Source organism: Lemur catta, chromosome 7 (assembly GCF_020740605.2).
Source record: "Lemur catta isolate mLemCat1 chromosome 7, mLemCat1.pri, whole genome shotgun sequence".
In the NCBI taxonomy this organism is placed as follows: Eukaryota; Metazoa; Chordata; class Mammalia; order Primates; family Lemuridae; genus Lemur; species Lemur catta.
Window position 1 is genome coordinate 27303403 of NC_059134.1, and position 544452 is coordinate 27847854.

Here is a 544452-nt window from a genome sequence, read left to right on the forward strand (position 1 = left end):
GTACATTAGTGTTCATAGCAGCATTATTCATAATAGCCAAAAAGTGGAAAGAACCCAGATGTCCATCAACTGATCAAGAGATAAACAAAATGTGGGACATCCATAAGAGAATATCAATACTTGTTAGTATTGGCAAAGAGTCAAATACTGGTATATGGTACAACATGAATGAACCACATTCATGTATGGTAAGTGAAAGAAGCCAAACAGAAAAGATTGTATGTTACATGATTCTATATATATGAAATGTCCAGAAAAGGCAAATCTATAGAAATGGAAAAATGGATTTATGTTTCCCTAGGGATGCGGATGGAATGGGAATTAACCATAAATGGATATGAAGGATCTTATTAGGGGTGATGGAAAAAATACATTTTAAAACTAGATATGGTGATGGTTGTACAACTTGATAAATTTACTAAAAATCATTGAATTGCCTACTTAAAATGGGTATGGTATATAATTTAGGGTATATAAATTACATATGATATATAAACTATACTTCAATAAAGTTATTTTTAAAAAGAGACAAAAAAGCCAGTTTAATCAAATTTTATATTAACTTTTGTTGGTTTTGTTCCTTTCTATAAAAATAAGACATAGCCAGGTGTAGTGGCTCACACCTGTAATCTCAGCACTTTGAGGGGCCAAGGCTGGAGCATTGCTTGAGGCCAGGAGTTTAAGACCAGCCTGGGCAACATAGTGAGACCCTGTCTCACCAAAAATATTTTTAACACATTAACTGCCATATGAGTTGTATTTAACTCACACTAGTTTTGAGCCTGGGCCTTCATGAAGCTTATGTAACTGCAGTTCGTTCATGAAAATCTTACTTATTGATGTTTTTATTATTATGTTAATAATTAATATTGTATTGTAAGAGCTGAATGGTTCTGCATATGAAAGGAAAGGCTGTGAGAAGGAGGATACAAAGACAGCCCTAGCTGGAAGTTTTTTTTTGAGACAGTCTCATTCTGTTGCCCTGAATAGAGTGCTGTGGCATCAGCCTAGATCACAGCAACCTCAAACTCCTGGGCTCAAGCAATCCTCCTGCCTCAGCCTCCTGAGTAGCTGGGAATACAGGCGTGTGCCACGACGCCCGGCTAATTTTTCTATTTTTAACAGAGACAGGAGTCTCGCTCATTGCTGGTCTCAAATTCCTGACCTAAAGCGATCCTTCTGCCTCGGCCTCCCAGAGTGCCGGTGTGAGCCACTGCACCCAGCCCTAGCTGGAGTTTGAAAAAGAGAGCCTGAAAAAAGAGAGCAAAAACAGAGCCTGAAACAAGGACTTGTGTGGAGGTGATTATATTTTAGAGGTGATCCCAGGGAGTGGGACTGAGAAAGCTAAGACTGGAGAGGGTTGGTGCAAACATCAGTAGGTGATGTGGTATCAAGGTGGTCATTGTGGGCCTGATTTGTTCAGACCCCCTGAGAAGAACGCTGCCCAAAATGATCCACCTGAATTCAGAAAGCAAGGCAGGGGCATTTACCCACTGTTAGTTGAAGGCTGTCCCTGGGGCTGTTAACCCCCACACTGCCAAGCTGTGCTTGCCCAGGCAGATTTATTTTCGGCAGAAAGTGAAAAGACTCGCAACGCACTGGAGGCAATATTGTGAGTGTGAGCTGGCATGGAATTGTCCGCTGCAGTTATTTCTGAGTGCCCTTTTCCATCAGATCTGAGATGCCATTAACTGTAAGACACACCATTATTTTACATTCTCGTCAACATAAAAGGAAGAGGTTGAGACATAAAATATAATTTAAAGAGTTTACTGGAGCCAAAGTAAGCACAGCTGCCCAGAAGACTTGGCCCCAAGTAACCTTGGATATGAGCTGCATTCAGCCTTTGTTACAAGCAGGTTTTTAAAGGCAAAAAAAAAAAAAAAGTGGGACAGAGTGGGTTGACACAAAGTTTTCCAGGAATTCTCCTTGGCTTACAGAAATAACATTGATTAGTAATTGGCTATATATTGTTAAGCTAGAGGGTGCGGGTTACAGTGTCCCATGCGGCATTCTTAGGTCAACTTACAGCTACTTGTGGCAATAGCAAGTGGTTTCAAGAGATGATTTCAATTGTAAGGTGCATTCTTATTTCAGAGATACTAAAATATGAAAAGTTGCTGTCTTAGAATTGATGCAATTTGGTATACAATTTAAAACTATTTGCACTAATCTAATGTGAATGCCTACAACTCTGTAAACCTTTAATAAAGTCTGCTAAATACATAACACTTGGTGCGACCCATTCTTTGTGGAAATTAGGGGGAATGGCTGAGTTTCACATGTGAATCAGTGTGAACATGATTAGCATGTTTGAATATCAAAATAATTGCTATTGGAGGAAGCAAGTGCTTAGACAAAGGTGGCCCTGAGTCTCAGGAATCTGCAGAAACTTTGAGAACAACATTGGACTTTGTTCCAGTGGAAGTCTGAGCCAATCTTGACAAGATCTTAATAGACAGGAAGAGTACTTTAAGAAAAAAAAATACAAAATAAGAATCATATTAAACAGATTGTTTTAGATCATTTTCCTCTTAATTACATAGTTTGATCACTTTTTTTAACTGGCTAGAATATAAAACCAGTCTTTGCCTGTTTGGGTCTTAGCAAATTAAATCTGATAATGTGCTGCTATCTTATCTGTAAGCTTTGTTTCAATAAAATTAGCATTCTTAAACTTTTTGTGATAAAATAAAAAATAATGATTAAGAAAGCACATAATGTATGAGAGCAGCTTTGTTTTACTATCCCTGACCAGTTGTCTCTGCCTAGGTTTAAGAAACTGAAGGACTGGCCGGGTGCGGTGGCTCACGCCTGTAATCCTAGCACTCTGGGAGGCCGAGGCAGGAGGATCGTTTGAGCTCAGGAGTTCGAGACCAGCCTGAGCAAGAGTCAGACCCTGTCTCTACTAAAAAAATAGAAAGAAAATGTCTGGACAGCTAAAAATATATATAGAAAAAATTAGCTGTGCATGGTGGCGCATGCCTGTAGTCCCAGCTACTTGGGAGTCTGAGGCAGGAGGATCACTTGAGCCCAGGAGTTTGAGGTTGCTGTGAGCTAGGCAGATGCCACGGCACTCCAGCCAGGGCAAAAGAGCGAGACTCTGTCTCCAAAAAAAAAAGAAAGAAAGAAACTGAAGGACTGCGTCATGCCTGTTTGCTTCCTTATATTTTCCCTTATGTTAATATAATGTGGATATGTAAAGGCACAGTGTGAGGAGAATAGGTTTTGGAGTCATACAACCTGGTTTTGAATCTTGTCTCATAACCCAAGACTTGTCCCAGAATTGAAGTACAAAAGAGCTGTGTACCTTGGACACAATCTCTCTGAAGCTCGATTTCAGCACATGTAAAATGGGAATGACAAGAATAGCTACCTCATAGAGTAGCTGTACAGATTAAATGAGATGAATCTCTCAGTAGTATCTGGCACTGCAACACAGTAGCTTAGAAGTATTATTTCCCTTTGTACACTTCTCCATGCACTCACCACCCACTTCCACCTGAGTTCACGCACACACACGTCACCTGTCATAGAGAAACAGGGCCTTTCCTCCCCACCAGAATTAACCCTGCCCTGCTTTATGTCATTTCTTGTTCCGCAATGTGTAAACTCATTTCTCACCCTGAAGAAATAAAAACATCGTTGCTTTGCTACCATTCTTTCTGACTCACAGACGTGTTGCTTTTGCCCTATCTTCTCTCAGCACATGGGCTTTATAATGGAATGAGGAAATGTCAGGACATAAAAGCCTGTTTTGTTTTGCTTGTTTGTTTTCCAAATTTTAAACCCTTGATTTTTTTGCATGAAAAAAAAAATCCAATTTAACCTAGTCCTCAGAAAATAGCAATTCGCAGTTTGGAATTTTGCTAAATCTACTTACAATTGTCTCTGGACTCACATAACCCACATAATCAAACAAAATTTTCTACTCACATCTGCAGTCGTGCTCAAAATTTCACCTTCGATTTTTTTTCTCCATTGGTGATAGGTTTGCTCCTAGATGGGCCCTCACCCTCATGAGTGGAGCCTGTCTTTTGTCTAGCACCTAAATTCAGTGTATCTCACAGAGCTTAGCTTAGAGAACTAGAAAGTAAAAATAGTCAAAGGCATAGGTATTGGAAATCATAAAACTTGAGGCAAGATGCTATGAGATTACACCCAGAGAGCTCCTTAACTGACCAGCAGAGAAAGCACTTTCTCTTTCTGGCTCTCAGACTGCAAGGTGGACTTCAAGATCTGTTCTGAATCACTAACTCACTTTTTTGAAGCCCTTTGATTAAAAATAACAACCACAGCTAGAGATATTTCCAGAAAGTTCTCAGATACCGTATTCTGAACACCATGTCTTTTAAGACCAGAGGCACATAGGGCAGAGCCTTGGGGCTTCCAAAGATACCTTGTAGCAAGAGAGATAAAAGCAAACACAGGAGAGGAGGACTTCTGGTTGGCTGGTCGCGGGGAGCCTTCATAGAGTAAGTGTCATTGAAACCAAACCTTGAAGGACAAAAAGAATTTCAAGGGACAAATGTGAGGTAGACCTCTTTCCTTCTAGCCCATGAACACATATTTGTTAGAAGTTATCTCTGTAGGTCAGAGTTCTAATTGATGTAGCAAGTATGAGTCTTAGTCCACAAATGCTGATGGGTAAGAAATGCAACTTTATTTTCTCTATTTTAATTTCTTCTCCCACTTCTCACTACGCAGAGGGTAGTGGAAACTGAGTTTTAGTCATTGCTGGGTGCCCTCTCTTTCTCCATAGTTTATATCTAAGTTCTATAGCGTAAATAGTACCAAAGTGTCAGGGATGGGATGAGTAGGGAATCTGGTCATCGGTCATTATGGACAGACTCTGAATCTGCTGAGATATCCATCATCCACTTGTGGTCCCTCACTCCTGTCTACAAAGCCCATTTAGGAGTATGGTCCTCTCCATCTACACAGTTGCTGGTCCAGGATCCATTTCCCCCCTCTCCATCATACAGCAGACAGGTGATTGGGGTAGGATTGCCATCAACCACCACCCCTGCCTACCAGTTCCACTGGTGGATCCTGGTTTGCTCAGGCACAATCCCATCATTTTTGCCCTGATGGCATTTCCTTAGTCACAGTGGTTCTTTTGGGGGTGTGTCGCTGAGGTTGGTCCAAACTGAAGCCCAGGAGTATTTTACACAGGGGTGGGAGAAGAGACGTTCTCTTTCTGAGTAGGCAAATGTGAGGCCTGGAACTGATACAGCCATTTTGCTGTTAGAAGGGAAGCCGGCCTGAGGACAAAGCAAACAGCAGTGGCGCCAGGGCCTGGCCAAATCACTCCCATCTCTGAGCTTTCATTACTGAGCCAATACGGTCTGTTTATCGTTTAAATCCATTTGAATTGGATTTTCTATTACTTCCATCCAAAAGCATTCTAACTAATCGAGTCTACTTCAGTGACACTCCTGGGAGCATTGAGTACATTCTGGTTTTTCCGGACTTCTCTGGGGCTCAGGGAACTATGAGGTTGTCCACGCCTTATCGGCTGGACACACCACACACCATTTCTTGCTGCCTCCTAGGCCTCTACCCAGAACAGGGGGCATAGATGCCCTCTCTTTTTATATCTCAGAAACCTGTCTGGGGGGATTGTCAACCTACACCGCATCCCTAGAATCCAGCCTCATGGAAAATCAGGTCTCTGTGACCCACTCAGCAAGAAAGCTCTCACTGGTCCCCTCCCATCTCTGCCTCCCCCTGCCCTGAGGCTTCCTCTCCTACTTGGGGAGGGAGAGTGGGTACCAATTGTAGGAGGGTAGCCTGCTCATCCTCTACCTCCAAATACATTGTCTCTCTTCTGGGTCCTTTCCCTGTCTTTGGCTGAAGCGTCAGTGGGGTGGGGAGTGAAGGCCAAATAATAGAAGAAAAAAAAAATAGGAAGGACGGGGAGATATCACAGGGAAGGGCTCCCTGGTCAGAGCAAGGTCTGCACCAGAAATAAAGACCATATTAATGTTGACTCCCATGTTGATGTTTGAAGCCCAGACCTCTCTCCTGAATTACAGACTCATATATTCAACTCCCTCCCCAATAATTTCACTTGGATGACTAACAGATATCTCACACTTAACTTGTCTAAAATGGAACTCAGCAGTTTCTTCCATCTATATTTGCCACCAAAGCTCTGAATGTCCCCCAGGCTATGCTTTCTGGTTGAAGCCTTTCGGAGGCAACTTCTGGGGCATGGCCAGGGAAGGGTCCTCCTAGAAACTGACGCTGTAGGTGCCCTTGAGGCTTCTCTTCTGCTCTGTCACCGCTAAACCTGCCTTTCTGCCTAGGCTCTCATTGCACTTGTCCTCACAGGGCTCTGCCCATTGGGCCTCAGTGTCATGACAAAAAGAAATCAGGACACTAGCAGAGCTGCTAAGGAGGTCACTGGAGGTGATCTGTTCCTTGGGGCCTTGATACCCAAGCTAGATTTAGATCCCCTTTAAAACTAAAGATGGGGGCTCTGACACTTGGGATGACACAACTAAATGGAGACAGGATTCTCATAGGCTAATTCTCCTACCCAAAGCTTTGGTTTGGCCTTGTATGAGGCACCTACATGAATACACACATTGGGAGCATGATGCCTTGATGGATTTAGTGAGGCCTCATTTAAAAGGACCCCATTTACAGTTAACTGTTTATGTGCTTGGGGTGGTCCAGGGACAGGCAGGAGACTCATTGCACATGGAGCCCAATATTTGGGGGTTCACCCTTCTGACAATTGACAGTTTCACTCGGATGCCTGGACTTGTATCAGTAGATACCTTTCCAGGCTGGGTGGAGGTTTGTCTTACCCAAATGGAAAGAATGTGTGGGGTTCCAAAGGGGCTCCTACCAGGGGCTGCTGGCCTGAGACAGGGCCTTCCCCAAGTTCCTGCACAAGTACACCAGCACAGAGCAGGAGCAGGCCTCGGAGGATGACAGGATAACAGACATCAATGGTCCAGGGAGAGAAGCTGAGCAGATAGAGAATGGCATGCTAGCAATGGACGCTATGGACAGACAGCTACAGAGACGGCTTGGCAACTCCTCCTCCTGCAGTGAGGATGGCAGCAGCCACCCAATTGTCAACAGGACCTAGAAGCACACTCTACAGACCTCTGGACATTTCATAAGAGTTATGATGGACCCTCGTTTGTACCAAAGGTTATCCAACAAGTAGGCAACGCCCTATGCCTAGACTAGACATTGTTTACATCCTGGTATTGACACAAAAAACCATCTAAGGTGAGATAGGGTGTTGCCACTTGCCCTCCTCTGGATAAGGGTAGTCCTTTAGAAGCAGGCTTAAGTTAAGCCCCTTAAAAAATAGTTTATGAGAGACCCTTCCTAACACACCGAGGTAGGTATGGTAATGTAACCACAAGTAAAAGAAAATAGAATAAAACAGCATGTCAAATGAGTGGGTGAGGTGCTAACCACTACACATGAGTTTGCCTCTTTCAGGTCTCTGCCCCAGTTACAAACAGACAAGTGAAAGGGACCCTATGAAGTGCCTCTAACAGCTCACACCTCATTGAAATTGTCAGAAGTGAAACTTGGGTTCGTCATACCAAAGTAAAGAGGTGTAGCCCCCAGTGGAGCGACCAGGCTTAGATGATCTAAAGTATCCATCTGAGAAAAATAAAAAAAATGAAATTGATGATATTTTCACTAATCTTTCTTTGGTTATTTGTTCTTTCTGTAGGATAGAGGGACAACTCCTTGGTGAGGATCTCCCTGGGCTATCACCTCTTCTGTTGATCTGTCTCGCTGCTGGGTGTGTTATCCTAAACCTCGTTTGGTGCAAATATTTATGTACGTGACTTCTGAATTTGCAGAGACTGGTCTCTTGGATCACCTACAGGGTACAACTAATAGCTCTGTGCTCAGAGGTCCCATGCTTCTTTTCTAACCCAGCCCTGTACTGGACATCACGTGAAAGGCGACAGTCCATGTCAGCTTGTCAGTCCTCATGGTTGCAGTTATTGTTTATGCCCCTTTTCACCTGATAATCTGTGCCTTCCATCTAAAACATCGCCCGATTCAGCAGGAAGTAGATTGATGACTGCATCACCCCTCCTCCCATAGATATGGAAGGGGTAAAATTGACAGTGGAGAATATGTAACAGAGAAAATGACCTGAAAAAGGGTAAAAATGTTTTCTGTCCCTTCAAAACTCCCTCACCCTTTTTGAGAACTAAAACTTACATCTCTGCCTCAGGCCAGTTGGGGTCAAGGGGAGTGCCCTTTGTTCTTTGTGCCACAGGAGATGGCTCAAGGGAATTATCCAGGCGGAGGTCACGAGATTGTCTTAGCTGAAGACAGGATGAATCAGAACCTTTAAAAGCTCTGTACTTCTGCTCAGAAGCAGGACATTGGTACTTTGAGAGGAAGTCTGCCGACCTCCTCATTTGCTAGCAAATTAATAACCTCCTCTTTCCTTCTCCTCCTCAGAAAAAAAAAAGAATATATAGAATGAGAAAAGAAATTAAATTATTTTTAAAAGCTGACAAATGCCAAAATATTGTATTATCATATATACATATTATTTTCCTAAAACATCAACATAATATTTTTAAATATTTTAATATTTATCAATTCTTAAATTGATATACTATAACATTGATTTGGTGTATACTATATGAATTTTAACAGATGCAGATTCCTGTAACTACTAACACAATTGAGACACGAACAGTTCCTCACACCCAAATTCCCTCATACTGTCCCTTTGTAGTCAAAGCCACCCTTTAACCCTAACCCCTGGCAAACATGATCTATATAGTTTTAACCTTTTCCAGAATGTCATACAAGTGGAATCAAACACTATGTAAGCTTTTTGGACTGGCTTTTTCCATTCAATAAAATGCCTTTGTGATCCATGCAAGTCGTTGTATGTATCTACGGTTCAGTCCTATTTATTTTTAGGTTCCCCCCAAAACCTGTTCTACTCACAGCTATTTCCACCTCAGTTGATGGCAACTCTGTCCTTGTAGTTGTTCAAGCCCAAAACTTGCAAGTATCCCTTGACTCTTTTTCTCTTAACCTCCACATCTAGTCCTTCAGGAAATCAGGTGAGCTCTACCTTTAAAATGGATTGAGAATCAGCTGCACCTGCACTACCACCCTCATCTGAGCCACGTCATCTCTCACCAGGGTTACTGCAACAACCTCCCACCTGGGCCCTGGGCTCTGCCCTCGGCTTCCCTACAATATATTCTCTCTCCGTCTCCCTCTCTCTCTCTCTCTTTCTCTTTTTGAGACAGGGTCTCACTATGTTGCCCAGGCTGGTCTGGAACTCCTGGCCTCAAGTGACCCTTTTGTCTTGGCTTCCCAAAGCCCTGGGATTATAGGTGTGAGCCACTGCACCCAGCCCCTATAATCTGTTCTCAACATAGCAGCTGCAGTAGTCCTTCTAAAAACAGGAGTCAAATCACGAGACATCGCTGCTCAAAATTCCACACAGTTTCCCCATTTCATCGGAGTGAATACCGAAGTCCTTAGAATGGCTCACCAGCCGCTGCGCCAGCTGGCTCCCAGCCACTGCTCCCACTTTGTCTCCCACTTCTTTCTTCCTCATTCACTGTGCTCCTGCCACACTGGTATTTCTGTTCCTCTAACACCCTAAGTGCACTTCCACCTTCGGCCTACTTGTTTTCTCTGCCTGCACTTCTCTCCCTTCAGATGCCCATTTAACTAATTCCCTACCTCCTTCAAGACACTGATGAAAGCTCACTAAGTCAGGCTTAACCTGACTTCTCTGTTTCACACCGCAACCTGCCCATCCCAACTCCACACACTCCTGTCCCCCTACACCTCATTGCTTTTCATCTATAGGCCCATCACCTTCTCTTATATGTGTGTGTATATATTTATATGTGTGTATATATAATATATAACATAAATTATATACATACATAATATGTAACACATTATATAGACATATCTAATATATAATGCATGTTATATATGTATATATGATGCATGTTTTAATACTATATAATATATAACACATATTACAAGTATGATTAACATATACACTATGCTTATTGTTTATTGTCTCTATTTCCTGATAGAATGTTGGCTCCACGAGACAGGGGTCTCTGTTTGTTTTATTCACTGATATATCCCAAGCACTTAGTGCAGAACCTGGACCATAGCAGGTGCTCAGTGTATGAATATATATGAGTGAATGAAGAAGGGAAAGTATAAATTCTGAGGCTGAATACTTTGTTACAGACGAAGCAAATTAGTCGGTGAAATACACAAACTTCCAAGCTCTCTGAAGTCTCAAGGATCCCAGTTAATAGTCCCAGCTCTCCCTGAGCTGAGGGGCAGAGGACAATATCTGTGGCTTAGGATTTTGCCTGTCACTTGGCAGTGATTGGTAGCCTCAGCATCTTATGTGGTTAAATATTTACAATAGGAGAGAGAATGCCAACGCCTGCTGGACCCAGGGCCCCTGAGGAGCACTGTGCAGGTGGTGCACGACGTTCATAAACAACACTGTGGCTCTGCCTAATCAACATTCCTTTTCCACCTCAATGACACTTCACGCCCTCACCTTCCAGTAGCCAGAAAGGCTCCACCCTTCCCTACTGGCACCCTGACAAGGGGTGGTTATACTCAGGCAAGGGGTCATGAAACTCCTCCTTATTGAATAGCTGTAATGTGCTAAACACTAGTTCATTTAATTACACAGATATCCATAAATCAAGTTCCTAGTGCAGAGGCTCCAAAGGCTAGGATAGTCTATGGGAGGTGCTCACAAATTGCTTATGGAAGCAATAGCAACCTGAAGTGTTAGGGTTGGGACAGAGTCTCACCACTCCTCTAAGTAGTGATTAAATCTGGGCTTCCTGCCAAAGTCACAAGCTTTGTCAGTCAGTGGTTCCATGAAGGTACGAGTCTGGTATCCTGGTATCTTCCCATCTTTGCCGTCTGACAATCAATCTTTGCTCTGCCCCCTTACCTCCTCACTCCACTGCTCTCCAGCCAACCCATCAAAGTTGGAAGCTGTTTCATCCCTGAAGCTCACAGGTTATTTTCACCCATGGGTAGAGGAAGACAAATCAGTTTAACAAGAAGTATTTAAGTGCCTTTCATGCATCTCACAAATATTCATTGTGTGCCCCCTATAAGCCAAGCTCTTTTATATTAATAGGCACTAAGGATTCAGCAAATATGAGAGACAGATGCCTGTTCCCATGAGACTACTTTCTATGATAGTAGAGGGGAAATGAGACCCAGACAAAGATTTTTTAAAGATCAAAATATCAGATGGCAGAAAATGCTGCGTGGAAAATTAAGAACCTCTATGAAGAGGTGACGGTTAAACTAAGATGTGAAGGCCAAGACAAAAGTGCACATGCCAAGATGATGAGGAAGAGCATTCAAGGCAAAGAGAACAGCTAGTGCAAAGGTCCTGAGGCTGGAATGAGCTTGGGGTGCATGAGGCAGAGAAAGAGACTACTGTGGCCAGAGGAGAGTTGGCAGAAGGGAGAGTGGGCATAGATGAGGTGGGAGAGGTAGCTGAGGTTTGGTCAGAGCTTTTGTGGACTCAGGAAAAGTGTATGGATTTTACCACCAAGATAATCCCAACCCTGGTGATGTCCCTGCCACCAGTCACCACTCCAGTACCAGAAACCTGTGAAAGCCCAAACAGCTGTGTTTCCTGTCCTAAGGCTAGCACTGTTAATACTGCCTGCTTTTGGATAGAATGTAAAGATGAGAGCGACTGATCATATAATTCAATAGTTTTTGATTGTCATATGGTGAACAGGACAGACTTCTGTTCTGTGCCCACTACCACTCCAGTGACAACCAGTTCTATAGCTGAAACCACAACTCTGCCTTCCTCCTCTACAATTTCCACCGCAGTTCCTAAATCTGGTACAACAAATACCACTTCAATTCCAACCTCACAACCTAAGAGGAAGCCTACCTCTTCATTGGAGGAACTGTCCTTATCTTGGGCATGCAGGCTGTAATTTTCTTTCTCTGTAAATTCAGCAAATCTAAAGAACCAAATTACCACACTCTGTAAACAGACCCTGTAAGTTAACAAGGACTGGCGATTCATTCAAGTCACTCTCTGAAACCAAAATGCTATCTTTCAAGATGTCTCACATGGAAGATGCTGTTTCAGGATCTTTAAATTTCCAGAGAATGCATATAGGGTATTTGGGAGCATCGTCCTTGAAGAAAAATCGGTTAAGTCATTTTGTACAACAGAAGCATTTAAAATACGCTGCATGAATCATCGTGGCTGTCTGCTTTTATTTTAAATGGCTGCTGCTGTGAGATTGTTTTTTTCTTGACATGCCAAATGTAACTTGCTGTAAATGATGGAAAATGTTGTCTTGTGCAGACAACATCATGACTCTTGGCAGTTTAAATTTAGTCATTTTAAGGCCTGGAAGCTGCATTATTTCCGTCGTAACTCAAGAAGTAATTTAGTAAACAGAATTGAGGAGAGTGTGCCAAATGAGTACCAATCAGGTGGATTTGGGGCTATCATTTCAAAATTGGAATAAATTTATAAATTTTATACTGCTAAAATAAATAAATAAAGCAATGAATGCAAAAGAAGTATATCTTCAATTCCTAAAGCAATTGAGAGATAAATCTGCTGTGTGCATATTCGTAATAACATACCCAACCAACACACATGCTTGTGACTTTAAAATGAGTTGAGATGAACATTAAATCGCAGCTCAGAGTTTCCCAGGTCCTTTCATCGCTGCCACAGAATTCAACATACAGAGTAGGCCTTGTTCATAATCAAAATACTATGATAAAAACCAAAGATAGAGGCTGTTATCTTCATTATACAGAAGGGGAAACTGAGATGCAGGTGGAAAAATAAGCAGGGTCTCAGGAGTGAAATGCTTGGCCCCAAAGTCACACAGCCAGTCCCCAGTAGTGCCAGACTCCCAGCTCCTCAGTCAATCTGTGTTCTTTCTACCAAGACGCATGGTTTTCCCATAAACTACTACACTATTGGGTATCCGTGGGCCCTAAGGAGAGAAGGAAAATGAAGCTCAAAAGAAAGGGACTGAGACCTGAGTCAAAGCTCGAAGCCAGCCTCTATTGAGCATGCCACAGAGAGAGGAGGCAAGATCCTTCCGCTTAAGAAATTTAGAGTGAGAGGGTAGTAAGCACCTACTATGTACCAGGCGTTGTACTAGGTGCTGGACATGCAAAGATGAACCAGACAGAGTACCTACTTTTAAGGAACTTGACTGTCTATAAGAGATAGAAAATATACACATATTTGAAAAATGTTAAAAAGAAATTGTAGACAGTCTATACTACACCGAAATCATCTATCAAGTTAGCAAATTCACCTTTTATTAACATATCATGCAGATTTACTGAATTCATTTATTCTAACAGTTTTTTGGTGGAATCTTTAGGGTCTTCTACATAAGTTCTGGGGATCCAATGTACACATGGTGACTATAGTTAATAATACTGTCTTGTTTGCTTGAAATTTGGTAAGAGAGCAGATTTTAAGTGTCCTCATTCTTCCACCACACACACCCACACACACACACACACACAAAAATGGTAACTATGGGTGGTGATGGATGTGTTAATTTGATCGTGGTAATCGTTACACATGTATACATATATCAAATCATCACACCTTGAATAAATACAATTTTTATTTGTCAATTAAATTGTTTTTTTAATTGCCTGTTTTATGTTTTTAATTAGTCACACTGGTTTTCTGGCATCTTGCAATTGAAGTAAAGCAATTGCTTAATTATTTTTATCTAGGCTGGTATCTTAATAACTGTTGCAGTTATTCATGGATTTACAGAGTTATAATGATTTAAGCTGACAACACGTGCCAGACTCAGTAACTGCACATTAAACACAAAAAGCATTTATTAATGATGATGGTGATAATAGAGGAGCCAAGCCAGGCTGGGTTAACCAGTGAATTCTTCCTAGAACAGTTGATTTTATTTTATTTATTGTTTTTATTTTTTTTGAGACAGAGTCTCGCTCTGTTGCCCGGGCTAGAGTGACTGCCATGGCATCAGCCTAGCTCACAGCAACCTCAAACTCCTGGGCTTAAGCGATCCTACTGCCTCAGCCTCTCGAATAGCTGGGACTACAGGCATGCACCACCATGCCCCGCTAATTTTTTTTCTATATATTTTAGTTGGCCAGATAATTTCTTTCTTTTTTTTTTTTTAGTAGAGATGGGGGTCTCACTCTTGCTCAGGCTGGTCTCGAACTCCTGACCTTGAGAGATCCACCCGACTCGGCCTCCCAGAGTGCTAGGATTACAGGCGTGAGCCACCGCACCCACCCTAGAACAGTTGATTTTAAATCCGACTTACCTTAAGAGGTTTGTTTGGGTAGAGAAAAAGGAAATAATTACTAACTATTGTCAACTTCTCAAAAGTGTTATTTTTTTTTTACAGTAAGAAGAATAAGACTGCAGGAAAAAATTTGCAGAAAACTATGCATTGCCTTGAGGAGCCCCCTCTAGTTATCTAATTCCATTCCTACAGAAGCTATTTTACCATCTGTAAGTTGCAGATAACTGATAGCAACGCAAAATAGTTCTTGTCTATAGACATGCAAGTTCTGTCCCATCTTGTAGAAGAGCCACTGAGTTCCCTCCTCCCTTACAGAAGGCCAGTTTTGCTTCCATTTTCACATTTCTTTCAATATTTCTCACCTATAAATGTATCTGTTCTTCAGATTCTCTTTTGAACCAGTTGCAACATCTTCCTAGTTCCCTCAGAGATTAATGAGGAGAATAAAATCTGTAACGTGTGTTCATTTTGATGTCAGTATGAGGGTCATGACTTCACCTCATTTTAAAACTTGTATTTTAACAGGATAAAAGAGAGATGGGCAACATAAAAAAGCCAGAGAAACTGAGGGGAAGAGGAAGAGACAAAGGGAGAAAAGATAAGGCCGTTTTCCTGTAATGTCTTGAGGAAATAAATTAGCTAGAAGTCAGGTCTTCTGAGGGAGTCAACGAGATTGAAATTTTTCTTTTTTCACATGTTGTTCTTTTGAACTGTGGCCTCAGTGGGTGGTGGGGAACATAGCGTGAGTCGTGGCCTTGGTGTGTGTTGGGGAAAGTCTTCTCCCAACCCACAAAACCTCTCCACAAAGGAAGAGAAAGAAAACACTGTTATTATTGGATAAGCGTCAGACCAGAAAGTGATGTACATGCCAAGCGATCCACTAAGAGATTACAGAGACAGAAAGCTCAGCCTTTCACGTGGCCAGGCAGACACAATCCATCACACGCGTGTTCCCGCGATAAACAGTAATTGGTCCTCAAGCAAGAGGACCTGACAGCACCAGTTATTATACATAGTTCATTCCGAATTCACCTGGTGAGTGGAGTGACCACCTGTGTTACTTAATTGGTTTTATATAAAGGAAAATAAACGTCTTCTATCTTGTTTGACAAGGAGTAGTTTTGCCACTGGGTTCTGGCACATGCTACAGTTAGGCTCCAACCCTCCCACATAAGTTGGGACACAGGGACACTATCTTCCCTGGATGTTCACATGCTAAAGATACGGCTCCCGGGTCCTTGAGCAAGACATTCTTGGGTCCTAAAGCTGGCAAAAGACTTTTTAAATTTTTTAAAGGATTTCATATATTTCTAAGAGAATTTACAAGTTTTCTAAAGTAAATACTCTAAGAAAAGGGACCAGGTCACGTCTCTTCCCTTATTTTTAACAGGGAAAATTAAGCCTCTTATTTGAAACTTTGATTTGCCTTCCATGTGTACAACATTACTCAGGTAACTGCAACGTCAACTGCACAGTCGGAGGTGGGAACAATGCCCTGCCCCCAAACTGCAATGCTCAGCCCCACGTTTAAGTCCAGTTCCGTCTCCTAAAGCCTCCCAGCCCCCTTAGCGTGCAGAAAGCCCTGTGTGAGCAAAAGCGTCAGAAGAGGGGGAAAGGGAGGCTCAGGCTTGTTTGGCATTTGAGGCTGAAGGATGCCCCCATCACCACCAGATGGGGGCACTTCCTGGAAGGGTCATTCTAGTGTCAACAGATGTCCTGAGGGACTTTCCACTTGCTGCAACAGTTCCCACCAAAGAGCTCCTTGAAAGAGGACCAGCACGTGCCCCACAGTTTAGTTCAGTCAGGAGTTCTCAAGAGGGCGGCTCCTTTGAAAGCTCTTCTGCAAGGAGATGCGTCAGCACCAAGAAAGCTGGGTAAGGCCAAATTCCAGCAATGGCCACCTCACAGGCCAACAGCTGTTCCCTTCTCCTCCTTACTTCACCAGTGCAGAGGCCAGCTCATTGGTTTCATCTCTAGCCATTGTGGTAATTTTATGGCAGGGAACTGAAATCCTGGCCTTACCTGCCACTAAGTCTAGAACTGGACCATGCAGTTTTCCTCCAACCAAGGCTGCCTAACCTTGATGTTGAGGTAAGAGATTGGACTCTTGCAGCCTGTCCTTTCAAGAGGTTCTTGAGTCCCTTATATGAATTTTCCACCTCCTCCTTAAAGCTATGATGCACACTGAAGAAACTGGAAGCGGGGTGGGGTATACAGTTATATTCTTTCCCTAGAGCAATGGAGTAAAAAAGTCATAATTCCATAGCCAGGAAAGGCCAATCAAGTGATTTCTTTGGGTAATTTCTACTCTAAGTGATTTGCTGCCTCCACTTGAAAGTCAAGAAGCAGCATAATCTTCAAGTTCTACCTTGCCAGGCATCCAGCTACACATACAATTAATTAACTAATAACTTGAGAAATAGTATTTGTCTGCTCAGTGCCAAAATTCAGCTTCAAAATTAAAGTTTACAACTCCTTTGCAACGAGGGGAAAAATGAGGTAAGTTTTAGAAGCAGACTTTGAAATCTTGGGATAGGTAATCAGATTACTAACTAGTCCAGATTACTAACTGACATTCAAGAGCACTCACATCATGCTACCTTTTCACTACCTTTTTTTTTTGGAAATCACAGGATTGCTTAGAATTAAATTTATTTCAAAACACCCCCAAAATAGGCCGGGCGCGGTGGCTCAAGCCTGTAATCCTAGCACTCTGGGAGGCCGAGGCGGGTAGATCGCTCGAGGTCAGGAGTTCGAGACCAGCCTGAGCAAGAGCGAGACCCCATTTCTACTAAAAAGAGAAACAAATTAGCTGGCCAACTAAAATATATATAGAAAAAATTAGCCGGGCATGGTGGTGCATGCATGTAGTCCCAGCTACTTGGGAGGCTGAGGCAGAAGGATCGCTTAAGCCCAGGAGTGTGAGGTTGCTGTGAGCTAGGCTGACGCCATGGCACTCACTCTAGCCCGGGCAACAAAGTGAGACTCTGTCTCAAAAAAAAAAAAAAAAAAAACACCCCCAAAATAAAATAGTTTTTGCTATGGTTTTGAGTCCTTTTTTTCTTAACATATGTCCTCTTAATTGGATATTATATTAATAATATTCCTAATAATTCATAGTTTTTAAAGCATATAGAAGAAAAGTCCAGAACAAAATGGACTAACTACCGTACCCATTCAAATAGCTAAAGCTACGACTACAGTATTGCCAGAGCACTATTGCCTTAGCTCATCCTTGCAACTACCAAGTTGAGCAATAGGAGTGGGGGTTTCCACCCAATTTCAAGGGAAATGACCCAAAGAGAAAGTTATATTCATATTGAACAGCTCCACTACCCATGTGAGTAATCTTGGTTCATAAGTTTTGTGGGCTCTGCTGATTCACTTCTCTATTTAAGATATTTATTGCCTAGGAAATAACACTCATGCCATTAGAGTCCATTTCCACTTTGAATGATGCCAAAATTACAAAGCAACATAGGAAAAAGCTCAACTCCTACATATCGGTTACAAAATAAATCCGAGCAAAGGAGAAAAAAGTTTGAGCTTTTGCAGGAATTTTCCTTTATTCAGCATTATCAATCAATGAGATGTTCTAAATACTGAGAAGGAGGAGAGGACAGTTGACTGACCAGAGTAGACTGCCCTGAGTGTCTGAGCCCTGGTGGGATCAGCAGAGGGCAGGGATGTGGGATTCAGGTTTGAGAGCAGGATCCATATGTGTGTCCAGTTACCCATTGGGGAGTAAGTTCTGGCCATGCTCTTAAGAGATAGTTTATAGGCCAAAATGTCAATTTATTCATTTTTTCTGCGTGCACACACAAACACACACATACACACATACTAAAGCCGTTAAATGAACAAAATTGGCCAGGCACAGTGGCTCACATCTGGCACAGGAGGCCAAGACAATAGGATCACTTAAGGCCTAGAGTTCAAGACCAGCCCATTTTCACAAAAAATTTAAAAATTAGCCGGGCATGGTGGCATGCACCTGTAGTCCCAGCTACTCTGGAGGCTAGACAGAAGGGTCACTTGAGGCCAGGAGTTTGAGGTTACAGTGAGCTATGACTGTGCCACTGCAGCCCAGCCTGGGTGACAGAGCAATACCCTATCGATAAATAAATAAAACAAAATTCCAGCATCCATTAGTCAACATAGTAACTTCCTGGTTTTTTAAAATATATTTAGAAACCAAGGTATTATCAGAAGTTTACTTTTGAACATAGTACCCGTCTATTCTTACCTGCCTCCCCATGGAGACTGCAAGCTCCTGTTGTCTTTTTCACCTTTGCATCCCAGGGCCTGGTGCAGTGCCTGATACATAGTAGACACTTAAATATTTTTAATGTGATTGAATAATAAGATGCTGTATGTGATAATGTGAATGAATAATAAGATGAAATTGTAAGGTACTATATAAACAAAAAAATATGATTATGAATAAGGAATGATGTCATTAAGCTGAGACAGATGAATGTACCCATCTTTACAGTAGGAGCCATGCAAGTATGAAAGCAAACATGAGGAAGCAGATGAAGATGCACATATATACAAGCAAGTTTAATGTCATAATGTCAATTAATGTTTTGCATAACATTGTGAGAGATATAAGTACAGAAAATAAGGTTTTAAAAGCATTTTACATGACCAAAGTATAAGAATGAATTGATGTAAAGAGAGAAGAAATGAAACCCCAAAATTAATTTCCTTTTATTTTAAGTGTATGGTATTTATAAAAACTTGTATTGGTAAAAATATTGAGATAGAGCAAGGAAGATTTGGATAAACTAGTCCTAAAGTCCTTTCACAACAATACCGCCTTCTCTCCACTAGAGGGAGCAGTCTCTCCTCCACCACAGATTGCACTCCCTTCCCCCACCGACACAACCAAAAAATGGAAAAGGGCAGGGAGAGGTGGCTCACACCTGTAATCCTAGCACTCTGGGAGGCCGAGGAGGGAGGATCACTCGAGGTCAGGAGTTCGAGACCAGCCTGAGCAAGAGCAAGACCCTGTCTCTACTAAAAAATAGAAAGAAATTAATTGGACAACTAAAAATATATAGAAAAAGTTAGCCGGGCATGGTGGCACATGCCTGTAGTCCCAACTACTAGGGAGGCTGAGGCAGTAGGATCGCTTAAGCCCAGGAGTTTGAGGTTGCTGTGAGCTAGGCTGACGCCACAGCACTCTGCTCAGGGCAACAGAGTGAGACTGTCTCAAAAAAAAAAAAAGAAAAGAAAGAAAAAGAAAAGAAAAGAAAATGACACCTACTGTAGCTGTTTTTAATTGTCTTTTTTTCTTTCTTTCAGTCACATGAATCTCAAAAAACAACTGGGCTGAAAGTTTGGGGAAACTAACCAGAATTTAAGTACACCCTGGTGTGATTTAGTGTTGGGGGAGGGGACAGGGAAAACCATACTAGCACTACATTTTTTAAAAATCACAATTCTCGTGTACTAGATTAGCTGAGAGTAATAGAAAACCAGGCAATAGGAGTAAAAAGGAGATGCAACTTCAACAGAACAGAAAACTTGCTAGAAACTGGAAATGAAGCTGTGACCCATGCACATTATCCTGCCCTCCAGGTATATATTCTAAAGGACGATGTGACCATCCAGCTATGTGACAGAAAGCAGAGCCAAAGGGTATTCTCACTCACTCTCCTGGTAACAAACTCGGAATCTGAATGGATATCACCTTGTTTAAAATTGAGTATGGAGACAAAAATCAGCATGAGATCTATTAAAAACCAAAACTATTAAACAAGACAAAGGAAAAAGTATTCCAGAGGTTCAGAAGCTCTCCATATTAATACATCTGGATGATTTTTTCCGGGAACCAGAGAAAAATTCTAGGAAATTTTTGAGCGTGCTAAGTGAAAGTAAGGAAGACATGAACTCTGCAACAGAAAAAGATGAATGTAGGCTAAGATGAAAGATAAAGTAGGTGTGATGAAAAGGGAGAAAGAAAAGGAAGAATTGAAAAGAAATGAAAGGCACAGGGTAAGAAGTAAAAAAAAATTCATTCTTTCACAATAAAATTAACAACAGAAGACAAATTTGAATAAATTTCTCAGATGCAGAAGATAAGGACAAACCCAAAAAAAATGTGCTCACCAAAAGACAGTGATGTATATTCAAAGATGTTCATCACGATATTATCTATGATAGAAAAGAAAAATAGAATCAAGCTAAATAAGTAGCTAGAGGACCAGTTAAATAAATTATGGAATATTCATACATATTAGATAGGTTTCCTTCTGGCTGCAAGCAACGGAATAGCCACCTACTGTCTCACATAAAGAGAGCACTACCGCAGAATATCGCATAGAAAACGCTGTCCAGAGGCAGGCAGATCCAGGTTTGGGGCAGCAGTTTAAGGATGTCATCCCAGTCCCGGGTTCTCCCTGCCTTTCTGTTCTTTCTCATCCTCAGCACGTTGGCTTGTCGCTTTTAGGCTTGCTGGCTTGTGGTCACAATATGGCTGGAACAGTATCAAGTATCACATTCTCATTTGACCGAATTGAGAGGCAGGAGGCAGAGCTGCAGGTAGGGCAGGAAAAGGCTCAGCTTGGGGTACATCTTTATCAGAGTTCTCTGCAGACTTCTCTTTACAGTTCCTTAATCAGAACTGGCACATACGGCCACTTCTTGCTGCAAGGGAGGCTTGGAGAAAAGAATGTCTACTGTTTTCAGCCTCTACAATGAGCATTAACAAGGGAGAAAGGGGCTGTATTTTGGCTTTTGGGTGACCAAAAATACAATATGGAGTACTCTATTGCATTTAAAAATTATGTACATCTATCTATTTTTAAGTTAAATGGATTTAGGGGGTACAAGTGGTTTTTGTTACATAGATGAATTCCACAGTGGAGAAGTCTAGGCTTTTAATACACCTGTCACCTCAATAGTGTACGTTGTACCTGATAGGTAAATTTGCATCCTGTACCCACCTCCCACCTTCCCCCTTCTGAGTCTCCAATGTCATTAAGTTACTCTCAATGACCGTGCATACCCATTGCTTAGCTCCCACTTACAAGTGAGAACATAACGGTATTTGGTTTTTTGTTCCAGGGCTACGTCACTTAGAATAATGGCCTCCAGTTCCAAGTTGCTGCAAAAGACATTATTTCATTCTGAGTAGTATGGCTGAATAGTATTCCATGGTGCGCGTGTGTGTGTGTGTATAAAACACATTTTCTTTATTCACTCATCACAGGAACCTTAGGTTGGTTTCATATCTTTGAGATTGTGAATTGTACTGCAATAAACAAATGAGTACAGGTGTCTTTTTTATAAAATGATTTCTTTTCCTTTGGGTAGATCCCCAGTAGTGGGATTGCTGGATCAAATAGTAGATCTACTTTTAGGTCTTTGAGAAATTTCCATACTATTTTCAACAGAGGTTGTACTAACTTACATTCCCATCAACAGTGTATAAGAATTCCCTTTTCACTGCATCTGCACCAGCATCTATTTTTTTTTAACTATTTAGTAATGGCCAATCTGATAGGGGTAAGGTGGTGTCTCACTGTGGTTTTAATTTGCATTTCTGTAATGATTAGTGATATTGAGTATTTTTCATACGTTTGTTGACCATTTTTGTTTCTTTTCTTTTGAAAAATGTCTGTTCATGTCTTTTGCTGATGAGAAGAATATATAGTCTGCAGTTTGGGGGCAGAATGTTCTATAAATGTCTGTTAGGTCCATTTGTTCTAGTGTCTCATTTAAGTTCAGTATTTCTTTGTTGATTTTCTGCTTCAATGATCTATCTAGTTCTGTCAGTGGAGTATTGAAGTCTTCCGCTACTGTTATATTATGCTGTAATTTATTTCTTTCCTTAGGTCTAGTAGTATTTGTTTTATGAATCTGGGAGCTCTCATGTTAGGTGCATATATATTTAGGATTGTTATATCTTCTTGTTGAATTGATCCCTTGTCTTTTTTTGGTTTTTTTTTTGCTATTGTTCATTTAAAGTCTGTTTTATCTGATATGACAATAGTTGTTCCTGCTCACTTTTGGTTTCCACTTACTGGGAATATTTTTTCCATGCCTTTACCTTAAGTCTCTGAGAATCTTTATGAGTTAAATGTGTTTCTTGGAGACAGCAGATATTTGAGTTGTCCTTGTTTATTGTTTTGTTTTGTTTTTGTTTTGAGACAGAGTCTCACTCTGTTGCCCAGGCTAGAGTGCCGTGATGTCAGCCTAGCTCACAGCAACCTCAAACTCCTGGGTTCAAGCAATCCTTCTGCCTCAGCCTCCCGAGTAGCTGGGACTATAGGCATGTGCCACCACGCCCGGCTAAGTTTTTCTATATATTTTTAGTTGTCTGGTTACTTTCTTTCTATTTTTAGTAGAGATGGGGTCTCACTCTTGCTCAGGCTGGTCTCAAACTCCTGACCTCGAGCGATCCTCCCGCCTCGGCCTCCCAGAGTGCTGGGATTACAGGCATGAGCCACCACGCCCGGCTGTTGTCCTTTTTTTAAATCCATTCTGCCAATCTATATCTTTTACATGGGGCATTTAGGCCATTTACATTTAATGTTAATATTCATAAAGGAGAGACTCTTCTAGTCATCATGTTGGTTACCAGTTGCTTTGTATTCTCCCTTGTGTTACCGGGTGTTTTATTTTGGTTTTTTTTTTTTTTGTTTGTTTGTTTGTTTGTTTGTTTGAGACAGAGTCTCACTCTGTTCCCCGGGCTAGAGTGAGTGCTGTGGCATCAGCCTAGCTCACAGCAACCTCAAACTCCTGGGTTCAAGCGATCCTCCTGCCTCAGCCTCCCGAGTAGCTGGGACTACAGGCATGCGCCACCATGCCTGGCTAATTTTTCTATATATATTTTTAGCTGTCCATACAATTTCTTTCTATTTTTAGTAGACATGGGGTCTTGCACTTGCTCAGGCTAGTCTCGAACTCCTGAGCTCAAAGGATCCACCCGCCTTGGCCTCCCAGAGTGCTAGGATTACAGGTGTGAGCCACCGCGCCCGGCCATCTTATGTTACTGTTTTACAAAAACTGTGAGTTTTTCCTTTTGGGTGTTTTTATGCTGGTGACTATCAACTGTTCTTTTAGATTTTTTAAGACCTTTGAACATCTCTTGCAGGGTGGATCTAGCAGTGATAACTTAGTGTTTGATTGTCTGGAAAAAACATTATTTCTCTTTCATTTATGAAACTTAGTTTTGCAAGATACAAAGTTCTTGGCTGACAGTTATTCTGTTATTCTGGCTAAAGATAGGACCCCAATCCCTTCTGGCTTGTAAGGATTCTGTTGAGAATTCTGCTTGTTAGTTTGATGGGTTTTCCTTTGTAAGTTTCTTGATGTTTTTGCCTCCCAGCTGGTAGGAATTCCTCCGTCATGTTGACTTTGGCCAGGCTGATGACTATGCACCATGACGATGTCCTTTTTGCAATGAATCTTCCAGGTGTTCATTGAGCTTCTTGTATCTGAATGTTTAAATTCAATTATTCCCTCAAATAGGTTTTCCAGACCTTTTGCTTTTTCTTCCTCTCCCTCAAGGATATCTATGATTCTTTATTTGGGTACTTTACATAATCTCATATTTCCTGGAAAGTTTGTTTCTCTTGATTCTTTGTTCTTTATTTTTGACTGACTAGGTTAATTTGAAAGAATTGTCGTCAAACTCTGCAATTCTTTTTTCTGCTTGGTCTATTCTATTCTTAAAACTTTCCACTGTGTTTTGAATTTCCCTAAATGAATCTTTCATTTCCTGAAGCTCTGTTTTTTTAATAATATATCTATCTCTTTAGTAAATTTTATAAACATTTCCTAAATTACTTTTCTGGTTTCTTTGAGTTGGTTTTCCATTTTCTCTTGGGTCTCATTAAGCTTCTTTGCAATCCATATATGGAATTCTTTATCTGTCATTTCAGTATTTTCATTTTGGTTGAGATCCATTGCCAGAGAGGTAGTGTGAGCCTTTTAGCACTAGGGGGAGTCCTTTCACTGTGATTTAAATTCCTTTTCAGCTGGAGCAGCTGTTACTTCTTGTTTTTGAATTATCTTTTGTTTAAATGGGGATTTTTTTCCCCTGCTTCTTAAGGGTTTGACTGCAGCCTATGATGGATAAGGACCTTTGGCTTTGCTTGGGGGTACTTTCAGGGAGGCCTAGGTTCTGAATGAATACCTTGGTAACAGCCTTAGTGTGTGGGTTTTCCTAATTGCTGGTTATTGGTAGGCTGTAGTGGTGGTGTACTATGTGTGTGGGCAGATTCCCTGCCTCTTGTCAAGAAGGGGAGATGGAAGTATTTGAAACTCTTCTCTTTCCCCAGCCCTGTGGATTTCCTAACAGTATGAATTATATTGGGGTATCCAGTTTAATCTCCAGGTCAGTAGGTGGTACTTGTGGATAAGAGTCAGCTAAGCCCTGTATGATTGAATCAGTAAATGCTATAATGGGCTGTGCAAGTTGATCTCCTGCCAGTAGGTGGTGCTTGCAGGACTGAGCCAGATGTGGTGGAGTTTTGGGGACCTGTGTCTGGCCCTAGTCAATCAGGAAAAGCACTCAGATGCCTCAGGCAATGAGGGGGGCCCTGGAGCTCCCACAGACTCCTTCTTGTGCTCCACCCCAGCTGAGGCAGATGAGGGGTTAGATGGGTGGGACAGGGTCAGATGAGCCTATGTTCAGGCTCCACAAAGGGGAGGACAAGTGTCTCATCAGGAGTCAGGGGTGCCACTGGGGAAAGCCACCAGGGAAGGGCTGAGGTGGCCCTACCATGCCAAAAATTGTGTTCATACAGGAGGGGCAGTCTGGAATTCACAGTCCAGCAGGCAGGAGGGGATTTCACTCCCTGCTACTTCCCTTGCCCTGGGGATCTCTCTTTGGCATCTGGCTGTAGGCAACAGCCCAAAACAACTGAGCTCACCAGCAATGCTGCCCCAGGCTGTGAGCTTCCCTGCCCAGGACCCCACCCTGAACCAAAAGTGTGTCTCCATGGGGTGCGCTGAGAATGCACTTCAGCACTGACCCACACTGCACTTTCCTTTTAGTTCTGCCCATGTGGGCTCACTCCCTTCTCAAGATCAGATCACAAATCTCTCCCTCTGTGCCTCTGAACAACACAATCAAGTCCTAGGGGAACAGGATCAGGCTGATGAACCTGTCCTCTGATCCCCCAAGTTCAAGCCCTGACTGTGACAGGGAGAGGCATGCTGGTCCCAAGTTGCCTTCAGAGTGCTCAAGCAGGGTTAATGTCCCTCTAATTCAGTGTATTCCCCACTCTGCTGGAGCAGCCAGGTGGGCAGTGCCAGGGAGGATCACTGGGTGGGGAGTTCATGGTCCCAGCACCCATCAGTCTGCTGAAGGTTTTGTAGGGGAAAGGCATGAGCCCCATTCTCCATGGGAGCCTGGGTGTGGTGGGCATGCTGACAGAGGGGAAGCAGCCATTCCTGAGAGCCCTGGCTTAATCATCCCTTGGGGCATCTGTGCTAACCCCATGCAAAAACTGCCACAGCTGCATTAGCAGCTGTGGGCTGGGGACAGGAGGAGGAGAAAAGTCCAAATGGAGGAGAGTTGGCACTCTGGTCCCCTTTGTCCTGAAGGAGCATATTGCACCCTTCTCTCAGCTGAAGGCAGCCTGCCCTAAATGTCCAAGTTCTGGGATCACATAGTTCTGGAACCCACTGGCCTCTTGTGGCTACTACAGCCTGAGCAGGTGTTGGAGAATGTTTGTGTGGGGTCCAGCGACAAGAAAACTGAAGGGCTGAAGTTCCTTGAGCAGGACAAAAGCACACAATGGAAGGAAAAAAGGTATGGTGCCTATAGCTTCTTCTCAGGTCTATGGTGAGGAGGAGTGACCCCGAGGGGGATGGCAGACCAGAGGTCTGTTCTCAAAAAAGTCCCAGTTCACTGAAGCAGCAGCACTTGGGCTCCTGAGAGCAGTGGGGCTCTCCAACTGTTCAGGAGCCTTCAGTCTGCCAGAGGTATGAGGAGAGGAAAACCAAACACCCCTACCTGTGCTTTCCATGGGGCTCCAAATTCCTTGGGGGTTAATCTCTGCCAAAATCTTGCTCCTTCTTGTTCTGCTCCACAACTTCTTCCCATGGGATCTCCATTAGCTTCCGGTAGTCTTCCCTCAGAATTACAGCTGGCTTATGCTTTTTTCATCTGAAACTCTTTTTCTTTCTGAGACAATCTGGTGACCGATGTCTGTAGTCAGCCATCTTGCCTCCAACCAGTCCTTTGACCACATCTCTAATTATGTCCTTAAGATAGAGTCTTGAATTGGAATTCCTAGGTAAATCATCATGAGCCTTTTAAAAGCCCCGTTTATGTCATGCAGTTGATTTCCAAAGGGTATCCTTTCCCCAGTATATATTTTTGGTGTCTTTGTCAAAAATCAGTTGGCTATAAATACATTGGATTATTTCTGGGTTCTCTATTCTTTTCCAATGTTCTATGTTTCTGTTTTTATACCAAAACCATACTATTTGGGTTATGATAGAATTGTAATATAATTTGAACTCAGGTGGTGTGATGCCTCCAGCTGCATTTTTGCTCAAGATTGCTTTAGCTATCTGAGCTGTGTTTTATTTCCACACAAATTTTGGAATTGTTTTATCTATTTATGTGAAAAATGACATTGGTGTTTTGATAGGTATTGCACTGAATCTATGAATTGCTTTGGGTAGTGTGCCCATTTTAATGATATCAATTCTTCTGATCCATGAGGATGGGATGTCTTTTAATTTGTTTGTGTCCTCTTCAATTTCTTTCATTGATGTTTTGTAGTTTTCCTTGTAGAGGTCTTTCACCTCCTTGATTAAATTTATTCCTAGATGTTTTTAAGCTATTGTAAATGAGATTGCCATCTTGATTTCCTTCTTAATTAGGTCAGTATTGGTGTATAGAAATGCTATTGATTTTTCTATGATGATTTTGTATCATGCAACTCTACAAAAGTTATTTAATAGATATAAGAGTTTTTTTGAGGCTGGGCGTGGTGGCTCATTCCTATAATCCCAGTGCTATGGGAGGCCAGGACACAAGGGTTGCTAGAGGCTAGGAGTTTGAGATCAGATTGGACAACACAGGAAGACCCTATCTCTACAAAAAAATTTTTAAAAATTAGCCAGGTATGGTGGCACACACCTGTAGTCCTAGCTACTCAGAAGGCTGAGGTGGGAAGATTGCTTGAGCTCAGAAGCTTGAGGTTACAGTGAGCTATGGTCACACCACTGCACTCACACCTGGGTGACAGAGCAAGACCCCATCTCTAAAAAAAGTTTATTGGTGTAGTGTTTACATTTTCCTAGATATAAGATCATATCATCCGCAAACAGGGACAAAAAGGGACAAATCCTCTTTTCCAATTTGGATGCCTTTTAATTCTTTCTTTTGCCTGAATGCTCTGGCTAGGATTTCCAGTGCTATTTTGAATAGGAGTGGTGAGAGAGAGTGGGCATCCTTGTTTTGTTCCAGTTTCTAGAGGAAAGGCTTTCAGCTTTTCCCCGTTGAGTATAAGGTTAAATGTGGGTTTGTCATATATAGCCTTTATTATATTGAGGTATATTCTTTGTATGGCTAGTTTGCTGAGAGTTTTTACCATGAAGGGATGTGGAATTTTATCAAATGCTTTTCTGAATCTATTGACTATGGCCATAAGACTATGATGATATGATTTTTTTCATTCTGTGGATGTTGATGTATCACGTTTATTGATTTGCATATAATGAACTATCCTTGCATCCTTTGGATAAATCCCACTTGATCTGGTGTGTTATTTTTTTGATGTGCTGTTGGATTCGGTTTGCTAGTATTTTGTTGACAATTTTTGCATGTATGTTCATCAGGGGTATTGGCCTGTAGTTTTCTTTTTTTGTTGCTTCTTTGTCTGGTGTTGGTATACACGTAATGTTGGCCTCCTAGAATGAGTTAGGGAAAATTCCTTCCCTTTCAATTTTTTGGAATAATTTAAGGAGAATGGGTGTTAATTCCTCTTTGAAAGTTTGGTAGAATTCAACAATGAGGCCATTCAGTCCTGGACTTTTTGTTGTTGTGGTTGTTAGGAGAGTTTTATTACTGATTCAATCTCATTGCTTGTTATTGGTCTATTCAGGTTTTTTATTTCTTCCTGATTCAACCCTGGTAGGTTGTATGTGTCCAGGAACTTATTCATTTCCTCTCTGTTTTCCAGTTTGTTAGTGTAGAGTAGTTCATAATAGTTTCTGATGATCTTTTGTACTTCTGTGGTATCAGTTGTAATGTCACCTTTTTCACTTCTGATTTTGTTTATTTGGGTCTTCTCTCCTTTTTTCCAGGTTAGTCTAGTAAGTGGTTTATTGATTTCTCTTTTCAAAAACCAACTTTTCATTTCATTGATCCTTTCATTGTATTTTTAGTCTCTATTTCATTTAGTTCTGCTCTCATCTTTATTATTTCTTTCCTTCTACTAATTTAGAGTTTGGTTTGTTCTTGCTTTTCTAGTTCCTTGAGGTACATCATTAGATTGTTTATTTAAAAATCTTTCTACTTATTAATGTAGGTGTTTATTGCTATAAACTTCCCTCTTAGCACTGCTTTTTCTATATCCCATAGGGTTTTGTATGGTGTTTTTTGATTTTCATTTGTTTCAAGAAATTTTTTTATTTCTTCCTTGAGCCAGTGATCATCCAGAAAGGAGCATGTTGTTTGATTTCCATGTATCTGTGTAGTTTCCAGTGTTCCTCTTGTTATTGATTTCTAGTTTTGTTCCATCGTAGACTGAAAGGATACTTGATGTGATTTTGATTTTTAAAAATTTTGTTGAGATTTGTTTTGTGTCCTAACATATGGTCTATCCTGGAGAATATTCCAAGTGCTGATGAGAAAAATGTGTATTCTGTAGCTGTTAAATGAAATGTCCTGTAAATGTTCGTTAGGTCCAGTTGATCTAATGTATAGTTTAAATCCAATGTCTCTTTGTTAATATTCTGTCTATGTGATCTGTCTAATGCTTGAGGGTGGGACATTGAAGACCCCAAATATTATTTTTGAGTCTATCTCTTCCTTTAGATCTAATGTTTGTTTTGCATATATGGGTGCTCTAGCATTGGGTGCATATGTGTTTAGAATTGTTATATCTTCTTCCTGAATTAATCCCTTTGCCATTATATGATGACTTTCATTATCTCTTTTTACTGTTTTTGACCTAAAGTGTGTTTTATCTGACATAATATAGCTACTCCTGCTCATTTTTGGTTTCTATTTGCATGGAATATCTTTTTCCATCCCTTTATTTTCAGTGTATATGTGTCTTTACAGGTGATGAGTTTCTTGTAAGCAGCAGTTGGGTCATGTTTTTTACCCATTCAGCCAGTTTAAATCTTTTGAGTGGAAATTTTAATCCATTTACATGCAGGTTATTGATATATGAGGGCTTATTTTTGTCATTTTATTAATTGATATCTAGTTGTTTTGTATGTCCTTTGTTCCTTTCTTTCTCTCCTACTATTTATCATTTGATGGTTTTCTATAGTGGTAACATTTGAGTCTTTTCCTTATTTGTGTGTTTGCTCTACCAGTGGTTTTTATATTTTCGGGTGTTTTCATGATGGTAGATATCATTCTTTTGGTTTCAGGTATACATCTCCCTTAAGCATTTCTTGTAGTGCCAGTCTAGGGGTAATGAAGTCCCTCAGCTTATGTTTGCTTGGGAAAGACTATTTCCCCTTCATTTATGAAGGATAATTTTTCCAGGTACAGTATCCTTGGCTGTAAGTTTTTGGTTTTCTTCTTTCCACACTTTGAATATATCATCCCATTCTCTCCTGGCCTGTAAGGTTTCTGCTGAGAAATCCACTGTTAGTCTGATGGGAGAGTTTCTTTATAAGTGACTTTATAAGCTTTTCATTTGCTGTTTTTAGAAATCTCTTTGTCTTTGATTTTTGACAGTTTGACTATGATGTGCTGTGGAGAAGACTGTATTGAATTCTATCTATTTGGGGATCACTGAGCCTCCTGTATCTGGATGTCTAAATCTCTTGCTAGACTTGGGAAGTTTTTGTCTATTATATCGCTAAACAGGTTTTCAAACTCTTTCATTTTTTCTTTACCTTCTCTGACACCGAAAATTTGGTCACTTTGTCATGACCTACGTCATGTAGGCTTTGCTTATTCTTTTTATTTTTGTCTGAGTTATTTTAAAAGACCTGTCCTTAAGTCCTGAGATTCTTCTACTTGATATTGTCTATTGTTGAAGTGTTTGGTTATACTTTGTCTTTCATTCAGTGACTTTTTCAGCTCCAGAATTTCTATTTGGTTCTTTTTTATATCTGTCCCTTTGGTAAATTTCTCATGCATATCCTGAATTGTTTTTCTGATTTATTTGTATTGTTTTTCAGTGTTCTATCTTACTGAGTTTCTTTAACATCAATATTTTGAATTCTTTTTCTGGGATTTTTTTTCCAGTTTCTTTTTAATTGGGATCTGTTGCTGAAGAATTATTGTGTTCCTTTGGAGGTGTCACATTTCCTTGCTTTTTCATGTTCCGTATGTCCTTATGTTGATACCTGTGTATTTGGGATAACAGTCATTTCTTTCAATTTTTTAAAATTTGCTTTTGTAGGGGAGGACATTTTCCTGAAGATGAATCTATGGTGTTGGTTGGGTAGGGCACTTTGGCTGTGATTCTAGGTGTGTGCAGCAGTGGTCTCTGTATGATTTCTTCGGCTGTAAACAAACTCAAGTGATGTCTGTGATTTCCTCAGTGGCTTAGGGTATGGTTGTTAGTGAAGACTGAAGTGTAATCCTAGCACTTTGGAAGGTCAATGCAGGAGGATTACTTGAAGCCAGGAGTTCAAGATCAGCCTGAGCAACATAGTAAGACCCCATCTCTACAAAAAAATTGAAAAATTAGCCAGGTGTCATGGCATGAACCTATAGTCCCAGCTACTTGGGAGGCTGAAGCAGGAGGATTGCTTGAGCCAAGGAGTTTGAGGTGGCAGTGAGCTATGATCATGCCTCTATACTCCAGCCTAAGCAACAGAGTGAGATGCTGTCTCAAAAAAAAATTTTTTAATAAAAATAACCCAAATTACAGGGATAAATTGATCCAAACTTTATAAAATATTAGTCAAAAAAATTTTACCTAAGAGACTCAACAGGTGATATTACTCATTTTAATAATCATAACCCAGACAGAAAAATACATGAAGAAATGCCCAAAGACCATCTGAACATTTACAAATGGATTTAATTCAGTTAACCAAATCATAACCCTTTAAATACTTTTTAATAATAGCTTATAACTTTTCTGGTAGACTAGAGCTTTTCCTTAGTTTTATAAGTTTTATGCCTAGGCCTAAAGATGTTGCAATTTACTTCTTAAAATCTTCATAAGCACTGATATTAAACTATTTTAGGAAGACTCCATGAGGTTGGGCTTGACTCACCCTACAATAGATTCCATTCTTGGTATGTAGCAATCTTCTTGTATTTTTTTCAAAAATGAATCTCAGATACATGGTCTTATGCCCAACATACAAACTATATTTCTTAAAGGGATATCATCAGATATATTGCGTCTCCCATCATCACCAGCATAATACACAACTGGGAGACTAGATTTATTAGGAGAGACACCAATAAAAGTTAGCCTTAGAACCACACTGGAAATGAACATTTTGGGTATTTTAACCTTATATACAGTTCTTAAGCTCCAGGCTGACAGCCATGGATACTTGCTTCCCAGTGTAGTGTAAACATGCTTAGGATCCTAGAACCTGGATATCCAGTCCCACTGACAACTGACCCTGACGCTCCCAAGTCTCCCGAGAAACTGACAACTTTCTTAAGTAGACATCTACTTCCCAAGCTTCTATAGACTGAGGAGACAATGCCAGGTATAGACCATTCTCTCCAAAGACCTTCTGACAACTGACTTATATTTAAACTTAGATCTCACTTTTTGTTTATGATCTGTGTCTCAAAATTCCAGGGTCTGAATTCTTTGTGGGTATGGTTCTGTTTATTTGTGCTGACTCTCATTCAGTGTGTTCCTGCATTGCGATTTTTTACTGCAAATTCATGTTCATTGGAACTTTGTGGGGATTTTTGAGGCTTGTGTTGGGGAAACCTTAAAGTGAGGATTTGTGTTTGCTTCTACCAGGCCCTACCAACCTAGATAAATGTTAAATTCACAGCATGCAATCTTTTTAGGCATACAGATAGTATGAACTCAGGCTCCAAACTGGCACAAGGACTGGCTTTCAGAGACTTTCTTTCCTCCCACCAGAACCAAGGTAAGACAGGTAAGTTTCTCAGCTCTCTGATTTTTTGGGTAAAAATTACTTTTTCTAATTCACCCTTTCTCTGAGGGTAAAACTCTTTGTGGTTCCTGGTTTTAGGGGGTAGTCACTCTAACTCCCTGATTTGAGCCCATAGCTTTCCTCCTGGGCTGCGCGTCGCCTTTTCAAGACCAGAACTCTAGGCCACCTAGGAATAGTCGACGCTGCCGGGGCAAACACCCTCAGCATTTGCTTACCTCCCTAAATGCGTGCTCATTTTGTTCTGGCTTCAGAGGATTTTCTTTTGCAAACTCAATAATTTGTTTTCAAAGGTGTTCTTGTTTAACACTCTTATAGGCTTCATATCAAAAAATTTTCTGAAATTCAGTCTTCCATATTGCCAGAAATAGAAGTCTACTAATTCTATCTCTTCCTGGATATCTCACAAATTCAAAACTTTAGTAGTTATCTATCCCTCCACTACTATATCTAATTTTCCTTCAAAAATTTTCTCTAATGATACCACTTCTCATCCATTTAATTATGCAAAAAAATTGAGCATAGACTCCTTCCTCACTAAATCTTTCACACCCTGGTATAACTCATTAATTCTAAGTTCTAAATATCTCCAAAATTTATAATCTTCTTCATTCTGGCTACTAGTGCCTTCAGAATTCATCATTTCTTCTCTGGACCACTGAAATAATCTCTGTTTCCATGCTTACCTCCCTCAAATCCATAGTTTACACAGCTGTCAGCATAACCAGCTTAAAATAAAAATCTGACCATGACATTGTATAATTAACAGTCTTCAGTAACTCCTCCTTGCCATCAAGATAAAGTCTCAATTACTTACCATAGTATACAAGGTCCTCTACAATCAGTCCCTCTCTCTATGGTCATACCAAATTACAATCTTCTCAAACTCCTGACCTCAAGCAATCCTCTTGTCTCGGCCTGCTAAGTGCTAGGATTACAAGCGTGACCCACCACGCTTGGTTGAATTACATGCAATCTTCTGCTTGGTCTACCATCTTCCAGTCAACCCCACACCTCACCCCAGCTTCCTTGGCCATTGTCAGCTCCTTATCTTTCAAGAATCTTCTCTTCTAGGAAACTTGCAAACCCTCACTGTACCTTTTGTTACATCACTGCATGATGTGCTTCACTATTATTGCGCTTATCACACTGTATTGCAATGATTTATATGTTGCCACAATTAGACTATGAATTCCTTTAAAGGGCAGATAAAATTTTCTCTCTTTATCCACAGTACCAGGCACAGTGCCAACAACGTGAGGTACTTAGTATCTTTCAAATGAAGGATGGAATGTTTTTGACTGCTACACCTTTTGAAATTAACTCCTACTTCCACTACTACTGTCAAAGTTCAGGCTCTATCCTTTTGCATGTCCTTTTGCCTCTAAGCTTGTCAACCTGCCTGATGTCACCTAAATTCTTCCTAAAGCACAGTTCTGGTCTGCTTACCCTCAGAGACCTCCTATTCCTGTTAGCCCTTGCCTCATTTTCTCTGCTGCTCCAGCAGTTCACAGCAACCCACTGATTTCCCAGAGACAGCTCAGCTCCATACTAATTACCAAACCAACTGTGACCTAGGGCAGGCAAGTACCTAACCAGCCTCTACTTGAACTTCTCTACTCACTAAAGCCTTCCAGATCCAAACTAGGATCTCATAGTACTGGTGGCTACAGGATTCCCATATTATCCAGAGTCACTGCCCTCCCCATTTTGACTTTAAACTCCATTTCATCACTCCATTACACAGTAGTGGTATACTGGGGGCTGGAGGAGGGGAAGAATGGCACTAAGGAATGGGGAAGGGATGTGGGGGAGTCCATCATCTATAGAGAATTTAAAAATAACAGAAATTACTAAAAGCCCACCTGCTTTTTATCATCATCAAGCACCAGCAATTCTAAACGATGTCAGTAATAAAGGATTCTTTCCTGCCAGGGAGGACTGGTTTCACTACCACCATCCATTGGTGAGCCACTGCCATTCGGGCATCGCTCCCTTTTGAAACTTTTTACCTACTCCAAAAGAGAATTAATCACCTCTCCCTAAACCCTTAATGCACATCTGAATCTCCTGCAAGTCCACAGGCATATTAAGGGGAGCTTGCCTTTAACCCCTACTACACAGACATTTATGAACAGACTCACCCTTCTAGCCAGCTACCCTTTGTTAGCCTCAGCTGCTCAGTAAGGTCCTGGGTGAGTGAAATGTGCTAAGTCCCAATTACTCTATATTGCTAGAGGAAACCATCATGCCTTACACTCAACTCTTAGATCAGACTAAATGTACACAGAATATAATTTGAATTCCAAAGGCTGGTATTTGCAGAACATGATAATCTGGGCATAGTTCTAATTCCTATTACTAAATCTTAATATTCTACTTATACCAAACTACTTATACTTAATATATTTGTGCCTATTACATGTAAGTCCTTTTTGTATTACAGTACTTTGTGTCTGATTTACCTAACTGCTAGGACCTAGAAAGAAACTTAAATACTCAGTTCTGCTTTAGTGCTATGGATGCAACAGACACGTAATTCTAATTAATAAAACTACGGACATCTAATACATAAAAGAGTAGAATATATTTTTATTATACAACATTTTTTAAAATTTCTTTTCATAGAATACACTTTCACATTAAATCTCCGCAGTGGGAAAATAACAATTTATTACTTGTAGTTTTATATTTGTGGACAGATTATTTTAGAATAAGTAAAACACATTAGAAAATTAAATCTAAGTTTTAGAATTTGTAATATTTTGAAACATCTACGAGGGGGACCTAGTCCTTAAATGGAATTTCTCTATATTCAGAAGCTCTCCAAGCTTTTCTTCCTAGGATTTAGAAATTCACAATGTGAGATATCAGTATTCCCTAATTTTAAAGTTTCCCTAGGATATGTAACCATCAGGAGCTGGTATCAACTGGACAGGGAAGTTTTCAAAAATTAAGCACTATCTATTTTTCTGCAAAGTTTTTATTCATGAATTAACAGTCTTTCCCTTTGTCTGTGATTCCCAGAACAAATATAGAAGTTTGTTCATGTACTGATAGTAACAAAGCTGAATTCTCTTTAAGAGATTGAAAATTAAAAGGCAAAAGCTCATATTGCTGGTTAGTTATACTGTGAGTCTTGTGAGAAGTTGAGAGACAACTCCATTAACTCACCAGAATACACAACTCAGTCTCACAATTTCTTGGACACAATCAATACCTCTGAAACCTTTTCCTCAAAGATTAAATTCTGAAAATAACCATGTGATTACCCGTCCACCAATGGACTTAGCTGCTATTTCCTCCTTATTATGAGTTGAATGAAATGACAAAGCAGAGGCAAAGAGGCATACAATCAATTCTCAAGGTATTAAGTCAAAAAGGTCAGAGCTTCCACAGCATGGCAACAGCTTTGCAGATGCCCACATCATGATAGTTGAAATAACAAAGCCCAGCAAAAGTTAAAGCTGACAGTGCCAAAAGGCCTGCCTTGGCAGCTTTCTGTGATGCATCCCCATGAACATAGTCAGTAACAACTTGTCCAAGGCCCCTAAGGAAAAAAAATAATAGCACAAATGAAAAATCACAAGTGAAGTCACAAACTATACAGATAATTTGGCTGAAAAAAAAAAAAATCAGTCAAGTTCAAAATGCAGTGTCCCTATTTGTCATTCCAATAATTGTTTGCTTCTTGGGGGATTCTGTATAGCCATTTTCATAGGTGGAATCATACTTTGAGATGCTAAATCAAAGCCAACTCACAATAAGAATCATAAATCAAAATGAAGGAATCAAGAGTTTCCTAATAATGTAATAAAGTCATCTTTCTACTCTTCTGATTCAATTTTCCAGAGTCATTTATATCAGAGACAGTAACTAATCACTACTCTATTTATAAAATCTTGTTAACTAAAGCAAAAGCTCTACATAGTTTATTAATTCAAAAAGAATTCACTAAGCACATATTATGCGCCAGAACCTGTCATAAATGTTGGGAGTATAGTAAATAAGACAGCATCCCTGCCCTTATAAAACAAATATTCTAGTGAATGAGAAAGAAAAAGTAAATATTTATGTACTATGAAGAAATATTTTAGAAAAAATGACCTGAATAAGAACACTCCAAATAAAAGCAGCATCTCTGATGAACAGTAAGGTTGGTGTGGCTGGAGCACAGGAGTAAAGCAGAGATCAGAGGAAGGCACGGGCAGATTGCATTGGGCCTTGAAGGTCATGATGAGAAGTCTGAATTTTATTTGAAATGTAGTAGGAAACCACTGATAATGTTTTAAGCAGGGAATGCCCTAAGCAAAGAGCGACCAATTTTACTATTTTTTATAATAGTTTTATTGAGATATAATTCACATACCATAAAATTCACTACAGGTGCACACCACCATGCCCAGCCACTTTTTCCGTTTTTTTTTTTTTTTTGGAGTAGGAATGGAGTCTCACTCTTGCTCAGGCTGGTCTTGAACTCCTGAGCTCAAGCGATATGCCCACTTCAGCCTCGCAGAGTATTAGGTTTATAGTAGTTAGTCACCGAGCCCGGCCTAAAATTCACTTTTAAGTGCACAATCCAATGGGTTTTACTATATCACAGAGTTGTGCAACCATCATCACTGTTTAATTCCAGAATATTTTTAACACCCCAAAAAGAAACCCTCTACCCATTAGCCCATTCTAATGGGTAGAAAATCACTAATTTTATTCCTGTCTCCATGGATTTGCCTATTCTGGACATTTCACATTAACCAGACAATATGTGACCTTTAATTGAGGAGGAGGTTTTAAGGGGAAATCCAGAGAGATTTGGGGGAAAAAAAAGAATGATTTGGGTAATGTTAAATTTGGGATGACTATCAAACACCCAAGTGGATATATAAATTAGACAACTGGATATACAAGTCCTGCAGCTCAGGAAAAGGTCAGATCTGAGCTCACCTAGGGAAAGTGTATAGAGAAATTAAGAAGGCCAAGACGGAGCCCTGGAAACTATCATTTGGAGGTCAGACAAGAGGAGAAGGATCTAGCAGAGGAGATATCCATGGCATCTGGAAAGCCAAAGAAAAGTGACTTAAGGAGAGGATGATCAATTGAGTTGAAGGCTGCTGGGAGTTTAAGTAAGCAGAGGACAGAGAACAGACAACTAAATTTGGAAAGATGAAGGTCTTTAATGACCTTAGTAAGAATGATTTATGTTAAATAGTTGGGATAAAAGCCCAAGAATTAACACAGGTTAAAAGAGCCGGCCGGGCGTGGTGGCTCACGCCTGTAATCCTAACCCTCTGGGAGGCCGAGGCGGGTGGATCGAGACCAGCCTGACAGAGACCCCGTCTCTACTAAAAATAGAAATAAATTATCTGGACAACTAAAAATATATATAGAAAAAATTAGCCGAGCATGGTGGCACACACCTGTAGTCCCAGCTACTCGGGAGGCTGAGGCAGTAGGATCGCTTAAGCCCAGGAGTTTGAGGTTGCTGTGAGATAGGCTGACACCACAGCACTGACTCTAGCCCAGGCAACAAAGTGAGACTCTGTCTCAAAAAAAAAAAAAAAAAAAAAAGAGCCTGGGTGCTTAGGAACTGAAGCTCAACTAGAGACTACTCCTTGAAGATGGATCACACATTAGAGAAATATTACTTACTAAATTCATGATCTAATATTTAACATGCAACTAGAATCCTTTACTTTGAAAAGTCTATCAAGGCTAATTCTCTTAACCAGCCCTAGAAAACTAGGTAATTAAAACCCCCATTCATACTAGCTAGAAAATGATCTGAAAAGTCACTTAACCTCTCTGAGGTTTAGTTTCCCCATCTGTAAAATCAAAGGGCTGGTTAAGATACTCTTCAAAGTTCTTCCAGTTGCAGCAATCCAAAAACACCTCCCCCCAGCCCGGTAATGACAACATATTTTCCTTGCAAAACAACATAAAAGGAACAACTCAAGGAACCCCAACCTGCCATTTACACTCCTTTTAGAAGGTTCATTAACTTAGAAAGTCTTATAAATATACCAGACAAAATAAATAGAAGCTGGATATTCATTCATTCAGCAAGTATTTACTGAGTGCTATGTGTCAGGTACTATTCTAGGCACAAGAGATGTAACAGCAAACAAAAACTTGAAAAAAAAAAAAAAACCAAAACCCCAATTTTTTTTTTAAGGGGGCAAGAATGAACTATATCTAGGGATGTAGTTCAATGATAAAACTATGACAAAATACAAGGAAATGATTCCTATAAAAGTCTCTATAATGGTTCCTGGTGGGGGTAGTGGTCATATTACCTTCATAATAATTCACTGAGCCATAGATTCAATTCTATATTTGTGCTTTCATTCTTGGGGGAGGGGGGAATGACAAATAATATGCAAAATAATATATATTAGAAAGTAGTAAGTGCTACTAAGAAAAATAAAACAGGAGAGAGAGAGATAAAGAATGTTGAGACAGACATTACAATTTTGAGTAAGTGGTCAGGGAAGGCTTTGTTGAGAGGGTAACATTTAAGATCTGAAGAAGATGAAGGAATAAGCCAAGTATGTAAATAGAAAAGACAGTTTCAAGCATAAGGAATAGTACGAGTAAAGCTCTGAGGCCTGGGGTGTCCCTGGCATGTTCAAGGAATCTCAAGGAAGCCAGTATGAATGAGGGAGAGAGCAGCTGAAGATGAGGGAAGAAACGGGGTTAGGTCATTTAGAGTCCATAGACCATGCTAAGAATTCTGACCTTTAGTTTAACATGAGGAGACAAAGAAGGGTTTTGAGAAGGGCAATGTCTTGTTCTGACTTAACCTTTTAGCAGGATCACTGGGTCTGCTGCGTTGGGAATACACAAAGGGGACCAGTGAGGAGACTGTTACTGGAGTCAAGGATAATGACCAGCTTTGGGGCTTGAACAAACAGAAGACTGGAAATGCCATTAATTCAGATGGGCAAAAGTACAGGAGGAACAGATCTGGGGGATATCACAAACTCAGTTTTATAACATGCTACATTCAAATGCTATTAGATATAGAAATGAAGACATCAAATATGCAGATAGCTATATCAACCTAGGCATATAAATATTTTATATATATTTTAAAGTTTTCTACACATCTTCAACATGTCAATCAACTTCTCCCTCATATGCAATACAGAGACAAGCTCACAGCATACAAACTGAGCAAACATAATACAGAAGGAACTGCTGTACTTACCAGTGACTGTGGAGAGTAACGACTGCAGCCAGGGAGTAGTCCATCGCAGAACAAGGATTCAAATAAGCAGCTGGAAGCAGGCCCAGGAGCAAAACACTGACAACCCTCTCACTAGTCCAGTGGAGAGATGCAGCCTTGGAATCAGCTATAAAAAGGACCAGATTCGTAAGAGTTGAGTGGGGAAACACATCTCTCATGTTCAACATTTGCCAAAAAGTAACCCAAATTGACAAACAGTATATACAAGATTTAACTCTGAGCATAAAGAGAATAAGGTATAAAAACAGGTCAATGAACCAGCCTGGACAACTTAGCAACCCTGTCTCAAAAAAAGAAAAAAAGAGGTAATTGAGAGAGATGCTATCTCCCTTCTTTGAAGTCTTTTAGCAGAAGGATATATCACTGCATACATATTGAGTAGAAGACATATCCACTTTGCTTATTGGCAAGATGGACAAAACATTTTTGCAGAATTAAGCCAGTCTTGGACTTCAGTGAGGTGGACAGATATGTTATGAATATAAGTTAGTGATGCCTACTGAATTCCTTTAAAACATTACATATTTACTTATATCTTCTAATCTTTGGAAGTAATGGAATATTGCCCCCCAAAACAAAGTTGAACCAGATAATTCAAAGAGAAGAAAAGTTCTGATATTAACTTTTAGGATCATGGTCCTTCTCCTGCCCCATTATTTATAAATAACCCTATCCAAATATGGACGTGAAAACTTCTTTTAAGCAAGTGAAAAACAATATAAGCTTTAAAGATTTGAGAGGCTCTATCTTCTCTTTTTTTTTTTTTTTTTTATGAGACAGAGTCTCACTGTGTTGCCCAGGCTAGAGTGCCATGGCATCAGCCTCGCTCACAGCAATCTCAAACTCCTGGCCTCAAGCAATCCTCCTGCCTCAGCCTCCCAAGTAGCTGGGAATACAGGCATGCACCACCATGCCCGGCTAATTTTTCTATGTACATTTTTAGTTGTCCATACAATTTCTTTCTATTTTTAGTGGAGACGGGGTCTTGCTCTTGCTCAGGCTGGTCTCGAACTCCTGACCTCGAGCGATCCACCCACCTCGGCCTCCCAGAGTGCTAGGATTACAGGGGTGAGCCACCGCGCTCAGCCTCTATCTTCTTTTGATTACAGACCTCTTTGGAAATCTGATAAAAGGATGTAGCTTATTCCCAGAAAAATGTACCTGGGTACATACATAAAAATCTATATATACAACTTCCTTCAGCTCTGTGAACTACAAGCTAAAACTGCCCTGCTAAATTTAATTAAACTAAGCAAAGGATAGAAACAAAAACTTTTCAAAGGTAAAAAAGTTCTAAAAAATTATACTTGCCTAATCTCTCATAACTCAAATGCAACTCTTTCTAAGTGGTTGACTCAAAAATAAAGAGAAATCTTTATCTCTATAACATGCAATCTCTCTAGACTTTAAAAATGGAAATACAGTTAACTCATTATTCACCAACAGATTTCCTAAGACTAATTTTCATAATATTTAAACAGCATTTATCTAAGAAATGCCATATGGTTTAAAATCAACCTAAAAAAAAAAGCAAGTCAATTATAGCCATAAACACACATGATGCAGTCCATAAGGCATGACTTTTTAAATTGTCCATTATTCTCAATTATCCATATCTGGCTCTTCTTCATTAGCTAAGTAAATAGGAGTGACAGAATTATACTGAGAGGACTCTTCCTACAGAGCTATTTTCTTTTTAAGAAACATAAACATTTTTTCAAAAACTTGGGCCAGAATGTCTTCTACAAATATAAATGGCATCATTCAACCATGCTGGCATTGTCTGCCCAAAAAGTGTAAACTAGGTCTTCATTTGACAGAGATGGACACAAGAGTCCCCCCAACAAATAGCAAGTCCTGTTAAAGGCATGACAATTGTCCAGGCGAAGATGGCCAGAGCCCAGGAAGCAGCAGTGCTGGAGAGAACATACAATGGCGGATCGGTGACAGGTGTATATGCTGCGCTCCACACCACCCCGGGGCAGGTCGGTCCTGGAGAAATGCTGAGACATGTGCAGGTCTGACCATTGGGGTTGGGAGGAACAGAGCTGAGGAAAGAGACATTAGGGGGATCATAAGAACCTCTTCTTTAACAGGATTAACAGACTTGCTAAAAGACCATAGGCAAACCACTTAACCCTAAATAGGAGTAACATCTCATTTGTAAAATGAAAATACTATCTATTTCACTGGGTTACTGTGAAGTCAGACTAAGTAGCCATCAAAAGACTGAAGAATCAATGAATCACTTATGTAAAAGAGTCTCACTTTTATTATTTTTTAAAAATAAATGGTAGCATTTTTCCTCCTTCCATTTATTCATCCAACAAATATTTACTACATACATTATTGTGCTCTGCACTGGAACAGAGAGATAAGAGACAAAGTCTTTGCCCTCAAGGAATTTAATCTAGTTTGGAAAAGTTCATCTATTACCTTCTTCCATCTCCACTTGCACTCTTGAATCCATCTCTTTCTGTCTTCTTTTGGATCCTGCCTCTTAGTTAAAAAATAGACAGACCTAAGTTCACCCAGCTACACATCTTACCAGCTGTGGGACAATGAGCAACTAAGTTAAGTACGCTCTCTAGGCCTCAATTTCCTCATTTGTAAAATGGAAAAATGGTAAAATGGAAATACTTCACACCACTCTGTTGAAAATTACATAAAATAATGTATGCAAGAGGCTTAGCATAGTTCCCAGAATGTTATAAGTAAAGAAAAGGTAATTTCTTTTTATTATTATCATTATTTTTGACTAATCAAGTATAGTAGTGAGAAGGGGGTAAAGAGTAGAACGAGGAGTTCGGTATGTAACCGACTGTGAGCAATCAGTTTAGATAACTCACAATCTCACTATCTTCAGACGTGGAGAGGGGGAGATTCAGGGAGGAAGGTAACTTATTATTATTTTTTCTCCTGTGCCTTTAATTTTTCCTTCCTTCTCTTTGGCCATTTACCCTCAACTGATATAATATACTTAAAACTTCTCTTAATCCCATGTCCTCTAATGCCCATGCACTCTTTCCCCTGCTTTCTTCCTTCCTTTCCAACCTTGCTTCTTTAAAGCACTGTCCAAATCATCTCTACTTCTTTACTTCCCAATCATTCATCAACTCTGAGACTTGTTTGTATCCTCACTGTAGTTCTGGCAGGTCACCCATGAACTCCATGTGGACCACATCCAACAGGTACTGTTCAGTTTTAATTTTATTAGGTCTTTCTGCATTATCTAGCATTAGTAGCCTCTCCTCCCTTCTTTTTCTACAGAACTCTCTTCTAGTTCTCCTTATGATTATCTGACCATCTTATATCAGTCTTCTCCTGCATTCATTCTTAAATGTTGATTTTCCCAGGAGGGAGGAGAGCCCATTGCTCTCCTCACTTCCTATGTCCACCCCAGGCCATTTCTTCCACTCTTGTGGTTTCACTGACTGCCTATGAGCTGATGACACACAAATCTCCAGCCTTAGTATCTCTTCAGAGCTTCAGTTTAACTGCCTGCAAGGCCTCTCCACACTATGCCAAAAACTGAAATCATCCTTCAACTCACCTTCTCGTCCAAACTTGTTTCCCATTTGTATGTTCCCCAGTTTATTTAATGACAGCCCTGGCGTTTTTAATCTAACTTGGTAATCTGGAAGTCCTGAGGGACTGTCCCCCTAAATTCAATTTTCAAATCCTACTGACATATCTAATATATCCTGAGAAAATCTTTTTTTCTTTGTAGTACTACTTTCCAAGTTCAAGACCCCACCCTGCCTAAACTACTTCAACATCTTGTCTCCCTGCCTTCTGTCCTAGCTTGCCCCATCTGCCACCATAGCCATCTACCACATTGTAACCAAAGTGGTCAGTCTAAACTGCAAATCTATGTCAAACCCTTTGATGGTTACCCTTCACAGATAAAGTACACACTCCTTACAAGGCAAGTTCTTCTGTGATTTGGTACCAGTTCACCTGTCCAGACTCATCTCACTTCTCACTTTCATCTCCATGCTCTAATCATATCCAGTTTGTTTTGTTTTCTCACATATCATGCAGTTTCTATGTCTTATTGCTCTTAATCGTTCAGTAGTTCTAACTGTAAGGGCCTTCTTTCCTTGGCCTTTTTTATCCCCAAGAATTAAATCAGACACACCTCCTTCAAGAACCAAGACAGGGTAATACTTTCAAAACACAGAGTTAAAAATACACTTTCTCTGTACTCGCATAGCAATTTATGCACAGCACAACAGTTTTTGCTTTATGTTAAATTATGCTTGCATGTGGTTTTACTTATAAGAACGAAAGCTCTTCGAGGGCAGGAGCTACGTTTTATTCACATTTGTATCCCAGCCTTACTACCGTGCCTGCTGTAACACAAATGCCCAGTTAAATGATTTTCGAACTGATCTCTTCACCTTCCCACTCAAACACCAATTCCAGGGGAAATGGGCAAGACCGGGTATTGGAACTCGGACTCTTAACCCTTTTTCCCCGATTCAGGGTGGGAGCATGCTAAGGACAGTGAATGGGGAGAAAAGAGAACTCCTATGTGGAATAGTCTCAACAAAACTGCAACTTCCAGAGGGAGACCTCTTTCAGATTACTCCATCACCACGTCAGTCCACAGCAGGGAGATACGCACTCGGGTAAACATTTGAGCCCGTTAGTGGTGGTCACTGCTGTGATTTCGGCAGATACCTGAGAGGGATCCCTCCTCAAGAGGTCTCACCGCCTGGCAGCCAAGTCTTCACCCCCACCCCCGCCCCGCCTGGAGGCTGCGCTAAGCGCCTCACGCTGCCAAGACCCCTCACCTCTGCCTCCTTGGACACCGCGGAGGACACTCAGCCTCCACAGAACCGCCATATTGCTCCAGACGGCTCAAGGTCAACCCATCAACCCGGAAGCACATACGCGACAACTCAACTGACGACAAAATAAAACCAGGGGGAGGAAAACGCTAAGAGAACCGGAAGCAGGTAGGCGGTGTGCGGCCACCGCGCATGCGCAGACACACTCGTGGGGAGGTCCGAATCCTTTGGCTTATGATGGCGGAGCTGGGTGAGGCGGACGAAGCGGAGTTGCAGCGCTTGGTGGCGGCCGAACAGCAGAAGGCGCAGTTCACTGCACAGGTGCGGGGACCGGGACCAGCCTTGGAGGGTGAGGGGAAAGGAGGGTTAAGTACACCCGCGGAGCTCTGTACACTGGGGGCTCAGTGAGGCCGCCCGCCGCTCGATCTCGGCTGCTTCCCATTCACCTCACAAAAAGACGCGCGATGGCCCCCCTGCAGCTGATGACTAGTAGTGTTTAGGTGCTGGCTAGGCAAGAGCGGCGTGGAGAAAAGGTGTAAAGCAGGGAGAAAGGTTTGGCCGACTCAAGAGCACTGGAGCCTCGTTGGCCGGCGACCTGTCTGGGCTGGCATTCGGTAAGATCTGGGTTCCAATCCTCCGCTGCCCCTTGCAGGCCACGTGCCCCTAGACAAGACACCCATCCACTGTGGGTTTTGGTTTCGCTGTCGCCGACTGTCTCATTGGATTGTTAAGACTATATGCGATAATGTACTTGAAAACGGTGGAGCACTAGAACATTGGATAAAGGGGGGTGCTCTGAAGTATTCAGTGTAGACTGTTGATTTAGAACAAGAATTTGGAGCCCCTTAGAAATTGTCCGAATCTGGCATGGCCTCTTGCTGAATGTTTGACCTTGCAGTGATGACTTAATCAGGCCTCTTAAATGGAGGTGGTCATAGCCATCCTTATAGAGAACTGTTTAGTACCCAGCCTCCCAAATAGTAAACTCTTGGTAAAATGGTTGTTTCCTCCCTTTTTGGTGGGGGGAGAGGTGAGTGCAGGGAGGATGAGTAGCAAGAACCTTGATTAGAAATCCTTCAGTCCTGAACATTCTTTTGCAAGTTCACGCATATTCTGTAACTTTGTTAGATTTGATAAGCTTCATCAGATTCTCAAATGTGTTCATGACCCCAAAAGAATAAGGACTTAAGAATTACCTTCTCTAGGAGGTAAGTTGGGAATGTGATGAGTGCAGTTGTTTGGGGGAATGAATTGGCACCCTACCTTCCCAGTTTACACTGGTGCTGGCTACTTTGGGGAATATAAAAGAAGGTTTTAGTCCTACCTGGGAATTTACAATCTGTAGGGATGAGGATCTGGGCCAATATTGGTGACAAATTAGGAAATGAAGAGAGCCCACAGTGACTCCATGGTTTGTTGATTGAAAGAATGGTTTGTCAGGTGATGAAAATGAAAAGGAAATTAAAAAATGGACAGAGTTTTTTAGGTCTATCTGCAGACCCCAGTGATTACTATTTTTCTTTCCTCTTAGGTGCATCATTTCATGGAGCTATGTTGGGATAAATGTGTGGAGAAGCCAGGGAATCGCCTAGACTCTCGCACTGAAAATTGCCTCTCTAGCTGTGTGGACCGCTTCATTGACACCACTCTTGCCATCACCAGTCGCTTTGCCCAAATTGTGCAGAAAGGAGGACAGTAGGCCATCCCCTGGGAGAATGACAGAAGCAGCAAAGGACTTGTTATTAAAGCAGATTGAAGAGCCAGGAGGGGAAAGTTGTTAACCCATTGTCAGGTCTGTTGGTGCTAAAAAGTAACAGATCAAATGTTCAAAAAGTGAAATTTATTTATTTGGAATTCAGAAATTCCAGGTTGTATCACATCAATTATTCAATAAATGTGAATTCTCCAACTCTTTTTTAATCCCATTTTAGGATTTAATATAGCCTCTGATTGGCAGCAACACTAGAAATAAATGTTCACAGCCAGTAGTGCAAATGGGAGGTGGTAGGTTTTGAAGAGCCATCCCAAGCCATAATTAAGGGAGTTGGAAGAACCGCAAAGCCTAAGGTACAGAAAAGAAATTGGGGTTGAGAAAAGTGAAGAACAGAAAACAGCTTTATTGCTTATACATGACCAAGAAAAGGTTAAACCTGGCAAAAAACAAAAACAGGCAAGATGTGTGTTCCTTGGGAAAGCAGTAAACCTGCTAGTATGGGAGGAGGGGAAGGACAAGACCCAAACAGAGACAAGTTTCTGGAAATGCCTCGTTCCTCCGGCCCGTTTTCCTGAGTCTCTGCTTGGAGTCAGTACTTTTAGAGTACAGAAACAATGCTAAAAAAATATATGCTAACGACTCCTTCCAGCAAAGATTTTACTTGCTCCAGGAACAAAACAGTTGTTTTAGGTTAAGAGGTAGTAATTATAGACTGTTCTGCCTCCTTCAAGCCCCTACCAGTCCCAAAGATAAAAATATACACCATGAAACATTGACAATTGAGTACCAAAGTATTGATATTTCAAATAAATATCCCAAAAGGGAGCACCAGCTCGTAGTCAAGGGATAGGGCACCTCTGGCCAACCACATAAGACCAAGTACTTTATTAGATATCTGTTCCATAAAGAGAACAAATTTAATAGTTAGAACTATAAAATACCACTTCATGGAATGTCATCATAGTTGTATTCTATTGCTGGTGTCTTATACTGTCATGCTACCATGAAGTAATTCGGTATTAACACATGGGGAAAGTAAGGCCAGGGAGGTTAACTTACCTGCTCTGGACCTCCTCATAACCCATTGGTGGCAGAACCAAGACCAAAAGTGTGAGTTTTCAAGATTTTTACTTAGCCCACAAAGTGACAACCAGAAAAAAATGACAATGTGTCACTTGATCTTTTCTCCCATAGTGAAGAAATTCACTTGTGTTCTGCCAACCTTCTTTCATTTATATTTTGGTTTCTTAAGAATTAACATAGTAGGGATCACAGTATAGCAAAGGGAAATAATGTGGTCTCTGCTTGGTGCTTTAATCCAAAGATAGAAGTGGATATGTCCCTGAGAAGCCTGTTTCGTTTTGGAAATGATTCAACTTAGTTTCAGGGAAAACTTTAAAGTTCATTAACAGATTAAGAAATGAACAAGGAAGGTAACATTTAAATGGCAGTTGTTGCCCTGAATCCTGTTCAGAGCACCATTTTAACAACATGACTAATTGCTAATTCTTCCCCATTTGGTAGAGGGTCATCTGAAGAAATAATTTTGAACACAAGTCTGTTTAGGCAATATATAGCAATAGAACTAAAAAACCATTTACTAGCCAATTACTATGTTTTGGGGCATACTAAGTGTAGCTCGAGACCCTGTCCAGCAGGGAAATTTGAGAAAACCCTAGTCCCTTCTAATAACAGTTGTCTATGGATGTTATCATGAAGGGGAAAGGTCTGTTCTTAAGCGCATTTCCTCATTAAGCAAATTGGACCATACCTGTGGGGTCAAAATAAAGAAGGTTCAAAGCACCAAGGCTAAAGACCAGCCAGTTATGACATCTGCTATATAAACAAAGAGAGCAACATAGTGTTTCCTTGTCATACCTTTCTACACAGTACTGGTTCCAATCCACCTCTTGATCCCAGCCCTTATTTCCCCAAATTCAATATTCCAATTGGTATACCCAGGTCATTATTGGATTCAGCTTTCTGGGTCCTTTAATTTGCTGTATATGTGCTCTACACTAAATGTGATTCATTGCAAAAAATAATCTCTTCAAGAAACCTTCATAACAAAATACCAGATTCCCTATTAACAAGAAAAGGGGATCAAGTTTAACAGGCCAAAATAGAAGACAAGAAGTCTGTCAGAACATATATAGATGGCACCAGACAGCTCTGACCTCAGGCCCCCTGTGTTGAACGGGAGTCCCTGGCAAAACCCCAAGGAGTAAGAGCTGTAAATAACCAGTCACATGGGAAATAAGAATGTTCCTTTCCCATTTAGTCATCCTCTGAGCTCTCAGCAGACCTTTCATCTGTAGCCACTTTCCAATTTGTGCGTTTATTTGTCCTCTCCTGTATTTCATTGTTAGCTACAGGGACATGGACTTTTTTCTCTCTCTTTTTCCTTTTGGTTTTCTTAGTGTCTCTTTCCTCACTTTCCTCAGAACTGCTGGATGCTGAATCATCTGACTGGGAAGTGTCATTTTCTGCCTCTAAGAATAAAGCAGATTTTTTGAGAGACTTTTTCCTGGATTTTTTCTTGCGCTTATGTGGTTGTTTCCTTTTCGTGCTACTAGAAGCCCCAGTTTCTTCTGAGAACTCGCTTGAAGAATCTGCTGTTATATCCGTAGCTTCTTTTTTGCTTTTCTTCTGTTTTTTATGTGACCTTTTTTTCTGCTTTTTTTTATGGGATTTCTTTGACTTCTTGTGTTTGCGGGATTCATGGGTAGATGATTTTACCTGGGGAGATGTTTTTTTTCCATTGGTAATATCTTGCTGATCACTACTAATAAAAAAGTATAAAAGAGAAACTTTTATGTAAAAAAAGAAATAGTGTATTTATATTTCTATTATTCTAGATAAGAATCTGGGGTTAACATCTGAATTTTAAGTCAGAACTGTGACATACACTGTAAGACTTTATTATTCTCATTCAGTTTTTGTTTCCTCATCCTTAAAATGAAGATAAATACTCTAAGCTACCAGCCTGGGCAACAGCGAGACCTCATCTCTACAAAAAAGAAAAATTAGCCAGGCATGGTAATGTGTGCCTGTAGTCCCAGCTACTGGGGAGACTGAGGCAGGAGGATCACTCGAGCCCAGGAGTTGGAGGCTGCAGTGAGCTATGATGACACCATTACACTCTAGCCCGAGCAACAAACAGAGTGAGACCCTGTCTCAAAAAAAAAACCAAAAAATAATTCTAAGCTGCCATAGTGAGTTACTGTATGGAATACTACATATAAAAACCAAAATGCTTACAGACATGGCCAAACATCAACCAGAGAATGGCAAAATAGTGATTTCCTACCAACTAAATCACCTTTTTTCTTCTCTAGCTACATTTTCACTGGCAAATATTACATCCTTTGTAAAAGTTAGGAAATCAACTTATAGTACAGACTTTGTAATAATCTTAATTTCTTTCTTTTAGTAAGCCCATTTGTCTTACCTGTCTGTTTCAAATTCTTCAGGGTATAACTCTTTGTAACCACTATGGCCCCACCTATAAGAGGACACATTACATGTACTGTTAAAGCAATGCATACATTTTTGGAAATTAAAAGAAAATTAGATTTTGGAGTACATGCATATATAGGCATACACATAAAATGAAGAAAATAGAGATATGGTAGACCCGAGCCCATATAGCTCGGTAACAGCTAGATTTTATGTACTATATGTTACCATCTCAGACACAAAAGATTCTTTTGTCCATTTGTAAGGGAACTTGCCATTGTCTTCCTTAAGAAACACTAAAGAACTCTCACACTGTCTGTTAGCTGTGAAGCACTTTTCCAAAAACACTTCATAATATGAGGCTGTCAATATTGGGGCAATTGTTTTTAAGTAACAACTTTATTGAAGGATAATTCATATAACATAAAATTCACCCTTTAAAGTGTAGTGCCTCTAGCCCCTGACAACCATTCATTTACTTTCTGTCTCTTCGGATTTGCCTATCACATAAATAGAACCATAAAATGTGTATGGATATATCACATAAATGGAATCATACAATATGGGGTCTTTTGTGACTTGACTTCTTTCACTTGGCATGTTTTCAAGGTTCATCCATACTGAACCACATATCAGTACTTCATTCCTTTTACTGCAAAATAATATTCCATTGTACAGATATACCACATTATGTTGATCCATTCATCAGTTGATAGACATTTGGATTTCCACTGTTTGCCCATTATGAATAATGCTGCTATGAATACTTGTACAAATTTTTGCGGGGACAATTTTGACAACTACACATTCTCAGGCTAATTATTAATGGTCACAGGAATTAGTCACAAACCTGTCTGGCATATTAGCCTCATAATCATACATCTTCTTGTTCCAGGATTTAGCCTTAAGAAAATCATCTTCCAGTGTCCCAGAAATGTCATTCTTTGGCCTCCAATAGCCTCTTTGACTTTCTTCATCAAAACCATCACTACGCATCCGGCTACAAGAGAAACCAGAACTTTTAGATTTAAAAGCAATCTGTGAGTTTATGGAACATCATGCACAAAACTCATGGAACAAGCTGAGGGGAGAAAAAAAAAACCTGATACTGTTAAAAAAATGTAAAAGATATTTTCTGTTCCTCTCTATACATTCCTATGGTCCAGTCAGGAAAAAAAAAAAAAAAAACCATTACTACCTTTGCTATTGCAGAGTATAGATAAATTCACTTCTGGACTATAGCTCACTCACTTTGTATACCCTCAACTAGGAGGGTATACAAAGAGGGAAGCAGAGCATAATCACAGCTGGGGACACTTCAAACTACCCTAGATTCTAAAATACACCTCCCTTCCCACAAACCAGCAACTTGCTATTAGTGAGGTCATAGTAACAGTAGCTAAAAGCTATCAGGCAAGGTCAAAATCCACAGAACGCTACACATTTATACTTGTTCAGGTAGAATTTTAAAATTCTCCACTGCAAATAAGTACCAAGAATGGGGCCATATGTACCATAGCCATTATCTTTACACTTGGGTCTAGATTTATGACAGAGCAAAGGCTTAAGATCTCACAGAACTGAATTCATCTATCCTTAAAATACCAAAGTGTTTTTAAACAAAAGTTGATAATTCTGAAAAAGATGGGAATTATTTTGATTCTCAGAGCTGCAATTTCACCTTGAACTGCTGGGTAACATTTTCCTTTTAGTTCCATGGTAATCATCTTCCATCTGTTTCTCCAGTTCTCTTATTTTCCACATATCTGATTCCTCCTGAATCTAGAGTTTTTAAAATGAAATAAAAATAAGTTGCTAAAAATAACACTTTACATTACAGAAAAGTAACTAACTGGAAATACAGTCTGGCTATTCAGCTACAGACTGGGCTATGATTAGGGACCTGGAAAACAAATTTTGGTTTTTCTAGAAAGTGATAAACAATCCAATCCAGTAAATCTCAAATACATAGAATTCTGCCCCATTAGAACTTTTTAACACTTACCACCTTATCAATTTTGCAATTATGCTGCAATTAGCAAATGATAATCCGTATCTAAAATCCAATATGATTTTAATTGTATCATCTCAACTGAACATTAAGCAATCTTGTGAGGAAAACAAATCGGGAGCCGCTATTATATTTTACTGCAAAGAAACAAAAGCTCAGAGATTTTACCAAAGTCAAAAAACTAGTAAGGATAGATCTTTAAACTCTCTTAAGCTTTCTTTTCACAACATCACAATTCTTGTCAAAAACAAAATAAACAGTGTGGCTGCTATAGAATTTCCTGAAAAACAGACTACAAATACCCAAAGAACAAGAACACATTTTATTGCTAAGTTCTCCTGCATAATTTCATTAAAGCTCTGCTAGATTTATCTTTTTTAGTTACCATTTCAAATCTAAGCTTACCATACAATTAGGGGTAGGTTAATGCAACTGCATACACAGCTTAGGTAACAGTTATACCCTCACCTATAATTAAAATATCAGGGGATATGATAGTAATAATATTATGATCAAACCAGGAGTACAGTTCACTAAAGAAAACTAAAAAACAGGCCTTGGCCCTCTTTTCATTGTATGTGCTCTCCTAGGTGACCTCATCTACGCTCATGACCTCTATCATCTACCTATATATTAATAATTCCCAAACCTTTATGTCCAGACCCAACTTTTCTCCCTTCCTCCAATTTTGAATTTTCAATCGTTGGACATCCTATATGCACCTCACCATCAACATGTCCAAAACCAAACTAATTACCTTTCCTATCAAACTTGTCCCCTTTTTTTGTTCTGTCTCAATTAATGGGATCATCATCCATCCAGTCACACAGTTGGTTATACAGTTGATCCTTGAATGATACAGATTTGAAATTCATGGGTCCACTTCATGCAGATTTTCTTCTGCCTTTGCCACCCCTGAGACAGCAAGACCAACCATCTTCTTCCTCTTCAGCCTACTCAATGTGATTTTCTTCATCACTTTTTTTTGTTCTAGCTATTTTATTGTAAGAATACATTATATAATACATATAACATACAAAGTATGTGTTAATCTACTGGTTATATTATTGGTAAGGCTTCCACTCAAAAGTAGGCTATTAGTAGTTTTTAGATGTGGATTTTAGACTGCACAGGTGTCAGTGCCCCTAACCCCCAAGTTATTCACGGGTCAGCTTTATTTAATCCCATTCTCAGTCTCATCCCTTTCTTCTCCCTACCATCCAATCAGTCACCAAGTTCTTTGGTTTCTGTCTCTTAAGTTCCTCTTCTTCATCCCTACTGTCTTCGTCTCTCACCTGGAACACTACGATTGCCTCCTAATTGGTCTCCCTACTGATTCTCCCCATCTGATTTATTCCCTGCCCAGTTGAGAAATCATCTTTCTAAAAACACAAATATGATCATGTCACACCCTGCTTAACAACATCTGATGGCTTCTTTATTGCCTAAAGGAAGAAGTCTCTTCTCCAAGAATCACAAGTCAACTCTAATTTACCACTCAGGCCTTATCTTCTGCCATCATCCCCAACATTCTCTACTTTCTGGATACCTAAATTTCTTGCCACGCACCAAGTGATTCATGCTCTTTCTTGTTGCCATATTAGTGCAAGATGCTCTCTCTATCCAGAATGATCTTTTATACCTGATAAACTTATATCCATTCAAGAACCAGTTAAATATCAGCAGTTCAAATACCACTCATTCTTTAAAATCTTTTCTAATTCTTCAGGGCAGATTTCATTATTCCCTCTCCTAAGTGCTCTAAAGCACTTTATAAATGTCTTTATTATAGTATTTGTCAACCTGTATTGTAATTATCTATTTTATTCATCTTTGTATCTGTGCCAAAATAATGCTTTGCACACAGTATGCCTTCAATGAGCATTGAGGAATGATTGGGTTGTACATCCCACCTTATTGTGAGCATCTGTGTGCCGGATGACATTCCTCAGGAGGACTTTCCCCAGTGGAACCCGGGACATTCTTCAATCTGAAATGAATCAGTAAATAACATTTAATAATAATTTCTTTATTATCTTATCTTTTCTTAAATTTTATAAAGAAGTATAAGATAAAGAAAAGATCAATGAACTAAAAGTCAGAGGTCCTGAGGAATAGCTTTTTCCTTCTCCTTTAAAAGGGGGAAATGCCGACCACACTAATTTGAGGATGAAGGAGATAATATATATTAAAGTTCTTTAAAAATGCACAAGACTGCACAAAGTTAAGTGCTTTCATAAGCCCCATTTTAGTTAATCCTCATACTTACTCTATGTTTTATATGAGGTAAGTATCTCCATCCCTATTGTGTAGATGAAGTTCCCTTAAAGCTGTAACTTGTCCCAGGCTACATAATCCCAGGCAAACGATGTATGTCAATGTCTAAATTAGAGATCAAATCTCAAATCCCAAAATTAGTTTGCAATGAAGCACATACCTAGATTTGAGAGTGTCAGAAATCACAAATGTCAACAGTAGCAAAAACTGAAACCTAAGAACAAATACAAAAATGTCCTAAATTTCTTCATTCCAGGGCATTTTATTTCCTACTTTGTACAGAAGCCTTCAAAAACTAGATAAGAATATTTACATGTGTGTAGTTAGCATGGGGCTTTATGCAACCACTCCAACGCTCACTCACCCCTCGATCCTGAGGAAATCAGGCATCTTGTTAGTGTGAGACGAAGAACCATTCCATTACAAGATCTCCTCCGACCCAGGAAGCCAAGGAGTCAGGGCTCAAAGGCAGCTCTGCAGCTTCACCCGAGTCCTTCGTGAAAACGCAGCCTTCCCACCGGTTATTCTGCCCTCACCCGTGGCCCAGGCCACGGCTGCCTTTCCCCCAGCCCAGATCGACAGGCAGATCTCTCTCCCGGACTGAGGCCCGGAGGCTGCGCCGGCGCGGAATTCGGACGGCCCGGTTGACCGGGGCATTCCTCGCTCACGCTCCGCTGGGATGGACCCCGGGGGTTGGGTTTCACTCCCCAGAAAGGATGGGGCCGCTTTGGATGGGTACGACCTTCGGTTGGGCCCCAGGAAGTGCCTAGGGTGCCTGAAAGGGGGATTGAGGTTTCCAAGTAGAAGACAGAGAAAATATCCTCATCTTTGTCACCGGGATCCCTGCCCCCCAGCGGCCTCGGAGCTCTCGGTAGCCTTCCCTATAAACGCCCTCCCCACACAAATACACACAAACACACCCATACCGTGCGCCGCAGCCTCGCGTGGCGGCGGTGGGGGGAGGAGGCGGTCTGGGAGCAAAACGAGGCGGCTTCCCTTTCAGGCCGGAAGTCGTGCTTCTGAGAAATTCTTCCCACCGGCGGGAGACCCAGAGACCCATAGAGAGCGTTTCCAGGACAGGTTAACGGGAGGCAGACCCTCTCCTGGGTGAGCCCAGTTGAAAAGCAAGCCCGACGCCAGAAGGGAGAGATTCGGGAACTGGATGTGAAGAGACATTTTTGCCTGGGGCTTCTCGGACCCAATTAGATGTTGTACCCAGTCTGGTTACCCTGGTAACAGGCGTCGCGGTTTGTCAGGGAAGCGGTGGGTTAGCCGAGTGATTATCTGTTAATTATATTTTCTATTTAGTAACCCCAGCATAGTATTCGAAGACTCTAAACCTGTGTTCCTCATTCAAAAGATGCTGTGGGGCCCACACGGTGGCTCACGCCTGTACTCCTAGCACTCTGGGAGGCGGAGGCAAGAGGGTCGCTTGAAGTCAGGAGTTCGACACCAGCCTGAGCAAGACCGAGACTCCATCTTTACTAAAAATAGAAAAAATTGGCTGAGCCCAGTGGCACGCGCCTGTAGTCCTAGGTAGTCTGGAGACTGGGGAGGGAGGAAAGCTTCAGGCCAGGAGTTTGAGGTTGCAGTGAGCTATGATGACGCCACTGCACTCTAGTCCAGGTGACAGAGTGAGACTCTGCCTCAAAAAAAAAAAAAAAAGATGCTGTGGCGGGACAACTCTCCAGTGGGAGAGAGAGTGAGGAGGTTTATCCGAAGACATAGAGAGGATATAATTACTCTCATATAGTGTTTACCAAGTGTTCCAGCCCGTATGTATTAGCTAATTTAATCCTCACAATAACTCTGTGAGACAGGTATTATCGTCTTCATTTTGAGCAGAACAAACTGAAGCACATATATACATTAATTGCTTAAGGTTACACTGCCAGTGAGAGAGAGAACTAAGATTGGAATCTAGGCATTCTGGCCCCAGGGTCCATGCTTTTAACTACTAAGCTATACTGAGGTTTTAAGGAAGTGTCATGGGGCCCTCACCCCACACACAACTCTAGGATAGTTTCTGGACTGGGGAGACACCAGCCAGCAAGGTGTTGGAACAAGAAGATCAGGAAACTCAGACTTAAAATAACTACTCTGGCTTGTGGAAGGTCCAAGGAGAAGTAAGGCCTTATCTGAGAGGACAACTTGGAATTTAGGAAAGGGTACTAGATAATTAAAGAAGGAAATGATAAAGTAATGCTGATCTACAGTCTTTTAGACACAAGTATTAAGGATAGTTGCTAACTTCACCAAAACAATTTCTGGCCCATTCCTTCTCTCCCAAAAGAGGAAATGAATCAATAGTTGTACAGACTTTTTTCCCCTTAAGTCATGTCTTTTCACAGGCTTAATTAAGAAGCCTATTCAGCATCAATCATGGAGATATCCTCAAAGGGTCTGCTCACCCAAGTGACTCAGTTCTGGAACCTCCTAGATGATCTGGCTGAAAGTGACCCTGAGGGCTATGAGAAATTCATTCAACAGCAGCTGAAAGAAGGAAAACAACTCTGTGCTGCCCCAGAACCACATCTCTGTCTACAGACCAAGATCCTGGTATGTAGAGTTGGTGCCAGGGATGGGAAGGTCTTGAATGAAATGATGCTGGAATAACCAGAGAATACCTTACTTACCCTCACCTATTGCTAAATTAATACAAGAAAACTTGAGGGAAATTGCCTCTCTAAATAGATGAAACATAATGTGGTTGTGTTGAAATAAAAATGGGAAATTTAAACTTGATAGATTTTGGAGATCTTATAATGAGCCATTTTTTCTGCTAGAATGAGAAGAAAAAGTAATGTATTGATTTAATAGAGAATCACGGAGTTGGAGCTTTTTCAAATAAAGAATTTAGGGAGATAAGGAAGTGATTCTATTCACCTGGAACAATTGCTTAGATCGGTTTTCCCTACTTTCTTCCACTTCCTCTGGGACCAGCAACTGGATTGTTGATGAAAAGCCAGCAGCCTTGCGTAAATTGAGTAACACGAGTATAATCTATCAAACACAGTTTTAATATGTGGAATGACTTACTTAGAACCTAAAATTCTCCCTCTTCCAACTCTGTGATGAGTTGTTTTTAGGATATTATTTGAAATTTTTTAGGTTTTGAGATATGGAAAATTATTTGCTTTCTAGAAACCAGAAGAAAAAATACTTTTTATCAACCTATGTCAGTGGAAAAGAATCCCAGCTCCCCAATCAGCCACTCACCCAGTACCTCTAAGTGTTGGCAAACCAGAAGATATGCCTCAGACATCAGGTACAAAGAATTAAGGGATAGAAATCACATTTTAAAAGTGTTATTGGGAATAAGCAGGGGCCAGAGTTTACTTGGTAAAAGCATTTCAAGTAAAATAATTTATTTGGTAACAATGTATCTTAATAGTTAATGACAAATAAGTATACTTTTATGCAAGTTTAATAGTGTTTAATTTTTCTAACAAAATGAGCTGTGTTAACCTATATAAAATTGCCAACTCTGGAGCAAGAATTCTTTATTTAAAAAAATGCTAACAAAGGTCTTAATTGCTGTAGCACCATTGTAATTATCTCTGAAAAATACAGGAATAGAATTTATATTTTCTAGCTTTATCAGGAATATAGTTTAATGTATAACCTGACAGTATCATTAGTGCAACTGGTCTTCATTACATACCCTCTGAATCATACACACAGATGCTTACACAATCATCAGTGTTGCCTACAATCCTGACGTTCTTCAGGTAGCAGAAAAGGACCAAATGAAAAAAGATCAGTTAATACAGATGACCATGAAATGCATTGAGGAGCAACTCCAGTTCACTCTCTCACACTCTTACCATATTACCAATTTTAAAATAAAAGGAAGCATTCAAAGAATGAAACAAAGTCTGGTGGGAATCCAAGCTGATTCCACAGATTTAAGAGAGAAAATGAAAAAGGGTAAGTAGATGAATGTAAATGAAAAATTAAACCAATCTAAGATTTTTTGCATCCTATGTACATTTTGCAAACGAAGTCTTGATTTTAAAAGATGATAAACTTGAGATTGAAAAATGTAAATATTAGATATTAAAAACATTAGAGTATCCTTAAAGATTTTAAAATCGTGCAGACTTTTCAACCAAATTCTTTGGCTTAAGATTCTTTAAGATTCCCAGCCTAACTGCAGCTTTACCTGCCACTGCTAACCAGTGTTTTTTATATATACACATATATATATGTATGCATATAATATATATGGTGTTACCACTGACACCATATATATTACAGCTCATAGCCTTATAATTTTAATGTGGATTAATTTTGTGATTTTATCTCCCCCCATTTTTTTTTCATAAAGAACTAACTCTTGAACAGATAAAAAGCAGTACTGTGAACAATGCAGATCATTTTCCTCAACTGTTACTGCCAAAAGACCAAGTTTCAGGCAAAGCAAAGTGTCTGATAGAAGAGATTTCCAGCACTGAAATCCAAGTGGAGATGAAGATACCAGCCTATGAATTAAAAATTGTGCAGGATCAGAATGAAAAACCTCTGAAAATTGAGTTGAAAGTTGAATTACCTGGTATTAATTCAGTCTCTCTCTGTGACCTTAACGTTTCTGAGGTAAGTTGAATATATATTACTGTAAATTTGTATCAGTCAGCATTCACTGTATTATGCTGTAGTAACAAACTGCAAAATTTCAGGAGTTTTCAATGATTTGCTCAGGTTACACATCACCTAGGCCTACTCTGCTCCATGAGTCTTGCACATCTCAAGATCCAGGTAAAGGATCAATTCCCATCTGAGATATGCTATTCTCATGGCATAGGGAAAATAGAAATGGTCAAACCATGCAATGAATCCCAAAACTTCCTCTCAAACATGGCATATATCCCTTCTACTCATATTCCATTGGCTAAAGTAAGTCACAAGGTCAAGTCCTACATGAATAGGATTGAGGAGTATATTCTTACAAGTATTGACAGGAAATCACAATGTATAATCTTACAGAAGACCAAATAATTGGGATCAATCAGTCTACCACAGTCCACCTTCTTGGTCACAAATATTTGCTTCTTTCCCCAATGAAAACACCTCCAACCCCAGTATCAGACTCCAAAGTATAGGATTTTGCATTCTCCTCACACAGAGACAAGCTATCTACTCCCCCAATCCCATCCACTATACAATGTGAAATTGGGAGAGGATAACCATAATTAATCATCTCAATTCAGAAAAGGGAAAAATAAGAGGCACGTTGCATTTACTAGTACACAGCAATTCTGAAATCCTAATAGGCAGACCTTGTGAGGGACCCTTTTCTGGAGGTAGAGAATGTTCTTGCTTAGGTTCCTTAATTACCTAGCTCTCAGTTGCATTGTTTTCCATGACCTTCGGCTCCATTCTTTGGAAATTTTTTTTTCTTTTCCAGTGTCCACCTTGGCCACATATGAAGAGTACTGGAGAATGTGTCATTCTCAGATGCTGAGCAGCTTTCTTAGCATGTTTCCCACTCATGGAATGTTGGGGTCCAGAGAGTTTTAAATTTTGAGTTTCTATTAGACAGGCTGGCACCATCTTTTTTTTTTTTCTTTTTTTGTAAGAGACAGGGTCCTACTGTCACCCAGGCTGGAGTCCAGTAGCATGACCATATCGCACTGCAGCCTCAAACTCCTGGGCTCAAGCAATCCTCCCACCTCAGCCTCCAGAGTAGCTGGGACTATGGAAGTGTGCCACCACAGCCACCTAATTTTTAAAAGATTTTTTTTGTAGAGACAGGGTCTTGCTGTGTTGCTTGAACTCCTGGCTTGAAGTGACCCTCCTGCCTTGGCCTCCCAAAACCCTGGGATTGCAGATGTGAGCCACCATGCTTGGCCTCTATTTTCAGCTTTTAAAAATCTTTTTTATTATTTTTAGGATGATTTACTGATTGAAGTCCCTGAGAAGTACAGATTACATCTGAATCTTCCAGAACCTGTTGATACTGAAATGACTACAGCAAAATTTATCAAAGAGAAATCCACACTAATCATCACAATGCCATTGGTGTAAAACAAGAGCATCATGTGTTTTGGGTTTTTAGTGCTAAAGTCATGTGAATTATAGGACCTTCATCATGGGTAGAGGTAGTAATTTATCTTAAACACTGATTCCATATTTCCTAAGAGTTCATTTTGATGGAATGAGATTTTCTCCTCAGCTGTTGTTTTATCTATTTTTTAAACTCATTTTCTCCTTTTCAAAAAAACTTGACATCAACCAGAAACTACTAAAAATATTATTGCCATGATGTACTTGTTTTAGAGATATTTGTAGTGATCTTAAATAATTTATCATTTGGGAAAATTCTAGTTGTTCCCAAGTAACATGCGAGAATTCTTGGTTTACTGCTTGGGGCAAAAAAAAAAAAAATGTCTCTAGTAAATCTTTGCATCAGGAAAAAATCCCAGACTGTAAGTTTTTTATTAACAAGATGGACTGTAGCAGTGAAAGTCTCCTCTAACAATAGATACAGGATGAAATATAAAATTCAAACTTATGCTTCTGTGAACCTCTATACTTCAATAAAACAGTTTTGCCAGGAGTCCAGGCTACCTAGACCTTTTAATATCAGATATGGGCTTGTCTGTAGATTGGATGCAACACAGTTAAGTGGATGTTATTGCACATCATAATCAAAATATATACATCTCTTATTTGAAAAAAAGAGCTGACTTTGGGACAAGGGCTTTTCTCCTAAGGAAGGGAGCAGAAGTACAGAAGTGATGTAGGTTTCAATTACCATTAATCTCTTCTGAGCTGTCACATATAAAGGTACCAACTCTCCAATTTATATCCCAAGTAGACTATATGCACAAACTTTAAACATACCTTAATCGTCTTTTCTAGACACAAAACAGCTTCCTTGCAATTATTAGCTTCTGGTTCAACATAAAGTCCACAAAGTCCTCACTAATTTTAGAACTTTTTAACTTTAGAAACTAATGCGGTAAATTAATAGAAATAACTGATATGTGGCATTTAGAAGCAAATATAATTTTCTTAAGTCTGATCTGGATTTGAATTCTACTAGCAATAGGATAATTTAACTTCTGAAAAATTTCTGGAACTGTATCATGTCCTAAAATTAGCAAACTTATTATATTCTCACCTCTAAAAAATTTGGAATGCCTTCACCCTGTCTTTTCTTCTATAAAATCATAGCCAAAATGTATTTCCTAGAAATTGCCCCTACCTTACCACATAGAACTGACTGAAATCTTGCACTCAGCATCAGTATATTTGTGTACTCATTAAAAAAATGCACATCAAGCGGCCAGGTGCGGTGGCTCACGCCTGTAATCCTAGCACTCTGGGAGGCCGAGGCGGGTGGATCGCTCGAGGTCAGGAGTTAGAGACCAGTCTGAGCAAGAGTGAGACCCCATCTCTACTAAAAATAGAAAGAAATTATCTGGCCAACTAAAATATATATATATATATAAAAAAAATTAGCCGGGCATGGTGGCGCATGCCTGTAGTCCCAGCTACTGGGGAGGCTGAGGCAGTAGGATCACTTAAGCCCAGGAGTGTGAGGTTGCTGTGAGCTAGGCTGACGCCATGGCACTCACTCTAGCCCAGGCAACAAAGCGACACTCTGTCTCAAAAAAAAAAAAAAAAAGAAAGAAAAAAAAATGCACATCAAGATCTAATATAAAGTATTAAATTTACATCCTAGTTATTTTCCAAAATATTCTGACTCATTATTTCAATGGATTCTATATTAATAAAAACATCTCTACCTCCCCCTCCCTACAAAAAGCAAAATGTTGCCCAGGAAGGGCATTAACTAATAATTGTGAACTGGTTTAAATTTGAATCTAACAATTTTTTTCTCTCAAAATTAGAAATTGAGATGGACAATAATTATCCTTTATTTAGAGAACAGATTTTTCTACAAACTTGGTTTTAGATCACTTACCAGTAGTGATTATGATTTCCTCATGTATTCCAGGACTTGTGCATTACTAGGTGAAGATTATTATTTCCAACATGTTCCTATCATCTCTCATATATAGGTCTATTCCTTTTGCAGACGATGCCTTGGGATATCCTAACTTCATACTCAACAAGCCTCAGAATTGGGAGTAAGGTGTCTAACAGAGCCAGACCACACTTTCCATTTTGGTAATAAGTGCCAAACCCAAACATAGGCTAGTTCAGTAACTCCTTGAGCTTAAAGTGTTAGATTATATCCTCCTCAACCCAGTCCATATTTTACCAATTATATAAATATGAAATTTATCTGTATTGAGAGCTTACAAATGGCTTTCCCTGGACCTAAATTTAATGTGAAAATAATTCCAACAGGTCAAAAATTAAACCAGACACACTGAAGACACATAGTTTAATTGTTAAATACTCTTATTTGAACCAAAAGTATTATTTCTAACTTTTTTCTTTCAGTTCTGGTAAGAGCAATAGACTGAACCCAGATTTAGATTATAGCTCAGATTTTTAACTCAAACAATTTTTATTAGAAGGCAACTGTTTATTTTTCTTTCAAGGGAACTATTGTTCCCTTAAGCCATAAGCATTAGCAAAGAATGAACTATCTTTGAAGTTTCATGTTTGAACCAGATTTGGCTCATACTGATGATGGTCCCTTGTGAAAAGCTTGCTCCTTTTGCATAATCTTCATTCAACCTGAAATTACTAATTACTGAAAAGTCAGATTAATGTATTGAATTGTTTTCATAATAAAACAGCAAGGTAAATGTGGACTATATGGAGTGTCACTCGTGCACCATGTAATAATGAACATTTTAGAAATAGATTCAACACTGAAACACTTAAAGCAAATTTTAAGGGATAGCTCCATATATCACATATACAAGAAAGCACTAGTCAGATTTATTTTAAATAGTCACAAATAATTCCAAACATGTATTAAAACACATCAGTAGAAAGTCTGGAATTGTGATCATGTTCCCAATTCATTTTTATTATCCTGAATATCACCTCCTCCTTCCCTCCAAAAGAAAGACAAAAACAAAAAAATGAAAATAAGTATTTAGGCTGATAAGGTAATGACTTAATTTTTTCTTTCCAACAGGATTTCAGGGCCTTCTTATTTTACATGAGACAATGCTGAGTTTCCACAGAATACTTTTTTAATGTACATTTAACTTTTTTGGCTTTATCCAAGTAGAAATGACCATTTTTGTATTGGACATTTTTTAGTACTCTAAACTGTTTATCACTGTATCTCTCCCTGTCTTCTTTTCTGATAGGACTTGGTGATAAATGGACTTTGGCACATATACAACTCTAGTAACCATATTTTACATATGTACACTTATTCCATATATATTCCATAGTTATTTGACAAGAGTTTTCCAGAGTTATTTGAGTAATAAATTCTGGTAATTTGGTTCATTTGCAATCAACTACCAGTTAATCTTAGAGGGGAAATTCTACTTTCACAACTTCTATTAAATTCTATGAGCATGTTCTTTTATTTGGAGGCAACTATAGAATTCTGTACTCAGAATTACACATTTAAGTTTAAATAAATACCCACACAAATTCTCATGTATACCAAGTAGCTAGTTTATATTTATATCATCTCAAGAGGGGAAAACAACCATTTAGGGATTCATAGAAAAATAAACAATAATTGAAGAAATCTAAGAAAATGTTGAATTTTAAAATGTCACTTACTTTCCTTTAAATTCTTTACCCTTCCCAGCCATGATAAACCAAGATTATGTAACAGAAAAATTTAAACCAGGGGTAAATTTGAAACTCAAGCTTCAATTGAAACCTGTCCTCCAAAAGAACTAATTTTCCTGACTTCTCTTTCTCTCACATCTAAGCAATTAATTTAGGCAATTAAACTTCAGGACTCCAAGGTTTCATCCAGGTTTCTTTTAGGTACCTGTCTCTAGGGAACCACAATACTACTCATACTACATTTCCTAGTGGAAGTACCTATCACCAAAGGGGTAGGCCACATGTCCCCTGACTAGGGGTACACAGCTTAAAATCAGGTATGTAATTATCAAATGTGCGTATTATTTGGGTGTGACTGACATTTTAAAAATTCAGTGATGCTCATTACAAATAACTTATCTGGACAGACTCAATAATAAAAATAACTGGTTAACTTTAAAACGAAAAGAACAAACTGTTTCATAACAGATAAATATCTTGATAAGAATGAATCAATGTCACCAGGGAGAGTCTAGAAATTCTTGAGTTAGTTATAACAACATGGTGATAGGTTTTTCAAGGTACTTTCTAAACTCAGCAAGCCACTGGGCTCCAACTGCTCCATCTACAACCCGATGATCACAGCTGAGTGTAACAGACATCATGCTAGCCACATCAAATCTAGAAAAAGATAAAAACATTATTAGGTATTCTGAAAGCAATCAGTAACCACCCAGATGCTGACTCCTATAATCCCAACCAGGTAATATTAATATTTTCCATCTATTCTTCATGTCCCCTATACCTTTAGCTCAAATTAATAGGCTAAAGACCAAACATATACCTAGAGCATGGGTTGGCAAAGGGCCAAATCCTGCCCACAGCCTGTTTTTATAAATAAAGGTTTATTAGAATTCATTTATGTATTGTTTATTCACACTACAAAGGCAGAGTATTTGAAAACAGAGACCATATGGTCCAGAAAGCCTAAAATATTTACTACATGACTCTTCAGGAAAAAGCGTGCTGACTTCTCACCTAAAGTAAATAAATAAGGCTTCCCACCTCAAATAGGATTAATTGCATTTAATATAATTTAAAAGTTGCTGCCCATAATAGAATGTATGCCTGATTCTACCTTAAGATCCAACATACAATGCCAATAAGTCTTTAAAACTGAGACTCAAACACAGGTACAGGCCCAGAGCGGTGGCTCATGCCTGTAATCCTAGCACATTGGGAGGGAGAGGCAGGAGGATCGCTTGAGCCCACGAGTTTCAGATCAGCCTGGGCAATAGTGAGACCCCATCTCTACAAAAAATAGAAAAATTAGCCAGGTGTGGCAGCGTGTGCCTCTAGACCCAGCTACTTGGGAGGCTGATGCAGGATAGCTTGAGCTCAGAAGTTTGAGGCTGCAGTGAGCTATGATGGCATCACTGTACTCTACCCTAGGCAACAGAGCAAGACCCTGTCTCAAACAATAAAAATAAAAAATCAGGTACAGTTGGCCCTCCTGTGTATGGGTTCTGAATCCTGAATCCCTGGATTCAACCAACTGACGACTGAAGTATTCGGAGGAAAAAAAATGACACAAAGTTCCAAAAACCAGAACCTGAATTTGCCACACACTGTGTACTACACTGGATCCACGTAAATGAAATGATGTACAGACACTGTAATTAGATATTATAACTTATCTAGAGACAATTTAAAGTATATGGGAGGATGTGTGTAGGTTATACAACTACTATACCATTTTATATTAGGAACTTGAGCATCATGGATTTTAGTATCCTTGGGGGTCCTAGAGCCAAGTCCCCCAAGGATACAAAGGGATGTAATAAAAATGACCTTACATCTCCCTCTCCATTCTGGAACACTTTTTGCTTACCCTTTTTCATTATCTGCTGGAACCAGTTTATCCTCTGAAGCACCAATTGCCAAAATACATGCTTGAGGTGGGTTAATAATAGCAGAAAAATTCTTAATTCCAAACATTCCTAAATTAGATATTGTAAAAGTGCCACCCTAGAGGAAAAAAGATTAAAAATAGAACATTGCTTGTCAACATAAAGCAGAAAACATGACAAATATTCTGTGAAAAGACTGTAAGTTTATCTTATTTTAAGACAAACCTGAATGCAATACACATTACTGAAAAGATACAACCATTACAATATGAACAAAGGTCAGTTATGTTGGCTTCAGCACACTAGTTTTCAGGTTTTGACCCATGATTCAATTTTTCTTTATTTTCAGGACCTTGTGTCCATAAAAATATGTGGCAAATCAAAAGGTGAAAAATGTAATAAATGTATGATGCTGACATTAAAAATAACATAATCCTTAAAATTCAGACAGTAAGTAACTAATACTTTACCTGGAACTCATGTGGCTGTAGTTTACCCTCTCTTGCTTTGGTTGCTAAAGAAACAACATCATTAGCAATGGTTTCCAGTCCTTTTATATGTGCATTAAACACAATAGGTGTGATAAGACCTGCAGGAGTGCTGACTGCAACACTGACATCCACAACGTGATTTCTGTTTAAAAAGAAAAAGAAATCTAAATAATCAACAACAATGTTTATTAAGAGCCTATGTGCCAGGTTAAACAAGAATATTGATATTTACTTCAAAAAAATTCTGGAACCGAATTACTGTTCGGCCAGAGAAACATCTGTCCTGGATTTTACATTTTGCTGTGCCCTCTCCTTGACTTGCACTTTTTAAAAATGAATGAGAAATGTGCCAGAAGGTTGGTTTCACACACCGCCTCTAACTTCCCCTGCCATCTGCCTTTACTAACACATGGGTGTAGGTGAGAAAAAAATAGTTCAGCATTCAGTAAGAATTAAACAGTCAGAACTTGGGTTTTGCGTGGAAGTACGATGGCTGGAGTTGAGTCTCTACAGGCAGAGTCTGAGCAAATGAAAGGAAGAGTGGAGGGAAAGAACTACATTTTGGGGAGAAACAGGAGTGTTCAGGATGTACAGGTGTCAGTGTCTTAGAAGAACATAAAAATAGGATTGCCAATCTTTTCTACACCAGGGGTCTCTATACAGTTGGGTCTCATCTCAGAATATTTAACACTGAAAATACTTGAATTACAAAATAAAAAAAAACTACACTGAAATTCAGTTATCAAACTACTCAAAAACTGTAATGTATGTGCTGCTGTATTCATTCACTCGACAACAAGATACTGCTACAGGTCTAATAATGGCTATCATTTTGTAATGATGAGCAAAACAATATTTTAAGATATATGCAACTACAATGTGAATGAAAATAACTTATTTTTTTCCAGACACAAGTACTGTTAACATTTGATTTGTTCTCTACATATATAGTAGGAAGAAATGCTAAGTTTTAGTAGAGATTAGTGGGAAAAAGTGACTTTTTCCCGCCAAGTAAACAAATTCCTGAATTTTATCCACAGTCTTCTTGGGGCTTGTGTAAGGGTCCCTGCTAAAGTGTTCTGCAATGGAGAAAAAGTTAACACTTAATGCAAAGGTACAGCTCTGCCTCCAAAGAACTCCAGCTCTTTCTGGGAACAAGCTCCAGAAGACCGTGGGTACCAAATCCCCTAATTTGCCCAAGCTGGCTGTAGGCAAGCTTTTGTCACTTGCAAACATGGGGAGACCTGCTCTAATAATACAGTGTGTGACCCTTATCAGTTACCGTAGCTGGACTCTAGCCAGGGTCTCACAAAGCAAATACTGCTTTCTTGGTAAAATTATCCATCTCTACAAAAATATTTAAAAATTGCATGGTTAGTGATCTTTACCTTGAGAGACTAGGGATGGTGTTTCCTATCTTGTTCACCACTGAACTAGCAAATAGTACATGTCCAATAAATGTTTGCTAAATAGCTGCATGAAAAAATAAATGAAAGGCATTTGGTGGGAATTAATAAACAATTCATAAAATTTGCCCTGCAACCTTGATTCTTTCATCTAGGTAAAAGCATACGTCGAAGATAATGCAGGTTCAGTTCTAGACTATTGAAATAAATATAGAAATAAAGCAACTCGTAAGAACTTTTTGGTTTCCTGGTACATATAAAAGTTGTGTTTACACTATACTGTAGTCTAGTAAGACTGCAATAACATTATGTCTTTAAAAAAAAACCAATGTACATACCTTAATTTAAAAATACTTTATTGCTAAAATATGCTAACAATCATCTGAGACTTCAGCGAGTTGTAATCTTTTTGCTGGTGGAAAGTTTTATTGATGTTGATGGCTATTGACCAATGAGGGAGGTGGCTGCCAAAGGCTGGAGTGGCTGTGGCAATTTCTTAAAATAAGACGACATGCCTCAACTGACTCTTCCTTTCAGAAAGACTTCCCTGTAGCATGTGATGCTATTTGATAGCATTTTAACCACAGCAGAACTTCTTTCAAAACTGGAGTCAGTGCTCTCAAACCCTGCCACTGCTTTATCAACCAAGTTTATGGAATATTTTAAATCCCTTGTTGTCATTTCAAAAATGTTCATAACATCTTTACCAAGAATAGATTCCATCTCAAGAAACATGGCCAGGTAGTAGTGGCTCATGCCTCTAATCCCAGCAATTTAGGAGGTCGAGGTGGGAGGACTGCTTGAAGCCAGGAGTTTGAAACCAGGCTGGGCAACATAGCAAGACCACCCTGTATCTACAAGAAAATTTAAAAATTAGCTAGGTGTGGCACACGCCTGTAGTCCCTCCTGCTCAGGAAGCTGAAGTGGGAGTATTGCTTGAGCCCAGGAGTTGGAGGTTATAGTGAGCTATGATTGTGCCACTGCACTCTAGCCCGGATGACAGAGTAAGGCCCTGTCTCTAAAAACAATAAAAACAAAAAGCAACACTTTCTTTGCTCATCCATAAGAAGCAACTCCTATCTGTTCAAGTTTTATCATGAGATTGCAGCAATTCAGTCACTTCAGGCTCCATTTCTAATACTAGCTCTCTTGCTGTTTCTATAATACCACATCTGCCGTTACTTCCTCCACTGAAGTCTTTGAAAACCTCAAAGTCATCCTTGAGGGCTAGAATCAACTTCTTTCAGACTTATGGTAATGTTGGTATTTTGACATCATCATGCATTACCAATCTTTTTTTTTTTTTTTTTTTTTTGAGACAGAGTTTCGCTCTGTTGCCCGGGCTAGAGGGTTAGAGTGCCATGGCGTCAAGCTCACAGCAACCTCAAACTCCTGAGCTTAAGTAATCCTTCTGCCTCAGCCTCCCGAGTAGCTGGGACTACAGGCATGTGCCACCATGCCCGGCTAATTTTTTTCTATTTAGCTGTCTAGATCATTTCTTTCTATTTTTAGTAGAGACGAGGTCTCACTCTTGCTCAGGCTGGTCTAAAACTTCTGACCTGGAGCAATCCTCCCGCCTGGGCCTCCCAGAGTGCTAGGATTACAGACGTGAGCCACTGCGCCCGGCCTTTTTTTCTTTTTTTTGAGACAAAGTCTTGCTCTGTCGCCTGGCTAGACTGCAGTACTGTCATCAAAGCTCACTGCAACCTCAACCTCCTGGGTTTAAGCCATCCTTCCTGCCTCAGGCTTCCAAGTAGCTGGGACTATAGGCATGCCACCACACCCAGGTTATTTTTTCTATTTTTGGTAGAGAGAGGGTCTCACTCTTGCTCAGGCTAATCTGGAACTCCTGACCTCAAGTGATCCTTCCACCTCAGCCTTCCAGAGTGCTAGGATTACAAGTGTGAGCCATCACACTCAGCCCACAAATGTTCTCAATGGCATCTAGAACGATGAATCCTTTCCAGAAGGTTTTCAATATATTTTGCTTGGATCCATCAGAGGAATCATTATTTATGGCAGCTACAGACTTATGAAATGTATTTCTTAAGTAATAAGACTTGAAAGTTGAAATTACTCCTTGATCCACAGGCTGCAGAATGGATGTTGTATAAGCAGGCATGAAACCAATATTCTTCTCCTTGTGCAATACAGCTCTGTCAGAGCTCTTGTTTAACCAGGTTCATTGTCAAGGAACAGTAATGTTTTGAAAGGCATCTTTTCTTCTAAGCAGTAGGTCTCAACAGCAGGCTTAAAATATTCAGTAAACCATGCTACAAACAGATGTACCGTCATCCAGGCTTTGTTGTTCCATTTGTAGGGCATAGACACAGTAGATTTAACATAATTATTGATGGCCTAAGGATTTTTGGAATGGTAAATGAACACTGGCATCAACTTAAAGTTACCAGCGGCATTAGCCCATAAGAAAATAGTCAGCCTATCCTTTGAAGCTTTGGAGTCAAGCATCGACTTCTCATCTCTAGCTATTAAAGTCCTAAATGGCATCTTCTTTCAATATAAAGCTGTTTTATCTGCACTGAAAATATTTTGTTTAGTGTAGCCACCTTTACCAATTATTTCAGCTAGATCATATGAATAACTTGCTGTAGCTTCTACACCAGTAGCTGCTGCTTCACCAAGTTCTCCTAGCTTCAAACTTTTCTTCTGCACCTTCCTCGCCTCTATTAGCCTTCATAGAATTGAAAAGAATTAGAACCTTGCTCTGGATTAGGCTTTATCTTAAGAGAATATTGTCGCTGGTTTGCTCTTCCATCCAGTCCACTCAAACTTTCTCCATATCAGCAATAAGGCTGTTTCACTTTCTTATCATCCATGAGTTCACTGGAATAGACTTTTAATTTTCTTCAAGAACTTTTCCTTTGCGTTCACAACTTGGCTAACTCTTTGACACCAGAGGCCTAGATTTTAGCCTATCTTGGCTTTTGACACGTATTCCTTACTAAACTCAATTATTTCTAGCTTTTGATTTAAAGTGAAAGATGTGAGTCTTCCTTTCACTTAAACCCTTAGAGGCCATTTATAGGGTTATTAATTGGGGTAATTGCAATATTGTCTCAGGGAATAAGGAGGCCCAAGGAGAGGGAGAGAGTCAGAGGACCAGCTGGTTAGTAGAGCAGGCAGAATACACACATTTATCAGTTAAATCTGTCATCTTTTATGGGTATGGTTCATGGGGAATCAAAACAATTCAATAGTAACATCAAAAATCACTGATCACAGATCACCCTAACAGTTATAGCAATAATTAAAAAGTCTGAAAAATTGTGAGATTTACCACTATGTAACACAGAGACAAGAAGTAAACACATGCTGTTGGAAAAATGGCACCATTGACTTGCTCCATGCAGGATTGCCACAAATCTTCCATTTGTAAAAAATGCAATTATCTGCAAAGCACAATAAAGCGAAGCACAGTAAAACAAGGTATCCCTTTAGCGTCTTCTTTAGATTTTCTCAAAAGTAGATGGCTCTCACTTCCCATCCAACTAAATGGCTATTTAAAACACACACACATTGGGAGTGGGGAGGATGGAATGGGTAAACTCACACCTAATGAGTGTGGTGCGTGCTATCTCATGGATGGGCATGTTTGTAGCTCTGACTCAGGCGGTGCAAAGGCAATTTATGTAATCAAACCATTTGTACCCCAGTAATATTCTGAAATAAAAAAAAAGAAAACACACACATACACACACAGTAACAGGTGTTGATGAGAATGTGGAGAAATTGGAACCCTTATCCACTATTGGTGGGAAAGTAAAATGGTACAACCGCTTTGAAAAATATTGTGTAAGATTTTTTAAAAATTAAAAATTTACCTTATGACCCAACAATTCCATGTCTAGGAATCTACCCAAGAGAAATGAAAACTTATGTCCACACAATGACTTGTACATAAATTTTCATAGTAACATTATTCATAATAGCAAAAAACCTGGGAACAATCAAATGACCAACTGGTGACTGCATAAACAAAAAGTAGTATACTGATATAACTGAATACTATTCAGCAAGAAAAAAGAATAAACTGCTGATACATAAAACGACATGGATGAATCTCCACACTCTGTTAAGTGAAAGAAACCAGAAGCAAAAGATGATATATTTTATGATACCATTCCTATATAAGGTCTAGAAAATATAAATCTATAGATTCAGACAGAACAAACTGCCTACGAGCTATGGGAGGAAGCAGGAAATCACTACAAATGGGCCTGAGTGATCTTTATGAAGGTGACAGAAATTTCTGAAATTAGACTGTTGGAAAGACTGCACAATTCTGTAAATTTAACAAAAATCAAGGAATTACACACTTAGGGCAGGTGGATTTTAGGCTATCGAAATTTTAGCAAATTAAAGCTATTTAAAAAAAGAGGTACCTATAGGCTGGCACAGAGAGGACTGAAAGGAATGTAAGAAACCATCCCTGCCTTCAGGATACTTACAATCTAGATAGGGAGATGAACATCCTGCATTAAGAAAAAAATAAAGCAGCAAAACCAGTATATAATATTTGCTGCATTAATGGAAGTCCCAAATGAGCAATACATACAATATTTAGGAAGGAGAGCTTACTTTTGCCTTAGATTTATAAAGAGGTGGAACTTGAGCTATGCTTTAATCATAGGTATGATTTCAACAGGATGTAGCAGTATAATGCTGTCATTCAAGACTAGGTTTTAGTCTTGGTTCAGAACAGTTGGGATTCAAATCTTGGCTCGCCATTTACTAGCTATGTGACCTTGGGCAGGTTACTTATCTTCTCTGTGCCTCGGTTTCCTCATCTGTGAGATGGAGACAATAATGGTACCAACTTCACAGGACTCTCTTGAGAATTAAATAAAATAATGCATATACACTGCTTCAACACTCATTAAATGTTAGCTGCTGTGATGATAATCACATGGGAAAGGAATGCATCTAAAATCAAGGAAAGGGAAAGCCCAAATAGCATTCTAGAAAGATAGAACTGAAAGGTATGTTCAGTAATAGTGGCTAACTCAAATTGGCACAAGAGGGTTTTATAGAGAAATAATAGTAGAAGCAGACCTTAAGTGAATTATGAAAGGCTTCAAATGCCTTAAGAAGTGAGCCACTTCTGCTCAAGCATCAGAAACTATCCATGAGTCAGTGATAGGAACAGTGCTGCAATCAGGAAGACTGATTTAAAGTCTGTTTAGTGGGTTGATTGGTGGCCCTCCAAAAGATATGTCTATGTTCTAATCCCTCAAACCTATCAATGTGACTTTATTTGGAAAAAGGTCTTTGGAGGTATAATTAGGATCCTGAGATGAGATCATCCTGTATTATCTGGATGATAAGTCCAATGCCAAGTGTCCTTAATAAGAGAAGACAGACAGACAGGAGAAGGCCATGTAAAGATGGAGGTAGAGATTGGAGATAATGCAACCACAAACCAAGAAATGCCTACAGCCACCAGAACTGGAAAAGGCAAGCAAGGACTCTCCCCTTAGAGTCATTGGAGGGAGCACAACAACCCTGCTGACACTGGTTTTGGACTTCCGGCCTACAGAACTGTGAGAGAACAAATTTCTGTTTTAAGCCATCAATTTTGTGGTAATTTATAACAGCAGCCCTAGGAAACTAAGGAATATTAGTCTTTCAGATCTTCTCTAGGAGGGGAGTGACCAAGGAAAAAGTTAGAACCAAAAGATTACTCAATATATTTGGCCAGATTGAGAAATGGTTTAAACTCCCCAAGAGGAGGAGTTTCAGAAAGAATTCTTGATGTGTATACATAGAAAACTAGCCCCTCATTTAGGCAATCATTAAAATCAGTTAGGTCAGTATTCATGGTATGCTATGTATCTTAGTCATATACAATTATTTTCATAGGCATAAAACTATTAACACTGGACACACATACACCTTCTAAAAAAATTAACACTGAAAAAAAAAATATATATATATATATTTTGGAGACAGGACCTCTCTCTATTGCTTGGGAGTAGAGTGCAATGGCATCATCATAGTTCACTACAACCTCAAACTCCTGGGCTCACGCAATCCTCTTGCTTCAGCCTCCCAAGTAGCTGGGACTACAGGCACATGACACCATGCCCAGCTAATTTTTCTATTTTTTGTTGAGAGCAATCCTCTTGCTTCAGCCTCCCAAGTAGCTGGGACTACAGGCACATGACACCATGCCCAGCTAATTTTTCTATTTTTTGTTGAGACAAGGTCTTGCTATATTGCTTAAGCTGGTCTTGAACTCCTAACCTCAAGTGATTCTTCTGCCTCATCCTCCCAAACTGCTAGGATAACAGGCTTAAGCCACAGCACCCAGCCCTGAATATAGATTTAATCCAAATTTGTGCTATAATAAATTTGGGAGGACAGTGATGTGTGTGAGTGTAGGGAGGGTATAACAAAGCTAAATCTTAATGTTCTTTAAGAGGAAGTCAGTCAATAAAGAAATGAAAAATTCACAAAAGGCAAAAGAAAAATGTTATTTAGAAAAATGTTATTTAGAAATCTGAAGGTAAATACCAGAAGAAACAATAGTTTAAAAGTTATGGCCGGGTGTGGTGGCTCACGCCTGTAATCCTAGCACTCTGGGAGGCCGAGGCGGGAGGATCGCTCGAGGTCAGGAGTTCGAGACCAGCCTGAGCGAGACTCCGTCTCTACTAAAAATAGAAAGAAATTATCTGGCCAACTAAAAATATATATAGAAAAAAATTGGCCGGGCATGGTGGCGCATGCCTGTAGTCCCAGCTACTCGGGAGGCTGAGGCAGTAGGATCGCTTAAGCCCAGGAGTTTGAGGTTGCTGTGAGCTAGGCTGATGCCATGGCACTCACTCTAGCCCGGGCAACAAAGCAAGACTCTGTCTTAAAAAAAAAAAAAAAAGTTATATTTTGCCTCTTGGGAGTAGACCTGATTGGGGGTCAGGTCACCCTAAGCCATGGAGCAATATTCTAACCATAGTACAAAAATGTAGTATAATATAAAATATATTTGGTCTTTGTCCCTAGTTCCTGTCATAGAACCCCTAGAATCCCTGGAATGCCCTGAGCAATAGAAGTATCTTCTGCTATTAAAAATGAGCCCCTTTGATAACTCCCAAGTTTATGCTAATAAAGTTACTTAGGGTGGGGTCACTAAGTAACCTCAGGATGAGGCCAGTAACCAGAAAGGCCAAAGTGATTAGAGGAGTACAGGATTGGAACTGTCAGCCCCACCTACCGACAGGAAAAGGGAGAGAGGGGCGCAGGTTGGAGATCCTAGAGATCAAACTCTGTAAACACTCTTGAACATGATTTGGTGAGTTTCCAATTGCTGAACCATGGAAGTGCTGAGAGGGTGGTGCACCCACCGAGAGAGGGCATGGAAACTCCGTACCACCCCGCCCCACCCCTCACCCTATCCATCTCTTGATCTGATGTTCATCTATTGCCTTTGTAATATCCTTTGTAGTAAACCAGTAAATATGTTTCCCTGAGTTCTGTGAGCTGTACTAGCAAATTAACTCCGGAAGTCATAGGAACCACAGTTTGTAGACAGAAGGTTAGAAGTACAGGTGGCCTAGACTTTTGATTGGCATCTGAAGTGGGGAGTCTTATGTGACTGACCCTTCAACCTGTGGGATCTAACACTATCTCCAGGTAGACAGCATCAGAATTGAACTGAATTACAGGAATTTACTGCAGAATTGATTGGGCAGTTGGTGTATGGGGACCTCCCCTCTGCCCAATCCACACACACACACACACACACACATCTGCTCATAGAATTGGTGCTGTCAGTGTTTAAGGGTAGAGTAGAAAGGAAAAAGGTTTGCTTTTTCCTTTCAGAATAATAATAACATAAAAACATTACATAGTAGAAAAAGCCTAGGCTTAGTGGTCAGAATCCTGGTTCCAATCACAGTTCTGACATTTCCTAACTTACTTACTCAGGGCAAGTTCCTTAACTCGTAAGACAGTCATGAGGATTAAATAAGAAAACATGAAACACACTGAGTGCCATACCAGTCACATACCACCATAATATTAATAAATACTGTTTTCAATTTTGTCCCATAAGTTCAGCAGAACTCATTGGTGAACACAAACAATTTATTTAACCCTACTTTGTGAGAGTCATTATCAGCTTAATGATACATATTGTATGCTGATCTCCCTTTTCTGAACTCATACAAAGAATCTGTGGCCTTTACTAATTAAAGTTAGTGGTATCTCATAAGTAGTTTTGTGTTGTTTTACCTATGGAAGTCATCTCCCCTCTCTCTCTCTGTATTCCATTTCTCCTTATTCTCTAAACTCCTAGTTACACATTAGATAACACAAGAAAATTACTGATGGATATATACCTTCCCTAGTTATACTTACTGTCTTATAACTGTGTCCATCCAAGAAGAATTTGCTTCAGGAACTTTTAAACACGCCAAAGCTGAAGCTTTTATGATAAAGTCATTGACAGAAATTTTGCTTCTTCCTTCTAACATCTGTAAAGACAAGAAACCATTGTAGTTTCTTAAATTCTCTCCTCAAAGAGTGAAATTGCATAATCTTGAGAAAAGGAGGAGGGGGAAGAGAATATACAAATGCTCTGAGATGGAAAGAATGAAATAAAACAAAAATGTTGGTTCTTTCATTTTTAATTTAGGCTTTTACGGCTATAAGTTTTCTGCTAAGCACTGCTTTACCTGTATCCCGTAAGTTATAGTAAGTACACTATTGTCATAATCTTCATTCATCTCAACAAAACCAAACGTTGGTTCTTTGAAACAATAAACCAAATGACAACTACAATGTCAAATGTTTAGACTGACCAAGAAGACAGAAGGCCCAAATTCCTAAAATCAGGAATGAAATAGGGGATATTACTATCTACCTTACAGAAATAAAATTATAGAGAATACTATATGCTAACAAATTAGATAGCCCAGATGAAATGGACAATTTCATAGAAGATACAGACTACCAAAACTGAACCAGGAGAAACAAAAACTCTCAACTGACCTGTAACTAGTAAAGAGATTGCATTGGTAATTTAAAAACTACCTACATGGAAAAGCTTAGACCCAAATGGCTTCACTGGTGAATTGTAAAAAACATTTAAAGAATATCAATTCTTCACAAATTCTTTCAAAAAACAGAAAAGCAAGAAACAATTTCCCAGGTATTCTGTGAGGCCAGTATTAGCTTGATACCAAAACCACTTAAAAAAAAAAAAAAAAAAACTATACAGGGTGGGGGCAGTGGCTCACACCTATAATCCCAGTACTTTGGAAGGCTAAGGCAGGAGGATCATTTGAGGCCATGAGTTCAAAACCAGGCTGCGCAACATATCGGGAACCTCTTTCTACAAGTAATAAAATTAGCTGGGTAAGGTGGTGTGCTCCTCTAGTCACAGCTACTCAGAAGGCTGAGGCAGGAGGATCACTTGGGCCCAGGAGTTTGAGGTTGCTGTGAGCTGTGATAGCACCACTGCACTCTAGCCTGGGAAACACAGTGAGAACTTGTCTCCAAATAAAAAAAAAAGAAAAGAAAAAAACAATGAAAACTACACACTAATATCTCTTATGAATATAGACATAAATATTCCTCAACAAAATACGAGCAAAAACAAAAAAATCCAGCACCATATAAAAAGGATTATTCACCATGACCAAATGGGATCCCATGAATGCAAGGTTCATTTAACATGTAAAGATCAATTAATGTAATAATGTCCTAATAGAATACAGTTCAAAAGACAAATGATCATATCAACAGACACAGAAAAAGCATTTGACAAACTTCAATACCCCTATTCATGATAAAAAAAAAAACACTCTACAAACTAGGAGTAGGAGGGAACTTCCTCAACCTGATGATAAAATAGGTCTAGGGAAATCCCACAACTATCATCATATTTAATGGTCAAAGACTTACTTCCCCTAAATACCAAGAACAAGACAGGGATGTCCATTCTTGCCACTTCTACTCAACACTGTACTAGAGGTGCTAGCCAGAGCAATTAGGCAAGGCATACAGATCAAAATAGAAAAAGTAAAATTATCTCTATTTACAGATGATATGATCTTTTTTATAGAAAATCCTAAGGAATACACTAGCAAACTGTGAGAACTAATAAATAAGTTCAACAAGGTTGCAGGATACAAGATCAATATAGAAAAATCAATTGTTTATCTCAATTAACTGTTCAGTCACAGATCATACTCCTTGTTCTACTCTCTCCCCATTTCTCGCTCCAGCCATTTCACTAGTCAAAAAAAAAAGAAAAAAAAAAAGAAAGACTAGTCAAGTGCTGTAGTGAGAAGGGGGAAAAGAATAGAACAAGGAGTTCGATCTGTAACTGACTGTGAACGATCAATTGAGATAACTACCTTCAGACCAGCCTTGACTAGTCTTAAAAAAAACTGTACTTCTATACAGTAGCAATGAACAATTGGAAAATAAAACTTAGAAAACAACAATATAATAGCATTAAAGAGAACAAAATATCTAGGAACAAATTTAACAAAAGCAGTTTAAAACTTACACTCTAAAAACTATAAAAATTATTGAAAGAAACTGAAGAGGACCTAACTAAATGTAGGGACAACCCATATTCAGAATGAGAAGACTTAATATTGTTAGGGAGGCAATATTCTCCAAACTGATCTACATATTCAATGCAAAATCTCAACTGGCTTTGTTGCAGAAATTTACAAGTTAATCCTAAAATTCATTTAAAATTGCAAGGGACTCAGACAAAATGATCTCAAGAAAGAAAAGCAAAAAGATTCACATTTTCTGATTTCAAAACTTCCTACAGACTGGGCATGGTGGCTCACGCCTGTAATCCTCACACTCTGGGAGGCTGAGGCAGGAGGATCACTTGAGCTCAGGAGTCCGACATCAGCCTGAGCAAGAGTGAGACCCCATCTCTACTAAAAATAGAAAAATTAGCTGGGCATGGTGGCATGTGCCTGTAGTCCCAGCTACTCGGGAGGCTGAGGCAGAAGAATCACTTGAGCCCAGGAGTTTGAAGTTGTTGTGAGTTAGGCTGATGCCACAGCACTCTAGGCTAGGTGAGAGATGGAGATTCTTTCCCCCCTAAAAAATAAAACTTCCTACATAGCAACGTATAATCAAGACTATGGTCTGGCAAAATAGCAAACATATATATCGATGGAATACAATTAAGGACCTAGAAATAAACTCTCACATATAATGATCAATTGATTTTGAAAAGGATAGCAAGACAATTAAATGGGGAAAGAAATAGATATTCTTTTAAAAATATAGTGCTGAGACAAGTAAATTAATTTCCACATGCAAAAGAATGAAATTGGATTCCTATCTCACACCACATACAAAAATTAACTCAAAATAGAGCAAAAACCTAAATGTAAGAGCTAAAACTATAAAACTCTTACACAGAAACACAGGCATAATCTTCATGACCTTAGATTAGGCAATAGTTTCTTAGATATAAGGTCATAAGCACAAAGGAAGAAACTGAACATAATCAATATTAAAAATTTTGTGCTTTGGCCAGATACAGTGGCTCATGTCTATAATCTTAGCACTTTGGGAGGCCAAGACAGGAGGATGGATTGAGATCAGTAGTTTAAGACCAGCCTGAGCAACACAGCAAGACCCCATTCTCTACAAAAATAGAAAAATTAGCTGGGCATGGTGGCATATGCCTGTATTCCCAGCTACTTGGGAGGCTGAGGCAGGAGGATCACTTGAGCCTAGGAGTTCAAGGCTACAGTGAGCTATGATGGTGCCACTGCAACTGCACTCCAGCCTGTGTGACAGAGAGACCCTGTCTAAAAAAAAAAAAGAAAGAAATTTTATGTACAAAAGATAAATAACCCAATGAAAAAGTAAACATTTCTACATTTACTTTCCATCACCAGCTGGTATACTGTATCAAAATATATGGGCAAAAATGTAAATGTTTAGTGGGGCAAGACAGAATTTTTTGATTTAGAGACTTGGAATTTCCAGACCTTTTACCTTATTAAGTTCTTTCCGTACCAACAAAACTTCTCCCATATTTACATCAACAGAAAGGTAATAATGAGGTATGGTTTGCTTTGATTGCATTAATCGCTGTGCAATAACCTGAAACGAAAGAGATTCAAAAACCAATTATCTTAAGACCTTACCTAATTCAGGGCTATGTCTCTTCACCTCCCTCTCTGGTAACACTTAACTCAAGCATTACTAGAATTAAAAGATGCAGGACTACACCACAACTTAGCACTTTCTGATAGGTTTAACCAGAACAAAGTGATTTGTTTATCCCAAGTATTTAGTCAGCCAAACCAAACTTTCCTTAAACTAATCATCTAATATTCCCAACTGAAAAAGGCTTTGTTAGTGTTTTAAATTATAGATGCAACTAAACAACCAAAGTAAAGATGCCCCCAATAGCCTTGGCTCCAGATTACGGTAATGCTCTTACTCGACGAATGTTGCTAATTGGGATATCTGTGAAGACACCTGTAGGAACTGGCGCCACTCCTGGACCCAGGGGAGGCACAGCAGCTGCTGGGGCCTATGAGAGGAAAGAAAAAGCTTTTATTAACTATGGCTAAATCTTAGCATAAGCACCTGGGAAACACTGCCAGTAACTCTTTTATAGACAGTAAAGTAAAAAATTTTTGTAGATAAAAAGCTATTTCTATCCTCAGGGAGCAAAAAATACTTGGATTTAGACTGCTTGTTTAAGAGGTTTTTTAAACATTTTTTACTTAGAATTCTGAAATCATGTTTTAAGTGTTATCTTTCTTTATGCCAAAGTACGTTCAATGACTAGTGTATGTCAAAATAATTTTATTTTTGCAAAATTATCTTCACGAAAAGCAATCAAAGCACTTGTAAATTGAAAGGATTAAGAAATAAACACAAACAAGCTAATCCATTATCCTAAACAATGTTAAGGGGAAAAAAAGGACAAATCTTTTATTTCAAAGCAAACATCTGAATAACTAAATCATTTTCCTTACCCTTAGCTGATTATCTTAGCAGCTTAAACAATCAAATAAAAGTTAGATACATAAACTGAATATCTGTGTGGACTAATTAGCCATGTAAACCCGAGTCAACCAACTTATAAATATGCTTTTAAAAACAGGGGCTCAATAAAAAGGAGGATGTGTTAGAGAAAATTCAATATAACTACTCAAAACATAACGTGGAATGCATGTCAACATAGTATATCATCTTTGATTTTGTATATAATAATACACAAATATATAAATACAGTTGGCTCTCCATATCCATGAGTTCTGTATCCATGGATTCAACCAATTGCAGATCGAAAATATTTGGGGGTAGGGGAAGGAATGGTTGCATTTGTACTGAGCAAGTAGACTTTCCTTATCATTATTCTCTTTACAATATAATACAACAACTACTTACATAACATTTACATTGTTTTAGGTATTAAAAATAATATAGAGATAATTGAAAGTATTCATGAGGATGTGAGTAGGTTACATACAAATGCTATACCATTTTATATAAAGGACTTGAGCATCCATGGATTTTGATATCTGAAGGGAGTCCTGGAACCAATCCCCTACAGATACCAAGGGATGACTGTATTGTTAAACCACTAAAATTAGAAAAATACATATGCCTGGTTAAGCTATTTCATTCACAAATAATGTTATGAAGTTGTCTAACAGGCTGGACAAACCACTGTGCAGGTACAAACTGCAAAAAAAAATAATAAGAGCCAAACGTAACTTACAGGAGCAGCTTTAGTAGGCACAAAAGAGTCAATGTCCTTCTTGGTAATTCTACCATCTGGTCCTGTCCCTGGAAAAGATACATAAATATCACCGACATGACATCATACCAATGGTTCCCCAAGGAGATCAACAATGTGATGCTAAAGTGTAAGTTCCTACGCGTTCACTACCAAAAGCACTCTGAAGGGATCACAGTCATAACCCTGCCCCTAATGGTGCTCCCTGAGAATACTAGCTTTTGTCAATTATTAATTTTAATCCACACAGAGTACCCTTGCATGATTTGTAGTGGGTTGTCTTTTTAACTATCACAAATATTTTTTATCTATTTCTCTTTGGAGTTTTATCTAATTAAGTTGCACTTCTTTTCATCTTCTTTACTTTTAAATTAGGAAATACTGGTATCAGGATAATGCTGAGCAGTTTATACCTCCAAAAGGAAAACTAGCTTCCTCCTCCTAGTTAGCTCCAAAAACCCCTTTCTGAACCGTGAAATAGACCTCATTTGGGTTCTGGATTCATTTGACCATAAAGAATTCCCTTTGTACAGGGGGTTGATAGATTAGACAACAATTGTTTTGGACAAATCAGGCAAGTCAGTTTTTTCACCCCTAAAGAGCATGAATAAGTCAACTGCAATTATCCCATCTTTAGAATCATTCACAGCCTTCTCACAGTAGCCAAGATTCTAAACTGGCCCGTTAGAGACAAAGGAGGAAATAGGCGCAATGTCACACCTGAGAAAGGATCTTTAAAGTTCTCTCAATAGATTTAATTTTATTTTTACTCAATTTCCTCCCTCTTCTCATCTACAACCTCTTAGGTTTAATTTTAGATCCAAATAGATAATCCTGACTTTTAATTCAAAGGAGATTCAGAATTTAATTCTTAGAATACCTTTTACACTGGCACACTTCTAGAAAAAAATTGGTCAAATTGATTCATCTTCCCCCAAAGCAGACTTTAAGAGGACTTTGTGTGTAGTTCTTCCCAACTCTTTTCCTCCATTATGAAAACCGAATTGGCTAGGATTGTGTTTATCCTCACCAGCAGCTCCAGAGGTGGCAGTACCCTATTAGATTCCCCTCCTTTACATTATATAAGACAGAAACCATAACCTCCCCTTACAACTAAGGCTGATCTAGACACCGCAGCCCCTCAAAAGGAGGAAACCTACAGTACCACCTGCCTTATGCTAAGCTTCAGCCATCCACAAGAATTTCCTCTCAGGAGTTAGTTGAAACCTTTTAAACCCTTTTGCCTATCTCCCTAAGAAGGCACAATAGAGCAGCATAAAGCACTATAGTATAAAGGGAGAATATTCCTAGTCAGGAGTAAAAAATGTAGGGTTGTCAAACATAAACCAGATAGATGACTCTAATCACTTAATCTCATCTAGTCTTCAGCCTCATCTGTAGGATGGAGATTATAGTACTATCCCTGCTCACAGGAATGGTGTGACGATAAAATGGGATAGTGATGTGAAAGTGCTCTGCACCAAAGAATATCCTTCCATAAAATGTTATATGGGTAGCCTTGAGATAAATCAAACTCCAAACATCAGAGTTAGGCCTTAACACAGGTTCTCCCTAAATGATTACATTTTGATCAAATTTACTAAGGAATCTGTCCCTCTATTCAACTTTCCCCTTAGTCCTTCCCTAATTAGGGTTATTGTTTTCTCTCTCATCCCAAATTGCTCAAGGTCAGTATGTTGGATAAGTGTCTTCTCTAGTCATAACCACATCCAAATCTTCCTCTTCCTCTCAAAAACCTCAACTCCCTTCGAAGTCATGCCATCTGGCTATATAACCTATTCCTCTTTATTGTCTCTCATCTACCAATTCATAATTACTTCCATTTATTCAGATTAATTTGCATCCTGACCCACTGTCTTCATGGGAACCAAAATCCACCCAATATCCAGACTTCTAAGTTCTGCCATCTGCTCAGCTCCAACTTTTCCCTCCCACCACAAGGGCACCCCAACTTATAGGGTCAAATCCTAGATTCTATTATCACTAGTACTTACATATCTCTGAAAACATGAATTCGAGCAACCCTCTCTGACTACCATTACCATGGTGAAATATAGAGTACGTTTGGTCTTTGTTCCATGTTCTTGGCACAGAGCTCCTAAAACCCTTAGAATTTCCTGAGTGATAAGAGTATCTATTGTTATTCATAACAAGCCCCTTTCCAGCACGCCAGAATTTTTTTATTTTTATTTTTATTATTTCTTCTTGAGACAGGGTCTTGCTCTATTGCACAGGCTGGAGAACAGTGGCGTCATCATAGCTCACTGTAACCTTGATCTCTTTGGCTTGAGCAATCCTGCTGCCTCAGCCTCTTGAATAGCTAGGACTGCAGGTGTGCACCACCACACCTGGCTTTTCTTTTTAAAGAGATGGAGTCTCACTATATTGCCCAAGCTGGTCTCAAACTCCTGGGCTCAAGCAATCCTCCTGCCTCGGCCTCCCAAATCACTGGGATTACAGGCGTAAGCCACTATGCCTGGCCAGCCCAGAAGTTATACTAATGAGGTGTATCAAGGTGAGTCCCCTAGAAAGCTTTAGGATAGGGGTCAGCAGAAAAACCAGTCAATTAAAGGGTGAGAACTTTCAGTCTGCTATTCCACCTCTCTCCTATTCCACCCCTCAGCTCCTGGGAGGAGAAGGAGACTGGAAATTAAATTCAATGGCCAATGAGTCAATCAATCATGTCTTTGTAATGAAACCTCTTTGAAAATAAAAATTCTTGAATAGCGAGATTTGAAGAGCTTCCAAATTGGCAAACGTATCAATGTGCTGGGAGGATGGCATGCTCAGAGAGGCACAGAAGCTCTGTTCCCCGCTCCTCCCCTGCAACACCTTGCCCTATGCATCTCTTACATTTGACTGTTCTGACTGTATTCTTTACAATAAACTGGTAATAGTAAGTAAAGTACTTCCCTGAATTCTGTGAGTTGTTATAGGCAATCATCAAACCTGAAGACAGCATCTTGGCAACTCCTGATTTAAAGCTAGTGAGTCAGAAGCACAGGTGGTCCCTGGGACTTGCGACTGGCATCTGAAGTGAGGGCACTCTTGTGGGACTGAGCCCTTACACCTGTGGAGTCTGATGCTAACTCTGGGTAGCTAATGTCACAATTGAACTGAATTGCTAGACACCTCATTGGTGCCTGAGAATTGATTGCTGATGTGGAAAAAACTCTAAACACTTGCTGTCACAAAATACCAGATGATCACTGATACTCTCAGCTCACTTAGTCTAGACCACTCCCTCCCCACACTGCAAAATCTCAACCTCAAGTCCTCTACTCCACAGACTACTCTACTTCGATTATCCATATCTCCCTCTAGTCTTCACTTCCCTCCTTACCTAGCTTATATTCTATGGATTATTGTTATAATCATTCCCTTGCAAAACTCTAAAAAATGTTTACCTTCTCAACGTGTGCACCAGAGTAGCTTAATGTTGCTAGGGGGAAAAAGTACAGTCAGCTGGCTGGCTGACTGTACTACAAATTCAGAACCACAAACTAAAATGGACACAAAAAATTGCCCAGAAATTTAATTGTTTTCCTCAATTCACCTTCCAAATCCCTGAGAATACTTCTTCACCATCTGCCTGACACATACTCTCTAGCTAATAACATCATTCCAACTTTATTGATCAAACAATAGTTACCAGAGATGACAGGACATCTCCTTGTCTTCCACCACCAAACCTATAAACCCATCCTATATTCTCTTCTTTCCTACAAAAACAGATAATATGTCCTTAGTTCATATCAAAGGCCAATCCCATCCCTTTTTAGTTCTCCAGAGCTTCGTTCCTTGCCAAATTATCCTCCCTTTAATCCTCTTCTGCATCATCAATTTATCCCTATCAGACCACTGACTCAACCAGGGCAATTTTGCCCTGTGGGACATCTGGCAATGTCTGAAGACATTCTTGGTTGTCATGAGTGGGGACTGCTACTACCACCTGGTGGATAGAGGCAAAAAAACTTTGCTAAACATCCTCTAATGCACAGGACATACATACACCTCTCAAAAAAGAATTACCTGACCAAAAGTGGTCCAAAGTGCTACAGTTGAGAAACTCTGTACTAGATTCATTCTACTACAACTCATCTTCAAAAGCCTTCCCTTGAGTCCACCTTTAAGTCCTTCCCTTAAGCTACACCTTTTTCTATGCCTCTCTTCATAGCGAAGCTTCTTGAATGAGTTGTCCACAATGCTATCTCCACTTCTTCACCCACTTTTCAACCTATCCAGAATGGGTTCCACCCCACCTTTCTTCCGAAATTACTATCGTCAAGTCCCCACATCTAATCCTTGACTAAATTCTGTTGATTCTATGTAAAAATATATCTTGAAGCAGTCCATTTCTTTCCATTTCCACTTTCACCACCCTTGTCTAAGCCACCACCATCAGCTTCAGCACCAGCATCTTAACAGATGCTTTGGCTTTCATTTAATCCATTTCCACAGAGCATCCAAAATGGTCTTTTAAAAATATAAATCATTTTATTCACTTCCTTGCTTAAATTTTTCAATGGCTTCCTACTGTACTTTAAATAAAATTCAAACTCTTTATCATGACCTATAAAGTCCTTTATGTTCACATCCCTGTGTTTCTTTCCAACCTCATCTCCTACCCCAGACCCTCTGCTCCATTAACAGTGGCCTCCTTTATGTTTCCCAAACGCTAAGGTTTTTTCACTTCAGATGGTGTACTGCTGGTCTCTGTGCCCAAAATGCTCTTTCCCCTGCTCTTCACATGGTTGGCTCAAGCTGACTCCTTCTCATCTTTCAGATCAAATGTCACCTCACCAGAAAGATCATCCCCCAACCTCCCTGTCTAAAAGTAGTCATGAATGCACATATATCCATTCACCCTGTCACTCACTAGCATGTCACTGAGTTTATTTCTTTCTTAGCACCTAAATCATCTTAGTTAATAAAAAAGTTATTATCTTTATAGTTAATGCCTAGATATACTTACTATATGCAGGTATTGTTTATTAACTTATTTAATCCTCACAACTTCTAAGATATTATTTTTATATACAAATGAAGAAACTGAGACACGAAAGGTCACACAGCTAGTATACGGAAGAGCTGAGGTTCTAACTCAAGCATTCCAGTGCCAGAGCCCACACTCTTAACTACTATGCTATATTCTCTTTCATTTAATTCTTTATTGTTGGTCACATAAGCAAATGAAACTGAAATCTTATTCATCTGATGAAAAAGTGTCTGTGATCATCTGTGTTTAAGCAATAATAAATGAATTACCTAACTGCCTGCATGGTAAGAATAGTGGGATTTTTCCTCTTTTATCTTTAGTAAGGTAGCCAATGTTTTGCTAAATATGCAATAAATAGTCCTTCTTTACTTGTCTAAACTCTTCAGATGTAATTATTAACCCAGTCCCTCCTCCTTTTAAAAGTTATTCCAACTTACATTGCTGTCCTTGATTCTAGTCACATAAAGAATGGCAATATACTAGTAAAATAACATTAAGATGGAAAAAAAAGGGTCTTCCAATATTACGAGAATCCTCTGAATTCCAAAATATTTACAACATTCTATCTTGTGTGTTACTCTTGGCTTGCCTTCTAACCACAAAACAGTAGGCTCCAGAAAGATGTTAACCAGCACTGAGCACCCATGGGCAATTGGGGAAATAACCATATTTTTCTTTATGGCTGGCAGAGCATCAAAACAGAAGGCAGCAAAGGTAGTGGGAATGAAACAGCTTTAAACAAATCTAGATTCAAATTGCAGCTTCACTACTTAACAGGAAGGAAAACCTGAAAAGTCTGCTTTCTTATCCAAAAAATAGAGAATGAAATTCTTACTTCAAGAAGCATTGGGCTGGGCTGGGCGCGGTGGCTCACGCCTGTAATCCTAGCACTCTGAGAGGCCGAGGTGGGAGGATCGCTTGAGGTCAGTAGTTCAAGACCAGCTCTGAGCAAGAGCGAGACCCCATCGCTACTAAAAATAGAAAGAAATGATCTCGAAAGCTATATATATAGAAAAAAATTAGCCAGGCATGGTGGCATATGCCTGTAGTCCCAGCTACTCGGGAGGCTGAGGCAGAAGGATTGCTTAAGCCCAGGAGTTTGAGGTTGCTGTGAGCTTGAAGCCACGGCACTCTAGCCCGGGCAACAGAGTGAGACTCTGTGTCAAAAAACAAAACAAAAAAAAAAAAAAAAAAAGAAGAAGCACTGGGCTTACTAAATGTGGTTAGTAAAAATGACTAGCTTATAGTACTAGCCATCAAATCAGGTTCAAAAAATAGTAATTTCTCTCTTCTTCCAAATAAGTATCTTAATTACATTAAATTTTAGCTGAAGTTTAGTTCAAAAACACTAAGTGCCATGCAATAACAATATGAATGACAACATGTATCGAGTACTTATTATATGTATTCAACAGATACTAGATACTGTTCTAAGTACTTTGCCTATTAACAGCTCATTTAATTCTCACAATTCTATATGATGTACACTATTATCTCAGTTTTATAGATGGAAAAAACAGGTTAAGTAATTGATCTACAGACATACAATTTAAGTAATTCACCTAAAGACATATTATTAACATACAGTAAATGGTAAAGCCAGGATTAAACCCTAGGTGGTCCGATTTCAGACCCATGCGCCTACCACTAAGCTATACTTTTTCTTTGGGGAGAAAAAGACAAGGCATTTCCCCTTTCCTTCAGGGAACTCTAGTTCAGTTTTATATAAATTTTATTATTTTAAGTCATTTCAAATCACCCCAACTTCATGTTTCATTTCGCTTTGCTTATTGCTAGTCAGCCCAGCACTAATAGAGATTTCTTATTATGCAATCAAGTCCTACAACTCAACTTTGCTGAACAAGCATGTATATTTTCACCAACAATTAAGCAGTTCCTGTGAACAAAGGAGAATGAAAAAAGGTGTCTAAATTGTATAGGTAGAACCTAGGCAGACTAAATAAAGCACAGTAAGTTTCCCTACTCCGTGGTGGCAACAAGGGAGGTATTTCCCTTCTTTCAGATAAAACTATTAACCCTTTCCCCTATTATCCTAGTTAAGACAACCATATACAGTTGCACTAGCTGGTCTTAAGGAAGAAATTCAACTAAATTTTGATTTTACAACCCCATTCCATAGAAACAGATTTACCTTTTACTTGTGTAAGGTCAATCCCTTTCTCTGCCGCCAACTTCTTTGCAAGAGGGCTAACAAACACCCTTCCCTTTGGTCCGGCAGGAGTAGCTGGGCAGGGGGCTGAAGGAGTAGGGGTTAAAGGTTGGGGAGATGGAGGAACAGTGGCCACCTTTTGAAAAAAATTACAAATTGTTAATTCACCAATTCAAAGATTGGTCTGAAAGATTGCATTTACATTTTATTAAGAAATTAAAGCTGTTTTAAGTAAATATCTTTCATTTTTTTCCAAAGATCATAATGCACTTTTTTCCTGCTTAACCAATATAGCAATATGAATAACAAGAATAATACTTTACATCAAAGAACAAAGTCAAGTTATCTTATTTCATGATAACATGGAGAGGCATGGAATTTAATACTTCTGACCAGTGTATAACTTCACAGAATTTCTTCACTTTAATCTTTGCTACTTCTTTACTCTCATTCTCTTACATCACCAACATGGTTTTGGTTTTTACTTAATTTCAAAATTTAAAATTATGCTGGAAGGTCCCATGTTGCAAAGTATCTCAGGAAATAAACCAATACTGCCACCTGCCAGCTCCCCATGAACGTAGAACAGTCAGAATCAAGTTTTCTCTTATAGAAACATGTACCTACTTTAAACTCAAATGATTCTAGTATCTGCAGAAGCTTCACGTAACTGTTACCTATGCTTGGCATTAACACAAGTTCATGTTATAGGTAGATAGTGTATGGTACAAAGTATATGACAATATACTAAATTCTATACAAAACAAGTTATGTCAACGTTCCAATTTTGCAAATATATGCTTGACCTACTATAATATTGTAAATACCAAGAGAATTAAAAGATGTTATACAGTAAATTCAATAAAAAACGGGGAATGAAGCCTTACCTTCCTAAAGCAGAAAGAGAACATGTCACCTCAGCTTTGTTCTCAGCAGGACTCAAGACAGCAGTGGGGAAAAAAGCTACAAGTATCAAACTATCCATGATTAGGTTAATGGTGTGGTGCAACATGCCCTATAGGTCTCCCCAATGTTAATGAACTATCTCCTTCCTGATTCATGGAATCTTGGAGATGGGAGGAACTTCGGATACCAACTAATCAAAACCCATTGGCAATGAACAAGATAAGTGTTTCCTCAACTCTAGAAGCATACTTACTGGGGGTGGGGTAGGTGGTGGTGCTTGTGGTTTTAAATCTGTTACTTCAGTTGGCCTATAGTCAGCAAATGCTGCTATATCTGCCTCTTTTTCTACAATGATACAAAGTGGAGTTCCTAGAGGGACATCTCTTGTACCTTCAGGGACCAAGATTTTTGCCAGATAACCTTCTTCCTGTACTTCAAAACCTTAAATAGAAAGGAAAAACATTATGGGACTTAAAAGATTTCACTATCCCTTCAAACCCCCAGCACAGTTTTAAGTATTAATAAAAGGGCTATATAATTTTTTTGCAAGCTATTTAACTTCTCTGTGTCTCAGTTTCTTTACCTATAAAATGGAGATAATAATAGTACTGACCTCATAAGAATGTTATAAATTTAAGTGAATATTTTTCAAGTACTCAGAAACAGTATCTGGTACAAATTAAATACTAAATAAATATGTTAGATAAAACTATGAACGATCACAGTGGTTAGGTCTGAAAGTTGTCATTACAAACATCTCCATGGGCAGCTCCCATGCACACTCAGTGCCCCAAGATGGGGCCCCAGGATGGTGTAAGTCATACTGCTAAAGATCAGAACCACATGGATGTCAAATTCAGGAAGCTACCAAGCTGGAAAGTGATACGAGATTTCAGCCCTAAAAGCACATTTGGAGGTTTTCAAAGAGATTATACTTGATATTATACCAAATAATTCAGTGTGAAGAAATACAGCATTACTGGGTTTTCTATGGTGTTCACAAATTTTATTCAGTTACTGCCTTCCTTGAAAGGAACTCAGGGTTGCAAAAGTAAAACTAAAACAAAGAAAAGGTCGTTAAAGGGGACAAATTTTGCCTTCCAGACCATGGCTTTCTGTGGTATCGTGCCTCTCTCTGATGAACACATCTTTGATGAATCCTTCCATTTCCCAATTGAGAATTAATACTCAATAAGATACATGTTTAAAAGGAAAAGACTCCTGGGCCACAATACAGTCTCAAGAGTTTAACCAAGGTAATACTTCTCTAGTGACTGGAGTCTCTAGAATACCAGTATCTACAGTGACACTGGTGTTCAAGTTAAACAGGGAAACAGATCTATTTCCAAAGTTTTTGTTTTTTTCTTTTTAAGAAACAGAATCCTTCCTTCTAATAAAATCTTATGGGGAAGTACAATATGCAAAAGATAAAAAGGAACTGCTCTGGTGGAAATGGGGAAGAGGGGCAGGGCACTGCCGGGTCCTGCTCTTTAAATCCCTCATTACCCCGAGGTGCCTGCAAGGAATGATAGGGTTTGAAGAGCACAATCTGAAAACAAGTAATGCGGAGGATGTCCAGAATCTCTCACTACAGCTCTGGGGAATAGATAGACCTCCCTTTAGTGGTGATTATGAAGCAGAGGGAAGAAATTCATAATACTTACAAACATCTGTAAGTATCATAAATATACATATGATTGTCAACATAGGTTTTATTACTGAGAGTAAAAATGAATTAAAAATGGGGTACGTAGCAATGTGGTATGATATCTGAATATATATACATACACACTCTATCAGTCATTCTCAAACCACGAAAACGATCTAAATTCTGGTTTCAGTGTTCCCTCAAAGTCATCTTAAATTCTTTGCTATTTTCCTGCCTTGGAAGTGATTTTCTCCTATTTCCTCTTTCCTTCCTTTGTCTAGTTTAGACAATGGCACTTCTGATATAACTTTTCAGTAACATAATAAGCCTAGGAAGCAAACTCTGGCCCAAAATAATCTCTGAGATGATGTATCCTTGATTCAGTGAGTGCAGTATGGAACTGAAAAATCTAACTATGCATATTTTTGTTATACAATATTCTGTTTCAGGAAATGAATCCTAAGAATTATAAAGTTTTCATATTATCACTCACTCTTTACAGGAAAGAATGGCAATCCTCTTCCTCATTGGAAAACTCAGTGCCTCAACCATTAAGAACTGAAGAAATCTCACCTATAGTGGCTTTGTCAGTCTCTATCTCTGCCAATAAGTCTCCTTCACTCAGCTTCTCACCCACTTTTTTCTCCCATCTCTGAACTGTCCCCATGGTCATGGTGGGAGAGAGGGCAGGAAGAAGTACCTGTAGAAGCAAATACATATTGCTGCTTAATACTTAGAAGACTTGGACACAACAGCACTCAGGCAGGCTATATAGTTTCACAGAATAACAGTTACTATGACAATCCAAATACCCACCACAGCAAAAGTTCAGTGCCTCAATAGCTTCTCATCAGTTAAATCATCCTTCAAATCTCAAGTATGTATAGTATCAGCCACACTCTAACTCTCCAAGTTAAAAGCAGTGGGCAAGTGGGAAATATTTCTCTCAATAACTACCCAAGCACCTGGCTGGGCATGGTGGCTCACACCTGTAATTCTAGCACTTTGGCAAGCCAAGGTGGGAAGATTGCTTGAGCCCAGGAGTTCAAGACCCTGTGGCTACAAAAAATTTTAAAAATTAGCCAGGCGTGGTGGTGCATGCCTATAGTCCCCGCCACTTGGGAGGCTGAGGCAGGAGGATCGCTTAAGCCCAGGAGTTTGAGGTTACAGTGAGTTATGATGATGCCACTGCACACTAGCCCAGGCAACAGAACAAGACCCTGTCTCAAAAAAACAAATCACAGAGCATCTTTTCATCTTTTTTTAACCCAGAAATTTTTCATTTTCACAGAATAATCTTGGTCCAAATCATTCTGTTAAAATTTTGCTGTGCTCTGTACTTACCATCTCTTTTTACTTAGAGGAAACTGCATTTGTTCCAAACTTCCCAGATAAAAAACTAATACTAAGAATTACTCTCTGGTGATTGTAGTTAATAATAATGTAATGTACTGTATTCTTAAAAAGTGCTAGGAGAGATTTTAAATGTTATCACTACAAAAAAAATGGTAAGTGTATGAGGTAATGCATATGGTAATTAGCTTGATTTTGGCCATTCCACAATGTAGACACATTTCAAAACATGTTGTACACAATATAGAGAATTTTTAATATGGGCTTTTTGGCAAGTTAAAAAAAATAATTTTTAAAAATAACATTTAATAAAAAACTCTGTTCTTATAATAGTCACTTCCATCCCAACAAAATCTAAACATCAGATTAGCTGATCTAAATTAAAAATTGCTTTCCTATTTATGGCTTGTGTGTCTACTGAATTTGGTTATTCAGTTATTATGGAATGAGTTTGCTGTCTTCTTACTCTTTTGTGTCTAATTAGCAACAGTATTATGCTAAGAGAAAAATAATTTCAATTAAAGATGTTTTGATGCTACTCTTTGCTGTAGAGAATTAAAAAGTAGCACAAAACAAATTAATAAAAAAATGTTTTGGAAGCACGAGCAAAAAGTAAAACAAGCCTTAGAAATTTTTTAAAAATTCTTTTTTTGTTCAGAATTTGTTGTCTTCATCTGTATGTTAAGAATTAATATAATGAATTCTTTATACAGTATCTTAAAGGATAACTAAGGCACAACCTTAACACATGCACACAAAAAACAGACATAAAGTGGCAAGAAATGAAGTAAGTTTTATGTAATGAAACAGAATTTGCTGAACAGGATGAAATAAAAGTGTGAACTGAACACCAGGCAAAACTTCATCATAAGTGATTGTTACCAATAGACTATACAGTAGAACATTATTTCCAAAGTAGAAAAAGATTCCTATTCAAAAATTTCTACAAATAAACCAAATTAAGGAAAAGTTCTAGTCTGAATTCTTTAAAGGACAGCTGGTTTTTTATCCACTTTCCACATCTAAAACATACAAATATACACAGGATAACTCTAATATCTAATAAACTGATTTAGTTGCTTAGGAACTGATTTAGTAGAATCAACAGTGATTACATTCACTGTCTTCAGCCTTGTTGCAATGCTATTATGTACGTCTATTCCACACTTAATCTTTATTGTCAGTTTTCTCATTTATTAATACTACTGGACTACTTCACTCACCTTTAAAAAACAGATCACATGTCAAAGGAAAATGCCAACTGGGGACTTCCATTCAACAGACAACACTTGAGGCCTACCATAAACTCTACTTGCACAGTGAGTAGATACACATAAAAATCATCCTCAAAATCTGTAACATAGTGTTCCTGAATGAGAAGTCCCAAGCATTATCCTGTATAATACACTGAGGCTGAGAAAGGTTAAAGAAACTGTTCAAATTCACACACTTAGAAATAACAACTAGGACTAAAAGTTGTCAATTTTCATGTTTAAATCTCTATATACTCCCAAATGACAAGAGCTAACCACATTTAAGGCAGTTTCCAGGGTGTGATAGCCACCTGTGAAAAAAATGAATAAATGATAAATCATCTAGACCAAACACTCAGAGGCTGAGCCTCACCTGCATGTGAGTGGGATATGAGCTACCAGGAGGCTGAGCAGAAGGTGTAGGTGGTGAAGGAGCAGCAGGGGTTGGTGCTGGGGCTGCTTGCGGGGGAGGTGCTGCTGAAGAATCCAACGTATAATTTTTAAAGGCCTCAATATCCTCAGGTCTAAGGAAGAGAAAGAATGCATAAACATAAGGGGGTTATAAAGCAGATTCAGCTGCCACAAAAGTAGTCTTTGAAGTCTTTAACTGCTAATTCTCAATTCTAGGTTAAAATACTTCACAAATTATGAGGGCACTACTCACTTTCCAACTGTGATACAAATGATTGCTCCAACTGGAACATCTCTGGTACCTTCAGCAACAAGTATCTTTGCCATGTAACACTCCTCCAGGCTCTCAAATCCAACCGTGGCTTTATCAGTTTCAATCTGTTAACACAAAAAGCAGCAGCTTGGGTTTGTACGGCCAGTATGTAGTTGATTAGCCTGTATCTAGAATTATACAGTTCAACAGTCACGGGAAGCCTCTATTACAGATTTGAGTGAAGGAATTATTTTAAAATATCAGTTTGGCCCTCTGATGACAATTTACCTGACCAATATTCTCTAATATGAAGTTGTGAAAAATATCTCAAATTTTTTAAGTGAAGGGATAACTACCCCCATACAGAAAGCTAAGGTTCAGTCAGTTCAGCAAAGCCAGTCCCTTTGAATTCATCTCCATATTTTAATAAAACAACTTACCTCTGCAATTAGGTCACCCTCATTGATTTTTTCCCCCTCTTTTTTTTCCCAACGGGCTATAGTGCCTGCCTGCATTGTGGGGGAAAGAGAAGGCAATGGAACCTGGAAAAGAAAAAGGAAAAAACGCTGAATTTTAAAAGAGCTGCCTAACTCTCAGTCTGGCTTAAGATTTCATTCAATTCAATTTCATGCAAAGAGTTTATTGAGTCCCGTTACATACTGGGCACTGGGGATAAAAAGGGAGTTCCTGCCTACGAAAAGTTCACAATTTCCAGTGACAGACTTCTTCCTCCACAGTCCTGTGGGTCTAACAAAGCACGAACCTCAGATGTTTTGCACACAGCCTTTCCAACAAGGACTGGAGCTCTTCTTTCAATGGAATAGATCATGAGCGGGAAGCTCGGGAGCTACAACAAAGCTGAGTATTGGACAAGGGGCAATGACAGACAGACACTAGGAGGGGCTGGAGGATTACGAAGGCCTCTGAAAGAGAATCCTGCGGCTAAGTCTGCCCTGAAGGACAACAGGGTCCCGAGGACGGGTCGGGGGCTCACCTTCTGATGCGGGGGGAGACTGTAACAGCGGCGGCTGGTCGATCCAAAAAGCTGCAGCAGTAAGTGGTTCCGCGACGTGATTCCAGAGCTGGGGGTCCAGCCGCACAGTGCCCGGACCCCACCATACCCTGTGCTCACGCTCTGACAACGAACCCGAGCCGGGACAGATCGCGGGGTCACACATGGAGCTTCTGGTCCCTCCCGCAAGGCCGTCCACCGAGCCCCAAGTCCTGTCCTCGGGGCTACATTCTGGGCCCCTCGAGCACAGACGCGCCACATAGTGCCACCAACCCCCCACACCCCAAAACCAACGCCGTCTCCGGAGTGACCTCTCCAAGAGCAGCGCGCGCGGCGTTGCCGTCAGCCGCGCCGCGCAGCCGCACGCTGTCGTAAAACGGGCGCCGAAGATTCACTCTACTCCCTCCCCGGGCTAGGACGGTGGTGCGAGTCCGCTCTTCTGCGGAGGAGGGACAGGGGTCACCCAAAGTGGCAGGGACGTCCCCGCAGAGCCAACGCAGGCACAAGTCTGGGAGAAATAAAACGCGGAAAGGGGTAGAAAGGGGGAGGGGGGTCCTACGAAAGGCATTCCAAAGGGTAAGAATGGGGCCTAGGAGACGTGAAGGGCTCGACCGAAAGAGGAGGGGCCTGAGAAGGCGCAGAGGCGCGGGCTAGTTGCGGCAGGGTGAGCTGAGCGTGGCCCGAGGGGCGTGGCCGAGCGCTAAGGAGCAGCTGGGCGGTGCGCCGGGGGGCCGGCGGGCAGGGGGAGCCTTGGGCCACGGCGTGGGGGCTTGGAGCGCTCCGGTGGAGAACGGAGCTGGGAGCCACCCGCGGTGAAATCAAAGGGTTCAGGTGATGTACCCTCTACTTGTGGGGATCCCAGAGTGACCGGGTTTCGGTCCCTCCCAGGCTGTAATGGGTTACAAAGATTAATTTCAGGTTTGTAGCCCAACCGGACTATGAAGTGAACAGACGTTCCAGCCAAATGGTGCGAAGGGCAGCCGCGAGAAAGATACATTCCCACATCCTGGCATACTGTGGCAGGGTTAAGCATATTCCCTGTATGAAAATACAGGTTTACAAAAGAGATTTGTTATCCCCTAGTTTACAATAGAATTCTTTTAAATTACCAAAAGCTTTGTTATGTGTGAAATGTTTCCTACCAAAACTAAACTATAAGCTGTTGAAGGCAGGAAGCGTGTCTGGCTTGTTCTATGTGTCTCCAGAGTTTAGTACAGTATCTGATAAATAGAGGGGGCTGATTCTATGTCTTTTGAATTAATGAACGAAAAGTTACCTACACAATTTGTTAGGAACGCTTCTATTGTAGGGTCATCATCTTATAATTAGAAAACATCATTTCTGAGCTGAAGGTGACATTACATTAGGAGGAAGTATGTGCTGTATTTATAATACATCACCCAGTCCTGGTTGGAGATGGCCAGAGAATACCACCAACACAAGAAATTGGAGGAAAAAAATTAAAACAGTTTGAAAACATTTAACTTTGCTATTAATTTGGAAAATTAAACAGCCTGAAGATACTATGTGATACCTACTTAAATTGGAAAAGTTTAAGCAGGCACAGCTGCCTAACAATAATGTAGGCAATGTAATTGAGAAATATAAAATTTCCAGATTAAATGAAAAGGCACGCTTTAAATAATATGAAGAGAGGGGCAATTATATTGTTACAATTATGTAAAATTCATGGATTAACTATTGGAGGAAGCAATGGAAGAACTGTGATTAAAGGGCTTATATTACAACTTTATAAATTATTAACAGTTTTAACTGTTGAATTTAATAACCGGATCTAAATTAGCCTTTGATATAAAATATGAGGGGATCTGCAGGATCTGCTGTTCACTTAGGTAGGCTTGCTTAAACCTTGTTTAGCATTTTTCAAAAAGTAGTGACTTTGTATCTTGAATATAAGTTTGACTTAGGTGTAACTAAATTACAGGAAAGCATAGCTGAAAATAGTCCGGGTATGGTAAGTTTAGGCTAGGAATTCTTAGGTTTGTCAAATCAATCCTGAGAGAATAAGCCTGAATACTCCTGAACAGATTGGATAAAGGAAATTAAGGAAAATTCAAGACTCAAAGGTTTGAAGCAGAGAGACTCTACTTGTAGAGTGGAGATATAAAGTGGATTGATGGAAAAAGAAATTAGTTGGTAGTGAAAGATTTTGAGTTAAATTTTGTCCATACTTAATTTTAACATAATGGTGGGGTAGCCAATTAATAATAGTTGAAAATGTGTAATTGGAAGTCAGGTGAAAGCATTCAGGGCTAAACAATTAGATATAGTAAACATTAAATTGAAGTGATAAATGAAGCCTGCTTAAGTTCGGGTGAGGCAGCTTTTAAATTAATTGGGGAATTCTGGTTCTTTTAAATACGCATTTCTGAAAGGAATGTGCATTTCTTTTTTTGCATTAGAGACTGTTGTCACAGAGTTTACACGGGTTCTTATTTGCACATTTGCATATAATTTCACAAGAAGTGCTAAAATTAATTGTCCGTGGTAATAATAGCCTATTTTGTGCTTACATTGGAAATACCAATAGTAAAATATATCTGTAGCAATAAAATAATCTTTTATCTCCACTCTCCACATAATGAGTAAATATGCTACCAGGGAGATCACTTGAGGAAATTTACTTTCACTAAATGTAAATGGCTTTATTGATTAAGCTCGGTCAATAAACACAAGTGGGCCGGGCACCATGGCTCACGCCTGTAATCCTAGCACTCTGGGAGGGTGAGGTGGGAGGATACTAGAGGTCAGGAGTTCAAGACCAGCCTGAACAATGAGCAAGACCCCGTCTCTACTAAAAATAGAAAGAAATTATCTGGACAACTAAAAATTTATAGAAAAAATTAGTCGTGCATGGTGGTGCATGCCTGTAGTCCCAGCTACTTGGGAGGTTGAGGCAGAAGGAATGCTTGAGCCCAGGAGTTTGAGGTTGCTGTGAGCTAGGCTGACGCCACAGCACTCTAGCCGGGGCAACAGAGTGAGAGTCTGCTCAAAAAAATAAATAAATAAAATAAACACGAGTGAAAATCATTAATGGTATTTAGTTTGCAAACTCCATTTTATTCATAGTTTGTGTGTGTGTTTTTTTAATTATTTCACAAATCTGGTACATACAAGCAGTTAAAACTGGTTATCACTTTGATAATCAGAAGCCTCTGCTATAGTACAGTCTTCATGAAAACATTGTAAAACAGAATACACAGTAATAATCTCTTTGAAAGCAATGGCTGCAAACATCCATGTTTCTAAGAAAATATAACTTTACATATATATGTATTTTAAGCAAGCTATACCTCTTACATAAATTCAGACAACAGAGGGAGTGTGCAATCATAATGCTCATTTTATGGAAAAAAATGAAAATAATTTTAATTATGACCTAAATGCTTTTAAGAGAGTCCTCTTGGATTGGATGCAGAACGTAAAGATATTTTCCGTAATTTACAACCATGCTGGTCAAAAACAGCTGAAAAGTTGGTAAGTAGGATTGCTGTTACCAAGTGAATTTAACCCAAATTCTTTAGGTACAGATCATAAAGTGTTCCAATCTCAGCTAATTTAGGGAATTGAGCAAGAAGAGAAGAGTCTTCAGTTTTTAAATGAAGGCTTTTTAAGGAATTGAACTCTTGGCTTGTTTTTATGAGTGTCATTTTCTTTAACCTAACATAGTTTAGAGCTTATTTTATCCACTCTAAGCATTCTAGTTCCTTAGTTTTCTAAAGGAAAGTGAACTTCAGCAGTCTCAGGATGGACTATCCCACACCAGTGCTACTAGGGGACAATACTATGAACATGTCAGGAGGCCTTCTAGAGTGCAGCCAAATAGGAAACTATTCGAAACAGAATGAATCACTACATACTCTTGCTCAGAAGGCTCCTCTCACTTTAGAAACTGGAATGAGGATCACCAAAACATGAGTTACTGGAGTGACATGCTCTAGTAGGGATGCTTAGTCATTTCCCATGGTACGTGAGATTCATGAGCTAAAGGGGGAAAAAAATAATCATGTTTCCCCCTGAATTCAACTTCGGCTTTTTACAGAGGCACTGAGGCCATGCAGCTCCTTTTCCAAAAGATACAGGGACAAAAGACAAAGTAGAGGACTTGGGAAATTTTTTCTGATTTAATTTTCTCTGAAAAGTTGAATTCCACACAATGGTAAGACTTTGCTAAAAGAAAACTGATTTAAGAGACAGACATTCAAGATAAATGGTACTGGAAATACAATAACGAATTTTGGCCTGATAGCCCTCATGCTGTCTTATAGCAAAACACTAAAATTCATGCAACAGAGAAATTGGTGACATGAGGACTTTTTCTCCAGACTTCCTAGGAAAAAACTGAGAATATACTATTTTCTTCTGTTTGCTTTCATAATGACTTATTCTTGCTTTTGGTTGACTTTCCCAGACTTTCCTAGTCATTCCTGATGAAAAATCATTCTTCAATAGGAGAAGACCAGGTAAACTTACACAAAAGAAATCAAGTGTCTTTTGAGTTCCTTCTCTCTGCTACAGGAGCAATCAACTGGATTACATAAAACTACCACCACAACTAAACAGCAGGTAGAACTGGAACAGGAATTAGTTGTCATTAGTATACTTGTAATAAAATAAAGCTTGTTCTGAAACCACAAGGGGTGGTAAGAAGAGACTGTATAAAAGCTACTGGGTTCCCTAGAAAATGGATAGATACAGTATACAGAATGTGAGAATATATAGAACTCACACTCGAGTTATAAAAATAGACATGGTTCTCAGACAAAAAGCAAATGAGTACAAAAGAAGTCTCCAAACATAACTATTTTTAAAAGACACATCTATATAAAACAAGATGTCATCCTCTCAGAGCTCCAAAGAGTAGTCTGTTGAAATGACTGAAAAGGAGAGATGAATTGAAGACAGACAGGTCAAGAACCCAGAACTGATCTGTCCTACTCTTGTGTTTGGCAGTGTACACTGGAGATTACAGGCAGACTGCTTTTGGGATTACATATATAAATAATAATGGCTGATTGGTTGATGGTGGTTGGTAGGTGAATGAGAAAACCCAGGTTATTAAGTAATCTCTAGAGTTGAACTCTTTTAGCTTCTACACTTGACAATGTTACACATGAAAAAAAGATTCTAAGTTTTTTCACCCAGAATCAACCCTGCCATCATAACTCATGCTCCATGCCCCATGGTTTCTATTGTGCCCTAAAGGATCAGCCTAGACTATATAAATAGAAAATAACTCCAGCCTTGAAATGAGGAGGGGCAGACCAGTTATTCATGCTCAGTACTCGTAAATCACAAAGAAATACTGAAATTAATAGTCTGTCTCCTTTTACCTACAAAGGAGATGCCATGAGTTAAAGTCATGAGACAAAGTCAAGAGGATGTGGGTAGCAGCACCTTTCCATACTCGCCTAAATTTTTAAGGAGCCATTCACTCCTTATTCCTTTCAAACACAAAGTTCATCAATTTGAAGAAAAAGAAATGGCTCTAAAGTTAAAGAGTCCCCAGAGAAAACTAGCAGTACATGAAATAGGCCCTTTGTGGGCTAAAGGACAAGCTGTAGAACCAGTTAAGACAGAAGAGGCAGCCCAAGGTCTTAATTACAGTTTTAGCAAAGTATAGCACAATATGGGCCGCACTTTTTCCATCCAATCAACAATTCAGCACCATCCATGTCCAGTTCAAAAGATTACCGAAGAGTGGGCTTTCCTCTTTGGTCCCACCTCATGAGTTATTCTTGGTTTGCAATAACTGCAAAGAAACAGGAAAGGTGGTACCTTTGCCTTGTCTGTAAGTACAAATGCTGGGACTCTGATTGATGCAACCATTGAGGCCAATTAAAATAATACTGTAATACAGGAGTGATGCATCCAATTCCTAGTTTCCAGATAATAGCAGCCATGCCCCTACAGGAGCGGGAACATCCATCCCCATTGGTTAAGGCCTTCGGTTTGTTGTCCTCAGAGTAGAATAAAACACTGTGTTCCCACGGACAAGGAACTCCAGATGAAACCACGGTCTACATTTGGACAGAGATTTTAAGTACCAGATATGCCAAGCTCAGAAACAGAACTGGCCTGTGGCCATCACACTTGGAGAAGCTTCTGTTTGGCAGCACAAACTAGAAACTTCTTAGTGTATTCTGGTTTTAGTCCCCTTTCCTGAGTGAAGCAGCCAGGGAGTGACCAGGTTCCAAAAGCCCCCAATCTAATACTCGGCATTAATTCTCTCCATGGTCTTCTTCCACCCAGGCTACAATCTTCCCTTCCCATCCAGGGATGGCATCATCATCATGGAAAACCTAGAGAAACAAAAAAAAACCCAATGAAAAAATAAGTAGGGAGTCTCACCAAACAACTGCTGCAGATAAGACCTCAAACATAAAGGATAAAAACATGTATAAGAAAGCCTTAAGTTAGAGCCTATCCCTTTGGTTTTGTCCCTAAAGTTGCAGTTGGTATCTTATATATTTTTTTCTTAGTTCCACCTCTATGAAATAAAAAAAAAACCCATAATACTGCTTTGCTCAAAGAGATTTGTAAGTATTAATAAGTTACTGACCACACAAAGTAATCTGGCTTTCTTAGGAGAAAGTATCGTTAAAAGATGAGAAAGTGGAAGATTTTTGTACCAGTCAAGAAATGGTGGGAAAGAAGACCAATCTTTATTTCCCAGATGCAATTCTCTTAATTCATTCCATTCATTTTGTAAGCCACTAATAAAACAGGGTTATTAAAACATTTCACTGAGGAAATGTTTACAAAATAAAATTTTAGCTTTTGCAACTTTTTTCATTCTGTAACCACAGTGAAGGCTCCTGCAATATGTCATAACCAGAATTCTCTTCCCCTAAAAAAAGTATATATTTAACAAATGAATTATAAAGGGAAGTGCAAGCTAAGAAGATACTCAAGGAGTTGGGAATAAGCATAGGTGACTATCCAGAAGTTCCTTGTTTCCATAATGAGACACTATCACCACATGATATATAGTTCCATATATTCACACCTGGTTGTCTGTTTTGCTCTACATAGGAAGCAAGTTTTCTAAGATTTGGCTTCAGGTAGAAAATTATTATATTGTCTTAGGTTCTTTATGTTCCCTAACAAAATAAAACTTTTTCCTTTTTAAAATAAAAATTCTATCCAAGGTCTTTGTCAAAGTGATTAAGTCCTAAAACTAAAGAATCTATCAACATTTTGGGCCATTCTGTGACCTTCTAGGTCTGAGACTCTGGCAAATTTCTCTGACCTGGTTACCCATGTCCTTATGGGTACTAGTCCTTGAATAGAAGGCTTTGGGAATGACCTATAATACCACCCAGACTCCCCACGGATTCTGCACCTCTTCTTTGACAGTGCCAAACTCAGGATCCAGGGCTTTGAAGTGATACCGGTGATTCCCTTCCCGATCAATAGCTGCTTTAAAATCCTTCAAGGTCACCTCCCCCAACCTGCAACAAAAGGAGAGAGCACTAAAATAGACTGTTAATCAATAGGCTGGAAAGATAAGATGTTAGCCTTAAACCCAGGTCCCTGCCAAAGTCAACAGGCAGAAATAGCCCCTGGTTAGGTCACTGTCCCCGATAACTGGGACTAAAACAGCAGAGGTTGGGGAACAGGTCACCACTAGGGAATGAAAACAGTATTACATATTGGGTGATCCGAATATTTAAAATAGATTTATTGCTTCAGCAGCAGAAAAATTACTTTTCTCTGTTTCTCTCTGGAAATAAGACATAAGGTTCCTGAAATCAAATTCGTTGAACAACCATAAATACATCTAAGTTCTCTTGATTTCCTTCTTTGCTACATACAATATTCCAGTTCTCCAGGCTGGTAGAATTAAATTAAGTATCACCATCTTTATCCTTCGGACTTTTGGAAACTGGCTTCTAACCCAAACTACATAAGCAAACTCTCTAGGAAAAGAATTTGATATAACTTCTCTCAGTAATTGGTTCCAGAGCTTAAATATCTTTATTTCAAAACCATTTCCCTTAAGAGGAAGTATATTAACTGGGTTTTTGAAAAGTTTTAAACATAATTCTCAATAGGGATTAGTTGCAGTCATCAAATAGCAACAAAGATCAGTAAGTCACAGCCCTGGAGTGAGAGCCAGGCTGCAATCCGTGCCTATTGGCAAAAGCTGTTTGAACACTTAAAATACTATTTTTCCAATTGTGGAGCATATTCACACAGTTATCAAGATTGGGTCTGGGCGCGGTGGCTCATGCCTGTAATCCTAGCACTCTGAGAGGCCGAGGTGGGAGGATCACTTGAGGTCAGGAGTTCAAGACCAGCCTGAGCAAGAATGAGACCCCGTCTCTACTAAAAACAGAAAGAAATTAGCCAGACAACTAAAATATATAGAAAAAATTAGCTGGGCATGGTGGCACATGTCTATAGTCCCAGTGACTCAGGAGGCTGAGGCAGGATTGCTTGAGCCCAGGAGTTTGAGGTTGCTGTGAGCTAGGCTGACGCCACGGCACTCTAGCCCAGGCAACAGAGTGAGACTCTGTCTCAAAAAAAAAAAAAAAAAAAAAAAAGATTGCAGTACTAATATGGTACCTGTGCCTAGTAGTAGATCATGACTTCTCCCTTACCCCACTGGTTGGTGGCAGAGCTGAAGTACACATTCTATCTCTTGGGCTCTTCTCACTATACCATATTGCTTCTCAAACACCTTTATGCTGCTCATATGGGCAGTACAGTAACTTATGGTTCTGCCTGCCTTTCCTTTTTTACAGAGAAAGAATGATCCCAGAATCTTACCTCTTTGGTATATTGACCATGAAGGGTGTAAGTGACCGGTCAGTGAAATAGAGCACTTTAGTGCAGGTGCTGCTGACAGTTGGAGAGCTCTGTGAGTGAGGCAACTCTGCAATCAGAGAGGCTTTGTAGTTAGAACATTCAGTTTGCTCCAAACCACTCCTCATTCCCAGTTATTCAAAATGTCCCAGGAGACTGAAGCTGCCTGAGGTCACAGTACACAGCTCTCACACCCTTGCCAAACATCAGGTCCATTGGCTATGATCCACAGGAAGTCACCACTAGGACCACGAGGACAAAAAGTGCTTCAGACATGGACACTATCATGAGGACCATCGTTGCTCATACATAGCAGGAGAAGAGCAACACATCTGACGGTTACTGTTGCTAAAGATGAAAAAGAAGTCAGACAAGCCTCAGCAAGATTTCAGCTAAGGCGAAGTTCAGGAAGTGCAGACGCTACCAACATTTAGATTTTGGAAGTCAGTAGTAGCTAATACTTATCTGGTTCATGAGAAGAAAAATCAATAGGAACAAGAACCACAGGTGTAAAGTAACCTTATAAACTCAGACCCCAAGAGACCTATGCTTCCAATTTAAAAGGTACAAGACCTACCTTACTCCTAGCTTATAGGATCTACATATGTTCATCCCATGGTCTTTAACACAGGTTTCTTGATCCACATCTTTTCTCTATCCTTTAAAGAGGTACTTTTGGAAAAGTGTAATTAACGAATACTTGTGATTATGACTTTGAGAGAATAGGAGAAAAGATCAATCAGAAACTTTTATCATAAGGACCAAAAACCAATAATTAAAGTTTTATTAAAATCTCTCCTGGGCTGGGCATGGTGGCTCACGCTTGTAATCCTAGCACTCTGGGAGGCCAAGGCGGGTGGATTGCTTGAGGTCAGGAGTTCGAGACCTGCCTGAGCAAGAGCGAGACCCTGTCTCTACTAAAAAATAGAAAGAAATTAACCGGACAACTAAAAATATATAGAAAAAGTTAGCCAGGCATGGTGGCACATGCCTGTAGTCCCAGCTACTTGGGAGGCTGAGGCAGAAGGATTGCTTGAGCCCAGGAGTTTGAGGTTGCTGTGAGCTAGGCTGACGCCACGGCACTGTAGCCGGGGCAACAGAGCGAGACTCTGTCTCAAAAAAAAAAAAAAAAAAATTCTCTCCTGCAGTGGCACATTTTTCTCAGGACCTCTGGAGGCCATGCTCTAGGCCAGTCACACACATTTGGCTCAGAATAAACCTCTTCAAATTAAAAAAAAAAAACAAAACTCTCCTGCAATTCCACCTATACAGATTTTCTTCTTCACTTATTCTAGGTATTGATCCCAATCAGACTGGCAGCCACAGAAGAGTAGTTTTGGGACGGGGGTTAAAATAAGAAAGAGTAACCCATAAAATTAATACCCAAGTAACAAAGCTGAGAGGTCTCATAATAATTAAAAATAAAAATTTTTTAAACATTACAACCCATAATAATTAAAAATTACAAATTTTCAAAATAAAAAATATGGTACAGCTTAAAAAAATATAAGAAAGAGTATGAGGGATGAATTAATACAAATGACAAAAACAAGGGAACTGCCTCTCTTTGCACAGAAATATTCTGTCAGTTTTCAGAATTTTTCTTCCAAGAATGCCAATTATTATAACCTACATGCTATGATTCTCCTTTGCCCCAGCATCTAGCACAGTGCCCAGCACACGCTGGTGGTTGAATAAATAAAATACTCACTTTTAGCATTAAGTTACATCATTCATTCATTCATTCGGCCAACATTTACTAAGTACCTACTATGTGTCAGATTTTGAAAATATAAAAATCAACTACATGTGGTCTCTGACCTTCAAGAGTTTATAGTTTAGTATGGATGATACGTACAATCACATATTATTATTACAATACACTAAAATCAGACTTGTAAAAACGGTATGGGAAAACTGAAGATAGGTTAATTCCACCTGGAAGAGGTCAGAAAGGCCCCACAGTTGGAGAATCCTTTTTATGAGCACCTTTAAAATGTCATGAGATAGTGAAGTTGAAAGGGCATTCCAATAAGAGGGAAGGACACATGCAAAGACATGAAATGGGATGATGTATTTATAAAACTGTAAGTAAACTAGTAAGGTTGGAATATAGGAATACATTGGAAGTTATGCGGTAATAAAATAGGCAGAGGCCAGATCACAAAGGACTCTGATTGAGAGACTAAGATTTTTAAATCTTAAGCTATGGGGAGCTACTAACAGGGACTTATATGACCAGACTGACATTTTAGAAAGGTCAATCTAGCAGCATAGTAAGTATGGACTGGATGAGTGAAACTCTGGAAACTCTGGAAACTCTGGAAACTCGGATGTTTGTCACCCCAAACCTCATACTGAAATTCGATCCCCAGTGTTGGAGGTGGGGCCTAGTGGGAGGTGTTTGGCTCACAAGGTTGGATCCCTGATGAATAGGTTAATGCCCTGGGGGTGGTGACTGGGTTCTCACTATTAGTTCCTGTGAGAGCTGGTTGTTAAAAAGGGCCTGGCACCTCCCTCCCCTTTCTCTCTTGCTGCCTCTCTCTCCATGTGATCTCTGCACACACCAGCTCCCCTTCACCTTCCACCATGAGTAGAAGCAGCCTGATGCTTTCACCAATGCCCAGTCTTCCAGCCAGCAGAACAGTGAGCCATATAAACCTCTTTTCTTTATCAATTGCCCAGCCTTTAAAACAATACTAAACAGACTAAGACATCCTGTTAAGAGGCAATTAAAACCATCTGAAAGATAAGGAAGGACAAGATGTATCCCAGGAGCCAGAGAAGCGATGGATTTGAAAGACCTTTAGAAGGTAAAAGTCTTAGTACTAGGGATATAGTTGAACATAGAGTAGAAAAGCTAAAAGTCAAAAATGACTGAGATTTATAAGCTGGGAAGATAAATGCATGGTAATAAGTTAGGGGAACAGAAGTTATATCATCTAATTATTCACTTACAATGTTTATTAGGTGCCTATTATGTATCAAGTATTCCAGACACACAAATAGATACAATCTCCTACCTTAAGGAGCTCAAAGTCTAGTGGAGATAGAAAAACAGTTACAATATAATAAAATAAATATGAAAATAATGTTGGTATGGACTGAATTGTGTCCTTCCCAAATTCATATGTTGAAGCCCTAACCACCCCCTGTATTGGAAATAAGGCCTTTAAGGAAGTAATTAAGATTAAATGATAGCCAGGCATGGTGGCTCCTGTAATCTCAGCACTTTGGGAGGTCAAGGTGGGGGGATCAATTGAGGCCAGGAGTCAAAACCAGCCTGGCCAATGTAGTGAGTGGTGGCACATGCCTATAGTCCTAGCTAGTTGGGAGGCTGAGGTGGGGGGATCGCTTGAGCCCAGGAGTTTGATGCTGCAGTGAGCTATTATTGCACCACTGCACTCTAGCCTGGGCAAAAAAGCAAAACCCTGACTCAAAAAAAAAAAGATTAAATGAGGTCATAGGGTGGAGTCCTGACCCAATAGAACTGGTGCCCTTACAAATGGAGGAAGGGCATGTCAGGACACAGAAAAAGTGGCCTTCTGCAAGCCGGGAAGAGAGCCCTCACTAGAACCTAACCCTGCTGGTACCCTGGTCTTATATATCCAGCCTCCAGAACTGTGAGCAAATAAATTTCTGCTGTTTAAGCAATCCAGTTTTGGTACTTCGTTATAGCAGCCCAAGCTGACTAATACAAATGTTATGTACACATTTGGGGAGAATTTCAAAGAAAGAATAATCATGATGTCAAATGCCTCACAGAGGACTAGTAGGTAAAGACTGGTTTGGTAAAGGGGTCATTGATGATACTAGTGAAAGAGATTCAGATGATTAATGAAGAAGAATGAGTTTGAATGCACAGAGTTTTCAAGTAAAAAAGAGAAAGAATAATAATGAGGGAGAACTCATCTCACCCAACATTAAGCTGTATGATAAAATGATTATTATACCAATGTGGCATTACTACAAAAATGTGTACAAAAAACTCCTAGAGAATAAATGACTCAGAAACATATCCTTGTGTATGTGTATGTATGTTGTGCGTACAAATTTAAGACATTATTTTAAAAGGTACCACAAAACAGTTGATTAACAGTTTTAGCTTATAAGTTTAGGTTTATGATCCATTTAAAGTTAATTTTTATATACGGCATGAAGTATAGGTCAAGACTCACTTTTCTTTAAAAAAAAAATGGGTATTTAGGCCAGGCGCGGTGGCTCACACCTGTAATCCTAGCACTCTGGGAGGCCGAGGCAGGCGGATCCTTTGAGCTCGGGAGTTCGAGACCACCCTGAGCAAGAGCGAGATCCCGTCTCTACTAAAAATAGAAAGAAATTATATGGACAGCTAAAAATATTATAGAAAAAATTAGCCAGGCATGGTGGTGCATGCCTGTAGTCCCAGCTATTTGGGAGGCTGAGGCAGAAGGATTGCTTGAGTCCAGGAGTTTGAGGTTGCTATGAGCTAAGCTGACACCACAGCACTCACTCTAGCCTGGGCAACACAGTGAGACTCTGTCTCAAAAAAAAAAAAAAATGGGTTTTTACTTGTTCTAGGACCAGAATTGAAAACCCCATTCTTTTGCCATTGAATTGCCTTTGCACTGTAGTTGAAAATCAACTGGTCAAATATGTGTGCCTCTATTCTGTTCCACTCATCTATGTACCTATCTGTTTGTCAATACTATACTGTCTTGATTACCTTTATAGTTAAGTTTTGAAATCAGACAGTGTTCCAACTACTTTTTCATCTTTTTAACATTTGGTGGGTGGTAATTCTAACCTCTTTACTGTTCCACATAAATTTTGGAATCAGCTTGTTTATATTTACAAAATCTGATAAGATTTTCATTGGAATTGCCTTGAAGCTATAGATCATTTGGGAACACATAGGCCATCTTAATAACAGTGAGTATTCCAATAAAAAAACATGGTATATCTCTCCTTTTATCTTCTTAATTTCTTCACTGTTTTGTAGTTCTCAGTATAGTTACTGCACATATTTTATAAGGTTTATATCTAAGATTCTCATGGGGTTTTTTTGGTTCTATAAATGGTTCCTTTAAATTTTTTCCATTTCCAAATATTCCTTGCTAGTATATGGAAGTGCAGTTGATTCTTTTGCATATTGACCTTGTATCCTGTGACCTTGCTAAACTCACTTCTTAGTTTTATTAGCTTTATTGTAGATTCCTTGGGATTCTCTACATAGACAGTCATGTCATTTACAAACAGGCAGTTCTGTGCTTTCCTTTCCAATTTCTATGCCTTTTCTTTCTTTTTCTTGCATCTCCGTTCATTAGAGATACTGGTTTTGGTATCAGGGCAAAATAAAACATGGTGGGAAGTGTTCCATCCTCTTCTATTTTCTGGACAAATTTGTGTAGAATTGGTATTATTTCTCCCTGAAGTGCTCCCATCTGGTCCTGGAGTTTTCTTTGATGGAGGATTTTAAACTACAAATTCAATTTCTTTAATAGCTGTAAAACTCTTTGGCTTATCTGTTTCCTCTTGAGCAAGTGTTCATAGTTTGTATCTTTCAAAGCATTTATCCATTTTGCAAAAGTTGTTAAATTTATAGGCATAAAGTTGTTTGTAATATTCCTTTATCATGCTTTTAATGTCTATAGTATCTATAGTAATGTCACCTCTTTCATTTCTAATATTGGTGTATCTTGTCTTCTCTTTTTTTCCTTGGTCAGTCTGCCTATAGGTTTATTAATCTTATTGAACTTTTCAAAGAACTAATTTTTAGTTTGATTTTCTCCTATTTTTTATTTTCAATGTTATTTCTATTTTATATATATATATTTTTTTTTTTCATTTTCTTTTTTGACACAGTCTGACTCTGTCGTCCCAGGTAGAGTGCAGTAGCATCATTATAGCTCACTGCAACCTCAAACTCCCGGGCTCAAGTGATCCTCCCACCTTGGCCTTCCAGTGTTCTAGGATTACATGCATGAGCCACCACTCCCAGCCCCCATTATTATTTTTATTCCTTCTGTTTACTTGCTTTGGATTTAGTTTGCTCTTCTTTTTCATGTGTCTCAAGGTGGAAGCTTCAATTATTGAGATCACTGATTGAGGACCTTTCTTCTTTTCTCGTATAGGTATTTAATGCTATGAATTTCCTTCTAGGTACTGCTTTTATTATAGCTCACAAATTTTGATATATTATTTTCATTTTTTTATTCAATTCAAAATATTCAAAATATTTTACTATTTCTTTATGAATCCCTCTTTGATCTACAGGATATTAGATATGTGTTGTTCAATTTCCAAATATTTGGGGATTTTCCAGATATTTCTGTTATTGACTTCTAGTTTAAATCCATAATTTAAAAAGGAATTTTAAAAGTCTCCAAGCTGGGTGTGGTGGTGTGTGCCTGTAGTCCCAGCTACCTGGGAGGCTTAGGCAAGAAGATCGCTTGAGCCCAGAAATTTGAGGCTACAAAGAGCTATATTGGCCCACTGCACTCCAGCCTGGGCAACAGAGCAAGACCTCATCTCTTTTAAAAACAAAAACAAAAACAAAAAACTCTAAATATAACTGTGGATTTATCTATTTCTCCTTTCTATCATTTCTGCTTCATGTATGTTAAAGCTATTAATAGGTACACACACATTTAGGATTGTTATGTCTTCTTAGTGAATTGACCTCTTTATTATTATGTAACATCTTTCTTTGTATTTGGAAGTATTCCTTGTTCTGAATTATACCTTATCTGATACTAATATAATCATATCAGCTTTTTTTGATGAGTATTTCTATGGTATATCTTTTTCCATCCTTTTATTTTTAAACCTATTTATATTTTTATATGTAAAGTAAGTTTTTTATAAATAGCATATAGTTGTCTTGTTTTTTCATCCAAATTGACAATCTCTAATCTTTTAATTGAAATGCTTAGACTATTCATATTTAATGTAATCGTTATATGTTTGGATCTACCAAACATCTACCATCTTCCACTGAACACAATAGTAATATTCTCTAGGTAAGTGGTTTCCAAACTGTGGTCCTCATAACAGCCACTCTACTAAGAACTTGAATATCATATCTCTTGCACTCTTCACACCAACCCCATTAGCTGGGTATCATCACCCACATTTACCAATGAGGAACAGAAGTTGGAGGAGTGAAGTGTTCGGCTCCTGGGGTCCCAGAATTCCTGAGTGGCAGCATCAGAGTTAAAATATAGCTGTTTTACTCCAAAACTATGTTTTTCCCTCCAAACAAGGCTGCCTCCTAATATGATGCTGGTAAAAATTATTTTCTAAGTGGTAAAATGGTAAAATACTATATAATAAAAGACGGATTATTGTTAAAAATCTACCATCTTCCTACTTCTTTTCTGTTTTTTCCACATGTTTTTGTTCCTTTTTTATTGGGGGGCAAGGGGTATTGTCTTTAAAGCCCAGTGTGTTTCAGATTTTCATTTTAGATACATCATTTCAACATGGAAGCAATATTTTTAACAATGACGTATTTTATATTCTCTTTCTGACTTCTTTTTGGTATTGGATTTGTTTATGATTCCTTTTTATCTCCACAACTGACTTATTTAATTTGAAAAAATTATAGTGGTTACAATGTATATATATAGTCACTATCTACTTTCAACTACCAATATAGCACTTTACCTGTAGTGTAAGGAACTTGTAACAGGATAGTCTCAATCTTTGTGCTGTGGTTGTCATACATGTTACTTTTACATATGGCATAAACAATACATCAATACTATTTTTCCTTTAAATGGTTTGTTATCTTCTAGACAAAAATAAGAAAAAAAGATCTTTTATATTTACCTTCATTTTAACCATTTCTTTCTGTAGATCCCAGTTTCCTTCTTGTATGCTATTCCTTCTGCCTGAAGAAATTCTTTTAATTATTTCTCAAAGGTACTCTTCATTTTATCTTGATTTCTAGCATTTCCATTTGACTCCTTCTTATAACTTCCATCTCTTTGCTAAAATTCTTCATCTGTACATGCATCCTGGCAATACTTTCACTACAGCCTTTAACATACGAATCAGTTATTTTAAGTTCCTTGTCTGATGGTTAAACATCTGTGTCACATCTTGAGTTTGGTTTTGTGGATTGCTTTGTCCCTTGGTAGTAGCTTGTTTTTTCCTTGCTTTTGTGGGTGCCTCATAATTTTTTTATTGAATGCCAGACATGATGTGTTAAGACAGTAGAGACAGAGGTAAAAATATTTGTCTGGAAATGGACACACTGCTTGTTCTTCTAGGCCATTAGTGGGTATAGCTGAGTCAACCTAGTCAGGCACCGAGCCGAGACTACTACTAAGTTTATTGTTAAGTTTACCTTCAGTGTAGCACCATCTTCAAATTCTTCTAGAGTTATGTTTAGGGGGACACCTGGTTTGCTGGGGGGCTTTTCCCCAATCCTGGGTGCCTGTGCCTCCAAGTCAGCCTGTTCTGGTGCCCTCCCTCAGAAGCAAGCCGGTGCTGCAAATTAAACAGTGCTTACTCGGCTGGTGGGAAGGGACAGGAGATGAGGAGGGTTTCTCTGTTGCCCTGATCCAGACCTCGCCTTGAAGTGGGGTGTTCTCAGTCAGTGATCCTGCTCCCCCCACCCCAGTGGTAGGCAATCTCTAATAACCGGAGCCCAAAATAGTTTCCTGCCCCTCTGCCAGGGTGGAAGGTTCTTTTTTCCTTTTCTTTCCCCCCTAAGTGTAATGAGTCTTCACTCTTGCCTGGAGCAGGGACAGATGGCGCAACAGGCCTTGCTTCCCTCTCCTTGTCCCTTAAGACTTTGGCTCTACAACAAGAATGGTCCAGATGGGGCTTCATGCTTTTCCTGCAGTGGCAGCTGCTCCCCTCCTCTGGGCCTGCACCAGTAGGGAAGGTTTTCTTTAGACTCCATCCCTACAACCAATCCTTTTTTTTCCCAAAAGCATATTTCATTTATTTTTCAAATAATTTAAATATAACTATTTTATATAATACTTGTACATATTTTGGGGGTACATGTGATATTTTAATATATGCATACAATGTGTAATGATCAAATCAGGGTAATTGAGGTATCCATTACCTCAAACATTTATCTTTTCTTTTTATTGGGAACATTCCAGTTCTTCCCTTCTAACTATTTTGAACAATACAGTAAATTACTGTTATAGTTACCCTACTATATTATTGAACACTAGATCTTATTCCTTCTATCTTAACTGTATTTTTATATCCATTAACCAACCTCTCTTCATCCTCCAACCCCTTCTTACCCATCCCAGCTTCTGGTAACCACTAATCAACTCTCTACTTCCATAAGATCCATTTTCTCAGCTCGCACACATGAATGAGAACATATGGTATTTATCTTTCTGTGTCTGGCTTATTTCACTTAACATAATGACCTCTAGTTCCACCCATGTTGCTGCAAATGATAGGATGTCATTCTTTTTATGGCTGAATAATATTCCATTGTGTATATGCACTGTATTTTCTTTATCCATTCATCCATTGATAGGCACCTAGGTAGATTCCATATCTTGGCCATTGTGAATAGCGTTGCAATAAACATGGGGATGCAGATATGCCTTCAATATACTGATTTCCTTTCTTTTGGATATACACCCAAGCAGTGGGATTGCTGGATCATATAGTTTTTTGAGGAACCTCCATATGGTTTTCCATAGTGACTGTACTACCGTACACTCCCACCAACAGCATACAAGAATTTCTCTTTCTCTACATCCTCACCAGCATCCATTACTTTTTGTCTTTTTGATAAAAGCAATTTTAACTGGGGTGAAATGATATCTCATCATCACAACCAATCTTTTTTATGAGCACCAAGTAGAGGTCCACGGAAAAGTGTCTGGAAGTGGGTGCAAATTCCTCTTGTTTTATGGCCCTCAAGGTTCGTATACTCTCTTCTCAGCCTTTAGCAAATCATTAAAAATCTTAGCTCAATTATTCTTATCTGCTTGTATAGTGGCCCCAACTTCTTCCCAGGCTCTGTCACAAGTGAGCCAGTACTTGCATTTTATCTTCGTTGAAGGTACCTGTTTATATTTCAAGCTAATTGATTGCCCTATGATACCATTTCTCTGTTATGAATGTGGGTATAAAGGTTTGAGTTTTTTCTTAACACCTGTTTTCAATTCTTTTGAGTATCTACCTGTAAGTGGAATTGCTGGGTCATTCAATGTTTAACTTTTAGAGCAACTACCATAGTAGTTTTCCATAGCAGCTATACTGTTTTACATTCCCACAGCAATGTATGAGGGTTACCACTTCTCCACATCCTTGTCAACACTTGTTATTTTCCATTTTTTCGAAACTATCTAATAGGTATGAAGTGGTATCTCACTGTGGTTTTGATTTGCATTTCCCTAATGAATGACTAATGGTTTTGAGCATCTTTTCACAGGTTTTTGGAAATTTGTTTGTCTTCTTTGGAGAAATGTCTTTTCAAGTCCTTTGCCCATTTTTTACTGGATTGTTTGTCTTTTTGCTGCTGAGTTGTAAGAGTTCTATATATTCTGGATCCTAGACCCTTATGAGATAATATGATTTGCAAATATTTTTCCTATTCCGTGGATTATCTTTTTACTCTCTTAATAGTATCCTTTCATGCAGAAAAGTTTTTAATTTTGAAGTCCATTTTTCTATTTTTTCTTTTGTTGCTCATGCTTTTGATGTCATATCTTAAATATTTTCCTCTGTGTTTTCTTCTAAGTTTTATAGTTTTAAGCCCTTATATTTAGGTCTTTGATCCATTCTGAGTTAATTTTTGTACATGATGCAAGTTAGGGATCCCATTTCATGTGGCTATCCAGTTGTCCAAGCACCATTTGTTGGAGAGAAGATTCTTTGGTTATATGGGTTTTTATCTGAACTCTCAATTCAATTCCATTAATCTATTGTTTTACTTTTTAAATCTAAAATAATAATTGTAGTTTTCCCTTAAGAGGAAATGGCAAGAAAGAAAGTAGGTTCAGAGAATAGAGTACTCTTTCAGGAAATTTGGATATAATGAAAAAGAAAACGAAAGGGCATAGCCACAGGAAAATGAAAGGAAGGTATTTTGAGACTATTATTTACCCTACATCTCTCACATGCCCCACACTATACTAGATGATTTCCATATACTATTTCACTTAATGATCAAATCCTTCACAGATCGATAAATAAGGAAACTAAGATTCAGTGACATTAATTAATATTCTTGCTCATGGTCACACACTCTACTGAGCACAGAGCCAAAACTATACCCTAGATCTGTTCGATTTTATATTCTATATTTTTACCACCTATTGTTTTATGTCCAGTTTTAGACATGAGTTTGAAGTGCCTTCAGACCCAGAAAGAGAGATCCAATTGGCATTTAAAAATATAGGCCTGGCCGGGCATGGTGGCTCATGCCTCTAATCCTAACACTCTGGGAGGCCAAGGCGGGAGGATTGCTTGAGCTCAGTAGTTCAAGACCAGTCTGAGCAATAGTGAGACCCCATCTCTACTAAAAATAGAAAAAATTAGCTGGGCATGGTGGCGCAAATCTGTAGTCCCAGCTACTTGGGAGACTGAGGCAGGAGGCTCACTTGAGCCCAGGAGTTTGAGGTTGCTGTGAGCTAGGCTGATGCCATGGCACCCTAGCTCAGGCAACAGAGTGAGACTCTGTCTCAGAATGAATGAATGAATGAATAAATGAATAAATGAATGAATGAATAAATAAAATAAAAATATAGCCCTAAAGCTCAGAAAAGTCTGGGATTAGAGATAAAGTATAAAAATTATCAGCACACAAGAGTAGTTGAAGCCACAGGAGTGGAATACATCACCTAAAGAAAATATGATAAGGCTTAGGTTTAGGCCTCAAATGGAATCCCAGGGCACATCAACCTCATGGGTTAGACAGAGAAGGAAAAGAAAAGAAAATTCAGGAAGAGTTAGCAGTCAGAGAGATAGAAGGAAAACTGAGGTATCTACTGCAAGTCCAGTGAGAGCAAGTATCAGTCCATCTTGTTCATGTCTCTATCTCCAGTGTCTAACATTGATGGTGCATTATGGATGCCCAATAAACATCTGTGAAATGAGTAACTGGGTGGCACTGAAGCTGACAGAGAAGAATGCTTCCAGGGGACTATTCAAGAAAAGCAAATGCTTTTGAAAAAACAACGAAAGATAAGGTTTGAAAAGCAACCACTCGATTATGCAACAAAAAAGTCAACAGAGACCCAACAAAAGGAACACTAAATGGAGTAAGTGAGTAAAAGTTAGACTGCAGTGGGTTGAGTAGTGAAGGGAGGTGAGGAAGAAAAGGGAGCAAGTGTAGACTATGCTTTTAAGAAGCCTGATGTAGAGGAATAAAAGAAATCAAGTCGGTAGCTAGAGGGCTAACAGACTTACAAAAGTTTTTTTGTATTTTCAGATCAGAGACATTTCAGCTTGTTTGTGAATATGGATATCACTGAAAGTGTTAGATTAACAACTTAATTTTCAAGCAGCAGTTTGTACTATTTTAAATAAATACAATACAGGCACAGAGAGGGAGGATTTTATTAGACTTTTGAAAAAGAATTTCTAAATATTTAGACCTATTTACATTGGTAGCTTACATTAACCTGGAGAAAGTAATGAAGAGGATAATAATAAAATAAAAAACCTCTCAAGACAATAGAAATGACTATTTCAAAGCATTGCTAGGAAAAGAAACTGAAACCAATTTTGGTATTAAAATAATGTGTTTCATCCCCAGCAGAGATACCTAACCCAAGAGGAAAAAACATGAGGGATCAGAGGTTGGAGATGCTATTTTATTTACTCTACAAAAAAAATTTTACATTTCCTATTTGTATAAATATTTTAAGTGTTTTACTTTAGGTTTTGTTTATTAGTGTGGTTTTAAAAATTGCATATGTAACACACAAAACTGATTCTGGCCAGCTTTTTACCATTTGGTTTTCATAAATTATTGTTTAGGTAACTTTAGGTTAGACCTGATTAGAATACAAAAGATAAGAAAATGTGGACATTTTTAAACCGAAGAGTAATATATAAACTAAAATAGAATTACCAGGAAAGACAGATTTCTAATAAGCTGGAATAATAAACAGGGGACAAAACATAGGAGAGGGCATCTCAAACAAGTTAAGACACACTTCCTAGCCATGGCCACTAGATGGTACATATATTTTACAGGACTTAAAATGAATGACCTAAGCATTCAAAGTTTTCAGGAAAATAAATCCTCAAAGAAATTAAACTTCTTACCTCTAGGAAGACGTGGAAATTTTTTGTGCTACTTGGAACTGTAGGAAGATTTGTGTACGTAGATGTGTATGTTTTTGTTGTTTTATATTTTGCTTTGTTCAGCATAAATGTTTTGAGCTTGTGTATTTTCCAAAGATATTTTAGCCTCTCTGAGTCAGCAGCATCCTGCCTGCACGTGGCTAAATGGCACTTGGGGTGACGGTGGTGGTGAGGATGGTACGTGTCTTCATAGTCCTAGAACTAACTTAATTCCAGGATTGCCACAGAAACAAAATATTACAAAAGTGAAATGCTAAAAGAAAAATTTTATCCCCAAATATTGGTAGTGTGAAAAATACTAAATTTCTGGTCCAATATGCTAGGAGTTCCTACTGAGCAAAAATGAGTACTTACTTGAATTAGGGGGCCAGGAATCCCGGTATTCACTATCTGCTTGAGTTCTGGGTGACTTGCCCCGAACCTGGGGAGCCACACAAAAATCACAAGAGTTACAATCAATGGGAGAACTTTACCAAGAAATTTAAATCATAAAAATATACTGAAAATATATACTTTTCTATGACTTCTTCCATAGTACATAAAATCGAATACATTATCCCAACAATAACATACATATTTAAAAAAGCTTTCTGATTTCCAATTCATTTTCCATATATTTTCTTATCCAGTACCAAGCTCATTCAGAAGGTAAGGAAGAGGGGAATAAGCAGTAAAGAGAGACCCTGTGGGGTCAAGAACCACAATTCTGGGCTGGGTGTGGTGGCTCACACCTATAATACCAGCACTCTGGGAAGCTGAGGCAGGAGGATCATGTGAGGTCAGAAGTTCAAGACCAGTGTGAGCAAAAGTGAGACCCCCATCTCTACTTAAAATAGAAAAATTAGCCAGGTGTCGTAGCTCGTGCCTGTTTAATCCCAGCTACTCAGGAGGCTGAGGCAGGAGGATCACTTGAGCCCAGGAATCTGATGTTGCAGTGAGCTACGATGATGCCACTGCACTCCAGCCAGGGTAACAGAGCAAACCTCTAGCTCAAAAAAAAAAAAAAAAGAATCAGAGAATTCCTTACATAGCTACATAGCTGCTGGAACCAACAGTGACCATGAACTCCTTCCCTGTATTGTCATACCATGATGAATAGTTAGCTCCACTCAGAGGAAAACCAAAGAGAAAAGCAACCATAACCTTCAGCAGGGTCTTATATCTTCTAATACTGCCTTCATCTAAATGCCAATTCATAAACTCATAAAACCCAGCTTCCTCAGGAACTTGCCTAAGAGAGACACCACAGCAAGAAGATTACCTTTCTTTCTTGTTTCTTTTGCATCTCCATAACATGCAGGCGCTCCATGAGGCTGGAGATGCCCTGCTCCAAGCTGTCAATGGTGTGGTGCTGAGGATCATGGCCACTGAAGCTGTTTCGCAGGCTGCGCAGAGCATCTCGAACAAGCTGCAGGTCGCTGGTCTGTGGGCAAAAATAAGGGCTGTTGGCATGGTGCAGGGCTGTATTATTAAACACATCCCAACTGCTTGGCTTAAGAGGATATAGGACAAAGGTTTCCATAATAAATCTTTTTTTGCAAAGGTGTGAACTATAGGAAATTTTCCTCCACAGATGTAGACCTGCTGTTTACCTACTGATTCTTTTTTTTTTTTTTTTTTTTTTTTGAGACAGAGTCTCGCTTTGTTGCCCAGGCTACAGTGAGTGCCGTGGCGTCAGCCTAGCTGACAGCAACCTCAAACTCCTGGACTCAAGTGATCCTCCTGCCTCAGCCTCCCAAATAGCTGGGACTACAGGCATGCGCCACCATGCCTAGCTAATATTTTCTATGTATTTTCAGTTGTCCAGCTATTTCTTTCTATTTTTTTTTTTTTTTAGTAGAGACAGGGTCTCACTCTTGCTCAGGCTGGTCTTGAACTCCTGACCTCAAGCGATACTCCTGCCTCGACCTCCCAGAGTGCTAGGATTACAGGCGTGAGCCACCGCACCTGGCCACTAATTCTTAATTTTGGATAGCAAGTGTTTCATAATCTTTACACACTCAACACATGCAAGAATTAAGGAAGTGAACTATAAAAGGTGTAGTCCACTGGTGATGGCTTTGGCACTCTTCTGGTTTCAGCAAGAAGAGGCAAGTCTATACTCAAATCCAGCCACCTACCCCTCTGTGGGTGACTGAAGCAGCTCCTTTTCCTGCCGTTGGAGGGAGAAAACCATTGCTTTGAGAGTTGTGACTGTTGTAGTTGGTCACCTATAGCAGCAGCATGAAGAAACATTGCATGTTAAAGGGAGAATTCTAAACCAAGATGTCCTGTCTTTTTTTCTTCTTCTTCTTTTTTAAAACAGAGTCTTGTTCTGTTACCCCGACTGCAGTGGCATCATCATAGCTCACTGCAACCTCAGACTCCTGGGCTTCAAGTGATTCTCTTGCCTCAGCCTCCCAAATAGCTGAGACTACAGGCTCACCACCATGCCCTGCTAATTTTTTTTTCTATTTTTTTGTAGAGACGGGGTCTCACTCTTGCTCAGGCTGGTCTTGAACTCCTAACCTCAAGGGATCCTCCCACCTCAGCCTCCCAGAGTGTTAGGATTACAGGTGTGAGCCACTGTGCTGGCTTTATTTTTCTTCTTTACGTTTATCACTTCCTGCCATAGTATATGATTATTTATTTGTTTAATGGCGCTCTCTCTTAAAATGTATCCTTCATGAGTGTAGTTTTCCCCTCCTCTTGTTCACTGCTATAACCCCAGCACTTGACACGTAGTAGGCATTACTAAATGTGGGATAAATGAAAAGATAACCTCAGCCTGGAGGCCCCAACCTAGCCTCTGCCACGGCCACGGGAGGGCCTCAGAATGCTGCTCTGGCACCACCTGCCTTTGCTTCAGTAATAAAAAAAATAATAGCCCGACTCTGTATCAAATGGATCTAACAGAGCAGTGTTTAGTTATTTATGTGGATTATCTTATATATTCTTCATAATAACAGACTGGGTCACTATTATTTCCATTTTCCAGATGCGCCTTATCTCTAAGACTCAGTGGCTAAAGAAACTTAAGGTCATACAATGTAGAAGTGGTAAAGCTGGAATTTGAAACCAGATTTTCTTATCCTGGAACCTGCACTCTTAACTCCCTGACAATACAGCCTCCTAACAAACAAGCCTGTGGCCTCAGTTTAGCTAAGTCAGAAACACAATTTCCCCATTTTGCCCATAAATGTGGGAGAATCTGAGTTCTAGGTTTTACCTCATCTGCCTCTCTTTTCATACAATGAGCCAAAAGGACATCTTTGTGTTCTAGCTCCCGCTCTAGGTCCACCTGCAAAAGAGAGACTAAGTCAGAAAAGGATTTCTCCAGGCCAAAGGGGCAGGAAAGTTAGTGGCTGAGTATGTTCCGACCTGGTGGTAACTGGCATCAGAGAGTTTCCGGAGTGCTTCTTCTAGCTTGACCTGGTGCTGCTGAAGGAGGCGATCCTTCTGCCCCAGCTCTTTCTGCAATAGAGATAGAGTTTCCAGATGTGTGGCAAAACCAAGGACACTGAAAAGTTCACTCTCTGCAACACAATTCCACCCTAGTAAAGTAGAGCCTCAGAGGGAACAGTCCTTTCCTCAAGATATATCAGAAAAACTTAGCACACCATAATAGTCTTAGTGCAAACGATTTTCAGAAGGGTAAGGAGGAAGGGAACTACCATTTGTAGGAGGACCACTATGAGCCATCCATACTAGTTACAGATAAAGGTAAGGACTAGAACTGAAGCTTCTAGACTCCTAGTTCTGTGTTCCTTCTCCTAGCTGTGCTATCTACTCTTTAGGGCTAGTGAATCAGGGACACAAAAAAATGACCTCCTTCCAGAAACCAAAGGTAACAATAGAATACTTAAGTACTCTTTGAGCAACAGCATCAACGGGCTGTTCATAAAAGGTCAGGTGGAAATCATTTCCAAACCGATACTCATCCTTACTTTATATTCTCCCAAGAGCCGGTTCCTCTCATCTAGCTTCCGCTGCAAATCCACCTGCAAAAATAAGAACATTCACCGGCATGGAAGTATTGTCTACCAATTCTCAAGGAAACCAGCTACTTGGTAACCATGTTCATGTTGGCAGTTACAGTATACAGCACAGAGAGAGATGGTTATGGTAAGAATACAAAGCTTCTCTCCATGTCTTTAGTGAAATAATGATTGTAGAACTATGATTTTGCCTCAGTGTCTTAATGTCTTCAAAGCTGAAAAAGAGTTCAAGGACCTTCCTGCCCAGCATGGTATGGGCTTTCACCTAGGAACAAAGATGAGTCTAATGGAGAATAAAAATAACCGCAGACACTTAGGGTAGGCATCCCTTGGAACAAGGTAAAAGAGATTAGGACGGCAGATCTCACAGCACTTCATGCAGTATCCTATTCTGCTAATGGGGCTCCATGAGGTCAGGGTTCATTCATTTAACTCACATTCTGGTTGTGGAGCTCATCTCTGTCCATGTTTGCCCTTAGTAGTTCTTGTTTGAGCTGAAGAACAGATGTGTCCTGCTGAGTCAATCTCTGCTGCAAGGCATCCTGGCGGAAAATGTATACTAATTATTGTGGTCTAAATTTTTTTTCTTTTGAGAAAAAACATTTTGCTCTGTTGTCCAGGCTAGAGTGCACTGGTGTCATCACAGTTCCCTGCAACCTCAAACTCCTGGGCTCAGGCAATCCTCCTGCCTCAGCCTCCCAAGTAGCTAGGGTTATAGGTGTGCACCACCATGCCTGGCTAATTTTTCTATTTTTTTGTAGAGACGGGGTCTCACCATGTTGCTCAGGTTGGTCTTAAACTCCTGGTCTCAAGTGATCCTCCAAGCTCAGCCTCCCAAAGTGCTGGATTTCAGGTGTGAGCCACCATGCTGAGCTCATGATCTCGATTAATCAATCAGCCAGTTATTATTAAACCTTTTACTGTGTATCCAACATTAGGTCTGGCAAACTGGGAGACAAAAGGAGGATAAGGGTCTTGCCACAAGTTGCTAAGCAGGGGTTTTTCTGTCCCCTTCTAGGACACTAGCATTTCAAGGAAAATTCTAACCACTGTTCTACCAAGCTGAATGAAACCTGATTTTTCCTCCACCTACTACTTATCCCTACCCTGTACTTCACCACCAAAAGCATGATGTCCTAGGGAGAGAATGAGCAGCCTTTGGGATCAGATAGACCTAGATTCAAATTACAAGTCTACCACCTATTACTTTTATGACATTGACCTTGGAAAATGCGCTCTCCTTCCTCCCCCCCTGGCTTTCTTGTCTGCATCTTGGGCATATAAATACTCAATCTAGACTATCTCTTTTTCCTTCTATCTCTGCTCAGTCCCCATTTCCTAGATGGATGGGCCCTATTCCTGCCCACCATTCTGTTCATAATGAATCCCTGGAAGCTCTCTCACTCTGGCTTCCAGAGCCTTGCTGCTGTCCTGCTTCCACGGACTTCCAATGCCTAATCTGGACCAGACTTGGGATTATATTTCTACTACTTTATATTTCTACTACTCTGAACTGTTCTTGGACTGATCATTCCTCGTCCTAATTTTCTAGGATCTTTCCAGCTTTAGACTATCTTTCCCTCAGTCTGGACCCTCTTGGTTCCTACTAGGCCTAAGAAAAGAAGGGTTAGGGCCAGGCGCCATGGCTCACACCTGTAATCCTATCAGGCAGGAGGGATCACTTGAGGTCAGGAGTTTGAGACCAGCCTGAGCAAGAGCAAGACCCCGTCTCTAGAAAAAATAGAAAAATTAGCCGGGGGTGGTGGCATGCACCTATAGTCCCAGCAACTCGGGAGACTGAGGAAGGAGGATAACGTGAGCCCAGGAGTTTGAGGTTGCTGTGAGCTATGATGACGCCACTGCATACTCTAGCCTGGGTGACAGAGCGAGACTCTGCTCAAAAAAAGAAAAGAAAAAAGAAAAGGAGGGCTGGATATACTTACTTATGAGGGTCAGCTATAACATACTACCACCAACCATGGCAACTTAAATTAAATGGAACTAACAGACTGGTGGTGCATTCTAGAATATTTGTTCTGATTTTTCTCTCTTTACAGATTGCAAAGAAATAGTGCAGGCTCTGGAGAATGTGAGAGTGTATTCTTAATTATGCTGTCTGCCATAACAGCACATGGCAAAGGCAGTCTAAGATGTCCTTGGCATCAGTAGTTTAGAGGAACATTTCCCAAGGTGTGCTCTATGAGATGGATGTTAATGACTTCCATGGGCCAAAAAGCACTTCTATAGTAAATAATTCCAAACTTTTCTCAGGCCAACCTCTTTATGACAGACTTTCTCTGATCCTTTAATGTTATTATTCACTATGACTCTTTAAGCCTGTAGTGCATTTCTTAAACTTATCTGACCATGGGATATCTTTGTTTTTTGAAGTATTTCAAAAGCACTAAGCCTACAGAATATATTTTGGAAAGTACTGCTGAGTTATACACTAGTCTAGCCCATGAACAGGTGTAGAGGGATGAGGAGAAAAATGCAGTTTAAGAACATTCCACTTCTAGGTGTTTATTCTACAGATACACGCCTACTTAGGTAAAATAACATGTGTTCAAGTTTATTATTATAGTTAGGGCACTGTTTATATTAGCAAAAGATTGTAAATAACCTAAAATACCATTAAATATATATATTTCATATATAATAATTTATTTAACCTGTATGTGTGGGAGTACATACATACACACACACACTATGCAGTCATTAAAAAAGGACCTGGGAAGTTCTTTATGTACTGAAATAGAGTGATCTGCAAGATGCATTGCTAAGTGAAAAAAGCAAGATGTCAAGCTGTATTTATAGCATACTACTATTTGGGTAAAAATGTGGGAGAAAATGACATACACACATATTGGCTGATAGCCAATAAGTTGTCCCAGGAAAGAGAATGGGGTGACTGGGGAGACAGGGTTAGCAGGCAGACTTTTCACAGTTTATTCTTTCATGCCTTTAAACCATTTGAATGTTGCTAACTATTCAAAAACTAAGTACATTACAATTTTTTAAAAAGGACATTCAGAGTGAAGAGGAATATTTTACAAATACAGACAATCAAGTTGGCACAGAGGGAAGTGGCAGCACCATGAGTCATGAATACTAGAAATAAGCCTCAGCAAAGCAAAGGTGTATTCTCCAACATGTCTCACTTCCCTCCCACAAAGTTTTCTTTACTAATAGCACAAAGCCTGTTAAAGGCCCCCAGAAAATCCCAGCTATACTAGTACTCAATCCTCACTCGCCAATAGACTTTATCTTGTAGAGACTTTATTTAGAGAATTAAATGTCTTCCTTTTTACCTTTATCCCCTGTAAGTTTCTGGCTTCTTGTTTACATTTCAGCAGCTCCTTCTGCAACCAAATATAGTTAGATCAGATGGTGGCATCTGGGTTGCTTCAGAAAGCATTACCTCATTCTGTCAGCAAGAAGACAAAACCCAGTTGATCATTCCATGAAAAATTAACCCTCTAAGGCAGAAAGCAGGTCTGGTCCAGTAAACTGTAAAGGCTGGTCTGTACAAACAACAACAGAACCCATTCCATTCCGCTCTGTGGCACCCAGGCTCAACTGCCCAGTTAGAGAAGAGTCTTGCCAAGAAAGAAGATACCCCATACATTCCCATATGCTCTCACTGCTGTATTTAGCAATCTTCTCCATCAGGAAAACCTAATCATAATAATCTAAATCCCTATCACTGAAATATATGATCATATGTAAATATGCCTATCCCCAATGTCATTAAATAATTATCTCAGTTTTTTTTTTTTTTTCTTTTAGAGACAGGGTCTTGCTCTGTCACCTAGGCTAGAGTACAGTGGCATGACCATAGCTCACTGCAGCCTGGAACTCTTGAGCTCAAGTGATCCTCCTGCCTCAGCCTCCCAAGTAGCTGGGATTACAGGTGCAAGCCACTGCACCCAGCTTAATTATCTCAGTTCTTAATGTTCATTAAAGGGTTGGAGTGCTTCTGATTCTCCAAGAGCTACATTCTTTGTGGACCAAACAAAAACACCTTTAGCCTAATAATGAAATACTAAGTAATTAACCTTCCCTTACAATAGATAAAATATACATATATGATTGTCACTAGGAAATAGATTTTAGAGTCTTTTAGATTTTAAAATACCCATAATCCAGACCCCTATCTCTTCTTTTCCTATTGCATCCCATCAAGGGTTTGTAATTAACATATCTAAAATGAGGAATCTTAACTTGGACTTCACAGATGGGCTCAAGAGTTGCTCTCTTAAAAATTCAGGCCCGTGAGTGTGAATGCATTCACATTCGCATATTTCTAGAAAGAGGGTTAATGCCTTCAGTCGTATACTTCTGAACACTGACCTAAAAAAATTCTGGGAAGTATCCATAAGAAAAGACCACATTGATATCAGATCCATTTTTTCTTGTAGTTAAAAAAGAAAAACTATGAAATATTTCAAACACATAGAAAAGTACAATCAATAATGACACAGATATCTATTACCTACCACCAACATTAAGAAGGTGTTATCTTTTTGACATATTTGAGATGTCTCTCTTTCAATTAAAGATATAATATAGATACAGATAACATTCCAATTCTGAAATCCCTTTCCCTCCTGAAGTTAGGTGTAACATTCCCATAATTTTTTTCAGAGAGTGAAATGTATATACCTTTAGGTCCTGATTCTCCTCCATACTCTGATCCAGACGACTTTGGATTATAATCTGAATATGAAACAAAAGGAGATGGTTATGTACCCATGCTATATGTTCAGAGGTTGCTCATTCAACAGATATTTATTGAGCATCTACTAGATGCCAGCTCTGTACTGTGGATACAAAGAACAGGAAATACGTCCTGCCCACTGATAGAAGCATATGCCCAGGGTGCAGCAAGAAGATCTATATGATAAAGTTTATAACAAGTATGTGTGGGTTTGGTACAAGGGGTGGGATAAAGGGAAGAAGAAATGGCAAGAGATGAAGTTGGAGACAAGAAAGAAGATACCCCATACATTCCTATAAAGCTCTCATTTCTATATTTAGCCATCTTCTCCATCAGGAAAACCTAATCGTAATATTCTCAATCCCTATCACTGAAATATATGATCATATGTAAATATGCCTATCCCCAATGTCATTAAATAATTAATAAATAGGAAAATAGAGGGCTGATTATGAAGGGCCAGTGAGGGCAATGGGGAATCAATGAAAAATTTTCTTTGAAGGGATGACAAATGAAGTTTGTCTTTAAGGTAAATTATTCTTGCTGTTTTATAGAAAATGAATTAGAGGAGGAGAAGACAGGAATCAGGAAAACCAGTTAGATGGCTGCTAGAATACAGAATGAAGGCCTGAATTAAGTGGCTGTGAAAATGGAGAAAACTGGATAAAGATATTAGAAATGTAAACTGATAAAACTTGGTGACTAATTGGATGTAGAGCGAAGGGTCAGAAAGGATTCAAGGATGATACCCAGATTTCTGCTTGGGGCATTTGGGTATCCAAAACAGATATCCAAGAGAACAAGTAGTTTTAGTGGTTTGGCAGAGGACAGAAAAACTTTAATTTAGGACTCAGTGAAATTGAGATGCTTATGGGACTCATAAATGGAGATAATCAGCAGGCAGTTGCATGTTGCATTTACAAATCCAGAACTCCATACAAAGAGCTGAGCTGGAAATAAATATGTGAGAAGCAGGTGGCAAGCAAGTGAAGACATGGAGGCAGATAATACTGCCCAGGTGAATGGGTAAGAAAGATGAGGGCCCAGAGTGGGCCACTGAGGAGCACCAATACTAAAGGCATAGGCTGAGAAAGAGAAGCTTCAAATGAGGACCTGAATATAAACTCCATGAGGTTAGGGTCTTAGGTCTGTTTTGTTAGTACCCTATCTCCAGCACTTCGAAACAGTGCCTTGCATATAGTTAGCACTCAATATTTGTTGACTGAATGAAGGAAGAAAGAAAGAAACAGTAGTCAAAAACGTAGGAGGAAAACCAGGAGAAATGGAGTCAGGGAAGAGAGCCTTTCAAGAAGGAATCAGGGACAGCAGTGTCAAATGCTAAAAATAAGTCAAATACATACACAAGATTTAGTGTCTAGTCACAAAAGCTCACCAGTTGTTCCTCCGGATTGACTCCTGGTTCACAGAGGGCCAAAGGCCTCTCCTGCTCATCTTCGGGCAAGGATCCATTGAGTAGTAAGGCCTGAATAACCACAAAGGCAGAAAGAAACTTAATTCTCCATAAGATGACTTAGTCTAGAGTTGGACTTGGTAAGCTCACCCTAAATTGAAATCACAACCCTGCTTCCTCAAGAAATCTTGATTATTTTTGTTGCTTAGATACTTCCAATTGTTGATCTTGGGACTAGTTCCTTTTGTCCTTTTGTCTGGCCCATGCTCTAGGCCTCTTTCAACTCTCTGGACACCTGACTCCTTTGCTTCAAGGCTCCTTGGCACCAGAAGAAAATTTAAAAACAAACCTTCCTTTCAGAAGTAATAGAACACAGTTCAAACTGGAGCTGTTCAAACTGAATTTACCAGCTGGAAAGTAATCTAAAAGCAGTGTAGGATTGTCTTGGTTTAGGAAAGTACATTATAATGAATTATTTGAAATACAATTAGAGCACTGTATTGGGTTTGTTTGTTTTAATAATTCTGCATTTTTGGTCCCTAAAGCAACTTGTATAGAATAAAAAGGAAAACATATTTGAAGATATCCTCATTCATTTCAGCTCCTGACACCAGGCTGTTTTCATTAGAACATTAGTAGGTGGAGGGGGAAAGCAGATTTACCTTGAAGCTAAGGGAGCTCCTTCCAGCTTCAGGCCCACTGTGTGCACTGCCCCTCCCAAGGCCCTAAACCTAATATTGTATTCATAATTTTGTAATTTTATTCTTAAACAAGCCCCCCCCCCCGCCAAATTATATACTTTAGAACTCACAAAACTTGGATAAGCCCCTGCAGGTAGGAATTATGAGACCTATTAGGTCAGTGAAAGACTGAAAAATATGTCATTTTATATCACAATTCTATCTCAATTAAAAAGAGAAGAGTTACAGAGGTTAATTCCTGTTTCAATAAATGCAACACAAATTTATCACATAAATGTTGGTAGGGAACATTTTTAAATCTAGCCAATGGTTGATCTACCAAATGCTAATAATAAATTTTAGTAAGTCAAATGAATTTGGCTATTTCATGGAGTCACAGCAAGAGGTCTGGACATGTACATGAAGCCACAAGGCTGCAGGGAGCTAAGGGCAATCAACATTACAGAATCATTGACTGTAATGGCAAACTGTTCAACAGACTCTAACTAAAACATACTAATAGGCCAGGCGCGGTGGCTCACGCCTGTAATCCTAGCACTCTGGGAGGCCGAGGCGGGTGGATCGCTCGAGGTCAGGAGTTTGAGACCAGCCTGAGCAAGAGCGAAACCCCGTCTCTACTAAAAATAGAAAGAAATTATCTGGCCAACTAAAAATATATAGAAAAAATTAGCTGGGCATGGTGGCGCATGCCTGTAGTCTCAGTTACTCGGGAGGCTGAGGCAGTAGAATTGCTTAAGCCCAGGAGTTTGAGGTTGCTGTGAGCTAGGCTGATGCCACGGCACTCACTCTAGCCCAGGCAACAGAGCAAGACTGTGTCTCAAAAAAAAAAAAAAAAAACAACGTACTAATAAGTCAGGAATCCTGGATGTGGCTTAGCATGCAACTTCTTCATCACTGAAAGAGTTAAGAAGCCTAGTGGATGCTGTGAGCCCCTTTGTATTCTACAATGGAACTGAATTCTCATTGTGATCATGTGGCTGTGAATTAAAACTCCTCTGTTTGTAGGGAATATTAAGATGCTGACTTTCTGCCTGTCAATTCTCTTCTTTTTCTGTCTAATCTGCCATCAAATTTCTCCCAGACTAAGAAATGCAAACCAAACTGAGAGCCAAACTGGTTAGTTACCTATGTTCATAGAATGCAAATTTCCTGGGAACAACCTGGTTGGGTATAATCCCAAAGTTCTTCATGGCATAGTTCCTATTAAAGCACAACACACACACACACACACACACACACACAAACATTCCATTAAGCAAATGGGGGGAAAACCAACAACTTTCTTTGGGAATGTTTAGGCAGGAAACATTCAATGCCCCTTCTCAATTCCTGGGGCATACATTATGCAAATTGTTTTACAGCACCGATCTCCTTTTTACTGTAGGAACCCTTTGTGTCCCCACCCAGTTGCTGGCTGGCTGGGAGCATGCCCTCCACCGCCTGCCGGCTGCCAGAGCCACACACATAATGTGGGCTTTGTTTACGTGTCCATAAATATTTGACAATTCAGAAGCAGTGCAGTTCCCAGCACAAACAGAAAAGAATATTCCTAGGCAATTTCAGGGTCATCAGCACACTACAAGAGCTCCCCCAAACAGAGATTGATGCACAAAGACAGAGGAATGAGGGGGTCACTGGGGTGGGAACTATGTCAAGTGGGTCAGTCAGTCTCTGGGGAGATATGCCGAGCTGGTACTGCAGGTATAGGAAAAACTGAAGGGCTTTGTTGTTCAAGGAAAACCTCTTCTACCTGATCATTATGCCTTGGCATCCACTTGCAAATGCATTAGGAGTGAGCTAAATCCTTTAGGTAGACTCAAATGGGAGCCTGGTGGCATTACTGCCCCTCACACTTTTCCTGCTGGACAATTCCTGGGAGAAAATCCCTGACTATTCATGGTGCCATTCTTTGGTGAAAGCTGCAATTGTGTGCAGGGTAGAAACCCACCTGTAAAGCAGGTTCAGAATAAGGGTTTGATAGTGGTCAGTAACGGCTCCTGGGCTTGCTGAAATCCCAACAGCTGTGCCACAAACAGGAGTTCATAAAGTCCATTCAAAGTATTCACATATAAGGAATTTCCTGCTCTTTGTGTACTACTCCGTCTATCTAAACTCCCCATTCAACTCTGACCTCATACAAAACTAAAATCTGTTTATTTTCAATTGATATTAGTGACTTAAAAATAATAGTCAATTGGTATACCAAGGACAAATTACAAGAGAAAGAGCTACCTGTAGTCCTGATATCATTTTCTTTGCTTCCTCCATTTCTTTTTCTAAATGTTCTTGTTGTTCCAACAGCTGTTCTTCCCATGAGCTCTCCAGATAGGCTCCGGGGCTCCCTGGCCGCCAGTCTCGAGATAATGGAGAATCTGTCTCTTCTACAAAGTGAAAGGAGGGAATACAGTTCATGTTGAATAAAACTGATTTCTGGCAGAAAGCGTCCAAGGTTCGTGTTCATAGGTTCAGGTCACCTGCCTTCTGAACCTGTCCTCACAGCACAAACTGGACTCTCCACCAGGTGGGGTTGTGAGGTTGTTTGACTCCCTGCTCAAGGAAGCATCACTTACTACTAGAAAAATCTATCCTCTTTAAAACCCTTAGGAAGCAATAAGACTCCCTCCATGGGAGTTTTGGTACAGGTCACAAGGATCTTCACTTAATTCTCCAGAACTGGCATTCCAAGAGCCTGATTTTGTCAGTTACAAAGAGAGGAGCTATCAGATGCAAAGAAAACAAAATTCCTATCAGTTACTGTGGAGCTTTAGAGGGGAGACCTTGATTCAATATTCCTTTGACCATTCAGTCATAATTGAACCACTTTCATATAGAACATTGTATGAGTCACACAGGAGACAAACCAGGAAAAGCATACTTGTACAAACTGTTTAATATCTATCCCAGGTTTTGTTTTATTATCCTACCTTTAAGGTCTCTTTGCTCTGGTTTTCTTGTCTATTTTATGCTAATTACTAATACGTGCACAGCCATTTAAAATGCATTATATAATATACAAAGGTACAAATTCTTTGTTTCTTCATTCATAAGACAAGTATAATAATCCCTCTGGGTTACTGTGAAGATTAAATTAAGTAACTTAGATGCAGGACCCAGTGGTTCCTGGCCCAGAGAAGCACTAAATAAATGTTCCCCCTCTCTCTCCCTAAGGCCCCAGACGTTTCTGACTCAGTAACATGACTGACTCATTGATACTAATGCCAGGGATAGAGGGGGAGCAAAGGAAGGAAGAATGTAATTCCAATTTTTCTTCTGAGTTCTTTAATTTCATCACAACCCTTATGGGTGAATAAAATTCTAGCTAAATCTTATGCTTTGCTTTTTCCATATTTCCCTCTAAGTTATGTAAGAAAAAACAACAATTGAAAGAGAAATCTAAACAAAGGGAACTCTTTGTGGTCCTACCTGTAGCCTCATACCAAGCCTGATGTAGACCTGTTCTCCCAGACACTTCATACAATCTATTCCTGGCCCCAATTTAAGTTAGGAAAGTATACTAAAATTATTTGTATAAGACATGACTAATAAAATTGTTTACTCGAGTAAGGCTTCTGCTGACTGTCCCAAAGTCACTTCCAATTCACAGGCCGCCAGCTGAGAAAGGCCTTGTCTATGCTACTGTAAGATTTTTGACAGCTAGGACATCTAGGACATCAGAAATGACATTCTGCAAGAGGATAACCAACTAATTGGCTCAAAGTCATTAGAGCCCGCTGGTGCTGACCCTGCATGCACAGACCATGGAAAGGGAGGTCAGGAAACTTCTAGGTAGTCAGGACCTCTGAACTCTTCGAGCAGAGGGCTGTTCCTTAAGTCAACCCAGGCAGGTGGAGAGACAGTACCTGTTCTGTTCTCTATTCCTTCAGAGGGAATAATCACAAAATCCGCCTTCTCTTCTGACTGGGTTATAATGGATTCACTCTTTGCACTGTGGATTGGACTGGGTGAAGTCAGGCTGTGATTGAAGAAAAAGGAAGGAAAAAAATTATTATGAAGACTTGTTTGGAAGCCAACTTTCATAATTTAACCCAGTGAATAAGGACATGTTCTTACTCATCTTACTCCTCATGGCTAACACAGTACCTGGCTCACAGGAAAAAAAACATTTGTTTAATAAACTTATCTAATAAATGAAATAAATGTTGAATGAATAAATGACTCAGTCCTAGGAAGTCTTTTCCACAACAAGGATGCCTTTAAGCCTAATTCACTGAGAAGAAATTTACTGAAGGATGGGTAATATAGCATTCAAAAAATTCCATGTTTTGTTTTGTTTTTTACCTCCCATCCCCTCTACCACCACCATCCCCGGGCTCATATTCAAAGACTGATGCCAGTATGTGTCTTAGTAGCTTTTGGAGCTAGAAGGAAATTCTATTTCTAATACGTTGATCTCTCACAGACACAAGCAATACCAGCAGAATGATCATGGCAGATCACCTCTTAGCTGATCCCAAAGGAGAGGACAAGAGGGGGTGGTTCAGGGGGACAGAGTTGCTGGGACTCTGTGCAGTGCCAGGCTAGGCAGAGGGGCAGTTATATATGAACAACTGAGCTAGAACATGATAAAGAGAAGGGCAGTATGTCAAAACGGGAAAGACCCACCACAACATGGTGGAGTAAAGGTTTACTTGATTTATTCCCATCAAAAGGCTATTTATATTTCTGCCACAGTATTTTCAAATTGCCCGCAAAAACCTCTCAACAATTCTTAAGTTCTGATATAACTACTAGCCTTGGAAGGCACTATTCATATTTTCAGGGAAGTGGAATTTTAAATTTCCACAGCAATAGCAATTCTACAAGACAAGATGGGAATGTGAGGCTGATGCTTCCATCTGACAGAGAGAAAGGACTCTGAAGAACCATTTCTCTTTGTGCTGCACCTTGAGAACATCAGCACTGAAACAATCTCAGGGGCTGTGGGGTCCCCAGGCCCAGCCCCCTCTCAGGAATTCTTTCCAAATCCATCACCCAGACAACAGTGAAAGTGTCGAGGATTCACTGACCCACTTAATGTGCCCCTGAAGCTTCCAAGGCTAATCCTCACAACCTCGATCAGGAGTTAACATTTTATCTTCCTAGAAACCAGTAAAAACCAAGAACCAAGCACAGTGGAGATAGCTAGAAATTTCAAAACCTGTCAAGCAACCTGAGGATCAGTGTCTCACCCTCTCTCTTGTCCAGAATTTAAGGGCTTTGGTGGGAGTGACCTCAATCAGAATCACAGAAAAATATTCAAGGTTTTTTTGCTACTTCAGATTAAAGAAAGTCACTTAACCATATGTATAGATCAGGCAAGAGAGGCAGGGAGTGGCAAGAAGTGATATTCACAAATGGTGACTGCTTTCTAGAACTCTCTTATTCATCTTTCACCACTTAGGCAATCTGAGTTCCAGGCCAACATGACTTAGTTGCTGGAAAAGCTCCCATCTAAGGGTACTATGTCATTCATAAGGAAAACAGACTTGTGAGTGCTCAGGCCTCAGCATTTACCTTGTTACAAGAAATGGGAATCTAAGTGCAGAAAGAAGCCTGCGACAGCTGCTCCTCTGAGAAATGACAAAACACCACTTTCTCATCTGACAAGGTGTTATGGACGACGTGTTCCACTGCCTGCATTTGCAGGACCACAGTGGGTATGTGTGAGACAAAGGTGGGGGGAGAGTGTCATGTGAACCTAGGATGCTGGAAAACTGCTTTCCTAAAAGCACAGACGCATGCTCGGCTCCGCCTTCTCCCCCCTAAGTGAGCTGTGTCCCATATATGGGCAGAAGGAGGCGGATGTCTGGATATCCAACCCCACTGGGGGAGTGGCAGAGCAGCCAAAGGAAAACAACATTTCTCTTCTTGAATTGAGGCTGCCAATGTGAGGCCACAGAGACGTAAGACCATGAAACTAGATGGCCAAGTCAAAAGATAAAAGGATCCCAGGAAGGAAACTCCTGAGGCACATGTCAGAGCAGGTATCGTGCTGCCTCCCTAAGAAGTACCTCATGGATGAAGAAGGTGCATTCAATCCTCTGCCCCAGGTCACAGAAAAATAATTTAATTCTAAGTAATTATGTATATGACAGGCTCCTCCCTGATTACCTTAAAAGTCCTATTTCATAAACAAATAATCATCTATTTACCATCATAATCCTCTCTGGGGTCAGAGAATGACTGATTACAAATCGGGTCTCACCAATACATGTCTTAATTCCCACAGGTTTACTATCTCTCCAATGTTAACTTATCAGACAAGCAACACCCCAGCAAAGATGGTTCAAATTAGACGCAAAAATTATTTTTTTTAAATGGCTAATGGGCAATAAAGAAGAGCCTTATCCTCCTCCTAAAGTGCCCTCCCCTAGCAGAGATACCGACAGGGCAAGGGGCCAATCCTCCCTCCCCCGTGCTGGCTCCAGCTTCCTACCAGCATATTTTATAGTGATAATCCCAGGCCAGCAGACTGACCTCCCCAGGATAGCACCCCCCACACACCCCCGTCCATCTCTGGCCAACAGCATCCTCCGGTCCTGGCCCTGCTCCAACCCATGCCCCCACTCCTAAGCCAAAGTGGCTTCGGCTCACCATTTGACTTGCGTCCCTCCCATGGTCCCCCTCCTGGCTCCGGCTTCAGCGAGCCTGCGTTCCTGGGTGAAGCGGGAAGCTGGGAGTCACATCGCTCCCAAATTCGGGCATGACTCCCCGCGCTGGGGCCCGAAGAACGACTCCACCGACAGGCTAACTAGCAGAGCTGCCCGCCCGGATCGCGGGAGAGAGTAGGAAGGGCAGAGGCGGGCGTCTCGGCCCCCGAGAAGAGGATGCTCCCGGGTGTGAAGCGCGCTGTCCCGGCAGCTCAGACTCTGCCGCAGCCCTGCCTCGGCGGAAGCCGCCTCCCCTCGCAGGCTGCCGGTCCCTGGCAGCTGCATCTTGGTCCCCGCGGCCGCGCGGCTCCGGGCATCCCCCCTAACGGAGGCATCTCAACCCATCTTCCGACCCAGAGGGAGGCTCCAGGCGGCTGTGGCCGCACGTCGAGTCCCCCGCGGCGAGCGGCGAGCGTGCGGATGATCCTGCTCCGCACCGCCTTCCCGACCCCTCCCTTCCCCCACTCCCTTCCCTCCCTCCCCCGGCTGTCACACGCGGCAGGGCAGCGCTGGGCTCCGACCCTCCGCCGGCCGACGGCGCTGGGCAGAGGAAGGGGCGCGGGCCAGGGCCAGGGGGCGACTGGGAGCCCCAGGACAGGCAGGGGAGGGGCAGCAGAATCGCGAGGAGGGCTCTGGTGGTCCTGGTGCTGGAAGCCCGACACCGACCCCTCCCCTCGTGGCCGCGGAGGTCCGGGCAGGTCTAGCCCGGATGGGGCTCAGCTAGGCTTCTCGAGAGAGGGGTTGGCTGGCGGGGTGACAACCCGCTGAACGCCCATCTCCTCCCACCTTCCCCTCCGGCGGTTCGTGTGTTCCTTTTTCCCAACTAAGGAACATTTTGCTTGGCTACAGTGAGAGGCTGGCCCAAGGTTTAAGGCTTATGGAGCAACAGGCTGGCAGGGCTTCCCCGGGGCGTTTCCTGAGGTGCAGGGGGGAGGGGATGAGACGCCAGGGGCCATCTTTCCTGCCTTCTGAGCCTCTCCCCATCCTGAACGAGCCACATCTTGGGGTCCCCTGGCCTCTTCCTGGGTCATAGAGCCATCAGGTGGGCTCCCTGGGAGGCAGGGGCATGGAATGTGCCAGAACCTGCTGGGAACCAGATAGGCATGGGAAGCCCTCTCCTTCCCTGGGGGCTCAATGACGAAAAGGCAGAGGAACGACCGAGCATGCCAAAGAGGTGGGAGAGTGGTCACCATTAGAAGAAAATGGCAAAATCAGGAAGGAGTGAAAAACGGATTGGGAAAAGCAAACTATCTTCTGACCCCTCTCCTAGAAAACTGTCCCCATTAGCTCACTGCAGGCTGATTTCCGTTGGGTCCCTCCTTCACACATTCACACAGTCTCACACTCCCCACACCCAGCCCCAGTCTGAGCCTTTCTGCCAGGGAGGGGAGAAGCAGGTGCTCTCAGGAAGAGACCCAGACTCTCCTCCCCACCCCAGCTCTGGCAGGCTGAGAAGAGTGAAAGGCCTGTAGTGTAGACCCGCAGGAAGCAATAGATCTCATTACACAACAAAACAGCCTTTCAATCTGTACCAAGTGATAATTTGAGCAGCAAGCAAGGAAGAAATGATTTGGATTCTGATTAAAAGCACACCTACTGCTTAATGGGTATGGGTTTCCTTTTGGGTGACGAAGATACCTTCCAACTGGATAGAGGTGATGGTTGCACAAGATTATGAAGGTGCTGAATGCCACTGAATTGTACACTTTATAATGTTTAATGGTTAATTTTATGTTATGTGAATTTTATAAATAAAGCATACCTATTAAATGTAAAATTTAAAAGTTAAGCAAGGTTATCAGTATATTAAAATGCTGGAAAGAGTTTCATGTGTCCTCAATAAATTAGGAAATGGTTGACCAAAGTAGGATGGAATTTTATGAGGAAAAGAAGTAAGAGGAAGAAAACAAAGACACATAAAATACAAGTAAGTCAAGGAACAATTAGGCTTAAATAGAGCAAACTACACTGTGTTGGGGTAGGAGAGAAAAGGTCATTAAAGCATACATTAAATATGGTTCAGCAACGAAATGAAGTTACTAAATAAGCTAACATAATCTGGGGAGTGTTTATAGGAGCATGATTTACATGAGCCAGGAAAGTAACCTTTTTCTGCCACTATACTTGGCATTGATAACGTTTTTATTAGAGCACTGTGTCCTGTTTTGTTCTCTACACTTGGCTGTAAGAGATATAGACAGCCTTTCAGCTACAGTCACAAGCGTCATTAGCTCACTCAAATGCATACTAATCTGCCACAATTCCCAGGCCCATAAATGAAAAGTTGGAAACATACTAATGCTCTCAGACAACTCTGCTCAATGTCCTCCCTTACTATGGGCTTTATATAACCTTCTCAGGCCGTAACTTAGAGCTACACTTAGGCTCAAAGACAGTACAATGGAACTGGCTGTCATAAACACTGGCAGCTAACATGCAAATATCAGAACCACTGGGCTGGGCCCTGACAGGTTCCAGTCATGCCCCCATGTGGTCACAGCTAAGCATTGGCCCTGGGACTCTGCACAGTTTCCATTTGTGGGAAATTCACCAGCACCCCACCCTAGGCTCCTGCCAGCACAAAACCACAAAGCATTGCTAAAGGCTCTCCCTGTAAAGCCAAACAAACTGAGGTAAGAGAAGGGCTTAGGTGCCTTATTGCTTTTCTGTTGCTACTTAAAACTGAGAGTCACCAAGAATTCAGCTTGCAGAGGCTACAATTACCTGGAGCAGCTGGATTCGGACGGTGACCTTTGTTGCCCTTCATACTGCTGCACCAGGGCCCGAACACTCCAGTATGGATTCTCAATCTCTTCATCCATGCTGCTGTTCCTAAAGTCGGAAGGCACGTTAGTCCTTCATTTCAGATCAACTCAACGAGTACTGATAGACTGCCACTCTGAGCACTATAGGTAGGTAACAAGATGAATATGGCAAAGCCCCTACCTCAAAAACACCTGAAACCTAGTAAGGAAGGTAGACACAAAAACAAGTAATTTCACCAATCTTTGCAACACCTCCAGGTCGTGCTTTCCCTCAGTGGATATACAACCAGCAAAGCATTTCCTGCCATGACTCTCCCTGACAGCTTGGCCTTTTGGATACATTCCAGGGTAGAGCCTCCCCCAGATGAACTGGAACACTGTTGCCACATATCTCCCAGTGAGGAAAACACACTGTGCCAAAGGCATATATTTAATATTTCAAATTTGGGTGCCAGAGCAAAAACTTACACATAAGATTCCTCATTTTCTTCTAACTGCAAAATAAAAATTTCTCAAAAAAAGTGCCCTTTTGAGTGCCCTCCCCAACCTCCACTCCGTGTTCTTTTCTGCAATGTGGGGCTGCTTGGGTGATATTTCCATCTATTGTATTTTATCATCTAAGAGAAGAAATATCAGAGCGGGATCAGCTCCCATCCCCATACTCTTACCTCTGTCGGTATCGAAAGACATCCCGTCCTGACCGTGACATGTCATGACACACATCGGCCAGAGCAGCAGCTGCTCCTTGGGCAACGGCAGTGGCACAGTGTGGTTGGTGACTCTGTAACGGGGCTCTGGAGTCCCGTCCTTGGTTCACTGTCCTGCTAGAGCCAGGTTTGAAATGAGCTGCCAAGGCAAGGACCAGCCTCATGATAGACTTCAGGTTTCCTTCCACAATATCTGAAGGACAGAACAGACCAAGAAGTTCTGAGAGGGAGGCAAAGGCTGAGGACCATTTAATACATATTGCTAGTGATACAGGTAAGCAAGGTAGTCAAGGTCTCGGTCCTCTCAAAACTATGCTGAACAAGGAAGACAGAAGATTTAAAAGCTATTACAATAAAGTATGATAAAGCGTTTTGATAAGAGAAGTACAGGATTCTTTGGGAGCTCAGAGTAGAGGCATCTTATCTAGCATAGAGGGCTCAGGAAAGGATTCCTAGAGAAAGTGAGTTCTAAACTGAGACTTGATTGATGAAGAATGGTTCATTGAATAAGAGAAGGCAGAGGAGTATTCCAGGAAGAGGCAACAGCAGGTGTGAAGGTCTAGAGGTGAAAGAGAACATGACACATCAGGGCTACGCTATCTGATATGGGAGCCACTAGCAACTTGTGGCTACTGAGCACTTAAAATGTCACTAGTCTGAACTGAGATGTGTTCTAAGTGTAGTACTTGCTTAGCATACACACATGCAAAGGAATGCAAAATATCTCAATAACTTTTTATATTGATTTCATAGTGAAATGATAATATTTTAGATATATTGGGTTAAATAAAATATATTATTAAAATTGATTTCACCTGTTTCTTTTTTTCATAACATGGCTATTGGGAAACTTTAAGTTACCCATGTGACTCACATTCTATTTCTGTGGCACAGCACTGCAGTGGAGGACCTGAAAGAAGTTCAGCAATGCCAGAGCCCAAGGTGCAAGGGGAGAGAGAGAAAGGTGAGGCCACAGGGGGATGAATCAGAGGGTGGGTCATACAGAGAGCATGGTAAGCCATAGGAGGGACTTTGGATTTGATCCTAAGGGCCCTCAGATGCAGAGAAATGACACGAACATATGTACTCTTAGATCATCCTGGGTGCAGTGTGCAGAGCAGATGAAAGGGGGACAAAAATCAATGCAGCAAGACTAATTAGGAGGCTGGTGCACTTCTCCAGGTAAAAGACAGTGATGTCCTGAATGGCAGCATTCCCTCAAAATAGCTGACTTTAATGGGCCAGATCCCCAAGCCCACTCCACATGGGGACCAGATGAGAGATATTACGGTATTCTAAATATTGCCCTAGAAAAAAAGAGGAATGTAGGCAAACTATAATACAATAAGTCTGGTAAAAAAAAAAAGTCAATGTAAGAAAATGGGTAAAATTTTATTTCTTTTAGCTTTGTAGCCTTTAAACATGCAAGGCTTGAAAAAGGATTATTTGATACCTTCTACAAGGTGCTCTCAATGGCCAGTATCTGCCCCACCTAAAGGACCCCAACACAGAGAACACCAATAATCCAACATGAGCCCTCTTGCCCCCATTCTCATCAGACCACAGGCAATCATTGCCAAGAACTAAAGCAGAGCCAGATCGACAGTCAGTTCCAGAGAAACAGTGAGAAGACTATGGAGCCTGTGCTCTCCAAGGACACCTGTATCGTTCTTTCCTTGTAGCCTGGGCTCAGAATGAATTGGCAAACCCACCTGGACCACGCTGCAGATGCACATGCCATCTGCATTCCAGACGGCAGATGCAGAGGTCACAGAGCCCCTTTTATCCTGCCTAGAATGTTCTATGATATACAAAAAAAAAAAGTACTATAAAGTATTTTCCTTCTAGAAAAGTGGATGAATGAAAATGTAAGATATGAATATTTGAAATAATACTTGGTCAGGAAACCCCGGGGAACTTAAAAAACGTAATCTATCTTCATTTTTGATAACTTAAATGAGATCTTCTAAAATTAATATCGCCATTTTCTCATTTCTTCTCTAACCATTAATTTTCTTACACACTCAAGCAAATCTGTATTCAATTAAAATGAATGCAGAACTATCTCCACCCAAGTTACAACCAAGGGCTTTCCTGAGGCTGCCACTCCCTGGTTAAGGCTGAGTGTATTCATCCACCAGGATGTGATGAGACACTGACCTTTGGCAGAAGTCTGGTGCATACGAATCTTTTTGGAGGCCACAAACTGTAGCACTTTCTCCACATTATTCTTCATCTCCTGTTGGTTACTGGGACTCAGCTGTACCCCACTCAGCTTTTCTCCTGCTGTTAGGTGAGAGAAAATATATGAATTTATAGGAAGGATTATCAAAGGTTCATAGCAGCCAGACACAGAGGAAGGGAAGATTTGATGTGAACACTATAATTACACATAAATATATAAGTGAGTTAAGTCCTGGTGTTTGTAATTTAGATGGGTAATAGGAAAATGAAGGGCTCCTGAAAGGCCTTCAGATTTTCAGATCTATACTTAGGGGCCTGTGAAGTTACTGTGTATACATTTATTCATTCAACAAATATTCACTGAGCATCCACTGTGTGTCAGGCACTGTTCTGGGCACCAGAGAGACAAAAGAGAGCAAGAACAACAAAGTCCCTTCCATCATAGAATTTATATCTGCAGAGGTTGCAGATAACAAGCAAGTTAATAAGCAAATGTTTAACAAAACTTCATAATAGTGATAAGTGCTATGAGGAAAAATAAAGAATGATCATGGCCTCCCTGATATTTAAGTTATTAGGTATGAAATGTCCAATTTCCTTAGGTACTAAGTTTGACAGTTGATATCTCTGACTTTCACTTTGACACTTCTAGTTTTATTTTTATTGTGAAGGTACCTCTTCAGTCTTTCAAATGCATGTGTTAGCTTGTGATTATATTTCAAATGTTTTAGAGCAATTTTTGTGAAACCATAGATAAGTCAAACATTTGTGTTATTTTTGAATATGAGTTCCATCGTGGAACCAATGCTGTGTAGACAGCTTGAAATATCAACTAAGTGTTTGGGAAGGATGTGGCTAATGAACACATAGTATGTCGATGGTTTGAGAAGTTCCGTTCTGATGATTTTAATCTTGAAAATGAGCCACATGGGCAACCTGAGACCAGGGTGGATAATGATGAACTGAAAGCTACAGCAGAAGCGAATCCATCTCAACTGACGTGTGAATTAGAAGCAAGGTGTGACGTTACTATTTCAACAATATTGGACCATTTGAAACAAATCAGCAAGGTAAAGAAGGTGGAGATATGGGTCCCACATGAATTAAATGAGCATCAGAAGAGAAATCATCTCGAAGCTTGCCTTTCTTTGCTGTCACGACATAAAGGCTAACCATTTCTAGACCATATTGTTACATGTGATGAAAAATGGATTATTTTTGACAGCTGCAAGCATTTGGCACAATGGTTGAATAAAGATGAAGTACTGGAACACAGTCCAAAAATGAATGTTCATAAAAAAAACCTAATGGTGTGTGTCTGGTGGCCCAGTGCTGGTATTATCCACTACAGCTTCATGAAACCTGGCCAGCTGATTACAGTGGATGTCTACTGCAACCAATTGAATGAAATGATGAGGATGCTTGTGATTGATTAAGCAACTGAGATTGGTTACTAGAGATGGGCCAATCCTCTTGCAAGACAACGCTTGACCACATGTCACACAAACTACAGAAGCTGGACTTGGAAACTCTCTGTCATCCAACATATTCACCAGACCTTGCACCAACTGACTACCATTTCTTCCAGGCTTTGGACCACTTCTTTCAAGGAAAAGTATTCAATTCTCAACAAGCTGTGGAAAATTTCTTTTGTGATTTTATCACCACTCACTCTCCAGGCTTCTTTGCTGCTGGCATAAACAAGTGACCATTAAGATGGCAAAACTGTGTGGACAGTTTAGGCACATACTTTGATTAATTGCACTGCTTCTTGTTTGAGATATAATAAACTATACTTTTGATTTGAAATCAGACATTTCATATTTAAAGACCTAATACATTTGGGTAGAGGCTTGAATAAAGTAAAGTATGTTAAGATTTAAGGCGGAAGCATTCCTGATTGAGGAACCACAGGGATAAACCTCAAGGTGGGAATGAGCTCAGCTTACCTGAGGAACAGCAACAAGACCAGTGTGGCTGGAGTGGAGTGAGCAAAGAGTTGAGTCCTAGGGAAGGCTTGAGAGGTAGGCAAGGCCAGGTCATATAGAGCTTTGTGGACCAGAGCAAAGTGCCTGAATTTTATCCTACATGTAATGGGCAGACAACAGAGAGTCTGAGACCAGGGAGTGACATAATCTGGTTTATGTTTTTAAAAGCAGACTGTGCAGATAGACTATGCAGAGAGGAAACAGGGAGAGATCAGGCAGAAGGATAATGAAAATAGTCAAGGCAAGAGATAATGATGGTTTGGGCTAGAGTAGAAGAGGCTGACTGGTGAGAAGTCAGATTTTGTTATATTATGAATACAAAGCAGACGGTACATGTGAAGGATTAGATATATGAGAAAAAGATAATAATTAAGGATGACCCCTAAGTGTTTTGCTTTAACACCTGGGAAAATGATAATGTGGTTAGTTATTGAGACAAAGAAACCTAGAGGATAAAGGGATTGGAGGGGAAGGAAATCCAAAGTTCCAATTAGGACACGTGACATTAGAGTTGCATATTAGACATCCAAGTAGTGTTGTTAGATATTCATGTCTAGAACTCAAGGAAAAGTTCAGGGCTAAAGATACAAATTTGGAAGAGATCACTTAGGGGTAGAGAGTATACAAGGGCTAAGGACTGATCCTGGACCACTCCAACATGCAGAGATCAGGACGGAAAAAAAAAACCAGCAAAGCAAACAGAAGAAGCCAGTGAGGATGGAAGAAAACCAGAAGTCTATGATTAGTTTTACTTGGCATCCTGGAAGCCAAGTAAAGAAAGTTTTTGAAGGAGGAGGGAGTGACTGATTAACTATGTCAAATACTGCTAAGTTGAATAAACTGAGGACGGGGGCCTGGCCACTCATTTAACAAGGTGGAGGTTTCTACCTGGAGGAAAGCAGTTTCAGTGGAGTAGTGGGATCAAAAGCCTGATAGGGTAGGTTTAAAAAACAATAGGAAATAAGGAGGTAGATGCAGTGAGTAGAGACACAATATTATGAGGAGTTTTTCTATATAGCAAAGTCACAATAGAAAGTAGTATTTAAGAACCAAGGTTTTGGAAAAATAAGACTACATATTCATATTGCTTATATATGCATTGAATATCTTCTCGGAAAAGAAATGCAAGAAACTGCTGACACTGGTTGCCTCTAGAAAAAAATAATGGGCAGCTGGCGGAGGGACATAAGTGGAAAAAAGGCTTTTGATTTTATATTCTTCCGTAACATCTGGGCTTCCTACCAGTCCATGTATAACCTATTCAAATAAATGAAAAATTTAATGTTTAAAGTGGGCTTTGGAATTAAAGTGATCTAGGTTTGTATCTCTGCTTCGGCACTCAAAGTTACGTGACTTTGTAAAGTTGTTCAGCCTCTCTAAACCTCATAAAATGAGTAAAATAGTAGTACTTGTGTTATACACATATCATAAATAAAGTAGCATGCTTAGCTACTTTGCTTGACTCATACTAAGTACTCAATAAATTTATTTATTTTTATAAATCCTCTCTTTAAGCTCATTTCCTGAAAGTGGGGATAATATTATCTGTTTCCCAAGGTGTGATGTTAAATTAAATTAAATTAAACAAGATAGTGTTCAATCCTGGCAGTTGCTATTACTATTATCATTGTTATTGTCATTACAAATGAATAGTCTCATGAACTAATGAGCTGTCCCAGTGAGGTATTCATGGACAGACTGCTGGCTGCAAACCTGGCTTCTTCCATACCACTTGCAAGCCCCACATCCCTCAAGGAGATTAAGCAAGATCAGCTGACTAATTTGACAATAAATGTCTGAGTACCTATTATATGTGCTTGGTTTGGGATTGTGAAAACAGAAAAAAGTTATACCGCTCTTAAAGAGCTCAGTTTATACAGGGGAGATAAGGAAACAAATGATTACCACAAATAATTACCACTGGATGGGAGAAATAACAGAGCTATGGACAAATGCTATAGAAATAAGTTTATGGCGCCATCTAGTAAGAATGACTGCCAACAACTCCAGGGCTTCAAGAGGGAAAAGCCTTCTATAAAGCATTACTGTAGTATCACAAAGGGGTCCTTTTGCTGGTAACACATCTTGTTGCCTGGCTACTACTTCCTTTTCTGGCCTTGGCTTAAGTATCAATTCTTCTGGCAGACCTCAGTTTAGACATCAGTTCTTTTGGTAAGCCATCCCTGAACCCCTAAGACTGGGCTGAGCGTCCCTCCTATGTGCTGCCATCTGAGCCCCTAAGACTGGGCTGGGTGCTCCTCCTATGAGCTCCGATCTGCATTTACCCATCAGAGTACTAAATACATAAATGGAAGTGACTTCACTTTCCACCCTTTCCAACTGGATTGGTAGACTCTTGAGGGCATAGATTGTGGTCATCGTCATATTCCCAAAGCATAATATAGTGCCTGGCACACAGTGTTTATTGACTAATAAATGAATGAATTAACCTTGGGCAAGTATTTAAGTCTTCTGTACTTCAATTGCCACATGTTCTAAAGAAGAAACAACCTGCTCTGAAGGGCAGCACATGGAGGATAAAGAAGACCATGTTCTGGTCTATGCTAGCATCAGAGTCCAGGGCCAACTGACCAACAATCTCGATGAGATACGCCAGGATCACCCCATCCCTCAGATCCTGTCGCAGGTCCTGCACAGGCTTCACTGCTGGCCTCTTCTTCAGTTGTGCATTCACCCAGGCCACATAGGCCTGCAGCTGTTGCTGGAAAATAAAAGTGAAAGTAAGGGAAAGTTTGCAGAGCAATCTTATCTCCTACCCTGAACCCCCTAAGGCAGCATCTGAGATTGGGGTATAATGAGCAACCTATATCCAGAGGGAGAAGGAGGAGGTTTTAAGGAAAGAAAGAAGAAAGATGGTATCATGGTCAGCCACAGAGCATACTCTAAAATTCTCAAGTTTTATGCTAATCTTCAGGGATAAACTAACCTCTGACTTGGTGGCATCATAGACACAGATAAGCAGATCTGACTCCTGCTTTCCTTGCGTTTTGCTCTGTTGACTAGGGATGAGGGCTGGGCCCAGAACCACAGCCAGTTTTAGGATATAATCACTGCTGCCAGTGATCCACCACACTTTTCAGAACAATCACTCATGTGCCATATGCACAACGGACTGTGATACTCATACCAATTGCTCTTGGGGAACGAGGAATGAGCAATAAACTACGCTCAGAGCTGTCTCTCCCATAGCTGCTTTCTTCAAAATGAGACTTAAGTGAAATCATCTCACAGTTAACCCAAGATTTATTCTCCTGAGCCTATAATCCTAGGATTGCTACAGAGTTAGTTTTAATCCGTGCTTTATATTGGCAAAGAGGATCTGGTTACCTAAAACCCACACAAAGAAGGAAAAAAAAAAGGCTATGGTGAGCAGTGTTACTGAAGACTGACAGGCACTTTCATTTACTTTTAAACAAAGCTAGGGCCCAGTATTATCAGAAATCTGTCAGGCATCTAGGAAGGGACATATAACTTATCCTAACCCTCAGACAACCTTAAATATTCCATTTTATACATTAAACAGAACTTATACTCGATGTTTATTCTGATTATTTGATCAGAAGATGGGCACTCCTATCCAAATAGCACACAAACAATGTCATAGTCCAGGCAGCAGCTCTGTCTGGTTTCTGTAGCATTCGAAGTCTCTGAACCTAAAAATTAAGTTCAAGGGCTAATTATATTAAATTATAATTTGGTTAAAGTACAGTTGATTTCTAAGCCCCAAGTACTTCCTTAATGAAATGATGTTGGAAATTACTCGCTGGCTGCTTCCTAAGAGAAAATTAAATCTTCACTATTTCCTCTCTGTTGATTTGTGGGAATGAATAAATCCTTTGGAAGACAGTGCTAGGGCAACAATCTATTAACTGCTGACAAACTGTAGGAAGCATAATGATCAGGAGAAGGTGGGAGGAGGAATCTATCATTTATTGAGTACTACCATGAACTAACTAAACACTTTTTGGTGTTCTACATGTTTTAATTAGTTAATGAATGTGCCTGGCACAGGGCCTGACCCACGACTGATGCGTACTAAATGGTCATTATTATTTTCATCATCATCATCTAATTCAATTCTCAAAAAAAGCACTGAAGAGTCAGCTTTATCTCCATTTTATGGATGAGGTTCAGAAAGGCTACCTAACTTCAACGATGTCCCCATAGCTAGGACATAGCAGATCTGGTACTGAAACTCAGTAAATGTCCAAGCATTTACCAAGGATCCAGCTCACTCCACACAACAGAAATGGCTGCACTTTCTGACCAGCTGAGATTGTAATGCTCCAAGGTCTGCTCCCACTGCACAGTCAAAGCACTGCCTACGGCAGACCAAGCAAAGGAAGTCCTCTGGAGTGAACCACTCTGGTCTGAGGAAAAGTAGGTAAGACCAGAAAAGGCATTAAGAATAATAGTTGGGATCTGATTACCTGGATTATGTATAAAACTCCTAACAATCTCCCTTTATCTAATATTACCCTCAACCCACTCTCCACACATTCCTGCTAAAAACCTATCACTGGTCTCCCATTATCCTCAAGATAAAATCCAATCTCTTTGGCTGCCATTTCAATCCATCACATGCTAGCCCTTACTTGTTCTCCAGCTTCACCCACTACTCCCCCAAATACCCTGTGCTTTGGCTCATCCAAACCATGTACAGTTTCCCAAAGGCACCATGCTTTCCAGTCACTCCAACTCCTCCTACCTGCTATTTCTTCTTAAGTCTCAACTCAAGCATCACCTTTCCTAGAAAGCCTTCCCTGACCTCTTACACACTTCAGACTCTGATCTCCTTAAAAGCATCCTGTGTGACAATCAGTTCAACAATAATTTGGGTCCAGGGACTGTACCAAGTTATGGGACTACAAAGAGCCCCATACCTTCAAGAAGCTTGAAGGAAAAAACGAGAAGAGGAGGAGAAGCTTGCAGGCTAGTAGAGACAAGGCTATGGAAGGGATACATAGGGTGCTAAGAGAGTATTAGCCCAACCTGAAGCCCAAGCTCCTGGGGAAGGGGTCTCCTGAAAGAGAAAAGGAGGCAAAGAGGACAGTGACCTCAAAGGAGCTAAGGTCTGAGATATGTTTTATGCAGAGAGTCACAATAGTTCAGAATTACGCTAATTGGTGCTGAACAAATACTTATTTGAATCAGTGAATCATTTGTCACATTTTATTAGGCCAAGACCTAAGATAATTGCAAAAGTTAATTATGCAGGGGCAAACAAGAACAAGTATTTTTCATTAGGTCAAGATAATTTATACCTAAGTAACCACAGCTTTTTCTTGGCTATAGAATAGAAGTTGTCTCTGAAGCAAAACTACTTAGAGGTTCCTAACAGTACTTTTTAAGCACACAGTACTTTTTAAGCACATTAATAACAGTTCTGGTCTTCCAACAAAAGAGGATTCCACAGCATAAACAATAATAGTCTTCACTACTTTTCTGAACACCTGCTCTGTGTCAAGAGCTATGCTAGGTCCTTTAAACACCTTTTCTCTAATGCTGATCTGCCGGGGAGATGTTACTGTATCTATTTTGCTCATTGGAAATTGAGACACAAAATGGTGAAATAACTTGTTCAAGGTCACCGGGACAGTAAACCAGGAATGTGGGATTCAGATATAACTCCCAAACCAATGCTGTTTCCACTCTACCACATTATTTCCTAAATAAATGCATCTCTGAGGTTAAAATGAGGTCACTAAAACTCTCAGGATGCACTTGAGTCTAAACCACATCTGATACTTGAGTCCCTTATGGAATAATCTGCACTAAGTGGCTGTCTACTACTCAGAGTGTGGTTCCCATATCAGTAGCAGCATCACCTACAAGCCTGTTAGAAATGCAGACACCCAGGCTCCTCCCCAGCCTACGGAATCAGAGTCTGTATTTGAACAAGATCCTCTGGTGACTCATAAGCATATTAAGGTTTGAGAAACAATGATCCACCCCACTGTTCCCATACCTGGCTGTACATTAAGGTCACAACGGAAGCTTTTCAAAAGACCTCACCCTAAATCCACCAAATTCTCTCCAGAGGGTAAAAACTCGGAAAGCTTTATTTTTCCCAAGCTTCTTCATATGATTCCTGTAAAGCTGACTTGAGTCTTTTCCTAGCTAAACAGTCCAGTTCCCTTAACCAAGGGGTTCACAGCTCTGATTGCCCATCAGAATCACCTAGAAAGCTTTTTAAAAAAGTCCTATCCTAATATCTGGGCCCCATCATAGATAATCAGAATTTCTAAGGGTGGGACCCAAGTATAACAATATTCCTCAAGTGCTCCCAGGTATGTGCAGAGGTGAAAGTCAAGGTTAACCACTCCTTACTTAAAATGGTCACAAGTATTATTGCTTTTCTGGTCTAACTCTCTATGAAACCATGACACCTAAAACTTAATACAATAAGTACTCTGGGCCAGCCGTGGTGGCTCATGCCTGTAATTCTAGCACTCTGGGAGGCCGAGGAGGGAGTATCACTTGAGCTCAGGAGTTCAAGACCAGCCTGAGCGAGAGTGAGATCCACCCCCCACCATCTCTACTAAAAATAGAAAAAAATTAGCCAGGTGTGGTGGTGTGCACCTGTAGTCCCAGCTACTCAGGAGGCTGAGGCAAGAGGATTGCTTGGGCCCAGGAGTTTGAGGTTGCTGTGAGCTAGGCTGACACCACAGCCTGGGCAACAGAGCAAGACTCTGTCTCAAAAAAAAAAAAAGTACTCTGGATGTAAAGGAAATACACAGTTTCCTCATTCAAAATACTGTATTTCTCTTTCTTTTCTTTCCTTTTCTTTCCTTCCTTGTTTTTTTGGCCACCAGATCACACTGTTAATTCACATGGAGGGGTCATTCAAAACCTCTAAGTATTATGCTTTAATTTACTTTTCATTTTAAAATGATTTCAGACTTACAAAAAGGCAGCAAAAATGGTACAAAGAGTTCCCCTACACCCATTACTCAGCTAACCCACATGTTTACACCTTACATAACCACAGTACAATGGTCAAAACAGGAAGTTAACACTGACACAATACCATTAACTAACCTAGAGACCTTACTCAAATTTCACCAACTGTTTCACTAATGTCCATTATCTGGTCCAGGATCCAATCTAAGATCTCACACTGCCTTTAGCTGCCATGTTTCTTCAGTCTCCTCCAATCTGGGACGGTTGCTCAGTCTTTCTTTGTCTCTCATGACCTAGACAATTTTGAAGAGTACTGGCCAGTTATTTTGTACAGTGTCCCTCAATTTGGGCTTACCTGAAGTTTCCTTATAATTAAATTCAGGTTATGGATTTTTGTCAAGAATACCACAGAAGTCGTATCACGCTTTTCTCAGAGAATCATATCAAAAGGCACATGATGCCAATATGTCTCATTATTGACGTTAACTTTGATCACTTGGTTAACGTAGTGTCTGCCAGGTTCTCTACTGTAAAGTTGCTATTTTTCCCTTTGTAATTAATAAGTATCTTGTGGAAAAATGCTCTGAGACTATGAAAATATCCTTTTCCTCATCATCACTTTTCCCATCCATTTTAAATTTAACATCTATTGATTTTTCTTTCCTGCAACAATTATTATTATGGTGGTCCCCAAATGATTTTCTATTACTCCTTCTACACTTACTAATTGGAATTTTTACTGTGAGGAAGACTTCTTTCTCCTCACTTATTTATTTATATCAGTATGGGCCCATGAATATTTTATTTATTACTTCTATTAAGCCATTACTATCATCATTTATTCTGCTGTTCAAATTGTTCCCAATTTGGCCACTGGGACACCTTCATGTTGGTTCCTGTATTATTATCACATGCCTAGGTCACCTGGGCTAGAGTGCCGTGGCGTCAGCCTAGCTCACAGCAACCTCAAAATCCTGAGCTAAAGCAATCCTCCTGCCTCAGCCTCCCGAGTAGCTGGGACTACAGGCACCCCTACACCTGGCTAATTTTTTCTATTTTTAGTAGAAACAGGGGCCTCATTCTTGCTCAGGCTAGTCTCGAACTCGTGACCTCAAGTGTTCCTCCCGCCTCTGCCTCCTAGAGTGCTAGGATTACAGGTATGAGCCACTGCGCCCAGCCTCTTTCTTTTTTTAAACAGAAGTTTATTCTTAAATGTACAAGAGGCTCCAAGACAACACTTCATTTAGTTATACGTGGCACAAGATGGAATGGAATCAAGGGTCACCTTTGTCTCAGGTACAAAAACAGTTTACTGTTTGCCAGATTTCTTAATTCTGCCTGTGGCCAGGGCTCGTTCCCTGCAGCCTTCACTTTTGGCTCCTCCAGTTTCTGCTTGAAAGCTTTATCTTCCTTTGCAGCTGGACATGGCACCTGCTGCCCTTTACCCATTCCCCTCCGGAATCAGCTAATTCTTTCTCTTTTTTTGGCCACAACCATTTCAGTTTCAAACAAAAATAATTTATTTTAATTAAACAATTTCTTATCAGTGTTCAAAACATTAATCAAGACATTATCTCATAAGACTTGTTTTCTTTACAAAGGAAGATTTCCAATCTTGGTTTTAAAAAGGGCCAACCAAGTCGGGCGTGGTGGCGCTCACCTGCAGTCCCAGCTACTCGGGACCCGAGGCAGGAGGATTGCTTGAGCTCAGGAGTTGGAGGCTGCAGTGAGCTATGATGATGCCACTGCACTCTAGCCTGGGTGACAGAGTGAGACTCTCTGTCTCAAACAAATAAATAAATAAATATAAACAAATACGGTAAACCAGTAAGCTACATTAGAGATTAGGTGTAATATACAGCCTATGCAGCCACATGAGAAATAATTTTTGCTGCTTTGTTTTTACACAGGTAGTCGCTTCCTTCAGCTAAAGCCTGAAGTCTTGTATTTTGTTTTATGCATACTGGGTTTTGTTCTGTTACTTGGCATATTTCTGTTGAACTTATGCATAAAGATATGAAAGATATTGTAATGGAATAAAAGTGTCTTCGGTTATACCATTTCTATATGCTACTGTGTTTCAAAGTTTAAGATTTAAAATGATATTTTAGTCACCATGTTGTTTTTTGATAAAATTTAGAATTGCAATTTGAATTCTAAGATTCGAAATAACCTGATCATTGAGGCCAACTTTGTCCCAGTACATTCTTCAAGTCCTAATTGAAAATAAAATGCTGAAATAGTTGAAAAACCATGTGGCGTGTAAATAAGTGATTATAACCCTATACACCATTCAATCAGAAGTAGAACATCACACAGGTTTCTGTCTAAACTGTCCCTTTAGTGGTCCACAATGAAAACCTAAATGTATGTCTATAACTATATAAAGTCATTCTCTATAGCTGCTTATTATGTAGAACAGCTTATAAATTGTTAGATTTTGTTTTCAACTATAATATTTTACTTATTGAGAAAGTGATTTTTAATTAGGAATTTTAATTCTAGAAATCCAATTTTGTGCTGTATTGATATAGTATAATCATGAAATGTTCCCCAAATCTTTTTTTTTTTTTTTTTTTGAGACAGAGTCTCACTCTGTTCCCTGGGCTAGAGTGCCGTGGTGTCAGCCTAGCTCACGGCAACTTCAAATTCCTGGGCTCAGGTGATCCTATACCCCTATGGTATAATCTGGGCCTGGTACTTTTTTTGAGGAATAGTTCCTTAATGAGGTTCTCTATTTCTTCTACAGAAATTGTTCTGTTTAAACTTTCTATCTCTATCAATTTTAGTAATCAGTATTCCGATAGGAAGTTATCCATTTCATCAAAATTTTTAAATGTATTTGCATAGAGTCCTACAAAGTCTCTTGTAATTATTTTTTTCTGTTTCAATGGGTACTTTTCCATTGTTATTTCTTATTTTGTATATCTGTGCTTTCTCCTTTTTCTTCTTATTTATGTTAGTTAGTGGTTTGTCTATTTTAGTAATTTTTTAAAAAATCCTTCAAAACAAAATGGTTTCAAGAATTATTGCTATTCCACTCTAAGTCCCTCTGAAACCATGATACCTAGAACCAAACACATCACTCTGGGTATAAAACCAGATAGCTTCCTCATTCAAGATATTTCACATTGTTTTCTTCTTCTTTAATTTTTTGTTGTCACCACCTCATATTGTTGACTCACACTAAGCTGTCAACAAAAACCCCTAAGTAATTTTTAATACATTCTGCTATTAAACCATATCCCTCCCATCTTTATGCTTATAAAACTGGTTTTCCTGATCCATGTTTGCCTTTAATAAACTCCATCTTGTTAGAGTCCATATTACAAGATCCTGCATTCCAAGCATTCATTTATTCAACTCAACGTTTCTTGAGTCCCTACTATCTGCCAGGCATAGTGCCAAGGCCAGCACTTACAGGCACATAAACAACTGATACAAAGTGAGAACTGCTACAATGGAGAAACATCAAAATGTGCTATCTATACAGAGAAGAGCAATAGGAGGAAAGGTTGGGGGAAGCAGGGGAGGGGCAAGAGGGGAGGAGACATTTGGCTGGTTCTTTAGGGATGTCTGCCTAAAGAGGGGACAAAGACAGAAGTGCTAGAAGGAGGAAGGGCCATGAAGCATACGGCATCTTGGAAGAACAGCCAGTTAAGGAGCGTGTGGGCAGAGCTATCAGTGGCATGTGATGATGATGGAGAAACAGGTCAGCCCAAGACCACCAGCACTTAGACTAAGGCTTGAAGACCTTCATCAGGAAGGCGTGGATCTTGAAACAGGAGAGTGAAACAGTTATTCCTGCCTCTTACAAGGGTCACTCTGGACACAGTAGAGTGTGGGATAGAAAGAGCAGCATGCAGATCTGGAGAAGCCGATGGGGAGACCAGGCAGTAAGTCAGGCAAGGGAAGAGGAGAGCCTAAACTGAAGCAGGAGTTAGAAAAGGACAAATTCAGGGGAGGGGGTGGAGAGACAAAAAAAAAAAAGAAAAGGAAAAATTCCAGAAACAAGTCAGAGGTAACTTATAGGATATAGGCAGTGACCAAACAGAGGGTCCAAAAAGTCATGCCTGAATGACTGGCCGGCCGGTGATGCCTTCACTGAGATGGACAATATGTGAAGAGCAGGTACTGGGAGCAAGTCAACAGCTCAGTTTTGAACAGAGTCTGAGCTATTTGTCAAATGTCAGGGTAGATGTGTGTTCCACAGCCAGTTAGCAAAACACAGGTCTAGAGCACAGGAGATGGGGTGGGGTGGGAGATACATGCTAAAAGTACTTAAGTTTGCTGCTTTTTTTTTTTTTTTTTTTGAGACAGAGTCTCGCTCTGTTGCCCGGGCTAGAGTGAGTGCCGTGGCATCAGCCTGGCTCACAGCAACCTCAGACTCCTGGGCTTAAGCGATCCTACTGCCTCAGCCTCCCGAGTAGCTGGGACTACAGGCATGAGCCACCATGCCCGGCTAATTTTTTGTATATATATTTTTAGTTGGCCAGATAATTTCTTTCTGTTTTTAGTAGAGACGGGGTCTCACTCTTGCTCAGGCTGGTCTCGAACTCCTGACCTCGAGCGATCCACCCGCCTCGGCCTCCCAGAGCTAGGATTACAGGCGTGAGCCACCGCGCCCGGCCTTAAGTTTGCTGCTTAACAAAATAGGCATAGACGGGGCCTACCTAAAAATGATATAAGCCATATACAACAAACCCACAGCCAACATCATACTGAATGGGGAAAAACTGAAAGCATTCCCACTCAGAACTGGAAACCAGACAAGGTCGCCCACTATCTCCACTTCTATTCGACATAGTGCTGGAAGTCCTTGCGAGAGCCATCAGGCAGGAGAGCAGAATCAAGGGAGTCCAAATAGGGAAAGAAGAGATCAAACTCTCACTCTTTGCTGATGATACGATATTATATCTAGAAAACCCCAAGGATTCAACCAAGAGACTCCTGGAACTGATAAATGAATTCAGTAAAGTCTCAGGATACAAAATCAATACACATAAATCAGAGGCATTTATATACGCCAATAACAGTCAAACTGAGAACCAAATCAAAGACTCAATACCCTTCACAATAGCAACAAAGAAAATAAAGTACCTAGGAATATATTTAACTAAGGAGGTAAAAGAACTCTACAGGGAGAACTATGGAACACTGAGGAAGGAAATGGCAGAGGATGTAAACAGGTGGAAAGCCATACCATGTTTGTGGGTCGGCAGAATCAACATTGTTAAAATGTCTATACTATCCAAAGTGATCTACAGATTCAATGCAATCCCTATTAAATTGTCAACATCATTTTTCACAGATATAGAAAAAATAATTTTACACTTCATATGGAACCAGAAAAGACCCCATTTAGCAAAAGCAATTTTAGGCAATAAGAACAAAATGGGAGGTATTAATTTACCAGACGTCAAACTATACCACCAAGGCTACAGTTATTAAATCAGCTTGGCAATGGCACAAGAACAGTAACATCGACCAGTGAAATAGAACTGAGAACCCAGATATATAACCATCCTCATATAGCCATCTAATCTTTGACAAAGCCGACAAAAACATACACAGGGGAAAAGAATCCTTATTCAATAAATGGTCCTGGGAAAACTGGATAGCCACATGTAGAAGACTGAAACAGGACCCACACCTTTCACCTCTCACAAAAATCAAATCACGGTGGGTAACAGACTTAAACCTAAGGTGTGAAACTATTAGAATTCTAGAAGAAAATGTAGGAAACACTCTTATAGACATTGGCCTAGCCAAAGAATTTATGATGAAGACCCCAAAGGCAATCACAGCAACAACAAAAATAAGTAAATGGGACCTGATCAAATTAAAAAGCTTCTGCACAGCCAAAGAAACTGTCACAAAAGCAAACAGACAACCTACAGAATGGGAAAAAATTTTCGCATGCTACACATCCGATAAAGGGCTCATAACTACAATCTATTTAGAACTCAGGAAAATCAGCAAGAAAAAATCAGACAACCCTATTAAAAAGTGGGCAAAGGACATGAACAGAAACTTTTCAAAACAAGACAGAACAATGGTCAACAAACATATGAAAAAATGCTCAACATCTCTAATCATCAGGGAGATGCAAATCAAAACCACAATGAGATATCACTTATCTCCAGTAAGAATAGCCTTTATCAAAAAGTCCCAAAACAGTAAATGTTGGCGTGGATGCAGAGAGACAGGAACACTCATACACTGCTGGTGGGACTGCAAACTAGTACAACCTCTGTGGAAAGCAATATGGAGATACCTTAAACAGATACAAGTAGACCTACCATTTGATCCAGCAATCCCATTACTGAGCATCTACCCAAAAGAACAAAAGACATTTTATAAAAAGACATCTGCACTCAAATGTTTATAGCAGCACAATTCACAATTGCAAAGATGTGGAAATAACCCAAGTGCCCATCAATCCATGAGTGGATTAATAAAATGTGGTATATGTATACCATGGAGTACTAATCAGCTATAAGAAACAATGGTGATATAGCACCTCTTGTATTTTCCTGGATAGAGCTGGAACCCATTCTACTAAGTGAAGTATCCCAAGAATGGAAAAACAAGCACCACATGTACTCACCATCACATTGGTTTCACTGACCAACATCTAAGAGCACATACAGGAATAACATTAATCGGGTGTCAGGCAGATGGGGGCAGAGAGGATGGGTGTATACATACATAATGAGTGCGATGCACACTGTCTGGGGGATGGACACGCTTGAAGCTCTGACTAGGGGTGGGGAGGGAGGGGCAAGGGCAATACACATAACCTAAACTTTTGTAGCCCCATAATATGCTGAAATTTAAAAAAAGAGTACTTAAGTTTGCAACAAGATAATAGCTACCATCTACTGAGCCCTTAATACATGCCAGGTACTGTATGAAGCACTTTACCACATATTTGCCTATAAATATATTTTTCCCTCAACACTGACCCTGTGAAGAACTATTATTTCCATTTACAGATGTGGAAACCAAGGTTGAGAGTAACAACATGCCCACAGTCACAGATCTGTCAATGGCAAAACATCTGATCCCAGTGCAAAGTCCAAATCCTGGGCTCCACACATCCCAAAAAGTAAGGTGATCTGTAAGAAATCATTTGGGAGTGGGAAGTGAGGGCACTGAAGGGAAAGAAGACAATCCAAGTGCACTGGGTGCCAATTCTTAACTGCCATTGAAGGAGGCATTCATACACATTATCTCCTTTAATCCTCACACCCAATCATTAAAATCAATATTATTAGCCCCATTTTTCATCTGGGAAAACTTGCTCAAGATTATCATGCTGATAAGTGGTCAAACTGGAATTTGAACCCATGAATATATTATTTCTACTATACCAAAGAAAGCATAAAATGAAAGAAAAGACACAGAACAAGAGTTGGGATTTACCAACAACAAAATGACAAGTGAAGTGAGATAAGCAATAAAAAAATTATTTTAGAACTTGCTCTTGGGGGACAGAAGAAGACTCAGGAGACAGTATTGCGTGAGAATCCAGGGAAAACAATTTTAAGATGGGTGGTTAATAAAGTCAGATGGCTATAGAAAACGCAGGCTGAGGAATGGAAAGACCATATGATTAAATAATTAACAGGCTTTGGTGACTTTCTCAGAACAGATACTGTAGAGTGGTGTGGTTAAAGTCAGATGGCAGTGAACTGAGAAGACTGCAAGAAGTCGGAAAATAGAAGCCATAAGGGGAGAAGAAAGGGGATCAGCTGGAGAGGAAGGAGGAGTAGGGAGTGAGGGTTTTTTAGGATGACAGAACTTGTAGGCTGAGATGAAGGGGTCAGTGAGGGAAAAACAGAGATACAAGAAAGGTGGGTAAATAATGCAGGAAGGTGTCAGAGAAGAAGAGGGCCACTTCTCTGATCAGGAGCAGGCACCTATGTGGAGGAATGTGGAGGTGGGAAAAGGAAAGGTGAAGGAGTTCAAAATCAGCTGCCCTTCAAGCCACCCATTCACATCAAGTAGGCCAGTTTATCTATTGAGGGTGAAAGGGACAAGGAGAATGAAGGAGGCTTCAGGAAAGGGACTGAGGTTTGCAGCAGACCCTGTGGGAAGCTGGAAAGAACAGTGACTGCTAAAGATGTCCTGGCAGCACCAAGCACTTAGCTAGGGCCAGAAACTCTCATTTTGTAATTGAATCAATCAGCAAAGTTATGTGATTTGAACTCGAAGTGTTCCACAGGCCTGGACCATGAGCAGAAGAAACCAAAAATGGGCTAATATGGGCCCAAAAATGATCAGAGGAAAGGCGGTGATCACCAGGGCAAAGGGAGTGAGGGTAGGGGTCAAAGTGTGTTTGAAGTGACTGATGGTGGACTATGGGCCAGGGATAAATTAAGAGAGTGGAATGGCCAGGGGTGGTGGCTTGAGTTTGCAATCCCAGCACTTTGGGAGGCCAAGGCAGGAGGGTCGCTTGAGCCCAGGAGTTGGAGGCAGCAGTGAGCAATGATCACACCACTGTACTCCCACCTGGGAGACAGAGCAAGACCCCATCTCTTAAAAAATGAAGGGGGGAGCAAGGATAAGCTGAGAGGATAGAAAATAGGAAGGAGAGAACTTCATGGAAGGAAAAAATTAGTTTAATGAGAATGTAGGAGTGTAAAGACTGAGATTTTGAGCACCCACATGAAATTTTAAGATCAAGATTTCAAGAGTGGGGCAATTCTGTGGAGTAAGTTCTAGGTGTGGCCTCAGTATGTGGCTTTATTGAAGTGGCACAGAGGGGGATATCATTGCAGTAGGGACCATCCAGGAACTGGGAGGCAAGACTGTCATCACTGTGGATCCTAAAGTCCTGCCAGGAGAGTGGTAGAGATTAAGGTGTTGAGGCTATTTACTTTTCTGCCCAGGTTCATGTAAATGTAAAAACTAGTAAGTATGTCTTCAAGTCAATCATTGATTAAAAAAATTTAACTTAAGAAAGGCCTTTGATATGTCACTACTATGACTGCATGATGACATGGATCTGTTAAATGGAATCTAACAGAGCAATCAGAACTTCACAAGTGAGTGGGGCTATTCTTACTCACAGGTGAAGGGCTATACTGCCTTTCCTAGGTTCCTGCCCCTCCCTTTAAGTCTAATGTTGGGAGCCAACAGCTAAACTGAGTCTTAGTTTGTCTCCTTTTGACCTGAAGATATCTGTACTTCTCACCCAAGAGGCAAGCAAGACCCTGTTCCTGCTATAAATGTTCACTACTGGCTCTCAAGAAAGTGACTTGAGGACAAAGTAGACACTTACAAAGACCAGCCACATCACCCACTTCTCCCACAAAGATGCTTGTCTTCAAAGAGCCTGTGGGGAAAGCCCGGGCCCTCGGTAGCTCTGCTGCTTGGTTTGAACAATATATTAGGACTTCTCCTTCTGTAGTAGGTGAAATGCCATATGCCTTTTGCAAAAGGCTATATTAATCCCTGGGGTTGGACTAGTAGTTTTCTTCTTCTGATTTTTTTTTCTTTTTGCCTCCTAGTATTTTTTAAAATTATAACTTGTGTGAAAGGCAAATATGTAAAACAGGGAAAAGCAGGACTTCTCTGGTTCAGGTCAAGGATGGGGGCATCCAGAACCCAGCTCACTCACCCCATTTTTCTCTACCTTCAAGCCTCTGCCCCAACTCTCCAGTCATCTGAAGTTACTTGAGGGCTGAAAACAAAACCCCCTACATTTTGTAGAGGCATTATTATTTTATTAGTCTATTAATCAGTGAAGACAAGATGTAACAGGTTCAGCAAAATAAAAGTATCTGGAATATTAAGAAATATGTCTTGCATCTTCTGGTGAAGGGGCCCACAGGCGCTCAGCAGGGTCCAGCATTTGATACACCATCGTAGTCTTTTCTACAGTACAGCCTCTAATAAAACTAAACTGGCCCAAATTCCTGGTAATGGAATTGTTTGCTTTTATTCCAAGAAGATTGGGAAAGCACCAGAATCTGCATGGCATGTGCCTAGGCAGACTTCAAGGGGTTCATGCCGTGAGACCTAAAGTTCTTACAGAATTGTCTAAAACAAAAAAAACATGTCAGCAGGGCCTACAGTGGTTCCATGTGTGCTAAATCTGTCCATGACAGGATCAAGCGTACTATTCTTACTGAGAAACAGAAAATCACTGAGAAAATGTTGAAAGCACAGAGTCAGAAAGCTAAACAAAAAAAATTGAAGCTTTTTGAATAGTAAAAAGAAAACAAAGATCAAAAGGCTAAAAAAAAAAAAATGCATCTCGAACACCCCCCTAGTTCTTGGTCTGTTTCCAGCAGCTGGAGAGGCACAGCAGGACCACCATCAACCAGGCCCCCGGAGGTGATGTACTGAACAGCTCCTGGGGTAGCTGCCCAGCGCACAATGATTCCCCCTTCTCTAGGAACATGCCCCCTCTGCACACACAGTGGGAGGTCCTATGACTGGGGTGGTATTTTATCACCCCCACCACTGGTCACAGTTGACTCATCCGGATGATTTGATTGGTCAAGCCCAGCCAATCCCTGAAATTTTTTGAACTGGCATTTGGGAATAAAATCGGTCCCTCCCCCCTCCCCCCCACCATCTCTCTCAGACAAAGTAAGATATAAAACTTAGATGTTGCCATAGGCCATGTTGCTCACCTGAGAGAGAGAAGCTATCCGTAGTGAAAGGGAATAAAGCCACCACAGAAAGAAGCAGAGAGAAGAAGCAGAGAACAGAGGGAGAGATCCTGCCAGGGTTTGAGTTCCTGATTTTCATGGTTTCTGAGACTTTGTTGCATCCCTGCCCTTCCCATGGTTTAGCTTTTCAGTCTTTCCTTGCACTCCATGAGTCAGTAAATTCCACTTCCTATCTCTGCTAGTTCAAGTTGGGTTCTCAGCACTTGTGATCAAACTAATCTAAAAAAAAAAAAGCAAGACAGTTGGCTCATACTATGTCAGTGACAGTGCAGAACTAATCTCAGTCTAAAGTTTCATCACTAACTTGTTCTGGAGAAGCTAGAAGGATGCCAGTGTAATTGAGAAGTCTAGAACAACGGATGGTTTTTATAATTAAAAATGAGTTAGGCCTCAGAAGGAAAAGTAAACATAGCAACAGTCAAAACTGTCTGAGTAGGATTTTAGCTTGATGAGACTGGACCCCACTAAAGTGGTGAGAACAATGGTAGTACCCAGTGGTGGCTGGTGTGAAGAGGCTGTAGCAAGCCCATAATCTCCATCAGCTTCTTCCAAGACCCTCCATATAACTCTCCAATTTGAGTTAAAACTCAAATTGTATAGACAATTTTGTCCGTATTTTTCCTTTGTACAGGAAATCTTGATCTTGAAAGCTTTCTTGCCACCAAATGGAACTTTCTTTCTGTTTTTCTTTGGGACCCGCCCTTCCTTCCATATAAGTTTGTAAACCCAGCCTCTGTTCTCTATTTCCTCTAAGACTCAAGGTCAAAGAGAATTCCTGCAGGGGACTTGTTTAGAGTTGCAAAAGCACTGACTGGGCTTCACCAGGGAAGTCTGTGGTCCCTACTGTTCCTAGTACAGAAACAGCAAAGAAGTCTGTTCTGTGTCTCCCTGCTGGCAAGCAAGAAAAGCAAACAAGAAAAGCAGAAGTTTTTGTGGTGTGCTGGAGAGACAGTTCAGGAGGAGACATGAATGGCTGGGGAAGGAAATTAATTTTACAGTGAAACCAGATACCTGTTTAGAACTCTAAGACCCTCAAGCAACAGCAGGTAAGGAGATGGGATGAGGAAGTTACTGAGAAACTGAGAGGAAGGCCAGAGATTTGGAAACCTTAAGTTATTATTGGCCTAAATTCTGCCAGTAAAAGAACACGATGTTGTGTTTTTTTCTTATTAACTCTATTAGGCCTTTACTGAACCTGGAAAAGCTATTTGTTCATTGAATTTGGTGGCTAATAGGTAAAAATAAAATTGACAAGTAAAAATGTTATTAAATTTCTTCTTCCTTGTATGAACAGGGCTCTTCATACAGTAGTCCCCCTTATCTGTGGTTCTGCTTTCCAGGGTTTCAGTTACACCCGGTCAGCCATGGTCTGAAAGTATTCAACAGAAAATTCCAGAAATAAACAATTCCTAAGTTTTAAATTAGTGCACCGTTCTGAGTAGCATGATGAAATCTCATGTCATCTCACTCTGTCCCACCTAGAACGTGAATCATCCCTTTGTCCAGTGTACCCACACTGCCTAGGCTACCAGCCTGTAACTCACTTAATAGCCATCTCATCATCAGAATGACTGTCACAATATTGCAGTGCTTGTGTTTAAGTCACCCTTATTTTACTTAATCATGGCCCCAAAATGCTAGAGTAGTGATTCTGGCAATCCAGATATACCAAAGAGAAGCCACAAAGTGCTTCCTTTAAGTGAAAAAGTGAAAGTTCTCAACTTAGTAAGGATAGAAAAAAAAAATCATATGATGAGGTTGCTAAGATCTACGGTAAGAACGAATGTTCTATCTGTGACACTGTGGAGAAGGAAAAAGAAATGTGTGCTAGTTTTGCCATTCCACCTCAAACTGTAAAAGTTTCAGCCACAGGGCATGATAATTGCTTAGTTAAGGTGGAAAAGACATTAAATTTGTGAGTGGAAGACATGAACAGAAATAGGTTCTGACTGACAGCAATTAGGTTTGGTACGTTTTGAGGTTTCAGGCATTCATTGGGGATCTTTGAACATATCCCCCTAAGATCAGGGAGGACGACTATGTTAGCATTCGGCCCAGTGGTCATAGGATAACATATCAGAAAGTAGAGCTAAAGATTTTCTGAACAATACAGTCTCCTAAACGTATTTTAAAATTTCCACTAGTTATGAGTTCCCTAAACACTCTGTTCCTTCACAAGTACATGTTACAAGGTAAGTGATTAATAAATACATGTGAATGAATGAATGAGGTATCACTCTGGGGTGAGTCTAAGGGTGTCCCTTATCCTAGAAACAGGACATAGAGCCAACCCCCAAGCCCTCTGGAATATCCCCTTTACCTCACCTGGCTACTGAAGGTTATGTCCATGACCGCTTAAATGGGGCCTGGTTTGGGGGATAACAGAAACAAGCAAATGCATTCAGGCAAGTGTCAGATTGAGCCTTTGGTCCTTACAGCCTAGACAGCAAGGCCAGTCACGGCAGATGAAACATTTCTAGTGCTCCACAGACACTCCGAGCTGCCTGGGGGAGTGGCACCTGGCAAACAGTGCCCTATCACTCCTCCACACGCCTGGCCAGCCCATCACTCACCACGAGGAACATAAAGCTGCTGGATAGCTTGCTGCCAGGGAGCATCTGTTTAGCTGGCAGTGACTCCTGTGGGAACAAAGCCAATGAGCCTGGGTAGGAAGGAGAAATCAGTCAGGACAGAAAAAAGAAGGTTGGGAAATCTGGTGCTTTGTTACACTAAGGACTTAACAGGCCTTTAATTTCTACAGCAAAGCACAGAGGAATTCATTGTGGAAATGTCTGAAAGCCTCTAGCTGGCCCAATGACGCCAATGCTACTCCATGGAAGGCATGAGACACTTAGGAGGGATGTTCTACCTCCCGATCCTCTTCCTCACTCTCTCAATGTCCCCCTTATGGGGATAAGAGCAGACAAAGGCTCTTCCTGTATTTCTCAGGACTGCCAGGCAGATGGACCTTAATGTGGGATTTCAATTTCTACTTGGAGAGAAACTAGTAGGGAAAGTCTGCCAGACCTTATGTTCAAAAGGTTAAGGCTCAGACAACTGATTTCCTGTCAATCAACATTTTCAAAAATCATTCCCAAAGCTTTCAGCCTCTCAGGCCATTCATACCACAGCCAGACATAAGCTCATTCTTCCCCACAAGCAAGATTTCTTTATCAAAATTTTCCTAAGTTTGATATGTTGAACATTTACTTTATCTTTTTTTTTTTTTTTTTTAAGAAAGAGGGACTCACTCTACTGCCCAGGTTGGAGTGCAGTGATCACTCAGGCATGGTCATAGCATACTGCAAACTTGACTTCCTGGGCTTTAAGCAACCCTCCTGCCTCAGTCTCCCAAGTAGCTGGGACTTTGGGCCTGTGCCACTGCACCTGGCTACTTTATCTTCATTGGTCTGTGAGCTCCAATAGGGCACAGACTCTATGTTATTTGACTTCTACATATTTCCAGAGCCTGGCACAGTGCCTGGTAAACACAGTAATTCAGAGGATGTCTGGTGAGTGACTGCTTGCATATACCAGAAAAAAAAAAACAGCAGAAAAAAAATCTGGTCTCAATGAACAGGTGGTAAATTGGTAAATATTTGTTGCTTTTTATGATATCATTAACTAGAAGGTATCGCTATGCTCTCCCGTAAACACCACCTTTTTATGACATTTATCACATTAAGCATCCTATTATGGTTTTTTCAGTATGCTCTGTCTCTCCTTATAAATTCCTTGGAAGCAGGAACTGGGTGTTTTTCAATTATTTTATCCATCCCCTCTCCTAATCAATAAATGACTGATTTATGAATAAATAACAATAACTATTTTTATTTATTTATTTATTTATTTTGAGACAGAGTCTCATTCCTTTGCCCTGTGTACAGTGCCATGGAGTTGGCCTAGGTCACAGCAACCTCAAACTCCTGGGTTCAAGCAATCCTCCTGCCTCAGCCTCCCAAGTAGCTGGGACTACATGCACACACCATGATTCCTGGCTCATTTTTCTATTTTTAGTAGAGACGGTGTCTCGCTGTTGCTCAGGCTGGTCTGAAACTCCTGAGCTCAAGCAGTCTTCTAGCCTCGGCCTCCCAGAGTACTAGGATTACAGGCCATGAGCCATCTCGCCCAGCCTGAATAACTAAATATGTGAATGCTTACTGGCCAAACCATATTATAATCTCACATTTATCAAAACCTTCCACACAGGCATCAAAGTCTTTTCTAAAGAAAGTTCAGTCCCCAGAAAAACACGTGCAGAAATTCATGTTGGCACATTAACCAAAGACAACATTAACATGACAACACCAATACCAAGTGGCAGAGTAAACAAATAAATAGCTTTAAGGCATATGCAGAATGGGGAAATTGTGAACTACAGAAAGCCTGGCCAAGGCCAGAACATAGGAAACAGGGGATGTAGCCAGGGTAGCCTACAGAATGTGGCAGATGCCAAAACCTGTGAATAATTCACAAGGCAAATTAGCCATGCCAATAAAAGGGACTGCATTGACAGCACTGACAAGGATCAATTCTGTCAGTTATTTGCCAGGCATGTGGAGGCCAGGGCTCTATGCAGGAAACGTGGTAGAAGAAAATTCTGTCATGCATAGTTACGCACAGTGGCATGCGGATTGAGATCCCAGGCCTATAGTGGGTAGAGGGAAGCCTTGATTCAGAGGGCAGGGTTTCTCTCTGCTGCAGGGTTCCCTTACAATTAACCAGTTAGGGCCATGGCTCCATTTCCTGTGGCAGTTTTCTCTGCCAGAGAGAATGAGGTCACAGTCCTAACCACATAGATCTATAAAGCATCTGGGTGATGAAGAATAGCTTTAGATATCTTGGATCATTCCCAGGAGGTGACTGGATACGTTGCAGTATTCGTAGTCTCAAGAGTTTCTCAGAGGAATCAAAGTGTACTCTGATACCAGCTTTTAAGTTTCTATTTACATCCTTATTGTATGACTCTAAAAAAAGAGATTAAATATTATTGGATCTATTAAGCAACCCTAAAGGTTGGAATAAGTCAAACAGGGCCCCATCAACTCTGAAATAACCAATTATACCATTATTCAATAGCACTAAATATGATACTGTATATAAAAAGAATTATTTTAATATAATTTATTATGTATATGAAAGAATTATTTAAACTGTAAGGGACCATTTAAATTTAACATATTACTATTATTTAGATGATGTCAGTTTTTCAGAGAAACCAAAATTCTCATTGGCTCTCAGAGTTCAAATCTACTAACAGAGGGGAACAGATGTACATACATTAGCCTGTGGAGTGGGTAGAGGGAAGTTTACAGGATGGGTAGAAAAATCAAATATCAGAAAGTGAAAAAAGGCACTACTCTAGAGATCAATTAATTAAAAAGTTGTGTGTCTGTTGTTTTTATGAAGATTCCATTACCAACACAAAAAGATGACTCTCCCACTCCCCTTTTCCCTTACATTTTTACAAGAATTGGAGGTCTGGGGATATTTGTGGAAGCACCAAAGTATGAAAAAAAAAAGCAGATAGCCAAGCCTCTTGGTTTACGTGATTTTTCAGTTGAAAGGTTTGGAAATGAAAATGGGCAGAAAGTGAAGACTAGAACTGACTCTGTGCTGGTTTCCTCCTCCTAAACAGACAGTGGGACCTGATACCTGGGAGCTGGGTTAAAAAAAAAAGCGGGGTGGGGGGCAGGGGAGGCCATAAGATGACCAAAGGATCTTTTGTCACAATTGGTGGATGAGTCAGACTTCTGCAGCTAAGGACCAGGGGAGGCCCAAAGGCAAAGAGCAAGAAAAGAGGAACCTGGAATACAGGAAGCACTCAAAGAGGTAGGCTTCCTGGCTCTTCTGTGTTTCAACTCTCAGGCTGTAGCTCTCTGTTAACAATGCCTTTACATGTGTTCAGACAGGAATGATGCAAAGATGAGGAGCCCTGCAGTGCAGACAGGATGCAAGCTCTGCCCTTCAATGAAGGTTGTGACACCCCTCAGCCAAGGGAAAATTCCGACTCGGTTGGTTAGGTTGGGACAGCATTTCTACAGTTCTCTCTGTGTCATGAACAAGGCTGGGGCACAGGGGCCAGGACTGGGGAACGTTCTCAGGCAGGTCAGGCTGCAGAGCTTCTTAATTGGAAACAGGAATTAAGGAAAGAGCCTGTAGTGCAGCTGTAGAAAGAAAATCTTACACACAAATTCATGAGAATGGTTGCCTCTGGGGAAAAAGCTGGGATGGGGTGAGGGGGAAAGGCAAAGTCATGTCAATCTTGCCTGTAATGTTCATATTTAGGAAAACAACGTATTCATATGTTCATTGTTTGACTAAAAACTGATTTTTTAAAAAACTTTAAGAAATAGAGTCATAGAGGGAAGAAAAAGAGACATGAAGAAAGGCAAAACTAACAGCCGAGGTCTCCCAGGATGCTGGGCTAAGGCAACCCACAGGGGTGAGGCTCAGCAGCACTGGAAGACAGATGGAGCAAATCCCCAGGAGGTGGGGTCCCAAACCAGCATTTCCTGGGTCACAAGAGAAGCAAATGGAATAAATACCAGAATTGTGAGACAGAACAAGTTAGGAGAAAACGACCCCTAGTCAGCCCTAGCCCATCCAGCCTGTCAGACTGAAGCCCCAGTTCTGGGCTCTCACACAGACGGGAGCAAACGCTATCTCCCCTGAATTGGGCCCAGAACCCAGGGCCCCTCTCCCTGGGTAGCTCCTCTCAGACAACCATGTCCTTGGTTGCAGAGAAATCTACTGCCCCGGATTCAGAAGGAGATTCAAACATGGATAGGGCACTTCATATGGACCACCTACCGTCTCCTGCCCTCTAAAACTTTCTACCAATGCAATGCCACCCCGCCCCTCCCTTGGCTCAGCCGGTCAGCTCCTGAAATAGAATGAACACATTGGCCAAGTATCCTTGGCCATTCCTTGAGGATTTCCTTGGGGAGAATCCCCCGGGAGAGTGGAGACCACCTCTTCTGGTAGGAGATAACTTCTGAATTTGTGGTCCTGTCCTCTGGGCTCAGGTAAAGCTACCAGGGAAGGTCACCGCCCAGCTTAGCTGGAGGTAGGCGGCCCTTTTGATTTCTCCGGGTTCACTCGTCTGCACCGCACCCACCACCTTAGCCCCCTTGGGGCTCTGCGGGTGATTTGCTCTGGGGCCCGGGATAGGATGCGGGCGGAGGAGGACCCCTTCCGGAGACTAGGCGGGAGGCGCTGGGGGAGGGGAGGGGGCAGTGGGAGGAGCAGGGCAGTTACCTCATTGAAGCCCTCCTGCAGGACGTCCAGTAAGTTCCCCCGGGTCAGGCAGGCTAGCATTGTTCCTGCGGGGGGCTCCCCGGGCAGGGTCTCCAGCCTGGCGGCCGCGGCCTCCTCCTCCTCCCTCTGCACACAAAGGCTCTCGGTTCAGCTCATTAGGATCTCTCCTGAGTCCCGCATGCCACTTACTGGAAACCTTGACCAGAGCCAAACTAGCGGCTCGCACTGGGCATGCTCGCACGGGGGCCTCTGCAGGAGGGGCCCGGCGCGGTCGCGGTTCCTATAGAAACAGCTGGGCGCGCACAGGGTGGAGCGCGCAGGCTGGTGGCCCCGGGCCCGGCTGGCGTGCGGGAGAGCCCGCGGGCGGGCTGGCGTGCGCGCGCGTGCGTACATACACACCAACACACCCCACAAACACTCGCACTCTTTCACACTCACACACAGACACACTAGGATTACTGCGGGCGGGCGGGCCGCTCTGTGTGCGCACTGCGTACTTACACACACGCGCACACACACGTTGACACACGGGCGGGCGGCATGTGCATGCGCTTGGAGTCACACACAGGCGCGCACACACCCCCCCTCAGGCCTGCAGGCGGGTGTGCCCGCGGGAGCGCGCGCGCGTACACACACACACACACACACGCGCGCACTGTTAATTTAAGACCAAATGTACCCCACCACGAGGTGGGTGGGAAAGGGTGTGAATCATTGGAATCCCCCCCCCCAGACTAACCGAAAACAGCAACCTTTTTCCACATGAGTCCTGGACACTGAGGTTAGGCTAAAGAAGAGGAAGCAGAAGGAAAAGAAACAAAAAGAAAGAGAAGAATGATCAGAAGGAGGAGGGAAAAAAGAGGGTAGAAAGAGAGAAGTTTGGTATTGGAGCACATTTAATAGAAAGTGCTAAACAGATCACACAGGATCACAACAGAAACATCAAGGATGACTAAGGCTTTACCAAAATGTGTTTCTTCTTTTATTCTTTTTAAAATAACTGATAAAATGTAAAACCTGTATTTTAACAGGTTTTTTAAATAAATGAGTTTCATTAAAATAAAGACTGAAAATGACCTGGTGCGTTTGAAAGAGTTAGGTAAAAGCATCCTCAAATGAAACAGCTATTCCCCTCTGTTTCTAGCTATTCAAATCATAGCCTCAATTATTTATTTTAAAGAAAACTAGTCATTTGCACACTCAGTGCAAACTCTTGTTTGTATAGGAAAACTAGAATCTGAAAGAACACCCATCTTACATTCCTCCTCCTGATCCCAGATGGAGAGGAAGGGTTTACAGAGCATTAAGGCTCAGAGAAGGTCAAGGCCTTGTCCAAGGACACAGCTGGTCAGTGACAAGCAGCTCAAGGAGCTAGGACTCTACATTCATGATTTTCCAGAAGGTCCAGATTCCCTCCTCAAACTACATTAGTACCTTAGCAAGAAATGTCAGTAATGACTCTTATTCAACTTAATGACCTTCTCAGATCACTAGAAAAAAGAAAATCCTTACCCAGAGCATCCAGGCTAGCAATATCTTGTCTGAATGTCTAAAGGTGCTAAACCCAAAGATGCTTCTGGAAAAAGACACATCTCCCTCTAACCACAACAGGCAGGAAGCAAAGGGCCATTATAGGTGTTGAGCAGCTACTGCCAGTTGAATGCTGTGGGTTCAATTCTGGCTAAGACTGGGGAAAAGCTATGACACCAAATCAAACTGGACCCCAAGCAGCCCACAAGTCAGAAGACCACTGTCCTTCATAATCTAGCTGAGGAGTTTAACTGCCAAGAATTCCCCTTGGCACTACCATAGTTCATGGTGTAACACCCTCCCTCAGGAGAGTCACTAACCCATGTTAATGCAACAAGGCCCTTTATAAAGAGAAATATGAAATTTCCAACAGCACAGAATTGCATGCAACACATCTACATGCATAATGATGCAAAACAAAAAAACACCTGGTTGGTGGACGCTTAGGTAGAGGATCCTGATTGGTTGAGAGCCCATAATGCTTTGGACACAGAGCAGAAAATACTGAGACATTGGAGGGAGGTCCTGCTGACAGTTATCTATTCCAAGAGGTCACTCTTTCTCAAACAAGTTTTTGATCAAAGTGCGACCTGTGAGCTTAATGTTTCTGGGAAAAGACAATAAATCGGTGAATTTTAAAGCTCCAAAAACAGATCTCATTTGATCCAAACTCCCTTATTTCATAGAAGAAGGAACCAAGGCTAGGAGGGGGTCACTCAATAAGTCAGTATAGAAGCTAAGATATGAACCAAAGGCCTCTGAGGCCTGGCCCCGTGCTTTTTGCACTGCCTTTCACAGCATACTGGAGGAATTAAGAGAGAATTGTGGTGAATTGATAAAAGATTTATTACAGGGCATGTGGTCCAAGACTGCAGTATTCCCTGAAAGTCTGTAACTACACCAACCACACATCCTAGCGCTGTGATGTCCACCAGAACTGTCTGTAAAGATGGAAATGTTCTATACCTATGCCATCCAATACAGTGACCACTAGCCACATATGCCTAAGGAGCACTTGAAATATGGCTAATGCAACAGTGAAACTAAAATTTTAATGGCATTTAATTTTTTTTTTGAGAGAGTGTCTTGCTCTGTTACCCAGGCTGGAGTACAGTGGTGCAATCATAGCTAACTGCGCCTTGAACTCCTGAATTATAGGCTCAAGCCACTGCACCTGGTGGCACTTAATTTTAGTTTAAATAGTACAATTTCAAAATATTCTGCTCTATTGTCCACATACAACTATTGAGATGTTCCAAAAATTATACTCTTTTACATATAGTCTGCTTCTCATATTTGGAAAAAGCACAAAATCCTTGTTGGACTATATCATGTCATTTCTTTCTTTTTTTTTTTTGTGCAGATGTGTTTACCATACTTATCATGGTCTGCCTTAGAAAGTAGCCCACATGAAGAACTGAGCTTTAGTTCTAAACAACACTAGCATGTACTATTCCTTCCATCCTCCCTATCCCACTCTATTATAATATCAACATAAGAGCTGGGAGAGAAGTGGGTTAGTTAAAAGAACTAGGAATAACTGGGACAATGATCAGCATCCTGTAGTGTCTGTATGTGGGAAAACTGCAAGCCATCTGGGTAACTGGAACCACTCCCACCACTGCAAGCCTGTGTCATTCACTCTGCCAGGGAGGAGAAGCAAAGAATCCCAGCAAATTGCTTTCTGCATTTCTCTGCCTTGCTGCCTGATTTTGGAACCTATACCTGGCCTCCTAAGTCCTGCATTATTTTGGCAATAGTGGCAGACACTTCTGCAAAGCAAAAGCTACCCAAATATCTATATATAACAATAATAATAGCAAAATTTAGCTTTTACTATTAACCAAATCCTGTACTTAGCACTTAGAACATTAGCTCATTTGACTGTCACAATTACCATAAACAGGTTTTTCACATATAAAGAAAAAGGTTTGGAGAAGTAATCTGCCCCAGACCAAATAGCTACTAAATGGTGAAGCCAAAGTCCAGGTTCTTACCCATTATGCAATACTTTTATATGATGTTTGCAACATAGAAGGTACGCAGTAAATATTTTTACTTGAATGAATGAATGAACCAGTGGAGGAAACATTCATCACTTCTGTTTATAAATACAATAGCATGTCACCCTAAGTAAGAATTTGAACCTTAAACAAAATTGTTATTTGGTGAAAATATTGCCTGTGTGACTTTCCTCTGTGTAAAACTAAGATGTGTGAAATCCACAGCCATGTAAAATTTGACACATCTATTATAGGCAATGGTTTATGACTATAAAGAAACAGAAGGGCAGTTTGAATAAACAAATAATTAAATTGTCAAATCATTAAAATTTTCAATGAAAATATTTTAAATGACCCTCTGACATAATTTCTTAATCTTTTTTCTGTTTTCACACATTAGCCAAGCTCCCTGAGGGTAATATATATTTACAATTTCTATTACACTACCTTCAGAGATGTCAGCATAGACATAAACAAAAGGGCTCACCACTACCAACAAAGGTCCAAAATGTCCTGGTTTCTAAACTGCTCTCTTTGTCTCCAGACTTTTCCACCTGCCAATCTGTACTCATCTTAATCTTCCTTAGGCAATACATTCAGCTTGCTGCTCTAGTGCTCAAACACCTTCAAACACTCCCTTATCCTAGCATGTCAGACATAAAGACCTTGAGTCCAACTCTTACAACCTCCTCCCGAATCACTTCTGTTCAGGTTAGAGAGCTCATCACTTCTCACAGATTTACAAGGCTCATTTTCACCTCCATGCCATTATGTCTGTCCCTCTGCTTAAAATGCCCCACACTCCAACCATCTGCTACCCAAATCATTACTATGCCTAGCTCAAGTTCCACCCCTCTGTGAAACTCCCCTGACCACTGATGATTTTGATCTATCTGAAACACTCACCTCCCAAATAACCTATGGCTCATTCCTACTTCTCCTTCAGATCCCTGCTCAAATGTCACCTTATATGTATGGCCTTCTCTCAGCAGTCAGATGCTCATCCCCTAACACCAGCACTCCCAGACCTCTTTGCCTAATTTATTTTTAGTTTCCTTCATAGCATTCATCATCATCTTGCATATTCTATATTTACTTGTTTATTTATTTATCATCAGCTTTACCCTGCCCAGAATGTAAACTCCATGAGGGTAGGGAATTTTGTGTTTTGTTAGCGGTTTATCCCCAGAACCAAGAATATTGCCTGGCACAAAGTAGATGCTCAATAAATACTGGCTGAAAGAATGAATGAATCTTTCTATCTTTAAAATTCAAAGGTCTAGCATATTCTATACTGTTTCATTTAGCACTTAATTATAGGTAATTTAGGAATGTGAATCTTTGTCTCTTTTACTGTATTCTCAAGCAAAATATGAATAATTTTTAGTATTCTTCCGTATTTTCCTCTCCTTCATTCATGCATTCTTTCATTAAACATTCATTAAATATATATTGATATTACATGTCCTTATATGCCAAGTCCTATTTGTTTTGCTAAAACTTGAAAAACTGACAGTTATACATAAATATACACACAACACACAGAGACAAGAAATAATACTGGAGGAAAAAAGAGTAAAACGAAGACTAGTAAAACAAAATAGAATATTACTACGTGAGGAAAGAGTGTACAGGGTGAGTGTGACAGACTGAGTGGGTAGAAGAAAGGAAAAAAAGACAGAATGGTGAGAGACTAGAGTAGGATGTTGCCAAAGTAATCACCAGATGCAAGTGCTTAATATAAACCATACCAAAGCAGATATGCAAATATATTCTACGTGAATTTTTTAAATTCACATTTCAAAAGTTATCTGCCAGCTACTCTGTGGGTGAAAATTTGATTAAGACTAGCGACATCTGGTGGATATTTTTGAAGTGATCCTTGAGTTTACTATGAAAACACTATGAAAACGCCTCTCTGCTTCTGGACTGCCAATCATAATGTGTTAGGGCTCCACATTACTAAGGATACTATCAGAAATCATCTTTCTGCAAGACCCACGTTGTCATTGCAAAAGGTAGTCAGATTTCTACTAAGGACCTTTCTGTCTCCCAGCTGATGTTCAGCTCCCTTCTGAAGGATGTATACAAAATCTGACACCATGATCCTTCTTTTACAAGGTAACTTATTACTTAAAATGTTCACATTCTTTGATGTAGTCTTAAATGAGGAAATAAATTAATTATATACAATGTAGGGGCCAGAGGTGGGGGAAATTAAAAGTCTAACAACAGAGGTCAGGAAAATTACTGCCATTATAATGTTTACCAAACATGTGTACCAACATTAAAACAAACATTTTACCAATTTCACATTAACAAATGTTAAGTGAAAAAAACAAAATAAAAAAATGCACACATAATATGATCTCACATAAAAAATGTACATAGAAAAAAAGACCAGAAGAATATATTCCAAAATATTAATATTAACAGCGGTGGCTTCTGGGAAGGAGAATTATGGGTTTTTTAAAATAAGAGTTTGCAATATTTCTCAAATGCTCTGTAATTAACATACATTTTGCTATAACAAACTTTAAGTCTTATAAACGGTGCATATGTTCTAATTAATTGCTAGAATTTTTCAACCTCTGCCTGATTTTATTAATTCCAGAAAAAGATGATGAATCAATGCCCAAATGAGCTAGAATTTCTACAAAAAGGAGAAGTAAAAGAAGAAGGCAAATATATTACAATTCTGTTCCAGGATCTGAGTCCTCATGGAGAAATCCCTCAGATGTAGAACTGTACTGAAATTCCAATAATGTCATCATATTTCTCTCAACAATACCCCAGAAACTTACAGAGGGCTCTGTTGGCAGCAAGGAGTTACAGAATCTCATAACCACTTGGGTCCCCATCTTCAGAGTCCCTAGAAGAGCCAAACCAGGGCACCTTAAAACAGGAAGAATAAGAAATGTACAAAATGTACAGCACAGAAAAAAAAAATTCTAAAAACCAAACCAACCTAGCTGGGTTCAGGCCCCTCTCCCCAAACCTACCAACTTAAGTAATCTTGTATCAGAAATAGGACCCTGGTCAGCAGGAAATTCATCCCAAGATATTATAAGCACAACAGGGTTATCCTAGTGGCATATAAAACCCAGTCACTTAGGTTTTAATAGTAATAAAGTAAAGAGCAATGCTTCCCTATCCTTAGTCAAGCAAGGATGCATTTTCCCTCTCCCCTATACTCTTCAGTCAAGGACCACAAGAAGTATTGTGAAGATAATCAGGAGAAATACCAGGAGCTCTGCTTCTGGCACTTACTTGCCTTTAACCGCGGGAATTCAGTTTAACCCAGAAAGACAGCATTTATAATTCTAAGGCAGAAATTTGTATATAGCACATGAATTTTACAAAGTGCTGTCATTTACATCATCTTATTTGACCTGCACAGTAAATAACACTTGAAATAGAGCTAATTTTCTTACTCTCAGTAATATAGAGAGAATAGGTTAGGGAGTTGCTCCGCCAATTAGAGGTGGAGGCAGTCCTCCCTAATCCACTTCTGAATCCATTTGCAGTAGGCCTGTGCCAGAGAACAGGCCTGGAAAATTGTAAAAATGTTGACGATGATGGTGGCAGCCAACATTTGACTACAAACTATGTACTGTTCCAAGTGCTGTAAATTTTCACAAACACTCCATGAGGTTGATACTATTATTGACAATTTTTTTGTTGTTCTAGGTTTCCATTTTCAGGACTCTACCCATCTTCGGGAAATCATCCCTTTTAGGGACCAACCGAGAGGCAGCGCATTTGGGGAGGATAGGGTACAAGTTGAGAAAGGGAAGCGCGTCACCCCTCCTCTCTAAGCTCTGAAAGTCTGAAGTGGCAACTGCACACTAATCTACAAGGCTCAGAGAGGGTTTGGACCCTGAAACTTTAGCCTCCTTCTTCCCACCCTATTTTGGCCTCCTCCGCATGTCCCCAGTTCGGCTCTGGATGCTCAACCGGTGGTAATAATATTTTCCAGTTATCCATCACTTTTCGGCACCTACCTCTTATATTATCGGTCAGTCTGGTTCGGCATCTCTGTCCCCAGCCCATCTGGGCTCGGCCTGCCCCTGCGTCCGCGTTGCCGCTGCATTCCCGCTGCCATGGTGATGAGGAGGCCGGCCCTGGGCCCGGACCGCCTCCAGCCGGCCCTCGCCGGCCTTGACCTCGCCCCCTGCCTTACACGGTCCGCCTCCTTCCAACCCAGACCCCGCCCCTGCCGTTCCAGACCCGCCTCCTAACCGCCCAGGCCACACCCCCTACCGGCATTGACTCCGCCCCTGCATCCCAGGCCTCCCCCCGCTGGTCCAGACCCCGCCCAGGTAGCTCCGCCTTCTGCCAGCGGGAGCCCGGCCCCTGTTCGCCCGAACCGCTTCTGTGCGGTGGGGTCGGAAGGCCTCTCTGCTGGCTGGGCTTTCGAACTGCCCTGAGGCTGGACAGGACCCGCTGCAGTTAAGTACAGCTCAGGCCCCCGCCCCAGAAAACACACCAGGCATGTTCCTCAAGGAATTTATTAATCCTAGCGGCCCCGCACCCTCAAGAACCAACAGTCTCCCTGAGGGAAGTTTCCAGGCCTCGCCGTGCTGTATCAGTGACCAGTGACTGGAAGTCCTCGTAAGCAATGGTTGGAGAACGGCTTCCTCCATGCCTCAGTCCCTGAGGCATTTGTCTGTTTAGATCTGGAACCCTTGACCCAGCCAGCTGCTGAGGAAATTGCCCAAGCCATCCCTGGGGGCTGTGTGCAAAAGCTCACAATGCTTTTCCAGAGCACCTCCCCTCCAGCATTGGAGATTAAGGTGTGTAAAAGGGATACCATTCAATAAAGTCCAACAAGATCAGCCCACGTGCTTAATAGAGTAACCAGTTCTTTCTGCATTTTCTTAAAGAACAGGAGCAATGGTGGGGTTAAAGACCTTCCTCCCTGCATACTTGACCTAACCTCATTTTGTGGAATTCCATCCTCCCATAGCTAACCCAACTACAACTCCAAGCTAACGGTGGCAAATAAGAATCCTAAGGGAGACACTGGGAACACCCACAATTCCAGGAGCTCCGGAGCTCTTTAAACTTATATAAAATATGGCCAGTACCCCTGGGTGCCACCCAATTCCCCAAAGCAGTAGATTCTCCCCACAGGAGTAGTGGTAAATGATGGGCTGGTCGCTCCTCCCCAAAGGTCACACCAGGGTCCCGTTCTTGCTGTCATAGCGAGGTGTGGCCTGGGGGAATCGAAGGGTCGCATACTCTGTAGCATTTTCTAAATGCAGGTGTTTCACTTCATGGGCAGACCGTGGCTGGGTACGGCTGCACAGTTGAATGTCTGCATAATGTAAGCTGCTGTCTTCCCACAGGAGGCCTTGACTCCTCTCTCGTGACTCGTGCTGCTGTAACACTCGCTCATACGTATGTCCTGTTCTTTCATGGCCCTGTGAGGAATGGACGGCATTAAGGGAGATTTATAGCTGGGTTTTGCCCCTCTCCTCCAATGCAGGGCTAGTTAGACTGATGTTCCCTCACTTTGCTCCTTTAGGGGGAAGAGGAGGATGGACAGAACCAGCAAATTCTACAGATGAGTGACAGATGTCTATTCTAGGGCAAAAAGCTGAGTATGGGGATTCCGTGTCTAAGCAGCCCCAGAGAAGAGACAGAGGCCTGTCATTACCTTTGTGCCATTCTGCTGCAGCTGTTGCTGCTGTGGCTTCAACGTCCATTTTCCTTGGCTCCCTGAGGGGAAGAAATCCAACTTAAATCCATTCTCTCTTCCCCGTCTCTACTGAGATTACCCTCTTTAAATCACTGTTAAACTATTATGGCAGGCTTCCAACTAATCTCCCTGCCTCCATTCTCACTTCTATTCCTACATCCAAACTCCTTAACAGGGTATACAACCTGGCCCTTTCACAGTCTGGCCATGATATCTTCTATCTGCATTTTTCACTTGCCTATGACATAGTTCAACCAACATATGTTGATAGCCATTATATGCCAGCCTCTGTGCCATGTTCTGGGGGTAGAAGGATAAGCAGGCTGTTTCCTCTGCTTTGGGGAGCTTAACAGCCTGCTAGGGTAGACAAATAAGTAAACAGACTATTACAATGCAATATGGAAGTGCTCAGCTAAACCAACAGGCCACTTTGAGTCAAATCAGTATCTTTTCTCTCTCTCTCTTTTTTTTTTTTTTTTGCCTGAGCTTATTTCTCTGCCTGAAAACACCATTCCCTCCCTCCAATGCTGACTTGTGAACTTGCTGTTATTCCTTTGATATCAGTGTCTTCTTTCATTCTCCCACAGCATGAGTGTACATCTATTATAGAACCAGTAGATGATATTACAAGGGAGACAGTACACCAAACAGAATCCTGAGGCTACTGGGTTCACCATTTCTGAACTTATCCCTTCCAAGTCCACTCCTCTTCTCTACTCTTATGCCCTTTCCAAAAGATGCCAGTTCTATTGTCTTCTCTTCTCTAATGTGCCTACCCCAGAGTCCCTCCCTGCAAAAGTTACCTGCTTTCTTTTTCTTCTGGAAAGTTGATGGGCAGCTCCTGTGATAGGAAAAACAGATCATCCATGTGCAAGAGCCCTGGCCTCTATCTTTCCTCCTTCATCACCTGCTCTGTGGTCTTCTTCACATCCTGGGTTGACCCTCCCCTACCTCCCTCTAACAAAGATTCACCCTGAGCCAGGTTCGGCCCCAAAGCATTTGTCAACGATACCACACCTCTCCCAAATGGATGGTTCTGGAAGGTGGAGTGGTACAACTGACATAACCAAACCCAAAATACAGCCTCAGACAACCAGGACTACATGCCAGGGATATAGCTGGCTTGAGGGCTATTCTGAGATTGTCTAACATGCTAATCCCAGCAGAGGCTAAGGAAAGTTGCCAAATAATGGGATATTCCTGGATCCAGAGACCCTCTTGCTGCTTCTTCGGTGCTTTTTTTTTTCTGGGGTCTTTGCCAACCTGGGACTTTCATTCTGAGAGTCACAGAAGCTGCCACAGTCAAGGCTAACTAGTTAGGGCCCCTCAAAGCCCTTTCCTAACAAGTGACCTCTCTCCCTGTTTCCTTGTCCTTGTTTTTAATTAACAGGGAAAGTGAGAGATGTTTAACCTTTAACATCCTTTGGAGAACTTTGTCTACAGAGCAGGGAGCGCTGAATTTGGTGAGTGACTCAGCTATCCTGCCCACACTGCAGGACATACCTTATATATTCATTTCTGAGCCCCTGGGGTCCCGATGGAGCCTGTGTGTCTACGTGATTGTCAACTGTTTGATGCCCAGAGAAACAACACTTGTCTGAGGAAATAAACTGAATAGTTTTGGGCTTACTCCGGTTGCTTTTTCTTGCAAGTATATTTCCAACTTTTACCAGAGCCAACCCTATTCATCTGTTTGACTTCTCATTTCCCTGGGGAAGTTTCCTTCTTTTGCTTATTGAAGAGAGAAAGAGAAAGTGAGTTCTAAATTATGTTGACTATATTACTGTGGTAAAAAAATCAAAAATTTCCACACACATTTGACAGAGGTTTGTGTTTTGGTGTGATTTTTGGTTTTGGTGCAGCTTGCTGAATTGAGAGCAGTTAGGTCTCCACCCAAACTCAACACGTAGTTTGGAAGAAAAACTACTGTTTTTCTACTTCCTCTCCTGCCACTTCAGCTCTTGCTTTTCTGCCGCTTCAGCTCTTGCTTTATATTATTACTGCTCAGCCTTATCCTATTATAGGAACTAGAGAATCTTCTAATTCCTTTTCCCTTATCACTACTGTTTTCCTACTTATTCCTATTTAAAGGGATAGAGAAAATATTAATTCTAAAATACGTAGACTAGGGCCATCCAATATTAATGAACAGAGCCTGTTCCCCAGTTGGATATTGCACAATGCCTGGACATAATCCAAATGGAATATTTAGTTAGATTTATAAATGACAGGATTTTATTTTTAGATCAGAATTAAGGAAACTAAATGGGCACTCTCCTACAGTGGTATCAGAAATAAAAATTCACGTAATCCTTCTAGAATGCAGTTGGCAGTAAGTATAAAAAGTTCTAAACATAAATGCATATATCCTCTGATGTAGGAATTCCTAAGAAATAATTATACATGTAAAAATATGAATATTCATTGTAGCATTATTTATTATTGCAAAAAATAGGAAATATCCTGAATGTCCAACATTTGGTAACCAACTAAATAAATGACATATCCAATTAATGGAAAACTATGTAGCCACTTAATAAAGGATATTGGAAGAAAACCTAACAGCATGGAAAAATTTACTCTTTATTATGTTAGTAAAAAGATAATAAGATATGTTTTGGGATAAAAACTGTTCACATTTGAAAAAGATATGGAAATACACTAAAATCTTGTTGTCACTTCTGGGTGCTTATATTTATGGTTCTTATTTTTTGCCCTTTGGTATTTTCCAAATTTTCTACAGTGAATGTTTATTAATTTTGTAATCAGAAAAAATAACAACAAAAACTATTTTAAAATAAAAATCTCTTCAATGGTCATAGTATCTTTAAGTCTCTGCAGAGTTATTGAAATAACAAAAAATAGAGGAGAACAATTTTATCCAGTCTTATTAATATTTTTTAAGAGGACAAAATAGATTTTGGTTAGAATGTCTGACCTAGTGTCTCTAGAATGGGCTCCAGAGTCAGACTGATGATGTCAGACAAGCTGTGAAGACTTCACCAAGTTTTTAACTTCCCTGAGCCTCTGTTTTCTTATTAATAAGATGAGGATGATAATAGAATCCAAATCTCATGGTTTTATTCAGTAATCATGGGATTATTGTAAGGATTTTAAAAAATAGTAAATGTAAGATATTTAACATGGCTCCTAGCATATAATGAGCATAAGTAAAAGTTGACCGCTAATGACTATCACTGTCAGAGAACTGACCAGTAATGAAGAAAGAATACAAACACTTGGGACAAAAGGGAGCGAAAGAAGCTGTAACATCCCCTTCTTTATAAACTTTTCTAGATGTCCTATGTCTGTAGGACATCTCAAAGTTTAAAGGGTGCTTTATTTGTTTTTTAAATCCTGACAACATTCTGGGAAACACATATTTTTGTTCTCATTTTACATATGAATTCAACTAAAGCCATAGAACTTTAGTATCTTACTCAAGGAGGCGGGCCACACATTTCCTTTTATTGCTATGTCTTCTGTGTCTATCACTGTGCCTAGTACGTAGTATTGTTCAATACATATCTGTTTAAGAAATGAATGGATAAATGAATTAGTAGTAGGGATAGGGCTTGAATCCAATGTACTGTACTGACTCCAAAACCTATGTGCTTTCCAATGTACCCGACTTGTCTCTCTAAATATAACGATGCTTTATTTATACATAAGTAAGACATCCTCAAGATTTGACCCAGGCATGGAATGATGCAGCTAAGAAGGCAGTAGACAAGATTAAATCCAGGTCCAGGAGTTTATGGTAGTGATGAAAACTCTGGGAAAGAACAGTAACAATACCACAGATAATTTATTATGAGTTTTCCACATATAATATATACTTTGCTCTTCAAAACAAACCTATGGGCCAGGCACGGTGGCTCATGCCTGTAATCCTAGCACTCTGGGAGGCCAACTCGGGTGGATCATTTGATTTCAGGAGTTTGAGACCAGCCTGAGCAACAGCAAGACCCCCGTCTCTACTAAAAATAGAAATAAATTACCTGGACAACTAAAAATATATATAGAAAAAATTAGCCGGGCATAGTGGCACATGCCTGTAGTCACAGCTACTCGGGAGGCTGAGGCAGTAGGATTGCTTGAGCCCAGGAGTTTGAGGTTGCTGTGAGCTAGGCTGACGCCATGGCACTCTAGCCCGGGCAACAGAGTGAGAATGTATCTCAAAAAACAAACAAACAAACAAACAAACAAAAAAAGCCCTATGATCTAAACAGTGGGGCTATATTATCTTTATTTTTACATGTGAGGATACAGAGATATTAAGGGACTTGCCTAAGGTCACGTAGCAAATAAGTGTGAAAGTTATATTAAGATATTTCACAGATATTCTCATTTTTCCTGTTTCTGCCCTTTTAAATAAACATTTCTCCCAAGTTGATTTGCTCAGTCTGGGAGGCAGTATTGCATAGTGGTTAAAAGTGTTGGCTATGAAGACAGGCAGGCGTGGGTTGGAATCTTGGTTTTCTTGCTTATAGCCATGTGTCCTTGGGCAAGTTAGTTAACTTCTCTGATCCTCAGCTTCTCAGCTGGCTGTAAAGTGGGAGGAGGGGTAAGACCACTTATCTCACAGAAGCGTTGGGAAAATAAATGAGATTGTGAAGTGTCTGGCACATAGAAAACTCTCAAATGCTATAATTATTATTATCATCTGGGAAAGGGAAAGAAGAGAAGGACAAAGAGCAACAATGCCAATTCACCATTCCAGCCCTGCCCTGGCCATTCTACAGACAACTGACTTGGCTCTGTTTTCTTATGTCTCCTGAAAGGAGTAAGCAGGGAAGGTGGTGCTGCTCTGGTGCTGGAACCAGGGGGAACCAGGCCAAGGCAGGTGGCAATGGAAGGCTGACAGACAACTATCTCCAGGCTCCCGATTCTCAGGTCCTCCGCATTCACCAACAGAGATGTTACCCTCTGCCCTTCAGCCCTACTCACCAGCTTCCTCCACAGCAGAACCCGTTTCCCATGGCGTGCTGTCTCCGAGGGAACCCAGCTGTTTTTCTACACCAACAGGCTTGTGCATTTCCTGGTTCCCGGTTTAGCTTTCTGTGGCAGCTCCCAAGAGCCTCTGTGAGTGTCAGATTTCAACCTAGCAGGTTGGACTTTGGAAGCCACCTGCTGGAATGATTCCCAGGTAACTACTGCCAGCCAAAGGGTAGAACAATACATAGGGATTCCAGGTGAGAGCTATCTCACCTACAGGATTTGAAGCTTCTTTTGATGAAGCCATGAACTTGAGTTTCAAGCTTCAATGAAAAGAAACCTGAGATAGAAAAGAGCTCTGGGTTTCTTTAGGAAATGTTTCTCCACTACATCACGCTATCTTTGAAACATATCCTCTATAATGGATTAACATCTTACCTTATGTTTGCTTAGCACCACTCAGGTTTAATTGAGTTTCACTTTCCAGGTAATTGGTACCAATTTCTTATTATCCCTGTCCAGAATCTGGGTTTGGTTACTGGAGTCTCTTAGAACCTTAAATTTAGGAAAATGGATTCCTTGCATATTCTCCCTTGCCTTTTGAAATTAATGTAGGCAAATCACTTAAACTTTTACTGGCTAAGTTTCCAGGACTGTGAAATGGAAGAACTGAACATAATATCTAATTGCCATTCTGGTATAAAAATCAGATGATTCTATGATTGGAATGGCCTCAGTGCTTAGCCATTCACTTCCCCATCCCCAGTTCAGAACTACAGAATCTCCACTTACCCCTCAACTCAGCTTTTCCTTCCAATGACCCGAAGTTAGACTCACTCCACACTCACCAGTAAATAGGATACAGCTGAGCAAATTCATCTGGAGGAAATACGGGCCCTACGAGAATTTGTGAAATGCATAATTCCTGTCTTCAGTTCTCTCATCCCATCTTTAGTGTCTTCCTCTGATGCTTGGTTATTTGTGTGTCCCTGATGGATATGCGGGGGCCACCACTCTGCTCTGTGCTCCAGAGTACCCTGGACTTTGAACTCCTCCCCATCTTCTTGTGGAAAATAGGGATAAGAGTGACAACCTTGCAGGATTATGGTGAAGATTAAATGAGATATATGCGTGTAAAGCTCTGGTCCAGGTCCTGGCACATGGAAAGCTCTCAGTACGTCTTAGCTATTGTTATTATTGTTATTATTTCTGTTCTGAGGTAATTATCAGATGGTGCAAAGCATCTTGTTTTATCTTGTGCCCCAATCATTGCACTATTTCAGGGCCATGCTTCTCCCCTGCAAACCATTCTGTACTCTACCATTAACTGTTTCCTTTTCGTCCTGTTACCCACCCTCCCAACCCAGCTCAAAAGCTATTTATTAATGATTTCTTCTTGTGATCTGTAGGATAGAGTTCAGACTTCTCAGCCTGGCACCCAAAGCCCTCCACAATCAGGTCCCTTTTTAGCCACATGATTTGTAATTTTTTCAAAAACCACCTAAAAGATTTTTAGATGACCAGAAACTCCAAAGAGACCAATAGTGCATTGTTGTAACCCTTTAAGTAGTATTAATAGATGTCTAGAATGATAAACAAGGGTATTGATTATTCCACTGAATTCTGTACTAGTCAGTCCATGACTGGAATAATATAATTTTAGGTCTAGATATTGAATTTCAAGTTACATTGTCAAAAGGCAGTATGTTCAAAAGAAAGTTGGCTGGATAATAAGTGAAGTGGAAAGTATAAGATATGGTTAAAAGAACTAGGCATGTTTAGCTGGGAAAGGGAGGCTTTAGGAGGACGGGATGGTTATCTTTAAATATCTGAAGGATTTTAAGTGAAAGAAGGATTGCATTTGTTTTCTGGACATAACCAGAACCAATGGGCTGAACTAATTACTGAAATGCAGATTTTGGTTCAACAAAAGGAATAATTTATAATAGTTATGTCCAAAAGGAAAATGGAGTGGGCTACTTTACAAAATTTTAAGTTCTCCGTCATTCGAAATGCCCCAGAAGAAGGTTCGTAATAACTTTAAAAGAATTTTAATGGGGTGGGGATTTGGACTAAATCAGAGGTTCTCAAATGTTTTCTAGCTAAGAAATCCTTCTTTTACATAAAGCTCAGTTACAAAACAGATCAATGTCAAGCTGTTCTGGTTGAAGTGTAGAGAATCATTTTATTTTTTTCTTCTCAGTCAGATGTTAAGAGTCCTGAAGTGTAAAGAATCATTTTATTTTGAGTAGAATTGTTTTATTTTTTTCTTCTCAACTAGATGTTGAGATTCCTGAAAGTAGACAATACAAACCCATAGTTTTTATAATTTATGTTTACAGTGTATATCCCCCATGATGTATTCCTTGGGGTTTGGTAAATATTTATTGAATGAATGAACACTTGAATATATTAATAGTTATTTCTCTGAGGTGTGCTTTCATTTTTAATAGATGGCAATCCTTTAACCAAAGATTGAATTCCTCAAGTGAGGGTTATTATCCTGGGTGTCCACAGATCCCTAACAGTGGTACATGAATGCATCTTAAGAGTTGTGGGAACCTATTCAAATTGTATTGCCAAATTTGAGAGCATGTGTATTTTTCTGGTGAGCATCTTTAGCTTTTGTTGGATTTTCTGTAACCCTAACAAAGTTAAGAAACAACCACTTTAATGGAAGAATTTTAGGTGTCCACCACAGCCTGGTAAAAAAATATTTTGTGGGGCAGGGAAGTCTTCTGAACACTCCCCAAATCATACTCACGCATGCTGTCTTGATTGCAGAGAGTAACTGAGGGGACAGATTCTCAGGGTTTCCTGAGTACATCATACCCCCAGAGGATGAGAGGTAATGGGGTTCAGCGATAAAGGTAGTGGCTTCTGTGTCTGTGGCCCTGTGTATGCATACTCAGTCCCTCAAAATCAGTGACCATTTCAGTGGACAGGCCTTAGTATGAGAAAACAAAGTATTCACTCCAGGGCTTTAGGCAACTCTCTCCAGCCAAAAACCATTTTCCCAACCCCTACCCAAAAAGGGCCAGACAGTCTGGAGACCCTTGTTTTTGTGTCTCTAATCACCAGCTCAGACAGTGCCCTCTGGGCTGTTTGGATGGCATATCCCTTTTCCCTCCCAGGATCACTCTCTCTTTTGTTGCATTGTGAGAAAATTATGGCTAGGAATTTGATCTGGAGCCAGTGTCAGCTTCCGGGTGTGATCTCAGCATGCAAGTGCGAGCTCAGGGTGCTGTGACGTTGTGCACATCTAACTGAGGAGCTCTCTGTCTAGCTGCCTATGACCTCCTTCCTCCCTGCCCATCCCATCCTCCCGGCCACACAATAAGGAGCAGCACAAACAAGGCCCTGAGATTTGGGTTTATTCACCTCCACCCAAAACTAAACCAAAGGCTATGACACGTCCCTTGGGACCAAACCATACATTGTGGACCATGCGCCCTTCCCTTCCCCCAAAGATGCTGCTACCTCTGGAGTGGTGGGCAGCTGCTGATATCAACATGGGAGGTAGAAAGGGATTTGCTGGGTGCTGGGTCTGTGGCCATCAAGGCTCAACTCTGGCTGCCTCCTCCTCTTCCTCTGGATCAGGAGGTGGAGGGAGCAAGGAGATGTAGACCTCATTGACCTCTGTGTCCAAATGTCGGCCACCCCGAGGTGCCTCCAGGTTAAGGATGCCATCGTGGGAGAGGGCAGCTCGGACTCGCCAGGGGTCGACATCAGCAGGCAGGACATAGGTGCGGCAGAACTCTCGGGATATGAAGCCATGGCGGTCCAGGCGCTGGGGGTGTCGGGCGGACACCTCCAGCAGGTTGTCCACAGTCCTCACGGTCACCTCATCAGGGGTAAAGTGGCTCACATCCAGAAATGCCTGGAACTTGCCCTCACTGAGCCTAAGCTCAGAGGCCCCTGCCCTGCTGCCCTCCCCAGCTCGAGCGGCCCGAGGCCGGACATAGTAGCCATGGTAGAGCGTGGGGGTCAGGATCTCTTCTGGCAGGAGGCCTGAGGGGCAGAGAGAAGGCAAGAGGCAGGATGAGGGAGGATGAGGTGGGCCCGGGGGGTGAAAGGAGGGGAGATCGGGGTGAAAGGAGAGGAGATCGAGACATTGGGAAGAAATAGGGAAGCGGGGAGGGGGACACAGCTAGGAGGAGGAGAAGACAGCTGGGGAGGGGACCGAGAAAGGAAATGAGATGGTCGAGGAAAAAGGCAAACCCAGTTGGGACTGGACTGATAGAAGAGGAACAAGAAGGCACACCGCGGCAGGCAGGCGGCAGGCGGCAGGGCGCTGCAGGCACCGAGTCTGCCCCGAGGTCAGCAGGCAGGGGCAAGAGCCCTGCTTGGAGGGGTTGAGGGGGACTCTTGGGTGGGGGATGGCTCGCCCCAGGATATCAGTTAAGCCGAAGTGGGGTGGACGCCAGAAATGTTGGGAGGTCAGCCCAGAATTTCAGGAGGTGGGGGGAGAGGCAAGGGGGTGGCGTCTGTGCCGTACCTTCTCCGAAGCGCTGCTCGCCCAGGCGGCTTGGGTTGGCAAATTCGTACTCGGTGGTGGCCGGGTGGGCATGTGGCACCGAGCGGCCCGACATGGCTGCAGACGCGGCAGCGGTCCTGGCCGGACGTGCAGCCCCAAGAGGCGCAGCGGGACCCCTCCAGCTGCCCAGAGAGCCAGGGCTCGGTCGGAGGTGGGGGCGGGGTCTACACCACCCAAAATAGTGCCGAGCCTCTGGGGGGAGGGGCGGGGAGTGGGGGCGCTGAGTGTGAGCGAGGAGGGTGTGACCAGCGCCGCCTGGACCCCCAGACCCCACCCCGCACACCCTTCAGCTGTCGCAGGGGGCCTTAGGGGACAGCTGAGGGTCCTGGCTGGGGGGCGAGCTGGGGAGGGGAGCTGCTGCCTGAGGTCGGAAGGAAGCCTAGCTGAGACCCTCGCTAACAGTTTGCACGTTTCCACACCACCGTTTCTCCTCCTAAGTCGCAGGCACGACGCACCCTACTTCATAAAGCACTCCTGGATTTAACGTTCTGAGAGCCACATAGGATGAAAGATGCAAAACAGTCAAACAAAAACCCCTTTCTGTCCTTTTGGGGGGAGGCTAGGGTTTTTCTGCCCGGATTAATGTCAGGGTCCTCTCCTGAACCCAGGTCAACCCAGAGCACCACGAAGGTGGCTGCTGCTGACATGTTGACCGTCACTGCTCTCCTCCAGGGGACCCACAAACAGTTAATGTCCCTGGGGCCCAGCCTAGGAAGATTCCAGTCACTGCCCAGGCCCAAGATAGCTGCTGGCTGATTTCCCTGGCATGCAAGACTGAAGAGGAGGAGGAAGGGCACACTATCTGCCTGTTTGGGATTCCTGCCTCTGTCCCAGCTTCAGAGAACGGGGGTGGGGGTGGGTGCATTGGGTGTGGACAGAAAGCAAGTGAAACAAGACCATGACAAGTCACTGGCCAGCTCAGACGTGTTTGTGTTTCTCTTTTCTTAGCTCAGTGAGTACTGGGTATGTGTCACACTGCCAAATCCCCGATCACAAGTCTCCATGAACCGGCGGTGAGCTGGGATAATAAAACCCCTGACATCACCATTCCAGAAGCTTCACAAGACTGCATATATAAGGGGCTGGCCGTAGCTGCGGCTGAAGGAGCTGACCAGCCAGCTGACCCCCGACATTCACCTAGCCACCATGGACATCGCCATCCACCACCCCTGGATCCGCCGCCCCTTCTTTCCTTTCCACTCCCCCAGCCGCCTCTTTGACCAGTTCTTTGGAGAGCACCTGTTGGAGTCTGATCTCTTCCCGACTTCGACTTCCCTGAGCCCCTTCTACCTTCGGCTGCCCTCATTCCTGCGGGGACCCAGCTGGATTGACACTGGACTGTCAGAGGTGAGTCTCCCCTCTGCCAGAACAGGAGAGTCCTTGCTAGAACCTCCTGGGAACTTCTCCATCTGTTTTCCTTTCCTTCTCTGCCTAAGCCATTTTAGGCACATGTGTGTCCAAAAGTGAAGAAAAGAGAGGTTACTAGTGCCTCCCTCCCCCAGTCACCTGTTTCTATTTGATAGTCCTCTGCATCCTATTTATTATATTTTTCCATGTGCTGTGATGATGACATTCTCTGTCCCCTAACTTCTGAGCGGGATACCGTTTTCTGGTTTGGTTCATAATAATCTGCAGAGAAGGAGCTGCCTTCAGACTCCTTTGCTCACATCTTCTAATACCTCAAACCCCTGACAAATTTTATCATCTCAAGTTTCAGAGCCAGGACAGAATCCTACCTCATACTGAGCTTGGCATCCCCACTGGGTGGAGCTGGAGACAACAACCACTATTTTCTTCCTTTCTATTCCCTCTTCTGTAATTTCCCGGGTTCCTCAGGGCTGTGACTGGGAACTGGACTGGGTCCAAGCCTTATGAGGAAAGAATATACATCGGTCTTGGGACCCCTCTTATCCTAAGAGGGTGGGAGAATGGGGTGAACAGATAAAGTTGACAGAAGCTGTCACAGATAACATTCTGATTTAAAAATATTCAAGTATGAGTAAACAGGAGCTGACCAGGCAAGGGCTTTTGGAAGGACAAGCAAAACCAGCATAACATTCCAGATTGGGTGGGTGGAAAATATGGCAGAGATCTGAGCAAGAAGAAGGGGCCTTTGTCTCACAGACAAATGACAAAGCCAGGCATTGGGGTTAGAGAGGCAACAGAAGCCATACCCAGACTCATCCTTACAATTGGTCCCCTGGGTGATCTATATTCTCTTCCCTGTAAATAAACTTTGGACCTTGGGTACCACTGTGGTAGCTCCCCTGAACCAAAGAGCCATGATTATTCAAAAAGGGATTTTTAGCAGAAAAGAGGAGAATAAATTACTTGGACAGAAAGCAAGTCTGCAGAGTGCTGAGACTGCACCAGTGTAATAAATATTCCTGTCATTTTTCCTCACACCCCATTCCTTCACCTTGTTAATTCTAGATGCGCCTGGACAAGGACAGGTTCTCTGTCAACCTGGATGTGAAGCACTTCTCCCCAGAGGAACTCAAAGTCAAGGTGCTGGGAGATGTGATTGAGGTGCATGGCAAACATGAAGAGCGCCAGGTACGTAGCTTGCTTTTTTCTCTGATCGTTCATTCAGTGCATACTATAATATGCCAGGTACTGTTATCAGCCTCTAAGACTGGCAACATTCCAGTCCCAAGCCATAAGGGTCTGTGTATCAGGGCTTACAAATCAATGGCTAGGAGATTATATTAGGGGTAGACAACAGACCTGTTGTTGTTATTGTTGTTATGGCCAGAGAAGTGGCCTTTGTTGTTTGTCTTGATTTGATTGCCTTAGATGGGATGGATGGGATGTTCATTCTCCATTTAAGCCAGTGTTTTTCAACTTGGCCACATTGGAATCATCAGGAGAATTTTCAAAAATCCCAAGGCTCAGGCATACCCCAGACCAATTAAATAAGAATATTTAAGAGTTGGTTCCAGACATCAGAATTTTTTTAAAGCTCCCTAGGTAATTCTAATCTACAGTTAAGGTTGGAGACCACTGATTTAGGCATACTGTTGTCAGACACCTGGTTGCTGCACATAATTACATTAACTACATGGACCCTGAAGGCACTTGAGTTTGTGACTTTTTTTTTAGATGTCCAGGAATCCACTTCTCCCCTTTATCCCATCTTAACGCTGAGCTACATGGTTTGCCTAAGTTTCAGACCTGCATTCAGCTCCTAATACCCTATAGCCCATGTGGAAATAAGTTAATGGAGAGCCTGTTTGGATAAATGCTTGAGATTCAGCAGGCATAAGGGTCAACTACTATTTGGAGAATTCTGATGAGTGGAACAGCTTCTCATGACTGGGATAACTGTAAAATTGCTTCTCATCAGTTAGGATAACTTATAACTGTGTACTAGGACAACTAGTACAGTGTGTCCTCAGTAATGTCCTTAGGCTGTTTGAGTTTTGCTCATATGATTTAAATTTGGGTCATAGTCTCCCTGGATAGAGTCACTTTTTTTTTTTAAGCAGTAGTCCTATTAGTCTGGAACATTCTGGGACATTCCTGAAGAGTCAGGACAGTTTCTGGGCTTCCTCAGGGACTCAGATCCTCAAGGACAGGATGAGATTCCAAATCCTATAGGCCCAGCCAATATTGATCTAAACTTTTGGAAAATACCCCGAAACATATCTGTGCCTCAGAGTTTGAAAACCTATGAAGATTTGGGCTGTTTCACACTTCTCAGACTCTCACTTAGTTGGATGACCACCTAGGCAACTTCATCTTAACCCCAAACCTGAAACGAACAGCTGTTTATCTTTCCCTCATGTTGTCATGGCATTTGGTCTCCCCTAAGGGGAATGAGGACACCTGAGTTCTGGGCAAGTGGTATTATTTCCTGTTCTTACCTCTCTGCCTCTTTCTTCATTCTCTTGGATTAGGATGAACATGGTTTCATCTCCAGGGAGTTCCACAGGAAATACCGAGTCCCAGCTGATGTGGACCCTCTGGCCATTACTTCGTCCCTGTCATCTGATGGGGTCCTCACTGTGAATGGACCAAGGAAACAGACCCCTGGCTCTGAGCGCACCATTCCCATCACCCGCGAAGAGAAGCCTGCTGTCACTGCAGCCCCCAAGAAGTAGATGCCCTTTCTCTAATTGCATTTTTTAAAACAAGAACATTTCCCCACCAGTGAATGAAAATCTTGTGACTAGTGCTGAAGCTTATTAATGCTAAGGGCAGGCCCAAATTTTCAAGCTAATAAAATATCATTCAGCAACAGATAACTGTCTTGTGTTCGAATATTCAGTATACTTTTAAATAAATGTACAAATACAGCAGATCCATTTAATCATCACATTATGATTTAGGTGCCTCCAGGGATTTTAGGGTCAGAATAACTGACTCCACCACTTACTAATGGTATAAATTTAGGCAAGTTACTTAATGTTTCTGGTCTTCAGGTCTTCCACTTACAACATGGAGTACAGAGTTGTACAGAGTTGTTGTAAGAAGTAAATTAAGGAGAAAAAGTATGCAAAGCCCCTGGCAGAGTTCAAGGAATATCAGTTCCTCTCTCTCTGCCCTCTTTGATTTCAGCCCTCATTTCAACAACTGGAACAAATCTGAATGAACTCTGGATAACACCACATAAAAGGCCTTACTACAGCTCTGAAATTCATTATGTCACCAGGGAAGGCATGGTGACTCTAATGTTATTTAACTTTTTGTTTGTTTGAGACAGGGTCTCGCTCTGTCACCCAGGCTAGAGTGCAGTGGTGTCACGATAGCTCACTGCAGCCTCGAATTCTTGGGCTTAAGGGATCTTCCTGCCTTAGCCTCCCGAGTAGCTGGGACTGCAGGCACGTGCCACCATGCCTGGCTAATTTTTCTATTTTTTTTAGAGAGAGGGTCTTGCTATGTCGCTTAGGCTGGTCTTAAACTCAAGTAGTCCTCCTGCCTCAGCCTCCCAAAGTGCTGGGATTGCAGGTATGAGCCACCATGCCTGGCGTGTTTGACATTTTTCTACTGATAAGCGGTGCCTTCAGCTGATTCACTAGGGCAATAAATAGGACTCAGGTGATTAGCACCAAACAAGCCTCTGAGGTATAGAATGTAAGTTATCCAGCAAATGCTTATTAAACTAAGATTGGGAAATATCCAATTCAAAAAAGTTAGGTTTTAGAATTACAGTTAATAACTGATCAATAAGTGACTCTATTATTTAGCTTAAACAAAGCTTAACTTAGTAGTCTACCAAAAAAAAAAACAAAAAACAATGCCCCCCTTTTCATTTCTATGGATCTGGACAAAGCTTCTAATTCACTTAATGAAAAATAGCCCTGTTGTAGGTTATCTGGTATAAATGTTTAGAGACAACTCTTAATTTTTCTTTAAAGCCTTCTGGCTGATTTCTGATTTCTTGCAAAATCTGACTATAAGGTAAAGTGGGATTCTTGCCTTCACAAAGCCTATAGTTTGGGGACTGACCAAACTTTTGAAATATACTATATGAAACAGTTGCCCAAATTTTTCATGATGCAGGGGTGTGGAGCTAGGACAATATAAATTGCAAATCTATACAGGTTCAAAATGCTTTTCCTTTGAAAATAGTTCCCTAATAGTCTGGAATGCTGTGATCTAGCCAGAAGTTCCTTTTTTCCAAACTTAAAACCAATTTTTGTGACTATGTAGCGCTGTTGGCTACCTAACCAACCACTATTTACCACCTTCAGTCTTGCCAGTAGTACCCCAGATTGGTTTAGGTATCCACCATTTTCTTTCTAGCCATGTGCTTCATGGAAGTGAACCCAAGCTCCAGCCACAGGTGGTTTACCGTGATTAGTCCAAATCAAGCAGGGAAATTCCCTTCCTCTGTAGTGATTGATCTTGAAAGGGCTATGACTCAATTATGGCAAGTGAGACAGGAGGGAAGTCTGCTGAAGATGCTCTAGAAAAAGTTGTTAAACTAAGGTTTTGAAAAGATTCACCAAGAGAAAGAGAGAGAGAGAGACAATGGGAGAGAAATCTTCTTTTTCTTCCTCTGAATGTTGGAGCATGAGAATGCGATGCCTGGATTACCATAGCCATCTTGAAAACATGATCCAGCATCCATGATATGCTGAAGATGGTTGAACACAAAAATGATAAGATCCTGAGGTCTTGATGGGTCAATGGATTGCTGAATTGGCCAATTCTAGAGCTTCCCAACATCAGACTGTCTTATTGTAACTTGTTTTTGTTTAATTATGACATTTTATTTATTTTGAGATAGAGTCTCACTCTGTTGCCCAGACTACAGTGCAGTGACATGATTATAGCTCACTGCAACCTTGAAATCCTGGGCTTAGGCAATCCTCTCACCTTAGCCTCCTGAGTAGCTGGGACTACATGCCTATGCCACCACACCTGGCTAATGTTTCTTTAATTTTTTGTAGAGACAGAGGTCTTGCTATGTTGCCCAGGCTGGTCTCGAACACCTGGCCTCAAGTGATCCTCCTGCCTCAGCCTCCCAAAGCGCTGGGATTTGCAGGTGTGACCTACCCTGCCTACCCTATTTTATTAATACTTTAATTTTTAAAAAGTTTTTAGAGATAGGGTCTCATGTTGTTCAGGCTGGACTTGAACTCCTGGGCTCAAATGAACCTCCCATGTTGCTGGGACTTCAGGCACATGCCAACATGTCTGGCTGCTTAATCTATTTTGACATAGGTTTTCTGTTACTGGTAGGCAAAAACATCTGAACTGATATAGAGGCTGAAGTTAATAGTGCAAAAAACTGAAGAATGCCCTAGAAGCCATGTATCAACATTAATTGTTTTACTGAATTACCAGAAAATTTGTCAAGCAACGATTTGGTTTTAAATAAACCACAACTTTGACTATTAGATAATGAGACTTATGTTTTCAAAAAATTTGTTCATAATGCACAGGGTCATGTTTTTATTTAAAGTTACCATAAATGCCTAAGTTAGACTAGTTCCTTAGTGTTATTCTTTTCTAGATCATACCCTTTGCTATGTCTGTTCATAGCTACGATTTTAGTGTAGGACTTTTCTAGTCCAGTGTACTTGAGCGCTTTTTTTGAGCTTTACAGGTAGCTTATCCATGATTCTACTTCATTTCCTATATCTGAATTACACCAGACTTTCATGGAGGCAATTCTAAGTAGCATTTGTTTTTTAATATTAGCTAACATTTCTTGAGCACTTACTATGTGGTAGACACTGTGCTAAGTGCTTCACTTATTTATTTATTTATTTTTAAATTTATATTTTGATAGATTTAGTGGTACAGTGATTTTTGGTTACATGGATTAATTGTATAGTAGTGATATCTGGGTTTTGAGGGTACCCTTCACCCAAATAGTGTACATTGCACCCGATAAGTAGTTTTTCTTTTCTCATTCCCTCCCATCTCCCCTACTGAATCTCCAATGTTCCATTTTACCCTCTGTATGCCCCTGTGTATCTGTAGCTTAGTTTCCCCTTATAAGTGAGAACATGCAGTATTTGGTTTTCCATTCTTGCATTATTTCACTTAGGATAATGGCCTCCAGTTCCATCCAAGTTGCTGCAAAACACATTATTTCATCCTTTTTATGGCTGAGTAGTATTCTATGGTATATATGTACCATATTTTGTTTTTAAAAACAAATATTTATTTATTTATTTATTTATTTCAGAGGTGAGGTCTCACTATGTTGCCCCGGCTGGTCTTGAACTCCTGGTCTCAAGCTATTCTCCAGCCTCAGCCTCCCAAAGTACTGGGATTACAAGCATGAGCCACTGCACCCAGCCCTATATCACATTTTCTTTATCTACTCCTCAGTTCATGGGCACTTAGGTTGATTCCATACCTTTACAACTGTGAATTGTGCTGTGAAAAACATGAGTGCCAGTGTCTTTTTGATTAAATGATTTATTTTCTTCTGGGTAGATTTCCAGTAGTGGGATTGCTGGATCATATGGTAGATCTATTTTTAGTTCTTTGCGAAATCTCCATGCTGTTTTTCCATAGAGGCCATACTAATTTACATTCCCACCAACAGTGTATAAGTGTTCCCTTTCACTATATCCATGCCAACATGTATTGTTTTTTGACTTTTTAAAAATGGCCATTCTGATGGGGGTAAGGTGGTATCTCATTGTGGTTTTCATTTGCATTTCTCTGATAATTAGTGATGTTGAGTATTTTTTCACATTTGTTGGCCATTTGTGTATCTTCTTGTGAAAAATGTCTGTTCATGTCATTTGCCCACTTTTTAATGAGATTATTTGTTTTTTTCTTGCTGACTTGAGTTTCTTATATATTCTGGATGTAACACACTAATATGATATAATAATGTCCTTTGTCAGATGTAGAGTTTATGAATATTTTTCCCACTCTTCAGGTTGTCCATCTACTCTGTTGATTTATTTCTTTTGCTGTACAGAAGCTTTTTAGTTTACCTAGCACTCTGGGAAGCCAAGGCAGGTGGATGGTTTGAGCTCAGGAGTTCGAGACCAGCCTGAGCAAAAGCCAAACCCCGTCTCTACTAAAAACATAAAAAGAAATTATCTGGACAACTAAAAAAATATATATAGAAAAAATTAGCCGGGCATGGTGGAGCATGCCTGTAGTCCCAGCTACTCGGGAGGCTGAGGCAGAAGGATTGCTTGAGCCCAGGAGTTTGAGGTTGCTGTGAGCTAGGCTGATGCCACAGAACTCTAGCCTGGGCAAGAGTGAGACTCTGTCTAAAAAAAAAAAACCACAGTGAGATACCACTTTATGTCCAGTACAATGGCTATTTAAGACAAAAACAAAAAGAAAAAAACAGAAAATAAGAAGTGTTGGCAAGGATGTGGGGAAATTAGAACCTTAGTGTATTGCTGGTAGGAATGTAAAATGACACAGCCATAATGAAAAAGTTTGGCATTTCCAAACTGTTTAATATAGAATTATCATATGATCCAGCAATACACTTCTGAGTCTATACACCCCAAATAATTGAAAGCAGGGACTCAAACAGATACATGTATACTAATGTTCATAACAGCATTATTGATAACAGCAAAAGATGAAAACAATCTAAGTGACCATCAACAGATGAATGGAAAAGCAAAATGTAGCATATACATGCAAGGGAATATTATTCAATCTTAAAAAGGATACATGGCATAACACAAATGAACCTTGAAAACATTATGCTAAGTCAAACAAGCCAGCCATAAAAGGGCAAATGTTATATGATTCCACTTAAACAAGGTACCTAGAATAGATAAAAGACAGAAAATAGAATAGAGGTTACTAAGGGACAGGGGTGGGGGAATGAGTTATTGTTTAATATATACAGAGTTTCAGTTTAGGATGATGAGAAAGTTCTCAGAATAAAATAGTGGGGAGGGATGGTTGCACAGTATTGTGAATATACTTAACACTACTATACACTTAAAAATAGTTAAAACAGGCCGGGCATAGTGGCCCACTCCTGTTATCCCAGCACATTGGGAGGCTGAGACAGGAGGATTACTTGAGGCCAGAAGTTGGAGACCAGCCTGGGCAACATAGTGAGACTGTGTATTTACAAAAAAACTTTAAAAATTAGCTTGGCATGGTTGTGTGCACCTGTAGTCCTAGCTACTCAGGAGGCTGAGGCAGGAAGGATTGCTTTAGCCTAGGCGTTTGAGGTTGCAGTGAGCTATAATCACACCACTGCACTCCAGCCTGGGTGACAGAACAAGACACCGTCTTCTCACAAAAAAAAAAGAAAAAAAAAAGTGCTAGATACATAGGGAACAGAATAAGACATATAATACTATAATACATAAATTTAAAATACGTGCCTATAAAACAATATTTGTGTTACAAGAATGCACATATAGATTATTAGAATTAATGAGACAATACCTCAAATTCTAAAATTGACCTAACAGTGCAATGAAGTTTCAGTCACTATCCTAACTGTATCTTTTTGTGGAACGAGCTGATCCTAAATTTTGTATGGAAATGTAAAAGGTCAAAAATAGCTTAAACAATCTTAAAGAAAACAAGGGGAAAGTATTTTACTTACTAGGTATTAAGACTTATAAAAATAACTGGGCATGGTGGCATATGCCTATAGTCCCAGCCACTGGGGAGGCTGAAGCTGGAGGATCACTTGAGCCCAGGAGTTCAAATCCAGCCTAGGCAACATAGCAAGACCCTGTCTATAAAAACAAAAACAAAACAAAACAAAAACCAGACTCATAATACATAAAATCATTATAATTAAGACAGGAGGGTAATTAAGGTATTGTAACTAAGATAATACAAGGAATGATCGTTAGGCTAATAGAATATAATAGAGTCCAGAAACAGACCTACATGTACATAATTTATAATAAAAATGGCATTGAAGAGCAACAGAAAAATTACGGTCTTTTGAATAACTAATGGTGGGACAACTGGATAGCCATTTAGGAAAAAAAAAAAAGAAACTAAGTCACTACCTAACATCATATACAACATAAACTCCAGATCTATATCTGGAACATAAAATAATGAAGGTTTGGGAGGTAATATATGGAAGATATTTTTGGCCTCCTTGTTTAAGAAGACAATATAATATATGGTCAATAGATAGATATTGACTATATATTTTCCTCTTAAACAGGAGAAAAAAATAGGAAATACTGATAAACTTAACCACATTAAAATTCAGACTGTTGCCTTCCTATGTTCACCAACCCTAAACTATTCACAACCTTTTCTCAGTCCCTACCAGTTCCCTTCTTTGAAAGATCCATCTTAAACCAGTTGAATCATTATCCCAAATCCCTATAATCCCCTACTCTAACATCACCTTTTTGAATCATCACCAAGACTTTGTGTCAAGTTGATGTTCTTCCTTGCTACAGGAGGTTTAATAAGCTTTGTCTGATCAACAGGTTTCCTTAGTGATCTTTTAGGGGTGTACCTACTGATAGTCCTTACCTTTTTGAAATATATACTGAAATCTTTATAGATGAAATTACATTTCTGAGATCTGCCCCAAAATTGGTTCAATAAAATAGAGAAAGTAGATAGAAATACATAAGATTAGTCACAAATTGTTGATGCTGGATAATGATACATGGGAATTCATTAGACTATCCTGTCTATTTTTACTTATGTTTTAAATTCTCTATAATAATAAACGAGTTGTATTTCTTTTCATAGACCTCAAGAGGGGATGCTTGTTAAAGTCATAGTCAAGTTACACTATATGGCTGTGACTACCTGGCTTATATTCAGGAAACATCTACTCAAAGATAGCCGAAGTTATGCTGGATTTTGCAGTCCAGCCACTGACAGAAGGCAGGGAAGAGCAGACTGGTTGTAGATTTGAGAGAAATAATTCTTTTTAAATTAGAACACCCCTAATGTATCACTAAAAATAGATATAATTAACTTAAATTTGATATTTAAATCTTGGTTAAAACAATGAAGGGATAGAGAATATTTTCTGTATTTTTTGCTTTATTTATTCAAAGAGTGAAATAGTGTTACAGTGAGCTAAATTTTTAGTTATGCTTAGAATAACTTCCTAATACAGTCTACTCTGGAAATATTAAGCTTCTTTTTCTGTCTTAGAATCCCTGAAACTGGTCAATATTAGGATCCCATACACATGCAGGGTGATGCCCAATTTGAGGTTTTGAATAGCTACTCATATAAGTTGACTTTTCTGTGCATTTGTATCGAGGAGGATCCAGTTCAGGTTGATGTCCTGGGAACCAGTGAGGCTCTCGCTTAAATCCTGAGGGAAGAAAAAAGAGAAGAAAACACAAATGGAAACAGTCAACAGCAAGGAGTTTTAGTAACTGATTTCAATCTTATTTCTGAGGGCGTAGACAGTGAGTATTGTCAAATTGAGAAAAGAGAAAAACTTTTCACTCATTCATTCACTTATTCACCCATTCCGTTTACTTTTATTTGCATTCCTTCTATGTGCCAGGCACTGAGTTAGGTTCTGAAAATGCAAGAATTAAAAATAATAGTCTACATACTATGGGTCGAAAGTGGCATTTTGTTGTTGTAGCTTGCATCATATGTTGTTTCAAAGTAGTGCCCAAACTGGAAAGAAAAATTAATAGATTAAGAATTTAGAAGTCTGTATCTAATATCAGGAAATAAAGGACAATATGACATGAATTCTAACAGGTTCTGTCATATTTTAGATGGATTAGAGGTCTATATGTTGTTACTGTATATCCTTCTAACTTTCATATCTTTTGTCTGTTTGTTTGTTTAGGAGAGATTTAGGAGCAAGACTCAGATACATGACAAGTCTAGTTAGGCAAGGAGCAGGGGAGAAGCTAGCCTGAGTCAGAAGACATTATTCATTCCTGTGGATTAACACATAAAGTCCAAACAGGAGCAAGAGAAGAAGAGTACCCCCCTCCCCATCCTTTTGATACTTACAGATAATATAATATTCAAGTTGATAGTAAAGTGGGATAGGTCGGTCCAGCTGAGGACTTTTTCTCTGCCCCAACCACTTCACTAAACAGAGGCCTAAGAGAGCACTGCACTGGCAGTTATTAGATTCCTGTCTCTCAAATGGCCACAGGCATTTCTTTTGGTAACAGAAGGCAACAAGAAAAATTCAGATTACCTGGGAAGGCAAGGGTTTGGGCTGCACAATATTCCTTAGGTCATATCTTTCTTGGTTCCAGTTGCCCATCAGGGTACGGTTAGAATAGGAATTCTCATTACTGGTGCATCTCCATCCATACTGAAAAAACTTGGACATGTCATTCCAATCGGTCCACACTTCACCATGGCCATCTGCATTAATCAGGCTGCCATAGTGTGGGTTTGTGAGGAAACAGGCAAGGTTCTGTCGCTGGAAAAAGACAATAGAAAAAAAGCTTGTTGCACAAACCAGAGAAAAGAAAAGGCGTCCTTTTATACCTTCTGCTTTATATGGCCAGGTATAACAAAAGCACACCTTACTAATGATCTAGGCTTTTCTCCAAATTTAATTGTTGTGGTTGTTTCTTCCTCTCCAGGCCCATGAACTCTTTGATCTATCCTCTCAAACGCCAGCAGTGGATGACTACATAGATTAAATGCCCTCTCTCCAAAAAACAGGAAAACCTTAGTATCCCCAATACTACATGAAGAACTAGCTATATGTTTACGTAATTTAACAGTTTAAGGACTAAAGGTATTGCCATAGTCAAAGAGAATAGGTAGAAGTAAGAGTTGAATAACTAGATAACACAATGATCAAAAAATGATAATTTCCTTCCTTCTAGGCCCAGTTCAAATGCCTTCCCTGAAGTTAACTTCTCTCTCCTTTTATCTCACACAGAACTTATCTTCATATCTTTGATTGTATTTGTAACTTTCTACCATACGTTTGAGCTCTTTGAGTCCATGCCCTATCTCCTAGGCTGAACTGTATACCCCTTGAGGACTGGATCTCTGTTTTATTCATTATTGTACCCTATCTCTCTGCCTGTCCTCCCAATCCACAGTCGTTTGCATATACCAGATGATCAACTTTTTTTTTTTCCTGCCTAAAGATGAGTCTGGTTCCCTGGCTTAGGGAGCAAGGTGATACCTTCACTGAAGAAGAGTAACTTGATGCTGAATAGCTTGGGTTGTTTGAAGAGTTCACAGGAGAGTGACAGAAATCCTTATTTAGCTGTTCCATGTTCTTCAAAAGAGGAGATGTCACCAAACCTGGCCTTCCCAGTTCTTCAAACATAGATCACTCAGATTACCATGCCGAAGTGGCCATGATTTGAGAGTCACTGCCCACCTGCTTTCCCACAGGCAGAGATAAAACTAATAATGTAGCATTAAAGGATGGCATCTCAAGTAACTGCCCTCACACCATCCACCTTTATGAAGACAGGTGCATGTACTGATGTCACTAAACAGAATGATGACTAGAGTAGCTGGACCCACAAGAGTCCAACAGGCCTAGTACTCAGACTGGTGAACTAGGTGTCATTGTCTCTAGGGCTGGAATGACAGATATGACCATCCATTCAGTTGTCCAAGCCAGAAGCCTAGGGCTTATCTTTGACTCTACCTTCTCTTTCAACATTCAACCCACTCACCAGGTCTTGTTGATTTTTCAGTCAGTCCACTATCCTCCATCCCCATGGCCAAGTTCCAATTTAGATCACCATTAGCCTTGTCTCCATTACTGCAGTAGCTTCCTATCTTACCTCTTTACCATCAGCCTTGTTCCTCCACAATCCTTTCTCCACAGGAAAGCAGCATTCTTGAGAATGAAAGTCTGATTGTGTTATCTTCCTATTTAAAACTTTTCAGTGGTTTTGCACTATTTTCAGAATAAGGTTCAGCCTGTTAAAATCGCTTATAAAGCACCATCTGGCCCTGCTTAACTCTTCAGTCTCACCTGTCACCCACTCTCTCTCCATCTGTTTTTCTGTCATGCTTTTGTATATATTGTTCCTTTTGTCTCTTCACTCCTCTTGACCCAGGTTAGGTATGCTTTTCCCCCCTTAGCTTTCAACTCAGGTTCACTTCATCCAGGGACTCTTCCCTCTTCACCCCCAAACTTGGTAAAAGTCCCTTTCCATACCACCCTGAATCTTTCCACTCACAGCACACATCCCACTATATCAGAGTTGCCTCTTTTACCGTTCGCATTTTCCACATGACTGTAGACTCAGTGAAATCATAGGCCACATGTTGTTCATTCATATATCTACCCACCCTCACGGTGGCCTGTCACATAATAGGCTCTCAATAACACTTCTTGAATGAATAGAAGGTAGGGGATGGAAGTACCTGGAAAAATTCTGAGCAGCAGAGACAACGGGATGCAGCCATTTCGGACATGAAGGTAGGTACAAAATCTTCCGTGTTAGGAACATGCAGGACACAGTCCAACCTCTTCTTGGCCTCAGCCCCGCCGGGTTTCTTTCACTCAGAACTCGCCTCACCTCTCTGAGCTAGTGACTGCTTGTGACCTCATGAAAGTGTGACGAAGTCACTTAAGGGCCATACTCGGGCTAAAAGGCACTTTGATCTTCCTAAGGGGAGAGCAGGGTGAAGGGACTGGGAAGCGGGTGTCTCGCTTTTGCACCCATGGTTACAGTCCTTCCTTGGAGTGCCTGCACGAGTTCGTGAAGACAACCGGGTGCCGTAGTGCGTCATCAACCAGTGACGGGTGAAGAGGGGGCGGGCAGAGACCCGCGAAGGAAGTGACGTAATAAACGAGCGCCACAGAGAACGCGAGAGGCGAGCCCGGGAAGGCCATGGGCCCTGGGCGCCTCCTCTTGGTTGGGGAGGGGAATTTCTCCTTCGCCGCTGCTCTGAGCAATACCCTGGATGCGAGCACTAGCCTAACCGCCACCTGCCTCCCGAGCCTGGTCGACTTGACCCGGGATCCAGTGGCTCGGGAGAATCTACAGCGCCTGCGCGAGCGAGGTAGCGAGGCCGGCCCCTTTGCGAAGCCCCGCCCAGCAGCCAGCCCTTCCCGAAGTGAAAAGGGTAGGGGCGTGGGAATGTAACCCTAGTGGGGCTTGCTCTTGCTCATCCCTTGGTTATGCACAGAAACCCTGCTGCCTATAGCTGGGCTGGTTTGCGCGGTTTAGGTTAGGAAGAGTATTTCTGTGGTTCCATATCTTAAGACATCCTTCTGTCTATATTTCGCGCCGCCAAACTCTTTGCTAGGTGCTGAGGTACGTTTCGGTGTGGACTGCACCCGACTGGCAGATGCCTTTGAACTGCACGACAGGGGATTTGATCGAATTTATTTCAACTTTCCACACTGTGGACGCAAAGCTGGAGTAGCTAAGAACAGGGAACTGCTTGCCAAGTTTTTCCAGAGGTGAGGAAGGGAGAGCCCTCATAAGTAAAATGTTTAAGATGTCCATAACATCGTTACTGCACTCAAACATTTTAGTTGGGGAAATAACATAGACGTGTGTAAATTACTATGATATGTTCAGAAGAGAACATAAAGTTCAAAAGGAACCCACAATCTAGTTAGAAAGGCAGACATATAACCCTAAATGCTAAGTAAAAGTGCAAATAATGTGCTCTTGGGTGTGTAAAGGGAGGATCGTTTATTTCTGGTAATGCAAAATAACGACAGCCAGTGTAGTTTAATGGCTAAGAGTGTGGACCACACTGCTTGGATCCAAATCGTGGCCCACCACCTGACTATAATAACAGATATGTGATTTTAGGCTTGCTTGCTTAATCTTTATGTGCTTCTGTTTCCTCATCTGTAAACTTGGGATATTAACTAACTGCCTCATAAAATTATTGTGAACTTAAAACAGTGCTTTACATTATCATACCAAAATAGAAGATTCTATTTAAGGTGTCCTGTGGGTCACAGTTGTCAAGAAACTTCTCACAGAGGCAGTATTTTAAGGTAGTATTTGAAGTATAGAACTTGAATTGGCAGGAGGGCAATGAATAGAATTTCCTAAATGGGGAGAAACAGCCTAAGCAGTGAATCATGTATAGGAACTTTGCAGACTTTGGTCTTTCTGTGACATATAGATGAACACTACAAATGCGAAGCAGATGACACTCTGGTCAGCTGCTAGTATCAGTGGGTTGAACATTTAATTTATATTCTTGTTTACTTCCGGCTACTTTCTTCTGCATTTTTGGGGTCTAACAGACCTTTGCAAGTAACTGTGGTTGGATTTTAATTATTTCACAGCTAAGCCATGTGTATATTGCTAACTCCTGTGGTAATTTCTACTTGTTTCTGATAAATAGCTGGATTTTTTTTTCTCTATTAGTTGTGCAGATGTTCTTGCAGAGGAAGGAGAAGTCCATGTGGCATTGTGTAGAGGACAAGGTGGGACTCCTGCTGATAAGCCCCAGAGAGAATGGCACAACAGTTGGCAGGTTGTTGCCATGGCAGCTCTGGGGGGATTTATTTTAAGTGATGTGCATCCTTTCAGCTGTGAGGCTGTGCCAGGGTATAAATGCACCGGGTATAGGTAAGTATAACATAGGTTTGTTTAAGCCTTCTTGTTTTTAATCTCTCTCACTAGTGATAAAAATTTCTCATAGACTCAGCCCCTAACAATTCAGTTCCTAGAAATACTTTCTTTAATAATGACAGACTTCATACTGGTGTCTACTTTGCCAGGAGTCAAGATAAATCTTTTCATGTAGAAGGTGCTTTGAATCATATCTTCACCCGGAGCTTACCCTTTGAATGTTCTCAACCCAGAATCTTCAGAATCAAAGTAGGTGACCAGTGGTTTTCCTTTCCAGAACCAGAAGCACTTGTAGGAAAGTTGAACAGGTAACCTGTTATTTTGCTGGAAATCTCTTCCATCTCTAGTTGTATCCTGATTGTCTTGATGGCAACCATATATTGAGTGTATTGTACATAAATTGTTAGTGATGTTGGTGCTATGATTAATTGTCAGTATGGCCTCCTTAACCCTCTTTATAACTGAAAATTGTCATATTTCCCAATATATTCTAGGGATGGTGCCTGTCAGACTTTTGAAACACATGATATCTCTCCTTACAGTAGAAGATTTCCTTGTTTCCTTTCGAGATCAACTTTAGGATAATTGTTTTCTCTATAGTTATTTGTGTTTTTAATTCTAGCTACATTATAATTTGTTATTTTAAGTTAGAAAAGTTATTTTTTTATGTGTTTAAGCAGGAGTTTCCTGGAAGCACCTTCATGTCATCCTATCAAAACCATAAATGAGAAACTCATTGCTGAATTGGGCAAAACTTTCCCTCTAAAAAGGTTGAAGTGTTCCTTCCCATTGCTGCTCCAGGAAGATGCCAGTGTTCTCCCTTCCTGGAACTGTGACATTCTGTCAACTGCCTTTTGGATTAATCTCTGTGAAGATAACTCCAATTCTGAGTCACTGACTAGTGGGACAACACAAGATATGGAGGACTTTTTAGTGTCATTTTCACAACTTAGCCTTCCCAAGGGTCCTGGAAGAGATGGTAAAGAAGCAGCTCATGAAGGAATCTGTGGCCAGGCCAAGGTCTGCCTTAGACCATCTCTCCTAGTTTACATTCAGGCTGTCATCCAAGCACCAGACTTCCTCCCAGGTTCTCTGCATATCATCAGTGGACCTGTCTTTCAGAAGTGCCGCATTTTGCCTTTTACAATGCCAGTATTTCATGAGATTTTACTTATCCTTGGGTTTAATCAAAATTTGAAGGATAGCTGTCTTCAGTCACTGCTGGATCACCTGAAGGGTATTCTGGATAGCCTTCTGACCCAGACAATGCTGGAAGGCTCTAAGCTGAGTAGTTCAGTGGAATTTGTTCTTCAACCAAATGGAAAAGATTATATGATTTGTGTGGAGGTTCATAATTTTGGTCCAGATTGTGCCAAGGACCTAATTATTGGGTCTGTCACCACATCTGCTACAGGCATTACACATAAAGAACAGTGTTTTGTGTTTGTGTCTATGAACTTGGACTTATTAGCCATGCTTGTGTGGAGTATCTCTGACTGGAGAATATTGTGGACCTTTGATAACCGTTTCCTGAAAAATTTTGTCCCTGAGAAAATGGAGCCCTTTAAAAGCTATTCCCTGTATCCTCCATGTTACATACATGATATTAGTTTTTGGTTAGATAAGAAGAAAGGATTTGATGAACTTGAGTTTCACACTGTGGCCCGAGCAGTGTCCCAGGACACTGTTATATCCGTACAATTCCTTAGTCATTTTCAGCATCCAAAGACTGAACAGGTCAGTCTCTGCTATAGATTGACTTACCAGACCTGTGACAAGGCCCTCACCCAGCAGCAGGTAGCATCAATGCAGTCCCAGTTTAGGAAGGAGATTGAAAAACGACTGCATGTTACACCCCGGTAGTTTAGTAAATTATTTTCTACAGTGTGATCCTTCATTGGTGTGGATGTGAATAAGAACGACCAACTTGCAACCAGTAGTCCTTTCTGGATTGTGCTTCTTTTTTTTTTTGTAGAATCTTTTACTTTGTGACTATAGCCACTATTGGTTGACCTTAAAGATGCCTTGACTCTATCACTTAAAATTATAGACTATAATATGATTGGTGATGTTTGGAGTTGTGCAGTATTTTGGTCCTGAGTAATGACTATGACAATAAACAAAATAGCATCTTCTATTTTAGATGCTCTATTCCTGAAGAGGTAGTAGAACTTATTTTCCAAACTGTCAGTTCTTCTTCCCTTAACTCTATTGTATCATTTCATTAAATCAATTTATGAGAGGAGTTTCTGCAGTCAGACAGACCAACATTTATTAGCTTGCTAAGTTGAAAATATTCTATAATTAGTATTGGTTATTATTATTATCATCATCATCATAATTTTTTTTTCTTGTGGTTGACTATTGTTAAAGTCATGGAAGTAATAAGTGTCGGATTTAGAGTTAACATTGGGTCTAACTCCAAAGCCTGTGTTCTTTCTGCCACTTTCTGTTACTCCTCCTTCCCCAGTCCTCTTCAACAGTAATCACTTAACTGTGACTAACTCTAAACTTTGCTCCCTAGATTTTGGGGCCTTCTGCTGTTGTTAAGTATCTCTTCAGGGACACTGGGAAATTGGTTCAGCCCAGGACTCTGCAGAATGGGGTACTCTAACGTGAATTAACATATGTTCCTGTTAATAGGCTCCACAGATTGGAATTATATTGTAAACTCTGTGAAGGAAATGACTTTCTTATTTATTTTTGGAGAAAAGTATGTGGGAAGGCAAGAATGGAAGAGACAAATTCGGGGGTTATTGTGACAATGCAAATAGGAGATAATGATGACCTGCACCAGGATTGGATAATACTTAGAAGGACTTGCTGATGAATTAAATGTATGTGTGTGGGCGAGAGGGGAGTGGGGATAGAGAAATAGGGGAATCAAGCAGGACTCCTGGGTTTTTGACCTGAGTACCTAGAACAGAAGTGTCAGTAAGACAGATGGGAAAACTGCCATTGGAGTAAGTTTGGGGAGTAGAATAAAGAATCAAGGGATTTCTTGTGTATTGCTGAGCTCTTCATACAGACTATTTGCTAACTGAGGGCAGGTGATATGATTTATACCTTTCTTCTATCCCCAGTAGTGCCTGGTATGTGGATAAAGTAGCATATGAGGTGGTTCTTAAAACAAGACTAGGGATGTGACAAGGGAGAATTGTTAGGCAGGGAGGGTGTGCATTTCAGGCAGAGGGCATACATGAACAGTGGTATAGAGAAGGGAACATTTGGGGCACTTTCCAGGCTAGTTGGAATGTAAAGTGTGTATAGGAAAGTAGTGACAGAAAAGATTAGAAAGGTAGATTGGGGCTGGAGTTAGTTCATGAAAGACTACATGCTGGAATAAAGTTTGTACTTTATTTGGCAGGCAATAGGGAAAACTCTTGTGATTTTTTTTTTTTTTAGAAGCCTCTTCCCAGAAGAATCTCTGGTGATTTTTGATTAAGGAAGTGACACAGAGTAGTGCTTTGGAAAATTAATTGGGTATTGTTGCCAAGGATGAATTTGAGATGGGAGATCCCTATAAAGATGCTACTGTAGTAGTCCTAGATAGAGATAGAGACGGACCTGCATTAGAGCTAAATGAACAAGAGGAGACAGATACACGAGATATAGCTAAGCTGGATGTTTGAACTTGGTTACTAACGACTGCATGTGGGAGTTTAGCAATATAATCAATCGCCATTTTCAATACTTGGGCATTTTTCATATGAAGTCATAACCTTCTGGGACCTTGTCAAGTTTAATGCTCCCTCTGTGAACTTGTTCCCATTACTGGTATGGAGCTCTGCAGGGTGGGATAGAGCTCTGTGATTAGGGGGATGGATACAGTGTCAGGATTAGAGGAATGACCCTCAAGAGTCACAGGTTGCTACCATCAACGTATCAGTATAAAAATACCTGTATAAAATCAAGAGCTTTTTCCTGATCTGGTGGGAAGAGCATGGGCCTTATGGTAAGACAGTCCTGGGTTAGAATATTGCTCTACCATTTACTAGTTTTGCAACCTTGGTCTTCAGTTTCCTTATCAATAAAACAAGCCTGTTGTATTAAATTGAAAATGGATAAAATATATAAAATGCCTGCCACAGTGCTGTAGTAGCAATGACAGTGACAGATGTCTGGTTCAATTTGTTGCATAGAATTTCATCAGTCTACTCTGCCATTACCAGTTTCTCTGATGCACTCATTAGCGAACAGGCTGTCTCTGTCACTCTCACTGAAATACATAGAAGGCAAAGTGTTGAACTGACATTTTAAGGCTTTCCCCTTTGGTAAGCAGCTGTGCTATGATCTTTAACTGAATACCTCTTCATGTCTCACTTTGTAGATTTGTTTAATCACTTTCTATTTGTGCTTTCATTTAAATAAGGGATCTAAGGAACGATTTTTGTAAGGGAGTGGAGAATGCTGAAAAGTGAGGAAGAGTGAAGAGGAATGCCAAGAGTTGGAAGTGAAAGGGATAGTCATGATGGGAAAAGTCTCAAATCTCAGGTCCTATATCTTTGCTACTACAGGATTTGCCCCAATTGGCCCAATAACATCATAATTTAGTTCTTTCTGCGCATGTCAAGGTCTTTTGTCCCTCAGCGGACACCGTTTGCCACCCAAAGCTATGTCTCCGCGCTTGCCGACTTCCTAGGGTGCCAAATCCTACCCTTTTTTCTCAAGCTTGCCATGGCGAGCCGAGGGGCTCGGCAGCGCCTGAAGAGCAGCGGGGGCAGCGCGGGCAGCGGTGGGGACACGGCCCCGGCCGCGGACAAGCTGCGGGAGCTGTTGGGCAGCCGAGAGGCGGGCGGCGCGGAGCACCGGAGCGAGTACGTGTGCGGGCGCGGCGGGGGCGTGGCCGGCCCGCGCGGCTCGGGCTGGCCGGGGAGGGTCTCTGCAGCGCGGCGCGGGGCTTCCTGTGGGCAGGCCTCCGGGTCTGAGGCCCCGGCTCCCTCTTCAGCTAAGTCCTTCTTTTCCTGGGCAGGCTAATGTTCGGTCTTCGCCCCGCTTTTGATCCCTACACCTCGGGTCCCTTCTCTCTTGTAAAGATACCTTTGGAGTGCAGATCTGTGATGCTTCTGGCCCAGTCCCAGAGTGGGCTGGCGTGGTGGTGGTAGGCTGGGCAGAGCCTCTCTGGGAGACACTGGCAGGAGCAAAGAGTAAATCTTTTGCAACTGTTTCTCACAGCTTCTGGTATTCCCCCACAAGTGCCGACCCTTTACTTTATGTGGTCCACCCCAACCTCCAGCACCTGCAACCGCAACCACCTCTTCCCAAGCCTGGGCGACTGCATGTTAGAACTGCATTAAAGGAGCAGCCAGCATATGGAATGGGAGGAGGTTATGTACCGTGCACATGTTAGGCCTCTACTCATTTGAACATAGGGGAAATGAATCAAGCCATGGAGAGTGATGACCTTGTTAAGGGAAGAAAGAAAAGGGGAGTGAGAGCTTTGTGGCCTTCAAGTGAGTGATTAGTTGGCTTGGGATAAATTGAGTGTCGCAGAAGCAACGAGCTAAAGTGTATGAGTTAGTTAACTTACTCCTTAAAAGCAGGAAGTGGACAGAGTGATTTGATTAAAGTCGTAATTCTGTGGGAAGATCGCTTGAGCCTTGGAGTTGGTGTCTAAACTGGGCAACATAGGGAGACCGCACGCCCCCCCCCTTTGGAGAATTGCTTTTAAGTCTTAATTCTTTCTTTATTCATTTTACTGAAAAAGAATAACTAATAGTTCACCTATTTAGTTGAATACCTTAAGTGCTTTGATGTCGCTTGCCGTTTCTGTCTAGTTTTAGTCCTTCTGGTTAGAGGGTCCTTCCTGACATATACTTTTTTGCCTCTGAACAGGTTATCTGGGAACAAAGCAGGACAAGTCTGGGCACCTGAAGGATCTACTGCTTTCAAGTGCCTGCTTTCAGCAAGGTTATGTGCTGCTCTCCTGAGCAACATCTCTGACTGTGATGAAACATTCAACTACTGGGAACCAGTGGGTGATTTCTTTAGTTTTCTTTTTTTGTTCTTGATTTTGCTGCTTGGTACTTATTACCCATCAAGAGACAACTAATATATGAGTGTGACGATTAGTAAAATAACTGTATTTTCACCTTTGCATTCTAAGCTGATGATTTATCTACTATTGAAGGCTGCAGAGAATTTAGCTGGTTTACTCAAAGGTGTAATTTGTAATTTTCTTCTAAATTTTTAAAAAAAATACTTGGAGATAGTTTTCAAAGGTAACAACTACTGCAAAACTTAAAGGAAAAACAATAGCTCTCTTTCCACTTCTCATTTCCAAATCCCACTCCCCAGAGATAACCACTGTTTTTGAACCATTTTTCAGTTTTTTAAGTTATTCTGATGCCAAAATAAAGTGTTACTAAGTAATATGCTTATACTGCTGTTTATTGATTTGTACATTATCTGTTGATTTCTTTTTTGTTGTTGTTTAGTTTTTGTTTTTTGAGACAGGGTCTGTCTGTCACTTGGGCTAGAGTGCAGTGGCATCATCACAGTTCACTGCAACCTCCAACTCCTGGCTCACGTGATCCTCCTGCCTCAGCCTCCCCAGTAGCTGGGACTGTAGGCACATGCCACCACACCTGGCTCATTTTTCTATTTTTTATAGAGACAGGGTCTCACCTGTGCTTAGGCTGGTCTCGAACTCCTGGCCTCAAGCACCCCTCCCATTTCAGCCTCCTAAAGTGCTAGGATTACAGGTATGAACCACTGCATCCAGCCTGTTGACTTCTATTATTATTATAGAAAGTTCAGAGAGAAAATTTTCTGATCACATTTTGCATCAATAAAATAAAGAATGCTTAGTGTAGGTAGTTTAAGGAGAATATAAGATTTAAAGTTTTTCTGTTTTGACTAAAAACTATTTTAAAAAACTAAGCAGGGCATAGAATTCAAGCCTTCAGTGTGGACTAAACAACATTTGCAGAATTTATAATGTATAAATATTTTTAATATTGATATTGGGTCATTTTGATTTTTTAAATCTATTTATTACAATTCTTGCAGAGAATGTCAGCATTTTTGTGTACCTTTGTCTCTTTAATATTTCAACTCAGAAACTTCACTTGTATCCTCTTAACAGGGATTTTTGGCCAATGTAACCCTGAATTCATGTGTTTTTGTACTTTTAGACACACTACCTCATCTATGGGGAGGGGTTTCAGACTTGGGAATATTCCCCAGCATATGCCATTCGCTCCTATGCTTACCTGTTGCTTCATGCCTGGCCAGCTGCATTTCATGCAAGAATTCTACAAACTAATAAGGTAAGGGCAGGCCAATCTGGAAACAGTCACAACTGATCAAGAGGTGAGTCTCTGGAATAGTTTTGAGAAAAGGACAAAATATATTGGTAGTTAAGAAGGGATTTTTTAAAAAGAAGAATCATTTATTCATTCACCACTCAACAAATATTAATGGAGCAACTTTTATTTGGTAGACACTGTGTTAAGTGCTGTGGTTGTAACAATGACCAAATACCTGACTTTATGGAACTTACTGTTTAGTGGTGAAGATGAACATTGAACAGTAATTCTAAATGCACTGGGTCTTATGGAGGAAAAATACAATTTGCAATGGAATAGCATATTAGGAGGGGCTAATTTAATTAAGCAGAGTGCTGAGGAATAAGTAGGTATTAACTGGGACCTAACCTGATTAGTTTTCAAGAACTTGACTATGATGTGTCTTGCTTGGCATGGATTTCTTTGGGTTTATCCTGTTTGGAGTTTACTCAGTTTCTTGAATCTTTAGGCTTATGTCTTTTGCCAAATTTGAGAAGTTTTTAGCTGTTATTATTATTATTATTTTTTTTGAGTACTTTTTTAACCCTGTCCTATTTTTCCTCTTTTTTTGGAACTTCGATGACATGAATGTCAGGTCTTTTATTATTAGTCCCAGAGGTCCCTGAGGCTCTGTTCTTCCCCCCAACCACCAAGTCTGTTTTCTCTCTGTTGTTTACATGGAGTAATTTCTATTATTCTGTCTTCCAGGTCACTGATTTTTTTTTCCTCTGTCTCCTTCATTTCCTCTGTCCATCTTTCCATTTGATTTTGTTTAGTATCTTCTATTTCTTTACTGAGACTTTTTGCTTTTTCATTTGTTTCAGGCATGTTCTTAATTGCTCATTGAAGTATTTTTTACAATGGCTGCTTTAAAATTCAGATAATTCTAACATCTCTGTCATCTTGGTGTTGGAATCTGTTGATTGACTTTTTTCATTAAGTTTGAGATCTTCCTGGTTCTTGGTATGACAAATAATTTTCTGTTGAAAGCTGGAAATTTTAGGTATTGTCTTATGAGACTCTGGATTATTCATGGGCTCAGCATGCTTTCTTTGCACTAGTAGGCTCCTCACTCAGATCTTATTTAAGCCTTTTGTTTTAGCCGCTGCCTTTTTTTTTTTTTTTTTTTTTTCTGTTTTAACTTTGCTCTCTTACATTCCTGCTGAATAGTCAGCTTCTTTTGATACTACTCCAGCAGGGGAAAGAAGGTTGAGGGGAAGGTCTCTACTTTGTTACTGCCAAGTAGGGATAGAACTCCCCTCCGTTGACACCTGAGGAAGGGGGTCCTCTTTGTTATTCCTGAGCAGGGGGAGGAGGTCTGGCTCCCTACTAGACCTCCACTGATACCACCCCAGCAGGTAGGGTAGGGGTACCTTGCTACTGACAGGTTGGAGGTGGGAGTGGAAGTTCAGGCTCCCTAAGTGGTTGCCACTGACACCATGGTAGGGGAACGACTCATTACTGCCACCAGGGATGAAAGTCCTGGCTTTCTGCTATATCTTTGATACATGGGTGGGAGGGGGGCCACAGTTTTTTTCTGGGGTGTTTGGCTGGAGTAGACTGGCTGCTATCTAAAAGGTTTGTTTGTTTGTTTTACTTTTTTTTTTTTTTTCATGGTGGAAGGCTACATTAATTTATTAATAGCTATAATCAAACAATGCCACATTCAAGAAACTTCAATTAGATATACTTAAAAGTGTACCTTATTTTGTAAAAATCTATTATGTACTTAATAATTTCAAAAAAATGAAAACTATTTGTTAATTTTAAAGTTAACTAAATTTTGTTTTACTTTTTAAATCATGCTAGGCTACCCCTTTCTTGGTCCTTTGGCCAGACAGAACAGGCCTTGGTTGGGGCGTTTTTGTCTATACCCATTGGCATTTCTGGTTGCCGGCTTGTTTAGCTTCCTGTCTGGAATATACAAGGCAAAAAGAAAACCCATGGAATTTACCACTGTGTTGTTCCTCATGTCTCAAAGTCTGTAGCCAGTCTGCCTTTTTCTCTCCACCTTCAGAGTCGTCTTAGGTCTGTTTTAATTATAGTGTCCAGATTTTTTGGTTTACTTAGCAGGAAAAATAGGGGAAAAGTCCATTTTCATTGAAATCGAAGTCCCTGATTAAGAGAAATGAAGGATAAGTAGGAGTAGTCTACGTAAGGGAAGAATGAAGATCAGGAAGGAAGTTGGGAACAACAATCTTCTAGACTGATGACCTTGAGGCTGGGAAGAAGGCCAGTAGGGCCTTCTTGTATAAATAGGTTTGACACTTGAAAGAGTGAAGGAGTGGTGGAGTGAATTAGATGAGGCTGAGAGGTAGGAAGAGGCCAGAATTATGTAAGACCTGGTAGGATCTGTTAGGGAATTAGACTGTCTTGTTTTTTTCCCCAGCTACATTAAGTGAAGCCACAAGAAGGTTTTAGACAGAAAAGAGATGTGATTGCATTTGCACTTTATAATGATCAGAAAGGTAATACTTTTCTAAACATTGTTCCTCCCTTCCCTACCTAGTATGTCCTTTCTAGTTTTTTGAACTTGTCAGAGGAAAGACAATGTAGGATAAAGAACTCAGTAGAGAACTAACAACATGCAATGTGTAGGGTTTTTATTTGACTTGGATATCTACTATCACTTCAAATTTGACATGTTCAACACAGAATTCTTCCTCTTATATTACTAATCCTCTTACATCACTGATGTGAACAGTGAGTTAAAACAGAAGGGAAGATTTCCCTTCTCCTCTTGTTCTTACTTCCAATCTCCTTTTCTGCCTTAGTTCTGCCAGTGCGAGCCAACAAGGAGCCACTTGGCAAAGGGGAATTGTAGCGTATACAGTCCCAGCCCCAGCATCGTAATCCTGAAAAGGGTGGTTGTTGCTGAGAGACAGTGGTAATAATTCACACCATTAGTGATGGCTGGTTTCCAACTTATTGCTACCCCAAATGAGAGCACCTTTGTATTGTCTCCTTATAGATCTGTGTGTGAATTTCTCTGAAGTGTACACTTAGGAATGGGATAATTTCACTGGGTTCTGCCAGATGGCTCTCCAATGGTTATACAACTTGATGTTCCCTACAATGATACTCCAAGTTCTATCTTCCTCAAATCTCCCAAGTACTTGATAGTTTTGACTTTCTCATATATGTGATATGTTTCTCATTTTAATTGAATTTCTGTGATTATTGGTGATGTGGAGCATTTCTTGCTATATTTATTAGTCATTCAGATTTCCCTTTCTGTGAATTATGTATTCACATCCTTTGCCCATTTTCATATTGGGTTTTCTATTTTTTTCTCCTGATTTGTAAAAGTTCTCAATAGTAATCCCTCGTAGGTTTTAGATATAGCAAATCTTTTCTCTTAGGCTGTCATCTCTCTGTTAACATTGTCTGTGGTCCTTTGTTGAACAGAAATCTTTAATTTTGATATAGTCAAACCAACCAATTTTTCTCTTATGATTGGTAGGTTTGAGGTCTTTGTAAAAGAATCCTCCTTCATAGGTCATAGAGATATTAGGTTTTTTTTTTTTTTGAAGACAAGGTCTTGTTCTGTTGACTGGGCTGGCTAGAGGTGTCATCATTGCTCACTGCAACTTCAAACTCCTGGGCTCAAGTAATCCTCCTGGCTCACTTAGCCTCCCAAGTAGCTGGGACTACAGGCATGTGCCACCATACCCAGCTAATTTTTTTTTTTTTAATAGAGACAGAGTCTTACTGTGTTGTTCAGACTGATCTCAAACACCCAGCCTCAAGGGATCCTCCTGTCTCAGCCTCCCAAAGTGCTAGGATTATAGGTGTGAGCCACTGGGCCCAGCCCAATTAACTTTTAATTTTACCTTTCACATGTAAGGCTTTAATCATTTGAAGTTTATTTTTATAAATTGTGGGAAGATCCAGCTTTATTTTTTGCGATGTGGTAAACTGGATTTTCTAGTACCATCTGCCAGATAATCCATCTTTTTCCTTCTGATTTGTCATGCCATCTCTATCATACACCTCATTCCCATATGTATGTGGGTCTGTTTCTGTCATCTTTATTCTTTATGAGTTTGTCAGTTAGTACTATATAGCTTTTATTATTATGGCTTTGTAATGTATGCCAGTATCTAGTGAGTGAATGTCTCACTTTGCCCTTTTTAAAATTTATGTTTTAAAAATCATTTTAGAATCAGTTTGCCCCTCACTTAAATTCTGCTGGGTTATAGTGGTTCTTCAGTATACTGTTTACTGTATTTACATATTAAATATGATAATACTTTTATAGTGTTAAATCATTCTGTCCCTAAAGTGATAGATTTATCCATCTAGACAGGTTTTCTGTGTCTTTTAATAAAATATAAAAAAGTATCCATTTCAGTCTTCTGCAGTCTTTGATAGATAAGTGCCTAGATTCTTTGTACTTTTTGTTGTTATCATAAATGGTATCTTTTTTCTGTTATATTTTAGGTGGGTATTTCTGGTATAGAGGAACACAACTGATTTTTGTATTTTGATCTTAATACTGAATATCTCACTGAATTTCCTTACTAGTTTGTCAGGTGAATCTCATAGGTTCTCTATCATCTTTGTACATTTAGTTTAGTTTATTCTATTCCATTCCTTATATCTCATTTCTTTTTCATGTCTTTTTGCATTCACTGGGGCTTCCAGTTACTATGTTCAATATTAGTAGGGATGGTCGCATTGTTGTTCTGCTCCTAAATACAATTCTTATATTAATTTATGTTAATTTTTTTTTTTTTTTGAGACAGAGTCTCACTCTGTTGCTCAGGCAAGAGTGCCGTGGCGTCAGCCTACCTCACAGCAACCTCAAACTCCTGGGCTTAAGCAATCCTGCCTCAGTTTCCCAAGTAGCTGGGACTACAGGCATGTGCCACCATGCCTGGCTAATTTTTTTTTTATGTATATATTTTTAGTTGTCCAGCTAATTTCTTTCAATTTTTTTAGTAGAGACGGGGTCTGGCTCTTGCTCAGGCTGGTCTCAAACTCCTGAGCTCAAATGATCCACCCGCCTCGGCCTCCCAGAGTGCTAGGATTACAGGCATGAGCCACCACGCCCGGCCTAGTTTGTGTTAATTTTTAACTTTCTAAATGTGTATTTGTACTCTGATCAATTAGATGAGGAGTCCTTAAATGTAGACACCTTGTATGAAAATTATCTTCTAATAGCATCTAGAATAGTGCTCAGTGTATATACATTTTTAGTGTTTTTATTGAATTAATGAATGAATCTGCACATTTACTGGATCACTTTATTCAACTCTTTTTGGATTTTTTTTGGTTATCGTGGTGAAGATGGAGAGTATTTCCAAGTTATATGCCCTTATATTAATCATACTATGTATTTAAGTAGTGCTTATGCACTGAGGAATTCACTGCTCTTAAACATGGTATTCTCTAGTATAAAAGCTATTCAGTATAACCCCCTGTAATTTTGTTATTTTTATTTTTTAAATTGATGTTCTTATTTATAAAATTAATAAAATCACATTGTTGAAATTTGGGTGCTATGAATAGGAAAAATACTCACCTAAATCCCACCAGGCTGCTATAGCTACCCTTACCATTGTATTTTATTTCTTTTTAGTCTTTTCATATGCATATAGTTTCCATAGCTGTAATTCTGATGTATAAATAATATTGTAGTGTACATTTTCACATAATATTTTATAATAATCAGTACCTAATATAGTTGTTTAAGAAGTGGTTGTTGAATGAATGAGCATTATATTGCAAGAATTTTTCCACTGTCTTTGTTCCTATAAATTTTAATATCTGTATAATAGTCCATGAAATAGATGTAGTATAATTTATTTAATCATTTCCTTATATTTGGACATTTTATAGTTTTTTAAAGTTTTTGCTAAATTAATAGTGCTGCAATTAACATTTTCATGAATGGAGCTTGCCCTTTATCCTCTGCATCCTGGAGTGATAGAAGTATACTGATACTGAGTATAGGGATATGAAAATCTGTATGGTTTTTGATACATACTGTTTTTCAAAAGGATTATACCAATTTGTAGTGTTATTGATGACAAATGAGAGTGGTTTCATCTTTATAAGTTTTTCTAGCTCATATCTGTGACTTCTATTTTCTTGTTCTGGGTTTCTTTCAGATTCTTGTCTTTTACTTTTTGCGATGTCTCCTGGCTTTTGTGAGCTGTATTTGTGAACTTTACTTTTATAAGTAAGTATAAAAGCTTTGCTTCTAAAAGTGCTATGAGGAAGCCCAGTTTAGCTTAGATTATCTTTCTTGATGGTCTAGGGGGCAGTGATTAGGAATAGAAAACATTTTCCTTCTAGCTCTTGATATTATATCTGAAGTGTGACTTCTTGTTTGAAACCAACAGTTGGAGAAGAATACTGTACCTATCATTATCTTTTTGTTTCCTAAGGTTCATAAATACCATACCCTCATATCATTAATTTTAATTCTGTTAATACATATTTAACTGATCTTTACTTGGTAGGATTTAGTAGAATCTTATTTTTGGTCCAAGGATATAGGATTATGGTTTACCTCTACCCTAGAGCTTAGCTGATGGGACTTAGCTGATAGAGCAGTGGACTCACTGCTCTTATTTGCACCTAGTACATCATTCTCTTTCACAAAGTAGCTACTGGTTAATTGAATATTAGTGGAACTATTAAGTATGTAAGTGTTCCAGTAATAACAGTAGCCACCTTTTTTACATGATACCTAGCAAACATCTTATTTTAATAATGCTTTAATATGCATTAAAAGGTATTTGGACTTAAAATGACCATTATTAAGAATCTTCCCATAGCTAAAAATGTCAAATTGAAAAAAACCTTAGGGCTTGACTCTGAGTAGAGCAGAGGGAAAAAAAACGAAGCCAGTGCTACCTTTGAGGATTGTAACATAAGTTGGTCTTTATATGGGTTTGGGTCTGAATTCAAATCACCGGCATGGTTGCCCAAGCCCCAAGTTGATTATTTATTTATATGAAGGATCTGGAAACGCAGATAATTTATTTTAAATTGTTCTGAATTGGTAACGCCCCTGGCTGGTGGCAAAAATTTCGCTATAGAAATAGACCCCAACTCAGGTGTCAAAGAATTACCAGTGATAAAGTTCTAGTGAACAAGATACTGTAATAAAAATAAATCTCAAATCATAGAAGGGAGCAAGACATTATGAGTGACAGCAGAAATAATCAACAGAAAGCTGACCTATAAAACTTCATTTATTAGGAATTATTAAAATAATAATCTAAAATAAGTATATTTAATATTTTTAAAGAATTAAAAGAGGGAATTAAAAACATAAACAAAAAACAAGAGACTACAGAAATGACCAGGTAAATCTGAAAAAGAATCAGAATTTATAAGAATCATATATAATATGTATACATATATTAGTATATATATATACATATATACATATTACATAGTGTATAAATTGTGCACTATTGATATTTAAAATTCAGTGGACAGTTTAGACAGCAGATTAGACACTGCTAATAAGTGAACTAGTAAACTGAATGGAAAGATTGATTTGAAGAAATTACTCAGAATGCAGTGCAGAGAGACCCCCCCCCCAAAAAAGGTACTATAGAAGAGGTTAAGAAATGTGTAATATAGAGTTGAAAGATCTAATATACAGCTCATCAGATTTTAGAAGGAGATGATAGAATGGGGAGAGGCAATGTTCAGGAGAGTAATAGCTGAGAATTTTCCAGAATTGAGGGGGAAAGAGGATGCTAATCCATATATTTAGTAAGCCTACTATATTACAAGCTAGATACATAAAAGAAATCAATAAAACTATGTATAACACCAGGGACAAAGAAAAAAATCTTAAAAGTTGACAGAACTAACAGAATACCTACAAAGGAATAGTAGGCAATTAGAAGACTTCTCAAGAGCCAGAAGACAAAAAAAGAATATCATCAAAGTGCTGAGAGATAATTACTGTCATCCTAAAATTGTATACTCAGTTAAACCATCTTTCAAGACCAAGAGCTAAATACAGACTTTTCAGTTAAAAAAAAAAAAAAGAAAGAGAGAGAGAAAAAGAAACCAAGGAAGTAACCAATGAAAGAGAATTTTACCGTTAACAGATTCTTACTAAAGGAACTTCTAAAAGATATACTTAGGAAGAAGCAAAATTATTTCCGAAAGAAATTCTGAAATGCAACAAGGAATTGGAGCAAGGAAAATGTTGACACATGGATATATCTGAGCAAATATTGACTAAATGAAGCAATAATATCTAAAAATGTTTAATTTGTGGAGTTTCAAAAATCTATGAGAAAGAAGTAGAAGGAGAGATATAATTGCTTACATTTGAGAAACACTGACTTAGATAACAGCTTATTAACATTTTCACGAATCCCCTAGTCTGTTTTTCTGACAACTACCGTTTATTGAGCAACTATGTGCTAGGCACTTTCCTAAGCACTTTGCATTGTCCTCACAGAAACCATGCAAAGTATGTATCAGTTATTATGCTCATTTTACAGATGAGGAATCTGACAGATTATGTGACTAGACTAGTATCTCACTGTTAGTATCTCACTGCTAGTAAATAGCAGAGTCAGAATTTGAACCTGTGCCCTTCTGAATTTTGAGGACTATTATTTTTCACTGCATCATGCTGTTTTCCTATCGATAGTAGACATAATCTTAGCATGTAGATATTTCCTCTTAGATAGGAAGCATCTCTTCTGTGTCAAGAATAAGAATGTTTGGGTTTCTTATGCACACAAAATTGTTAAAAAAACCTGTCAAGATAGGTCTGTATTTGACTTTAGATCTTCAGTGCTATCTGTGATGCAGGCATGTTCTTCTCCTTTGAAATGTCTGTCCCTAATATTTGCTGTGCTGATAGTCGTTGCCTTCCTCCTAGGGCTGTGTGCAAGAAGTTTGGGCTGCACGTGAGTCGAATGATGCTGGCCTTCTTGGTTCTCAGCACTGGCATGTTTTGCTCATCATCAGGTAAGTAAAAGGGCAGGTGAGGGGGTAGGTTTACCGATAGTTCACAGCTGCATTGAATGGAAGCACTTGTCCAGATATAGGTTATATTTGTATAACATGTCAATAATTTGCAGAGCACTGTTGTCTACATTATCTTGATTGACCATTACAACAATCCTATAATGTAAGACAAATATTTTCCCATTTTTACCGGTGAGGACATTGAAACTTAGGTGAAATGACTTACTAAAAGTCAAAATTCATGAGAGGTAGAGCTGATAGTCTCACCAGGGCATTTTCTGTTACATTCTTTTATCAACCACCCACTTCCTTTCTTGGCCATTAGGCGAAGGAAATAATTCTGTTGTTTTGTTTAAGGATGCTCTTTGTGCCTAAAACCTGTTCTTGATGGTTCTGTTTTCTGCCCATTATTTGAAATGTGTTCTATAGAGGTGTGCATCTTCTATTAGGTGTTCTTCTCCATAAGCCCAGAAATTTAGAATAAAAACCTTAATCTAGAGTGGTGGTTTTTAAGCTGTGCTGCCATTGATCATTTCAACTAAGGTGGCCAACTGCCAAAAGGTCTGTTCCCAATTCTCCAGAAAAATTAAGTTACTGGATATAATTGTCTCATTTACAGTTTCTGCTTGTGTGTCCCAGAATCTAGTATATCTAAAAATATACAAAATAGTATCTAGCACAAAATTATATATTGACTTTTCCCTCATTGGCTATATCAAAATTGATACTGTTCTGCAGAGACCTCAGGGCTCCACCCTGGAATACCTTTGAGAGCCACTGTCCTAAATGCATCTGAGCTCTACCCTTTGAATCAGCAGAGACCTCAGATTCCTTTGCTACTTTTGTCCTCTACATTGACAGCTGGAATTTACAGCTTTGGATGGCATCAATATTATTTAGCATTTATTGGTGAAGGTGGTACCTCACATGATTTTTTAGTTCCTTCACTACTTTTAAAATTGATCATTATGTGTGGGAGATTCCTGGAAGTATCTTTAGTTCTATAATCTCTGTTGAGGCCCAGGTAAGTTAAAGGCATCCTTTGATACAGAGCCTGTGAACCCTTTGCTGAGGTCTTTAAATCTCACTGCCTATTCATTGCAGTTCTTTTTGGAATTGATAATAATTTTTCTTCTCTAGTGATGCGAGCTTTCTGCAGCAGGAGAGGGAGATCTGCATTTTTGTGCAGTTAGTAGAAACACTTTGATCAGTTGTTACTGTTGCAGAACTTAGGCTCAGTCCTCTGTTGTATATAACAACAAAGTTATGGTAGATGGAAATAATTAAGGGGCTGTATAAAGACCACACTATCTGTATCAGCAGATGTGGGACACAAAGCAGTGCTGCTATCCAATATCTGGCTCTTAAGGGCATGGTGTCTCATACCTATAATCCTAACACTCTGGGAGGCCGAGGCAGGAGGATTGCTTGAGCTGAGGAGTTTGAGACCAGCCTGAACGAGAGTGAGACCCTGTCTCTACTAAAAATAGAAAAAATTAGTTGGGCATGGTGATACATGCCTGTAGTCCCAGCTACTCAGGAGGCTTAGGCAAGAGGATCACTTGAGCCCAGGAGTTTGAGGTTGCTGTGAGCTAGGCTGATGCCACAGCACTCTAGCCCAGGCAACAGAGTGAGACTCTGTCTCAAAAAAAAAAAAAAAGAATTTATGTAGCAGACAAGTTAGGACCAGGACGATCTCCGAAGATAAACTTCTTCAGAAATAAATTGTCGGCAATGGCTCTAAGTCTTTTGCAGTATATTCCCTTCCTGAAAATATACTCCTCCTCCTGCCTCGGCCTCCCAGAGTGCTAGGATTACAGGCGTGAGCCACCGTGCCCGGCCCATACCGACCATTTCTAATATAGCAAATCCAAAATATGTTCCTGGTTATTGACATTTTGCAATGTAGGTAAATTTTTAATAGTTGTTCTCTAATCTCAAACTCTTGTCCTCCTCCCTTTTATGATTTCTTTACTCTTATAGCATTCCTTCCTAGTAGCTTCTGTATGTACACTACGTTGATAGCCATGACTGGATGGTATATGGACAAGACTTCTGTTGCTGTGCTGGGAGTAGCAGCTGGGGCCATCTTAGGCTGGCCATTCAGTGCGGCTCTTGGGTAAGAAACTAACACAGCTCCTCTCCCATTTATCACTGGGCATATATTAAATCTTAATGTTGGATTATCTCCATATTATCTGGATAGCACCTAACGTTATAGGAATCAGTTTGGCCTACAAAGATTCGGAGAAATGGCAGACTGTTTCTCTTAGTGCTTATTATCATGATTAATTCTAATAAGAATGGTGACTATTAAGCATCTGCTATATATTAGGCACTGCTAAACCATTTGTAAACTTTATCCCGAAACCTTACAACAGCTCTGTAAGAGAAATATAATTACTAGTGCTTTATAAATGAGAAAGTGGACTCCAAGAGTTTGAGTATTAATAATTTGCCTTGAAGATTATGCTTGCTTTTGATTCCAGGCCTTTCTGACTCTAGAGCTGATGTTTTTTCCACCCTACAGCACCCTGTCCTGTGCATTTTTCCAGTCACTCAGGCTTGAAATCTGAGTTTCCCTCAGTCCTCCTTCTTTCTTGACCCTAGCATCTTTTTTTCCCCAAGTTCCTTTTGTACTCTTTGTTCCCACCACTTCTATTCTAGTTTGTGCTGCCATAACTTCTTGCCTGTACCACTAGTAATTTAGAAAAATATTTTAGTTTATCATTAAGGTTACTATAGAAGTATTACATCTTTATTATTTTAAAAAGTATCAGATTGTATGAGGTAAAAAGAATTTCTAATTTTCTTCTTCTCTAGCCTAATCCTCAAAGATAGTCACTGCTAATAGTTTTGTATATATCTTTCCAGAAATTATCCTTATGTGAATAAATGCACACATATATACATGTGCATATATACCTACATTCTTAAAACAAATAGAATTATCCTGTATATATGTATATCTTCTCTTGTACATAGATTTATATCATTCTTTATATTAGTTGCATAGCATTCCATTATATGGATATCCATAATTTATTTAACCATTGTTTATTGGTAGACATTTGGTTTTCATTTTTTTGTTATTATATACAATGTTTCAGTGAACATTGTTGTACAGATATCTTTGTACACTTGTGGAAATTTATGGGGTAAATTTTTAGAAGGGGTGTTACTAAGAGAATAGGCCATTTTTAATTTTTTTAAATGCCTTTTAAAGGTTGGCTTCCTCACCTTCATTCCTTTCTTCATTCTATTTTGCAAATCATCCTCAAATTATTATATTCCTCAAATTTTTGTCTTAGGCCCTCTACTATATTTTCTGACCTCAACCATCTTTATGTCTAGTCTCGTCATCTCTCTTGAGCTTCACTCATATATTCCCACCTGCCTGATACCTCCTGAACTCATTATATTCCCTCCATATCTGTTCCTTTATCTATGTTTCTATCCCAGTAAATGGTACCAGTTTCTCCTTAATACTGCGCCGGAAACCTGAAAATTGTCTGTGATTCTTTTCTCTTTCCCACATCCTATAAATATCTTTTGATTCCGACTATTTCTCTTCACCCCTCTCTGCTCCTAGATTACTACATAGCCTCTAAATGAGCTCATCTCTAATCTTAAACCACTGCAGATCTGCTCTCCACACTCAAATTAGAGTTATCGTCCTAAAATGCAAATGTAGTCACGTCACTCCCTTGTTTTAAACTCTACAGTACTTTCTCCATTTCTCTGTGTCACAAGAATTGGCAGACTGTGGCCATGGACCAGATCTACCTGGCTGTTTTTGTACAGCCCAAGAACTAAGGATAGTTTTTATAGTTTTAAAAGGTTGTTTAAAAACAATGCACACACACACAAACACAGAGAAGAATATGCAACAGAGACCACATATGGCCTACAAAGCCTAAAATATGTATAGTTAGGTCCTTTAAATAAAAAATTTGGAACCTTGCCCTCAGGCTGAGTGTAGCTTCATGTGGCTGCAGCCACTGCCAGGCTGAGGAGGGACAGGGAAACCAGGTTCTCCTAGAACAATACGCACTGCCCTGCAACAGGCTGCTGTGAGACTGAGACATGGGTGGACTGTGTTCCCCACATCTTCTTGCCCACACTACTCGCCTGACTGGGGCCTCACCCTCTTTGGTCACAGGCTCACAGCTGGTGCCATTTTAAGAGTTTAATACCGTCCTGTGCCCCACCTTTGGGCCAAGTTTAAGGTGACGCAGCTGCAGCTACCACCTGGCTGGGGAAGGACAAAGAAGACCGAACTCTACTAAGCACGCTTAGGACCATATCCACTGCCCCGTTTTGGGTGGCTGTGAGACTGCAGACTAGCCCGCCCAACCTATCGCTTTTACTCACAGCACCAACACGGACCATTTGGGTCCCAGTGGATGGCTCTACCATTACTAATGCCATCACCCACATCACAACATCTGCCCAAGGACCTGAGAATCTGCCCACATACCCAGCCCACTGCTCCCACTACTAGCTTCTGAGTAAACCACATGGAGGCTCAAGAATTGGTGTTTGTTCATGGAACAAAAGTGGAAGCACTCACTGAGATAATGATTGTAGTTTCTCTGGGGAGATATGACTATGGTGAAGGAGTAAGAAAAAAAACAGTATAGAAAGGAGCACTAGGGAAGAGACCACAAAAGAACAGGAGCCCAGGGAGTCTAATGAAGGAGGAACAGAGCAGCACAAAGACAAAGGGAGGTGAAACTTATGAAGAGATACTGGGTCTTGCCAAGAGGAAGTTCCTGGGGACCTTATATCAGTTTTATTAGCTTGGTACAGGGCCTTAAGGAAGAAATAGTGAAATGAGGGCAACACATACTTGCTACTTGTGTAAGGAATTTAAGTAAAAGAAAGAAGAGCAAATAAGTATTGGAAGGAGATATATCAGAATTGAAGTCAAAGTTCATAATATCAGTTGAGCATGAGGTATGTGTGAATCTGACCTGTCTCTGTCAGTATGTTATTTTACCCCCCACTCTCTGTTTCTCTGTTGAATAGTTTACCCATTGCCTTTGATTTGCTGATCATGAAACACAGGTGGAAGAGTTTCTTTCATTGGTCACTGGTGGCCCTGATACTCTTTCTGGTGAGTTTTCTTTTTTTCTTGTTTTGTTCTAAAGTTGTAATGAAAGCAACTTTGATGTGAAAAAGGAAACATTAGGAGTTCATGCTGTTTTTCATTCTCAGGTTTATCCTATTAGTGTTTTGAGAATGTTCCCAAAGTAAAACTTTACAATTGCTGTGTGTTTTCTGCTGTTTTAGGTGCCTGTGGTGGTCATTGACAGCTACTATTATGGGAAGTTGGTGATTGCACCACTCAACATTGTTTTGTATAATGTCTTTACTCCTCATGGACCTGATCTTTATGGTAAGACTTTATAAAATTCAAGAAAGTGTTAGGAGATAGCTTAATTTACCTGAGCTTCAAAATTCTAATTCATTTGCCTCATTTCATCAAATACAGCATTTCTTTCCTGGTGATCATCTTTTCCTATTTTAAAAATAGAATGACATTTGAATATAGCACAGTGATGACATGTAGCCCCTCAAATATTTCCCGTTGATTAATGTGGTAGTCAGACACTAGCTCTCTGTTTGTCCTGCTATCTGTTATTCCCACTTTCAGAGTTTTAAGGACTCTATTCGGTCCATGGCTTTTGATGCTACTTTTTTTTTTTTTAATTAAAAGTCACTTTTTTCTCCTCTTACTAGAAAAATCAATGATAACAAAAAGAAGAAAATAACAACATAATCCCATCTCCACATAGCTATTGTTAACATGTGGGAGTATATTCCTCCAGGCATTTTCTGCACATATACACATTTGATGTTACTTTTTTAAAAACTTGCATTACTTTAATATTAGGCATTAGGAGAAAAAGTTTGGAAAATCTATAAACAAAATATAGCATATGGGGCTGATTTGGGGTCAGCATGTGAGGGTGGGTAGTTGGCCAGCTTGGGGTTAAGAGAAAAAAAATTGAATGCCTTTAGTCTGGGAATGCTTTCTTCCCTTTACCCACATCTCCATCCCTTCCCTGATGCCTCTCAGCCAGCTGCTGAGCCAGTTTTATTTGGCCCCTGAGGGTATTTAAATTGGGCATAGTTAGAAGAGGAGGAGCTAGAGATCTTTTGGATCAGATCAGCCAAGACAGTAAACACTGAGACAATTTTTTAATTAAAATAAGTGTAGTTTCTTCTGCCTTAATCTAAGTCCCTTTTGAGGGTCTTAGAGCATTCTATATATGTGATTGCCTTGGGGCTCTGCTATGAAGCAGGTTACTATTGTTTCTATCTGTACCTCTAATCAGTTTCAGTCTTGTTGCTAGCCATGCCCATCATTTGCCCGTGCCACTTGGCCATTAGAACTGACAGGTTGAACGTGGAGACTTAAAGTAAGAAATAAATGAGATTTACTTGAACCTCCTGGGATTTGGGGAATATTGCCATTTTAGGTGGCAAGTAATATGTTAAAATAAGCAGTGTTTTGTTCGATGAATTGAATTCAAAAACCACATGTTTAGGTTAGAGAATAATCACTAAGTGAAAGAACTTTAAAAAGGCTCCTTTTTGGCTCCAAGATGCCTGAGGACACGAGAAATGGCCCCATGTTTAAGCTTTTGCCTCTAGATGTCTCCCTTTAGCCTGGAAGAGTTTGCATGTTTATAATTGCCCCTTGTTTTAGTTTACTTGTAAAATTTTGTTTGATTCCACAAGACAATAAAAGGTCTTAGATCCAGATTGCACAGTAGAAATCATTTTACACAGAACCTATTGGCAACATAATATCCATTCTGTAGTGGTGAATAAATTGAGTTAATTTGTGTTAATTTTGAAAAACTGGCTTTTCTACTTTCATATAAATGGGTTATTACATTCATATATTGATATTCTGACTTTATTTATAAAACTGTGAGAGAATATGAAAGTGACAGATATTTTTGTAGCCCTCTAGACTGATGAGGCTTCTAAATCTAGAAATAATCAGCTTGATGGGGAAAGTAGGACAGAAAGAATAAATTCTGATTTAAATTTACTTTTCTAGTTTAATAGTGGGTTGGTCAGGGACCCCTGTGGTAGGTAGGTTTTGGGATCCAGTAGAGCAGTGGCCAGTCTTTTTCCTTGGACATTGGCATTTGCTGTTCATTTCAATCTTTTACTGGGAAGAGTCCTGGGGGCTTCTTTCTGCCTACTTTGATGAACCTGCGATAGCTTCATTTCAGATTTTGCTATTTTGGATTTGCAGGAGCTGATTGCTTTCCTAGTGGTAGCAAAAGCCTTGTTAGGAAGAGGCGATTGTCACACAGGCTGTTAACAGGCCTGATGCAGTACTACGGTCAGGCAGACTTTGGGGAGTTGTTCCTTGATGGTAGAATTTTTCACTTGTACCTCATCTTTGAATTTGACAAATTATTTTTAGTCTGATTTCCATTCTTTTAAAGAGTGTTACCTCTTTTTTGCTTTAGCAGGCCTGCAGAGAGACTACTTCCATATTAGGAATAGGAATTCCTTGTATATTCCAGGTTTATAGTAAAGATTTGTCAAGAATGAATGACTGAATTAATTCTGGTGTGTCTATCAGGTTATATTAGTGCCCTGTTTATTATTGTTTCCTAGAACCACTTTGATTAGACCTGCTATGGTGCTGACTTGGGGTTTTCTTGGTACCAAATAAAGTGAGAATAATAAATATAAAATACCTTTTTTTTTTTTTTACAGAGACAGGGTCTTGCTCTGTCTCCCAGGGTGGAGTGCAGTACAGTAGTGTGATCATAGCTCACTACAGCCTTGAACTCCTGGGCTCAAGCAATCCTCCTGCCTCATCCTCCTGAGTAGCTAGGACTGCAGGTGCATGTTACTGTGCCTAGCTAATGTGTTTTATTTTTTGTAGAGACAGGCTGTCGCTGTGTTACCCAGGCTGGTCTTGAACTCCTGGCCTCAAGCAGTCCTCCTCCATCAGCTTCCCAAAGTGCTGGGATTATAGGCGTGAGCTGCTGCACCCAGCCCATAAAATGCTTTTTAAACCGAAAAGTACTTTCTTGTCAAACAGTGAAATAGTGTGTCTTTTGTCTTAGAAACTCTAGCTCTTTCACTTTACTTACATGTTTGGCACTATTTGGCATTATTTTGGCTATTTTACAGGAGTTTCCTACTCCAAGTGCCTCATTAGCTATGGTAGGCACTTGGTTTCTTATCTGAAAATTAAAAATGCACTGTGTTGATAGTTTTTGCACACATCTCTTAGTGCTGTTTCTCATCTGTAAGAGCATACTACGCCTACAAATACTTCTTGAATGAATGGACAGATAGACTTTAGTTAAACATTGAGCAAATTGCTTTTGATCACTTACCATGTGTCCTCATGAAACTTGCTATCTAATGAGGCTGCAGACACACAGATAGATAATTGCAGGACAGTGTATCTTTGTGCCACAGTGGGGAGATAGTCAGGGAATCATAGGAGCCAGTCCCTCTGGTTGTATCAGGAAAGGTGTGGTTCTTGAACTGAGCCTGGAAGGGAGAGTAAGAGTGTAGATGCTAGGGCGTGCATTTCAGACAAATGGAACGTAAAGCATAGGGACTGCTGAGGCAAAAAGATTGAATACTGAGTTCTTTTGAAAAATATAATATTCTTCATCGGCTGAATTTTAGGTAGCAATTATTAAGGCATGAGCAAGCTGGTTTCAGTCTCTCCGTTGTGATTGTAATCATATAAATATTTACCCTCTCTGTTGTTCCTGGTTTTCCAAGGGACCTTTCTACACTTTCTTGACTAGATAGCACATGATAATGACGTATTCCAGATCTGAGTTGACTCTTTTCTTTTGAAGCCAGGGGATATAAAAGGAGTTCTTTTTCACAGATATTAATTACAATAGCTTCTGTTTATTGAATGCTTATTATGTGCCAGAAATTTAACACATACTATCTTCTTCCCTTCACAAAAACTCTGTGAGATAGGCATTATTAATCTGTATTCCCAGATGAGGAAACTGAGGTTGAGATGGTGAGGAACTTGCCACCCAGTTGGCTAAGTAGCAGAAATGGGATAAGAGTCCAGGGTTAGGCCAGGTGCGGTGGCTCACACCTGTAGTCCCAGCACTCTGGGAGGCTGAGGCAGAGGATCGCTTGAGCTCAGGAGTTAGAGACGAGCCTGAGCAAGAGCAAGACCCTGTCTCTACCAAAAGAAAATAGAAAAATTAGCTGGATGTCGTGGCACACACCTGTAGTCCCAGCTATTCGGGAGGCTGAGGCAGGAGGATGGCTTGAGCCCAGGAGTTTGAGGTTGCTGTGAGCTATGACCATGCCACTGCTCTCTGTGTCAAAAATAAATAAATAAATAAGAGTCCAGGGTTGTCTGACTCCAAAGCCTGTGTTCTTTCCACTGAAAACAACCTTAGCAAAACCCTGGAGTTTGGCTATTGAGCCTCTATAAGAGACTAAGCTTAGTGAAAACAGCATGAATTGGGGTAGTAAAAGTTAAGATCCAATCTATAGAATGGTTGGGAAGTTGCACCTATGAAGGTTTGTGCATTTTGGCTTTGAGGGTGAGTCCCTGGAGAGCTTGGGTGGCAGAGTGACACACACATTGGGAGGTTCTCTTTCACAAGGGAGCACTGCACTGGACCGTTATTTTGAAGAAAGGAGTGTTTGGATGAGGTAAAGAATACTTGGCAATTAGGAAATTTAGAGTAGTGAAGGCTAAAATTGCAAAATCATAGGCAAAACATCTCGGTGGGATCAAAGATCAGGAGGTGAAATTTAGTGTTGCTGAAAAAAAGGTGATTGGTCTTGGCACTGATTTTGCCTTTCATAACATTTCAAGTTCTCATGTGTTGATGTCGAGAAGTATTTTTGTCTGGTGAGTGAACAGTGAGACTGTGATGAGGAGTAGACAGTCCTGGAGAAGGCAGGAAGCTCTCTTTCCTCAAAAAGAACAGGGGGTCTACTCAGGATGCCACTTTGCAGCTTAGGACAAGATCCCATTGCCTATTTATGAATTTTATCAAGGGCTGTCAGAGAACTAGATAGGGAGTTTCAGAAGGTACAGGCAAATGCCCTCTGTTAGAAGGCCCACAGTTTTCCATTCTTGCAGCAGCAGAGGAAAAAGCCTCAGTGGGGTCTTCAGAGTCCTGTTTAAAGTTGACTGCCAGCCAGAATTGTTCTAGAGCCTTTTGTTCTTTTGTTAATTATTTCTGTTGAAATTTGGTGGCTTTTCCCTCTTGGTGGTACAAATTTGACATTTATAAGGATGACTTACTGTAATTTAATTCCTACAGTTCTGTAAAATTACAGTTATGTAAAATGGTTCCCCTTCATTCAATCTGTGGAACAGTAAACATTATCCCTTCTTTTGGCCTCTCTGAAAGCTCCCTTCAGCTCATTTGAATGAAAGGTACTTTCCATAAAAAGGCAGATTGGTGAGTCACTCCCTGCAGAGACCCTGCTGCCAGCTTTCTTTCTCTTAACATCTTGCACCAGTTCATTGCTCAGCTTGTCATTCTGAAGTGTTTTTTCTGCATAGTTCAACTTTAATGCTTTCTGAGCAGCAGCATTGAGTATCTCCCAGGAAAGAGATAAAAGTTTATACCCTTTTCTTTCCTCAGGCAGGTGTGTCATCCAGTAGGGGAGAACACTGGCTAAAGAACTCTCTCTTTTTGTTCCCTTTTGCCCTTGTTTTTAAAAATGTTATTACTTGAACCTTCTTCACTCTTGGCTTATCCCCCAATTTTTGCCCCATCCTTCTGGGAATTAACCGTCGATTATGAAATGTTCACAGCCTAGCTGAGAATTTTATTTATGAGCTCTGAACACATACGAATAATTGAGTTTACCAAATTAATACTTTTGTTTCTGCATCTCAGAGTATAGTATATATAGGTTAAAAAAATAGTTCTAATAGGAGGGTATAGTAAGCTGTGTTGGACAAATATTTGCTGGAAACTTAAGAGCTTCCCTGAAAAAACAATCTATATTTGCAAATATCAAAGAGACAAGGGGCTTTTTTCTATTGATGGTTAGCCTCTGTTATAGATGATATAAAGGATGACTCCTTTCTGGTCACTCTGTGGTTTTTCTTCACAAGCTCAGATTTCCAGAATTCTATTAAGAAAAAGGCAGGTCAAAGGTTGATAGCACTGCCTCCACACTGGTAGTCAGGAGAGGATTGTGCAAAAGCTTACCTCTCTGGAAACTGGATCCTAAAGTACTCAGTTTAGGAAATGTGTTGTTAAATATTAATTAAAATCCAAAGAAGACACATGTCTGTTTTAAAAATAAAACCATCCATTAGTTTCCTAACCCAAATGTTATTTGTAAAGAATACGAGATTAAAATGCCCCTTATGAACTTGGCCTGGAATAGGACCTCTGTTCATGAACAATCTCAGTCATTGCATTTAGAAAGGAAGGAGCTTCCCCCAAAGGTGACACAGAGTTGAACTTGAACCCTTCCTTAGTGTAACCTCCCTCCCTTTTACTTCTCCCCTGAATGTTTCTAGCATTATGGGTTTGGTTTCTAATCTTATTTTGCTGTGCAAGCTACAAGAATGTCAGGTTTTTCTGACTATTCCTCTGCCTTCTAATTACCCTTTTAAGCAATGCTGATTGCAGGAAATTGCTATGGTGCAAGGCGGGTGTCACAACACACAGTGATTAAAACCCGCGTGTGTCATTCACTGCCTGATTGAAGTAATCATACAGAGGGGAAAAGCTGATGAAAAACCTGCTAAATGTGCAGAGGGGGGCTGTTTCTCATCATTTGGGTTTAAGGAGTTTGAGTTAAAGAATCAAAACTAGTGTGAGTGAGGCTTGGGTTTTTTAGTCATTTTGCTTCATTCTCAATCCTCAAAGCTTCTGAGCAGGGCCTGGGTCTCTGAACATGATTCTGAGAAAAACAAGTTGTTGCTTTTTACCAAACACATGGTGCCCTTTGTACATGACTATAAAGTAGTGATTGAGCATATCAAGGGGAAAGATGCTAGAATGTAAATGGGACAAGCAGGTGAAAACAAAATGGGAGAGACCTGAATAGCTCAAACCATGTTCTCTTGTCACTCTTTCCTTTGGTCTGCAGAATGTTGAGAGAGTAGTTAAGTTGAAATGGCATTCTTATCATTTTAGTTCGATGTAGCTTGAAAGATATTTAAATTAATTGGTGGTTCTGAAAAAGTATTTGTTTCATTTGGACATAGCAATTTAGGCTAGATGATGTGGTCCATATAGTAAATACACTAGCTATTTGAATCTTGATTTCTGTCTAAATCCTCATGACCAATCCCATTGTCTTCCTATCTTCTGGTTTTGTGCTCCTGTGTGTGGCTGAGCATGAAAGAGTGGGCTGTGGACTCTCATTGACTTGAAGCATTGGATCATCCGTATTACTTAAACAAAGGACAAGATGCATCAAGTGCTGTAATAGGCGTTGAAGGCATGCAATAATTATTTCTTACCTCTTGTGTCTCCCCCAGGTACAGAATCGTGGTATTTCTATTTGATTAATGGATTTCTGAATTTCAACATAGCGTTTGCTTTGGCTCTTCTGGTCTTGCCACTGACTTCTCTTATGGAATACCTCCTGCAGAGATTTCATGGTGAGTGGCATAACAGATGGTAGGTTTTCTGGGAGGAAAAGAGCAAGTAACAATGTATACCAAGAACCGAAGAAGAATCCTACTTATTTTATTCTCCATTTTCTTCCTATGGAAATCCTTGGCTTATTCAATTTTCAGTCTGTATTTGTTGATTATTTGGACCTATGTGAAGATTTGGTTAATTGTTGCAAATTAAACTGCCAGAAGGAGCTTTGTTATCCCTTCAAGTGAGAAAGTCGGTGTAATTTACACAATCACCCAGGGAGGGAAAAACATTTATAGCTTTTCAGAAGGTTAACAATCCTGAGTCTTCCCTCTTTTAAAGAAATGTGTGTTTACCTGGTAGATTCCTTAGAGGCAAACGCACTTTGGGAAAGTATTTGAACCAAAAATTTAAAAACTGGACCAAAAATGGATTCCCTCAAATTTGTTTCTGAGGTAAGAGAAGCTTGGTCTTCCTCAGAAGCTTGATGCTTCTCTTTGTTCCATTTTGCTTCTGTGTTTGCCTTCTTGGGGAAGGTTTGGTCTGCCATTTATTTTACTTGCTCTGATTCTGTATTGCACAGCTGGTGTTTTCTCAAGTTGTCGTGGCTCTGGATATCTAGTGCCTGTCATTTCTTTTATGGAATACAGATTTGAACAGAAATTCATATGAGGTTTGGAAAGAGATTTAATTTCAGACTTTTCAGTCTGATTTGAATGCCATGTGATTGATCCCCCCATTCTACCTCCATTCTGCTTTTCTACTATTAATGATTTATAACATCTTCATTGTGGTTTAAGGATATTAGAGCAGCCTTCAGCATCATTTGTTTTGTGTTAGGACTTTTACCATAATCATAATGCCCTTATCCTAACAAAATTAACAATAATTCCTTAATATCATCTAATACCTAATTGATATTCAGATTTCCTAGGTTATCTGGAAAATAGCCTTATGTTAGTTTACAGCAGAATCTAACCGCGGTTCACATGCTGAATTTGGTGTTATTTTACTTAAGCTTTTTAAGAGGACCCCATCTCACTTTTTTCTCCCAAAGATTTCTTTAAAGAAATGAGGCCATACATCTTGCATAACATCCCACATTTTGGATTCAGCTGTTTGCTCCCTTGAGGTGTTAACTTATGCCTCTACGTCTTCTATTTCTTAAGAATCACGTTTTCTTTTTTTGCAAAGTAACTATTTTTCTGACTATAAAAATACTTTATGGTAGTTGGGCGAGGTGGCACACACCTGTAGTCCCAGCTGCTTGGGAGGCTGAGGAGGGAGGATTGCTTGAGCCTAAGAGTTGAAGATCAACTTAGGCAATATAGTGAGACCCCATCTCTATTAAAATAATAATAATAATAACTTACGCTTATGGAAAATTTGGAAATGCTTGTGATATAAGTAAAAAAACAAGACATTAAGTTGTTTACTACAGTAGGAAATAATTGTGCAGCATAAACTAATACTGATTTAAAATGTGTAATGCACGCACATATCTGCCTAGTAAGAAAATGAGTACTTTCTGTTTTTTAAAATGTTCTACCATGTATTTTACAATAGAAACAATACTGTTTTAAAAGAAAAAGAAACATACAAAAATACAAAGCAACAGGAAATAAATTAGCCATGATCCCATCATGTCCAGCTGTGGTTTTGAGTTTGTATATTTTATGGAGGACATTTCAAAATATTTGGCCACATTTTAAAATCATTGGTTAGCCTTTAAGGTACAAAAGAGAAAAAGACTGTTTACTTATAGACAATAAATAGATTTATTTTCTTCTAATTAAAAAAAATTCTAACTTAAAATATGCTACCTGGAAAAGTATAAATCTTAAGTTATAGGATTTATCTCATGACAAAATCTTAGAGCAAAAAGTTTTAAAGATAATCTTATTATTGCAGTTTAAGAATTTTTATCCCTAAGGAATTTCTGCAGTGATCCAGATAATCCAGGAACGCTAGATAAGGCGTTGCTGGAGGGGATGAAGTCCTGATCTTGTCTTCTAAATTTGCTCACTACCGCACAGTGGACACCAGGTGGCGCTGTCTATCTACACTTTGCCAGCGTCCGCACTGCTCATTATCACTAATACAAGCGCGGTAGGAGATGCCTTCACTGTGGGTTGCAGGCTTGTCACTCAGTGCTCATGAACCTAACCACAGGAACTTTCCAGCAGGTTCTTAGATATTAGAGTTCATTACATTCCTTTAATTCTTTCACATGCTTTAAGTGCATTTTGGTTACAATTTTGGTATTAAAAGTGGATGAATATTGCAGAAGAGGAGAAAAAACTTAATCAGTAAACTTCCTTTAAGAACATTTTTATGTTTACTTTGAAACAATCTCTGTCATTTCTGGCATGATGAAAACCAGTAATGAGTTTGAGAATCCAACAATTTTTTTTCCTTTGATCTATGGCTATTTGAACAGACTGGCGTATAGATAAGAGGATGAATGTATTAAACAGAACATAGGAATTAAAACCTAAGAAATAGTTTGTGTTATACTTTTGGTTAATCTCAGGAACCTTTAGTCTTAGTGGCAGGATTCATTAGCAGGAGATGGCTTTTTTTTCTTCACCCAGTGTAGAATTTATTAAGTTCTATTATCCATTAACTTGACTTTCATTTGTGTTCTGGCCAAATCCAGTATCGTGCTTCCCTTTAGATTTTGGATCTCTTGGGAGAGCTAAGGAGTATATTCCTCTCTCTAATTGAGCCTTTATTGCGTTTATCACATTGCAGAAAGTGTGAATACAAGAGTTGAAGCATTTTATGGAACGTCCTAGGCCCTACTGCCAAATTTGAGATCAAGATAAGATGAAACTAAATACGTTATTATGTTCTAATATGTTGAAAGGTGAATATTTTTCTGTGTCTTGCAGTTCAGAATTTAGGCCACCCATATTGGCTTACCTTGGCTCCAATGTATATTTGGTTTATAATTTTCTTCATCCAGCCTCACAAAGAGGAGAGATTTCTTTTCCCTGTATATCCACTTATATGTCTCTGTGGCGCTGTGGCTCTTTCTGCACTTCAGGTGAGTTTCAGGGAAAAGTATATCTGCCTCATTCTGTTTCACTTATTAAATAATTGCTCACAAAACTTAAGTGCAAATTATAGGATGCTTTCACATAAGATATTTTATCCACACCATTAAACCTGATACAGATCATATTATTAAAGCTTTATGTATGGATTGCTTAGCTGTTTATCATACTCTTATTTGCTGATTATATATTTGCGGTGTTAATTTGTCTCTTGTCAACAAGAATCAAATCACAGAGTTTCCATTCTGTGTCAGAGCTAATGGAATGGCTGCTCTTCAACTAATAGATTGGAATAAAACTTGCTCAAGAGTTTGGGATTACATCAGGCAATTAGCAGTATGAGACACTTTGTAATCCTGGTTTAAAACTTGTCCAGGTCAATTCCCTGGTGGAGCTAATCTTATAATAACTTTGAATATATCTGTACTTATGGTCTTAGGAACCTTGGACCCTTTCTTACCCTCTGCTACCATTTGCAGTTGGCAGGAAAAAAATAATTAGGATGATATTTTTTTTCTTAAAAGATTTATTGAGATAGAATTCACAAACCATACAGTTCACCTTTTTAAAGTGTATAATTCAGTGGTTTTTAGTATATTCACAGATATGTGCAACTATTACCATAGTCAATTTTAGAACATTTTCATCATCTTAGAAACCCTGTATCCTTTAGCTGCTGTTCTCCCCGATCCCTTTCCCATATCTTCCCAGTCTTAAACAACCACTATTCTACTTTCTGTCTCTATAGATTTGCCTATTCTGGATATTTCATATAAATGGAATCACAAAATATGTGGTCTTCTGTGACTGACTTCTTTCACTTTTAGCATAATGTTTTTAAGGTTCATCAATGTTAGGGTGATAGTTTTAAAAAATAATTTTAATTATAGAAGTAATTGAACTTCATTGCAGATAATTTAGAAGTGATAAAAGAGAAATTAGTTCCACTACCCTAACAAAAACACCTTTTGGCATTTTTATATGTCACATATCAGGGTTTATTATGTTTGTGATAATAAGTGCATATAACTTTATATCCATTTTAATTTTCTATTATACCATTACATTCTCTATGTTGCCATAACATTATTATGTAATATATAATATATTGACTTGGTTATATATAATATAATGATTGTATATAATTCATGTTAGAATTTAGGTTGCTCATTTATTCAATATTAGAAATACTGCTAGGATAAATATCTTCATTTAGATATTTGAATTGTTTCCTTAGGACAGATTCCCAAAAATATGAAAAGGGTTCAAACAGATTTATGGCATTTGTTATATATTGCAAAATTGCTTACCAAAAGTAGTTCCCATCTTGGAGGGAAGGCAGGAAGGAAAGAAATCTGAGAAGATACTCAAAGACAGTGGAATTCATGCATGTGTGTATATATTATAATAATGATCTAGTTTACAAATTATTTCAGCAGATAATTAACAGCACATTTCTAGTGTTCTATGAAGGCAATTCTTGTTTGGCCATGAGACATTTTGTTGATACTGAAACCTGTGATGAAAACTTGTCAGTAAGGAAAGTAAAGATTAATGCTTACTATATCAAAACAGATTGAAAATACTTTATATATCAAAGAAAACTATCAAAAAATCATTTTTAAGTATTTTAAAAAATAAGTTGTTAGGATTTAAGTACTAACAAAATATCTGGATAATTTTCCTGTTAAACTAGTGAGATTTCTCTCAGCAAGCCCTCTGGCTGGCCAAGACTATATAGTCAGTCTTAGAGGAGTTGGCTTTTATCTTAGGATTTGGAGTGAGTACCTTACTAAGTGTTTGCAAATGCTCAGGCCCTTAATAGAACCTCTTTTTTAGCTTCCTCACTCTCGTTACTATGTCTTGTGTTTATGTCTATTCTGGAAGGTATATCTTTTTTAATCAACACAGTTTTCTTTCCTTCTAGAAATGTTACCACTTTGTGTTTCAACGATACCGCCTAGAGCACTATACTGTGACATCAAATTGGCTGGCATTAGGAACCGTCTTCCTGTTTGGGCTTTTATCGTTTTCTCGCTCCGTGGCGCTGTTTAGAGGTAGATATGCTGAGGATATCTGAACCCACACTGATGAGGCACTTCACATCAGGTTTTACTTGATGCAGGATTGTTTAATACATATTTGGCTTACAATAGGAAGAGGCCTTTTCTAAAGGGAAAACCTGTAGACTTAATGAGTGGAATGTAACTTCTGTACTTTGAGATTGAAGAGAAGATTAATTCCTTTCAGTGTGATTAACTATAATTTTTCTCTGTTTTTACTGATTTTTTAAAATTTTTAATGGATGATGATGAATGAAGGAAGCCTTAAACCTAAAATCCATATTTGGGATGAAATTCTCATGATTTATATTCTTTCTTATAATCATTATGTGGATCTAGGATATTACAATATACTCAAGGAACATAAAGTTAAAAAGGCAAAGGGATGTAGAAAAGGGCAAGAAAGCAAATTATTTTTGGCAAAATAGGGCCTCTGTTGTAACCATCTTCCCAACTACAGAGACGTTTCATACCTGTAGAGCAGGCTCCCTGCTGGAATTTCTCGGGCCCTTCACACTCTTTAAATTTCATGTGGATTACAGTGGGATGTTAACATGCATTATAATTAAATGTCAGAATCTCATCTTACTCATCTTTGGCTTTCACTCACTGTTCTCCATCCCAGGATATCATGGGCCCCTGGATTTGTATCCAGAATTTTACCGAATTGCTACAGATCCAACCATCCACACTGTCCCAGAAGGCAGACCTGTGAATGTCTGTGTAGGAAAAGAGTGGTATCGGTTTCCCAGCAGCTTCCTTTTGCCTGATAAGTAAGTTGTCCTTTTAATTCCCAGAGTTTTAAATCAAAGAGTAAATATAACAAATCTGTGGTAGTGTCGTCTTAATTTTTGTTTCATTTTGGAGTTTTCACGGAAATTTATTGAATCGTTTACCATTTCAGAGAGCTGTGGGATCTGTGTTGTGCACCCACCGCCTGTATTCATTAGGTTGAGCGCCAGGTCTGGGTGTGCTCCTTGCACTGCCCATAACCACAGGTATCTATGGACTTCGAAAAACGCTTCGGGTCCTAGCCTAGTGGCTCTCCCTGAGGATTCATATTGACGTTTCTGTAACTATCTGATATGAATCCACTTCTAAAAGTGGTCTAGAAACTCTAGCTAGAAGACTGTTTTTAGAGAAGAAATTTTTTTCTACCCAACAGTGAAAGTTCTTCACTAATATACAGACAGTGGGGAAATCTATGCTTAAGACACCTGTACCAGTTCCCTTTATGCTGTCTGGTGTTAGATGTAATAGCAGAGGCCCTCGAGTACCTTGTATTTTGCTTAATTTTACCAGAAAAGAGTCCTGTTTAGGTAAAAAGGAAATCTGGTTAAGATGAATTATGTTGTTCCATTTGAGGACTGGCTTTAGCAACTTAGCTTTACCTGGTGGTAGTATCTCAATGCTTAATAGAAACCCTGTATCAGTCATTAATGATTAAATTAAAACTTGTTTTTTAAGTGTTGACTTTGGCCTTTGCCTCTTACATTTGAATAGTTTTAGAGCTAAAGATATTTTTGAGGCTTACTTAGGAACAAAATTTTTCTCTACTAGTATGTTCTTAGTGCCATATATTACATTTCACTCTTTTTCTATACACCTGATGATTTTGCTTTAATTTTGATAAGTCCCTCTGATCACATGGTAATTGGCAATACACTTTGACACTTTCCTGGTTGTTTGATGTTATGACAACTTGGTTGCAAATTTCGATGCTGAGAGTTGGTGAAATGGGTCGAGAGATCTCTAGTCATAAATTTCTCAATGATTTTGGACTGATCTGTGACCTCTGCCTCTATGTCCCCTGGTTGAGGTTTTAGCAGAAATATTTTTTCTTCAAGTGAAATGTTTTTCATGTTCACATGATTTTTTTTTTTGGTTTGTTTGTTTCAAGTACATTTAGCAATACAGTCCCTCCTGTGTTTTTATTATTCTTCTTATTTGTGTTTCTGACAGTTGGCAGCTTCAGTTCATTCCATCAGAGTTCAGAGGCCAGTTACCAAAACCTTTTGCAGAGGGACCCCTGGCCACCCGGATTGTTCCTACCCACATGAATGACCAGAATCTAGAAGAGCCATCCAGATATGTAAGGGTCACACTCTCTTCTTGCTTCTTTGAAAAGAATTCTACGCCTAAAATCTATTGGCATATACATTAGAGCATTGATAAAATGAGAATTTCTTAGAAAGTGATTTTTTTTTAGGGTAAGGGATATAACAAAGAGTGAACAGTATTGCTTTTATTTTCAAATTAACCTCATTCTTTATTTTCTATGTAACATATAATTTAATATAATTTCTAAGCTTTTGGATGGGCTGGAAATTTTCTTATGGTAGAATTTGAGCCATCATTCTGAAACTCGTATCATTCCTTGGCCTGTTAAAATACTTGGTGGGGAACTTTCAAGTTACCAGGTGGACCTTTGACCTAGCTATTAGTATATTCTGGGTTTAGCAAATGAACAGTCAGAAAGGCTGTTTCCATAGTGAGTTCCATGAAGCAATCTCTGCCAGTGCCATGATCTTCTACCTACTTGTCTTTACGCACTCTGAGATCCCATGTGAATTTTATTTCGGTTCCTCTGAAAGATGCCACTTTTGACATTTAATACCTATTAAATCTTTGATCGTGAAAAACATGAGAGCAATAATGATAGTGCTCCTCTGGGGACCCTCAGGGTTCATGAGTGAGATTCTTATTGTATGGGCTTTAGCTATAAGCTATGAAAATGGACGTCTTAAAGACACATCCTTGGTCTCCTGAGAGACCTGGTCTCCTGAGAAGGTAAGATCTGCATTTCTACCACATGGCTGTGTTAGAACTTCATTGTTTTAACTTAAGTCTCTCATTCCTGTTACAAGAAAATACCCCTGGCCAGAGTTAACTGTTATTGGCTGTTTTTATTTTAGCTGCAGATACTCTCCAGAGAGCAGGCTTTAATATACAGGATCACCATGGGTACACTGGACAGTCAAAAGGGTGAGAGAGGACACCACAGTAAGGGGTGTTATAAACTCAGAGTGATGTTGTCGGGGCTGTGCTGCAGGGAGGGGAAGCAAGGGGTAGTTAAAAAGAACCTGGGCTTTGGGGTCAAGGAGACCTGCATTCAGAACACAGCCCTTTGCTTACCTTGCTGACTTTGGGCAAATTAGTTAACTTCCCTGCTTAGCTAATTTTAATTTCTTTCTGTAAAATGGTACCTACTCTGGAATTATGAGATTTGATAATACATCTCTCTGTCATATTTAGCATAGTGTCTGGTCTACAGATTTTCCCCACAAATGTTCTTAATCTGATAATGGTATGTCATGGATTAGAGGTAAAGGAACCCTTAAGGTGATTTTAAATCTGCCTGAATCTATCTCTCCACGTTGCTTGTATTGTTGCCTGAGCAGGTTATCATTTCAGTCTGTTTAGATTCATCATTGCCTTTTCCACCCTTTGACTTTGCTTATGTTGATGACTGCGCCTGGACTACCCTTATCTCCCTTCTTACACTATCAAAATTCTCTTCCTCTTTGAGTCCAACTATTTAAGTCAATACTGAGCAGTCCATTTATTTTTGTTTTATGTTATTTAAATTTTTTGTTATATATGTCATATCTTTGCCCATTAGAGGTGTGAATGCTATGAAGAGAATGTGTACTTTGTTTGTTTTGTATTCACCATAGCATCTAGGATAGTGTCATATACCTACTACTTAGCCTTTACCTGCTTTCTCAATGAATAATGAGTATTCATTATTATTGGGATAATGATGTTTAGAGAAAGCTGGCTGGAAAATCTATAGTGGACTTTTGCACATTTCTTAAGCTTTGGTCACTGGTTGTCTCTGGTTTTCCATATTCTCTGCTACCACACATTGTTAAATTTGATTAAGTAACTCTCTATGAGCTTTACCCAAAAGGTCAAGATTTTTCAGAATGCCAATAGGAGTCACTAAAATGCTGGCTAATGAGAGCAGGAATAAACAACTGAGATGTGTCTGCTGGGTGTGTAGTGTGTGTAACTGTGGCTGTCTGCGTTCCTGAGGTGGAGAGTTTTCCTGCAGAGCTGTCTTTGTATTCTACTTTCAGTGGATTTTCCTGCATGAGGGAAAGTGCCTTCCAAATCTAGTGCACTCACCTTTGGCCCTTGTAAAGTAGCAGAGACCTTTGATGGCTCACTATTAATTCTGCATGAACTATGATCAAGAATTTATTTCTTTCACTTAACTGTTTAAAAAGATATTTGTTTTCTTCTCATGATAAAAGTAATATACATTCATTGTATAAAATAATGAAAGCTATAGACAAAAAAAAATTAATCTATCGTCTCATTATCCAAGCACTATTACCATTTTCATGTCTTTTTCCTTTTAGTTTTTCCCCTTGCATATATATATGTATTTGTATATAAACAAAAATCTCAATTATTGTTTTAAAAATTAATACGTTTAATTCTTTAAGAAAGGTATTAAAGCCATATGTGGTGCCTCATGCCTGTAATCTCAGCATTTTGGGAGGCCAAAGCAGGAGGAACTCTTGGGGGCAGGAGTTCAAGACCAGCCTGGGCAACATAGTGAGACCCTGTTTCTACAAAGATAAAAACAAAAAAATTAGCCATGTGTGGGTTACACATACCTGAAGTCCCAGCTACTTGGGAGGCTGAGACAGGAGTATTGCTTGACCCCAGGAGTTGGAAACTGCAGTGAGCTACAGTCACACCACTATACTTCAGCCTGGGCAACAGAGTGAGATCCTGTCTCAAAAAAAAAAAAAAAAAGAAAAGAAAAAAGAAATGATGCCAGAATCATGACTGTGGTAGCCAATAACTTTGTCAAATAACAGGAGGACATGTCCTACACTAATGTTTGTTACTTTTGGTGTAAGTCCTGGTTTTTAGTCCAGGTTCATTTAAGAAGGCAAAATAATTATGTTCTCTATCTTTCTTGAGCATGCTAAATAGCAGCATTATTTTTATCTGCCCTTTGGCTCTGAGCAACTGGTTTTAACCTGCCTTTAGCTTCAATGCTAAGTGGTTCAATCTGTCCTCTGTTTTATTCTGCTTAGAAACTAGGAAAAATGTATGACCTCCTTTATTTCACTATCCTCCTCTACCTCTGAGTTTTATCAAGAATTAGGAGTGAGTATTAGTAAAGGCTCTGTGGTTTGTACTATACTGTTATAACTATATTGCAGAAATCATTTTTTTTTTTTTTTTGAGACAGAGTCTCTCTCTGTCACCCCAGCTAGAGTGCAGTGGTTGATCATAGCTTACTACAACCTCAAACTCCTGGGTTCAAGTGGTCCTCCTGCCTCAGCCTCCCCAGTGGCTGGGACTACAGGCATGTGGCACTGCGCCTGGCTAATTTTTCCATTTTTTAGTAGAGACAGGGTCCTGCTCTTGCTCAGTCTGGTCTGCAGCTCCTGAGCTCAAGCAGTCCTCCTGCCTCGGCATCCCAGAGGGCTAGGATTACAAGTGTGAGCCACTGCATCTGGCCAGAAATAATACTTTTTGTGCTACATATTCTTTGATAGTAGGTATTGAGTAGCTATTGAACATCCCGTTATTGAACAGGAAACATTTATAGTGGTTCATGCCAAAATTTTCTGCCAGAATCAAGATCTGAATTTAGAAGATACATTCAGTGTCACCTCTTTAGTTCTTGACAAATTCAAATTTTTGTTCACTATTTCATGGTTAATGATATCCTTTCTACTCCAAACCTAGTGTCTGATTTGGGAGCTACTTAGTCAACGGATAGACTATGGAGGGAAAAAACAACTCTTCAGGAGGGTGCTTAAAGAGAAAGTCTTTTCTCTGTCTTTGATTTAATGCTTAAGTAAACTTAAGTAAGCTTGCCCATCTGTTATCTTTGAAAAAAATAAATTGGTCATTAATTATTTTTTCCCAAATAATAACACATTCAGTTCTACTATAACATGGTGTAAAATCACTGTGCAGTAAAGCCACAAGGTTTATGGGGAAAATGGGGTTGGGAACATAATACTTAAAAGCTTTGTCAGTGACACATTATGAGAAAAGAGATATGAACCTATTAAGATGGTAGTACAATTTTGCCTATATTAAATGGTTAAAAGTACATAACTACCACAATAAATGTGGCAGTTTACCTTAAAGAAAACCTAAAGTTTGCTTGTGGGGTGGTGTCGGAAAAGCTGCCGCTTGTGGAATAGTGAAAGGATAATCTGAAATCTGACAAAGGTGGATGGATGGTTGTGGCATATGACACCGTGCATTGAGGAAGCTGGTAGATATTTGAATGTGTGCTTGTATGCACTTTGTGTACTCCTCCCTGACTGGTTCCGCTGAGGGCAGTTTTCTGCATTCAGCTAGTGTTTCTTCTGGATTAAATAACACATAATCAAATGCAAAAATTAAATTATCCTCAGAATGTTCCCCAATATATTCATTGTGTTGGAACAAATTTGTGCTTTCAAAACAAGTATTAAAACAGAACTGTCTATTCAGTCAAAATTTTCTTTATTTCGTTTTTCTTTATCCCATTTAACCAGCTTTTCCCATTTAACCAGTAGAAAGAATTATGGATTTGGAAGGGACTTAAGATATAAGAGTCTATGACCTCTTCATTTTATAGGTGAAGGAACTGAGGCTGAGAGAGATCATAACTTGACAAAGGTTGGCCCTAGGATAAGAAGCTTAGTTTCAGGATTTCCCAATATTCTTTTCACACCTCCTCTTACTTGCATAGGTTATTATCTGATAGGTAATTATTCTTTGTTGTTACAAGGCTGAATAGACATTATATAGCTGAGCATTACTTTTTTTTAAAGTTACTTTCCATTTCTAGAGCTCTGTTTAAAGTAAAGTAGCAGGTACTTTAATAGTAAATATTGTGTTTATCAATAAGTAGAAATGATTAGTGTTTCCCATTTTTTGCTTTCTCCTCTTTTTCTTCTTTTTTTCTCTCATTTCATCCTTTCTTCTTCCCTTTTTAAAAGTCCTTATTGGAGGAGAAAATGAATTGCATTACCAGTCTTGAGTATCAAAACAAGCAGATTCAAATTGCTATAATATATGGTACAATTATATTGCAATCTACTAAAAATTTAATTAAAGACTGTTCAAAATACTTCTTTAAAATTAATTCCCTAGTATCCATTATGTTGACATTTAGAAATTAATTGATGTTTCCATAATCCATAGTGATTGACCAAAAGTTCTTACCTGTGAGATTACATTTTTATAGTGCACTAAATTTTTACTTGTAAGTTTAAAGATTTAATCAACAAATATGTATTCAGTGATGCTATATGGGGGACAGAAAAACTATAAGTCTGTGCCTCTGAGTGGCAACTACTTTTTTGAATGTAGCTGGAACATATCCAAAAGAGGAAATGAAAAGCCAGAAAATACTTGAGATCTTTCCCTTTCAGATGTTTCCTCCCAGGCCCCAATGTTCTTATTTCAATAAAGTAAATATCATAGGGAAATATTGATGATTGGCAACATGATGTAGTGGCAAGGGCACTGACTAGGAGTTAGGTGAGTCTGAGATTCTTTTCTGGAATCAAGTGAAGTGTATTTTCTTTTTAAATGACTGGGAATTTCAAGACCCTGGAAATTTCTTTGCATCTCATTCCAATTTGGTGTAAGTACACCTGAAATCTATATGGAGTGCTTATATTTCAGTTTATCCCATTACCTGTTTTCCAGTCAAATATTTTATGGTGGTAAAGTTTAGCCTGAGGCATGCTTCTTGGGTGATGGTATCTCATGACCAGAAATGGAAGTCTACATGCTGCTTTTGTCTCAAAGGAGATAAATAGCTGTTAAAGGCTGAGCATGATGCTGAGGTTTGAGAGTTGAGATGATGTCACTGCAGACTCCAACCCTGGCAAAGTTTCTGTTACACCTAATGAGGAAAAGCTGTGACAATATTTATTACTGCCCAGCCTTCCATGGCTCACTCCTCCCCTGACAAAATGCACACCTTTTATTATTGACATTTTGAGCTCTGTTTCAGGCCTTTTTAAAAATTTGAGACCATATATTTTTGTTTACATCTGGAGTGGTATTAAATTGTCATCCTTAACATATGTTTATTGATAAGATGTGAACAATGTGGTATTGATGATCAATAAATTAGCTTGAATTCCCCCACCATTACCTTTTTTACTTTTGGTGTAGATGTGCTCATTTGTTCTTCTCCAAAGCTTGTAGTGGGTTGAAACTGAAAGAAGTCACATTTCTTTCAAAATGAGTCTTAAATGCTTGTGTTTTACAAAATTTTAAATTAAGGCTTATTTTTAGCTTCGACAGCTGGTTGATATGTAGCCTGTGACTAATGAAATGAAACACATTTTTGTTTCACGATCATGTGTTAATGTCACCCTACAATTTTGTTATTTTTGATGCAAGAAAGAATGATTAAATCTCAAGAAACAAAAAAAATGAGCTCTTTGGTTACACTTTAAGGCAGATTTAAATCCAGTCTTTTGATTTTTGAGTTGTAGATGATGTGGTTGTGGATAGTGGTTTTAGACTTTGCAGTGAGATATTGATAAAATTAAGAGAAGAAATTGTTTTTTCTGATTCTAGTTCAACTCATGTTACTTTAGCCTTTAGACCTAAGGTGCAGTAGACACTTGGCATTGTTGGGCATTTACACTGAGAAATCTCAAACTAAAAATAGTCACAGTTAAACAGTATATATAGCATGATCCAGATTTTGTTAGGAAAAATCAATATCTATAGAGAAAAAGATCTGAGATATACATTAACAGGTTGATGGCAATTTTCTTTGTGTAGGAGAATTATAAGTGATTTTTTTAGAGTACTTTTTTCATATGTTTTTTATAAAAAATCATGTTTTACTTTCATCATTAAAACATAAATAGGCCGGGCGCGGTGGCTCACGCCTGTAATCCTAGCTCTGGGAGGCCGAGGCGGGTGGATCGCTCGAGGTCAGGAGTTCGAGACCAGCCTGAGCAAGAGTGAGACCCCGTCTCTACTAAAAATAGAAAGAAATTATCTGGCCAACTAAAAATATATATACAAAAAAAAAAAAAAATTAGCCGGGCATGGTGGCTCATGCCTGTAGTCCCAGCTACTCGGGAGGCTGAGGCAGTAGGATCGCTTAAGCCCAGGAGTTTGAGGTTGCTGTGAGCTAGGCTGATGCCACGGCACTCACTCTAGCCCGGGCAAGAAAGTGAGACTCTGTCTCAAAAAAAAAAAAAAAAAAAAAACATAAATAATAATACTAGGGGCTACAGATATGAAACTTTTTAACTACTACCAAGATCTCTGGTGTACTTTACAAACCTTAGGTGTCAGTTGACCTCGAGTTTCCCTTCTTTGAGCATAAGAACTTTCAATTTGAAATTGGGAAATAAGTTTTCAATTAAGTAATTTTTGCCTCTTAGCCTTCTGGCCTCTTCTTAATTAAGTCATTTCAATCGTTATATTTAGGACTGCCTTTGCTACTCTGTGAACTGGATCCTAATTGTTTCAAAGAAATAGGTGTGGTTTACCTATTTACAAGCTCTGAGGAAAACTTTTTTTAAAAACCTAGAACTAAAGAGGATGCTGCTGTGGCTAAGGTAAGACTATGTTAAACTCTTCCAGGCAGGAGGGGAGTCACACAATTAAAGAAAAATTTAAATTAATTCACCAATCGTTAAAGTTTGCTTAAAAAGCCTGTCTGTCCATCAGTAATCTTGCTGGATACTACCCATTGGCAGGGGTAATCACAATATTCCTGAATTACTGGCTCCAGAAGACAGTGATCTATAATCTTACCGGTACAATGATGTTCATCTCTCATCTTTAGGCACCTTTTTCATTCTTAATCATTTTTAAGTGCTTCTTATTCTGTTCATTGGTTCATTCACCTACTCATTCATTCAGCTTTTTATTGTCCCTAATTATGTGCTGAAAATACAAAGGTGACGGAAAGCATAGTCTCCTGTCATTTAAGAAAAGTCCCTAAGGCCGGGCTCGGTGACTCACACCTGTAATCCTAGCACTCTGGGAAGCCGAGGTGGCGGGAGGATCACTCGAGGTCAGGAGTTGGAGACCAACCTGAGCAAGAGTGAGACCCCGTCTCTACTAAAAATAGAAAAAATTAGCCAGGCATGGTGGCGCATGCCTGTAGTCTCAGCTACTCAGGAGGCTGAGGCAGGAGGATTGCTTGAGCCCAGGAGTTTGAGGTTGCTGTGAGCTAGGCTGATGCCAAGGCACTCAAGCCTGGGTGACAGAATGAGACTGTCTCAAAAAAATAAATAAATAAAAAAGAAAAATCCCTAACGAGAAAAAAAAAAAGGAAAAAATGGAGGGAAAAAGGGATCGAAAGAAATAGAAACAATGTAGGAAGCAGAAAAAAATTTCATGCTTCTGTAATTGACATTCTCTGATAGAGTAAAAGTTTTGAGTTCATAAAACAAAAACATATACTTTTAAAAGGGAAGAATCAGGAAATAAGAACTTCTAGAAATTAAAAATAAGATAATGGAGATTTTTCATGTAAGTAGAATTATTAGAGTGTGATCATTCCATTATAATACAAAACAAATCAGACCATAATACAAAAACAAAATAAAACAAAGAGAAATAAAACATAAGGAAAAGAACAGTAAGATCAGAGGATCCAGGATCCAGCTAATAGGAAGTCTGGAAAGAGAACAGATAAAATAGAAGCGAGGAGATTTCCAAAGAAATCATGTGAGAACATTACCTAGAACTGAAGGACATCAGTTTTCAGATTGAAAGAGCTTATAAAGTGTCCCTGAAGTGATCCATGCTATATGTATCAAGTACCAAAAGTAGTGAGCGCACATTATTTTTTGATAATTGAAAAATCAAAACCCACCAGGAGAGAAAGCTGAAAGACTTATGAATAGTTCCTCTGGGAAGCTGGACCAGGGAATAAGAAGGGTACTGCTGTTTTTCATAATAAGCTTCTTGTGATACTTAAATTTTTAACTCTGTGCATATATTATTTTGATAAGCCTAAAGATGAATTTTAAAAAGGACATAAATCTTGCCCTCAGAATCTCGTGGTGAGAGAGAGACCTAAAATGTTATTCAGTAGTGTAATGAGTACCATGATATACTGTAAGAGCACAGAGAATGTAGGAGAACTCCTACTTCTGTATTTGGGAACAGCTTCACATAAGAGGTGGCATAGGGTGTGGTCCTTAAAGGATGATTAAGAGTTCTCTGACAGAGGAAGGGGAAATTGACATTCTCATCAAAAGAAACAGCATGTGCAAAGGCTTGAAGTATGAAAGCACATTGAGTGTTTAGGGGCAATTAAATGGTTTGAGGTTTCTGGATCTTAGTTAATTGGGCAGAAGCATTTTTCATTTCTTACTTCCCTGTTAACATTTGTTCTCACGTATTTATGTATGTGACTGTGTTTTCTGCAAAATTATACATTTGTTTAAGGACAAGCATTCATGTCTTTGTCATTAATCTTTGAAACTTCCATAGTACCTAATAGGGCTTATATGTAGCAGATGATTTTTTTAAAAATTTAACTAAAATACTCAAATAGCCTTCCATTAAGTCTCCTTGAACTAAAGAGAAGCCTTCCCAGCCCATCGATAATAAAATTTAGACCAGTCAGGACTCAAGCACTATCATTTTTCATGATCTATTTATATTCCAGTAAGAGTACTAGGTTACAAGCTCCTGGAGGACAGGGATCATGCCTCACTTTCTTCTGTCATTTGTTTCTAATGTGAATTGGCAGAGGTTAGTGTTTGGCAGATTTGTGTCTTAACTGGTTCCCCATCAAGTTTGATATATTGCGGGAAGGTGGAATACTCTTTTAGCTACGTTAGATCTGTTTCACACAGATGCCTCTGAATTCTCCAGTCAGGGTCATTTATGGAAATTAATTCAAAGCCTAGGAGCCGCAACTCCCTCACATGACTTACCCTCTTCTACCTAACACGTCTGTCTGGTTCACTTACACCTGAGAGTCTTTACAAAGGTAGTTTGCTATTCCCATAATGCCACTCTTTTCGTTTCTACCTTCTTTCCTCCAGCTATTCTGCCAAACTACTTTTCAAGCTGCAGATCTACGTTCTTTATTTTTTTTTTAATTTAATTTTTTTTAGTTTTTAGAGACAGAGTCTTGCTCTGTCATCCAGGCCAGAGTGCAGTAGCACAATGGTAGCTCATTGCAGCCTTGAACTGGTGGGCTCAAGTGATCCTTCTGCCTCAGCCTCTTGAGTAGCTAGAACTACAGGTGCGTGCCACCATGCCTGGCTAATTTTTTTATTTTTTGTAGAGATGGAGTCTTGCTATGTTTCCCAGCTGGTCTTGAACTCTTGGCCTCAGGTGATTCCTCCCGTCTCAGCTTTCTACAGTGCTTGGATCAGATCTTCTTTCTATAGGAAAAACCTACTTTGCAGATTGAATAAAGGAGGGCTATTGATATCTTTTTCTTTTCTTTCTGTGATACAATTTTCCTATGGTCATTTATCCTACTAACCCACCAATAATTCTGTATTTTTCATTTCCCCTAAAAGAAAATATACCTAATCTTTTAAAAAATCCATTTACTCTTGGCAAATATATAATAGTGTAACCAATCATCAATTATCTGTGTTAATAGAAGAAATAGTACATATATAACCTCTACTCCTGAATTTATTTATGTGCTACTAAGACTTCAGCATGAGGAGATATTGTATGAATTCACAGAATTCAAATAAATTAACAAAGTTACCTATTTTTACCCAACATAGGAATCACCATAAAATTAGTCACCTTGTCCAGTCCTTTTCCTCTACCTAGCTCTTCCCAACATTTCAAGGCAGAAGCAAGACATATAATTTCATAGATTAATGGAAATACTAACCTGGGCAGAGCTTTATCTATTGAATTTACATTCTTTTAAATGGGTGATGAAAATAACTGTGAGAAGGTATGGGTTTAAAAAGACATTCCCTCTTCTTAGATTGCAAAATGTATACACAAAACTGGTAATAATGTCAACTAACAGATCAATCAAGCAGAGAAATTACAATAGCAAAAGATTTTTTAAGCATATTTTGCCAACTCTGGATAATTGAAAATTAAATTCCTATTAGTTTTTATTTGTGCTTTGGTATAATGGCTTTATTCTATTGGCTGAATGCCATTTAAGGTTTATGCACCTAGGCCAGGCACAGTGGCTCTCGCCTAGCACTTTGAGAGGTCGACTTAGGATGATCACTTGAGGCCAGGAATTCCAGACCTAGCCGGGCAATGTATCGAGACCCCATGTATACAAAAAATAAGAAAAATTGGCCAGGTGTGGTGGCGTGTGCCAGCTACTTGGGAGGTTGAGTGGGGAGGATCACGAGGCAAGGAGTTGGAGGCTACAGTGAGCTGTGAGGATGCCGCTGCACTCTAGCCTGGGCAACAGAGCAAGACCCTGTCTCTAAAAAAAAAAAAAATTAAAAATAAATCAAAAATAAAGTTTATGCATCTAATATTGTCCATCTTAGGTAGTAAACTCCTAAAGGGCAGGTATCTGTCCATGTTTGTCTTCCTCTAGTCCGCTTTTAAATTGTAATGACAATATAAAACCCTTAAAGAAAAAATTGAAATTTTTTACAAAAATGACTTTTTGTTTACATAACTCAACTCTAAAGCAGAAATTCTCTAAAAGTTGTATAATTTATTTTTCTTTTGTTTCCTAATTTAGTACTTAGGCCTTTTTTAATGATGGTAGTGATAGTGACTTTTAGTCATAAATACTAATGAATTTTATTCCATATTATAGATGCATTCTTAAAGTATTTTATATAAACTGGAATCTTTAAAGTCAGATTTACAGAAAAAACCCTGAGTTTTGTGTGAAACAAATGAAGCAATCTCCCATGATTTCTCAGTTTTCCAAATCTGCATTTTTATATATAAAGTAGGAGGTTTGTTTATATTGAGATATATTGTTATGAACTAAGAGATATCATCCAGATAGGGCTTCATTGAGTTGTAGTACCACCAGCCTGGATGTTCACCCCCATGTATTGATTTCACAAAGAGGGCAAACAGTTTCATTTCATGTGATACTTGTAATCCATTGGTAGTAGCTTAGTGGAGCCTCCAGGGTTGAAAAGCTTGATGAGATTGAATCCAGGCTAGTGGAAGAGTGCAACAATTGACTAGTGATGTCTAACATGAGCAGTGGGAAGGCAGACAACTGTCAGAGCTTTCTGTATTTATCATCATCCAACTTCAGGATAGATCAATGTAGTAATTCTAGGCTCTGTAGCTAAGTCATGTGACCTACTCCCAAATCATACCTTTTATATTGATAAAGCACTTGAAGTTGAAGAAGCTCTGTAAATATTTAGATTGTAATTTTTCAGTCATGCAAACCCACAAAACTTTTCTAACCCTTTCTGTATTTAACAATGATAATATCTTGGCTTTAAATAGCTCCTTGACATCAACAAATTGAGAACTGAATGATCTTATTTTGCCTTTGCCATTTGTGACATGTATGTATCTTCAATTATGTTCAGTGCTAGAAGTAAGAGAGACAGACTTTTTTTTTGGCATGATCATAGCTCACTGTAAGCTCAAACTCCTGGGCTCAAGTGATCCTCCTTCCTCAGCCTCTTGAGTAGCTGGGACTATAGGTGTGCACCACCACGCCCAGCTAATTTTTCTATTTTTTTGTAGTGATAGGGTCTCGCTATGTTGCTTAGGCTGATCTTGAATTCCTGACTTCAAGTGAGCCTCTTGCCTTGGCCTCCCCAAATGCTAGGATTACAGGTGTGAATGACTGTGCCTGGCCCTGATGTAGACTTTCTATTAATAATTGCCCAAGTCTTGGCAATGTAAAAAGCAAATCCTGTCTATTTGTTATCTCCAGTGAGGAGCTATCTTTTAATATGGAAATATATCTAAGGGTGAACAGCAGTAGTTTAGAGGAGAGTAGAATCAACAATGTGGAGTATATTTATAATTGTGATGAAATTATTTCCTCTACAGTGATCCTTTCTTAGAGTTGAGAATTGTAGTGGTTTGTAGTCTAAACCTTTTTGGAGAGAAGGTACAATCTCTGAGGCTAGGTTAAGTGACTTCTCTAAATCACAGAGCTAGAAGCAGAATATTTAGAGGTCTCATTTCCTGATGCAAATGGAAATATTAGCTAGATTTAAATAAGATGAGTACTTAGTTGGAGGCAGGGGATGCAGAGCATTATTATATTCTGCTTTTCTATCGATGTCATTTTGGAGTTAGCTCCTTTAAATACTTGTTTGTTTTATGGTTACTTTCTGATGTAATCCATATCCATCTCAAAAGCCCGCATCAGGTGTTGAGGCAATGTGATTTCTACCCAGTGCTCTGAATGTCAAAACTGAAGAAACTCAATGAAGCGAGGGAAACAGTGGAAGTAACTGTGACTCTCTTAAAGTAGCCAAATGCTTTGTCATCTAAATAGTGATGCGCATGAATGGATGAATGAGATTCCCACTGTCCCTACCTACGATCTGGCAAAACCACAGCCAAGGGAACAGGCTTTGCAGAATCAGAGAGGAAAGAAGACCCTGTTGAACTTGACTCTAGTCTGGCACGGTGAAGAGATGTGGAGTGTAGAAAGGCGGGCGGCCCTGAGGGGTGGGGGTGAGTCCCAAGGGGCTTTGGCTTCTGGCCCCACTCTGGAGACCTTGCCAGGTGGAGAGTTTGACTGGGGCATTACACCTGTCAAATAGTAACGCAGGTGTCCTTAGTCTGGCTCTAGGGGGACAGAAACCTCCTGTGGAGCAGAAAGGCAAAAAGCTCACTTGATCTTGATTTTCAGTGTGAATATAGACGGTGAAAATGGGGCCTCATAGAAAAATAATAATACTTCATTTTCAGATATGGTAGGACAGTGGTCCCCAACCTTTTTGGCATTAGGGACCAGTTACATGGAAGACAATTTTTTAATTGGGGGCAGGGTGTCAGGGAAGGGAGGCAGAGCTCAGGCAGTGATACCAGCGAATGGAGAGCAGCTGTAAATACAGATGAAGCTTCCTTTGCCCCCGCCCCCCCCCCCGCTCACCTCCTGCTGTGCACCCCCCACTCCCCGAGTTCCCCTTCCTAAGTTTCATGGAAGACAATTTTTCCAGTGGAGGTTGGGGGGGAGCTCTGTGGCCCGGTCCCTAACAGGCCATGGACCAGTACCGGTCGGTGGCCCAGTGGTTGGGGACCACAGTGGTAGGGCATATGCAGTAGGGTTTCCTTTTACATTTGTATTTTTTATAATAAAAAATTGTGACTAAAATGGAGTCTAAAGATATCTTCTCAGAGAACTTCTTTATGTGCAGGAAGTTCTGGAGGGTTACAGAACTAGACTAGAATGTCCATTTGGAATTTGTGTTAATGCTGTGGTTTCATGTGTCTCCCAAAGTTCATGTTGGGAGCTTAATGCCCACTGTGGCAGTGTTGGGAGGTGGGGCCTAATGGGGGCTCTCCCCTCATCAGTGGATTAATGTCATTATCACAGGAGTGGGTTCCTTATAAAAGGATGAGTTCAGCTCTCTCTTGCTCTTTCTTGCCTTCTCTTTGCCTTCGCTATGGCATGACACAGTATGAAAGCCCTTACCAGATGCCAGCACCTTGATTTTGGACTTCTCAGCTTCCAGAACTGTGAGGAAATAAATTTGTGTTTTTTATAAATTACTTAGTCTTAGGTATTCTGTTATACATTAATTCATTCACAGCAGAGAATAGATTAAGATAGTTGCTCTTAAGTGTGATTCTTCTGTTTATTCTCTATTCCCTTTGGGTTCTCTAACCCTGTTCCCAGTAGCAGAAGCACACTCATACATATGAATGGAGTTGTATATTCTGATCACCGTAGTGGAATCCAGAAATAATTGTTTAAATTGATATCTGTAGGTAACTCATACTTTAATTTCCCATTCTATAAACTACACAAGTTAAGTCAAATCTTGTTTGGTGAATTTTCTAGGCTTACTCACGATTAGTAATCAATTCACTGGCTCTTGAAGGCATTTTGCAAATTAGAGATATTTAGTGGATTTATTATAATATGATTTGATCTTTATTGTAGGATATTATGGAGGAAATAGATTGTCCTCCAGGGGCTAGAAACCGAGGAAAGAAATTCTTGGCACTTACAGATAGCTGATCATAGTTTTAAACAGCTTGCTATTTGAAGTTGGCCAGCATACTGGTACAGCTGGTAACCATTCTTTCCTTCCACAAATACTTTTTGACTGCCTGAGATATGCCAGGTACTATACCAGGCATGAGGGATACGGTGCTGATTAAGACAGACTCAATCCCTGCCTTCACAGAGATTATGTGCTCAGCTATAAGAAGGCCTGGGCCTTGCCTACAGTTGCTCACAGGAATATGAGGGAACGTGATGAGTCAGAATTTATTGTGTGTTTGGAAACAAGACATTCCGAATACTGTTTAAAAGTTAAGTATTAAATTAATAGCATATGTCAGCTATTGTTGCTGTTGGATAGCCTCAGTTATGACCAAATTTTTACTTAGCTGTGGGCAAAGTGTCTAAACATTTTTTTTCAGCTTTAAAACTCCCACTTGCTTTGGAGGCTGCAGGACAATTATTTTGATTGATCTCTCAAATTACCCCCTTAGATTCTTAGAGGATTCTCTACTACAGTTGTTTACCAGAGAATTTTCAGTGACATTTGAGAAGTAAGATCTGTCTTATATGTGGAGATGATTTCTCTGTGATGTTCCCTGAACTTCATGTTGGCCCTTTCCAGAGATCTCTATTTTTACAACTACGTGCGTCATTGTCATTTCCAGCTGATAGACGCCTGAATGCAGCTTCACATCCTTCCTGTCTTAGGACTTGTGGGGCTTGACTCAGGCAGCTGAACAGACAGCCGGGAAGGTCACTGAGAATAGGAGGTTGGACTATTAGTTCTTTCCTTGTCCCCACACAGCATTCCAAACTGTGATAGGTTAATTTGTACACTGTTAAACCCATTCCCATTGTTACCTTTTCTCTGTCTTCAGCCTCCTTACAGTCTTTCTGTGGCATTTGAAATCCACACTGATTTTCAAAACTGTGTGCTTCTTTGATTCTTCTCCTACATCCATCCTCTAATGGTTCCTTCTGTCCCTTGCTTCTTCAAGCGTTTGTCCCTTCTGCCCAGCACTACAGGCGTCTTCCTGCGCTTTATCTGTGGCCTTCTGCTCCTCTCTGTTCCTTTCTTCTCTCTCTTCTACCCTATCACCTTTTCTTCCTTCCTTCATTTCCTTTCACTTTTTTTCATGCATTCTTGTACATTTGTTAAATATACATTTACTTACCAGCTACTGTATGTTTTAGACTAATAGATTTTTGAAATATGGGAGTAAATGAGATAGACATAGTTGCAGCTTTTATAGACATTATAATGAATTTCCCAATTAATTCTTAGATTATATTAATAATTGTGAAATATTTTGAGAAGTACTGGTTGCTTTGAGAACATGTAATTTGGGGACCTTAGTTTAAGTGGTCAGTGAAGTTATTTCTTAAGGAAATAATTTTTAACTGAAATCTGAAGGATGAGTAGGAATTTATGAGGTGGCAGCAGGGAGTGTTCCAAGCAGTAGGAAGAGAAAACAATTCTCTGACTCTCAGTATTCTAGTTACAGTGGCCGCCTTTCAGTTATAGTCATGTGTAATATAACGATGTTTTGGTCAACAACAAGCAGTATATATGACGGTGGTTCCATAAGATTATAATGGCCATACCATGTAGCCTAGGTGTGTAGTAGGCTGCACCACCTAGGTTTGTGTAAGTACAAAATCTGTGATGTTTGCATAAGGACAAAATCACCCAAGGTCACATTTCTCAGAATGTACCACCCCAACCCTCGTAGTTAAGTAACACGTGGCTGCACTTGAATACACGTGCTTCTTCCCACCTCATTAAGTGAAAGACAAAATCTTTCCTCAATCTCACCCAAACCGATTCTTCACTGTGACTTCCTCTCTCTTCCCTCCCCATTCCCCCCCCTTCCTTCCCCAGATTAGAAATTTTGGTAGTGTTGATTTCCTTTGAAGTAGACCTGAGATTTGCTCTTTTTTTCCCCTTTGCCCTTTGTTCCCACTGACAACCTTATCACTTCACAACTGGATACTACATTGATAACTGGAGTCCTTGCTTTAGCTTTTTCTCCACCACTTCCTTGCCCCACCTTCCACAGTGTAGACCTCTCTTTTTAAGACCCAGTTTTTATCATCTGACTCCTTGGCTGAAAAACCTAGAGTAGATTCCTGATGCACAAAATCCAGATTCGCCTCCTTTGGGTCCTCCATTATCAGTTCTCAGACTCTCTCCAGTTTTGTTTCTCAACATACACCTGTTGGGACAGGCAAATATTCCTCCCATTCCCCATGTAAACCATGCTTATTTCTGCCTTCCCCCCTCTGTTTTCTCTTTAATTTTTTTACTATCTCCAAGAAATCTTTCCGACTACTGTAGCCCCCAGTGATCTCTTCCTCTCTGAACTCTGATTATTCTTATAATGACACTTTCATATATATTAATGCCATTTCCTGAACTTTAGGTTAAGAACAGGGACATGTCTTACAGCAATTTTATATATTCTTATTTAGGATTCACCAAATAGGTACTTAATAAATGCTTTGAGGACACCCAGAAGATTCATTTTGGTATCATTTAGTGGATGCTGCTAATTCATTGCTACTCAGGAACTGAGTGGTTAATGTTGTATCCTGATATCCTGTATGTTGGATTTAACTTGAATTGACAATAGATACCAGCCTAGGTGTCCAGCAAGACTAATTCATTTTAATTGGCTCTGATGTTCCAGGGATCTTTGCTAGCAGTTGAATTCTCACATTTTACAGAGCTAGTCAAGGATTCCTTCTAGTATTCCAGCTATTTGTGTAGTCCTTTATAATCTGCAAGTTTTATTTAATCCTCATTACAGCTTTTTGACGTAAGTGGTATTATCTTTATTTTATAGAAGAAGAAACTTAAATGAGTATGGGTCACCCAGTTAGTTTGTGGTTGAGCCCAAACCTGAATCTAGGCCTGCTGACTTAAAATTCCTTTTCTCATAACTTTATTTTTTCTTTAATGAAGAACCTGCCCTTGATCATACCTCACCATTTTCTGCTGGAGGCCTTTGTCCTTGTGTGTTTTAGTTATTTATCAGCTACTTTCTGGAAAGGATGTAAAAGAGATTAATTTTTTTTAATGGATTAGTATCTCAATTGATATGATTTTGGTATCTTTCTAAGACCTTTACTTTAAATGGAATTTGCTTACTGATGGTGTGATGGGTGAAGCCTAAGCTGACTGTTATAGTCAGGTATTAATTAGTTACACATTTCTGTGTGTGCCTCACCAGAAAAAGCCAGGCTGAGGTCAAATATTGAAATGTCAAACTGAGGGCTTCCTAACCGAAGGAGGTCTAAGCATGAGACCATGAGAGTCTCTGTCTCTTGCTGGTTCTGTTTGATTACAGAGGCATGTCACTTGTTTCATGTTCTTACAATCCTTGGGAGCTACAGAGTGGGTGTTCGGACCAAAAAGGCTACTTCCTGAAGTGTTTATGCAAAGGATCATTTTTAGAGAGTTATGTGGAATGGAATTGGGTCTGACGTCAATTCTCAGTGCGCTTTCTCTCCCCTGGAGGAATAGGCCATATGTAGAGACAGATGTGAGACTGAAATCTTTTTTACATATAAATAATGCTGGGAGAGAATGAGAACATTGCTGTGAGCTGGAGGTTGGGGAAGAACAGAGTTTACTGTAAGCCAGAGATGACCAGTTTGTTCTTATACACACTTTTAAAAAATTGTCAATCATGTATAACCTATAAGCCTAAATGTGTACGAAATATAAGTGTACAGTGAGTTAATAATAATTTCATAATAGTAGAGCAAGTGCCTGTGTAGCCATTACCCAGGTCAAAAAATAGAACATTGCCAGCACCCAAAAGCTCCCCCAGTAATTTCTTTTGATCATTACCCACACCCCCTTTTTGAGGGAGTCTCCTGACTTTTGTGGCAGTAATTTTCTTGTTTTTCTCTTTAGATTTATCATTTTTATGTGGACCCCTAAGTGATTTAGGTTAGTTTTGCCTGAATCATACTGCATTTATTCTTTTGTGTCTTGATCTTTTCACTCAACATTTTGTTTGTAATAATCACACATTATTGCACGTAGCTGTACTTTGTTCTTGTTATTAGTGTGTAGCATTTCATTGTGTGACTTTACCACAATTTATTTATTATTTTACTGTTGATGGATGTTTGGTTGTTTCTAGTCTGGGCCAACTACAAATAATACCACTTTGTACATTCTTGAACTTGTCTTTGGGAACAGGCATTTCTGTTGAATGTACATTAGGTTGAACCATATGAAATTACCATTTGTGTGGATCAAACATCAAATATTAGTGATTTCATATGGTTCAATCTAATCCCTAGGAGTAGAATTGTTGCATCATAGGAAATACATATGTTCAATTATAGCAGATCCTGCCAAATAGTTTTCTGAAGATCTTGTACCAACTTAATCTCCTGCAAACAATGTATAATTGTTGTTCTACATTCTGGCCAATGCTTAATATTGTAATTTCTCATTGTGGTTTTATTTGCATTTCCAGGTTACTAATGAGGTTTTGAGCACTTTTTCATTTGTGTGAGCCATTGATTTCTTCTTGTGAAGTACCCATTCTAAGTCATTTGCCCATTTGTCTATTGGGTGGTTTATCTTTGTCTTGATTAGCAGGAATTCTAGACACATTCTAGATCTGAATCCTTGATGGGTAAATGTGTCTTCTCCCATTCTACAGCTCAGCTTTTTACTCTCCTAATGGTGTTTTTTTGGCTGAGTGCGGTGGCTCACGCCTGTAATCCTAGAACTTTGGGAGGCTGAGGCAAGAGGATCATTTGAGCCCAAGAGTTCAGCCTGAGCAACATAGTGAGACCCCATCTTTACAAAAAAAAATTAAAAATTAGCCAGGAGTGGTGGCACATGCCTGTAGCCCCAGCTACTTGGGAGACTGAGGCAGAATGATCACTTGAGCTCAGGAGTTCACCACTGCCCTTAAGCCTGGGCAACAGAGTGAGACCCTCTCTCAAAAAAAGGTGTCTTTTTTTTTTTTTTTTTTTTTGAGACAGAGTTTCGCTCTGTTGCCCGGGTTGGAGTGAGTGATGTGGCATCAGCCTAGCTCACAGCAACCTCAAACTCCTGGGCTTAAGCGATCCTACTGCCTCAGCCTCCCAAGTAGCTGGGACTACAGGCATGCGCCACCATGCCCGGCTAATTTTTTCTATATAGATTTTTAGTTGTCCGGATAATTTCTTTCTATTTTTAGTAGAGACAGGGTCTCACTCTTGCTCAGGCTGGTCTCGAACTCCTGACCTCGAGTGATCCACCCGCCTCGGCCTCCCAGAGTGCTAGGATTACAGGCGTGAGCCACCGCGCCCAGCCAAAAAAAGGTGTCTTTTGATGAACAGGCATTCTCAGTTTTAATGTAGTCAAATGTATCCATCATTTCTTTTTATAGTTAATGTTTTTTGTGTGTTGTCTAAAAATCTTTTACCCTAAGATCTTGAAGATAATCTTCTATATTATCTTCTAAGAGCATTATTGTTTTGTTTTTCACTTTTAGGTCTATAATCCATCTGAAGTTGAGTTTTGCATGTGGAGTGAAGTTGAGGTTCAATTTCATTTTTCCCCCTAATGGATATCCAGTTATCCCAGGACCAGTTAGTGAAAAGACCATCTGTTGCTTTGTAGTGTTCTGTCATAACTCAGGGTCTATATGTGCCTGCATCCGTTCTAGGCTCTCTGTTCTATTTCATTGGTCTGTTCATCTATTCCCATACTAATACTTCACTGTCTTAATTACTATAGCTTTATGGTAAGTGAGCCTCCCACCTTGTTCTCTTTTTAAGAGTGCCTCGGCTATTCTTGTCCTGTATTTCCATATACATTTTAGAATCAGCTTGTCAAGTTTCATAAATTTGTTGGGATTTTGATTGGGATTATGTTTAATCTATCAATCAATTTGTTTAGAATTGACATCTTTACAATTGTAAGTTTTTCATCTAGGAATAAGGTATATCACTCCATTAATAAAGTCTACTTTATTGTCTATCAAAAAATTTTTTGAGATAAAATTCACCATTTCAGTGATTTTTTTTATTGAGGTAAAATATACATAAGAAAAATTACCATTTAAACCATTTTAAAGTGTATAGTTCAGTGGCTTTTAGTACATTCAAAATATTTTGCAATTATCACCAATATCTAATTTTAGAACATTTTTATTCTTCCCCCGCCCCAAAAAAAGTCCCATACCCATTAAGCAGTCACTCCCCAAGTCCCTAGCAACCTCTGCTTTCTGTCTTGAAGGATTTGCCTATTCTGAATGTTTCATATAAAAGGAATCCTATAATATATGGCCTCTGGTGTCTGGCTTCTTTCAGTTACACCAATGTTTTTAAGGTTCATCCATGGTGTAACATGCATCAGAACTTTATTCCTTTTATGGCTGAATGATCTTCTATTGTATGGCTATACCACATTTTAATTATATGGATATACCATATTATAAATTTATCAGTTAACGGACATTTGTTAATAAAATTCTATAATTTTTTATAGGCTACTCTCTTATCTTTTATTATATTTATTCCAAGGTAAATGTTTTCAAAGCTTGTAAACTATATTTTTATAAAATTTCATTTTGTTTACTGCTGTCAAATAAGAATATATGACAATGATTTTAATACATCCTATAAGTCTAAAGTTTCACAAAATCTCTTAATAGTTCTAAAAATTTATCTACAGATTCTTTTGGACTTGATATATACTAGTCATATCATTACAATGAATAAATTTTGTTTCTTCCTTTCCATTTCTTCTTCCCTCTTTTTTGAGACAGAGTCTCACACTGTTGCCCAGGGTAGAGTGCCATGGCATCAGCCTAGCTCACAGCAACTTCAAACTCCTGGGCTCAAACAATCCTTCTGCCTCAGCCTCCCAAGTAGCTGGTACTTCAGGCATGCACCACCATGCCCAACTAATTTTTTCTATATATTTTTAGTTGTCCAGCTAATTTATTTCTATTTTTAGTAGAGATGGGGTCTCGCTTCTTGCTCAGGCTGGTCTCGAACTCCTGAGCTCAAACAATCCTCCTGCCTTGGCCTCCCAGAGTGCTAGGATTACAGGCATGAGCTACCATGCCCAGACTGTTTCTTTATCTTACCCTGCTGACTGGAACCTCTAGTACTGTTGAACTTCTAGTAATGTTGAACAGAGTAGTGATAGCAAGTAACTTTGACTTATTCCTGATCCGAAAGGAAAAGCTTTTAATCCTTCACGATTAAATGTGAGATTTGCTATAGATCTACATATGTTTCAAATGATCTTTGTCTAGCTGAAGCCTGATAATCTAAGAGGACTCTTTTGTTTTAATTTTTAAGAAACAATTAGATGAGCTCTGAGAGTACTTTGCCTCTGATTCAGTCATTTTTGGTAATCTTGAGGTATGACTTTTGAAGTCACATTGTCCTGTTTCCAAATATAGCTCTGCTATGTACTCATGTGATTTTGGTCAGGACTGTAAATCCTTTTAGGGTAGAAACTGTGTCTTATTTATTTCATTCTGTATCCCTAACTCTAACTTAATGCATAGTTCATCATAGGGGCTTAATATGTGTATATTGAAAAATGAAGTTATTTAATTTGTTTGAGTCTTGACTTCCTCATTTATAAAATAGGGGTAATAATTCCTTTGAGGCTTTGTTATGATGATTTTTAAAATAATATGTGTAACATAGTTGGCATGTAAAAAGCATTGAAAAATTTCTTTCCCTTGAGATTTATTTTTCTTTAGCTGAAAAATAAATATTAGTGATCTGTTTTTCATCTCTGAGTTTTATGTAACTTCATAGAAACTTGTGTAGTGTCTTTTTTTCCATATATTTTAAAGAAGTTAAAACTTTTTTTTTTTTTCTTGAGGTAGCATAATGCTCTGTTGCCTAGGCTGATGTGCAGTGGCATGATCATAACTCACTGTAACCTCAAACTTCTGGGCATGAATGATCCTCCTGCCTCAGCCTCCTGAGTAGCTGGGACTACAGGTACCTGCCACCACACCCAGCTAAATTTTTTTATTTTTTGTAGAGATGGCGTCTTAATATTGCCCAGGGTGGTCTCGAATTCCTAGCCTTAAGCGATCCTCCTGCCTCAGCCTCCCAAAGTGCTAGGGTTACAGATGTGAGCCACAGCTCTCGGCCTAAAACTTTTAAAAATTAAAAAGGCTGGCTGGGTGCGATGGCTTAAGTGTGTAATCCTAGCACTCTAGGATGCCAGGATGGGAGGATTGCTTGAATTCAGGAGTTCAAGACCAGCCTGAGCAAGAGCGAGACCCTGTCTCTGCTAAAAACATGCCACCCAGGCATGGTGGTGCATGCCTGTAGTCCCAACTACTAGGGAGGCTGAGGCAGGAGGATCGCTTGAGCCCAGGAGTTAGAGGTTGCTGTGACCTAGGCTGGCGCCACAGCATCTAGCCTGGGCAACAGAGCAAGACTGTGTCTCAAAAAAAAAAAAAAAAAATTAAAAAGGCTTACAGATTTTCCCTAGGGTTGCAAAATATTCTGATGGCTTGAGATGACAGGGGAAATGTGACTGTAGTTTGAAATGAGCTTTTTAACCGCAGGAGGATCCTACAGATTGTGTAGCATGTTCCATTGAATTTATCAGTTTTGTGAGAAACACGGTACTGACATGGTTTTATTTATTTATTTGTTTATTTTTTAAGCTACTCTCCAGAAAACCAACATGATTTTAAATGGAATGTATTAATAGTCTCATGAGCACCTGTAATGTTCTGGTGTATGCATGTTATCAGCAACTGGATGACTCTAGTTTTATTAATACTATATATTTTTCATAATCTTCTTCATTCCTGCAGTTCTAGTGTCTCATTTTTACTGAACTTTGGCTGCAGGGAGTCTCTGTCAATTCTGTTGAATTTTTGAAAGAGATGATAGGCATGATATTTCTGTACCACCTGTGTGGTGTAGTGTAGCCTCCTGTGGCTCTGTCAGCAGAGTCAGGGGCATCCTCACACATTAGCACCTGTGTTTGTCATGCCCTTTCAGACTCTGGAAAAAGAGGCGATAGGCTGGAAGGGAGTAATAGTGAGTAGAACATAGGTTTGCCAGACGTAGACTGTGGACTCATAGTGGCTTCGGAAGTGTCTGTGGGGCTAGAAATACTTAAGAACTCAAACTAGAGTCAGACCACCCAAAGCTTATGGATATGTTTGGCTGAGTGAGTGCAAACCCCACCCCCCAGTAGCATAAATAACACCCTGACATTCTTGTCTGAGTGGAAACAGCACAGGCAACATTGTGTGAGGACTTAGATATTTGTTTCTCTAAAACCCTGTGGGAATTCTTAAGATTGCAATTGATGTTCCCTACCCTGAAGGACCTTCAGAATTACTAATGAAGAGTTGGACTTTCTCCATTTCAGATCAACATCAGTAAATGCCATTATTTAGTGGATTTGGATACAGTGAGAGAAACACCCTTGGAGCCAAACTATTCATCCAATAGAGAAGAATGGATCAGCTTGGCCTACAGACCATTCCTTGACGCTTCTAGGTATGTAGTTTAATCCTATGAGATGTACTAGGGCTAGTAAAGGTGAACATTGATTCTTGGATTCAGTAACTTCCAGTCCTGGGCTGATGCTAGTAACCATCATTTTCTTTTTATGTGGGCCCAACACATCTTCTGTTTTTGTCCAATTTCCTAAGAAAACTAAAAGATTTCTTTTTCAAGGCACCAGAATGCAAAGTGTATTCTGATATCATCCAAATGAAAGGATCTAAGTAAAATAGATAGGTCTACTGAAGAAAACCCCAATAAGTGTTTTACATTGATTATTTTTGGCAGCTAACTTTATCTGTCTTAACTACTGTTAGGAATATTCTGACACTGTTAGGAAGATTGACTATGTCCTTTGAAGAGCTAGAAGTTCATGTCCATTATTTTCAGGCTCAAGCCTGGGCCAAGGTTGGGATAGGCCTTATTAGATCTAAAATAGGAAGACTAAATATACGAGGGCTTGGCTGGCTCTTCAGAAAGGTCTCAGAATTAATGATAAGAAGTGATCAGGACATTCAGATGAAGAAGTAAAGGGGAGGATAAGTTGGAGGGGTTAAGGTGTCTGTGGGCACAGGTCTAGGTAAACAGACAGTTGGAGTTAAGGTTTAGGGAGGCCTGGTGGGCAGAGCTCAGGAACCAAGAAGTCTGGAAGAAAGCAAAAGGTAGAGCACTAGGTCCTGAGAGGTAGATCTGAGGCTGAGAAGCTGGGGCTTGGGCCCAGGACAGGACTCTAGGTAGAAAGACTAAATGAGCACAGGTGCTGGGTTTAAGTCTTAGGAACCAGAATATAGGTCAGGATACCAAGACAGGAAATAAAATACAGAGAGAAAAGCAAGGGTCCCTAATTACTGGAACTGAGGTATAAGACTGGTTCTTCGTGAGTAGGCAAGAGTGCAGTTATTCTAAGTTGGTTCAGTTAAAGCTGGACTAGCGGGAAGGCTGAGATGCTGACCTGGATACCAGACCACTAGGTTGGTCTTAGACGTGAGGCTAGACCTGAGTTTGGAGAGCTGCAGGGGCTGGGCAGGTCACTGTGCGTTTAGACTGAGTCTCTTCAGTGACTTGATAGGCAGTTACAGTTGGGAAGGATGAGGGGATGGTTGAAGAGAGGAGGGCAACCAGGAGGCATCTGAGTTCTAGAACAATTCTCCAATATAGGATCTTGAACCACACCATTATCTCATAAGTCTCTCTGTAGCCTGAAGCCATCCCTTCAAGTATCTGATACATCTAGGTGTTCCATTTTCACGTACTGGGAAATAGTGCTGCTTTTCAACAAATATTTTTTGAGAGCCTGCAATGTTCTAGGTGCTGTGGACATGTCAGTAAATAAAACAAAGATCCCTGTCCTCGTGGAGCTTATTGTTTGGAGGTGGGTGGGGGGAGACATATAATACAAAAAGGATAATAAATGAGGGAATAGATTATATGGTATATTAGAAGTTGATAAATGCTAAGGAAAAAAATAGCAGGTTAAAAGGAGGATTGAAAGTTCCACTAGAGCTGAGAGTTATACTTTTAGCTAGGGTGGTCAAGGAAAAATGATATTTGAACAAAGACTTGAAAGAGGTAAGGGGGTTAGATGTCCAGGGGAACGGCTAGTGAAAAGGCTCTGGCATTAGGAAGAAACAGGAGGCGAGTGAGGCTGGAGCTGAGCAAGAGTGGAGAATAGTAGGCAGTGTGGTCAGAGTGGTAGGGGTGAGAGTGCAGGCTATGAAGAGCTTTGTAGGCTGTTGAAAGGCTTTTACTCTCAATTAAATGGGGAGCCACAGTAGGGTTTTGAGCAAGACTTGATATAACTTCTGTCTTAAAAGAGTCATTTTCAGTTCTGTGCTAAGAATAAATGGTAGGAAGTAAGAATAGAAGCAGGGAGACCAGTTAGGTGACTGTTGCAGTAGTCCAGGAAAGAGATGAGTGTTGTTCAGTTCAGGGAGAGGGCAGTGGAGATAGCAAGAAGTGGTTAGATTCAGGATATATGGAAAGGCACTGATTTCGAAGTGTGAGAGAAAGAAAGGAATCAAAGGTGATCCCAGGGATTTTGATCTGAGCAGCTGGAACCATGAAATTGCTATTAGCTGAGGTGGGGAAGACTGCAAGTGGAGCAGGTTTTAGAGGGACAGTGAGAGATCAGTTTTGGTTAGGTCTGACACATCAGTTGCCAACCAAATAGAATTATTAAGTAGGTAGCTAGATATACAAGTCTAGAGGTCAATGAGGAGATCTGAGCTAGAGATAGACATTTATAATAGAATTTTGGCATTTAGATGATATCCAAAAACATGAAATGGGGTGAGATAACCAAAGGAGTGAATGAAATTAGGGACAAGATGAGGCCGGGGCAACTCCAGTGTTAAGACGTTAGGAAGAAGAGGAGGAACCAGCACAGGTGACTGAGAAGGAGTGACCAGTAAGGCAGTAGGAAAACCAGGAGAGGATTGTACCCTGGAAGCTAAGGGAAGAAAGTGTTTTCAGAAGGAAGGAGTGGTCAGCTGTGTCAGAAGCTGCTGATAAATAAAGCAGGATGAAGAGTAACAGCTATCCATTAGATTTAGCAGCTGGCAAAGGCAATTTGGGCAGAGTGACAGGGGCATAGGGCCTTGAGATATTAGGGGGGTTAAAACAAGAATAGTAGAATTGGGGTAGCAAATATACACAAGTCTTTTAAAGAGTTTTGCTATATAGGAAAGCAGAGATAGGGCTGTAGCTGGTGACAGGTGTCAGGGAAGTGATTAGCTAAAGAAGATTTTTGACCTTCTAAAAAAATTTTTTTATTGTGATAACATATATGTAACAAAATGTGCCGTTTTAACCATTTTAAGTATACATTTCAATGGCATGAATTACATTTACAGTGTTGTGCAACCATTACCACTATTTCCAAAACCTAAAAAAATTTTAAAAACTTTTTCATAGACTTTATTTTCTAGAGTAGTTTTAGGTTCCCAGCAAAATTTGAGCAGAAGGCACATACACCACCTGTCACCACACATGCACATCCTCCTCCATTGTCAGTATCAGCCACCAGAGTGATACATTTCTTAAAATTGATGAACCTACATTGACACGTCATTATCACCCAAAGCCCGTAGTTTACATTAGGGTTCCCTCTTCGTATCCAGTTCTGTGGCATAAGGTCACATATCCACCATTACAGTATCATACACAATAGTTTCACTGCTCTAAAAATCCCTTGTGCTCTGCCTATTGTTCCCTCTCTACAGCCCCTGACAACCACTAATCTTTTTGCTGTCTTCATAGTTTTACCTTTTCCAGAATGTCATATAGTTGGAATCATACAATATGTAGGCTTTTCAGATTGGCTTCTGTCACTTAGCAGTATGCATTTACGTTTCTTTGAGTCTTTTCATGACTTGATAGCTCATTTCTTTTTGGCTCTGAATAATATTCCATTGTCTGGAGGTACCACAGTTTGTATATCTCTTCACCTACTGAGGGTTATCTTGGTTGCTTCCAAGACTTGGCAATTGTCTTAGTCAGACTGCTATAACAAATTACCATAGACTGGGTGGCTTAAACAACAAACATTTATTTCTCACAGTTCTGGAGGCTGGAAGTTCAAGATCAGGGTGGCAGCAGAGTTGGGCTGTGGTGAGAGCCTTCATCCAGGTTGCAGACAGCCAACTTCTTGTATACTCACATGGCAGAAAGAGGACAAGCTAGCTCTGTGTCCTCTCCTTGTTAAACTAATGCCATTTTGAAGTGCCCCACCCTCATGACCTAATTACTTCCCAAAGGCCTACCTACAAATACCATCACATTGGGAATTAGATTTCAACATATGAATTTTGAGGGACACAATCAGTCCATAATCACAATTATGAATAAAGCTGCTATAAATATCTGTGTGCAGATTTTTGTGTGAACATAAATTTTCAACTCCTTTGTGGAAATACCAAGGAGTATGATTGCTGGATTGTATGGTAAGAGTACTTAGTTTTGCGGGAAGCTGCCAAGTTGTCTTCCAAAGTGGCTGTACCATTTTGCATTCCCACCAGCAATGAATCAGACTTCCTGTTGCTCTACATCCTTGAGAACGTTTGGAGTTGCCAGTGTTCTGGATTTTGGGCATTCTAATAAGTGTGTAGTGGTATCTTGTTGTTTTAATTTATATTTTTCTAATATGATGTGGAACACCTTTTCAAATGTTTATTTGCCATCTGTGTATCTTCTTTGGTGAAGTGTTTGTTAAGGTATTTGACTGATTTTTTAATTGGGTTGTTCATTTTCTTATTGTTGAGTTATAAGAGTTCTTTGTATATTTTGGATAACATTCCTTTGTTAGATATCTCTTTTGCTAGTATTTCCTCCCAGTCTGTGGCTTGTCTTCTCACGCTCTTGATAATGTCTTTCACAGAGCAGAAATTTTTAATTATAATGAAGTTCATCTTATCAATTTTTTTTTTGAGACAGAATCTCGCTTTATTGCCCAGGCTAGAGTGCTATGACATCAGCCTAGCTCATAGCAACCTCAAACTCCTGGGCTCAAGTGATCCTCCTGCCTCAGCTTCCTGAGTAGCTGGGACTACAGGAACATACTCCACACCTGGCTAATTTTTTCTATTTTTAGTAGAGATGGGATCTCACTCTTGCTCAGGCTGGTCTCGAACTCCTGACCTCAAGCAATCCTCCCGCCTCGGCCTCCCAGAGTGCCATGATTACAGGCGTGAGCCACTGTGCCCAGCCTTATCAATTCTTTTTTTCATGGATCATGCTTTTGGTATTATTAAAAAGTCATCTAGATTTCCTATGTTATCATCTAGGAGTTTTATACATTGTTTTTACATTTAAGCCTGTGATCCATTTCAAGTTAATTTTTGTGAAAGGTGTAAATCTGTCTAGATTTATTTTTTTGTATGAGCATGTGCAGTTGTTCTAGCACTATTTGTTAAAAAGACTATTTCTCCATTGTATTGCCTTTGTTCCTTTGTCAGAGGTTTATAGTTGACTGTATTTATGTGGATCTACTCCTGGGCTCTCTGTTCTGTTCCACTGACCTATTTGTCTATTCCTTCACCAGTCCTACACTATCTCGATTACCATAGCTTTATATAATAATGTCTTGAAATTGGTTAGTGTCAATCCTGTAACTTTCTTCTTCTGTTTCAATATTGTATTGGCTATTCTAGGTCTTTCCCTCTCCAAATAACTTTAGAATCAGTTTGTCAATATCCACGACTTAGCTTGCTGGGATTTTGATTGGAATTATATTGAATCTATAGGTCAAATTGGGAAAAACTGACATCTTGACTATAGCGAGGCATCTTACCCATGAACATGGAATATCTCTCCATCTGTTAGTTCTTTGATTTCTTTCATTAGAGCTTTATAGTTTTCCTTGTATAGATCTTATATATATATATATATATTATTACATTTATACCTAAGTATTCCATTTGGTGGGGGGTGCTAATTTAAATGGTATTGTGTTTTTAATTTCAAATTTCAATTGTTCATTGCTGGTATGTAAGGAAGTGATTGACTTTTGTATATTAACCTTGTATCTTGATGCCTTGCTATTAATTGCTAATTTTGTTTCAGGAATTTCTTAAACTTTTTTGTTACCCCAAACTATCCTTTTTTTTTAAAGATGAGGGAAATAATAGGCATATTTGTATACTGGTGAAAATGATCTTTAGTAGAGCTAAAAACTGATGATATAGGAGAAAGGAAAGAATTACTGGAGCAATGCCCTTGAGATAGATAAGAGGAGATGCACAAGTAAGTAAAGGATTGGCTTTAGATAGATATATAGATCATCTATGTACAATCATATCCAGTAGAACTTTCTGCAGTGATGGAAATGTTTTATATCTGTACTATATAATATAGTAGCCACAAGCCACATGTGGCTATTAAGCATTCAAAATGTGGTTAGTATGACTGAGGAACTGGATTTTTAGTTTTATTTCATCTTAATTTAAACTTAAACAGCCATGCATAGCTAGTGGCCACTGTACGGGACAGCACAGAGAAGAGTAACAGGCAGCAGGTAGGTGTGATGATAGGAATCTGGGCATTCTCTTCTGATGGCCTCAATTTTCTCAACTGAAATAGGAAGTGGGATTATCAGCTGAGAAAGGAGTGTAAAGGATGGGGTGTTAGAGATCTGAGGAGAAAGAAGAAGGTGTGAAATAATTGAGAAGAATGAAAGACAAAAGGAGCTATAGAAATATAGTGTGATTGAAGGATAGGATCTAGAACCTGTTTGAGTTTTAAATGGGGCCACTGTGGTTGCTTTTTTTTTTTTTTTTTTTTAAATCTCCAGCTATGTCTAGCTTTAGCTTTACTGGTGAGGCACAAAAGAGGTAAATCTAACCAGGGTTGATTTTTTTTTTAATAACTTTATTCAAGTATAATTTACATACCATGCAATTCATCCATTTTAAGTGTGCAATTAAATGATTATTAGTGAATTTACCAAGTTGTACAGCCATTTCCAGAAAGCAATTTTAGAACATTTCCTTCACCCTATTAAGATCCCTTATTCCCATCCCCAACTTCAGGGACCCACTAATCTGCTCCTTGTTTCTGTAGATTTGCCTTTTCTGGACATTTCATATGAGTGGAATTATATAATATATGGAGTTTTGTCTCTAACTTCTTTACTCAGCATGTTTTTAAGGTTCATTCATGTTATAGCATATTTCAGTAGTATCCCTTTTTATTGCTGAATACTATTCCATTGTTTATTCCTTCACTAATTGATGGGGATTTTGGTGGTTTCCACCTTTTGACTGTTATGTGTAATGCCACTGTGAACATTCATGTGCATATCTTTTGTGTGTGAGGTTGGGTTTTAGTTAAGAAAGTTCAGCAAAGCATGAGAGGGGTAAGGGAGTTGAAGGTTTTTGCAGGAACATACTAAAATGAGTGACCATGACCTTACATTTGTAAGGAGCGACATGGGGGCAGGGCATTGAGGTAGTGAGAGACAATGAAAGGTGGTAGGATCATGGATGGATTTTCAAATATTGTCAGAATTCGGGTAGTAATAGGAGTGAGCTGGAAAGATAGAAGCAGCAGTGATGGCATGAAGTTCACCTCACACGTATTCTTTGCTGCCTGTCTTGTTATTTGGTGTAGTACTTGGGGTAGGGTTCTATTGTGTCTTCATTTTTGACTTGAAAAAACTGTGAAAACATGAGACATGGGCCTGAAAAGACCCCCAGCTCTGAGGGGACAGCAGATCCCAAACAGCCTTCCTGTTAATTGGGGAATGCCTTCAGAGGATTTCATTTCCCACAAATTGTGCTCAGGGCATTATTTTCATGACCACAACATGCTGAGAAAGAAAGAAACCAGTTGGGTTAAGAACTGAACAGGTACAGTTCACGTGAAGTTGTGCAAAGTATAGTGAAGAGCAAGTGGGGTTTGAAGATCTGTGCATTTAAATCCTAGCCACTTGCTCATAGTACCTTTCTGATTCCCAGATTTCCACATCAGTAAAACAGAGTTAACTATTTTATCTATTGTATGGGGTTGTTATAAGGATTACATGAGAGCTGGTATATATGGAAGTACTTTTAAATTCTAAAGCATTATAGAAATGTCAGGGCTTTCAGTTAATTTACAGGTAGCCTAAGGTTCCAATATTATGCTGATTTTCTTTATATTTATGTTTCTCAGCATCTACCAGTATGTACTGATTTAACTGCAAAAACAGCAGGATCCTACAGCCCACTTTGCCACAGCAATTTATGTCTGTCAGCACTATGACATCTGATGTTGCTGACTTTGGGCCAATTAAGTTAGACTGTACTGTCAGAGCCTGTGTGCCTCAGAGCTGTCACTCCAAGATGATGCGTGAGATGCTTTTATGAGCATGATCCTGAAATGCCTTCATGTGTATTTACTGAGACTGCTAAATTTCCTGTCTTCTTGAAACAATGGTTTTTGTGCTTTAGCAATTTATATAACAAGGAGAAATAATGGTACCATCTGGATCATCTGGATGGAGTGGTCTCTCTCATGTCTTAGACCCTAGATCAGATGGGGCTGCAGGTCTAACTATTCTCTAGGTCTTTCTGAGGAAGGGAGAAGGTTTTAATAAGTCTGTGACACATAGCTACATGATCTGTTTAGAAATGTAAGCAGGCTAATTTCTCAAGTATAAATCTGCTTTCCTTATAGTTCATTTCTATGAAATCATTTCTTCTTTCTTCCATTGTCTGTCTGTCCATCCGCCATCTGTGCAATCAGCAAATATTTACTAAGCATTGCCAGGCACTGTGATGGATTTTAAGTAGATAGTGATGAACAATAGTATACATCAGGTCCCTGTCTTCTTGGACTTTACAGTATATTGGGAAAGCTGCTATTGAACAAATAGCCACACAAATTAATATGTAATTATGAAATGTGTTAAGTGCTTTAAAAGAAAAGTACAGGGGGCTGCAAGAGGAGTGCACAGCAGAGAGGTACCTGGAGTCTTGTTATGTTCTTAAGTAAGCTGGTTAAGTAGGTTTGGAAATCAGGAAGTCTTTGAATTTTCATCTATTATGTTCTTCTCGCATAAAAGTATAAAAGAAGTAATTAGACACAGGCTTTGCTCTCGAATAACATACAACTTTTGTAGGAAGACCTGCACATACGAAAACAAGTTAAAAATAGTGTTAAGACCATAGAGGTGCGAAGTTGTGTTCTAGAACTTTAAGGAAAGGAGAGAACCATGGGTGGTAGAGTACACTGGAAAGGCCTCCTGCAGGAGGTGGTGCTTGAGTTGAGGCTTAAAGGAAAAGTAGGATTAAATAGATATTGGTGATAAAGAGGGAAGAATCGCTTATTTAATTCAAGAAGCAATCATGAGTACAAGTGGAGGGATGAGAGGAAGGCTGTTAGATGAGGGGCCCAAGAATCAGTATCAAAAATTTAATTTACCTCTTTGGCTGGTTTGAATTTGCTTTTATGTAAGGTAATCTACAATATGTCATCCACGTCAGAGCTCTTTTGAAAGTAAAAGGGACCTTGCCCTGGGCAAATCAAGATATATGGTCATCCTGCTTTAATGTGACCAGAATAAGAGGCTTGTTCCAAAAAGCAGGATGGGAGAGTGAAGCATGTAGATACAGTTCCTTTGCCCCATAGTCCATGTTTACTATGTGGATTTGTCCATAGTTTATTTGATTTAATTTGCTGACATCCCTTTTTATTATAGCCTACATTGGGCCTCAGATGAAAGGGAAGCAATCAGGATGTTTGAATACAGTACTAGCACATTTTTTTAAAAAATTGTACTCTGAGTTATGTGACATTGGGGATTCCACTTCAAGGAGAAGCAACCTAAAGATTATTAGGACAATTTTGTGATTGGGTAAAATTTAGGGATTCTGAATATCTGTAAATATGTGAATAAGCCTGTTTTCTGTTGAAATTGTTGCAAGATAAGCAAGGCCTTTACTGTTGGACTAATAGAGAAGTACTTACTAAATAGGGCTGAATGATGTTAGCCCGTTTGGGAAAATGGTAGCCCAGATGCTCATTTACTTCTTTACCAGAGGTCCAGACACCTTTGGGCCTGTTAGTTTGAGAGAGGATGCAGGCATAAGATCTTGATAACCATGTTATAGTCTCTACTCACACAAAGCTGGCATCAGAGCTGCAGCTTCCTCTCCCGGAGTTTGCCACGTCTGTGGTCGGCTAATTTTATAAAGGTTTATCAGACTCTCAAGATGTGGAGGTCTAAACTGTTTGACAGTATCACTTTTTAGACTAGACACTATTGTTGCTCTATGGCCATCTCATCTTACATACGTTCTAAAATAAGAGAGGATTTTTTTCTTTCTTTGAAGCATGATATAATTGCTACTTGAATAAAATAGCCGGGCGCGGTGGCTCATGCCTGTAATCCTAGCTCTGGGAGGCCGAGGCGGGTGGATCGCTCGAGGTCAGGAGTTCGAGACCAGCCTGAGCAAGAGTGAGACCCCGTCTCACTAAGAAATTATCTGGCCAACTAAAAATATATATACAAAAAAATTAGCCGGGCATGGTGGCTCATGCCTGTAGTCCCAGCTACTCGGGAGGCTGAGGCAGTAGGATCGCTTAAGCCCAGGAGTCTGAGGTTGCTGTGAGCTAGGCTGATGCCATGGCACTCACTCTAGCCCGGGCAACAAAGTGAGACTCTGTCTCAAAAAAATAAAAATAAAAATAAATAAAATAAAATAGCTCAACAAGTGGGCGGATATAATGCCTACTCTGAGAGTCCCCAGAGAGGAGTGAAGGGACAGTGTTGCAGTAAATTACCAGCTCAATGGTGGGTTCCTTTCTAAGTGTGGTGAGAACACTTGGTTGTGGGAGTCTGGGTGGGAAATGCCTCTCCAGGATGTTGGAGTTGGCCTCCTGAGCAATAGGGCCTGTTTGTAGCTTTGGAAACAAGTAGGGCAGTCCTGCCACTGCTTTGCATAGCCACTTTCTTCCCATTGCTTCCTCCTGCATTATAGGTCCCTTTTGTCTTTCTTGCTTTGCTTTCTCCTTTGGTTTTTGGATTGTGAGATTTTCTTCTCTATTTTGGAGCATGTTAGCCTCCTCTAACTGGATTTTAGGCTTGCCTAATTAAGGGCTCAAGACAACCTGGGAGTACTTAGATAGGGCAGGATTTCAAAGCCCTGCGAATTTATAATTATGGGTGAAGAGTAGATGCAAGTAAGGAGTTAGAAGTTAAAACCTTCAGCTGGTATGGTAGGAGAGGGGACTTTTCCAGTCAAAGGACCTCTGCAGCAGCAGGTTAGGGACTGTGCTGGTAATATGTGCTGCCTGTGTCCTTTCAGAAGCTCGCATGGGATTCTCAGTGGCCACTGAACTTTAGCTGCTCTGGAGAGTTTTTCTAAGACCATGGCTTTCCTTTTTGCCTCCAAGAAGAAGTGAACTCAGCACCTATGAGGCTTAAAGAGTTCATGGCACCTGTATTCATTTTTGCCCTATGTGATAGAGTAGTCTGATTGGTGGGAGCCAGTGTCTCCCCCAGCCCCTAGCTCCAGCATAAGCAGAACTATTTATTTCTGGAAGATAATAAGATCATTGGAGTAATCACTGTAAAGAGCAAATTAGTTGGAAGCTTTTTTTCCAGTTATTGCTGTGTAACAATCACTCGTACTTAGTAGTGTAAAATGACAACAATTTATTATTGTTTTCTCTCGTGGATCTGGGGGTTAACTGGGCTCAGCTAGCCAGTTCTTGCTCAGGGTTTCTTATGTACTGGCCATTAGATGGTGGTCGGGGCTGGAGGCACCTGAAAGCCTTTCTCACTCATATTTCTGGTAGTTGATGCTGGCTGTGGACTGGATATCAGCTGAGGCTATTGGCCAGAACGCCTACATGTGGCTTCTCTGTGTGGCCTGGCCTTTCTTACAGCATGGTGGTTGACTTCCAAGGGTAAGCATCTCAAGAGCTGTATAGTTTTCTTCTTACCTAGTCTTGGAAGTCATACAGTAGCACTTCCACGTCATTCTCTTGGTTGGAAGCAAGCCACTTGAATAGCCCATGCTCACGGGGAAAGGAATTAGACTTCCCCTGTTGATAGGAAAGAGTGTCAAAGAATTTATGGACAGGTTTTAAAACCACCACAGCTCTTTTAATGCCATTCTCCATCCAAATTGGATAATTTTTGTAATTTTTCTTTTCAAAGGAGATTTCTTACAGAAGAGACATATGGTGCACACAATAGTCCAGCAGACTGTTTCCATCTGCAGCTTCTTATTACCCAGGTGGAAAGGGAGACTCCGCCCCATGGCAGAATTTGGTTGCACGCCAACAGTTTGACATGTTTCAGATGGTGCTCCAATCCTTTGGGTAGAATTAGTTCCCTCATAAACAGTAATTGAAATGCTTTTGTCTTTTCCCTATGTGTCAATCATGGTGGTGCCCATAGCTCCCTTAATGATGCCAATAATATTGAGAAACAGTAAGGAAGAAGAGATCAGAGTTTCTACAGTTGTGTATTTCTTTGTCAGTTTATTACTCTCTTATACTTGTTTCATTCTTCATCATTTTGGGGCTTTTCCTACTTTTCTTCTCCCCAGATACTTTCCTGAGACCCTTCATCTGTCAGAGCTACCGCAGGCCCAATTTGGCTTCAAAACACATTGGTATTTTGCTCATTATATTATTCAGCAGCTTAATCATTTAGATCCACTGACATTTTAAGAAGAATAAAAGTTTTTTAATTTTTTGAAGCTCAGAAAGTCTGCTTTCTTTTATTGTGAAATTAGTACTCATAAGAGACCATTTACAAACCATCTGTGCTCTAAGTCCATGCCATAGAGACCCTAAAGTTTGAAGAGCATATACAGTGTTCTGGCACCATCACTACTTTTATTTAATAGCTAGTTTAGACTAAGCAGCTGGCATCATCAAAGGTCTTTGTTCTAAGTTCCTTGAGAGTTACAACCCCATCACATGTTGATTTTCTATAACTCCTAGCACATTATAGAGTCTTTGAAAATATTTATTGATTATTTGATATATTTCACATTCTTAAAACTGGTTTTATGCTAGAGTAAAAAGAAAAAAAGATGATATGATTTCTTCAGAAGCTTCTGATGCCCTTTTTTGGTAAAATAAAGATCACTGAATTATTTTAAAGTATATTCATTGTTTATTTCATCTCTGTAAAGTTAGCCAGCATCATCTACCTTATGTGGCCTCCAATCCTCATTCTGTTTGTCACATAGAAGTAGCCTGAATGAGGGTCCAAAGAGCAGGGACAAAAACCTGCATGAATGCTGTTTGACATCTTCTCCACAGGAATAGTGACCAGTACAGATAGTACCTAGATACCTAAATAGCTATCAGATGGGAAAGAGACTAGTAAGGAGCATTTTGCCAGCAACCTTGACAGGACTGAGGCTAGAAAATGTCCAGTTGCTTAACAGCAATTCTTTGTCAGTTTCTTCATTCTGAATGTCAGCTAAAGGTGACTAGTCAAGAGGTTATGATGTTATGCCAGATGTTGATCAGGCCACAGCTCAGTGGAATGATTCACTCTGTACACTGGTCTCACAGTGCCACGATTCCAGTCTGTGCCTCAGTACACTTCATAGTCATTACACATTATGGATTTTTGGAGGTTGCTCCAAATAGTCAAAACCATGAATACAAGACCCCATCTCTGAAATAAATTAGCCGGGCGTGGTGGTGCACACCTGTAGCCCCAGCTCCTTGAGAGCCTGCAGCAGGAGGCTTGAGCCCAGGAGTTAAAGGCTGCAGTAAGCTATGATCGTGCCACTGCACTCCAGCCTGGGCAACAGGGTAAGACTCTGTCTTTTATTTTTTTTTTTCTGAGGCAGAGTTTCACTCTGTTGCCCGGGCTAGAGTGCTATGGCGTCAGCCTCGCTCGCAGCAACCTCAAACTCCTGGGCTCAAGCAATCCTCCTGCCTCAGCCTCCCGAGTAGCTGGGACTATAGGCATGCGCCACCATGCCCGGCTAATTTTTCTATATATATTTTTAGCTGTCCATATAATTTCTTTCTGTTTTTAGTAGAGACGGGGTCTCACTCTTGCTAAGGCTGGTCTCGAACTCCTGAACTCAAACAATCCGCTCGCCTTGGCCTCCCAGAGTGCTAGGATTACAGGCGTGAGCCACCGCGCCTGGCCGACCCTGTCTCTTAAAAAGAAGAAGAAGAAGAACATAAATTATTCATTGAATGTTCAATGGCAAAGATCTGTTATACATGCCTGCTTAAAATAAAGTATCATACTGGACACATGGGTAATGCTGATTCAGCAAATTTTATGTAAACCAGCACCCAGAGAGGCTAGGTGTCCTTTTGTGGTATATTTTCTTTGCTAACATGGGTGCCTTCTGTGTCTCACTTGCACTCTAACATCTCATGGGCCTCTGTAGCTCCCCTTGTTCTCCCCCACCCACCACCCCACTGCAGGCTCCTACTTGCTCTGCTCTACCTAATGGCTTTAGGACTGAGTTGCTTGGTAAGAGAACAGAAAGAAGAACTTCATATAATTTTTGATATTTCCTTTTCCTCATGGAAGGTGAATATTGCAAGAAGGGATGGAGGTCAACTAGATGATCTGATTTAAGAGTCAGGGAATAGTCATTCATTCATTCACAGAATATTTGTTGAGCACTTTCTGTGGCACTGTCCTAAAATCCAGAGGTCATACAGTTAGATAAAATTCTGTCCTCAAGGGACTGACGTTCTAGTGGAATATGACATACAGCATGTAACTCCTGTGTCCATTCTCTTTTGTGTAATAGGGTTATAAGTCCCCTCTGCAGTAGTTACTGACCATTAGAGTAATGTCTCTCCCCCCATTTCCTGTTAAAAGACTGTCAGAGCAGTGGTCCATAACCTTTTTGGCACCAGGGACTAGTTTCATGAAAGACAAATTTTCCATATATGTTGGGTGGGGGTGGCCGCGAAGCTCAGGTAGTGATGCCAGCCATGCGGGGGGGGCAGCCGTGAATACAGATGAACCTTGGCTTGCTCACCAACCACTCACCTCCTGCTGTATGGGGCTCCCCCCCAATTCCTAAGTTTCTTGGAAGACAATTTTTCCATGGACAGGGGGCGGGGCGTATGGCAGGGCGGCAGAGCTCTGCGACCTGGTCCGGGCTGTGGACCAGGGATTGGGGACCACAGTGTTGAACAGTCACATTTTTTGCTCCATACCAGCTTTTTGAGCAGTTCTTAAATTGCTTGATATGAAACTATAGGTTGGTTATTACGAAGGCTAAATCTTGAAGGAATTCTGAGATTCTTTTCAGAATTGAAGATAGCCGCTAAAGGCCAGTTCTGCACTGAGGGTTATAGAAAGTCTGTCACTGAAATGTGAACTAAGTGCAAGAGGAAGAGTGGGGTCAGGGTGGGTGGTGGGGGGACCAGCTTTAAAAACCCCCAACTAGGCCGGGCGTGGTGGCTCACGCCTGTAGTCCTAGCACTCTGGGAGGCCGAGGCGGGCGGATTGTTTGAGCTCAGGAGTTCGAGACCAGCCTGAGCAAGAGTGAGACCCCGTCTCTACTAAAAATAGAAAGAAATTATCTGGCCAACTAAAAATACATATAGAAAAAATTAGCTGGGCATGGTGGTGCATGCCTGTAGTCCCAGCTACTCGGGAGGCTGAGGCAGAAGGATCGCTTAAGCCCAGGAGTTTGAGGTTGCTGTGAGCAAGGCTGATGCCACGGCACTCTAGCCCGGGGAACAGAGTAAGACTCTGTCTCAAAAAAAAAAAAAAAAAGCCCCAACTGGAAGGACAACTGGTAGTGGGTTTAGATTACAGGTTTATATAGGGGATGTTTGGGTAGATGGTTATATGCATGGATGGATGGATTAGATAGATAGATAAAAATAAAAGAGAAAACCTGAATACTAGAATATTTTCCTTTTAAAATGAAAAATTGACCCAGCATTTCGATTTGTGCCTGCTGAACTGGTGACATCAGGGACTGGCAGCCAGTTGTCCATTGACGTCAGCAAGAGCAGATTTAAATCTCCACAGCACAATTCTCCGCAGCCCTGATAAATAGGGCTGGTAATTGAATTAGAAAACATTCTGAGCCATCAGCTAATTATGCTGTTCAGGCAATTGCTTTGTCCAGGTCTGTTTCATCCTTGAATCACTTGACTTTCTCACTGGGAGGGGAAGTATTTCAGTTTCCATGGTGGGGCACACATTTTATGTCTCCCTAAATTATGCTGCCTGTGCTGCCCTAGAGCAATACTTGGACATTTCACTATATTAGAGACATTGTTGTATGAGTTTTGATAGGCATTAGTTTTGTTCTGTGATTCAGTCTGATCTTTGTTTCCATGTATAGAGATGAGTGCATACACATTATTCCAATGTTCAACTGCTCTTTTTTCAGCAACAATACAATAAATTCAAAGTGTCCTAGTCATGCTTAACATACTGAAGCTATTGATGGTAAAGAAATTAATCTAGAACAGCAACTGTAGTGTTAGAAATGAAGAATTCAAGCCAACTTTTTCGTTTGGTTAAAAAAAATCACAGAATCTTTCCATCCCAGTTCAGACATAAGAATGGGCCAAAGCATTCCTCACTTCATCTTCTAGAAGGAATTAGTTAGTGGCTCTGTATGTCATAGATAGGTAATGCTATTAAAGATTACAACCAGAATCTGTAGGAGAAAAGAAGGTTCTTTTGTGTTCATGCTTAACAGAAATGCCTCCTTGTTTCCTGAACACATTATTTGAATTTTATGCTGAATTTCATGTGATTATACACTCAGGGAGCCTGGAAAATCAAGGTATTTCTGATATCTCTTACTGTAGCTAAGTCAGACCCATATTTGTCCTTTAAAAGATGGTTATTCTAAACCATAAATTCAGCTGGACTTTGAATTCCTTATTCAGAGTAGGAGGAACCCTTTCTTGTTCATCATTGTGTTCCTGGCATCTAACCCATTGCTTGACATGGTGCTCAGTCACTTGTGATTGAACTAAATTGAATTAAACTCTTATTTCATTTGTATTCTATAATATCCCTCCCTCCCTCTCTTCATCAGTCAATCCATCCATCCAACAGTTGTTTTTCAGCATTTACTATATATGCCAGGCACGTACTGGTAAATAAAACAGACTTGGTCCCTGAACTCTGGGGATGGGGATGGGGCGACAGACAATAAACAAGGTAAACAACAAATAAATAGTTAGAAATTGTACAGAGCGTAATGAAGAAAGACACAAGGTATGTCAAGAGAGAATAAGTCAAAGAAGTGGAAACCTAAGGTTTCAAACCTAGGATTGTTGGAAGACCTCTCAAAGGAGATAACTTTTAAACTGAGACATGAAAAATGATATGGACTCAGTCATGAGAAAAACAGGGTTAACAGTGTTCCAGGTTGAAGAAACAGCATAGGCAAAGACCCTAGGGTAGGAGGAGTTTGTATTTTTGAGGAGCTGAAAGGAGGCTGGTGTGGCAGAAATGTGGAGGGCAAGGAGGAAAATGGCACAAGGTGAGGGACAGGTAAGCAAGGGCTAGATCTCCTAAGGCTCTGTAAGCCATGAAAAAGAGCTCGGAATTTATTCACTTCATCTCTAGTTGCTGCTGAGTAGACAGAGAATTTTATCTTAAATGCCTATAGATTTTGTTATGGGTAGACAAGTTGCTTTTCATGCTTAGAATACCTTAGAATATTGAATGGATAAAACAAAATGATGTGCTATATATTAAATGTTGCTTCTACACCTACTCAGCCCTTAGCCTTTGACCTTTCTTCTGAATGTGTGTATTACCACTTTGAACTTCTGTATCAGCTATTTAATATTTAATATATGGTAAGTTATGATTATATATCATTCATATTCTGTTTTTCCCAACTAGACTATTGGCCCTATGAGAACAGAGACCTTTGTGACTTCAGGGCCAACACACAAATCCTTACATATTGTAGGCACATAGGTTTTTTTTTTTTTGTTTGACTGGTTTTGTTTTTGAAGAATTTGAGGTTTCCTTTATTTAAAAATTTGTCTACTGGTGTTAAAAAATTACTATAAGTAATACATTTCACCTACGTTTGTATATATTTGAAATTTTCTATTATAATAAATGGAAAACAAACTAGGTTGTTTGTAAAACAAGAAAATAAACAAGTGAGGTGGTATAAAGGACAAAATAAAAATCCTCTGCTATATCATAGGGACTGCATAATTTTTGTTTTAATTGATAGTGCTAAAATTGCCTTTCCAAGTGGCTATGCATGTTTATGCTTTCACTGGCAATATCTGTTTCCTAATTTTTCATCAGCATTTCATACTGTCAAACTTTTAGCTTTTGCAAACCTGATTGTTGAAAATTGTATCCAGTTTTGTATTTCCCTGATTATGGGTAAGATTGAACATTATTTCATGTTTATTGGCCATTTGCATTTCTCTTCTCTGTTCATATTTTTTGTCATTTTTTCTTATTGAGTTATCTTCATATTGATTGCAGGAACAGTTTATATAGTCTGGGTAATAATCCTCTGTTACATATATTGCAAATATTTTGTCCTAATCTCCTTCATCTTTACCTTTGTTATTGCTTGCTTTTGTACTCAACAATAATGCATAATGGTCCTTTTTCTATTTCAGTCCAGTCAGTATTTTTTTTTTTTGAGGCAGCGTCTCTTTCCATCACCCAGGCTGGAGTGCAGTGGCCTCATCATAGCTCATTGTCACCTCAAACTCCTGGGCTCAAGCAATTCTCCTACCTTAGACTCCTAAGTAGCTGGGACTACAGGCATGTACCACCATGCCTGGCTAATGTTTCGATTTTTTGTAGAGAAAGGGTCTCACTCTTGTTCAGCCTGTTCTTGAACTCCTGGCCCGAAGCAATCCTCCTGCCTTGGCCTCCCAAAGTGCTAGGATTACAGGTGTGAGCCACTGCACCCAGCTAGTCAGTATTTTTAATGATGATATATACCATGTGCAGCCCAAGAAAGTTTTCTGAAATGATTTTTTTAATTAATTGATTTATTTTTATTTATTTATTTATTTTATTATTATTTTTTTATTTTTTTGAGACAAAGTCTCGCTTTGTTGCCCAGGCTAGAGAAGTGTTGTGGCGTCAGCCTAGCTCACAGCAACCTCAGACTCCTGGGTTTAAGCGATCCTACTGCCTCAGCCTCCCGAGTAGCTGGGACTACAGGCATGAGCCACCATGCCCGGCTAATTTTTTCTATATAGATTTTTAGCTGTCCAAATCATTTCTTTCTATTTTTAGTAGAGACGGGGTCTCACTCTTGCTCAGGCTGGTCTTGAGCTCCTGACCTCAAGCGATCCACCCGCCTCGGCCTCCCAGAGTGCTAGGATTACAGGCGTGAGCCACCGTGCCTCGCCTGAAATGATTTTTCTTTTTTAAGAGACAGAATCTTGCTCTGTTTCCCAGGCTGGAGTGCTCAAGCCTGGGCTTGAACTCCTTGGGCTCAAGCAATCCTCCTGCCTCTTCAAATGATCTTTTGAACATCGTCCATAACATACCAAGAAAATAGTCATCACCATTTACTGTCTCAGTCCAATGGATCCTTTTTGTTTTTTATATTTTTGAGTTATTTTATAAATTACTTACAAAAATAAGAAAAGAATAGTGAAAAACAATTTCCTCAAACTTAATTTTTTTTTTTTTTTTGAGACAGAGTCTCACTCTGTTGCCCAGGCTAGAGTGCTGTGGCATCAGCCTAGCTCACAGCAACTTCAAACTACTGGGCTAAAGCAATCCTTCTGCCTCAGCCTCCTGAGTAGCTGGGACTACAGGCATGTGCCACCATGCCCGGCTAATTTTTTCTATATATTTTTAGCTGTCCAGATCATTTCTTTCTATTTTTAGTAGAGATGGGATCTTGCTCTTGCTCAGGCTGGTCTTGAACTCCTCACCTCGAGCAATCCTCCCACCTCGGCCTCCCAGAGTGCTAGGATTACAGGCATGAGCCATCACGTCCGGCCTCCTTAAACTTAAGAATTGATGAGTGAACTATGTATTTCTAAGGATAAAAAGGAAATAAAGTATTCTCGTCCAGATAGTCATTCAATAGGAAAGACTTTATCATCATAATAATAGTTTAAATGTAGCAATCTCAAATTTTTATTCTGTATCTTCTGATTTTGAATGTGCATGTATACCTGAAGTGCAACTAACTACTCACTAGCTGTCATGCATGAATCTGAAAAATATCATCTTGAAAATACTGATTCCAGATTTCAGATATATCTCCAATAAATTCTAGGTTGTCATTACTTCTGGTTCTTCTTGCACTTGTATTATCGAAATGTAATACTTGAATAATTTTTTGAAATCTTTGATGACTCATAGTTTTGTGGAAGAGAGGACAGCCATCTCCTTTGTTCCGTAATTCAAATATTTCCATTTTTAGACCAATTAGAATGATTATCCAATGAATTTTTTATTTGTCACTGTTATTTTTCCAGTCATCTTTGCATACTTGCCTTCAGCATTGTCAACTTATGAACTGTATCAAATACAGTTTGACACACAAATATCATAAGAGATGAAAGAATACGGTTACGTGTCTTTTTAGTATAACAGAACGGTCCAGATTTTTGTTGTAAAATATTGTATGATGAAGTCTTTCCTGTTGAATAACTAACTGGACAAGAATACTTTATTTCCTTTTTGTCCTTAGAAATATATAGTTCACTCATCAATTCTTAAGTTTGAGGAAATTCATTTAGTATATTGCCATCTGAAGATTCATAGTCTGAATTTTGCTTGTACAATCAATTTCACCATTATCATTAGAGTCTATAGTGCTGCTATTTGTCTCTTTGTGCTTATCTTCTGATTTGTCTAAGAATTGTGAAATGTCTTCCTCTGTCAGTTTACTTTTTATTGCCATTATGGAGGGGAAATTTTAAATTTTTGGATTCTCAACTGTATTCAGTGAAAGCTAAAAGCACATTACAAATATAGTGTCTCTAATCATTTATACCTTATTGAAAGATGAAGCAATATTTTGGGTGATGCAATATTTTGGGCAGTGCAATAAGAAAATTGAGGGCTAATGCAAAGCGATGATTTATTTCTTTATTGCATTATCCTTTTCAGTGATTTCATCATTCTTTTTTTAGTATTTTAAGTTTTTTATAAAGCATAGTTGTAAATAATTCAAGGCATAGAAAAAAAGAAGACTGCCAAGATCCTATAATGTACCTTAGATTTATGAAAAGGTACTGTGGGCCCATGTGGACTAGCAATCCTCCAAGATAGTAAGGAATTGTTTCAAAAAGAAAGTCATAAACTAAAATTGGGTCCAACAAACCCTGCTGTTACACCAAGGGCTGAGTTGAGCAGAAATATATAATGTCTATATTAATCAATGAAGCTTTCATTGTGAGTCAAGTAAATGACACTTAATTAGTTTTAGCCTTTCTTTACTAACTTAAGCTTGCAGGAATTTGCTCCAGCCTGCGTCTTTCTGTTCCGACCTTCACCTTATCTGTGCAGCATAGAAGAATAGTAAATTAACTTCTTTTTGACTGGAGTGAGTGCTTCCTCTCATTTTGTTTGCAGGAGCCCTACTTTGTCTGGTGTGTCTCTTCTCTAATCCTCTTTTCTCTGTCAAAGCCCTTGAGCTGTTAGCTGTTGAAGTGGAGTGCATCTCTGTTGAGCAAAGGGTCACAGTTGGGGAGAATCTCTAAGAGGTGTGTATGCCAAGCACGATATCATTGTGTGCAGGCATTGCAGGAGTCTGCCAAACCCAGGGCTAGGCTGCCAGTACAAATGCCACGTTGACATGACGTTTACAAGTTTAGAATTTGGAAAAGGACTGGCAGTGGAACACCCCTCAGCTACCCCATTTAGGGTGGTAGTAATTAGGCCAACTTTTGATTTTCAGACTCAGGAATCACAGGAAGTAATACTTCATATAGAATTTAAAACTATCATAGCAACTTTTTCTAGGAAATGATAAATCCTGTTCCTGGGGTGTAGGATAAACCATAATGGTTGAGAGTGAGACTCTGGAATGAACCTGGATTTGAGTGAGGGTTCTGTCACTCACTGTTTGACCCTGTATAAGTTTAAGTCTTAGTTTCCCATCTATAAAATTGGGATAATAATGTCACCTACATCATATGATTATCAGATGGATTAAATAACATATTTAAAAGTGTAAGCACTTTTCACATTCTTCAGGAACTTGTAAGAAATTCAGGTTTTCAGTTCTCAAATTTCAGTAATAAGTAAATATATTATAATTTGCCAGGGACATGTTGTCACAGCATGAACTTGTGTGTAGACCCTTTCCTTGACTTAGACATTACTGAAACACCATGCATAGGTATCCAAGACATAGTTTTCTTCCTCTCTCTAGGAAAATTTAAAGCTGGAGTCAGGGTCATTTGAGTATTTGGCATCTCTGCAGTTTCTTGGATGCAGAAACCATTTGGATGTTAAGAATTCATTTCAGTAATAGTAGTCTTTTGATTGACTTGGAACTTTTCTTTGGCACATTCTAATGCAAAATGTAAACCTCGAGCTATTCTGAAGGATAGAATGTGGCTTACTGGGGACAGTAATAAACTTTGGCATAGGTAACAAAGTACTTGTTCTTGATTAAACCTTTTGTCATGATGTAATACCTAAGTAATAGGCTTTTCTGTGCTACTTACATAAAATATTATCCTTACCACAGCACTTAGTTTGTTTCCTTTCATCACTTTCACTACCATTAGTAAATTCTGCCAAGTGATAAAATTCTTTCTTTTCTGTTTCCCCCATGTTTTTCAGATCTTCAAAGCTGCTGCGAGCATTCTATGTTCCCTTCCTGTCAGATCAGTATACAGTATATGCAAACTACACCATCCTCAAGCCCCGGAAAGCAAAGCAAATGAGGAAGAAAAGTGGAGGTTAGCAACACATCTGTGGCCCCAAAGAACAACCGTCTGGTTAACTAGTGATTCAGCTGACCTGACTCCCTCCAAGTCATCGCCTGTAACATTTATAATAAAAGTCTCCTGACATGAATACTGGAATCTGGGTGCTTTGGGCTAGTCAAAGTCTATTTCAAAGTCAAAGTCACATTCACCTCTTGTCTGTGTCTCTGTTCTGCATGTAAACTTCTTGCAGCTAGACAGACAAAGGTCCTAAAGCACAGGTAGATATATTGCTTCACATCTCATTGTTTTTCTTCTGTTCAATTATTTACTAGACCGGAGAAGAGCAGAACCAACTTACAAGAAGAATTGAAAATCCTTGGACTGGATGGTTGTATTAAGCTGTGCTCCATACTCTGGCCTGGCATCCGAGAATTAGCAAAGCTCTCTTAGGCCATATGGGCTTCTCCACCAAAGCTGTTTGGCAGCTCCTAGCAGACCTTCTTGTTCAGACCCTCGTGCTGAAAAAGAACACAGCCTAGTTGCCAACCCACATGTCCTTTTCACCTCCAGCAAGACTAAGCTTCTATAAAGTACTTCACAGGACTAGGACCCTGTCCTGGAGCTATCTCAGGAAAAAGGCGACCATTTGAGGAACTGTGACTTATTTTTATTATATATAAAATGCCTCTAATTTTCATTTTATTTCCTTTACAACCAGCTGTAACCGTATGGTGGTTGTGTGTTTGTGTGTTTTTAAGTTTTAGCATGCTATTTCTTGAATTATAGACTCTGTATAAAGGTATCAACAGACCAAACTATAATTGTATAGGGCATATTTGGAGAACATTAATTCTATCAATTGGTAGATTGGGATGACATCACATTTTTAAGTATAATAATATATTCTGAGGCCATTGCTGAGGAAATTACGAATTTCCCTTTTTTAAACAACCCTAGTAAAAAGGACTAGTGTATATTGATAGCACCTATTTTTTAGTTCTGTCTACTATAAGGCACATCCTGCATGGGACACTTCTAGTCAAATAGGCAATGATAATGACCTAATTAAAATGTACTAAGTATATACTATTACTTTACCTGTATATGCAGTATTTCAGTTTACAAGGCACTTTCATAGCATCTCATTTGATCCTCGCAGTTACAATGTGTGGTAGACAAGGCAGGTGATTTTATCCCCATTTTATGGATAAGGAAACAGATTTACTGGGATAGGTAAAGTGACTTGCCCAAGGTCACACAGCCAGTAAGTAGCAGAGCTAAGACTAGAACCTAGGTTGTCTAACTTCTCATCTAGTGCTCTTCTATGAAAACATTACTTGAAAGAAGGATGAGGTTGACCAGACACCTGCTTGGTATTGTAACCCTCTATTTTAAGGAAGAATTGTATCTGTATTTCTTTGAGTTCTTTGGAGCCTCCAGTCTGCCTGTGTGTTAGACCAGCACAGCAGTGCTGCCTAATGCAGCCTGGCCTGTGGCAGGAAAATAGTGCTTATATTTGGAAGTCATGTTCCTTTGCAGCCACACAGGATCCAAATATCAGTACTGTTAAGTGAGTCTGGGGGGTGATATTATAGGTGCCTTATTTCCCTGAGAGTAATTGTTTCTAGTATCTGCAAATAGAATGATTCTGTTTTTGAGAGTTTTTCCATCTTTTATTTTTCAAACAGAAGGACTTTAGTAGGAAAACTGATCCCAAGAGAGGAGAAGAAAAGAGGTGATAACAGAAGAAATGGCCAGTTACCATATAAAAGGCTCCTCTTTGAGATCCCTTCTAAAGGAATATCTGAGATGAAGTTACCACTGGAGAGGTAAAGGTCTAGACAGCATAGAATGATAACTGGAGAGTGGGTGAAGATAGACTGAGGTGCCACTGGCTTTAAAGATGTCTGGCAGCTGGGTGCAGTGGCTCATGCCTGTAATCCCAGTGGCTTGGGAGGCTGAGGCAGGAGGATTGCTTGAGGCCAGGAGTTTAAGACCAGCCTGGGCAACACAGCAAGGCCCCATCTCTAAAAAAAAAAGAAGAAGAAGAAAAGAAAAATTAATCATTAGTCAGGCATGACGTCATGTACCTATATAGTCCCAGCTACTTGGGAGGCAGAGGCAGGAGGATTGCTTGAGCCCAGGAGTTTGAGGCTGCAGTGAACTATGATTGCACTACTGCACTCCAGCCTGGGTGACAGAGCAAGATTGGCACATATGATCTGACTACAGGATGGAGAATTATAAGTGAAACGTCTTGCCTTACTCGCAATAGTAGCTATCCTTCACGGTTCTAAGGCCCTCTACTTTTTTGTACTTGAAAGGAGGGTGAGGTTGACCAGAGACCTGATTGGTATTATACCCCTCTATTTTAAGGAAGAATTTTATCTGTATTTCTTTGAGTTCTTTGGAGCCTTCATTCTGCCTCTCTGTAGGGGTAAGAGTCCAGTATTGGAGAGGCACAGTAAGTGGCTTTTTTCTAGTCAAAGCAGTACAAAGCTGATGTTTTATCATCTTGCTTGTTTAAAAAAAATAGATCTTCTGACCAAGAACTTAATTATAATATAGCACAACAAAAGGCCAGGATTGATACTGGAGTTCCTTGGAAATATGGATTCCTATTCCTTTTAAAAGCTGATTTTGGTTCTCTTTGTTCTATGTATCTCTTTAATGAGAGCATAAAAAACAAAACAAAACAAAACAAAAATTGCAGAACAGTGTGCCACATATTGTAGGTAAGGAATTGAGAAATGAATGATTTTTTTGTGAAGGTGTTTTTCATGTGATATTTTATAAACACATTAAAAAAGCTCCATCTCTTAGCAAGGGATGGAGCTTTGCCTGGGAAAAAAGGTTCAAAACACCTGTTCAGAGTAGCATTTCTCCTCCAAGGAATCAATGTTTGGCATGAGCTAACTGCTGTGCTTGCTGTAAGGATCAAGTATCTAGGGTACTTATTTCTCCATAGATTGTTGGGTGTTGAGGAATGAGGAACTACAGATTACTCCTAATAGCTTTTGATTGTGGGCTGAGTGAGGGAGTGCATATACTTAGCAAATCTGGGGTTCTCTGCTCTCTAACTCTAAAGCAGCTTTATCTGAACCCCAAATCTTGTGACACTGAGTACCATTACTGAACCAGTCTGTGTGGCAGGCATCCATTATCAAAATTTACCTCTTCCCTAGTGGTGTCATCTGGTAAGAAAGAAGACAGGTCATTTTAATCTCTTGGGATAATCACAGAAAATTGCAGCCCATACTTTTTATTATAGAATTCCAGTTTAGAAACAGACTCTTTGTTTAAAACCATGATGGTTCTTGACCCCCACCATTTATTTGGGTCATTTTCCCTAGTTTGGAGTTCTGGGAAAGAACCTGGAAAACCCTGTGTAATTTGGTGACATGAGATCTGGGGTGACCATTTGGGCAAAGCACCAATGGCAATCATTTATTGTGTTTTGCATTTCCTGGGATTTATTGAAATAAGAATTCACTGTGATTATGTAGTCTTCTGGCCAGTATCAGGCAGCTCTGCTTTTAATTTGGTTAATTTTATTTTCTCTAAAGAGGGAAAAGAGGCACAATTTAATCTTTGCCTCCAACAGGCATATTAAAGCTCATGTGTTAATCCATTTTTATGCTACTACATTAAATGCCTTGTGTAAATGGATAAATGGGCATGTGCCCAGCTTTAATTTTTTTGCAACAGAAAGATCAGACTTCTGTATGACATTGTTGGATTTCAGAGGCTCTCTGGTGTATCTGTAAATCTGAATGTTGCCTTTAATTTTTCCAATCTACATAACCACGTGATTCATGCTGCAAATGGAATCAGGAAGCAGTGCAGTGTTGAAGCAGGAGTATTCTCCAATTCACTTGCCTTCCTGATCCTTGTACTTTATTTCATGTGTCAGTGTTTACATAACATATTGTATTTTCTGTGAAAAAAAAATAAATCATGGCAGTTTGATTTTCCTTTTCTTAACGTGACATTTTCTCTTTTGCTTTTAAATCTTTGTTGGAAATGGAAACTGAAGGAGCTCAACTCCATCTGTCTTCTGTCCAACCCTACCCCTCAGAGTGCAGACCTGCCTTCTATAGGCCAAATAGCCCAGAATGTTTATCCCGAAAACTTGAGGGAGAAGACTTTGGGAAAGCCAGGGAGGGTTATTTTTATTTTACCTATGGAAAAAACAAGCATAATAGGAATTACTCAACGTTAACATTGTGCCTGAAAGAAATGAAGTTCCTGGATCCTTCTTAAGTTTTTGGATTGAGAATCTCTGGACTGTGAGAGTCTAACTTTCATAGAAATCCTGCTCTAGTTATATCTAACATTTAGGCAATTTACCCCCTTGTTGGAGTTGTCAAAAGGAACAAAACTTTTTAATTTTTAATTTAATTTTATTTTTTAGGAATAGGTGCTCATTATATTGCCCAGGTTGGCCTGGAACTCCTGGGCTCAAGCGATCTTCATGCCTCAGCCTCCCAAATAACTGGGACTATAGGCGCATGTGCCACTCTGCCCAGCTGGAGTAAAACTTTTTCTGTAAATGAATTCCTAACATCATTGCTATACCTTGCACTTTATACCCAATAATTTCTAGTAACCATCTGGTTTTGTACCATTGGTTATCATTTTTCTTCCTGTAGGACCCAAAATTCCCTTGAAACTTGGTTTGAGTTATTTCTCTCAAGTTGTTTTAGGGAACAATGCTTTTATTATAATAACATAATTTCAGGAGGGTGAAGTCCACAGCCTTAATTTCTTTTCCCTTGTCTAGAATGTCATCCTTTTCTCTGTTTATTTGCTTCTCTTACTTTTAGGGCTGTCTCCCTCTTCTAAGAAGGAGACTCCTGTGATTACTTCCTTTTCTGAACCTTCTTCAGTACCTAGTTTCTTAACTATTGGCATAGAACCTTAGCATATAAACCTTGTAAACCTGTCTCCCAAGAATATTGTTGGCATGCTAGAGGCAAAGACCATGTCACACTCCTTTGTATTCCAGTGCTCAACGCGGTTCCCTGGACATTTTGATACTGTACATGTTTATTGACAACGAAGAACGAAAAGTAAAAAGAAACCTGGAACTAACATATATACAGCTGTTGCTCTCAATTTGGCATGGATTTTTAGACCACAGAAAATACAGCAAGTTATAAGTCCTGCAGTGCTCAAAGGACAATTTGAAAGATGTGAATGTATATTTTAGTTCTCCTGAAGTACACAGGCTTCTGCACAAAAGCAGATTCCTCCTGTAGCTTCTAAAAAGAGAGATAGGGTAGCTTTATTGACTATTTCTATCATTACTTGATTTTAGAGGGTCAGACATAGCCCAGGAGACCTTCTGACCCAGGAGTTTGGGTCAGAAAGCCTCTCCTTCCAGGAGGTGCTTGTGTCCTGTCAGCTGCATGCCCTGCTAGAAAAAGGCAGTGTGACAACAAGATGACTTTGTGGTGATACACTCAGATTGAGTAATATTAAGTAGCAAGTGATATTTTAAAACTGAGAGCTGTTTTGGCTCTCTTCTGCTGTGGTGTTCAGCGTAGACCTGATGTCTAAGCAAATTATAACTAACAATTTGGTAAATGAAATTAGAGAAATGGAATTGTAGTGCCAAGGACAGACTGGGAATTTCCTGTTGTAGCTTTATAGAATAAAGAGTCTGTGTTTAAATTAACAATTGAGTTTAAAGAGCATTTTACTTGAGTATGAGCTTTTTTTTTTTTTCCCCCTTAAAGTGACTCTTCAGCCATCTTCATAAAATACTTCAAGGTGGTAGTAGGGCTTTTCATTTGTTTCTGGTTTTGCCTCTAGTTTGTGGGCTGTTCTGTCATTATATGCCTGGAGATAAAAGTATAAACCAGGTCACTTTTTGGTGGTCCTAACAGCCAAAAGATTGTGTGATTTAAGACAAACTTATGACAAAGTTTCTTTTGCAGACCTACAACCATGGATTCCAGACATTACCTGCCTTACCAGGGCTCTCTTTGGCCTTCATTTGCGTGTGAAAATAGTGTTTCGCAATTGGCACCCTGTGCCTTTGATTCGTCATTTTAAATCACAAATCCCAAGTTGCCAAATGAGAAGGGTGTGCTTTTTGGTTTGTTTGCTAGCTTCTTCAGCAGCATTGTAGTAAATGCTGAAGAAGTTGTAACCTATAAAGCAGCAATTCTCAAACAGAGCTACACAAGGCAGTCACTTGGGGACCCTTTAAAAAATTGCCATTGTCTGTTTAACGCTTCAGGAATTCTGAGTTAGTAGCCCAGGATAGGCCCAGGTATCATTATTTTTTTTAAAATCCTCTCTATTTATCTGATAGGTAGCTAGAGTTAAAACACCACTGCTCTTGATAAAGACTGAGAGGCAACCACACCAAAGATCAAAGACAATTAAGCAGGCAAAATGTTTGCTTTCTTTTTCTAATTATGACCCAGGTTGCCCAGGCCTTCAGCCAGGCCTCTTCCCCTCCATAGACCCTTTTCTCTGCTTCCTTGGGCCTATCAAACTGACCTGACCTATCTCCCATTCCCTTTGGGCCCTGCTTTCCGGGAAACGATTAACTAATATGGTACTGAAGTACACTAATGAATGTTAATAATTTACTATAGTTCTCTTCACATTGATTCTCTCATCTCAGTAAATTGAGTGATAGCACATATGGGGAAAAAAGAATAAGTGACTATAATTTTGGCAGTTTGAGACCTACTCAGTGCCATTTTATTGATATATTTATTAGGTGAAAGGAGAGAGTTTGAGCAGGCAGACCCAACCTTCAGGAAGAACCTGGTCATCAAATTGAATGCTATTGCTTGGTACTGCTTGGCCTACTCAGGTAAGGACCTGTGTCTGTGTTGAGTAGGACAAAGGAAAAAAAGTGTGTGTGGGTATTAAGCCCTCCTGCTGCAGGATACAATGGGGCGCCTGCTTTGTGAGTTTTAAAAAACGTATTTAACTGTTTATTTGAGACAAGCAAGGTGAAGACCCTACTTTACCTTTGTTATTCTACCTCTGCCTTCTGCAGACAAGAGCCCCTCTGGAGCTGCTGCCGCCACCCTCAGACATGAGAGCAAAGGTTAATCTCATTTTGAGAGAAATGACCTGAAATGTACTCAGTCAACCAACAAGAAGACACCACGTAGCATTCAGGAGTTGGTCTCACCTCTTTCTTGTCTCCCTGTTAACAATATGTCTCTAAGCCTCCCTGGTATTTCCTATAATGTGTTCCCATTTTTTTCTTGTCAGTGAAGTATTTGCGAAGATATGCAGAAAAGGAGGCTGGTCTTTTGGTGCTACATTTATAAAAGAATCTTAGGAATTTTTTTTAACTCAGCTCTTCCCTTGGGTCTTTTTCTATATTTGTGTTCTCACAGTCTGTGATTACTAGAGATAGTCTAGAAAATAGCACCAAAGTTTAAATTTGTTGCCATGGTTTTTTTTGTTTGTTTGTTTTGGTTTTGTTTTACTCTGGAGTATCACTATCTCTGACAATTTAAGGCAACTTTATTTGCCATACCATTCTAGAGTCTTCCCTCATGCCCAGCAGAGGGCATCCTGCTCTCACTAAAAATTTCAGAGCTCTTGTCCCTCCAGCAGCTTAGTTCGTTTCTGTATTTGTTGTGTTCTTGGTGTAATTCCAGTGTAAGCTGAAATATCTTAGTTGCATTTCTTTAGAATCTGTATCCCATATTGCACTCTTCTATTACTATAAATGCAAAAATTTCCTGGAAAAAACTATGTCCATAACTACCAGGGCATGACTTGTCCATCACAACAATGATTCCCTGATTGGTAGATGACTCACAAGTCAATTCTCAGTTGATTTCAGTTCTATTTGGCATCACCTTGATTGTATTCTTAAGTAGTAAAAGATATGTGTTTGAGTGAGAGGAGGAAGCGGCTACTCTTAGGGGCAATTGTCCATTTTCAAGATTCTAAATATGTGCAAACCACATCACATGCACAGTTCTAACTTTACCTCTGCTAACTTATTGATATTGTCTAAGACAACCTCCCCAAAATATGAATGTCCAGGGTTTTCTCCTGCAAATGCTAACACATTATCCACAGCACTGTAGCCCAAGGGACAGTAATAGCATTTAGCAGGGCCTGAGCCTTGTAAAGTAAAAGGCTTTAGAATGCCTTTAACTGCCCTTGGGGTGAAAAGCAAACATTTGCAGAAGGAAGTAGAATTTGCATTTTAAAAGTATAGGATAACCACCTAGGCAGATTTGGACCTTAAGTAACAGACAAGGTCAGCTCTATCAGATATAGAAGAGGATTCCCTTCTCCATGTGTGTAACACCTGATACCCTCCTTTGAGCTCAGTCTTAGAAACACATGGGACTGTATGGATTTTGCATTGGTGTCTTTTTCTGTTGGTTTGGTTTTGGTTTTTTTTGTATACCATCTACATTGTCAGATTTGCTTTGTGGAGAGATAATATGAATAACAGCTAATGCTTATTAAGTATTATAGGTCAGGAATGTTTTTTTTTTTTTTTTTTTGAGACAGAGTGTCACTTTGTTGCCCGGGCTAGAGTGAGTGCCGTGGCATCAGCCTAGCTCACAGCAACCTCAAACTCCTGGGCTTAAGCGATCCTACTGCCTCAGCCTCCCTAGTAGCTGGGACTACAGGCATGAGCCACCATGCCCGGCTAATTTTTTTGTATATATATTTTTTAGTTGGCCAGATAATTTCTTTCTATTTTTAGTAGAGACGGGGTCTCACTCTTGCTCAGGCTGGTCTCGAACTCCTGACCTCGAGCGATCCACCCGCCTCGGCCTCCCAGAGCTAGGATTACAGGCGTGAGCCACCGCGCCCGGCCAGGAATGTTTTAAATTGCTTTTTCCTCATAGTCCTCACAACAACCTTATGAGGTTGATAACCATTATTAACCTCTTTTTATAAATGAGGAAACTGAGGCTTGGAGATATTATTAAGTGTCTTGCCCAAGGTCATCTGAATATAAATTTGTTGACCTGGGATTCAAACCTAAGCAGTGACTTCAGAGCCTCTCTTTAACCATGACCTTACATTCCCTATTTCATGACCTCTTTGAAGTCCACAGTCATTAACCTCCTTTTTTGGATGTTACATTGGAGAATCTAGAAGGATTTTATCAGCAGAGGTTGAGGACAGGATCTAGTCAAAGTTGTTTCACCTTTTTTTTTTTTTTAATCACCTTCTTAATCTGCTTCCAGTAACCACCAGCCTGGAGGTTGTCCTAGTAGGACAGAGTGTGCAGATAGTATATTCAGTCTTTGTAGGAGATTTTCATGAACACTGTGGGCTCCCAGCTAATTTTAATCACATAGCTAGATCAGAGAGGGATCTGATTTCCTGAAGTCCTAGAAGTTAGTGGAAATTCCGGTTTCTGATTACAGTCCCAGCTGGATTTCTGCCAGATGTGAATGGTCTGTCCAGGGGATCTTGGCACTGGTCCTTTCTTACTCCTGTGACTTTTCTCCTGACAGTTCTGCTGGGCAGATCAGAAAAGAAAGTGGGAAAGAATACCATCTTCAAGGGAGACCACAGGCAAAAGCTTTAAGGGGAGCAGGAATATTTTAAGTAAGCCTTGCTTTTGCTAAATCAAGCCTCTGTCTAGCTGGATCCTGGGGGCAGTGTGCCCAGCTGCTGAAAGCTACTACTTATGTTGGCTGGGTCTAGTATAAGACATGGTGATAAGAGGCTTACAAAAATAAGAGAGAGGAAGGAAATCTAGACTGTATAGACCCTGTGGACATAGCAGGGCTAGACAGAGAATAGCTGGGCAAGAGGAGCCTATTATACACATTTATGGATGCCACAGGAAAGGCTAGCCAGGGGGAGGCAGAGTACAGTTTGTTTCAATAGATAATAATCTTCATGGTTCAAAATTCAAAAAGCCTAAATGCAATGTGTTATCCTGGAGTGGATCCTGCAACAGCAAAAGGACATTAATGGAAAAATTTGAGTAAAATCTGGAGTTGAATAAATAGTAAAAAACAAACAAACAAAAACAAAGCACAAATGGATATATGGTACGTTAAAAAATCTCCCATCTCTGTTCTCCAGGTACCCAGTTACCTTGCCAGTGAACCAATGTTATTAGTTGTGAGCATCCTTCTAGAGATCTTTTAATACATATCCAAGCACACGTGTGTGCATTATATTTTACACAAATGGTACAGTACCATTACATACTCCCTTGAAGATGGTATTCTTATCCCACTTCCTTTTCTGTTCTGGCCCTTGCTTTTTAAAAAAATTTTAAGATAATTTTAATATTAGCCATTTGGAAACAATCTATTATTTCTGAGCATTTTCAGCTTTAAGTGCACCTGCAACTTTAATAACAGTGAGTACCTTGCTCTTTCACTTAACACTGTAACAAAGGGTTTTTGTTGAGTGGTGTGTAGCATCTGGCAAGATAACCAGGGGTTCTGTCCTGAGAACATTAGAGCCTATTATAGGACTCAAAGGCATGAGACTTTTGAGAGAAGTCACCATGCCTGTTTGATCTTCAGGTTTGCCATAACTTAAATCTACCCCTGTGGCTAGAGGAAGTACCAATTCTGACTGCTGTTCTTCGGGAACTGGGGGCCTGCACACTTTCAGCAGAGATCTTCAGATACTCTCTTTTTGTGTTTGGCATGGACACCAGATTCAGTGAGCCCTTGACAATAAATAATACAACTTCTAACATTTGCATAGTGCTTTCCATTAACAAAGCACTTTGCAAGATGGATCTTAACTCCTCATAACTCTGAGAGGTAAAACCCCTATTTTACCAGTGCAAAAAATTCTCCTCGAGTCAGATCTTCTGGCTCTAACTCGTGTACTCCTTTCATTCTTTTATGCTGGTCCTCTCTGTTGCCAAAGCTCAATTGATTGGAATGTTTTCTTATCTGCTCCTACTTCCTCAGTAGATAATAACTCATCCTGGCTAACATTTGAGGGCTGTCTTTTGCCAGGCACTAACTAAGCACATTATATGAATTAATCTTCTTGACAACCACATGAGGTAAGCTTGACAGCCCCACTCTGTAGATGCAGAAACCAAGACTGAGAGAGGATAAGTTATTTGCCCAAAGTTACACAGCTAGGAATTGGTAGAGGTGGGATTTCAATCTACATCTTCCTGATTCCAGAGCATACTCTCCTCTCTTTACCCTTATATGTACTGTTCTGAACCAGAACTGACTGTCCTATTTCTTTGATTTGCTCTTCCCAAGAATTCAAGCAAAGTTTTGCCTTGGAAATCCAATGCTTTCTTTTTTATATATATAGTGAGAAGCTGTGGAATGGAGGTAGGGGATGAAGCAGGGGTTAGCAATAATCCCTGATCATGAGTTCCACGGCTGCTTCTGATTTACTGTGTGACTTCAGGTAGAGCCTCTCTCTTTTTGTCAGAGTATTCTTTTTTTTTTTTTTTCTTTTTTGAGACAGAGTCTTACTCTGTTGCCTGGGCTAGAGTGCCATGGCGTCAGCCTAGCTCACAGCAACCTCAAACTCCTGGGCTCAAGCAATCTTCCTGCCTCAGCCTCCCGAGTAGCTGGGACTACAGGCACGAGCCACCATGCCCAGCTAATTTTTTCTATTTTTAGTTGCCCAGCTATTTTTTTCTATTTTTAGTAGAGACGAGGTCTCATCTTGCTGAGGCTGGTGTGGAACCCCTGACCTCAAGCGATCCTCCCACCTCGGTCACCCAGAGTGCTAGGATTACAGGCGTGAGCCATGGTGCCTGGCTCGTCAGAGTATTCTCATCCATAAAAATGGGATTAAAATTTTGCCACAAAGAAAACAGAGAAGGGGAAGAAGGCAAAAATATTGAGGTGAAATTGAGGGGAAAATATTTGAGTTCCACAGAATGATGACATTCTTTGTATAAATGTAACTTTAAGGTATCATTAACACTATAGTGATAATTACTACTTTGTAATGAAATAAATACAGACCTGGGAAGGGGTTTACTGGGGTCATCTTGCTAAATTAAGATATTTGGAAAATGGCTCTGTGCACTTCGGGTTTTCTGTGCATGAACTGGGCCAACCACCACTCTCCCGATGGCCCTTTCAGTGGGACCACAGTCTGGGTCTGCCCTGAGAGAACCACCTACAGGTCTCCTGCGCAGGCCTTCTCCCTGGCAGGGGGGTGACTCTGGGGCAGATAGCATTTGAATAAGTGCCTATTTGTAAAGCTCTGTGGTCTGAGTTTAGTAAAGGGGAGGCAAAGGGCCAGAATGATGATCATGATGTCATTCTGACTTCCTCAGGACTGCGCTTTTCTGATGTGACATTGAGAGCTGTTACAAGCTGATCCCATCTGCCTGTACTTCCCCATATTCTTGATGCTTTGTCTTACAGGAACTGGGCAAGTCTAACCCAGTCTTCCCTTGATTCACACTGGATGAGTGAACTGTACGTGGGAGTCAGAACTCAGTGCTTTTATGCTGAGAATGTCACGTTGTTTCTAAGGGCTGCCTTAAATTCTCAATCTAATCTCAGCTGTTGCCTCTGGCGTTCCCTGGTTATTAATTTCTTGTGGTGTGTGTGGGAAGTGGAGAGGAGGCCTGAGGGAGCAATAGAGGGGAGAGGAGGATATGGAAATAGCTCAACGCCACGGTACTGTATTATTGCGAGTGCTTGGCTAACATCCAGGAATCCAGCAAAAGAGGGATCACCCTTTTAATCTGGCAAAACCCACAGCCTGTAGAGACAGAATTGCTTATTGATAAGCAGTTATAGCTGTCATTTGCTTTCTCTGGACAGAGACGGCCTCCAAAGACTTTTCAGACTCTACCTGAACAGATAGATGCTTGTTTATTGACACAAAAATTATTTTTCCATATGAACTTTTAAAATCAGTGACTTTCAGATGTCAATGTACATTAGAAACACCCAGTGGGCACCATAAAATGTCTGGCCCCCTTCTTAGGGACTCTGATTCAGTAGGTGTGGTTTGGACACCAGGACTCTGCATTTTTAACGGCAATTTAGGTGATTCAGATGGTCAGCCTTAGAATTTGGCCCAGTTTTTGAAATAGCCTCTTTCTGTTGCTGTTTTAGTCACTTTCTTTATTGAAGGATTTATTAGCATTTCTATGTTTATTATCTGTTTCATTCTCACAGCATCATAGTAACTAGATCAGGCACCAGAGATGATGGTTAGCTCCATTTTATTGGGGATGAGAGGGTGAAAGGTGGGACTGAGGCATTAGGAGAGGTAGGTTATAATGAATCAGAAACAATGATGGGAATTGAAGTCCAGAATTGATGACTCTCAAACCAGGCAATTTTCTGGGGCCTATTTTCTCAGCTTGTGATTTCATATTTAATCATAGTTATTCCTTAGATCTCCAATTTATTGTGCTTGGGTAAGCAAAACAAATTTGAGTTTTAAACAAAATAGTTTAGCATCAGTATCCAAATTTTTGTTAGCATATTGAGGCTCTGCTGAGCTTAAGCCAATATCTAGATGGTAATATGTGTGGAACTGACTTAATCTACTTCTCTCTGCCCTTACTTCCTTTATAATTTCTGAAAACTTTTTACATAAAGTCTTCTCCATGCCAATAGGAACTCCATCTGATCTAACTGGTAAAGTACTAAATTAAGAACCTCTTAGCCCTTTCTCTCAAACTTGTGTAGTGTATGGATCCATTTTTAAAGAAATAAAAAATAATGAAAACTCTCAGTCAACTTATTTTTATTATAATATTACTTAAATTTACAAACATAAACTATGAATATATGTTCTTTTATTTATAACTCTTAGCTAAAAAGACAAATACAAATGAAATCACAAAACTAACACTATTCAAGTTAATAAGACTGTAGTAATTTAACACAACAAATGATGTATTTTGTTAAAACTAAGTCATCCCTTATGTTGTGATTATGTATTGTCTGCTAAAGCTCAGCTGCTTTGGAGTTCAATATACCTATGTACCAAGTGATCTATGATATCTTAATTTTCTCATTACTTTTCTCTGTTAAAACTACTCAGTGCAGTCCCATGATGTCATTTGGGTTTCATTTTGTGCATGAAAGCATCATTTTCATTTTAAAACCACTTCTGTTCTTTTTTCATTATCCGCAAACAATAAAAACACCACTGAAAGACACCTGCAAATGTAGATGCTGAAATTGTGTAGGAATACTAAGTTAAAGTGGTCATTCAAATAATCCAGACTATGCTATGTAAGCCTAAAAAAATAAGCAAATGAAAACAAAATTAAAACCCTAAAGAATACATCCACAGACGTAGTTTGAGAAAAACTCTTCAGGTCTATTGGGTCCCAAACATTCATTACTACCAAAGGCTCTATTACTGTGCTTACTTCCAAGAACTCCATGTTTTTAAAAAAGTTTGTCTCCTAAATTGCATTTATTAATAATTTTACATTTTTTATTAATCACACACATAGAATTACCGTTTCAGAGCTTGGGATCATATGTAGTTATCACTCTAAGTTGCTTAATTTCCAGTCCTACACAAACAAAAAGAGAGGACCCATGCTGTCCTAACCAGGATAAAACTTTCCATTCAGTTTTGTAAGAAAGAACTCCCAGACCTCCACCTCCTCCCACTGCTGCCTTTGAGGACTCTTGGAGGTCTAGGGAGGCCAGTTTAGGCTTTCTTCTACAAACCAAATAGCCACTCCACCCTATTTGGAAGGATTAAAGCTTGTCCTAGTTTTGCTTCATTGTTGTACTTGTAGCATGCTAAAGAGCTCAAAAATGGGAGGAAGAAAATACAACAGAAGGCACCATTCCAGTACCAAACTGAAAAGAAACACAAAAACAAGAGAGCAGCATGTTTTTAACAGCTTGCGTGGAAAAAATATTGACTGGGGAGTTTGGACAGAACTGTTCATTTTCTCTCACCGCCCGCGTTATTTGTCTTACGGAGCAAGAGCCAGATACAACTCTGGAGAACAGGCCGAAAGAAGCAGTGGAGGGGGCTCTGTGCAAGCTTGAAGCTGAGCGGAGAAATTAGGGCTGCAGACCCAGTGGCTCGCGGTCAGCATGCAGCCAGGGGAGGTGCTAAAAAAGCCTTTTTCCTCCTGGCTTTGGGCATCCTCTCCAGCCGGCCGGAGTCCTAAAAGGGCGCAGCACGGCTCGCCCTCCTAGGTCCCTCGCTCGTTCAGACCGCCACGAGCAGGATGAATCCCTGCCCCTGTTTGCTTCGGCTGGGGAAAGGACGCGGGGGTCCCATGCGCTTTCTCAGCCCACCCTTCTAGCGGAGTTTAGACCTACAACTCTTGCAATGGGGGTCGGAAGGGGTCCTTCTTAAGCGAGGCAGAGACCTACCTCCCCCCCCCCCCCCCGGCGGAGCCCGCGCACCGGCCTTAGCCCCGCCCCCCCGGGCGCGGGGCGGGGCCTGGGCGCGGAGCCAGCGGCGGCGACCAGCGGGAGGAGAAAGAACATGGCGGGCGCGGCGGGGCCCGGGGCCGGCCCGGCGGCAGCGGGCGGCGATGGAGACGATTCGCTGTACCCAATCGCGGTTTTAATCGACGAGCTCCGCAATGAGGACGTGCAGGTACTGGACTGAGGCCGGAGACTCGAGGCGGGCCCGGCCGGGCGCGTGGTAGGGAAGCGAGAAGGCCAGAGCCGCTGTCGGGGAGGCCCGGGGATTGAACGAGCCGAACTCGTAGCAGAAACTTGAAGGGGAGGAGAGAGAGAGACTCCGGAGGGGCGGTGGTGGCACGGCCGATCCTCCCGGCTCCTCTCCGGCGCCCTCCTCCCGGTCCCCTGAGGCGTCGGCCCGGCGCCCCATCGGGCCTCTGAGAACCGGCTTCCCACCTGGGCGCCCCTTCACGGTGGCCGCGCCGGGTCCCTCGCTGGGCCGGCCGGGCAGTCCTGGTAGATGAGCCGGCGGGAGGAGCGCGGTGCCGGCCTGTGGAGCGCAGATGCCAAGGGGCCCCTTTGCAGCGCAGCCCGGTGTCTTCCTCTCGGCTTGGAAACTGGCTGGGCTTGTTGGGTAGAAAGAGAGTGGGATGGCCTAATTAACCTAGATGGAGTCGGTGTATCAGCTCTGATGCAGCTTTTCTTTGAAAAGGCAGGAGTTGATTCAGTTATTTCACCTGTTTCACCATTGCCAGAGTTCTCTCTCTTAAAAATTATCTTACTTTCTGAGTGTTATATTCTCTTTCATTCATTTCTCTTCTGGGCCCTTTTAAGTGTTACACTGCTCCTGAGGTCCTTACGAGGTTCCTTATGAATAAAATCTAAATGAAAGTTTATCCTTTCTTACCCGTATATCATTATTTCACCTGTTTGCACCTTTTGTCTTTTGGTCTAAATTGCAACCATTTCTTTCGTTTTTTCTTTCTACTTTTTTAAAGCTCCGTCTCAACAGTATTAAGAAGTTATCAACAATTGCTCTAGCACTTGGAGTAGAAAGGACGAGAACTGAACTGCTGCCATTCCTCACAGGTTTGTGAATCTTTGTTTAAACAAAGTTATGGACATTCCATTTTCCAGTGTCTTTCAAAACTTTGTTTTTTAGAGTTTGTTACCCACAGTATCATTAAGTACTACACCGACCAGGCGCTTTCTGTGCAAAAGAAACAGAACAAAGTATATTGTAAGGTTGTGGCCAGATATATTTAAACATTAACTATTTAGCTAATGGGGAAGTAATTGATTTGGGAGTATGAATTTCTAATTCATTCTCTAAAACAGATCCAGGAAGACTCTCGATTGAGGAGAGGAAAGAAAATGCTGTTAGGATTCTGACTGGGCCATCTTACTGGCTACATACTGAGTCTATTCCTAGTTTTGTGTGATTGCCCAGCTCTGGGCCAGCTATACTTGTTGATGAGTTGACGAGTATTTGGTTGATGTCATTTCCAGATACAATTTATGATGAAGATGAGGTACTGTTAGCCCTTGCTGAGCAGCTGGGAAATTTCACTGGCCTGGTGGGAGGTCCTGACTTTGCCCACTGTCTACTGGTGAGTATTTGAATGTGCCTATCCTCCTAGAATTTTTGCAGTATAAATGATACATTGTTTGGTGCTAGGCACACAGCAGCATTTTTTATGCATATCTCTTTATGGGCAGATAGTCATAATGTTAGACATTGACAGAACAAGTAATATTGGTTCTTTGGACTCAACCCTTCTTATTTGTCCAACTGTGAATAAAAGAACTTCTTCCTCTTTTTCTGCCTCTGTAGACTTACTAATTTAGAGGTGGGGAGAAAAAGGATTTGATAGTTTTTATGGTTTTTTTACCCCCCTGAAATTAAAAGTCTTAATTCTCACTTGGGAATGTCTTGTCATTAATAGTTGGTATAAATTTTGCTTCTGACTTTTTGAATTTTATGAGTTCAGTTCAATTTAGTTGACATTTATTGAGAGTCTACTATATCAGGCAAATGGTAAGTTAACAATGTTAATGTTAAAGAAGACCAATCAATGATGAATGGAATGAGGTCTCTGTCTTTGTGTATCAACAAATAATTGTAGTCTCAAATGGAAAAATATAAGCACTTATAAAGTACTCAAATAATAGAGAGGTGAAAGATTAACTCAGGGTGCTCAGGGAAGACCTCTTGGGAGATGATGTCTGAATTAGATTTTAAAGGATAACTAGGAATTCAGTAGTTGGACAAAGTGGGGATGTCTGCTTCGGGGCTTTAAAATACTGTTTGTGTGATGCCGACTCTTGTGATTCCTATCTCTACCTCTGACTTTTCCGTGGAACTGCATAGATAAATAGATACAGATAAATATACAGAGATAGATTTAGATATGTATATATTTATCTCTATGTATATCTGCCTATGATTTTTCTACTTGGATGTCAAACTGGTATTTCAAATTTAACATAACCTAAAACAGAACTTGTCCCCAAAGGATGCCTCTCATTTTGTTGTTCCATCTACCCAGTTGTATTACCATCTACCTGGTTACACAAGCTAAAACCTAGGTGTTCTTTAATTACTGGACTACAAGATGGAGCAGCCTTTTAGAAGGTATTCTTGAATCCTCTTTCCCTTGTCCCCCAAATCTAATCTGTTAGTAACTCCTATACAGTCTACATATATTCCAAAATCAGTCCACTTTCTTCCATTCCTCTTACTGCCACTGTAGTCCAGACCACCACCATCTTTCCTCTAGATTACCGTAGTAGCTTCCTAACTATAGTTGCCCTCCACTTTTGCCTTGCACCCCTCCCCTACAGTTGACTCTTCACCCAGCAGGTAGATCACTCCCTGCCATGACTCTTAGAAAATCCAAATTCTGTTTTATGACCTGCTTCTGTAGGCTTACCATATATGATGCTCCCTTTTGATAACCTCATTCCACTCATACTGGTTTTCTTTCTGTTCTTTGAATAAACCAAGCTCATTATTCCCTTAAGACCTTTGCCCTAGATCTTCCCTCTAATAAAATGCTCTTTTGAGCTTCCTGTGGCTGGCTCCTTGTCATTCAGATATCCACTTCAATACATCTCAGAGAGATCTTCCCCGACCACCCAATTTGAAAGAGCCTTCCAGTCAACCCTTATCACAACATCCTATTTTATTTTTCTACAGAGTAGTTATCACCATCTGCTTATTTTCTTGACTGATCTTTGTCTTCCTTCATTAGAATGTAAATGCCATTAGAGGAAGGAACCTTGTCTTCTTTTTTCCTTTGTATCCTCAATGCTAGAATACAGCAATAATCATTTATTGAAAGAATGAGTTTCAGAGGCTTGGAAGCATGAAGCACATTGGGTTCCAGACTGCTGGAGTCTACAGTATTGGCTGGAATAGGCAGGAGTGGTCACCAAGGGCCAGTAGGAAAAGGACATTGGAGAAGTGGGCAGAGCTCAACTCAAGAGACAGCTCATCGGACTTTATCCTGTCTTATTGATAGAGATTATCCAGTGGTCTTGCATGACAGGAGGTCGTGGTAGGCAGGGGACAGATCATGAAAGGCCTTGGCAAGTAAGAAACAGTGTCTTTTCAGTTGGCTTCTGAAATACTGCTAGGGAAGTTGAGTACTGTCTAGCTTTGTGTATCAAACAGTTTTCAAAATGTATTGTTAGACAGGCACCCTTATTTCCTTTGACTCTTTGTCCTTGTCTTTCATTCTGTTGGTCAGTTCTACATGTGGGTTTTATACTTTAACATCTGCAGTTCATGGCACGTGCTGAATCTACCTGTCCCAAATGCAAACACAGTAAGGCAGAGGTTCAGAGAACCAGCCTGTTTTCACTTTTTACTGGGCCATGTCATATTCAGGTACTAATCCTAGTCCAGACCATCAGCCCCTTTGATTTCTTCTATTTCTGAAGCTGCAAGCAGGGTCTCCTACCATCTCTGTACTCTTCGCTTGATTGTTCTGGCAGAAACTCCGGCTCTATGGCTCATGGGAAGATTCTGAATGTATTCTGAAAAAAGTGACTTTGTACTCAACTGTTTATAAGTTCGATAAATTTACGGTGTGAAGCTCGTGGACAAGGCTTGCTTGCACCTCTGGGAATGGTAGAATAATGTTCAAAAGGCTGTGGACTCAGTGACGTCACGGCCTTTTGAGTGTTATTGTAATTGTGGTGCCTGATGTTGATCATATTTTTGTACTTAATCTTGAGGAAATTTATATGATCCTGTCTGAATTTAGCTACATATCTTTCAAACCTAGTGATTCAGCTCACAATAATATTAATATTGTGTCAAGTCTCTTCCACTGTGTCATTTGTAGACACCATCTGGGAATTGCCATCTGGGACATGAGATCTTGGCTTTTCTACAGAAGTCGTGTCTTCAGGTTGGCTGCACCGTATGTTATCACTGTGGGAACTGAAAGTAACCATTTGGTATGATGTAGCTAACATTCTGGTTACATGTCCCACCTCCCTTCAGTCACTTTAAAAAGTGATAATCTGTATCTAACCTGATTCATTAAGTTCTTCTGTGATTTTCCTTTTTGATCTATTCAGCCTCCTTTGGAAAGTCTGGCAACTGTGGAAGAGACTGTTGTTCGAGACCGGGCTGTGGAGTCCCTGAGGCAGATCTCCCAGGAGCATACGCCTATTGCTCTGGAAGCTCATTTTGTTCCTCTGGTGAAACGCCTAGCGAGTGGAGATTGGTTCACTTCTCGCACATCTGCATGTGGTTTGTTCAGCGTTTGCTATCCCAGGGCCTCAAATGCTGTCAAAGCAGAAATCAGACAGTAAGATAGTTTTTTTTTTTTTTTTTTTTTTTTAGTTATTTGGGATTATTGGGGATTCATAGGTGACAATTTACACAGCACCCTGTTACCATTGAGTGGCTGATACCAGGATAATAAGATTGATGTCATCATTTTTTTTTTTTTTTTTTTTGAGACAGAGTCTCGCTGTGTTCCTGGGCTAGAGTGAGTGCTGTGGCATCAGCCTAGCTCACAGCAACCTCAAACTCCTGGGCTTAAGCGATCCTACTGCCTCAGCCTCCCGAGTAGCTGGGACTACAGGCATGCGCCACCATGCCCGGCTAATTTTTTCTATATATATATTTTAGTGGACCAGATAATTTATTTCTATTTTTAGTAGAGACAGGGTTTCGCTCTTGCTGAGGCTGGTCATGAACTCCTGACCTCGAGTGATCTGCCTGCCTCGGCCTCCCAGAGTGCTAGGATTATAGACGTGAGCCACCGCGCCTGGCCTCATCATTTTTTATTACCCAGTTGAATATACTAGTGTTTTATTTTTGTTACTTCTATATGTAAAAGCCTGATCACTGATGTTTGTAAGAGAAAACCTTTAAAATGTCTGTGTGTGTTGGGGCAGGTTTAATCATGGTATTTGATGCGAAACATTTTCATTATTTTATACTGCAGGCATTTCCGTTCCTTGTGCTCAGATGATACGCCAATGGTACGACGTGCTGCTGCTTCCAAGTTGGGGGAATTTGCAAAAGTTTTGGAATTAGACAGTGTGAACACTGAAATTGTTCCATTGTTCACTAATCTAGCTTCAGATGAACAGGTAAGTTAACTCTTAGTATTTAAGGGACACAGATATGCTACTCTCTTCTAAATTTTAGGAATTTCTTGTAGTTTTTGTTTTTTTATTTTAAGAAGTTCTTTAAAGAGGTTTGGTCCTCATCTTAGGATCCTTTTTGTAAAATTAATACTTAATTCTGACCTGGATAAAGTATAATATGACTCACCTCAGTGTTCTTATGTTTCTTTCTTAAGCAGACCATGATTTTCTCTCTCACATTAGCAGCTGGTATAAGAAAGGGGAGTCAGGGATTATTAAATGGGAGCCATAATTAGGAAGACTAAGCTGCATCGAGGGGTAACATATCTTTGGGAATTGTCAGCTGTATTGTAGTATGAGGGAGTAATGTTTCCTGTTATTTTTAACTTTAAGATAAATAAGCATAGAATGTGTTAGGAAAGCTATTTGACCCACTGCTTCCTCCATACTAGTATATGAGAGTACATTGCATAATAGCAATTTTAAATCCAAGGAACTGAGATCCCTTTGTTATAGAAATAACAATAGCAAACACCTACATGAAGTGCTTAATATTTCTTAGCCTGTTTTAAGTGGTTACGTATGTTAAGTAATTCAGTCCTCACAACAGCCACATGAGATAGATACCCGGTTTTACATACTAGGAGACAGAGGCATAGAAAGTTTAAGTAACTTGCTCAAGGTTGCATAGTTAGTAATGGTAGAGTTGGGATTTGAATCTAGGCAGTTTGGCTCCAGAATTCATGCCCTTCACAGCTAGGCTGTACCCTCTCTCTGTAATGGTGCTTAGAAGGATCAGCCCCCAGAGTTCTTGGACTCTAGAGTCCTTTTGGGTTTTTAATTTGCCTAGTGCCTGCCCTAGGATCACTTCACATATACAGGACCATGAGTACCAGGAAACACATTGATGAATATCATTTTCAGGTTCTAAATCTAATGATGATAAATCTTACTTTCAGAATAATTTTTAAATTCATTAAAATAACATAGAAAACAGCACAAAATATATACAACTTAATGAATTATTATAAGGTAATGCAAGAGACAGTGCTTTGACAGCTCGTACCCCAGAAAGCCCTCCATGGGCTCCCTTCCAAAGACAGTCCTTCCCTCCTCTGCTCTCCACTTTCTACTCCCTTACGAGTAACACTATTCTGACTTTTACTGTAATCACCTCCTTACACTTTACACTTCTATTACCCAAACATTATAGTTTAAAACAGTGCTGTCCAACAGAAATATAAGCTACCTTCTAATTTTAAGTTTTCTATTAGCCACATTTTTAAAAGTAAAAAGAAATAGGTTAAATTAATAATATATTTTATTTAATCCAGAATTTCCAAAGTCTTATCATTTGAACATGTGGCAGTAGCCACATTTCAAGTCTTAGAAGCCACATGTGGCTAATGGTTGCCACATTGGACAGCTCATGTTTAGAATCCTCATTTGGAATTTTGTTGATTGCATTTCCCATGTTATAATTTAATTTTATTTTGTCTTCTTTATTTCCCACAAAATAGTAGTTGAATCTAGAACTGAAGTTAGCAAACATCTTTTGTGTGGGCCAGTTTCTTGTCCCTGGTCAGCTCTGCTGTTATAATACAAAAGCACCCATAGACAATACATAAACTAATAGGCATGGCTATGTTAAAATAACAACTTATTTATGAAAACTAGCTTCCTCTTGCATTTGGCCAGTATTTTCTCACCTGTGATCTAGAGGTTTAATCAGATTTAGGTTTGATATTTTGAGGGTGATAAGAACACTTCATAAGTGGTAATGTGCTATTAGCAGCAACTGATAGTCAAAAAATTATTAAATGCTTTGTTATGAAGTATGCATATGTATGTTCCCTCTGACCACCAATAGAAAAGCTGCTCTTGGCTTATTCATTCATTGAAAAAATATTGAGCGTCTACTTTATATCAGGCACTGTTCTAGTGCTAGGATAGATACAGTGTTAACAAGGCATACAAGGATTATCTTCTCACGGAGTTTACATTTTAATGGAGAAAAACAAATAAACAAGGCCGGGCGCGGTGGCTCACGCCTGTAATCCTAGCTCTGGGAGGCCGAGGCGGGTGGATCGCTCGAGGTCAGGAGTTCGAGACCAGCCTGAGCAAGAGTGAGACCCCGTCTCTACTAAAAATAGAAAGAAATTATCTGGCCAACTAAAAATATATATACAAAAAAATTAGCCGGGCATGGTGGCTCATGCCTGTAGTCCCAGCTACTCGGGAGGCTGAGGCAGTAGGATCGCTTAAGCCCAGGAGTCTGAGGTTGCTGTGAGCTAGGCTGATGCCACGGCACTCACTCTAGCCGGGGCAACAAAGTGAGACTCTGTCTCAAAAAAAAAAAAAAAGAAAAACAAATAAACAGATAAATAAAATAGGACATTCCTCGACTGGCTAGTTAGAGGTGGCATAAACTGAGACACAAAAGAAAAACACCAGCCATGCCCTTTCCTGCAGTGTCAGAGCTCCTGGAAAAGAGAATTTCAGGAAGAGAGGACACCTAGTATAAAGGCCCTAAGGTTGGAACACAGTGGTTGAAAGAGACTGGTAAGAGATGAGGTTGGAGAAGATAGGCAGGGGCCAGATCACAGAGGGTCTTAAGCACAGTGTTTGGATTTTCACCTAGATTTTGAGCAAGGGTATGATATGATATAATTTACATTTTAAAAGATATTCTGGCTTCTGGGTGGAAACTAAATTGTAAGGGGGGTAAGAGTAGAAACAGGAAAACCAGTTAGGAGGCTTTTATGATAATAGGCAAGAGATAGGGTGTAGTGGCTCCCTCCTGTAATCCTAGCACTGTGGGAGGCCAAGCTGGGAGGATCACTTGAGCTCGGGAGTTCAAGACCAGCCTGAGTTAAGATGAGATCCTGTCTCTACTAACAATAGAAAAATTAGCCATGTGTTGTGGCATGTGCCTGTGGGAGGCTGAGGCAGGAGGATCGCTTGAGCCCAGGAGTTTGAGGTTGCCATGAGCTATGATGGCACCACTGTATTCTACCTAGAACAATGGAGTGAGACTCTTTCTCAAAACAAACAAACAAAAAAAAAAACCTAGGCAAAAGATGATGGTGGTGGACTAAGGTGGTAACAGTGAAGATGGAGAGTCTCTAGATACCAGGTTTGATGGTGGAGTCAATAGAATTTAGCACTATTGGATTGGATGACGGGAAGAAGAGTCAAGATCTAGATTTTTGATTTGAGCAGCTGGGTGGATGATGGTGTCATTGCTAACGTGGAGAAGCTTCTGGGAGGAGGAACAGATGTAGGGGAGAAAATCAGGAGTGTTGTGGAAGACAAGTAGTTGATTAACAAATATTTATTGGCCTATATTTCAATAGCTGATAGTAGTCTTTTGTTTTAGCATTAATTTTTGGGATCTGAAAATATTTGTATAGCCATTACCAAGAACCTAGTTCTTTTTATACCCTTCATTTGGATACAGAGGGATGAATGTGTCTTAGGCAGTTATTGTTAATCCACAGTTTTTAAAATTTGTAATATTTTGAAAGTTGGAGTCACTGTTGCCTCTTTCTTGAGTATATGTGTGTGTATCTACATACTATGTTATTGTACACACGATTAAATTTTTAGTCAGGCACAGTGACTCATGCCTGTAATCCCAGTACTTTAGGAGATAAAAGAGGGAGGAGTTAAAAGTTTTGACTTATTTTTCCTGGGTGCTCATATGTTTATGTGTTTTTAGTTTCTACTTCATTGTATCTATGATTCTCAAATCTACAATCTCAGTTCCTAATTTCACATTGATTTGTCTTAATTGTATATTTGCACTTGCTCTAAGGACATATAGGTGTCACATTGATACATGGCAGTTTACATTTGGAAAGCTGAGTTCATTAATCACATACTTTGTAATTCTAATTTCTAATTTCCATGTTTTTCCAGACATGGCTACCTCAAATTATTCTGTCCTTGATCTTCAACATTAAAATTCAACTGACTTTATTGTTGTTGTTACTAACTTTTGATTGTTCTTTTTTGTATTTGTTTCTAAGTCATTATCTCATCCCTAAATAAATGCCTATTGCTCCCACCTTGAACTGAGTATTTGTTGAGCCTAAGAATACTGAGTCATAGAAATGCCCCCTGTATTTCTGGAGACAAGATTTGATTTCAGAAGTCACAGAAGGCTTTGCCTTAAAGAAGAAAGAAATGTGTTAGTTCAAAAGCTGCCTCCTTGGTCAGTAATAGCTGCACTTCAAAGAGACAGCTGTAAACTGGGCCTATGGTTCTCACCTGTTTTGAAAGACAAGGCAGGCCTCTTCCTAGAGCCATGGGTTGCCGGAGCTGGCAAGGACCCCTGGAGATGAGAGCTGATCAGAGAGATATGCTAATGCCCAAGCCGGGCCCAGAAGGAGCCTTGCGGTTAAAGTAATTAACACAAAGCACAGCTCATGTTGACTTCTGAAATCATCTCTGTCTCCAAGAACACAATCACCGGAGCCAAGATGGCTCTGTTTTTTGCTAAAGTAATAGCCTTATCAGAAAACTTAGAAGTTTGCCCCAAGAAGATTTTACAACTCATTGTTCCCCTAGTTAGAGTTAGTTGAAGGATCTGTAGTAGCCCTTTAGAAGACTTTGACCCTAAAGCAAACTGCCTGTTAGTATGTAAATCCCGTTGCCAAGGGGGATGTACCTACCCTATATAATACCTGTGTGGATATTCAGTTTTGGAGATATTTCTAGCGGGAGGAAATATCCCCATCCGGATACCCTCCTTTTATCCATTTTCATAAACCTTTACTTTATAAACTATATCTTTGGCTCTGTGTATTATTATTATTATTATTTCTGTTTCCTACTATTTTTTCATCCTTTGCGATGACCCCTGCCTGAGAGACCTGATCGGAAGAAAAAACCTCTTTGCTGGGAGCGTAGCTATAACTCCCCGCAAGTATTCTGGAAACTGAGCTTCCTAAGTGATTTCCCTTACCCTATTCTCTTTGTTCTAATCTATTTATAAATAACTTGTACAAGTATAGTTTTCATTTTTATCCGTCAACTCCTGTTATAGTAAGGCTTTGAGGACATCATTAAAATGTTTCCTTTTTTTTTTTCACTTAATGTTTACGTTTACATTTCATTTTCTTAATAAAAACTCTGTACCCTAGCCAAGGCAATTTCTTTGCTGTTGACTCTTAGGACAAAGTCATTTCTATCTTTATGGCTTTGGTATGCCATTCCAGGCAAAGGCAGCAGCTATTTCAGGATGTAAAGACATGAAACTGCATATGCTGTGGTTGTTTTTTTTTTTTTTTCCTTTTTTAAACAACACCCACAGCAACGCCGCCCCATACCACACACAGTGCCCCACAGCTCTCAGTAAATATTGTCTGACTTAGAGAAATTTTTGTTCTTTTAGGATTCAGTGCGCCTTCTAGCTGTGGAAGCTTGTGTCAGTATTGCCCAGTTATTGTCTCAGGATGACCTTGAGTCCTTGGTGATGCCTACACTTCGACAAGCAGCAGAAGATAAATCTTGGCGAGTTCGCTATATGGTAGCTGACAAATTTTCAGAGGTAAAATTATTGCATTTTAGGTACTAAAGAAAAACAAACAAACAAACAAACAAAAATCCCACAGATTTGCTGTTACACCAAAAGTTTCTGAATTAATTCTTTTGAATGTAAAGTGTGTGGCAAAAATATATACTTGAAGATTGCAGTATTTTGTGGTGTTGTTAATTATTTTGTTAGTATGCATTAAAACCTGTACAAATTCTTTCATAGCTCCAGAAAGCTGTGGGTCCTAAAATCACCCTAAATGACCTCATCCCCGCCTTTCAGAACCTACTTAAAGACTGTGAAGCTGAAGTTCGAGCAGCTGCTGCCCACAAAGTAAAAGGTTAAGGAATTTAATTTATATTATAGCATGTGTCATTCGTTTTGGTGTATTTTTTGTGCCAGTGAATTTTGTATGTTTTTTTGTTCTAGAATATGTTTTTCAAATATAGAGAGATGATTTTAATATGTGGAAATGTTACATTGTCATATAAAGCCTGCCCCCTTTATATTTAAAACCAAACAACCATTTTTCCTTATTTCTGTTAAAAAATGCTTTTTCAAGTTGAATTGGTATAATATGCAGTGGCATAAAGATTGATGATAAATTGCATTTAGTATACAGAACCATTTTCCCCCTTAGAGCTTATTTGCTTAAACATGTGATTTGATTTAACTTGTAACTGTTGATACACCTGGTGAAATTTCCTCATGTGGCACTTCTTAAACAGCTCTATGAAAGCATTATTTTTTCTATTTCTCTCTTTTAGAACTTTGTGAGAACTTGCCCATTGAAGGTAGAGAGACCATAATTATGAATCAAATTCTGCCCTATGTAAAGGTAAACTTAACTGCAGTTTATTTTGTTTCACTTTGCCCAATATGAAGGTAAACCTTACCTCATTTTTTTTTTTTTTGCTTTACTTTAAAGCTCTTTGAGTTTACAAGTGGACAAGGGATGAATGAGGCAGATATGTTAACGTGTGACATTGTTATTTGTTACTTATTAGTGTCTGTTATAATTGTAAAATGCTTTTTAGTGCATAGGTTTATGACACCTAACAGATGGCCTGAGGAAGCATCAGCTAATCACAATTGAAATAGTGCTGTCTTTAAATTCTTCGGGAGATGGTATGGAAGTTTGTGTTACCTTGCAAGAAAGAAAAGCTTTTAATTTTGATTTTATTTTAGGAATTAGTATCTGATACCAATCAACATGTCAAATCAGCTCTAGCTTCTGTAATTATGGGATTATCTACCATTTTGGGCAAAGAAAATACCATTGAACATCTTCTACCTCTTTTTTTAGCTCAGTTAAAGGATGAGGTGAGTCTGGCTATAAATTTTGTTGTCTTTGATAGTTGGTGGTGTGATTTGATTTTGGTTTGGAGTTTCACTGAAATAGGCCCAAAACATGGAAGAAGATAAAAATATCATAACTGATTTTAAACTAGTGACAGTCCCTAAATTTGGGTATGGGTTATGCATTTACCAGAAAATGGGCACAAGGAGCCATTGAAGCAAACCTAAAAATGTCTCTCTTCTCTGCCTGATTTTTGCTTCACATTCCCTGGTTCCTTATCTTTGAAGCTAATGTATCTTCATTTTAAAAATTCCTTTTTAAATTTTTTTTTCAATTTCAATAGATTTAGAGGGTACAGATGGTTTTTTGTTACAAGGATTAATTGTATAGTGGTGAAGTCTGGGCTTTTAGTGTACCCATCACCCGAATAGTGTATATTGTACCCAATAGGTAATTTTTCATCCCTTACCTCCCTCCCTCCCCAAAAGTTTCTTTAATTTCAGTTTAAATATAGTATAAAAATTATAATGATACCTAACATTTATTTAGTAATTACTGTGTACTGGGCATGATCCTAATTGCTTTGCTCCTATTGTTACATGTAATCCTTACAACAATCTTATGAGGTAGATCTTATCCCCGTTTTACAGATGAGCATGCTGAGGCACAGAGAGATGAAACAACTTGCCTGAGGTCTCTCAGCAATTGCAGATCTGGGATTTGAGTGCACCTAACTTAATTCCAGAGTCTATGCTCTTTACCATCTTACAGACTTTTCATTGAAAGTTCTGGTTAAGATCACTTACATTTGTCTGCCTTGAATTGTTTGTGTACTCTCACCTGAGAGGACTTTCTCATTTTAAAATTTACTTAGCAGTTTTTAACCTTATCCTGACAGGAGAATATTGGGCGAGGACTTGACTTTTACGTGTGGTCTTTTTGGGGCTTGTGTACTTGCAGTGTCCTGAAGTTCGTTTGAATATCATCTCCAATTTGGATTGTGTAAATGAAGTGATTGGAATCCGTCAGCTCTCTCAGTCTCTTCTTCCTGCCATAGTGGAGCTGGCTGAAGATGCCAAGTGGAGGGTCCGGCTGGCCATCATCGAGTATATGCCGCTGCTGGCAGGCCAGCTGGTAAGTGTATGTGCTCCATGAATTGCAGGGTAGTATCAAATAGTGCAGTTTCACCATGTCAAGTAGAAGGCCCAACTAGCCTGAATGGTTATGTTTGTTTACATGTGTGAAAGTATGGTCTTGTCCTTGTTGCCTGTAGGATGGTTTTTATTTTTATAAGTGCATAAACATCTAACAAAAAGGTACAAGTGGGGTATCCCTTATCTGAAAAGCTTGGGACTAGAAGTGTTTCAGATTTCAGATTTTGGAATATTTCCATTATATATACTTACTGGTGAAGCATCCCAAATCCGAAGATCTAAAATCTGAAATGCTCCAGTGAATATTTCTTTTGAACATCATGTCAGCACCCAAAGAGTTTTGGATTTTGGAGCATTTCAGATTTCGGATTTTTGGATGTAGGATGTTCAACCTGTATAATAGAAACACATTTCTTCTCACCACCACCTAAAAACAAAGCCATAGAAGAATATGATCAGTTTCTTGGTATATATAACATAGATTTTATAATATTTAATGTCTCTATGACTTAAAGAATATTTAACTGAAAAGAAAAGGAAGTATGGTTTCAAGAGAAGTCTGCTTTGATTTTTGCTTAAGGCAGCTTCTCTTTTTGCCAGTATTCTGAATAAAATGTCCCTAGAATGTTCCTACATTCTGAATAAAGGGAATTGAAGAATCACCATATAGAAAAGGAGTATTAAAGCTTATAATGTTAGTATTTTGACCAAAGTCTACATTATTACATCATTTGAGTTTCTTGATTAGTTCTACTCTGATACCATGTTAATTAAAATTTCAAAGATGGGGTTTATAGTCACATCCTTCTTTTTTTTTTTTTGAGTAGGTGCCCTAGACAGTTTGTTTTTTTTGTTTTTTTTTTGAGACAGCATCTAGCTTTGTTGCCCTGGCTAGAGTGAGTGCCGTGGCGTTAGCCTAGCTCACAGCAACCTCAAACTCCTGGGCTTGAGCGATTCTACTGCCTCAGCTTCCCAAGTAGCTGGGACTACAGGCATGCGCCACCATGCCCGGCTAATTTTTGCTATATATATTTTAGTTGGCCAGATAATTTCTTTCTATTTTTTTAGTAGAGACGGGGTCTGGCTCTTGCTCAGGCTGGTCTCAAACTCCTGACCTTGAGCGATCCACCCGCCACCTGCCTTGGCCTCCCAGAGTGCTAGGATTACAGACGTGAGCCACCGTGCCCGGCCTGTTTTTTTTTTTTTTTTTTTAAGGACAGAGTCTTGCTTTGACACACTGGGTAGAGTGTAGTGGCATCATTGTCATCGCAGCTCACTGCAACCTTAAACTCCTGGGCTCATGTGATCCTCTTGCCTCAGCCTCCTGAGTTAGCTGGGACTACAGGTGTGCACCACTATGCCTGGCTAATTTTTCTATTTTTATTACCAGCTAATTTTTCTACTTTTAGTAGAGATGGTCTGGCTCTTGCTCAGGCTGGTCCAAACTCCTGACCTCAAGCGGTCCTCCTGCCTTGGCCTCCCCCAGAGTTCTAGGATTACAGGCATAAGCCACCACGCCTGGCCCACTTCTAAGTTTGAAATACCCTTACCCTTGTTTGGTAGCACTTATTACAGAGTATTTGTAATAGTCTGTTACAATCTAGTTGAGGGGATAAACAAGTGATCCCTTTTAGAGCAGGGACTGTGTTCACGGTTTTATTTCCACTATCATAGTGCCTGTCATGAATTAGGCACCTAACATTTGTTGATTATTGAACAAATAAATACCGGAATATTTTTGAGAAAGCTCATGCTATGTCATTTTACTGCTGACATACTACAGTTTGTTTTCCCTGCCTCACCCCCACTTCCATTCCTTTCAGATCACAGCATGTGGGATTTCTTTATTTTTCTTGGACAACTGAATTTGTGTTGCTAATTCAAGAAATAGCCAGGAAACATGCGTCTTGTGGATGTCTGTGGCATTATATGTTTTATAAAATTTGAAGTGTCCCATTCTTCAAAATGAATGCCAAAGATAAAAGTACATCGCTAATAGAGTCACCCAGTTGTCTTGTCACACTTTTCCTCTGTCACTCCCAAATGCTGTGGATCTTCTCTTCACTGGTGACTGTCATGGATCAACCCCTTCAGGGTGGAAAGCAGCAGTGGTTAACTGGTTTGATGAAGACTGAAACAAATGTCCGCAAGGGAGGGTGAATTTTAGTACCATTTCTTTCAATTTCTGCTCCTTTTAGACCTGGAAAGTCTACAAGGGTTGCTAGCTATGCAGAGCAGTATGGAAGCAAACCAGGTGATGCCTTTGGCTGACATGTTACCAGTCTGGTAGGGGTAACGTGCCTCAGTCATGAACATTTTGTTTTACATTTCAACCTCTTGTCAGTATATCTATTCTCCTTATTTTTTCTTTGTCTGTAAAGACTTTTCTATCAGATAGTCAATTTATAAAATTCTCTCAAGACTTTATGTATGGCCTTGTTTGTGGACCATGGTGAGTAAATGTGAAGTTAAACCACAAAAAATTGGAAAATAAAAGTTAATTAAGACTGAAGGAAAAACCCTCCACCTAAAATGAAAAAGAAGTCTTTGAGAGCTGACATGGTAATCTAAGTGTATGGCAGAACTTGTGGTTATAATGATCTGTTCATATAAAACTGTTTAGTCATAGTCAGTCACAGTTTTTGAAGCATTATAATGTTGATATTATTGTATCTCTTTATTTACAATATATAATCACTGGTCAGGAACTTCTTAGAATTTCAAAGAAGCAAGACTATAAACATGTACACTCCAGAAAGGAGGCACTAGGAAAATACATATCACAGCGTTTACCCACATGCTGCACAAGTCCCAGGGCTGAGAAGTCTTTTTAAATCAGCTCCTGGAGCTGGTCTCCAACCTGTGCTGAAGGGGCTACCTGTTGGCAGTCAAAAGGTGCAGGGCTGGGAGAGCCAGGATGGTTCTGTGCTCCGGGTCTCACCTGTGACTCCCTGCTGGGGCTGCTTCCCCTGTTTTGTTCATGCTTTACTCTCCCTCCAGTGCTTTATCCCAGCATCCCAGAAATACTCTCTTTAATTGGGGATATCTCTATGTCTTGATGTCAGTTGCTTCATTCTTAAGGATTTGTTATGATATTAACCAAAAGGGGAACACAATTGGGAATCATTAATATTATTGACAGATATTTTCATTTTTATAAGTAATCTAAATTTTACATGGCTGACCACCCACACTGTATTCTTCTTATTCTCCTGTACTGTTGTATCTGGCTTCTGGCCACCCTGTTCTTTCCTACTTAGTAGGGCTTGTGCCATCTCACTTATGCTTTTCTTTGTTTATACGATTTCTATCCAATAAGATAGATTTATATTTTGTTTGTAAATCCAATGACATTTCTGACTGTCTCATGAATTCAGCTTCTTTTGGAAACAAGTGTTTTTTTAGCCTTCAGGTAACCTTGGTGTAATATAATAGGTCATCTTGGTTTCTAAACTTTGGAGATGTGTATTAATAGAATCTTCTATATCCATAGGGTGTGGAATTCTTTGATGAAAAGCTGAATTCTTTATGTATGGCCTGGCTTGTGGACCATGGTGAGTAGATAAGTTGAAAATGGACTATTATGGAAAGCCTATGATTTTGCAGATGTCCCATTATGTTCATACATTTCATTTCCAAAAGGAATCCCAATCCAACCAGTTATTTGCCCTAAAGTCCAGTCCTCTGAATACAAATCTGACATTACTGCCAGGTTTTTTATCTTAAATTTTATTTTCTCTATTAATCAATCTCTTTGTCCTGTTTCTTGCTCATTCTATTACGTTATCTTCACAGTATCTCTTTTATGTATCTCCTTACTCCTTTATTCCAGGATCTTGTTTGACCATGCACTTATTGGTGTCTTCAACTGTAGACTAGGTTGGACAGGGATTAGAGTCAGATGAAAGGCCTAGGTTGGAAGAAATGGCTACTTGGCTTTTTTGAGGTGACAGAGGGAAGATCATATACAGTGGGACAGTACAGGATTCTTAGGAATGGGAGACACCAGTTGTGCCCTATGTTAGAGAGGGTCTGGATTTCTGGTTTTGGTGAAAGGAAGGCTTCCTGCTTGCATCCTGACTACTGCTACAATGCTAGGAGGGTACGAGCTCAGGACAGGTAGGTAGGACAGCAGGAATGAGCAGTGACTTTCTGGTGAGGTCTTAGGTAGCTGCATACCAGCCAGCAGTGAGTGGAAGGTGAACCCTCTGCACCAGGTCCCAGGTCCAGACTTGGCAGCTTCATTGTAGCCTTGGACCTGTTCTGATGAGTGCCCCTGGGAGCTCATGTGACCTTGTTCTTGAGCATTGGTTCCATATTTTGGTGGTGGATACAATAGGTATCCTGTTTCAGTTCTACAGTATCTTATATATACTTTATGTATGTATTAAGTATATGTCTTTGTTCATCTGTGGGTGCTTATGCTTGCATATTTGGGAGGAATGAGGATATTTGGGTCTGGCTATACATATAGGTGGTTTTGTTAAAGGCCTATTTGTATCATATGAGAGATAATATGATTGAATGTGAAGAGGAAAGGTGTGAAAAGTATGTGAAAATCTGCAAAAGCTTATATATGTGAATACTTCCAGTGTTTTCAAACTAGATTGTGAAGACTTCTTTTTTTTTTTCTTCCCTAAAGTTACCTTTTTATGTCCTGTTATTTTTTTCTTTTTAAATAAAACTTAAATTTGGCAAATCATGGTAAAGAAAGTCTTCTTTCTTTGAAAACAAAATGTTTATATTATTTCTGATAAATAGTGGGAATGGCACATCCCAGCAAATCACTCTATACGTTTTTTGAAAGCTAGATTCTAGATGAAGACTTTTATTGGCTGGGTACGGTGGCTCATGCCTGTAATCCTAGCACTCTGGGAGGCCAAGGCAGGAGGATTGCTTGAGCTCAGGAGTTTAAGACCAGCATGAGCAAGAGCGAGACCCCGTCTCTACTATAAATAGAAAGAAATTAGCCAAACAACTAAAAATAGAAAAAATCAGCCGGGCATGGTGGTGCATGCCTGTAGTCCCAGCTACCTGGGAGGCTGAGGCAGGAGGATTGCTTGAGCCTAGGAGTTTGAGGTTGCTGTGAGCTAGGCTGATGCCATGGCACCCTAGCCCGGGCAAGAGAGTGAGAGTCTGTCTCAAAAAAAAAAAAAAAAAAAGACTTTTATTCTGAGGATCTTTTAAAGTATAAATATTCCACAAAGAATTAAATTCCTGACACCCTTTCTCTGTAGGATTGTTCTCTCTATACAACTTAATTACTCCTTCCTCTTTTCTGATTTTTTTCTTCCAGTTTGGGAGCAGGAGAGACCCTTGTTTATTTCACTGCTGATGTGGGAACTGCAGGCATTCTTTGAATCAATGAAATGGCAGCTCTGAAATTGTTCTATGCTTAATTAATCACAGGGGCTTTTGTTGTTGTTTTGCTTTTGCTTTTTAGATAAGCAGTATATAGTGATCACTGATCAGAGTTTTTGAAACTTTTTCTCCTGGTTGTTAAACTAGTAAAAGAGTGTTCTCAAAACTCGAGGGAAATATAAGAAAGAAAGTATTACCTATATTCCTGTGGTTGAGTGGACAGTATTGATCAGAGGGAGGAATTTAGAAGGGGAATTTATTTTTTATAGGAGAAAGTATCAAAGTTAGTGAGCGCAGAGTGAGGTAAACATTCAAAAAACCTTGCAAGTCAGCCAGATTTTGAGGGGAAAAGGGCGGGGGGGGGGCAGGGAGAGAGAGAGAGAGAAAGACAAGGAGAGAAAACAGGCAGCACTGTAGAATGGTTTGCATTCTTTTGACAACAGAATTGAGAGGAGCCAAGAACATAGTAGGCATCTGGCCAAGTAGAGTTCAGGGCAGCTAAGGTTTTGGTCAAGGCTGAGCAGGTGTGTGCCCAGTCTCTGGTTACTCTGGCAGTGGGCTCCCTTGCTATGGTAATGACATGATGATAAGAAAAAGCTCAAACGTATTAAAAAACAGTAATTAATTAGAGAAGACACATGCTTTAGCTGGCTCCATCTTAAGGGGAGGAGAGAATGGGAGTTGGGTCAAAGACAAAAAGACTATGGATGTGAAAAGAAAGAATCTGTGCTATGGGTAAAACAGTTGGCTTTAACTTGCTCCGTAGAGAGTGCTTCTGGATATTACTGACGGCCTGTTTCTTCCTTAGACTGGTCAGTTTAAGTGTTGGTGATAAGATGTGTTGTTACACCTCTATGCTGTCTCACCTGTTCTCAACATCATTGCCCAGAAGAATCCAAGGACTGGGAAAAGCTGGATAGTTCTTGTCTGAAGGCTTGTATAAATTGTCTAGGATTGGGACTGTGGCATGGGTAGCTATTCCTGCCCTTCCTGTTGATAATCCCGGAGGATTGGGCCCACCTGGTGAGAGAAATGGAACACAGAATCAGTACCTACCACCCTCGACTTATCTATGCCCTGATTTTGAGTGTTACTGGATCTGTGAATTGACACCAGGCTTGTCTTTGTTCATTGCTGTATATAGCAGCTAATTGTGAGAAGATAGTAGCTCAGACCTTTATTATCTATTATGCCTTTGATAAATGATCTTGTAGGGAATTATTAGATCTTAAGGCACATTTATTTACAGAAGGCGTTTGATGTCTTATCTCAGCCTAAACGTTTTTAATGGAGAAGAAGCAAGTCGGTCTGAAGTTCTTAATTTGCCCTTGTATAGATAAGCACAGTGTCCTCTACATAGTCTCCTGGATGTCTTTCTCCTCTCCTTGGTCTTCTTTTTTACTTTTTCCTTTCTTTTTTTTTTTTTTGAGATAGAGTCTTGCTTTGTTGCCTGGGCTAGAGTGCTGTGCTGTCAGCCTAGCTCACAGCAACCTCAAACTCCTGGGACCCATTGGTCTTGATGCTGCTTGAATAATTCTGCTAAAATGCTACATTGGCCATTGGGTCACATGTTAGCTTTAAAAATCCATCAGTGTTTTTTTAATCAGGTCTAAGTTTAGCTTTCAAGATGCTCTGTGGTCTGCATCCACAGACAGTTGTCTAACCTTAAAGTCTCACAGGCTTCAGTTTTTTCCTTTGTGTCCTAGGTACATTTTTCTACCTTTTCCAGGAATCACTCCCCTCTTCTCTCTACTTATACAAATCCTCCCTAGTCTTCACTGCCCAGTGCAAGGTTTCTGTTTCTTTCCTGAAGCCTTCCCAGACCTCCCTGTTCACTCTTCTCTGCAGTCTTCACTTCACAGTGCCATACTTCGTTATAATTGGTCTAACGCCATGTGACTTCTCAAGAGTGCATTTGGTTTCATTTCTCTGATGAGAGTACATGACCTTTGAGGACAAGTATCTTTTTTTTTTTTTAGGGACGGAGTCTTGGTCTGTTAACCAGGCTGGGGTGCAGTGGTATAATCGTATCTCACTGTAACCTCCAATTCCTAGGCTCAGTGGGCTCAAGAGATCTTCCCCCCTCAGCCTCCCAAGTAGCTGGGACTACAGGCACATGCCACCACATCTGGCTAATTTTTCTTATTTTTGTAGAGATGGGGTCTTGTTATGTTGCCCAGGCTGGTCTTGAACTCCTGGCCTCAAGCAATCCTCCTACCTTGGCCTCCCAAAGTGCTGGGATTACAGACGTGAGCTACTGCGCCTGGCCGGTATTCTTTTTGTAACAAGTAGCATGCAGTAGTCACACATATTTGTTAATTAATTGATGATGCATATAATGAGCTCCTTGTATCCCTTGCCTTGGACATATACATTTTGAAACTATAACAACAACAAAGTAGTATATTATGCATCGTGGCTGAGCATGCTTGTCATTGCAGTGTGAGTCTATGTGGAGTGTTTGCAGAGAGGTTTTGTTTTTAGTCCATGTTTGATGCTGATGTAAGTAAACTAGGTTATGTTTATAAAGCAGTAAGCAGTATGAAACTGTGTTTTTGACCTCTTCTACAGTATATGCCATCCGAGAAGCTGCCACCAACAACCTCATGAAACTAGTTCAGAAGTTTGGTACAGAGTGGGCCCAAAATACCATCGTTCCGAAAGTGTTAGTAATGGCAAATGATCCTAATTACTTGCATAGAATGACCACTTTATTCTGCATTAATGTAAGTATAACGTAGCTGTTATTACTAAGTTAAGGGATTAAAGCACTTGTTAACAACAATTTCTGAATCCTGAATACTGTTTTCTCTTTGGAATATATTGCTTATACTGATTAATTTAGATAGGAGATAAGAGAAAATGTCAATTTTAAAATTCATGTTAAAAATCTATGGTAGTATATTAAAAGTTGCAGTTTAGTTGTGGATTCTGGTCTAATTTTCAGATTCTTTGCTGCCTTGTGTCCCTCATTTGGATGCTCAAACTAGAAGTATTTTCTTGTCGGTCAATTATTATATTTTCTTATAAATATTAATTTGTCTCATTAGATTTTTGGATTTTTTAAACTAATAAGAGTTTTAAATGTGCCATCTTATTTATTTTTCTAGGCACTGTCTGAAACCTGTGGTCAAGAAATAACCACTAAGCAAATGCTGCCGATCGTATTAAAAATGGCAGGAGACCAAGTAGCAAATGTTCGTTTCAATGTGGCCAAATCTCTACAAAAAATTGGACCAATACTAGACACCAAGTAAGATTTTAGTGTTATTCTTGTTTTTAAAGTATATTTTAACTTTTACCTTGTAGTGGAGAATAATAGCTAAAATTGTGTTCAGTGATTTTTCACTTAAGATCTGAGTTTATTTAAATTAAGAAAACAATAAAGTACTTCAGCAACCTTTTTTGATGATGTCCACTCTGACTTTTCTGTTTAAGTTCTGGATATGTGTAGATCATTGTCTGAAGCTAATTTTGCTGAGAACTTCTTTAGAAATTATTTTGAATATTTGTCAAGTTTATAAGTGTTTTAAAATATTTTTAAAATTTTAGACTTCAGAAATTACCATAGAGCACATATATCATAAAGGACTTCTCTGGCCCACTAGACTGTCCATCACAGGTAACACTTTTGATTTTCAGTGCTTTGCAGGGGGAAGTTAAGCCGGTACTGCAGAAATTAGGTCAAGATGAAGACATGGATGTCAAATACTTTGCACAGGAAGCTATAAGTGGTATGTATTTCCGTTTTCTGCCTTGCATCCTATGTTTTGGTTAACTGAGATTTATCCCTATTATGTGAGTGGTGTTAAGTGGGCAGGGTGGGTGGTAAGCATTACGGGAGATAGGGAAGGTGGTGAATTCCTGGAATGCTGGTGCCCTCTTTGTTAGAACCTTCTTGGCCTACCATTCTCTCATAAGTGAGCAGGCCATTTCCTCAGCTCCATGTCTAGGACTGGGTAGGAAGATGATCTTCTTACTGGTAAAAGCAATTTTTAGTTTGGATTTGAATCAGTTTTTGAAGTTTAACGTCTGGTTTGGCAGAGTAAAGAAAATGACTACAATGAGAAGTTCTTAGTGTCATGCTTTAGGATCATTGTTGTCATGCTTAATATTCACATAGATCGTTCATGAACTTTCTGTACCACTAACCTGATTTTGTTTGGAATTTTCCAGTTCTTGCGTTGGCATAATGAGGAACAGGAGGGAAAAGCCTTTACAAAGTTCTTATCACAGACTTCTAGACATTGTGTTCTTAAACTGGGTGGCGAAAATATGGAAAACCTTCAAGATCTCATCCAAGCAAATGGCAGCAACTTAGAAGAAATCAAATTTCAGTGACTTGATTCTTTTAAAGATGAAATGGGATTGTTTTTTACTGCTCTTCCTTGTTGGGAGAATTATTTAAAACCCATTCTTATTAATCAATTCCTGACACTTGGTACAGTCATCTCGACTGTGTCCTAATGCTTTATCTGGCACCATCAGGGTTCCTGCATCCTCACTGTTTAGTCAGGCCCCGGCCACTTAATATTCTGGGCAGAGCCTGGATGGGTTTGGATCCAGACGTGGAGTGGAGTGATTCTCTTGATGTTTACATATATCTGTTTGTCTCTCCATGATTCCATAGTTAAATGTACATGTTTAGAATAACTTACTGCATACATTTTCTATTTGGGAGATACATTGAGACTTGATTATAGTGAAAACCACATTTTCCTGGATTATGATGGTCTGCATTGGGGTCATGAAACAGGAATGTGGAAGCTCAGGGTTAATGTATTGGTTGTTTTGGTTTGTATTTGCTTGATTTTGACTGTAATCATGTCATTCAGAAGCCTTTAGTGTGGATGCATCTTGCTGCTAATGTGTGATGTTGACACTTAATTTCCACAGCTTACCACTGTGACTGTATTCAAAAATACTTCTCTCTTTCCTTAGAAACTTTTATTTTAGTGCTTCCTAGTAAGCAGGAGTTCTATTTCATTGTAAGATTGCAGTTTTATGTTTCAAATGAGTATAGGAACAACCACAGGTATAATACTGAGTAGATTTCCTACTCCTCTTGGTTCTGTTTTCAGGAGTATTAACATCTGGTCCTTGCTACATTGCTACATTGTACAGTAGCTTTCCAAATTGAAGTTTCATTGCTATATTTTTAGTATGGGTGATGCTGGAATCTTATCATTTGAAGTGTTTGTTTTTCTACTTTACAGTAAAAACCTCATTAATTCTGAAATTTAAGATAATGAGTTAACCTGAGTTTACTGAAGCAAATTAATAGCACTTAAGAAAGCCATTTGAACTACTTAAACAGTTTTAAAGCCGTCTTTAAAAAGCAGCCATTTACCCTGTGATATGCCAAGTATCAGTCTTTTTAATCATATAAGACCTTCCATGAGAATCTGTAGGAGGCCACACCTTTTTAAAAAGATACATTCAGTTTACTCTTTATTCATACATATGTATGTATTCTGTGGAGAAGTTAAATTTTTAAAAAAAATTTATGTATTTCACGTAATCGAACTGACCTTACCTCTAATGAATTCTAGTTAATGAGGTTTTACTGTAGCTTATTTTTCTCTCTGTGCATCTTGTTAAATAGTTGCTTGTTTTCATTTTGGTTTTTGAATTGCTGATTTCATTTACAACCTCTTAAATCTCGGGAGCCCTGTTCTGGTTTTTGAAGGTCCAAAAGACTCCTATAAAACTTTGCACATTAAATAATTATATAAAACCAAGTTGACTAAATACTTTTAACTTTGTCATACCTTAGAAAAACAGAACAGAAATTTTAAATCAGAAGTTATCTGCCTGCATTTTAGACTGCCAAATTACCTTGTAGTAAGTTTCCATTTTATACCTTTGGGCCAAGGATTAAATATTTTCCTAAGAAAAAGTCTTTTTCTACACTCTCATTTTAATGTCTTAAACTATTATGCTATAAACATTTTAAATTTTAGTTTCATGGTTCTTTATTTATTATGACCTGCAAGTTATGTTTCTCTTCATTGAATTTCATATGTGAGAGACTTTGTCTTGATGCTTGAAACAATTTGCATTGGAACCATTGCTTTACTCTTTATTGGATATGCCATTTTCATTGGTTTGGGGATAGACTTAAGAGGCCCTTGTGTACCCCCCTGGGGAACCCTGTGCATGGACTGTTTAAGGGAGAGACAATAGCTCTTGATTGCTCAAGCATGGGTCATGGAGCTCAGCTAGGGCCCTGTCTCTTGGGAGTCATGGTGAGGGACTTCATTGTTTCTTTCTGACTTAAGTAATAGGGAATCCTTTTGTTAACTATTAAGAGTTGTTCTTTAGTTGATTTTATCCATGGATTAGTTTTCGTATCTTGATTTCACTAGAATATAAGCTCTAGGAGTTCTGTAAGGGCAGGGATTTTTGTCTGTTTTGTCTTCTGTATCGCCAGTACCTGGAACAGTGTCTGGTGTACATAATAGGTGCTCAATAAAAATGTGTTCTATGAATGAATTTCTAAAATCTGTCCTCTGGTGTGTTGCATGCGTGGAACAAGTCATCAAAAGTACCAGATTGTATCTCATTTTCTCATCGACATAATTAAAGATTTTTCTGCTCTTAGGAAACAAGCTTTATGTGGCCCTTCTCCAGTCCCCTGGCTTAGGCAACAGTTCTATGTGGATTTCTCTGATTGCCTTCAGCATACATTGCTGTTGTTTTTCATCCTAGTAAGTTTCCATCAATTGTTTGGTTGATTAGGAAAGTAAAGCAGAGACACACACACACATAACCTATGCCAATAAAAATGTCTCAGCCACAGTGGAATCCACCTTTGTGTTTCTTTCTACAATTTGTGTGGGATTTACCCCAACAGGTTTAAGAGACCAGATCTTGTTTCTCCATCTGTGCTGCCAAGAAGATGTGAACCTAAAGATACATCTTGTTTCATAAGAAAAAAAAGGTTAATATGTGGTGCCTGGTGAGGCCTTGTTGAAATAATGGGCAGCCCTCTGCTCACAGAAATACCACAGCTTGGCCACCATGATGCAGGGCCCCTGGGGGTCTTTGCTGGACAACGTCTGACTCAGCAGAGAGGGCTGCCGTCCAAGTTGTTTACATAGACCTCCAGGGGAAACAAACATGTCATTGCTGACCCAGTGATTAAGCTGTGTTAATGCTTTCTTGTTGCACTTTTGTTCCTTCATTAACCGCTGTGTTGTCACTAAGCTGAAAGTCTGGTACTTTCCTATAGAAATCACATTGGTTTCATCCCCCCCAGGGATGGCAGGGCAGCCAAACAAGTTGGGTACTTGTCCTATCCTCTTGCCTTTTGCTTCAATTCCTCTGACTTTTCTTTATTGTGACACTCTTATCTTAAAGCCTCGTTTCCCCACTGCTTGGATATAAAACTGTAGGGGGAGAAGGCCCTGTCACCTCATGTTCTCCTTGCTGTAACAGATGAGGTGATGGCCGGCCGATGTTATGTAATTGTTTCCGTTTGATTCTCCAGTATTCGTTTCAATCCAGTGCCTTGCTCCTCTCTTTCCTATTCCCTCACATGTCTCCAGTCTTCTCTGTACCTAGAATAGTCTGACTATCCCGTTTGCCTCCACGAGCCTGCTGTTTCCAGGAAATTACATAATGTTCAGTTGAGATGGAAATCTTCTGGAGGATGAAGAGAGTTTAATTACTCATTGCGTAGAAAAGCCAAGTCATTTCTTTCTCCAGAGTGGTTCTCTTAGCTGGTATTATTAGTTCTGAAAGAAGCTGGGCCTTTTTTGTCTGGCAGGGGTTTTGTAGGCCGTTCATAACCAGGATGTGGGGAAGCACCCAGCTGGGCACCAGGAGGCCCCGTGGGGCAGCACTCTGTGGGCTCCTGAGGGAAGGCGCCCTAAGTAGGGTCCTGAGTGGAGTCAGCTCTCTGTGCAGGGGCCCTGCCCTCCTAGGTTGCTGGGCTTCCCATCTTGGTGCTGGAACAACCGAGGGGGTACCGGCCAGGAGGTACAAGCGGGCTGGGGAGGGACGTGCCTGTGCAGGGACAGTTACAGCACCGCTGTCTGTATCTCTAGTGGTGGCACAAAGGCTGAGGAAGCTAGATTTTCCTGTGAAGGACAGTGACGCGCCCAGCGCCCCTGGGGCTGAAAAGAACCACTTCCTGAGACCCAGAGTACCTGGAGAGGACACTGGGAAGGTAAGTGCCTCAGAAGCCTGGGGCCGAGTCCTGCCCTCTCAGGGCTGAGGGCAGTCAGTGTGGTCTGGTGCCGAGGGAGTTGCAGCGGGACAGGCAGGAGCAGTACCTCTTTCTCTGTGCCCAAGGGGGCAGCGCATTTTAAGGGCCAGGAGGGTATATTTTTGAAGCCACTTGCTCTGTTTTGCTGTCTGCATCGTGGGAATATTTTACTAGGAGTGGGCTCGCTGTCCCGACCTCTGTCACTCCTGTGGCTTGAGGTCTCTCCCGTCTCTCATCTCGCCCGTCAGAGACAGCCAGGCCCAGGCTGCGGATGGAGGTCAGAGGTGCTCACAGGCAGGGGCTACTTCCATCTCCCTCAGGGTGTATAGAAGGTGATCTGCTACAGTTCTTCTCAGGTGGTTGTTTCTATTCAAGATGAAAATAGTTTCTGTCAAGTTTTTCTGTGTAATAGTTCAAATGTTTTATAAGCCCCATTGGGTGCCACTCTGCATGGAGAAGGTGTACAAAAGGTTCAGGTCAGCAATCTAAGTTGGTGCTGGCCACTGCCCCAGGGCCAGTCATCAGGAGGTGATTTATGATTTGCAGATACATTCAGAAAAGGAGCACAGAGAGGCCGAGCCTCCTCGTGCTGATGTCAGGCTGCATTTAGTTTGTTGGGAAGAATTTGGCAGTCTCACACCCACTCCAGTGGATTTGCTTAGTAAAAATTCTGACATCCAAAAGTCTGCCTTTTAAATCTCATGGCTTTTCATTTTATGTGAACCGAGGCCACAAGAACGGTTTTCCCAGTTGTCCAGGCCCTGAACTGCAGTCATGTATCTTAGAGTGTTCTCACCTTCCTGCCGGGCTGCACACTGTTGTCCCCGGCAGCCCCAGCCGATCCTACGGCAGCTGTGTGTTGGGAGAGGTGCAGGTGACTGCTGCTGGCAGCCTCGCAGGCCCGGGACCCTGACAGACAGATGCCTGAGGTGGCCCGTCCTTCGTGTCCTCACGTCCACTTCATAGAACTTGGCCTTAGGGAAGAGAGCTTGGCTGAAAGAGTGGGATGGTGTTATATTTTTCAGACCTAAACCATAGACTTAAAGGGGAAGAAAGGAGTTATGTTTTCCTACAATTTCAGGGCCAACTGCTCATGCCATTAAACGCATGGTATGCACCTGATACGAGCGTGGAGCACGAGGTGGCCTCCCCATGGCCCACTCGCTCGGCTCTGAAGAAGGCCCCCGGCTGGGCCTTCCCCAAGCTGAGGACACGGCATCAGCTGCCATTCCTTGGGTTTCGGTAACTGCGCAGCACCTTGTCAAGCACTTGACCAACTCCCTTTTAATCCTCACAACAACCCTAGGTGGCAGGTGCCGTCATCTCTATTTTTCAGGTGGTTGTGAATCTCCCCCAGCTCCGTCGTATCTACTTGGGACTCTTTTCCAGGATGGGGGCCTGGTGCTGCTAGGCCTCTGAGGCTGCAGTTCATTTAATCCAGAAAATCCCCTGCCTGGTGACTCAGGGAGCCTTCCCTGCATTTGTTTCACTTAAGGAAAATGACCCGAGGGTGAGATGGAAAGGGAATTGGCTGTTGCCAGGCAGAGCCCTTCATGTCAGGGGCCAGCAGCCAAGTGAGTGATCCAGGAAGTCATCCAGTTGCAAACCAGAAATCGTTCTTAACCCCTCACTGCCTATGGTGCATAGCAAACTCGCCAATCCGTCCAAATGGGGTGAGTGTCGGCCTAGCTGTGGAGAGCCCTGGGAACTCCCAGTCCTCAGCCTCAGGGAGCCATTTGACGCTCCGGGCTAGGCCTGCCACCACTAGGTCCAAGAAAAAAGCGGCCCAAGGGGTGAGAACCAGTTCCCCTGGGTGAAGCGTGCCTCCTTGGCGCCCTTGCAGCCTGCAGAGGTGTCTGTGCTGGAAGTTGCGTGCGTCCCTCCATGCAGGACCCGCCAGGGAGCGCCGTGGGCCACCTCCCACACGCTGCTCTGCCGCCAGTTGCTCTCTGGCAGAGTTGCTGGCAGGCCTCCGTCAGACAAGGGTTAACAGGGGATTTGTTTATTGAATCACGAAGTAGCTGTCACATGATTTTAATCAAAACACCATTTCCCTGACAACAGTGATGTCAGTCTTGTTATTGCAGGAAGGAGCAGCTGTGAGGGACATTCAGTCTCCATACCGAGCCTAGGTTTGGAGACTAAAATCAAGGAAAGCATCCATAAATAATGGTTGCAGACACTGACTTACTGAGTCCGCCCTCCTCTGCCTTTTCTTTTCTGTCCATCCAAACAGTTTGTCCTGCACACACACTGACCAGAGGCAGCCCCTGCACCCCAAGTCTCAGCCAAGACCTCACCTTCTGTGTCCCTTGTTCCTTCTACTTTTGCTTCTACTTCTGATTTTTCCTCTTATCTTTTTTTTTTTTTGACACAGGATCTTGCTTGGTCACCCTGGCTGGGGTGCAGTGGTGTGGTTATAGCTCACTGCTGCCTTGAACTCCTGAGCTCAGGTGATCTTCCTGCCTCATCCTGCAGAGTAGCTGGGAGTACAGGCACACACCACTGCACCCGGCTCTGTTTTCTTTCTTTTCCCCAAACTCAGAGAGTCACTTGGGCCCCTAGGGTCTCTGGCCTGTGCCTTCTGGCATCTGTCTCTTTGCATCTAAACCCGCTCTTGCTGGTGAACCAGGCTGTTGTGGCCAGCCTGACGTGGGGACCACCCTGCAGCTCAGTTACCTTGGCTCATACTGGAGCCAGCTTCCAGGAGCGGGGAAAGAGCTGCTTGTCTGTGTCCTTCCAGGAAAAGCTCCTCAAGGGCCTGAACTCTGGGCCAGAGGATTAGTTCTCTCGAACCCAGAAAGACTACAGGAGGCTGAGTCCAGCCTGAGGACTGACAACAAAAACCAAAGCCTGGCCGGGCGCGGTGGCTCATGCCTATAATCCTAGCACTCTGGGAGGCCGAGGTGGGAGGATCGCTCGAGGTCAGGAGTTCGAGACCAGCCTGAGCAAGAGCGAGACCCCGTCTCTACTAAAAATAGAAAGAAATTAGCTGGACAACTAAAAATATATAGAAAAAATTAGCCGGGCATGGTGGTGCATGCCTGTAGTCCCAGCTACTGGGGAGGCTGAGGCAGGAGGATTGCTTGAGCCCAGGAGTTTGAGGTTGCTGTGAGCTAGGCTGACACCATGGCACTCTAGCCTGGGCAGCAGAGTGAGACTCTATCTAAAAAAAAAAAAAAAAAAGCCAAAGCCCAGGGATACTTGATCCCATCCCCAGTGGCCTCCAGCTAAGCGAATTGGATCCCGAAGTCCACCGACACGTCAGAAGTAGGCTGGTCACAGGGCCCGCTGGAGCAGTGTCCTCAGGCTCTGGCCTTTCAGTGCCTTCCCCACTGTGGGGCTTGGAAACTGAGCAGCTGTCTGCACGGGGAGGCCCCCCGGGCCTTCCAACCCATCTTCACCCAGGAGTTTGGCCTAAAAGTTGGGGATGAAAAAGGCCTCCTAGATGGGACATAGATTCTTAAGGATGTTCTCATGTTTATGGTACCGACGGCTAGTGCTACCCAGAACTCATTTCTGAAAATTCAGAAATCCTGGGTCAAAGTTCTTGGTTCTTAACCTGGAGCAGGTGGTCAGAATAGGACAACCACCGTTACATCTGTGAAGAGAGATTTCCCAGACAGCAAGCAGCCATTTTCTACGTCCAGTGTGGGGACAGTCAGGAGCTAAAGCAGGACAGGCAGGATGAGATACTATGATAAGCCATTTGGGGGGACTTGGGAAGCTTCATGTTTGAGAGCAGTGCCATGCCAGGCTGCATTTGGACCTCATGATAACGTGGGAGCCAAGAGCCGGGCGCGGTGGCACACACCTGTAGTCCCAGCTACTCGGGAGGCTGAGGCAGGAGGATCACTTGAGCCCAGGAGGTGGAGGCTGCAGTGAGCTCTGATCTTGCTACTGCACTCCAGCCTGGGTGACAGAGCAGGACCCTGTCTCTAAAAAACAAAACAAAACAAAAACCTGAGAGTTAAGTCAGCCAGCCAGTGTTTCCAGTTCCTGTTGGCGCTAACAAGCCTTTACAGTGATTTGCCCAAGTTAGTGGCAGTGCTGGGAGCTGCCAGAGGCTGAAGACTTGGTCAGAGGTTCTTTGCTGCCTCCCAGACAGAAGGCGTAGGCAGCCCCCTCCCTGGAGGGCCTTCCTGGCCAGGGTGGCTTCTCCTAGGGGTGGGTGCCTGTGTTCCCCAGCCCTGCTCCTTGCCTGGCCCCTTCATCCCTGGGTTCCCTCCCACTGCCTGCCTGCCCTTTGGCCCTCACTTTGCTGGCACGGGGACCCTGCTAAACACTTTGGCTTCTCTAGGGAGCAGAAGGCAGTTCTACTGGATCCCAGACTGGAGAGACGGGAGGCCGTGAACTCAGGGTCCCTTACATGGTGTGCTTAGAGGAAAGGCCTTGGTGGCTTTTCCTCAGTTCAGTCGTGTCCCATTGCCAACTGTGCGGGTGGCCCAGGGGTGGTAATGACCGACTCCTCAGGTTCAGAGTTCTCAGTCTGGCCCCTTCTTGGGCATCTCAGGCCCCCTTATTTCTTGTCTTTGGGGAGTGAGGAGGGAGATTGAGTCAGAGTTCTCTAAACCTACCTGAGGGGGAGAGTGACTCAGTTTTCCCTTCAAGAGGCTGCATCCCTAATGCCTCATTTCCTCCAGGCCCAAATTCTCTGAACTTTCTGCCTCACTAGGTCTTGGGGGCTCAGCTCCAGGGAAGCTGGCGTCCCACGGCGCAGTGTCTTCCCTCCTCCTTTCCAGGCACTGCACTTGGCCGCTCAGCCCAGCACATGTTCCGCCTGGGCTTGGAACCCGGTCTCTTTGCCAATTTCTGACAAGCTCTGAGTCAGTCAGCCCTAGGAAAGCCCCCGAGTAGCGTGTTCAGAGTGAGGCATCGGCAGGAAGGCTTGTGAGGAAGCCCAGTGGCTGGAGGCAACTAGCGAGCTCCTCGCCCTGCCTCAGCTGTGGTCACAGCATCACACCCGGGCGGAGGCAGCTATGCCAGTGATGGGCTCCATGGCCAGGGTGAGGGCCCAACCCCTTCACTTCAGTCAGGACCCACATCTGTCCCCTAAGGGACATTACCTAGGATGATCCATGCACCATATTCCATCCCCTGAGAGCTGTGCGGCCTTTGAAGCCACTGGCTGAGAAGGGCAGAGCTGTGCTGTCGTCAGCCTCTAGGGCAGGGCAGCTCTGGTCTGTGCAGGTGGCATTTCCATTGTAGCCACATAGCACCCAGAATTTAGTACACAAAGCCCAGAACTTCCTCCAAGTGCCCAGGGTGCAGGCAGAGCGCGAGGCTCCCTCTCACCTGGATCCACCCAGGGAGGGATTGGAATCCCCTCGGCAGTGTGGAGGCTGAGTCGGGCGGGGGTCCTTAACCTTGGGCCATGAATGGGTCTTGTAGGATCCAGGAATCAATACCTGTCCTGAAATTCTATATGTCCCAAGTTGTGTGTCTGTGTACATGATTGTGGGCACGAGAGCCCAGTGCTTCTGTCAGCATGTCAGAGGGACTGGGAACCCTCAGCAGCCTCGGGCCCTGTCCACACACACCCTGCACGGAGACGGGGCGCTCTGGACAACTTGGGCAGCGTGGGCAACGCCGGCCGGTCCTGTCCCTGAGCCTGGCCTGGGTGTGGGGTGCAGGGCCTGAGGTTCCCACGGGGTGCAGCCCTGCAGGATGTCCCGGGGCGCTGGAGACCTGACCGGCTACTGAGGTTCTGGCCAGTCTGTTATTTTTGCCCATGCCCTGGGCATTGGGGTTGTTTTTGGCAACAGAGAATAAAAAGAATGGAGAAATTTGGTGGGAAAGGGAAAAGTTTGCGAAACATCATTACTGAAACGTAGTGCTTTTCCTTTAAAAAAAAATTGAAACTCCGTGATACTGAATTCTTGGGTGGTCAGGGGGTACAGGACTCAGGACTGAGCGTCCTGGCGCGGGGGCGGCAGCAAGTCAGCTCTGCCTGCTGTGCCCTTGCCTCGCAGCCAGCAGCCCATCCCTCAGGTCGGAACCGTCTCGGTTCTATAGCACGGGCTCAACTGGAATAGTTTGAGGGACGCCAAATCCCAGTTGAGCTCCTGCTGCCAGAAAGCAGGATTGAACTGCCCTTTCACTCAGGGTCTGGCACTGAAACGCCCAGAGTCAGAGAGCAGCTCTTCTCAGCAAATGGATTCTCTGGCACTCTGAGGGGTTGGAGTTGGGTCTCAAAAGGGTGCCTGTCCCTGTAAGGGAGTCCCTGGTGTGTATGGGCGCAGTGTGGAGGCCTGGCAGACCCCAGAGAAGATGTGACACTGTGACTAAGTAGCAGTGTCTTTTGCTGGCCTTCCTGGCAGCCTGGAGCCCCTCCCCACCGCTGGCCTGCAGCTTGCAGGGGGGCCGGACAAGAGCCTTACGAGCCTGCTCCCCTCCTCTTCCTGCGGTGGCAAAAGGCCCTTGCACAGGCTACCTGGGCTGATGGGCTTTGCCCTGAGACTCTGGGAAGCAAGGAACAGTCATTAGGCAGTGCCCAGCGGGGCCCTGTCCCCGCGCAGGCTGTGGTTAGCAGCGCTTCCGTCAGCGATCTGCAGTGGCCAACGTGTACTCAGGCGATTCAGAGCAAGGTATTATTTACCCTGCTGACGTCAATGAGAATATATTATCCACTGTCCTTTTCTGCAGCCTGAAATGAGCACCAGAGCTCCGAGAACACAGCCACCTTCCATACTTTTAAAATTCCACCCCAGGCCCTATCTCATTAACCTGACATTCATATCACCCAGGCTCTTAGAAAACAAGTTGTTTTTATTTTAATTCAAGAGGGTTGGAAACATAAAAACAGTACATTTTCCTTGCAGAAAATTACCCCATTTAAATTACCGTTTGGTACAAAGATCATTTATTACACTGCATTTTAGGCAATTTTCTAACATCGAGTGACAGGTTACACTTTGATTATTTTTCACATTGGAGCTATTGTGATTTGCACTCAAAATACCAAAGCTATTGAACTCACCAATTTTTTTTAATTAAAAAAAAAACACAGAAAAAAATAACTACAATTAGATTAACTTTATCAAAAGTAACTTTCACAGACCAAAACATCCAGCAAAACCACCCTCCTCCCTTCAGAAATAAGCAATAATCTTGCCCTTTCTACAAAGTGCAAATATCTCTGTATCCCTTTTATTTCTTAAACTGCAGTCCCCGAAGTGAAGCAAACTTCCTGTTCTCTCTGCTTCTTTCCCCTTCAGAGATTTTGGTGAAGGCAGATTTCTTTTACCAGTAGTAGTGGGAAGATCTCACCACTTGAATTTCCTTGACTGAGCAAATCTTGAGCAGACAGGCATCACACAGCCAGCGGCGAGGCCCAGTTATCTGTATTTACTAATGTAACATTATTCCATTTGGGGTCATATTTTTCCAGGATGTTGTTTTGTACTTCTATTTTTAACGCTCCCCCTACCTACCCACTTTGGCTCTGAAAAGACAAAGTATTCAATAAAGTGTGTTATTTTTTTAATCCTAAGTGTCTAATAAGCACTTTTACTTGATGGGATTGACTGTAAAGAAACGTTACTCCCCTCCTCAGGGCAAAGGCTGAGTTTGTGACTCTTCTCTGAGCAGCCCCTTTTCCTGGGGTTGAACCTGGTGGCCTGCAGTAGTGGCCTGATACCATGCAATTCAGCTCGGCAATTGAGGGGGGAATGTGTCCTTCCATCATATAATTCTATGGGAAATTATTTTGTGTAACTTGGAAAAACTAGACGTCTTTGACGAGAGCCTAAACTTCTGTAGTTAACTGGACGCTGAAAGGATGGCCGGTCTGTGGGGTCTTTGTCTCCCTCAGCCTTGTTCCGTGCAGGGCCACCTGGACAACTGCAATGTCACCTGAAGGGCACCTCCCCCCCGCAAAGCCAGGCGGCTGTCAAGTGGAGAATGAGGTTGTGGGAACAATGTCACATTCACCCTGTGCTTGACCAAAATGGGGGCTTTGTTTATACAGCTGTTTGCTTACGAGAAGAGTCAGATGGAAGGGGAAAGAGGGCTTCTCACACAGTGAGAAGCTAGAGAACCAAAATCAGAAGCAGTCAACCCAAGTCCTTGTCCTGGGCTCCTCCACTTGTCAGCTCTGTGACCTCAGATAAGTCACACAAACTCCCAAGAGCTTTGGTTTCCTCAGCTGTGAAAAATAAGGACAATAACTTTCCAACTAATTTCATAGAGTTGTTTTGAGGATTCGAAGAGATTACTTGTGAAAGTGCTCGGTAAACTCACATATTGCTATTGCTCCTTGTGGACAGGCAAGCCATTGGGTAGGACCCATCGAAAGTCTAAGCCTATGGGCTGTCCTGCCGTCTGTTTCTCAATCTATGCGCTAGTGTGTGCCCCCATCTGCCAAATGTGTTGAAATCTGCCTAGAGAAGGTGTGGACAAAAGATGGTGGTGCAACTAGGATGGCTGTGAGTCTTCCAGAAGCAGCCAGGCTACTTAATTGGGAAAAAATGGTAAAATAAGTATGCGAGTGGGTACTGGGAGATCAGAGGCTCCAGGGCCAAAAAGGCCTGGAGCTCACCCTGCTGCTGACAAGGGGCAGACAAAGAGCTCTGTGATTGCAGCCGCTTCCCTGGGCCACAGGCCAGGGAGGAGAGGACCGTACTATGGAACCTGTCAGAAGGGATATATAAATTTTTAAAATGTTTTTTGTCCAGCTTAGAACAGAGGCAGAGGATACTGTTCTTGTCTTCCACACATCATTCTGAAGATAAGTTCTGTAAAAAATTTCCAGAAGTAACAAAATGATCAAAGTTCCCTGCCTATACAATGACTCCAACTTATTGCTTGTTCTCCAGTTTTTACCTTTGATGTCTAGGCACAAAGAGACCGAGCGGCTCGGGTGGCTTCCCAGGAGGCAGTAGAGGCAGCCCAGTTTAGGGGGACAGATGCAGCCAAGGTCAGCCCCGGCACAGGGATCCAGCAGCTGTTCACTGGGACCAGTGTTGACAGTGACACTAAGAAGTATTGTCTCTGAAGGAGGTCAAATGTGAAAAAGTTATCTGGAATATGAATTTTCTTTAAACCAATAGGGAGCTTAAGTGTAACTGTTGATGGAGACTTTTAAATGGAATCCCAAGTAGAAAAACTCCAACCCCAATGTATTGATGAATCTGGGGCTGGACTAGAGGCTGTGGGACCCATGCAAGGGACACACCACACACTCACGACGCCCTCCTCCCTGCACCTCACCAGAGGTTCGGTCCCAGGCTCCTGTTGTCTCACCTCAACTGACTCCAGGCCACAGTCTAAACACCTGGAAGTTCTTTATTTCAGAGGGAGAAAGGGCCATGACGTTCTTAGAAGGCAAAGTTGGATACAGAAAAGTAGTTTTGCCCATAACTGCACTAACAGTCCCCGAGTCCCAACTCTGGTCCTCCTGGTGGGCCACAGTCCCCCCACCCAGTGGGTTCTGGAGGCTGTTGGTAGAGAGAACTGTCTGCCTCCATCCCTGTTCCCAAGATGGCAAGGGGCAGTGCGGCCTAGTGGGGCAGAGGTGTGAAGGGGGTGGCTGGGGATGGTCAGCGTAGCTCACTGGGAATTTAAAAACAGGACATCCGCCCCCTTTCTGTTGTGTTAACACGCTCTATTTGCCTTACAGGCACCAGCATATCAGTTGCATGTAAATACTAGAGACACACTTGCCCAACCGGAAATTGCAGAACTAGTGCATTTATCCCAAAGCAGAGACTAATACCCCCGGATTAAAAAAAGAACATAAAAAATAAAGTACCACACATATTGCACTTTTTGCCAAATGAAATTTTTACCTCATGTTCATCTCACCAAAGTCTCTTCAGAGGAGCCTGGTTTACAAGATAATAAAGCTAACGATTATCATACAGTAGTGTACACACAGCTAATGTGAAACGGACTGGAAAGCAAGTCAGTATTTCAAAGTAGCCTCTCATCAAAAGAGTGGTACTAAGCCATTGTAGTGTTACTTTAGTATTTATGAAGAGAGAACTGCTTGGAAGCTTCCGTCGGTCACTCATTAGGGAACAGAACAACAGAGATGATCAGACAGGGCTGAGCAAACACCTCACTGACCGACAGAACCAGTCTCCTCTCACCAGCTTACATTTCAGTAAATACAGATGGTTATGGAATTTATTGATTTCTGCTTGAAATAAATGAGATACGCAAATAGAGCTTACAACACAGGTTCCAGCCAGGAGGGGACGTGCTCTTCACCAGGCAAGTGTCCGGCTGCCGCCACGTCTGTCGGTTTCTGTTGGGCCCGGCTGCCGCTGGCCGCTTCCCCATTTCTCTCTGGGTCCCTTAACCTTCCAACCCGCAGCCTCTCCGCAGTCCCTCCTCTGTCGGCCTCACTCTCCTGCCACAGCACCTAGATCTCTTGGGCTGAGCAGCTCACAGCCTTGTTGGGGGGCAGGAGTTTATGCCAATCTGTAACTGTACCATTCCTGCAGTTCTGAAATGAGTGGCCCCCATTTTCAATCTGGAAGGCATTTTAATTTCGTAAATATTACAGCACTCCTGCATAGTATATTTTGGGAAAACATCCTCCTTCAGTCTAAACAAATCAAGTCCTGTTTTATAACTAGCTTATTTTGCAAAGACTTAAAACACATTAGAGATCTTAGTGAAATGATCTCTTAAATGAAATGATGTTCTTTATTTCACGAAATCATCAATCTTAAGCACGAGGAGGAAAAAGCAATCCATAGAAGGAACTTAATTCACTCTTCCTGGACTGTCACTGTGTGTTATTAAATCACAGAAATGACAGCCCCTACACTACCCTTTCCTGCTGACACCCAGAGTCCAACCACAAGCACGGGGCCTCTGCAAAGCATCCTGGCACCGATGTGGAGCCCCAGCGACTGGGCAGACTCTGGCGGCGACAAGAACTGCAAGTTACCAGCGCCGCTAGGGGCGGGGCCGCGGGGCCAGAATGGAACTCCCTAGGTTCTCCATGCTTCCCCTCGCCTGTCGGACACTTACTACAAAGAGGAAAGGCAACTTAAAGGTGTTTTCTAGATGCAGCATCAGTGTAGTATCTCTCTTCTTTGTGCTTTAAGGAAGATGCTTTGTGCTTAACGCATTCATCTGCTCATAGGACAAGCCATTCTAAAGGACAGAAATTATAATCTTTATAAATAATACTGAATTTGTAACACCTGGATGTTACTGTCCAAATGACAGATTACTCATTACTTGTAGGTTTATAGTTAACTAGCTTTAGCATCTAGTTTTCACTTACTTTGCTGAATGAATTGTAAGGGTTGGTTAAGTTTTACTAGTCATATAACGTGTTTGGCAGATGATCCGCTTAAATGGTTAACACATCTGTGGTTCTTTGAATATTGCTGTTATACTTGAATGTTTCATTACAAGTCAAAACTTTAAGGAAATTAAGAATGCTGATTCCCACATGGTGGAAAACAAACTCTGAAGTGACTTTGGATTTAGCATTGACATAAATGGAAAACTGTTGGTTTCTACAGAAAAGAAAGAATTAAAGCATGATCTGGGGGGAAAGGCACAGCACTACCACTTCACATGGGACATAAAAGTTCATTTTTCGTGTCCTTAAAATTTCTAAGCCCTATATGAAACTGTCCAAATATACAAAGCTCAATAGACTACTAGCAACATATAGTGTGAGTCAGAGTAGCTGTTACATTGTAAAAGAGACGACGGGGCCTCCGGAGACCAACTGCCCCCAAACCAGAAGTCTCCACAAGAGACTGCAGAAAGAGCCTGTCTTTCCTGGCCCGGGGCTGGTGCTCTTGAGCCTTCTCGAGTTTCTCACCTCCCGCCTCCATTAGTGGGTCTCCTGTGGGTTCTACGGGTGACATCTTTGGAGCCCTGAGTATATTCTGACACTCAGCAACTCAGGGGTACCTTCTCACGACGTGTGTTGTCTGCTCCCAGATGGAGACGACGGCCGGTCCCGGGGGTCAGTACCAGCTGTTATTTAGTGGCCCCTGAAACAGCTCACGCTCCACTGCTTTGCGGCAGCCTTGGGGACAACTTGCATCAGCAGCTAAGAACTTATGATTCAGTGACAACTTTCCTTTATTTCCTGTGCATCAAATTTCATTATGTATTCTTGATTGGCCTTGAAGCAACATGTTGTTGCTCAGCTTCAGTGAAAAATATATTGCCTGTTTTGTTTGCCCATATATATGCAATGGCACACAGTTTTCCTGCTTTCACCAAGGTTTCCCTTGATAATGAACTGGTGTAATTCTGCATAAAACCTAGGTCTGAGTGTCTTCTTCTTAGAGAAACAGTTGGTGCCTCCCTCGAGAGCTTGCTCCCCTCAGCCTAAGGGCGTGAGCTTTAGCCTACAACTACGTTCCAGCACTTGCCACAGAAAACTTCGCGGTGGGACAGAGGCAGGAGGAAGCAACATCCACCCCAGCCAGGCCCTCTGATTCCAGTTGGGTGACTTGATTTCTCCCCATTAGGGAGAGGGCAAGAAAATAAGCTTCAAATTTAAAGGCTGGAATAAAAATAGAAATACACAGTCTTCCTTCACGTGACCCACCTCACTTCCTGTGCTGAGGTTAATTCACCAGGACATACCCATTGTGTTGTGGATCCACAGCGTCCAGCATTTCACAATCAAAGAGTCCAGGTAACTCAGAGAGGGCCAGTGGGTCATAGCTCGAGGTGGCCTCCTGCAGTCCGGAGCTCCGGGGGCAGTCTGGCCCCGCCAGGCCGCTCTGCTGGGCTCCCTCCACAGGGTACTGACCGGGGGCAGGATAGTCTGGCGCTGGGGAAGCAGCACTTGGCAGCTCACAAGTCTGATAGGAGAACTGTAAGGGGGCTGGGGCAGCTCCTGGCTGTTGTGGCGGCGGTGGCGGTGGCGGCGGCGGTGGCTGCTGCTGCAGCTGCGCTGGCAGGGGAGGAGGAGCCCGGGGACCCGGCGTGGAGGGCAGGGGCCGCAGCTGCATCTCCTGGTACTGGCTGAGGAAGGGGCTGTATTGCATCTGCTCGGAGGAGGGCTCCAGGACGGGGCTAAGGGGCTGGGTCAGGCTGAACGGGGGCGCCTGCTGAGACGGTGGAGGACTCTCCTGGTGGGCGAGGGGCAGCTGCTGGCTTGGCTGTGGGTAGGAGCTCTCTGCTATCTGCATCTGATTAAAATATGCCTGCAGCTGAGACTGCTTCTGGAGGAAGAGTCGCTTCTGTTGGAGCCTAAATTGGCAAAACCAAAGGAAAGAATTTTAAATCTTCCCAAGTGATGGCAGTTTTAACATAAATCCAATATCAGTCATTAGCTTCGGCTCTCCACTTCTCTCTTTCCCATGTCAGGAAAAAACAAGTGAGAGTGGGAACCAATCATGGGGTTTCTTAAAGTCCATCTCATCTTTTTGCCCCTTAATTCAAACAGTGCTCAAGTGAGCAGGAATGCATTTTCTCTAAGACTCTTGAGTTTTTCTCGCTATAAAGTGAGAGGCTGATTTCCCATCCTGAGTGGTTAGAAGGGGAGATAATCACACCTTGGCCTCTGCAGGTGTCTGTAGGTTGATGGATTAGGGTAATTCTACCTTGGCCAACCTGCTTCTAAGAGTGAGGCACGCAGGCATGAATTATGGCACGGAAGACAGAGGCCTTCTCTGCAGTCTAACCCACTTCAATTGCTTTGGGCCACTGATCGTGAAAGCTTAGGTCTAGTCATATCCCAAAGGAGAAACAGTAGCAGAAAAGGAAAACAAAGCACATTTGAGGGCTTCTGTTGCCTGATGGGCTCGTACTCTGGGGATACTGGAATATCTTCGGTGGCAGTCATGCCTGAAGAGACTGTGGCACACACGAGTGGGAAAGGACAACACATCCGGCATTCTTAACACTTCCACAAAAGTAAGTGACTTCTTCAGCCAAAGACTGCCTGTCGCCTCTCACCTGTGTTCCTGCAGCTGCTGCTCAAGGCTCCGTGGTGGTTCTTTGCAGTAAAGCTGGCAGGTGTTCTGGGCCTTTGACAGAAGGCTGGGCTTCTGGAAGAGCAGAAAAACAACACATGACAGCATGACGATATGCTGTCACCTACGAAGCAGCCATCAGACTGTGCTTCTGCCTGGAGGATGAATCCCAGTGTATCCTACAGAATCCACACAGGGTAAAGGGACTGACACTTGCTCACTGAGACCCTAGAAGAACATCGGGCCAGCAGGCCTGGGCTGTCTCAGTTGTAATCTACTTCAGTCTTCCTCTCTATGTCTAAAAGTCCTCTAGGACTGTGAGGTTCATGGAGATTAAAAAACAGTGAGAAAAGTAGAGTTAAATCTTGATAGCAAAGGCCTCAGTGCCTGCTGAATGAATGAATCATTCATACTTTATGGGATCTATGTTGTATCAGTTTTTAAGATTTTCATGTACCAATGTAGAAAGCCCATGTTGAAATTTTGCAGACTTGAGATTTCTATTTTATTTATTATTCATTAAGAGGCATAAAATTAGAAACAAAGACTCCAGGTCTCCCTTTCCCCCCACTCAGTAGTGTATCCTTTCCTGGGCCTGAGGATAAACCCTTTCCTGCTGCCAACACAGAACATAAGGCTAAGTCTGAACACGTCTCTAGAAACTACAAGTGAAGAGACAAACCTACCTGCCTAGAAGGAATAAAGCAGCTACCCTAAGTAAATACCAAGCAAAACAGGTTTCTGCTTTGCAGAAGGGCAGACTCAGGATAAGCACAGTGAGCTGGACTAGCAAGGAGAAGGCCCACACCTGGAGTCTGTGCTGCAGGTACTGGGATTCCAGGCTTTGCCGCTGGGACAGTTGAGGATGCACACTGGTAGGGAGAGTGGAGACACTTTCCTGCTGCTGAGAAACTTCCTCCTGAGGAGCAAGGAGTGAAAACAATTTTCAATTCTTCATGGGGGAAAACGTCTCAATTTTCACTTTAAGCACCTCTGCAAATGTCCAAGAGGAATCTCAACTCTTTAAGACATAATACTCAAAGCTTTTTATGTAACTAGTAGGCTGGGGGTTAATTGCTCTGCAGAAAATGTATGCACGTATCATCTGTAGTTAACAATTATCCACTCAGTGCTAGACCAAAGGCTCCTGGTGTCACCAGGAGGCCATCAATTTCATGTGGGCCTCAAATACTATAATATCCTTGATGCACTGAAAATGGGCTCAAAATAAAACTGCATAAACAGCAACATTTATTGTATTTTTAGCATGAACAATCCACTTATAATATTTAATGAGGTGTTAGAGGCAAGAAGCTTCTCATCTGGGTAAAATTTATTACTCTTCATTTGTGTGTGGGGGAGGGGAGTTCAAGGGAGACTGTCCGAGGTCATCCATATATAATCTGCCCTGTCAACCAAAAATAGCTTGACAGTGTCTAGGCCTCCATCTGGTGCTGATCACTCGGGAGCAGCAGGGCTGGGTCTAAACTGTCAGTGGCAGGTGGTAGCAACCAGGAAAGTGTTTGGGCTGTGGGCTTCCCAAAAGGAGCTGTTTGCTCCAGGTCTGGAGGAAATCCTCTAGGTGAAAATGACACCTCTTCGGGGACCAACTCACACCTCATACTCACAGGGCCATGGTGGGAAGGGCCCAGAGCACCCACCTGAGGGCAACTGCTAGCAAGGTCTTGGAGCTGAGGAGCAGCTGATGGGTCTGCCTCTGATCCTATTTGTTCATACAGCAACTGCACTTTGTTCAGCTCTAGAATTCCTTTGGTTCTAGCCAGATTCTGAAGATGTTGTCTAAATGCTACAATTCCTGAAAGTAAGTACAAAGGCCAGTTTAAATAAAATACAAGACCTTTCAGTGATCACAGGTTCACACCAATGTGGCAACAAACCTCCCCAGAGGAGAAAGCGGTCACCTTGGGTGAGGGAGGTGTCCGACGCCCGGCGGCCCTCTCTGAAGCTCACTGGCGACCTGTTGTGGGCCTCCCGTTTCTGGGCACTCAGAGCCTGCATGGCTGGGTTGGTGGGTCTCAGGCTTATGAAGGGAGATGTCATGCGGGCTGAGGGCTGATTGGCTAACATCATGTCCTTTAGGGAAGGGTTGTCCTCCAGAAAGTTCAGGTCCCTCTGAACAGACCCCATATCATACTCAGAGTCCACACTGTCAAGGGAGGGGTTGTCACTCATGGAGAAAATTTTCCCTTTAAGAGAAAACAAAACAGATATAACCAACAATAACAGCATCTTCTTGGAACACATGATAACAAAGCATAAGCAGCTTGGGTCATGACAGCTATGATGTCCTTAATCTCCAATCAAAGCATCTTTTCAGAAACTTTTTAGAGGTCAATTTAATCATCTTCAAATGTAGTGGGGCAAACACTCCAGAAGCTGCACTCGTAAGCTCTCTGCTGTTGCAAAAGACCCAGCGTCCCTGGTGCAACCCAGGGCCCTCAGATGAATCCTGGGAGTTATGGGAGCCAAGCCAGGGACATCTCATTCTCATCTTTGTTAGCTGCTGAGCAGACCTGATCTGAGTCCGCTCCAAAAAGGAATAAGATACAGACCAAAGTCTAGGAATTCCCGGTGACTGAAGCACGAACTAACGCCGCGAACCTAACCTGGTGCTTCTCCCGAGTCATACCTGCCCCAGGCATCACGACCAGCTGATTGGTCACTTCGGACAGAGTGTGCCGCCTCTGCCCACTGCGTGTGGACTGAAATGCCTCAAAGGAGTGGCTGGGGTCTTCCTCAGCCTCTCCTTCCGTCTCCAGCCCTTCGTCAATGGAGGTCTCCATCATGTCGCTGGGCAGCGACTGGCAGCCCTTCCTCAGCAGGGCAGGGGGCACGGGGTCGAGCAGACAGCCGTTTACCTAAATGCCAGAGGGGGGGAGGGAACCATCAGTTGCTGTTCTGTTGAGACAGTAGAAAAATCCACAAAGGAAAAGCTGTCAAGACTTGAGGCACACTAGAAATTCAGGAAAGTATTAAAAGTGTACATATTTATTACTAATTACAATACATAGATGAGAAGTTAAGGCAAGTCAACTGCGGCACTTAGAGAGAGACAGAAGCCCATTGTGACCCGAACTGGCACTGCCATCCAGGTTTCTCTGAGTCATCATTATTATAATAAACACATTTTTTAGTGGTTTCCACAAGAACAGGGGTATATTAACTTGAGGCCTACCAGTTATTTTTTTAAAATAAGAGAAATGAAGAGAGAGGAAGATGAGTTTGTTTTTTTTTTTAAACTGCATGGCCCACAGCTAAGAAAAAGGAGTAGTTACCAATATTCTTCTAATTTTCAACCATAAAACATACCGAAAGGTGCTAGACATACTTTTATGTTCATAATTTAAGTGCTTGCCCATTTGATTTAGTCTTCAGTTGGTTCTATGTGCCTGAGGAATGGAAAGTAAGAATTCTTTAAAGACAGACTGATAGCAGAAAAAGGATTGGAAAAAAAAAAATTCAAATGGCAAACAGCCAAAGCCTTCCATTATAGAATAACAAATGACTCACTGGCCTAAAATTCCAGCAGAGGTTAATAAGCCCCAGTGCACTGAATTCCCTCTCCTCCAGCAACGCACACAGTAGCTCCAGTTCCTATCCTACAGGGATGAGCTCAGCACAGCTCCTGAGCACAATCTGCCTTCCCAGGCAGTTGCCAAGCAAACCACCTAATGGCAGCAGAAACAGCACACAAAGGGGAGTTGTGGTTGCAAGTTCTGGCTGGTAAAAGCCCCTGCGAGGAGGCAATTATTTACCTCATTACCTTAACTATTCCCCCGTGGAAATCAATCCGTTTCTCTCATGAATAGCTGCTCAGGAACAGCCAGTCATCAGACGCTCAGTTCTAAGCACTACCCTCACCTGGAATACACTGGGTAGCGCTATTGTTTCCTTTGGACGCAGGAGAAGCTCACGTATGTGAGAGGTGACGTGGGATATCCCTTTGCCAGACACAGGAAACTTTCCTCTTATGGCAACCAGTCTGAAGGCACTGCAAGGCCCTTTATTTGGAGAGGGAGACTTGGGTGACTCAGATCTTTGTTTGCTTGGGGGAGGGGACGGTTATCCCATTAAGAACTGCTTTGGGGCTACAGCCATTATTTGGATAAGGTGGCAAATGTATTACAGGTTTTTAAAGTGATGAATGGTCATTTAAAAGGAAGAGTGGCAAATAATTTCTTCCTAGACTTCACCCAACCTTCCCTATGACATCAGAAAACAAAACTCTGAAATCTAGCCAGCCAAGTCTTATTCTCTCCTTACTCCTTCCTCAGATAAGATTCCTTTCTTTCTTTCTTTTTTCTTTTTTTTTTTGAGACTGAGTCTCGCTCTGTCACCTGGGCTAGAGTGCTGTGGCAGCAGCCTAGCTCACAGCAATCCTGGGCTTAAGTGATCTTCCTACCTCAGCCTCCCGAGTAGCTGGGACTACAAGCGTGCGCCACCACACCTGGCTAATTTTTTCTATTTTTAGTACAGACGGGGTCTCACTCTTGCTCAGGTTGGTCTCGAACTCCTGAGCTCAAGCCATCCCCCTGCCTCGGCCTCCCAGAGTGCTGTGATTACAGGCGTGAGCCACCGTGCCCAGCCTGTTTTCCTTTTTTTGACTATACTGAATAGTTTTCTTATAAGACAGAATGGCCGTTTCATACCTGTAGGCTCCTTAAATGTCTACTAATACAATTTCTAAAACTAGCCAAGGATGATTTAGAGATGAATAAAGCAATAGAGAAAAGAATATTCGTAAGTAATTATCTACTGAGCATCTTTACACTTACAGCCTCTGTCAAAATTTTACAAGACATTTCTTGCAGTATAAGCCATACAAGCAGGTTCTTTTTTTCCTTAATAAGGAAAAGTCACTTTTTTCTGACTCACTTAAAATACCCTGCAGTCTCCCTGAATTGTCAATTTTACTTAAATTGTCAGCTTATAAATTTATCTCCTCATCTAGACTATAAGAGGAATTATATTTTTTATTTTAAAATGTTCGCTGAATTCAGTTCCATCCTGGGACAGCTAGAAAACAGTGCTCTGATATTTGGTGATGATTCAGAAAGGGCTGTGGGGCCACTTATAGTTAAATAGGTGTGAACACCTGCAGCCTTCGGTTCCAGTTTCCTGAAAGAGCCGATCACCATGCCACCTGTGCCTGCCAATGTACCCAGGGACTTGATACAATAAGATCCTAAACTCAGCTCCAGGATTTTGTGACTGAAATATTGGGCTGATCTATCAACTGACCTAAGCTGCTTTCTTAATAAGACCTTTTGCTCTATGAAATAATCTAGGCTAACTATAAAATATAGGACTTCAAAATACAATGTGGTGAAATGTACATTTTCTAGTACATTGTTTTTGTCTTTCATTAAAGTTCAATTGATTACTTCACTTCTACAAGACCTCATATGCAATAGGTGATCCATATGACCAAAGAGAAGGCTTTATGTCAAGATTCAAAAAGCATGTGAATAAAACTACAACACCTTTTTAAAAAGCATTTTAACCATCTTGAGGCAAATTAAATAACTAGGTGAGGAAGCAAAGAACTGAGTAACACCAGCTCTAGAAATTTATCCTAAAGAAATAATCAGAGGTATCATCAAAGATTTAGACACAAGGATTTTCACCTTAAGCATACATAAGGAAGAAAATTCTGTAAAAGAACTGAAGTTCATGATGTTCAACAACAGGAGAGAAGTTAAACAAGGGTAATATTAATACAATACGTTAGCCAAACAAGGGTAATATTAATACAGTACGTTAGCCATTAGGCCGGTGCGGTGGCTCACGCCTATAATCCTAGCACTCTGGGAGGCTGAGGTGGGCGGATTGTTTGAGCTCAGGAGTTTGAGACCAGTCTGAGCAAGAGTGAGACCCCGTCTCTACTAAAAACAGAAAGAACTTATATGGACAGCTAAAAACATATATAGAAAAAATTAGCGAGGCATGGTGGCACATGCCTGTAGTCCCAGCTACTTGGGAGGCTGAGGCAGGATTGCCTGAGCCCAGGAGTTTGAGGTTGCTGTGAGCTAGGCTGACGCCACGGCACTCTGGCCCGGACAACAGAGTGAGACTCTGTCTCAAAAAAAAATAAATAAATAAAAAAAATACAGTATGTTAAGCTGTTGTTAAAACTCATGCTTTCAAAGAATATTTCATGACATGGGAAAAACGATCATGGAATATTATGTAAAGCAAGATACAAAATTACATGGAATATAATTTTCTTCTAGAAAGTCTACCTAACTACCCCTACCTGCCCACCACCCATCTATAACCCACTTTAAGGAAACATGCCAAAATATGCTTATCTTTTGGTAGTATTATGGACAAATTAATTTTTTTCTTTATTCCACTCTAAATGTTTCATGTATGATTATGACTGGTTTTATTTGTTTTTTTTTTTTTTTGAGACAGAGTCTCGCTGGGTTGCCCGGGCTAGAGTGAGTGCCGTGGCGTCAGCCTAGCTCACAGCAACCTCAAACTCCTGGGCTTAAGCGATCCTACTGCCTCAGCCTCCCCAGTAGCTGGGACTACAGGCATGCACCACCATGCCTGGCTAATTTTTTCTATATATATTTTTTAGTGGGCCAGATAATCTCTTTCTATTTTTAGTAGAGACGGGGGTCTCGCTCTTGCTGAGGCTGGTCTCGAACTCCTGACCTCGAACAATCCACCCGCCTCGGCCTCCCAGAGTGCTAGGATTACAGGCGAGCACGCGCCCGGCCCATGACTGGTTTTATTTGTTCAATTCAAATTATAATCTGTTATAAAAAATCCAAATTCAGAAGTAAAAGTGAAATTTCTCCCCCTTATAGAGCCTGAGAAATTAACACTATTAAGAGTTTGATATATATCCTTTTCCTTTTTTTTTCTTTTTGAGACAGCGTCTCACTCTGTCACCCCAGCTAGAGAGCAATGGCATCATTACAGCTCACAGCAACCTGAAACTCCTGGGCTCAAGCGATCCTCTTGCCTCAGCCTCCCGAGTAGCTGGGACCATAGGCAAGTGCCACAATGCCTGGCTGATTTTTTCTATTTTTAGTAGAGACAGAGTCTCTCTCTTGCTCAGGCTGGTCTGGAACTCCTGAGCTCAAGTGATCCTCCCGCCTTGGCCTCCTAGAGTGCTAGGATTACAGGCGTGAGTCACTGTGCCTGGCTGATGTATTATATATCCTTTCCAGACCTTCTCTTATGTATACTACCTTTGTAATAAAAAAATTAAAAAGGTAAATAGACACGAAACACCCCCACCACAACTGCATTTTCATGGTTTAGCCTCACTGTTCCCTTCTGCTATTCAGCTATGAGGGTGGTAACTTAGAAAATCCTTTCATTATAATTTCTAATAAAATGCTAAAAATGACTGAAGTAAGTGTGTGTGTGAGTGTATGTATTTAAAAAAATACTCAAGAGAAATATTTACTCTGCAGGATTTATGCATCTGCCCTCCCACAGGGTCCCTGTGTCACCTGTGGGTCTCAGTTACTGTTTGAAGTACCTGATCCAACCATTCTTATCTAGAGGTGGGTGACTATCTCAGAAAGGTGACATTTTTTGCAGGAACCACAAACCAAAGTTTCACTTCAGACTCTCCAAGGGATTTTACTGACAGTTTTAAGCACTGAAGACTTCTGGGAGGGAACGAGAGGTGAACTCCCTTTGAGATGCATAATATCTGTCCGCAGTTGAGAGCAGAAATGAAATTAGCAATACAGGCAGCTATGAGGCATCTTTTAGAAAACAACAAATGGATGTTATAGTACATACATATGAAGCAATATGAACAAAGAGGGAACTGTATCTTTAGCTGATAGTTTTTTGTGTGTGCATTTATTTATGGGCCCCAAAGAAGGGTCTTAGGGAGGGAGGGAAGAGACACAGCATTTTTGCTGACATAAATAAAACACTCCACAAATAAGACCAGCGGCTGTCTCTGGCCTGGCTGAGTGCCAGGGTGGCTATGCTAGTGTGGGTGGCCAGCTCCAGCGTGGCACTGTTCTTCCTACAAATGCAAATATACCATCTAGCTACTGTCTATATCTTTTGCAAAATCATTCATTTCCTGTCTGTTTCCTAGTTACAGTAACAATCACAAGCTTTAAAAATAGCTTGCCCTATATAATACAACAGACAGTGCCCAATCTGTGTTTCAGGCCTGATGCCCTCACAGACAAGCCTTTAGCAGACTGCATTTTAATTTCTTTGAGGGAATCAAATTTTCAAAATAAATGAATTATGTTGCTCTAATTTATGTCTAAATGTCTGAGTGGGCTGTAGTAGCAACCACAGGCAGAGAAAACAGACTGTCCACAGGCAGTGGACTCGTCCTTGTCCTTAGGGACACGGACGCTACCTACTTGTGGCCAGCAGCTCGGCTGAAACCTGCTTGTGGCAGCCCCGTGTCGTGCTGCCCGCTCTGCGCTACTCTGCGGCCGAACTCATGACTGACCTTCTGAATCCGCTCTGCCTCCAGAGTCCCCCGATTTCTGAAAATGGCTCTCACCTCCCATCATCTAAGCTCACATCTTGTTATCGGTTTGGACTTCCTCTCTCTAGACTCTAATATTCTATCCATTTTATCTGCACTGTCTCATTTCTGTTGTCCCCTCCTCTCCAGGTTCATGGCTACTGTCCTAGTTCAGGCCCCATCACCTCCTTCCTGGACATGTGCTCTAACCTCTGTTTTCCTCCCCTACTCAGTGTACCAATGTGACCATGAAGGCGAATTTTCTGAAACACAACATGGATCACAGCGCTTCCTTGCTCAAAAATCCTCAATAGTTTCCTATTACCCTACCTATTGTTCCTTCAATTGTTTCCATTGATATTGAAACACGTCCCCACATTGAGAGCACTGGCCTTGAGAAAAAGTCTAAATTCCTTGGCTTGCCGTTCACAGCTAACATATCCGCCTTTATTTCATACAACCTCCCTTCACAGGCCCTTCCCGCAGACAAACCAAACTACTGCTCAGACGCGGATGGACCCACGCTTTCCCAGTGGTTGCTTTCGCTCAGGCTCTCCCTCCACTGAAGACATCCACCCTGGTTTCTACCCACCCAGGTCTACCCACCTCTCAGTCCCCAGCTCTGATGGTTAACCCAGAGACTTTCCTGATCAAACAGCTAGAAGCAACTCCCCCCTGCCTTCTTCTAGTCTCACTTTGATTCACACTTCTTTAAGGGACTGATCATATTTTATCTTTTATCAATTTACTCAGCACCTGGCATGCTGTCTTTAGTTACATATGATGTTTCTTCTGCTAGACCGCAGTCTAGCAGACTGCGAGACAGAGTTCATGTCTGACTCATTTTTTTATCACCTAAAGAGGTAAAAAGACAGGAAACCAGTATGGGCTGAATTTCTATAATCTGCCCCAAACTTCATACACATTATGTCAATTAATTCTCACAACAGTCTCATAAAGTTGGTATTCTCATTTTACACAAGAGAAAACTGAGGTTCAAAAGTTTAGTCACCTTGCCCAAGTTCACGCAGCTAGTAATGAGCAGAATCTATTTTGAACATACTCTAAGACCTATGTTCTTTTATGACACTCTGTTACCCATCAATATGATCCTCTGTAGGTTGCTTGAAGCTAAGTACACATATCACCTATTTGAAGTTAAATAAATAGCCATTAAATGAGAGAAGCTGTCATCTTCCATATCCTGAAAGACAACTTTATGTAGTACACTAACCTTTAAGCACATCCAAATCGGACCAAAAAAGATGTTTAACTGACCAAAAAAGATGGCCCATTATTTTGTAGCTGCAGTACCCTAAGCAGAAAAGAGTCAATAATAATGAAATAGAAAAGTCCGATTCAGCACAAAAGTTAATTTTTTTTTTCAGAATTAAAATCTGTTAACAAAAAACCCCCCTCCAAACACTTGTGAGGGATCTAGAAACTTGAAGAGAGGAGTCGGTTAAGGAAGGAGAATGAAGACGGCTTTGAAAAGTTCACACAAGGTCTGACAAGTTATGTTATGTAACAGTCGTAATGACAGAACACTGATGAGAGTTGAGCCCTGGACACAGTTCTTAGGTTTTTCTCCACAAAAACAACACTTCTGAGCGACTTGAGGAAATGACAAAGTTCAACAAAGCCAAAGTACAACACTTGTGGACCAAACTGAAGTCTGCAGCCAACTGCCAGCTCTGAGTCTCTGAAACACACCCGTACCTTTGGAGTGTCCACACATTCTTCTTCCATAAACGCTGCTTCCGCCTGGCAGCCCGACGCTGGGAAGGGAAAGGCCTCCACGTTGGATGCCTGCGGGAGGAGGGCGGAGCGCAGCAGCCTCATGTTCGGCGAATGCATGGTCACTGGGAGGCCCACGGTTTGCGCCTGCGAATGCGGCAAGAACGGACAGTCTGGGAATGTGAACACCTTCTCTACGAACACACAAAGTTTTAAGACTAAAGCAATTCTTCCTGGGGCAATTAAAGGATAAATAATTATTTACTGGAAACTCCAGGAAGATTTGATGAAATCTGTATATGGTACAGGGATTGACGGGAAGCAGTCAAATCAATTATTCTGAAATAGGTTGTACAGAATTTCAGTCCTGTCTCATGATGAGATGTGTAACTTTCACGCAGGGCTTTGTGACGCATCGAGAGTGCTCCTTGCTTCAATTCAACAAACATCTGTCTCTTTCCTTACATATATTACCCAGAAATACATAAAGAAGAATAGAAATGTCCCTGCCCCTATGAGCTCAAAATTGAACCAGGGACAGGCATATACACACACACTCACAACTAACTGCAGTACAGGTACACTGAAATAAGTGCTATATCTCTGCTTTTTTTTTTTTTGGTGGGGTGAGATGGTATGTATTTTTTGGCTAGGGTGTGTGTGAAGAGGAAAAGAAAAGCAGCAGTGACTTGGAGGTGACAGAAACGTCTGCCCTCCTTCCTTCGAGGAGATGCACAGCCTGCACAGTGTGCCGGCCTGGCAGACGGAGATGCTTATTGCTGAGCAAGTTCTGCTCCTCAAGTCAACCCACTACAGAAAGCTCCTGATGTGTTTAAGTCTGTTCTCATGTGTCCTTTGTTAACTACTCTAATTAAACAAGCATTACAAATGCTTCTTTTTAAAAAATCATTTAAAAGACAATCTTCCCTTATGAGAATTGGCAAAGAGTAATTTTAAAGACGAAGCTGCTGGATGATCCTTTCATCCCTGTCCCTTCAAAACTACCTGAATAATTTATTAACTGCATTTTGAACATAACAGACATTACAAAACATCTGAGGAAACAATGACCTTACTAGACTAAGAAGCAAAAGAATGGCCTATACTTTTCCTGCTATCGTCCCTTCAAGGGATACAGGACACTGAGCTTTAAATTCAAACAAGTGAAAGGGACAAAATGGTATGATATTCGAGCTTCTCTTCCCTCAAGACCTGAGTTTGATTCTGAGCTCCATCGCTTACTAATTGTGTGACCTTAATCAGGTTACCTAACTTCTCTGAATCTTATCTTCTTCACCTGTAAAAAGGGCATAGTAAACAACTTCATCAGTTGTGAAGGATTGTAAAAGGTAACATGTAAAGTCCTTAACTCGGTAACATGAATTCCTCCTTTCCCCTTCTTTCTAAAGTCTTAAAATGATCAGAAGAATATAAGAAATAGTTTTTCTTGTGTTGTCATTCCTCAGGCTTATATCCTGTGCCACTTGAGGTTAAACAACTTTTTTTTCCCCTTTCAAGCGCTAATCATTTAATTTCACTAGCCACAATGTCACAAAGTGAAATTTTAACTTCCTAATAAAGTATATTTTGTACACTCTTTTTACCCCCGTCATCAGCTTTTCAAACAAAGGATAAAGCTGAAGATTGATTTCTGTTTCCCAAATTTATTAGATTGCTCCTTCCATGTGAAAGCAGTCTACATTACCAGGGCAAAGCATTAGCTGCAGGTGCTGCACTGGAAATGAGAGGCCAACAAAATAACTACAACATCCTGTGCCTTCTCAGCCCCTGTCTCTTGCTAGCTCTGAGTCTTTAAGTGGCAGGGCTGTGCTGTGCCAGGCCAAGTGTAGCACGTTGTCCTTGACAACTTTCACATCCGACCTGAACCACAACAACAACTGACTGTGAACTTGGTAAGGACAGAGGAATAACACATTTTGTTGTGACAGTCACTTCCTAGGAAATAGGATAGTAGGTTTTAGGAGTCTTGCAATCACTGAGGGGACTAAAGAAGTCTTTTTGGAACAAGAGAGGCTATAAATATACACGTGGTATGCTCAGTGCTACAGAGCTGAGTACAGAAAATGAATAGAGAATAAATAGATGGTTAATTAATATCCCAAGGAAGCAGATATTACCAGCTCCAAGAGGGGCAATGATCATGTCCAATCAATTGTGACCATGTGTTTATTGCCTTGCATTTCTTCTTTTGATTTTGTGTTTTCCAGAATCATCAAAATGAAAATAATGTTTTTTCCTATGGGAAAATTGTTACTGCTCCAATAGGCACAGACTTGCTACAGCCTGAATTGCATCCTCCCAAAATTCACAAGTTGAAGCCCTACCCGCAGTGTGACTATATCTGGAGACAGGACCTTTAAGAAGGTAAGTAAGGTTAAATGAGGTCGTAAGGGTGAGGCCCTGATCCAATAGGGCTGGTGTTCTTATGAGAAGAGGAAGAGATGCCAGAGATCTTTCTCTCCACACTTGCACGGAGGAAAAGCCATGTGAGGACACAGTGAGAAGACAGCCATCTCTAAGCCAGGAAGAAAGCCCTCACCAGAAATCAGCCCCGACAGCACCTTGATCTTACATTTCAAGCCTCCAGAACTGTGAGAAAATAGTTTCTGTTGTTTAAGCCACCCAGTCTGCAGCAGTTTGTCGTGGCAGCTCTGGCAAAAGAACGCAATGCTTTTTCCAAAAGTTGTGAAGGGCAACCTCTAATCAGCAATTAAAGCACTGGAGATGGCTGTTTCATTCTTATCTGTTTACAGTTGATAGAAACTTGGAGTGGAAGAACGGTTAAAACCTAGTGGTTAGAATTCATGAGAAAAAGGCAGGACATACTTTTCTCTAGTCATCTGAAGTCAATTAGATGTAACACTTCCTGCATGTTATACAGCAAATGTTTAAGTACTCTAAATCTATCTAAGATGGGAATCTCACTGTTGTCTAAATAATAATAATAGGTAAGTTATCACTACATGACCAATGCATTAAGGGCAGGGACTACTTCCTGGGACTTCTGAAGCCACAGTGGCTGGGACCGTGCCTGGCATACAAGTGCTCTGTTTGCTGAATTACATTTAACTTGGTGGCAATCTTATGAAGTAAGTATTGCTATTTCCATTTTATATTTAAGGATGCAGGCACTCAGAGATGCTGACTTGCCTGAAGTCACTCAGCTTGGGATGGAACCCAAGGCCTGTGTGATTCCACAGCTCATGTGATCTTTGTATGGGATCGTGTTTCCTCAATTTTTTACTGCTATATCAAGTAACAAGTGATTTGCCACTTCCTTAAAAAAATTACAACATCAAAGAATTAAAGTGAGAAGGCTCTACTAAAACTTTAAGCACATTTATATCCATAACAACAGAGAAAACTATTTTTTAACAAGTTCAACACTGAAATTTAGAGTGTGAAATCTCCGAGGGAAGAGAGCATTTTCTTCAGCCCCAGAGCCTGTTGCTTAGCACCCAGAAGGCACTCAAGACAGGTTTGCGAATGAGCACTGAAGACTGCCACTTGAATTGGATACATTTTAAGTTACAGTAAGTAGGTTTCTATGACGACTTGGGTCAATGCATAAAGTGAAAAGAACTCATGGAGTGCTTGGTAATGAAAAAAAAAAGTTATCAAACATAAGAAGCCATGTTATATATCTGCACTCTGAGCCAAATTAAATATAATTTGAGATATCCTAGAGAATTTGCTCCTAGTCTAGATATGAAAGGATATCATGTACAATAACACGCACACGTGCTCAGGAACAATCATTTATGTAACCCCTTGCCACTCCCTCACTTGTGTAATGTTTAAGAAGAACAAAGAGACTTGGCAGGGAATGACTGCCACAGCCCTGGGGGCTTTCCTGCTTCCAATCCTGTCTGGCTACATTTGCAAGAGGGAAGGGGTTCCACTGCATCTCATTATTACTCCCTCAATTTAGGAAATCTCATTTTATCTCTTTTTCTGTCTTGAAAACAATACCATCAACTTTGAAGGTTTCCAAGTGCTCAGAGATACTCTAACCCACATATCTGGAACTGTACTGATACCTTATTTTACTCACATTTGTATCAATACATTATTTTACATACCAAGTGTGTATAACAAAATACCCCATTTGCCTATCAAAATCAAGAAGATTTTAATTTCTTCTTTTTACATGTTCTGTAGAAACCAATGCAAAATTTTACTATAATCCTATAAATTTTATAAAACTGCCAAAGAAACACAATGTCGTCAAAACTCTTCTCTTACTTTTGCTTAGAACAAAGTAAGTTACTCAGAGAAGTGGACAGGAATCCTAACTGAACATATGAACAAATCACTCCCTTTTCTCAACCTCTATATAGATGATTCCCCAAATCTCGTTAGCCCCAGCCTCTCCTCTCTCCTGAAATCCAGATCCGTATCTTCCCCCTGAGCAGCTGAGTTAATGCCGCCACTATTCTCTCAGGCCTGGGCTCATGGACAAGTCTCCTCTAACTCATTGTTGCCCCTTCTTCCCCAGCATTTGATTACTACTGTATATAACAAACAGATAGCACTTACTATGTGCCAGGCACTGAAGTGCTTCACAAATATTAACTAATTTAATTGTCACAACATTCTATTATTCTTTTTGTTATTATTATTATTATTATTATTTTTGAGACAGTCTTGCTCTGTTGCCCTGGCTAGAGTACAGTAGCATCAAACCTCAAACTCCCAGGCTCAAGCAATCCTTCTCTCTTGGCCTCCCAGAGTGCTAGGATTACAAGGCATGAGCCACTGCACCGGGCCACAACATTCTATTATTATCCCCACTTTAAACTTGGGAAACTGGCCAGGCATAGTGGCTCATGTAATCCTAGCACTCTGGGAGGCTGAGGCAAGAGGACTTGAGGTCATGATATCAAGATCAGACTGAGCAAGAATGAGACCCCATCTCTACAAAAAGTAGAAAACTTAGCTGGGCATGGTGGCATGCACCTGTAGTCCCAGCTACTCAAGAGGCTGAGGCAGGAGGATCTCTTGGACCCAGTAGTTTGAGGTTGCAGCGAGCTATCATGACACCACTGCACCCTAGCCAGGGTGACAGAGCAAGACTCTGTCTCAAAAAAAAAAAAAAAAAAAAAGGAAACTTGGGAAACTGAGGCACAGTATGACCATAAGCTCTTTTACTGTCACATAGCAGGAAATGGCAGGATCTGGGATTTGCTCCAGAGTCCCTGCTTTCAAGCACCATGCTGAGCTGCCTCTCCAAATCTCTGTTAAATTCATGGAGTCTCCCTCTGAAACAGTGCTTAGACTTGCCCCTTCCTTTCTGCCCCCACCAGCACCATATTAGTTTAAGCCTTCAGTATTTCTCATCTCAACTACTATAATCTCCTAACTGCTCTCTCTAAATTTCTTCTCCTCCCTATCCAATCCATCCTTCCCAATGCTACCAGGTTAATTACCTTAAAGCATGGATATAATTGTATCATTCTTCTGCTTAACAGCCTGCAGTAGTTCCTTATTGCTTCCTGAATTATAAGTAAACTCTTTACCTTGGCATTCAAAGCTCTTCACAGTCTGGCTTTAACTTACAATTCCCACTTTGTCATTTCCCTATACTTCAATTCAAGCCAATTAATGAGAACAAGACCCACACTGGCCCACTTGAGTACTTCTGCTCATCTGTGTTGCCTCTTCTGCCTCCCTAGGACGCCTTCAACCACTGCCTCTCCCTAACAAAGGCCTACACATCTGTGAAGATCGGTCTTAAATGCCATCTCTCCCACAAAGCCTTTCCCCTTCAGATGTGCCTCTCTCTCCCCTGTCCTTAGCTCTTCAACGGCACTCATCTTTCTCTCTTTTGAGTGACAGTTATTTATGATCTTGTCTTATTTTACTTCTATAGTGTATGACTGTATTTTACATATTCTATCCTTGATAGTACCTAATAATAGAAGCTTGCACATGGTAAATCTGCAATAAAAATTTGTTAAGTGAAACTACATGTATAGGCTAGTTACAGTAATTCTCAACAGAAGTGAATGATTAAAAAATGAAGCATCTCATTTTTAAAAACTGCTTGAAATAAAGTTAATCCTTAAAAATAGGTGCTAAAACATTTGAGAATCTAGTGTATGACAAAGGCAGAAAATTTACAGTAAAACAGTGTAGAGGATGAAAGCCTAACTCTTTGTACTACAAGATGAAAAATGTGTCAAAGATGTGAATAGGCACATGTACAGATAACACTATTGGCTAAGGGGGTGTTACCTTGGCAACTGTTTGTTCAGCGATGGTGCTAGGCCGGCGCTGGCGGCCATCAAGTCTCTGCTCCACTGGAAAACTGCTCCTATGTGATTTTAGGCGCTCCACCAACAAGAAATAAATGGCAGCAAAGTGGTTATAGCTCTTGTTCTGCAAAGACTGAAAGAGAAAACAACTGCTGAAGGCAGAGAACTATAAAAACCAATTCAATGATCTATATCTTTCTTAATAAAAAGAGAAAGGAAATCATGTGTTCTTAAAGTAGAGTGGCAAAGTATGCCCCAAGATGAAAGCTGTTCCACAATTTAGACTGGAACAGGAAGGCAGTTCCTGTTCCTGGAAGGCAGGAAATTTCAAGTCTCTAGTATTAATTATATAAACGGTGATTGAAATGAATTGACTGGCCCTTCTACATTAACAGGATCCATTTATTTTTCTGCAGTCAGGGAAAATGCCACCCTCGTCTCACGCAGACATTCCCCAATGCTGCCATGTGGTCCCATCTCATAGCTGTAACTACGGTGTAAGGTCAGTTAGCAACCTGAGCCTGGGGCTCTAATTCCATGGCTTCAGTACAAGTCCAAACCATTGAAAACTCTGAAGTGAATGATTAAAGTCTTTGGGGAACTTTCTGGTGATCATTTTGGGCTGGCGAATGACATCTGGATGCTAAATTGAGAGACACTATGCCTCCGTTCTTAGGTAATTTTTTCCTCTTGTTTTTGTAGTCCCACCCTCTTGAAACTTTGAAAATACAGTTGCTTCCCAAATTTTCACATCTCTAGCCTGCCAGCTTTCCCAGGATACTAGGGAAGCAACTGCTCCTTTGGGTTCTAATTCCAGCTGACAGTGTGCATAGGTGCTGGGCAGGGCCCCACGGATGCAGAATACTCTCAGCGAAAGTCACAGGCCAGTGGAAGGGCACTCACAGCTGCCCTCGGGGTCTACTTCACAGACAGGACAGAAGAACGTCACTGAGTGCACGACGTGCAAGGCAGGGAAGTCAGTTTGGTTTCACCTACGAATCCAATGAGGGAAAAGGCAGCACAGCAAACAAGGAGGCATTTGATATTCCTTCTTGTTATGCTTCCACCTTAAACACACCATTTTTCACTATTGTGGAGGTATTAAAAATATGTATCCCATAGTACGCCTACTATTAAAGGATAGAAATTAAAGCCAAGAGGAACTTTCCAGGTACATGACCTTCTCAGCTCGATGGCCCCCTAATACTTCCAAATGAGGATCCCACCTGTTTTCACCTTCTTAGTTTCTCCAGGTCACAGTCTACACCTCACCAGCTTTCTTAAACCTGATGCCCACCCTTCTTGTTTCCTGCGAGGCCCTTAGCCTTGTTCCCCATCTGCAGATTTACGTTCCACACAAACTAGTTGAATTCCCACATGAAACTTCATGCTTCATCTTGGAAAAAACTTTCTACCTTGTATTTGTTAAAGCTTCCATCTTTGCCTTTTCTGAATCTTCTACAAATGCTTCCTCTTGAATTTTTTGGCAGATGGGGCAAAGAAGGAATTTAGACATTGAATAAAAGCAACTATAAATAGAGTCTGATGTGATCACCAGGGAACACTTGAATAGTGTGCCTAGGTGCTGGGGACAGATGTGCTACAAGAGTAGGATGACAGGTGTGAGCACGAAATTTCAAGTAACTAAGTGTAGCAGAATCCTGAAATGTCTTTAGTCAAATCTCTGATCACTTTACCTCAATGGTTTTCTGCTGATCTATTCCAAGGCTGTGCATCAATCGCAGAACTTGTTCATTAAACTCCCCGATGGACGGCTCATTTTCTTGCTCTTGTGGATAGAGAACAGGTCTCTGTACAGGAACTTCGATGAGCATCCATTTATGCTCCTTGATTTGAGCTATGGTTAGCCGTTTGCATGGGTCTAGGACCAACATCCTTCGAATAAGGTGCTCACAATCTATAGAAACCACAATGTTACAAAAGTCACACAAATCACCTTGCACTTCAGTGTTATCTGCTTGACTCACATGACTTTGTACAACAGTGTTAATCTTTGTATCCTCCACTGAAAAGCAGAAGGTCAAATGAATAAATGAATACATGAAGCCTACTGACATTTGTCAAGTTCACCTGGTGAACCAATGAATACTTAAGAAAAACAGGAGGGTATAGGTCTATCAGATTCTGTGTGCAGTGAACCTTTCTACTGAATTTCCAAACTGAAAATATCTAGACACAGACTTAGATTTCAACTAAAGAAAAGAAACAAGCCTTACTCCTAGAACAAGCAAAGCATAAATGGATCCTCAATCACATCTACGGCTGATACATTAAGGCTATGTAAGTGAGGCAAAGAGCTCTCCAATGGGCTGTTGCTTTTCTTCACATTCAGTGCAGATGAGAAAAACTATGCGAAATCTTATTTACTTCTTGATTACACCAAGAAAATGGCACTGCTGCAACTTTGAGCACTAGATTATTCCCTGAGCTGATGTGATATTCTTTCACCACTCCCACATAAGCTAAATTTACAGCAGTCACTATGTGCCAGGCACCCTGCTAAGTGCTTTATACAGGTTAATCTAATTAATCCTCACAACACCCCTCAGATAGGAACGACTGTTACTTCCATTGTATAGATGAGGAAATTGAAGCACAGAGAGGAGATACAAGTGCCAAGGTCACACAGCCAGTAAGTGGTGGACTCAGGATTCAAACCAGCAGTCTGTTAGTCTGGTGCCAGAGTCCATGCTCTTTGCTAATAAGAGCATTATTTCTACTGTTAGTAGGAACAAAAAAATTAAGATTAATAACCAAAAGTGAAACTAAGGAGTAAACTTAATTGCTACCTATGTAACAGCCCAAGATAAGCAGGGATTATGGCATTGCATGTTAATTCAGCAGTTTTGCCAGTGGGCTTTTAACCTAATTAAAAATTTTTAAATTTTACTAAATTCATTTCATACTTAGAGTAAAATGTAGTGAATCTGTAGCTACAAAGTGCTTCCGTAAGTCTAAAATAAACCTGAGACATTTATAGACCCAGAGTGAATGGGAAGGCTTGCTGCTCTTAATCTGGGAAATGTTCTGTATTCAGTTACAAGTAGGAAAGGCTGGAACTTGTCTCACCTACATAGAGGGGGTTGCTTATTTCTATAGCATTTAAAATGACTCACTGTATTTGGCACCCAAACTCTCAGAAAAAGGGAAGCTTTTGCCTGGGCATTTGATTTGGAGCACAAATACTATAAAGCACCTTTAGTAAGATGAACAGTTTGTTACCTTCTGACATGAAATATGGAATCCGGAATCTTCCTTCCAAAACCCTCTGCCTCAAAATTGGAAGAGTTGGTCCATCAAAAGGCAGAGCTCCACAGACAAGGACGTAAAGAACAACTCCCATACTCTAGGGAAGAGAATGATGCAGTCATGCAGTCACTTTTCTACCGAGAACCTCACTCTTTTCCTAAATGTCCCCAGGACTCTTAAAATCATAAGGACTGAAACATTCCTGTCTGAATTTATTATTTTCTCAGAATTGGAAAAAAAATCTGAAACCCTGACTATTGTAAAAAGTCTTATGATACCAAAAGATCTGAATTTGATCACTTTGATTACTAAACTTTAAATTACTGCCATTATTAGGATGGTAATACCTGTCCCTAGAAATTCTTTCCTAGGGATCCATTTCAAGATTCTCTAATTCTAGTCTAGCAGATGGAGAAAATAGGAAATATTGCTTATGTGCTAAGCACCAGGAGGTTCTAAGATGGGCCAAAGTGCCAAGTATTATCATTATAGGCGCATTTAACAACACAGCAAAGCAAAGCAATACCCAAATATCCAGCTGTGGTCCTTCGTACTGCTGCCCTTCAAAGACTTCCGGGGCTGCATATGGGGGGCTGCCACACCACGTCGCCAGTAGTTCACCACTTTTAAAGAAATTTCCAAAACCGAAATCTATTGGGATGGAAATAAATGTTACTTTCATCTATGCTCTCAACCTATACTACCTTTCTCTGTAATAAATCTTATAATGTGCTCCATTAACGAAATCACTACTATACACTCTGTGAGGGCTGGGATGACATCTATGTTGTGATGGTTCCCTAGCGCTTAGTGCAATGACTAGAGAATCGTTAAGTATTCAATAAAAACTGTTGAATGGATGCATAAGTGAATCAAGTTTCCTTCTTGAAGAGAGTAAGAGATTGGAAAAAGACTTTAAATCATGTATTTTTAAGGCTGAAAGAAAATCCATTGGTGTGGACAACCAACTGGAATTTCATAATCTTAGAATTTCAATTACCCAATAATTGATTGATAAAAAGCTCTTTATCTTATATGGTCTATATGGAAAGCGACAAATGAGTAAAACTAAGATATTCACGTAAACACAACCAAGTGACTGGCTGCTCTTATAGACACTACCCCAGGGTAGCAAGGCAACCGAATACAGTATTTCCTAAGTAAAAACTCTGGGTTGGTCCATACATCCTCTTTTAGGCAGATGGTCATCTGAACAGCTCATTAACATATGATGGCTATATGGCCCAGTCACAGGCCACCTATCACTGTGACTTATTTACTCATTTATGGAATACGGTAGCATTATACTTGAAAACAGTTAATGGCCTTCCCCTTATGATCTTAGTCATATTCAATCTACAGCTCTGATGCACAGAATGTATTCTGGAAATGCTACACTTAAATGCCTTCAACATGCACGAAAACATTCAGTGAGCTTTGTTATAAATGCAAGCTTATACCCTTTTGTTATACCTTTACACAGTCTCCTGTTCTTACTGAAGAAACAAATTCCTATGATTTTGTATGTTATACCCATACTGTCTTGTGTCGTTATTACATACTCCTGACTGAAGAACATGCCTTAGTGACAGGAACTGGCTCTACACCCAGCTGGCGCACAGCACTGCATGCAATGAGCTTTAAGAGATGCCCCAAGGGGGATTGGAGGAGTCTCCATTGCCAGACTGACTGGCTTTGTGACTTTGGAGTCTTAGTTTCCCCATCTGTAAAGTTGAAATAATAAATACACCTAATTAGCAAGTTGTTGTGAGGGGCCAGTGTGTTAACATAAACTCACATACTCTATTCACACATTGAGATTATGCATACGTCTGTATCTCAGGCAAAGCATTCTCTTAGCTCGCTGAGTAAGAACCGGTGGCAGGCAGCAATAATGGTAGTAACAGTAACAGTCCCCATCGCCACAGCTTCCTGGACGAGTACAGGCTATGAAGTTAGGAGAACTAGACCTGATTCCCGGTTTTGCCACTTTCTAGCTTTAAGTCCTCTAGGGAAGTTACTTAACTTCCCTGAACTTTAGTTTCCATATCTATAAATGTAGGGATAATCCATCTACCCAGATAGGATGCCATGAGGAATGAGATTAACCACGTAAAATGCCTAGAGGATAGCAGACGTGAAATATCAGCTCTCTTCTCTTTCTGTGAAATCATTATTACTTACTATTGCCTTTCAGAGAAAAAGGTCCCAAGAAGATAGATAGGAGCGGTAGAAAAAGTTGTAGAGGGAGCCCAACGGATCAGAAGAGAAAAGAGGGTGCATCTGGGGAAAGGACCTCAGTCTCACCCTGGTGAACAACACTGTGGTGGGCATCCGGAGTGTGCGGCAAAGTGGGTACCAGTGAGAAGCTCTCTCCAATCCCATAGTCCACTTTCCAAAATGACCATCAGAAAGGCCTTAGCTTCTCAATTCCACCTCTGTGACTAACCTCTCCTATCACATCACATCCTATTTGGACTCATACAGATGTATGTTTCCAATTTTCTACAAAAACCATACTCTCACATGAGTCAAGGATGAGATGTTCAAATCAAGTTTAAAGAGGAAAATTTTAATTTCACTGTGTTTGGAGATCCTAAAATAGGTACAATAGTAGCCACACTTTAAACCATAATTAAAAAACCCTCATAATCACAGGGTGAGTTTTAGTACACATAAGTTGAGGATACTCTGCAAATAGCATTGTTAAGTTTTTTTTTTTTTTTTTAGACAGAGTCTCACTCTGTTGCCCGGGCTAGAGTGCTGTGACATCAGCCTAGCTCACAGCAACCTCAAACTCCTGGGCTCAAGCGATCCTCCTGTCTCAGCCTCCCGAGCAGCTGGGACTACAGGCATGCACCACCATGCCTGGCTAATTTTTTCTATATATTTTTAGATGTTCAGATAATTTCTTTCTATTTTTCAGTAGAGACAGGGTCTCGCTCTTGCTCAGGCTGGTCTCGAACTCCTGAGCTCAAACGATCCGCCCGCCTCGGCCTCCCAGAGTGCTAAGATTACAGGCGTGAGCCCCCATGCCCGGCCTCATCATTGTTAAGTTTTAATGTCTCAAAGGGCCCTTATAGAGCCACTTCACTCTAAACTTTCCCATATCCTGGTGAAATGAACTCAAAGGAGTGACAGAGGCCTGTCAAGAAGGTGGCCTGGCTTCTTTGTCACCTTAGGTTCTCACTGGCCACTTCACAGGCAAGAAAGCAAGAGCTAGGAGAGCTTCACCAGGCCTGTGGTGGCCCAGTTTCAGCCTTGGCTTTACAGGTCTAGCACAAAGAAAGCTTCCAGCTCACTTATAAGAAGGGTGTACTAAGCACCTGTTTACTTCTATTTTCTAGAGGTAACTGAGGAAAATAGGAACTTGGGTCTAGAAACATTAAAAGAAACACCAAAAGACAATCAGGCTCACTGAGCTATTACAATGTCACATACACAGAGGTCTTCTGTAAACCTGTCAAAGCACTTCAGACATTGTATTTGTAATCATCTGATGAATAGGTTAAGGAAGACTTTGGAGTCAGGCAGATCCGGGATCCAATCCTGGGTTTTCTACTTAGCTATGCAATCTTGATCAAATTATTTAACTTCTTGAAGCCTTGGTTTCCTCATTTGCAAAATGGGGACAATATCTATACTTTACAAAGTTGTTGTGAGTACTGATATAAGTCGACAATATAGATAATGCTACTGAAACATAGTAGGTACTCAATAAATGGAAGCTATCATTGCTATTATTATTTTACTTATCTGTCTTTCTCATCAGACTACACTGTTTGAGAGTAGAGGATGGGAGAATGACAGTCTGTACTTCTAGCCCTTAATATGCTGTCTGTAGACAATAGCTGATTGATAAAGATTTTGCTAAATGAATATGTCATTCTTATCGCTTATAAAAGTGCTTCATTATGTGCCAGGAGCTGATCTAAGCTCTCTGAAGATGATTTCTTTTTAATAACCCTATGAGGTATCCTTATTCTAGGAGAAAGTGAGTGTAGAAAGTTAAGTACCTTGCCAGAGGTTATACAGCTAGTTAGCTGCAAAACTGGAATAGAAACCAAGTTTGATGATAAAGCCCTCACTGTTAACCACGCTTCCTGTGTCCTTCCCTGGCACGGGGATAAGTAGCTATTTTTGAAAAAGTTAATAATTGCCAGGTTTAAGAAGTGGCAATGGAAGGCACTTAAAAATAAAAGGCTTTTTATTTCTTCAGAGGAATCTGGGTAATTGGCTTCATTCACGGTCTATAGCTTTCTGCCTAAATGAGGGGTGAGCAAGAGGGATGAAATAAGAAGATGCTGGATTTGTTTCCCTTTGTCATTTATTCAAACAAAATGGACTATATTCATGTTTCATCATACTAACCAAATTCACTCACTCCTTCATTTAACATCTGAATGCCATGCATGTGTCAACAACCACTGTGCAAACAGAACGGAGTCTCACAACAACACAGAATAATAAAAGACACCACATTATCACCCGACTTTTGGAAAGCATTATGAAAACAATCCCTTGGGCACTCCCCTCTCTGCTAGACTCAGATCCAGCCTGGCCTTGCTGGAAAGCAAACATCTTCCTAGTTTAATATCTTCGCTAATTCTCTGGTCTGCAAGTTAATACCTGGAACTCTGGCTTCTACATTCCCCAGACATTTTGCTTGCTGTTTTTCTGTCATAAAACTTATGCCATACAATGTTGGATTCGCTGTTTTGTTTTTTTTAACTTTCAATTTTGAAATACTTTTAGATTTACAGAAAAGTTGCAACAATAAAGTGATATATACCCTTTCCCCAGCTTCCCCTAATGTTAACATTTTACATAACTATAGTACAATTATCAAAACTAAGATTCAATTATCAAAACATTGAATCAATACTACTACTAAACTGTAGACTTTCTTAAGATTTCACCAGTTTTTTCACTACTGTCCCTTTTCAGTTCAGGATTCCACATTGCATTTAGTGTCATGCCTCCTTAGTCTTCTCCAATTTGTGACAGTTCCTCGGTCTTTCCTGACCTTGAAGAATACTAAATATTTTGTAGACTGTCCCTCAACTTGGGTCTGTTTGATGTCACCTCATGATTAGATGAAGGCTATGACTTTTTGGGGAGAGCATCACAGAGGTGATGTGCTCATCTCAGTCCATCATATAAGGGGGTGTATGGTGTTATGTATAATTACTGGTGAGGGTTACCATAATCATTTGATTAAGATGGTGTCTGCTGGTTTTCATCACTGTCAAGTCACTATCTTTCCTTCTGTAATTAATAAATATTTTAGAGAAGATTAATTGAGACTATATGTATTCTGTTTTCTCTTGAAAGTTCACCCACTAGCAGCTTTAGCATTTGTTGGTAGATCTTGATCGCAGCAACCACTGTGGTGCTCCAATGGTGAGTTTTCATTTCCCCCATTCCTTCTACATTTATTTTAGTTTAATTTTATTTTTAATTGACAAATAATTGTATATATTAATATATTAAATATTTATGGGGTATAGTGTGATAAATATGTTTATATTGTAGAATGACTAAATCTTGCTAATTAACAAATCCATCACATCATTAATTACAATTCCTCTCTAAGGAAGAGCTATACCTTCTCTCCCATTTATTTATTTGATTATTTATTAGAGTGCTATATTATATATTATCATGAATATTTATTTTATTCTTAAGGTTATAATTCAATACTACTGTTACTTATTTTGATGCTCAAATGGTTTCAGCTTTGGCCATTAGGAGATAATTCATACTGGCTCCTGTGTCCTTTCAACATACCCCATCTTTTTAATATTTTATTTTATTTTAAGCATTTCCTTATCTTTTGGCCCCAGATGTTCCAGGCTTATCTTGCATTTTCCCTGCCCCAACCTTGAATCAACCGCTTCTCCAAGGAGCCCTGGTTCCTTTTACTGAAGAATTTAGAAACCAAGACCAGGCCCTAGATGTGCTCATTGACTTGAAGTACCTACAGCTGCAAGTGACTTAGCCAGTACTCAAATGCATGTCCACTGAACTCTGAGCCAGGTCTTCTTCTTTTTTTTCCTTCACTATAATCAATAATCATAGATGTTCCAAGGACACCACCAATCAGAAATTTAATCCAACTTAAAATTGGATTTACAGAAAGCTCAAAACCCAGGAAAGAAATAGAGATGAGAGATATTCTAATTTATCCCTGTGCCAGCAGAGCTGGTGAAAGATTTCTCTTCTCTATAATATTAGAAGCTATGTTAACAGCATTTTTAATAAGTGGATGGGAATAATTAGGATGTTTAGAGTAAATGTCAGAAATATACACCTGTATTTATTTTAGGAATCTACATTTATTTTAAGAATGCATGATGTGCTAAATAGACATATCTTGTCCTTTTGATGTGAAGATGATACATGCTTCTATCCACAACACTAAGGCATGCACTCCAAAGTTTTACTCTAATAACGGTTTTGAGATTTCTTAATATATTCATATTCTCTTACCTGGGTTCTATGTGGCTTGAAATGTGTATACAAGACAGGATTTGGGGTAGAGTCTTTAACTATAGATCAGTTACTGACTCTCATGGAAATCAACTAGTCCTCAAAAGCTGAGTCCTCTATCTCTTATCTAACTAACCAGTAACAGACCATGGATATATCTGAACACAGTACTAGAACTGCTACTGTTTTCTTTTCCATATTTTGAAAGTTGACTGACTGACCTATATCTTCCTGACAACAAAAACCATCATTACTGTTATCACTAAATTACATAAATTATCAGTGCCCAAACATCCTTAGCAAAGGGACAATGTTTTAGGAATAATAGTGTCTTGTACAGAGTAATGAAGTTGACCCTGAAGATTACTGTCTAATGGGAACCAAGCACAATATAGAGAATTCTGTTGTTTGTTGGAATGAAATAGATCCAACATTAACATGCATATAAATCACCTGAGAAAACTGCTAAAATGCAGATTCTTATTCCATAGGTCTAGGCTTGAGCCTGAGATTCTGTGTTTCTAACAAGCTTTGAAGTGATGCTCATGCTGGTGGTCCCTAGACCACTCTCTGAGTAGCCAGAAACTGTAATACAGCAGAGACTGTGAAAAAGGTACAGAAGATGTTAAACGGTTTGTCAGTATTTACTGTTGCACAATGATTACAATTATGAAATACTTCCAGGATTTTTATTTAAATGACATAAAGACGAAATAGGAGAAATCGTTAGGTAAACTAAGTCATTTTTTTCAAAAGGGAAAAAAGCAAACACTGAAACCCAGTCTTCATAGATAACCGGAACACATTAAAAAGATCCAGAAACATAAGAAGAAACAGTAATATTTTCTAATGGTCAGAGAAATGCGAGTTAAATAGCTATAACTTTATATAACTGGAAATTATTCCAAGAATGAAATCCTTATACTGTTGGGAATATTAAAAGAACATTCTCATCGTTGGTGGGGGGAAAAAAGAGAAAACCAGTGTTCAAGCAAAGAAAAAATAAATGATTTCTAGGAATCAACACAACCAAAGCAATTTTTAATCTCCAGTAGTGTGTTATAATGTCTAATTTATAATTTAAAAAATCCTCCCACAGAGCAGCAGATGGCTTTAGGGTTAAATTTATCCTCATTTCTAAAATTATCAGTAGAATTCAGCTATCCAGCCTCGATGAAGAGTTACACATCCTTTGTAATTATTATAATAGGAGTGAAGAAGACAATTATGAGGAAATGAAAGCTGACAAATGAAAGGTAGAAGAGTGACAGAGATGAAGCTGACCCATTGCACAAACTGAATACGGATCAGTCGACACTGACATCAATGCATACATTGTTGCCCACCAGCAAGAAAAGGTCAGTTGCATAGTTCATTTCCAAACATCAGTCATTCTCCCTATCTGACAGGAAGGCAAGGGAACAACCATCACAGCTGAGGTGAAATGTGATCCAGCTGACCAGTGTGAGACATCTATTTGTCCAATCAAAGAGTTCAGTGAACTAAGAAGCAAATAAATGTTCTTCCTTAGTCTGAATGAAGCAAGGCGGCAGGGGGAAGGGGGATGAACAGAAGGGGGAAAGGGAGCCAAAGAAGAGGAAAGGGAGCCGAAGAGGGGAAAAGCAAAACCAAACTAAGCCCTTTGAGCTATCCTTCCATATTCCAGGCTTAATATGCTGGTGGTGCTAAGTAGGACTGAAGGATACCGCAAAGTTTTCATTGCACTTGCTGATGTAAAGCTCTTTTTACATTTTACATAATGCCAGTGGCAGGAGGATAACAAATGGAAGGGTTTCAACAAGTATTTTTCCAATAAACCCTATCTTTGCCTCTCCCACCCTTTTTTAGTTCTAGGGCACAAAACTGGAATCATATATCCAGAAACCTTGTTTCAAGGTCTGGTAAGTAGGAAGGTTGTTAGAAGCAACAATGACAGATGATTGGCCACTGTATCAAATTAGAAAGGAAGCATTCCTTTTGGGCTAAGACAAGTGACTTGTGAAGCACAGGTGAGGTTAATCAGCCTAATTACACAATACTAATTACATTTAAGGTCCCTCTCAGAAAAAAATTAATTTGTATCAAGCAGAGACAATTTAGAATATGTGATAAATTTCCTTGCTTCTTTAAGATTTGTATGAGTAAGGCTTTGTTTTCACATGCAATCAATTATACATTGGATATAAATAATGCTACCTTTTATTGAGTGTTACATGGTGCCAGGGGCTTTAATTAACAATTTATTTAACAAACAAAGAGTACTATATGCCAGGCACTGTTCTAAGTACTCTGCAAATATTAACTCAAGTAATAACCACTATGAGATATGAACTTCTATCATTCTTCTTTACAGATAAGGAAACTGAGAACAGAGAGGTTAGGAAATGTGTCCACGGACACAAAGCTAGTAAGTGTCAGAGCCAGGATTCAAATCCAGGTTTCCTGGCTTTAGAGCCCATATTGTTACCTATTACCCTATAACACTTACCTATATTGCCACCCTGTCTCTAGCATTATCAATAATCCCTACAATCTCTTCCTGAAAAACAGATTAATCTCTATTTAATAGATACAGAAACCTGGGCCTAGAGAGGTTACATCATCAGCTCAAGGTCGCAGCTTCTAAGTGGCATAGCCAGAAATGGCACCAGCACTGTTACCAAACTCAGCACTCTCCCTGTTTGAATTGTGATTATTTTCTGAAAACTTCCTCCAAGTAATTCATACATTTTAATCCTTACCTAAGTATTTATTACAAACATTTCAGACTGGGGAAGTTGGAGAATAAAACTAAATGTTATTCATCTATTTATTCTCAACTTAATATCTGAATAACCAGAGACAAAATAGCTAGGAGAAATAGTACTGTAATTACTAAAATTACTGAAAACCAATATTGTTTTGGATCCAGCTTCTGACTGTGAATGTCCCAGCACTCATATTTACAAAGGTGGGAGGTCTCATGATTGAGGCAATGAGCACACACAGGTGTGGGTGAATCTATGGCTCACTAGGTGTATGAAGGTTTGACCCACTGGGGGAACAGAAACTAGAAGCTGATCTCAAAGCCATGTTTCTGTATTTATTAAAATGAAACATGTCTGATACCTTACACTCTGCTTTCTGTCTTATAACACAGACAAATATTAAAATATTTAATATTTAAACCTAGGTTTGGTTTGTGCTTCTTTTCAATTTCAACATACAAGATGGCTAAAACAGTTCATTTATTCATCTTATTTAGCAATTAAAGATCTTCATAAGTAAAAGAAACAGAAAAAAGTCTATAATTTAAGGAGACAATTTTATATTTTAGTCTGAGTTCTTGCAATTTCTTTTCATGGAGCCTCATCTTTCCCACATGTTAGATTTCTTTAAAATTCAAGAATTCTCAACGAGATCAGAAGATGTTCTTAAAAGAAAGCAGAGCCATCAAAAAGTTATGAAATCTATGAATAAAAAGAAATATCCTGGAGAAATTCTTTAAAGAACTTGGAACACACCTAAACTTCACATGGCATGTGGAATCCTTCATGACCTGGCCCCTGCCTACCTGCCTAGACTCTTTTCCTATCATTCCTCACTGGCATTTATATGCCAGTGGCTAAGACCTGTAGCCCAACATTCCAGTTCTCTCTGGCCTCTCTGCCTTTGCACATACTGATTCATTTGCTTGGAGAAGCCACCCGACCCCCACCCCTACCCCTACCTCTCCCTCTCTCTATCTTGCCCCTCCACCCCCATCCCACCATAAATACCTTCTTCTTAATCAAATCTTTGCTAATAATTTCCCTGATTGTTTCAGGCAGAGTTAGTCTTTTGCCTAGCCTCATGACCTTGAAAACAATGAACTTTTTGTGTTATATTTACTTAAAGGTCTGGTTCTTTACTTGATTAACTCCTTGAGGTGAGAATAGAGTCAAGCTTTTTTTTGTTGCTGTTGTTTTTGTCTTGAAATATGTGAATCTCCAGGACTTAGCTCAGGAGCAGAGTAGACAGATGCTTAATAAACACTAAAATTTGGGGTTGAGGGTAGTGAAGATAACAGAAGATAAAGTGTGAGCAAGAAAATATTTGAGTGCTTTGCTATACTGTGTGTGCACGTGTGTGTCTACATTTGTGAGCAACGGAAGCAGGGACACCAAATGTATAAATATAGAATGATGGAACCCACAGTTCAGTTAGTGAGCACCCCTTGAGGAGGAACTGACACATGATACTTGGGAATGACAACATGGTATAGTGAAAGAACCACAGATATTGTGGTCAGCGAGACCTAGGTTTGAATTCCAGGTCTGCTACTTACTATCTGAGTCCCCTTAGCAAGTTATTCAATCTCTTTGATTTTCAGCTTTCTTATCTAAAAACTGGCAAAAGCTATGCAGCTCCCAAGCTTGCCGTGAAGATGAAATGATATAAATACCTAGCAGAGTACCTGAAAATAGTAAGGCCACAACTAAAAAAAGGTTAGTTGTCAGATTATCTCTTAACCAGAGAAAACAACTTTAGGAATCTGACATTTTACCCATCTTCTACATAATTAGAAGGCCTTGAAGTTTAGATATTCAAAAACAAAAATAAAAACAGTAAAAAAAAAAACAAAACAGAAACCTAGATATCACATAATGACATTAGAAACACTGATGTGACCCACCCATATTTTGGCCAGAATTTTAGTAGACACACCACAGCCAGGCAAAACTTGGTTAAAACTTAAAGCAATATTCTGTGTTTTCTGTTTGCAAGTTTCTTTGTTGTCTTACTTTGACATTTTCTTTTGAGATGTTAAGTGCCAGCACTTTGTAATTCCTACAGCGTATGAGTCACACCTCTAATTTTTCTCTGCCTAAGAAAACTCCTGGAACTCCTTTGACCTATTGTTTCTGTGAATTTTTTGTTTTGGTAATAAGGGACTATAAAAGTGAAGCAGGGGTTTCCCCTTTCTTTCTACAAGAGCTAAGGACTTCGTAAAAGAAGAAAAAGGACTTTCTCTGAAAAAAAAAAAAAAAAAAAAAAAAAAACCAGAAAAAAAAAAAACCAACAAAAAACACTTCTAGGGCAGCTGATGCTTTTAAGGAAGAATAGACAGAAAATTCCAGTGAAGTGCATTATAGAAGGTTGGCAAAAAGAAGAGAAATCAAAGAGACCAAATGGGCCAGAAGAGGAGGATAAAGGGAAAAAAACATAAATGGAAGAAGTGAACATATATTTAAAAAAAACTATGAAAGCATTCTAATTCTGTGTATCACATTTTCACAACAAAAATAACAAATCAATGCTATATATATACATACATATATAACAAATTAACTTAAAAAATACTTTGTCTTATTGAGGCAATCCCATTAGGAAGAAAATCAGACTACAGAATGGAAAATCCATTATATATCCTGTAACATATATAACATTGACATTTAAAACAAAATGAGTAAAAATTATTTAGCTTCCCCAAAATGCCCCAGACAAAAACTAACAGGAAATGGCCCAGAAATAAATCAGAGGCTTTTAACTTTGAGTACCCAACCTAGCCAATCAACCAGTAAGTTCTTGGTCAGCTCCCCTAGAACAAACCACCCCCACTTGTAACTCTGCTAAGCTTTGTGCCCTTTATCTTCTTCAAAACCCTAACCAAAATAAATCTCCTTCCCTCCCACACCTTCAACCTCTACTGCTGCTGCTCTAGTTCAGACTAGCATTTTCTTAATTAGGCTACTGCATTAGATTCCTTATTAATCTTCCATCTCACTCACATCTCCTATCTATCTTAACTCCTCTGCCAGAGACATACTTCCAATGTGCAAATCTAATCATGTTATCCCAATCCCACTTTATGCCCATCCATGCTGTAAAATTTTCACTAGGCTAGACTCCCCATGACCTACAGAATAAACTCTAAAATCTTTGTTGGCATGGCATTCAAGACTCTTCTTATTCTGGTCTTCACCTACCTGCTCCTCCTGTGTCAATCCCCCATATCTACAGATTTTTATTTAACCAATATTGAGCTACAGTTCCCACTATTCCAATCTCTGTCTACCTGCCTGCAACATCCTATTTCTGTTCATCTTCCTGGAAAGTTTCTAACTCATCTCTTCAGCCTAAATTCCAATAATTCCTTCTCTGTGAAGCTTTCCTAACTCCTTGGGTAGACTGATGTCCCCTAATCTATGTTCCTACTACAGTCTGTACATGCATTTTTTACGGCAACTATTGTACCATATTTTTTTTCAGTTTTATTAAAGCATAATCGACAAAAAACACTATATATTCAATAGGTATAATGTGATATTTTGATATACATATATGTTGTGAAATGATTTCCACATATCATATTTAGCATAGCACAGTACTTGACACACAAATATTTATTAAGGGAATGAGAATTTTGACTATGCAAATAAACTCAGAATATAAAATATAAGCATTTTTATAATTATGAAAGAGTAGGAGGAAAACAAGCAAAATAATCTCTACCTTTAGTTTCCATATTATCAATCAAAACCCTATTGTATCAGAGTAAGGCAAGGTGCTTTTGTGTCTTAAATATTTCTCATTCTACTTCCATCACTGCGTTCTTTTCTCTGACTGTAGCCAGCAGCCATAATTAGGAGAGCACCAGCAACCCACAATGCTCCTTCCAGCCCCATCCTCCCTCTAACCACCCTCACACGCAGGCAAATGTACCTTGCTCAGCAGAGCCCCTCCCGAGGGACCTGGACACGAATCAGACCTCAGGTGTAGCCCTGCCAGTGTATATTAATAATGAATTTATTTCCCTTACTTTTAATTACACACAGAACTAAGGAAACGTGTAAAATACACTTTGAGAAAGGCTGACATTATCAGGCAGAAATGCTCCTGAATCTGCACCTGCAGGTCTGTTTCCGCAGACCGAGAGCAATGGCTCACGTCTCAGCACATTAGAGCCAGCTGTGTCCCAGTTACCTGCTATTTTGATATTCATGTTGTTATCCAGCAGGAGGTTTTCAGCCTTGAGGTCACGGTGCACAATCTTCCGACCATGACAATAATCAACAGCAGACAGAATTTGCCAGAATTTTCGCCTGGCTTCAGATTCATTTAACCGGCCATGATTAGCAAGATAGTCTGCAAAAGAAGAGAGAATTTAGAATTAGTCACCAAAATAAAATAACTCCACTATTAGTATTCAGGAATTTTTTCCTTCAAAAAAAATTTTTTTAAGTGAATAAGGATTAGTGTTCAAATAATATGTTCCTGCCTTTGGAGAAGTAATTCCAATCATATTTCACTAGAGTCCAGATAAATGGTGAGAGCCCAAGACCAGACAACAGCAAGCCGCACAATATTCAAAGTACAACTATGATTTTTTTTATGCCTAAGCACTCCCTCTTTTTGTTGAAAAATATATTGAGTATTTCTCCTAACCACACTTTAAAAATAAAACTTATATAAAACAGAGAACATGAATTCTCTGAGATTGCATCAAAGGATATCTTTTCTGAAATACTGTTTTCAGGCAATTATCATACAAACTACTTTTAACACAAGATATGGTGGTACCTGGAAGTAGCTTAAATAATTCACATCCTGTTCTGTTGGAAGGAACAATTCTGATCCACCCAAGAACATGCAGACTTGTTCTCTAAACCAAACACTGTCATGACAGTCATTTTCTCTAAACTAAAAGACAAATATACTTTGCAAGGTACATTATCTTGTGCAATGTCATAATCTTCATTAAAGCAGTTTACCTGAATATTAATTGTATACATACTGTGTACATGAATTCAATAAAACTAAACATTACAACTCATTCAAGTTTCATCTGACGATCTAAAAGGCCTCTGAAATTATCTTTTGAGGGAGAGAGGGATCACCATAAACCCTGAAAGACTTTTTTATTTAAGATAATTTTCCTAACTAAGGAAGTGTCTGACGAACCAATAGTCACAGTCACCTTCACACATTTTCTGCTCTAGTGCTAATCTGCTGGTTTTTAAATTCCATGGCTACAGCCCATGCCCTTCTCAATATTTACTATAAAATTTACTAACATTTGCACAACACAAAGCATGTTCATATTGTACTATCTCATTTAATCTTCCTTAAATACTCTATGAGAATGATTACTCAATTCTCATTTTATAGATCAGAAAGCTGAAGATCACAGGGATTAAGTAATCTGGTTGAATTCATACAATTGGTGAGTGAATAGATAATCTGGGACTAGAACCTTTGACTGAATTTTTTATTATCAAGCATCTTTACTACACTCCTGCTGAAATCCTAACCACGCTTTTAAAACCCTACTCAAATGCCACCTTGCCCTTAAATAGTCCCTCATTGTTTCAAGTGGAAATAACCTCTCTTCTTTCAGCTCCTTGTCACTTATCATACACTGACATGCGCTAGTACCAGAAACTGAGACAGTCAGTTCATCACATCTTCCCCTTGCTTTTACACTGTATGTAATTATCCGCACGCATATTATAAATACATATGTATATGCATGCATATAGCACAAGCTCTAACACGCTGTGTTTTGAAAAATTAAAGATATCTTCATTTAAGCCTCCTGAGGACAGGGACTATAATTATTCTCATCTATGCTCCCCACAATGCTTAGCACTATGTACAAAACGTCATAGGCACAATACTTCATACTTAGCTGATTAAGATCCTATCATGGATGGTGTCATAAACTCCTCCATCAACAGTATTATAAAAATGTGGAGCAGTATGCCATACTCTATATACTACAGGCTTTAAATGTAAGTAGACATTTTGTCTATTCTTCTACACGGGCTACTATCAGAAACTGAGACTTAAATTATCACATACTCTCCTTGCCTTTACAGAGCCTGTGTAATCAGTTGTCCATAACTCTGAAGGAGAGGAAAGGATCACTTAAGAATATGTAGAAGTTTTGATCAAAATGTCCAAAATGCCATCAGAAAGATTATGTTTAAGAACTGGCAATTGGATAATGTGCCTTTGCCTCCTTTCCCGCTGGCCCCCACCCAGAGAGAGGGGTCTCACGCTGTCATCCAGGCTGGAGTGCAGTGGCATGATCACAGCTCACTGCAACCTAGAACTCCTGAGCTCAAGTGATCTTCCCAACTCGGCCTCCCAGAGTGCTAGGATTACAGGTGTGAGCCATGGCACCGGCCTATTGTTACTGTTTTTCAAAGCTATCAGTCCAAACTGGCACTACCACAGGCGAGGGGGAGGAAAAACTTTGAAACTTGGCATCAGGAAAGGTACTGCCTGAAAAACAAAGGCATGGTATATCCGAACCTAAAATTACCATGTAAAGCCACAGTCATCACGTGTCAGTGAATACGTAACACACAGTGTGAGAAAAATAACAACATCCAAATTCCAGAGATTAAGAGACAAACCATATAGACAGGTGGTACTTTCACTATTTAAGTAAAAATCTCAGCAAGTATTCCAGCGTATCTATTATCTCCCCCATTCTTTATGATTTCTGCAGTGTAAGCATCCCTGAATACTGTAACATCTGCTGAGAAATCAGTAACACAAGTAACTGAGCCAGAAACCTGTGGCTGCAAATAAAATCAGTTTAGGTTATACATCATCCCCTCTGAGGAACACTGTTATCAATCCAAACTCAATTTAATGGACAGGGTCCTGAAGATAACATACAAAAAACATACTCATGTTTCACATTAAAAACCTCACTTAATTAAGATTACAGAACAAACTTATGAGTGTAACAGAAATTCTCTGTATTAATTGCTTACGTGTGTATGTATTTTTGATGAATGGATATCATTTTTTAAAACTTCTTTTTTCCTATGTTTACATTTGTTCTGATTGCGAAGTGAAATGTGATTTTATGTTTGTTGACTTTAATAACAAAACCTTTTAAGGTTTAAGGTTATATTTTGTAAGTCACCCTCCCACCACTTTGCTTTTCTGGTAATTGATTTTTATTGTATTTTACAAAAATCATGGTATGCAACAGACTGGACAATTTAAGCTCAATACTGGTAAGTTTGAGAAATACTGGTATAGGCAAGCAGACAGGCAATTACAATACACTGCAACAGAGGTTAGCAGAGGAATAAATATGTCCTAATGAATATATCATTTTGCAGATATCTTTTTTAATTTTCTAACATTTTATTATGAAAGTTTTAAATATATATGAAAGTAGAGAAAATAGTATAATGAATCCCCAACATTCAAGAGTTTTCAAAATCTTACCATACTTGTTTCATTTACCCTTCATTCCTTTTTTTCTGCTGTAGTAACAGAAAGCAAACTTTGACATCATTTTGTTTTGCCCTAAATACTTTTGTATGTATCTATTTAAAAATGACACTTTTCTAGACACTGCAATACCATTATCACACCTAACATAATTAATAATTCCTTAATATCATCTAATACCTAGTCTGCATTCAAAACTCCCTAATAGGCTTATTTGAATCAGAATCCAAACAATTTGAACATTTTGCATTTGCTTTTCTTTGGAGTTCTTTTACTCTGGAACAGTTGCCCTACTCTCCCCCTGCCTCTTTTTTCTGTGCCACTGACTTGAAGAAACTGGGCTGGTCATCCTACATTCTGGATTTGGCCTTTGCTTCCTCATGATACTGTTTAACTTATTCTTCAATCTCCTACATTTCTTGTAAACTGGAATCCAACTTTAATGGACTGAATAGATTCAGATTTAACTTCTTTGGGGGTGGCAAGAATAGGTCATAGGTCCCTCCATCTACAAGGAGGAATATAACATCTGGTTTTTCTTTTAGGAGTGCTGGGATTGGTCAGCAAGTTCTGCAGGTGAGAGCCTGATCCTTCGGTGAAAGATTTTCATCAATCTTTCTCCTAATGTCATGGTTCTCAGACTCCAATGTACCCCAGAACTCTCAGAGGGCTTTTAACATATTGATTCCTGGGACCTACCCTCAGAGTTTCTGATATAGTTGATGTTGGAAAGGGCTCGAGAATTTGTATTTTTTTAAGTATCCAGGTGATGTTTTAGATGGTGGAACAGGGGCCACACTTTGAGAACCACAGCACTAACAGTTTTAGTATTCATTGCTGGTTGTTACATGAATCAATGATTTCATTATGGGTTGCAAAGTTGTGATTTTTCTAATTTTTTGATTCCTGCCACATTTATTAGATACAATTCTATAGAGAATTTTCTCTTGTCAACTAGGGTTAGTTATTCTGAAATACAAATTGAACAGGTTAGGAAAGATGAATGCTTAATTCTTTGATTTGTATGTTTGTTTTATTTTTCAGCTTTCTTTTTTCTCTTTCATGACTCTTTTAAGTATCATAATAAATGCCTAGATTTTATATGCTATTCAATATTTCCATCAAGTCCAATCATTATTCTTTTTAAAAATTTATTTTATTTTTAAAATTAAAAAAAAATTTTTTTAAATACAAGAGAGACAAAGAGTCTTGCTTTGTTATCCAGACTACAGTGCAGTGGTGTGATCATAGCCCACTATGACTCTGAAGTCCTGGGCTCAAGTGATCCTCCTGCCTCAGCCTTTCAAGTAGCTGGGACTATAGGTGAGCACTACCATGCCTGGCTAATTTTTTAAAATTTTGTAGAGATGGGGTCTCACTATGTTGTCCAGGCTGGTCTCAAATTCCTGGCTTCAAGTGATCCTCCTGCCTTAGCCTCACAAAGTGCTGGGATTGCAGGCACGAACCACCGTGCCTAGCCCATTATTCTTTCTGATGCTCACATTTTCCCATCTTTGGCCAGTGGAAATCCTATTATACTATTTTTTGATTTTAACATGACTACAAAAATATTCAATAGCTTTGCTTTTTCTGGCATATAAAAATGGCCTGTGTTTATCTTGAATATTTCCTGCCCCAAACCTGGAATCAGTCATTTCTCCAAGAAGTCTTGGTTCTTTTCACTGGGGAATGCTATCTGGGTGCTCAAGGTGCTTATTACTACTGGGTCAGCACTGCTTCTAAGCCTTTTCAGGAACAGAGCTAGGAAATAAGTACTTTTAAAAAGAAAAAAAAATTCATGAAAAAAGATCTTGGTTCTTAAGATTAACATAAATTGCTTGTTTTATCCTACATTATACATAAAATAGTTTCAAAATAGCTATACTAATATTACTACTAACAATAATCTGGATGAAGTATAAAAGTTAACATTTCTTTACATTTCTTTTTATCTGAAATTACATTATCCACATAAAATTTTACATGTAATTTCAAGAGGGGTCTAAAAACTATGTTTTAAAATTACTTGAAAGAGCTATCTATGTGTGGTGCCTTGCCAACATGACATAAGGATTGGTATATTTGTTTGTTTTCAAATATATTAGGAATTATTTTTCTCCCTCTTCTTTGATTTACCTTTATTTCTTGAATATGTAAGAGACCTGATATTTAACATAATGCCAAAGTTAAAACAATGTAACAAAATATAGTCAAAAAAGTCTACTATCCCTGTTCCCTTTCTCTGCCTATGGGTAACTTTTAAAATTAGTTTTTGATTTACCCTTTCTGTGTTTCATTTTATATGAGAAAATGTCTATATGTAACTGTATTCTCCCCACTTCTTACACAAAAACATTTTCTTTCTTTAAAAATTTCATAGCAGAACACAGAAATCTTCCACATTCCTTTTATAGTACTGCAGATATAATATTTTTAATATTAATAGTGTGGTGCTAAGGTAAGAATGAAGGCTTAGAAGAGAGGCTGCTTGGGTTTAAATTTTGTCTTCATACTTGCTAACTATGTGATCTTGAGCAAATTACTTAACCTCCCAAATCCTTCATTTGCTAATCCCAAAATGGAGATAATAATAGAAACCACCTCGAAAGGTTATGTGAAGATTAAATTTAAAAATCCAATTAAAAAAGAAAAAACCTATGCGTAGTGCCTGACACATATAAGTGCTCAAAAATGTTAGCTGCTATTACTTAAATTATGATTATTACTATTACTGTTGTTATGTTGTCAGGGGTTGATGCAGGCTACCTCCCTTCCCTAACTACTATTTACCCATCAGCCCCTTGTGATACGGTTTCTATGTTTCACACACCACTGGAATTGCTTTAAAGTCACTGGCAACTCCCTAGGCTAAAGCCAATTAATTACCTTTTCTCAGTTCTCATTTTTTATGACCTTTAAGTGTTAAATTATATATTTAAATGGTCTCCAAAATAAACATCTCTCTCTTAGATTCTGTGTTTACCTTGTTTTCCTCCAACTTTTTCACTAATTGGTTCTTTTTCTTCTAACTATATAAAACTACCTACCACAGCCTAGTCTAGGCCTTTGTCTTTCTTTTTCTATGTTCTTTCCCCCATGGAGTTAATCTAAACTATCACCTTCATGTGCCTAACCTTTGATCTACTTTATTCTTAGTAGATGTTAGTTTTTTTTCATAATCTTCCTATTTAGTGCCTGTCTCAGGGCTGCCTCTTTGGTCACCCCAGTGACCAAGGCCCAAGACCTTCTGCTCACAGACCCTACTCAGAATCTAATGAAAATTAGATTCAAATCTAATTGTACAAATGTACACATAAAATTTTATATGCAATTTCAAGGGGGGTCGGGGGTGGGCTATAAAATCTTAGGTTTAGTACCAGGTTGAGAAACTCTGCCCTGGGGGATTTCATTCATTACTTAGAATTTTTATAAAACTAATCTCCAGATTTGCCAAACACATTTGGCCTCTCAACAGTTACTTAATTGTATATCTATACAGTTTTTCTTTCTGCTACTACAATGTTATTAAGATTGAGCTCATCTTTCTTTTTATAAACTTCATTACCATCTTCTAAGTCACTATAACTACCATCTTACAGACACTCAACCTCAAAAATTCAAGAGTCATCTTCTACTAACCCCTAAATTAAGTATAGCTGAAGCCCCAATAAGTTTCAAGTTATACAGATTTTAGTTATATATAGTATTTCATTCTGCCTTTATAGATAATAAGTCTAAATTTCATGGCATAGTGCCTGACACATAATAAATGCACAATAAATGTCAGCTGCTATCATCATTATCTTCATCACTACTGAGTGGAATCCCTTTTCTTCCCCCAGGGATAAGAGGCAGCTTTCCCTGCATCTTATCAAAGACTTGGGGAAACATAGATAACTGAGTTCCCTTAAGCTTCAGGGATGTCAGAATCTTTTCATGATCACCTTTAAGCCTCAAATTCTTCATTCAGAAATTATCAGCCTCCCTCAAAGATGCAGCTGAATAATAGTCCAAAAGATTAATAATGTATGCAATTAAATATTTAATGTTATGTTAAAAGGATTTAATTTGTAATTTCATCAATTTGTACCTTGGGAGTAAGGTTAAAAAGGCTGATGCCAATTTAATATTTTATGCTTAGAGAGTCTTTTGTTTTAAAAAAACTCAAATAATTAAATCCTGGTCCGAGGTTCCTAACCCACAAATCAGCGAAGACTTCACATTTCTAATTAATAAATTTGAAGAGAAATGACGTTTTCAGGAATATGATGACTATGAACCCTGAACCTCCATCTAACTATCATCTTACAGCTCCCATAAGGTAATCAAAACTCTCTCACTTGCTCTCTTCAAAATATCTTGAAGATCCATTATTGTCAATCCCCATACCCAAATATATACTCATCTTTTTCTCTAACGGCTCTTTCTTCTAATCAGCACAAAAATGTTACTGTGAAAAAGACCCTTCTTATTGTAGATCAGGACTCCAGTCTTTGTCAGCTCAGCTTGTGCTGGTTCTTACCAATCACTCTTGGAACATAACTAAGAAAGGAAGGACCATTAAATAAAATAAAAAGCTGAACAACAGGTTATAGCACATTATATATGTACTACCTGACATATGAACACTAAAAGAAAATGGATTAGGTGTCTGAGCTGTATTGAATTAGGATAACCTATGTTCTTTTAATTTTAAATATTAGGTTATAATATTATTTATAATATTAAACTTTTAACCTTGAGACATATTTGTGAGTATGAAACTACAGATTATAAAACATTTTGCTTTTCTGTTTGTTTTTGTAAGTACATAATCATTTCAAATTGTGTGTTCAACAAAAATTAAGGAAATTGTTGCTTGTGGTATACTCTGGCAATTTAATTGTGCTTTCAGCAATTTCCCTACATTAGACTGTTCGCATCTGTTAGATTCTGAATCAGTTCTTCAGGCTATGCAGAACCACTGAAGCAAACCATAGTCTTCTGAGAAGTGAAATGGTTTTTAGTTACACAAGTTCTAAAGGTTATTTACAATTAACTTTCATGACTATATGTTCAAGTTTCACCAACAATTAAAAGCAAATATAGTCAAACTTTTCTAAAACTATTTATAATCCCTATATTGAAGTCAATAAGTTGTAATACATGATGATAGTAACATTTTAAACAAACAGATGACTTCAAAGTTTTTTCATACCTTTAATAAAATACATAAATAAAATACATTTCTGGATTTCTTTGTACCTGGAGAGATTTCATAATATAGTAGAAATGAGTTCTAGAGTCAGATAAGCATGATTTTGAATCCTGGCTCTATTTTTCACTGCTCTGTCACCTTGGGCAGGTTATTTAGGTCCTGAATTACTCTGATTTCTCAGTAATAAACCCCAAGTTTTGTTCTTGATGGGAGAGTCACTAAATTGTTCTACACATGAATTCTAACTTGATGGCAAAGAACCTTTACAAGGGGTTTTATTCCACATCTATCCTAGTGGAGCAACTCTTTATCCTGTCGTGTGAGAATATCATGCTGTATGCAGTATCTAATAAGAGTCCAGTAGTTACAACACAGAATATATATTAGGAAAAAACTTATAATTACAATTTGGAAATATTTCATAGGGCAAATCAAGGCTTATAAAGATAAACATGTACAAAACCATAATTTTTGGTCCAGTTTCCATATATGTGTATATATCTTTAAAGAAAAACCCAAAACACCTCAGTTATGAATCAGAATAAAATCAATTAAGTAAGAGTGATGAGCACAGTAGCACAGGACCACTCAAGACCCTCAATTGTACTGACTCTCTGCAGGTCAATTGGAAAGCATGGTGCTCTCTCCCTCATGGAATGAAATTAAGGAAGAAAGTTAAAGTTCTAAGAGGTTAAAGTATAAACTCCATTTATTCAACAAATATTTGAGTGTCAGTCACTACGCTTGGCACTTTGCACTCCTGAAACTTCTACTGAGTGGAGAAAAAGACAATAAATAAATAGACAAATAAAAATTATAATTTCAAGGTGCAATAAATGCCAGGGATATAGGGTGATCAACTGAAAAGTATCAGGGTGAGGCTACTTTCAATAGGGTGATCATGAGAGGTTTCTGTGAGAAGGTACTACTGGGGAGAAAAACATTCTAGGAAAAGATGTAGCATGTTCATGAAACCAAAAGGAGACCAATGAGGCTAAAGCACAAAGAGCAAGGAAAGAGGAAGGTATACGATGAAGCTGAGCAAGTCAAACTAATCAAGGATTTATAGGCTTAAGGAGGGAGCCTATATCTTATAATATTAAGAAATCAATTAAGGGTTTTACATAGGTGAGAGATCTGATCTAATTTACATTTTAAAAGCACTTAAAAATAATCTGAAACTGAGAACTTCACTCTAATAAGCTATACAACCTCATTCAACAAAAATTAAAAGAAAAAACTTAAGCACCTCTATGAGAATGGTCCTGACAACTGATGTGAGAGCCATAAGGAAATAAAATCCAGCCCGTAATGCAAACAGATTTAAAATATGTATGAGAAAAGAAGGTTAAAATAATAAAAACCTTAATCAACACTTCAAGAAAATAATAGCAGGGATATCATGAGGCAATACTGGCTTACAGACAAGATGAGATACTGTCTGAAACATCATCACCTGTCTTAATATGATTCCAGAACAATAGCTGGGTTTTTGGATTTTTTTTTTTTTTTTACTTATTTCGATATATGTAGTAACATTTCATTAACTGTCCCAGAACTGCTTTTTAGGTAGTGATTTAAAAAAAAAGTAATGTCAACTGAATAGCCTGGGAAAGTGCCCAGTCATATTTAATACCAGATGATGATGATGTCATCTGGATGGTATTAAACATTCCAGACAATTCCCCAAATAGGTACTTTCAGCCCACCTATTTTTATCATCTCTCCAGGACCTCAAAGTCTGTTGTGAATTATTTCTGAGTAATGACTATGACTGGACTGACAAATGAGTCACTCTAAGCTGAACTACTGATGTTGTGTGCTATTTACTCAATTTACGGTAGTGTTATAATAATATTTATAAATGCAATCTGGTCACACTTCTAACACATTCTTTACACAGATAAATACATCCAGATAGCTACTTTGATATGCAATTATTTCTTAAGAAGGAAAGAAATGTAGTCTAAAGAACAGACTATGGTTAACCAAACCATGCAATTTTTAGAAATTAGAATTCAAATGTCAAACTTGCAGAATAAGAAATTGATGAAGGAAGCAGATTTGTTAATTTTAATGTTTTGGTTTCTATATAGATATCCTCTAAAGATATCTACATTTTTAGCAAGTACTTGAGATCCAAGACATTGTCATCATTCATAAATCAAAGGCAAATATATCTCTTTCATTTCTTCCTTGAGTTCTTCAGGTGAACTGAAAGAATAAAAAACAATGAAGCCATGCTAGATTGGTTCATTCAGAAATGGGCACCAGGAACCTAAGAATACAGATTAAGCTATACTAAGTAGAACCAATTTTTTCCATGAAGTTTTTGCAATAAAGTTAGCTACATAGTAAATCAAGGTTCTTGGGAAAACAAATTCATAAAAGGTCAAGCCCCTTAGTTTATTAGCCAGTGGCTTGACTATGATGTATGCTTAGTGGGGGTCCCACACAGTCATTGTGAAGTCACTTGCTACAGAGGAGAAAGACAACAGTGAAAGAGAAGGGACAGGGAAGAGAAAAACAAGACAATCTGCTCAACTATTTAGGCATCAAAGAGAATAGTTAATTCAGTGACAAAAAAACTGACATTATAAGGTTGAAATATTTCTGTGGTAGATTACTGTCCCATTTCTTCATTCCCTCTCCATAACAGAATTATTGATCCATACCCTTTGTCATCTGACTTTGCAATGCCTCCCAGCACAATAGGTGGTACATATTCCTACCTTTTTGCTTTTGGTCTTCGGGAATGTGAATGATTTGACTTGGTCTCTTGTGTTTCTACTATCTATCATGAGAAGAGAATGCCCCAAATGAGAAATGTGTGGAGCAGATAGATCTGAACACAATTTATATAGCCTGAAACGGAGGCACCCCAGATGGTAAGCAAAGAATATTTGTTGATGTAAACCACTAATTTTGGGGGGCTGTTTGTTATATAACATCACCACAGTAGAAATATGACTGGTATACACTTTCCAATACTGGAAAAAAGTCTGTTCAGCTATAAAACTCACAGCAGTTGTACACAGAAATCTTTTGAACATTTTTGCCACACAATATATGACTGTGATATTTTGTGTTCCCTAACTATTACACATGCACTTGTTTTATTTTTACACACCTGGTTGGTATCTTTAGATATTAAAACCAACCTGACTGGCCTTGAAAAACATTTGGCTGGGAGCTGCTCATGTAGACTGTATTAATTACTGGCTCCACTAAGCAAGATGATGTAGAAAAGTCTACATCAGAACAGTTTCATCTCAGAGAGATCACTTGAGCACTTTCTTCCAGGCCAGTTTATCCACTATCAGCAGCTAGACTTACCCACTGCCTCCTATTTCCAGGTTTAGTGCTGGGAAAGAGGGACTACTGTTCAGGCATGGTTCTGAAGAATCAAATATGAACAATTTCAGAAATAAAGGAAGATAAAAGAGACAAAGGGGTTAGTTATGGCTAACTCCTAAGTCAAGGGGGTAATTACAGAAAGAAGATAGCTCCAAAACAACATGGACTAATATTAAAAACACAGGGCTCTGTTTTCAGCTCCTCGGCAAATCACTTAATCTTTGTTGGCCTCAGTTTCTAAATAGATATATTTATGTAACCCCTAAGGTTATTTTTTAATTCAATATTAATACTTCAATGGATATCGGTTTTGCATAAAAACCTGACTTTGAATTTCCTTTGGGTTCATTTTTACCTCATCTCTTACCCTGTAATGTTTAGTACAAAAATTCTGAGAGCGCTTGATTTAGGACTGGAGAGAAGTTAGATGTATGGGATGGCAGCTCTCAAACTGCTTCTCATTCAGCAATGAGACTAAAAGGAAAATAACTAACATCCTAAGTGGAAAATAACTAACTGCTATAAGCCAGAAGAAAACAGATCAAATCCAAGAGGCCACAGGAAAAATAAAAGGCTCCAGTATGGGTAGTATTCAGGGACCTAACACAGGCAGAAAAGCCTGGATCTCCACCTATGGTTGTTTCAGAAAATAAGATCTGGCATTTCACAAAGCTAGCAGTAGTATGCCAAAACAAGAGTACTCAGAGTTACAGAAATACAATTAAATGAAAGAACAGATATTAAACCTTGTAACTGTGTGGCTATTTAATAAATGTTTCTTTTAACAACAGAAAAAGCAGCTTGACAATGCTTATGAAACCTCCTGGTCCTAAGAACTTAGTGACAATGATCCTGAATAACAGAGGAACAGGCACAGCAAGGTTTTCTTCTGTGGCCTTTAAAACATTAATATTCGGCAAAAGGACATGACTTCATAGAGTTGGGTTTGAAGATTCAACACTGACATTTAATAATGTCTCCAGGTGGTTTAAGTGGTTAGTCTTGAGCCACAGGTTTGGGTGGTTAACCAGGAAAGAGATTAGCATGGGTTTCTAATCATTACTCTTAGGAAAACCAAACACACTGTTAACCTGTACTGCTGACACACAAAGTTTAAAATAAAGGCAAATTTAAAATACAGCACTCTAAGATACCATTTGGTATGTTTCTCACTAATCCTTAAGTTTTGTTAAAGCCAGAGTTTAAACTAATAGTAGTTGAATCAAGAGAGTTTAGAAAGTGTCTCACTCTGTGTCCTTAGGTCAAAGCTGTAGACCTAACAAAGTTAGAATATGGCTCTGGGACTTGAGGACATTAAAAGTCCTTGTATCCTCTCAAAGGTGTTGTTTCTACAGATTTTAGAGCAAGAGTTTCTGACTACCTTGTTGTTTAGTCAGCAGCTTCTTGACAGTCTCTGACCTATCTTTCTAATCAATCTTTTCCATTCTCTTGTTCCTTCCTCTTCTAGCGGAAGGAAAAAGATAATTTAATGGTAAATCTATTTTGCTTTCCAGGAATTTGTTAAGACATGCTAAATATAATCACTGTTTAACTACCCAATTATTACGAGAATGTTAATCAAAAGTAAATTATGATTCCTTTACAATTTTGATTGTGCACTTAAAAAGTTGCCATTCTAAGCTTTGCTAAATATCTTAGGCATAAGTATCTCATAGTTAAGGAATATTCTATTAAAGTTTAACATATCTCATAATACTAGGGTCTTTTAGAACTATGTAAATCCAAAAGGAGCCAAAGCTAAAGCCTTAGAGAAATTCTGAGCTTTCTCTATTTTAAATTTAAAGCCCATTATGCACTAATATTACCAAAAGTTCAAACAGACTACCTTAGATGCTATTCAAATATTTGTGGACCATTAAGCTTTTATATAAATAAGAATGTCTGTTAGCCAAACAAGTTGGAAAAAGCCAGTGAAATAAGTCAACGGCTTTGGATTTTGATCCTTTGAAATCTGCAGGATTAAGCAATCAGTGCCAACATGGACTTATAATTCCCATGCAGTGCGTTTCTGGCTTTGTGTTTCCTGAAGAAAATTTCATCATGCAGATGTATGAGAAAAATTTCATTCACAGTATTTTAAACTACTATAATTAGGTTGCAGTTTCTGCTGTGAATGGGATAAAGTTTTATCAAATATGGGCATCCCCATAACACATAGATGAAAGGTAGAAAAAGAGTAAGGAGGGGATGAAGAGAGGTTGATTAATGGGTACAAATATACAGTTTGATAGAAGAAATAAGACCTAGTGTTTGCTAGATAAGTATATTGTATATTTCAAAATAGCTAGAAGAGAATAATTTGAATGTTTCTAGCATAAAGAGAACACAGATATTTAAGGTGGTGGAAATCCCAATTATACTGATTTGATCTTTACAAATTATGCATATGTATTAAATTATCACATGTACCCCCAAAATATGTACATCTATTATGTATCAATAAAAAAGTAAAATTAAAAAAGATAAAGGTAGAAAAGATACTTTAGGAGCTGAGAATGGGGAGCAGGGTTTGGAAAGGTAGTCTATAGCAGTGAGAAATGGATAGTCAAGATCAGAGAGGGTGGTAGGGGGTTAAGGAAATGATGCATTCGAAAAGTAAACTAAAGTCAGGGTTTAAAGACAAAAAAAGTCTAAATACTGGATAAAATACCACAGCCAAAATATAGCTAAGGATTAACAATTTAATTGTTTGTTGACTAAGTTTTCCAACTTACTTTGTTAGTAGTTCTTGTGTGTGGGAAAACATTTCTAATTTATAAGGAAGTCAAAATGAGGTTTTCTTTATAATAATTTTGATGAAACAATTCCATAAAGTTATATCTCTATAAATAATTATTAATAGAAATAATCTTTCTGAGGTCTTGTCTTAGATACAGGTAGATTGTGAAAGAAATAAATACACATATATCACTGTATTTCCTCTCTTTCTCTCTGTCCAAACAGTTTAGTTCTATTCTAGTCAAAATGAGATCTGCCTGGAAGTGTAGAGAAAAGAACCATGTATGTGAGTCATAACAAAGGAGTTAACTGCTATTCTTGGTCTCTTTCAAACTTCCGTTTTATGAGTTTCCTTCTTATCAGCCATTTATTTATTCATTCATTCATTAATAAAAGATTGGGCACTCTGATGTCTAGGCTCATCAATCAACTGCCTACTCACCAATGCCACATGGGTAACTATGACACACTTCAAATTTAACATGCTCCAAACAAAACTAAAAAAATCACCTCTCCTAAGCCTGCACCTTCCCCAGTCTTTGAACTCAGTAAAAGGCCACTTTAATCTCACACTTAATATTGAGACCCTTTTCTCTCTCCACATCTAATCCATCAGCAAATTGTCAGCTCTAATTTAGACATGTGTCCAGAAATCCCACTATTTTTCTTCAACTCCATCAATGCCCCTCTAGTGCAAGTCACCATTATCCTTTGCCTGAACTATTACAATAGTTTCCTGACTAGTTTTCCTACTTTTATCTCTGCCTTTATCTTCTCTATTCCTGACACAGTAGCCAGAGTGATCTTTAGAAACAGTTATATCATGTCAATCCTCTGTCCATAACCCTCCAATGGCTTACCATATCACTTAGAATAAAAGCCAAATTCTTATTAAGGCCTAACCAGCCCCTGCATAATCTGAAACTGAAAAACATCTTTAATTTAACCAAAACAGTTGAAGACTCCAAAATTATACAAGATAATAAAGTGTGACTGGTAATAGCTCAGACTTCACGTATGTGCCCACATTCTTCAATGGCGACTACCAAAATCAAACCTTAATCTCTAACATGGAATTACATTCACAAGTTTGCAAGAGAATGTGTACAAGTTTGTCCAGTTTAACAGTATTTGAAATAGTTAAAACCAGGAAGCCACCTAAAAGTCTGTTTAATAGAGGAACGGTTACATAAATTATGGCATATAATTATACTATAGAACACTATGAAGCTGTTAAGAATGTGACGAGGCTTGAGACCAGCCTGGGCAACATAGTGAGATCCCATGTCTTAAAAAAAGAAGTGATGAATCTTTATTCATTTACATGGAAGGCTCTCTCTCTCTCTCTCTCTCTCTCATAACCCTGCTTAATTTAGTATTCCAAACTGAGTGCAGTTCCCTACATATAGCCTTTGCACATGCTGTTTCCTCTCAATATCTCCAACCTCCTCACTGTGCTAATTCCTATTCATCTTTCAAGGCTCATCTCAGATTATCATCTCATTAAGGAAGCCTTTCCTGACTCCTCTGGTTGGGGTAGGACAGGTGCTTAATGTTTGCTGTATAAAATAAAGGAAAAGTACTTACATTTTCTATATTATAAAAACTAGCTTGAAACTTCATTCTAAAAATTATTTGGTATCTACTCTTTCTTTCCCTCAAATCCAATGTAATTTTTAAAAAATTTTCTTTCTTTCCCCCTCTCTTTTTTTAAGAGACAAGGTCTCACTCTGTTGCCCAGGCTGGAGTGCAGTGGCGCCATCATTGCTCACTGCAGCCTTGAACGCCTGGGCTCAAGTGATCCTCCTGCCTCAGCCTCCTGGGGAGTGAGGACTATAGGTGTGCACCACGACACCTGGCTAATTTTTAAATTTTTTGTAGACACCTCACTAATCTTTAGCTTTTTTGTAGAGACAGGGTCTTGCTATGTTGCCTAGGCTAGTCTTGAACTCCTGGCCTAAAGCAATCCTCCTGCCCTGGCCTCCCAAAGTGCTGGGATTGTAGGCATGAGCCACTGCACCCAGACTAATGTAGTGTATTTGTATGTCACAAGATTTACCACTGATATAGAACTATGGCCTTTCCCTAGTTATCTTAAATAACATTACTTGGAAATGTGTTACAGTGAAGAATAATTTTTTCATATCTTTATTGAGATATAATTAGCACAACATGCAATTCATCCATTTAGGTTGCACACAGCAGTATTTTCTAGTACACTCACAGGGAGAATAATTATTTCAGCAACACCAAAAACAGTCTCTGAGTTTGGAAACCATCAGTTTGTGATTACTATAAGATGAAACACAAAAGTGGTTAAAAAAAAAAAGCAGTTATTCTATCTATACAGTTAGTTGAAAATATTTCCATAAGAAAATCCATCTGGGGACCATATTATCAGGTTATGGAAAGAAGAAAGAAACCTGTACTAACCTCAATCTCATCAAATGTTAAAAAAAGACATCTCTAGGGCTCCTAAATACTTACTGAATGAATAAAATTTCCAACTGTCTAGTAAATATTTTCAAATGGATATCAGCCTAATCTTTTATATTCAACACATTCTGAATGGAACCCATTTACTTACTGGCTTCCTTTGTAACTTCCTCATTCCTATTAATGGTATCAGTATTTCCCATATAGTTAACTTCTACATCTGGCTCTCTTTCATTCTGTCATATTCTGTAGGGTTTTCTGTAGCGTTTTTGCTTATAATTTCACACATGCAAATTCACACTTAGGACACAATTCCCTTCCCCTACTTAGTCCCCTTGGAAATCTTCCTGAAGTTATTATTCTCTTAGTGTTTTGATGCATGTGGCATGAACCATAAATTTAGGTCTTAGTCCAAACTCAGACCACAACCACAAACTGGGTTTACCTCATCATTTTTAAAAATAATATTCTTTTGTTAAGATAACCAACAGCAACCATAAATCAATATAATTTTTACATCTTATATATTTCTTACTAATCCTTATTATTGTTATCCATAACTAAACTCAATTTTTCTTATCTCTTAAATCTGACTGGAATGCTAATGGAATCCTGGAGACTCCCTTGTCATCTCACACCTTTTAGGAACAGTATTCATCTTTGGCACTGCAAATCAGCTAGCTATTCAGGAATTTTACTTTAATGCTTATGTTCTCTCAAATAGCATAAAAGGATAACAACTGCATCCTGGAACTGTAACCCAGAGTATAAATATGTCATGACTATTTCTCTGTAATAAATTCTATTTTCATGCAATTTTCTGCCCTCTGCTATTATTAATATTACCTCCAGGATTTGCTAGTTAGGTGTTCCCTAATTTTACATTTAGGTTCCTATTTTTAGTCTGATATGATATCATAAATGCATAAACAGTTAGGTGAAATTTTAATTGAAGCATCAGAAATTTATTAATCTGATGTGAAAACCATGAACACACCCTAAAACTGAGGAGAAAGACATGACAACAACGGAAATTTAAGTGTTTCGATTTTTTTTTTTTAGTGACATAAAATGAAACAAAATTACTCAATTTGAGGAGGTAAAAAGTAGAGACAGCCTATACTTGCTTATATTGTATTAAATAAAAGTCTGCTGTTGCGGGCAACAGCCTGACCTTATCTTTAGATTTTACAAACTGCCTCTAATATACAGAATCTCTTTTTTTAAAAAAAAGTCTTTCAGTTATGAATATAAGTCCTTACCAGGAAACAACCCCAACAAAGATTTAAATTAATTTTATAACAGGTCAGGAAATAAAATAGAGAAGCAATACCATACCCTTAGGAAAGGCCTTAGGAGAAAGCACAGTACCTGAAAGGAACCCCTCACCCCTCCGTAACATCAGAGGGGCAAACCCTATTGCAGCTACAATGACTTTGTACTTGTTTCACAAGACAAACTGAAATTTCTCACCCCACCAAGATCTCCATGAGGTTGGGGTACTGTAGAGGTGCCAGCCTTTTAAATCTTGGAGATTCCAACAGAAAGCAAACAAGGTTTGCTTCAGCATCATTTGTAAGAGCCTTTATCCGTCTACTTCATGCCAGTGCAGTAGTCACATTCACGTTTTAAAGCCTCTCCTGCCCAGCTGTTTGGAACTCTCCAAGGTTCTGACTGTTAATGGTGGTCTAGTAACCTAGAAAGCAGAGCTTAGGGTGGCGGGTGGGGGAGCAGTGCTAGGAAAACTAAAGTTCATAGAAAACAGAATTGTAGGCTTAGTGGTCCTCTGCCATTTCTAAATCTTTATTCTATCTCCCACCCACTTTGGTTGTATTCTGATCATTCCATCCAGCCCTGGTCTACATTTGCCTCATGGCACCCGTGGTATATCACCAAATCCTATCAAATTCCTATAGCATCTGGATCTATTCCTTTCTTCCTTATTTCAATCATTCTCCCAAGTCTACTCTTTTAGGAGCAGAGATCAATAGACTGTGGGATTGTAGAAGAGATTTAATTTAACCTTGATTTGTTTGATTAGATTAGAGCTGCTACAACTGGAAAAAATATTTCAAATGTGTAAATTCTTAAGACTGTTTCCTCCCTCCCAGAAAGGGAGGCAGAAGCATGGTGTGGTGTTTGGTCCTGGCCCAGGGTTTCCTTCTACTTTCTCCCAGGGGTGTGGGGGGTGGGGAGGGGGGCAGCATAATGGCCAGAGCACAGGCTGTGGAGTTTCAAATCCAGTGCCACCACATTTTAGCTGTATGAGCTTGGGCAGGCTATTTTTCTGTACCTTAGTCTCCTCAACTGTAAAACAGAGATAAGAACTGCATCTACTTCAAAAGGTTTTTATGAGGATTAAATAACTAGGGTTAACGATTAAAATAAAACTGTGTGCATGGTACCATCAATTTCTGTCAATTCTTAACCTTCAGAATTTATCCTGAAGCTGGTTGCTTACTACCACCTGTGCCACTACCTCCTGAGTCCAAGCCACCATCATCGCATGCCTAGACTGTGGCAATGCTCTTAACCAGCCTTCTTGTCTCCACCCTACCTCCACTCCAGTCTGTTCTCCCAACGGAAGTCAGAGTGACCACTGAAAAACTAAGTCACACTGTGTCACTCCTCTGCACAAAACTCTCCAATGGCTTCCAGTCTCACTCAGTATAAAATCCCAAGTCCTTACCATGGTCTATGAGGCCCTATGTGATTCCAACTATTCCCTTTCCCTTCCTGTGCCTCCCTGCCCATCCTCCCCCCTCCCATTTCCTACCATTCTCTAGCCCCACTGCTTTCCAACCTCAAGGCCTTTGCACGGCTGTTCCCTATGCTTAGATATCCATGTTGCTTTCTTCCTAAACGTAATTCAGGTCTTTGCTTAAATGTTCACTGATCAGAAAGTTTCCCTCTAACCACCACCCGAGGGACTCTAGCTTTTACCTGCTTTACTTCTCTTTCTATCACTCTTTACCACTTGTATATTTGCTTGCTTATTGTATTTCTCTTCCTCTTAGGATGTAAATAAACTCCATGAGGACAAGGATTTTGAACTGTTTTTCCCCCTGTAATTCCTGGATCTAGAACAATGCTTGGCATATAGTTAGAGGTCAATAAATATTTGTTGAATTGATAAATGAATAAATATTTGCTATTATTATCCATCTGTGACATTTCCTTTATTCCAAAGTATTCCAACAGCTTCCAAACAGGATTTTATGCTTCCCATCTCATCTGTCTAGAATTCATCCTATACACTACTAGATTACTTTTACTAAAACACTGCTTTCATAATGTCATTCCTTTGCTCAATAACTCTTCTCTGACCTCAGCAGTTCCCCAGTGCACTCTGCAAGATGTTAACAGATGTATGTGAAAAGAGATACCAGGTAACATTTGGAATATATAGGATTAAAGAAGTTTGTGTTATTCACTACAAAAATTCTTAATGACTTTAATTTACTATGTGCGGTGTAACTATCTATAAAGACTTATTAATAATACTTCCCAATAGGATATTTGTGATTATAGAATCCTTTTCCAAGAAGCAGGTCAAGAACTTGTTTTTGTGAAACATGCTATAGGAAATACTGGCCTATAGAAGTATCTAAAACCATTTTCAAAAGTAGCCATCAGAGCTCTTGGTAAAATTGAAAAGAAACAGTTTGTCTTTGGTGCCCTTCCTACTTTCTTTTCCTATCTTCCCCCTTCTGTGGCTTCTCCTTCTTACCAACAAGGCTTATAAAGAAATTAATCAATCAATCAATCTCAAACTGAGAGTGTATACATTGGCATATATCTTTAAAAGGAAGAGCCTTTCTGGGCTTCCAACCTACTTTAGGTTTTTTTTTTTTTAATCCATAAATAATCTTGTATCTTCAATAATGTATTTTGAATTTATTTTTTTTTTTATTTCAGCTCATCATGGGGGTACAAAAGCTCAGGTTATATACATTGTCCATGTCCCACCCATCCCCCTGAGTCAGAGCCTCAAGCGTGTCCATTCTCCAGACAGAAGAATATGGAACGCTTCACGAATTTGCGTGTCATCCTTGCGCAGAGGCCATGCTAATCTTCTCTGTATCGTTCCAATTTTAGTATGTGTGCTGCTGAAGTGAGCACTGTATTTTGAATTTTTGCTTGTATGTTGTATCAAGCAAAGAGAGAGAATATAGATACTCAATAATCTTAAATTCATCTTAATAACTGGTATGCACAAACTCAGCAAGATACAGACCATACAAAATGTGACACTCCTTACTAGTAATTAATTCTGAAAATTCTATTAGATATCGCAGCTTAGCCGGGTGTAGTGGTGCATACCTGCAGTCCCAACTACTTGGGAGGCTAAAACAGGAGGATCACTTGAGCCCAGGAGTTCGAATCTAGCCTGGGCAACATAGTGTGACTCCATCTCTTAAAAACAACAACAACACAGCTTGGATATTGAACCTATTAGGTTCAAGTTTCAGAAAGCATATCTTTACTGGTACTATAGTTTTATATGGTTTATTCATTGTGGGCGAGGAACTTTTCCCTAAATGATATTCCAAACTTTGTAAAAATTTTATGTGACGGACTACTCAATATTTTTTATGACAAAACTGAAGCACTGCTTTACTGAAATCAACATACCCATTATGGAAAATCTCTGAGGAAGGACTGTATCTATAAGAATTCAGAAGATGGATCCAAAAGAGGTATATACCAGATATATTTCAGGGCACCTGTCTGCCATGCCCTTTTGGGGACTCCTCATTCATAGCACAAAATGGCCTTGTTTCATACTATGCATACAGTATATATAATATTTACATATTAAATACTAAGTATGTAGCATATATTACATAGGTACACATCTGACTCAAAGATAACTGTACTAAACTTGATTGGATAGAACTGCAATTTTCTTCAGGTAAAATTCTCACAGTAATTTTCATTTTAGAAGAGCTTAAACACCAGCATATATGGACATATACCCTTTGAACAGAAGGGCTCTTCTGGGTCCCCATCAATAGATTGCCATTCCCTTCCACCCTCCAGACTGCACTTATCATAGAGGAAAACTCCAGAGATTGGCCTGATTTAGTCTCAGGGCAATCCTATTCCACATGCCAGTGATGAGTTCAGAAATGGTATATTTTAGTGGCTTCTCTTTCTCACTAACAGAGCTTATTAACCCAAACAGATCTCTAACTGCAAGTCCAGCCAATGAAACATGAGGCTCATTTTCAGGGCAGAGTTCAGGAAAAATTTTCTCACTCCTAAGAAAAAGCCACAGGAAGAAATGGCTACTTCCTTCTCAATAATATCATTATATGTGCATATGATACCTGCAACCACTGTAATCATTTTAATAAAGTTGAGAATGGCAGAGTGAAGGGATGCAAGGAACCTGGGTCTTGATGACACTGCGGAGTCTCCAATCACACAACTCTAAAGGCTGTCCTTCCTTTCGACTTCCTCCTATGGAAGATAATATATTTCCTCATTTCTCAGTCAATTTGAATCAGGTTTTTATTACTTTTAGCTGAAAGGTTGCTGGATCAGAGAGGATACTGTGACTTGGATTGAAAACTTAGTAGGTGAATCAGATCCCTCTCTTGGGAAAATGAGAGACAAACAGGGAAGCTTCCAGTTAGTTGTGAGGAACTGAGCTGGAAGAGCATATAGAAACAGAGAACTCATTTGAGCCATCATGAAAGGAATAAGCAGACAGAAGCAAAGCAGCCAGCTAGGAGAGAAAGGAGGGTCAGAAAGATGTGTTGCAAGAAGCAGAGAAAACCATTAGAAAGAACAAGATTGTTCCTTTAAGAAAAGACATCTTTTAGCTTTCTAGTTCCCATGATGCCTGGCTAAGCTGCATTTCTCATCTTTGAACTACCATGAGACATCTCTGTAACCTTACACTGTATTTCCCTTTACAAGAGTTGGGCTGAGTGCTACTTAACGAGCCCTGTCTAGGACGTATGGGGTCGATGGGAAGGCAAAAGTCAAATTAAACTCAAACTGCAAATTAAAAGAGGCCAACAATAACAGATGAGAGACTGAAGAATGGCTCCAATAATACCAAAACTTAACAAAGAAGACTATAAAGGTAAATAAAAAGTAAAAGAATGATCACATAATCAGTACCAAGCAAACTGGCCATTAAAAGAGAACAAATATGTGTCAAAGATATTCCTTAGATAGCAAAAAAGTTACCTGGATCAAGCATTAGATTTTCAAATCCTTTCCTGACACACTTTAACCTTTCATTTATTTTTATGCTTTTGGAAAAGAATGCCAGGACTAGACATTTTCTCTCTGCACTCTCTCTTCCATCTGGTGTCTCTTTCCTCTACCACTGCCCCCCCCAACTGAGTTATGTTGATATTACCTCATATTAGTCCTGATTACATTTTACTTTGGTTACTGCAGTATTTGTTAAGGTAATTACTATGGCACTAGTATCTCCCAATTCTAATACAAATTAATCCTTCTAAAGCAGAACTCTGATTATGTCATTCTCTATTTAAATATTCTTAATAGCTCTTCCATGCCTATGGCATTAATTAAGCCCATGCTACTCCTTGGCCTAGTTACTATACAGAACCCGCATGATAGATAGTTTCAGTCCGTTTTATTCCCTTACTCTCTCTTCCTATTATCACTTCCTCCTTCTATCCACCTTTTCTCCCCCATTTACTGAAGTGCTTTGTTCTCTATATAAACCTCATAATTTTCTAATTCTGTATTTTTAGCTCATGCCGTTACCTTCATCTGAAACTTGCCCCCCCACACATACACACTCCATGCTTTTCTTCCATCCTTGTAGGAGTAATAGATTTTTAGAAATAACAGTATATTTTGATTAACAAAATCAGCACATGAATGAATCAAAGTATAGATATGCGAACTCACTTTAAGGATTACAAAGTCAGCAATATTTACCAAAACAGAAAGAACATGCACCCAAAATGGGAGTTTACCAGCAAAGATAGCAGTAATCCAAGTACCATCGAAAGGTATCACTCAGGCAGACCACATGCTTTCAACTGTCCTTCAAGCTCCACCCCAAATGCTGTCATTCAAAAAGTCCTGCCTTGTTCTTTAAGCTTTGTTACTATTATATGACTATGTCTCATTTATTCCAAAATACTTGAAAGCAAAAAACCCACATCTTATTCACCTTGTGGCCCACAGCACTAAGAATGACTTATAAGTAATAGATGCTCAATAAATACTTGCATACATTTATTGTTTGTGGAAAACAAGGAGGACATTAAAGTTTCTTACTTTTTCCATCTTCAAATCAAAACAATAGGAAAGTCTTTGTTTTCTCTTTTCTTTTCTTTTTTTTTTTTTTGAGACAGGGTCTCACTCTGTCACCCAGGCTAGAGGTCAGTGGCGTCATCAGACCTCACAACAACCTCAAACTCCTGGGTTTAAGCAATCCTCCGGTCTCAGCCTCCTAAGTAGCTGGGACTATAGGTACGTGCCACCATGCCTGGCTGATTTTGGTATTTTTTGTGGAGACAGGGTCTCATTTTTGCTCAGGATGGTCTCAAACTCCTGGCCTCAAGTAATCCTCCGACCTCGGCCTCTCAAAGTGCTAGGATTATGGGTGTGAGCCATGCACCCGGCCTAGGAAAGTCCTTTTAAAGGGTTTCTGTTTCTCTCTCAAGGGGAATTTTAGTTAGCTAAACATCTAGTTTAGAATGTAAGAACACAAATAAAATGCATGATGATATTACATTAAGGGAGAAATAGGAGTTTCTGAGAAAAGATAAATCAGAAAATTAAATGGGAATTGGGCAACTAGCTTTACTAGCAACTCAGGTCAGAATTTCATAACCTAATTATTTTATTTTAAATGCCAAAATCACTAGCAGTAAATATCATGTATTATGTATAAGGCACAAGTAAAACAAACTTTTGGATCAGATATTTCAGAAATGTTAAATGCATTTCAGAAACAAACTGAATGGATATTTTACATTATGAATGACTTGTCCCTGTTTCTTTCCATTAACCTCAATAAGTTTCTCTAAAAACAGATTTTAAAAAATGGTGACAACTACTATCTCAGCTATCCTCATGGAATGGTAAAATAGGAATTGGTGAGTTGTATGGAAAATGGGTAACAAACTAGCTTGAAGTTACATAATAAGCAGGATATAAGTATACTTATGTTAAGGTCTATCAGCATTTGATTACTGAACAAAATTATCTGCATATAAATACATTTAGGATGTTGAACCTTCTTGGTAAATTGAAAAATAACACATTCCCTAGTAAATGAACAACCAGAGCCATTATTAACAGAGAAATGGTTAAAGACAATATAAATATGCTCTTGGCCAACTCTGTCTTGGTCCACTGTTTTGATAGTTCAAAACAGTAATTATCAATGTTAGAGTCAATTCTCTCAATCCCTTAATAAACATTTACCGAGTATTTATAATATGCTGTGGGCTAAGCACTCTGCCAGGTACTGGACATACAAACACAAATAAGAAACACTGTTTGCTCCTAAGGAGTTCAGTCTAACAGAGGAGACAGACCTATAAGTATAATGGTAAAATAGCAAGTACAACATTGAGAGATATGCACAGGCCATTATAGGACCACAGAGAAGGGATCTCCATTTAGCTAGAAAGTCAAGAGAGGCTTCTCAGGACATTGTTCCTTCTACACCATCTATTACTGCTATTATCACCATCACCAAAAGCCTCTGTATACACACTTAAAAATACAGCAGATTCCCTGCACAAATTTTTAAGCAATAGTCAATATAAAAATTGAAACAAAAAATTACTGCTATCCCCCGATCTATATAAAAAGAAGTTTACAATTTCAGGGTTTTTTTTTTTTGTTTTTTTTTTTAGAGACAGTGTCGTCTTGCTCTGTCACTCAGGCTGGAGTGCAGTGGTGGCATCACAGCTCACTGTAGCCTCAAATTCCTGGGCTCAAGGGACCCTTTCTCCTCAGCCTCCTGAGCCTCCCAACTAGCTGGGACTACAAGTGCATGCCACAACATCCAGCTAATTTTAAAATTTTTTGTAGAGATGGAATCTTGCTATGTGGCCAAGGCTGGTCTCAAACTCCTGGCCTCAAGTGATCCTACTGTCTTGGCCTCCCAGAGTGCTGGGATTACAGCCATGAGCCACTGAGCCCAGCCTAGACTTCAGATTTTATCAGTAGATAAGGTAACCAAAGGAAGAGTAAAAAAAGTTTTTAATTTAAATATTTAAGCAAAAATTTTCAAATGTATGCATATTTGAAGGATCCACTGATAAATCTAATAAATTGCTGTACTGCAGAATAATGCCTTAAATATTTTGATCAAATTTTCTGCCAAAGCAATGATTGTAATGTATTCTGAAATCAGATTTCATACTTATAATTATTTTCTAAATTATCTGCATCTCAAGAGAAAAATAAAATGAGTCCCCACCTGGGGAGGGAAATTTCACCTCATGTAAAACATAGTCACATTCTCCATGAAGCTTTCATATACTACTACTTTAAAAGTGTGAAGCTGATGGGTGTACAGATTCTTAATAAGACACAACAGATGGACATGGTTAGTGAAGCACAGTTAAGACTGAGGAGAAGAGGCAGCTGATGACAAGCAGAAAAATGTACAATTCTCACTTAAATTTAGGTGTGGGGAACTAATTTGAAAGCTACTTGAGATGCCTGTCTTAGAACTGTGGAACAACACTTCAAAAAGTCACTTTATACTGATTAAACAAAGCACAATATTAATTTACCTTTATGTGAAATGATTTGTAATTTGGTTTTTATATAGATCGAACTATAACCAGAGTACAAGTGACAGCATCACACAACTGAGTCAAGAAATAAGTAAAGAAAAAGAGGGAGGAGAACAGTACCTATTTTGGCCAAATAATCTGACAATGGCCAAATACTGTTGTCATTACTGAATAATAATGACTCAGATCTTCAAGTAGTCTACACTGCAAAGAATAAAAACCTATTGCACAGGAGATAATGTAACAATCAGAAATTTCAACAAGCAAATGAAATGTTTAGCTGAGAACAGGAAATCAGCTACTCTAATTCTGATATTTGGGGTTTTTTTGGGGGGTTTTGTTTTTCTGTAAGGATTCACTCAATCACTGGAGCTTCTAAGAGTTTTTCCTCCCTTTCAAATGCATTTAGTTCGTATTGAAAATTGAAATAACACAACAGAAATTTCTTTAGGGGGGAATAATAAGATCATTGTTATGGGCAGAAAAATATTTACTAACATATACTTTGTTGTAATCACGTTTTACCTAAACAATTTCTATTTCCGCTTCCCTCACAGTCTTTGTTTCAAATTCTTAAAATGGATCCCATCTTAAAATTGACTTTAGACTTCTAAAATACACATGCCAGTGTCAAATAATGGTCAGTCAATAAAATGGAATAAATAAAATCAAGGAAAGAGATCTGAGAAGGGAAAACGACAACTCATATGACAGAAACCCCCTAGCTTGCCCCACAGCAATCTTAAAATTAAGGGCATAACATTTTGGTTCTGGCAATGAAACTGGATCAAATCTACTTCTGATACGATTCTTTGGCATAAATCTGCATTCTATTGCTACAGCTGACCATTCCTGATTGTTTTATGTTCTTAGAAAGCTACTCTGCAAGGCAATATGCACATTCATGTCTGTATCCAATCTGATCTCCATCCTGTGAGGAAGACTTCTTTAAACCAGTTTTAGAAGCCTCTCTCTGAAGTCCTCTTGCCTATGAAAATGCCAGTCACCTTAATCCCCTTTTTCACTGTCTTTTTGTTGGCTCTTCTCTTTTCTTGCCTTCTATTAGAGCAATTCTTCTACTGCAAGGGAAGGGTAGTTGGTACCAGAGCTCAGAGTCAAGTTACTGAGCATTTCAGAGCTGAGGGAGGATACAAGGCTTAGTTTTTTTACTCTATGGTTCCCAGAATGGTTCCATAAATGACAGTACTCAAATTCAAGTCTGAAGACATTTTTATAATGTATACTGTGATTGAAGAATCTCCAACTAAATTGTCTTTTCATAAGCAAAGCAATAATGTCTTTTCCCTTTATCTCTACTATTGGATGGTTTCTTCTCTGTCCTACTCTTGGGGTAAGCCTTCTCGTTGAGGGGAAGGGGAGTACCAGGCCTGAGGATTCAGTTACTGAGGCCCTCTGTCAGCACTGCTGAGAAGGAAGGAGGACAGGGTGTGTGTCTACCTGGAAGTTTTCCTCCTGGGGCATCTGGAAAGACTCAGGATTAAGGCAAGGTAAAAACTTCAGTTGGATCATGGAAGCCAAGTCACAGCTTGAAGCTCCTCCTGGATCTGTGAGTCTGGACAGAGGAGTGATACTCAAGGCTCTCAAATTGCTAGAAGTTCACTTAGAAAGGATTCTAGCCCAGTTTGGGACTTCCAAGTTTTAAAAGAAAGAAAAATGAGATCATTTGACATTTATTAAGGATCTATATGTACTAGGGACTAGGCTAGCAGATGGACATAACTAATAAAATATCCAGTCTCAAGGACACAGTTTAATGAAGGAAAGAGATAAACAATACAATGTTTCAGTATTATATAATAATATGGACGTGAGCAAGGTGTTAATGGAACAGGAGAAGTTAGCACCCAACTGTTCAATCTACTGAGAACTAACTTCCTTTCTAAAGCACTGTTCTAAATAAGTCCTCCAAATCCTCTGTATCTGGTCCCCAACCCCTGGGCCACAGACCGGAACTGGTCAGTGGCCTGTTAGGAACTGAGCTACACAGCAGGAGGTGAGCCAGCAAAGCTCCATCTGTATTTACAGCCACTCCCCATTGCTTGCATCACCGCATAAGCTCCTTCTCCTGTCAGATCAGCAGTAGCATTAGATTTTCATAGGAGTGTGAACACTACTGTAAACTGCGCATGCAAGGGATCTAGGTTGTGTGCTCCTTATGAGAATCTATTGTCTGATGATCTCAAGTGGAGGTGAGGCAGTGATACTAGCACTGGAGAGCAGCTGCAAATACATATTACCATTAGCAGAGAGGTTTGCACGATAAATGTAATGTACTTGAATCATCCTGAAACCATCTCCCCACTTGACCCCAGTCCATGGAAAAATTGTCTTCCATGAAACCAGTCCCTGGTGCCCAAAAGGATGGGGACTGCTGCTCTATATCACAATCTATTAATGTTTTTCAATATTGCAAATATTGCCAGTCCATGTAGAACTTACTCTTCCATCATTTCATATGTTCATATTCCCAATATCAGGAATATTCTTCATCCTTCTACCCACGATTCCTTATTATTTGTCTTTACATACTCAAGCTAGGTAGCAATATAGTGTAGTGTAGCAGTTCTCACACTTTAGTGTCCATAAGAATCACCTTGAAATGCCGGTTAAAAATGCAGAGCCCTGGATCCTATACCCAAGGAATCTAATTCAGCAGGTCTGGTAAGGGACCTAGGAACCTTCTTATATAGTTACCCAATATAATTTTGAGGTGTGTGGTCTACAAAACATACTTTGAGAAATAATATTATAATGGTTAAGAATGTGGGTTTTTAAATCAAGACTCCTCAGGTTTGATTTAATCAAGACTTCTGCAACAACTTGGATGGAACTGGAGACCACTGTACTAAGTATCTCAGGAATGGAAAAAAAAATACTACATGTTCTCACTTATAAGTGAGAGCTAAACAAGGGGTATAGATGGTCATAAAGCAGTGTAATGAACGCTGAAAACTAAGAGAAGGGAAGGGAAAAGAGATAGAAATCTATCTATTGGGTGCAATGTACACTGTTCTGGTCACAGGTATACTAAGAGCTCTGACTTCAGCATTATACAATTTATCCATGTACCAAAACACGCTTGTACCCACTATTTGAAATAAAAAAAAAGAACTTCTTTTACTTATTAACTATGTTACTGTGAGCAAATTTATTTTACTACTCTGAGTCTCCCTTTCCTCATCTATATGAGTATAATGACATCCACCCATGTGAGGTTTAAATGAGACAAGACATACAAAGTGATTGGTAGAGAGAGTACTGCCACATGGTAATAAATGTTTAGCCAAGTTAGTGTTTTTAGAATTAACAATAATTTAAAAATTACCTTTTCTAATCAAGACCATCTGAATCTGGCTGTTTCTGTTTCTTCAAGAGCTGATATTAATTAGATGGCCAGTTACATGAATTCAAGTTACTCTCATTCACATTTAAATGATCCATGTTTTTCAGGATAACTTGCTTAAAACTGGAGTGATGTATCAAAAGAAAGCCCCAAGATGATATTAATGTCATATATATCACCAGGATTCTTGGCAAAAATGTAAAACAGGAGATTAGATTTTGGTGCTCTACCAATTTTTGCTATTCCTTCCAACTCCACCACCTACATGAGGGTCCCAACTAACTGCAAAGATGTTAAAAAGTCAGAAGTAATTATTTTTGGTCATAACTTCTTAGCCACCAATTTCCCTTAGATTTAGTATATCCAATGACAAGACTTCAAGTTCTACATGTTTTCTCTGTTAACTGAAGATTGATTACATTGTTTTATATATGTATGTATGTATATATATATGTAATATTTATCCCTTTTATTTCTATATGTTTTTCACAGAGTATACTCAATAAATCTGACAGATTTTTAAAAGAAACTATGTTTAGATGAGATCTTAAAAGCACCAATGCATTATCTTCAATCATATAAAGGTATGTGGGATAAATATTTGTATAAAGAGCTGTCACTGGCTCCTTGTTACAGGTAATACTTACTCTCATGTAAAACTGGAGTAGCAAATTACTTCCATTAAAGTCATCAGTCCACCAAAAAAAAAGCTACAGAGCCTGCAAAGTTTTCCTGGCCAGGCTAACATATTTGCCACTGATAAATCCAAAATCACAACTTATACTGAAGCAAATTAATTAACATGCAGTGCCTGCCCATAGTGCAGGTGTTTAAAGCATATCTGTTAAATGAATGAATGGATGTACAAACTATGGTTAATTTTCTATGTATCAACAATAAGCACATTATTTTACCTTTAAAAGACCCACTAAAACTAAGCATAAGTAAGTCTCCCATTAAAACTCAGAGCCTATTTAATTCCTACAGATCACTACATTAAGAGCTCAAATTTAAATTACCTTTAGTTAATTTTACTTTAGTGAATTAAAGAACAATCTTCCTTGTATAATTATGTGAAATATTATTTCAGCAAAGAATATGTAGCTGGACACACTTAACAATATATAAATCTAACTTGAAGTCAGTAGTGCTCTTAAAAATAGTAAAAATCATCTTTATTTTCATGTATAAAATCAACGGTATAAAACAACTTTTTCTCTATACTGAAACTCATAATTAAAGAGTACTATTTGTAGAAAACTCAGGCCTACTGAGACCAGCCATATCATTAGGACTTTGAGTAAACATCAAAGTAGAGCTTACTCTGGTTTTAGATCTATTGAATATAACCTTGCTTCACAAACCTATTATTTTTATCTTCATTTACCTTACATAATTTTTCTTATTTTAAACGTAAAGTAATGGGGAAAACAAGCAACATGGTAAATTTAAAGAATTTATGTTTTGGTGTTTAAATTACTAGAGGTATGAATAGAAAAAATGGAAGAGGTTGAGAATGTTCAAGATCAAAAAAAGTTTGTAATATTTTTAGATATTGATGCCTAGCCTTTACTCTCCCCAAAACTAATTATTATGCCAAAAATTTTATAACTCTATTAGAGCATATCATTACAATTTCTGCAATGAGTATACAATAAAGATTTTAAAAAGATAGGCAAAGAAGCATTTGTGTTTTTTATAAGAATGTTATTTTCATAAGAGCTTTTTCTTGCTAACTTTCAATGTAGAGGTTGAAATTCTCCCCTTTAGGTTTTAAAGAATAGCAAGTAGATTATATACCTACTGGTAATTATGTTTTCCTATAAAAATTGAAGATTTTCTTCTATTTTTTTCAGAAAGTTCAAAACAAAGATGGTTTAACCAAGTCACGAATTGAAATCTGGTTGCTCAGAAAAGCCAAAGGAAAAGATAATTAATTGCTAAAGCCAAGGTTTAAAATTTATCTAAATTAAGGATATTAAGCTGTATTTTAGCTGTTTAGAATATTTACACAAGGTATGTACACTTATTAATCCAATGTTTTATGAAAGAAAGATCTACACAATCACAATCAAATAATAAAGCTTCCAGGACAAATGACCTGTTTATAGGTAATGCTGAGAAGATACTATTGCATTTGCATATAACTAAAATTTGTATTTATTAGTAAGCCATTAAACTTATATTTTTCTGCCTTTTTTCATCTCCTAGATCAACTTCTGGATGTGCAAATACTTATGAGTGCTCCTAGCACAATTAAAATTTTTTTATGAAAGCTATCCTGGAGAAAAAATCTCATTAACTGTGAGAAAGTGATGTTGAAAAAAATCACACAGGTATCTTCCTTCTGTATTCCTGCCATCTCCATGACACCACCACTACCACCTGTGCCATCACAGAGATCCCAAATTAGCACGATAACATCAGTACAGATCTACCTCTGCATTGTATGTTACCGTATATAAAATGTGCCCACATCCATTATCTAGCTTAATCCTCATGAATGAGTGAATGAATGCTCATTCCATGTTACATTACCTCAGCAAGCAAGTATTATTAGTTCCAAGTAGATGATATAACTAAGTATGTAATAGAGCTGGGATAATTACATAGGTCTCCTAGTATCTAGATGAGTGACTTTTCCACTAAAGTAGCATAAACTTCAAAGTACTGTATTCAAATACTTTCAGGTGATTACCTTCATTTGTGGACAAGAGGATACCAGATTTGGAGACAGTAATTTACTGTGTCCTTGCAATAATACATTATTTTAGAACACAATGGTCTGGTCACCAACTAAAGTGTGTAGTGTTTGATTAGCAGATTCAAAGTCAGAGTATAGACAGATACATGGAATATGTGCAAGGATCAACAAAATGCTGTACTCACAGATGGAGAGACAAATGCACAGAAAAAAGAATGAAACTATGTGACACTACCCTAACCAGCTACAGTATGCTGAAATATAAGGGGCGCTAGAACACTGGAACTGACAGGCTACATAACATATCAATTATAATATGAGTAGCCTGACAGAATTTAGGAAAGAGTAAACGTATTCATTTTGCTGACTAACAATTCACAAACACACTGACTGGGAGACCATAAATGGAAAGGAGACATATAATCTAGCCATAAGACACACTTGCCACAGTCTATTTAGCTGGATCCTCTCCAAAAGATCTACACTCTAACATGTCTCTAAGCTGAACTGTAGAGCTGTCTCATTTTTTTTTCAAATGAAAATATAGTACTTATTTTTTCCAATAGTAAAAGCAGTGCATGCTCATTGTGAAAAAAATTAAAACACAGAAACAACCAAGTACAGATGAAAGCCCCCCATAATCCCACCCCTCAGACACAACCACTGTACAGCTTGATTCACATTTTCCAAACTTTCCCCATGTCTATGAAAATATATATGTATAATGAAATATAAACATTTTGAGTTTATATATAAATATATTTACAGTATATCACTATATCAATGAGCTATATATTGTAAGCTTTGGTCTGAATGTTTGTGTCTGCTAAAAATTCATATGTTGAAACCTAATCCCCAATGTGATATATTAAGAAGCAGGGCCTTGGCCGGGCGCGGTGGCTCACGCCTGTAATCCTAGCACTCTGGGAGGCCGAGGCGGGTGGATTGCTTGAGGTCAGGAGTTCAAGACCAGCCGCAGCAAGAGCGAGACCCCGTCTCTACTAAAAATAGAAAGAAATTATCTGGCCAACTAAAAAATATATATAGAAAAAAAAAATTAGCCGGGCATGGTGGCACATGTCTGTAGTCCCAGCTACTTGGGAGGCTGAGGCAGAAGGATTGCTTTAGCCCAGGAGTTTGAGGTTGCTGTGAGCTAGGCTGACGCCACGGCACTCACTCTAGCCCAGGCAACACAGCGAGACTCTGTCTCAAAAAAAAAAAAAAAAAGAAGCAGGGCCTTTGGGAGGTGAGTAGATCATGACGGCACTGTTCAGGGTTAGTGCCCATATAAAAGAGACCCCAGAGAGCTAGCTCGCCCCTTCTACCGTGTGAGGACACAGTGAAAAAGTGCCATTTATGTAGGCCGTCACCAGACACCACCAGCACCTTGATCTTGGACTCATCAGCCTCCAGAACTGTGAGAAATAAATTTCTATTGTTTATAAGTTACGCAGTCTAGGGTATTTTGTTATAGTAGCTCAAAAGAATGAAGGCATTATAATAAACTGCTTTACATAGCAAAGAGTATTAAATAATAATGATATATTTAAAAACCCAAATGCGATCATACCATACATACTATATTGCAACTTATTATTTTTTTAATCTCTTAATTTATCTCTTAACATTACAGACTCTCTAATTCCAAGGGTAATTCTTTCAGAGTTGCATTTGATTTAAAAAGAGAAATTTCACTTACTAGATGATACAAATAGAATAAATAATTTTTGAGACTCTAGACTTATTTTCATCTATAAATAAAAAGCAAAAAAAAGCTTCATACAGAAAAGGAATATTTTGACTAACTGTATCTAACATAAATTTAGTATTCAAATGAAAAAATATGATTGATGATTTAATTTGTCATATGTCTGGAGGGAAATCTGTAACAAAAGCCAAGCAATTTCACATCTCGTCATTTATCGTAAAGAAATAATTAAGAATGTGTTCAAAGATTTAGTCTCAAGGATGTTCATGGTAATGTTGTTTATAACAGTGGAAAAACTGGAAATAATCTAAATGTCTACAAGCAAAGAATTGGTTAAATGCATTATGGCACATTTAATTGATAGGCTACTACACAGTGATTTAAAATAACTTTATAGGGGCTGAATGTGGTGACTCACGCCTGTAATCCCAGCACTCTGGGAGGCTGAGGTGGGAGGATTGCTTGAGCTCAGTAGTTCGAGACCACCTGAGCAAGTGTGAGACTCCCTTCTCTACTAAAAATAGAAAAATTAGCTGGGCATCGTGGTGCACTCATAGCCCCAGCTACTCAGGAGGCTGAGGCAGGAAGATCACTTCAGCCCAGGAGTTTGAGGTTGCAGTGAGCTGTGATGACACCACTTCACTCTAGCCCAGGCAACAGAGTGAGACCCTGTCTCAAAAAACAAACAAAAACCTCACAACAAAGAAACATAATAGTAATGAAAAAGAATGAACTATCAATACATATAATAACATGGATGAATTTCACAGGCTTACTGTTGAGAGAAACCAGCAGACACAAAAGGGTATTATTCCACTTACCTGAAAATCAAAACAGGTAAAACTAATTTATGGTGACAGAGGGAAGGCTAGTGGTTACCCCTGAGGGGTCAATGACTAGAAGGGAACATAACGGAACTTTCTAGGATGATGTGATGGAAATGTTCTACATCTTGTTCTAGGAGATGGTTACCTCAAGGATATATATGTAGAAAATTCGTCAAGCTATAAACTTAAGATCTGTGTACTTTATTGCACATGTTATACTTCAGTTTAAAAAAATGAAAAATATGTAAATGAACAATGAAGAGATAAGGAACAAAAAATGAAAATGGGTTTATGGGTTTCTAGTTTTTTGTAACCATGTTATTTGTATTCCAGTTATAATAAATAATAAAAGGTCCAGAAAGCGTTCAAATGTGTTAGCTAAGAAAATCGTGGTAGATGAAGAATCAGATTTCCTCATGCAATGTGGAAATAAAACCTTATGACAGTTTCTGAGTCTTTTAGTTTTCCTGTTCTTTAGATTCTTTTATATTTTGCAGCATGAGACATATCATATATTCAGAATATAAGACAGGAAATAAACTAACAGGTATATGCTTAGCACAGCTTTTCTTAATACAAGCAAATTTGAGTTTTCCAGAATCAACAATGATAATAAAGCTTACATTAGAAATGCTGAGAGCAGTCACTAAGAAAAGGAGATCCATGCCTTGTGGCCAATATGTTAGAAAAAAAAAGTCCCCTTTTTCTTAGCTCCTGTTCGGAAAACAAGGATTTTTCTACCTTTGACGCTGCAGCAGACATTAAATACATTGTCTTAATCTAATGCCAAGGAAAGTTGTTTTTTAAGGTTATTGCCTACTTCTCATGAATCAATGAATACTGATGTTCAAAAATTATTCATTTTCAAAAAGTTATTGAAAATATCTATTCATACATTTGTAATGACTGCCTGACTATTCTATATTTTATAACATCATAAATTTTAAAAGCAAAACAAGTCCTACTCATTCATTCAGTTTCTGAGCGTCTGTTACATGCCATACACTTTACTGGGTGTTGAGGATGTAGAAAGAATATGAGGTAAGAAACAGATCCTGCCCTTCAGAAAATCACAGTGGAGTAGGAGAAAGCTGCATAAAGCAATAATGGTAGTACTTTACAACAGACACAACCATTAGGAAGTGAATGAAAGAAAGACCTCTTTCAACTAGGGGACAGATAAGAGGCTTCATAAATGAAGTGAAATCTGAACTGAGATATGAAAAATGAAGAAGATTTTGCTTGGCGAAAATAAGGGTGAGGAAATTCCAGAGTTGTGATAAGAAATATATATTTGGTCTTTGACTCCAGTTCCAGACATAGAGCTTCTAAAACCCCAAGTATCTTTTTGTTATTCACAACAAGCCCCTTTCAACCATACCAGAGTCTATGCTAATGAGATGACTCTCCTTGAGTCCCCAGACACTTCAGGATAGGGACTGGTTGCTGGAGGAACCAACCCTGTGATTAGAGGGTTGGAACTTTCAGCTCTACCTCCGGGCCTCTGGGGCGGGGATACGGGCTGGAGATGGAGTTAATTATCAATGGCCAATGATTTAATCAATCATGCCTACACAAGGGACCTCCATAAAAATCCTAAGGACGGAGTTCGGAGCAGTTCCAAGTTGGTGAACACTTGGAAGGTGCTGGGAGGGTGACAGCCAGGGTGGGGTACATGAAAGCTCTGCACCACCCCCCATACCTTGCCCTATGCGTCTCTCCCATTGGCTGTTCCTGAGTTGTATTCTTTTTATAATAAACCAGTAAATGTAAGTAAACTGTTTTCTTAAGTTCTGTGAGCTATTCTAGCAAATTATAGAACCGGAGTGGGGGAATCTCCAATTTCATAGCCAAATTGGATAGAAGGTGTGGGTAACCTGGGGATCTGCTACTTGCAACTGGCCTCTGAAGTGAGGGCTGTCTTGTGGGATTGAGCCCTTAAACCTGTTGTGTCTGATGCTAGCTCTAGGCAGTAGCAGAAATGAACTGAATTGCAGGACACCCAATTGGTGTTGGAAAATTGGTTGGTGTTGGGGGGAAAACCCCATACTTCTGATGTCAGAAGAGCTAAGAGTGAAAACAGTTCAGAAGGGTAATGACATAAATAGAGGAAAACGGAGAGCATTCCAGGAACAGGGGATCATCTAAACTGAGGGGAAGGAAAGAAGAGATTAATATTTACTAAATACCAGGTCCTGTGATACCAGGAATTTTTGTTTACTTTATTCATTCCACATACCAACTATTTTACAAATGAAAATCTGAGATTAAGAAAAGTTAAGTAACTCTTCCAAAGTTACTTATTCACACTGTTAATCAATGGCAGAGCTGGGATAAGAATCCAACTGTGTGATTCCAAAGCCCTTTGTCTGTCATACAGTACACACATGGAAATAATGGGAAAAGAAATCAGAAAAAGAGGCTAGGTCTTCACCATGAATGACCTTAAATGCCAGACAAAGAAGTCGGTAGGCAGGAGGGAATTACAGAAGATTTTTGAGAAATGAAGTAACAATCCAAGTGGTGTTTTAGATTAAACTGGCAACCATGCGTAGGATAGACTGATACAGGAAATACAGAGGCAAGAGACCACTTTAGATGAATCAATGAGGGACTAAATTAGGGTTTGCCAATGAAAATATAAAGTAAATGGAAGCAGAAATGAGAAATATTTCAAAGGAAAAATTTGTAAGTCTAGGCAACTAAATATAAACATGAAGAATAAAAGATAATCCAGTGGTGTAAGAAAAATGGTCAGACTGGTGACAGATTTTTGAATACAGGAAGAGCTTATTTAGAAGAGATAAAGGTAATATGCTCAGTTTTGTAATTAATTTTCAGATACCAAGGCAGAAAGTAAGGACCTCTCAATTACAGAGAAATGTAAAGGCTCAGATTAAAGATTTGAGAATCATCTGCCTGGAGGCACTGAAGTTTTGGGAATACAGGAGCTCACAGTGAGGGAATGTACAGAACTTCTCTATGGGGTCAGGGAAATGAGACAGACAGACAATAGTGTTAAAAAGCAGGAAAAGAAACCTGTCACAGAAGAGCATTTCCAAAAAAAAAAAGGGGGGGGGCCTGCTAAGTGTCAAGTTGCTGCAGCGAAGACAAAGAGAATGAGAACTAAAAAGAAATACGTGGAAGTGGCCATTAATTCACTGGGGACCTTTACCAGATGCTATATTGCCACTGTGTTTGTAACTCTATGCCTTACAAATATTCTCTCTGCTTGTTAATAATTGTCTATTTTTTTCTGATTTTCTGCCTATTTTTCCTGTATGAGAAAAAGAACTTTTCTCATACTGCAGATAAGTACAGTAGCACTTATCACAGAGCACAGTATAGCAGTTGTGTTTTTAATTCTCCCTTAGACAGTATCTTCCTCCTTAAATACCTAGACAAGAAACCCAATAATTATTTCTTTTTTTTTTATTAACATTTTTTTTTTATTTCAGCTCATCATGGGGGTACATAAGTTTAGGTTATATACATTTTCCATGTCCCACCCATCCCCCCGAGTCAGAGTCCCAAGCGCGTCCGTTCTCATTCTCCAGACGGTGCGCCTGGCACTCATCATGTAGTCATACCTCCATCCCCTCCCCCCCCCACCTCCCCGGGTCTGCACCTTCAAGCATGACCATTCCCCAGAGGGTGTGCAATGCACTCATCATGTAGGCATACACTCACCCCCTCCCCCCCACCCCCCATCCCAGTCTGATATCCAATTGGTATCCTTCCCTGATGTACATTTAGGTGATGATCAGGGAAACCAGTTTTCTGGTGAGTACATGTGATGCTTGTTTTTCCATTCTTTGGATACTTCACTTAGTATAATGGGTTCCAGCTCTCTCCAGGAGAACCAAAGAGATGTCGTATCATCGTTATTTCTTATAGCTGAGTAGTACTCCATGGTATACATATACCACAGTTTACTAATCCATTCGTGGATCGATGGGCACTTGGGTTGTTTCCACATCTTTGCGATTGTAAATTGTGCTGCTATAAACATTCGGGTACAGGTGTCTTTGTTAAAGAATGACTTTTGTTCTTCTGGGTATATGCCCAATAATGGGATTGCTGGATCAAATGGTAGGTCTACTTGAATCTGTTGAAGGTATCTCCATATTGCTTTCCATAGGGGTTGCACTAGTTTGCATTCCCACCAGCAGTGTATGAGTGTTCCTGTCTCTCCGCATCCACGCCAACATGTGTTGTTTTGGGATTTTTTGATAAAGGCCATTCTCACTGGAGTTAAGTGGTATCTCATTGTGGTTTTGATTTGCATTTCCCTGATGATTAGGGATGTTGAGCATTTTTTGATACGTTTTTTGGCCATTCTTATGTCTTCTTTTGAAAAATTTCTATTCATGTCCTTTGCCCATTTTTTGATAGGATTGTTTGATTTTTTCTTGCTGATTTTCCTGAGTTCTAAATAGATTCTTGTTATCAGTCTTTTATCTGATGTGTAGTATGCGAAAATTTTTTCCCATTCTGTAGGCTGTCTGTTTATTTTCGTGACTGTTTCTTTGGCTGTGCAGAAGCTTTTTAATTTAATCAGGTCCCAGTCATTTATTTTTGTTGTTGCTGCGATTGCCTTAGGGGTTTTCTTCATAAATTCTTTGCCTAGACCAATGTCTGTAAGAGTCTTTCCTACATTTTCTTCTAGAATTCTAATTGTTTCCCATTTAAGGTTTAAATCTGTTATCCACCGTGATTTGATTTTTGTGAGAGGTGAAATCTGTGGGTCCTGTTTTAGTCTTCTACATGTGGCTATCCAGTTTTCCCAGCACCATTTATTGAATAGGGACTCTTGTCCCCAGAGTATGTTTTTGTCTATTTTGTCAAAGATTAGATGGTTATATGAGGATGGTTTTATATTTGGGTTTTCTGTTCTGTTCCACTGGTCTGTGTCCCTGCCCTTGTGCCAATACCGAGCAGTTTTAAGAACCACAGCTTTGTAGTATAGTTTGAAGTCTGGCAAATCAATACCTCCCATTTTGTTTTTATTGCTTAAGATTGCTTTTGCTATACGGGGTCTTCTCTGATTCCATACAAAGTGTATAATTATTTTTTCTAAATCTGTGAAAAATGATGTTGGTATTTTAATAGGAATTGCATTGAATCTATAGATTACTTTGGGTAGTATAGACATTTTAACGATGTTAATTCTTCCAATCCATGAGCATGGTATGGATTTCCACTTATTTACGTGTTCTGCAATTTCCTTCCTTAGCGTTTCATAGTTCTCTTTGTAGAGGTCCCTTACCTCTTTAGTTAAATATATTCCTAGATATTTTATTAAGAAACCCAATAATTATTTCTTGAATGAAGAAGCAAATCAGTGGCTCACAATGGGATAAAAAAGCAAAGAGAAAACATTATATTATTTAATGTTTAGTTTACCAACAGCAAAGCTGGATATTATATTCTAAGAACCCATCTAGGTACGATGGTTCACACCTGTAATCCTAGCACTCTGTAACTCTGGGAGGCCCAGGCAGGAGGATTTCTTGAGGTCAGGAGTTCAAGACCAGCCTGAGCAAAAGTGAGACCCCATCTCTACTAAAAATAGAAAAAATTAGCCTGGTGTAGTGGTGCATGCCTGTAGTCCCACCTACTTGGCAGGCTGAGGCAGGAGGATTGCTTGAGCTCAGGAGTTTGAGGTTGCAGTGAGCTATAACGACACCACGGCACTCTAGCTGGGGCGACAGAGCAAGAGTATGTCTCAAAAAAAAAACAAAAATTAAAAATTTTAAAAAGCAGCAATAATAGTGCTGAAAGTAGCCCAAAGTGTTCCATGGCCAAGGGTGGAATACAGGAGAGGAAAGGGCCGAGGGGCAATCAACGGCTTTACTAGCAGGAATACCACAGTGGGTACAGTCAAGTCAAATCAGTCCCTGTTCATACCCTGCACAACACACTCTGGCAGTGACAGAGGGCATATAACCCCTGAAGAAAGTAATATGAATTAGATCACAGAGGGAGTGTCCTGGGTAGCTGGGGATACCTAGAAAGAAAGGGAAGCATTCACTCCCAGGAGATCAGCCACCACAATATCTAGCCCAGAAATACTTTCTACTCCTCTACTCTCACTGAAAATCCTGAGTGAAAACCCAATGGCAACTATCAGATGATGTTAAAAATTATTATAACTATGTTCAGGTATTTAAAAGAAAACACTGCAATAAGAAAAAAAGGAACACCTAGAGATAAATATGTTTAACATCTCAGAGACAAGAGACTATATCACATCTATAAAATAAGACTAGGAAATGGGAAAAAGAACCAATTAAAGAACTTAGAAACAAAAAATCTGTTGAAATACCAACTCAACTGACTTGAGAAACCTGAAGCCTCGGATACTAATGGCACAAGGAACCCTGAAAGTTGGTGTAAAGCGAAGCTAAAATAAGGATGATCAGTTAAAGATAGTTTTAGAAGTAATTCAAACTCCAGATCTCTTCTCTCATTCTATGCAACAGGTGAGTGCCCTGACTTGTATTCTAGTAGAAATCTAGAGACTTGTCCTCTTCAGAGACTAAAATAGAGGGTCTCCAGGCCTAAAGACCCCAGGCCCAGTTGAGGAGAGGGATATCACATTGAAAACAAGAGGATTAAGTAAACATGTACATATTGGATACTAACATGCCTCAGCCTTCCTCACACATGAGGCCAAAACTACAGCAACCAGACTTTTTACCTTCTGGGCAGAACACTGGAAGAATCTTCTCCTGGTAATTTATCAACTCAAGTGGAAAGATACAAACATTAAAAATCTCCAATATAAGAACACAGATCACCTTAACAATATAACTCACAGCTGAAAAATCCTAACAACTAGCTCAGTTTCCAGTTAGCTTCTTAGTTCCCCACTCTTAACTAGGAAATGACAACCAAATATGTGTAATAATCAACTAAAGAAATGCTAAGATAAAATATATAGACCAAAACAAACACACCAACAGAAAAAAAATCAACTTGGAGGAAAAAAGAGACTATACAAAGAAAAGAAAATATAGCAAATTGTTATTATTCTCAGAGAGCTAAAAGAAGATATTGTAAAATGAACAAATAAGAAAAGGGTGTTATTCTAAAAGAAATCATCGGGAAACAAAATAAACTTATAAATACTAAAAACGTGATAGCAAAACAAAGGTTGGAAGCTAAAGTTTATGAAATCCCCCAGAAAGCACAGCGAAAAGACAAACACATGGAAAATAGAATAAAAAAGAAAATAAAATTAAAGGGCCAGTAGTCCAGGAGGGTCAATATTTGAATAATAGACATTTCTGAAAGAGAAGACAGAGAAAATTAGGAAAAGAAACCATCCGTTAAGTAATTCAAGGCAATTCCCCAGAACCAAAGGATATGAATTTCCAAATTGAAAGGACACATCAATAGCCAAGCACAATGAATTAAAACAGACCTACCCCATGGCACATCATTGTAAAATTACAGAACACTGGGGGGAAAAAGATCTTATAAGCTTACAGAGGAAACAATAACAACAAAGGATCAGGAATTGGATCACTTTAGGTTTTCCAAAAGCAACCCTGGAAACTACAAAACAATGGAACAATGTCCATCCTCATTACTCTGAAGGAAAATTATTTCCAACTTAAAATTTTATTTCCGGCCAAACTATTAAGTATTATGGTAGACATGCAAGATCTCGAGGCATGTAAGATCTCAAAAAATTTACTTCTACACATACTTTCTTCAGATTTTTGCTCAAATATGTATCAGAGAGGCTTTTCCTGACCACCTTTTATAAAGGAACAAATCTTTACCACATCCTGGCCTCCCTATCCCCTTTATATTCCTTATTTGCCTCTGAAACACTGACACAGCATGTTTTCATTTAATCTCCCCAACCTAAATCACTCTCACTGAAATACAAGCTCCAGGAAGGCTAAGACTTCGTTCATTGATGTGTTCTTAGCACCTAGAACCGTGTCTGACACATGACAGGCCCTCAATAAATAACATATTGCTTTGATAGAAATAAAATAATTTTACAATACCAGGCAATGAAGCAGTAGCATTATTAGACTATTTATGTGTGAGGATAATATGATAGCATCTTCAGAATTACAAGGAAACATAACAGAAATATAAGGTCTTCAAAGATTTCACTTAGAGACCTCTTTCTGAAAGTAGAAAAGATATTTGCCAAAGGGGGAAGAAAAGATCCTCCCCTATGTGGACTATGGTTTTCCCATTTTATCCTAAGTAGGTAATCTATCCCTCTCACCACCTTAATTAACAGATAAAATCTACCTCTTGTTCTCTTTCACAGACAAAGAATTAGCTTTCTCTGAATTAATTCAATCTTATTGAAATTTCTTAATACAATGATTGACTTAACAGAAATTCATCCTGGAAGAAACAGAAAATGAGGGAACAAATCACAGACTGCCAAAATCCTCACATTAATAGAATTCAGTTGGGTATGGTTATGGCCAAGATCAGAATAGCTGATGCTTCCCTCTCTCCCTTCACTGTAGCCTAGCTACAGCTGCAGCTGCCAGACATGGGAGCAGCTCGCTGCTCACAGTACAGAATGTCAGCTTTGAACCATAACTAAAGGCAGGCTGCCAATAATCAGCAGGAGATAGCTGAAATTTAAAATAGAAGTTAACAGGGAAACTGGACTGCTTCTCAGAAACTTGCCTATTCGATTAAGGCCTACTATGCTTGTATTTCCAAACATGTGAAGTTTAAAAACAATTTGCTTAATCATCTCTGAAAAATCCATTCCATTCAGCAAATGTATGTTCAGAAACTCAAATTTATTTCCTGAGATTTACAGACATCAACTTTTAGACCCTGAAAACTGACAGGGAACTCCTCTAGAGCAACGGTCAAGTCACTTATTTTTTTTCTTTTAAATCCCCAGCACTAGCCATAGTACCAAGTACACAGCGCTTACTAAACTCACACCACCCTCTCATTTTCAGAAGACACTGAGGTTCAGCAACATTATGTGGCTAACCCAAGGATGTTTATATTAGAAGTTAATGGCAGAACCAGGACTAGCACACAGACCTTACTCCTCACTTTTCTTTTAATGTCTGATCCAATTTAAACACAGGAGGGAGGGGGAGCAATAACAACTTTCTGAATCATGAATCATGCTGGCTCTTTCATGTAGTTACTAGTCTCTCTAAAAGTTAACTAGAAAGATTTATAAATAATCCAACTAGAAGTGAGCTCTTCAAAGATAACTTTATTACACACATCTAATAAAAATTCAAAAGGAAAGATACTAAATTTTACATCCAAGTATAGTCTAATTTTATCCACATGAATTCAACATTTGCATACCCCTTCTGAAGTACACCCTAATTTAATATCTTTCTACACTGACAATCACCATCCTCAGACGTGTGAAAGCGTTTGCCTGTACATCTGCACAGCAGATCATGCTCAGTCAATAAAACCCATACAACATGTGCCTGGGATGTGACTGGACAGGAAGACAGGGGCAGATCATTATCCCAATTCCATACCAACTTTTGATTTTATACTGAAGGCAGTGGGGAGCCACAGAAATATTTTAAGCAGGAAAGTGACAAGGATCAGATCTGTATTACAGGAAGATCATTTTGATAGTAATATGAAAGATAGATTAGAAAAGAGAGAAGTACGGAGGAAAAAGACCTTAGGCTGTTGAAGAAATTCAAGTGAGAAATGATGAGGGCCTGAACAAAGCAATGATGGAAGAAGCTGGAGAAGTGAGGAAAGATTTAAGCAATACTGAACTGTGGCCCTGGTTAATAATAAGTTAAAAAAAAAAAAAGAAAAAGCATTAAAACTTAACTTAGGCTCATACTGGCTACATACAGTGAATAAATCTTCAAAGTTTATTTAAACTCTTAATAGAAAACAAATGAACTACTTCCCTAACACTACCTTCAGGCTGTTAAGACAGAAACCGAAGAACACAAAGATTGTTTCTTAGGTTCTCGGAGTAACCAAGTGGCTAAAGGTATTTTAGTTAAAACAAAGCCCATTTTCAATTACCACAGCTAGCATCCTAATATATTACCATTGAAAGGGAAAGACAGGAAATGAATCAATAAACCTCAGGCACATGCTCAGCCTGGAAAGACACAGCGTATCAAGGAGCAGAAATCTGAAAACAAAGGCCCTGGGTAATTTAATTACCAGGCCGGAATCTGCTGACTGCCGGTTTAATTGTTTGAACAGTGCCCAAATTGTCTGATGAGGTGACCACCCTAAGATTTCTGCACCACTTACTACACATGACCACATGAACAAATATGAGAAATAGTACTAAAGAATGTAGGAATCCTGAATAAGTTTTATTAATTATACCTATAATTCCAAAGGAAAAATATAAAGTCAAAATTTTATCATATTTACAAATAATCCAAGGCTCTTTTTAGCAAATTCATTTGCCATTATGTATTCCACATGGCCAGACCAAGAAAACAATATCCTTCAGAGATCAGCACCGACAGCTATATAAGAGCTGGAAAACAAAAGTTACCCAGATTAAATGTGTATGTTCTTATTTACCATTATACTCTGAAAAGGTTATATTAAGGGAGGGGTGGGAGTTGGAAGAAAGAAAGAAACTGTAGGTTAGTAACTACCAGTAAGTACTCAAAAACTGCTCAGTATACTAGAGCAAGCCAATTTTATACCTTGATTCAGTTAGTATTTCCTCATCTGTGTTTACCTCCCAAAGAGTAAATCAACAGAAAACTTTCAAAAACTGAACAAAGAAGTACCTCAGACTACTTAACCTGGCAGTGTGTTCTCCTGTTGGCTTCACTGAGTAAATAAGGTCCATAAGGCCAAAGTAGACTATTACACCATTCATTCAACAGGTATTTATAAAATGCTTTGTATTGTGCTAAGCCCTCAGCAGAAGCTTACAATCTATTAGAGATAAAAGATACACATGGAGACTCTACACAACAACGAAAGGCAGTATGTAGATAAATTCTAAAATGAGTCATGCAAGAATGAGAACTACAATGCTCTCATAAGAGGAAATCAACATGGACAGAATTAATTGAGAAAGATTTTATTGAAGACATGGAACTTCAGCTAGAACTTTTTAAAAGGCAGAATTTGAATATGTAAAGAGCAAAGGGCTTTCTAGGGCTCCAGATGAACACAGAGCAGAGATTTTGAATCAGAAATTTACATGTTCTATTTTGAGAACCAGTATGGAGATTAGCTTAGTTATGGGTTTTGTGGGAGATAATTAGATTTGGACATTAGATTTGGTAAGAAGTTCACTGGCCAGTTTCCAAAATACTGAAGACAGGAGCCCAAATGCTTCATACTTCCATTATAGATAAGAAGGAAATAAAGAACCAAGCTATATATTGCATCAAGAGGAATAGTTACATCACTGTAGTGGACAAAACTGTTAAATGCTTGGCCTGTTGCTAGTCTTTAATGATATATTAAATTAATGATATCCATCAAGATTTAATTCAATTAAATGACATGCTTAAGGAGATGAGGGGAGGGCAGAAAGTCCTTCAAGCAGAAGAAAGAGGAATGTGCAAAGTCACTGAGACAGATGCACTTGTTAACTTCAAAGAACTTTAAGAAGTCATATAACCAGTTATATGAGTATGGCTTCAAACTTTGGTTATGCCACTTACTTGCTCTGTGACCCTAGGCAAATTGTTTAACCTCTCTGGCCCTCAGTTTTCTGAACTGTAAAACAGATACATTAATAGTATCTATCTTATAAGGTTTTTGAGAGGATTAATGACATGGTATACGTATAGGACTTAGCACAATGCCTGACACACCGTAAATGTTCAAGAAATGATAACCTTTATTGGTTTTGTTTGTTTTTGAGATAGGATATCGCTCTGTTGCCTGGACTGGAGTGCAGTGGCATCATCCTAACTCACTGCAACCTCAGACTCCTGGGATCAGGCGATGCTCCTGCCTCAGCCTCCCAAGTAACTTGGGATTACAGGTGTGTACCATCACACCTGGCTAATTTTTAATTTTTTTGTAAAGACAGGGTCTTGCTATGTTGTTCAGGCATATTGTTATTGTTTTTAAGGACAAGGTGTATAGAGTGTAATGACCCTTGATGACCTTGTTAAGGATTTGGACTTTATTCTCAAAGCAATGAAAGTCCCTGAAAAATTTTAACAGGATATGATTTTTATTTTAAAAAATGAATTACTGAGTACCTCTATAAGAAACCCCAAAAGAAAAATTTATTTTAGAATTTAAACTAAGAAAAATTTTGCTTTCTTTGCGGAATAGGTACATTTCTTTCTCTTAGGCAAAAATCTGTAAATGACTGTATCTTTTCATTTTGACAGCCAGAAAGGTTAAAGCCAAATCTGAAGCTCTCAGGCCCTTATTGCATACATATTTGTGTTCCTTTTTCCCCCAACAATTGTCTTCTGCTCTTGTATGTATTTTCTGATTCAATTTTTTCTTATTATTTACATTTTACAATTTTGGGGGTATTATTTTCCTTTAAAACTACTTCAACTCTTGGTGGAAAGAGGTATAGCACACTTAACCAAACAAAAATAAAGCATAAACACCATAGCCTCATAAGCATGAATCATGCACTGTAGGTGCATTCCCAGCATGCCACCGTAATTGCTCTTTTGGTGTAAAACTTAGTCAGATGGAGCAAGAAAACCAGATGGCACAGGAAACCTCTCTCTATGCAAGAAGCAGCAGATGAGGAAAGTGCAAAGACCTAAGGCCTTCCCTGAATTAGCAGGGCACAGTTAAGGCAACTGTGCCAGGAGCAGAAGAGCAAGCTGCTGGGAAGTTATGCACAAGCTAAAGGCTAAGGTTTTTATTTTTTATGTATGAATGTTTTTCCCTAAAGTACTTCAGCCTTTTCATAACCTTCAGTCTCTCCACTGTTCTATTTTCCCAGCTCATAAGACCTCTTTGTTGCTTCACTCATCTCCCTCCTGAACTTGGATCTCACAATCAGCCTTTTCAACAATGACCTCTCTGACCACAGCAACTCTTACATGCATTTGATCTTCCACCATTCTAATCCCCAACATGGGGCATTTATTCATACCGTCTACTTTTCCTCCTCTTGGGTTGAAAAGCACTGCTGACTGTGAGTCTACCATAAACTCCCTCACTGCTAATTATCGATCCTTTTATTCATCCCTTGACTATCATATGAGCACTGCCAACTGTTCTAAACCTTTCCCACACTACAGTGTCTAATGTACTGCTCTTTCCCTGATGTCTCATCTGCTACATTACAGAATGAATTAAATCTATCCTATTTCAACAAACTCATATTTCTTCTATTCTACCACAAAGTGCCTCTGTAGCCATATCCTTGGCACAATCTCTAACTCTCACTGTGACTGCACTGACGCACATCTTCTCAGAGGGGGAATTCGTCTTTTCTACACTAACCACTCCTTCTGTGCTCTTGATCCCATTGCCTCCAACTGTCTCTTCTTTCCTGCCTAGATTCTCTTCTTTTCTGGCTTCTTCAAACACCAAGACCACAAACAAAACCATGACACAGTACTGAATCCTATAGACGCTATCCCTCAATTCTTTCCTTCTCTCCTTTCCTTCTACCTTAAAAACCTCAAAAGGTAGTTTTATTATTTTTTTCTCCCTTTTCTCATCACTCACGTGTCCCTAACCTCTTGAAATCTGCTTGTAGCTCCCAGTTTAGTGAAAAGTACTTTCTTCGAAGTGATTGGTGATCTCTTAATGACCAAATACCCCCACTTCACTCTAAGCTCCTTTGACTAATTAGAACAGAAACCATCCTTATTTCCCAAGATACTCTTCTACTTCATCAATTCCTTTCTTCCACCTGCCTTTTAAATGAAGGCATAATCAAAACACTTCTTAGCCTTCTTCACCCTGAAATCTCATTATTAATTACAGCTTCATTCATCACTTCTATGCAGGTAGTTTCTCAAATCTATATCCCTATTGCTGAATCCTCCTTTTTTGAGAGAGAAAAGATTTATTGAGGTATAATTTACATACAATAAAATGCAACTTCTTAGGTGGTTACTTAGATGAGATCTGACAATTGTATACTCTGTACTACCACCATTCAAAACAAAAATAAACATTTCCATCACTCAAAATTGTCCCCTCTTGCCCCTTTCCAGTCAATTCTCCCCACTCCCTAGAGGCAACCACTTTCCAACTTCTATTACCATATTAGTATTGTCTGTTCTAGAACTACACAAAATGGAACCACATACAGTATATACTCTTTTGTGTCTAGCTTATTTTGCCCAGCACAATGTCTGTAAGATTTATCCATGTTGTTGTAAGTATAAATGGTTCTTTCCTTTTTTACTGTTGAGTCATCTTCCATTTAGTATTACTACCACAATTTGTTTTGGATATAGTCTCCTGTTGATGGACATTGGAGTTGCTTCTCCTTTGGATGATTGTGAAGAAAGTCTGCTGTGAACCTTCTTGTACAAATAGTTTTATGGACATTTGTTTTCATTTTCTTGGGTAAATACCTAGGAATGGAACTGTTATGTAATTGGATAGATGTATGTCTAACTTTATCAGAAACTGCCAAACAGCTCTCCCAAGTGGTTGTACCATTTTACATTCCCACCAGCAATGTATGAGAGTTCTAGTTGCTTCACAGCCTCACTAACACTGTGTATTGACAGTTTTTTCATTTTTAATCATTCTAGTTGATGTGAAATGTTATCTCACTGTGGTTTTTAATTTGCATTTCTCTGAGGACTAAAAATGTTGAGTAATTTCTCACGTGCTTATTGACCATTTGTATATCTTTTCTGAAGTGTCTGGTTCCAGTCTTTTGCCCATTATTAAATTGGGTTGTTTATCCTTTTATTATTGAAGTTCTCTTTTGAATTGTGTTTGCTTCCATACCTTCAACTGTGAACTGCCCATATCAAACTAAATGTCCTGATATTATCTCCAAAGTCACATTTAAAATCTAATTTGTAATTTTTTACTCTGAAAACAGACCTAGGTGTTATCGTCAACCACACCACCAATGTTCTTCAATCATGTTTGTTTTAAAGCCTAACTCTTGGTGTTTGCTTCTTGAGAGTCATTAGGAAGTTTTGAGAGTTAACAAGAGTATAATTATTAACAGCACCAGCTCTGGGACTACCTAGTTCAAATCCAGACTCTGTCACTTATTTGCTGTGTGACTTTGGACAAATTACTGAATCTTTCAGTGCCTATCTTATAAGGTTTTTGTGAGGTTTAAATAAATAAATCAAGTAGTTTAAATAGTACCCAACAAAAAGGGAGCACACAATAAGTATCAGTAACTGTTAATTTTAGAATTGGAAATGCCTCTTTCTTAAAATCTTTTTCATGATTCTGACAATTAACATCTTAATCCAGGCTCTTAGCCTCTTACATCTAAACAATTAAAATAGTCTCCCAAATGGCTTCTTTCCTCCTCCTCTAATTCGGACTACACACCACTTCTGGATTTATCTTCCTAAAAATATACCCTCACACACATCATCGTCTTCTGGCTCACAGATGTCCACTCTAACAAATAATCTTAACCCCATATCCTAACACTCAAGGTTTCCCATCACTGATCCTTACATAGCTCTCTAACATTTGCCTCTTACATATAGGGGTAGGGGAAGAATTCAAAGGGGATTCAAAAGATTGTGCTTAAAATACAAGAAAAATCCAGAAAGAGCAATATGAGCAGGTGACTGAGGGAAATAGAGGTAAGCCCAAACTAACCAGCAAAAAGAAATGAAACTGGTTGCCTCTGAGGAGGAAAGGGGATGGCAGGAGAATGGGAGACATTATTTTCTCTAACAAACTTTGCAGAATTATTTGACTCCTTAAACTAATACTAGCACATATTTAACTTTTATATAATAAATATTTGTGAAATAGAAAGATACAGCCCAAGAGACACAAACAGACAGGAAGGCAGGCAGGCATGTTTATTAACTGAAACAGAGAGTATAATCTGCAATTTGGTTGTCCATACCTAAGGATAATAAATAGACCTATGCAAGGAATAGTTGAGCACATCCATTCACTTAGAGGAGCTATTCTATTGGCAGATTGAGGAATTTGGATTTTATCCAATAAGCAATAGGAAGGTGAGCGAAGGTTACTGAACACAGCTGTGATATAATAGAAATCATATTTTAGGAAGATTAAACAGGAATTATATAGAAATGTACTTGACTGGAGAAGAAAGAGGGTATGGTTAAACATGAGGGATTCACTAATTGAGACATGAAGTGATGAAAGCCTAGATCAGGGTGATGACTGGGGAAACAGAAGGATTTAATTTCAAGTCATTTTGCAAGAACACAGAGTATGATTTGCTAGCCAACTAAATACAAAACTAAGAGAATGGAAAAAAATAGAGAACACAACATCCTCCTGGCACAGAATAGGAATACTTGTAAAGCTAAAGAGTGATTCCAAAGTTATAAACCTGAAAGACAAATCTTAATATATAATTCAAAATATAGAGTTCACTACTCTTTATATGGTTCTTTTTCATCTAAGTCTCCAATTGACTTAAAACATTTTTGGCTCAATTCACTTAAAATCTTATATAGTAGTCCCCTCTTACCTGCAGGGGATACATTCTAAGAAACCGCGGATAGTAGCAAAACCTATATATATTACACTATGTTTTCTCCTGTACATACATACATACCTATGATAAAGTTTAATTTGTAAATTAGGCACAGTAAGAGATTAACAATAACTTATAGTAAAATAGAACAATTATAACAATAAACTGTTATAAAAGTTATATGAATGTGGTGTCTCTTTTTCTCCTTCACAAAATATCTTGATATTTTCAGGCATTAGTTGACCTCAGGTAACTGAAATTGCTGAAAATGAAATTGTAGATAAGGGGGACCAATGTACATAATTTTCACTACTTGATTAATGTTATTTGGACTATGTCTTTTCATTTCCATTTTAATGTCCTCATGAGCTCCGTGTCAGAAACTAGCTGGCTACCGACTGTTTTTTGGTTGCACCTACCTGAATCTACAGTATGTCTTTTCTTCCCTTCAACAATTGTTTGCCCATTTAGACCCCTGTTTTCTGTCAGGATTCCTTTCCCTCCCACCTTCTTCGTTGGACTCCTTATCCTAACCCTTCTTGGTCACTAATCTCTTTCTTTTCTACCTCCACCTCAGCCTGATGTCCAACTCTTCCCACCCCCACTGACCACACTGAAAATTAATGCAGGGCTGCTCTGAGTGAGAGCATGTGTTGTGTGTGTGTACATATCACGACAGCTCTGCAGCATGGAGCAGTACAAAGAACCTTCCTTATAAGGAGAAATTAACAGCAAGGGATATTTAAGGGCCAACGGTAATAAAGTATAGGAGCCACACTGAGAATCAATTCTTGTACTGAAAACTGTTCACATGCCATTATCTCGTTTTCAAAATTACTTTTTTGTAATTAATGGTCATTATAGAAAACTCAGAAAATAGAGATAAACAATATGACTATGTTTGTGACTTAGGAAGATAATTTTGGAGATAGTGTAAAATATAACAGTTAGGAGATGATCATATAATACAGACAAGAAAGAGTGAGGACCTTGACTTGAGGCAAAGAGTGGGTATGGAGAGATGAGAACTTCTTTGGGAAATATTTAGGAAGCAGAATAGGCAGGATTTAAAACCTCACGTGCAGAGGGGTTAGGGAAAAGGAATCAATACTGACATCAAACTTCCCAGCTTAGATGATTTTGTAAATGATGAAGCCAAGTAAGGGAAAAGGGAGAAATCGTTTTTGTGAGAAAAGGAAGGCAATGAGTTCTGCTGGGCTACAAGCTGCATGACAAAGTCAAAGTAAATAAAAATAAACTGGCCTAAATGATCTCCAAATCCCCTTTAAACTCAGATTCTTCCATTCTAAATTAGTGAAGACTATCCAAAGATTTCATCATCTTTTTAAATTAAATTCTATCATTCATTATCTTCAATGCTCAAGAAATTAACTGTACCAAAGAGTGGAAAATAAGATAACTACCATTTACTGTCCAACTATCAGATTCTATCAGATTCTTCTTTCCAGAGCTTATATTGCACAGTTACCCTAGATATTTTACATTAAAAATAAACTTTATACATTACAAATCCCCAAGTTATGCTTCAATTTATGTAAAACAATGTGATCCAAACCTGTTTCAAAGGTCTTAGCAAGAAACAGCAATTTAGACTATCCCATTTCCACAGAAATGACACTAACATGTAACAGCCATTTCTAGTTTATTCATAAAACTATAGCCCAAAGCTTTAAAAATATTCCACCGGGTAAAGACTTAAAAATCATTCTCTTGACCCAGTGTTCCTACCAACTACTTTCCATTTCTTCTCTCCCTTTTTGCAGTAGAACTCCTTGAAAGAGTTGTCTATTTTACTCTCTCCATTTTTCTTCTCTCCTTTGCTCCTTAAGCCCCTTCGAACTGGCTTTTGGCCAAGTCACTCTGCCAAAATTGCTCTTACCAACTGCCAAATACAAAGGTCAATTATCATTCTTCATAGTTCTTGATCTATCAGCATCATTTCTCACAGATATTCACCCTATCCTTTTGAAAACACTTGGTTCACTTGGTTTCCAGGACACCACACTCTCTAGTTTTCATCCTTCTCTGTCTCCCTGGCTGATTTCTCCTCTTTTCCCAACCTTTTAATATTCGAGTGCCTCAGGGGTCAGACCTTGGTCTCTTCCATAATTATACCTACTACTCAGGTGGTCTCCACCTGTCAAGAAATCCTATTGATTCTACTTCAGAAACATATTCTGAGTCTGACCACTTATGACTACCTGCACTGTCACTGCCCTGGTCTGGGCCGTTGTGGTCTCTCACTTGCACTGCTGCAGCAGCCTCCTGCCTGGTCTCCCTGTTTCCACCCTTTCCCATTTTCAACACAGCAGCCAGAGTGATGGTTTTAAAATGTTAAATTAAATGTAGTCACTTCTCTGCTGAAACCCTGTTGAAAATGGCTCCCTAATACTATTCAAGGTAACAGCCAAAGTATTTACAATAGCCTACAAAGCCCCCAAATCTGTCCCACTGCTGCCTCCCACTTACCTTTCGGACCTCATCTCCTATTCTTCTTCCTCCTTGCTTTTCCCTCTTGCTTGTTCTCTTAAGCCATACTGGCCTCCCTGCTACCCCATGAACACATCAAGCACAGGGCCTTTGCATTTATTCTTTCCTCTCCCTGGATAACCCCTTTCTCCCACATGACTATGCTTTCAAGTCTTTGCCCAAATGCCAGTGAGGCCTTCTCTGACCACTGTAATATTGTGATCAACTCCCCCACCTCCTATCCCCCCATCCTTGCTTTATTATTTCCATAATACTTATCACCATCTAATAAACCACATAATTCACCTATTTTGTTTGTCTCTCTCCCAAACTAGAATGTAAGATCCATGAGAGTAGGGATTTTTGTCTGTTTTCTTCATTACAGTTTTCTTACCACATAGAACAGTATGTTATACATAGTTGGTTTTCAGTAAAGATTTATTGAAAGACTGACTGAATGAATGAATAAGTGAATATATGAAAGAAAAGGAAAGAAACAGAAAGAAAAAAAAAACAAAAAGAGGAGAAAAGAAAGCGAAAGAAAAGAAAGGAAGAAACTTGTCCAAAGTAAGGAATAATTAATATGGTATAGCCAGCATTGTAAACCAGATCTGCTTGGCTTCAAAGCCTGTATCATTCTATTACAGCATGAGTTAAGATGCTACTAGTTGAAACAAATACCTTAAGAATTAAAATAAGTTCATTAAGCAGTAGCATAAAAAAATAAGTAAAAAAGCAATAGTATTTCAGACTATCTTTCCTGAAATACAGAGAGCTCAGTCAGAACTATTTATTTAGAATTCAACTGCAAATAGTACATTTCCCCAAAACTATGGAAGTATATATAATTCTTTTTAAAATACCTAAAATTAACAATAATTTTGAGAGGATTGGAGAATTCTGCTTTTGGGTAAGATGGAGTAACAGGGACCCAATTTACTTTCTTGCCTAAAACAACTTCCCCAACCCAATTACAACAAAAACATAAAATATCTGAGATAATCATTTATAGGACACCGGATATCAGGCAAAGAAGCAGAATGGTCCCCAAGAAACAGGCAACAAATGAGGTGAGACCCATGAATGTCCCAGCTAATGCCTTGAGAGTACTTCTAGGCCACAGCATAGGGAGGGGAAACCCAGGCAGAGCCCAGCAATGTCCTTGAGTTGAGGAGAGCAGAAAGTCTGGGGAGAACAAGATAGAGATCACAAGACAGAGTACCAGAGAAGAGAGAGCTACAAACAGAACTCTAAGATCTGCAGAGGGAGAGTCCTGATTGGCACATGTGAGAGAAAACTACCTGAGGCTGGAGAAAGAACCATTTGAAAGACTGAGACAGAACAACGCCTGGTGCTTACATAGAGCCAGGAATATTGCCTGTTCCTACTGGTCAGGCTAAAAAACCCTCATAATTCATGTTGCATTAGGCAGAGTACTCAGAAGTGGTAAATAATTAGACCCAGACTAAGCAATGCTCCAATCATAAAGGCAAGACCCAAATGGATCAAACTGTTTCCAAGTAATTTAACTGCATCCCAGAACAAAGCTCAAGAAGACTTAAAGTAACATAAAAATATGTGGTGCTCAAGGTAAAACTGGCAATGTCTGGCATCCAATCAAACACTACCAGGTACCAGGCATGTAAAGAAGCATGAAAATATGACTAGAACTAAGGAAAAACACCAATCAATCAAAACTGATCCAGAACTGACAGAGATACCAGAATCAATAAATATGGACATTAAAAGTTTTTATAACTGTGTTCCAGATGTTCAAAAAGCTAAGTAAAGGCATAAAAAAGGTCCTAGTTGAGTTTATAGAGAAGAAAACTACAATGGCTGAGATGAAAAATACATTGAATGGGATTAACGGCAAATTAGACATCACAGAAGAAAAGATTAGTGAACTTGAAGACAGAGAAATAGCAACTATCCAAAATGAAACATGGAGAGAAAAAGGAATTTTTAAAAACAGAAAACAGTATCAGTAAGCTGTGGGACAATTTCAAACAGCCTCGTGTTCTGAATCTCTGAAGGAGAGAAGAGAGCGGTGGGACAGAAAAATTAGAGAATAATGGCTGAAAAAATTTCCAAATTTGATGAAAACAATACATTCACAGATCCAAGGAGCTCAATGAACACCAAAAATAAGAATCATGAAGAAAATCACACAAAGGCACATCATAATTAAATTGTTGAAACCAATGGTAAATAGAAAATCTTAAAAGCAGCCAGAGAAAAAAGGCACATTACACACAGAGGAATAAAGAAAAAGATGACAGTGACAGTAGATTTCTTGTAGGAAACAGGACAAATGAGAAGACAGAAAATCAACATCTTTAAAGTACTGAAAGAAAAAAGAACAATCTAGAATTCTATACCTAGTGCAAGTATCTTTCAAAAACAGAGACAAAGATTATTTTAGGCATACAAAAGCTGAATGATTTCATCACCAGAAGACGTGCACAAGAAACACCAAAGAAAATCCTTCAAGCAAAAGGAAAATGACGATTGATAAAAACATGCATCCATACAAAGGAATGAAGATGAAAATATGCCTCTCCAGGTAGGAATGAGAAATGGTAACTATACTTGTAAATATATATGATTTTTTTAAAAAATTGAAATCTCTTTAAAAGATAATTGACTATTTAAAGAAAAATAGTAACACTGCATTGTTCTATGAAATAGGTATAAATAAAATACAACAACAAGAATATAAAGGCCTGGAGGGGCAAAATAAAAGCACATTATTGTAAGGTTCTTATACTATATGTGAAGTGTTAAATACTACTTGAAGGTAGACTATGTAAGTCAAAGACCTGTACATGAATGTACACAGCAACTTATGAATAACAGCCCCAAACTAAAACCAACCCAAATGTCTATCAACAGATGAACGGATAAACAAACTGGGATATATTCATACAATAGAATACTACTTATATGCATTCCAAGGAAGACTGCCTTAAGGAAAGAAAAAAGAAAAAGTACTAGCGGCAATAAAAAGAAATTATATGTTGACACATACAATTAAATGGATGAATCTCAGAATAACTATACTGAGGGAAAGAAACCAGACAAAAAGAGTACATCCTGTATGACTACATTTATATAAAACTCTGGAAGATACAAACCAATCTATAGTGACAGAAAACAAATCAGTGGTTGCCTGGGTGAGGAACGGGGCAAGAGAATTACAAAAGAGGGCACAAGGAAAATTTTAGAGGTGAAGGCTATCTTGATCATGATGATAGTTTCACAAATGTGTACCAAAACTTATTAAGTTGTACACATTAAATGCATGTAATTTATTGTATGTAAATTATTCCTTAATAAAGCTGTTTAAAAACAATTTTGGACTTAAATTTAGGGTAAGAAACAAAAATAATCAGATACCTACTGCATCCTGGCTTCAAAGAGTAAAAATAAATAGCTATTTTAGATAAAAGTTAGAAGATTCATAATTTTTAAGGGCTAGAATGGGTCACAGAGACCAATTAATCAAATACTTTCTTATTAGAGATCATGGAACCAAGTCCCAAAGTGGGTTAGTGACTTGCCTGAGCCTTACAGCTATAGTAAACACCTTATTAAGATTCCCCATGACAGAGATTGTGTTGTTTAAGACACCACTGTATCCCAATACCTAGTACATGCCTGGGACACAGTAGAAGCTCAATAGATATTTGTTGACTGATATTTCCCCTGGAAAAAAAGGTAAAAAAGAAGATAAAAGAAAAGAAAATCTCCCTTGCAGTATGACTGAAAGTTTCTCCCTATCTTTGATTCTCCAATCTCTTTAGGACAGATGAAAGAATTAAGTAGTACCTTTAAGATCATAAATACAAGGAAATAAATTATATTCCACATTTTTTAGTTTACTGGATATTTTATCATATTCTCATACTTAAAAATTTCTAACTCATATTACCAACTCTTAAATAAGCGGAAAAATTAATAGAAAATATCCCATTTCATGCAGATTAGTGACCTTTTCAAATTAATAAAAAATTTATGGAAAAAAGCTTACCAAAAATTTCTCCATTTTTGGCATATTCTGTCACAAGGTACAACATACTTTTGGTCTCCATTACCTATTGATAAATAATTCCATATTAGTTGACAGGAAAGTACTGTAATCTACTACAACATTCTATAGAGTTACCTAAATTGAAACTAATCACAAAAGAATCAGAGTTATGACTAGTTCAGAAGCTGGCTAAGGTTACAAGTCTGATAATATCCTTATGCTAACATTTTTATGAAAAATCTAGATCCTTGCTCTTCTAAGCATGGTCCATTGGCCAGGAGTAACAGCACTGTCCAGGCACGTGTTAGAAATGCAGACTCTCAGGCCCCACACAGACATAACAGACATACTGAATTAGAATTTATATTTTAACAGGCCGGGCGCGGTGGCTCACGCCTGTAATCCTAGCTCTGGGAGGCCGAGGCGGGTGGATCGCTCGAGATCAGGAGTTCGAGACCAGCCTGAGCAAGAGTGAGACCCCGTCTCTACCAAAAATAGAAAGAAATTATCTGGCCAACTAAAAATATATATACAAAAAAAAATTAGCCGGGCATGGTGGCTCATGCCTGTAGTCCCAGCTACTCGGGAGGCTGAGGCAGTAGGATCGCTTAAGCCCAGGAGTCTGAGGTTGCTGTGAGCTAGGCTGATGCCACGGCACTCACTCTAGCCTGGGCAACAAAGTGAGACTCTGTCTCAAAAAAAAAAAAAAAAAAAAAAAAAAAATAGAATTTATATTTTAACAAAATCAACAGGTGATTTTTATGCATGTTAAAGTTTGAGAAGTACTAACGTAGGTAACAGGAGTTTTGAAGGTCAACTTTTCAACACCTCTTCGCTGACTTTTCTAGCCCTATGTTATCATGGTAGACCCTGACTGAGAAAAGAATAATAAAACAGAATTTAGTTTATCTGGCCTGTAGTCTAGCTAATCTGGCACAATGTGATATTCCTCCTACTATACTTTAATATTGTTACAAAGTACTATAATTTTAAAACATAGTTCAAAAGCTTCATCTTCACAGTTTTACTGTTATACACTTTTATTTAAATTAGTTTTTCTAGGTTCAGAAAGGAAGTGTGTCATTGTCACAAATTTGATTTTTCAAACTACACTAAATATGTGTCTATTTTGAAAGGAAATTAATTATTAGAATTAGTATGAGCGATTTTTAGACTCCTTCTCTGTAACACTCTTTATCTGCTATCCTGAAAGGCTGAAAACTCTCTGCTTTAAAATGTAGGTTTGGGACTATTCTCCATTAAGGCCAGAAAACTAAGAGCTACCAACAGTTTGGTTAAATGAATCAAATAGTAAATCAATTTCAACCAATTATTTAGTTAAATAAAGATAGAATTATCATGTGAATCATGATAGTTTTATTCTCAGTTTAGCTTATGGATCATCAGTGACTGAAAAACATGATTAGTTTCTTAGAAGTATCACCTTTAGGAATTAACAACAACAACAACAAAAAGCTGAAAGAGAGAAATAATTAATCCGAATTTTTTTTTTTTTTAAGAGAAAGGGTCTTGTTATGTTGCCCAGGCTGGAGTACAGTGGCTATTCATAGGCATGATCATAATGCACTGTGGCCTCGAACTTCTGGACTCAAGAAATCTTCTTGCCTCAACCTCCTGAGTAGCTGGCACTACAGGTACATGGCACCACGTCTGGCTAATCTGATAGAGATTTGATCTAAGAGGCCTCTGTAGTTTTAGAATTTTTAGGAAGTGTTTTGAGTGGCATATAATAACCTCTCATTCTTAGGAGGCATATCATAAGCCAACGATCTCCACATTTTTTAAATTGCAAATCTCTGTCAATAAAAGTTGTTTAGCCACATACACGTACATACACATTTATGTTTATGTACATACACATAAATTACATACATGTGCCACTGAATGTATTATATATATGATATATATTATAAATGCACACAAGAAGACAAATATAAATAATAAACATAGCTGAAGTTCTAATAATTTCTTCTTATACTCCCAAGGACATTTATGCTAATCCACCTGAGTGCACATAGTGGTGTGCTAGTAAAAAAGCTCTCTGAGAAAAAAAAAAAAAGGCCCTGATTTGTAAGCCAATTTCTGTGGTGTAAATATTCCTACCAATGATGATTTTGAGTTACTAATGTAATGTGAATTGGCTTGCAAAACTTCTGAAAATTTAACAATCAGATCTTATAAGCCGGTAGAGGCCTAGTCTAGCATACCATCCTGCTTTGGAGAACAAAGTCAGAGGCTAGCATATTGGAATACTTCAGTTCAAAATTCTTCCAGCAGAAAAATTCTACATGTTAATTAACTGAAATTTTTAAATGTTTTATGTTATCATTCTTAAACATGAATTACTCTTTTAAAATCTGAGAAAATATTCCTTTTAAAAAAACATGGCTTATGGTTAAAATGGGGACAACTTATTTTACAAAAATTATCTTAAAGTTGATTTTTAAAAAAATGGCTCATTTATTTTATCTGATAAAACAAACTAAAAAAGATTTGTCTCTAGGTATTACAAAGTATGCTACTGAGTAATAGATCACTTCAGCTTTTGTATGTCATAAAACAGTGGTCCCCAACTCTTTTGGCACCAGGGACTGGTTTCACTGAAGACCATTTTTCCATGGACCAGCACCTCAGATCATCAGGCATTATATAGATTCTCATAAGGAGCAAAACCTAGATCCCCCTCATGCGCAGTTTACAGTAGGGTTTGAGCTCCTATGAGAATCTAATGCTGCAGCTGATCTGACAGGAGGCGGAGCTCAGGCGGTGATGGAGCAGCTATAAATACAAATGAAGCTCCATCCTTTCCGCCCCCCCACCTCCTGCTGTGTGCCCTGGTACTGGTCCAATCCGGGGGCTGGGGACTGCAGTCATAAAACATAAACAGTATGTTTTTTAAATAAGCAAAACTGCAACATCCTCGTTAATGGAACTATCACCAAAATGCAGCTGGTTTAAGCAGGGTATCATGAATGCACAATTGCAAACTTTTAAAATAAATAACTTGCAGTCTGAGAGACAACTTAAAATTAAGCTACTAGTTTCTGATTTCAAAATTTTTAATTTAAAGATAATTTAGAAAAATAGATATACTCAGCTTAATAAAAGCATATACTTATCTTTCTTTTATAGATTAGAAAAACTAACAAAAGGAAAAATCATGATGCAAAATAGAGTACTGAATATGAAATGCATGGAGGAGGTGTAAGACTAAATCATACCTGATAAAGTTTGATTATGTGAGGGTGGTCTAACATTTTCATTATTTGTACTTCTCGGTAGATTTTCTCAAGGTTCACTGCATCTAGCTGAGATTTATCTATTATTTTTATCGCCACCTGCAACCCAGAACAGAAATAAATACAATTAATATATAATAATTAACATCTTCCAATTAAGAATCCTGTCAATAAATGACATCTGAGACTTTGCCTATAGCTTTCTATGACACCGATTATAGCTAGTTTAAATTCAACACTCATTTATTCATTCATTCATTCAACAAATGTTTCTTCAACTCATACCATGTGTAAGGAACTGCAGAAGATTTTGTTTGGTAGCATCTTTAGAGTACTATGAAGAATGAGTCTGCCAAGTTACTTTAATAAAGCATGTTTCTCTTTCAGCAGAACTGTAATGGCTTTTTTACTCCATGTATAAACTAAAGAAGTAAAATCTTTATTTTATTAAACTAGTAGCTGTTTCAACCAGTTATCATCCCATTATAAAGTACCTATAAACAAATGCTCAGCCAAGCAGAAGACATTTCAGAAGATAGCTTCTGTAGTACTGAAATATTATTTTTCTGGAAAAGCAAGTGATAGGTTCCAAAGAATATAGATGTACCTGTCTAGAATAAAGCTGAATACTATTAAAACTCAACCACATGAAAAAAATACCAATTGGATTAATTTTTGTTTTAAAAATCAAAGTGTAAAAACTGAAATGTTAGTAATTATACTAACTTTTAACTTTCTAAAAGGAATTTGATTTCAGAAAATGTGGCCTCATTCTGTTATAACTAAATAGGAATCCAAACAATTCCAAGGTTAGTAATCTGAAGGAATTACATTTGAAGGTGAATAAATACATAGTCAGAATTCAACGATCACATACTTTTTTTCCCCCATCTAACTAAAAAGAACTAATTTTTTAATATTAGTAGATATTTGGTTAGGAATATAACATTCCGATTTAAATAAATTTTTCAGATAATTGGGAACTACTCAAATTTAATAAGTAAATTTGTACTTACTAAAAATGTATTAAAATGTACTTCACATTCTATCAAAAAGTATTCTAGGCCGGGCGCGGTGGCTCACGCCTGTAATCCCAGCACTCTGAAAGGCTGAGGCGGGCGGATCGCTCGAGGTCAGGAGTTCGAGACCAGCCTGACCAAGAGTGAGACCCCGTCTCTACTAAAAATAGAAATTATCTGACCAACTAAAAATATATATAGAAAAAAAATTAGCCGGGCATGGTGGTGCATGCCTGTAGTCCCAGCTACTGGGGAGGCTGAGGCAGGAGGATCGCTTAAGCCCAGGAGTTTGAGGTTGCTGTGAGCTAGGCTGACGCCACAGCACTCACTCTAGCCTGGGCAACAGAGCGAGACTCTCTCTAAAAAAAAAAAAAAAAAAAAATATTCCAAACATAATTTAGCCTATGCTGTTGTTTCAGAGTAATTTTTAATACATCAACTATTATATGTTCTGTAATAGTTCAATACTCTCAAAATGTATCCAGGAAAATAAGACTCAGCTTGTCATCTCACTTAATTTCCTCAGTCTCCTGTTCACACAATTACAGTTGAGCCTTGAACAATACAGGTTTGAACTGTGTGAGTCCACCTATACACAGATTTTCTTCCACCCCTGAGATAACAAGAACAACTTCTCCTCTTTCTCCTCTTCCACCTATTCAATGTGAAAACAAGGATGAAGACTTTTATGATGATCCGCTTGCACTTAATGAGTAGTAAATATATTTTCTCTTCCTTATGATTTTCTTGATAAGGGTTTTTCTCTAGCTCACTTTATTGTAAGAATACAGTATATAATACATATAACATACAAAATGTGTTAATCAACTGTTTATGTTATTGGTGAGGCTTCTGGTCAACAGTAGGCTATCGGTAATTAAGTTTTTAGGGAGTCAAAAGTTAAACTTGGATTTTCAACTGCTGGGGCAGGGGGTAGGGTCAGCGTCCCTAACTCCCACCCTCTTGAAGGGTCAACTGTAATTTCTTCTTCTTTCCTAATGGCTGCTGTCCTTAGCAGTTATCTCCTAAAGCTCTACTGTAAGGTTTCTTTCTTACCTTTCTCTATTTCTAACTTGCTGTCCACAGCTTGTTTCCTGATTTGAATTAATTGTAACTCACAGAACAACCCAAGCTTCCCAGGGGAAATCAGATTATTAAACTAATGTGTAAAATTAAATGTATGGCCTAAGAAGAAAGGGGGGGTAGCTCCTTCTCAAGGCAGTCAAGCACACAGGTTCTGTGATAGCTATTTTCATTATGTTTGGTGGTGTTTTAATTACTACCATAATCAAAATATTCTAAAAAGTATGACAGAAAGTACTATCAGTCACTTTGGGTAACTTTGGGTAAAAGTTGCCAAATAAAAGGATAAGTGTACACTTGAATATTCTCACTGTTTCTCAGGATGGTAACACGGAGTTTCAAAGACACGCATTATTTTGAAGAAAATGTTTTGCCCTACAATTTCTGGAGTGAGTCTAGATACCAGCACCTTCCTCCTCAACAAAAAGCTTTTATAATGAGATGGGTCACAGCCATCTAATAAATAGAAAGAATTGAAAAGAAAAGAACTATGGTTTTCAAAAACCTCAGTATTACTGTCATAAGACAATTTTATATTGTATATATTTTGAGTACCATATTCAATGTTGAAGAAAAAGTTTGGATACTAAATACCAATTAGAGGTATTACCCAGGGATATCTCCTCTTTTATATTCTTTTGGAACCTTGGCTTGAACAATGAAAAAGTAAAAAATATACAAATTATCTAATTAAAGTTTAATAAACAATTAAAAACATCATTATTTACCTTTTGTCAACAAAAAATTCTCAAATGACATAATTCTCTCTTCACCTTGGGTCACAGATTCTATCTACCTACCTATGACCACAAATATATGTATATTTCTTTCTTTATGGGTCACACTCTATCTACCTACTTACTTATCTATCTATGACCACAAATATATATATTTATTTCTTTACATTGTTACCCCTTGTTTGTAAAGCTGTTATAAGAGAATTATGCTTCTCTAAAGAAAAAGTAGAACATATGTTAGCATGTTCCTTGTGATAGGGATAGTCCAACTGCTTTGCCAAGTAGACCTCAAAACATATAATGATTCAAGCTCAACAGAAGTTTATTTCTTGCTCATGTAGCAGAACTGGATGGGTGAAATTAGCAGGCATACGAGGCTCAAGGAGGCTTTACTATCTTTAACATGTGGATTCCAAGGTTAACCTGAAGGTGATCTTTCCAGCTAGACAGAAAGAAAAAAGGGCTTGGAGGAGTCCTCATGGGAAGTTTTCATGGGCCAGGCCTAGAAGTGGTGCATATTATTTCTGCTCATCCCATTAGTTAGAACTCAGTCATATGACCACACCTAAATGCAAGGGAGGCATAGAAACAGTCCAGTTGTAGGTCTAGAAGGAAGAGGAAACAGTGGATTTTTGGTGATGAGCTAGCAGTCTCTGCCAAACTCTTCCAGGTAATTTCCTAATAATGGAGCTCTTTACCAAGTACTTCCCAGAAATACATACAATAATGATGATGATGATGATGACTTTCGTAACTGCACAGCACTTTCAAAATTTTATCAGCTACTTTAACATATTTTATCTCATTTATTTCTCAACTCTGTGAAGTAAATGGAACAAGCAGTACACCCATGAGTTAATGAAACAGAGGTTCAAAAGATGTTACATAATCTAAAAATGTCCTAAAGCTCTAGTAAGTTAAAAGAGACAATAAACCCTTGGTCTGCTAACTCCAAGCTCAGTCTTTTCACTATTTCAAAGACCCTATTAGTTACACATTTACTGAGCACCTATTGTGTGCAGGAATTATGCCTGGGATACAAAAATTAATGAAATCTGATTCCTACCCTCAAGGAACTTAATAGGTCTATGAGAACAAAATGAACAAATTTTATCAACAAAAACTTATATTTGGGGATTTTCCTAATAGTGTACTGAAAGCCCTGAATTTACAAAAAAGTCGTGTTCCAAAAGTTCATTTTAAAGATAAGCATGAATTTAGATTTCTAGAATCTCTCTCTATATCCTCTCACCTCTTTAGTTCTGAGCATAGTACGAGAAACAAAATCTGCATGGTCACAAGAAAGAAGGGCAAGCAAGGGACTCCATAAATTGAGAGATCCCTTTCTTATTGTTGTTCACCTATTCAACTCTCTAATTCTTAATTATACACGTGTTATCTTTAAAAAAAACTTCAATGAATTTATATGATAGAAAAACAAATATTCCTTCCACTAGGGGACAAAAGGAAGGCTTCTTTTATAACTCTGAAGGACATATAGGAAAAACTAGAATGGTTACTATAAAACTAAATTCTATATAAAGTAACAACACAGAATATTCAACTTCAGAAAAACTCATGAAAATGTGAATTAAAAACAGTAAAATACCATTTTCACTTATTATATTTACAAAGATTAAAAAATAAATACCCTTATGAGCTAAGGTTCAATAAGGCGGTCATTTTTAGATATTGCTGGCAGAAATATAAAATAGGTCATCATTTTTCTGGAAAGCAATTTGGTAGTTTTTATTAAAAATCTTAAAAATCATCCATCCCATTTAAACTAAGGATTCTTCTTCTGAGAAATTATTTGAAGGGAATAATCTGAAATGATGACAAAGATTTATGTGTAAATATATTCAACAGAGTATTAGAAAATGAAGATTATCAGTGCGGTCTCAACATAGGATATGTGTAGAAAAAGACCAGGAAAAACTAGATACAAATATGATAAAAATGTTATTGGGGTGAAAAGATAATGGATTATTTTATTTTACTGCTTTATAGTTTTCTGTACAATTTTTCTTCAGTGAGCACGTATTACTTTTCTAATCAGAAAAGAAGATCCAGAAAAATAAGAGTTATTTATCAGCTATGCTAACTCCTGTCTATGAAATTATTAGTTTTCATTTTCTCATTTTCTAAATTCTCTAGAAAATGGCTATGTTATTTTATGATTTAAATATTAAGAACACCATATACATAGAGATGTTTCTAACAATGTTACATTTTAAAAATTACACAGGAAAGTAATAAAAATACACAGGAAGGTAGTAACTATATAAAATACAAATTTGCAAGGACAGGGAATTAAATGTAAGAGCAGAAATGAAAAAAAGATGTTAAGCTGATGAATAAAAGGAATTTTTTAATTTTTTAAATTATTATTATCTTGTCTTTGATAATTTTAGAAAAAAGTTATTTCACTTCTCATAAAAGAAATATTAATTTCATTCACTTAAAGAAACCACACATATGAAAGTAGCTTTTGGGTTCTATAAATCCACAGATCAAAAAAAAAAAAAAGCAGCTTTTGAGGACTTTATAAGGAAGTTACACAATAAGAGCTATTCTAGTAACTAATCAGAGAGATTAACATGTTTGTTGTCTCTCATATTTGCTTCAGTGCTATTTACTACGAATATACTAATTCTACTCTGTCCTTTTCTGAAGTACCAAGTAGCATTAGCCCTACTATACAATCATATCTTTGAAATTAAAAAAATAAATACACTTTTCAACTTATACAACAAATCACTGGTGGAATTACAATATACCAGCCTATCGTAAGATTGAAAAGTGCCTGTGATTGAGTGATCTATAATAAAAGGATTTCTGAAAGCAGTAAAAGTCAATAGTAAAACTGACATGGAATTCTCTAGTTACCTTCTCAGAATAAATAAAAATTAGACTTTTTTATGTTATAGATTTAACTTTAAAAATGAAAGTATTTAAATAATAAATCCTCACTAAGACTTAAATGTGACTATTAATGGTAAGAAAAACAGACTGGAGGAAAGGTCTATGGCCCTATACTTTTATATCCATAAAAATTAAACAGAAATTTTAAGACTATAAAAGAAGTGATTAAAAATAATCTATATTAAAAGTACAAATCAACAAAAAAGACAATGCAATTAAAAAATGCGCCAAAGGACCAAAAAGCAATTTACAAAACAAATGCAAACAGTCATCATATAAAACTATACAAAGTAATCAAAGATATGCAAATTAAAATATAAAAATAATTTTTGTCAGTTAAGATAAAAAGAGAAAAATTTAAAAAGTAACAGAGTATCAATTTCCCCTATCAAACTGACAAAGATTTAGAAAATAATATTCCTGGGAAATGTGTGTTCTTCCTGGTGAAAATTGATGGGTATTCCTTTTCTGGAGGGTAATTTGGCATCTCATGCCATAAGGTATATAATGTACATATTCCTTGATCCAAGAATTCCATTGCTATGGAATTACCCTGAGGAAATAATCAGATACATGCACCAAGATGTATGAAGAGGAATGTCCTCTGAAATATTATTTAAGAGAAAGAAAGGGCAAGAGAAAGAAACTAAATGTTCAATAATAGAAAATTGATTAAAGTATCGATGGTCATATGCAAGAATACTATTTAACCATGCTTTAGACAGTTCTTTAACTTGGAGAAATGTTAATAACACGCTAAGTAAAAAACACAGATTATACGTATAGATTAGAACTTTATTACATACACATAAAATATACGTGAATAACTAAGAGGATATGAAGCAAATATTAACAGCAGTTATCTCTGGGTCTGGAAAGTGGAAGTAAGGATGTTTATTTTCTTCTTTGGGCTTTTCAACAATGTCTGCAATGACCATGCGTAACTTCTGTAACTGGGAAAAAACCATATAAATACAATGTTTACTTTAAAGAAGAATTTAAAACAAATTTTAGCATTGTTTCTCAGTTTAAGTAATCCAAGATTCAGCTCTTAATCTGTACATTTTTTAAATGTTTTTTTAAAAATGAAGAGTTCCTGATGAAATTCCCAAGTTTAATTGTCTTTCAGTCTTCTAATAATCTCAAACTGGATATATATGCTGTTTCTCTTGGAAGGATGGGAAAACATTCTCCACAAATGTTCTGTATAAAGAAACTTTTACATAAATAATTTATTTCAAAAAGGTGGAGGTGGAAAACAAGAGAGGTATTAGATACATTAAAGAGGAAAGAAAGAGATCTTAATGAATCTGGAATCCATCTGCCTCCAAGGAAATGAATTTGTAATCAGTAGTGGGTCATAAATCAAATGTCATCATGTGAATCCAAGAAGAGAGGTCAGTTTCAGTTATTTCCAAATAAATGTTTTCTTAATTGCCTGGTACTGAGATAGAATTTCCCAGAGGATTTAAAAGAAGAACACATTAAACTCTCTTAAAGTTAAAAATTTCTACAAAATATAAAAGTTTACACAACTCTTATTTTGTATGTTTGTTCCCCCTCCCAAAAAATAACAGATCATTTTGAACAATATTTAGCAGAATAATTTGACAAATACTATTTGTCTGAAGTTTCGAGAAACTAGAGAATAATTCTAAGAAAGCATATATATTCCATGACAAATATAATTTTTATTTCAATACACAATTAAAGATTATACATAGGACTAGATATAAATATTAGTGAATAAGTTCTTTTGTAAAAAGTCCTTTCATTGAATATAGTACAGCTGTTTCTTGAAATCTGGAATATTTCACGGTGCAAGATTAATTCCAAGACTATTGAGAGGTGTCTTAAAATTTTAAAGCAAAACATAAAACTGAAATTTATTTTAAAAAATGAGTCCTTTTCAAGAAACATCCTAATTAGGGTGTAATATGCCCTACTCGTTTCTACCTTTGCTACAAAAATGCAATTTTGTGACTTTTACCTATTTTGGAAAGCTTTAAAAAACCTTACATTTTAAGGTAATAAAGAATTATGTCTAACTATAAAAGCCCCACAATGCACATAGAAAGCATTTCAGTGAACAAAAACAATTTTCAGAATGTCCTTGATATCAGTTTTTCATTCCAGGTTCTCTGAAGGATAAGTAAGTAGCCTGACACCTACATGCTATTTTAAAAAGGTAATTTTCAGAAACTCTGTGAAATATCATTAAGATTCTATGGACCACAACGTTTATATGTTCTTTAGCTAAGCAATACAAAAAGTATGATGTTGGGGAAAACTCAGTTATCTGTCACAGAAAAGGTCTGAAAAATAACTAATGATAGTTACCTAGATAGATAGTATGGGTAATTCTCTTAATTTACCTATGCTTTTAAGTTTTTCAATAATAAACATGATAGACTTGGTAATAAACATACACTACTCTTTAATGTAGAAATGATACCTTATCACTTAGTAAATTCCCTTCTAGGAATTTACCAGCAATTCTTCCTCCTTAAAAACATGTAATATGCAGACACAGAATATAAACAGAAATGTTTACTTCAAATTATTTACTATAAGTGAAAACTGGAAACTATATAATATTCGATAATAAAGGAATCATTAAGTAAAATTGGATTCATCCATAAGGTAGAACACTATGCAGCTATTAAAAATGTTTTATAAAGTTATATATAATAAGCACATGCTTAGGTTATAATGTTAAGTGGAAAAAATACAATTTATAGTGTATCATGTGCTCTCATCTATGGAAAAAATGCATTTAAATAAAAAGACTAGGGGGAAATATGGCATAATGTTAAAAGCAGTTTATTCCCATTGGTGGAGGAATTATACATATACTTTTTTATGCACTTTACTCTTCTTTATTTTTTATATTTTTTATAGTAAGACACTAAGAGCTAGAAAACAAAAAAAAATTTAAGGGCATAAGTGGCTTTTCTAGAATTTTACTTAAAAGACAAAAGACTAGCTAAACAATTACCTAGAAAGAAAAAGTTATTTCCTAGTACTGTGTAGTATTAATAAAATAAAACACTACTCAAGGACATTCACAGAATAGCAAACTAGCAACCACTACTGCCTAAAATAGTTTAACAGCTTAAATGCCGTTATTCTTTTCCCATTATGCTAATTTTATAAAATTAGCTTCTCTAATTCATAAACCACAAACCAACACTACAAAGCTTTTATGAAGTATTATATTAGGAAGCTGGATTCTACCACCACCTGCTTTCCCTTTTGTGCGTAAAATTCACAGAGATTTGATAACATAAGAATACCGCTTCAGATGACGATATAATTATATTTCTTAAACAGTGTTAAGCTACTTGATAGATTAAACCAAAATGAAGATCTCTTCTGTCTACTAATTTTTTTTTTTTTTTTTAGGGAAACAGACTTGGATCTCCCAAGCTGTGTAGAAAATAGATCATTTTTGAGTGATACAGAACAAGAGACAAGAAGAGCCAATTAAAAATAAAAGTTCCAATTGTTCATCACGTAGATGTTTAAACTAAATCCTAAATCTTGTCTCAGGATCAAACTTGGGGGAAAAAAGACCTCTAAGTTTAAAAACATACAAACTTATATTGATGTGAAAATACAGTATGTGAAAAATCTTTTATAATGATATTTTGGTAATTGTTTTTTATACCATACTTATTGTTCTATGTTTGCTGTAGTCTATTCAGCAATGAGAACCTAAAATAATTTAAAATAAAACAAAGTTTTCACTAGCTATCTTATAGTTTTTAAGGTAGTTGTATTTATCAAAAACACATATTTATCCAGTGAATGAATGAAGTTAACAAATACTGTTGTAAAAAAACCCCTCATTAACAACAAAGGGAAGAAATACTTTATGAAACAATTGTATCTGTACCCTTGCTAAACAATTATTAATGTAAATTACCTATAAAAATTCACAGAGCAACTTCACAAATCTAGAGATCTACAGCAACTTTTCTGTTCAGCAATTGCCTTGACATTTCCCTCACCCCCTCTACATTATCTCTAATTGCACCAAATTACTACAAATGCACTCACCCATCTTAAATTTACACTATTAGTTTTTATGTTAATGACTTCTTTAGAAAAGCACCAGGGAGATGATTTCTGTGGACTAAAAATTTAGCTTTTAACCTAAATCACTTAAAACATATATACTACACACACAATTTAGGATCTAAGTGCTCTTTCATGATCTAGCCTGTACCTGCAATTACAAATGAATGCATTGATCTCACTCTGATAGCCAAGCCAGGATATTACTCTACGGTGCCCCCTAGCTCTCTAAAATATATCAGTTTAAAGTGGACACCATTTGAATTGTCAACCTCGTGTCAGTCACTATCAGTTCCACTTAAGTAGCTCTTAAACAAATACTGTATTAACTAAATTTGACCTGATAAATAACAACTGACTTAATTAAATCTCGCTATGAATCCAGTAAGAGCTGATGGGAAAAAATATTGTGAAGGGATGGGTTTGGAATAATTCTACCACATATATACTTTAGTTCAAAAGTTCTGTAGAACCTCTCTATAACTTCCACTTTGTTTGATTTTTCAGACAGTCATTAAGCAAGGACTCATAAAATTATGCATTTAAAATGCCTTCTTTTTATGTAAGTCCAGGGGAAATGGCATGGCATAAGGCCATGGCTCTTCAGAGGAATGGAATCAATTTCTTCATTTTTAAAAATGCTGGGATCAGATTAAGTTATGCAAAGACTTAGTAATGTCACCATGGCCAGATTATCAGTATCATTACAAACAATCTAAATTGCTAACACTGGTAAATTTTTAAGAGGAAAATCTGTGACCTTGGTCCTGATGCTACAAAATAAGTCAGATCTAGACTGCTTCAGGATCAGTCGGGGAAGGCAAAAAGTGAGTAGGACTGAATGACATATGTCTCTCTCTTCCTTCTGGAAACCGACATTAAGCAAAACTTCTAAGTACAACAGCCACAAAAATCACTCAAGTTTCCATAATGCCCTTCGCCTTACCTAAGTCGTTCTGAAAAAAAGTCCTACTTTATTCCACAAACTCTAGTACATTCGTACTAACAAGGGAAAAACCGGAATAGGTTGAAAACTGGGGGGAAAAAATGAAAAAGGATGAAACTCCAGTAACTACAATAAAGCAGAGTAGATACATCAAAAGCACTAGATTTTATTCTAAAGAATGGTTTTGTTTCCACCGTTTCTCTAAGCTAAGGTATTTAATTTGCACGTCTTAAAATAGAGACCCTGAGGAGAGCAGCTTGAAGCAGTGGAAGGAAGGGAGGCGGGTTAGGTAAGAACAGAGACTTGTGAGAAAATATGTGCGGTGCATTAGAATGTGCAATGAAGAGGGGTGCTGGATTCACCGTCAGGAAGCAGTTGAGGGCTTTATGAGTAGAGAGGCGGAATCCGATGTGGCTTAAGGAATGCGTATTCACAGCCAGAACGCACACCTGGTAAAGGGACAACCCTGGACAAGAAAGACAAACCCACCAACTGTGCAAATGCAGAGATGACCATTTTAACCAGTTCTATTGTCTGGAGTATTAGATGGAAATGCCCTAGGCAAGAGATCAAGCTAGCCAAACAGCAAATCAGAGACACTGTGGGGCAAAAGAAAGGAGAGAAGATGGACAGTGGCTGTCTGGGCATTCCCGGCCACCGGGGCCTCTTCCTCGCGGGGCAGGGGAAGGACGCCGGGTCGCCGGGGCCGCTCGATCCCCCATCCGCGGAGCCCCAGCGCAGGCGGTCCCCTCCTCCGGCTGGCGACGTCTCTCTCGGCGCAGCCCGGGAGCACCGAGACTTCCCCTCCCACCCCACCCCCAGCCGAAAGCAGGGAAGACGCGGAACTTGGGATTCGGAGCGGAGGCCACAGACCAGGTCACGGCCCGGGTGGGAGGCTCTGGGTGAAATTCCGTGTGACCACCGGGGGTGGCGTAGGGGAAAGCAAAGCCCCGGCCGGTCGGGTTTCCAGTCGGACGACACTCGGGTCCCGGTGACCGGGCCCGATCCCCCGGCTGCTCACCGACCCCCTGCACCTCCTGGGTCCTCACAGTCCCAGGCCCGCTCGCCTTCGCCAGTGGCGCGCCCTCTCGGGTCTCCCCGGTCCCACCACTGCTGCCGCCCCTCTCGGTAAACAGCTCCTCTCCCGAACCCTCTCCTCGGACGCTCCCGCCGAGCCCCGGGCCGCACCTCCGTCTTGGTGATCCGGTGCCGCCCCAGCTTCACCACGGCGAAGTTGCCCTTGCCCAGCGTGCCCTCGATGTCGTAGAACCCCACCCGGACCGGCCCGCGCTGCAAGTGCCTCGGGCCATCCGCCATGACCATGCTGGGCCCCGCTGCTAGACACGGCGGACAGGAGCGCGGACTGGCGGGCTGGCGGCGCGGCTCGGCTCGGGCGACGACCGCTCCGCTTGCTCCTTAGCTCCTTCCCTCCCGCTCCGCAGGGCCCAGCCAGGCGCGCGCCGCCGCTGACGTGCGCCGACGTCAGGGGGCCGGGGCAGGGGGGCGGGGGCGGGACCGGGCCTCGATTGGTCACCATGGCGACCGGAGCACCGCCGACGTCGGCGGCGGGCGGGAGAGAGGGGGGCCGACGCGCGGGGAGGGGCGCCGGGCCAGGCCGGCGCGCTCCTTCCGGCTCTGGCGCCCTCGCTTCTCCCCTCCGCCTCGCCGCTGCCAGGGGCGGGGTCGCCGCCCGGCCCGCCCCGTTCCTCGGCCTTCCAGCCGAAGGGCAAGAGCGAGCCCTGGTGGGCGGTGCCGAGGGGTGCAGCGATACGGCTCCGGCCTGCGGACTCCTCCGCCCCGGCGTTCTCCGCCCACCCGGGCCCTTCCCGCCAAAACCTCTCACCTATGAGTACAGTGCACCTTAAATTTGGCACCGGCAAAGAACTGTGGCTGAGCAACGCATTGCTCACAGGCTCCTTTCTTTGTATCTGTTCTCTTCTCGTTGCTATATAAATCCCTCCGCATTTTGATGTCTCTGAGGAATCATTCTGACAGAGAAGCACGGTCGCTTATAGACTCACAGAATGTCCAGCGTTGAAGAGACCCTAAAGATCACTTAAACAGAGATTTAGAGCCTCAGATGGGCTTCGGAGCCTGGAACCCCATGAAATGTAGGCAAATGTTTGCTTTTCTGAGCATATGTCTGGAGAGATGGGATCATAGCTTCTATCATATTCCTAAACGTGTTGGTGACCCTGAAAAGGTTAAGAAATATTTATCTAATCCAATTTCTTTTCAGATGACGAAGCAGTCTGCAAGGAATGAAGGGAATTGCCAAAGTTACACAAGTAATGCAAGAGTTAGGATTATAAATCACCACACGAGTCTTCCATATACTGACCCACGGAAGCAGGAGAAGTGACATTTTAATATTTTGAAATATATTATGCGCCTCCAGACCTTGGCTTCTAAATACTATTCTCCGCTAAAAAGAATCAGACTCCTTAACGAAATGGCTGATTCCAGAGCAGAGAGAGGGAAAGTATGAAATGCCCTTGAAAGACCTTGTGCCAGAAAGCAATCCATTTCTTGGATATGTCAAGCAGAATATGTCAAAAGAAAAAAGGAGACAGCTTGAAGGTCTCCTTACCAAATCTGAGACAATTTGAGCATCAAGAATGAATACTGAGAGAAATGGATTATAACACATTTAGTTTTAAAAAAGAATTCATGAGTGCATACTTAAACTTTTAAATAAACAAACATTAAGGGGGAAGAAGTGAAAGTTCTTGACAGTGAATGCCAGCTAGTACATGTAGAAGAAATGATGAAATTAGGAAATCATTTTGCAACTATTATAATAATTGATCCAGACAAAATTATCAATAGATAAAATCATTGGGGAAATTTGGCTGGGATATTTACACAATCTTTGGATTTTTTATGCATTACAAAGGGTTAACAAAGGTACTTTGACAGTGAACAAATCTGGCAGACACCATCTTAACCAAATGATCAGAGTTAATGTCACCAATTATGGGATAAGATGACATGATGTGCCTCCTGATGTGCGGTACTGAGAACACAATCAATATCTCTTATTAGTATCTCTGACAAAAATATATATTTTGAATCTAAAAATAATCAGAGAGATGTAATCGGAGAAATATTCTACCCAATAAATGATGAGTACTCTTTAAAAAATCAGTGTCATGAAAAAAAAAGAAAGGCTAAGGAACTGTTCTAGATTTAAGGGAGTAAAGAGACATGCCACTAAAGGCAACATGTGATCCTGGAAAAAATGCTATAAAGGAATATTTTCAGGACAGTTGCTGAAATTTGAATATGAACTGTATATTGGATAAGAATATTGTTTCATTGTCAAGCTTCTTGAATTTTATCATTGTACTGTGGTTATGAAAGAGAGTATCCATTATTAAGAGATAAACACTGAAGTATTTAGTGATAAAAGTTTTTAATATATGCAACTTACTCTCTCAAATGGTTTAACAAAGATAGATAAGGTAAATGTGACAAACTGTTAAATTGATAAATCTAGATAAAGTGTAGATGGTAGTTTATTGTACCATTCTTACAACTTTTCTGTATTTTAATTTTTCAATGAAAATTAATATATAATGTGTATTTTTATTATATCTTATTTTAAAATTTATTTTATTTATATGTTTTATTTTATTTTATTAGTGCAAGATTGACTGGCTGTTGGCCCTCCACTGCTCACTGTGCTTCTGCCCTTCACTCTTCCCAAGCAATACCTTATTCTATTATGAGGTATGTTGTTTGCAAAAGCGAGGGGAGGAATGGGAGAAGGCTGTAAGACTGATCAGATGTCTGGATTGATAGGAGTGGTATATGAGGGTTCCTTTAACTAGAGCAAGAGCCCATTTTTGTATACTAGTTCAAAAATAGTTCCCATATGCATATTGCTAATTAGTTGAATGTATTTTAATTGTCCTGGGGCTGGGTTCCTTTGGGAATCTGATGAAAAGCCACTTACTCAGGAATCAGAAAATGTACATAGAGACCCATTAGAGTTAACAACCTCCTCCTTTAAAGTATACCTTTTGAACAAAAATTGACTCATTTTTATCTGATTATTTTAATCAGATAACCAGGCCAACTACCTACTTGTACAGTCCTGGAATAAGAATTGATTTGGGGCTGGAAAGAAGAAAAAAGGATGGCAGAGAGTACCAAAAGTTTTTGGAAAACCAGAGTTCAATGTGAGCATGCTGGGTGTCTAGAAGTTAGAGAAAGGGAGGCCAGAGATAGGAAAGAGGTAAAAGGAGCTATCCCCAAAATCAACCTTGCCCATGTGGAAATGCAATGGGTGTGCCACTGAAAATTACTGGTAGGTTGTAAACTCTGCAGAAATATGTGGACTAATTTAGAATACTTCAACTTTGGATTTTGTGATTCAACTCTATTTCCTCAATCCAAAGATCCCTTTCCTATTTCAATCCTGTATGTCGCTTACGTGCTTTTGCTTCCAATTAAATGATAGCTGTATACATTTTAGCAATTGTTATTATCCAACTCCTACTTTCCTCTTCTCTTCCTCTCTCCTTCCTTCTCTTCTCTCCTCTTTCTCTTTCTACACACACACACATACCCTCAGGAAATAAGAATGAAAGATAAGAGAGAGAAGGAGAAGAAAAGAGAGCTTCAGACAGTCACTATCTTTTGCATCTCTGGTTTTAGTGTCAGTGAGGTAAAGCATTCTAGTCACTAGATTTCCTATTTGCTTGACTTTTCTTTTTTTTTTTTTTTTTTTTATTTCAGCTCATCATGGGGGTACATAAGTTTAGGTTATATACATTTTCCATGTCCCACCCATCCCCCCGAGTCAGAGTCCCAAGCGCGTCCGTTCTCATTCTCCAGACAGTGCACCTGGCACTCATCATGTAGTCATACCTCCATCCCCTCCCCCCCCCATTGCTTGACTTTTCAAATGCAACAATCCCAACTGATGCTGTGAGTCTACTATATTTGCCATTGAGCTGGTTAAAAAAAAGTTAACATAACACTTCGAAAGGCCAAAGGGTATACAGATAGAAAGAATTAAGAATGATGGTGAGAGACTAAGAATTAATTCTGTAACACACTTAACTTAGAATAAAGTGGACTAATAAAAATGTGGAATGAGAGGAGTTAGCAAAGAGGTAATGAAAAAGTGATCTGAAACACGAGGAAAGAAAACTTTTTGGCTCACAATGCTGTACATATTTTCCTGAAGCAGACGGCCTGTGAACTTGAAAAACAAGGTATGTACCTTTGTTTCCTTAATCATGAACAACATCTGCATTTTTACTCTTTTATCATTTTAGGACTGAAGGAAAGTCAATACACCAGTAGGCTTAGGCTTGGATTTAGATTTAGTACAAATCAAAAACTGGTGAAATCTTAATTAGATGACTTTGCTTAGAAAAAATAGATTACGAAGCTAGAATGAATACTTTGCTTTTCATATTAACAAAGGCAGAAATTACATGAGAAAATCCAAATCATTGACCTGTGCCAATTCCAAGTACTTCTTTTTTCTTTCTTTCTTTCTTTTTTTTTTGAGACAGAGTCTTGCTCTGTTGCCCGGGCTAGAGTGCCATGGCGTCAGCCTAACTCACAGCAACCTCAAACTCCTGGGCTCAAGCAATCCTCCTGCCCTAACCTCTGGAGTAGCTGGGATTACAGGTGCTCGCCACCACACCTGTCTGATTTTTTGTTTCTATTTTTAGTTACCCAGCTAATTTTTTCTATTTTTAGTAAAGATGGGGTCTCCCTCTTACTCAGGATAGTCTTGAGCTCCTGACCTCAAGCAATCCTCCTGTTTCGGCCTTCCAGAGTGTTAGGATTACAGATGTGAGCCACCGCACCTGGCCCAAGTGCTTCTTATTAGTATAAATTACAGGTATTCATGAAACAAACATCAATCAGTTAGGTTAATGAACATGTGGGTGTTACTATGTATAAGGTACTATTATGGAAATAAACTGGAGGATTGAGGTTATTTAAAGAAAACTTTTTTTAGCACTTTTATTTTTTTAACAGCTTTGAGTGTAACTGATATATGAAAAACTGAACATATTTAATGTATACAATTTGATGGTTTTGAACATATGCATACACCCGTAAAACTATCACTACAGTTGAAGTAATAGCCTTGGCCCCCTTTGTGTGTGTATGGGCAAGTAAGAACACTTAACTTGAGACCTACTGTCTTAAATTTTTCAGTGTACAGTAGAGTTTTGTCAATCATAGGCACTATGTTGTTCAACAGATCTCTAGAACTTATTTATCTCTCATTACTGAAGCTTTATACCCATTAAACAACTTTCCATTTCTCCTTTCCCTCCAGCCCCAGGCAACCACCATTCTATTCTCTGTTTCCATGAGCTTGACAATTTTAGACACCTCATATAAATGGGATTATGCAGTATTTGTCCTTTTATAACTGGCTTATTTCGCTTAATGTCTTCCAAGTTCATCCTTCTTGTTGCATATGGCAGGATTTCCTTCTTTTTTTTTTTTTTTGAGACAGTCTCACTCTGTTGCCCAGGCTAGAGTGCTGTGGCATCAGCCTAGTTCACAGCAACCTCAAACTCCTGGGCTCAAGCAATCCTTCTGCCTCAGCCTCCTGAGAGGCTGGGACTACAGGCATGTGCCATCATGCTCGGCTAATTTTTTCTATATATTTTTAGTTGTCCAGCTAATTTCTTTCTATTTTTTTAGTAGAGACGGGGTCTTGCTCTTGCGCAGGCTGGTCTCGAACTCCTGACCTCAATCAATCCTCTCGCCTTAGCCTCCCAGAGTGCTAGGATTACAGGTGTGAGCCACCGTGCGTGGCCGGATTTCCTTCTTTTTTAAGGCTGAATAATATTCCAGTGTATGCGTGCATGTGTGTGTGTGTGTGTGTGTGTGTGTGTGTGTGTGTATAAAAGATGTTTTTTTGTTTCCCATTCATCTGTCAATAGACATTTCGGTTGTTTCCATATCTTGGCTATTGTGAATAATGCTTCAGTGAACATGGGAGTGCAGATGTCTGTTTGAGATCCTGATTTCAATTCCTTTGGATAAATACCCAAGAGTGGGATTGATGGATCATATGGTAGTTCTATTTTTAATTTTTTTGAGGAACCTCCATACTGATTTCCATAGTGCTGCACTGATTTACATTCCTGCCAACAGTGTACAAGGGTTTCAATTTCTCTACATCCTTGCCAGCTCTCATTATCCTTTGTTTTATGGTATGTGTGTGGTTTTTTTTTTTTTAATAATACAATGCTAACAGGTATGAGGTGCTATCTCATTGTAGTTTTGGTTTGCATTTCCCTGGTGATTAGTGATGTTAAGTACCTTTTCATATATCTGGTGGCCATTTGTATATCTTCTTTGGAGAAATATCTGTTCAAGACCTTTGTTCATTTTTAAAACAGGTTATTTGTTTTTTTTTTTTTTTTGCAACTGAGTTGTAGGAGTTCTTTATACATTTTCAGTATTAACCTCTTATAAGATATATGGCTTGCAGTTATTTTTCTCTCATTCCATAGTTACTTTTGCACTCCGTTGATTGTTTCCCTTGCTGTACATAAGCTTTTTAGTTTAGTGTAGTCCCACTTGTCTGTTTTTGCTTTTGTTTCTTGTGTTTTTGGTCATATCTAAGAAATCATTGCTAAGACCAATGTCAAGAAGTTTTTCTCGTTTTTTTCTAGGAGTTTTATAATTTTAGGTCTTACCTTTAAGTCTTTAATCCATTTTGAGTTGGGTTTTGTGTATAGTGTAAGATAAGAGTCTAGTTTCATTCTTTTGTATGTGGATATCCAGTATTTTCAGCACCATTTGTTGAAGAGACTATCTTTTCTTCATTTTGTATGCTTGGCACCCTTGTTGAAGATCAATAGACATATGCGTGTGGGTTTATATCTGGGCTATTTTGTTCCATTGGTCTATAGATCTGTCTTTATGCCAGTACTATACTGTTTTAATTCTGTGGTTTTGTAATATATTTTGAAATCAGGAAGTGTGAGGCCTCCAGCTTTATTCTTTTTGCTTAAGGTTGCTTTGATTATGAAGGGTTTTTTGTGGTTCCATATGAATACACATTCTTCTTAAGCACACAGGGAACATTCTCTAGTATAGGTCACATGTTAGGTTACAAAACATGTCTTAAAAAATTTAAGAAGATTGAATTCATACCAAATATCTTATATGGAAATTAAAAAATACATTCCCAAACAACCACTGGGTCAAAGAAGAAATCAAAAGGGAAATAAAATCTTGAAACAAATGAAAATGAAAACACAACCTGCCAAACTTATGGGGTGCAAAAAAAGCACAGTACTAACAGGGAAGTCTTTGGGTAACCATACCCTAGTTTGGTTTTAGCTGTGATGGATCTTCTCTAAATGAAGAATTTATGTGATTCTCTTGAAAGTTTGAAAATAATTTCAAAATTTTTTGCATCTCCTCCCAAATGACAGCTTTCCTTAGCATCTGATATTTGAAAGGGATCTTAGAGAGTATCATATGAGTTCAGCTTCCCATCTGATACATAAATCTTTGACAGGTGGAATTAAACTTTGGTTTACTGTCTCATGCAGGAAACCAATCTATGGTGAGACAGTGGCATCAGTTGAAAACACTGCCTTATATTGACTTTATATTGGCTTCTTTCTAACTTCTGCCCATAGATTTTAGTTCTTTTCTCTGGTGCAAGACATTGCAAACAAACATATACATACCTATTGTCATATTCTTTCTTCAGTTCTCCAGGCAAAACGTTATCAGCTTCACTGTCTAGCTGACTATGTTTCCAGCTTTCTACCCGTTGTTTTTTGTGTGTGTATGTGTGTGCTTCTCTGGACTCTGGTTTGTCAATATCTCTCTTGAAATATTGTTCTACAAACTGAACACAGTAGCCTAGATGTAGTCCAAGAAGTGCAGAGTACTGGCCATTGACCAGTCCCTCCTTTGATCCTTACTCTGTACTCATACTAAGTAATTCAGCCAAAGATTGGGCTAGTTCTCCTTTTAGCAGCACAGCCCACAGTTAAGACTAAGGCCAACTGAAAATGGGTTTTTTAAAATATCAATTATTGTTGCACTAGGTCACCCTTATAATATTCGTGGGCAATTGATTTTTTAAAAATATAAATGGAAATTCTAATAGTTAAAATGTCATCTTGATTTTGCTCATAGTTCCAGATAATAGAATCACTTTGGTTCTTTACTCTGCCATCTACCATAGTACCTAACCTTTAGTCTTCTGAGCTATCTGCAGATTCCATCAACATGCCTTCTATATCTTTCTTGCAGTCATTATTCTTTGTATTGTCACTCCTAGTACAAGTGTGTGGCTCATAGTAGTTCATGACTGTAGTTTGGTAAACTGGTAAATAGGCAAGGTTGGGGCCACAGTTCTAGAGCTTGCCACTAGACATCTGCCGGTTTAACTTCCACAACTTATTGGTCAACATTCATTTGATTTAGTTTTTCATATAACCATGAGTTCCAAGAAGATTCTATATCCATGCTCCTGGGATAAGATTTTTCAAGACAGTCCTTGACATTCTAGTACCAATGTTTCAATATGTAAGCTACTTGACTCTCAGTTACTTACTTTCCCCTTAGTTCATTCCTGTCTATTACTGGAGTATCTTACTAATCTTCTCAACTCCACTAGGTAATAAACTTCTTTGAGGGTAAGGATCATATATTAGTAATTTTTGAAATTCCTAAACTTTTCTAGCAGAATTCAACAAATGCTATTTAGTTTGACATTTATTGAATTCATGTGCTAGGCACCATGGTAGATACTGGAGATACAAATATGAGTAATCCACAGTTCTTGCCCTTGAGGATTTTATGATTTAGAGAGGGAACTCTAAAGTCCAACTGCTTAGGTGTGAACTGTGGCTCTACCACTTACTAGCTGATGACCTTGGGGGAGTTGCTTAGCCTCTCTCTGCCAGAGTTTCTCATCTGTTAAATAGTGCTAAATAATAGCATGTACCTCAGAGGATTATTGTGAGGAGGCTAGACACATAAACAAATAATTTTAATATAATGTGATAAGAGCTAAGATAAGAGGTTGCACAGGGAGCTCAAAGGAAAGGAGAGGATTCCAGAAGATGAAAGCTGAGCAGAGTTGTAAAGGCCTAGTGAAAGCCAGGTGAAAAAAGATTGGATGAACATTTGAAGAGAAAGGAGCAGAATGAATAATGGTCCCAAATGTAGGAAGAAGCATGATATGGTCAGGTAACTACCATCATTTGTGAACATCTAGACTCAGTGATGAGAGTGTCCACAGATAAAACTGAAAGGTACCTGCTCATAGAAGGTCCTGTCTTCCCCTTCCAGCCAGACTGCTGCTCCTAAACCCCTCTATAGAGAAATTATGAAGCTGCAACTGGATAGGAAGCTGCTCCAGTGATGAATTCCAACTGTGGCAGTGATAAGATGGAAGGGATGGGAGGGAGAGAGATTTTGAAGATTGCTCCCAGGTTGTTGATAGGAGTGGACAGATGCCATCCATTACTGAGAGCTTGCCATGTCCTATTCACTCTGCTGGGCACTGAGCATACAAAGGTGGATGAAATGTGCTTCCAGTCCTCCAGGAGCATATAATCTGTTTCATTTAGATATTTAGCCCTTATTACTCTAATATATACAAGGATATCATGAAAGACTGTTAAACAACTTGCAGAAATCAATATATATAATGTCTCTATACTGCAGCAAAATGAGTTGTGGTAGAAGTCAAATGTTCTGCGTTGCCATTTATAGGCTCTGGATACATAATTCTGGAGCTCAGGGGAGAGGTGTAGGGTGATAGTACTGATAGTTGACATCAAGGATGTGGACAGTATCATTCAATATGAGTATCAAAGAGTGAAGGAGGCCAGGCATGGTGGCACATGCCTATAGTCCCAGCTACTTGGGAGGCTTAAGTAAGAAGATCACTTGAACCTAGGAGTTTGAGGCTGTAGTGTGCTATGATTGCACCTGCGAATAGACACTGCATGCCAACCTGGGCAACATAGCAAGACCCCCATCTCTAAAAAAAATTAAACCAAAAAGAGTGAAGGAGAAGGCAGAATCTTGCAGTATTTGGTCAGCACTCATCGGAGTAGGCAAATAAAGAGAAACATCCCCTCCCTACCAAAGAGAAGAGGCCAGAGAAATAAAATGAGAGTAGATAGAGAGGGAGAAAAACACCTTAAAATCTAGAGAAAAGAGAGTTTAAACAAGAATATCCAATGAGGAAGGAGTACTTTCAATCACTGAAAAATGTCAAGCAAGATGAAAATTGAAAGGAATTCATCAGATTTAGTCACAAAGAGGTAATTGATGATCTCTGTAGAGGGTTTCAGAGTACTAGGGGTGGAAGCCAAACTGGAGTAGGAAGTAATGAAAAAAATGAGCATAGACAATTCTTTCAAGAAATTTGTCTGTGAAGGAATGAAGATAGAAGTTGATGTAGAGTCAAAAGAGAAGTTTGGTGGTTGTGTGTGTGTGTTTGTGTGTGTGTTTTAATTGGTAGAGAGTTGAGCATTTTTGGAAAGAGCCAGAGGAGGGAAAGATTGCAATAAAGGTGATTAGAAATAACCTATAGAGAGAGGGTAAAGGAATCCACAATACAAGGGACACTTAGGTAGTCAGGAGGTGAGAGGCCTCCTTTATTCTGATGTGGGTGGGGAGGAAGCAAGGTCAGCTTTGCTGGCAGGTAAGTGGATAGTTCTCAGTGCAGGAAGTTTACTGTTGGCATCAATTTCCTCTATGAAGGAGGGAGCAGATTATCTGTAGGGAGTGTGAGCGTGGAGGAATAGGAGGCTTTGGATGAGGCTGGCAGGGAAAAGGATGGAGGGCTCAAGAATCTGGAGCATAAATTAGAAGACAGTGAGGACGTGAAAGACCTTGGGAAGGAATCATGCTCTATGCAGCATATTTCAGTTAGATATTATTGTTCTAGGTGGTAGTAAGATCCAGGGGAGATCCTCAAGAATGGGTGATTCCAGAGAAAAGGTCTGCTCTTTTTTCTACTATATTCCTAGTACCTAACGCAATGCCTGGAATGTAATAAGTCCTCAATATATATTTGTTCAAAAACTGAATAAAAATGTATGCTTTTCTGCTTCCCAGTGTATTATACCAATTTCCCTCTTTCACCTATTTCATTAGTTAATTATAATTGTAGTAAATATTCTAAAAGAAAAGAACCACACGGTATGAGATTGCATAATAGGGAGTCCTGTTCTAGTCTGGAGGTTGGGGGTCAAGAAGTTTCATCAGGAAATGACATTTAAGGTGAGATCTGACAAATCAGTAGGAGATAGTGAGGGGATTGTTTTCACTCAGCGAAAAAAATTCTGAGTATCTTGAGGTGGGAAAAAGCTAAAAGTGTTCCAGCTGAGTAGTAATGAGGAAGAAAGAGGGATGGGGCTGAAGGGGTAGGGTAGGAACATATTACGTGAGGTCCAATATATACTAGATCATGACGTACATTGTGACCCATAAGACTTGACATCAGAAAAGTTGACATAATTATTGTTGCTAGCTTATAAGCATTAATTGGAATTATTATTATTATGAGTGTATGATTCTGTACAGTGAGATTTGAAAGCTGAAAGATTATATTTGTCTAAAATGTCTCCTCCAGCAGACTGCTACTTCCCTTGTACATAGGCTTATTCCTACAGATTTTTTTTTTTTTTTTTTTTGAGACAGAGTCTCACTCTGTTGCCCGGGCTAGAGTGCCGTGGCATCAGCCTAGCTCACAGCAACCTCAAACTCCTGGGCTCAAGCAATCCTTCTGCCTCAGCCTCCCGAGTAGCTGGGACTACAGGCATGTGCCACCATGCCTGGCTAACTTTTTCTATATATTTTTAGTTGTCCAGCTAATTTATTTCTATTTTTTTAGTAGAGATGGGGTCTCACTCTTGCTCAGACTGGTCTTGAACTCCTGACCTCTAGTGATCCACCTGCCTCGGCCTCCCAGAATGCTAGGATTACAGGCGTGGGCCACCGCGCCTGGCCATTCCTACTGATTAAACAAAGCAAATGTGGTAGCCTTCCAAAAACCACTATTAAAATACATTTTGGTTACCTGGAGAGAAAGTCTCTAGGCCTCCTTCCTCTCTGCTATTTTAATTTTTTTTCCATTAGCTTCATGATTGGTGTCTTAGTACATTCAGGTTGCTACAACAAAATACCTTAGACTGGGTAATTTATTAACATAAATAACAGAATTTTATTGCTCACAATTTTGGAGGCTGGGAAGTCCAAGATCAAGGCACCAGCAGATGCGGTATTTGGTGAAGGCTAGCTCTCTGCTTCCTAGATGGTGCCTTCTTGCTGAGTCCTCACATGGTGGAAGGTCAGAAGGGCCAAACAGGCTCCCTCCAGCCTCTTTTTATAAGGGCACTAGTCCCATTTATGAAGGCTCTGCCCTCATGTCCTAGTCACCTCCCAAAGGCCCTTCCTCTCAATACCATCACTGTGGGATGTAGGTTTCAACATATGAATTCTGAGGGGGACGCATGCATTCAGACCATAGCACTTGGGTTTATTAGGTATTTGCATAGGGAACAGATAAGCTTTAACTAATGGAATACCAAGAAGGCCAAGAACAGAGAATTGACCTTGGCAGATGTTAGGGATGGGAGGTTCAGATAGGTAAGCATTGTGAAGGAGATTTTTTTTTTTTTTTTTTTGAGACAGAGTGTCGCTTTGTTGCCCTGGCTAGAGTGAATGCCATGGCGTCAGCCTAGCTCACAGCAACCTCAAACTCCTGGGCTTAAGTGATCCTACTGCCTCAGCCTCCCGAGTAGCTGGGATTACAGGCATGTGCCACCATGCCCAGCTAATTTTTTTTTTCTCTCTCTCTCTCTCTATATATATATATTTTAGTTGGCCAGATAATTTCTTTCTATTTTTAGTAGAGACAGGGTCTCGCTCTTGCTCAGGCTGGTCTCGAACTCCTGACCTCGAGCGATCCACCTGCCTCGGCCTCCCAGAGTGCTAGGATTACAGGCGTGAGCCACCGCGCCCAGCCTGTGAAGGAGATTTTTGAATCTTGGGCTATCCTGGTATAGCTACGGCTCCAGGGGATACTTATTTCACAATTTTGTTTAATATAAACCTATGTAAAACTTCAAATTTTGCTAATATAGAGAATTAGATGCCTATCCCAAGATCAATCTTGGAGGAACTGTTTTGAACTGGTATGTGTGAGTGCATGTATATGTGTGATGTGTGTGCATGTGTGTGTATATGTCTGTAGCGTGTTGCAGGAGACTTCTGTGGAAATTAATAGCAGAGGCTCAGACCACTGGTATAAGTGTGCACAAGTATAACAATCAGGACAGAATAGATGTCAGAGTGTGGAAAACTGGTGGGGATTGGCTGACCTTGAGCATTCACTCTCCTACCACTCCACTTCCTCCATCCACTAGGACTGGCAAATTATAATCTAGAAGGGCCTTCTTTTCAGGCTGCTTCTCCTTGAGGGGTGGGAGGTAGGGGTGAGTCTAAAGATAGGACCCTGACCGGAAGAGTTGCTTGGTGGCAGGATACCGAGCCTGAGCAATTTATTATGTAGTCTGGTGATTGGAGTTCTCCACCCCAGGGCTTGTCCCTGCCCCTCTCCTTGAGCTCACTAGATGTTGACACAGACTGGGATCTAGGCTTTGTTTTTTTCCATTACAAAAAACTCAGATGAAATAGCTGATACCATCAGAGAACTATATACTCACAGCCAAAGTAATGAGATGTCTCAGGAGTACAACTACTTCAAAAGAAAGCAACAACCTGGATTATAGATGCCACCAGAAACAAATAGAATATGTTAGATCAGATGGTTAACAAATGTAACAAATATAACAAATATAAAATAAGCATAATCAGTATTTATTGGTATAGTTTTGTTTTACTAGGTTTATTTTGAAGCTATAGTCTATGAAAGTAATGTGGTATTTATTTAGAAATATTACTAGAAAAGTAAAACTTTGGACAAATAGATAACTCAGAAACAGACCCATGTGTATACGGAATTTTGACATATGACAGAAGTGGCATGGCAGATCAATGGGGAAAGGAGGGACTATTCAATAAATGAACTTGTAAAAAATGGTTCTCTATGTGGAAAAAAAAGATATTGATCTCTTACTTATACCATGTGTAAAAATAAACTCCAGATAAATTACAGAGTTAAATTTTAAAAGTGAAATTTTATAAATTTTGTTAGAAAGTACAGGCATATGTCTTTCTGACTTCGGGGTAGTGAAGAATTTATTAAAGACACAAAAAAAAACCTCTAACCATAAGAGAAAAAATTAATAAATCTGACTATGTTAACATTAAGAACTTCTAAATATTAAAAGATATCCTACACAAAGAAAAGAGAGAAGGTACCAGCTGAGAGAGGATATTTGCAACCCAATTAACCAACAAAGGATTAATAGCAAGACTATACAGGTTTCTTCAAATCAATAAGGAAAAGATGAACAAAACAAAACAAAATGGCCAAGAAATATGAACAAAAATTCAATAGAGGAGAAAACTCATATGACCAATAAAAATATGAACTGGTCAACTTCATTATTGATTGCAGAGGATAAATTAAAACCATGATATACTCATTTTATACCCATTTCAATTGGCAAAAATGAAGAAATGAGACAATACCAAATGCTGGAGAGAATGTGAATTAGCAGAATGTCTTATACAATGCTCTTAAGAATGTAAAATGGATACAACCACTTTGGAAAGTCTGTCACTAACTAAATGTTGAACACTCCCATATCCTGTAACTCAGCAAATTCAACTTCTAGGTATTATGAATATATACCCAAGAAAAACTCTACGTATGACAGCAGATGTGAACACAAATGTTCCTGGCAGCACTGTTAGTAAAGGCAAATACCTGACACCTATTTTATAAAAGTTAAAAACAAATGAAATTAAACAATATAACTTTTAGGAATACAAATATGTGATCAAGCTATAATTTCAAAAACAAGCTAATAAATATGAGAATCAAGGAAACAAAGGTAGAGAAATGGACTGGGGAGAAGCTCATGATTGTTAATGATCTAATTTTTATATTGGATGGTGGGTGCACAAGTATTTATATTATAATGAGCAAATACATAAAGAAGCACATAAGCATATATAGATAAAAATAAAAGAGAGCTATGCCTGGGCCAGTGAATGAGAATGTATCACAAATCAAAGATAATCCAACCTCAGAATTGAGTAGATCGGCCAAGAAAAAAAAAAGATAATCCAGTTCTGTGCACTTGATCAGAAAAACATCAAGTATCCTGACCATATTTTGTTTTTACTGTTAGTTATCATTAATCCACACAATAATCCTATTTTTGGTTACTACTATAAGCCTCTTTTAACAGATGAATCACAGCTTAGTGAGTTAACTTGCTCAAGTTAGTGAAGCTAGTGTGTATGAGAATCCAGAATTTCAAGTCTCATCTGTTTGATCCGAGGGCCTGGCCCTTAACAATTGGATTAGGCTCCTGGTCACTAAGATCATTTTACTTACCAAAATACCCACCGAGAGCAGTTATTGCTGAGGATAACAATCTCTAGATATGTGAAGATAAAATATTTTGCCACACAAAGTATGCTATAGCAACTTGAGCAATTTGCACATATGTGTCACAATGGAAAAGCTATGTTAAAATAAAATCACCTATATCCTTGAGTAATAAGAATTTGAATGCAAGACAGCTCAAGTAAGAAATGTCATGCACTATTGGATCAAGAGTGATTCATTCCTTTAATGTGCACAATGTTCCTCTTTCATATGCCCACACAAGAATGTAAAGATATAAAAAGAATGTTCACAAACTTTTTTAGCAGTTGTAAATTTGCTATACACCTAGTTTATTCTGCTTTGTGACCTCACTCAAGCAACCTTGTTTCTGGTTTCTGATTTCTTTAAAGACCACCAAATTTAAGTCCCATGCCCCCTCTACTGGTCAGCCACATTTTGCCATAAATGTCTTTCTAAATAGGCATCTGCCCATCCCTGTGAGTGAAGATAATTTCATGCGTATTTCTAGTGCCCTGAGTTTTTTTGCAGAAGAGAGTTGGCAGTGGGAAAGAGAAAGGAGTATATATATATTTTTTTGTGAAGAAGATAAAATATCACCAAGAATCTGGCTTGTAGGCAGATGCCCATATAACTGAACTTGGACCAAAACTTTTGGGGGGTAAGATTGGAGGCGTGGAGATCAGCCTTAGAGGCAGTATTTGTATGTAGCCTTTGCCTTACAGCAAAAAAAAAAAAAAAAAAAAAAAAAAAAAATCTGTTAATTTTCTTCAACTCATCTCCCAATTATATTTATTAGGTACTCTCACAGATGTCTGTCTTGTTGAGTGTATCTCTATCCCCTCTCCCCTGAAGGTGGTGTTCTCCTCTCCTTCCTGTGTTTACATGTCAAATCTATTCATCAGACTAAAATGAGGACTTCTGAGGGCAGAAATCACATTTAATTTTCTGTCGGGTTCAGTCCCCAACTCCCAAATAGTGCATACCACATGGTAAATAACAATTATGCTACTTAGCTACCCTTCTCAAATTGCCACATAAGAACAGAAAACATCCGCATTCAGTAGCCCAAGGAAATCCAAATCAAAAGGATAAAAGAAGATGCTGACCACTCACCAGAAGACTAAATACAGTAATTTTATTGTTGTGCCCATAATCACGATTTGAGCAGAAACATTTCAGGATATGTTGATTCCAAGATGTTGAAGTTCAATGATCAGGTTCAGAAAACATCTATTAAAATGGCTTCCATTTTCCTCCACCCCTTAACCTCCAAATCCTTAAACACTAAAGAGGGCTAAACAATATGGTTCTTTTGTTCTTTTCAACTCAACACACTACTTGACCTCAAAATCCTGACAGAAATGTAGAAGCAACTCTGAACATTGAGAAGCCAGACACAAGGCAGCAAGATTCTATGGGTGAGAAGCCAGGAGCCTTGGGTTTTGGACTTAGCTCCAACGAGTTATATAGCTAGGTAACTATTGGAGAGTCACTTCAATTTAGTTTGTGCCTCAGTTTCCTTATGTGTAAATTAGCAATAATCATATCTACTTTATACACTAATTCCCTGGGTAGGCAGGTAATGTATTGTAAACTTTCTGTTCCTAGGTCTTCTTCTCACCCTGTATACTCTCTGGAGTGGTGAGAGGTGGGACTGGGGGTGTCACATCCACTCTCCCTACTCCATTATGCATCCAAATTCTGAAGACTCGTGACTGTCCTCAGACTGGGACAAGCAAGGCCTGCTCCAGCTTTAGAGGGCCCCACATATCACAAACCACACACACATAACACTTATATACACACACACAAATTATTAAAGAGCCTGAATGTCCACTCTTACAACTAATACAGTTTAGGCCCCAGAAAAACATTTTTCCATATCTCTTGCCCTATGTCCTTGAAACAGCAGGTGGCCGGATTTGAATGCTATAAAAGTTTTCGGGTTGTGCCATTCCCAAATTAAAATTATTAAATATAATTTATGTTTTATCTTTTAATTTTAATAGATGGCTCTTGAATACTTTAAAAAAAACATAGCTTTTTTTACAATATATGAAAAACAATTTCACATTTTATACATTGACTTCAGATTGTACTTTTGATAAAAACAGAATAAAATTTTACGCAGTTTGAATACACTATGATTTTGATTTTAATTTTTTATAACACTACTGTTTATAAAACATAAATTATATGAAAATCTTGATAACACCTTAACTAGTGATTGTGTTAAAATAAAAGCAAGAAAAATATTAGATGTTCCATAAACATTGGTTGAATGAGTAGATAAAGTGCAAGGTTTTTTTTTTTTTGTAATGGCAAATCATTTTTAAGAGTATGAATTCTACCTCAGAGCAATAGGAATCTATTATATAAGTGGTTTCTCAAATGAGGTTTCTCAAATGGGGATATAAGGAGTATGTCATGATTAGGAAGGTGGAAGGATTTCTCAAAGACTTTATTAAATGTACTGCATCTTCTGGAACATTTATTTCCCTTTTAAATTTCTATTTCTTTAAGAAAAACCAAGTAGCTTGTGAGACTTGAATGAATATTTTAGATAAACACAGGACTTAGGAAAAAATTTGCATTTCCTAAGAATTTTGCTGTGGGTCACTTCCCCAGGGCTATGTGTGCACACATGTGCATGCCTCTGTGTGTGTGGGGGTGTGCATGTGTGTGTGTGTGTTTGTTGTGTGCAGCTTGCATTCTTCTCTCCCAGTACTTCAGTGGAAAATTTTAAGAAGCATTGGAAGAAGTAAAAAACAACTTACTAGGAGAAGAAGAGTTCAGATTAGCATGCCTTGGGAGGGATACTTGAACCTTGAAAGAAGGTTCCTAAGAAAGTCCTTCATTTGAAAAGGAGTGAGGCATTACACAGTGTTGGCAGCTTAATTGTTTCTGTGTATGCTACTAATGAATTAGAACAAATCATTCATTCTGTTCTTGTTTGGGGTAAGATGGCCCAACCCTGGCCAACCTATTTGCTAGTGTGTGTAACTGCTTGGTCATTAGCAAGAGTGAAGGAGACAATGTGGAAGGCACAGCACAATCTAATAGTGCTTTGGAAAAACGACTAAGCGGATGTTTCCACTGACAGTGGCTAAGTAGTGCTTCTCTCATACAGATCCGAGCTCTGAGTGTTCAGTTCTACCAAGGAGCACCACTGAACTTGGCAAAGAGTTTCATCTCCCTTTCTGTTCCTCTCTGCTCTATTATTTTCTTGTGCAACATGGGAGTGGTAATTACTAGGGAGAAGAATATATGAGGAGTTAGGTGGCCTGATCCTGGTCCTGCCTAGGGCACTAAGTAGCTATGGACCTGAGAGGAAGTTCACTGAACTTTTCCAGGCTTCCTTTTTCCTCCCTCAATTGTAAAATCAGAATTTTGGTCACTAGATCATCTCTAAGATTACTTCAAATTCTAATATGCTGGATTATTTTTGAACATTGTTCTGCAAAGGTTTCCTTTACTTTTGTAACCCCCTAATATATAAACTTAGTAAGAGTCAAAAAGGGCTTAACCAGATGGCTTTCAGAAAACTTCTTAGAGTCAATGAGTTTCCAAGTTTCTCAAAATATAAGGATTATACCTGTAGTCCCGATTTTGAATTGAAAATATTGGTATGAATGAATGATGTGTAGTAAAAAGAATTTTTCTACCTCTGTGCTTTGAAAAGACCTAGAAATAAAGACCAAACCAGTATCGATGAGCATTGCTAACACCTAGGCTGAGGTCTCTATGTACTAGTTTTCCTTAAAAGTAATCAAGATGTGTAGCAAATGCCCTAGTATGCCACCCAGATTCCCCGTTCAGAACTGAGGCTTCGTTTCCCCAGTGCTGGGAGCACTGGCTGCTGTTGGCTCTCAGTTGAGTCACTCTTCGGGCATTGCCCTAAACCAAGGTTTCTCAGCCTCAGCACTATTGACATTTTGGACTGGATAATTCTTTGCTGCTGGGAGTAGTCCTGTGTATTAGAAGATGTTTAACAGAATCCCTGGTTTCTACCCACTAGATATCAGTAGCACCAAAAATGTCTCCAAAATGTCCCCTGGAGGGCAAAATTGCCCTGGTTGAGAACCACTGTCTTAAAATGAAGACAGTCACCTCACTAAAGTTCACACACCCCTCCCTAGCAGCAGCCTACATCTAACTGACTGGTTAATGTGGATCATAAAAGTCAGACCCTCTTGCCTCAAGGCAGGATATTTTAGAGGGCTAGACCATCTCCAGCATTCTCTGTGGGATTGGTGGTAACTGTGCAGTGGTTCAACTCCTTCCTCTACTTAGTCCTATTTTTGTCTCTCCCCCATGGGTGTTGATTCTGAGCACAGTTCCCAAAAAACTTCTTGCATGTAAATATTCAACTCAGAGTCTAATTCCTGGGGGAACCCAACTTGAGACAGGGCTTCTTAGAAAATGGCCGATTTCAGGTCTGAAACAGGAAATATGCAAGATAAGCCTGGAACATCTTGTGATACCAGAAAGCAAGGAAGCTACCAAAGAATACTAGGGTCATGTCAAAAGGATTTAGGAGTCAATTTAGATAAGCTCTCATGGGCCAAAGATGGTCAAAGATGAAGATCAATAATGATAATGCCATGGATTGATGCTTAAATTCATGACATAAAGATTTTTAAAAAGTCATTGGTCACTTTGGAGGATGCAAGGAACTATGTCTTAATTTTGAAAACTGGTAAATAAACGAATTAAGCTTATTTTTCTGTCTTTCCCATATTACCTATATACCAAACAATTGATGAAGGGGAATAATTGGTGGAGAAAGAAGACTAAAGTTAAAGAGAAGAAATGACAGAAATAGAATATCACCATTTTGCAGTCCCTGAAGAGTTAGTGACCTTAAGCAATGATCATCAATGGCTGATAATAGCAGAAAAAGAAATAGCCATGAGGCCAGGAGTTTGAGGTTGCAGAGAACTATGATGATGTCGCTGCTCTCTAGCCCATACAACAGAGCAAGACCCTGTCTCAAAAACAAAAACACAAAAATCAAAAAAAAAAAAAAAAAAGAAAAGAAAAAAATGAAAGAAAGCCAGATATCATGTACCTGACAGATACTACCACAATGTAGTAGTCTTGTGGGAAGTTTAGGGGGCAGTCACAAGACTGCCCTCACTTCTGGCATCAATTGCAAGTTTGGGGATCCCCAAACCACCCTTGGTTTTGATAGTTTGCTAGAAGGACTCAGAACTCACTAAAAGCTGTTATACTAAAGGCTATGGTTTATTACAGCTAAAGAATACAGATCAAACGTAGTCAAAGAAGAAATCACATAGGACAGAGTCCAGAAAAGTTCCCAGTATGGATGTTCCAGTTGTCCGGTCCCCAATAGAGTTATGGACACCATTACTTTCCCATTATCTGTGTGTGACAATATGCATAGATTATTGCCAAGCAAGGAAACTCACCTGAGCCTTCCTGTCCAGAGATTATATTTTGTTGACTGCCCACATGACTTCTCAGTCTCCAGCCCCTCTGGAAGTTGAGCTGATTATATGGGACCCAAAGCTCCCACCTTAAGTCACATTGTTACACTATTCAGCTTGACCCAAGGCCTCCATGCAAACAAAACCACGCCTATGAAGCATGAAATTCCAAGGGTTTAGAAATTACCTCCCAGAACTGAGGGCAAAGGCCAGACCTTTTTTTGGACAAGATTAAATTCTTTGCTTCACATATTGCAAAACAACAAACAAAAAAGATTGAGCCTGAATCTGATCAAGGCTTTAGAAATAACTAATAATTTGCCAGAAACATAAGGGATAAAGAACATGTGAAATGACACAATAGCAAATCCAGTTTACGGGAAACTCTACAAGGCTATTGACCTGGTATCTTTTTTGTTTTTATTTTTTTTTTTAGAGACAAGGTCTCGCTTTTGTTGCCCAAGCACAAGGTCAGTGGCTCGATCATAGCTCACTGCACTGCAACCTCAAACTCCTGAGCTCAAGTGATCCTTCTGCCTCAGCCTCCTGAGTAGCTGGGACTACAGGCACACGCTACCAGGCCCGACCTCGACCTGGTATCTTTAATGAAAAAATCACAAGAGAAAAAAAGGGATGGAAGAGAAACCTATAAATTAAAGTAGACTTAAAAAAGATATCACTCAGCTATAATGTACGGTACTTTATTTGGATCCTGATTCAAATAAAAAAGCTGAAAATATTTATAAGAGAATTGAGGAATTGTGAACTCTGAATTTTTGATCATGTTAAGGAATTGTTAATTTTTGTACTTGATAATTTTACTGTGGTCATGTTTAAAGATCAAAAAGAGTCTTTATTTTTTAGAGATACATGTTGAAATATTTACAGATGAAATGAGATAATGTCTGGGATTTGCTTCAAAATAACCTGGGGATGACTTGGTGGTAGGTGGTGTTTTAGGTGGAACAAGATTGGTCATGTGTTGTAAGAAAGCAAAAAATTTGAATTGTGTGTTAGTTCACATGTTCATGTTTGCCATTTAAAAAAAATGTAAATGGATACGTAAGATAGCTCGTGGGGGCACAAGTGGCAGTCACTGGGCCTTGCTTTTCTGCTGAGGTGCTTATGTACATCAGACCATTCTCAGTTGCCACCTCCCAGTTTTCTCCAGGCCTTTGAAGGAGCAGACATTGATGACTTCAGCTGAAAGTTGGAAGTAATATGTGTAGTGATTGAGGCCATACAGTTGTAAAGAGATACAGATGTGTATACAAGATAATGGATGTGTTTTGTCTATTTATTTTGCAAGAGAAAAATTACAGTTTTACTAAGATGGTAAATTTACTGTGGATAAACATTATCTTGTAATATTCTAGCAAGATCAATATATTTTAAAGTTACAATTAAAAGCCCCATGTTTGCCATTTAAGCATATGTTTAGTTTTATATGTCTAAATATATGCTGATGATAGAATATTAAATTTATTAATAAAAGGAAACTTTAAGTGATGAAGAGGAGAAAGTTAAATATTTCAGAAGAACATTGAGCTTTGAGTATACAATCTCCTCATAACAAGACATACCAAAAAGTTATTCTGCGCCCAGCTAGCAGAGATTCCAGGTGTCACTAAAATATACTTATTTGAAGCCTGATAACATTTTGCGTAATTTTTTTTTGTCATGTACTTAAGAATTTTTAAACAGGATGGGTACATTAACAGCTAACGGGTACAATGAACACTATCTGGGGGATGGGCACAGTTATAACTATGACTCAAACAGTACAAAAGCAATTTATGTAACCAAAATGTTTGTACCCCATAATATTCTGAAATGAAAAAAAGAATTTTTAAACAAAAGTGTACTTCTGAAAAGGCTGCAGTTCCTAATACTTACTTATTCACTAGTATGTATTTTCACTATAACCAAGACTGTAACCGTAAGTGTGTAGGCACTTAGGACTTACGCTCCCATCTTGTCTCCGTTGACACTTTTTTATATTGGCTTTTCCAAATTCAGGCCCCATATTCTGAATAATAGAACTGCTAAGATGTCCTCTGCAACCAAACTATCTTTGAGGCTTCTCCAACAGCTGTTAGACAACACCAAAGATTTGTTTCCTTCTATTGTAAAAGGAGGGATGCTGGAAATCATTAGGTATACGTGGTGTTCTCTGTATTGTGAGAGCATTGGTCAAGCCCCCAGTATGAGAAGAGCTGGCAGACCAACCTCCCTAGGGCAACTGTATTCAAGGCATACAAGTCAGGAGTTATTAATATTAAAATAAACATGCTTCAGCAGCTCTAGTGTTTCAGGATGGATAGAATGTACTTATGGTCATGTGCATAGACTGGCATGGTAACTGTCAACAAGATTTATTCAAAATTTTCTATCTGTTTTGAAATACCTGTTTCAATTGGTTACAATAAAATACGTACACCGGGATAAATTAAAAAGTCTTAGAGATCTGTCAATGGCCTCATTGTCTACGTTATGTTACTATGGTCAGGGCAATTGTTGATTAAATACTTGTGCATTATGTCTCACTTTTCTTCTGGTAGACACTGTTAATTACTATGGTAGAGTAACCCAAGCCATTCAATCTTATAATCAATAGGTGGTTTCTTCTTTTCCTTTACAATTGCCCAAACACCTCTGCTTTTAGGCAATAGATCAATAATGGAGTCTTCTGGAAGAAACATCAAAAGAATCATAACCTCAGCTGGGCACAGTAGTGCTCACCTGTATTCCCAGCTACTTGGGAGGCTGAGGCAGGAGGATTGCTTGAGCCCAGGAGTTTGAGTCCAGCCTGGGCAACATAGTGAGACCTTGTCTCTAACTGAAAATAAATAAATAAGTAAAATTTTAAAAAAGAATCATAACCTCAGTAATGGCCTGAACTGGGTACTCTTAACTATTGATACTAAATGGAATAGATTCGTGGATACAGGCTTTCCAGTATAAGCTGACACTGTTGCCAGGAACATATGGTCAGACTTTCTAACTGAGGATTTCCAGGACTTTTTATTTACTCCCAAAGCAGATGACTTTGTGATAGTAGCTAATTAAAACAAGATTAGAGAACGAAAATTAAGGATGTAGGACTGAAGGAAATTGAGATGAAAAATTTACTTGGGGCTAATCTCCTATATTCCATCGGGCAAATAAGAATGCTGCTTTTTCTTTCTTCCTGGTCTATCACTAATCCTCGATTTAACAAATTAACCCTGTACAAAATGGAACAAATATCCTCTAAGTGATATCTTATTACAACCGATCTCTCAGAATTCAGAAAAATATCTATTAAATATCTTAGGATCTAGATTATAAACTAACAAGTCAAGAGGAAAATCTAAAAAAATGATTCCGAGGAAAAGAGTGACACATACTGATTAGCTTGTCTGTAAAACTACACGCAATGATGGTTGTCATTAAAGTGCCATTTATTGCTTCCCTTTGCTTCCCATGACCATGTCATTGTTTACATAGGTTCAATACACATATGTCTTCTCTCCTACTGGGATATAATTGGAGAAAGAAAATTTGTCACAGCAACCGTGCCAGAAACGTCACATTTAAAAACAAATCTCACAGAATTAGGCATGATAAGCTCACTATTAAAAAACAAGGACTGTACTTCATATGGGGAAATGATGCCCACAAAATCCTCCCAGGAAACTTGTCCTGCACCTGCTCTCTGACTAGTGAAAATCTCAGCCTTACAGTTAGTAAAGAACCCCACTTCCTGACAGAGCAGGAACATTAACAGACTTGGGGATCTCAGGGAAGGAAGGACATCCCAGTTATGCAGTTCCTGAGGAAAATCATGGTCAAGACAAACTCGGTTCCTTTTTCCCCCCAGACTTAGAAAGGGCAATCTCATCCATAACAGCAATTCAAAGACAACTATAACACTGATGTGATCAAAGTATGACTAGGGGCTTTATGAACAGGCCAAAGAGAAAAACCCAAGTTAATGACATGAATCAAAAAATTTCTGAACAAACCTATGTGGTTAAATCTACACTCAAGTGTTAGGAACTAGCCAGAAAGAGGAGCTACGAAAGCAGGAATGATACCTAGCCCCGTGACCATCTTGACTCAGCACATTACGCACCATAGTCACACATACACACAAAACAAAACCAAAGGCAACAACAAAAACCCCCAAAACACAAAACCAAAAAACCCCCCAAAACTTGAAATTCTTAAAAACCCTAAAAAGGGCAGCAACACCCTAACACAAGTCTCCAGATGAAGACCCATGCCCTTTTTGTAAGCTGCTAACCTAATGCCAACAACTTAATTACTGATTTTTGAAATATTGTCTACAGATAAGTGACAACCCCCTCAGATATTATGAGGAACAAATTGACTGTACTCTTGGTGACTTGTGTTTCTCTCTAAATACCAGCTATGTTCTTGTTTGGATAGCTCAGTTGTTCTGAAGTATGGTCTTCCTTACAAAACAGTGACAGTAAAGATTCTTTTCTTGACTGGTGTGGTGACTCATGCCTGTAATCCTAGCATTCTGGGAGGCCGAGGCGGGAGGATCACTGGAGGTCAAGAGTTCAAGACCAATCTGAGCAAGAGCGAGATCCCCTCACTACTAAAAACAGAAAAAATTAGTTGGGCGCAGTGGCACACACCTGTAGTCCCAGCTACTCGGGAGGCTGAGGCAAGAGGATCGCTTGAGCCCAGGAGTTTGAGGTTGCTGTGAGCTATGATGTCCCTATTGCACTCTAGCTAGGGCAACAAAGCCAGACTATCTCAAAAAACAAAACAAAACAAACAAAACAACCCAACTTGTCTTAATGCATTTGTGTCTGAGTTTTCCTTTTACAATTGACAATTGTCAGAGCTGGGTGAAGGTTATGATGGGTCTTTTTCTTTCTAATTTTGTATATATACTTAAATTTCCACAATAAAAATTTAAAATAGCATGTAAAAGCTACACAAAGTAACAAAGAGATATTGTCAGTGCTTTCCTACAAAGACACAGGTATTAGTCTAATTTTAACTAGTTTCCAAACTGAAAGGCTATGTTGAGGCTATATTCAATTTTAAAGCACATGCAGCCAGTGGAAATGACGAACCGTCACAAAGATAGTACTGCAGTTGGCAGCCTAGGACCAAGGAAAGTTATTTTTTGTGGTTGTGAAGCTAATGTTTTCTGACCTCGCTAGTGAGGTTAGACTCCTCAATGTCAAACAGCAATGAAGGGAGCCAAAGTTTCCATAGTATTTACTACATTCAGTGTGCATGTCAAAAATAGATCCAAAAGCTATGGCAACTGAAAAATATTTGTTTTAATCAGTGTTTGGGAAACAAATGCTGCTATTTGCCTTCAGGGTTGGCTTCTTCAGCATTGATATTGGCAGATCCAATACACAATAAAGTCCTACAGCACTTGTGTTGTTTTTTAAAATCCCATATGGACTTACTCTGTAAAACTGCTCGGCACATTTGCACATTTTGGTTTCCTGGGAGGTTCCTTTGGATTCATTTGGCTCTGGTATGATGATTGTTTGCCAGGTGTTCCCTTGAAGTATAGAAAGAAAGAACACTCTTGTTATGGGTTTGTCATTTATATATTTAACAAATATTTATTGATCTATTGTGTGGAGGCATTGTTCTGGCCTTCTAGAAAGATAGAAAAATGAATCAGATAAATATTAGGATCTCAATTTACTTTCAACCCAATAAGGAAGACAAGTCGTGGGCCAGGCATTGAACTAGGTGCTGCAGGTGCAGAGGTGAACAAAGCTCCTGACTTTGATGTTGACTCCTGATGTTGTTCCATGAAATTAAGGCAGACAGATACACAGGTTAGAGAAGGACTTATGGAAAAAATAACCCTGAAGCTTAGTTGTACAGGACAAATTAGAGTTAGCCAGACAAAGCAGAATGGAGCAGAAGGTGTACTTTAAGGAGAGGGAATAGCAGATACATGTAGAGGTTCTAGGATGGAAAAGAATCTGTGTCCAGTTTCTTTGCAGATCTAGAAACCTGATCCTTCAGGGGTCTCAGAGTGGACTGAACTCTGGAGATAAATTCACAGGAACCAAACTTACGGTGGTGTTATACATAAAGCAGATGAGTAACTTACTAATATATAATGAAATAAATACCGTGTAGACCAGAGCACCTGTATCTGGAGTATTTCCTTCCCCATTGTTAGGTCTTATCTGAGAAGCTTGTTCATGCTTATGAGATTGCTTTGCAATCCTGGCATCAGAATTGGGGGTTAGTTGTATGATTCAGAGTTTCCCAGTCTATGATTGCTGATGCATGCACCTCCACCCTATGGAGGGAGCTTTACCATTGGGAATAGATTGGCTAAAATTTGAGGGCCTTGTCCCTTAAGTAGTGTTGGAGGTACATGGTTGTAACTGAACGAAACTGGATTTGTTTGCCAGCATGCAATGGAAAGCCAAACATCAAAGCACCGGGTTTTGGCCAAGAGAAAGGTTTATTGTTAGGTGGCCAAAACCAGGAGACAGGAGTCAGATTCAAATCTGTCTCTCCGAGCTGGGGGCTGGGGAAGATTTTATAGTCACAGGGTAATGAGGTGTGATTGGACCTTGTGATGGGGTGATGTCAGGAGACATGCTCTGACTGGATCCCGCTCCAGGGCTTGATCTGATTGGATCCTGGATCCTGCCATGCAGTGTGACTTCTTCTGTTTCTTTTTTTTAGAGACAGGGTCTCAGTCTGTTACTCAGGCTAGGGTGCAATGGCTCAATCGTAGTTCACTATAACTTTGAACTCCTGGGCTTAAGCAATCCTCTTACCTCAGCCTGCTAAGTAGCTGGGACTATGTGCACCATCATATCTGGCTAATTTTTTTTATTTTTTGTAGAGCCAGGGTCTCACTATGTTACTCAGGCTGGTCTTGAGCTCCTGGCCTCAAGTCATCCTCTTGCTTTAGCCTCCCAAAGTGCTGGGATTATAAGCGAGAACCACTGTGCCCCGCTGCTTCTTAATTCAGTTCCTGCTCCTTGGTGAGCACTTAGATTCCGCCCTTGATTGTGAGCTTGGGTCACCTGGGGGTCCATGGCAACTGAAAAACAACTCACAACTTTGTTACATAAAAGTTGAATCAAATTGGTCTGATGAAGTTACATGTTGATCACCATATTTTTTTCTGTGACTCCCTCTTTTTTGTTGGCCATCTGGTTCTGATTGCTATTTTTTATTTTTATATGTCCAATCAATTGCCAAGTCTTATTAATTCTGCTTCCTAGTGTCTCTTGAATCTACTTCTTTTAGTATCCACTGTCCTAAATCTCTTGCCTGTATTACTGAGAGAACGGGGTGATGTTCATAGTCTTCTCCAGTTTTGCTCTCCACCAATCTCTTCTTCACACTGCAGATGTGACCAGCCTTCTAAAGTACAAATCTGATCATATGATCCCCCTCTTCAAACTCTTGAATGTGTCCCCACAGCCTTTGGGATTGGATCAGTTAGGATCTTGACACAAAACAGAATTTATCACAGATGGCTCAGAGGAAGAGACTTTAATGGAAGTACTGCTTGTAGATATGTGGGTAGGGTTAAGGAAGCAGACTATGAATGGGAAGGCACCCAGAGGCTAGCAATAGTAGGAAGCTGGTAACACCTTAGAACTGATGGGACAAGGGGAAGAAACAGAGTTACTGGATTATAGTGAGAGCTGGAGAAGGGGCCAACTGGTGGAGCTTGAATTGCAGAGGATGCAACTACTGCTATTGATACGAACGGAGTGGGGAAGAAATACCATGATCTTTCTTCCCTCCTGCCCACAGATGACCTGCTGGAGCATCCCATTACCCAAATCTTACAGGAAACCAGCTGGCAAGGGAGTTGGGTGATGCTGTCTGCAGGGGTCATCCTGTGGGGAACACAGTAGGGTAGAAAATGGATCTAGGTGGGGATCTGGTGGGATATGGCAAATGATGAATGATAAGCACAGGGAGAAAGTCCAAATTCCTTAGCAAGGCTTATGAATCCATTCACCATCTAATTCCTTGTACCCACATCAGTGTTGTCACCCCTCGACCCTGACACTCGCCCACCCAACATCCCAAGCTCAATCATGCCAAACTGTTGGAAATCCTGCATGTGCGCCATGTTCTCACCTTAGGCATCACTTCCTCTAGGAGGTATTCTCTGTATCCCGGGCTCGGCCACAGCCCTATCGTAGCTTATCACAGCATATTTCATTGACTGTTAATCTGGCTTTTTACTATTCACTAGACTAGTATAACTGCCACAAGGGTAGAGACTGTGTCTTAGTCACCATTGAACATCCCCAGTGTCAAGCACAGTAACTGTCACATAGCAGATGCTCAATATATGTTTGTTGATTCACTGAATAAACACATTAATATCATTTACTCTGCAGCAAATACAGACCTACAGCCAGACTTCACTTGAAGGTCACACTCTGATGTCCTGGACACACTTTTTCAGTCACAAGTCATTGTCTGTGTACAGGTTGATTTCCATGGTTAAATTCTCAAATGGCCCCTCTGTTTCTAGGTCCTGGAGGGTTCTGTGCTGTTGTTCCATGCTCTGCCTATAGGCAAAAAGTACTGAGAACCATGGGAAAGGCAGAGACAGGTAAAGAGCTAAAGGACTTTGGAAGAAGGGAGAGGCTTTAGGGAGGATCTGGCACTTCATTGAGTCTTGACAGCTGGGTAGGATTTTTCACATAAAGGTGTAGGGAAAGAACATTCCAGGCCAAGGAAAGAAGACAAGCAAGACAGCAAAGGGAAAATGTGGGCTGGGTTTGTGGGACAGCAATGAGTCTTGACTAGTGTTAGGGCAGTGGTAGCAAGTAAGGTTAGGGGTTGGGCCAGGTCATGGAGGCCCCTGGGTGCTGGGCTAAGGAGTTTGAACTGGATTCTGAAGACAATGATGGATCAGTGATGGTTTCAGATAGGAAGGAAGATTCTGGGATGTCTTTCCATTTAGGAGATGCATTGTAACCTTTCAAATGCCTACCTTGTACCTATTACTAAAGCAATTGGCCTATATCCACAGGGTGGGCGGGGCTGGCTTCGTGCCTCATGCTGTCCCCTCCTCCCAGGTTCCCTGCTCAGACCCTTGGCAGCACCTAACTGGTGACACATCTCTGTGCCCAGGAGCAGAGCCTCAGAACTCAAGAGGTGGGCATATATCAACAGAGAAGACCTTCACTATTATAGTCAGTAAAAAGGCAGAAAAGTATGAAGTTAGCTTGGGGAAGGCACAGAGAAAGGACAGATAAGTACAAAAAAAAGAGCTGTTTTCAAGATGCTGAGAGCTTATTGGTTGTTAAATGGCTCAATGACCCTGAAAAAGCCATTTTGAGCAAGGCTCTTTCTAGAAAATAAAGAGGGAGGAAAAAGTGATCTCTTCCAAAAGGAAGGAGGCCAGTTTCTTTCTTGAGAAAAACAGAACAAAACAAAATAATCTTTCAAAAACATAAACTGACTAGTTATTTCCTAGAGCAGAGCTACTTCCTAGAATGTAAATATTTACGTTGGTTCCTCTGTATTGGACTTTATGAAATAAATATTATTTAATGGAAAGTGACTCCATCTTTCCATTTTTTCTTTATGTCTGATTATTTTGTAGATTTAAAAAATAGCATTTACTTCTGTTAAGAGATTCTACATTGAATATTTCTAGTAGTAAAATAAGGCAAAGACATAAACTGAAAGGCAATTAGGAGGGTGGAAATTAATGCTGGTTGCACTTGCCAGGGCAGGTTTTCATTTCAATTTAATACCTTTATTGATTGCCAAGTAAGTACAAGCCATTGCTCTAAGAGTTGGGGGTCACAGGGATGAATAGGAGATGGTCCCTGCAATTGGATGGCCCATAGGGATGACAGTGAATTCTAAGGCGAGCTAGACTATGAAGGACACTATGATAAAGTGTATGTTGAGAAGATGTTAGTTTTGTCTGGGGGCTGGGGGAAGCTTCCAGGGGCAGGTGGTACTTTTGAAAGACTCTTGGCCGGGCAAAGAGGAGGAGGTAGGACATATCAGCTTCCTCCCTGTGCGTGCTGCAACTGCCTCTTTGATATGCCTCTGTGGTGGCGTGCAACGCACAGTGACAGTTATTCATTTCCAGGTGTGCTTCCCCAGCCGGACTGTGCACGGCGTGAGGGCAGGGCCTTATTTAATCTTGGGTCCATAGTGTTGGAAACACAAAAGGTACTTAAGACACATATGTCAATGAAAAAATGGTACGGGCATTATGTGAGAACATGCAAATGATTTCCACGTGTGCTTATATAAGTAGAAAAACAAAAATAATATAAATTTAAAGAAACAATTACATCCCAGTTTGCATCCACCATAGGACACACAGCTTGGCTATTTGTGGAATGTGCAGCAAAACAAAAAGGCCTCTTTGCTCTGTCCCTTAATGGTCAGATGGTCTTGCTGTCTCAATGGCATCTACCTTGCTGAGCAATATTATTATCAACATTAAGAAAGAAAATGCTTATAAAAGTACTTGGCACACAATGGGTGCTCAGTGAATTAATATCTCGTCTCATTTATCATATCCCAGCCACAGGGAGAGAGTAGAAGTTGGGTAAATGTTTGATAAAGTAGTTCTAGTGTTCTCTCCATGCTATCTATTATTTTCCATAAAGAGAAACTCAGTGGAGTTTCTAAGCCTTTCTGCCTCACCCCCCAACAGAAGAACTTTCTCTCTTAGTAGGAGGAAGACCTGTGATTCTTTCCCCCTCTCCATTCTTTTTATTTTAAAACATTTGTAATGGAAACTTTCAAACACACATAAAAATGTATGTTGAGAGAGAGTAATACAATAAGCCTCCATGTGTCTCTCACTCATTTTAAGAGATTATAAACAGTTTACTAACCTAGTTTCATTCATCCATCCTATCTTTTCTCTTGCTAGCATATTTTAAAACATCCCAGAAATTGGTTCATTTTACTCTATACATCTTTAACCCATAAGACCTTTTATCTCTTACAAAACTACTGTGCCATTATCACTCCTACTAAAAAAAAAGATAACATTTTAATTTTATCTAATACTCAGTTCCTGTTCAAATTTTCCCATTTATCTCAAGATGTCTCTTTCTGATTGATTTGTTCAAATCAGGATCCAGAGAAGGCCCAACTTCTATAATTCCTTTTAGTTAAAATTCCAATCCAATCTGAGGGTATTATCTGCCCTGGAGGCAATTTTTTGGCATCAACCAAAGGTGTGGGGCTTTTGGGGGCCACCCTGGCAGGTAATACAGTCATCCTTTGGTATCTACAGGAGATTGGTTCCGGGACCCCTGTGAATACCAAAATTCACGGATGCTCAAGTCCCTGATATCAAATGGTATAGTGTTTGCATGTAACCTGTACACATCCTCCCATATACTTTAAGTCATCTCTAGATTACTTCTAATACCTAATACAAGATAAACACCGTGTAAATAGTTGTTATGCTGTATTGTTTAGAGAGTAATGACAAGAAAAAAAAGTCTGTTTACACGTTCAGTACAAAACAACCATCTAGCCTAACTACATAGTATACGTCAGCAACAACGTAACATTTTCTGTTCTTTTTTTTTTTTTTTTCTGATCCTTGGTTGAATCTATAGATGTAGAACCTGTGAATACAGAGGACCAACTGTACTTCCTCTTGTTTTTCTTTACCCTACATACAAAAGAGGCAGCTCCAAATCCCCCTATCTGCTGACAGCACTCCAGCATTTAACAGGATCAAGTCTCTTTTTGAGGCTTGCAGAAGGGTAGATTTGGGATCAATTGTCTGCCAAGTGTGGTCCCTTGCAGTGCTATTTCAATGCAATTTATTCAACTCTCTTATTCATTGCCTTGGGGGTTAGGGCTGGGGTAAAATAGTGAGGAGGTGTGTGGTACAGGGCAGGGGGATTAGGGGCAGTTTCTCAGCCTTAATCCTACCTAGCTGATCTCAGTCTTTAATAAAACCAGCTGTTAGAGATTCTAGATTCTTGCAGAGGAAAAGAAACAAACTACCACCAACTGTCTCTGCCCCATTTCTGTTCCCAGCTTCTATGCATTCAGAGGAAAATGGCTGAAATGTATGCACCGAGATGAGATGGAGAGATCTTACAGGTTATCACATCCAACCTTCCAACCTGCAAGTGGAATAAGAGCCCTCTGGCAATAAGAGCCTTTACAGCACGTGGTCAAGCCGCTCAAACTCACATCTGGGGGCTCTAAATTGTTCCCCCACCCAAGGGATCATGTAGTCTCTCTGTGAGCCTCTCGAGTGGTGTAGACCTTACAGGGCTCGTTGTTAGCCAGCATCCTCCTGCGCTTCGTGGAAATCCCCCTCCCTGGGCTTTCGTGTCTCTGCCCTAGCTTTGCCCTCTGTTCCACAGAATGGCACTATTTGGGGAGGGCAGGAGATATAAATCCATGATAGCTGGAAAATGAACTTTAATTTACAGTAAAAACAGCATTGTTGTCTCAGTACAATTAGATTAAAAGCGTACAGGATTAATACTAGCTAATATTTAATGAGCGCTTTTTATGTGCTATATTAGTTTGCTATAAAATATCAAAACTGGGTGGATTAAACAACAGAAATCTATTTTCTTGCAATTCTGGAGGCCAGAAGTCCAAGATCAAGGTGTCAGCAGGGTTGGTTCCTTTTGAGGGCTATGAGAGAAAATCTGTCATACCTCTTGCCTAGTTTCCGGTGGTTTGCTGGCAGTCGGCATTCTTTGGTTTGTAGAAGCGTCACCTTGATCTCTGGCTTTATCTTCACATGTTGTTCTCCGTGTGCATGGCTGTGTCCAGATTTCCCCTTTTTATGAGGACACCAGTCATGGGAATAGGGTTCCACCCTAATGACCTCATCTTAACCAATTTTACCTACAATGACCCTATTTCCAAAAAAAGGTTACATTTTGAGGTATTAGTAGTTAGGACTTAAATAATTTGGGCGGAGGAGTGGTGGGCATAATTCAACCTATAAATATCAATACTTTACAAATTTTTTGTGATTTTTATTCTTATAGCAACACTTCCAGGTAGGCAACGTTATCCTCATTTTAGAGATGAGGAAACAGGCTTAAATAGTGAAGTAGTTTGTTCAAGATCGCACAGCTGGTAAGTGGAAGAAAAGGGCTTAGAACCTTGACACCCTGATTCCAGAACCCAAGATTTTAATCACTTCATTGTATTGTCTTATTTTTCCTTATGTCCTTACCTCCCTTTCTTTTTATAGTAAGTTGCAGGAAGTTACTTGCCAGAAACTCATGGACATTATAATTAGATAAAATTTATATGGCATTCTAATGCTGCCACCTTGTGGTCAAAGCAATTAAAGCAGCCTCCAACTTCCTGGCAAAGTTGCATCACACTAAATGCTTGCAACGCCTTTTTCCCTAGAACAGCAATACTGTCAGGCAATTATGAATTCTGCTTGATTCTGCCTCAAACCAAACACAGGGCAGATGAGAACAGGGAAGAACAGAACAGCACAAACTTTGAGCCCCTTAAGGGATATAAATTTTACTTATTAAAATATGTAATGGAACATAGAAAACTCTCAGGTACCTATTCTGTGATAATATATATTAACAGATTTATACTTTGAAAACCTTAATCTGGTTTTATTCTATTTTGAAAAATTTGTTTCTCCTGATGCCCTTGCTCTGATGGCTTCTTACAGTCACTATTTCTTTCTGCTATTTAAATTCAGGATTCAAAAATAATTTAAGATTACTTAGCAATTAGTAACCATTTGCTGTTCTTTGAAAGAAAGAGAGGAGGGGGTGTACAAAATAATCCACCTTGTTGCTTCTCCATCTCTGGGCTTGCAATTTCTTAGGCCTTCATGTGACACCTCTGTTTTCAGTTTGCTATTCACCATTAGGTATGTCTTACTACAAGTTCAGAAGTAATGTGGGCATAACATGCTCAACAGTAACTCAGAAAAAGAATCATATTGAAATCAAATAATTTTGGAGCTAGAAGACACCTTAGAATTTATCTATTCTAGGTTACACACCCTATTTGAATTTTCACAGGGAAAAGATAGGAAATTATGGAGGAAAGGGATCTCTGAATTCACTTTTTCAAGGTGGCACATCATAGCTCCCTGTAGCCTGCCAGGGCATGGCAAAAGGTGGGGCTCAGGGACTGGGCCTGAGCCTGGGGCTAGAGTGCTGATTGACAGGTATATTAACGATTCATTTTTGTCCTGGAGCAGAGGCTCTCAGACTCTCTCAACCACATCATGGCAAACTAGTGTTGAGCTTAGATGCAAGGTGCACTGCAAGTAATATGTTACCAATAATTACAGTAGCAATGTTTGAAAATGCTTTTCCTTAAAGAACTTCACACTAAAAGTTGCAAGTATAGTTCAAAGAACATTCCCCCCACCCCAGAATCACCTGAGAGTAAGTTGTCAACCTGATGTCCCATCATTCCTTAATACTGCGATGTGTATTTCCTGCAAACAAGGACAATCTCTTAGATGACCTCAATACAACCATCAAAATCAGAAAGTTAACACTGATACATTACTACCATTTAATCCTCAGACTCCATTCAGGTTTTTCCAAATATAACAATATTTTCCTTTATAAAATAATGGCCTCATTCAGACTCATGTAGTGCCTATAGTTGTCATCACTTCTTACTGTCCTTTACACTAGAGCAGTGGCTCTTTCTTTCTTTGACTTTCATTACCTTGAGACTTAAAGTTTGCAGGCCAATTATTTTGTAGAATGTTTGTGAATTTGTTTTTGCATAATGCTTCCTCATGATTAGCTTCAGATTATGCACTTTGGCAGAAATATCACAAAGTGATGCTGTGTTCCTTTCATTGCATCCCCTTAGGTGGTGTATAATTTCAATTTGCCCCATTATTGACAATCTTCACATTGATCATCTGATTAAGGTGGTACCTTCCTGTAGTGTTCCCTTGGTGATTAGTGAACATTTTGTGGAGGAGACACTTTGAAACTGTGTAAATATACCATTCCTCATCAAAATTTTAATTTATTAATTTATTATTTATATCAGTATGGATTCATGATTTCCTGTTTTATCCAATTGGTTATAATCCATCACTGTAGTTATTTATTTTGATGTTCAAATTATCCCACATTTGAACTCCTATACAGTGTTGGTGGGAATGTAAATTAGTACAACCTCTATGGAAAACAGTATGGAGATGTCTGAAAGAACTAAGAATAGTACTATTATATCCAGCAATCCCACTACTGGATATCTACCCAAAGGAAAAAAAGTCATTATATCAAAAAGATACCTGTACTTGTGTGTTTATTGCAGCACTATTCACAATAGCAAAGATATAGAATCAACCTAAGTGTCCATCAATGGATGATTAATAAAGAAAATATAGCATATATACACAGTGGAATGCTATTAAGCCATAAAAAAGAATGAAATAATGACTTTGCAGCAACATAGAGGGAACTGGAGGCCATTATCCTAAGTGAAAGAAGTCAGATATAGAAAGATAAACATTGCATGTTCTCACTCGTAAGTGGGAGCTAAATCGCACATATGGACCTAGAGAGTGGGATGATAGATAATGGAGACTTGGAAGGGTGAAAGGGTGGGAGGGCAGTGGATGATGAGAAATTGCTTAATGGGTACAATGTGATGTACCCATGTGATGGATACTTTAAAAGCTCTGACTTCACCACTACACAATCTATGCATATAACAAAATTGCACTTGTACCCCATATATTTATACAAAGAAAAAATTATCCCACATTTGGGCCAATATGGGCCACTACGAGCTGTCTCCTGTGATCCATTGACATATCCCCATCATTCTTGAATATGCCCTTGCTTTCTGGCACCAAAAAATTTTTCCAGCTAATGTTGTATTTTTCCTGCTCCAGCCCTGGAATCAGCCATTTTTTCAAGGAGCCCTGAGACTTATTTTAGGGGAGAATGGTATTTAGAAGCCAAGATCTGAGCACTAGAGGATATGTGTGTGTATGTGCGTGTATGTATATGCCCTCAATACAACCATCAAAATCAGAAACACACACACATATATATGTATATATACCATGAGGTGACACCAATGTTCCTAATTTCATTCTAACACTGTAGGGCCCATTCTAGTTTTCTCCCATTTCATATCTATCTGCCTTTTGTGATAGTGAGAAACCTGGCTCTCCTTATCCTTAGTGTGCTTACTTATTTCATCAATGCCCCTGTATGCCACCAACCTCCCATTGTTGCTGCTGCCCCTCCCATGCGTGGCTGGCCTCCTCACCTACCCAGGCCACACCTGCACCAGGTCTCTTCTCCGCATGGGAACCTTCCTCACCCTGCTCGGGCCTCACACCCCACTCTGAGCTACCAAGTCCCCCCACCTCCTTGAGCACAGATGCTTACCATCCTCTCAATTTGTCTTTAGGATCCAAGTGTTCATGAACAGAAAGGGAAGGGAGGGGAAAAAGGACGAAGAATAGAAAAAGCTGCAAATAATTTTAAAAACAAATTATAGCACGTTCTCTCCCACTCGCTTATGTTCTGTTATATCTTCTTTCCCCACTGGAAGGTAAGCTCCATGAGATGGAGCCTGTGTCTGTCTTATTTACCATGATATGCCTAGTACCTAACACATCTCCTGACACAAAGTAGGTATGTCTAAAGCTTTCTGAATAAATGAATAAGGGAATAGCACAAGGAAAAAAAGAGCCTCACAGCTACCATGTTGGGAAATGCATATAACCTACAACCCAATTTATCTGAGCCTCAGCCTGAAATCTGGCTGTGTGTCACGTCTAGCACAGCATGCGGCACATGGTGAGTATTCAAGAAACTCTTGTCCAGTGGAAAGACCCAAGAGGTTATCTGATACATACATTTCCTCTGTCATGTGTGTCACAATGGAGAAAAAGTTTGGGAAGTAGGTTTTAAATGATTGTTTTAGTCTGTTTTCTGTTGCTTATAACAGAATACCTGAAACTGGGTAATTTATAAAGAAAAAAATGATTTCTTATGGCTCTGGAGACTGGGGAGTCCAACACTGAGGGGCCACATCTGGTGAGGATGTTTTTGTTGATGGGGACTCTGCAGAGTCAGCTCAGGCCATCATGGGGTGAGGGGGCTGAGTGTGCTCGCTCAGGTGTCTCTTCCTCTTGTCATAGAGCCATAAGTCCCACTCCCATGATAACCCATTAACTAATTAATCCATTAACTAATTAATCCATTAATCCGTGAATGGATTAACCCATTCATGAAGGCAGAGCCCTCAAGACCCAATCACCTCTTAAAGCTCTCAATACTGTCAGATTGCAGATTAAGTTTCAACATAAGTTTTGGAGGGGACAAACATTCAAACCATAGCAATGATGAAACAGGCTTACTAAATTTCCATATCATACTAGCTCATTGAATAAGCTCAATGTTCAATTTGAGTGTAGCAAACACTTAACATTTAGCAAATGTTTGTTAAATAAATGAAACACAATTATTAGAGATAGAAGTGGAGTTGGATAAACTCAGGCTAGTAAATCTTAGGAAAGAAAAAGAAATTGAATAATTAAAATATGGGGTAAGACAGGCTGTGTGCAAACACAGAAGGAAGAGATCTATGGGCCCCAGCAGAGAATACCCACGAATGACAAAGAGAAGATGCTGACGGTCCACTCTGATTATAACCTTACCCCCTGTACAGATTAAGAATGGGTCCTCATTTCAAGAGTTAGTGATATCATTCAAGTAAGTTGTTAACACAGTTCACCAGCTTCTCTTTACTTTTTAGTATGCTTCCTCCTTCTGGGCATTAGCAGTGCTTTTCCAACAAAAATTACTCAATTATCTCCTCCACCGGAGGGACTGTGAAAAACAGTTCCCACAAAATTTTAAGCTGAAATATTTAGGCTATTTTACATCACTCTGAAAGATACATTGTTCCTTCAGTCAATAGATATCGATTGCCTACTCTGCAAGGTGCTGTCAGGGTTGCCAGGAGGTGTGATGCTGACGGGCAGATAGGATTCCGACCCTAGTGGAGCTTGCAACCTAATAGGAAACAGAGCTGTGGGGCAAAATGAAGGATAAAGGGAAAGGTTATAGAGCCAGGATGCCTGAAGCAAAATGGGAACTTGGACATTTGAGAGCAATGAATCAGTCCTTCAGACCATGTGCTCCCTGTTTTTGCTTGAAATGTTATAACCACAAAGCACATTTCCCAGAGAAGGCAGAAATGATGTTTTTGTTTCCCAACATGTTCACTGCCCCAGTAGGGCAGATAATTGGGCAGTGATTACAATCTACTACGTTTGATACTGCTCTGACCCAGACTAGTTATCTCTGCCTAGGTTGTGGCTCCATATGTTGCTAAACTTTTCAAAAATAAGGTATATAGGGAAAGGTTAAAATAATATTATTAAGCTGAAGGAGGGAGGTTGCTGGTAATTTAAATAATGGCTTTCAGACCTTCAAACTGTACATGACTAATGCTGGGCTGAGAAACTTTTCTCTTGATTTGAGATCAAAAGTATTTGAAATAGTCAGGTCCCTAAAAAAAGGCAGAATTAGTATCATTATGAGTAATATTATGTTGATGCTGCAGTAAAACAAGCATACAAACAGAACAACGTGGGATGAGAGCACAAATACGCCCAGAAGCTGAGACTCAAATTTCATTTTTAGTTTCTACAGTTGGGTATTTCCAAGTTTGGATGTCAGGAGAAAGAAAAAAGGTCCCCCGAGGCCACATGCAGAGGAAGGGGCTGTAGACACAAACTGATTAACATTCTGCTTCCTGCTTTTTATTTGATTTTATTCTTTGAAAAAAACAGATATGAGAATTGCCGATATGCAGGCTAGCCTGGCGCCTTTGGAAAGAGTCTGCAATTTCTGTCTCTTTTTCATTCTATGTGCTGCTGTACACAGCAAGGAAAAGAGGACGTAGAGGTGGCTTTTCCAAGCTCCACAGCTGACCTTAACCCTTAACAGTAAAGCATTGTCCCTTGAAAGTCAGATGTAACCAACTAACTGACATTTATTGAGACTCTACTATGTGCCAGAACCTAGGCAAGATAGTTTCTCTCTTGTAAGGTTGAGCTGGGTGAGAGGCTGGGATAAAGGGTACAGCCAAAACTTGGGGGATCCAACAGGGGCTAATGGGGGCCACATGCTCACCCACAGGACCTGATCTGAGCATTTTCATAGACCTTCTGATATTTTCTTTATAGAAAATAGAATTTTGCTTCTCATTTCTTTCCCATTCTTGTCACTTGAAGTCTTTTTTTTTTCATGCGTCCTAATAACCATATATCTCATTTTCTACCCATCCAGACTCCTTGCTCCTCCCCATTCGGTCTGGGGAGGACTCATAAATATCATTGGTCACGAATCCACTCTCCACGCTCACCAGAGTCACGAACCCACTCTCTGATGGGTTCACAGCCATGTTGTCATAGTCACAAGATGTGTCATCGGGAGTGGCTTCTCCAGAACATACCCGGAATGAAATATTCTTCAGGTCTGGCCGGGTCTCGGCTAAGTCAGCTTCACTTTGTTTTCTTATGACATTGTAAACCTCTAGGTCTGGGCTGTTCCCCCCTTGGTGCTGAGAGGGCCAGATCGTGTGTTGCTGCTTTGTGCTAGGGTCGGTCTGCTCCTGTTTCCTAGGAAGAAAGAAAACCCAGGGCTGAGTATTCTAGACCAGGTGATGGAGAATATCTCTGTGCTTCCTGCCCAGGCTGGAGGGAGAAGTCTTGGGCAGTCTCTAAGCTGCACTTCTCACCTGCATAACTCACAGGCTTTGCAAGGGCGCTGGGTTGAGGGTGAGGGAGTGAACTAGGGAAGTGTGGTTAAAGTGATTATGTATCCGTCACTCCCTGCTGCCAGAGTGTAGGACAGGGTTATTATCCTGGAGTCCCCGGAGGGTCCGGGGATAGAACTGAGTGGGAAAAGAGATCACATTTTAAAAAACCCATCTCTAAGTGAAAATTAGCATGTTCCTGCATTATGGATGTAAGCAACAAACCAGAGTAGAATTTAATAATATCTCTCACCTGATCACCAACAGAAATCATAGATGTTTGCACATCACATGACAGTATAGATGATGCCTTGCAATATTTTACCTTCACCTCTACTTCAAAATTATGGTAATTATACCCACCACTAAATAAAGATACATTAATAAAGAAGCACTATATTACTGAATTACATATTCATTTTTTGGAAATATTTTGCTAAACAATATATAATAACAGTATAATTACTTCCTTTGCAACCCAATGTACTTTATGCATTTAAAGATACTGTTCTGGAAAGGGTCTCTAGGCTTCACCAGACCGCTACAGGAGTCTGGGGCACAAAAAAAGGTTAAAAACACTTGGGATAGACAGACTCCAACTCTAGAGTTGCAATTCCCAAATCCTGGTGAGGTGCTAAATAGATAGAGTCAGGAAGGGAAATCAAGAACCAACTGCAGAGTAAGCAGTTGGAAAATATATCTGTAATATTTTGAACTGAATTTTACTTTTAGAGTCAGAGGAAATAACAAAAATAATCATAACAGCTAACATTTTTGAGTGCTTATGATAATGTCCATTCTGCACGTATTAACTGCTTTAATCCTTATGATAATCCTATAAGGAAGTTATTATTAATTCAAGGTTCTCCATTGGAATCTTACAAATTCATCTCAAATTGGTAATCAAAGGAAGCTAAATCTTAAATTGGACCGTAGTTTTCCCATTGTAAAAAGGGAATACTAGACTTCTATATATACCATGATGATGGAGAATCAAAAGATAACTGAGAAGAGCTCTGGGAACCTAAAAAATGGTGGTATATGATGCTGACCATAAACAGAGGTCGTCTAGGCTACCTGCTATAGCTATTTTGTGGCAATCTATACTTGTGTATTCAGTTAAAAGTCAATTGAAAGGAATTTGGTGCTTTCATTTTAAATTAAGTGGTCTAGTTTCAGGTGTTTACCAGAATGCTCTGGGACAGTCATTTCTTACATGGCTTACTATTAATTCCTTCACTCACTCCACAAACATTTTTGTAGTGAGGGCATGCATTCATGAGAGAGCACTTTTGCTAGGTGTCGTGTGGGTGCACAGGAGGTGAATAACAGTTTCACTCTTTAAGTCATTTTAAATCTTTTACACACACATAACAATGTAAGATCACTCTCTTCCCACAACTCAGCACAAATGCTTAGTACTTGTGAATGCCCTGAGCCTGTCAGAGAATTTACTCTCAAATCTGCAATGGTGATTCTCTTGGAGTTGCAATGGCTTTTTTCCCCCTCAAAATTTTTAGGGGGTACAAATGTTTTTGGTTACATGGATCACTTTTGTAATGCTTGAGTCGTGGCTATAGCTGTGCCCATCACTCAAATAGTGTTCATTGTACCCATTAGGTAGTTTTTTCCTCTCCCTTCCTACCCTTGCCCCTGCTTGATTTCCACTAGGTTTTACTTCCTTCTGTGTACATGTGTGCTCATCGGTTAGTTCCAATTTAACAATGCGTACATGTGGTGTTTGTTTTTCCATTTTTGAGATACTTAGGAGAATGGTCTCCAGTTCCATCCAAATTGTTGCAGAAGGCATTAATTCATCCTTTTTCATGGCTGAGTAGTACTCCATGGTATACATACACCACATTTTATCCAGCCACTCATGAACTGATGGACGCTTGGGTTAATTCCACATCTTTGCAGTTGTGAATTGTGCTGTAATTCCATGGCTTTTAATGAAGTAACAACATCCAAATCTCAAAGAGAGCAGAAGACGCAAAGGTTTTACTTGCCTTCTTCTATAGATCCAAACCCAACATATGACTGTAGTGACCACAAGGAGGAGGAAAAGGGGGATGCTAGGGATTAGGATGTAGGCAAGATTCAAGGCAGCTTCTGAAAAGAAAAAAGCACATCATAAGCATTGGTGATTTTTCTGTGTGCTTCAAACCAGGCTTAGAAAAGCATAATCAACACAGTATTCCAAAGAGCACATTCCTAGCAGGGGACAGATACACAGTCAGTTAGCAAAGAGTCTTCTAGTTTCAGCAAACTGAGCATTTTCCACCTGTCCTATGCCCTACATAATAATGGAAATAAGTTTAAATTTTGGGGTCTCTTGCAAATATCAGAAGGGCACTTTTGTTAATTAAAAACGATTTTTTTTTTTCTCAGAGAAAAGAGATTCTTATCCTTCTTTTTTCTTAGCAAAGGAGGGGCTATTGGGGCAGTGTTGATGCTTTTGCCTCTAAGGACAGCCATGGTATTTCCCAAGGTGGGGGTGGGGGGAGAGAGAGGGAAAAATAAGCAAGTCAGAAGTCTCAGTGTCCTTACCAGGAAAGAGAAGGTCACAGGAAGCACATGAATTAGACCATAAAACCTTCCCAACGTTTCTGACTAAGACCAACTGGACTCAGTTGGGTCCATGAGCATGACTGTGAAGTACACTTAGAGGTTTGCTTTTCTGAACTTTCTAGTCTTTTTAGACTTAGAACCAAAGCTTTCTCCCTCAAGGGGCTTTGGGAGGAATCGAGGGTTAGAGACTAACCCCCTTCTGAATCCCACTGATCCAAGATTCCTGACTATCTAGGAGCTGTTGCTTTTTTTTTTCCTGTGAGGCTGCAAACCTGACAACCATCAAAAAAACAAACAAACAAACAAACAAACAAAAAAAAAACCCCAACAAACAAACCCTTAAAACCCACTTTAAATAGTAACAATGAGCAATAGAAATGCTTCCCACCTTTGCACAGCACTTTGTATTTTTTTCAAAGCATTTCCACACATTATATCTATTGTATAATAAAGAATTTGACTGGCCTTTGTCCCTATTCCTGGGAAGGAGGCTGTAAGTACTTGGAATTTCCCAAGTAACAGGGGTGACTCTGTTATTCACAAGCCCCTCAGACCATACCAAAGTTTATTGTAAGGAGATGTCTTGGGTTGGGGGATGGCCATGCCAAAAGCCCAACCATGGGATTGTAGGGTTGGGGCTTTGAGCTGGGTGATACCAGCCCGGCCTCTGGAGACTGAGTTCCACCACACAGCCAATGATCAAATCAATCGTGCCTATGTAATGAAGCTCCAGTAAAACCTCTGGACGCCAAAGCTCAATGGAGCTTCAGGGTTGGTGAGCACATTGATGAGCCAGGAGGATGGTATATATCCCGATTCCATGGGGAGAGGACATGGAAGCTCCCCATTTGGCACCCTCCCAGGCCTCACCCTGTGTCTCTCTTCATTTGGCTGTTCCTGATTTGTATCCTGTATAATAAAACATAGTCATAAGTATAGTGTTTTCCTGAGTTCTGTAAGTTTAATTATTGAACCTGAGGTAGGGGTAGGTGGTTTGTGGGCACTCCTGGGTTTGTGGCCAGTTGGTCAGAAATGCAAGTAGCAGCCGATGTCTGAAGTGAGGGCAGCCATGCTCTGAATTATGTCCTTAAGCTGTGGGGTCTGTGCTAACTCTCGTGGTTAGTGTTGGAATTGAATTGCAGTATCACAATATCCTATTTCATTTTATGGGCACAGTGATGCTCTCAGATAGGTAAGAAAAATATTATTACTTCCATTATGCAAATAATTAAACTGATGCACAGAGCAGAAAAGTGGTTTTTTAAAGCTGTCCAGTGACAAAAAACCAGATTTTCCTCTTGAAACTCAGGGCAAGAGTAAGACTGAAAGTCTGCTAGCACTCCAATTTATTATCCCATTTTATTTTACCTTTTGTGATCTAACTTTTTAAATGTTTTTGTCCATTTTCTCTATTTGTTTTGCAGATGAATATTAATCACAGATATTATGCATCATGACTTGGGGCTTTCTGCTCTTATTTCTCTACATCCACTGTGTCCGTCCTACCCCCTTCCCATCTCCCATGACCTCTGGGTGGCTCCCAAGGCTCTATCTTCATGCAGATTTTTCACCTCGTGTCTAGTCTAATCCCCCCAATGGTTGTAGGATAGCTCCGTTTGCATATGTCACTGATGACACCTAACATTTAGTATGGTTTTGCAAAGCCACAGGTATCCTGTCTAGTTCCATATTTAAGTAGCTGTGGGAAAGAACCAAGTAGGGTATTTAAACATGCGTAATTTGTGATCAAGGGAGTCTCCTTATCTATTTTTTCCAGGAGAGTTCTGTACCTACCTTTACTTTCTTTAAATGTTTCTTTGGCATCTTCTTCCTGTGTTTCTTCTGGAAGTATGGGCCCTGCTGGCTCTGTTCCCTCACCTGGAGAGGGACACATGGATTTGAGAACTTGGAGAAAAGCATCAGAATCCAGGTATTCTCTGAGGTCCTACCACGTTCAAAGTCAGACACAAACAATCAGTAGCAATTTGACCAGTGTCCTCCATAAACCTAGAAAAGTAAAGGGTTGAATTTGCTACCCCAGAGATTTAATTGTCTCCATCTTTGTGGTGAGACCCTTGCTGCCAAGAATCAGGTACCACGACAACCAACAAGCAGCTGATGTGGAGGCGCCTCAAGTACTGTGGTGCCAACAGAAGGGCCAATGACTCACTTCTAGGACCATAAATTATCAGTTTGGCTCATTTCTTGTCTCATTAGATTAAATTATTCCTTTCATATTGTGAGTAATGCCAAGTAACAAACCGAATTTGCACCTGTTGCTTTTCAGCTTTGAGAGAAATAGACAATACTAGTGAGTGAGACTAATGAATTAGTGGTCATGGCTAAGTGAGGCGTTTACCTGTCCAAATTGCCTGGGTTGACACCAGTGGTCTTTCTGTTGAATAATCTGATCTCAAAGGCATATGGTTCTAAACACATAAAGAGGGGCTATGAAACAGCCCCATTTAACCCAAATCTCAAGTGACAGGCTTACCTCCAGGCCTCATAGAAGGAACTGTTGGTTTCTCTGTAGCAGAAAGAAATAAAAACAAAAATAATAACTAAATTTTCATGCCATCTGAATGAAATCAGCTGGAGCATGGCATCCACCGTTTATCTTCCTACTTAGTCATCCAATAAACTTTATTTACTGTTACCAGATACCAGGAACTGGGTTAGTAACTCAAAAGAATTGCTTCTTCAGAAAGACTAGCATTCCCTGAGCTTTATTCCAGTGGCTTTTTCTTTTTTACAAAGTATTTAAAACCTTTAAATATGAAAATTTCTAAATATCACAAAAGTAGAAAGACTGTTATAATGAACCCCTATGTGCCATTACACTTCAACTCCTATTAACGTATAGCTAATAATCCCTACTCCTCCCCCACTACGTTCCCAGCCTGGATTATTTTAAAACAATCTATCAATTCATGTTCAGGGTGTTCTGGAGAGCAACAAACACTTTTCTCCAAGTAGTGGAAATCATTGAGGGGCTAAGTAGACCACTGGCCAACACCAGGGCAGAGACTAGTGATCTAGAACTCTTGAGTTTTTTTTTTTTTTTGAGACAGAGTCTCACTCTGTTGCCCGGGCTAGAGTGCTGTGGCATCAGCTTAGCTCACAGCAACCTCAAACTCCTGGGCTCAAGCAATCCTCCTGCCTCAGCCTCCCGAGTAGCTGGGACTACAGGCATGCGCCACCATGCCCGGCTAATTTTTCTATACATATTTTTAGCTGTCCATATAATTTCTTTGTATTTTTAGTAGAGACAGGGTCTCGCTCTTGCTCAGGCTGGTCTCGAACTCCTGAGCTCAAACCATCCAAGCACCTTGGCCTCCCTGAGTGCTAGGATTACAGACGTGAGCCACTGCGCCTGGCCTTGAGTTATTTTAAATATTTCAGAGAGCCTCAGGAAAGTCAGGTTGCACAGACAATCTACATCCAATGTTTTTGCTTTTGGCTGGAAGTGTGTCCACTTCTTGTATTGGCAGTGAGTCTCTTATGCTAATCAGATGCTCTGGAGTTCACAGGGACAGGGTTCTTGAGGACAAGACTTTAGAAATCACAGTCCTAAGCCATGATGTCATTCCTATCCTGAAGTTTCATTCAGAAAGGACAGAAACTTTTAGTCATTTTCCCATAAGTGTATGTGTGCAGAGGTGGTGCAAATTCATTTATTTAATAAAACCCACTTGTATAATACATGCTATATGATAGGAATCGTTCTAAGTGTTTTATAAAAATAAACTCAATTAGTCCTGATAACAGCCTTGTGAGGTAGCCTTATTATTATTCTGGTTTTGTACAGGAGGAGACCAAGATACGGGGAGATTAAGCTTGCCCAAATCTCACAGCTAATTAGCAGCTGAACTGGGATTTCAACCAAATGAATTCAAATGCAAATTAAAATAGCAAGGAGCCATAACTGTGCTAAGTAGTAGAGATAAAACAGCAAGTGAGAAATAATCCCAGCCCTTTAATTCTTCTAATCCTAGCTCATTCTACAGGATGGCCATAAAATCTGGAAATATAGGAGACTATTAATTAATACTAATTTTGTGATACTATATTGAAATGCATAGTATATTCAATGACATTATATTACCTATTCAAATTGTTGTCCCTCCACAGCTCAATCCAGTGTGCAAAATTGCAGTGAACATGGCACATCAATGTGGCGTTTCCATCCATCCCTGCACGTGCATCTGTGATGCCGCAGATGATTTTCCCTGAATACGCCTTTAGCATATCGCAGAAGTAATCAAGTGCTCAGGTCTGGTGAGCACGCTGTCCCCTCTACGTGGCCATGTTCTCAAAGCTAGTTTTAGGTGTTATCATTCACCCCGTCCTTTGCCACTCAGGATAATGGGATAGGGTGCCATCCTGTCGGAACCACAGGAGGCAGCTTCCCCAGCCCATCAAGTGGTTAAACGGGTGTTTCCAGACTTCATGCCAACCATGTAGGGAAGGGGACAAACTTGCAAATAGGCAGGTAAAGTACTGTGTGTGTAAGGTGCTATGATCCTCATGGGAGGAACACCAAACCTGGTTTGGAGGCCCCTCCCCCAAAGGAAGTTACTTTTTAAACTTATTTTGAAATAATTTCAGATGCATGAAAATTTGCAAGAATAGTACAAAGAATTCTCACATATCCTTCCCCTTATCATTTTACCACATTTCATTTATTTCATTATCCTCTCTGTCCCCCTTGTCTCTCTCTCTCTATATAAAATATATATAAACACACATATACATCTTGATATCTATACATACACATACATAACTTTTTTCTTGAGAATAAGTTGCAGACATCGTACCCCTTTACTCCTAAAGACTTCAGTCTATGTTTAAAAAGGGGGAGGGACATTCTCTTACAAAACTGCAGTACAAATATCAAAACCAAGAAATCAACATTGACATAATATTATAATCTACAGACCTCCTTCAAATTCTGCTAATTGTCCTAATAATGTCATTTATAGAAAATCATCATCATCATCACATTATGGTTCAGGATCTAATCCAGGATCACCTGTTGCACTTATTTGTTATGAGAGAAGGTGATATCTAACCTGAACCTGGAGGGTGAGAATGAGTTGACTGGGAAAGGGGGAAGGGTGTTCCAAGCACAGAACAGCAATGAAGAGCTCTTGGGGAACTGCGTTGACTGCAAAGGTATTGGAATAGGACGGGGAAAGGAATTAGAGTGGTGAGAATTGAGGCTGGACAGGCAGGCAAGGGTCTGATCATGCTGATCCTTTCCTGGCGTGCTAAGGGGTATGAACTCCCTTGTCCTTTGAGCTCGCTCTCTTTTTTTTTGAGGTAGAAACTTTTATCATCCCTAAATACAAAGAGGCAACTGAGGCATAGAACCTTGCCCTTTGATCTCTGATTGGACTTAGCCCATGGGAGGCAAAGGCAGGAGATCAGAGGGCAGGAGGAGAGAGGTCTCCATGTTTATTCCCATGCCCCTTCCCATGTCAGCATGCTTTGACAGTAGCGTATTCTGTGATTATAGCTCCTGCTGGGTGGGTCCTCTTTCATGACCCCAAGCTTTCTCCAGGTTCTGCTAAAACCGTTCCTTCCCTTTGCCCCTTTGAGCCTAGGTGTGGTAACAGCTTCCACTGTAGCTAGTTCCTGGGTACTTTACCAACTCTTGCTCTTTGCCTACCCCTCAGCAAATATCCTTTTAAATACACTCTCTTCGTTAAACCCTTCGGGTGTGCTTTTTCCTGCCAGGATTCAGCATAACTAATACAGGCAATAGCAAAAAATAATAAAGAATATGATCTTTTTTTCAAAAAAGTTTCCAAGTTCAAAAGTAAAAGGATATTAAAACAAATTTCAAAACCTCACATTTCAAAAAATGTTAAAGAAATGCAAAAGTTTAAACCATGGAGCTAATAGAATATAATTCACAAAAGTGATGGAAAACCAGTTTGTACCAAGTGCCTTGCTTTCACTGCTTGTAAAAATGCAACCTGCTAAGCCAGTCTCCCTGCCTAAAAACAACTCTATGGTGGAGAGGCCAGGTTGCTGGAGAGAAGAATTCATCTGAGGAGGAAAAGAGGGAGGAAAAACATCTCTTAGCAGCAAAAATTGCCCCTAAAGCATGGTGCAATTCAATTTTAAAATGACAAGATTATTTAGTCCCAAACTAACTAGTCTCTCTACTTCTGTCAGGAAAGAATGCAGAATTGGGGCCAAGCAATTGGCTTCAGGGAGGTGAGAAACTTCAGGGACAAGCGAAGGATCAGTTCAAGTTTAAATCTACATCAGTTATAATGGAGGAGTCTGAGAAACCCCAGCAGATGGAAACTATGGGGCTTGTAGCCAATAGAAAACCCTTACAGATCTGGATGCAAACGTAAGTTGAATTTGCAAGGCATATATAGTGGATACTCTGGGGAGATTAAACCTGCTCATCAAAGTGCCTGCTGTCTGTACCCAGTGCTGGAGAAATTGGTGTACTTTATCATTTACCTACTCCGGGTGTTACTGTGTTTCCTTAAAGCCCGGGAAAATAATCTCACATGGCCATTAGAAGACTTGTAGGAGCAGTGGCCAGCTTATTCCAAGCTCTTACAGCCAGCCTCACATGTGGGAAGAATAAGAATTTGTGGCTCTCCACTTAGAGGGCTTTTTATTTCCTGCAGTTCTCGTAAGTCTTGCTTTATCACATATAAGTTAGACCCTTTATTTTTTTCATCCCTTCTCTTAGCATCTGATAACCTTTCCTTTGCTGGAATCACTCCTCAGTGAGAAAGTGCCATTACATTTCCCTTTGCAAGAATTCCCAAAGTTTAACATTGCTGGCATTTGCAACAAGCTTTCTCAGAGAGCACATGACAAATGCTGGGTACTAGCAGCTGCTTATGAAACGAGAGAGGAGGTTGAGAACTCAGCCACATAGCTGGGGAGAGGATTCATTACCATCAGAATATTTGCAAATGAAATTGTTCTTCATGTTGCATCGGTCATCGTTCCACTGGAACATGTAGGGGCCTCCGATGCCTGCGGGTGCCGATGGCTGATGGTACATGACCACGCAGACCTCGCTGCCGCAGGAAGGCTCGTCCACATACCAGTTCCTGTAGGAAAGGGATTGACAAAGCTGGCAGCTGGAGAAGGATACCCCAAGACTTCAAACCCCTTGTTTCCCCATCAAGTTCCACTGAGCCATGAACATAAGCCGCTGCTTCAGAACACAATACAGAGACGGGGGGGAATTCAAGTACTGCCAACAAGTAGAACTGCACGCTTTCTAATATGGACTTCACAATCAGTCATCTGACATTTGCCACAGTCTCTTTGGAGGGAGGAATATATCATCATATGATGTCTGCAAAGTAATTATGAGAAAAAGCAGCTAGCAGAGCTAGTCTGGACGATCTTATTTCTTTTTTGCTTTTTGCTAATTGGGTTTTGTTTCTCTTTTTTTTAGAGATTAGAAGCACTGGGAAGAGGGATGGTTTATCTCACCCAGAGCTTGCCCTGCTCCCATCTCCCCAGCTTTTCAAAGGCCACAGCTGCCTTCCCAGGCCTGGGTAGGAGGTGGGAAATCCAAGCATGTGAGCAACGCATTCCAAAGTATAGAGGCTGTCAATGCAGGTGAGAGGGTGTAGACAAGAGCAGGAGCAGCATTTGGCCTTTTTTTCAGTTTTTAAGTTGTTTCCACGTGATCAGGCTGTGAGCCCCTCAGCCTTCACTGCCAGATGTCTTGCCTTTGTCTCCCCAGCCCTGTGAAGTGGTACACTAGCGGCCTTGGCTCTACTATCTTGAAATTAAATGGTGCTGCCACCCAGTTGGATATGTGCATGCCAGGTTAAAGCCCTGAATCCCACAGAAAGTTTAAATCTTCAAGCACCTACCCCAGGTGTTGACTTGGGGCTGGGCTTTGTAGTCTGCTGGTTACTCACCTGAGCTCTTTCCTCCACGGCTCAGGTCTTGCCCTGATGCTCAGAGCAGGTACTGCTGCTCTGCCTAGCTCTTGTCAGAACCGCTCCATAGGAAAGAGACAGTTAAGAGACAGGTCCCTGTTGGCATCACAATAAGTCTCTGCTTGAGTCCTGTGTTATTGTCACCAAAAGGATGATCTTTTGTTGCACCCATTGGACTGAATTTCCTGGACAATAGCTGAGCTTGCAACAAACATTCCTTGGATGCCATGGCTGGACAGCTGGGGGCCCTGAAGAGGGCTGGGCTCTGCACCTCATTAGTTATTCCATTATTTAGCTCGTTTTCCAACCCCACTGGGCCTCTTACCCTGACTTTCCTTGTTCCCTTCTCTAGTGGCTTTATGGCTTTATGTTATTTTGTCCCATAGATAGAAGGAATATTATGCCCGGCACATAATTTCTAGACTTGAGCCAATTCTCAAACTCAGAACTCACTGATGGAGGGAGAGGCCAGGTTTCCAGTAAGAAGGACCCTGCAACACCATGGCAGGTGCACATTTTAATAATTTTCACTGTTCTTCCCCCAAAGGGACCTATGGCCATTTACTGAAGTAACCAAACACCGGGGAAAGAGGAATATCCAAATATTACAAGGACTATTGGACACAGGGTGCAAGTTGACATTAAGATCCAGACATGAAGTATTATAAAAGATACCTATTGGAGTGGGAGCATATTGAGGCCAGGTATTAAATAGAGGTCTGGTCCAGGACCATCTCACAATGAGACCCCAACCAGTGATCATTCCCCAGTCCCCAGATACATGACATATCAGCAGTTGGTACAGTTCCACATTGGTTCCTTAGCCCATGATGGGCAGATTGAGCTGCATGATCTCTTGGTGCTCCTTGTCTAGTAGCAAGGAACTGCTTACCTAGGAGTAAGAACTATCATAGTGGAGAAGGCCAAGTGGAAGCCTCTGAAACTGCACTCCTCCCCACCCTAACCAAGATAGTAAATCATCAACAATATTTTATGCAGGGAGGTTGCAGAAAGTAGTGCCACCCTTAAAGACCCAGAGAATGCAGGGGTGGTGTTCCCCATCATATCTCTATTTAATTCACTAGTGTGACTCCTGCAAAAACCAGGCAGATCCTGAAGGATGATACTAGAATAGCACAAACTCAACCAAGTGGAAGCCATGATTGTAGCTGCTGTGCAATATGTGGTATCTTTGCTAGAGCAGGTTAACATGCCCTCGGGTTCTTAATATGTAGACCAGGGGAACACATTCTTTTCCATCTGTGTCAGAAAGGGGATCTGAAACAGTCCATTGGAATGGACAACAGTATATACTTATGGTTTTGCCTCAAGCTATATTAATTTTTCCCACCCTCTGTCATAATATGGTATGAAGAGACCTGGACTTCCTAGACATCTTGCAGAAAATCAGACAGGCCCACGATATTGCTGACATCATGATACTTGGACAAGCTGAACAAGAACTGTTCAGTACACTGGAGACCTTAGTAAGACTCATGTACTCTAGAGGGTTGAAGGTAGATCTTATGAAGACTCAGGGACCTACCACTTCAATAAAATCTGTAGGTATCTAGTGATCTAGAGGATACCAGAACATCTCTTTCAAATTAAACTATTGCATCTTGCAATAATTCAAAGGAAGCACAGCACTTGGTAGGCCTCTTTGGGTTCTAGAGGCAGCATATTTCACACCTGGGAACACTGTTCTAGCACGCTTATTAAGTGACATGAAAGGTGGCCATCTTTGAGTGGGATCCACAGCAGAAAAGAACTCAGAAGTGGGTCTAGGCTGTGTACAAGCAGACTTGCCACCTGGGCTCCATGATTGAGTAGAGCCTATTAGTAGAGATGTAGTGGTGGGGAAAAATAATGCCATATAGAATTTGTGACAAGCCCTGATGAAAGAATCATGATGCAGACCCTAGGATTATGGAGCAAGGCCATACCATCTATAGCTGAAAATTAGTCGCTTTTTGGAAAATAACTCCTGGCTTGCTACTAGGCAGGAAGCACCAAGAGACCATGCAGCACAACCTGCCCATGATGAGATAGGTTTTGCCAGACATACCTCATCACAGGTTGGGTAGGCCCAGATTCAATCCATTGTAAGATGGAGGAAATATATCTAAGACTAAAGGGCATTGTGTATGCAGGACCAAGGGGCACTGTATAAGCAGGTAGGATAGACTGCCTTGACACCTGCCACTGTTGTACCAGAGCCTCTCCCTTAGCTCACACTGATGGCTGCATGGAGGAATCCCTTAGGACTAGCTGATTCAGGCAGCCTGAGCATGGTTCATGGGTAGGTCAGCTAAATATGGGAGTACACGCTGAAATAGACAACAGCTGCACTGCAGCCCCACTCAGAGGTGGCCTTGAAAGATAGTGTAAGGGTGCATCCAGTGCCCAGAGCTTTAGTTGGTGCACCTAGTTAACCACTTTGTATGGAAAGAGAAGTTATCGAAGGTTGGAATATGTAAGGACTCAGGGGTGATGCAAATAGCATGGCCAGCTGATCAAGAGTCTAAAAAAATGAATGGAAGATTGGGGACAAGGAGGTTTTGGATAGTGATGTGAATAGACATATGGGAGTGAGCATAAAGTATGAGAATCTTTCCATCAGATGTGAAAGCTCTCCAGGAGCATCTACCATGGAAGAGGCACAAAAGAACTAGGGAGACCAAATGACTCAGCCAGGTGATGCCAGCCAGCCTTTTGTCAACCACCCCAGTTCTAGAACAATAGATACATGAATAGAGTTGCCGTGGTGGCAGAGATGAAGGTTATGCATGGGTTCAACAGACAGGCTTCCACTCACCAAGGCTAATCTAGCTCCTGCTACTGCCATATATCCAACTTCCCAGCAACAGAGACCAATGCTAAGTCTGTGACATAGCACCAACCCTTGAGGAGACCAACATGCACTTGGTGACAAGTTGACTGCATTGGACCCCTGAAAGGGGCAATGATTCATTCTGATAGGAACAGACACACAACCTGGGTTTTGGTTTGCCTTTCCTGCCTCAGGGACTTAGTGAGCACCAGTACCCAAAGGCTTACCAAGTATTTAATCTACCAGAACAGGATCCTAAATAACCTCTCATCAGACAAAGGGACCTATGTTAGCAAAGAAGGTGTGGGTGTAGGCACCCAGCCATGGGATTTACTAGTCATGTCACATACTGCATCATCCTGAAGCTGGCAGTCTGACAGAGTGACAGAATAGCTTGTTGAAAACACAGTGGGAACATCAGCTTAGAGGCACTATTTTGCAGGGATGGGGCATCATCCTTCAAGATGTGGTGTACACTTTAAAATAAATCAATGCCCCTTATATAGTCCTGTGTCCCCAAGAGTATGAATATATGGGTCTGAGAGCCAAGGGGTGGAAGGAGGAGTAACCCCACTTAGCATCACCCAATTGGGTGCTTCCTGTCTCTGCAGCTCTGGGCTCTGGAAGTTTAGAGGACCTGGCTCCCACAGGGGAATACTTCTGCAAGAAGATATTGTAAGAGTCTTATTAAACTTTGAGCTATTGCTGCCACTTGGACCCTTTGGGATCCTGTGTCCAGAGACCAGCAGGCAAGGAAAGGAGCCATTATCTTGGCAGGAGGTAATTGACTGTAATTATTAGGAGGAAGTAGGTTCACTGTTAGGTATTATGCGCAGGGAGAAGGCACCCATGTTATATACTTGGGTATCTCTTGGTACTCACTTGACCAATTTTGATGGTCAATGGAAAAATGCACTTACTCCAGCCAGAGAAGTGCAAGGTGAGTAGGGCCTCAGACCCTTCAGAGATGCTGCAAGGTAAGCCAGTGAGGGCAGCAGACAGCGAGGGAATCTAGACTGCATGGTAGAGGAGGCAGGTCAGTAAGTATTAGTTGTGGCCATGAGACCAGCTGCAGTGATGGGAAGTGTAGTTCATCCTACTACCTCTGCTTTTTAAAGTTTCTCCCGGGAAGAGAGGCTCATGCGAATCCTGGAGGGGCTACTCCCAGAACTTACGGGAAGATGTGGGTCTGATCAGCATATTGGGTAGACTATGACAGATGCTGACATGCTGTCTTACATGTAATGGGTAACAAATATGCATTTTAGTCTTCATTCTTTTGATGAGTTTAGACTTTTCCTCATATGATTATTTTCCATTTAGATTTTCTATTTTGTAAATTGCTCAGGTCTCTGGTCTCTTTATCTTTTGGGGTCTTAGTGTTTTATTGACTTATATAAACTGTTTATCATGAAAAGATATTAACTCTTTGTTAGATTTGTTACAAACATTTTCCTAGTCTTATATCTGTCTCTTAATTTTGATTTTTTTTAATGTTTGTCCATGTCACTGGATTTCTCAGGAAGAGATGATGGCAATGTCATGGTGCCAGGGTGGGGTATGGGTGAGTCTTGACACTGTAGGTTTAGGAGGGTCCTACAAACTGCAACCTTTCTGAAGTCCCCACTCTTGGCTAATCCCCAGAGTTAGATCTTGGCTCTGATTTCTTGCCCATTATAACAATTCTCTGTGGTCTGGAGTCCTACCATGAATCTCAGCCCTAGTCTCTCAACTGTGTTCCAGTCCAAAAGGCCACATAGCCAGAACCGCTGACTTCAAGCATTGTGTGCCATTGAAATGACACTGCTGGGTGGTACCCACCTGAACAGAGAGCTCTTTGGACACCAGTTAGGCCCCAAAAGGCTGAGTTCACCACTGTCACTATACTGCTCTGGTCAATCATTGTTCTGGTGCTACTGCCCTCTCAGGGCTCTGCCTGGCTGGGTCTTCTCCTCTGATCTGGCATCTTGGATCCAGCCTGCCTCTTTTTTGAGTTACATCATATGAGTCAGCTGCAGTGGGTTCCACACACTTACCTAAATTTTGATGTGCTGCCATCAGTCCAAGCATAAAGGTCCTGGCAGGCTGTGCTATTGCTTTGTTTCTCCTCAGGCCTCCTGAGCCCAATCCAGAAATCACCGTCAGATGCCAAGAGGTTTTCAATGAACTTTTCTATCAGTCTCTGTTCATCTTCGGACTCGATGCTGACTAGCTCACCCCCATCTCTCCTGCAGGCTTCTTTGGCTTCCTCAAAGTTCAGTCTTCGAGAAGAATCATGAAAGTAAATGACTTTATAACAAGGCCTCTGTGTCCCTCCTCGGCAGACTGGCTGCCCTAGAGAAAAAAGAAACCAACCTGTTTCAGTGTCCCCAAAAGTATACTGGGGCAGGGGTACTTGGAGGCATCTGAATGAAGCTATCCCTGGATAGGAATTCTGATTACTCGTCAGTGGCCTGTAATTATGTCAGGCAGGGTTCCCAAGCAAATTTGCATAGGGACATCATGTTTTGTTTATTCCATTACAGATTCTTGAAAAGCAGACATATTTGACTACCTTTTCAAGGAGAAATAGATAAAGGTTTATGGTTTCACTTAAAGGCACACAAACAATACTTTCATTAGGGAGTCTCAGGGAAGAGTGTGGCTTAAAGTAAGTATGTTTGTTTGGTGGTTCCTTCAGGCAGGAAAGGCATTCTGAACTCAGGCCTGGGCTCCTCTGCCTAGAACTCTCTGCCTATGCAGCGGGACTGAGTATTTGCTCAGTATCTGGTGTAAACAAAAGCTAAGAGGGTCAGATCCATGGGGTTTTCTGCCATTGACAGTCCCCTGACCTAAAGACAATAGTTAAGGTTGACTGAACTCTTACTGTGTGCCATGAATTATGGTAAGGGCTTTACATTTACATATATACTTTATCTTGTTTATCCCTCATAAAAGTCCCTTGATATAGATATTGTTTTGTCCCACTTTACAAATGAGAAGACTGAGGCTCAGAGAAATTAAATAATTTGGTTAAGGTCACACAGCTATCAGCAGCATCACCTGAGTCAGAACCCAGATCTAATTATAAAGTCACGCTGGTACTGGAGAACTGTACTGCTGGCTCCCCACTCCACCCCAGGCTCACGTTGCCCTGGGAGCCCATGTAGTGTGTCTCATCAGGCTGACACCTGACGGCGGAAGACCATCTCAGACAAATGGATGGAGAAGCCAGTAACAAATCATTCACCAGCACACGCCGCCCTTGTTTGTGTGTGTGAGATTGAAGCCTTGCTGCAACTCAGACATTAGCCTCCTTACTCCTTTGTGCAATTGACGTTTATTGAGTGTACGCTCTGTGCCCGGCCCTGTGCTAGGTGCTGGGAATACAGAAACAAATGCCAGTTCCTAGCCCACAGGAGCACACAGCATATGTTTCTGGATCCAAATGTATAAAGTGAGAACCACATATCAACAAGGGGAGTAGTCCCCTGCAATGAGAGTGCCAAACTGTGGCCTGTGGCTGTGAACTGCTGCTACAGAGCCAGGGGTAAAGGATTTGGGTTTGAGAACCTCTTTCCAGACCTTCTGGAATGGTCTCATTTTCCTAACTTGTTTTGCAGCTGTGCAGGGAGCCAGATAGCTTTCATCATTCCCAATACTGTCCAGAAGACAGGGCAAAGGGCCATAGATGGTTAACTACATTATTAGTGCTAAGTGAGAAAAAGCACGTGCAGATGATCCAGAAGCTTCCAGTGAATATTTTCTATTTCTTCTCTCATCACTTTTATAAATAAATCCTCAGTAAGCAACAAGTTATAAGACCTTTGCATCTTCTCCCTTTTCTTGTCATTATTTGGCTATTGCTGGTAAATAGAGAAACTCTAACTAGCCTGGTCCACCAGCAAATTAGGAGGGCTCAGAAGCCAGACATTCTCACAGGAGGTGTTCCAGAGAGGATGGGCTGGGATGCTGCCTGGGGAGGAGGCCGAGCCAGCCAAGCTTCTATGATTGATTAGAGCTGGCTCCAAATCAGACAGCAGAGGAAAGGCGCATGAGAGCCCCCAGGAACACCCCCAGCCTGGCCACCAGCGTGACATAAGCTGGAGTTGAATTTCCTGGCAGCCCCGGCTTTTCCACGCTGGACTGTCAAGAGAACACATAACACCTTAAACGAGTTTCCTGTACCGTCCAGGCTGGCCACGCATCCCATGTCAGCGGACCAAAGCTAGAGACAGCCAGAGCTGGAAGGAGGCCCAAGGGCCCATCTGGTTCCCCTGCCTTCAGGAAGTGTCTTTCTCTTCTCTTTTTCAGGAAAGGGAAGGGCGGGAGGAGGGCCTTCTGTCTCCCACGACCAAGGACGGAGTCCTTGCAGCCCTAACCCAAGTGGCTCAATTCAGTCGCCCTCCCCTTTTGCCTCCCTGAGCCCCACCCCCATCCTGAAACCACTTCTAGATTCTTTAAATCAGCTTCACAAGCCGGGATCCCCGAGTGGAGGAGGTTCCCATTCTCCTCCGTCCTGTTTGGCCAAGCTGTCGGTTCCTGCAAAGGGCACCCGAGAAAAGGGCGCGGATACTCTCCCCACGACGAGCAGAACAACTGGAAAAGGCAAGAAGCCAGAGCACTGTACCTCCTCTGAGGTCCACGTCCGAGGCTGCAGTCACACGACAGGAGGAAGGAAGCAGAGAGTCATTCCCCGGAGTCAGGCGGGGCTCGTCCTGCACTAACTACGCTTTTCCCCCCCCATCTCTAAGCGCTGTTGTTGTAGGTGCTGGGTCTAGCCATCCTCCCCCAGAAGAGACGAGGAGTAACAGGCAGGGTTCCCACGGCACCCCTACCCCGCCGTGTCCGTGGCTGCCTCCGGAGCGGGCGGTAGATGGGGCTACTTGGGGAGCCCGTCCCGCGTGGGGATCCCAGAGACTACCTCGCCGCGGTCAACGGAGCGGGCCAAAGCGGCACCCGCTGAGGCGAGCTTGCCTACTGCCCCACCTCCCCTACATCCTTCGGCCCACCCCGAACCCCCAAGCCGGGAACTGACTTCGAGCGCTCCAGCATACGCAGGGAACTGGGCGGCCCCGGGAACCCGCGCTGGACACAGACGCCTGCTCCCTAAAAAGGAGCCTCCGAAGGGCTGAGTGTGGGAGTGGGGCAGGGGCGCTTCCCCATTCCCACCTCGCAGAGGGCCAGGGAAAAAGGGGGGCGACCCCGAAGAGGCAGCAGCTGTGGAGCAATGGGTGCATCAGCCGATCCCGCCCGCGCACCAGCCCCTGCCCCAGCGCGCCAACTCACCGCTCAGCAGGCGACCGCTCGCGCCCCGCGGCCCCGCCAGCAGCACGGCCAGCAGCACTGCCCGCAGCGCCGCTCCCGGCTGCATGGCCCGACTCTGCCGCGCCCTCGGACGCCCCGGCGCTACGGCGGCGGTGGAGCTGGCGGCCCGGCTGCTGCATGCGCGACAACTGCAACCGCGGCGGCAGCGGCATCTCCCGAGGACCGACGGACTGGGCACCAAGAGGAGTGGGGGAGGGCGCAGAGTCAGTTGGTCGCCCCTCCGCCCCCTGGGACGTCACTGCGGGGAGGGCAGCCCCGCTGACTGGCCCGCCCCCGACGGCCTCCTCCCGCGAGCTCGGCGCCAGACAATCCGCCAGCTGGAGGGGAGCGAGCTGCAGGGCGGGGGGCGGGGGGCGGGCAGCTCCCTGCCCCACTCCGAGCTTCCCAGGGAGATCCTGCATTTGCCTAGGTCACAGGACGGAGGAAAATCCCGGTCTGACTTCTCTGAAATCTGATGAAGAGTGCACTGTAGCTAAAAACCGTACACACCTCACCCCTACTCCCCGGGACCATAGCCAAGTTCACTCAGCTGTGCGGTCCAAAGGGAGAGGCAAGACACCAATACCTATTAATACCCAGGGCTCAGTGGGCTGCAGTCCTGGCACTCAGGGCTACACCTGAAAAAGGAATGGTCGATGCAGGGAACAGATGCTCAAGTGGGCAGAGTGCCCACTGGCCGGGAAAGTTACAGGACACAGCACGGATAGAGTCCAGAGGAGTTCTCCGGGCTAAAAGGAGAGCGGCTTTCCGCAGAAGCCAAAGGGAATTCCAGAGCTCAGCACGGAAAGGATCCTGCCTTTTGCAGGGCACAGGTTGGGAGGTGGGGGTGATGATTCTGGAGTTTAACCTTGGACCTCTGCCACCATGAAAGAATGAAACTATTTCCTCTGGAAAAGCTTTCCTAACCAACCTAGCCCTCAGTGTGTGCTGCCTCTTGTAAACTTCCACAACAGTTATATTTTACATTGGCTTCTTATAGTCAACAAAATGTTTTCAAATATATTCAAATAACAAAGTGAGCCTCCAGTCTAAGGACTAAGGTACTAAGTAGCAAAGGTGAGGCTGATTCCCTTGCCTTTCCTGCCACACCATGCTGTTGTGAAGCACAGCACCAGCCCTGTCTGGGCCACAGACTTCTGGATTTTGGCTCCAGTTTGCTGCTTCTTACCTATTTACCTACTTGCTGCTTTTCAAAACAACAGTCAAGAAAGCATAGATGTTTCCAAGGCCTAGAGTCACTGCAATTCTAGACAAACAGGCCTGGACGCAGGCTGGGGGGCGGGATCAATTTCAATATCAGCTGAGAATCTGGGAAATTTCTGCTATTGTAGAGCAGCAGGATGAGGACTGATCTTTATGGCAAGTTCATTTACAGCCCTTCACTATGTCCCAATTAGACTATCTCACATCCAACACACATTCTTTTTAGAAATTCTTGGTTATCAAAACAATCAAAGAGAGAACTGTTGTGGTGAAAAGAAGCCCTTGAATTAGCATCTGATGTTCTGTTTCAAATCCTGCTTTTCTTCATTTAATGTCTGTGTGGCCTTTGGTGAGTCCCTTTGTCTCTAAGTTTCAGCTATCCCACTGGTCCATGTGTATTTCCAAGAGGATGATACATGTAGCAGAGCTGCTTCAGGCAATTGACAGACTTGTAGGGAGAAGCAGAGCTGCCCTAGGTGCTGTAGCCTGAAGCAGAGCTGTGTGGATGAGCCAAGTTCAGTCAAATGCCCAGCTGACCTGCAGATGTGTGAGCAACCGTAAATGTTGTTTTAGACCCCTTTGTTATGCAGCATTGTTGCAGCAGTAGCTAACCATTACACCTGTCAATGCAGGGAGGTGTCACCAGGGGAAGGCTGGTTGCCAACAAAGCTCACAAAATGGAATTTTTCTTGGTAAAATTACCTGGGTCCAGGATCCAATTCTTAGTTTGACAAGCTCAAGCTCAATCTAACTAGCAGACTAATATACACATTGAGAAATATAACCATCAGGTAACCTAATGTTTGCACTGACCTGTCGAGCACATATTCTCCCCTCTGGGCGAAAAAAGATTTCTCGGTGAGCATGGAATCAGGATAAAGGGAATTAGTTACATGATTTAAAAGTTTAGGCTTTGATAGCCTGCTGTGTTCCTCTTCACGACAGAGATCTATCTGTCTGACGGACAAATACATCAGCTGACAGGGTACCTTTAATTCTTGATGGTGCTGGGATGGGACTGCCAATTTATAACTTTTTGAATTTGCCTTTTCTAGGCCTGACTACCTTTTCCTTTTGTTCCAAACATTTTTCTCCAAACAGTGTTGTGCCAGAAACTTGCAGTTGTCCCCTAATATCCATCCTCCATTTCTTTTAGTGATAGAGTCCCTTCATTTTAGCTAGGTAGATTTTCACCCCCCACCCCCATCTCCACAATCTAAAGACTATTTCCAGCCTCCCTTGTAGTTTGGTATGTCCCTGTGATTAAGTTCTGACCAACGGGTCCTCCACTCCTCTATTGGCACTGTGGATGGGAGCTACCTCTTGTGGAGGCTATGCCAGGAGTTGCAGGTGGGGGGCAATAGTGAAGTGAATAGTGATCCTAATTAGAACTGTAGGCACTGGGGAAAAGCATATGACCTTGGGGAGGACTGCCATTTGGACAATACAGAAGGGACAAATCCTTAAACTTCTCTTTTCCAATATGTACCAAAGTGAATAACTCTTAAAAGTGAGGGAGGTTGGCACTGGTATTATGTACGTGTGTGTAAAACATAGGCATGTGAAGCTAGTTATTCACAGAACTAGAAGCAATTCATTTCTGACTTCAGGCTTGTTCTAGGAACAGAATAAACCAAATTTTGCAAAAAGGGATTTTTTTTTTTTTTTTTTTGAGACAGAGTCTCACTCTGTTGCCTGGGCTAGAGTGCCATGGCGTCAGCCTAGCTCACAGCAACCTCAAACTCCTGGGCTCAAGCCATCCTCCTGCCTCAGCCTCCTGAGTAGCTGGGACTACAGGCATATGCCACCGTGCCCTGCTAATTTTTTCTATATATTTTTAGTTGTCTGGCTAATTTTCTTTCTATTTTTAGTAGAGACGGGGTCTCGCTCTTGCTCAGGCTGGTCTTGAACTCAAGCTCAAACAATCCTCCCGCCTCAGGCTCTCAGAGTGCTAGAATTACAGGCGTGAGACACCACGCCTGCCCAGGGATTTTTTTTTTAAAAACAAGAAGACTTTAAGTTTTCAGGACTGCTTTTTCATCTCTATTTCCTCATTAATTATTTTTACTGGTGATCTGCAAGTTGGGGTACATAAATCCCCTGTTTCTTATTTATCTGATATTCATACTATAGATCTAATATAGAAATTCTAGAAACACTCTTCAAATAAAAAAAGATAAATAGGACTTAGAGAACATGTGAAATGAAAGAGATGATTATAGTGTGGTATCAAACATAGTGGTATCCAACAAGTAAAATAGACACAAGTATTCAATAACTGGTAAAATTCCTGGAAGTATGCATATTTAACTTTTATTTCTTTGTCTATTTTAATGTTTCAGTGATCTCATGGTCCTGATGTACGAGTAGGTTGTTTCACAAATGAAGATATAAGTAAGCCGTCCTCTACCATGTGTCAAGCAAATTAGTTCAAGGCTTTGACTTCTTCTTGGTCCTCTTTATCTGACTCTGATATCACTTTCCTGTTGGTAGTAATATCAATCAGTTTCAATACACAGAACTTAGCAGTTGTGAACGTGACGTAGCATGAAAACAACTTTTGAAAATTTCTGCAATAAAAATTCACTGTTGTGGATTCTGAATATGCATTAGGTTTTATAACCAAATATAAACTTATATATGGGAGAAGTGATTATTATACTGTGAAGTATGATTTACAGGGCATGAGAGTCTTCCTACCTTAAATATATTTTGCTCACTCATTGGTAATTGATTTCTTTGGATTACCCATTGTTTCATTTATTCAGCCTTCTTTTAAAGTGAATATATTCCTGGGGTGGATAATAAATATATAGCTACTAAAACTTTACTAGGAATACACTTTCCAGTTCTTTCTTTCTGATAGAAGGGGACCCAGATTATCCTAAGATCTGTTGAAGGAAGGTTGGTAAGGGTGCATCTGTATATGTAGTTTTGGGGAGAGAGAAAATGATGAAGGGAGAAAAAGAAGGGCAAAATTAAAGTATTTTACAATTATGTCTAAAATACAACATTTTTTAAATGTTTATAAATTAATGTATAGTATAAAACATCACTTTTTAAATTAGCTAATACTGAATTACATGATATTTTTGAACTAAAATTTTTGTTACAAGTATTTTGTGAATTCCAACATTTAGGCAGTGTGCTGGCACTTTGGGTGATCCAGTTTCTCATGGAGTTAATAATATGGCTATAGACAAGACAAAAAGTATGTGAAAAGTTAAAAAACTTGTAAGAGTTACATAATTATAAAATATGGGCACAGAGTAGTGCATGAGTAATTGACAAGAGGATGGTAACTATAAGAAGCTCAGAGGAAGAAGATGTCACAGTGAAATGGAATGGAATTCAAGGCTTCAGGATGGAGGAGAGAGTTAATATTAACATATAAAAGGAATTAAGTAACTAAGCATTTAAATTATTAAGAGAATTATCTGTTCAAGCTGTGAAATAATGTTTTACTCTTATGTAAAACTAAGAGTATTGTGTTTTACTATAGGACAGTTGCTGAACATTGTGTAGACAATACAACCAGGTGATTAAATGATCTTTTCATTTTTTTCAGAAATTTTTAAAGTTTGTGTAAACATATTCATTCTTCTTTAAGCATATAACATTGATAATATTAAAGAAAGTCAGCCTCAATACCAATGAAAGAATAAAAATTCTATTACTTTCTAACTATTCTTCCCTGAATATAATATGAAACAAATGTTTGTCAAATTAATGTTGAATTAGCCACATTGGTTTTTGGTCATAATACAAAAATGGCGACATTCCTTATCAGGGGTGCATTAGTGATAAACTGGTGCTAGCTGGCTTCCATTAAACTCTTCTAGATAATTTTCCTAGTCCTGTTCTAACATTATTCCAGGGATAAGGGTATTAACTCATCACAGAGTTTACTACATGAGCTTGGCTTTAGCAACCTTAGATATGCCACTGGAGGGCTCAGAGCTGGAGAGCTAGAAGACCTGCTGTTTCACTAAAGAAGTGGGGGGCAGATGTGGGTAGGGAAGGGGGGAGCCAGGAGGGCATGATGGCAGGTGACTACAATGGCCCAGGATGAAAGGGAGGGACAGAGAATGTGTGCAAGGCTTCGAGACTGACGTGCTCTCCAGTTTGCACTGACTTATGTTTGCATATTACACAGACAGGTAAGTGGGTACACAAGCTTTAATATCTACGAGGAAAAGATATTATTCAAGGCAAAAAATTCCTAATACAGTGGGGTAGGTTTTTAGAAGATTTGAGGGAAAGGGGCAAAGTAAGAAAAAAGAAGTGGTTTCTTACACAGTATGTAAAAAGATGAGAATATTTTTGACAGAAGTAAACTTACTTTGCTTTGGGTTCTTTGGCCTTTGGTTTGTAAGGAAGAGAAATTAGTTCTTTCTGAAAAAAATAAAACAAAAATCAAAAAGGTAAGATTTTACATCTTGCACTTACTGAAATTTACTCACTTGAAAATAATCTGATATAAAATCATCACAGAGTTTATGAATACTAGTTTCTAAAATCTGGGAACTGCGGGGTCAGAAATGTTCCACATTAGGGAATTTGGGGTTCATCCAGTAGTTAGTATATGTTTTATATATCCACAGGCTTACACAGTGCTATTATTATTTTTGTTAGGTTTGTTTTTCTTTAGTTAGTATTTATTTTTGTATGATCTAGGCAAGATAAAGAATTATAAACAACTATTAGTATTGAAGTAGCCCATGTTAATATCCTACAGTTTTACAGTATGTGGACAATAATCTCCACTGACAAGAACACCTCATTTCTTATGCCAGCAGAGTTGTAAACTCTGGAGATATCTTTGGTTTATCAAGGATTACCAAGTTATCTGATGTCTATATCCTGCCCCCCTCCAGTATATAGAAGGCTCTGGACTATGGGTATCTACATTTAAGGGGTCAATCTATAAAACCTTTGAGAATTTGCCACAGTTCATCCCTCCAGATAGATTAATCTGAATGCCTCACTATTGGGCTCACCGAGATCCTTTCTTCTCTTTGTTTTCTTAAGAGTTGGAGAATCTCTTCTCTCGTTTTAGCCTGTTTAAAGGAAAAAAAGTGAGTGGGTCTTGTCCCTATGGAAGTTAGAATTCTTCCATTTTCTTCTTATATTGGTAAAATTTTAGCATACTTTTTCATGATAGATTTATACTTTTTCATTTGTACCAAATTCTAGTTTTTATTCCAGAGAATTCTGCTTTACAAAGTAATTTGGTTTTGATCCAAATGGAGGTGGGTTTTGTTGGCCCATATAATAATAAGTAACTTTTATTAAGACCTTACCACATGAACTATGCTAAGAGCTTTATAGACATTATGTGATGATTTTCTTATTACAACTCAGAAGTTTGACACTATTATTATTTTACATTACAGGCAAGGAAACTGAAGCTTAGTAAGGTTAAGTAACTTACCCAAACTATTAAGTGGCAGAACTGGATTTGATCCCAGGTCCACTGAACAACAAAGTCCAAGCTATTGACCACCACACTAACTTGCCACTAAATAGTAGCAAGATACAGCATTGGCAAGCTCAGACATGTTGCCACCACCTAAGTCCACAGTAAAGAAGGCTGCTCTTAGTTGCTTGCATATGGGAAGAAAGCATATTCTCTCATCTCTCCTTTCTCTTTCTTAGATATTGAGACATGCACACTCTCAAGTAAGTTTTTGTAAGTATAAAAAACTAATTTAGTGCAAGCATGAAGATTTATCAACATGTAACCTATAAAAACAGGCAGATATAGGTTCAACATTTTTTTCATAGAATCAACCTCTATTAAGTTTTGGAGATAGCCAGGGAGAAAATCAGATGTGGTGTGTCTGAGAACAAAAGAAAAACCTGAGAATCTGACAAATAAAATTTATAACTTTAAATCACCAAATAAAATGAAAGAAATTCTATTTATATCAAGGCTGGAAGAAATAAGAAGTGAGAATAAGACACAGATTTGTCATAGCCAAGTAAAAATTCTAAGTCATCCATACATCCAAATGTATTGAGCACTGTACAATTTCCTAGGGCCACTGTAACAAAGTGCCACAAACTGGCTTAAAACAGCAATATTTATTGTCTCACAGTTCTGGAAGCTAGGAATTTGAAATCAAGGTGTCAGCCGGGCCACGTTCCCTCTGAAACCTACAGGGTTTCTTTGCTTCTTTCTAGCGTCTGCTGGTTTGCTGGCAATCTGTGGTATGGATCCTTGGCTCTGATCTCTGCCTTGTCGCATGGCATTCTCCCTCTGTGTCTCTGTCTTCTTGTGGCCATCTTCTTATGAGGACTCCAGTCGTATTGGATTAGGGGCCCACTCTACTCCAGTATGGCCTCTTCTTAACTAATTTCATCTGCGAAGACCCTATTTCCAAATCAGGTCACATCCTGAGGTACTGAGGGTTAGAACTTCAATATATTTGGGGGGGGGCATATTTCAACCCATAATAAGCACCTATGAGATAACATTGCTGTGCTAGTGGCTGAACAAAATATAACTCCTGCCCTCAAGGTGATTGCAGACTTATGGAGAAAAAAGACAAGTAAATAGTTTAAAATGTGCTATGATGGCATTAGTATACAGTACAATTAAAGGACTGAAGATCAGGAACCCTTAATTCAGAGTAGGGTATGTTGGTGGGGGCAGGGGAGTAAGGGTGGGGACTCAGAAGATGTCTAGAGGAGGTGACATCCACACTTAGACCTAAAAGCGGTAGTTACCAGATAATGGTGGAGGCAGGATAGGGAAGAAAGCTTTTGAGGCAGAGAAAACAGGGTGTGCAAAGCCCTAAAAGCTGCTGCATTGTTAAGTAGTTCTTCAGGGCGATTCCCCAGTCCTGATGGCTTGGTTGCGAAAGAAGGTAGAAACCTCAGGCATGAGAGGAGGAACCTGTGCGGGGCAGCTGTAATCAGCATCTGGGCCAGGCACACCCGGTGCCTTGGCTTTGCATCATTCTGTTCAAATTGTATGAATCGTGCCTCTTATGAGCCTATAGAGTTTTAATTTTATTTATTTTGTGACACAATTCTACTTTTTACTTGAGTTTTAGGCATTATGTCTCACAGTTACTGAAAGAAAAAAATTCAGGGTACTTTTGAAAACTAAGCTAAGTTCACAATACTTGTCAATTGCATAGATTGAATAAAATAATGTCTATAGATAAAGACCTGGGATATTTTCAATGTAGGTATTCAATGTTAGTTTCTTTTCCAACTGTTACATTACATATGTACTCAGTTGGAATTAATTGCTCTCATACTGTGATTATATAGCACTTTATATCTTTATTGATTTTACTTTCCCTGCTTTATCTCTTAGTCTCTTATCATGTCTCTTTCAGAATCTTACTCATCTTTTTATCCCTCCTTAGAGCTTAGCAGTGCTTTGCATATGAAGTTCAATAAATTTTTGTTGAATTGAGTCATGACATATGAATGCAATCACTGTATTATAGTCTAATACATAATTACTAGCCTAAGCAAAAAGAAAAAATGTTTTAGAAAGTGAAATTAAACAGTGGGCAAGTTTAGTTCTCCAAATCCACTTTGAACAAAATTATATGATTATTTTCTATGTAACTACTGGGAAATTATAGGCAAGTTATACTATAAATACTTCTAATATAAAATGACAAATATTTAATTATAAGATTCAAAAATAATAGAATAAGAAATATATTCATTCATTTTTTTCGTTTGACTTCAGATTATTTTTTATTACAGTGGATTTTAGTAGCTAATCAGTTTTATTATGTAACATAATGCACTAGAAAAAAAGATTTCAAATGTGATTTGATATCTGCCTCCTGTACATGTTTCCTGGAAATAAATAACAAACTACTGTAAAAAACTGTCATCTGAACAAAAACATTGTGGACTATCCTAAGAAATCTCTGCCAGGAAAGCTAAATACAATTCAGTGGTAAAAAAATCCTTATAACTTACGTTATTAGGAAGAATGATTTACTTGTTAATTTTATAAGAACAAAAGAATTCTCATTTCTAATCATAGATGCTTTGGTTGGGCTCATTAGTGGAATTTTATGTTTATAAGACATTTTAATCATTTAATTAATTCTCAGAATAATACTATAAGGGGTCAGAATTTAATTTATAACATCTTAATAGTAAATATTTACTTACATTTATACAATTTATTTATTTATATTTATGCTATTCCTAAAAAAGTAAATTGTGAAATAAAATTGATTCCAGGAAATTAGGATATCATAATATATACATTTAATGTCTCATAGATGGCTAATGAATTTTATTGTCACGTTAAGATTTAAATTGCTTAGATCTCTCTTTTTGGCTTTTCAGAGCCAAATAACGTGGGTGTCAACATGGATTGGTGGAGTCAAACACATTTGGGTTTGAATCTCAATTCTGGTGGGATTAATGGCTAGAACTATCTTAACTATTTTCCCTGATTCCTCCTTTCCTCCCTCCAACTGTATAGTAATCACTAACCTACAGGTTAGAGGTGTGTGATCTTGGGTAAATCAAAGAACCACTTCTCTGACTCTTGGATTTCTCATCTCTTTGAGAAGTGGTTAGGAAAATTGGAGACAATATAAAAATTGCTTAATTTGTGCACATGGCATATGGCGAACATTTCATAAATGGTAGCTATTAATAACATAATACTATCATTATTATGAGAGAAAATTTTTCTTTCAATGATTTCAAAGAGTGAGGAAAAAAAGAGGAGGATGGATTGTCCATCTTCTGTGTATAGGCATGAAGGAATTCGGATGATTCAACCTCTGACCTGTGGGTTAGTTGGTGAATACAGTTGGAGGCAGGAAAGGAGAAACAACGAGGGATGTCTAAGTTATTATTTGCCATTAAATATGCAGTGCAAATTCCTCTGTCTACAAATTCTCCAGTGTATTATAAACGTTTCCTCAGTTAATCTTCAGTTATATTAAAAAAAGCTCTTAATAAACACTAGACTTTATAAGAAAGGCCCTTTCTTCTCAAGACCTCATTCTCATATGAAACTTGCATTTCTTCCTTGGATTATGATTAAAATTTCCTGACTGAAATATTCATCAAAAATAACATGAGGTAGTGTTCATTTCTCTGATTATCTATCTATACCACCAAAAGAAATATTCTCTTGAGTACCATAGTATGAAAGCCAAATTACTGAATATAATTTTAAGAATGTCTTAGAAGAGTATTGAATTGATTCCAAAATCAGCTCTTTGCTTAGTTCCCTGGCAATCATCCCAACACTTAGAGAATAAAGAAACTCTTGAAACCAGTATGGCATAGTGGTTAAGAACCTTGGCACCACTGTCAGATGGACCTGTGTTCATACCCTATCTACTATATTTTAGCTCTGTGACCTTGAAAAAGTCGCTTATGTGTTTCAGCTTCTTCATCTGTAAAATGGGGGTAATCATAGCACTTTCAGCAGATTTGTTCTCAGGATTAAGTAAGAATGTGAGTAAAGCACTTAACAATGTGCATGGTATGTAGTCAGTTCTCAAAAGTATTATCACTATATATAGAGAGAAGTAGATGGTCTGAGAGGAAAAAAACATAAAGAAAATAGACTAAGAAGTATTGCAGAAAATATTTTAACTTAAATGAAATTTAAAATTTTTAAATTATTTCCTTTGACTATAAATGTGATATATATGCATGGTAGAAACATCAGAAAATGTGAAAAAAAGCACATACAGGGAAATAATGTTTACATAAATCCTCTGCTAAATCTAAAATCTTAATATGTTTTAAAATTTAAGACATGTAAAAGTTTCAGAAAAACCTTTAAAAAGTTTCAGAATAAATCATCTATGGGTTTAAAAATAATACATCGAAGGGGAAAAGGCAGCTAGAGAAGCTGCGGGCTAGCTTAATGGTCATAACACAAAAAGTATGCTCAGTGATGAAAAGAAGAGAGGAGTTCACTTAAAAATAAATGGAGGTTGGATGTGGTGGCTCATGCCTGTAATCCCAGCACTGTAGGAGGCCAAGGTGGGAGGATCACTTGAGGCCAGGAGTTCAAGACCAGCCTAGGCAACATAAGGAGACACCATCTCTACAAAAAAAAAAAAAAAAAAAAAAGTCAGCCAGACATGGTGGCATGTGTGTGTAGTCCCAGCTACTCAGGAGGATGAGGGAGGAAGATCACTTGAGCCCAGGAGTTTGAAGCTGCAGTGAGCCATGATCACCCCACTGCATTCCAGCCTGGGTGACAGGGTGAGAACCTGTCTCTAAAAATAAAATTAAAAAATTAAATAAAAAACACCAACAAATGGAGACATGGAAGTATGAATGAGCTTAAAGATGCTTAAGGATGGCGATAAGCCTTGCTTAACTGGAATAAGGTGTATGTTTTGGGGACTAGGAGTATAAAGGGTAGAATAAGTGCGTGGGATCATATTGAGGACCTTGACAAAAAATACCTCAGTTTAAACTTGGTTTAGCAGAACACAGGAACTATGTTTTTGACCTTAATATAATTAAATTAGAAATAAAAAACAGCTAACTTAAAAAGACCTCATACATTAAAAATTAAAAAGCATACTTCTGAATAATTCATGGGACAAATTAGAAATCGGAATAGAAATTTAAAAATACTGAAAATGGGATAATAACTGAAAATACTATATAGCTTATGAGATATAGCTAAAATAGAACTTGGAGGGATATTTACAGCTTTAAATTCTTATATTAGAAAAGAAATAAAATGGAAAATTAAGAAACAAAGTGAAAAGGGAAGGAAGTTAGAAGGAAAATAAGAACTAACTCAAAGCTGAAGGAACAAGTAATAAAAATCAACTATGGATAACATAGAAAATAAAAATATGATCGAGGATAATAAAGCCAAATGTTGGTTTTTTGAAAAGACTATTAAAATTGATAATACTTTGGCATAATTACTTGCAAAAAAAGATACAAATGATTAGAAATGCAAAGGGGTAATAACTAGTGCTAGAGCAGAGATTTAAAAAATGGTAAAAAGCACTATGGAATTTTTAAGTTTGAAAATGTAAATGAAATGGACAATTTCCTAGAAAAAAATAAACTGGTTCAAGAAATGAAAAGCAAGCCCCCCTGTCTATCTACCCAAACACAAACACAGAGTAGAAGCAAGCCCAACCTATAGCGCTTATGCAAAGTACGTCCATCCTCATCATCTCAGGTAATTTCAGTTGCCATTTAGCTAATCAACTGGGTTTGTTTTGGGTTAATGTGGGTCTAATCATTGTACTATTCACCACTTCTAATAGTGCTTTGGCTTCAGTAATTAACTTCTATACTAGAGCTTTTTTTCTAGGTTTCCCAAGGGTATATGGATAGGTGAAAAGATTGCTTTCCCTTGATTTTTGATACCGTTCTGATTGAGAACCACTTCCAGACTTTCAGAATCACCATGATGGTGATTCATCTCTTAATCTACACTTGTAGAAAGAGGCATTATGATAAATTTAATTACTTTTTATTTACCTGTAAAGGGTCAATTAACTTTGTCTACGCATTTTTTTGCTCTGTGGTTGAAATTTCAAAATGTATCTTCAGTGCTGATTTTTGTTTTTGCACATATAATTAAGGGAAAATATTATGAGAGTCTCATTTTAACAGTATGGGAAGCCGATTTCAATCGCATCTTTTACTTAGGGTGTGGGTACTCGATGACCATGCCTTTAGCAATCTATTCATCATCCTGTGGGATTTCCCACTTTAGTCAAAGTATCTCCTAATAAGAGGTATATGTGGTCATAAGTGCTGTAATTGACATTGAACATTCAGAAGTGGGGAAGGGGGTGAGGGATAAAAAATCTACCTATCAGGTACAATGTACACTATTCTGGTGACAGGTACACTAAAAGCCCTGACTTCAGCATGATACAATTCATCCATGTAACAAAAAACACTTGTACCCCCTAAATCTATTGGAATAAAAAAAGCATTTCCATTTAATACTAAAGCTTATCTTGTACCTGCTAAAATTTTATTTTTCAATCATGAGTTAAAAAAAAAAAAAGAAACAGGGAAAGCAGAAAAGATTAAAAAATAAACTTTCATCGAGTAACTACTAGGTGTCAGGCCTTGTGCAAGTGCCTCACAAGTTATTCAATCTTCATAACACAGTGAGGTAAGCATTATTAATTATTAATACCTCTCTACAGATGGAAGGAACCCGACCATATAAAAATGAACTTTTCTTGGGGTCACTTCACCAACTAGTAACTGGCAGAGCCAAGGATTCCATCTCATTTCCAGTCTGTTTGACTCCATATCATGTGTTTCTTTTGCTATGCTTCTTCAAACACATACCAGAGGTTTTGGAACACACACACACACACACACACACACAGTGACAGAAAAGTTTCTTCTTCAATCTTTATTCCAAAAATGAAGACTTATTTATGATTAACCATGGTGAAGAAGACAAAAATAGTCTCTGTTCTCACAGAAAAATTTCTATTCTAGTAGAAAATTAGTGCTATGAGAATACAGGGCAGGGGGAACTAACTCAGCTTGGGGCAGCCTTGATCAAAGTGAATTTACTTGTTTGATGGTATCATGTAGCACTTTGAAAAAAGTGGGTAAAAAATAGTTGAATTATGGTGGTACTTATAAACTGATGAGCTTTCTGAGATCTTATTTAATGTAAATGAAATATTTATGATAGGATTTTTGATTATAAGTTAACTATAAAAAGGGAATTACATTCCAAATTTAGAATATTACCTATGCAGAGCCAGGGTTCTATGATTTAACAGAGGTTAAAACAATTATCTGATTTTTATTTTCTTAAGCTTCCAGAATTTAATTTTTAATTCCCTACCAATGACTGGGAGTTCCCTGTCCCATAGGGGTGCTAAGGAATTTCAGTTCTTATTCTACCCAGAATCTTAATCCTCAGTAGGTTCCATTTTGCTTCTATGTTACAAATGCAATCTTGGGGGAGGGGAGAATTATGATTAGCTGAAAGTAAAACCATTTATCAGTAAAAAGCTCACCTTTGGGCTTGATTTCAAAAGGCAGTATGCACCTCTTGATTTTGTTGATTTCAATAACAGAATGCTTCAGCTGTGAATTTAGTACCATTCCCTGTGCCTATGAACCGAAATCTGCTATGTAGATGCTATAATAGCAAATTTATATCTACTGTAATAATGAGATATGAAACTGTTGAACCTCAAATGATCTACTATGCACTTTAAAAGATAGGCTGAATAATCAGTGAAAAGGCTTTCTCCAGTACTAATCTGATTTTAAAAGATAGATCTAACTGCAGTAATCTATGGGAGTGCATGGAAGATGTTATAGCATTATTAATCAGAGAAAGGAAGAATGCTGACTTGCAGGAAAATGATGCAGATCTAAGCACCTTTCCATACCTCCTGGAAATTGCTTGATCCTGGCTCAGTTCCTAGCTCTGACATACATAATTTTCATTTAAAAAAAAAACAGCTTACTAAAATGAGAAAATCATATCAGTCATTACATAAGAGGAAGTCAATACAGTTTTTCTTAAATGCAGATTTCAATAAAGTATGAATTTGTCTGTTGTGAGGAAGAAAAAAATGTGTATTTTCTTGGTTATGTTACATATATTTTAATGGAAAACCAATAATAATTGCCTGAAGAATGTAGCTTTAGTTTTAAAACATTCACACATAAAAATGCATGCAGGGCAAAAGTATAAGTGATTAAAAAAAAAAGCTACTTTAAAATTGCTTTAAAAGGCAATAACTAAGATTTGAATTTTAATGTTGAGAAAAATATGAGCACAAAATGAGCACTACATTTTGAAATTCAGTAAAGTATATATATAAGGGATACCTCTCTTTATATTATTGAATTATATGCTATTGATGATTCAGTCTGCTATAATTATCAAAGCTTGTCCTTAGCAAACAAAAGACTACTGAGTCTCTAAGATTTTCATCATGTTGATAGTTACATAGATATGATGAATGGGTGAATGGGACTGACCTCATCTTTCAGATATGTCTTTCCTGTCCTGCCCATAGGACTTAAGGAGAGAGTGGGGGATTCCCCACACAGACAACTCTTAAACTTCATCTCTGGCCCATTCTTCTTTGACTTTCTAGCCCATATATTCACAGGCCTATTTGATGGCTCTACCTGCTTATAACTGGATAAGTCTAAACTAACCTTTTAACCCCACCTTCCCCAAAGAACCCTCAAGCCTTCATCTTATTCCAGAGAATGACACCATCCATCCTGTTACACAAGCCAGAAAGCTGAATTATCTTTCTGGCGCATCTTCCATATCCAGATATAATGTGAGTCCTAGTTATTTTACTTCCTAAATATCTCTCAAATCCATTTACTCTTTCTCACCCCACCCACATCATCCTAATCCAAGCCACATCACCTCCAGACTGGAGTTTTGCAATGGCCTCCAATCTGGTTTTCCCACTCCTGCTCTGGACACTCAATCCATTTTCCATATTACTGTCTCCTGATCTTTTTTAAGCAAATCTGATATTATCATCCCCCAATTTAAAACCATTCAGTGGCCTTTTATTATTCTTCCTATAGCCTAACTTTCCTCTTGCATTACCACGTTGGCCATTTGGCTTCTGAAGTGTGCTGTGCCTGTTCCCAGCACAGGGTCTTTGCACATGCTGTTTCTACTGCCTGGAATGCTCTCCCAGTGCTCCCTCCACTCCCTCCTTCTGGCCTAGTTAATGCCCTCTCTTCCTTCAAGCCTCAGTTAGTTAATCATTGTAGAAATCCTGATTCCCTTGATTGGATCAATACCACCATATTAAATGTTCTCCTAACATAACTGTATAATTCTTTCATAAATATTTCTCTCCCTGATTACACTGCAAGTTTCATATAAGGGCAGAGTTTTTAGTTTTAATTTTTTTGAGATAGGGCCTCTCTCTGTAGCCTGCAGTGCAGCAGAGTCATCATAGCTCACTGCATCCTCTAACTCTTGGGCTCAAGCAATCCTCCTGCCTCAGCCTCCAGAGTATTTGGGACTACAGGCGTGTGCCACCACGCCCAAATAATTTTTCCATTTTTTGTAGAGACAGGGTTTCACTCTTGCTCAGGCTGGTCTTGAACTCCTGGCCTCAAGCAGTACCCCCGCTTTGGCCTCCCAAAGTGCTAGGATTACAGGTGTGAGCCACTGTGTCCAGCCAATTTTATCTTTCAAACATATTTTTTGTTGTTGTTTATAATTATACTACAGTGCCTAGCACAATGCCAGGCACATAGAAGTGCTCAATAAATATTTGTTGAATGAATCTTGCACACTTCTTCCAAATCAAATTCTCCTACCTTTTGGGCCTATGATTCATCTTACTATTTAAAGCTTTGCTTGGACCTTCTTGCTTGAGCTTGACATTCATTGTCTTTTCAGCTTTGACCTTTAACTTGTCTAGATCTCTTTTTAAGCCTATAGTGTTTTCTGTTGCTTCTGACCAACATTCTATAACGTTCATTTTGGCCCCATCAGTGCAGGGCCCCCACATGTCTTGAGTGAAACCTAGACATTGTCCAATCCAACCTCACACATACAGACTAATGTCTATAGCCTACACCAGCATCTGTTTTATCTGTTGGCAGCATTTATGGTCAGAAGCCCCAGATAATGCAAAGAAAATATATAAAACATTGTAACCACAGTTAAGAACTATTATTTTTCTTTCTATTTTTAGTTATTCAGTCCTCTAAAAATTTATCCTTTATAATAAAAGTTTCAAAGTTTTGATATCCTATCCCAATTAACTTGTAAGTTTTTAAAAATAAATTATTAAATTACTGTTACAATGAAAACATGCACATTTTCCTTAAGTTATTTAACAGAGTTTATGTCAATAGCCAAAACAAAGAAAATAACCATAGTTAGGTCAATTTGTTCATCTCATATATTGATGGTTCTAAACTAGTTTTCTGGGTATGGCAGTAAAGAATGACACAAATGTTTAGTAATGTGATTGGAGTTGGGGGAAGGGTATACACTACTAGGATTTTGCTTTCTTTCTTTTTTATTTTTTTGGCCAAGCCTCTCTTTTGTACCAAAGTTCTACTGTATGGAATATTGTCTTGCCTCCCATGTCCAATTCCTAGTCTCAATTTCTTGTCTAGCATTCCAGATACTCCGGGACAGTGGTCTTGCCTTATTTTCCACTCCTGACCCTACATTCCAATTCTCATGGCAGGGGTTCTCTTAAATGCTATTAAACCTTGGCACCATGTTTGTAAACTATCAATTTTTTTCTGGGATCACTTCCTTCAGAGAAAATACATACAATGCTTTGTTCATCTATTGTGACTTTCCTCTGTGATCTACAGACTACAGTGTACTTCCACTCCTTTCTAAGGTTGCTCCAGCATCCTTTCACTCAACTGACTACATGTCTGTTCAGTACCTATGATCCTGTGAGGCCTGTGGGTCTTGATTAATGCTATTCTGGCCTGTTCTCCTATTAGATGAGTACCTCATATGACATGTAGCTCAAGGAACTGGGTTATCATGCAGGATCCTAGTATAGTCATGTTAGATTATGTATTTATTCATTCATAAGCATTTATTGGGTAGGTTTAGAGATCACCTACTATTTGTTAGGCCCTGTGATTATAGAGTCAGAAAGCCCTGATCCTTTTCCTTAAGGAACTTAGAATCTGCAGGAGAAATACATCACCTACAACACAGTACTATATTTCAGGGACAATGACAGGGGAATGCACAGGGTCCTATGGAAATAAAGGAAGGGGCATTTATATCAGGCTGGGGAATAAATGAGGGTCAGAAAAGGCTTGAATGTGACTATTCAACTGTTTTGAAGTACAAGTAGATATTAGCTAAATGGGAACAAATGGGAGAAAGGGATTCCAGGCAGAAACTGTAGGTTCAATGCCACAGAGGTATGGAAGACCTTGATGGGGTCTTGGAACTACACATGGTTCAAAATGGCTAAAGTATGAATTGCATTTAAAGGGGAACAGTGGTAGATGAGGCTGGGGAGGTATGGCAGGAGGCAAATAGTGAAAGACTTTGTATATTAAACTATGACTCAGCCAATTTTAGGAGTACAGTTGATTCTTGTTATTTACCGTGGTTTACTCTAGAGAGTTACAGCAAACACTGAAGTAGTGAATACTAAACCATTGCTCCTAGGCTCCTGTCAGCCTCTGGTCACAGCATTTCACCAACAGAAGAATGCATACCCTTGCTTTATGTGTGTCTTTATTTAAAGGCATCTTATTTAAAATATACTGTTGACTTATCAAGATTGAACTCATGACCAATAGCACTATAACTCATGCCGGAACGAAGCTTGTCTAATGCATATATTTACTCCATATAGCACATTATAACCTTCTTGCACTTAGGAACACTAGGCAGCACTTCAGCATGTGGAGGCCATTTTAAATAGCAAAATCACCAAAAAAAGCAAAAAATGTGGCACTGAACAGACAGCAGAAGGATGCTTGTTTGTAGTATGAGAACTGAAACACAAAGGCAGAGCATTACCTTGTTTGACCTCAGCTGGGAATGTGTGTTGGGTAACTCAAAATTTTCACCACTTTGTGCATGTCTGCAAATGACCACAGAAGTGCCACAAGTATTGACTTTGGGGTTACAAATAAATTGTATAATAGCTAGTAGGCAAATTTGAAAATAAGGAATCCACAAACAGTGAGAATCTACTATTTCACCAACACAGTGGTTTGGAACCTGTAAAATTTCAAGAGCCAAGTAGACAAATGACCATATCAAATACATTATCACAGAAAATGATAAAGTGATGGAGTAAATATAGATACATAAGTTATTTAGCTTTATTATATAGGTCTAATGAATCTGTCTAAGTACCTTTTCATTTCATGGTCTTAATTTTAGGTGTGTCATGATTATTCTCAGATTTACCTGAACCAGAGAATAATTCCAGTCCTTCAATAAATCCTATTTGATTTGCCCTACTGCTGATAAAATATTTACTAATTTGAAAAATAAGGCTTCATGTAACCGGAACCAGATTGATAGTTCTGCATTTATTTTTAAAAATACATGATCCTTTTTGCTTCATTTTAGTAATCATTTAATAGTTTTATTTAATTACGTTTTATAAGCAGATAATAAATGTGCATTCTTCTCCAATAGTATCTTATGGTTTAAAATGTTTTTATTTTGTTCTTAAGGTGAAGTGTATAGGTAGATAAAGTATATAGATCTCTGGAAAAAAGAGGAAGATCTGCATTTGGGGCATGGCCCGATCTAACTCTGGGGCTGGGCCTATATGGGGCAAATTAAATCACTATTTGATCTTGTATCTCATTCCTCTCTGAAGTGTGTTTTCATGGACTGTAGATTTTACTAAAGAAGATTTAGGGGAAACCTCATCTATCAACTGAAAATGTTCCCCATGATTGAACAATTTTTCAAAACACAGTACCACTACAGATGATGTGAAAGGATAAAACATATTTCTATAGTCTTACAATTATCACTTGCTTTCCTTGTTACTACAAATGCAGTCTACTTTCATGACTCTTCCACTTGAATGCTTTAATGAATTAGGAACAAAAAGAATGTAAATAACTAAATATCTTCTGTTGGTGAAAGGGAAATCCACCACTTCCTATTTGTATTTGTTTTATGGAGAAAAAGAAATTTTATAAGTATTACATCAGAGTGGGATAGCAAAACTAAAAGCCAGGACTGGGCACAGTGGCTCACGCCTGTAATCCTAGCACTTTGGAAGGCTGAGGCAGGAGAACTGCTTGAGGCCAGGAGTTTGAGACCAGCCTGAGCAAGAGCAAGACCGCATCTCTACAAAAAAATAGAAAAACTAGCCAGGCGTGGTGATGCATGCCTGTAGTCCCAGCTACTTGGGAGGTGGAGGCAGGAGGATCGCTTGAGCCCAGGAGGTGGAGGATGCAGTGAGCTATGATGAAACCATTGCACTCTAGCTGCGGCAACAGAGCAAGACACTGTCTCAAAAAACCAAACCAAAGAACCCTAAAAGCCAGGTAACACTGTTACTGAGAAAATATAAGTTTGTTTAGGAAGCCAATCCCTATCATTTTGACACAAAAGAAGATTTGTTTTTATCTGAGCACCCTGCCCATGACAGAGGAAATTCCTTACACCTTTGCTTTGGCTCTCTGAAGCTGACTTATAATGATTCAGAATATCCCTTTCACTTTACTTTGAAAGTGTAGGATAATGGATGATAATGTTAAAAAGTTTTCTACTTTCATGACTCAGTGTCTAAAAATACACCTTTGTGAAACTTCTAACATTCTTATTTTATGAATAAAGTAGTTTCTCCTTATCCGGGGCCTCAAGACCCCCAGTGGATGCCTGGAACTGCGGACAGTACTGAACCTATATACACTATGTTTTTTTCTATACATACATACCTATGGTAAAGTTTAATTTATAAATTAGGCATAATGAGAGATTAATAATAATAATAATAAGATAGAATAATTATAACAATATGCTGTGATAAAAAATTATGTGAATATGGTCTCTCTTTTGGCTACTAAGTGACTAACAGGCCGGTAGCATATGCAGTGTGGATACGTGGGACAAAGGGATGATTCATTACCATGGCAGGACAGAGTGGGATGGCGAGAGACTTCATCATGCTACTCAGAATGGCATGGAATTTAAAACTTATGAATTTTTTATTTCTGAAATTTTCCATTTAATATTCTCAGACCATGGTTGACCTCAGGTACCTGAAACCTCAAAAAGTGAAACCATAGATAAGGGGGACTACTGTGATATTCTCATCATCATGTGACTTGCTTCTGGATCAAGGAAGGGCCATATAAGAAACTTTTGAGGAAGATTTATACTAGGGTCAGTTTGGGTTGGATAGGATGTGTAATAGAACAGGTTAAAACCCCATTCCCAATAAACAGCATGTCTAGCATGTTGTTCTGCAGATTGTATATTTTCCTTTAAAAAACCTTTGGTTTTAATCACTCATGTTAAAACTTTGATTCCAGATGGACATTTCCAAATATGTCATCTATATAAATGCCTTAAAATACAGCTATAGCCAGGTGTGGTGGCACATGCCTATAGTCCTAGACACTCAGGAGGCTAAGGCAGGAGGATCATTTGAGCCCAGGTGTTCAAGTCCAGCCTAGACAACATATCAAGATCCCATCTCCAAAAAAAAAAAAAAAAAAGTATTACTCTGACCTCTTTTTCCTTCTCCCAGCAAATGAATTATTTATAATTCTTTTTATAAAGAGATAATCAGCTAAAGAGCTTTCTTAAAGGTGGCAAAACTAAAAAGGAAATTAGTTTTATGATTTCAAAGAATTAGCTGACTATTCATTTATTATAATGTTTTCAGACTACTTTAGAACTCTCAGAGGAAGAATAATGGTCCAGTATAGTGCTATAAGATTTCCTTTATGGACACAGTAAGCCATCTAATCTTGACAGACTCGATTGCTTTTGATTTCCTGCCATGGATATCCATCACAGACATAGTAGTTGTGATTAATAGCATTTTGTCCACTAACCAAAAGCATTTATTATAATGTATACCTAGAAAATATTCTAAAGTGGAGAATAACATTAAAGTTTTGAAAAACTTTAACAACTGAAAAATCAATATTTGTTGAGAAGAGAGGGCTATAAAGGCACTTTCAGGACAGATGGAAAATAAATTTTTAGATTTTCATTAATTTTAAGGAGAAAGTGGAAGAATAAACCTTAAAGAGATTTATGGGCAATTATTTTCTCATTTTAAGATGAAAATTATACCTGGAATTTATTTATCAATATATATGTACAAGATATGTAGATGAGTCTTTTAAACATATGTTTTACTAGTTAAAAAGATACCCTCCCCTTCTTCATTTATTTTCTACCATCAAGATGAAAATTCTACAATGGTGGTGGCAGCAATGCAGAAGGAATACTATAGACTTAGAAAAATGGTGGTATCCAAAAATGATTCTTTTTTTTTTTTTTTTTTTGAGACAGAGTCTCACTCTGTTGCCCGGGCTAAAGTGCTGTGGCGTCAGCCTAACTTATAGCAACCTCAAACAACACCTGGGCTCAAGTGATCCTCCTGCTTCAGCCTCCCAAGTAGCTGGGACTACAGGTATGTGCCACCATGGCCGGCTAGTTTTTTCTATATATATTTTTAGTTGTCCATATAATTTCTTTCTATTTTTTAGTAGAGACGGGGTCTCGCTCTTGCTCAGGCTGGTCTCGAACTCCTGAGCTCAAATGATCCACCCACGTCAGCCTCCCAGAGTGCTGGGATTACAGGCGTGAGCCACCGCACTGGGCCCCAAAAATGATTCTGTCTCAATAATTACAGGGAGTCACATTTCCTCCCATCATACCCAGACCCATTCGCTAAAAGCAAAACTGAGAAGAGAGGTGATGTGCTAACAGATTAGATTTTGGGAGTATTCTTGCAAAAATTATCAGCCTAGAAAAATTTGCCAGATGGACCTATGTGGAAAAGGCTAAAGAAAATTGAATTATCACTGTATAGGGCATTCCATTCACTCATTAATTAGTTCAATTATGCATTCATTTATTCAATCAACAAATATTTATTGAGTTTAAAAAACCAGAAAGGCACCAGGTTAACCAAATCAGACGAGACCCCTGCCCTTATGGGGGCATTTGTTGAGGGTAAACAATGTAAACTATGACCAGGTGCGATACATACTTTACATCAACTCTAAGAGGTTGGATTTTTTTTAACCATTTCTCTTTTTATGTATGAGGAATCTGAGCATTGCAGCGGTTAAACAGGTTGCTCAAAGTCACACAAATAGTAACTGGCAGAGTGAGGCTTCCAAAGCCACCTTGTTGTCTCCAAAGTCCACTACACTATGGTAGCTGTAATCTAGCAGGAGAGAGAGAAACATACACAATTACTAACAATACAGGTCTGTAAAAATTGCTATGAGAGAGGATATGCGACTTGCCAGGGGAGCACAAGGAAGGGAGCTATTCACTCTGTTTGTCTCTGTAACCTCTGAGAAGGCTTCACAGAAGCTGGCATTTGAGCTAGGCCTTGAAGGTAAATGGGGAAGAGCATTTTAGGCCGGCACCGCCAAGTGCACTGCTGGTTGAAGAAACAGCTTATAGTCCCAGGGCTGTAAACAATATTTCTCACACTTGTATTCAAACCATAGTTTTGAATTTTAGAATATTTGGCAGCATCCCTGAAGAATGCAATGGTTAACAATCATTACAATACAATGAGTCTATTATGGGGTTTGTTTTATGGGCTTTGGAGTTAGGATACTGGGCTTTAAATCTAGGAATCTAGGCTCTGCCACTTACCAGTCGTGGGAACTTTGGAAAATCATTTAAGCCTTGTTTAGCCAAATGGTGATAATCATCATGGGCTATTTTAAGGAGAATATGAGTTGATACACATAAATTGCTTAGTTTAGTGTATACCATATAATTTGCACACATTGGTTGTTATGAATAGTACACTATAATATCTCAGGGTATCTATTAATATAAGAGCATTCAGTTATTGCAGGATTCTCTTGGTTGCCCTTTTGCACTGTAGCATTGTTTGAACAGAACTGTACAGCACTAAGCTTTCCTATGTACTCAGAAGGCGCAGTTTCAGTAACATTCTCCTTCCCACCAGCTTACTGTTTTGTTGGACCTCTTATCTTCTACTCTCAATGAATAGCATCACCTTCTATACTGCATTGCAGGACTCACTTAGCTTAAGGTACAATTTGGCAGATATTGTGCATGCTTAGGTGTAGCAAAAATATATTTTGCCTACTCATCATTTTGGTGGTATACATTTGAAAGGGTAAACAGTTTGCCTTGGCACCTATACAGAATGGTGGGGAGCACAGAGGAAGGGGGAGAGTGGTCAGAGAAGTCAGGTCATGGTCAGACTGGAAAGGAATTTGAACATGCTGAGGAGTTTGGTCTAGATCTTGTAGAAAATGGGCAGCAATGGGGAAAAAAAACCAAAAGTAGGAGAGCAGCACAATCATATTTGGATTTTAGGAAGACAACTAGTACATTATGAGGGATCGCTTTGTGTATTCTTTGCCTAACAAACTCTATTCATCCTTCAAAACTCAGTGCCTTTGGGAAGGTTTCTTGATTTTGATGTCCTTTGATCATAATATATCATAATTATAATAATTTTTTGGGGGGGTCTCACTGTCACCCAGGCTGGAGTGCAGTGGCCTCATCGTAGCTTGCTACAACCTCAAACTCCTTGGCTCAAGTGATCCTCCTGCCTCAGCCTCCTGAGTAGCTGGAACTACAGGCGTGTTCTACCATGTCCAGCTAATTTTTCTACTTTTTGTAAGACAAAGTCTTGCTCTTGCTCAGGCTATTCTCAAACTCCTAGCCTCAAGCAATTCTCCCACCCCAGCCTCCCAAAGTGCTAGGATTACAGGCATGAGCCACAACACCTGGCCTGTGTATCATAATTATTGACTTTAATTGGCTGTCTCCTCTACCAGGTAGTAAACTCCTTGAGATCAGGGACTACATCTTATCTTTGTATCCCCAGCATCTGGTACAGTATTTGCACACAGCAGGTTCTCAATAAATATCTGTGCAATTAGTTGAGTAATTAATAAACTAACAGAAGGACCCAAGGCAAGGAAACTATAACGTTAATAATTGTAAGATTATTAGTGTAACAATCCATTAGCATCATATCCACCTATAACTCTCATCATATTGTCTATTGTACAAAAGCTGATAAAAATTGATAATAGTTTGTTTTTAACCTTTTATTTCTAATCCCTTCCTAAAATGAAATAAAATGAAAATTAAACTCCAAAAGTACCAATTAAGTTGACTTTTAACAATTTTTAATTCACGGCAAATCAGGCCTTTTCCCCCTATAAAGTCCATGTATATTAAATATATAGTACATAATATCCTAAAGAGAGAAGAAAATGCTGACTAATTATTTCTAATCATCTAATTTGTTTGAAGAAATCACCAGTAGTCCACAAAGTGGATTAATGTGATCAACACACTCAAATGCACTGTTCTGTAATTTATGTAGAATTCCTGATAAACCTTTCAGAGTTTGCCAATATGTCTAATGATTGAAGACATTAGGCCAAAATGAATCCTTTATCTTTGCTTTTATAGTACAGGAACAGTTACAGGAATAGAATTATCCATTAACCAAACAAAATGTTTCTATAAATCACTGTATTAATTGCTGAGTTAAAGGCTGTGCCAGTATCATCATAAGCAAACAAGGGATGTTGCCAAAAAGAGATATGTGCTCAGTTGATTTGACCATACCAGTGTGTTTGATTTCAGCCTTTAGTCAAAATGGGTCTAGATTATAGACTCATTCTTCTGATCACTAAATTTTGACCTATTAGTACCAAGACCAATCGATTCTATTTGATTTTTCCTGTTCTTACAATATTTCTGTTCTTAGAACACTGTATATGGTTTGGGGCCTTACTGGATGGAAAAATGTATGATTCTAATTAATATCTTTCTCCATTTCTATCTGGTTCTGTTGTTCCTGTACATCCTTGGGCTTTTGCTGAGATTGAGAATAGTCAAAGTTTAATAGAATTCCTTAATCTTCAATTAAAATCTTAAGAAAGGCTTTTCCAATTTGCTGAAGCTGACACACTAGAAATAGCAGGTTTTTATAGACACGTTTAAAAAAATCAGGATTCTACTAAGTGAAGTATCCCAAGAATGGAAAAATAAGCACCACATGTACTCACCATCAAATTGGTTTCACTGATCAACACCTAAAAGCACATTTAGGAATAACATTGATTGGGTGTCGGGCAGATGTGGATGGGGGAGGGGATGGGTGTATACATACATAATGAGTGCGATGTGCACTGTCTAGGGGATGGACACGTTTGAAGCTCTGACTCGGGGGCGGGGGGCAAGGGCAATATACGTAACCTAAACTTTTGTACCCCCACAATATGCTGAAATAAGAATTAAAAAAATCAGGATTATTTGGAAATTTAATGAAAATCAGACTATCTTCTGAAATATTGACCTACCTTTTGAAGATACTTTTCTTTCTCCTCAGATTTCTGAATCTTTAGGGCTTTAGCAATGACATCTCTGGCCTCTAAAGGGAATAAAGTCAAATTCAATCTGAAATAATTTTATCATGATTTTACAATAACATTGACATAAAATAGGATAAGGGCTAAAAGGTAATAAATAGAGTAGGAAGGTAAACATACATGCTGTGTCATGAAACTCTATAAACCAGATTCATAAATAATTGGAAACTGAATTAATTAGGTGGGGCAGATGAGTAAGCCTGAGTCCAGAGACAAAAAAAGGTCTCCAAAGAAAACATATCAGAGATTTCAATTTCTATATACCTATTCAACCTATTATAGGAATATAGGCATTTTGTTCTGGATAAATACGGTGGTCCCTGAGGCAGGGTCTTAGGTATGCAATTCAGAAAGTTATGCCAAAGTGTAAAGTGGTACCTCTGTACTTACTACCCATTTTCTGAAAAACCTAGGAGTCAGGATGTTGAAAGGCATAAAACTTGGTACTTACTGTCATCCTCAAGGCAAAAAGAATGGGACTGATTTTTCTCTAAAAAATACAAAAGGAAAGCAAAGAACTCATTGGACATAGTACAACATGAAAGGTATTTGAATTTTCTGTACCTATAAAAATTGCATGATAACAGTTTCCACATCCTAGGCCTGACTAACGGCTTCCAGGTCAGGGAACTTGGTTCCTAATGTTGACTCCGCCTTCAACTTTCTCTAGGGCTTCCAGGTTTAAATTCAGTTGTATAAATTACTTTTCTTAATATCCTTTCAGCCAACATATAACATCTCCTCAGATTATTCTATACTGTTTACCAAATAGATGCCATAATTTAAGGGATACTTAAGAGGTATTTTTTAAAGGTAAGAGATATACCACTGATTCTTTTTGGGTGGAAGGATTGCTGGAGAGGTTCAGGAACTATATGTACCTATAATTATTTGTATATACCATTCAGACATTTGAAGTGAAAGATTCTTATTTTAGTTGGTTCTGGCGGAGGCAGATGTCACTAGCAGGATGCAGCTACTTTACTCACCAGACACACTGCTCTTAGAGGGTCCCGCCACCGCGGCAGCCACCGCCACCGGCAGCCGCTGACAACTACCTCTGGACAGCACCAGCTGACTTTCGTTAGGGGGATACATCGACGCCGAGATCCAGAACTGCTTAGCCAAGTTGGCGTCCTGTTCCGAGGAGCCGGCGAATACCAATACGCCCGGGGGGCAAACTTCATGGGACTCCTTTCTGCAGCCCGGACCTCCGCCCGTTTCCTCAGGTCCCGTTTCCATGGCAACTCAGGACGCTTCTCCAAGCTCCCTCGCCCCTCCCTCAGCCCCGCCCCTCCGAGAACCGCCAAGTTGGTAACAGCCACAGCCACGCCCTGAAGCCCTCAGTTTCCTCGGTAGGTGTTGGGGTCCAGTGCGCGCTTGTGGGCCATCTGAAGCCCGCTTCTGCGGTGATCACAGGCTTCGGGACCAGTCCAAGCCTTGGAGTCGATATGGGAGAGTCAAGACATCAGCTTTGGGTCGTGTCCTGTCCTGTCGGTGGCAGTGGGGGAGCACTTCAGTCTCTTATACACTCAGTCAGCCTCCCTCACCCCCGAAGACAGCTACATAAACTTGAAATTCCTTAGCCCCATCGCCCCAGTCCCTCCTCCCAGACCTGACTGCCCGGTGTACTGAACTGCTACGTGAAAGTTCTGAGGCCTGCGCTGGAGAATTCAATAGGGCGGCTAAAAGCCTAGCCGGTGGGAGCCAGAGGCCTGAACTGGGCCACAGGTACCCATGTATATAGTTTTAGTGATTTTTTCCCCTCCCCTAATGCTTTAAGACAAATCTTAGGGAACAAGCTAGATTTAAATTGTAACTGCATTTAATAATAATTCCCACTAAAAGTTGCCTAGAGTGCAACAGTTGTAAATGATTACTAAAAGAAGGGATCTATCTGAGTGGACCAAGTCCCTTCAAGTCCTTTCGAATTATGAAAAATATTGTTAATATATTCTTATGTAAGTATTATTGTGTGTGTGTGTGTGTGTGTGTAGCTTTCCCGAGAGATTTTGTTCAGGTAGGAACAATTTAACCATTTCAGAGATAAGAAAAGTTGTAATTACTGTGGCAGGAATTAAGATGGGCAACATAAAGCCAATCTAGGAAAGGAAAAGGTCACATGGCAATAACTACAATTTATGTCATTAAGGCACTTTATTCTTTCAAAATATTACTAGCAATATAGTACAAAGTTCAAAGTTGATAATCACAAGTACCTATGACATAGACCAGCTAAGAAAATCTTATTCTCCAATATATCTCAATCTTTTTTGTTAAAAGTCTGAAGGAACATTGACAAATAGATCTATATATACACATTCATACATATTACATACATTGTATAGTTAGTAGCTAAAATGTTGATGTTTCTCTTGGCTGAGCACTTGATTAACAGGCAATGGATGACATCAGCATATTCCAATTCCCCTCTCCCCCAGGCACATTGGCGATGCACAGGCAGCTCATTTGGATGAATTCCCAAATCTTTTTACCTGGCCGTGTCGTTAGTGATTGGTACTATTAGCAATCAGCTAACTACACTGCCTAGTAACTAGACTCACAGAAAACAACTACTGTCTCAAGTTGGTGCCCCCTCACGTGGCGACAGGCAAATCATCCGTTAAGCTGTCGCTCACTTTAGTTGCTGGCGTGGTGAATACCCTACTAAATAATGAAAAATAGACACCATGAATCATAGCATACAGTATTAACCGTTACAAGGGGGGATTTCTCCAAGCAGTTTCAATGTCTTTATATCTTCAAGCCATTAAACTCCACGGATTTCGCTTTCCTGGCATGAGATTGTTCCGTCTCGCTTTTACTCCATGAGATAGCTAACGATTTCTATCTAGAGAAAGTTTCCGAGGGCTACGCCGGCACTTGGACAACGCGTTCGCGGGGCAGCGCAGCGCGGGTCAAGCGCGACGCAGGCATCGCAGACGCAGCCGTCCCCGCCCAAAGGCTGCCCGGCGGCCGGGCCGGCGTCCTCCTCCCGGCGGGCGGCGGGTGATGCTGTGCCTTGTTTTGATGGCAGTGGAGTTAGTGATTGTAAGCACCACAGTACAATCAGCTAATTACACTGCCTACAAACCGAGCACCGGGCGCCCGCGGCTGCAGCTCCCGGACGGTCCGCAGCGCCGACGCGGTGTCCCCGAGCCGGCGGGCTGCGGGGTCGGGGCCCGCCAGGGCCCCCCACTTCACCCGGGCGACGCCCGACAGTGGCTGGGCGCGAGGCCAGGGTGAGGGGCCCCCGAGGACACCTCCGGGCCCACCGGGCACTTTCGCCGGCCGCGCCGCGCCCCGACCCCAGGTGACCCCCGGGCCTCCCCTTGCCCGCAGTCTCCCGCACCTCGCAGGGCCCTCCCGCTCAGGGTCCCTTCCCGGTCCTTTCCCCTTCGCTTCCCCGGCCCCGGCTCCCACTTCCCTCACGCCCGGCCCGACCCGCCTCAGAAAACTTCTCCCCAGTTCCCAGCCCAAACCCTAGTGCCGGCTCTGTCAAGCCCGTGCGCCCCGCAGCTCCGAGCGGCCGAATGACCGTGGCCGTGGCTGGCCAACCGCCCTTGGAACCCCGCGGGCCGAGGGGGCGGGGCGGGTGCGAGACGGGACGGTGGGGGAGGGGCGGCGTGGGGGAGGGGAGGAAGCTGCGAGAAGGGGCTGTGGGCGGGCCCCTGTGGGGCCTCCAAGGAAGAGGCCTAGGAGATGGAAGCACAGATTCTTGAGTAGTTTCTCTTCCTGATATAGCAGGAGAGGCACAGAGCTCCTCCCCTTCCCGGTTCCCCAAGAAACTCACAAGCCCACCCAGTTTTCATGCCCATTCAGTATTGTAGGTTTGAATTTTCCAAGTGGAGGTAGGCCTAGGGAGTCTGTGACTTGCAGGAGGACTGCTTTTGAGAGGCTCTTCTGCACCCTTGGGGGCTGCTGAGGACTTGGTCTTAGACTCGTAGAGAGGGTCATGCAGTGGGGTGAAGGCTGGATCTGCTAGTCAAATAATGAGCTAGCCAGCTTGTTAGTTAGAGCAAAGTGTGGTGGTCCTCTTGAGATCAAGGCCACAGTTTAGTACTCTCAAGGTCAGTCTTAGGCAAAATTATTTATTTAAATACCTGTTACACGTTAAGCACCTAGATCTCTCCTTCTATTAATACCTTCACATGTACAATCTAGGTCGTGACACAAAGCAAACACACATTATTTACCATTGAAGACAGTATATAATAAATTACTAAACTGAGTAGGCTTTACTAATAGAAAGGGGCCCATCAATGAGAGCTGAAATAAATAGGTCAGAGAAGGTTTATGGAGGTGAGACTTGAATGGATCCTTGAAGCAAGAGTAAATTTGGATATTCGGGGTGAGGCCTGTGGAGGCCATAAAAACAATGTCTTGTGACAGTTACATTTTTTCCTGTTATCACAGTTCCATGTCTGATGATGTAGATGTGTTTGTATTTGGGGTAGGTTGGGCGAAGGGGACAGTTCCAGAGTATTTCTGGGAGCTCTCTACTAATAATTCTTTCCTTTGGTTACCGCTTGCCCCCTTTTCCTTTAATGAACGAATCAGGAGAGGATAGGAACATTCTCCTTATCCCCACTTTATGGAACTCATCGGGAAATTCAAGTAAAATATGGTCTTCATGCACCCAGTATAGAGTACTTATTGTTGACCAGGAAGGCTTAGTTCTAAATTATTTTCCACAAAAGAAAACTTCCCAGCCATAGGTTGATTCTCTAAAAGCAGCAAACGGTCCTACAGATGTCTCTAGTAACATGAATAGGGGCAGGTAATCTGGATCATTCAACACAAATTCCAAACTCACACTATTAAAACACCAGAACTTCCCAAGGATATTTAAGTTATAGCATTATCTTTGCATAGGAAGGACAACACTTTTTTTTTTTTTGCCAAATGCATACTTTAAACACCAAAGTAAAGAGAAGGAAACCGAAGTATAAAATGTACAGTACAAAAATTTTAATTATAAAAATTAAGTTGTAAAATTAAATTATGAAAGACAGATCATTTACAACTAACTATATTTTGTATTCATCTTATCTTTGGGATAGGCACAATGTTGTAGCATATGTTAGATAAATCACACTCACTTAAATATACACGTATAAATAAAACCAGAAGTGGTTCCATTAACAATATGCAGACTTATAAATCTTGGTTAGGATGTAAAAACAATTCTGTCCTTGCAAATTGTTAGTCATTTTTACCCAGTACAATATTTAATTATTCCCAATTGATGTTTTTTGATTATTAGTTGCATCTTAAATATCTTACCTCAGCTAGATTGCTGCCATCCACGTTGTATTAGATGCCTTGAAAATTAGATTTTTTTTAAAACTTTCTTCAAAGGCAATAAAAAATAAGGAAAACTCAAATATAAAAGTAATCAAGATGCATTGCCTACTGAAACAAGTTTTTAAAAATGCAGTTTATTTTGTATGTAGCACAACTAAAAAATAACGACAAAAATGTGTGTGGCCTAGTTCTATTTGAAAAAAAAAAAAAAAAAAAAAAGAATGCTTGTTCTTAGGGTTGCTGTTGATTTGGCCTGCAGTTACTAGAGAAACTCCAAGGATCTCATTCCCTTTATGGTTCATGTCTAGGCATGCCTGGAGGCCAGGGAGACCCATGATTTAATCTAAGTAAGAATGCTTGTGGTGTTTTAAATGCCCAAACAGAAGATTGCATTTGTTTTAGACAGCACTGGGAAGGCACCTTTCAGGGGAATTGTTTACTGTTTTAATTTCTGGGCTTTTGGTGATCAGGGAGATGGGAAAAGGAGCTCTGAGGAGACGAGGTGAAGTTGGAGGAAACCAAGAAGAGTATAGAAAACAAAATACCTTCTGCTTTAGCTCTGGCAAATTTATATTGGCTTAATTTACCACTCCCAGATACAAGACTAGAGTGATGGGAATTGAGAATTGTTAATGGTAGGGACAAAATACTCCTTCCCTTCAACACATGCAAACACACCATCTGAACATTTCCTGTCTCCCACAGCTTTTGAAGAATATTGTTAAGGGAGGAAGAAGGGAAGAATCAGACTGATTAGAAATTACTGGATTTTAGCAGCTTCTTTTTAAACCTGTTTTTTAACTGTGTATTTTCTCTTGGGAAATATAAAACCATATTTTGGTTTTTATAGAGAGCAATAAATGTCAGACTACCTTATTAACATTCATGATAGTATACTTAGCGACCAGTTTATATGCTGAAGCAAGACTAAACTGAAGTCAGTTTAGTGTCTTTGAAGTACTAAAAAATCAATGAATCTATTTATGAGAGGAGATGTTCTTTTGAGCTAAAATGAACTGCCAGCAGTTTTTATAATTCCATACTTCTGGTTCCATTTCATTGTACTCTCATTAGTAAGAGTGTACCAGATTCTCAATTAGGTTCTTGTTTATATTTATTGATTGATCAATACCAGATGCTTTCAGTATAAAAATGTTAAATTAATTTATCTTTTAGGTAAATCACAATCTAACAAAATAGGCTTTATAATTAAACTTGCTGGAGCTCTTAGTTATGGCTTCAGCAGTAGCAGCAAACATGTTGCTTAAGAGAACAGAGTCTCTAAGGATTTATGGCAGGAGATAGACAATTTGTATAGATAATTAATATAATATGTTAATTATATTAATATAGAATACTAAGAAGTTAATATTAAGATAGTAATTTATATTAATGTATTAAGAGTACATGTTTATGTTATATATCTGCGGTCCCCAACCTCTGGGCTGTGGATGGGTACCTGTTGGTGGCCTGTTAGGGACTGGCCACGATCTCCCCCACCAGCTGTGGAAAAATTGTCTTCCATGAAACTTAGGAACTGGGGACCACAGAACAGGAGGTGAGTGGTGGGTGAGCAAGCGAAGCTTCATCTGTATTTGCAGCTGCTCCCCATCACTCACAGTCTGAGCTCTGCCTCCCCACACTCCCCCACCCCGAACCCCATCCCTGGAAAAATTGTCTTCTCTGAAACTGGTCCCTGGTGCCAAAAAGGTTGGGGACCGCTGTTATATATTCTATTTATATTATATATAATTATATTTGTATCAAGATGGTTATATTAAAAAGTGCCTTAGGAATCGTGATGGCTAATGTAAGCTTCATTATTGCCAACATTTAGGAAAAAGAAAGAGCAAAATCACCAAAATTTGGGAGAGACAAAAGGCTGTATGGAAAAGATGGGATAGAGCTGAGTCTAGAAGGAAAAATATGACATAGCAGGAGCAATTTGTGAAGGAAAAACACAAGCAAATTCTTAAAGACTGTGATATATGTGGCCAGTTGGAAGAGCAATGAGTGTGTCCCCATTGGGGAAATAAGATTAGAGAGGCAGGTAAGTAGGGGATAAATCACGGTGGACTTTAAATGTCAGCCCTGGATGTATACAATGTGTTGTTTTATGAAGATTAATTAAATGTTAATAGCATAGATTAGAAGAGGGAGAGACAAAGGAGACTGAAAACCCATTTAGGATATTATTTTGTTAATACTAAGTCTGGATATGAAGTAATGTAGAAAAGACGGGATGAATGAGAGAGATTTGGTGGAGAAACTTTACAGGACTTGGTGATTGCTTTGAGTGGAGAGAGAGAACCAGATCAACTTCCAGATTTTGTTGACAGGTAGAGGTGTTGAGGGGGCAAATCTAGTCAGAGGATAAGTATGATTTTGAGTGTAGGCATTTTTAGTTTTAGGTAATGGAGGAATATTGTGGTGGAGTTAGATATGTGAAGCCAGAACTCTGGCAAGAGACCAGAACTGAAAAAAGGTAGCAGTTTTCTGAAGCTGTGATAGTTGAGGTCACGAGGACAAATGGTTCTCCAAGGGAGGTATGTTGGCTTTTTCTTCATTTCCTGCCAGCACCTGCTGTTGGTCACCCAGGACACCAGAGTGGGTGGCTGGCAGCAATGTATTTCTCGAATAGGGAACAGAATGAGGAAAGCAGAAGGCTCAGGACCAAATCTGAGAGGATCCCTCTCCTAGTCAGGGGGTGGCAGGAAGTAAATCTTGAGAAGGGTTAGCCCACAAGAGAGGACTCTCACAACAGCCAGGCTGTTCTAAACAGGGTCATCCACACAGATAAACTCAAGAGGAACTGCTGCATCGGCACCCCCACATCGTAAGGTCATCAGCCATAGGGCAGCAGATGATTGGATTGGCTCTACCAGAATGTTCTTTATTTATAGTCAGTGAAGGATCAATAATCTTCTCTAGGCTGTAACTAAACAGATTCACTTTCCTGGCCTGTGCCCACCACTGATTGGCCTCTGTTACCTCTCCAAAAAAACCTCAGGTAGATTTTCAAGGTTCATAAAAGTGATTTTAGGGTTTCAATACACCTAGCTAATAGTTTGGATGTGCAGCTGAAAAGAAATTATTCTCCCTTTTAAGCATTCTAGAGTGTGTTCTGTAACTCTAGGAAGCCAAAGGAGAAAATGGACTGGTTTTTCTGTTATTTTATTTACAAGAATGAAAATAATTTATGCCATTCTCTTAAGTATCACACTATGTCCATTTATTCTCATTTTTATTTCCACTGACCTCATTTGAAGCCTTTTTTTTTTCTCATGGGGAATTTATATTTAGTTTTAAAAAAATTATATAATTCTCATTTATCTTTGATTCCTCTACATCCATAGAGTATATCTCAAGAATTTCATCATGCTTACATTTAGTAAAGTTCAAACTGTCCTTCCGCCTCTTAGCTTGTCTGTAATTTGTTGAAATCTCAAGCTCAAATCCTACTTCCTGGGTAAAATCTTCCCTGGTGCCTTTAGTCCACCTTGATTCTTTCTTGTCTCTAGTATCTTTTGCACTTAATATACTCACTCTACAATTAGTATCTTCCATTAGTAAGAGAGTATTATTTTCTTATGCTCTAATTGTATTTTGAATTCAACATTTTATTATAATAGTATAGAGTGCTGTACATACATTTCCTTAAACTCTGAATTATATTTAATGGGTTATTTTGGTTTCTAACTTGAAAAATTATGTATATGTATATAATTTTTTTGCACTTTCTCACATAATGCCATTTACATTGTGAGTGCTCAATAATGAACATAGAAAAGACAAAGTAGGAAAAAGGCTTGTGGCAAATAAAACACTTGCATAATAACTTTACAAAAAAGAAGCATCATATAGTATAGTTTAAGATTCATTTAGTTTATCAGTAAAGAAGTTTCACTTAGAAGATTAGGCCACACGAAAAATTTCTTTTGGGTTCAAATCAACATTGTATAGCTGTAGAATTTTATTATGTAAGATTTTGGGATATGCGATTTTGTTTCAATAATTGATATAACTTCCTTTATATGTGGTATGACCATAATGGGACTGAGTTTATGTGTGGGTTGTGGAATCAGTTCATTGTTTTATAAAATGTGCAACTTTCTTGCTGTTATTAAAAAAATACACTTACTTTCAGAAGTGGAATTTTGCTGAAACATTGGTACTTTTCACCTCATTAGCAATGGTATTCATTTGCAAATGAATAGATAAGCCTAGGGATGTAGCTTGTAGTGTAAGGAAGAGAAAGAAGCAATC

At 39.7% G+C, this 544452-nt stretch overlaps 16 protein-coding genes and 1 non-coding gene across 50 annotated transcripts; 6 read left to right on the forward strand and 11 right to left on the reverse strand.

The window, feature by feature from the left end:
• Positions 1-35184: 35184 nt before the first annotated feature.
• Positions 35185-44779, reverse strand: SDHD (succinate dehydrogenase complex subunit D). Of its 2 annotated transcripts, XM_045556583.1 has the most exons (4): positions 44658-44769; positions 41790-41906; positions 39820-39964; positions 35185-36162 (listed from the first exon to the last, which is right to left on the reverse strand). In XM_045556583.1, exons 1-4 carry the CDS (start codon positions 44707-44709, stop codon positions 35997-35999), a joined length of 480 nt encoding a protein of 159 aa, XP_045412539.1. In that variant the 5' UTR covers positions 44710-44769; the 3' UTR covers positions 35185-35996. The 2 variants fall into 2 exon arrangements, with proteins under 2 accessions (XP_045412539.1, XP_045412540.1); XM_045556584.1 differs by lacking the exon at positions 39820-39964 and having other exon boundaries at positions 36074-36162; positions 44658-44779.
• A 62-nt stretch (positions 44780-44841) lies between these two features.
• On the forward strand, positions 44842-46563 carry TIMM8B (translocase of inner mitochondrial membrane 8 homolog B). Its single transcript, XM_045556593.1, has 2 exons — positions 44842-44975; positions 46186-46563. Exons 1-2 carry the CDS (start codon positions 44847-44849, stop codon positions 46351-46353), a joined length of 297 nt encoding a protein of 98 aa, XP_045412549.1. The 5' UTR covers positions 44842-44846; the 3' UTR covers positions 46354-46563.
• A 584-nt stretch (positions 46564-47147) lies between these two features.
• Positions 47148-55118, reverse strand: NKAPD1 (NKAP domain containing 1). Of its 8 annotated transcripts, none has more exons than XM_045556589.1 (7): positions 55042-55091; positions 54108-54220; positions 53752-53828; positions 51509-51609; positions 50678-50827; positions 49820-49873; positions 47148-49153 (listed from the first exon to the last, which is right to left on the reverse strand). In XM_045556589.1, exons 3-7 carry the CDS (start codon positions 53818-53820, stop codon positions 48646-48648), a joined length of 882 nt encoding a protein of 293 aa, XP_045412545.1. In that variant the 5' UTR covers positions 53821-53828; positions 54108-54220; positions 55042-55091; the 3' UTR covers positions 47148-48645. The 8 variants fall into 8 exon arrangements, with proteins under 8 accessions (XP_045412545.1, XP_045412543.1, XP_045412544.1 ...); XM_045556587.1 differs by having other exon boundaries at positions 54108-54275; XM_045556588.1 differs by lacking the exon at positions 54108-54220 and adding an exon at positions 54480-54488.
• Positions 55119-55146: 28 nt separating this feature from the next.
• On the forward strand, positions 55147-60674 carry PIH1D2 (PIH1 domain containing 2). Of its 3 annotated transcripts, none has more exons than XM_045556598.1 (6): positions 55147-55391; positions 56467-56674; positions 57260-57383; positions 57800-58045; positions 58446-58711; positions 60008-60674. In XM_045556598.1, exons 2-6 carry the CDS (start codon positions 56498-56500, stop codon positions 60140-60142), a joined length of 948 nt encoding a protein of 315 aa, XP_045412554.1. In that variant the 5' UTR covers positions 55147-55391; positions 56467-56497; the 3' UTR covers positions 60143-60674. The 3 variants fall into 3 exon arrangements, with proteins under 3 accessions (XP_045412554.1, XP_045412553.1, XP_045412555.1); XM_045556597.1 differs by having other exon boundaries at positions 55147-55378; XM_045556599.1 differs by having other exon boundaries at positions 55157-55222.
• Positions 60675-62958: 2284 nt separating this feature from the next.
• On the reverse strand, positions 62959-96300 carry DLAT (dihydrolipoamide S-acetyltransferase). 2 transcript variants are annotated; one of them, XM_045556595.1, is made up of 14 exons: positions 95359-96300; positions 94805-94906; positions 94365-94489; positions 94074-94224; positions 91668-91794; positions 89700-89887; positions 88523-88676; positions 81333-81400; positions 80040-80132; positions 79589-79696; positions 75962-76077; positions 66162-66324; positions 65673-65809; positions 62959-64462 (listed from the first exon to the last, which is right to left on the reverse strand). In XM_045556595.1, exons 1-14 carry the CDS (start codon positions 95635-95637, stop codon positions 64333-64335), a joined length of 1941 nt encoding a protein of 646 aa, XP_045412551.1. In that variant the 5' UTR covers positions 95638-96300; the 3' UTR covers positions 62959-64332. The 2 variants fall into 2 exon arrangements, with proteins under 2 accessions (XP_045412551.1, XP_045412552.1); XM_045556596.1 differs by having other exon boundaries at positions 95486-95581.
• A 2141-nt stretch (positions 96301-98441) lies between these two features.
• Positions 98442-175098, reverse strand: DIXDC1 (DIX domain containing 1). 6 transcript variants are annotated; one of them, XM_045556600.1, is made up of 21 exons: positions 175008-175098; positions 173808-173875; positions 145191-145320; positions 140587-140712; positions 138388-138619; positions 137679-137786; positions 132165-132277; positions 130537-130685; positions 127586-127675; positions 126138-126191; positions 124784-124834; positions 121910-122014; positions 121422-121475; positions 120856-120948; positions 120704-120775; positions 119616-119705; positions 118757-118918; positions 117850-117916; positions 104173-104278; positions 102743-102851; positions 98442-101699 (listed from the first exon to the last, which is right to left on the reverse strand). In XM_045556600.1, exons 1-21 carry the CDS (start codon positions 175054-175056, stop codon positions 101619-101621), a joined length of 2109 nt encoding a protein of 702 aa, XP_045412556.1. In that variant the 5' UTR covers positions 175057-175098; the 3' UTR covers positions 98442-101618. The 6 variants fall into 6 exon arrangements, with proteins under 6 accessions (XP_045412556.1, XP_045412558.1, XP_045412559.1 ...); XM_045556602.1 differs by having other exon boundaries at positions 173808-173898; positions 175008-175059; XM_045556603.1 differs by lacking the exon at positions 137679-137786.
• Positions 175099-175498: 400 nt separating this feature from the next.
• Positions 175499-181776, reverse strand: C7H11orf52 (chromosome 7 C11orf52 homolog). The gene is made up of 4 exons (XM_045556611.1): positions 181658-181776; positions 177511-177548; positions 176666-176727; positions 175499-176429 (listed from the first exon to the last, which is right to left on the reverse strand). Exons 1-4 carry the CDS (start codon positions 181687-181689, stop codon positions 176181-176183), a joined length of 381 nt encoding a protein of 126 aa, XP_045412567.1. The 5' UTR covers positions 181690-181776; the 3' UTR covers positions 175499-176180.
• On the forward strand, positions 178133-190426 carry CRYAB (crystallin alpha B). Of its 3 annotated transcripts, none has more exons than XM_045556609.1 (4): positions 178133-178170; positions 187131-187529; positions 188616-188738; positions 190082-190426. In XM_045556609.1, exons 2-4 carry the CDS (start codon positions 187329-187331, stop codon positions 190283-190285), a joined length of 528 nt encoding a protein of 175 aa, XP_045412565.1. In that variant the 5' UTR covers positions 178133-178170; positions 187131-187328; the 3' UTR covers positions 190286-190426. The 3 variants fall into 3 exon arrangements, with proteins under 3 accessions (XP_045412565.1, XP_045412563.1, XP_045412566.1); XM_045556607.1 differs by lacking the exon at positions 178133-178170 and adding an exon at positions 185942-185964; XM_045556610.1 differs by lacking the exon at positions 178133-178170 and adding an exon at positions 186141-186333.
• HSPB2 (heat shock protein family B (small) member 2) lies at positions 185003-186835 on the reverse strand. The gene is made up of 2 exons (XM_045556606.1): positions 186144-186835; positions 185003-185656 (listed from the first exon to the last, which is right to left on the reverse strand). Exons 1-2 carry the CDS (start codon positions 186235-186237, stop codon positions 185202-185204), a joined length of 549 nt encoding a protein of 182 aa, XP_045412562.1. The 5' UTR covers positions 186238-186835; the 3' UTR covers positions 185003-185201.
• A 7175-nt stretch (positions 190427-197601) lies between the features above and the next one.
• On the reverse strand, positions 197602-201312 carry C7H11orf1 (chromosome 7 C11orf1 homolog). Of its 2 annotated transcripts, XM_045556620.1 has the most exons (4): positions 200919-201307; positions 198760-198990; positions 198152-198218; positions 197602-197901 (listed from the first exon to the last, which is right to left on the reverse strand). In XM_045556620.1, exons 1-4 carry the CDS (start codon positions 200967-200969, stop codon positions 197732-197734), a joined length of 519 nt encoding a protein of 172 aa, XP_045412576.1. In that variant the 5' UTR covers positions 200970-201307; the 3' UTR covers positions 197602-197731. The 2 variants fall into 2 exon arrangements, with proteins under 2 accessions (XP_045412576.1, XP_045412577.1); XM_045556621.1 differs by lacking the exon at positions 198152-198218 and having other exon boundaries at positions 200919-201312.
• Positions 201313-201352: 40 nt separating this feature from the next.
• On the forward strand, positions 201353-205236 carry FDXACB1 (ferredoxin-fold anticodon binding domain containing 1). Of its 2 annotated transcripts, none has more exons than XM_045556618.1 (5): positions 201353-201623; positions 201807-201963; positions 202895-203098; positions 203251-203409; positions 203782-205236. In XM_045556618.1, exons 1-5 carry the CDS (start codon positions 201389-201391, stop codon positions 204962-204964), a joined length of 1938 nt encoding a protein of 645 aa, XP_045412574.1. In that variant the 5' UTR covers positions 201353-201388; the 3' UTR covers positions 204965-205236. The 2 variants fall into 2 exon arrangements, with proteins under 2 accessions (XP_045412574.1, XP_045412575.1); XM_045556619.1 differs by having other exon boundaries at positions 201353-201560.
• A 101-nt stretch (positions 205237-205337) lies between these two features.
• ALG9 (ALG9 alpha-1,2-mannosyltransferase) lies at positions 205338-301030 on the forward strand. Of its 9 annotated transcripts, none has more exons than XM_045556614.1 (18): positions 205338-207375; positions 207474-207595; positions 207773-207918; positions 208937-209075; positions 210238-210372; positions 216507-216577; positions 219263-219351; positions 221335-221470; positions 224383-224470; positions 224647-224752; positions 231854-231976; positions 234854-235008; positions 236946-237075; positions 237707-237854; positions 239044-239173; positions 263571-263701; positions 285927-286045; positions 286348-286717. In XM_045556614.1, the coding sequence occupies exons 2-18, from the start codon at positions 207539-207541 to the stop codon at positions 286383-286385; spliced, it is 1941 nt and encodes a 646-aa protein (XP_045412570.1). In that variant the 5' UTR covers positions 205338-207375; positions 207474-207538; the 3' UTR covers positions 286386-286717. The 9 variants fall into 9 exon arrangements, 6 of the variants coding, with proteins under 6 accessions (XP_045412570.1, XP_045412571.1, XP_045412569.1 ...); XM_045556615.1 differs by having other exon boundaries at positions 205338-205706; positions 207244-207595; XR_006736332.1 differs by lacking the exons at positions 205338-207375; positions 286348-286717 and adding exons at positions 287704-287844; positions 292755-292850; positions 300720-301030 and having other exon boundaries at positions 207510-207918.
• A 341-nt stretch (positions 301031-301371) lies between these two features.
• On the forward strand, positions 301372-340164 carry PPP2R1B (protein phosphatase 2 scaffold subunit Abeta). 4 transcript variants are annotated; one of them, XM_045556625.1, is made up of 17 exons: positions 301397-301540; positions 302346-302436; positions 302857-302957; positions 305938-306170; positions 306816-306963; positions 312359-312514; positions 312725-312839; positions 313267-313337; positions 313688-313822; positions 314760-314933; positions 318447-318507; positions 322886-323040; positions 323425-323567; positions 323957-324048; positions 328366-328487; positions 337363-337443; positions 338146-340164. In XM_045556625.1, exons 1-17 carry the CDS (start codon positions 301427-301429, stop codon positions 338236-338238), a joined length of 2085 nt encoding a protein of 694 aa, XP_045412581.1. In that variant the 5' UTR covers positions 301397-301426; the 3' UTR covers positions 338239-340164. The 4 variants fall into 4 exon arrangements, with proteins under 4 accessions (XP_045412579.1, XP_045412581.1, XP_045412582.1 ...); XM_045556626.1 differs by lacking the exon at positions 338146-340164 and having other exon boundaries at positions 337343-337408; XM_045556623.1 differs by lacking the exons at positions 328366-328487; positions 337363-337443; positions 338146-340164 and adding an exon at positions 324491-327121 and having other exon boundaries at positions 301372-301540.
• SIK2 (salt inducible kinase 2) lies at positions 335275-449678 on the reverse strand. The gene is made up of 15 exons (XM_045556622.1): positions 449383-449678; positions 437387-437503; positions 434145-434208; positions 375650-375811; positions 362739-362863; positions 362186-362309; positions 360640-360860; positions 358923-359075; positions 352647-352811; positions 345087-345315; positions 344359-344643; positions 344098-344252; positions 343245-343355; positions 342420-342511; positions 335275-341711 (listed from the first exon to the last, which is right to left on the reverse strand). The coding sequence occupies exons 1-15, from the start codon at positions 449515-449517 to the stop codon at positions 341081-341083; spliced, it is 2769 nt and encodes a 922-aa protein (XP_045412578.1). The 5' UTR covers positions 449518-449678; the 3' UTR covers positions 335275-341080.
• On the reverse strand, positions 396670-396776 carry LOC123643041. The gene has a single exon (XR_006736618.1). It is a non-coding gene; the product is annotated as a U6 spliceosomal RNA (small nuclear RNA).
• Positions 449679-488935: 39257 nt separating the features above from the next.
• Positions 488936-508993, reverse strand: LAYN (layilin). The gene is made up of 7 exons (XM_045556627.1): positions 508552-508993; positions 505320-505617; positions 499444-499601; positions 495005-495037; positions 494305-494388; positions 491949-492051; positions 488936-489802 (listed from the first exon to the last, which is right to left on the reverse strand). Exons 1-7 carry the CDS (start codon positions 508634-508636, stop codon positions 489436-489438), a joined length of 1128 nt encoding a protein of 375 aa, XP_045412583.1. The 5' UTR covers positions 508637-508993; the 3' UTR covers positions 488936-489435.
• Positions 508994-512054: 3061 nt separating this feature from the next.
• On the reverse strand, positions 512055-540384 carry HOATZ (HOATZ cilia and flagella associated protein). 3 transcript variants are annotated; one of them, XM_045556629.1, is made up of 7 exons: positions 540166-540384; positions 535869-536370; positions 535331-535369; positions 534811-534881; positions 514794-514853; positions 514136-514188; positions 512055-512276 (listed from the first exon to the last, which is right to left on the reverse strand). In XM_045556629.1, the coding sequence occupies exons 2-7, from the start codon at positions 536119-536121 to the stop codon at positions 512219-512221; spliced, it is 534 nt and encodes a 177-aa protein (XP_045412585.1). In that variant the 5' UTR covers positions 536122-536370; positions 540166-540384; the 3' UTR covers positions 512055-512218. The 3 variants fall into 3 exon arrangements, with proteins under 3 accessions (XP_045412585.1, XP_045412584.1, XP_045412586.1); XM_045556628.1 differs by having other exon boundaries at positions 514782-514853; XM_045556630.1 differs by lacking the exon at positions 535331-535369 and having other exon boundaries at positions 514782-514853.
• Positions 540385-544452: the final 4068 nt, after the last annotated feature.

What these genes read in the sequence shown, in the direction of transcription:
- SDHD (XM_045556583.1), bottom strand. Translation starts at nt 44,709, where the DNA reads ATGGCGGTTCTGTGGAGGCTGAGTGTCCTCCGCGGTGTCCAAGGAGGC. An exon ending in CGGTGTCCAAGGAGGCAGAG is followed by an intron (nt 41,907 to 44,657) that starts GTGAGGGGTCTT and finishes CTCTTTCCTCAG; the next exon opens with CTCTGTTCCTCCCAACCCCA. An exon ending in GTTACTCTCCACAGTCACTG is followed by an intron (nt 36,163 to 39,819) that starts GTAAGTACAGCA and finishes TTTTTTCCTTAG; the next exon opens with GGGCCTTGGACAAGTTGTTA.
- TIMM8B (XM_045556593.1), top strand. Translation starts at nt 44,847, where the DNA reads ATGCGCAGACACACTCGTGGGGAGGTCCGAATCCTTTGGCTTATGATG. An exon ending in AGGCGCAGTTCACTGCACAG is followed by an intron (nt 44,976 to 46,185) that starts GTGCGGGGACCG and finishes CTTTCCTCTTAG; the next exon opens with GTGCATCATTTCATGGAGCT.
- NKAPD1 (XM_045556585.1), bottom strand. Translation starts at nt 53,820, where the DNA reads ATGTCCCGGGTTCCACTGGGGAAAGTCCTCCTGAGGAATGTCATCCGG. An exon ending in ACACAGATGCTCACAATAAG is followed by an intron (nt 51,610 to 53,751) that starts GTGGGATGTACA and finishes TAAAAACTCTAG; the next exon opens with ATTCAGGAGGAATCAGATAT. An exon ending in ATGTTACCCAGCAGTTCAAG is followed by an intron (nt 50,828 to 51,508) that starts GTGAAATTGCAG and finishes TTTCTCTTGTAG; the next exon opens with CCGGATGCGTAGTGATGGTT.
- PIH1D2 (XM_045556598.1), top strand. Translation starts at nt 56,498, where the DNA reads ATGGAGATATCCTCAAAGGGTCTGCTCACCCAAGTGACTCAGTTCTGG. An exon ending in GTCTACAGACCAAGATCCTG is followed by an intron (nt 56,675 to 57,259) that starts GTATGTAGAGTT and finishes TTTGCTTTCTAG; the next exon opens with AAACCAGAAGAAAAAATACT. An exon ending in AAGAGAGAAAATGAAAAAGG is followed by an intron (nt 58,046 to 58,445) that starts GTAAGTAGATGA and finishes TTTTTCATAAAG; the next exon opens with AACTAACTCTTGAACAGATA.
- DLAT (XM_045556595.1), bottom strand. Translation starts at nt 95,637, where the DNA reads ATGTGGCGCGTCTGTGCTCGAGGGGCCCAGAATGTAGCCCCGAGGACA. An exon ending in TGCCTACTAAAGCTGCTCCT is followed by an intron (nt 80,133 to 81,332) that starts GTAAGTTACGTT and finishes TTCCTCTCATAG; the next exon opens with GCCCCAGCAGCTGCTGTGCC. An exon ending in CCAGCAGATAATGAAAAAGG is followed by an intron (nt 64,463 to 65,672) that starts GTAAGCAAAAAG and finishes ATCTTTTTCTAG; the next exon opens with ATTTGATGTGGCTAGCATGA.
- DIXDC1 (XM_045556600.1), bottom strand. Translation starts at nt 175,056, where the DNA reads ATGGGCTGGGGACAGAGATGCCGAACCAGACTGACCGATAATATAAGA. An exon ending in GTCTTTCGATACCGACAGAG is followed by an intron (nt 137,787 to 138,387) that starts GTAAGAGTATGG and finishes TTCCGACTTTAG; the next exon opens with GAACAGCAGCATGGATGAAG. An exon ending in AAATGATATCAGGACTACAG is followed by an intron (nt 127,676 to 130,536) that starts GTAGCTCTTTCT and finishes GTGGTTATTCAG; the next exon opens with GCCTTACTACTCAATGGATC.
- C7H11orf52 (XM_045556611.1), bottom strand. Translation starts at nt 181,689, where the DNA reads ATGGGAAACGGGTTCTGCTGTGGAGGAAGCTG. An exon ending in TTCTGCTGTGGAGGAAGCTG is followed by an intron (nt 177,549 to 181,657) that starts GTGAGTAGGGCT and finishes TTCCTATCACAG; the next exon opens with GAGCTGCCCATCAACTTTCC. An exon ending in CCAGAAGAAAAAGAAAGCAG is followed by an intron (nt 176,728 to 177,510) that starts GTAACTTTTGCA and finishes TCTTCCCCTCAG; the next exon opens with GGAGCCAAGGAAAATGGACG.
- HSPB2 (XM_045556606.1), bottom strand. Translation starts at nt 186,237, where the DNA reads ATGTCGGGCCGCTCGGTGCCACATGCCCACCCGGCCACCACCGAGTAC. An exon ending in CGAGCAGCGCTTCGGAGAAG is followed by an intron (nt 185,657 to 186,143) that starts GTACGGCACAGA and finishes TCTGCCCCTCAG; the next exon opens with GCCTCCTGCCAGAAGAGATC.
- CRYAB (XM_045556609.1), top strand. Translation starts at nt 187,329, where the DNA reads ATGGACATCGCCATCCACCACCCCTGGATCCGCCGCCCCTTCTTTCCT. An exon ending in TTGACACTGGACTGTCAGAG is followed by an intron (nt 187,530 to 188,615) that starts GTGAGTCTCCCC and finishes TGTTAATTCTAG; the next exon opens with ATGCGCCTGGACAAGGACAG. An exon ending in GCAAACATGAAGAGCGCCAG is followed by an intron (nt 188,739 to 190,081) that starts GTACGTAGCTTG and finishes CTCTTGGATTAG; the next exon opens with GATGAACATGGTTTCATCTC.
- C7H11orf1 (XM_045556620.1), bottom strand. Translation starts at nt 200,969, where the DNA reads ATGTCCGAAATGGCTGCATCCCGTTGTCTCTGCTGCTCAGAATTTTTC. An exon ending in GCTGCTCAGAATTTTTCCAG is followed by an intron (nt 198,991 to 200,918) that starts GTACTTCCATCC and finishes GTCTTTTTCCAG; the next exon opens with CGACAGAACCTTGCCTGTTT. An exon ending in CCAAACCCTTGCCTTCCCAG is followed by an intron (nt 198,219 to 198,759) that starts GTAATCTGAATT and finishes TTTTCTTTCCAG; the next exon opens with TTTGGGCACTACTTTGAAAC.
- FDXACB1 (XM_045556618.1), top strand. Translation starts at nt 201,389, where the DNA reads ATGGGCCCTGGGCGCCTCCTCTTGGTTGGGGAGGGGAATTTCTCCTTC. An exon ending in TATAAATGCACCGGGTATAG is followed by an intron (nt 203,099 to 203,250) that starts GTAAGTATAACA and finishes CTACTTTGCCAG; the next exon opens with GAGTCAAGATAAATCTTTTC. An exon ending in CTTGTAGGAAAGTTGAACAG is followed by an intron (nt 203,410 to 203,781) that starts GTAACCTGTTAT and finishes GTGTTTAAGCAG; the next exon opens with GAGTTTCCTGGAAGCACCTT.
- ALG9 (XM_045556612.1), top strand. Translation starts at nt 207,668, where the DNA reads ATGTCAAGGTCTTTTGTCCCTCAGCGGACACCGTTTGCCACCCAAAGC. An exon ending in TCATGGACCTGATCTTTATG is followed by an intron (nt 224,753 to 231,853) that starts GTAAGACTTTAT and finishes TGTCTCCCCCAG; the next exon opens with GTACAGAATCGTGGTATTTC. An exon ending in AGCTTCCTTTTGCCTGATAA is followed by an intron (nt 237,855 to 239,043) that starts GTAAGTTGTCCT and finishes TGTTTCTGACAG; the next exon opens with TTGGCAGCTTCAGTTCATTC.
- PPP2R1B (XM_045556625.1), top strand. Translation starts at nt 301,427, where the DNA reads ATGGCGGGCGCGGCGGGGCCCGGGGCCGGCCCGGCGGCAGCGGGCGGC. An exon ending in GGCCTGGCTTGTGGACCATG is followed by an intron (nt 318,508 to 322,885) that starts GTGAGTAGATAA and finishes CCTCTTCTACAG; the next exon opens with TATATGCCATCCGAGAAGCT. An exon ending in GGGGGACAGATGCAGCCAAG is followed by an intron (nt 337,444 to 338,145) that starts GTCAGCCCCGGC and finishes TTTGCCTTACAG; the next exon opens with GCACCAGCATATCAGTTGCA.
- SIK2 (XM_045556622.1), bottom strand. Translation starts at nt 449,517, where the DNA reads ATGGTCATGGCGGATGGCCCGAGGCACTTGCAGCGCGGGCCGGTCCGG. An exon ending in AATGTGTGGACACTCCAAAG is followed by an intron (nt 345,316 to 352,646) that starts GTACGGGTGTGT and finishes TCTGGCATTTAG; the next exon opens with GTAAACGGCTGTCTGCTCGA. An exon ending in GGTCGTGATGCCTGGGGCAG is followed by an intron (nt 344,644 to 345,086) that starts GTATGACTCGGG and finishes TTTCTCTTAAAG; the next exon opens with GGAAAATTTTCTCCATGAGT.
- LAYN (XM_045556627.1), bottom strand. Translation starts at nt 508,636, where the DNA reads ATGCAGCCGGGAGCGGCGCTGCGGGCAGTGCTGCTGGCCGTGCTGCTG. An exon ending in GAGCGGTCGCCTGCTGAGCG is followed by an intron (nt 505,618 to 508,551) that starts GTGAGTTGGCGC and finishes TTTTTTCTCTAG; the next exon opens with GGCAGCCAGTCTGCCGAGGA. An exon ending in GTTTGGATCTATAGAAGAAG is followed by an intron (nt 489,803 to 491,948) that starts GCAAGTAAAACC and finishes CTTTCTTCCTAG; the next exon opens with GAAACAGGAGCAGACCGACC.
- HOATZ (XM_045556628.1), bottom strand. Translation starts at nt 536,121, where the DNA reads ATGGAAACGGGACCTGAGGAAACGGGCGGAGGTCCGGGCTGCAGAAAG. An exon ending in AAGAAAAGTATCTTCAAAAG is followed by an intron (nt 514,854 to 534,810) that starts GTAGGTCAATAT and finishes TCCTTTAAACAG; the next exon opens with GCTAAAACGAGAGAAGAGAT. An exon ending in GGATCTCGGTGAGCCCAATA is followed by an intron (nt 514,189 to 514,781) that starts GTGAGGCATTCA and finishes TATTTTTTTCAG; the next exon opens with AAAGAACTAATTTCTCTTCC.